Raw genomic sequence first — 532,117 nt, forward strand, 5'->3', positions numbered from 1 at the left:
ACATTTACAAATCTGCATTAAAGCAAAGTACAACTACAGTCAATACAGATTAGATTAGTTTTGCAGCTAGACTTATTAAGCAATAATCCTGTGAAGACCAAAAACGTAATGGAGAAAAGACGAAGAAGAGTCGGCAGATAAAAGATGGATACACACTCACCAGCCTATTTTAGCTACACCTGTTCAAATGCTTGTTAATACAATTATATAATCAGACAATTACGGTGCTTGTTGGGCTGAATATTTAAGAAACTGCTCATCTATCGGGATTTTCCTGCACAACCATCTGCAGAGTTTTCTAATCCCAACAGTGGAATTGTGTTCATTTTAAAGACAGTTTAACCTAAACCTTAAAAACAAAGCCAACAAAATAACTATCCTTATGTTGTCTATATTGTGGGCACATCTTACTTTAAATAAGCTTTTTAGATCTTTATTGATGTAATAATGGTGCTGCTAAACTATGTAAAATAATATATAGAAAAGCAAAAATTTTGGAAATCACATTTAGTTGTATATTTTTAGATCTTGGCAGTAGAAAGAAGAAGTACAAAGAAGTCCAATCACATCTTTAGTCGCCCTTGATCTATGACATCATTAAACACTGATTTCAATGGCTAATTTCAGGTCTTATTGAACACACATTATGGACATTTTGTAGATGAATAGAGTCACAAAAGCACAATAAAGCATGATGTGCTTTAGGGCAGCCCTGCTCTGTGAGCCGCCACCGTATTCGGTTTTGGTGTTCCTGTTTCTCAGTCAGATTCATTTATTTTGTCTGTGAGAATGACAAATATCTACTTTATGAGTGTCCCTGTTTTCTCAGTCAGATGCCACGCATGCTCGTTCATCATTCATCTGAGTTTCTAGTCCCCTTTTTCTGATAACCACATAAAGTACATGCTCCAATTAATGTCACAGTTGCTAATAGATACACTGAGATGATGCTGGCCAAAAAAGCCACATCCCAGGCTTTAGAAGAGTTGTGGGTGACTTCACAGTGGCTGTGTCTCATTTTAGCGTACCGGAGCTCATAAGAGTCGAATGGGTGTTGGAATATTTGAATCTGGATCAAAGTGGTGGATCGAGATTCAAGCTGCAAGCTGGGCTAAAAGAGGAAATCTGTGTTTCTCTGCTGCAATTAGCATCCCAACACCGGTGGGTGGTAGAAACTGTGGGAGTCTGGTTATTTTTATCTACTGTGGTCATTAACTTAAACACACACACACCCACACACATACTGATCACCAGGAGACAGAATGCAGAAATGCTATAGAAGTCACCAATAAAAATCAATCAATAAAAAAAGTTTTGGCGTTTTCCTTACGTGGCCTCCAAGTTTAATAAAGAGAGGTAGAGTGCAGAGTAATGGCTGATTGCACTGGCACAGGAGGAGAGAGAGGACAGAGAGGGTGAGGGGAGTGTGCCTCGGTGACCCCCGCGCAGCCTTCAACATATAGGAAGAAAATTACCATCAACCACCAGACAAATTCTTGTCAGTGGGGTCAGAAATCACGACACATTTTCTAAAGCATACTCAGAATACAAGAATAGTTTTAATGTTTTTCTTAGCACTGCATTTAACTGAAACCACTGCAGTTATACTGTAAGAAAAGAGCGAGAGCAATCATGTGGCTGTTCAGACCTGTGCGCTATTTTTTCTTTTGCTGTGATGACTAAAATTCATTTGTAACTTTTAAAATACTTCTCGAGAAGAAGAACGCCGCTGAGGTCTAATTGTGAGTTTTTCCAGGAGCACTGACTGCTTCTACCCAGATGGGCTGCATGGGTTTGTACTTGGATCACATGATCACGTGAAACCTGAGTCAAAATCCATTCACCTGAGAAAGCTGGAATTTTTCATGAGGATGATGATGAGGATGTTTTGGGTTTTGGGGGAACATTGAGTTAAATAGGTTACTCTAAGGGATTTAGTACTTATTTGTAAATCATCAGAGACTCAAAATCAGGAGGAAAACAATCAAGTGAAATCATTTGTTCTTAATAAGAAGACACCTGGGTGGTTAAATTACCAAACAGGTCTAGTATACTCATTTAAAATGACAAACAAGCCAAACTCAGATATCAAACTTTATGTGTACACGCTCACACAGTTGCTGCAGATTTGTCAGCTGTACATTCATGATGGGAATTTCTTGTGTCACCATATAAGGTGATTGAGATCTGGTAACTGTAGAGGACATTTGAGTACAGTCAACTCTGTCACGACCTGGCTCAAAATCTCTTCTCACTAACCAGAGTGTAAGTGCGAAGAAGTTTTATCTTAAAATAGCATAGCAGGTTAGCTAAAATGGCTGGTGCCACCAAGGCAAAGACTAGTGACCTTCTGGAAAGCCTGTCTCAGGTACGCTTTTATCCACAAATGACTAGGTGTGGCCAATTAGCACCAACTGAACACATTGAGGAGATTAGGGGCTGCAGAGGGGTGTAACAAACTCGTTGTCATGTTCGAGAAAGCAGTTTGAAATTACCCTGCAGGAAGCAGACATCAGAAGATTGGCACACTGTGGTCATGAAGGGATGGAGATCAGCAACAACACTCAGGTGTTCAGGCTCTAGGGTTTTAGACCATGCTCATTTGATAGTATGGGGCTCAAAGCATGCCAAGAAGCTATCCCCCACACACTACAGGCCGTCTAAACTGTTGATGCAAGGCAGGATAGATCCATGCTTTCATGTTCTTTTCTGACTTTCTCTACAGTAGCATAGACCATATCTAGCATAGAAGGTTGAAGGGGGGGGGGGGGGGGGGGGGGGTTCTTTGCTAAGGTGAGTAAGTTTCGAGCAGGGTCCCTTTTTAGTCTCGTGGGATTCATAGATCAGGGTTAAAGAAAAAATTCCTGTGAAAATGTTCAGGTGCAAGGACTGGACTAAAGAATGAGTGATTAAGTAACCAATGCCCAGAGAAAACCTCTGAAAGACCTTCAGAAAAACTGGAGAAATATTACTCAAGAACGCTTTGAAAGCTCACAAGAAAGTGTGGCTCCTTGGAAGCAAAATATAAAGAAATGGGGGGTGGCTTTGATTTTTGCACAGTACTGTATTACTCTACTCTTCTTCTAATGTTAGCATGAGATCCTGAAATGTGGAGCCTGGCTTATGTTTAGCATCTTCTGCATACTTCTTTTTATTAAACTTTTTAAAATTGATTTTCTTTCCCATGTTGTTGCCCATGTTTCATTTTCCTCTTTTCCACAGACTGTTTTTGTTTTGTTTTGTTTTTTTGCACAAAGACAGAAGACTCTGTAACAGCTTGGCAGGGTCAGCATGCTAATAATCCTCAATTCTGGAAAAGGTCTATTGATCACACAGTAGCATATAATCAGTAAGGTATGTTCTTGCTGATCCATTTGCTCTTTTGATTACCTAGCTGGTGAACTTTCTAAACCTCCACACTGTCTGTGCTGTAAGGAGTGAGGATGTGTTTTCTGTCTTTCTCTAAGAAAGAAATCAAGACTAATCAAGCCGATCAACATCTTCCAACCTTCTTCTGTCCAATTTTGGTGAGCATGTGTGAATTGTAGCATCATGTAGTTTTCTTTTCTTAGCTGAAAGGAGATGCACCGAGTGTGGCGTTCTGCTACTCAAGATTTGACATGTTGTGCATTCAGAGATGCTCTTCTGCACATCTTAGTTGCAACAACTGACTATCTTCAGCAGGTTTCTTGACCACGCATGCCTCTACATCAGATATTTGCGTTAACAAGCAGTTGGCAGCTGTATTTAATAAAGTGGCCAATACGGGTGTGCTGAATATACAGCAAATGGAGCATAAAGCAGATTGTGGCTAGAAATACAATCCAGTAAAACAAAAACAAAAAAACATATTTAACCATAAAACTGCAAAAAAACTAAAGTTTATGAACAAATAAAGTTTTTACTGTTATATGTACATATGCATTTTATTTCATTTCATTTTTTTTTAGTATTTGTATTGGAATTTATATATATGGGTTTTTTAGTGTGTATCACAGCTAACGAAAATGTTAACAACAATGTAGGTACAATTATATAGCTGATGGATTTCGGAGCCTTTCAGACGTAGAGATAAAGGAGAAGGAAAATGAGAAAGTGACAGACACACATAATTCTTTAGAGGATGAAGCTGGAGGCTCGGAACAGAGATGAGGGCAGTGCTGCTACTTCAAGGACAGATAAAATGAGAGGGAGGAGCAAATATCTGTGTTTTTTGTTTTGTTTTTTCAGGAAACGCTTCAGGTCACTCCAAAAAGAGCAAATACTAAAAATCAACAGAGAATATAATGACTGGGAAAGGTTAAACAGAAATGCTGTATTTAAGGATAAATGTATCTTCAGCCTATTTCTAGTATTCAAAGCTCGTATTTTTTTTTAAACCCCCACACAGAAAGGCTGAACAGCAGCACAGACCATATCACAGCATAATCTGACAAGCAGATTTTACTCTAAGGCCGTTCTTTTAGAGGTCAGACGCATGAAGGGAATCGATATTTGGCAAGTTACCTTTCGGTCCACCGCTTCAGAGCCCAATCAGCCGAGCAGCTGTCCTGATGCACCTAATGGCTCCAGGACAGTGAGAGGATAGAAGCAAAGGGCCTCTCCTGCAGAAACTCCATATCTGTCTTCTGCTTAGGAAGGGGACATAAACATAAATAAAGATGAGAGGAACAAGAATGCACGTGCATTTCAATGGAAGGAAAGACAAGACAAGGAAGGGAGCAAACAGGATTAGCATCATCTCTTGTGCTATCGCAGTGACTGCAGCGTCCTCCAGTCGTCCCTGACAGAGCCCATCAGTCTGCCTCGGCTCTGATCTCCGCTCCATAACACACTGGCATCTGCAGAGTTATCTAGTGCACACACAGACTCACTGAAAAACAACAAGAGCCCAAAGATCTCGTGCGCTGGAGTTCTTCTGTAGTCTCAAATGAATCTGAAGAGATGCTAAAGTCTTTTTCCCTCAGCTCTGTTGAAATCAGGGGTACATTAATCAATTATATCCACTTGCTGCAAGCAATATTTTCTGTATGTGTATTTAGTGAGTATTGTTTGTGACACAAATCACAGGTCTAATCATGTAGCCTGCCTCTAGAGTCACAGCACGAGCCAGTCTACATCAGTATGTGGTGTTCTGCTGGAGGGAGAGAAAATAATTAGAGGGAAGTTGAGGGAGGGAGAAAAGGAGTAGAAGGAAAAAAGGTGAGAAAGGAAGAGGAAATCTCAAACATTATTAGAAGAAACGGGGGAGGGAGGGGGTTGCAATTCAGCCATGATGCACTGACAGGGTAATCTCCCCTTTGCCACTTGATTCATATTTAGGTTTTAGTGAATATCTCACCAACTTTCGAACTTAGTGTACCCGAGAAAACTCACCCAGGCATGAGGAGAACATCCAAACACCTCACAGAAATTCACAGAAAGTGTGCAGAGTGGTTTCAGACCTAATAAAAAAAATCATCTGGTAATTGGCAGGTCTTAAAGTTAGTTAATACAACTTCAGATGAACAACAACATGATATATTACACAGTGCCATTTTATATGTCACAAATATAAGCCAAAAAGGAAAAATAGTGTGAAAAACTAAGTCCACCCTTACTGTTTACATGGGAATTAAGAGTCCAAGTAGCAGCTAGGAACTGACGATGAGAACAATAAGGTTGAAAACATGAGCTATGACCTGTGAGATGGCAACATGAGCTATAAACCTAAAGAACAAAAACATGAACTATGATCGGGCAGTGGCACTGGAACACAGAGAGATAAATGTCAGTGAGTGGGGCGATTGGTCAAGTAAGTCAGAGTAAGCAAACTTAGAGCGCCTTACAGGTTTTACAGGACCAAAGCAGTCCGGGTGAGTGTCCAGAAGCTGGGAGTCCAGAGGGAGTGTTTTCCGTGAATCCTTTAATTGTGCCAGGGAGGCAGGCAGGTGAAACAGATTTCCAACAGAGCTTGGGCTGTGACTTTGATTACCAAGAAGACCAGCGTCGGAAGTGATGAGTATTGCCAAACGTTTATTTATCAGTTTTTAAATGGTAACAAAGCCATTTCTAGGCTTTGGGACTCCAATGAGAGCCATTATCCACAAACGGAGAAAACTTAGAACAATGCCGAACTTCAGAGGAGTGGCAACCCTATCAAATTACTCCAAGCATGTTTGAGTGACTCATCCAGATCACAAAGGAACCCAGAACAACATCTAAAGACCTACAAGCCTCACTTGCCTCAGTTAAGGTTAGAGTTCATGATTCAACAGTAAGAACCAACCTGAGCAAAAGTGGCATCCACTGGGAGAGTTCCAAGGAGAAAACCACTGCTGACCAAAAATAACACAAAGGCTGATCTCACATTTGCCAAAAAACATCTCAATGAAACCTTGAAACCTTTGGGAAATTATTACGTGATCAAAGATGAACTTTTTGGAAGGTTTGAGCAATGGCGTGTCCAGCGGGGTGGCCTGGGGGGGCACAGGCCACCCCCCCAACCAGACTGGCCACCCCAGGTGCCACCCCAAAGGCAAAATAATAAAATTCAATCAAATATCAAATGTCCGATTATGTTTTCACGGTGACGCTCAGATATCCGAGTGTAAGTGAATGCAGCATCGGCTTCTGCGCTATGTGCATCACGTTAGCAAAGGTAGGAGAGCCAAGCGCGAAAGACGGCACTGCAGGAAACAATTTTTCGGTGAAAGAAAATGAGGACAGAATAAATGTCCCGGTAAGTAATATTAAGTTTGTTGAGTTTAGTAAACTTCGGTGAAATTAGAATACCAAGGAAAAAATAACACTTAAAGAATTATTGCAGCCGTCGAATATTTCAGACAGTATGCTACTGAGGGGAGCTAACATAAGAGTTATGAGTTATAAGATATAATCTAAGTCGTAACATTGCTGTATGGAGCTGCAGATTTGGTTGCAGGTTAACATAGCTGGACTGGCCATCGGGCATACCGGACATATCCCCAGTGACTTATTTTTTTATTTTTTTTTGTAATGGCATGAACAATGACAGGTGGTGGATTGGCCAGATGCAGGTCGATGTGTAGAAATAACTCCGTTGTTTGGTGGTGGCTATGGCGGGGCTTCCACAGAGGCAGCAGGTGGATGAGGGAAGGGGAGGCAGGAGGAGAGCCCCGAGGCAGCCGCCAGTCCGAGTGTCAGGTGAACTGAACTTCAGGTAAGAAGTTATGACCTGCAGTCTATCTGGGTCAGATATAAACCAAGTTTAGGTGGAGTTTATTTTCATGTTGCTGACTTTTTACTGTCAGTTGCAATAACTCATACTGCGTTTTAGCCAGCTGGGTGGGTGCTATGATGTTACTGATAGTGAACTTTATTTTATTCATAAGGTTAGTTAGTAGAGTTGCCAACGGCTCCTTAAAAAAATGGAATGGTCCCTCATTCAGAGAAAATATTACACGTTTCGTATTGAGCTGAGAAGAGACGCAGTTTGTCCCGAACTTTAGCTAGAATGGAAAAAAGACACAAAGCTGGATTTATTCTGTGTGTTTACGCTGCACAGCTGCCTCTTCTTCTCTCATTCTCCCCCCTCCCTCTCCTGTTGCTACTTCAATCATGAAACTGATCAATGATCAGCTGATTGGCTTTTCTCTCTTGTTTATTTATCGCCCACTTTGCACCAGAAAGAGGAAACCAGCGGATGTCGCGCTAAACAACAGCAGCACGTTTAAGCTTGATCAGCTGTTGTTAGAATTTATTTAATATTAATTTCTAGTATCAGCTGATGTTTGCTGGAGCCACAGCTGTAAAACCTGCTGGTCATGATATCGGTTTGGATATGTGGTGAGAGGGAAACATGAAGATGAAACCAGGAGATGTCCTTACTGAACCATCAGAGCTGAACAGGTGATGGAGAAACAGGTTTACCTTTTAGGTCACATGAATGAGTTGAAGGGAAGTTATGAACTGTTTCTGAGAGACAAATAACACCAGGATCCTTTTTTATGTAGCTGACAGCTGGTAACTGTGCAGGGGCGGGTCTAGGAAAGTTTTGCCAGGGGGGCATGTAGGGCATTAACAGGGAAAGGCACAAAGAAATACTTTTCTTTCTTATTCTCATTTAAAATATCTAGCTTTTATTAAATAATTATCTAAATCTTACAACCAAAGTTTTTATCTGACGTAAAATGTATAGAAATCATACATATACCAACAAGACTGTACATCACTGTCACAACAGCGTTTGTTTTCATTCAAAGTCTTTATGGCTTTAATACCTGGTGGGTCGGTCTGTAGTGAAAATGCCCAATTTTTTTGTCCCAGTCCAGCCCTGCAGGTTATACTGGCAGTGTCACCATGCCAGCTGACTGTATTTCATCATCAGCCAGTGTTGTTCTTTATCAATATTACTAAAGTTTACCATAAGGCAGCATAGAAAGTATTTACTTGCTTTCAGGTTTTATTCAAATGTTAGTCTTTTCATTTGTTTCCCCACTTTTTTCCTGTTTCAAAATCAAACACCAGTTTGTGAGAAGATTATCTTCTTTTTTTAATAAGCAGATAAAGTTTTACATTGGCTAATTTGTCAATTGTATGTTAAAAATGTTCGTATTTTAATATTCAAAAATGTTTTTGCCCAAAACATATGTGCACTACATGTCAGTAAAAACACTATGCAAATATTGCTGTCCTTGAATGCTGAGTAAACACTGACAAAGCACTGATTGTATCTCTTGTACTTTATCAACGCAGTATCTAAAAACTTTGCACTGTAGTGGTTAAAATCTCATTCTAATAAGAGTTAAAAGTGCATTTGGTTATTAGGTTTATAGGATTATTGAATTATGGTTAAGGGTTGGTAGAATTTCTTTTTTAAACATTATCTGCCAATTAAATCTGCCACCCTTCTCCAAATCTGTGCCCCTACCTGGCCCCCCCAACAAAAATTTTCTAGACACGCCACTGGGTTTGAGTCCCGTTAGATCTGGCGTGAAACTAACACAGCATTTCATAAAAAGAACTTCGTGCTAACAGTCAAGCATGGTGATGGTTGTGTGATGATCTGGGGATGCTTTGTAATTGATGGAACCACCAGAAAATAAAGAGACTTAAAAGTTCCTCCACAGTGATGTGAAAGACTCATTGCCAGTTATCGCAAATGCTTGGTTGCAGTTTTTGTTGTCAAGGGTGGCACAACCAGCGTTTAGGTTTATTACTTAATTACTTTTTCACACAATTTTTCTCCTTTAGTATTTACAAGGTTATCACAATTAATTTGCTCTGAAACATGTAAGTGTGGCGACCCTGAAAAGGATAAGCGGGAGCGAATGGATGGATGTATGGATGGTTCTTTAGGTAAGTTTTAATTCAGTTTGTTAGATACACTTATTCAACTGCTCACTAACAAAAATATCTAATCAGGAAAGGAACACTTTCAACAGCCAATGTATGCAGAAGAGCATATATGAATGCATGAATGAATGAAGTTGTACCTAATAAAGTGTCTGTCTGGCTTTGGATGGATCTGATGGGAAGAATGAAAGGGAAGCAAAACTGTAAAATATGGGACAAAAACAAAATAATGAGCTGAAATATGCCAAATAAACCTAAGAACGAACGACATCGATATCAGCAACATTTTTCACATTACCCACAGTTATTCGATCGATTGTAAGTAAGTAAAAACTTCAAAAATGGCTTCATAATTAAGATGGAAACAAATCAACACTGTGAGTCTGGAAAACCTGTTAAAAAATGGGTATTTGAATCGACTAACAACAGCTGCATCGAGGCGTTTTGTATTGCAGAGTGAAGAAGCACCAATACATGTTACTCTGAACCTGAACATCTCCTGTGATCAAGGACAAACACAACCCACTGGAGACAAAAGATAAAAGTTAATGACATGCAGTAGTGGCGTGTAAATGCATGGGGAGAAAAGAAGAGGCGTGGATAAATAAATGTTTAGTGCATCATGGGAAATCTTCAGGATGTGTCACCAACATCACATAACCGATGTTTCCTAAACTGAAGTGAAAAGCCGATCAGAATGAATCATTCAAATACACTCACACAAATTAAAAGAGTTCACTCTAACTTTAGCCTTCATTAGCCTCTTTGCCTCAATATAACACAGGTTAAAACACAATCGTTCACATTATAGAACAGGTACTGTTGCTGCGATGCTGGGATGCTTCTCCTGCCCTCCACTCACAGCCTTTCTTGTCTTGTTTGTTTTTCTTGGCTCAGCAGCAGGTCTGCTGTATGACGGATGCTGACGAGCAGCAGGCAGACATCCATCTGGGAGGAAACAGCACTGCATCCTCTGCTGGGCTCTATCGCCCACTTAAAGATCAATCAGTACTGAAGGCAGCTAAGGTTAGCACCAGCAAAGCATCCCCGAGGCTTCAGAGAAGCGTGTCTCTGTGAAAGCGATGTGTATGCTGCACTGTTACTGCTTATAAATAGCCTTTTAGGAAATGCGCACATTAACGTTAACAAAGCCACTAAATTGAATTTCTCACTCACGATATAGTGTGAGACAGGGGGATCGTTTTATAGTGTAAAATTCATGTTTGTGGGAGCCTGGTGTTGTCTTCGAGATAGGTGTCAGAAGTCATTATACTTTACAGTTTTAGATTCATGCTCAACCTTTTTTTTTTTTTCTTTTTTTTTTTTTGTAGCATCAGTAGGTGGGATCCGGGTGCAGTATGAAACCTGAAACCTTGAGGTTTACATTACACCCACAAGACTTTCATATGCAGGAAGCATCCTGTGTAGATTCAGCCGGCACTTAATTAAGTGTGCGCCGATAACATTGGGTTGGATCACCTTTTGATTTTGATTCATATTGACATGATGGCATCACACAGTTGCTGGAGATTTGTCGGCTGCACATTGTTGCAAAGTGTGCAGAGAAAATATCACCCAAACCAACTACGAGCATGTGCTGGATCTGACTGAGAAAACAGGGACACTGCAGACTCATAAAGTAGATAGTTGTCATTCTCACAGACAAAATACATGAATCTGACTGAGAAACAGAGGAACACCAGACGCCATAAGGCAGGGAGCCATGTGCTTTAGGGCTGCCGTAAAGCACATCATTTATTGTACTTTTGTGACTCTAAGGGCTGTAATTTAGAAAATGGCCATAATGTGTATTCAGCAAGACCTAAAATTAGTGACTGAGATGTCACTGTTTACTGATGTCATAGATCAAGGGTGCCTAAAGGTAGCTTTTCCATAAACTATGTGATTGAACTTCTTTGTACAATCAAATGGGTCACCCCCAGAAAGGTTCAGGGAATTTCTCCAATGAGTGGGTGCACTGCGATCATAAAGGGATGGGTATGTTTAGCAGTAATATTCAAGTAGTTGCTTCGTAAAGTTTTTTTTTTTTTGTATTTCCTGCTTTTTTAAAAAGCAAAAATGCACCTTACATAATCAAAAAACTTACAGCAGCCAGACAAACACATGACATTTTCATCATAAGGCAACTCTTCTCCACAGGTGGAGCTGGAACAGTCTCTCTGAGCAGATGGTGACCATATTTCCATCTAAGTGCACTTGGCATCGTGCTGTCACTGTAATCTGTCACACACACCCATGAGCGCACGGACATCCATGAAAGGAGCACGCAAGCACACATTTGCAAATAGGGGATATAAAATAAAGGAGTACGTGCAGCAGCAAAATATCCGCTGAGACTTCTCTCACCGCTTCCTCCACCCACACAACTTATGTCATGATAATGCACTTATCACTGTGTGTGCTGCAGTGAACAGGAATCAGGATTCAAGGATTCGGTGAGGTAAACCTGCTTCACGGACTGAAAAGCTCTTGTTAGCCATGTTTGAAAGCAGACTGGAGCATTTCAAGCTTCCTGATAGATGATTTTCATTTCCAAATACTGAATCAGGAAGTAAAAAGTCTGCCATTACAATAAAAATGCAGTTTCATACGTAATAAAACTACAGCTACAGCACAAAATGTGACACTCGTGTGACCTCGGTTCAGCAGATGGCTGTTAAATGACGCACATTTACACAAAATTACAAAGTGCGTTATAATGTCCAATTAACCACACTGAGCTCTCAACAGGAAGTTTAATATTTTCACAGGAAAAACTAATCAACTAATCATATCAGTCGTATGGGAACAATCCATCACCATGTACTACAGGGCTAAGGGCTTCTTCTGAGCTGTTTAACAATCCTCTGAAACTGAAAACTTTCTTAATTAAACTTCAGCGAGGTCTGGATAGTAAGATGAAATCCAGCCTGGGTCACATACTGCGTGTACTGATGCTCTGTTCACAAATTCTTTATAGATACAGCTAATGATGTGCTTAACCTTTAAAGGCGAAGCAGTGCATATTGTATTTCAGTGGATTAGCTGGTGAGTTATACGAAGCGCTGAGGACTCACCTCCATCTGGGCTGAGAGCGCTGCCGTTGGATCTGTCAGTGCTGATCTCTACTCTAATAACTCACTATTAAGCATCTGCTGCCGATCAGGAGGTCCAGAGCAAATCGAGTCAAGCAGCCTCATCTGTGAGTCCTCTTGGCTTGCTTTACTCTCACCCCCCTCACTTTGGCTCTGTAAATACAGGGTGATCTATCCACGCGTGCAGTGAGGGAAGGCAAAAACAAAGAAAAAAGCACCTACCTGAAGCATAGCCTGACTTTGTTTATTTCAGTTGTATAGATTAGATTAATGAGAATATTTCTTCAGTCATTTTTAAATACACGTTACTTTTTCCATAACAGGTTTCCAACCTTTCTTTCTTTCCATTTTTTATACATAAGGTGATGTGAAAAAAGAACACACCCTTTCTGCTTCCAAGCCAGGTGTTCATCATGATCATCAGATTGATGATCAGCAAAATGGGAGCACCTCTATAAAAGCAGAAGTTTGGGCAGTTTGCTGGTCTTGAGCATTCAGGTGTGTTTTAACACGATGCCAAGGAGGAAATATAAGCTCATCTGGTGAAAAGAAAATGCCACATACCGACTGTTCGGCGTGGTGGAAGATGGGAGACGATTAGGATTTGTTTTGGGCACTTTGCAGTCACTGAGTCTACCAGGAAGTCCTTTGTGCACCAAAGTATTCTAGAGTCTTCAGTTGTCTAAAGCTTACCTAAAATTTGGTAACACAAAAGGTTAATGATCCCAAGCAAAGCAGCAAATCTCCAACAGAAAGGGTGAAAAAGAAAAATAATTAAGGTCTTGCAAAGACCCAGAGAAAGTCCAACTTGACTGAAATGCCGTGCTGTGACATTAAGAGATCTGTGCAAAAATCAATGCCGACAAACTTCAGTGAACGGAGGCAACATTTAATGATGAGTCGGCCAAAATCCTCCACGATGATGTGGGAGACTGATAAAGTCAGGCAGAAAATGATTCAAGCTGTTGCTGCTAAAGGTGGACCTACAAGCTAATAAATCACAGCGTGTGCTTAGTTTATTCACATTTGGAGACTCCACAGTGAAAGCATTCAATTTAACATGACATGATATGAAACGATTCAATAAAACGAAAGAAATTAAGAAAATTGAGTTCAGAAACTGAGCTATAAACTGAATTAGCAAAATCGTTAGCATAATCAGAATGCTAACATCCTAAAATGATCAAAATCATAACTAAACATCGGTATTTAAGCTGATGTTAGCTCAGCTGTGATCGAGAACAACCTCACAGACCTGCTAACGTGACTGCAAACGCTCAAGTTTTATTTATTGTTTATGCATCTGTAATTAACTTAGATTCATTCCAGGTCCCTCCTGAAAGGATCTTGAAGCCAGGTAGGAAACCACTGCAGTAGCAGACAGCACTCATAGATTTCTGCTGTTGGTTCTTGACATAAATTTAATATTTCCAAAAAAAGCATCAGCTGCTGGTTCTTTCAGCCACTGAAAGAGTTAAATGGTTTCCATCATTACGATCACTGTACTAGAGAAGCTTTGCAAGTGAAACAAGTGGGGAAAGGCACGCAGACTTCATTAATAAACTAATCTTATGGCAGATGACGGCAGTTAGTCTATGCTGGTATTTAACTGGATTCCAGTGCTGTGTTTCATCAGTGAACTGTCCCATCAGACAAGTGGAAAAATCCAGGCTAATTAAAATTTTGTTAAATATCTGTTTATTTTCCTTCCTTTGAATTCGGTTTCAATGTCATTATCCAAACTGCGGCCCTTTTCTTACTTTATAGGAGTCAGCACGGCCCTCTGGGGAAAAAACAAACATGCTGCCCACCACTGATTTTCGTGATACTTGAGATCAAATTTCCAGAAAATATTTTTATTTTTTGTTTTTCTACAAACATCCCTAAGTTGTCATCAGAAAGCAGAGCAAAGTGGCCTGATGTGATGCACTGAGCTGAATTGCTGTGACCTTCTGAAATCCTAAATGGAAAGACCACTGGAGCTGAACTGGGCGCTGCAGGTCACAGAGAAGCTAATGGGGAGTGCAGTCCTGGGAGGAGCAGTGCTTTTTCATCTTCAGCTGTGCACCGACAAGGAGAAAGTGAGAAATGAATGAAGGAGACTCTTCCTGCTGAATGAATGAGAAACATGAATAGAAAGGCCTGCTTTAATGGGCCTGGGTTGTGTGCTTATTTGTAGATTTTTGTGAATAGTCCTGAGATTGATTTTGCCAAGTAAGTGCCATTATTAGTGAATGAAAAGGAAATTCTATTTAGGAAAACCAATGAATGTCAATGCTGCTCGTGTTTTCCCATCAGCTCTAATCTTTTGTAGCAGGTGCTGGATATTCATTTAAACAGATATATCTAAATCAAAGGCAGAAATCTATCTGCTACTTATGTATATACACTCAAGGGTCACTTTATTAGCTACTCATTGCTAGTACTGGGTTGCTACTGATTTAATTCTTCATGGCATAGATTCAACAAGCTGCTGGACTGTTCCTCTATGGAGATTTTGCGCCATATTTACATGATAGCATCACACAGTTGATGCAGATTTGTCAGCTGGACATCCATGATGTGACTCTCCCGTTCCATCAAGTCCCAAAGGTGCTCTAATGGATCTGTGTACAGTGAGATTGACATCTTCAACACATCAGTTGTAGAGGATTAGAGCTTGTGACATGGTGTGGTATCCTCTCAGAAGCATCCTTTAGAGCAGGTGTGTCAAACTCCAGACCTCCAGGCCTGATGTCCTGAAACTTTTAAATGTGTCCCCGCTGCAACACACATGAATAAAATTAGTAGGTCATTAGCAAGACACTATAGGACTTGACTGCACCCCAAGGTGGCAACCCCTAATCCTACTCAAGTAAATGTAAATAAATGTAAGCATTTGGAAAAATTGACTTTTATTGCACCATGTTCATGCCCTCATGAGCTGCAGCAACATAAATCAAATGGCTGAATTGCCAGTTGCCTGTTTCAGGACACCGGCCCTTGAGGACTGGAGTTGGATGGGTCATAAAGAGTTGGACCTGGTCAGTAATGATACTTAGGTAGACTGTGGTGCACAAAGTGTGCAGAGAAAATATTCCCACACTAGCAGACCAGGATGGATGCATGCTTTCTGCTGTTTATGCCAACGACTCTGCCAGAAATCCTAGACTTATCAGACCAAACATTTCCATTCTTGCTGAGCCTCTGCCAGTTATATCCCGTTTCCTCTTCTTAGATCACAGCAGTAGCACTTAGTTTGGTCTTCTGCTGCATTAAGGTTCAATGTATTGTAACTATTGCCTTTCATCTCAAACCAGTCTGGCCATTCTCCCAGAACCTCCGGCATTTCAATCCAGAGGACCGTTGCTCACTAGAAATTTTTTCTTTGCCTGAGTAGTCTCTGTAAACCCTGAGGTGGCTGTGTGGGGAAAATATCAGTAGATCAGCAGATCCCGAAACACGTCCAACACGTCTGGCACCAACAGCCATGCCACATTCAGAGTCACTTTATGTCAAGTTGAACTTCAGCAGGTCATCTTGACCAGGTATACATGCCTATGTGTACTCGAGTTGCTGTGATGCGATTGGCCGATTAAAATTTATCCCACTGCTTTGATCTGGGTGCGAGTACTTTGAGGGGGACTAATAAATTAGAAGGAGTAAAAGTGACTAAGCTCAGATAATTATAAAAATAGATTTCCAGGTCACTGAGGGGCGAGCAGAAAAAGTGAGACACGATCTTCACAGGTCCAGAGGAAATGTGCGCCTCTTGTTTATGACACTGCGGTGCTGGAGGTCTGGCTCGGCGTGAGAGCGAGAAACCATTGAGTATTTAACAAAATGCACTCAGAAAGCACTTCACTGATGCATCATGGGTAGCTGCTCTCAAATCACAGCAGGTTTGTGTCTGAGAACAAGCTCTTTTTCGATTTAATGAAGTAGGAAGAGGCGAAGTACATTTGGGCCACATCCTACAAAAACATAATGAGATTAAGCTCTGCTCCGCTTCGCCCGTCATCCTCCTCTCGATTAGATTCACCCATTTTAAATAAGCACAACACAGAGACCGTGTCAGAGTCACACACACCCACTTTTCTCTTTTTATTCAGTGATAAATAATTTCCTATGATCATAGGCTTTACGTGTAGACATCCGATCAAGGCAAGAGACAAATTAGAGGGCACACATGTTGCCACCATTAGAAAATAATAGCTGAAACAAAAAAAAAACCCAACAAAAAAACAAACAAACCAAAAAACAATGAGGTAAGAAGTTCTCTTTTTTATACATTTGTGGTGCTTCTATGTCTGTTACCTATACTGTTGAATGCACAGTGCTTTCTAATACAGAAATCCTGCCTCTTGTGTCTGTACATTATTTTTTAAAAAAAAAAGAAAAAAAAAAAGAAGTAGGTCATGGCACAATACTGAACCAACCAAGACAGGGCACTGCAAAGTGTACAGAATAGCCGTATACATCATCAGACAGAGTAAGAAAAGTTGAGCAGGAAACAGAAAATACAAAACAAAAAGTCTAAGACTTGGCGAGTGAGCGACTGCGATCGGTTCAACACACACACACTTTCCAGGACAAGTCCTAGGGTCAGCAGCTTGCATGCTCCCTACATTTACAGTATGGTATGAATGTGTGAAAGAGCTGCAATGACTGAAGGAGAATGAATCAGCAGCTATTTCGATAATAAATCAGAAATGCTAATCTTCTGCTGGTTCCAGCTTCAGCAGTGACACCTCTTTTCCCACCAGCACAGCACTGATGCTGGGCCAGCTCTGCCGTGGTGTATTTTTGAAGAACTGGCTCACATTTTGACAGGTTTGATGGGGTAATTTCCGTGGGAAGAAGATAAAAATCACATTGGACAAATCGGTGGGCTGCATTTGCCAATCACTGCTGAATTTCTTGCAGTAGCTCCAAACGCGCCCAGTGAGAACAGTAGTTCCAACGATCCTGTGCCGACACCCCAGTGCTGGTGGAAAACGAATCATTTCTGCCTCTTGTGACTTTTTATTTTATTTTATTTGTTTAGTTAAGGAAAGGCTCTGTGAAGGCCAATGGAAGATAGGATGGATACATTGTATCTGTTTGAATTTGGTGCCGTGTTTAATCCAGAAGTGTGTGAGCTACGAGGTTGTGTCGATGGACAGAAGTCAGACTTATCAGTTCAATCTCAACATTCACTGATTTTTTATTTTTATTTTTTAACTTTCGAGAGACTCGCACGTCCCAAGGATGTTATCCATAACAAATCAACCTTGATAAGTCCACTTCTAAATCCTAACTAAGAGCCTTCTAGTAAATTCAAAACTTGCCTGAGGATCATTGTAACTTTACACTGGTGCTACCACTGCCCAGCTGGGCTGAAGACACCATTGTGTTGGTTTTTACTTCCTTTAAAGATATATCAGTATAAAAGTTCAGAAATTCACAGATTATTACCTTTACTCTTATACCAGTGCTGATGAGGAGGATGTGTCTGAGTGGCAACTACTGTAGTCGCACCCTCACTGTTAGTATAAATGGTACAGAGCACTGCAATATTGTCCCATTTACATGGTTCAAACCTAATTGATTATATTTGTTAAAGGAGCACTCTTTTTGTTGTATTTTATGCAGTTTCTATTTGTAGGAAGAGACCAGAAACAACCTCAGACATCACCCTGATGAAGGCAAGACAGCTAAGAACTTGTGGTGAGCAAAGAGTGGTGCAAATTAATCTGGACACTGATAAAGTAATTACTACAATAAAACCATGTTAGCTTGCACACAGTGCAGACTGTGTGCAGGGCTTTCCCCCTCACAGAGGACTTTTTGGGCTCCTTTAAAAGACCTTATGCCAGAATCACCAAATTGTTTTTTTAATTAAAGGTTTAATTTTAATGTGAAGTGTTCAAACCTACAGGAAAATAACTCACTGAAGGTTCACTGCAGGCCAGGAAAAACCCTGCAAGGGTAAATATATTTTTGTATTTGTGTGCGTTTATGTATGTGTGTGTTGCATTCACAGACATCACGAGCAGCAAACCGAGGCACAGCCCCCCTATGCATGGACCTGACCTGCAGTCCGTTCACTTATGCAGAAAGAAAGAAAGAAAGAAAGAACAAACTGCTCCTGGCTCACTTACTTCCTGTCCAACATTAAAGGAGAATACCACTGATTTTTTAGCATTCGCATGTTATTTTCACACCACTTGTAACTTCCAGCTTCCACTCAGGGAAGCTCCCAACCTGCAGAAAAATGCAAAACTGCAGTGATCCCTACAAAATACTTTGAAAAGGCCACTAGGCATGTGGCTGTGCTTAACGCAATTAAGTGTATTACTATAAATACGAGGTGCGTTTATGATGATTCTCTAAATTCACAGTCTTCTAGTTACTGGCTGTGGGAGTGTATCAGCATGATGGCGTTAGCTGATGGCTTAGCAGAGCTGTCTACACTCGCTAATACTTTGCTGCTATTAATAACACTATGCAAGGTCTTACAGTAAGTGGCATTCTCCTTAATGGTGCTTGACCTTGTATTCTGCTGCCCAGGGAGGTCAGCCTCCCCTTTGGGGCTACCTGTTCCTGAGCAGTAGCCGGCTGGAGACAAAAGAGGAAGCACACCTGCATCTTCCTCTCATCCACAGTAGCCCGTGTGTGGCCCCCTGACAGCTGTGACCTCAGCTGCTCACCTCTCCCACACACCTGGGGCTGTGCAAATGTGACAGGAGAGAATAAACCCCACTCTAGAGCCAAGCTTTTGCAATCTCCCACCTCCCCCGAAGGGTTTCCTTCAAGGGTTCAGCTCAGTGAACCTCAGTAACACTCAAACAACTTCAGTGGACAAAGGTGGTGGGGGAGGAAGAAGAAGAAGTAGAAAAAAAGAACACAAATTGTACAACAACAGAAAAAACACAAAACTAAAAATAGCTAAGAGAAGCCAAAAACAGCAACAGGAGCGGTCGTGACGGCGCAGATGATGCTGAGAGCGGCGAGGTGGGGCGGGTGGCTGGAAATCATGTCGAGGAGTGACTTTAGTGGTCCTCAAGAAATGTGCGCCAGCGTTGTGGTCGCGGTTGCCATGACAGCAGCACATTGAGCACCCTTTCCAACAGAACAACAACAGAGAGACACCATTTTTCTTTTTTTTTTTTTCCTTCTTTTTTTTTCTTCTTTTAAATCAACAGTGGCAGGGTGCTGCAGCAGCCTCGGCTGCCCTCGCACTCCCCCAACCTTTTGCGTCCATGTCCCCTTTAAGTGTTTTGTTCATTTATTCATCTTTTTAGTCGCTGGGTACTCCACGGTGCTGCGGTCCCTCGACACATAAGCAGAAACTTCCCCCGTTTCAGGCTTCTGGCCAGAGTTAGTCGTTTTTGATTTTCAGTCATTTTTGCATGTGTGTTTGTTTGTTTTTTAAATCCCATGACATTTTCAGAGCCTCTCGTGTCAGTCCAGAGGCGACAGCGTTGGAATCCTCAGCCCGGGAGGCAAACTTTGCCTGCAAACAGCAGTCCCACTATGGTGAAGAAGATGGAGAGGACGAACAGCACGTATGAGGAGCCGACCACCGTGTTGTTGGGAAGCTTGTACGGCTGGCCTCCCACCTCGTTGATATAGAAGCCTATTGGGAAGATGAGCGCCGCCATGCAGAACAGGATCACTGGAAGCAAGGGAGGGAGAGAGGAAAAATATTAGTTCCTTAAAAGATGACTCGAATTAATCTGTAGCTTTTCCTCAATGCACTGAAATCTTGTGTGTAAAATAAGCTCTGGGGACAGACTGAACTGATAAATGAAACTAAAGGAGTGTCAGCTCTTATTCTAGTCTTTGTTCTCCACAGTGGATTCAGAAAATTAAGCCTAATCTCATCAGCTTGAGCAGAAAGCATAGCCTCAAACTGACTTCAATTTTCGGGAGTTCATTAGTGAGATACAACACCGCCTTTCAAATGGTGTAATTGTCCCTTCAGAAGCAAACAGACCCATGGCATGCAGATAATTCTGCCTTGCATTTTCACAAAGATGAGAGGCAGAGGCACTCAATTATGTAATGTTAATGTGCGTCATAGATTATACATTAGTCTGACAAGCATACACTAGCCTGAGTCCAAGCTCGCCCAAACCAAATTTAGTCTCCTGTAGAAATGAGACATTTCTATTTTTAGTTAAATCTTCCTCCGAAGAGGAATCAAAAAGGGCAGCTGCGCAGACATCGCTGAAAATACCCCGAAAACTTCAACATTCAGTTGATGAACAGCAGCTGACTGCAGAAAATCGGAGAAATGAAACACTCAGAGAGAGACATGTTCATGAAAGCAGCAGCTGGAACTTTCTATAGACAGAAGATTGAAGCAGGCACTGAAAACACTTAAAAGCACATCATATATGACTACAAGGTAAACGCAGCACTACAATCATTAGAGTGAAACTTAACCAAGGAAGTGAAAAAGCCATAACTTATAACTTTTCGGTCACATTTTAATACACTGCTCAAAAAAATTTAAGGAGACACCTGATCCTCAGCAAACCTCAGAGATGTCCGTCTGTCCAGCGAGGAAGCAAAAACCCTGATTCAGTGCTTACTTATATAAAAAGTATAAGTTCAGGTGACAAAAGGATTTTTTTCCTTCATCTTCAATAAACCTGTGAGGTCATGAGATTACCGAAGAGCGTTTGGGGGACTGACAGTACGGAAAGGCTGGAAACCACTAATGTGCTGTGCATTTATACAGAGTAGCCGCACGCACGCACACACACAGTAGAGGTTTGTTGTTCACAGATGTGCAGCTCAGCATCAAAATCTTGATAAAATACTGATTAACTTTGTTTGGACTTTGAGTGATGTTCTTAATAAATGTGCAACATTTTCTAAGGAACCATGTCAACGTCCTCGTCCAAACCTGTGTCTCAAAAATCCCAGAAATCGTCCTCTTTGCCAGTTATGCTTGCACTCTGACATCGTTTATATTTAAATAATATTTCTTACAGCACCTGAAGGCAGCATTTTTCCACAGTTAAATGTTTTAGCAAATCTCTAAAAGAAAGCCAGCCAGCAGTAATGGGCTTGATTTAAGCTTTCAAGTTTGTAAAGTTTGTGTGTGAATTATTTGTTGGTAAATCATTAACTTCTTCCCTTGAGCTCAAAATGAATTGACACCATTTCCCAGACTAGCAGAATGTACCATTAGTTTCAGTAAATGCTCCTCCAAGAACCATAAACAAGCTCTTTATGCCACCTCAGGCTGATTAACACAGTACATTTCTCTACAAGCTTAAAAGGTGCAGATCAGTAATCACATTTTAAGCTTTCTAAACAAGCACATTGCAGCTCCGTTTATACACTGCAAGTCAAGTCAAATCCAGAAAAGGGATTTACCAAATTTACAAATGTTAGAAGCTGTGGTGGAAATGACACGTTTGCAGATGTTGTAGTTTCCTGAGACTGCCACTAGATGTTACATGAGAGGTGTGATTTACTAATTGAACCTTTAGTTAGGCACAAAAAACGTGTTCATCAAAGTAGAAAAGATAGTCCTAAGATTTTAAGTTAGAAAAGCAAAAGCAATGCTGAAGGAAACGCCGTCGAAGACTAACCAGAACAGAACAAATACACAAAGTTTTCCAAGGCTGAGGTATAGGACAGTAAACTCCACTCCATGTGTTCTTTCTTATCAAAGCCCATCAACTACTTTACCCACAATGCAACTCAACCGTAATATAGACCCAAAATAAACCCCCCAAAATGTGCGACAGCAAATACATTAATTGGATTTCATACAAATATTGACACTTTCGTCACTGAATAAAAACCGAGATTAAATTTGTTCTGGGGAGACTAGATCCAATCAGAAGTGTAGAAAGGCAGGACAAGTTTGGAGGTGATCCGATTAGTTCAGCTGACTCTTTTCCTCCCAGTTGAATGAAAATGCGACAAAATGTCAACATTTAGGAGGAAGAGATGAGTAGATGCATTTCACATTTGATGGCAAGGAAAATAAGATGCTTTCTAAACTGTGTGGAGCAACTTTCCCTGGTAAAACACAACAAAGTTTACACTTAGTTGTCAAAAACTAAAAGCATTCAGGAGCTTGTAAAACCACATTTAGCAGCAATAGCTTGAAAAAGAAAAAGAAAAACTTTTCTAAATGACTTTATTGGTATCTCACATCATTGTGGAGAAATTCTGGCCCACTCCTTTTACAACGATGCTTCGGTTCATTGAACTCTACAGGCATTTGTTGATGCACGGCTCTCTTCAGGTCCCTCTGCAGCATAACAATCAGGTTAAAGTCTGGACTTTGACTGAGTCACTGCAACACCTTGTTTCTTTTCTTTTCAGGCAATTCGGTTGTATATTTGCTTTGATATTTGGGATCATTGTGCTGCTGTATGACCTGTGTTGCCCTCTTCTCTTTAGAGAAAAAGGATTTCTTCTGGTAACCCAATTGTGCTGCCATGAATTTTGACATCTAATTGGCCTGTAGAGCGAGATATAGCTCTTGGGTTTTTTTTCCTTTCCCCCCTTTTTTTTGCAGTTTCTCTGAGCAGCTATGAAATGGATGATGATGAAGTAGAGCTGTAGCACTAAGGTTAAAAAATAATAATTACAGAGCCACTTGAAGCACAGTATGACCTTGGGGTGACACTTGCTGGGACAGGGATTTCTGGGAAGATTGTTGACTGTCTTGAATATTTTTCACTTGTGAATCATCTCTCGATGCACAACGATAAACTTCAAATTGCTTCAAAACGGCCTCATAACTCCTCCCAGCATCAGCAGCAATGACGGCTTTCTGTTGGCACCTCAATGCTACAGATCTGCAAACAGCCAAAGCTCTCACTTGCTAATGATCAGTTAATCAACTGCATTTATTTCTTGTTAAATGGCGAGAGTGTAATATTACATATACTGTATTTCATCTAAGACCTGCTAAGGACCAGATAATTTTCCTTTTTATATTATTAAACGGCTACATATCGGAGAACTCTGAATTTAATGTCTCAGTGTGTCTTCCAAGTACATGATGTAGAGGTCAGGCCCCTACAGGAGCTCAGCTACCATGGGACATGTTTTTTTTTTTTTTTTCTGTGTTAACCTGGTTTCCTTCTGCAAATCCAATTCCGCTGATTGGTGAGCTCTGACAATCACCATCAAGCCCTGCGGGATCAATTAGCTCGGCGCGTTGACCGCATGCTGGGAATCGCTGCTTTTGCAACAGGCACCATTCTCAATAAACAGTGTGATGTTCTGCTCAACACACAGTGGTCAAGTCAGCGGCTGCAGAGCAAGCACAGCAGAGATCAGGGATGAAGCCATCGTGTGGTTTTACTCAAATGTCCAGGAAGTAGGTGAAAAATGGAATAACAAAGCTGTTGCCAATAGCAAAGGTTCCCTTTTCTCTTCCTTCCTTTGAAAGTGTTGTAACTGAAGCTCGAGGTCCAGTTGAGACAACTTATGTAACTCACAGTGACGTTAAGCAGCAAAGCAAACTGTGGTTTTTGAATCCAAATCAATGGCTGTGCAGAATTTGTGGAATAGCTTCAAGTAATTAAAAATAACTGATCTATCAAAGAGCTTTTCACCATTTTTGTGCATTTTTTTTTCTTTAGATCAACACTTCTTTCTGCACTGCCTGAAGCAGCAACACCGCAAACGGAAACTGCATTAGATATCCTTTCCTACATCAGTTCAGAGTGACTTCCTTGTTGTTTAGAAAAAGTTGTGTGTCCGTACTCTAGAAGCCCTGTTGACTTATTGAGGTTATGTGACATGTTGTGAAAGCATAAAGAGCCATTTTCAGATTAGACAGACATAGGAGAGAAATGCAATGCTCAAAGCACCCTGAATAGAAATCAATGCCAGACGGCGAAGATGGCAGTTTACCCCGAAGAGCCAATAAGAAATCCGAACTGTGAAATATATGAGCCGGTCCTGCTCTTGCACTGATGTGTGAATACAAGTTCAAAACAGCATTAATTGTGTGGTGACAGGCGTATCAACTCATTACGGTCACAAAGATGCAGATAAGCGGTGGCAGTTTGGCTCACCTGAAAAAGCGGGTGACCATGTGTCACGGAGGTACGATGCAGCGGTTTGGGTTCGATTCTGACCCAGGGATCTGATGTGTGTCTTCCCCAAAGCTCTAGCCGCACTTTCCTATTTAAAAAAAGCTTCACTGTCCAAATAAATAAATAAAAGGGAAAAATGCCCCAAAACATCACGTTTTAAATACAAATTATAATACGTACAGTTTCATCCTTGTGAGCTTTAAAAATTAAAGTTTAGAAGGGTTTAAAATAACTGCCTGGAGGCAACACCAAGATAGCTGCCCAGCAACGCTTGCTTTTAATGACTGGGTTACAAGCAGCGTTGTCACAGAACGAGAATTTCATACTTTATACCAATACCCAGAAAAATATTCAATGTCATTTTCTATATCACGGGGTACAGAAGTATAGAAGATTTAGTTTTAAAGTAACTAATTAAAATGATTTACATAATTTCATTTCAGATGGTGGAGGTAAAGTATATTTTAGAACTTACTAATAAACAAATACGTACCTAACGCATCTAAATCATTAAATTATTGCACAAAACGTATTACGGTAAAGTTGTTCTCCACACTCTGGACTCTCTCCTCAGTTCATCTACGGCTTCGGCGCAGATCTGCACAGTCCTGGCCGCTTCCCCATGTGTCTGTGACACCAACAAGACTACACCACCAGGACTCTTCCATCCATGAGCTGCAGTCCACTAGCCGAATGCTTATAACATTTGGCTAATGTGGCTATCGGGTAACTGCGAATAGTTAAATGGCTAATGTTAACATGAGCTTTACTGGCCTCTTTAAATTCCTCCTGAAGTATTGTTCAGTGTTAATGACATCAACTACTTCAGCTGTTAGCAAAGGAAGGAGCTGTGTGCTTTGCGTCAAGTGGAGGAGGCACGACAGCAAAGATAGTATCGATATTGTTGCAAATGAGTTTCTTAATGTTAATTTTAGTATCTGAGTCTCAATTTTTTTGGGACAAACCGATTAACAAATTTTAATGTTTCGCTATACAGTTTCCCGAAAAAGAAAAATCTGAGACTTAATTCCTGCAATTCACAGATTAAAGGTTTTACTAGGATGTAGAATATGCATAAAATAACAGACTGACTATAAACTGTTAAAATGAAGCAAAGAGTCTGTTTTTAGATTCTCCTGCAATTTAAATTTCAGACAGTTTAAAGTTTTATACGCTTTATTCTCTTAAGGCAAAGATATAGAAATCCAATAAGTGAGTCGTGCCTATCTGTTTGCCACATTACCCCAAAAATATAATAAAACTAGGAATATTTATGGGTTGGCAACCAAGCTGTAACTGCGCCTGCATTTAATCTAAACAAGATTAACCGAGTGTGACATTCACGCAGGTATTTTACTAACTAATAAACCGGTTTTACAGTGTTGTGCTCCTATTAGCCGTTTTTCATCACGAATAAAAATTCCTGCGTCATCTGATGAGGTTTTACTCATAAACCTACCGGTTTGCTTTCCTCCTGTCTGTTAGCGAGCACAAAAGATCCCAGCAGAGTAAACTTGCATCACAATTCGAGTTTAGATTCATGCCCGCTCATTACTCCGGACATGTGTTTATTCGTGAGGCGAGCTAAAAGGCAGCCAAAAATACACGACTCAGCGTTATACCTGAAAACTTGAGCAAAGTGCACTTCAGTCAGACGCTTCTCTTAAGTGTTTCAACCAGTGACATATGGAGCCTTCAGAGAAGCAGTCATTCTTTGCACTCAAACAAGAGAGCTGCAGCAATTATCCGATTAATTCTTTAGTTGATTGACAGAAAATATCTAAAAACAACCATCAGCTACTTAATCATTTAAGGACCTTTTCTAAAATAGTAAATGCACAATACTTGAGCTTTCAAAGCACTTTCTTTCCACAAGGCTCATTCACCCATTTACACATACTCACTCATACATAAACCCCTTTCTATGCCTAAATCCTTTTAACTTCTCTCACTCACACACACACACACACACACACACACACACACACACACACACACACACACACACACGTTAATGGATGCATCCTAGAAGCTTCCACAAGGATACTTCAACACATAAGACTGAATGAGAGAGATCGAACCACCACGCTTCCAATTAGCAGAAACCTGCTCAAATGACAAATATGCAGTTTTTCTTTCTTATGGCAACAGAGATTTAGAAAAATAATTTAATCATTAATACAAATACTTGTAAAGAGTAACAGTTACCACATTACTCATGCTACAAGTAGTTATTCTGCTCCCTTGTTCAACTTGCTTAAGCATACATTTTCTTTTCTATAGGATGCTGATTTAATTTTTTAAAATACTATTCAGAATATTATTTTAACATATTTATATTATTTCTGTGAATTCACCGGTGCAGCGTTTTCCCTACATCTGGGGAGAAGTGTCACGGTTTTCATGCTGTAGACTGAAGTGTTAATAAATCCAGACGATCTAATATACAAGTCTAATCTGCAGCAGTAACCACTAACAGCAACTATGAGAGCTGCACTTGCTTGTTAGTGTATCACTAAAGAGACCGATGCTGCTCATTAACAGATGACTCTTTGCATCAGAAATGTGACAGATTTAAATAACAAGATACTGCAAAGATAAGTTAGAGGTCATTTAGAAGCAGGCAGCACGAGTTGAGCCAACCAAACAGCAGATAACGAAGATTTCATGCACAGCATATACTCTATATTTCCATAAGTATTCACTCACTCATTAAAATCATTGAATTCAGGTGTTCAAATCAGTTCCATGACCACATGTCTATAAAATCAAGAAGCTAAGCACGCAGACTGCTTCAACAAACATTCCTGAGAGAATGAGTGTCTCTTATTTTCCAGCGTGGTACCATGATAGGATGCCGCCTGATGGACGAGTCTCACTGCTCGTGTAAACTTTGGTGGAGGGGGGATTTTGTGTGGTTGTCTTTCCAGGAGTTGGGCTCAGCCCCTTACTTCCAGTGAAAGGAACTCGTAATGTTTCAGCATAACAAGACTTGGTCTCTCAAGTTCATATGTGTGTGAAGACAGATGAGAGAATAATTTTGGCAATATAGTGCATCATCTTTTGGGCTCTAAAAGGATAATTTAGTAGCTCTTTCTGTGAAATGTTTCAGTTGAACTGTTGTATAGGGAGTATAAGCACATGCTAGTTTTTCAGATAGGACTGCCTGAATAAATCAAACCTGAATTTTGATTCCATTAAGCTTGTTTGGTGGTTCTTCCTTCAGCAATCAGATTCTAATAACTTCTTGTGCTCTGCAGTTTTACCCCTGGAAACATGTGTCCACATCAGAAATGCTTCAGTGCTCCACCAGCAGGCATACCACCAGTGTGAGCACTACTGCTTTATGTTGCTGGTAGTCTCTGACTCTCCTGAGTGCTGATGTTTTTGGGGTTTTTTAAAAAATTCAGGTCTTTAAACAGTATCTCTTATTGTGCACCAGCAGTAGTCACAGATTACGTTTTAATCAGTTAGACACAACACAATTCAGCTCTGACATTGCAACTCATAAACCTGAATCACATAAATGTGCAACTACCCAGAGAAGGACCATAAGCAGCAGTTTAACCCCCTTTAAGAAAGAACACAAGATTTCCTCTTTTTTTCCCCCTCAACTCACATATTTGAAACACGACATTGATGCCTTGACTCACTTTTCTCAGGATGGATCACAGATTTTTAATTCAAAATTTGCAGGATCTGGGTGGCTTCTCTTGCAAAACAAACACAATAAAAAAAAAAGGATCAATAGGCTATTTAATAAAGTTGGCATCCATGGAAACCAGTTCAGTGTTAAATCTAGAAGAATGATTCTGTTTAAAGTGGTAAAAAAAAAGAAAAGAAGAAGCTGTAAATAGTATCCAAAGAGAGAGAAAAGGCTGCTTTGTTCATTTTCTAACTTCATTAATTAGCGAATGGTTTGCAGTTACTGTTAACGAATCTTCACAATGACATTTTCTATAACTCTGCATCCACTCCACCCCCACAGATGACCTTCATATTTTGGGGGAAAACGCTGCTGGTGTGCACACAGCGATACACAGAGGCGGGCCTGTGCCAGTTACACAAAGCTGTCCATTCAAGTCCCGATGGCCTGGAGCCAGTAACACTACACACTGCCCACCTCCTCTCAACCTTCATCACCTGTTTTGCCCAAAATGAACCAGCCCTGCCTTCTTGCTACCAGCTTCACTTTATTCCTCTCTTTCGATTTGCATCCTTACATGGGCAACAACCTCTCACTTTATGTCTAAAAACAAGATTACTCGCTCAGCTTGCCCTCTTTACCATCACACCAGTTTTTTTCTCACTTAACCCCCCTCCCCCCCTTCTCTCAGCCACATGAAATATTTTAGACGTCACAGCAAAAATTCAGCAACATCAAGCACTTTTCTCCCCTTTTCATCCACCTTACCCGCTCAAGAGTTACAAGAGAATCCCAGGTAGACCATCAGTCTCTAAAGTGCCAACTAATGGGGGTACTAAAAATAGAAAAAGTGATGCTTTTCTATCACTTTTCCCTCTGTTGCCACAGGCGTAGCTTCATCTCTCAAATAGATCACAAGTCTTTTCCTCCTCCAACCTTTTTTCCCCTCATTTATTTCCTTGCTGGTAAACGTTTTCATGCTTTAAAGCTGAACTAAAAATATACCTCTTGTCTGATATGCCCAGCAGAAGCTGTACATGGGAAGGGAGGAGGGTGGTGTGGAGGGGGGTAACAACTGCTCACAATTGCCATGGCAACGCTCTTACTTTCCTTTGAGTACAGTCGTTAAACAATGACTCGACTGCTTTCATTTTAGCATGTAACACTGTTTTGTGATTAGTGGACAGGCAGTTTGTGTAGCGGGGGAAAAAATTAATTAATTAAAAAAAATTAATAAATAAAAAAAAAAAAATCGGGATTCTGAAAAGCAGTGATTCATCACATGATCAGGGAAAAAAAAGTAAAAATAAAAAATATGAATCCGCAATCGGCCAGGCAGGCAAAAGAAACTTCAATGTTTATGGAGAGAGAAAAAGAAATACACAGGCTTTCAAACAATTTTTGCAGGGCATTGTGACTTCACATACCACTGCTGCATCTGTACGAGTACGTTCAGGTTTGTCTTTGTCTGACCAATCAAATGCCACCCTCCTACACAGCCTTACGAAACCAGCCCAGACACAGTCAGTACGCGAGATGGAAGTTCTTATCGAATGGTGGAAGCGTACCTTTACAAAAATCATGTCGGGGGGGGGGGGGGGGGGGGGCAGAGGAGCTGCGATTTCAAGGCAAAGAGGGAGATTTAAAAAAAAAAAAAAAAAAAAAATTGCCGTGGCACATAGGCCACCCACTCAAGTACCAGACAAACTGCATAACTCAATATCGGCTTCAGGGAGAATGCATAATCGACAAGAATGCAACAAAATAAAAAATAAAATAATTCTCATAAATGTGCAAATGCAACAAAACACACACACACACGCCCACACGCAGGTCCTCGCATCACTCTGAAAAACACAAACTGACTGATATCCTGTGCGTAGCCTCGGATGTTTCTGTTGCCGTGCACATTATCACACATGTAAATGAGGATGTGCAAGACTCGGCTAAAACCAAATTTCTACATCGATTCAACCTAACCTCCTCCCATTTTATTATTCACTGCTCTGCATAGATGCATAAATATACTGACGTGGTGTGGTGAAGGGGAATTTCTAAAGGTCGTCTCATCAGTTTCAGGGAAAATGTTCACTTACTGCCAGTGAAGGCGATCCAGCGGGCATATTTGGTGGCTTCTCTGCGCCAGTGTGATGCCACCAGCAGTCCACAGGTGACTGTGAGGGAGATGATGCCCATGATGATGAAGAACAGTGTGGTGACCCACTCTGGGGGCAGCCTTGGTGGGATACAAGTCCGGTCTCGTCCGTGGATCGTTTGACATTGCCGGACCAGTCCGACCGTGAGGGCTCCTGCAGAAAGACGACGAGGGTCAGTGAAGCAGACATTTTAAGTCGCCCTCCTCACACAAATAAATAAATAAAATGAAACAAAAGTATTTGCCGTTTTCAGATGATCTGCATCAGGACTCTTAACGAATCCAAAAATATATTACAAAGCTATGGGAGGGGGAAAGGTTTCAGCTCCACTGCTAATCACTCGCACAGCAGGGTTGCAGTTAGGAGGGAGACAGAGACACACTGCAGACTTCATTTCCCACTTCCAGCATAAAGAGGATGTAATCTGTAAATAAGCCAACAGGAAATTACAGCTACTGTCATTCACATACAGCAATAAATGATAAATGACGTGGAAACCTGACCTCACAGACCCACTAAGTCCTGATTCAGACTTCTGTGGTGAATCTTCATAGAGGCTATGGTATAAGCTATAGAAGTGGAGGATACATCAAACTGGCATTTAGTTACATTGACAGCACAGGGTTTCAGAGAGGTTTGCAGTTAGTAGAGGTGGGTGGATTGACAAATATCGATAGTGCCAATGCTGGTATCTGTATTGGATCGATACTAGTGCAAGAGGATCTGTTTCAAAATACACAAAAAGCTGAAAAGGTGTTTTGTTGTATTAACTAATTATTGTGGAAAGCAAAAATTATTTTGATTTAGTAATCATTAAAATATGCTCAGAATTTGCAAATTGATGACAATTCATCTCATTAATCAAGACACTTCTCCCCCCTACATATAGGAGTAGGGATGGGTACCGGTTCTGACATAAACGGTAGTAACCAGACCGAAAAGCAGTGCACATTTCGGTGCTTTTTTTTCCTGAGCTGTGATACACTTCTAGCCAATCATTTTACGTTTCCAAGGATAGTAAGCGGGGCCAGGTACGTACGTTCTTTTAGAGCAGAGCTACAGATTAAAAGTGCCCAAGGCAAAGCGGTCAAAAGTCTGGCTGTACTTCACAGCAAAATATGCAAACTCAGCAGCCTGCAACAAGTGCTTTAAGCTGATACTGTGATACTGTCAAAGGAGGTAACACCTCGAATCCGATGAAACACCTGGCGACGCATAGCGTTTTTTTTAAAAGCCGAGAAATGCGCCGTATTTGATAGCTTGCTGCGAGACCTCACACTGAGCACATCTACTGCGGGTGTGGTGCTTGTTATTGGACCCGGAGTGTGCAACATCCCCCAAAAACCCGAAGAGTAGAGTCCTGGCCCCTAGCCCTGCCAGTGTAGCAGAAATGATGACGGATGATGATGCAGCAGCAGCCGTTCTTCTCTGGGTGAGTAGCTTAATGTTATTCGTGTGTAATTTAATTGTAATTGAGTAGGGCTAACCACGTTATTACATTAATGCAGGTAAGGTGAACTAGCAAACATCATCATAGCTACATGCGGCTGTCCTCTTGTTTGATGGCAGATACTCCCTGCACCCTGGCCAAAAAGGCTAAAATGATCAAAGAAAAAGTGGAAAACAGTTAAACATGAGAGGTTTTTGGACAAAGTTTGTGTTTTTTTCCATTGTTTAAGCACCGCTTCCAGCCAAGAGTGATACCATATATGCCCCATAGCTGCAGAAAAGCCTAACATTGTTATCTTTTTACAAAAAAACAGCTGAACATGAGAGGTTTTTGGACTAATTTTGTGTTCTCCATTCTTTAAGCACCGGTTTGAGCACCGTTTGAGCACCGGCACCATTTCAAAAGTACCGATTTGGCACCGGTATCGGATAAAACCTAAACGATACCCATCCCTATATAGGAGTATCAGTATTTGTATCTGTATCGGCAATGTTGGCCGTGCTGGTAATGGATCAACACCAAAATTTGTAGTATTGCACAGCACTGGCAGTTAGGGTGTAAATTTAATGCTGAAGCATAGATCTCCAGTAACTGTGCCTCTAGAAGTCCCAGTAAGAAGAAGGACCGAAACCACAGGTAAAAAAGTTGAGAAAAAAGAAAGTAAAGACAGTAATCAGTAAAGAAGTAACAAATACTGTAAGTGCCTCCATCACTGACTGCAGAGGAAAATGTGACGCAGGTAAACTGAGAACACAGTGAACAAGGAACAGGTGAAGGGACGATGAGAGGAAAAAAAAACATAAATCCTTAAAATGTCACTAATTCACCCACGAAAATGAAACAAGGACTAACTTTCTTCACACTGGTGGGCCCAATTATTTAAGTGGCCAACGTTTTTTTTCTTGCATTTTCACACTCAAGCAGAGAGGGTGAAGACTAAATCAATCCAGCCAATTACTGGATGTATCCCACACAGGTTTGTTGCTAATCGCAGACACGCTGTAAGAAACTGGAATAATATCAGACAAATTTTGAGCCGCTTTAAAACACTCAATATCACACAATCGGCAAACAAGCAAAAGATCCCCAGAAATCCCTTTGGGATTGCATTGGAAGGGCATTCAGTGCAAAAATATGAGGAAAAAAAATATCAAACATACAGAGCTACCCACTGTGTCGAATATGAATAAGTTTATTTAAAGACTAGAAAATATACCTACTCTTTAAATCCACCCTCTCCATCTTTCGTCTTCTACACACAATTAGAGCCCAGAGACTTTAAGTAGTGCACATCTGCTATCAGAAACATGACATCGCCTAATGTTCCACAGTACCTATCCATCTTTGATCAGGCATGGGAGACAAATGGATTAGCTCCTCAGGCTGAGTCATTAGCAAACCTCTGCCAGAGTGTGAAGGCCAGTACTCAGAGCGGGATCATGCTCCAGCAGTACAGCCACTTTGGAGACACCATTCAATTAAAAGCACATCCTCGAGGGGATTTTCTACCTGAGTAAGCAGAACAGCGTCACACTGCTCAGGTCTTTGCTGATCACAGGTTCAGGGCAGACGACAGACTGCAGGGCTAAGTAGTGTCTATCTGGAAAGACTTGTGGGGTGGAGGGGGATTCAGGGTGGGGTTTCATCAGAGGATAGTGCACACTGGCATAACGTGATGAGCTGTCGTGTAATTTCTTCCATGTGTAAATAACTGAACGGGGATGTGTTTAGAAAGCTGACAGCTCATCAGAAATCAGACAAGCAGGGTTTTGCCATCATCCAGCAAAAAAGAAAAAGAAAAAAAGATACCCAAAGAAACCTCCGAGAGAGGTTTTGGCTTTGCACTAAGAAAAAAAATCAGAAGGGTTTCATTTACTCAAGCATAAAATACATATTTATTTATTAAATGGCCAGAAATAACAGGAATTTTACAAAATAAGGCAGCACGGTTCCTGCAACTATGTGGACCAATCATGCTTTCATGTGTACTCACCCCCCCTAAAGACCAATTATGAGCCAGGAAAAAGTACTTCAAAAGGAAGTGAAATAATATTTGTTCTTCCCTGTGAGCACTCTTTGTCCGCCAACACCTTTACAAATAACAGACAACACTGAGACTTCTTTCGATTTAAGTCATCCAAACAGCTTTGGGTGGGTTTTTCTGCGAGTTGGGTTTCTGGAAAAAATGACTGTTTTGGTGAAAATAATGATTTCCCCCCCCGCATAAAACAGCAAACACTGAGATTTAACTTTCTGCAACATGGACAAAATAATTGTGTAGTTTACTTTTTTTTGCTTTTTAACAAATAAACTGATAAAGCACTTTAATCAGTGCCTTAAAGGGATTTATAACAATCATGCACACACTCACACTTCATGTTTTTGCCCAAGGACACTTTCACGTGTCGACTGGAGGTGCCTGAAATCAAACAACTGGCCTTCCGTTTAGTAGATGGCACATTCTACCTCCCAAGCCCTGATCAGTGTTCCTAGCTCATTATGGCTACAGTAAGCCAACAATACAATAATCACAGTTACATCTTTACTAAAATAAATACAAAAGCCTCAGTATGGGTTTGCCAGTTCGGTGGTTGCCTGGCTCAGAGTTCTGCCACAGATTTTTCTTCAGGATTATTTGTGTGCCGTGTCTCTCGTTCATGTCTTTGTAAAACTTCCTCCAAAAAGTAACCGTGAACTTCAGAGCACCACTGTAGGCCAAATCTCTAGAGAGTAAATAAAAACACCATTTGTATATGTAAAACTGCTAAAAGAAAGTTAAGTAATTGTTAGCTGAAGCTCTGGTGGTGAAAAGTATGCTCAGAATAATACTACGATAATTTTCTCTGCTGTTTTAGGACATAATCTGAGAAAAGAAAAATAAAGCAGTGGTAAACACTGACCACAAAATAACCCCATTCAGTGAAAAGGCAAGGCTGTGTGGGCGACATCATAAAAGTTCAACTGTGGCTCGGCAGGTGGGTGGACGCGAGCGTGAGACAAGTATGCAAGCTGGAATTTCAGAAGGTCAAGTGTGGCACTTTGTTCGTCTGGCACCCAAATCTAGACATTTTATAACCTTGGTACATATTAAATATATGATGCTTAAGTGCTTGAATCCAAACAGCCTGTGTGAGGGAAGTGCTCTTGTTGACCCTGGGGGCGTAGTAAGCTCTGCAGGCTGTCCAGAGGAAATCCTGTACCCTTTTTAACAGCAAACGAAAGCATAGCTTTTACGCCAACAACCAAACACAACCCAGCCCACACAAACAATGCCAGTGGCTCAAAAGAAACGCCTCTGGAGTCTTTAAGTGTTGCATTATAAAACTCACAGCTCCAGAGAGAGAGGTATCCACACTGGAACACCACCGATGAAACATATGCCTCATTCCACCAAGTAAAAATGTTGTTTTCTGCCTTCAATTTTACCCCGCAGTCTGCCTTATTGCTTTGGCAATTTAGTTCTCACTGTGCAGAACACTTACGTAATAACAGCGAAAAGAAGAAGAAGAAGAAAAGCAGGAGGTCGGGGTTTATGACAAAACTGGCACCTGAATGGCTCACAGCTTACTCAACAGTCTATTCCTCAAGTCAGTTCACTATTATAGAGTAACCTTGAACAAATTAAAGAACAGAAGGTGAGTGAGGACTGGTGCTGTGAACAGCAGAGCATTAGGCCAACGTTTGATAGCACATCTTAATGGCACCGGTTTACGACCATTTCCCCAGGATCCTCTGGCCTCCTGCTGTTTCACAAGCTCTCTGTGGAATTTCTGCCCTACAGCAGGCAGGCACGCAATGGTACATGGACACAGGTAAACAATTCAACAAACAGGCGCACAAACTGTTCTAGTTTAAACTTTAACGGTTATAAAGCAACAACGTGTTGCGCAGCTTTTTTCTGAAGATACCACATGATGTTCTACCTCAAACTTTGTCCAAACACACCAACAAGAAACCGCTGCAAATTTCAGGTGGATCAACTGACGAGCGGCACCAACACAAATAAGGATCGCTGTGAGTTGTGAACAATGCAAAGCTTTGCTAACAGAGCTTATGGAAAATGGAGCTGGAATTAAGTACACTAGGCCTCCTTTTGAAGTCAAGAGCTGATCTGGGTTCAGCAAAAAACTAACCTGCTGCAGCGTGGGTCTACGTGCCCTATATTGTGATGCTGAGTACATCAACTTCAATCAATCTTGTGGTTGAAAAACTAGTTGATTTAGTCCATGTCAAAAAGTTCTGCAAACAACGGTTCTTGGCTGTTACAGCCAGCATATCTGCAACTTCAACTCGAAGGTTTTGTGGTTTTTTTGTGTGCGTTTGATGTTAAAAGAAATGTGACACAGTAGTTCAGCTTTGGCAGCTGTGGAAACCACTAATCAGACCTAAGGCTCTTTTCATCCAAAGCAATGTTTCCACATGACCTAGACAGCAAGTCAAAAAATAAATAAATGCATTTAAAGAGTCCTTGTTCTCCTCTGTGGAGCAGCACATGAACTGTTCTCCACTTGCTCAAGGTTCTTGTTAGTTCCCAATAATTCTCCTGTACAGAACAAGGACTACTGTCTACAGATGGAGTCCAAGATGGTGGAACAGGAGATTTGAGTGTCTCACATATTCTGAATATATTAGCTATAATGGCCAGGACTGGCTAGCAGAGGCTAAACTTTCAAAATAAGAGCAAAGGGGATCGTCCACTACTAATACTAAAAGATGACATAGTAATAATTACAAAAAAAAAGAAGCAGCTATCTACCTAAGTAAGTAGATAGCTGCAAAGCCAAGATAAGAACAGGTCAGAGTGAGGATTAAACAACTTGAAGGTGCTATAGGAAGGTAAAGTCACATTAAACTTTCTTTAAAACCGGTGCCAAAAAGTCACAGTTCTGCTGGGGGGGTCATAAATAATGCTGAGCAGAGAGATCGCAGTCTAAGAACGAAGCCTGAGCAGCTGTAGTTTTTGTGCCACATAGCGAGTGCATGTGCGTTTCTTTCGGCTGATTAAGCACATCACAGCAAGACAGCCTGGTGGGCTCTCAAGTCAGAGCCCACCGGAACTAGAAGATGATTACACCCAGACAGGAAACAGAGGCTCGAATTCATGAGTCACACTACATACTTCAATTAAAAGTGAATACAAGATGGAGCAAACATTCACAAGCTGTAACGTGAACACATCCTCACCCTGCTAGAAACAGGCATAAATCAAACGCCAACAATTCTCACGTGGCTTTTGCCCTCTTTCATTAGAGGAAAATAATGGGCCAATTCTCCATTTGATGCCCTGCTTACATTCACGCTCCCATCACGCCCTGCTACCCCGCAGTCAGCTCTGTGCTCGCTATGATCAAAACACTCCTCTCACCATGTCTCGGGCCAAATGAGAGGAAATGAGCGCTGTGTCTGCTTATCTTCAGCATGATGATGCTGTCATTAGTAGAGCACAGGGGGAGCTGATGTTTGTAAGCTCTGGAGGGATGAGTCAAACAGGCCTCTGAACTGTGGTGGGCGTCAAATAGGCAAGTCAAGGCAGTCAACAGCTGCTTCTGCTGCTGGAGGCTTTTCCAGTGCCCACTTACATGCAGGGGCAGTGGAGCACAGCTGTGTGCGGCCCAAACGCACATGTAAACCAAGGCAAACCAACGACAAATTGGATACAAACACTGACATGAATGAAAACGTATGACCCAAAGCGTAAACAAAGAGAAAAACACTTCTCAAAATATAAAACGATGCTCGTAGCTGCAAAAAAAACTAAACAAAAAAAAAAAAACAAAAGAGAGAGAGAGAGAAATTAGAGTAAATTACATAAATCCCCAAACTTAAACACCAGCCTGACAAAGCAGTTTTCATGAAGACCTTCCTCACTACCACAGTCAACAATGACTGTATGTTAAATGGACAAACCTTACCATCCAAAGTAAATTTAAAAGAATTTAAATAATTAAAAAAATAAAACATTTACTAAACGCTCAGTAATATAAAAAGGACACCATCAGCCCACCAATAAGTGATTGCTAGTGTGTTTTTATTATTTGGAATCATTTTGACTTTTAACCAGAAGGACCCAAGGCCCCAGAGACCAATCACTGACTCCCTGATAACTACCAGTTGCTAGGAAAACACCTGCTGGTTGTTGTAGTTGTCAGGTCAAACTGGTTGCAAAAAAGTATACAGTGCTGCACCAAAAACCTCTTTGGATTGCTTTGGCCGCTGCCGCCCATAGCTTGCAATTACGGTGACTTGTCCCCAGACACTCTCCAAGCTGTAGCAAAGCTGAAAAGAGCAAAAGTAAAAGTTGCGTCTTACTGCTGCAACCACCACATCTCAAAAGAGGCACCTTTTACTTTTAATTTGGCGTATTTTTCTGCAGGAAATGTACGTCATCACTCAACTGGAAACCCCTTTTTAACCTCCTGCAGTTACCTTCCACATCATTCAGTCGTTGTGGGCTGCGGCAACCCAGTGTGTAGTTAAATGAGTTAGGTGCATGTCAGATTAAGTATAAGGTTATGGCGTAAGAGACGACATAGTTTTTTGGGGGGAGAAAGAAAAGCTGTGTGCACAAAGGGAGCGATGCCAAGGTGACAGTTGGATACTGCAGACTCTGGTTGCCAAGGTAACCCTCTAATGTATTTAGTACAAGGTCATATGTCAATCACCAGTATTCTGCACTGTCACTAGTAGTCACTTTAATTGCTCACTTCATATTGCTAACGTTTTGGGGTTTTTTTGCAGTTGCATGTAGTCTCTTAAATATGTCTAATGGTCCTCCACGCTACTGTGAATCACTTCCTGTATGGACATAGCTTAAAGGCCGTGAACTGATCAGGGCTGTGATGTAATTTATAGGGTGCTGCTGCTTTGCAGCACACCTCAGCTGTCATCATCAAAAAAAGTTTATGTAAAGTTTTGTGAAACAAGTCACTTGAACAAGAACTGAAGCTGCCGCATCCTATATATACACTTTAATTGTTAATGAGTTACCACGTCAATTTCTCCAGGAAGCAGGTCATTAAATTATAAAAGAATAAGTAGCCATGTAGATCCTTGTTTACAAAAAATGCATCGCCTTCAGTTATATGCCTCAAGACTACACATTCGGTGCCTGAAGGTGGTGAACATGGTCACATCTCCCACCTCTGCAGCTGTGTTTGTGTCCTTCCAACATTTCAGGTAAACTGCAGGTCAAATCTGCTGGCACTGCAGCCCTGTAACTGGAGAATGGGACAGACCGGTTTCAGTTGCTCTGTATCAATGACACTGTGTGCCCTTGTGCTTTGAAAAGAGACACCTAAAATAACAGGATTTAATAGTCTCTCATTTCATCTATTTTAGGTATTGTCAGAATTACAGCAGCAGTTCTTCGGCACTTGACTCACTATACTGTAATTTTGCCAAGCATTGCTGTAGCCTTTCAGTGTTATGTAATTGTTTGTGGTTTTACAATCTTTTTTTCGTGATTTTTTTTGCAAGTTGCTGAAATCAGTCCACTTTAAACCATCATTAACTCCTCTAAACATAGTCCATTTAGATTTTCGAGCACAATCAAAACCCACAGAAGCATATTAGAGCTGATGCAGTCGAAAATAAATTTGTCTGTTTATTATTACATAAGTGATACTGACTAGCAGGCACTTAGGGGTAATATAAACATCTCATGCTTAAATTGAAAATTCCTGTAGTGGGTAGGTTATTTACAATAAGTGATGATGATAAAAACGTAAATGCATGTGTCAGGAACTTACTTGAAGAGTCTTGATAAGTCATTACTACCGCCTTCTGAGCACATCAACAGGACTTTTTGTTTATTTCAGCTCATTCAGTAGCTAACTGCATGCAATAAAACACATCCAAAGTAATCTCAGGAAAGAGTTTTGTTGGAACGGTAAGTGTTGGTGCGCTCTACTGACAAGAGCACTTGTACAAAATTGATTTTGTGAAGTGGTTGCCTTTAAGGTTTGAGACTGAAATTAAAGTTAAAAACGATGGTACGTATGTCATCAACGGCTTTGGATCCGGCATCCTGAACCACAGAGGTGTTATGCATTTTTAAGTGCGAGTTGCACACACTCTTTCAGAGGTTACTCAGGCTCAAGAGAAAGACATCCACTGTAGTGACGAGTATCTGCAGGAGGGCAGTCGTTGGCGGAGCTCTTGAGAGTCACAGTTTGTGTCTGACATTGCTGTAACAATGGCTTTGTCTTCAAGCTCGTTGCAGGAAATCAGCCTCTGCTGTTACGGCCTGAGAATATCACACTGAGATGAGGACAAAGTCAAGGATCCACTCTCTCTGTCTGCAGTGCTGAGGGAGAACAGTGGTCACCCTCGTACTGGGCACTTTTACAGGGGGGTTGTCTTTACGTGAACCAAACCCAACTGCAATCACTGCAGGCAATAACAAGAAGAGGCAATCTGTGCCAAATGATTTTCTGAGGACATGTTAAGTCGCTTATTCATCATGCCTTCACACGACAGACGGAGGCAAAACTTCCATATGTCTTGAGAAAGGTCAATGCGACCGTTTCTCAGTGCTCCGAGTACAAATACACTAAAGATGGCGAGCCGAGGTCCTTTAAGGGAAGCACTGAGCTTTCGGATAAGACAACAACAAAGCTGAAGGACACAGCTGCCTGGAATGTGAGGAGTTATCAGGGATTCTCACTCCTTAGATTCAAATAATGCCACAAGGTATTGTACGAGGTAGACCAATTAATGGCAACAGCTCACAATACACTGATAAACTCAGGTCTTTCTTTCTCTCTTTTTGTTTTTTTTAAATACATAAATGAAAGGTTATGGCTGTGTGAAGCTACTAGAAGATCTTACATTTTTGTCTCATTTGCATAGTAGTGCTGTCCAAAAATATTTAGTTTGTCCAGGTTTTTTTTGAAAATAGGAAGGCAATGGTTTAGACTCCTGGGAGGTCCTGTAGTTATATACAGTGGGGCAAAAAAGTATTTAGTCAGCCACCGATTGTGCAAGTTCCCCCACCTAAAATGATGACAGAGGTCAGTAATTTGCACCAGAGGTACACTTCAACTGTGAGAGACAGAATGTGAAAAAAAAAAAAAATCCATGAATCCACATGGTAGGATTTGTAAAGAATTTATTCATAAATCAGGGTGGAAAATAAGTATTTGGTCAATAACAAAAATACAACTCAATACTTTGTAACATAACCTTTGTTGGCAATAACAGAGGTCAAACGTTTACTATAGGTCTTTACCAGGTTTGCACACACAGTAGCTGGTATTTTGGCCCATTCCTCCATGCAGATCTTCTCGAGAGCAGTGATGTTTTGGGGCTGTCGCCGAGCAACACGGACTTTCAACTCCCGCCACAGATTTTCTATGGGGTTGAGGTCTGGAGACTGGCTAGGCCACTCCAGGACTTTCAAATGCTTCTTACGGAGCCACTCCTTTGTTGCCCGGGCGGTGTGTTTTGGATCATTGTCATGTTGGAAGACCCAGCCTCGTTTCATCTTCAAAGTTCTCACTGATGGAAGGAGGTTTTGGCTCAAAATCTCACGATACATGGCCCCATTCATTCTGTCCTTAACACGGATCAGTCGTCCTGTCCCCTTGGCAGAAAAACAGCCCCATAGCATGATGTTTCCACCCCCATGCTTCACAGTAGGTATGGTGTTCTTGGGATGCAACTCAGTATTCTTCTTCCTCCAAACACGACGAGTTGAGTTTATACCAAAAAGTTCTACTTTGGTTTCATCTGACCACATGACATTCTCCCAATCCTCTGCTGTATCATCCATGTGCTCTCTGGCAAACTTCAGACGGGCCTGGACATGCACTGGCTTCAGCAGCGGAACACGTCTGGCACTGCGGGATTTGATTCCCTGCCATTGTAGTGTGTTACTGATGGTGACCTTTGTTACTTTGGTCCCAGCTCTCTGCAGGTCATTCACCAGGTCCCCCCGTGTGGTTCTGGGATCTTTGCTCACCGTTCTCATGATCATTTTGACCCCACGGGATGAGATCTTGCGTGGAGCCCCAGATCGTGGGAGATTATCAGTGGTCTTGTATGTCTTCCATTTTCTGATGATTGCTCCCACAGTTGATTTTTTCACACCAAGCTGCTTGCCTATTGTAGATTCACTCTTCCCAGTCTGGTGCAGGTCTACAATACTTTTCCTGGTGTCCTTCGAAAGCTCTTTGGTCTTGGCCATGGCGGCGTTTGGAGTCTGACTGTTTGAGGTTGTGGACAGGTGTCTTTTATACAGATGATGAGTTCAAAACAGGTGCCATTCATACAGGTAACGAGTGGGGGACAGAAAAGCTTCTTACAGAGGACGTTACAGGTCTGTGAGAGCCAGAGATTTTCCTTGTTTGAGGTGACCAAATACTTATTTTCCACCCGGATTTACGAATAAATTCTTTACAAATCCTACCATGTGGATTCATGGATTTTTTTTTCACATTCTGTCTCTCACAGTTGAAGTGTACCTCTGGTGCAAATTACTGACCTCTGTCATCATTTTAAGTGGGGGAACTTGCACAATCGGTGGCTGACTAAATACTTTTTTGCCCCACTGTATAGGGATCAGTGTGAGGCACTGATGTTAAAGAAAGCTCTGCACTGCTAGCAAGGCATGGACAAGTTTGCTTAAGGCATGACAAGTAGCCCTAAGGCAAATTAACGAACACCAAAAGTCAGATAGAAATAGAAAAACCACAAAAAGTAATGCTGCATATCTCATACACGCTGAAAGACCACAGAGCCTTTCAAACACTCAAGTTATACATAACAATAAAAAATTCTTCATGAGACCATTTTCTGCCTAAAATATTTTTAACTGGTGCCTGGAAGGATGTTAATGATGGATAGTCAAATAGTTCCCAGAGAAAAATCAATGAAAAATGATGATCCCTAGTGTGGGCAAGAATGAAGCCAAACTAGGTAAAACACCACTTTTACAATACAATTTGTTCTGCATTCCTTTTTCCAGTAATTTCACACACTGAAATTTTATATGTGCAATGCAAGCGTGTGTTTATATTGGTTCACTGTAAGGATGGGAAAGAGTAGTTTGAACATTTTTTTTTAATCTTTGAGAGGGGAGGGCCTGCAGAAGAAGTCAGAGAACCACTGGGCTAAAAGGGGTTTGATTTGTGTCTATGATGACAAGCATGTTCAGTTTTCCCACATACACTGAAAGTGCCGGCATGCATGTGTGTTCATTTTTGTAGTTGGTATAGTGAAAGAGTAGGAATAATGCACTTTGATATAGTGATGTGCAGTTAATTATAACACCATTGTGGTAATGAATAACTGTCTCATTCTAAACCATAATATCAGGATTTACATGACTACTGCAATTGGTTCTATTGGTATTATTCTCTGTACCCCAATAGATAACAGCAAATTGTCCCCCCTTCCTGAGCCTGGTTCTGCTGAATGTGTCTCCCTGTTAAAAGGGGGTTCTTCCACCCCACTGTTGCCAAATTACTAGTCATAGAGGATCACCTGATTGTCCCATCTCTAATATCTTACAAGGTTACCTTACCATATAAAGTGCCTTCAATTATATGTATGCATAAAAATAAAACTGAACTACATATTGGTTATAAGCATCCTTAAGGTGTTGAAAAGTATATTAAGAAAGAACCACATTTTGGTTTGTTAGAAACAAATTCTAAACTTAAGGAGTATAACTCCTTAAGTTGTTAAAGCTGCTAAATCCAACCAATCCAATCCAAGTAAAGCTTAATACACACATCTGAAATGAATCTATATAGAACCTACAAAATAGCCTATGCAAGTGGTCTTTACAGATTTGGGAACAGAGACATAAATCCACTGTAAGGCTGTGTATTTAATCAAATTAAATTCTAATGAAAATGACACTGTTTTGCAATCATGTGCTCATTTTGCCTTTAAGTAGAATTTTTAGTTTTGTTGAAATATAATTAAAAGACTAAAGAAATTGCAGGAAGCACAACGGTGTAGTGGTTAGCAAGGTTACATCACAGCCAGAAGTTCCTGGTACTGAATCCAGTCTGGTTGGTGGTTCTCTCCAGCCACTCTGACTTCCTCCCAGTCCAAAGACATGCATGGGTTAGGTTAATTGAGGATTCTGAATTAAATGTGAGCATGAATGCCCTGCAACAGACTGGCGACCTGTCCAGGGTGCATTCCTGCCTGTCATCCTACGGACAGCTGAGACAGAATCCAGCCCACTCACAACCCCGAAGTGGACAAACAGATTAAAGCTACATTTTTCCAACGCCTATATGATGGTAAATAACTGCAATCCCAACACTGAACAAAATACTTCAGATTATGATTACCATACTTTTACCATAATCAAGGAGCCCTAATAAACAGAACTGTTTAGTGTGCTTGTCCCTCCTCCATTGAAACACTCACAAAACTGTGCTACCCTCACAAAGAGAATTCAAATCTGTGGGAAACTACTGAAAAGACATTACATAACGTTGACTAACACTCATTGTAAACCTACGTCAAGCTCCTATTATGCATTTCAAATGCTTCATATATTATTAAAATGACAAGAAAAAAAACAATTTAAAAGATGTGAAAAAGATGAACACGAGTGGTTTATCACCCACATGCCACATAAAACCATCCAAGAGTGGCCACATCTCAGTCATCAAAGAGAAATGTGATACCTGTGAAGGGAAGTGAGAAGAGTGACAGCAACAGGGAACCTGATCACTGTACAACATCCACCCCAATAACAACGCCCACACTCATCACAATCCTCCACTTCAAATATAGCAATGGCTCAACTTTCATCACATGCAGGTACAGAAGTGAAGATCTCAGCGTGCAGTCACCATGCACACTTCTTGTGGCTGCAGTGTGCTAAGTATAGATGAACTGAGACAAAGTGTCCAGAACTAAACTGCACTGGAGACCAATTACGCAGCTCGATCAAACTGAAGTCACTGTAGACAACGTCCTCATTTCATCAGCATCCTATTAAGACTTTTTTTTTTTTGCAGATTAGTTATTCCACCAAGCAAACGCAGTGTGCATGTGTACTGGTGGATGATGAACCCTCCATGACCCAGTTACTAAGCTGTCATCCTGCAGAGGGAACAAAGAGTAGCAGCTGTCTGTCAACGGCCCGAACAGCACGTGCTTCCATCCCAAATCAGCCAGAGCGCCACAAATAAACATGCTGGCTATGGGACTGATCACACGGAGGTCGCTTCAAAAGTCAAGTCAAGTGCATTAACTCAGGATTACTTTTAGTGCTTCATGAATCTTCTTAATGTCTGAAAGTAATATGTAAGCAATAACATGACTGGATTTTTTTTAATCTAAAGATGCTGAGTTTATAGATGCTGAAATCAAAAAAAGGAATCCATGGCTGATTTTACAAGGTGGTCCAAGCAATAATTTGTCTTTTCTTCCTTGATAAATTACTTTTAAAAACACACTCAGCTCACCATTTCATCAGCCAGCTGTTCTACAGCTTTCCTAAAGAAACAGTCTCCAGCTCTAGCTTTTCAAATATCTTGCACTTTCTTTGTGAATTTCATGTAATTGTTTGCAGGTGGGTTTTATGCTTGGAAAACAATGTGACACACTATTGTTAAAAAATGTTTTTCTGTTATTTATTTCTCCTTTTTGTCATAAAAAAGGGAAACATTCACTACAAAAATGACTAAATATAAACCACTGCTATGCAAACATCAGCTGTCTGTCAACAAGGTAGATATTGATGTACACAGGAGCATCCCTCAATCTCATGATGGACATATTTATGACACTATATAGGCTCAATGATTGATTGAAAAGAACAAGTAGTGACAAGTCTATGTCGGAGGTCCAAAGTGCTGATTAATCAATTATGAAACCGATCAGCTTTACAAACAATGCTGCTGCTGCTGTGAAAGACAAAAGATGCTGCTGCAGATGAAACCCTTGCACACACAATGGGATATTTCTTTCTTTAGCTCACCTCATGGCACACACTGCTGCAATGTAAAGACAGAACACGCACACACTCCCACAAAAGTGCTTTAAATGGCCAGCCTTGTTTACCTGCTGATTCACCGGTGTTGATCCAGTCCGGGTTTGCAATGCTGGCTATTGCAAAGATATCTGCTGCCAGAAACAGACACCCCGAAATGATCGTTAGTTTATCCATGTCGCCAGCCGAGAAAGCTGTGAATGACGTGGGAAAATGTCCAAAATGTGACTCCGGGGGTGCTGAGAGACACCGTGGCCGTTATCAGTCCAACCTCGCCCCCTTCAACAGGAGCCTGCTGTTGTGGTTCTGCTGTGCATTTTGCAGCAACATTAGCTCCTTCGCGTCAGCCAAGCGAAAGCCTCCAGCTACAAAAGGCTCAAATACGAGGCACAAAAGCATCACATCTCAAGTGCTTGCTGTAGCTCGCTAATGTAAAACGATAATTTAATCAGCACCGAGCCCCCAAACAGCTTGAGTTGTTTTTTGGATCCGTTTTAACAGCTGCAGCCGCAGCAGCAGCGGCATCGGGGTACAGCTGCGGCTAGCAGGCAGCTAGCTAGCTATTTCCCAGATTCGGGCTCGGTGTGCCGAGCTGCGGCCCAGAGGCTGCTCGACGGCCGAGACCGCAACTGCGCTAGCATTTCAGGAACAATGTCACACAAACGGAGGTGCCGGAGAACAGAAGAAAGCTCCCCTCACTTGGCAATATCCGCGTTTATTTCTGTCTTTAGCTCAGGTTTGTTGTTACCCGTCAGGGAAACGAGAACCCATCACCCTCTGCTGCTGCTGGGACCCCGTTCTCCTTCTCCGCTGGAATAGCATCTGGTGCTTTCGGTCCGTTAGCCTGCCAGCCTCTACCCGACTCCTGTGTTCTCCTGCTCCGGACCACGGTGATGGGAAGCCCGGAGTTTAAAACACTGCGTATTTCAATCCAAAAGCAACGCTGTGAGTCCTAGCCTGGACGTTATTGTTATGCTTTCCACCCGTATGCCCACCGCTAGCTCAACCTCCCCTCCTGCTTAATGACATCAGGCGGACACCCCCACGCAGCGTCACAAACACACATACATACACACACACACACCTCGGTGTCTTCACGTTCGGTGGGGAGGTATCTCGCGATACTGTGTGAAGACTGGGGGTCTTTTGTCCTGAAAATAGTGCTGTGCGATCCTGCAAATGCTGGCATGGAACCGATACCAAGTAAACACAGAGCGAGTACTGCCGATACCGATACTGATACTTTTAGCCTATAATAGGCAGCTTATGATGTATGAGAGGAATCATTTGTTTGCAAACTGTGAACATATTTTAGTAATTACTAAATCACTGATTTTTATTTTCCAGAATAATTAGTTAACACCTTTCAGCTTATCATTTATTTTGAAACTGTTTTTTTTTTTTTGTTTTTTGGAGACCTGGAATATAATTGTGCAGGTCTCCAAAGCGGCTCAACTTCTCTTAATTGCCCCAAAGGCTATAAATAAAATATGCCTGACAGTCAACACAAAAGAACTTTTTTTTTTTCATTTCTAAAAATAACATATTTAACACAAATCGAGTAATCCTATAAAAACACTTTTGTCTAAATAATGACCAATAATAAGAGAAAAAACACGCTCTTTCATAATAAACTGCTCACTGGTTTTCATTTGAGAAATTTCAGTGTTTTAATAGTTATAACTGCACACAACATCTGCTAATTTTTCACATTTTAATTGGCCTAAAAGACCTTGTGAACTTATATCGATCCTGTCACGCTAATATCAATCCAATACCAGCATTGGTATTAATACTATATAACTGCTGTTGACTTAGACTCCCTTTTGTAAATGTTTAATATTTAGATGCAGAAAGGATTCATCTTTTTTTTTCTCCTTTTTGATTTCATAGCCATTTACTGAATGGAAAGTACAAGTTATCTTAGAGTGTGCAGGGACAACATGCCCAGAGGGAAGTTTCTCATTTAAATATCACATATTCCACTAAATAATTACAACTTTCTGCTACTTTTTTGCACAAACTCCACCTCTTGTGTGCAACTATTCATCTTACAGACACAAGTCAGCCTGCACATTAATAGGCACCTTACAGAATACACGGGGGGCATAAAATAATGCATTTGTTAAATTACAGAAAAATGTTGAGCGCATGATGAGAGCTGGCAGATGTTAAACAACCTCAGTCATCTCAGGAAGTAGAGATGGCTTAGGCCTTTACTGTAGAGGGCTTCTATGTTTTAAATGAAACCCAGTTTATTGCCAGTATGGTATTAGCTCTTTTACTGACGATCTACAAGACAACCCTCAAACGTCAACTTATGTTTGTGCGCTTTTGGGTCCCCCCACTGGCTGATGAATGAAACAAAACCTCTTGGTGCTAAAGTGCTCATTACCTAAAATAACAGCTTTTTGCTGCCAGTGTTGGCACATAGTGCTAACGTCATCCAAAACCAAGCACTCTTCAAGATGATGGTGTGGAATCATCAATCTCATGCAGAAGACCGCACTTGTGCACGGCACACATGCCAGAAACTTGTCATTCAAAAATGCAAAATCAAGCAACAACCCAAGTGTTTTACTGTAATTGTTTTAATTTACACTGATGTACAGTTCCACTGATGAATCCACCCTCTCCCCCACAACAGACATTACAATTCTGCATCTCTCTGTTGGTGCTCACACATATTGCAGGACAAACTACAAATGACAGGTGACATCCAATGAACTGCTGCAGGAGGCAACATCCAGGCACAGCATGCCCAAGCAGAAAGAAAAATCAACTGTTCTTATTATTCTTATGTGCATTTTCATACTTCATCCACAAATGGTGTATTAATGAGGTGTCCACTAGCTGACATGGTCTTCTTGCCATCCACAAATTTCTTTGCAGCCTGTAAAGAAAACAGAGCAAATTCACTGACGGGCAATATTTCCAAATATATCCCAGTATTTATAGTCCACCGAAACCCTGCCACAGCTCCGACACTACACAGAACCCCACGCAGCGACTAAACACAAATGCAAGTTTAAACATATGAATAAATAGCCTGCACGCATAATTTAATAACTTTTGTTTTTGTTAGTATAGTCTTCAGGGATATATTTTCAAACTGAGGCTGCCACCAGTGCTCAGAGGAACTACAGTGTTTCTATTTGAAATGAGGTTCAAATGTGAAACTAAAACAATATTTACTCTGTAATGATCTGTATAATCCCAAAAGCCCTTCAGTAAAACGCACTGTCAACATGATCTATTGCATCGCTTCTTAATGAACTGTTGTTTTATTTGGACATGAACAAACTAGTGAGCCTTTACTGGATGATTTATGACTCCAACCCACGCTCTACTACAGATGGGGTACATAAAGGTAAGACTGCTGCCACTGCAACCCAGTAATGTAACAATGACACGACATCAGATATAAAATCCATCAAATGGGTTTAAATTTGACATGCATTGAATCTAAAAACCACATGTATATAAGTGTGGTTGGAAATTTACAGGGACATGGATGTCATGGTCATTTTTAATGACTTTTTAAAACTTTTTCAGGGTTGAATGATTGTACAGTATACTTTAATGACTATTTCAAGTTATTCTGGATTTTCTCTAATCCACACAGGGTCAAAAGTATGCATATAACCTCAAATACTTACTTAAAAATAACTTTTAATAAGTGGTGCTGAAGGTTCTACAATGCCTTTTCATTTGATAACGCCTATTAACTTCTCGTTAGTGAACTAATGAGAGAGACTGACTACAGCTGGTAGTTTCTCTTTGCCAACATAGAAAGGATTTGTTTAACAGCACTCACTGGACTGACCACTACTCAGAATAATGGAAAAGTCTAAGGAACCAAGGAAGAGTGGTCCCCACAGAATCATACCAGAAGCTTGTTAATGATGAAAAGCAACTTGTTGAGGTGCAACTTGCTAATGGACATTTACCAAATATTAATAGGGGTGTATGCAAGTATTTGTATATATAAAGCAGGGCTCTAGACTAACTTTTAGGCATGGGCGTGCCATGGGCCATAATTTTCTAAATTATTAACTAACAATCTTGTGCTTAAAGTGCTTTGTCAATATTGTAGAAAATGTTAAACTTAATCATCATCTCGGCCTCCTCTGACGACCTGTTTGCTGTTGCATGCTGCTGACAGGCAGTGGGGAGAGGGGACACTTGGGCAGTGCATTTATTGCAGCATATAATGTGTTTTCTGGATACACTGTGCTTTTTCAGCATTCAAAGATTGATGGCACCGTGTCAGAGCACTGGCTATGAATTTCAGACGGATCAGGCCTTAACTTAACAAAAAAGTTATCAATCGTTCTTTTCATTTTTTCTTATTACCCACAGCTACATCCACTTCTGTCAGGCCAAGGCTGCTCACTAGGGCTGGGTATCATCACTGATTTCTAAAATCCATTCGATTCCGGTTCTCAAAGTCCTGATTCGATTCAATTTAGCCTCAGACAGTCAGAAATATTATAACTCTGATCATTTATCAGTACTGATACACATGAGACTTCATCAGAATTGTGAACATCACAGCAGATGCCTTTGTGTGAAAGTAACTGAGAGTAAAACACAGAAAAACATGAAGGAGATTTTTCTGGTCTGGCTTTTTATAGCAGATAACCTTAAAAATATTCTGCAATATTCTGCAATTTTGCATAATTTTAAAAAGTTGAAATTTCTTCAGTATTGAACAGCAGAAATTAGGCTTTCTTGTCCGAGGTCATTTAAGTGAAAGAAAAGAAAAAGAAAAGAAAAAGACAGTGGCCGACAGCGCTGTAAACAACGGTGGACTGGTGGTTAATAAGCGAATGAATAATGCAGAAAACAGAGATTTGAGACAGGAAACTGTTCTTGAAGTACACAGAGAGAGAGAGCTGTGCATGAAGTGTGATTTTTATTGTGGTGGAAGCAAAACAGCAAAAGTCAGAGGGAATTCATGACGACATTTATCAAATGTGAAGCGTAGTTTGCTGCTTCTTTTGCAGCTGGCTCGGTGAATTTTGGTTGGAGAGAGGCAAAACCTGCAGCTCAGAATCAGCGCAAAAAGACGTAAACACAAAGCGGACCGACGCATCAGAATCGCTAAGCTCTGACAGCGTGTCCGTCTACGGGCCGTCGGGCGAGAAGGCCGAGAAAGACAAAGCTGATTCTGATGCGTCGAGTCCGTTCTGTGTTTACGTCTTTGTGTGGAGTGCGTGTACCTGCTCTCATTTGCTGTTTGGTGGTTGTTGAAATAGTTGAAATAGTTGTTGAAATAGTTTTATGAGCTTTAATCTGAGAATCTGCCGTTTCTGGCAAAACACAGTTATATTTTAAAGTCAATTCAGGATTTAATGAATCGATATCGCTTTATTCAAGCTACTCACCTCCCTCTATCCACCTGCACTTTCAACTGGACCACGGCCAATCAGAGAGGTCCCGCTCCTGACTATCTCTGATTGGTTTAGTCCACGATAGGGGCATAATGTGTGTCTGTTGTTCACCACACGGAGAGTTGCAGAGATTTTTTTTTTTTGTTGTTGTTACCTGAACAGTTGTTTATTTTTTTAGTCGCACCACTGAAAAATTTGGTCGCACTCTAGAGCCCTGTATAAGTATTTTTAAAGTCTTTAGGATGATATATACAGTGGGGCAAAAAAGTATTTAGTCAGCCACCGATTGTGCAAGTTCCCCCACCTAAAATGATGACAGAGGTCAGTAATTTGCACCAGAGGTACACTTCAACTGTGAGAGACAGAATGTGAAAAAAAAATCCATGAATCCACATGGTAGGATTTGTAAAGAATTTATTCGTAAATCAGGGTGGAAAATAAGTATTTGGTCAATAACAAAAATACAACTCAATACTTTGTAACATAACCTTTGTTGGCAATAACAGAGGTCAAACGTTTACTATAGGTCTTTACCAGGTTTGCACACACAGTAGCTGGTATTTTGGCCCATTCCTCCATGCAGATCTTCTCGAGAGCAGTGATGTTTTGGGGCTGTCGCCGAGCAACACGGACTTTCAACTCCCGCCACAGATTTTCTATGGGGTTGAGGTCTGGAGACTGGCTAGGCCACTCCAGGACTTTCAAATGCTTCTTACGGAGCCACTCCTTTGTTGCCCGGGCGGTGTGTTTTGGATCATTGTCATGTTGGAAGACCCAGCCTCGTTTCATCTTCAAAGTTCTCACTGATGGAAGGAGGTTTTGGCCCAAAATCTCACGATACATGGCCCCATTCATTCTGTCCTTAACGCGGATCAGTCGTCCTGTCCCCTTGGCAGAAAAACAGCCCCATAGCATGATGTTTCCACCCCCATGCTTCACAGTAGGTATGGTGTTCTTGGGATGCAACTCAGTATTCTTCGTCCTCCAAACACGACGAGTTGAGTTTATACCAAAAAGTTCTACTTTGGTTTCATCTGACCACATGACATTCTCCCAATCCTCTGCTGTATCATCCATGTGCTCTCTGGCAAACTTCAGACGGGCCTGGACATGCACTGGCTTCAGCAGCGGAACACGTCTGGCACTGCGGGATTTGATTCCCTGCCGTTGTAGTGTGTTACTGATGGTGACCTTCGTTACTTTGGTCCCAGCTCTCTGCAGGTCATTCACCAGGTCCCCCCGTGTGGTTCTGGGATCTTTGCTCACCGTTCTCATGATCATTTTGACCCCACGGGATGAGATCTTGCGTGGAGCCCCAGATCGTGGGAGATTATCAGTGGTCTTGTATGTCTTCCATTTTCTGATGATTGCTCCCACAGTTGATTTTTTCACACCAAGCTGCTTGCCTATTGTAGATTCACTCTTCCCAGTCTGGTGCAGGTCTACAATACTTTTCCTGGTGTCCTTCGAAAGCTCTTTGGTCTTGGCCATGGCGGCGTTTGGAGTCTGACTGTTTGAGGCTGTGGACAGGTGTCTTTTATACAGATGATGAGTTCAAACAGGTGCCATTCATACAGGTAACGAGTGGGGGACAGAAAAGCTTCTTACAGAAGACGTTACAGGTCTGTGAGAGCCAGAGATTTTCCTTGTTTGAGGTGACCAAATACTTATTTTCCACCCTAATTTACGAATAAATTCTTTACAAATCCTACCATGTGGATTCATGGATTTTTTTTTTCACATTCTGTCTCTCACAGTTGAAGTGTACCTCTGGTGCAAATTACTGACCTCTGTCATCATTTTAAGTGGGGGAACTTGCACAATCGGTGGCTGACTAAATACTTTTTTGCCCCACTGTAGATTCAATGTATGTAAAGATGTATGCTTTACAAACATTCCACCCAGTTCAAAGAAATCATTAAAATCCCCAAATTACATGACATTCATTCCCTTAATGAGTTGATGTAAACTTCTGACCACAACTGTACTCTAGACTGCAATAATCACTTCTAACAGCTAGCTTGTTCTTCTGCAGCTGTTTGTTAAGTCATGCTATTAAAATCTCACTGAAAGCACACACCTTAACCACATCATTCTGGGTGATGGCATCTATAGCCTTGAGGACAGCGTCAGGGGCCTGGTACACTCCAGCGGTGAGAGCCTGAGCACCAATCTCCTCAAGCAGCCCCTCTGAGCTCTCCATCGACATCAAGTACTCCGCTTTCAGCTGGTTCCTGCACAGAGGTGTCAAACACAGACAGGAGTGAGCAACAGACCAGTTAGAACTCCACCTGCGTCATCTTTGTATGAACTTACTTTGCTCTGGTGATGTCAGCCTCAGACACGCCTCCCTCGGCCACACCCCTCACCTGTGCAATGGCGGCTTTGATCACCTGCACAGAGAGAATAATTCTGGCATTTCGGCAAATTTTTTAAATCAAGTTAGACACAGAAAACTTGGCAACTACCTCTCCTGCAGAGGCAGCTTGTGCAATGGTATAGACCCCAAACAGGCCGGAGTCGGAGTACGAGACGTTGAAGGCAGTGGCCTGAAAGACAACCAGAGGTTATCTGATGTAGAGTGAGAAACTGTGCATTTATAACAAGAACAGCCAAGCATCCTAAAAAATAAAACTATTCTAAATACTCCAATTGAGGCAAATCATTCTTTCAGCAGATTTCTGGAGAAGTTTCCCCAAGAGACTTCATCAAAGGAAAAGACCACTGAAGCCTTTTCTTTGTCTGTCAGTTCCAGACTGATGGAAAGCATCGTGCGCCAGTTTTTGGCTTTTTTGACAGATTTCTGCGTTAAATCGGGGGAACACATCTCAGAAAGACTCATTAAAAATGGACTTGAACTGTTACGGCTACAAAAACCAGTGTCGCTGTCCTGTTTCAACTCACATCAAAGGGCTGTGTGGTAGCTTTGGCGATCCCCTGGCTCAGTTTGCTGGTGATGCTGGAGCCCCTCTTTACATGCGGACCAGCTCCCAGGATCCTTTGCAGCACACTGAAAGCATTAGCCTCGGCACTACCTGTCACAGCACCTTCACTGGCAATCAGAGCGTGGACAAGCTCATCCTTGTTCTGCACTCGCAGCTCACCTAACACACAATATTTCCTCATGAGAACAAGGCAGCGGCGGATTGCAGAAATAATTTAAAGTTGCTATTTTAAAACACAAGCTCCTACCTCCACGGTACACAGATTTAGCCACAGGGGCCCCAACCCCACTGCGGGCACTCAAGAGCCCCTCACCCACTTGCCTCAGGACCGAGTGGTTTACACCTGAATGGGTAAATGAGATTAACATCCATAAATGAGTGAAGTGGAACAGAGTTCTGACATGTCAGCAGTGACTCACTATCTCATTGAGATTTAAGACAAGCGTAAGCTCACACGTAAGCAAGACTGCTTAGGCTGGAGATTGCTAACTACCTATTAGGAAAGCCAAATGAAGAAGGGGGGGGCAGCTGTGATGAAGCAATCAAGGCTGGACAACACTCACCTAGTCCTACTAGAGCCATTCTGCCAGTGGTGAAATGGTCCTCAACAAATGACTTAAGCTACAGGGAAGGATAAGGAGGAGGACAGGTGTTTAAGTGCATCACAAAAAGTACTATTTTGCTAATTGAATAGACCCTTTAAGACCCTTAAGAAAAAAAAAAAAAGATGTAACGCATATCCTTACCTGTTGAGAGGAGACATGGCCGACCATATAGTCAGGGCAGTACAGAGAGTTGGACAGGGTGTTTTTGTATGCTGCTTCATGCAACTTCTCAATTACACCTGCAGGAGAAAATTGAACAGGACACAATGAAAACTTTAAATATGGATAATCAAAAACTGCTGCATCTAAAAAACAAACAAACAAAAACAGCAACAATGCACAGGACTTTTTTCAGAAATCAAGTTAATTAAACAACTTTTGCACAAGTATTAACGTATGTCAGAAACCATGCAGAATATAATATATCTACAGTAATATGAGAGGGACTGGAATGCTTACTGCTCAATGAGGCTACAGATCTGACTGAAATGGCACAAAAAAACCAAAAAATGCCTCAATCCCAACAGCTCACGTTAAGCATTTCTGAAGTGGCCACAAAACTCAGAGCAAAAACATTATATAGCCTTGAGGTCTACCGCAGCTTAGCGAGAAGATTTTTGATGTTTTACATAATTATAGCCAAATAAAATCATCAAGGATCTTCTTTAGAAATTAAAAATCACTTTCACATCTGATAAAACTATTTCCTCAGTAAAAATACAGGCAATCAGGAGATGAACTGTTGCTTCTGTTACACACCTATCTGAGGACACTGCTGAGCCAGAGCCTTGTCAACCTTCACTCTGGGCGTCAGTTCGTCCACCTCCCATGGCCGAAACTCCTGAGCTGTAGTCACATTGACCAGAAACTCCATTAATGAATCTCTGGACACAAATAGGACAGCGAAGTGTCAACACAGCCTGACGAGTTTTAATGAAAATAGAGAAGAGAAAAAAATAACTTGACGTTAATATGGGAGCACTTACATGTCATCTCTCAAACAGTCGGCAGTGTAGACCATTGTCTCTCTTGATGATGTCGCGCTGCATGGATAGAGATGACAACACAGCTGATTCAGTGTGATCCGCTGCATAATTTTGAGCAACAAAAGCAGCGACGGTCAGTGTGTGCATGAAGTGTGCTCACTGACCTCAGGCTGCCCCCGATTGCTTCCACACTGCGACAGATCTTGAAGGCAGACGCTCCCTTTGTAGTCTACAAAAATAAAAATAAGATAAGTAAGCAGCGTAGGCTGTCAGGCTAGAGGTGCTGATAAAAACAAGTGCAGTCATGTCCTTCTTATTGTGGTAAGAATAACCTCAGGAATAATTAAGTTAGCTATCACACGCTTACAAGCTCATTCACAGTTTACCAGGTTCGCTGCCAGTCGTAACACATGGGAGACACCCTGGTTCTCCACAGTCTCATAGCGACTCCCAGCTTTCACAAACACACCAACACTTGACACGGGGGAGTAGTTTTCCAGCGAAGCTATCACCAGGCCGTTTGGGAGCTTGGACACCTGAAGGAGGAAAGAAAAAATGTTACACAAAACACACAACTTTCACACAGAAACAAAACTAGTGGTACACTGCAACTTAAGATGACACCAGCAATTAGAAAAATACTGCAAAAGCTCACAAAACACAGCAGAAGTGTTTTTTCGGAAGAAAATATCATGACAACCAGCTGTGAGTTAGATTTCCATTGTGTTTTGTTCGATTCGAGAGCAGCACCTACCTGGGCATCCTGGGGAGGAAGAGGTGCGCCTTTGGACGGTTTCAGACCTGAGAGGGGTTCAGCCAGACTACCGCTCCTCCTGGCAGCTGCGTAGCAACGTTTCTGCAGGAAGGTGACACCGTAATTAAAGACAATGATTCATTAGCAGCTAAAATAAGAACAGGAAGTTATTACTGAATTATAGCCACAATCCCGTATATATCGTGCTGCTTTAAACTGTGTGTAAACACTAAATTGGCAGAATCTTAATCCAACAAAGAGTAACATGACCTCTAATGTTACATAATAGCTACTAACACATACAAGTAACACGCAGATTACACAAATATCACCAGCTAGGGAAGTCACCGCCTTTCTATGTCACATGGAGCTGCTTTAGGAAGGTCTTGAGACAACAACCTAATATAATCTAATACTGCAATCATCTAATATTATTTTTACTTTTAATTGGGTTTGCATAACTGATAATAGTAATTTTTCTTGCAGAAATGCCCAAAAGTATGATCTAGGCCCCCTAAAACCAGGCCGTCTTAATAGGACCACAAAATCAAAACAGCACCTGTGTGTGCAGGCTGAGAGCAGCTTGACCTGACGTGACCTGTGCACATTTATGTCCCGGCAGCAAAGTCTGGGACTAATGTGGGAATGCACTAGCATCATAATTGGATAACACCGAATTTATGACCAAATAGGGGGCCTGGTTCGGTCAAAACGGACGCTGGTGGACTGGAATTCAGGGATGACCTTCAGGTTACACCCAGCTTACCACAGTAATGCAAAAGGCGACATAAAACAGCTAAGTCGAGCCCACACGCTTTTCAAATTGTATTTATATTTTTTACTGCACACTTGATGTTTATTTTATTGTTTTCAGTACGTGTGAATGATGAAATTAGAACGTTGCCCCTAACTCGAGACAGAAACCGTTTTACGGTAGGTAAACTTGGAGAGCTAACCGGCTAGCAGGCTAACTGCTATAGCGAATGGTCGGTTTTTTTAGACCGGGACGAGCAGGGAGCAGATCCGGCGGATGACACCACTCAGACCGCACCAACACAACACAGGACTCACGGAGATAGTGTTCAGAGACTGTATTCCTCTCATGACTCCTCACTCTCTCCTTCAGCCGGTACAGAAAGACAGATATGGCGGCAGACTGACGTCTTACCCACAACTCACTGCGCCGTGTAGTCGCTAAACCTTTCAAAATAAAAGTATCACAGCGTGTTTCAAGTTTCCTTGAGCTAGTGAAAACTGTTCGGCTTGTGGCTCATTAACAACATCAGCAAATAATAATAAACATCATTCCTCCCCTTTCTCCTCCTGCTTGGCAGCTCGTTCTTCAACATCCTTTGTCCAGTATATCCACTCACCCCCCTCTGGACGATTTATTTCCAAAGTGCTCAACCTGAGCTGTCCCTCAGATGTACTGACTTCTAAACCTGTTAATTACAGTCACTCACCTTCTATCTTTTTGTGACATAATAGCAGGTCTCACTACCATCCTGTAAACCTTTCATTTCAGGTTTGCTGCTATCCTTCTGTCCCACTCCATCCTGCCTACATCTCTTTTTTTTTTTTTTTTTTGCATTGTCCAAAAACAAAACTGACCCACCCACATTCACAGTAAAGAAGTAAACATCTTTATTACAAGTCATTTTCACTTTAATTCACCAGTATGCATGACGCACATTACAAAAATATACTCAACATATAACAGGTAGTCAAGACAATCACTAAGAAGTTCAATGTGTAATTACAAAAAACACTCACATGTACACCTTTGCCCCGCCCACACAGGTAACCTTCAAAAACATTCATAACTGACTCTTTGGCCCACAGAGCTTTTTAAGAGGACCATTCTAATCTTATCAACCTCCAATAAATACAGTCACATAATACAAAAATAACCCCATCGGCTGGGAAAACATCCAGATTGTGGCGCTCGGACAATAAAACAACAACTAAAGAATGTTCACATCATACAGAGCGAGTTTAGACTGCGGACATCAGATCATTTATGTTAAATCACTGCACCTCTGCTGCCAAGCCACAAAAGAAAGGACCCCAAAGTGATTAAGACTTATTCCACAGGCTGTCACCAAACAGGTCCCAGAAACAGCTCAAGCAGCTCAGTGCCAGTTCCAGGCATCACTCCCCAGCACGCCAGTCTTCGCAGCTCTGAGTCTTGTAGCGCATAATCTCCAAGGAGAGTGCAATTTAAAAAAATAAAAACAAACAAAACCACAGGAGATTTCCCATTTGTTGTCCTCAATTTTCACTGGGCGTCCCGGGACTGCTGCTCACTTGGATGTCCTTTCTAAGCCGGAGAGAGACGCAGCTGAGCCAGCTGCGGCTGGTAGGCATCTCCCCAACAATCTCCCACGTGTCCGTCTCGTCACAATACCTCTCGATAGTGTCGTGATATCTGCATGCAGAGCGGGATCAGCTTTAGACAACCTCATTCACCTCTCCTGTGTTTAATCCACAGGAATTTAACCCTCATTTTCTTAATATTTCAAATAAATGTGAGCTCTGCAATCGCCTGGAAAACACGAAATTTACAGGCAACGTCTTTTCTAGAAAGCTCCTCACCTGTCCCAGCCCTCTTCTCCTCCCAAGACGTAGATTTTGCCATCCACGACAGCAGCGCCGGGCCGATAGCGTCGTTCCTTCATGGGGGCACACATCGTCCACTGGTTGGTCTTTGGATTGTAACACTCCACTTTATCTGTGTTCTCTGTCGAGGCATGCCATCCGCCTACAAAAAAAGGATTTAACAGACATGACTGCACTTTTAGGAACCAGAACAAAGCACAGTTAATGGGCTGGATGATAAGTTTGTTACCTATGACGTAAATCTTTCCTTTAAGAGTACAAGCAGCTGATCCAGAGCGGGCAATCTGCATGGGGGCGACCTCTGTCCATACTGCCGTTTTAGGGTTGTACACCTGTGCCAGATCTGTGCCGTCACCATCCTCTAGGACCGCACCACCTGCCGTGACACATCCCGAGTGAATAAATACACCACATAGAATCAAAATGAACAACAACAAAAAAAAAAAAAAACCCTGCACGTGTAAAAACCTGCGTTTTCTACCAGTAACATAGAGCAGGCCGTCCAGAGCCACCACTGCTGGACTTGTGACGGCCATCTTCACAGACTCTGTAAACTGCCAGGAGTTGGTGTGGGGGTTGTAGCACTCCACCGAGTCCAGACGTGAGCGTCCCTCCCACCCTCCCACTGCGTACACAAAGCCATCAAGCATCACCAGGCCTGTGGGGAGAAGGCACAGCGGATAAATAAACATTGTTGCAATTAAAAACAGTCCTTCAGTTTACAGTTGGACATCTCATGCCCCGGTCTAATTTTCATGTTTTCTGTCCTATTCATTAACCATTACAACGACAGATGCTCATTAATGTAGGTCAACATTTGAGTTAATAAAGTCAGTATATGTAGAAGACATCACTATTAGCAATATTAAAGTACATTTAATGCTCAGTTTTACACTTATTTTCCACTTATGGAGGCGCATAGATCATAAGGGCACAGCTATGGCCACCTCAATCCTTCTGTTTGGGAGGGGCAGCCAATCAGATAAAAGCTGGGTTAGAGGGAGAGGAAAGGAGGTAAGACAGCTCATTAAGGGTCAGTTTGAGATAAAGATTTTGAACTGTGCATCATGTATGGTAGTGGTGCCAAACATGAGGTCCAAAGGACAGAAGTGGCCCAGCAAAGACTGCACTGGGGGCCACTGGAAGGCTTTGAAAAAAAGAAAAAAAACAAAAAATGTGAATGAGTGTGTCGATTTTGAACTTATAGCTGTGTTGTCATAAGTTTTACAGCTTTTTCTATTGTTTAAGACGTCTACTATTGCCATTCATAATACACAAAGGCACTTATATAAAAGCACTTTCCTCCTCCTCAGCACCAAACAGCAAAAAAAACAATTAAATGGCAGAAAGGGACCCATTTTTCTATTATCTGCTATGGAAATGTCTGGATTCTCTTTTTTAATTTTTTAAAGTAGGATTATAACAATCAAAAGACTCCTTTTGGAGCTACTAGAATCAAACAAAGTTAGGATAGTTTATAGAGTTCTTGAGAAGCAAAATAGGGTAACGTGGCTGAAAGACAGAAGCTGTAATTACCAAGACTCCCTCACCTAACTCTGAGCGAGCTACATTCATGGGTGCCATTTCCATCCAGGAGTCAAAGCAGGGGTCGTAGCGCCACATCTCTCTGCTGGCTGAGCCATCGGGAAACTCTCCACCTGCCAAATACAGGGTCGAATCTACAGGCGGGGACAAGGAAGAAAGGTGATTGGATAAGCAGAAGTATACATTTTCAGCACTTAAGTTTATCTGTGCATTTCAGAGTGTCTTAACCCATCAGGCTGAGTTTTACTGACCCCCTCACCTGAGACCACCAGCCCGTGTTTGCTCACGGCGAAGGGCAGGCATGCCAGGTTCTTCCACTGGCTCGTCACAGGATCCAAGCTCTCGACGCTGCGCAGCACCACCTTGTCGTCCTCCCCGCCAACTGTGACTATCACTTCAGCGGTTCCTGTTTCCGTGGCAACAGGAGTAGAGGAAGAGAGGAGTGAGCCACATATGTTAATGTAAAAGAAAAAAAGCAGCCTGTATGGTACAACATAAGAGTGCGTGGAGCTGCCAGCCATTTAATATTCAACTTCCACTATTCTCTTGATTTGCATCTGGATTAGGCTAAAACTGTTTGGTCCACAGTTTGATAACACAAACCGGGAAAACCAGCAAACATCTAAAAATCTGGAATCCAAAATCTTTCTTCTAATAGAAGAAGATAGACCCAAATAATCGTCTCTCCATTGAATAGCCGAGCATTCTTAAACCCTTGCGGAGTATGAGGACGGGGAGACAGATACACACTAACAAATCACCAGGCTGACAGAAAATAGTGCAAAGCTAAAAATTAGCTCTTTGATTCAGACGTGAGTGTTTTTTTATTTTTACCAGTGGACCTGCGAGGCCTCGCTCTCGGGCAGTAGAGCTCTCCACGCCGGTCCTTAAGCAGCAGATAGTCCTTGGCCTCAGAGATGAGCCTCTGGCAGACCTGGCTCTCCTTCACCACGTCCAGAGACTCAATCACATCATGGAGGTAATAGGGGCTGATGAGAGGCAGGCGGATGTGCTCCAGGACCTTTGAGGAACAAAAATGGAAGGGGATCTGATGGGTGGTACTCATGAGCAGCTGCTGTGGTCATGGATTTTCATTCATGGAGTATGGCGCCCCTGATAACAGGATAGCACCAAACAACAAAAATGTATGAACCCCCCCTTTTACTTTTAAAGATAAGCCTGAAATTACCTGCTAATAACTCTCCTCTCACCTTTTCAAAGCTCTGTTTGCGAGAGGAACATTTATTCAACCACAGCATGGCGGCCTCAAACACGGTCTCCTCTTTGGGCACGTTGAGGAGATCGCTGGCAAGGATTTCCGTCAGCTTGTCCACACACAGAGACAGAAACTCCTCCTGGAGGAAGACAGGAAGCGCCGAGAGTTTGATTATTTATGTGAGGGCACAGCTTTGCATTAACAGTAGGTGATACAAGATTACCTCCTTCACGACTCCCTACTCTGGGTTTCCATCACACCCTCACCTGCTGACAGACCGTGCTGAAGTGCTCAAGGATGTAGTCCATGCTGCGTTTCTCCAGCACCTTACAGGAATGCGCCTCAGCAAAGCAGTGAATACCCACACAGTTCATCTCGTCCATCTGACGCTCCATGAAGCGACAGCAGGCCTCTCGGACTGCCATCACATCCAGCAGGTTGGCTGCTGCCAGCAGCGCCTGGATACAGATCACTTTCTAAGCACGCACGCGCTTCACGAATGACGGCAATGAAGAGGCATGAGAAGATTCACTACCTGCACGTTGGCTTTGGAAATGTAGACCTCTGATGTGTAGGCGTAGCTCACCAGCATGCCAATCATCTGAGGCTCAACACCATTGATGGCAACACGCTCCTGCTTGGACTCTATGAGGTCAGCGGAAAACATCGCCTAAGGATGGAGAAGGAAAACACATGATTCTAAAGGTGGAGTCGTTTTCAGTATGGACATACATGTGAGGAAAAGTGCGTTTACCTGGAAGTAGGAGCTGAAAGATGCCAGCACTATGCGGTGGCAGGGGAACTCCTGTCCTCCGCAGCACAGAGTCACATCGCAGAAGGCGTTGTTGAGCCGCAGGCTGTTGAGGCCCTGCAGGACTGTGTTGGGGTGCCTGGTCTCCACAAACAGGTAGTCCTCGCTGTTCTGGGGAGCAGGGACAACGGCAGGAGTCGGGCTGGCTTCCTCCTGGACCTTAACGGTGGCGTTGATAGAGGAAGGCAGGAGCAAACCGGCGCTGACGGAGATTATTTCAGCCATGTCTGCCATTGCAACCCAAGCCTGGGAGGCAAAATATCACAGTTAGCACTCTTGAACGCAAACTAAGACAATCAGAAAACGGGTTGAGACATAGCTGGCAACGCAAATCAGCCTCGCAAAGCACTCATTTGAAAGTGAAATGCGTGTAAGTCGCAGAAGGCTGCAAAGCAAGGCGGGGAGAGAGGACCCGAGATTGTCTCACTAATGAGGCTTAGCTGTGAGGCAGCGGCCAAAAGAAGCGGCTTTGTGCCGAGCCAGACTACTCAGACAGCTCAAGAACAGATATGCGATCCACACACAGGTGAGATTAATCACTCAGCAGCGGAGGGACCAAAACAACTCACCTGTTACACATAGTCGTGACTGCTGCGGAGGACTACTCGCTCTCCCAGCTTCCGACAGTCCTGAGCAACATTAAACGCCTCTCGCTGCAAGCCACGCCCACACACACCCGGCAAACGTAAGAGTGTTCACCCCCATGTAGTTCCTGCTTTGTTTGTTCATCAAAGAGTGACACACAAATTTTTCCCTACTTTTTTGCAAAATCTGATCGTTTGCCAAAAAATATGATTTCCGGTATTTTCTAAAAAGTGTATGCAAACTGTTGCAAATGACTTATTGGCCTACAATCTGTGAAACATGTCAAAATCATCTCTCGTGAATAATGTCACGTCATTTTCGTGTGTGTGTGTGTGTGTGTGTCCCTTTTTTCACCTCCTCCTAAATATTTCATGTACTTTAATCGGTGCTCTTTGTATATACACTCACTGGTGAGCAGTGACAGACTGCTGCATCTTAGATGCAAGAAGGAGCGTTTCCAGTGGTCCTTCCTCCCTGCAGCTGTCAGACTGTGCAATCAAAACTGCTCTCAACAAACATAGATGTTTACATCAGCGCTGTAACTTGCACCAATCAACCGAACAAATACTACTTTTATAACTCGCACATTACTTTTTCTCAATTTATATATACTAACTTATTGTAAGTTACATGTCTACTTTTTAATGCACAGGTGCAATACACAATCTGTACTTTTCTAATTATTCTAAATATTCTTAACTATTTAAACATCTTGCAGTATCCTGCTCTATTTGCACACTACAACCTGGGTTTGCCACTTATCTGTACTTTAATTTTAATAACTGTACAGTACCCTGATTTGGTAACTATTATCCATGATGTAAATATGTAAAAAAAAAAATGTTTGTGTTTCTGTTCAATGTCCTGTGTCCTGTTCTGTTTGTTTTTTTGTTGTTGTTTTTTTTGTTTTTGTGTATGTGTGTGTTGCTGTTACAACCAAATTTCCCCTTGTGGGACAATTAAAGGACTATTCTATTCTATTCTATTCTATTCAGGTCACTCCATTGTGTTTACTAGTTCACCAGTTTTAGCCTGCCTGCTTGTATTTGCTGTGAGTCATTTAGTGGCTCCTGTGCTTGTTTTCCTCTCTTTTTTGTTGTGTTCGTAGCAGCTGTTGTTCCTGTCAGGGAAATTTTAAAACCCATTGGGAAATATTAAACTGGAGAGACTATCATGTACGTTTTGTTTATTTAACAGGTGTGTTATCTGAGGTCGACATGATTACAATAAAACATTCAGCTGCACAAGCAAATCATCTGTGTGCCATATCACCTCATATGTGGAGAAAGTCAGCCAGCAGGTCAATACCAACACTTTATTATTTATTATTCTTTATTTTTCTTCCCATAATTATTCTTTTCTTCTCTTGTTTTAAAACCAGATGTATAAGATATTGTTGATATTGTTGGTTGATGCTGCCATGCCACTTTTAACTTGATATAACAGGTATACACGGAACATATTGTCATAATATGATCAATAAAGTTCAATCTGTAGAAATGTTGGAATTTTTCACTAGTTTGCTGAATCATGTTTGTTTTATACAGAAATTGAACTGACAAAAGGCTTATTTTAAATTTGGAGGATAAATAACTGTTTTTGTTTCAGATCACAAGGAGCTGTCCTTCATGACGCCTGCATTTTCCAGCGCCTTTCTTCTGCGAGCAACAGCTTCTAAGATCTTCTTCCTGGGTCCGAGCTGGATGCGGATCCCTTTGAGGTCTTCATCAGAGCAAAGCAAGAGTGCCTCCAAGTCAAGGTGCTCTCTGTTGAATGCGGGCGTAAAATCTGGCAAGGAGATAGAGGACAGGAACACATCCAAAGGAGAGGTTTCCTCATCTTCATCGTCATCCAGTCCCAGATCTTCCTGTTCCCACGGCAGTGCATTGTCGCCCGTCATCAAGCCAGAGGTGTCTTCGTCTGCCTCAAACGTCTCGCTTTGAACGAGGTAACCAAGGCTTTCATTGGCACTGCTGGGGATGTCGTCAGAGTCTAGCCCCATCTTCTTCCTGAACATCAGACCTCCAAGGCCGGGCCGATTGAAGATGGATTGTTTCACTTGGCCTCCATCGTCGTCGTCATCTCCGAAGCTGTCCATTTCTTCTAGCATGTTCTCTTCCTGCTCGTTGAAGACGTCCACAAAGTCTGGGTTCTCAGATCCGCTCTCTGGTTTGAGGAAGATAACGTTCCCACTTCCTTCTGACCTCTGCAGCGTGCCTTTGTCCTTCTTCCCAAACTTCTTCAGGAGTGTGCCTTTAATAGAGCCAACTTTATCGTCAGTGATGAGCTTGGAGAAGTGTTCGTTGACGCCCGTGATGGTGCCATCGTTTGACAGTGACGATGCTGTTCCTGCATCTGAAAAGGAGCCGGAGTTGCTCCCACGCTGCATTCTATCCATTTTGCTTTTGTGTTTTTTCTTCACCTTCTCACAGAGTTTCACGCGTTTCTCTGCCTCTTTTTCTGCCTCTTTCTTCAGATTGGCGACCTTTTTCGGATTTTGGTTGGTCTGCTTTGCAGCAGCAGCGTCGAGGAAGCGCACACACTCCATGTGGTCGCGTGAAGCGGCGACATCCATTGGCGTGTGGAATTCATTGTCCAGAGCAAAAAGGTTGGCGCCGAAGTTGACCAGGAAGCTGAGGATGTGCATGTGGCCGTTACCTGCTGCATGGTGCAGGGGTGTGTTTCCCCAGATGTCACTCCTGTTGGGATCTCCTCTGTACAACACGAACACACACAAAAGATTTTTTTATCATTAGTGATGATATTTTCATTATTTGGCTATTCTGTATTCCTGATTTATACCAAACTCCATGCACAGTAGTTTTTCATGAGTTTAGAGAAAATGATTAAATGATAAAAAAATGACATTTAAAAAAATGTCAGTCCAGGATCAGTCCAGGAAATTAAATTAAAACAGAGAATAGATCCACATCCAAATCTAGCATATGACAAATTAAAGATGGGTGAAGTTAACTAGTGAGCTATTAAGACTTAAAGTCCTTTTACTGCTGCCCCCTGTCAAGTTTTGATTGCTGTGTGACTGCTACACCTTGTCATAAATCCCAGTTCATCCTGCGTAATGACCAAAGAGGAAATGGTTTAGATAATCCTGGCCACGTAGCCAAGACACGCTTTATGCCCATTGAAATATAAATAAAATAAAACTAAACTTCTCTGAATCTCAAAAGTCTGTATGGTCTTGATTTTGTATGGTCTTGGTTGTAGTGAAAGAGGGACGGAGGTACATGTGGAGTAGCGGTGGCGGTGGCGGTGGTGGTGGTGGCACGGCCTGGATGAACAGCTCTTTTGTTTTTGTTGGATGGATTGGGCTGGTTAAACTTTTGGCTCAGCTAATGGGAAATAAAGTCTTAGCTCATTAAAATGGAGTGAACAATAGCTGTGGAAAAAATCCAGATGAAGTGCCAAAAACAAATAAAGTACATATGAGAAAGCATAAAACACACTTTATTTCATGCTGGTCAACCTTTGCTCTGTGAGCACTGTTCCTGGTTCCGCTGTAGATCTTAATCTTATTTGGTTTTATAAAATATAATGTATTTAAATGAAAATATTTTATGTCTAACTTTATGTTTTCTTTAGAAATGACAGAAAAATTACACAGCCTGAAGAAAACACTTGACGAGAACTCATATGTTCAGGTCGTTTTTGTCTCAGTGTAAGATGTGAGATGAAGGACAGGCGATAGAAAACTTACTTTCTGCTGCATATGAGCTGAAGAGCACTGATATGTCCATGAAAAGCAGCCAGTATGGTGGGAGTCATGCCATCCTCATCTGGCGTGTTCAGGTCCTTCACCGTGGCCTCCTTCAAGAGTTCCACGTATCCATCAATCGCTGCTTTGTGGTACCTAGACATCTCTGGTAAGAAGGGAAAAGCTTGGAGAAAAATAAAAATCCAAGTTTCTCTGCGCCCCCCCGGCTAACGTCAGATGAGCAGAAGCGACTGCAGACCCAAGCAAACAAAGCGATGACTGGGCGTCAACGCACCAGCAGCTCGGGGCCATAAAACAAAAGCAAAGTTCGCTTCACTGCTGTGAGCTGCCCCATTTCCTCAACACTATAAAAAATCCCTTACTGCGATTTCACCCAGAAAACGTGTTCACACACAGCAGGAGTTTCTGCTGTAATCACTGTTTCTTCACAGGTTTGAAGGCAAAAGCAATCTTTATGAAAGAATAATATATTGTTGTGGATTAGAATGACCAGTAAAATGAAAATGGAACATTATCTGTTATTTCTAGTTTTCAGGTTTTAGCTCGTTAGAACTCTAAATTCTTCATCAACATTTGTAAACTGATGTTTTTATGATGCATTTTTATTCTGTAATTTGTAGAAAAGTATTTAAAAGAGTAAAAAGCGACATCAACTCCCTCTGTTACCTTGAATCAACTTAAAACTTGGAACATTCAACTTTTTAACTTAAAGCGTTTATACCTAAAAACTGTCTTAAGTATAATACATGATTAAAGCTTTTATTAACAAATTATTGCTCTATTCTATTTATATATCTATTTATCCATCTAATCTAATTAGATATTGTTAAAATCTTGACAGACATGCTTGATTGGGTCATTAATTACAGGAAAAGTAAAAATAACACACTATACTTAAAGTATCAACTGTACTAAAAAACAGGAAAAATAAAGTATTTTTTATTATTAATTATTGCAAACAGCTTGTGATTATTTAAATCATGTGTTAATCTATTTTCTTGATAAATTCATTTATTGTTTTGTTTGTAAACAGTTTTAGCAAGATGGATATATTTAATCAAGGTACACGTTCATTTTTTTTAAACATGCAATTCAGTTGTTTTCTTTACTTTTTAAAAAACGGCTGATTAGTCACATGTTCTAATTTTGCTACTTGTTTAGGTTCAAAATAATATTGCAGGATAGTTTTCTTTTTACAAGATATTATATTCATCATGGGAGCTCGTCCTTAGAGCTTAGCGTTAAAAAGAGAAATTTCTCCATGAAATGAATTGGAGAAACTGTTGATGTGAAGTAACATGAAGCAGAAGTGTATGCGTACAAGCCCAGATACAGTCCAGCATGTGTATTTTACATAAGTGTACTAAAAAAGCATTAGTGTAAGTCTCTTAGACCGTGTGTTGTCATATCTAGATGATTATGATATCTAAGTCTGTCCCTTTGGGGGTGTGTCAGAAAAAATCTGGAAAATCACACATGCTGTGGTGAACTGCCGCAAATAAGTGCTGTAAAATCCCATATAGTTTTTCCACCACTTCTCCTTCCAGTCCAGTAGGTGGCTAATAAATTCTATGCTAAAGTTAATGATTTACCAAAACCAGAAGAAGAAGAAAGAACCGGCAGAAGAGTCAACAAAAGAAGAAGAAGAACCTGTCCAATCAGCGGCATCTTGGGAGGAACTATCCCCCGACCAGAAGAGAGTGAACCCAATCTGACAGTTTTTCACTCTCTTCTTTGGTTTCTGTTTCTTGTCGCTTTTCAGCTTCCTATAACATGAAGTTGTGAATAATTGTTGTTTAAAACGTTTCCACTGTTCGGAAAACCCGGACATCTTCCATTGGGTTCACGGCAGTTACTTCCCGGTGTTTAGCTTGTGTGGTTGGACCGGGGAGAACCTGCAGAGATGTCCGACAACGGTGGCTCGGCCGTCGGCCTCCTATCCTATGAGACGCTGGTTCATGCTGTGGCAGGTGCAATGGTGAGTAGCTTTGTTTCTTATTTATTTGTTTTTTATGGGGGTTGGGGTATTATCCTTCTAATAGCAGATAGCATGGTGTTGAAGAAACCACTTTAAGCTGAACAATGGTGTTAGATGTTGTGTTTTCAGGTGTCAGTATGGATGTTAATGTTGCAGTGCATTGTCTTTTTAGGGGAGTGTGACAGCTATGACCGTCTTCTTTCCTCTGGACACGGCCAAAAGCAGACTCCAGGGTGAGCTGGGGGGCTTTATCATCTTGGACAGAGGTCACCTGATAAGCTGCAGAGTTGAAAGAGGTTTAACGCTGGGGTCATTATAGAGCAACCGTAACTGCGTCCCAAAGAGTAGCGCACTGATAAATGTAGTTTTTATTTTACCTCATAAACAATCCATTTCTGTTTGTTGTTTCATGTGTCTTTTTTTTTTTTATTGCAAAGCACGCTCATGTTCAGCTCTATATGAGACATAAAAAGGTGTGTTATGCCTTTCTGCTTCCACTCTTTTATATTCCACAAGCTGAGATAATGCAGTTAAACTGATCTTTGTGTGTCAAGTCATTGTCCAGAGACTCATTGCCTGATTTCTGGCATATTTGTGTTTATTTTTCAGTGGATGAGAAGAGAAAGTCGAACTCAACTCCAGTCATTCTGGCTGAGATAGCAAAGGAAGAAGGCTTGTACGTATAGTGTTGGAATTTAAAATCACTGAGGCTTCTGGTTAGAAATTACACAAGTTAAGCCTTGTTTTACTCTTATTTGACCATATTTATAATTTAACCAAATGTTATGAACCAAAACAAGGTAATCACAGATATAAACAGTTAATGAAAATAATTGGTAGCTGCAGCTGTAATCTAATCCATGGTTTAGGATGATGTTTTGACCACATGACTAAAAACACAGTACTCAAATGCCTCATCACTACCTCTCCCAGTCTGTCACTGTACAGAGGCTGGTTCCCAGTTATCTCCAGCCTTTGCTGCTCCAATTTTGTCTACTTCTACACGTTTAACTCACTGAAGAAGCTGATGGCATCTGGTCCAGGCCAGTCCAGACCTGGGAAAGACTTGCTCATTGGAATTGTGTCAGGTAAGTACTGACCTGATGGAAATTGTCTGAAAGACTTAAATGGATGCAAGGTGTCCAATTAATAGAGAAGCCTGTAGCACAAAAGGCAAACTTTTCAAAAGTGGAGGGAGTGACTGTGTGACAGATGTCTGGATTGAATGGATGAATCCTGGATTTGTGTGTGAAACGTTTGCATGCATGTATCCCATAGACTGTATGCAAAAGATGGTGATATTATCCTCTGGTTTGTGGATTCAAGAAACTTGAATATCTCTTGTTCATGTAGGAGTGGTGAATGTGATCCTGACCACTCCCATGTGGGTGGTCAACACTCGACTGAAGATGCAGGGGGTAAAGTTCAGAAACGAAGACCTCCACCAGACTCACTACAGAGGCATATTTGGTGAGCGCTTCATATCTGTTAAACAGGTCAAAACTTCTGACGTGCTTGTCTTGTGTCTGTGTGATTGTCAAACCTCACTGCTTCTCTTTCAGATGCTTTCTCACAGATCATAGCCAACGAGGGGGTGGGAACTCTGTGGAACGGCACTTTGCCCTCTCTCGTCCTCGTACTCAACCCTGCTGTGCAGTTCATGATTTATGAGGCCATGAAGAGGAAGGCAGGCAGAGGAGGGAGGAAGGTAAGAAGACTTAAAGGGAACCAGTGATGTATGCAATATTGCCTTATTGAAGCTAATCAGTCAGCATCCTGTCGTTCCATAGCTGAAGGGCTGTGATCAGGAGGGACCCTGTTTAGACCAATCTAGCGATCAGTCACCTGACCTGTGAACTTTCGTCTTTTACCACAGATATCCTCAGCAAAGATTTTTCTCATTGGAGCCATTGCCAAGGCCATCGCTACCACTGCCACGTATCCTCTGCAGACAGTTCAGGCCATACTGAGGGTAAATACTCTAATACAGAAAATGTTATTCCTGTATTCTGTTTTTCAAAGATTAGGCTGATGAAGTTCAACATTTTTGCAATGACAGAAAATTCAGTAAACAGACAAAAACAACTACAAATTGTATCTGTGTAATTTTATGTGTGCCAAAAGCAGTCTATTACTCTTACACGGGCAAAATGATGGAACTCCTGGCTGAGTCTGGGACACAACATTGTGTAAATTTGACTTAATTTTGTGTACACTCCTCAGAAACTTTATTAGGGGAAAAAAAATTTCTGATCCGGTCCCAGTAGATAAGAACGCCTGCTACCAAAAACCAAGCTACATTCACTTATATCACATTTCTTTCCCATTCTGATGCTCAGCAGCAACTTCACTATATCACTAAATTAGCTGAGTTGCTGCAATGTGATTGGATGATTAGATATTTCTATTGATCAGCAGATGAACCGGTTTAAACAAAGTGGCCGGTGAGTGTGTATTAATAGAAAAATTTAGAGAAACCAGAGCATCTTTATATGGTTAATACCATCAAACACTCGATGCAAATATGCATGACTGGTAAATGATATTTAATCTTTACTACACATGCATCACTTGTTTTATGCTTTTTCATCAGTTTGGCCAGTATACAAGTGACGCCGAGGGTGGTGGTGTGAACATTTTGTTCCTGCTCATGGACCGGATAAAGTGAGTGCAGCATCTCTAAAATTACACTATCTAGTCACTCGACTCACAACAAGCACATGTGTGAATATGTAGCAGTGGTCACAGTTGTATACCCGTGTTTATCGCAGGAAGCACGGTGCTCTCGGTTTGTACAAAGGCCTGGAGGCCAAGCTGCTACAGACGGTACTGACGGCTGCACTCATGTTTGTTGTGTATGAGAAGATCGCTGCAGTGACCTTCAGACTCATGGGGATGAACAAGAAACTGAAGCACTGAAGACTGCTACCTGAACACAGCAAACCGTCAGTGCACTCATCCTCAGTAGGTTTTAAAGCCTGCTGATGCTATTACTAACATTATGAATTGTTTCTGTCGCATAGGCACGATAATATGAGCCCGCAATGGTGCTTTGGGAGCCCCACATTCCTATTCCATTCCCAAATTATATAACAAAACCAGAGGGGGGTTTAATTATTGCTATTGTTAACCTCTAACTGTGAACATCTGTGCATACACATCCTCTCCACTGGTGCATTTCTCTTGGTTAAGCATGGTCCTGCAGGGACTAAAGTTAACTGAGTTTATGTGACAAAGAAAAACATACAGACATTATTTATTAGTTTGGTTTGCTGTATAATATCTTCTAGTGTGAGGTGAGTTAAACAGGTCCTGTATTGAGTAACTGTTTGAAAAGAACACCTTTCAAAGAGCTGAACTTTCTACTGTTAAAAAATAAAACTCTGTCAGGTGATGATTAAAAAAAAACCAACAAAAAAAACCCCGTTTAGGCAAAAGAACACAAATACACCTGTTTGGCCTCTTTCTGAGAGATGTTGGCTGCACTGAAAGACTGATACAGCTCTCGTGGAAATATACATGCTCTTTAAGAAATTACTGGTTCAAATCAATGGGCCAGACTAGCTGCTTTCCCCTGGTCTGAGTTTTTGTCATGAGTCTGCTGTAGTTTCATATTTCACTATAGGAGATGAATGATATTTGTCTTTACATTTACATTTTCATATGAATTTGAAAAAGTGTATTTCAATTTAAGACTTTTGTCTTAACATTTGAGCTTTATTGCACGTGATGATAAGTTTACTGCTGCCTTAATCTAAACCACTGGGCCATTCTTTACATACACTTAAGCTTTTAACTGTGAATTTATCCAGTTGTGAAATCCTGCAAGATGGAAACCTCATTAAATTAATTTAATATAAATTGAGGGAAAAGCACAGTGTATGTGTCTGCACATGCTGCAGTAGTTGTAGGTAGCAAGTGCCTCTGATTGTAATGCATTATGAAAAAGAAACTGTATGAACTGACATACAGACGAGTGACAAATTAAAGGAAAAAAACAAGCTAAAATCTTAGTTGTGCGTCCACAGCATCAGTGCACCTCAGCATGTATTCTTAAAGTCTTTGGACCTACAAAGATAAACAGTATTCTTCCAAAAGACACACCCTCATTATGTTGCTGGTGGTGGAGTACACCAACTAACACCTACACACAAATTTCTCTCAAATTAGCTTGTTTTGTGGTCTTGTGACTGCAAAAGCTGTAGCTTCTGATTCATGAAACCAGTCAGAGTATAATATTTCCTCACTGCAGGAATTAGAGGTTTGTTTCCCCCATAGACTGAATATAAAACGTGGATGGATCCACTATCAACTACTGATTAGCTTTGTACTCTGCATTTTAAGGTTTTGGCTGCTAAAATGTTGTTGTTATCAAGTTTTGGAGGGTTTATGAGCCAGAAGTGACTATTTATGGATGACTCTGTGGCAAGACTGGAACACAAGCTTCTTTGATAGTTTACTACTGGTGAGATTATTACACGACAAAAGACACCAATGCTACAAAAACTGGTTAAGCTGAGCAGACATCTGTGTCGGCATGTACCTGTAAGTCAGCGTAGCCACACCTTTTACTTTTGAGCTTTTGTAAAGTTTAGATAAGAAAGCAACCATGTGGACTGGGGCTAACAGGTTATAAAGACAAAAAGAAACTGTATCAGGTTGCAAACACATTTATTTTTGTTGTAAAGCTGGGCATTTTAACATCAAAGGTTATAGGGTTTTGACTCTTTTGAAGCCAGTCTCACTCTAAAGAGCTGCAGGTTTTGGCACTTTTTCATTTTGATGCTTGTCGATGGTTTAATTCTTTTTTTTGTCACTCGTTTGTAAGTTATTCAGTGACTGTTGATCTACACAAACACTTGATGCACTGAGTTTTTTCTACTGTTTTCAATATCGCAGTGTTCGACGTGCGCTCTTTTTCTTTCACACAGATGTCTTCCATTATGTCTATCAGTTCCCTGCGAGTAGTGTAAACTTGTCGGGGATCGCAGTGATTCACAGTATTTGTCACAGTACTTTCTCTCTCTCTGATGTGGTAAATGACAGTTAATGCTGCCTTTCAACTTGATGCCGGTTGACAGTTGATCCACTCCTCCTGCTGCTGTTGTTGTTAAACTGGTTTTTCTCTCTTTACGTCTTGGTTATAACCAAGAGAGGCGCTTCCCTTTAACACCGCAGCCTTTAGACCTTTTGTTGTTCTATCAATACTCTAGCCAAGTGACACATTTACCAGATTTCAGCTCCTCTGCCAGTTGTCACTTATATTTGGTAGCAGTTAGGAAAAACAGCTCCAACTGTTTGGTTTTTTTTTTTTTTTTTTTTTGATTAAAGCTTTACAATTTTGCTTTTTATATTTTACAAAATGAACTTTGTTTACATCCAGTTCTTATTTGATATCATCTTGACTCATTTACAACAACAAAAAAAACACAACACAGATTTTCTAATTTTGTTTAAATAAATATAACACTGTTTGTGGGTTGTAAATTATTGTTATAACCAGGGAATAAAAAAAGATTGAGAAACAATATTGATTTCTTTAATTGTGTTTTGTTTAGATCATTACATGCCAGATAAAATGTAGTTCATCACTGCTTTAAAAAAATAAAATAAAAGAATCCCCCCAGAAGACTGAGTAGTGATTGGTGAGCTCATGCAAATGTTTACCACGTTAAATGTCCTCCACTGGAGGTCTACAGGATAATGATGCATTCGTGACCATGCCTCAGGTGGAATTTATACTTCTGCAATTCAGTTTATCAGAGCCATACGTAGGGTTAAATCTTACGTCACAATATCCTATGCTGACATGCACCTCCCTTCCTCAAAACAACTGTGATTGGCCTGTTTCCTCCTCTTCTAATTGACTGGAAGGGAATGAATCAACTCCAGGCTTTCAGACTTCAGTGCAGAAGTATAAATTATGCTTTAGGCTCATATTGGGAGTCTTCACTTCTCGTCATCTCCTCAACATACCAGTGTGGCAGGAAGCAATACTGAGAGTCTCTGTGGGCAGAGTAGGTGACATCTTTGTAGGGATCCCAGGAGAACAGGTACACCACTCTGAAATGACAACAGAAAGAGATTAACATGTATTTACCCCAAACCAGAATATTTTAAAAGTGTTATTATAGCTCACCTAGGACTGTCTTCGGTAACTACACGCTTCACAAAAGACAGGAAATCGCAGCAAAAGTTCATGCATACTGTCGGCTTCCAGCAGTTATACTCGTTCTGTTTAAAAGATGTACAGAAGGCTCATGAAGTGTGCTCATGGTGTGCTGCCAGATGTTTTTAAATCACGAGTTATTTATTGCTTTACCTTGATGAGATGGGAGATCTTAGAAATGTGAAAGGTCTCCACGGAAACAACGACACCTTCCTGATCTCGGAAACCTGCCACCACTCTAGGGACTCCCGGGAGAAAAGACTGGGCCCACCACTTAAGCAGTTTGAACCTGAGGAGCGCCAAAATAAAAGCGTTACCATCCAGCCAACCACACAACGTGAAAATTATGAGGCTTTACTTTATCCTGTACCTGTGGAAGTTGCTGCGCTGTTTGGGGGTGCAGATCTCTGCAGAGGTCTTCAGCTCCACGTAACAGGCAGGAGCAGCCGGAGCTTTGGGATCTTTATCTCGACAGTCCACCTCGCCGGAGAACAGCAGTCTGTGATCCGCGAGCCGAGTTTGCACCACAGTGCAGAAGGCCTCGTTGGTGTTAACCACTCCACCAGGGTCAGGTAGACTGTGGGTATTGTCTACAGGAGAGACAAAGGTGAAACTTTACCACTGAAAGCACTGTGCTAGGTTTAGTTTTCATATCTAATATAATGGACACACGGATATGTACAGAAAAAATAATGATTTGAAGTCAGTGTTGGGCATTATAATAATCACATTACATTTTTATAGAGTGTAGTAATTTTAATTAATCGTGGTAAGATCAACAATCATACTGCATTTACGAGTCTTTGCTGTTACTCGAGTTCTTCAATTACATAAAGACATGAAGATAACTTTTTAAAAGGACAGCTGCTGGAAGCGGCCATCAAAAGATAGGCACTGTGGTCATAAAGGGATGAACATAATCAGCAACAATACTCAGGCTGTGTCATGTAAATGATGCTCAACTGGTACTAAGGGACCCAGCAGCCTGGACTGCTGACACAAAGCAGCATGGATCTGTGTTTTCCTGTTGTTTATCCCCAATTCTGCCATTACCAGTGCAGCACAAACCAAGAATCATCAGCCAGGCAACATTTTTCTAGTCTTCTATTGTCCAGTTTTGTTGAGCTTGGATGAATTATAGCTTCAGTTTCCTTTTCTTAGCTGACAGGAGTTGCACCTGGTGTGGTCTTCTGATTACCTCGATTGTACTAAGTGGTTGTTTGAGTTACTCTTGCCTTCCTATCAGTTCCAAGCAGTCTCTCTTTGATCTTTGGTACCAATGAGGAATTTTCACCCTGAGAACTGCCACTGACTGGATGTTTCCTCTTTTCAAACCAGTCTCTGTAAACCCTAGAGATGGTTATGTGGGAAAATCCCAGTAAATCAGCGTGCCTGGAGAGAACCCACACAGGCAGCAAAGCTCACACGAAAACAGCCGGTGAAATCAAACCTGCACCTTCTTTTTGTGAGGCAAAAGTACTGTTTTTGTTTGGGGTTTTTTATTATACCATTAGCATTTTTCCCCATAGTGGAAATCTCACATGTTGTGCTTCCCAGGCACAAATGGACTGAATATAAAACCAGTTGATTATGAGGTATGCCTGTGAATCATCAGCTGTGGGTAAGGCAGTTTAAATCAGTACCCAAAGTTTCAAAAAAAAAAAAAAAAAAAAAAGGAAAAATAAGGTACTACATAAACCCACCTACCTGCACATGTGTATTGCTCAAACTTGTATCCCCAGTACATCATCTCTTCATGCCTCTCGGTGCGGTTCTCCCGTTCCCTGCGAGCAGCTTCCGTTTCCACCTCACTGATGTAAAATGTGCCCCTGAACCTGGTGACTGCTAACAACCAGCCTTCCCTTGTCTCATAAGGAGTGGTCAGCAGCTTAGTTAGGTGGCCCCGCCATGTCACAAAGTCGACATCTAAAGCGCTGGAAAGAGTAGAGGTTGATCAAAGAATACATGTCCAGTAGGAACTGTTGTTGTGGTTAGAGATCAATAATGTTTATCTCTCTCTCTCTGTGTGGGACCTACTTGATCACCTGAAGAGAAATACAATAAAAACAGGAACCTCACAGCTACACTTACCGAGGTGAGGCTGCTGCCCCTGTTGGGTTAATCTTTGATTTATTGGCTACAATCCACCGGAGAATATGGTCCAGCCTCTCCTTCACACTGTCGTCTCTTTTTATAAAGCGATCCCTGTATCCATCCCTCAGGTTGAAATTTGGATTCCTGTCAGGCTCCACGTAGTACCTCATCTGCCTGCTGTCGTTGAAGAATCTACGCTCAGAGTCGAGGGAAAAACATCCCACTTCCACAGGCTGTTTGTAAACAGGAAAGTCTCTTTCATAAAGCTCTCTTCTCGTGCTTAAAGTCCTGCAGCTCAAAGGGTTTTGACCCAGAGCCGACTCAGACCGATACTGGTGCTGTGTGTTCGTTCTGAAGTGTTTATTCTCACGAGGACTTCTGCCACTGTCGTCTCTTTGTCTTTTGTACGAGGACTGATGGCTGTGACAGCTGATGCTGGATCTGTGGGGGTCCATAGCTGGACAGAAAGAATTTATGAGTTTTTGTTCTTTAAGTGCAATTTTTTCAGGGATAAGTTAGGTTAGGGTTAATGCATATGTGCATATTCTTTAGCTAACTTTTAAAAATATAACAGGCAACTTTGCAAAGAACCGATTATAAGCTGTGTCCTTATAATCGGTTTGCATCAAACATCCAAAGAAGAGCTTTGGATGTCCTTCAAGAAGCCTGGAAAACTATTCCTGAAGACTGCTTAAAGAAATGACAGGAAAGCTTTGCTAACAGAGTTCAGGCTGCGTTGAAGAATAAATGTGGTCAAACCAAATATTGGCTTTCAAGATCGTTAGAACTGTACAAAGTTGTTTTTGCCTTATATACTTTATACTCTTGTATGCTTGAACATGTTTTGATAAATCGCTGCACCGGTTCCACATTTTCCTACCAAAATATAAAGACATGATGGGGTGGCTGAAGACTTTTGCACAGTGCTGCATATTTAAAATTAGAAATGTGTTCTTTCCTCTCTGTAACAAATTGTACACAAACAATGAATTAGTTTAAGTTTAAATGCAGCATATCTGGACCTAGAACCGCCTGATGTGCTTATAACAGTTTATGTGTTGAATGTTGAATGGAAAAGAGGCAGGTAATGTCTGGCGTGTGTCTGCACTGTTTCTCAATTAAATGCATGTTTAAAATTAACAAAGGTTTCCTAATACCGCTGTTACTAACCCCACTACGAAAACTAAAGAGTACTTTCATGAATAAATAAGACGTAAGTAAGTGATAACCTACCTCTTTACAGCACAGCGAGCAGAGGTTGCTAAGCTAACGTTAGAAGTTCCCTGTTTATATTATGTCAGAGGAAATAAAATAACAGACTTGGCACAGGAACAACAAACATACGTTTGTTGCATCTTTACCGACTAAAACCAAGAAGTAGCTGAGTTAGAAAAACGCTGCCTTGTTTTTGTAGCGAGACAGCTAACTAGTCTCACACGCTAACAACAAGCTAACGCCACTTCCGTGTGCAGTTTTCCATCCAATCCGCTGCTCGGTGTTAGCGGCGACACTTCCTCTAAAAACACTGTAAATATCCGTGAAAAGAAGAGTTGTAGCAGTTCCCTGTAGCTGTTGGGCTGGTTTGTGGCTCTGGCAGAGAATAAAGTGATGTAAAAGAAAAAAAAAAAAACATTATTATTGGGTTTATTCATCAGGTAAGGACGAAAATTATTTTCGAGTTCAAATAGCTCGGTCTAATGTTGATAAACGAGCTAGCGTTAGCATGGCTAACGGTGTAGTGTTTTTAACCTAACAAAACTTGTTTTCTGAGCGTACCTTTATGGAAAATATGAGATTATGTCTTATAATTCATTCATCAGAAATTGGCAAAGGAGTGGATCTTGACTGTGGGGCATTATTCTTAATTAGTAGGAAATAATGATATGATTGACCATTTAAAGGTCTTTTAATAGGCTCTGCGTTGTGTAGCGAGAAAAGCAGCATCTTGGAGTGAACAGGTGCAAATTTCTCCTTCAGGTATGAGCAGGAAACGGGCTCTGATTTCAGACGCTTTCAATCTGAAGAAGAGAAGAAATGGCACAGAACAATTTGGAGCTACTGCTGCTGAAGATGGTGGGTGTGACTCCTAAAAAATCTACAATAACGTGATCAAAAAACTCTTCATTTGAAGTTCACACTGTCATTTCTTCACTTTAAAAGGACCAGCTGACATTAAATCCAGTCTGGAGTACCTCATGACCCTATTTCCCAGAAAGCTCTTCAATGATGCACTGCCTCAAATTGTGCTGAAGCACCAGCTCTACAGCTTACACAGTGACAAGACTTTGGTGGACAAGGAGGTGGTAAGGTGGATTTTAAGTGCTAGAAATGTATGTGTAATCATTTCTGCAGATTCAGATGTGAAATACAACTCGTTGCTGTCATCGGTAACAGAATAAGATGCGTGAACGAGGAGATCTGCTGATGTTCCAGCTCGGGTTCGACGCAGAAGCCTTTGGGCTGGTTTTTACTTCTGACTACAAGGCCAAAGTGCTGGCGGGAGAGGAGGGCAAAACCACAAGAGCCACCGTGGAGAGGTTCTTGGAGAAAGTGGTGTCCGCTTGCACAGATCTGAGCTTCACGAAAGACAAAATGCTGAAGGAGTTTCTCTTCACAGACTCTGAGATAACGTATGAAAGACACCCATATATTGCATGCGTTTATTATTTAGCTTTATCATTCCCAAACCTTCTATCTTGGACATAGTTTAACATTTAACTTCCTAGATAAATAAAAAGTAAAGCAACACTGCTGACAATGACTGAAAGAGTTTGACATTTATTTAAAGGGGTAGCAGAGAATAACATTTTCTGTGGCATTAAAGCTGTTTATACCGATTTCCATAACTTTGTGCTTGGCATTATTGAATGAATGTGTAACCTCTGACTTGGCCATTCTGAAAGATAAAGATCAACTCAGAATCTGTTTTCTCCCCACACACAGGCAGCTGGTTAAGTCTGGGGTCCTGACTGTGAGGGATGCAGGCAGCTGGTGGCTTTCCATTCCCAACTCTGGCAAATTCACAAAGTACTTCATAAAAGGTTGGTGTTGAATCTCACTTGATTGAATCGTAACAGCGATTTCCTTTAGTTACGACACCCATTAATGTCTTTGTTCTCATTTTGCCGTTAGGCCGTAAAGCAGTGCTCAGCATGGTTAAGAAGTCCAAATACGGCGAAGTCTTAAAGGCAGAAATCGAGGAGCGGCGGACGAATTCACAAGTGAAATTCCATATGAAATACCACATTTATGACATTGTTGGCGCAGAGCTGGTAGAGAGGTAATACGACTGGATGCTTTTTACCTCCTTTCCTTACCTTTATCTTAGTAGGTCAGTTTAACCACCTGTTAAGGCATTAAATACAGCTGCTCTCAATCGTATTTCAGTAACTGGACTAAATTTAAGAAACTCCCAATCCGACCATCTTTGATTTCTCTGAAAAAAGTCCAGGGAGACTAGACCTGTGTCTTTCAAAACTTTTTTAGGTCAAGTATCTGGTACTATGACTTCAGCAATGTGGAATTTCAAAATAATCTCACATTCAGTTGAGCGATAATTAGCTTAAAAATTTGCTAGTATATCTTATACAGGCCAAATTTAAAGGGCTGTAGAAAAAACAATTCAAAGACAGGAGTTTAAGTTTATAACACTTTCATGTGTTAACCTCTTATAAATGGATCACCTCATATTACATTTAATGTGTAGTTTTATTATCACGAAACTACTCTAATCAGATGAAGTTCTTTGTGATGTACCAACAAATGGCATCATCTGACATTTCCAATTTCACTTTTCTAGAAAGATTTGGTGTTTGGTGGTAACAGATCCAAAATGTATGATGGTGTTCTGCCTTTCCCAAAGGTTTCCTTTTTCCCATTTGGTCTATTTACAGGATTATTAGTCTTTATGGTCACTAATGTGTGCGTGTTACTGTCAAACAGTTTTAACAACTCTTGATCTTTAAAATTACGTCTGTCTTGAAGTGTGGTTCCTTTTCTTTAACGTCCAAAACAATCTGACTTGTTTTCCGCCTAACTCGAGTCATGTTTTCGTCTGATCCCACTGATTTTAATGAATGCTTTCTTTCTTTCCAGCATACCGACAACTTCAGGGACCCTGTTGCGATCTGTGGATTCGTGAGGCTGACGTCAGGCGCTGACGGACGATGAGAAATTTATGAACGGAATGAAAAGTGTTTATAAAAAGACTGAATGGACTAATTTAAGTATTCAAGTGCAGATTCTGTGCCAAATGTGCTACTAATGACCTGTGATGACGAGACGTTGTCAAGTTTTGGTTTATCTTGTAATAAGATTTATTTAAATTTCTTTGCATCACATATGAGATTCCTTGTCTACATGGAGTTTACAACCTAATGGCAATCATTGCCTCTGTGCTGAGTGTTTTCAGGAAACAAAATGCTTTGTTACAAATAAATGAGATTTCCCAACATCCTGTTTGAAACTTGAAGGTCAGTTTTCCAAAACCAAATAATGTCCCGCCTGTCAAAGCTTGAAACTGTGTCACCTTTAAGTAAAACGGATTACATCATTTTTTGTTCGCTGCTTCTCTCATGTTGTCTCTTCTGTTTTTGTGCTCAGTCAGCATCACTTGTGTGCAGCATTCATCCTTTGCCCGTACTTAACTGTATTTCAAACCCTTAGAAGGGTCAAGCTCATTAATTGTTTTGAACAGGCCCCTTTTCCTGAGAGCTTCAGACAGGATTTTTCATGTCCCACTAATAATTCCCAGGAATTGTTTTTCACTCATCTCGTCCAAAACCTCACAGTGTATGTATAGAATACAAGTGCAGGACTGAGCTTGAGATTAGAAGTTCTATTTTTAAGCTAAAAGTTGTTTTTTTCCTTCTAGGTTTTCCCCAACGTGACTGCTCCACTCTGTGTGCGTGTGTGCAGATTTGATCTTTTGACTACATTGATGTCATAGATATTATAGTTACATTGAGTCCACTTTATTTGGAAACTTCCTTGTAACCTTTTGTAAACAGTTTGGAAGTGTTTGTTAAAAGAATAACTGAACAGTGAAAACTGGGGGTTAAATTACACTGTAAAATTGCACAAAATAGTTGTGATCATATTTTGTGGAGCTCTGCTCTACCAGCTGATTGCACCGCTATGTCTGTCAACCCATCCCCACAAGAAAATATCAAACACAAAGGGGACAGTGTCTGACTCCAGTGAGCCACAAATGCACCAAAGAGGCTTTCCCCAACACAGTCCTCATTTATAGTTCTACAAAACTCCCACTGACAGGTGGATTCTCCTGTTTCAGTGCAGCTAGCCAACAATGGATAAAACCAGTTGTTGCTGTCATATGCAGTACAAGGGTAACTCCCTAGATTGCTTTTGTAGTTTTAGTATCCTTCTTTTCTTCAGAGTTATCAGTTCTGTGACTAGTTACACTCAACAAAAATATAAACGCAACACCTTTGTTACTGCTCCCATTCCCCATGGGATGGACGTAGAGACCTAAAATTCATTCCAGATACACAATATAACCATCCCTCCCAAACAGTGGTCACAAATCAGTCCAAATGTGTGGTAGTGGGCACATCTGCTATATTGAGATAATCCATCCCACCTCACAGGTGTGCCACATCAGGATGCTGATCTGACATCATGAGTAGTGCACAGGTGTACCTCAGACTGCCCACAACAAAAGGCCACCCTGGAATGTGCAGTTTTGTCTCACAGCAAAATGCCACAGATGCCACAAGCAATGAGGGAGCGTGCAATTGGCATGCTGACAGCAGGAATGTCAACCAGATCTGTCGCCCGTGCATTGAATGTTCATTTCTCAACCATAAGCCGTCTCCACAGGCGTTTCAGAGAATATGGCAGCACATCCAACCGGCCTCACAACCGCAGACCTCGTGTAATCACACCAGCCCAGGACCTCCACATCCAGCAGGTTCACCTCCAAGATCGTCTGAGACCAGCCACCCAGACAGCTGCTGGAACAATTGGTTTGCACAACCAAACAATTTCTGCACAAACTGTCAGAAACCGTCTCAGGGACGCTCAACTGCATGCCCGTCGTCCTCATCGGGGTCTTGACCTGACTCCAGCTCGTCGCCGTAACAGACTTGTGTGGGCAAATGCTCACATTCGATGGCGTCTGGCACGTTGGAGAGGTGTGCGCTTCACGGATGAATCATGGTTCACATTGTTCAGGGCAGATGGCAGCTGAGAATGTCCCAGTTCTTGCATGGCCAGCATACTCACCGGACATGTCACCCATTGAGCATGTTCGGGATGTGCTTGACCGGCGTATACGACAGCGTGTACCAGTTCCCACGAATATCCAACAACCTCGCACAGCCATTGAAGTGGAGTGGACCAACATTCCACAGGCCACAATTGACAATCTGATAGACTCCATGCGACGATGTGTTGCACTGCATGAGGCAAATGGTGGTCACACCAGATACTGACCGGTTCTGGGTCCCCAGACCCCCAATAGCGCAAAAAACTGCACATTCCAGGGTGGCCTTTTGTTGTGGGCAGTCTGAGGTACACCTGTGCACTACTCATGATGTCAGATCAGCATCCTGATGTGGCACACCTGTGAGGTGGGATGGATTATCTCAATATAGCAGATGTGCCCACTACCACACATTTGGACTGATTTGTGACCACTGTTTGGGAGGGATGGTTATATTGTGTATCTGGAATGAATTTTAGGTCTCTACGTCCATCCCATGGGGAATGGGAGCAGTAACAAAGGTGTTGCGTTTATATTTTTGTTGAGTGTAGATAAAACGATGTCTGTTAGCACCAACCAAGCCTATTCTATACTTGGACAAGTTGGCATAAAACATGCTCTAAAAAACAAAACTTAAATATAATTTTACAGAAAGTGTCAAGACTTTGAGTTTCTTTTAAGAGTGGGGCTCAATACATTTAGTGCTCCACTTTCATTCTCAACTGTAACAGTTACAAATTGGTGACGAGCCCTTACCTTAACCCGAATCTAACTCAAACTTTAACCCTCAAAAAAACATTAGGGTCAGTCAAAAGGTTTACAAAATTTCTTTATATCTCTGATGGTCAAAAACTGATGATCACTGGCCCATCTACAGAGTAGAACTGCTTTAATTCTTCATTGCACAGATTCACCAAGGCACTGCAAACATTCCTCAGAGAATTTCAGCCATATTGATATGATACTTTCACACAGTTGCTGCAGATCCACGATGAGACTCTGTTACAGGAAAAATGATTCTATGTTTCTTTACCTTCTTTTAAATGTACAAAGATGCCCTTTGTCTATGGTTAGATTAGTTTAGAATTATCCTTTTAGACTTTCCCAGCAAAGACATATTGTTTTGGGACATATTGTTTTAGATTGTTTTATCTCTCACAGCTTTCTCCCAGCTCTCTGCTGACGAGACTAGCGCCACATATGGAGTTGTTTATTTTATCTGTTTATTATTTTCTTATCCTGTTCTCACTGTCTCTGTGATTTGTGCCTATAAAAATGCCAAGCCTCTGTTCATGGTCGTGAGTTGTTCTTTGCAGCTCACCCGTGCGCACGTTAAAGCATGAAAAGTAACCTTGTCTCATTGTGTCTTTATTTCTCCTGGGTTTTTTACAGAGTTTTCTCCCAACAGACTCTCATTCTACCACATTCCAAAAGTGCTCTACTCAACTGAGATCTGTGGAGGGCACTGAAGTGCAGTGAACTCACTGACATGTTTGAGAAACTACTTTGAGATGATTTGAGCTTTGTGACGAGGTGTGTTATCCTGCTGGAAGCAGTCGGAAGATGGGTATGCTGTGGTCATAAAGAAGTGGACTTGGTCAGCAACAATACTCAGGTAGACTGTGGTGTTGGTACTCGGGTGTGTGAAGAAAATTGCCCCCACACCACCAGCAGCATCAGGATCCATCCATCCATTTGATATGTACTGCTTATCTGGTTTCAGGTTGCAAGGGAAGAAGTTTAAGCAGAGTAATCTGGTTCAAACAAGTAACGTAAATCAGTTTTCTTGCTTATTCTGATTCTCCGGTTGAGCTTCAGGGAAGTCGTCTTGAGCTTATTTGTCTGTAAGGACTGTCTGGATAGATTTTGTGTTGATGAGCAGTTGAGTGTATATTAATGAAGATATTTCTGAGACAGTGTCATTAATTGATTTTTTCTAAAAGCATAATGCAAAATATATTTTTAAGTGTTATTCTTGTGGTTTAATATGTTGCCCAAAACGTACATCTAATCTTATTTTATTGCTCTAACTAATTACATCAGTGATCGGGAGAAAAATGTACATTTTTATTTACATTAAAATATGTTCGAATAATGGTGAATCTTTATTTTTTCAGTATGGTATAAATGAAAGATTCACAAGAATAAGTGAGTCAGCAACACTTCAGCCATTTTTGCCATTTTGGCTCAAAGGAAAACAAACAGAACCTGTTTTAGGGGAATTTCTTGGCTTTAAAAAACAACAAAAGAGCACAATAGCTTTTCTTCATAAAGCTAAGCGTATACAACATTCATTTCTCTCTGCTTCAGACTTCATTTACTTCATGGGAGTGAATTAACATGAACCATTAAGGCAAATAATTAATTACCAGTAAAGACGTTACTCCAAACTTCACAGGTGGTTAGTTCAAGTTCAAGCTCTTTGTTGACACGCCTGCTTCCATAGAGAGAAAGTGGCGTTTTTAACTTATAAATGCTTGATGTGGTTGAGCAGGAAACAGCAGCCGACTGTCAGCTGTGTTTTAAAGAGACAACAGATCAAAGAATTTCTTTTCGGCTAAAATACAGCATGTGTACAGTCTATTTGAAAACATTTCTACTACCAAAAATCAGTATACACTTTTAGGAAGCAATGTCTCCTAAAATTGACCTTACAACTGTATAACTGATGCACACATTGAAGGACAGAATCTGAAATACACTGTTTCAGTGAAGTCTTAGAGGAGAAGGCACTTCTTTGTCTTCTTGGTGATAGGTGGAGGGGACACGGCAATCCTGATGGCCTCATCAAACAGAGTTTTAACACCACGTTGAGTAAAAGCTGAGCACTCCAGGTACTTGACAGAACCTGAAGACAGGAAACAGAGAGCCAGATTCCAGGTTTATTACTGGAATCTGCCGTCTTCCGTGATGATTTAAAAGAAAAAGTATTAGAGATAACTGAAGCCATTACCAATCTCTTTGGACAGGGCCAGTCCATCAGGGTAGTTAATGGGAGCGATATTAGTCTTCTTCTCCTTCTTGTGCTTCTCTAAAGCGTCTTTGTCATCTCTCAGATCCATTTTGGTCCCCACGAGGATTATGGGAGTGTTCTGACAATGGTGTCTCACCTCATGAATCCACTGCAAAGAGACAATGTTTATGAGTTTAACTTCCCAGCTCGGCCTGCACCACCTTGAACACTTTATTTTATTGAAGCTGCAGCTACTTCCTATTTGCATTGTCATTCTTTTGATTTTTGGTGAATGAATCATGTGGAGCATTCCTAAATGGAGCTTGTATGTTCTCCCTGTGCTTTTGAGGGTTTCCTCCTACAACTCAAAGACATTTATGTTGGATTAAGTGGTGAATCTAATTTGGCTGTAGGTGTGGATGTGAGTTCGACTGGTTATTTGAAGGCTTTAACTCTAAATGTTACAAAATAATGCTTATTACCTGGCTACAAACATACAATGCCATACAGTTGATACATTATTTAAAAAATAAAAAACAAAAGAAGTTTCTTTTAAAGGGGGAAGACGGGAGTAAGACACCTTTGAAATCCAAAGCCAGAGCAATAGGTCAGCATTGGTACACATTAGATTATCTAAAATAACTGTGATAAAGCAATTGCCCCTAAACCTAATAACTGGTAGTGCCATCCTTGGCAGCAAGAACTGCAATCAAGCATTTGTAATAACTGCCAATGAGTACTTCACATCACTGTGGAGGAATTTTGACCCACTCTTCTCTGCCGAATTGTTTTCATTCAGCCCCACTGGAGGGTTTGCAAGCATGAAAGCCCTGTTTAAGGTTACCTAATCATCTCAGTCAGGTTGAAATCCAGACTTTGACTCCAAAATCTTAATTTTGTTTCTTTGAGCCATACAGAGGTGGACATGCTGGTGTTTTTTGGATCATCGCCCTTCTGTATAATCCAAGACCTCTTGAGTCTCAGGGCATGAACTGATGGCCAAAAATTCTTCAGGATTTTCTGGTAGAAAGCAAAATTCATGGTTCCATCAATTGCAACAAGTTGTTCAGGTCCTGAAGCAGCAAAGCAGCCCAGACCCTCATACTAGCACCACCATGTTTGACTGTTGGTATGATGGTGTTCTTATGAAATGCTGTGGGTCTTGGGGATCATCCAGATGCTTTTTGGCAAATGTGAGACGACCATTTGTGTTCTCAGCAGTGATTTCCACCTTGGAGATCCAGTCTGCTACTCCTGGCTGCTTGCAGTGGGCTGCTTAGTTGGCATATGTCACACTTCAGAGTACTCACACTTAGTAAAAAAAACTTTTTTATTAAGAGAAAATATGCCTAACCTAATTTTGATGGCACATTTTAAAAGTAAAAAAATGCTAAATATTTTGTCGCCCTTTTCCACTTTCTTGTCGTTTTCTGGTTTTATGAAAACTCACTACTTAATAGAAATTAACTGAGACATTATTCACTAATAAAATTAATTTGTAGTTGCGGTTTCTACTTTCCATCATGATAGAATCCTTTGGGACATATAGTTACATTTTTCCTTTGAATTTATGGTTAGGTCTTGATCCACAGCAGCTTGTGCTTGCTTTGCAGCACAGGCACAATATAAGTAAATGTCATGATATTGATATGACAGTACTGACACTGTCAGTACTTCATTAGTAAAACCGTAATAGGATGACATTGTGCAGCCACCTTTCCATAATATAGCGACTACTCACCTTATTACGGACATTTTCAAATGACGCAGGAGACACGAGGGAAAAGCAGATGAGAAAAATGTCCTGGTAAGACAAAGAAAGCAAAACAGTCAGAGCCTCAATTCTTTATATTTTGAAAATCAGTGAAAAAGCTGCCAATGTCCAACGGAAAACTTAAAGACCTTCAGAAAGCATGGAGAACTACTGCTGAAGACCACTTTTAAAAAAATCATAGGAACATCTTACTTCACTGGAAGTGAAATATAAAGAACTAAGGAGTGACTCAAATCTTTTGCACAGTAATGTAAGTGAAGTATAGCACAACATTGTGTAATCTTTCTTTTTGTGGTCGTTGTACCGTCTGTGGGTAGGAAAGGGGGCGGAGTCTGTCATAGTCTTCTTGTCCTGCTGTATCCCAAAGGTTCAGGCTCACCGGCTTCCCATCGAACAAAACATTGGCGGAGTAGTTGTCGAACCTGACAGAAGTGATGAAGCACAAATAAACCAAACCCTTCTGGCTTTATATAGACTGTCAAAATATAACTACTGAAAAAAACAACTGAAGTGGAAGTTGATATCTTATCTGCCTTATTGTAGACTTTTATGGCGTCTGCTCTCTTAAATTTCACTCACTGGGAAGCTTGTTTATCAATGACTTCATGCCACAGTTACAGTAACAGCTAAGATCAGAATGAGATAGGCTGAAGGGTTTCCTCATAACATCCTGTAACATGTATTTCTGGTCTAGTTACAGTCCACTGCTGTGATTGTAAGCTCCTCTGCAAGCCAAATTTTCATATGCACTGATTTTAAAGGAGGGTGGAGCCTGATCACTGTTTGCTAATCTTGCTTTAATAAATAAATAAATACTCACTGCACTGCAAAGTGAGATACTCACACTGTGGGGATGTACTCTCCAGGAAAGGCTTTGGTGGTGTAGTTGATGAGCAGACAGGTCTTACCTACTTCTCTGTAGGTGAGAAGAAGCTGGATTAGCATTTACTGAGAGAAGGCAAAAAAACAACAACAATGCTGTGTCTGAACTGATGGACAATCAACTTTGTTACACTGGACTCAGGTTGCCAAAACTATTTAGGCAGGCACACAGCCCCTCCCCTCACTGGCAGCTGAACATATGAACAGTAGCTGACATCCACATTACTGAACAACACTTATCACAACACGACAGTTATCAGAAGTATCTGGTACACATGTGAATGCTAGCTGTTTAACTATCAGTAAATGTTAGCATTAAAGTAGCAGCTATAGCTAATCATAACACAGTAACTTTAATGTGGGAGCAGATGTTATCAGTTGTGTTATACAGTTATTTTAATAAACAGTGTTAATATAACAACATAACACAGTTATAGTAATGTGCAAAAGTCCTGAGTAATCATTTCTTTATAGTTTGAAATGAATATGGGATGTAGCAACAGTTTACTGAAACATGCACAAATGTACAAGCCCAAAAGCCAATATTTGATGACCTGAACCTGTTGCGACTGATTTAAAGTCCAGTTCTTGTGTAAATTACTGACAGCCACCATGCGAAAAAGATTATGTCTGATGCGGCTTTGGCAAACAGTAACTGATCAGCTGAAGGGCCAGACCCATCTCCTTGCTGGATTTGTTTTTTCTGTCTTAAGGCCATGACTTTCAGATATTTTTCATCTGTTGTAGACAGTGTGGTTTTTTGCCTTTATTTGTTCTCCCCTTTTCCAGTTTCCCACCTGTCTCAGGATAAGAAAAATCTTTCTTTTCTGAATTGCCTTGAAAGCCAGATATGAAGAATATAAATAAAAACTTGTCACCAGAAGCATGGCAGCCAAAAAGTAGTGATGTTTTTTTTGTCTTTCTTGCACTACAACAGAAAACTTTAGTAGTAGCATGACAATCCTAAATATCTAGCTAATGTAATGAAAATGGACTGACTCTTCACTGCCTCTGAGCACTCAAAGCCTTGTTCACTCATTCATACAAACACCTTTTTCTGTGCTTTCAGTGTAACATTTACACTCAGGTGGACACATCGGAGAGCAACTTGGATTTTATATCTGGCCTAAGGGCATTTGCACACAAACTGGAGCACCCGGGGTTAACCCAGCAACCTCCCAATCAGTCGGTGACCTGCTCTACCTGCTCTGAGCCACAGCCATCACATTTTACAGGTAAAAACTAGGTGTAAAAAATAAAATAAAGTTATATTGAGTAACTGAACTCACCCGTCTCCGACGACGACACACTTAATGGTCTGCATTGCGCTGCAGCAACTGGAGGAATGCTGTCAGCCCAGGAGCTTATTTCTTATCATGCTTCTTTGCGTTTACCTTGAAAGTCGGATGCTGGGGCTGGGGCTGGGCGTGTCGTCAGTGTTACAGTCAAAGCTAGGAAAACAGGTTTTTTGCTCCATGGTAAGGTGGAGCCCTCCATCCATCCATATATATATATATATATATATATATATATATATATATATATATATATATATATATATATATATATATATATATATATATATATATATATATATATATAACTAATATATAACTCAATATCTTTAATGATTTTGCCCATTGAGATCTGATTTGTTTTTAAAGTGTTCCTTTATTTTTTATTTTTTTAGCAGTTAATACAAATGTGTATGTGTGTAAACCAATACTCATATAATAATAGTTGTTGTTCTGATTTGGTGCCGTATAAATAAAATTGAATTGACTTGAATATAGTTTATGAATTTTACACTTAAAGACAGTACAGCGAGCAGCTAGACACAAATACTGACAGCTTACTTTAATTAATACATTTGACTAGTATAATCAAATGTTTAATCCCAACTCACCAAAAGCCCAGCAACCTAAAACTATAGGTGTCATTTTTTATTTTATTTACACTACTATAAATTATGTTTGTTATCGAGACCTAGATATTTCACTAGAGTCACGAAAAAAAAGGCGTGAAACAAACTAACATTAAGTGAACTCACCCGCCTCAGACAGCAACACTTTTAATGCTCTGCATTGCGCTGCAGGAGCTGCCATCCTCACCTGTCACCCCAATCCTCTCCACTTCCTCCTTCACTACATCCGTGGATCTTCTCTGTAGTCTTTCTCTTTTTTCCTGCCAGACAGCTCCATATTTGACATCCTTTGACTTCTTGGACTTTCCGAGTAGCAAATCTGACTTAAGGGGGAAATTCCTGTTGAAATTCCAACTCGGAGCTCCAGATATCTTCATAACTATAACTTGAGATAATATTATCTAGCATTTAACATGAGCTTACTCATAAATTATGAAGCACAACAGCAGCCACCACATCTGAGATATTTAAAAAAGCCAATATGAGTGGACGGGTCGATAGTGTGACAGGATTGAAACTTAAATGTGTTTTTCTACTCTAAATTCAACATTTTGCTGCTGTTTCATCAAACAGTAACCATGCCAGTGCAGACATACTCATCTCGCCCTCACACACACACACACACACACACACACACACACACACACACACACACACACACACACACGCACACATCACTCCTCATCCTCCTCCCTGCTCTGCTGTTTTGTTGTTGTCACGTGACTAAGCTGCCTCAAGCAGACACAAGCTCGCTGCAGTGCATGAGAAATGGAGATATTCTATGGCTAGTAGTGAAAATGATGTTTCATCAACACAAGCACACTTTCCAGGTAAGCACATTTAAATTCCAGGTCTTCAAGAATGTTTCAATTTTATTTGTCACATACACAGTTATAGAAGTATATCGTACAGTGAAGTGCTCAGACTGACTGTACAAGTAAAGAGGAAGACATAATAAAGATGAATTCAAATAACTTTTTGAATAATAGCTATCTAATATAAATAACTAGAAGGGCAACCACGGTCTAGGGGTGAGTACTGGGTAGCTGAGTAACTTGTGGGGTGGGGCAGCCAACAAGTGTTCCCATCAAGCAACCAAGTATTAGTGACAGTGTATTGGTATAACTGTTACATGGAAACATGGAAACTGTTATGGAAGGACAGAAATACATTGTTTTTGTGCATGTGTACTGGTGTTTTTCTTGTATTTCTTCAGCCACCCTCACCAGTAGCAGTCACGTTCCCCTGTAACAGTTCCAGTGAAGGAAGTCTTAGAGGACAGAGCATTTATTTGCCTTCTTTTTGATGGGTGAAGGGCACAGGACAGCCCGAACGACTTCATCAAACACAGTTTTAACGCCACGTTGCGTCAGGGCTGAGCACTCCAGGTACTGGACAGAACCTAAGGACGGGAAAAAGAAGGCAGCTGGTTTATTACTGGAATCTGCTGTCTTCCATGAATTATAATTAACCATTTAAAAAAGTATCAGAGATAACTGAAGCCATTACCAATCTCTTTGGACAGGGCCACTCCTTGAGAATAAGTAATTGGAGAGATTTTATTCTTCTTCAGCTTCTCCAGGGTGTCCTTGTCATCTCTCAGGTCCAGTTTGGTGCCTACGAGGATTATGGGAGTGTTGGGACAATGGTGTCTCACCTCATGGCACCACTACACAGAGATAACATTTACAATTTAGGGATATAATGTTTTAGATCGTTCAGTGTTATCTTGAACACTTTATTTTATCAGTGCTGCAACTAATTGCCATTTGCATGAGAAGCCTGCTAAAGATGCAAACCAAGAATCCCAGCTGTGCACAAAAACTAGAATAACCAGATTTTCCAATATTTCCAGTCTTTGTTATCCTAACTTCTGTAAAGATCTCTCAAAACTATCTCTGAAAATGTAATTCAGTAAACACTTTTTGATGGAACTGCAAATAAACAATGCACCATTTTGCCCCAAATCCTGATCCAGTAAAACTCTTGGCTATAAGGGGGAAACCTCTGCGCAGCCAAACACACCTAGAGTAGGGGTGTGACTTGTGCCATCAGCCAGTGACATTTGCCCACTTGGTGATATGAGTGACTTTTCTGTCTGCTGTTTGGATTGTGACTAATTGACGGTTTCTTGTAAACCTAGTGGAAGTCCTTTTTTGGGGGGGTAAATATTTATCTATTTGGTTCATTACTACGCTACAATAATTCAAAGAATAGGCAAAGTTTGACATCTTCAAGTTCAAAATTTATAGAAAACAAACAAAACTTGGTCTTGTTTGGTGTTGGTCTCTTACACCCTTTCCAATGGAAAGTGGTTATACCGCACATGGTGTTAAACTTAAGTGGGAAACAAGTGTGACACACTGACAAATGTGTCTAATATCAAGCTAAATAATATGTAGACCAGGTCCTCTGCCAGATCTCCCAACACACCCTCACACATTGGGTAAGAATTTGATGACAAATTCTTAAGCATAAGAATTTGCTTAAGTTTATCTTAAGATAAACATTTGTCAGCTGTCTCCACTTTCCTGTGTTCCTTTCATTTTATGACAAGTTGGAATCTGTACTATAATTACCTACACAACTTCCTGTTAGTTACAACTTTACTTTCCATCATATTAGGATCTTTCAGGAACTGTAGCTGCATTTTCCCAATGAGCTTATTGATTAGTTTTCCATCTACAATTGCTTGTGCCTGTTTGGCAGCACAGGCATGAAATGAATGAACAACATGATGTCGACTACTCACCTTATGACGAACGTTTTCATACGAGGCAGGCATCACGAGTGAAAAGCAGATGAGAAACACATTCTGGTAAGACAGAAATACCGAAGTAATCACTGCCTGTAACAACCACTTCCTGTTAAGAAGGGTTTTTGAGTTTTATGCCAAATCTTTAGCTAATAGCTCTTTGGAAATCACCTTGTTTGTGCAGAAATACTTTTTTAAATGTCTGTTAAATTGTTACGTTTGAGATTTTTAGTCAATTCAACTAAAGAAATGGGAATAAATAATGTTTTTGCAACAGGTTTATAGTAACAAAGTGCTGGAAAACACAATTAAAAATCTGTCGACATAACAGTGGTTCATCCCTCAGCTTAAGTTCGTTTTTATACATGATTTTTAAATGGGTTAATTAAATAAGTAAATAAACACTGTAGAACTATTGCTCAAGAAGACTTAGAAGTGAGATATCAGGAAATGAGGGGAGACTTTTGCACAATAATGTAAGTGAACTATAGCACAACATTGAGTGATTGCTGACAATCAGAACGTAATCATGTTTTTGTTGTGGTTGTTGTACCGTCTCTGGGTAGGAAAGGGGGCGGAGTCTGTCGTAGTCTTCTTGTCCTGCTGTATCCCAAAGGCCCAGGTTCACTGACTTCCCATCCACCATAACATTGGTGGAGTAGTTGTCGAACCTGATAGAAAATGAAGTGCGTAGAAGCTAAACCTTCAGGCTTAATATAAACTGGTAAAACATTACCTCTACTAAAATAAAAAACAGGAGAACAAGGGAAATCGATTGATTTATTGTTTCATTATTCCACTCCTATGATTCTAAAATCCTCTGCAAGGCTAATTTTAATATAAAAAATTCACACGATGTCAAGCGATGCCAAGCATGATTGTGTAAGGATTGTGCAGGAGGATGAAAAACCAATTACTGACTTACACAGAGGGGATTTCCTCTCCGGGAAAGGCATTGGTGGTGTAGCCGATGAGCAGACAGGTCTTACCCACTGCTCTGGAATGAAGAAGAGGCTGGATTAGCATTTATTGAAAGAAGGCAAAAAACTCACCAAAAGTTGTTACTGTTCATCTGGACGTAGCGTTTTCAGCGGGAGAAACGTTTCGTCACTCATCCAAGTGACTTCTTCAGTCTTTTATACGTTTTCCCCAAGCTTATAAACACTCTGTGAATGGCCACTGATCAATGATCATGTAGTTAGTTAGGATTATGTGTTAACTAATTATTTCCACAATAATTAGTTAAATAAAATAAATAAATAAATAAATAAAACAAACCCACAATTCAGTGGGTTCCACACTGAACTTAGAGGAAAGAAAAGTATTGATCCTATTGCGCTAGTATCAGTCCAATACCAATAACAGAGTAGGTATCGATATTATCGATGTATGTCTTTCTAATCTTTCGCTGAGTGAAGTTAGCTCTTTCTTTTCTCCCTGTGAAATACAACAGCTGGACCTTTAACTAGCAACACACTTTGAGTCAAACTGCACATAAAAAGTTTGTGTGTTTGCTGATGTTTGCTGAGCTGATAGAAACGTTGCATTTGAAATGATCTGCTAAATAAGAAAAATATTACTCCCTTTATGCTCTCTCGTCTTCTGTAGGGCTAGTTAGATGCTGAAGTAACTAACGGACATTAAAAAGCAAAAAACTTCGGCTCCCGACTTCACCACTTCACACGGTTTTGCCTTATATTCATCTCATTTTATGCGACATTCCGTGGTGATTAATTGCCTTTAATGTGTCAGCATCGAGTTTGAAATTGCAGCATCGCTAACCACCTGTAAAATATCAATATTAACTACTTATATGAAATGAACTCACCCATCTCCAACGACAACACACTTAATGGGTTGCATTGTGCTGTAGCAGCTGGAGAAATGCTGTTAGCCCGGGAGCCAGCCAACAACAGCTCATTCTCATCATGCTGCCTTGCTTTAACCTTGAAAGTTGGATGCTGGTGCTGCGCTGGGAATGTCGTCCGCGTTCCAGTGCTCGGAAAACAGGTTTTTTTTTTTTGCACCATGGTGGAGGCCTCCGCCTATCAGGAGCTACGACAAAGCAAAGCATGTTTTTCGTTGTTGTTGCTGTTGTAACATATTCCTGGATAGAGCCCGCTCGATCATAAGTACACATCAGGTGGTACTAGAGCCTTCAAGTATTACAGTTTTGTTATATACTGTTTGCACGCACTGTTGTCACCTCGAGTCACAAGTCGGGATTGGTGGGACTTCTCCCACTTTCTTCCTTCGTCTGTTTCCTTTAAAGGTCTCCATCTGTCCCCACACCTTGCATCCTCTCCTGTCACCCCAACCGTCTGCATGTCCTGCTTCGCTACATCTACGGATCTTCTCTGTGGTCTTCCTCTTTTCCTCCTGCCAGACAGCTCCATATTCAGCATCCTTTGACTTCTCGGACTTTCCAAGTGGAAAATCCGAATTTAAAGAGAATTCCAGTTGAAACTCCCTTTTGGAGGAGCTCCAGATAACGTCATAACTTTTAATGCGAGTTGACTCATAAACTTCCTGGATATATTCCCATATTTCACGGGCTGCTCCGGAAGTAGCAGCAGCAACCGCTTCTGAGGTTTAAAAAATTTGCCGCGCTTGTATTGTTTTTGTTTCAACTGTGTAACAGTGTTATTATTCCTCCGATAAGGCAAGTCTCTTAATGAACCTTTCGGGCTTTCGTCCACACTTAAAGTCATATGCTCATACAAGATTTTATTGGCTTTTTTTTTAAGTGAGGTAATTGAAAACGGATGGTGTCAGATTAACAAAGTGAGTGAGTCTAACTTCTGTGTAAACAGGTTATGGCACATGAAAAGTGGAGGCAACAAAACTTCACAGATGGTTACTTCAAGCTCTTTGTTGACAGCAAGGTGACACGACTGCCTTCATAAAGACAAACTGAAGTTTGTTAGGTGCTAAATATGGTGGAGCTGAATGAACAGCAGCAGGCGGTCAGGTGTGTGTTAAACCTTTGAGATGACAGAGCAAAGGTTTTGAAGTTTTTTTTACTTGTAAAAGCTTGAAATACACACACACATATAGTCAAAACTTTCAAAAAAAAATTCAGAAGAATACAAACGATTCTTTGGTCAGTTCCAACTTAAAAAAGTGTGTACCTTTATTAAATAAAATCTCAACAAACTACATTGTATCATATACTTTCTTTTGCATATACAGGGAGTGCAGAATTATTAGGCAAATGAGTATTTTGTCCACATCATCCTCTTCATGCATGTTGTCTTACTCCAAGCTGTATAGGCTCCAAAGCCTACTACCAATTAAGCATATTAGGTGATGTGCATCTCTGTAATGAGAAGGGGTGTGGTCTAATGACATCAACACCCTATATCAGGTGTGCATAATTATTAGGCAACGTCCTTTCCTTTGGCAAAATGGGTCAAAAGAAGGACTTGACAGGCTCAGAAAAGTCAAAAATAGTGAGATATCTTGCAGAGGGATGCAGCAGTCTCAAAATTGCAAAGCTTCTGAAGCGTGATCATCGAACAATCAAGCGTTTCATTCAAAATAGTCAACAGGGTCGCAAGAAGCGTGTGGAAAAACCAAGGCGCAAAATAACTGCCCATGAACTGAGAAAAGTCAAGCGTGCAGCTGCCAAGATGCCACTTGCCACCAGTTTGGCCATATTTCAGAGCTGCAACATCACTGGAGTGCCCAAAAGCACAAGGTGTGCAATACTCAGAGACATGGCCAAGGTAAGAAAGGCTGAAAGACGACCACCACTGAACAAGACACACAAGCTGAAACGTCAAGACTGGGCCAAGAAATATCTCGAGACTGGTTTTTCTAAGGTTTTATGGACTGATGAAATGAGAGTGAGTCTTGATGGGCCAGATGGATGGGCCCGTGGCTGGATTGGTAAAGGGCAGAGAGCTCCAGTCCGACTCAGACGCCAGCAAGGTGGAGGTGGAGTACTGGTTTGGGCTGGTATCATCAAAGATGAGCTTGTGGGGCCTTTTCGGGTTGAGGATGGAGTCAAGCTCAACTCCCAGTCCTACTGCCAGTTTCTGGAAGACACCTTCTTCAAGCAGTGGTACAGGAAGAAGTCTGCATCCTTCAAGAAAAACATGATTTTCATGCAGGACAATGCTCCATCACACGCGTCCAAGTACTCCACAGCGTGGCTGGCAAGAAAGGGTATAAAAGAAGAAAAACTAATGACATGGCCTCCTTGTTCACCTGATCTGAACCCCATTGAGAACCTGTGGTCCATCATCAAATGTGAGATTTACAAGGAGGGACAACAGTACACCTCTCTGAACAGTGTCTGGGAGGCTGTGGTTGCTGCTGCACGCAATGTTGATGGTGAACAGATCAAAACACTGACAGAATCCATGGATGGCAGGCTTTTGAGTGTCCTTGCAAAGAAAGGTGGCTATATTGGTCGCTGATTTGTTTTTGTTTTGTTTTTGAATGTCAGAAACGTATATTTGTGAATGTGGAGATGTTATATTGGTTTCACTGGTAAAAATAAATAATTGAAATGGGTATATATTTGTTTTTTGTTAAGTTGCCTAATAATTATGCACAGTAATAGTCACCTGCACACACAGATATCCCCCTAAAATAGCTAAAACTAAAAACAAACTAAAAACTACTTCCAAAACATTCAGCTTTGATATTAATGAGTTTTTTGGGTTCATTGAGAACATGGTTGTTGTTCAATAATAAAATTATTCCTCAAAAATACAACTTGCCTAATAATTCTGCACTCCCTGTAGACTCTTGGTGTGGATTTGAATGGTTGCCTCCAAGTTAGATAAAGTTCCTTCCATATATTTTCTGTCACTTGTCCAGACCTCCCACCCCAAAGCTACCTCCTCAGGCTTATCTGTGGGGAACACCTAGGCATTTTCAAGCCGGCCAAGAAATGCAATCTCTTCAGTGTGTCCTGGATCTACTCCAAGGAAGTACATCCCTGGAAGACTTTGTCCACGAGGCACCCTGGAGGCATCTTAGTCAGGTTGCCTTAACTACCTCAGTTGACTCCTTTTGATGTAGAGGAGTGGCAGCTTTACTCTGAGTCACTCCCAAACAACTAAACTCTGCACACTATCTCTAAGGGTGAGGCTAGCCTTCAAAGAAAGCTCATTTCTGCTGCTAAAATCTGAAATCTCATTCTTTCAGTCACTACGCAAGCTTGTGACGATAGGTGAAGGCAGGGACACAGAATAGTAAATCAGCAGCTTTGCTTTCATGCTCAGCTCTCTTCACTACAACAGACAGGTACAGTGTCCATATCTGCAGACACTTCACCCATTATGTGACATTTCCAAAATTTCCACTCTTTAACATGTCAGGATCCTTCAGGCAATATTACTGTATTTTTCTATTATTTATCAGGTTTCCATCTACAGAACAGGCATAAAATGAGTAAACATCATGGTACTGACACTGAGAGCTGGACTAGTAAAACCTAAACAAGCTAACCCCATAAAAAAATCTTTCCATAATACAGCCACTGCTCACCTTATGACGGACGTTTTCATACGAGGTACAACACACAAGCGAAAAGCAGATAAGAAAAATGTCCTGGTAAGACAAAGAAACAAAGCAGTCAGAACCTAATCTCTTTGTATTTTGCAAAAAAATTGGTGCAGCAATTTATTTAAATGTGCATGCATACACTTGTGGAGTTTACATACTCTGATTATGAACATGACTGTCATGGTAATTTGGGGCTTTTAGTATTTCTTGGAACTGTTATTTTCCAAAGTGGAATGACTGTACAGCATACGTCTTTGGATACTGGCTGTCTTTTCTTATATTCCCCATCAAGGGGATCCCACACTGCTTTAATAATGTTCTGTCAGGAAAGGTTTCTTGACAATCGCCCTTTAACTGAGGTAATTTCTGATGAGGCATTGGTGAATGGCCGATGGATCATCCCTTGAGTTAGGTGCCTTTTTTATTCCTGAATGATTCACGAGTCAGTGTTAAATGGCTTAAGATATAGCCAAACTACAAAAAAAGAAACATTTCTCTAAAGAAATGAGGCAAGGCTCAAGTACGGTTCGAGCCCCGGCTTGGACAGTCTCGGTCGTTGTGTCCTTGGGCAAGACACTTCACCTGTTGCCTACTGGTGGTGGTCAGAGGGCCCGGTGGCGCCAGTGTCTGGCAGCCTCGCCTCTGTCAGGGTGGCTGTGGCTACAATGTAGCTTGGCATCACCAGTGTGTGAATGTGTGTGTGAATAGGTGGATGACTGGATATGTAAACCGCTTTGGGGTCCTTAGGGACTAGTAAAGCGCTATATAAATACAGGCCAGTTTTACTGTAAGTGAACTTTAACACAGCATTGTGATCTTTTTTTTGTATGTGATCTTTTTTTTGTACCGTCTGTGAGTAAGAAAGTGGGCGAAGTTTGTCATAGTCTGCTTGTCCTGCCGTATCCCAGAGAGCCAGGGTCACTGGGTTCCCATCCACCATAACATTGGAAGAGTAGTGGTCGAACCTGACAGAAGTGATGAAGTGTGAATGAGCTAAACTTAGTTTAATATAAACTGTTAAAACATTACCTCTACTAAAATTTAAAAAACAAAAGAGACACAGAACCTAAATGGAAATCAACCTTTCCTCTTATTTATTTTGCCCTTTAGCGGCTTCTGCTCTCTCTAAAGAAATATTCACTCATTTTTTAAATCTAACTGAACCAAAAGCCTGTGTATCATCCCACAGTTACAGTAATGAGGATGCACTTTCCACAGCTGGAACAGAATCAGATTAGGTGGAGTTTCCTCATAACTTTCTGTAACACATATTTTTCTTGGCTAGTTACACTCTCGACCTGTCCAGGATGTACCCCACCTCTTGACCTATGACAGCTGGGATTGGCTCCAGCCCTGATAAGGATAAACAGAAGTGGATGGATGGATGGATGGATGGATAGTTAGAGTGAACTGCTGTGATTGTTGCCTCTTCCACAAGCCAAGCTCTCACATTATATGATTCTGCAACATGATCCCAGCTTGATCATGAAGTGAAGAGGATGATTGATTACTGACTGCTATTTTTGCATAAATAAATAAATGTTCACTGCACTGCACTTTTGGATACTCACACCGAGGGGATTTCCTCTCCCGGAAAGGCATTGGTGGTGTAGCTGGTGAGCAGACAGGTCTTACCCACTCCTCTGTAAGGGAGAAGAGGCTGGATTAGCATTTATTGGGGAAAGGAAAAAAAAAACCAATCATAGGTATGAACTGAGGAGACTGCACCTTTTGCATGGCTGGGGTCAGGTCAGTACCAGTTGTGTTACTTTTCTAAATCCCTGATCGATCTAATCATTTGGAATGTGCAATGCCTTGAAACAGTATTTGTACACCCTGAACTTTTCCACAATTTGCCATGTTACAATGACAAAATGAAAGGGATTTTATGTGATATACCAGCAAAAAGTAGTGCGAAATTGCTTTCATAGTATTCTACATAATATTGTACATTTAAAAATATCTTAATCTAACATACAATGTGTCATAATAGAATTTTCCATTCTGAAAACACCATCACCAAAACAAAGGAATCCATCAGACATAGTACTACACGTTGCTGTGTTTGTGTCTACAAAGTGTTACTACATGAGACAACCTAGAAAATAATGTAAAAACCACAACAGCATAAAATGCTGTCGATTTAAAAACTAATAAATAAATAAATATTCCTCTATATTCTCAAGAAAACTTCCTGCTTTGATTATTTTTCTGCTGATGCTTCTCCTCCTTTATTAAGTTAAACTGTAGTTTTTCCCCTGAAACAGCGCTGCTTAGTGGCTTCATGAAAGCTGAGGTGGAACGGGATCAGGTGTTCCCAGCACTGTCGTCTATCGCTTTCCCTTTCAGTACTGAGTGAAGCACTTTTGAAAGTGAAAGTCAGTTTGTGGATTTAACGTTTGAGCACACTGTTTGGAGATGCAGTGCTAAAAATCAGAGGCTGGGATGCTGAAAATAAAAATGGTGGATCAGAAATTGTTTAGCATATTTATTATTTTTTTTGTTCCAAAAAATAAAAATAAAATAAAATAAATAAAAGATATAGCATCCAAAATTGTAGCCTCCCCCCTATCAAGTTTGAAATTATGATATCATGAAAACACCAAACCTTTAGCTAATGTTATATTTAAAGGTAAAAATCAGGTTTAAAACATGAACTAATACCGATTAAATAAACGTACGACAACGCATTTAACGGTAGCCCGAGAGCCAGCTAATCCCAGATCGATGCTCATCATGCTGCTTTCCTTTTAACCGGATGGTCGGAGCGATCAGCACTCATCAAGTCGAGGTCAAGCCAGACGCACCTTGAATTTTCCTGCTCCTCTATTCTTAATATTACGGTACTGGTGCCGTCCAGAAATCCAGAAACCCACTGAAAGACGTCTTTATCCTGTAGCTTTGAATCAGTTTTCATTTTATTTGCAAAAATAAACCTTTACCTTGTGATTAATAAGTAATACAAGTTATTATAATAACGTATTAGACATACATGACAAATTATAAAGCTGTTTTAACAGGATATTTAATATTGCGACATTGAAGAAATATTTCAGTAAATTTTCATTCACGTCTCCCAGCTCACAGTTAAGTGTCATATAACTAAAATAAAACAACACAAAAATAAAAGTCCGTAAATACTCCATCTAATCCATTTATATACAGTATTATTGTATTGCTTCCATAATATTGCACATTTAGAAACATTGTAGTGTTGCATATAATTTGTTATAATGTTATATAATTTTCCATAATCAATAATTCTAATTAAACATTTGTAATTTATATTCTAGGGTCTTACACGTTGAGACAACAGTTGGTGTGGATTGGATCTATATATATGGAATTGAATTGAATAGTTCTGGTGATGTATTAGTTTCACTGGACTGCTATTCAGGTTTACCCCAATGACTCTAGAGTACTGTACAGTCATTGGTTTACCATGACTCTACATGTGGCGAGTCTTACCTCATATCTGTACAGTTTTAGAAAAAATTAAAAAATTAAAAAAAGCAAAGTTCACTCATATTACATTATCATATGTATAATACTCTCAAATTTATTACTTTTAGAGATGATTGAACAAATCCACTATTCCAGTTAATGGCACCTCAGAGAACTGTATATGGCTTGATAAAATAAATAACTAAAAACAGGAAAAGTCCACTCAAATTACATAGTAATATGTGTAATACTACCAGTTGTGAACTGTAATTACAGTAGTTTTCTTTATAAAAGAATAATTTCAACAGATACCTACAAGAATAATAATAATAATGATGATGATGATGCACTGGACCAATTCTGCAAAAAATTACCTTTCCACATTCATAATTTTGCATTTTTTTGACGTCCTCACTGGACTTTTTACTTTTCCCCAGAATCTCCATGATTTTTCATTTTAGATTACTTTAAATAAAAACATTTGATTAAATGAAAAGTTATACAGTATGAGAAGATATATCTTAACTATAGTTACCTGTGCTGGTTAGAGTTAGTGTCAGCTTTCATGGGAATAGAGTGAAAGCTTTGTGTCACAATGTAAGGAACTGCAGGAATTATTGTTTTGATTGGGTTTTTATCAATATCATCAAATACAACCCCAATTCCAAAAACTATGAGAAGCTCTGAAACGCAATTAAAAAGAATGCAATTACCCGCAGGCTTTTAAAAACACTTTTTAATTCAAAATAGAGCAGAGAAAGAAAAAGATAAAATAATTTCCAAACGCATCGCTGAAAAAATAGGAGTTAAAAAAAAAAAGCATTAAAATCGCTTTATAATTTATTGCGTATTTATTTATTTATTGCGTATGTATAATTTATTGTATTTATGTAACAGAACCTGTTACTTCCACAAATAAAATGAAAAAACAATTTAAAAGTTGCAGGATAAAGACTTCGTGCTGTTCTTTCTCAGAGTATCTGGATCAATCGGTACTCGTATATACCGAACTTCACGGCAACTTCTTAGACGACAAAAGAACAAAACAAAAACACTTAAAAACACTGGTGTGGATTCTGAAGCCGGGATTGTTGGGAAGCGTCCGACTTTCTTTTTCTTCTTTCCCTTTAGGGGTCGCCGTCGCTCTGCACCTCTTCTGTATCTCCCTCTGTCAACCCAACCCTCCAAACCAGTTCAAATTTTTTGCTTTTCCGACTTTCCGAGTGGGGAGTCCGACTTGAAGGAGAATTCCAGATTAAAATTCCGACTCGCGATTCGGGATAATTTCTTAACTTTAACTGGATCACTTTATTTAGCAGTTTAACCCGATGTTATTCAGAAGATCCCTCCCTACATTCCCACGCCTTCGTGGGTTGTTCTGGAAGCTATGAAGCAAAACAGCTGTCACCACTCCTAAGGGAAAATAAAAAAAATAAAACAAAATAAAAATGAAGTTAGCCTGCACCACCAGCAGATGGTGCATCCGGTGCCCTGGGGCCAGACGCCCAGACAAACTCTGGGCATGTGAAACATCCTAAAAACAAACCATATATGCAGCTGAAACAATGTATTATAATGTAATACATGTTTATCTTGGTTCTTTAAAAGAAATAACACGCTGAATGAGGAAATGACGTAATTTGTGCATTCCTATTCATTTCTTTGGACTTTCGCGTCAGGCAAAATAGGATTTGAAAGATCTCTCGGGCTTTTTCTTGGTAATTTACTCTAAAATTCGAATACGTTTATTGATGCAGTAAAACAATATTGTGGTTTAATCGGTTTGAATCCATGTGAGTTTTTACACACGCAACATAAACTTAATGGGTGGCATTTTTGTCAAATAATCAAAAGATTCAGGCTCATCCAAGCAAAGTAATTACATCAGTTGTTGCTGAATTTAATCGGTATGACTGTGAAGGTTTTATTAATGTTCAAAATAGCTAATTTCTTACTTTATGACCTGATGTTTGCGTCTTGTATTTGTTTACTCTAGTCAGAGCTTCCTTCTCATGCATCCCTTGCCAGTTTGCTTGTTGCCTGGTTTTAACCAAGTAATTTTTGGTCATTATTCTTTTGATACAGGAGGTCTATTAATAGGGTTTTCTGGCTTTGCTCATCTGTACTCTACATTTACAACTTTATATAATTTTTTTTTTTATATCTTTTATCATTTAATAAACACAAATAATTAAAAACTAAACTTTCCCAATGGGAAACTTTTTCAAATGAAAGATCTAAAATACAACACAGTAACTACAACATTAATTAGTTATTTCTTTATTTACTTGCATTCATATTTATTTATTTATTTATATTAAAAGATTTGTTGTTATCTGTTAGAAACAAGATGAATTTTAACTGAGTTTAAAGGAACTAACAGCTTAATACGTACAGCTACCTAAAACTAAAGCAATCTACCGTAATACAATCAAACCTTCACGAATGGTGACTCTGTTTGCGACTATTGTAATTTCTAGACAGGCAGTCAACAAAGTGCCCTGGCCAGGCATTAAAAGTGATTTAATCCATTAAAAGACACCACATCAACATTTTAATTGAGATTTAAAAATCTCAAGTATCCCAGTATCTACTAAAATGTCCTGTAAAAATGGTCTGGTGAAAGGACTGGAATGAAAATAAGCAAATATCCAAAGGCAAATATTTAAAGACCAATAGAAACCCTAAAGAACTTTTTTTTAATATAACATTAAACATGCTGGACTGTTGGGCTGTTTTAACTGAAGTATTTTGCCAGTTGAGTATGGCAATAATCTTCCATTGAGTAAACTGCACTTGGATCCCTTTTGTTTCGGATCAAAGGAAAACGAGCAGAGCAGAGTCTGTTTTACAGGAATTTATTGGCTTTTTCAAAAAGTGACAATAGCTTTTGTCCATAAAACTAAAGAGTCACAACATTGGCTTGAATTAAAGCACAGCTTGGAGTCTGAATACAATACCGATGAGCAACATGTACTTAACCCCTGATCTAGTAGTTCAAATACATTTTGTAAATAGGCAAAAAATATAACTGTAGCAAATTCTAATCTTAGTTTTCAGTATATGATACATGTACATGCTATCAGCATTAATTACAAAAAGCTAGGATTGTGGGGAGATTAAAGTAGCATTAACTGCAGAGGTAATAAACAAAAGATATTCATAGTGTTAGTTTAACAATACAGTGAGTGAGTCTAACTTCTGTGAAGAAAGATACAAAATAGTCAAATCACATGATTATAACAAAAAGATGAGTACACTGTATACTACACCATAACCGACAGTAGCTTTGTTACTGTTATTAGCAGGCATAAATGCTCTTTTAGTGACATTGCTTAGCCAGTAGTGATGCTAAAAATAAAAATAACATATAAATCAAATGTGCTCCACAAAAAGGTTTCGGATAAATGCCCACAGAGCATTAAAGGCTCTCTTGTTCCCCATCACCAAAACACCTGAATATTTCTCTTCCAAATACAAAAATCAAGTTTTCAGCTTCGCACTCCTGGGCAGCCATACAGTCGAGACACTTCTAGGGGGAATATTGCAAAGAGGAAAGAAAAAAAGATACCACAAACACAACGGGTCCAATTGGAGCCAAATGCACAAAATACTGGAGATTTTTCAGGGATTCGTAGCACTGTTGGTGTCAGCAGACCTTTTCCCCCAGACTCAATTTTTTCTCTGTGCTTCAGGCTTCATTCGATCCATAAGAATGAATTAACATGAATCATGTTAGGGCCAAAATTTAATTACTGGCAAAAAGGTTATGGTACATAAAAAAATGGAGGCAATTAAATTTCACAGATTGTTACTTCAAGGTGTTTGTTGATAGCAAGGAGTGACGACTGCCTTCATAAAGAGAAAGTGAAGTTTTTGACTTTTAAATGGTTGATATAAACAGCAGGGAAACAGCAGCAGACTGTCAGCTGTGTTTTAAAGGTTTGAGACGACAGAACAAAGGATTTCTTTTCGGCTAAAATACAGCATGTGTGCAGAGTGTATTTGGCAAAATTTCTTCCACTTCAAACAAACTACCAAGACTGTAAACAAAAAACAAACCAAAAAACTGGACAACCAGTGGAAGAAAAAGTTGAAGACATTCCACGGTCCGTTCTACAAAACATCCAATCCGTTTTAGAAGGCCTCAAGAAATTCAGTCTCGTCTATACAGTATACATTGTTAGGAAATAACTAGGGTCTAAAATAGTCCACACTCTTTTACCCTAAACCTGACCCTATGTTGGAGTTTTCATGGAAACGGTTGGTATAACTGTTGCAGCTACACATATAGAAGGACAGAATCTGAAATACATTGTTTTTGTGTGTCTGTGTGTGTGTGTGTATACTGGTGTGTTTCTCCTGTGTCGTTAGCCACCCTCACCACTAGCGGTCATGCTCCCCTGTAACTGTTCCAGTGAAGGAAGTCTTAGAGGAGAGAGCACTTCTTCCCCTTCTTTTTCATAGGTGGAGGGCACAGGACGGCCCGGATGGCCTCATCGAACACAGTTTTAAGGCCACGCTGAGTCAGGGCTGAACACTCCAGGTACTTTACAGAGCCTGAAGACAGGAAACAGAAAGGCATTGGTTTATTATTTGAATCTGTCTTCCATGACCATTTACAAGAAAAGGATCAGTGACAACTGAAGCCATTACCAATCTCTTTGGCCATGGCCAGTCCTTGGGGATAGGTAATGGGAGAGAGTTTCTTCTCCTTCAGCTTCTCCATGGTATCCTTGTCATCTCTCAGATCCAGTTTGGTGCCCACGAGGATTATTGGAGTGTTGGGACAATGGTGTCTCACCTCAGGATACCACTGCACAGACACAGGAGTTACAAGTTAGTGGTGTAAATATTCAGATCAGTCAGTGTCATCTTTAACACTTTATGTTATCAGAGCTCCGACTTATTACCATTTTTAATCAAGTGAAAGTTTTCTCTGCTCATCCAAACTCATATAGGGCCTTTCTGTGTGGCATCTGCATGGTCTCATCATGCCTACGAGGGTTTCCTCCCACACTTAAAAGGCACATACGTTGGCATAAGTGGTGATTCCCAACTGTCTGTAGATGATGTGAGTTTGAATAGTTAACTTTAAGCCCTGTCACTGCGCCTGTGTCCAGACGTTAAACTCAGCCCACTCTACAGATAATGACAGAATACTCAGAGTGACTTTATGACATCTTGAATAAACAAATACATATTACCACAAAAAAACAAAGGTGCAATTTAAGGGGGAAGGCAGAATTAACACAACTGTCAAGCTGTGTGTCACCAAGAGGAAGTGTGAAACAGCCAAGGCTTGCTTCTTATCAGCACAAATGAGGCTTAATGTTTGCTTTCTAAACCATTTACTTTGCTCCCGTCCACTCTGAAAACTCTGGACAAAGCAGTAGGTTAGCATTGCTAAGCTAAAATGACTTTGGATTAAAGCAAATGTGTTGGTCGCTTAGACCCCTTCCCAATGGAAACCGGCTAGTGTGGACCTGGTGCGAACTTAAGATGGTAAAACGGGTGACAAGTTGATAAATGTGTTTAGAGTAAGGCCTAATCCCATGACAAGCCTAGAGATAAATAGGTTGTAAAATCACCAGCAGTACATTCATTATGTGGACTTATGCTTATTTCCAATTCTTTAATTTAAGTGTATCATTTTCTTTTTTCACCAACTCCTGAAAAACTGTCTCTTCAGCTCATAAATACTCAGATATTTTCATCAGCTTGTTGCAACCAGCGTGTCTGTTGTTTAGTGTGGAGCGGGCAGTGTAAAGTGGGTTTACAGCTACCCACAGCATCCACATTTACCATATACTGCAAGAGAAGTGAAAGTGAACCAAGACAGTAAAGCTGTGGGCAAGAAAAGCAACACAATGTTGCTGTGTGAAGCTGAGGGGAACTGCAGAGTCAGATAGTAATTTCCTGTGGTTTATCATTCCCTTTGCACTAAAGTAATCATATGACTCATGGCATATATAGTGAGGTTTGTCACACTGCTTCAGCTTGTTTGTGTAAAAATATCCACAATGTTGAGCAAATGTATCTGTAGTCCAGCCTCCATGTTATTGGTCCGTTAACTATTTTTAGACCAGCAAGGAGCACAAAGATCGTTGACTTTCATACAGTGGTTTAATGCAAGGAGCAAATTCTCAAAGGTAAAGGTTAACTGATAACATTTACAAATTATTTTAATCAAAATCAACAGATTAACGTCAATCTGCTCCTTTGTCTCACAATAAACACACTGCTGAAAAACAGACCCTAAAGATGGACAAACAGCACAACATATTGACAGTAGGGCTGGGCTATATCATACCGTTCACGGTAATACCAGTGTAATGTTGGGCAACGATAGGAAAATTAAATATCGCGATGAATATGGATAAAACGCGCTTGCGCAGTGCCTTTGTTTACATACGCACATGGCAGCGACGCAGAATGAGAAGAGCGAAAGTGGATCGTTAAATGAAACGGATGAACCAGAGTTGGTTTGTAAAAATGCTGCAACTTCAGTGGTGTGGAACTGGTTTGGTTTTCGTCCGTCAGATACACAACAAAGCTCTATTTTTGGTAGCGCATGCTAGCGGGCCGTCGTTATTTCCGTGTTGTTTGGAAAATACGGCACACTTAAAATCAATCCTTCGATTTTTCTGAAAATCGACAGTGCCCCTTATAATCCCGTGTGCCTTATGTATGAATTCTGGTTGCGTTTACTGACCTCGAAACGATTTTATGTGGTACACGGCGCTCGAAAATCTGTCAAATGTTTCAGTACGACTTTGCTAAGCTACGAACCCGCACCGCTTGATGGATTGTCGGAGCATTACGGCTATCGTAGGCAGGAGCCTCGCGGAGTGATACGAACTGTGCTTCAACATAATATTACCGTATTGTGTGTGTGTGTATAACCTCTTTTTAAGTTTTGTGGATATTATACATGATTATGCTGAGGATGTGTCGGCCAATTTCCACTGGAAATTTTGGTTTAACTGTCAGCAAGGAATTGCATTTGCACGGTTAATTTTTTTTATATAACTTTAATGCACTTAAAAAAGCTGCTTGTTTAAGTGAAAATACATTGACTTTCTTTTTTTTTTTTGCACTAATAAAGTTGAGGAGTTGTAAAGTCTTTTGTCTAGTGTCAATTATACCATCAGTTATATCGTTATCGTAAATTTTCAAATGTATATTGTGATAAATATTTTTGGTCATATCGCCCTGCTCTAATTGACAGCTATGCTTAGTTGACATACATACCATTGCACTGACTTCATCAAAAATTTAAAAAAAAGAAAAGGAAAAAAAAAAGCTTCATATTCACAAAGTTCTTGCACATTACCCTAAATGGTAAGCTCAAGCTCAGATCAAGGTCTTCTCAGAAAATAAACTGATTTAGTTTAATTTGCTCACAAAAGGAAATGATTCTAGTTTATCTGTGTTAACTTTAAGCTGATGTAGACAAACTGTAGCAAACTTTCCTTGTGTGTCTCACATGAATAATAGGGATGTACTTCTGAAACCGAGAACATTGCACCGCGTTCCACCTTCCCGTACTGCGAAACACACACAAAGCGGGTAATGCCAATAACCAATAACCAATAACCAAGGCATGCTAATCTGGTAAAGGCTGAACAATTTAAAGATAACCTAGGTAAAAGGTAAACAGGAAACAGAGCAAAATAACTGTTTTCTCCTCCTCAACTGAATGGGCCAATCTGAACAAAAGTGCACAATCATCACCACATACAGTGATTATTAACATCTAAATATGAAATGAATCATTAAAAAAAAAAAAAAAAATTTTCAATGTTTTTTGTTATTCAGCTCATCCAAAGGAAAAAACATGAGGTAGTGCCCCAGCTGTGATTTTGAAGAACTGCTACACCCTTGTTGGGGGGGGGGGGGGGGGGGGGGGGGGGGGTAGCAACAAGCAACAAGCAACATAGCAACAAGATCCAGCCTCACTGAGCCTTTCCAAAGTGTGGACTTGAAACTATACAGCAGTTTTTAAATTCTGTTGACAGACTGAGTAAAAGCAAACTTATAATGAAATAATGTAAGGCATGTTTTTCCTGAACGCTGTCGGCACATTTGATCCAAGAAGAAATGGTAAAACAGGATTTTATTTTTTTATATATATATGACAACACGTGGCACTAAGAAGCGGGCAAATTTGAGCTGTTTGTGAAATATTTCCATTTGGAGTTGAAAGTTGCTGTGTAGTCTACACCCTTTTCTTGTTTTGTGCATCAGAAACAACTGCTAAATGTCACAGATGCTAGCTAAAAAGCCACCAAAGGCAGATTGCAATGTAAACGCTAACTCCACTAAGGGGTGGACTTATCGAAAGTTTTTCCTCATACAATGGTTAAAATTGCTTTATCGTAACCATCGAGTATAGATTGCCGTGGCAAAATTAAGCTGTCTGCATGTAATTCAGTGTCAGTTTTTATTCTCCCACATGCTGTGAATGCATCATTAATTCCCCCTCTTCCAACAGGAAACATTTCTACCAGGCACACTGCACTTCATATACTACCAGATAGGGAACAATATGGTGACAGCAGAAGTTTCAGACGAGCGAGGGTTTGGATTTCACAAGGAGGATGTCGAACAAAATGCAGTTATTTGCAAAACATGCTGTAAAACTATTGCCATGAAAGGTAACAGGACCAAGAATTTATTCCAAATCATCCACTGCAAAACTAAAAATGTTTTAAATTCGGCATGTCAGCATCTCTTCACACACCAAAGAAAGTGTTAAATAAACCAGCTGTGATACCTGTGACTGTTCTTGGTCAGTCGTTTTCATAGTCACTATTTGTTCTGTAATTTGAGGTGACTACATTTTTTATTTTACAATTTCTATACGTTACGAGCACAAAACAGCACCTATTTAGTTTTAATTGTTTTATTTTTTCTTAACTATTGCTTTTTTGTAGCTATGATCTTTCGTTTGTAAAAGCCGAGTGTTGATGACAAAAAGACTTACTGTCGCAATATTGTCATTTATGAAAAAAGTCTGTGCAACTGATGTTTACAAAAAAAAAAAAAAAACAACCCCAAAACATTAAAATAAAACATTTCAATTCATTCAGATTTTTTTGCATTAAAAGAAAAAAAAATATTGAATTGTTGATTTGAATGAGCATACTTGTGCAATTTTAGGCATTATACGGTTGAAAATAACATCTGTTTCTGAAGGTTATTTAAACATACAGTGGAACCCCGACTTACGAATACCCCGTTTCACGAAATTCAAGTTACGAAGGCACTGAACGGCAATATGTCTGTCCGTGTTACAGCAAAACGCCCGAGTAACGAAATCCGCTGGCTCTGATTGGCTGAGCCTACAATGCCTTCCGAATCATGTGACAACCCCTTGGCTTCTGTACTTGCGCTTCGCTGTTCCACTTGAACGACGTATTGTTGTTCTAGTTAGCAATTAGCCTATAGCCTATCGTTCAGCATCGCCTCACTCAAAACCCGCAATGGGTGCTTCGACTTACCAAAATTTTCGGTTTACGAAAGACCCTCAGGAACGAATTAATTTTGTAAGTCGGGGTTCCACTGTATTGTCACATACATCATGTATTGTGATATAGCCAAAAAAATATTGTGACATTAGATTTTCCTAATATCACTCAGCCCCATCTCCAGCTGAACAACAGGAGGAGTGATACACTCTCCAAGTGTCATGCCTGTGATGTGCCCCTCCGTCTTGTGGTGAACAGGAACTATTTTTGGGGGCGGTACGAATAATTTGTGTGGCATTTTGTGTGTGATATGTTACGCTGTTGTTTGCTAAATTTGTATGTTTGTAGTTTTAGAAATGTGTTGTTTGTGGGTTTCACAACAAAATAACAAAACAAATCAAACTTTTTCCTACTCCACTTTATGTTTGTTGTGTGGTTTTGGGTCCCTGTTAATACAGTGTGTCAAAATGAAATAACTGCTAGACATGGGGGATTGTGTCTTTTTTTCCCCCCAGCAGTTCAAAATGAGTTAAATGAGTTAAAAATAACCAATTATGTCCTTGAAGGGTATAATGCCAAGCAAGGACAAAAGTTTCACAATGAACAAAGTTTTATTAAGCTGAAACTCTTAATTTCATCTCTACTTTCCAGATTTTTTCCTTCATTTTTTCATTTAAATTTACTGATTAATTTTCTATCTACAGTGGCTTGTCCAGCACAGGCAAAAAATAAGCAAACTTAGAGACTACAAGAGCACAAACTGGACGGATGAAACATAAATAAGCTGACACCTTTCCAGCCTTCACTCGTTCTGACATACAGCAATTACTCACCTTGGCACGGACGTTTTCAAACGAGGCAGGACTCACAAGCGAAAAGCAGATAAGAAACACATCCTGGTAAGACACGGAAAACAAAGCAATCAGAGCCTGTAACAATCACTTCCTGTTAAGAATACTGGAAGGGATGGAGGGGAATCCTGTGTTCACAAAGGTGTGCGCGTTTCTTTCTGTTTTTTTTTTTTTTCCTTTTAACTTCCTCATTCATTCTCAGAAATCAGACTCTGGTTTATGCATGGAGGATAATACATGAACTGTAGCACAACACTGTCTGATTATGTTTTTGTTGTGGTTGTTGTACCGTCTGTGGGTAGGAAAGTGGGCGGAGTCTGTCATAGTCTTCTTGTCCTGCTGTATCCCAAAGACCCAGGTTCACCGGCTTCCCATCCACCATAACATTGGCGGAGTAGTTGTCGAACCTGACAGAAGTGATGAAGTGCAAATGAGCCAAGCCCTTCAGGCTTAATATAAATTGTTGAAATATAACTACTAAGAAAAAAAAAAAAAAAAAAAGGACAAGAAATACGCGGTGATCAACCTATCCCCTGATTAATCGTGCCCTTTTGCAATTTCTGCTCTCTCTTAAAAACAACTGCTCATTTTTAAAGTCTGGCTGAACCAAAAGCCTGTTTGTCAACTGCCTGCAGAGCCAGTTCGTGCCACAGTTAAGGTCGATAAAGATCAACACTTTCCACAGCTGGTCTAGGATCAGATTAGGTGCAGGGATTCTTCTTGACTTCCTGTAACATGTATTCCTGGTGTAGTTACAGTTAAATGCTGTGATTGTAACCTCCTCTGCAAGACTATATTTAAAAAAAACAAGATGCCATGCTTGCTCATGCATTGATTGTGTAAGGAGGGTGGAGACCAATTACTGACTGTTATTCTCACATAAATAAATAAATACTCACTGCGCTGCAGTCTCAGATACTCACACTGTGGGGATGTACTCTCCAGGAAAGGCATTGGTGGTGTAGCTGATGAGCAGACAGGTCTTACCCACAGCTCTGTAGGAGAGAAGATGTTGGATTAGCATTTATTGAGAGAAGGCAAAAAAAAAAAAGTGTGACTGGGCTCAGATCTTACAAATACTGACACAAGCAACAATCATTACAATTTCATTTCTACAAATGGTGTTAAGATCAGTAAACGGCACTGCTTACAACAAAAAAAATCCCTGGTGTAATACTCTGGGAAAACGGAATTGTGTTATTTTCTAAGTTCTTCTTTTTGCAAGATAAAGCACATGAGAGCAGTGGTAGAGGCACATTTGCCAAATATGAAACTTTCTTGGTTCCCTTCAGCATGCTACCCTCATGTCTACTGCACAGTTCCCCTTACACTCAAAGCAAAATAAAGAGATTCAACACAGCCACGGGCTCTGAATGGGTCTTGCTGCTGCAGTATCTACCACACCCAGAGCAAGCGGTTATGAGTGCATTTACCTCCCACATATTGTTAGCACATCTTAATGTCACTGTCTTAGCTTGTGTGTTAATCCCCTGCTGCTGAGGAAGCCCTTAAATTTTGGGAAGCTGAAAAAGCGCTGTGTTTGTAGCTTTAACAGTGACTTGCTGGAATACAGCAGCGAGATGATGGACACACAGACACACACAAAAGCTAAATTCCTAAGTAATAATAGCGAAACTTGAATTTAAGCTGTGGATGTACGACCTGCCCTGTGATGTCTGACTCACCTAAGAGTGAAAGATTAGTCAACCACTTGCACACTGGCCAGCCTGTATTACCAATACTTACTCATACCACCAACCCTAATGTATGAAAACTATAGTCTAAATAAATAGATAAAAATATAATAGTCAAATGCGAGTACCCATGTCGGCAAAATTAACAGGTAGTAAAAGATTAGCAGCTAACTTTACCCGCTCGGAAATCTGTTGCAAAGGGTTTTAACGTCAGCTACTCGGATGACAGTCTTTTAGCTACAATTACATTTTTAAAAGGTAAAGAAAAATAAACAGGTGTTTAATATAAACGAATACCCGGCTGGGTTTGGTGAACTTACCCGTCTCCGACCACAACACACTTTATGGCCTGCATTGCTACGCGGCTAGAGGAATGCTAAGTTAGCCCGGGAGCCAGCTAACGTTAGCTAGAGTCTCTTTTCCTTTGTCCGGGATTGCTCGCTGGTGAAAAGTCCCAACGAGCGTCTTTCTCCGCCGACCTGTGCTGCTACAACCGAGCTCCTGGGACGCGAAACAACTTAGGGGGGACTTACACTAACTTTATCGAGCAGTTTACGGCGAGTTTACTCGTGAATTTCCCTTCCTACATTCCCATGCTTTCGTAGGCTGATCTGGAAGCTATGAAGCAAAACAGCGGCCACCACCCCTGAGTTAAAAAAAAAAAAAAAAAAAAAAAAAAAAAAATTAGTCTACAACACCACCAGTAGATGGCACATCCGGTGCACTGGTCCATACGCCCACACAGACTTTCGTCCTAAAAATCAACCGGAAGTAGCCGAATTTCAGAGGATTGAATGACATGTATTATAATATAACAGATTTAAAGTTTATTGTTTAATTTAGTGTGGGAAAACAAATAATACAAAAAAAGTGGAGGGACTATTTATGGAATGACACTAAACGAGGAACTGACGTCAGCTACACGATCCCTGCAATTTCTATGGACTATGGCGTTTGGAATTTTTGCCCTCAATTGTGTCTTTCAGGCTAAGCTTTAAAAGAGGATTTGAAAGGTTTCTCTGCTCCAGCTTCATGTTTTTCTGTGGTACAAAGCATACCAGACATCTGTCCATACCCTAAAGATCATTCTTATGTCGTGATTACCCCAACTTTTTTTTTATCATGACAAAATCGTATTTGGATGTAGTAGACAAGACCCACTGATCTCTCAGTAAACATAAATTGCTTCTTTGTTTTTGCTTTTGTTTGTAATTCACTAAGAGTTTTGTTATTAGAGCAGGAACTTTTACACTCCCCATTCTCACCTCCACATTTTCTTCTCTCTCACTGGCTCCAAAAATACCTCTTGTCTGTCTTCTTCCTTTGTCTTTGGTCAGCAGTAGGATCATTTCCATTTGTACCCTGTTGGTTGATATCTATGGAGGCAGACATTGTTAACCTGGGCCCTGATCAATTTAGTGTGGAACTCTCATTTTTGAGCCACAACAAGAAAGTGCTCTGAGTGCTAGACTAATGAAAAAAAGGCAGTATACAAATGCCAACCCTTGCTTCAGATTGTGGCACATTTGTTTATTTATTTGGCTTGTTTCTTACATGCACTTGTCACTTTTGTTTGCTTGTTTTACTTCAATTTTTACTTAGTAATATATGTGTTATTATTCTTCAGATGAAGGACGTTTCTTTTCGAAGTCAGGTTTCCTTCCTCATCAGCACTATACCTATTGCCTTTGGACAAATACAAATAATTAAAAACTAAATGATTTTGTCCGACCATTTCACTTAATTTCACATAAATAAAACTTAGACCTAAAATATAATTTCCACACTTGCAATCAATTTTAATCTTATATATTTAAACTTTGTGTATATTAATCTATTAATGTAAAACAAACCATTGCAACTACAGCATTTGTGTGTTGTCTTGTATTTTTTTTACCTACTGTCTGGATAAATATGAATATGAAGTTATGACACTTTATGTGTACTTCAGCTGTGATTTGTTTTTTTGTTTTTAAAAAAAATGAAGAACCATATACCTGAGAGTTTAGCCTCGGGGTTCCAGTTGCCCTTTATTGACTCTTACTTCCGTGTGTCACACCGTAATGAGTCCCCGGTAAACAGCTATCGGGGTGGAGCAGATTTTCCAACACAATCGATGTAAAAAAAGGACAAAAATGGGGCTCGGTGTCGACGAGTGATAGAAATATGAAGTGTGACACCTTTGCCATCGCTTCGCCTTACCAGATGACAAACTAACCCTGGAAACCAGCCAACGGACTGGGCTGTATGGCGGGTCTGTCATATTTGGTGCTCCGGTTTTCGGGCTCTGCTGGTCGGACGTACGGAATATTTTCGAAAGGCTTGACGAGGACTTTGTTGATATTTTTTGATCTCGCATGGCGGCTGCGAATCAGATTCCCCTATGTCTACCTCGTCGCCTCTATGATGTTTAATGTGAGATTACAGGTAATCATTCAGCCGCTGTAATCGGTCATCAACCCTCTAAACGGCACAGAGACAGCTGCTGATTGCAAAGGCCCCTCATGTTGGATTCATTACTGCCTTTGCTTTTACCTGAATGAGCGACACGTTGTAAAAGATTTATCCTTAATGGACGGATAAGCGATCAATTTTAACTACATTTAAAGCTTAAGGGTTACAGGTACTTAAAACTAAAGCTGCTTAATACAAGGAAAATTCTCCCTTTATCTTGTCTTTAATGCTCACTTTTCTCAATTAAGGAGGTGCCGATTTATTATTACCAGCATTTTATTGGCTTCCATTTTTAGTGCCTTAAACTTTCAATGAAGATCTATTAGCTTATTAATGGCTTTAATGGATTATGTTGATTATTTTTGGGCAACTCTGCCAAATGTGTTAATATTATGCAAACAAAACAACTGCCTTTTGTTAGCGATACATTGAGAAACTGTAAAAAAAAAATATTTATTTGTTCCTTATTTTATTTATTTTAAATTATTTCCAAGATACACACATCTTGGCTGACCAGTAACTGATATATCTGAAGCAGGCAACAGATATCCTGGTCGGGGACTTGAGGTTTCATCTGTCTCCAGATTAAAAATATTGCTTCTAATTTGCTACCCTTTTTGGGTCCTGTTGCGTGACCCAATTTTGGCCAAGCTACAGCTGTCACATTTGACTCAAGAAGATTTATAGAGAGGAGTTCATAACCGACTCAATAACTTAAAGGCATCCACGTCCTGTGGCTGCAAAACAAGCCCAAATCATCATCCCTCCACCACCTTGCTTGACAGCAGGTGTGAGGTGTTTGTGCTAATATCCTGTGGTTGGTTTTTACTTTGGTTTCGTCTGTCCAAACAACATTGTTTCAGAAGTCTTTGGCAAATCTAAGCTGTGCTTTCATGCAGTGGTCAAACTTGCTGATGATCAGTTAATCAAGGGCAGCTGATCGTCAGCTCCTAGCTGCTACTTACACACTTATATCCTGTGGAAGCGATAAGGGTGACCTAGTTTCTCACTGAAGGGGATAAAGTCCTGTGAAAACTTTATTTTTCATATAACTGCAGTTCAAAAGTAGATATCAAAATAATAAATGAAGATGAAAATACTAAGAAGAGATTGGATAAACACACTTTGCATTGTTTGTCCACCAGAGGGCACTCTGCAACTTCACTGTCAGCAACACGGTGTTTGGAGCAAGAACCTGCTGATATGAGTAGAGTCAGGCAGAGCATAAACAAGTATATAAGTAACTACTCAAGACAAATTTTGGAAATGTTAGGGAAGCCTATTTTAAAAAAAATCACCAAATATCTAAGTTGGTCAAAAATCCTATCCTACTTCTCTTTTTTTTATTTATTTAGCACTACCTAACAGAGTTCTCATATCTTTATAGGTTCACATCGAAATCCACTGAGTCTTCAATGGCTGCATTAACACTTAACAATGGATAGTGTGCACTGCCACGTTCCAGCCATCAGAAAACACCGGCTGACCACACACAGCGATGTGAAGAAAGAAGACACTTCAAGACACTTCAGTCCAACACAATAACGTGGCTGTTCGTTTTTGCCGCCAGTTACACGGCCCGGCGCCTTTGCAGGTGAAGGGAAGCGGTGATGTCTGCAGATATGAGACAGGGTGAGCGGCGATAGATGGAGCAGATGGAGCGAGGAAAGAGCCCAGCAGTCACCGATTCAGGAGAAGCTCGTCAGGTGCATGAAGATATTTCCCCCGCCTTTTCTCTCTGATATCGAGGACTGTAGCATGAATGATTGTTGCTGTGAAAGCTTATAGTTTCTCTTTATGTCTTACATGTACAGCTGACCTAAATTAACAGTATTAGTAATCACCCAAATCCTTTTTTATGTTTCTGTAATGGTTAATCCACCAGTATGTGCACGTTCTATAATTAAAATTATATTTTAATGCTAAAACATAATTATTGTTATCCATGAATTTTCAAATTTATGCCCTTCAGGTTTTCTGTTTCATCAAAGAAAAAACATCAAAGCATTTTTATTTAATAGAAGGTGCCAAATTACAGTTATTTACTTGCATTACTAAACAGAATATTCAGTTTGAGTCGTTAAGTCCAGTGTGCGGTTCAAATCTGGGTGTAAAAACATGAATTCGGTTTGAAGACTCAAAATGGTCAAAGATCGAGAACTCACCGAAAAGGACAGAGTCCGCATTAAAGTACTTCACGATGCCGGATGGTCTTTCAGACAAATAGGACAAGACATAAAATGTTCTCACAGTGTGGTCAAGTACGCTTTGGAGTCAGTTGCAGGGACCGGTACTTACAGAATGCGCCAAGGAAGAGGCAGAAAACAAAAGCTGACTGACGCAGATGTCCGGCACCTCAAGATTTTAAGTACCAGTGACAGAAGGAAGACCACTGCTGATCTTCAAGTAGAGCTAAATGCTTCTAGAGCAGAGTCTGAAAAGGTCTCCAGAATGACCATAAGCAGACGACTGAATGAACAGGGCTTAAAGGGGAGAGTCGCTGCTAAGAAGCAGTTATTGAGGCCCACAAACATCCAGAAACGTCTCAGATTACCCAGGGAGCGCAAACACTGGACTGTAGATGTCTGGAATAAGGTACTTTGGACTGATGAGTCTGAGTTTGAAGTCTTTGGTCAGAATAATCACCGAAAATCTGGAGAAGGTTTTGATGCTTGATGCACTGCACCCACAGTAGAGCACGGTGGAGGTTCCATTATGGTTTGGGGTTCCATTTCTGGAAACGGCGTGGGCAAATTCGTGAAAATTGACAGTATCGTGAACATAAAGATCTACCACAACATCTTGGTGGGTCATGGAATCCCTTCTGGACTGAAACTGATTGGTCGTGAGTTCATATACCAACAACACAGTGACCCCAAACATACTTCATAGCTGTGCAGAGAGTATTTGACCAAGGAGAAGGAATCTGGAGTACTGGAACTGATGGACTGGACAAATCAGAGTCCAGACTTGAATCCTATTGAACAAATTTGGGATTTGGTGGATTTGAAGATAGATTGCACAAAAGTTTCATCCACAGCAAGTCTCTGGGAACAGCTGGAAACTATTTGGAGCTCAGTAACAAAGGAGACTGTGGAAACGTACATAAAAACAATGCCAGTAACAATGCAAGGCCAACGGAGGCCATACAAATTATTACGTTTTTCTGTTTGTTTGGTTATTATTGGTGAATAAGGACTATTTAGTAGTTTCAGTTTGTTATTTGCCTTACAAATAACAATTTTTTTTAGTTTTAAACAATTTCTTAAAAATTTCTAAAAAAAATTGGGTTTTAGGCCATCTAATGAATTTGTCAAGCATCGTACATGTATAGACATTCAGTGTGAGGTATAAAGTAAACATCTCATTTTTATTTGAAGAGGTTCTTTTCCCTGCATGACGCACAATGTTTCGTTTGTCCTCTATGATCTGGACTAATCATTTGTGGCTGGGTTTAACTGGATATACATCAGATATCAGCAGGTTTGTTGTAGGAGAAGTCAGTAAGTGCAGTAATGGTTCTCACTCTCATGCTCAGGTGGTCACCGTTTCTATTGTGTTTCTGCTTACCAGTGGGATCAGCAAATCGATGCTAGTGAAAGGTGTTACATTCAAAATTATTTATTACTGTTTTAAGTTTTTATTTCTGTGAAATGTGTGTGAGTGGGGTTTGAAGTTACAGAGCAAATGCTGAGAATGAATGAACTCTGTGAGAAATAAACGAATTACACCACGACTCTGAGCCATTTCTATGAGTAAAAGGTAACAGTTGTCTCGTTTGGGTTTATTAAACTGTCCTTTAGAAACAGGTCATCTTCTATAGCATGTTCTTGAACCACATAGAAACAGCGACATGTGTGGCAAAACCACTTATTTTCTGTTGCTATGTTTCTGGTTACGTGGACAATTTTAAAACAGAACATGAAAATCTTAAAATACAATGAAGGAAAAAGTGTTTTGATGATCAAAATGAATTTGAAACAATGACAATGAATTGAGTTGAAAATGATGAAGATTGAGTGTCATCGTGGATGTGTAGCCGACAAATCTACAGCAGCCGATGACGCTATCATGTCAACATAGACCAGACAGAACCAGAAAAGTGTAACTGATAAAGTGTCCTTTATTAGTAAACTGATGATCCATCATATATCAAAGGTAAGTAAGAAAGAAAATTGTTTTTTTAATTGTTAGTTTTCAAATGAATAACAGTATCAATAATTAATTCTATAGTACAATTTTTTACACAGTAATAAAGAGAAAATTTGCTGTAAATTCACTGATAGTTTTTGTTTTTAGAATAAATTCCTTTATTTCTTAGAATGTAAGCCCAAGCTTATCTCGTGGAACATTTGATCGTCTGTTCACGGCCACTTTAACTGGATGGTCAAAATGTGAATTTTAAAGGAACTGGACAGTTTTTAAAGTTAGACTTCTTTGCACTGAACATAAAGGTTCAGTTGGAGGTGACTGGTTTATAGTTTATACACCATGTATTTACTGGTTCAGCCCACGTAAGAGGAAATAAAGAAGATATCAAATTAATCTGACACCCCTGCTGTAAAGCATCATAAAAAGCTGTGATCAGACAGCTGTTTGCTTTTCATGTGGGCAAGAAAGTAAAGAAGGTTTAAGGCTTAATAACTGTTCTCTTTATAGCATTTTAATCTCACCGTAAATCCATGCAAGAAGTTGAAAGGTTCCTTGAATTTCATACATGAAGCCACCAGCCTGTTTGGATACTTGACACCTGCTTCCTCTGCTGGGTAAGTGTGATGATTGTGTTGTGTTGTGGTGCCCACTGTCCACAGGGGGGAAGCAGCTTACTGAATTCCTTTCCTATCTGTTGGAAACGGCCACTGAGAGCTGTCAATCTCTTTGAAGCTGACACAGGCTAATAAAACTATAAATATAGCTCACGATTATTTAGTCCCACACTGTGATCTTTTATAAAAATCTGTTATTCAGATTTAGTGCACCTGTGAAGGAAATGTTTAGTTTCCCTTGTACGATGTATCCGTTCCCTCGTTCTCTGATCTAAATCAATTTAAAAAAATCCTGTGTGACTAATGTCTGTTTTTGAAGTGGGAGTGGGTCTTTGCATTGGATCAATCTTAGCCACCAGATCCATTTGACACGTCCCTTCAGTGTGCACTTCCTTCAAGTCAGTTTCCAAACTGCTGACACCCTCCTTCAGAGCAAAATGTTCCCAGTAAACTTATCCTAGCCAGTCGCTCTGCAATGCCAGGCTGCAGTGTAAAACCATAAGGGGTTGCCAAGGCAACTGTATTTCTCCATGTGACAGACAAACCATCCCTCCTGCCCCCCTTTTCTTAAAAAAAAAAAAGAGGATTTATTTTTCAGGGATTTGCCAGAGGAAATATTTTAATAGGGTTATCATAGAGAACTGGCAGAGAGAGGGAGAGATCTATAGATGGTGGATAAGTCGGGTTATCTTTACCCTGATTTTACCATTTGTACCCTTAAAAAAGAGGGGGTAGTGGTGTAAGGATTACAGAGTTTTAGCCCTTGGCATGTGCAGCAGCTCGCATGTGTTGTTTGACTGAATGTTAAAGAGTGATAACACTGCAAATGGCAGAGGTTCAATTACAGCTGCAATGCAGTATTTTAATGCACAGCGCACATCTTTACACTTACTCATTAATTTTAAGAATTTATTGGTGTGGAAACTTGAGATTTCTTGACTTGAATTCAGAACTGAGGTTACTTCAACCTTGGTTTAACTATGATTTTGTAAGATTGGAGTCTCTATGTCCAAGTCAAGATCATTTTTTCCATTGTCCTTTTTGCTCAATTAATCAGCAGAATCTATTATTCTGCACAAACACTATTAAACAAAATATCCCGAACCTCCTAAAATCTTCTTCTCCAAGACTTGCCAGACTGTTGTGTTTGACCTCATAACCCACTTTGAGATGCACATTACTGAGCACTATGTTGTCTTTAATTGTATGTTTGTTTGTTTCAGTCAGAAGGTGTGTTCATTTCATTCTCACTTTTTTCTTTCTTCATGGAGGAAGGCTTTAATTTTAGGAAATATCCATTATCACTTTATCAGTTACACCGTACTAATACTGCATGTTCTGGAAACCTTCCACACAGATTTCGCTCCATCTTGAAATGCTAGCATCACACAGTTGCTGCAGATTTCTGGGCTTCACATCCATGATGTGAGTCTTCTCTTCCACCACATCCCAAAGATCCTCTACTGGATTGAGATCTGGGTACTGTGGAGGTCATCTGAGTACAGTGACCTCATATTATGTTCAAGAAATAAAGTTTGAGATTAGCTGAGCTTGTAGCTGGTATTAACTATCAGAAAATGGGTACACTGTCACCATATAGGGATAGATCCATGGTTTCATGTTCTTTATGCCAAATTCTGACTCTATGTCTAAAAGTTGCAGCATAAATCAAGACTCACCAGACCGGGCAAGTTTATTCCAATCTTCTGTTGTCCAATTCTAATGATCTTGTGTGAACTGTAGCCTAATTATTCTGTTCTTAGCTGACAGGAGTAGCACCTGGTGTGGTCTTCTGCTGCTGTAGCTGAGATGCTCTTCTGCATACCTTGGTTTTGATGTGTGGTTGCCTTCCTTTCAGCTCAAAGCAGTCTAACTGTTATCTTCTGACCTCAGGCATCAACAACACGTTTTCACTGCTGCTCACTGATATTTTCCCTTTTTCAGACCATTCTCTATAAACTCTAAAAAGGTGATGGTTGTGTGGAAAATCCCAGTAGATCAGCAGCCCATCTGGCACCAACAACCACACCACATTCAAAGTCACCTAGATCAACTTTCTTTTCCATTCTGATGCCCAGTTTGAGCTTCAGCAGATCATCTCATTCATGTCTACATGCCTAAATGCATTGAGTTGCTGCAGAGTAGATATTTGTGTCAACAAACAGTTCAACTGTACCTAATAAAGTGGTCGGTGAGAGTATTTTGTAATTGTCTTTCCACAAGCTAAATGAGAAGATTGATACTCCTCTTGTGGGTGGGCGGCAGGTAAGAAGCTACTGTCAGCAACTAAAATAACAGCGTAAAAGAAGTGTTTCACAGTTCTGCTGTCAAGCGTATCTTTATTCCTGGTAGAATTTGTTTCAGTACACAGAAGATAGCTGTTCAAAGTCTTTTGCTTGGTGCTGTTGGTCAGTCAGTTACTTGTAAACAGTCTGTCTGGAAGTCACATACTATAAGTCCTAAAAACCCTCCACAATTTCCTGTGCTCAACAAATCTACTTTGTTTTGTCCTTATGAAAATCCCCTGTATAAAGAACCAATCCCAGTGCAACTACCCACACTACATACAGTGGGACAAAAAAGTATTTAGTCAGCCACCGATTGTGCAAGTTCCCCCACTTAAAATGATGACAGAGGTCAGTAATTTGCACCAGAGGTACACTTCAACTGTGAGAGACAGAATGTGAAAAAAAAAAAAATCCATGAATTCACATGGTAGGATTTGTAAAGAATTTATTCGTAAATCAGGGTGGAAAATAAGTATTTGGTCACCTCAAACAAGGAAAATCTCTGGCTCTCACAGACCTGTAACGTCTTCTGTAAGAAGCTTTTCTGTCCCCCACTCGTTACCTGTATGAATGGCACCTGTTTGAACTCATCATCTGTATAAAAGACACCTGTCCACAGCCTCAAACAGTCAGACTCCAAACTCCGCCATGGCCAAGACCAAAGAGCTTTCGAAGGACACCAGGAAAAGTATTGTAGACCTGCACCAGACTGGGAAGAGTGAATCTACAATAGGCAAGCAGCTTGGTGTGAAAAAATCAACTGTGGGAGCAATCATCAGAAAATGGAAGACATACAAGACCACTGATAATCTCCCTCGATCTGGGGCTCCACGCAAGATCTCATCCCGTGGGGTCAAAATGATCATGAGAACGGTGAGCAAAGATCCCAGAACCACACGGGGGGACCTGGTGAATGACCTGCAGAGAGCTGGGACCAAAGTAACAAAGGTCACCATCAGTAACACACTACAACGGCAGGGAATCAAATCCCGCAGTGCCAGACGTGTTCCGCTGCTGAAGCCAGTGCATGTCCAGGCCCGTCTGAAGTTTGCCAGAGAGCACATGGATGATACAGCAGAGGATTGGGAGAATGTCATGTGGTCAGATGAAACCAAAGTAGAACTTTTTGGTATAAACTCAACTCGTCGTGTTTGGAGGAAGAAGAATACTGAGTTGCATCCCAAGAACACCATACCTACTGTGAAGCATGGGGGTGGAAACATCATGCTATGGGGCTGTTTTTCTGCCAAGGGGACAGGACGACTGATCCGTGTTAAGGACAGAATGAATGGGGCCATGTATCGTGAGATTTTGAGCCAAAACCTCCTTCCATCAGTGAGAACTTTGAAGATGAAACGAGGCTGGGTCTTCCAACATGACAATGATCCAAAACACACCGCCCGGGCAACAAAGGAGTGGCTCCGTAAGAAGCATTTGAAAGTCCTGGAGTGGCCTAGCCAGTCTCCAGACCTCAACCCCATAGAAAATCTGTGGCGGGAGTTGAAAGTCCGTGTTGCTCGGCGACAGCCCCAATACATCACTGCTCTCGAGAAGATCTGCATGGAGGAATGGGCCAAAATACCAGCTACTGTGTGTGCAAACCTGGTAAAGACCTATAGTAAACGTTTGACCTCTGTTATTGCCAACAAAGGTTATGTTACAAAGTATTGAGTTGTATTTTTGTTATTGACCAAATACTTATTTTCCACCCTGATTTACGAATAAATTCTTTACAAATCCTACCATGTGGATTCATGGATTTTTTTTTTTTTCACATTCTGTCTCTCACAGTTGAAGTGTACCTCTGGTGCAAATTACTGACCTCTGTCATCATTTTAAGTGGGGGAACTTGCACAATCGGTGGCTGACTAAATACTTTTTTGCCCCACTGTATTTGAACCTCTAGCTCATAGCTCTGATACACCTCATTTGAAAATCCAAACTGTTTATGTGTCAAACTGTTTATGCCGATTGCCAAACTTTGTGTTTTGCAACCAAACAGGAAATGGGACCCAAACTGTAGCAACTAAATGTTAAGTCTCAGCTGCTGACAGACCTGCACTTTCCAAACCGAGTCTACAGCGTGACTCGGTGTCACAATTCTTACTTTGCTTAACATGTGATGGACTTTCCAATAGCTTGGCTGAGAGCTGTGAATATTTTATATGACACGCATTAATGCACACCTCCATGTGTAGTCAAACAATAATCCACATGATTTTACCTGAGATGCATTAAACACTAAATTGTGATTTATGCTTAGTATTTTGGCACCGGAGAGCATTACTGTGTGAAATATCCTCTTCCTGGTTAATTCTGAGTTTCTTTTACAATTTTAAACGCTGTTGACCAGGGAGGGGAGACATATGCAAAGCGTTAAAAAAGATGAGATCAAGTGCTGAGATGAGCTCCGAGCTGACCTGAAAATTGAATGAAGGGGGGAGGAGAGGTGCAGGAGGAAGCAGCGGATGATGTTGGGTGGTGCATTTGCTGTAGTCACATCGCAGGACTGAAGCAGGTAATGCAAGCAAACCAGTGTTCAAATGCATGCCTATTTTTGGCAGGTGTGATTGTGACATTTTTCTGCATCAGTTTTTTTTTCTTTTGCATTAATTTATTGAAATAGGACAGTTTCATGTTGTGCAGAGCCTCAAAAAGCTGTCAATTTATATAATTTCTTTGTTTTGTTTTTATTGTTAGGGAAAAAACAGGTTCATGCAGGAATGTGACAAAAAAAATGCAGATTTTACCAATGATTTGCATCATTTTGTTTAATAGAAGGACACTGTAATATTTTTGGGGTAAACTGTCAGCTGTATTGGACTCAAAAGCTTATTTTCATAGTGGTATTAAAGGATCACAGTTTAGCTGTGAATCCTTGCTGGGATCGTCATGCTTTTATCTGTGATCCTTTTGTCTTTGATGTTGCACTCTTCAACAGGCTTGTGTGCTGTATCCTGCATCAATAATCTCTTATTTATAATCACTGAAATTGTTTCTTGATTAACAGAAGAGCTGGGCTTTCTTCAGTGTGTTTTGAACGATACACTCATTGCTAAACTCTTAAGTGAAGTAACCTTTGCCACTGGGTATTTAACTGCAACAGGTCTTGCAGGATTTTTGCTTTAGATGTAGGGACTCACTTACAGCTTTATGTTCAAGTTCTCTGAAACACACTGTCGTCTTTGTGAGCCCAAATAAAGACTCTACTCATATGTGTCCTTGGATCCAGAATATCAACTCAACTTTGCCCTTCAATCAGATGGTGGCAGGAAAGAAGTGGCCGAGATGCAGGGCTGGATATTAAACCAAAGAGCATGAAAGGAGGAAATCCTGCTGCCCTCTGCTTCCTGTGACCTCTGTCACACACGCCACATCACACCACGGTCAACCTCGTCACCCTACACAACAGGAAGGACATGCAAACCCCCGTCATATCCCCCAGGTTTAAGTTTGGTCCAGCATTTTGGATATAAACACACAGAGGAAGATGGATCAGGAACTTCCATTCATCAGTAGAATAATAACCTCCCATAAGGACAAAATCCATCAAAATAAGGATACGAATAAATTTGTCACTGTCACTCACTGATACTAGATACCAGAACACATAGTACTCCTCAGTAAGTCTGTTAATACATTTATCTATACAGCAAGCTATGCTATTTGTCAGACAATAGCAGTAACAACAAGAATAATGCCACTAATAATGCAAGTTTTAAACTTCATAAGACTAAATCAGATGAAATTCATATGAGGGAATTTTACCTAAATTAGAAATTAGAGCTCAACATTTTTCTTAGGTAGTAAACATGTTTTTTTCTGCTCTAAATTTGAACTTTTAACTACAGACAGAATAGAAAATGGGTATTACTACCGTGACATCCCATATTGCTCTAAAGTCCAATTACAAAGCCTGGAGATGAGCGTTTCACCACTGTGACACATCATTTCTTCACATATTGAAAGCAGGTGTGATAAGTAATGGATGGACTTCACTGTACAACTGTATGACCAGTCAATCACTAATCACTAGCTAATTAGTGTAGATCCTTTTTATCACTTAGAATGACCAAAAAAAAAAAAATCTAAAATATACATAATGTTTCTAACCGTGTCCATAAACGCATCAGAAAAGTGTTTTATGAAGGTTAGAACAAGGGAACGTTTTCTCATTTAGGACCAGAAATCTTTTTCCAACCACAGGTTGGTTGGACCACAGGCTCCCTGCTGACCAATCAAAAGAATGTAGATCTAAGGCACTGCCATGTTAGGCTCCCCTTTAACACCCCCAAGCTATTGTACTTTCTAAAAGTTTCTAAATGTTTCTCTTGTTTTCTTTATGTGCTTGAAACATGAAAAATGAGTTCAGTGATTTATTGAAACATGTAAGCATATGCGGAAACATGCAGTTCTTCAGGATTCTTTAAGGAGATGTAAATCTCTTCTATATGTTCTGGATTCTCCGTCAAGATGATCCCAAAATGCTCCTGTAATGTTAAGGTTCAAGTACTGGGGAGGCCAATCCATGACTGATAGTTTTCCACTGTGAGTTAAAGGCCGATGGTACTTTTCTGTGTTCATATTTCCAACATTTTTGACAAGGTCCCCAACACCACTGGCTTAAATGCAACATCAAACAAGACCCTCCACTGTGTTTTACAAACGGCAGCGGAGTCTAATCCACCGTCCAGCTGGGGTCTTTTTGTGTGCAGTTTATATCTTCTCCTTGCTTCTGGGTTGGTTCTCCCGGGGTTCCTCCCACTGTCTCAAAACATGCAATGCTAGATGAAGCTAAATTGACCATAGAAATTAGAAAATGGTCATCTGTCTCTCTGTGTCAGCCCTGAGAGAGATGTTAACCTATCCAGGGTGTACCCCACCTCATGTCCTTTTATAGCAGGGACAGGTTCCAGTGCCCCCGTGACCCTGAAATGGATAGGTGGAAGAAAATGGATGGATGGATATTTGATGGCAGGGCTTGTGGTGGTTGCAGAAATATTTGGGTATGGACTAAAGGGTAGCGCAACTCCCATATATCAAAATATTACTCAGATTACTCACAGAAGGGAAGTGAAATCCCTGGAAATGGTGGGTGAAATGATGGATCCAGACATTTCAGGGGGTTGGGTTTGCCGTGTAAAGTGATTCCACTTGATTGCACTGTGAAGGATTGGAGTTTTGGGGAGATGGAGACTGAGCAAGGTTAGGGATGTGAAGGGGGTTGCTTATTTATGTAATTACATACGGCGGGGTCAGGAGTTTTTAAGGGAGGACGTGAATGCCTTCTAGGCATCGCCATGGTGACTGGAGCATATAAAGTGGTCTGACTGCTCAATCAGGTCACGTGAAGTCAGTCAGGAGTACCACAGACGTTTCCCATGATGGTTGGCCTAATCTACCAGACGTGGTCCTCCCTGGGGGCATGCACCCTTTGCAGCACGAGACACAACTCCACACATGCTCACTTCAAGGCATCATGTTTTTTGTTTTCTTTGGGGGGGGGGGGGAGATACTTTATGGCTTTTATTTTATTATTGAATAAAACAAGTAAATACATTCTGAGTCTGGGTGTTCAGTTGGCTCTTTACTGAAGCTATCTGGGACACACCGCGTTTCCTCTAATGACTCATAAACACATTATCCTGACATTTATGTAGACTAGAGCGTACTGAGGGAGTTTGTGTGCCAGAGAGACAGACTCAAGAATCTAAATGCTTTTAATGCAACTACTCTGACTTTCAATGAGGATGCTCTGCTTGACGGGTCCAGTGATGGCATAAATGGACAGTAAAACTATATTTGTCAAACCATATTCCCTAAGCTATCACCAACATTATGTATATGACCCATTTTCCAGTTGTAGCGCAGAGAATATTCAAATCAGAGCCTTTTTGTGCATGTATGTGTGTGTGTGTGTTTGTTTTGTGCATGCTATTTCACATCAGTCTACCACATATGCAAAAACTTCATAGCAATTGGAGCTGAATAACAAAGACTCTTTCTGGTTTGATTATTGGAGGGGCTTCACCCAGATTCCCCCTTACTAAACATTCCCTATTTCCTGTTTGCTATTTCTCAATCACCACCAGACAAAAATGTTCCAAAAAAAAAAAAAAATCCAATCCAAAGAAAGTTTTTCACTTTCTTTTCTACTGCAAAAGCTGAAACTGGCACACATGTCCAGGAGTTAAGCTTTAAAACACATGGTTAGGTCATTAAAACACTTTGTGTCAGAGTGCAGAGAAAACAAACACTGTCTGGATGCATGTGCCCAAAAGTCCTGTCTACCCCACATCTCACTGCACTAAACTGGACTTTGCTGGATTGAAGGCCTTCAGCGGGTTGTGTAATCTGCTGGCCCTGCTGATGAGCAGAAAAGGACTCTTTTTTGAGTTTCTCAATGTCCGCTCAGGACTTTTTAACCATTACTTTGTTGGAAGATGGAAAAGCACCATTAGAGTGAAAAAGAAGAGCAAAGACACAGAGCTGCAGAGTCACAACAATGATGATGTTTTGTATGCATTTGTGGTAATGATTATTAGTCAAACTGAGCCTCATTCCATATGAAACAGGAGGGAATTTGGGCCTTTAACCTCACGGCGACATGAAGCAGCATTAGGAAAATTGACTGTGTTATGGCTGGAAAATGGCACTTTGTTTAGGACAGATCACCGAGACTGAAACATTTGTCTAAAAGAGACACCTATGAATAAACAAATGAATGAATACATTAAAACATCTGTTCGTGCTTGACCACTGGAGCAATGCACACAGGAAGCGGGACCTCCTCCTTCTCTGTGGAGGCAGGAATGCTATAATTGAAACCACGTGTGTCGTAGAAACAGAGTCTGCCAATATATCTCTTTCTGTATTCTTCACCCCCCTGTTTCCTAACCTGATGGCTCTTCTTTCTTATGCTCTCATCCAAAAGTTAAAATGATCTGAACTGCTCAGAGAGAACAAAATGCTGTCTCTAAGTGTTTTGTGAGGCCACAGAGCTCACTGGATAGATAGATGAATCCCAATTTTGGGCACATTGGAAAGGTGGGCATTTCCGGCACACAGCAGCACTCTCCATGAGCTTTTCTATTATTGGTTGACGATTTTCTGTCTGTGTAATGATTGGATCAACACTTTTTACCACCCCTTTTTTGGAATTTTTAAAAAGTAGTTCCTTGGACATGGGCTCCTTTTTTACTCATTTTCATTTCACTGCCATTAGATGATTAAAAAATAGATCATGGAATAGTTTCAATCTTGGTCACAATTTAAAGTAAATGCAATTACATAAAATTAAGAAACTACAATAAAGTATTAAGATTTTTTCCCAATGTGTAAATAGTATTTAAAAATACACTAAATATTTAAATTAAATGTAAATATTTTAAATATTTTGCTTCCAGCGAGACAGATTTTCTTCTGTTCTTGAGCGCTTCCTGAAGATCTTTTAGATGTAATTTTCAGTCCAGGAAGGGAAACAAGGGGAAAAGACTGAGGTATGTCTTATGGATTGATGACTTTTAGGTTCAAATCATTGTCAATGTGTACAGAGGAGGTCAGGGGAGAGGGGGAACCGTGAGTGTAAAACACGGAGACTATCTATTATGGTTTGGGGCAGCATTTCACCTGGAGAGTGTCTAAACAGCCTAAGAGGTTTCAGGCAGTATTGGAAAATAAAGGTGGTCATACCAAACATGAACTTCCAAGCTCATTAGAACTATACAAACTGTTTGTCTGCTTGTATGTGTTTGCCTTGTATACTGTATTTCCATGTATGCTTACATACATGCTACAGCTATTTCCCATTTTCCTCTGTGCAGAATAATATTTACTACAAACCCAGGTTATAATCGTGGAATAAAAGTAACTTAAAACTGTAGTACCAGTAAATTTCCAGCAATAATTTTATGCCTAAAATGAAAACAACAAAAAAGCACCGCGAATTCCCATTTTTTCCAGATGATCCGCATATTTTCCGCATAACTTAATTTAAAAAAAAAAGTGTCTGTATATCTGGTAACCGGTGCGCTCTGTAGTCACGTGAGTACTGCTCGGCGATGAATGCTGACTCGCAGCACAGCCGGGATGCGATTAACACCTTGGATCTTTCCGTCTGCGCTATTATACGAGAACTACTTCCGGTTGTGAGTTCCAAAAATAAAACTCACTCTTCAATTTACCCCGTGTCTCACCTGTGCTCGAGCATGGTTCGTTTATTTTGAAGTCAAAATAACAGTACTTCCGGTGCTTGCATTCGCGAGCCGACCAACTTGACCCAGCCGTGTGAAAGGCTCTCCTGATACTACTGGAGTGAAGGCGTATTTGGAGGGATAGCGATAACACGCTCGGCCGGCGGTGTGGGCTAAAAGACGAGCAGCTGCCGCCGCCGCTGCATCACGGACACACCGCTCAGTGACCGGCGGACTGACGGAGGCCCGGGGGGATTCGGAGAGGCGTGAATGGCAACAACATTTCCTAAAAGAAAACCCTGCCCATGAGACAACCTGTATGCCAAATGCGTCCTAGAAAATAGGACGCGCGTTTGCCGTAAATTAGACGTGGGCTCGCACGGCGGAAGTTTCTGCGATCGATTTTTTGGGGGGAGATCTTCGTTTATTGGCTGCAGTCATGGACGAGGACAACCAAGGTATGATTCATTGAGTCGTTTCATTCCCGTGATTTGTTGCCATTTCCCTAATCAGAAGACATGCGCCTCTGCCTCCTCAGTTTGATGATGATAATAACAACAATAACAATACCAATGCTATAATAATAATACATTTGGACCTATTTGCCCTCAATTTCAGTAATCTAGGACTCTAAACAGAGTTGGTTTGACACCAAAGACATGCCACAAACAGTATTTTGTGACACTAACAAGAAGTTGGCTTCTAAATGTGCAGAAAGCCCCTCACTAATGTTGCTGCTTTCAAGAGCAGTTTAATGTCTACACTGAGGAGGGTGATGATCGACACTCAAACAGATTATAGGGCTCGAAGCGTAGATGAGAGTCAGCGCATCAGTGTCGGTATGAGATGCTGTGAGTATTGTGTTTTTCCTGTGCCTTTGTCAGCTGTGGGCTGGTGCCACTGTGGCCCAACAGGTCCTGTCATGGTCAGCCATGCATGGCCACCGAGTCGTTTATTGACTGAGGCTGTTGCAAGAATTTGTTGGCACGGATGCATCTCTCCAACAGGAGCCTGCTCATCGTTCAGCACACGGGTGGGTTTAGAAACTTTTGAATGGCAGGGCAGACTTTGGCAGGGTTATTTGGGAGTTGGCACAGGGAGTTGAGTAGAAACGCGTTTACAATATTGCAAGCTCTTTTCGTTCTTACTTTATTACTGTGCAATGAAACTATGTAAATAAATACTTGCAAGGTAACTCTAAGTAGCCTGGAGCCATTAACAGAGTCATGTAAAGGCTCCTCCAACCTTCCTGCATATAAGATACACTTAAAGCAACACAAAGCAGCTACACACTGTAGTTTCTATCTTCCTGGTTGTTTAATTTAGGGTTCTGGTAACCTGGGGTTAATCCATGATACCTGTCACCGGCTGACTCAGGCAGAGAAGGCCAATCAGATTCCAGAGGGACCACCCCCTGTTAATCATACACTGTACAAAATAACACTTTAAATTGGCCAAGACCCCTCCAGGTTAAAATGCTCACTCTTGTTGTTTCAGGTCGGTGGTATTCAGTCCCACTGGCTCACCGCTTACGGAACTGCAGGATGTGACTAATGGCTTGCGTACTGCATGCACGAATGCATGCACGCACGCATGCATGGCACCTGGGTATAAAGCAGCCATTGTGCTGGGTTCAGGCAGCCGGGCCTCCAGCGTTGGGAGACGTCAGCATAGCCACACAGACAGACATATGGTGCTGTGACACCAAACAGAGGTAGCTGTCAGCAGCCTCACAAATTTAATGTCTCCTTTTCCCCTTATGGCACTTTTTGCTGTGAAGATGGATAGATGGCTGGACACAGGGAGTAAAAACATCAACAGTTTGCTGCTTATTGTCTGAACAAATGAGTGCCTACACAGCTGTACACACAGGCCCAATGCAAGGCGACAGACTAAAGTAGAGAATGAGCAGCAGCAAGTTAGTCAACGAGGTCCACTGTGCGACTATCGCTCCTCACAATGTGACACACATGCAGAGACTTTGCCAGGCCACAAGTTAAGCAGGAGGGAAGACTGGAAAGTGGCGGGTGTAATGACCGAGAAATGCGCGAGGAGGGAAAGCACGTGTGACCACAAAGAGAGCGAGAAGCAGTCGTAGTAGCGACGATGGTGAGATGTCTGAAAGGGAATGAGAGAGCAAGACAGGAGCAGTGTATGTGTGTTTGTGTGTGAGAAAGAGCGTGTGGACGGGCTGGATGAAGTGCCAGGACAAACTTGGAGAGTGGCCAGAGAAGTGTGGAACGTCACCAGTGAAAGACGACGAGGGAGAGTGGCGGTGGACTGGATATTCTTTCTGAATCAATTCTCCGGCGTGTCAGTGGAGTTTCTCTCAGCAGAAAGTTCTTCTTTTCTGTCATTATTAACTCACTTAACAGCAGGTGGTCTCAGCCTCTCTGTGATTATCTATTAAACCAGGTCGCCCTCTTGATGGGGACTCACTTTTCATTTTTTTCCCCATCTTTTCTTCCCCTTATGTTGACATATTCTCTTTGCTCTGCTAAAACCTCTTAGCACATGCTTTTAGCCATGCTTGCATCCTTTCCAGATATTTTCTTACTTTTTCTGGGAGCCTATGCACCATGATAAGGTTCTGAGTTTTTGTTTTGAGTGAAATGCTCAGCTATTTAATGCATTGTGGTGAGATTGTGTGCACTTTTTTATTTTTTTACTTTTTATTTTTAAAATTAGAGTATGTGGAGATTCGTCATTGCCCGCTTGGACATGCTGTAAAAGGCTTAGCGAGAACGGGTGTATCGTAATCCAGCTGACACACATGACATTCAGCAGTACAATGCCTACTGCCGCAGTACTCCCCTCAATGGACAATGGGCCAACAAGAGGGCCACAAAGCTCTGCTACAGTGAAGCCTGCCTGACCGCACTGACACACTGTAGCTCGCTGTCAAACATTCCCATTTTGCACGACCGACTTTGTCAGGCTGTCAAATGTACACCTGCATCATCTCCGCTTTCCCTGCTTTCGCTCTGCAGGTTTTTGTTAGTCAATGAGCTGTTTTACTGCGCTTTCAATCAAGTGATGCCCATGTGGTTATAATCAGAGCATTAGAGATAGACTTTGGCTTTGCAGCGTACCTCATGATTTTGGCTGCAGATCCTCTCTATTTACACACTGTGAAACCAGCCATTTAAACTTGGCAAGGGAGTACGTGAGTGTGTGTTGCAGCGTGTGGTCTGTGGGGTTGCGGCACGCTGACGCTCAACTGAGGCAACAACAGGTGCACACAGCGAGGTGGGTTTTAAGATCGTAGAGCCATTCATCTGGCTGCTGCAGGACGGCGCCCGCAGCTTCCTGCTGTGTTCAGGATTTGCGATTTGGATGGTGGGAGTAGTTTCGCAGCTGCTGTCTTCTTCCCTGCAGCCCACACACTGAGAAGTGGCCTTCAAAAAAACACAGGAACAAATTACGGCTTAATTGTGCCCACCTGTTATTAAGCTAAATCTTCCCTGTTTGTATTTTAACCCTTTGGAAGGGGCTCGCCTGGTTCACCTGTGTGATGGGTGGCTATAGAGAAATGGCTCTGGGGAAATTGATAGGTCATGGCTTTTGATGTCAAGTCTGAGGAGGCTCCGGCAGGCAGGCTGGCAGTTAGCGTTTGTACGCTGCCTGTGTGACGGTGGAGAACCTGAGGCCCTCAGGGCCCCTGCAGGACGTCAGGGAGCAGCAGTGGGGTGTGATGAAGAGGCTTGGATCTCTGCAATGTTTGATGGAGTTCTGCAGAAGACACGTGGGGCCCTTGCAGATTGGGTTTTTAGTCTGTTTTCCTCCGCGTACCATCAGCTCCGGCTCATTTAAAATATTCTTAATTTAAAACCCAAAGCTGCAAAGCTACATTTGTACTGTGGTTGAGTCCAGCAGTTAATTGAAGAAAAATCAATAATCGATTCATTCTTATTACTGTAAATTTAACACATACTAAGAATTGGCTGTTAACAATTTCTTAAGTATAAAGACTTTATGCCTTTTTTCAGGTTTTATCTTTGTGCACACAAAGAAAGTATATAGAGTGTAGTATTGATGAGTTCTGTCACCAGTAAGGATTTTCAGATACACCACCTCGGGCTGGCTCTGTGGAGTTGACGCCGCTCTCACCAAACCCCTCGTTTGTCATGTGCTTTATGACTCAGTCACACTAGAGTAAAAATAGTGTGACAATCTCCAACTAGAAGAAATTGGTGGTTGCTTGGTGATTGTATCATTAAAAAAAGTTGCTGTTGTTGCCCAGAGGCTGAATACGCAACACCTTTAATCTGTGGGTCACTACTTTTGATCACAAGATTATTGCACAGGTCACGTGATGGGAGGCAACCAATCTCCAGACTGGTTGTAATCACTCTCAGACAGATTGGCAAAGGTTTGCAAGTAACTGCTCTCTAACCTATAAAAGCAGACAGATTGCCAATACATTGCAATTTATCTGAGTCAGTCTGTGACGTGCCTGTTTGCAATAGACTTGACTCAGCTCAATGGTTGTATTCTGGTTATGTTTCTATATATACGCAAGTTTGCCCAAAATCTATATAATTTTGCAGTGGCTGTCTTGTATGTCTGCACGCTCAATTCAGGTAGCTCCTTCTAAACCACACAGAGCTTTTTCTAGTTGTGCGAAATATTTCTGCTTTGTGCTTCATGTGAAAAAGGACAACTTTGGTAAATATCCTGACCTGATTCCCCCTGAAATTGCCAGAAGTGGATGTGCAATAACCTGCTTCATTGTGGTGGATTTCTTTTTTTCCTCCCTTAAATGGAGCAAGCTCGCTCTTGTATATATTACGATTCAATTGGCCGTCTGTCACAAAACCAGTGATGCTTTTAAAAAGTTGGTCTTTCGGAGTGAATAAAGCTGCATTGTCAGGCGGTGAAGGCTCAACTAAGAACTGCCACAGCTAACCTCCAAGATGCTTAAAAATAAGACAAATGAGACTCAATCTCAATCTTCTTTTCTAACTCTTGGCAGTTATGTTTATATCCCAGCTACTTCTTTATATTTGATGTTCTCATGAATTTCTGAAGGCATGAAAGCGCAGTGGCATGTGTACTTTTGTTTTTTGTTTCTTGTGTGTTTTGGTATCATAAGCTCACATTTTCTGATATTGTTTCAGCATTTCTGCTCAGTCTCTTAGACTGTTTTGCTCCCACCAGTGTGACTCACCTCTGTTAAGGATTGTTTCTCTTCCTCTGTTGTGGCTGCCGAGTGCTCTCATTGCTGTCAAACACTATTGGCCGTGCGCAAGCAGTCACACTTGCATTGGCTCAGTAACTTCCTTGAGAAATCAGTGGGGAGATGGACATCTGGGTTCTACACTATGCTGGCCATTACTGTATAGACTGAAGTGTGTATGTTTCATCTTTGAGAGGATGGTGAACACAGAGGTCTCTTGTCAACTTTGGCCTCCCAAAATATCAGATAGCACGTTATGTTTAACCTTGGTGTCCCCTCAGTGGTTTAAGTTGGACTCGGTACACTTTAAGAAAGACTGACATATATGGAAATTGACTTTTTGGATTTAGTCCGTTCCAGTGCCTCAGCTACCGTAACAATAAGCGCTAAGTTTCAAGTGAACGCGAGTCATTTGCGTAAATCCTCTTGGACCGCCGCTCTGCCTTTAAAAACAGGTTTGAGGTTCTTTTATAAGAGGCCGTGACGCTGATGGCAGACTTAATTTTTGTCAGGAGAAGTGGAGGAAAGTATAGCAAAGGGCTTTTTAAAGGAGTATCCAGTTTCCCCTTCATCACCCATGCAGTAGTGTGCAATAAAGCCCTACCGCCAAGCCTAGCCACAGATTGGAATCTGTCTTTGTAGCATTAAAACCATCAAGGGGCTTGTAGTGTGCCCCCCCCCCCCCCCCCCCCAAAAAAAAAACAAAAAACAAAAAAACAAAAAACTCTTTGGAAAGAGAAATCACAGCATGCATGCTAGGGGTCCCAGGACTCGGAAGTCATGTGCTGAAGTGAGTTTTAGCCAAAGGATGTCCTGCTCTACTTGGGCCTTTTGGGAGTCTGGGTTCATGGCTCATTGCTGGGGGGGGGGGGGGGGGTTCAGGTCTGTAGGAAAGGGAAGAGAAAGCTGACCAAAGTGGACAGGAAAAGGGAGGTTTGGAACAATTATGTAAGCACAGAAAGATTGTTTGACCTGCTGAAGATGCAGGAAAAAGGTGTATCCCCCCGTGACTGCAATTCTTCACAGTCTGCAAACACTGTGTACTTTACTCTTCAGTTACAATCTGCAACTATGATTTGTCAGGCAGACGTACTAATTTTGTTTTATTAAAACAGATGCTGCATATTTCTTGGTGAAGGCTTTAACCTGATTACCATCCCCCAACGCTCCCTCTGTCTTTGCACTTAACGACTCTGTTTTACTTCCCTGAACTCACAAGGTCCTCACTAAAGTCCTCTCTGTCCCTTTGTTCCACTGATTCTTACTTTTCTATCCATCTTTTTAACCATCAGGCAGAACTGTATTCTTCATTCTTTTGTACATATATATATATATATATATATATATTTTTTTTTTTTTTTTCTACAAGCATCAAAATATAACAAAATATTGATAATGAAACAAATGTTAAAATGTAGTCCTCATTTACATGCATACACCCCGCAACATATAAGACTGTAGTACTTGTTTGAAATCTTGGTTCATTTTAAGCTTCAGGCTTCAGTCACACTGGATTGGAGACCACTCTGTGACCCCCTGGAAACCCAGCCAGTAGAAAAATCCATTGAGTTGTGACTCAGAGCCAGGTCACTTTCTAAACAATATTAGAACTTGTGAGCTGGACTTTGTCCTTGGGGGAAGTGCTCCTTTATGCTGACAGCAGCCAACATTTATATCGAACTGAAGTCTCGGCTTGGTTTGAAGTAGAAAATGCTATAATGTGATATCATACTACGGTTGGACGTGTTACGGAGAGACTTTAGTTTTATGAAAATTCAAAGCATATTGTCGTTTCTCTTGTCCTAATGCTTCTTCCCAGCATAGCTGCTGAACAGACAAAGGAGAACTATGAAAGTCCAGAACACCTTTCTTTTTAGCTCTGTTGTCCACTCTTGAACACCCAGTGTGTGTGCGTGTGTGTCTGCATGCACGTGTCTGTGTGAGTGTGGAACATCTGGCTAGCCCACAGCCTCTTACAGACCTCTTGTCTTTCCCTAAGGGTTTGTGGCACTGCCAGCCCAGCTTTTAGGAAGGGATTTGTAACAGTCAGTGCCTTTACTCACGAGGTCAACGTGTCAGTAAACTGCTACAGCGAACCCCCGGTCTTTGCTTTTTTTTTTTCTTTTCTTTTTTTTTGCAAAATGTGCATGTTTCCACCTCCTACCCCCACTGCCTTTTTTGCTGTAAGATGCTGCTGCATCATGCAAAATTCATTCTTCTTTCATCGTGAGAGAAAACGAGCTGTGACTGCGCCGCTGGTGCGGTGGAGGAGGCTGAGGTTGTTGCAGTCATGTAGTCTTGGCTCTCACGTCCCCCATCATCAGCCCTGTGCAATTCAGACTAGCAGCAGTGCTCCGTTTGGCTCAGACAGAGGCTAGAAAAAGTGCAGCAGGATGACCGTGTGACACACGGCACACGGACTCTTGAGCAACCTGTCAGTGTGTGTATTGGTGTGTGCATGATGGTGTATTTGTACAGGGAGTCGGTTTGTATATGTTTAGGCAAGGGAGATGGAGACATGCAGCTGTGGCACAGTTTCAAAGAGAGTCTGATAGGGAAGCTGATGCTGCAGTCAGATACTCAAACTAGGTTAGTGGTGCAAGGCTCAGCCCAGCTGTGTATATCTCATATTTCTACAGAAACGTGTTTAAATGACTGTGAATGTATGCATCTGTGTAGACATTCTCACGCAGAAGTTTAGTGAGTCCTGTAAGTCCTCTCCACGCTTAGACAAATGGAGATCAATCAGGCAGAGATAACATGACATTTAGTGAATTATAGGTCATGGGTTCGAGTCACTTGCTGCCACTTTCCTACTTGAGTGCTGGAAAACTTACAAATGCACATATCTATATAAACAGGATTCAAGAAAGATGGCAACCCTGAATGGAAAAAGTGGTGTTTTCCTCCAAGTCTGTCATGTGAATTGTAGTGTGATGTGTCACCAGGATTTTCTGCACTTCATGCCACGGTTTAAGGTTCTTTTCCTTTGCCCTGACCCTTGAATTGTTAAATTGTTTTCCAAGACAGGATGTCTTTTGTTGCTGTAGTGAGGACTGCGAGTCGCCCTGACAGAGCAGGTCAGGCTGACAGGCTGCAGAATAGTCCGCAAGTGCACTGATAAGCAGGAGCATCTATGTGGACAATGGTAGCTCGACTCGTGGCCGCACTTAAATACACATTCACACGACCCCTACGGATAAAAACTCACACTTCTTGTCCTTGTCCACAATCTTGCATCCACAGCATGTAACTCATGGCACATTAATGGCACAGCAACCACTGCTAATGGTTGGGCACGCTTGATCAACCAGCATACTCACTACTAAAATCCACACACACACCGATAGAGAGTGGCCCTCAGGGTTATCTCAGGGGTTGAGTAATTTACAGTCACTCTCAGGCACAGGTTCATTCACTCTACTTGTTGGCCTTTGCCACATTAAATATCTGTCATCATCAAAGGGAAACTATTGTGCTTTTTCTTAGTTTCTGTCAGTGCATGTACAAGTAATCCCTGTGAGACAGAAGCTGAAGTTCAGACTGCTTTAAATGCTCCATTTCAGGCAGTTTATTTATTTTAGCATCTGTATTATGTCAAAAAGAGCAGAAGCTCTTTCACTACAGGCACATGGCTCTGACTGAAGGCACAGAAGCTCCACCCACCTGGTGTTCAAATAATTTATTTGTTTAGGGCAGCCAATCAAAAGAAAGTCAGCTGAAAGTGTGAGGTGCTGATGAACTGAATATGAAATGAATATAAAATAAATAAGGATTGTTTTGAACTTTAAATTGTGCAAAGCCGCTCTAGTAGAGTTCAACGGGGTGTTTTTTGTCTTAATTATATAATGCAGCCAGAGGAGCATGATGCAAATGCTCTGTGATTAATTTCCTCATCATAAATGGACTCAGCTGATACACAAACTGAAGCAATAATGAGTAATTATTGTTATTTTCCTCGTGGTAAAATCACCAGCTCTCCGACGCTGACACTCCCAGGGGATATGTTGCTGTCATAAATGCCTGCAAGCCATCAGGAGGCAATACATGTGTGTAGCTATGTAGTAAAACATGGGATTTTCAGCACTGATCTGTATAAAAGGAAGTGGGAAACCAATCTGCTGGCTTTCAGTTAGATTAGAACAGCTGATATTCAAATGTGTCCTGTCTCCCCAGTTGCTATTTTCATATCTTCCAAATCATTTTCCTCATGCACTTTCCCTGTATGACCCTCATTAGCCACATCTTATATGTGCAGGACACATACAAGGAAGCATGTGTGGCTAATCTTTCATGCACTTACAAAGAAGTTAAACGCAAAAATCAAGTTCCCCGGGCGCACTTCGGTAATGCTGTTTTTTCTGTACATTGATTGCATTACATTAAAGGTAAGTGCATCATCATTTCCACAGGCAAGCTTCATGAGCTCACAATTGGTCTTGTTGATTTGGGCTCCACATGTTACAAATTAATCGACCCTGACAACCAAAAATTGTGTTTATATACAGCACGCAGTTCTAGGCACTTGTCTGGACTCTCATCCATCATGCGCCACCGTTAGAGAGGCGTCCGATTGGGCCCAGTTTGCAGTGGGACAAGCGAGGCCAAACATACCAGCCAGTCCTAAAGAGATATCTTCAGCAAAAAGGCAAAGAGAACATCCTGCAACAGATGATGTGCATCAAACAGAGAACTGATCTCTTCTCGCAGTATTACAAGAAGAGACAGTCGACACCGAGACGCTCTAAATCCACATAAAACTGTGGCGAGCTCTCCAAGATGCTACGCTCAAGCTCATTGCCAAGTGTTATGCTGAGACACCTCGGTGTGTCTAAACATTATCATTATATGAAGTACTTCTTGGTGTCAGATCTTCCATTTTTACCATTTTGTGCACCTTCTGCACAGCACAAAAGCATAACATGCTCTGGAAAATATTATAAAAGCAAACATCATCCAGTTATAACAACAATTATGCTTCCAGCAAAAACACATTACAGCAGTACATAGAAAAGAAACAGGGTTTAATTCATTTTACCGCTAATGCAATGCGGAGGCCACATGAGCCAACACGGTCATCCCGAGTGTTTTAATGCGACTTTCATCTGACTCTGTATGGAAAAACAAGCGTGTGCTACTCTGTGGTAATGATGCAAGAATCAGAAGCGTTTTCTTCTAATCAGCGCTCAGCTAGTGGGATTTAAAATGAGAGGTTAAATAAAGGGCTCTTGTTTGCAGAAGCTCAGATTCTGGAAAACCCCTTTTACCCAGAACCTGGGAAGGAGCGATCGTCTGAACCTGAACCACCCACATATTTTGTGTAATAAAGGAGGAAAAAAGCTCAGGTTTTAACTCTGTTATGAACTTCTTTTCCCCCCTCTCCACCTCTTCACATGCCTCTTGTCCTTCCTGCTCTTTTGCAAGAAGAAAAGTGGAAATAAAGTCCAACTCGTCAGCTGGAGTGTCTCTTTGCTCTACTGACTGCCTCTCCCTCTCTGTATCCCTGTATATCGTGTATACTTTTTTCACGAGTTTTAGGCCTGAACCCAATATAAACAGCCTGTACTGCTGCCTCCTACATTTCTGTCTCTCTGTTGCTGCTCATCTGGTCAAGGCTTGCATATCAGACAGTGTGTGCTGTGTCACATTGCAGTCACTTCCTGGGGTGAGGGGACAGAGGTGCAGCTAAGAGTGTCTAGAGGACTTGCGTGTCGTGACAACCTCAGAGAAGATGGACCTGCATGGTTTACTGTGTTTCTTCTTCTAATCAGGCCTATACCTCTGACTTTTAATGGCTAAAATAGGCTTGCTCAGCCCCGTCTCCTTGGCTAGTTTCATGCCTGTTAAGCTGTCATTATTATTGTAATCTCTTTGATCATTCTTGACATTATGGACCACTGATTTCAGACTGTGGGTAGCAGAAGCAATTAGGATTCAGATTTTTACACCACAGACATCGATCCTGGTGGCTGTCAGTAGCAGATTTGAGTTCCTTTACTGAGGAAGGCCACATGTGGGAGCTTACAAATATCTGACATTAAAGTACAGACAGGAACAGACTAGCAGCGGTGTTGTGACCACAGACCATTGTGGCAGTGGAATTCTGAGCGTTACAGCACTGACAGGTGAAACTAATGCACTGGACTAATGTCAACTTTTTGGTGAGCAATTGAAGTGACTATCCGTGCAAACAAAGGACACCTTTGTCTGATGTGATGGGATGTGAAATGTATTAATGGACTACCCACACGACCTCAGCCTCCATTGTCAACGAGTAATAAACTTTCAGCTTCAAAGCGATGGGTGACGAGCAGTTTGCCTTATATTAGGCAGGAGCTGTAAAGTCAACAGCAACGCATGGCCGAACTGAGGGGTCAAATTCTGATAAACAGATCCTCTTCACGTGGTTGGTGATGCTCAGGGAACATTTATTCACCATTTTGAAACCGCCGCTTTTCTAGTGATTGTGCACGGGGAAGTTGGAGCTTTGGTTGAGTAGATTGATTAGTTTGTACATGTGTAAAAATGCTGTCAACTTCCATTTATTTTTCATTATGCAGTCCTCAGCCACCCCAAGTTTACTCTGTAGTTTGCACAATTCTAATGAGCTTGAAGGTGAGTATCTGGTGTGACCACCTTTATTTTTCAACACAGCCTGAACTCTCTGAGACAGCTTTCTTGCGATTTCTTTAAGTAGTCTTCAGGAATAGTTCTTCAGGCTTCTCGAAGGACACTCAAAGCTCTTCTTTGGATGTATTTGTGCCTTTTGTTCCATTCTCTGTCAAGATGATCCCACACTGCTTCAACAATGGTAATGTCTGAGCTCTGGGGAGGTCAATTCATGACTGATATTGTTCAGTGGTCTGGACTAAAAATGAATGACAAAGTAGCCAATGACAAAGAAAAGCTTTGAAAGAGCTTCACAAAGCCTGGAGAACTATTGCTCAGGACTACTTTAAAAACATCTGGCTCCTTGAAAGCAAATTCTAGAGAGACTAAATGTACATCTATAGAATAAATATACATTTCAACTTATTTTCTTTGATCACTCTTCTTACGTTTGAAGGCAATACCGCTTAATACTGAGCACAGAAACTGAAGATCTAGAAATATATGAAAGAAATAAGAAATATTGTATAGAGATGGCAACAGTGTGCTGTGTCACATGAGAAGTTGGGTTATAGGTTTTCCCAGTACAGCAGTAGCATTCTGACTTAAACAAGCCCTGCCGTGCCTAGCCCACTACATTTGGTAAAATTAGGCTGACAGTTGGTGGTTCAGGGAGGAGTTCTGGGAATACTCTGTCTTGTTAGGAAAGTTTTACACAGTTTGAGACAATTTTCCATCTCTGCCTCTTAGTTCTGGTTAGCTCTGAGCAGCTTAACCAAACATTTCATAAACAAGGGGTGAAAAAAAAAAAAAAAAGTATTTTTTTCATAGCAGAAATGTTTTCTGTCTTTTCTTATTTTTGCAAGCATCTTTCAACCCCTTGGGTGATCCACAAGCCCCAACTTCGGGATCCATTGTTGTAAACAGCAACTTTTTTGAGTTTCTCGTGCTCAGGCTATCCTGTAATTAGCTGTGTAGGCTGGCTGGGAAAGGAGACATTATGTGGAGATTGCTGATGATTAAACGAGGGAGCCGTCATCTCGACACATTTGACTCAACAGAAAAATTCTTCAGGGCTTATTGTAGCCCCCACGCATCCAGGCTTCTTGACTTGGGAGTTGGTGGTGTTTGCGTAACAGTTGATTCCTCCGTCAATTAGGAAAGGTCTTGTCTAGACAGGGTGTGAGATTACAAAGAGCGGAAAAGAAAAAACAAAACTGCAATTGGGTTAATCTCAAACATACCTATGCTATCACTGTCAGCTGGTGATTGGTGAGGCAGCAGGCTGTCAAGATCACTTTCTTCCCTTCAAATTTCTTTGCCCTCTGGTAAAAAGACAAGTAGGATGTAGTCTGTGTGATAAGAAAAGGTCTCCGTCTTTCTGCTGTTGACAGACTTTCCGCAGACTGACGGTGCGATCGTTTATCAGTTGCAATACTTGCAAAACTTTGTAAACTGTTTCAGTCAAAACGTATATCCAGCAGCAATAATTCAGCACTTCGTGAAAGAATTCATTAACAGTCATGATGAAAGGCCATCTATGCGCTCAGTGACTCGAAATTTACAGAAGGTGAAAACAATACCAGCCTCTGTGACGTGGCAGGCAACCAGGGATCGTATCACAGCAGCCGCTCGAGCAATTTGTCTGAGAATAATTGCATATGATGACCCAAAAATAAACCAATGAGAGAATGCCTTTCGAGTCCAAAGGGAAAAGGAAGCTTTAGAGTGAAATTTGGCAAATGCACTTCATGAATACTTGACTGTGACTAGTGGGTTGTGTGAAGAGACTGTCTTGCTTCAAGGGATTGTGTTATATGGTCTTTGAGGCTTTGAAGAATCAAACAGCCATGTTGTGTTTGATGTAACCTTTGATTTTCCTTTGTAATCTAATTTTCATAAAGGGGAATGCTTTGGTTGTCTCTGAGATGAGCACCAACAACAAGTGACTACTGTAGATTTGGAAGTCAGTCATCTCTTTGAGGCGAACGAACAGTGCAAAGAGAGATTTTTCTTTTCCTTGATATTGATGGAGTTTCGTGGTGGTTGCATGTACTAACTAAATACAAAATTAAAACATTAAACAGGTTTTCATACTCAAAGAGAAAGTATTATGTCTAAATGTGTCAGGTCCAAGAACCAAATGCAGTTTCCCACATCAGATGTGTTTTTCAGTGCTCAAACTGGGCAGTTTGAGTATTTTTTAACAGGCAGAAGTTGTTTTTATCTTTCACACAAAGATAAAAATTTGCTGCGTCTTTTATTTTAGCCAGGTTCATATGTTGATCTGGCGGTTCACATTCCTTGTAGGATGAAGTGCGATCACTTTAGTGACCGCTGAACTTTTGAATCTTGTGGATTCATAGGGTCAGTTTTTTAATTTCTTGTAGGTGCAGGCGTGTGAAAAACCTTTAGCAGCAGTGTGGAAAGTGAAAGCATTGGTGATGGCGTGACGAGCCGCTCCGTCGTGCTTGTCTTGCACCTTTTCTTGCAGTTAGTGGAGAGGGGGCGGCTGGTAAGACTTGGCTTGGTGTGAGAGTGCTTTTTAAAAACACTCCCTCAGAGCTCAGTTGCTGGTGCGCTCTCATGTCCGAGACATCCATTCGTTTTGCCTTTTGGTATGTCTTCACCGTTCATTCTATTGCATTCACTCCACTTATCCTGCACTACTGACCTTGATAACTACACGTATTATGGTTTGTTTAGGTTCTTCTTATATTTCTCTTGATTATGGTGTGTTCACCTCCCTTGTTTGTCATAGACATGCATTTTTATTTTGATAGGCAGAAAACTTTCATCTGATCCATCCATCCATCCACTCTCTACCATTTACCCAGGTTTGAGTTGCAGGAGCAGTCAAAGCCGACATGCGCAGACCTCTGTCTCTCTAACAATTCTTCCAGCTCTTATGAGACAAAACTAAACAAGTGTCTTCTCCCAGCACCTTGCCTAGAATGTGCTGGTCAGATGGCTGAATCACCTCAACTGGCTCCTTTTGATCTGCGCTCCTCATCCTATATCTAATGCAGTGCCCAGAGATTCTTCAGAGGAAGCTAACTTCTTCCACTTGTAAATACAGGCTGTTTTGGTCACAACTTAAAGCTCTTGACCGTAGGTGAGGCTAGGAATGTAGGTCACTTTCAGGCTCAGCTCTGTTTTCACCACAACACATCACTATGGAGTCAGTCCGTGAGTCTTTCATTCAACTGTCCCTCATTTGTGAACAAGATCCCAAGATACTTTAACTCCTCCACTTGGGCAACAACTCATCCCTAACCCTGAGTGGGCACTCTACTATTTTCAGGCTGAGGACCATGATCTTGAGTTTGGAGGTGCTCTTTCTTGTTCCTTTTGTTTTATACTCGTGAAACAAACTCTTCCATGCATGTGGGTCAGTTTGAAGTCTTGTTGGCAGAGTTGGGTCCAAATCAGGCAGAGAAATGATTTCAGACCTGGAGCAATGTCTGGCTGTGTGTCTGAGGTAAAAAAAAAAAAAAAAAAAGTATTATTTTACTATTTGTATATTCAGTACTGGTGCATGTTTGAAACTACAAGTGCAATGCAGTGATCTCATTGGTCAGATCTGCTTATTTGCATGCTATAAGATAGAAAAATCGAGCTTGGTGTGAAAAAATAAATGTCACAGATTTTTGAGTGAAATTACACCATGGTTATAAGCAGCTCCATAAAGAATGGGTGAGTCTGAAAAATGTATTTAACGAAATAGTTACAGATTTTACAAGTCCGGTGTGCAAAGGCTCAGTCTCACTTATTCTCACTTAGTTCATTTCCGTCACGTTCATATTAAACTTAAAGTCAGAACCAAGGAAAACTTTTCTCCAGTAGCTGGTTTATTAAGCTTTTACTGCAAACATGAAGTACAAATAATGGAAGCCATTACTGATGAGATCTTTTTTTAAGCGATTCAGATTCAATAAAATGATATTGAACCCCAGCTGCAAAAACGAATGCACTCTGCTGCTGCTGTTAGGGTTTGCTGCCTTATCTCACTCTGCTGCACCATCAGTGCTGCTGATCTAATATGGAGTGCACGGCAGATGTATTTGGAAGCTTTTATTAAGCGAAGATGGGCATTTTGATTTCTCTGTTAGTGCTGATGTGGGAGCTGAGTGTTCTCATGTGGAAAGTGGCTGATGCATCTTAAGAGAAAAGAAGGATGAGTTGAAGATAAAAGACAATGCACAGAATCTGATTTAAAGAATAAGATTAGGCGGTGTATGGAGACCTGGTTGGGCCCGACTGGACAGTTGCAATAAGAGGAATGTGTGCTATTTCCACACCGCTGCTGTCATCTGTCAAGAGGCAGAAACTGTCAAAGAGGCTGTCGGTGCGCGCGCCTGTCTGTATGTGTGTGTGTTTCTCTGTGCCTGTGCATGCTTGAGAGCAGTGAGTAGGAGTAACGCCGAGGGGAAGAACAATTACTACACACCTACCAGCCACAATTGCAGCTTACATGAGTGCGGAACAAGCTGCTAACAGTGTAGATGCTCTTATTGCAGTCAGCCACAGTGCTGCCTGTTACAGGGCAGACCACCATAAGGACACGCTCCTCTTCTGAACGCATGTCAATCATCATGAGAACCGAGGAGAAGAAAAGCGAATGTGGTTTGTGTGTTTTATTGTAAAACTCCGGTGAGAATAGGGATCTTGTTGAGTCACATGTTGGTATCTTGTATTTTAACTATAGCAGTGACATAGAGATTTGCTAAACATGAGAATTTTGAATTTGAATATAAACCATTTGGAGGTCATTTTTTTCCTGTGTGTCACCTAATTTTGAAACATCAACTCTCCCTTACATCATTCTCCACAGTCCAGCATGGGCTGTGCTGTCAACTTGTGTTAGTTCTCCTTAAGTAGCCTGTTGTGGGAATGGGTTCTGGCATCCTCATGTTTATGTGGTTGCTATTGTTACATGGAGCCCAACCTAGTGCACTGAACTGCTGTAGACATCCCCTCCATTGTCTCACTGAAAACTTGGTGAAAATCAGGAAATGTTTCACTGTCTCTGTTTGCTGTTGTTCTCTATCATGGTTCTGTTCAAGAGTGTTACTCTCAACTCTCAAGCTCATGAACCTATAACCAGCGAAAAATCAGGATAACCACAGGACTGACCTACCAGCCACTTTCTTTTTCAATAGAGAAGCTCTGTTACAAATTCTGTGTCAAGATAACTGATGTGAAAATAATTTCAAAGAGAGAACATTGGTATAGATTGTTAATTAATTGGCCCCTGGCCCACTGTCATGTTCACTCAGCGGCCACTTTATTGGATGCATCTTGCTAGTACCAGCTTGGACCCTCTTTTGGTTTCAATAAGCTCCTCATTTCTTCTCCAGTAGCGTCCAGAAGTTTCATACAGTGAACTGAGGCCTTAATTCTTTGTGGCATAGATTCAACAAGGTGCTGGAAACATTCCTCAGAGATTTTGGTATTGACATGATAGGATCACATGATCGATGCAGATTTGTCAGCTGGACATCCATGGAGCTAATCCCCCGCTACACCACATCCCAAAGGTGCTCTGTTGGATTGAGATCTGGTGAATGTGGAGGCCATTTGAGCACAGTGAACTCACACTCATATTCCAGAAACTAGTTATACTTTTAAATATATATTTTTTATATTTTCCAATGAAAGCCACATGATTCAGCTCTAATCTCTTTTGCAGTAGGGTTTCGCGTCAGACAGTAACTGGGGTCCTTCTGTCTGTCGTGTATTATTCAAGGCCCCGGGCAGTTTTCAGCTTCATTAGGTGCATTCGTAAATATATTTTATAGCTCTAATGTGCCCTTTAGCACTGCTGTATACATCCACAAGTATTAATTGTTGTGCTTTTTGAAATTTCTTTTTTTATATAGAATGTGATCACTGAGTTCAATAAAGAATTACATTGAGATTATGTAAGTGTGGATCACGAGTGGACTTGAAAAACAGCCTCAGTTATCTGTGGCATGAATAATTTGCATGTGATCTCTTTTTATGACCACTATGAAAATCTGGAGCAGACAAGACACATTTATATCCGGTCATAAGACTTTGCCACTAATCATAGCTGATTTTCTTTTAACTCACTGACCTAAATACTGCAAGGAAGGAGAGTGATCTGCAAACATGCTTCCTGTTTGGCTTCTTTTTGACCTGGGTTCTTCTTTTCCATTTTATTAAGATATTAAGAAATAAAGCTAAAAGCTAAACAGCTCTAAGGAACACTATCCATGAAGTAAAACTTAATCTTAACAAAGTACACACTGAAATTGGCCATTTTGCCCTGACCCATGCCAGCTGAGCTCATCACAGATGTATTGTTTTGCACATAGGACTTTTTTGACACACTGCAAGGCTGTGGATATCTTTCCATTGTCAATAATTATCTTTTCATGATGATTTGAGCAACCATGTCACAATCATATGATGTGTTATTCTAACAGAGGGATCGTGGTTTTTTCATTGATTGTGTCATTGTTTCTGGTAACTCGGTAAAACCAAGAATTTTCCCTCAATCTTCTGACGGCTGTTTAAGAATAGCATGGGATTAATTTGTCTTACACACTTTGGTCAGTATGGGTCTTATAAAGTGACTGTACCACAAGAGTAGTCGACACTCAACTCATACGGTGTATTTTTATGTTAAAAACACAAAAATAGCAAGTGATTATAGTGCTTATATACTTTAAATTAAATATATCTAATCAGAATCTGATTCTGATTATAAATTTGCCTTTTGTGACATGATTGACTGGGGCTCTTCATGCTCCCTGGGCTCTGTTTTTCAGGCTTTAGAAAATCTAACTCAACATGAGAGACTTTAACCATTCAAAGGTCTTTTCACACCATCTTAGTTGGTAAAAAAATACAACAAAAAGAGCAGGAAGGTCCAAGTAGACAGGACCTTTACCTGTGAAAGTAGGGTCACCCATACGTATATGAATTGCATGACAAAGCGTTAATAAGTCTGTTGGTTAACAGTGAGTAAGTAGTGGTTCCATAGTGTAGTGGAGCAGGGTGTCACAAACTAGTGCGATCCCCCCAGTGCTGGATGAACAGGAGGGAAAAAATCAAACATGGATCCATTCATCGATATTGATGCTCCCTTGGGAAATAAGCAGCTTTACCTGTTAACAGTAAACATATGCATCTTAATATAAAGTGCTAATCATGATAAGTTAAGTATGTCTCTCATACAACCAGTAACAGCACATGGCTTGTGACCTTTTTGCTGACCCATAGAGCCGGTGATGACCCGTCTGGTTACAGGGCTTGAAGACTGGAAAACGATGCGTGTGAGCCCGAGAAGGGGAAGATTCAGACTCGGTGACCTTTCTGTTGGAAATGTTCGGGATCACGTGATGTCTGTGAAAACTTCAGCACAGGGGCAGTTACTCATCCGTACATTCTTGGCTACTAATGCAGGGAAAAAAGGCTAAGCACGCAAGTTTGAACTGTTATGATGATGTATTGATTATAACTGGAGCAACAGCCCCCTAAGTCATAATATAAAATGGCTGAGTGGTGTTGCTTTGGTAATCTGTGTGGCTGAGCCTAGGGTTGAGCGTGGAGCGTTTGTATATAACCTAATTTGATTTTTTGAAAAAATGGAAATACACACTCACAAACTTCTAGATGTATAGTGCATCTGATGCCCAGGGCCGGCTGCACAGTGATATTTGGCCTTATAATCATATCACATTACTCTGAGTTTTCCACATGCTACAAAACACACACAGCAGGGGGATTGTTAACCAAAACAGATTTGATCTTCTCAGACAATTTGTCCCATTCTCCGGTCCAGTCGAGCTCTTTCAGCCAGAGTAGGAGGGATGGAGGAGTGTTTTGCGCATTTCAGACGTAGGTTGTCCGCGGGGTCTCTTTGCTCCACAATTACCACTTTATGAGGATACTTAACTGCAGCCAAGAATCGAGAACAACAGAGGCAGAGAGTGTGAAGATGTCTGGTGGGCTGCTATCTGTTCTCTCTTGTGCCTTTACTTTTCTTTGCCGTTTGCCACTAAACACTCCCGTTTGTGTCTTTGTTTCTCTTAGAAGCAGACTCGTCACAACTTTCTTTGCGCTCCTTTAACCCTCCACAGACCCTTTTCCACGGGTTCAGCATTACACTCAATGAAAAATGTCACACATTTAAGTCAACAAAGCAGTCCTTGTAGTGGCTGTTTTGGGGCTATCACGGGATGGAGTTTGTCATGGATACCAGTTACAATTTTTCTGTGCTCTCCAGGCATGACAAACCTTTAAAGTTGTAGAGTTGTTGTTTTTTTTTAACAGGGTCAACAATGAACTTTTAGTCTGATTTCACAGAAGTGGCTTGACATTTTTAGGCTTGTTTGCTATCTTGCAAAGACTTGGATAAGAGGGCTGATACAACTTTGTCTGTCTAGGCAATATGAAACCACTTCTATCGTAGGCTAGAAACAAAGGAAACAGTCTAATATTTACTAATTAACATGATGTACTGCTTTTTTTGTTTTTATTTTTTGTTTAATCTGTGTGGAAAACCAAAGTGTAAAAGAAGAAGACTTTTTTAAGTGGTTGCACTTATTTTCTGGAGTCTAGTTGCTGTGCCGTGTCTGGAGTTCAGTAGTTGCTGCAGGAGTAAAGTATTAGATTTAGAGATTTGATCACAGAATCTAGTAATGTGATTAAAGGATCCCAAAAATGAGCAAAGTACAGTATACTCATTTTTATTAGATGGCTGAGTATGTATCAGTCTTTCTGCCAAGTAAGAATACATTAAGACTGAATCAAATATATTTAAACATTTCCGATACATCAATTTTCCTAATCGTTCAGTCACTCCAGAGTTAAAAACAGAACTGCAACCTTCTTATGGCTGTGTTAAATTGGTGATTGCTTGGTGGTTGCATTCACTTTTCTCATATTCATCAACTGTAGCTGAGGCAGCTAGTTGATCGCCCACTGGTTGAGCGTGCAACACCCTAAATCTGTAGGTTCCAACATGTTGGCAATCTGTCTGAGTCAGTCCATAACATCTCTTTTTGAACAAGTCTTTCCAATAGAGGACTTTCCTCAACTGGTTGCCAACTGGTTGCATTCTGGTCATATTCCGATCAACTATGTAATTTTGCAGATAAATCTCCATCGTGCAGTAACTGCATTGCTGTTTTTGGAGGAATTTCTAAATTTTAATTTCAGATCCGCGAGGTTCTGGCTGATTTCTGTGGAAAACAGAACAACTGACAAATTATCACAAATAGATTGAGGTAAAGTTGGCAGTTCCATGCATTCAGTCGCAAACTGATAAAAGTCCTGATGCACCAAAGTCACTTTGAAGACGGCATCTGACTGCGATAGTTGGAGAGCTGGTCCTGGTCTTGAATGCATCAATTTCAAAGGTAAATCACGTGCACAGCACATCATCTCAGTTGGTTTGGTCATGCAGTGGTTTAAAACCTCAGTTTCCTCACATGTAACTACAGCAAAAGTCATCTATCTGAAGATACCATAAAGAAAAAAAGACTGAAAATATATAATAATAAAAAGATCCCGTACAACCCACACAGCCCCAATCGTCTTCTCCCTCCGATGTTCCCACTTTGCAAATCTTTTACAAAAAATATCTTGTATTGTCTAAATGTAATAGCAGCTGTGTTAATAGCGACAGTTTCCTTGTCATTTGGAACATTTACAGGCTTAATTGACGCTTTGAGAAGTAAAAGAGTGAGAAGAGAGCACCATTATACCATGTGTCAAAGTTTACATCTTAAAATATGGTTTTTCCTCAGTGCAGTCAAGCTAATAAAAGAGCTTCTTTTGATGTCTTGGCACATTACGAGTGCATCATCATTCAGTCTTGCACTGCTTGGTCGACACAGTTTTTATACTCCATTAACATTTGACCCACTTATGTGTAATAATTGCGTTTATAAATTTCTTATATCTTTTTACTTTTCTTTTTCTTCTTTTTTGAAGCACTGCACCCTGCTTCTTTCTTTTTTCCCCTTCTGCTTTGTCTTGGTAGACAGTGTGAGAAAAATGTCTATCTACACCCATCTGGATCCCTACTCTCTCGACCGACTGCTCATCTGTGATAACATGAGCTCCATGCCCTCCGAACATAATAACCTAATAGTCCATGCTGCTTCTGTCACTTTGTCTTACAGAGCAGGATCGGGGAGAGGGACTGATTCAGACGGTGTGAGAGAGCGATACAGTAGATAGATAAAGACTAGAGGAAATAACTTTCCCTTTTTCCTCTCCGTTATTTACAGTTGTGGAGGGGTGGGTGTGTGTGCCTGGATTGCAAAGCTGCTTAGTGGTATGATTCAGTTTGGGGATTTGAATCTGCTCTCACCCCCACTTCAAGCACTAGAGTGGAGGCGGACAAAGGGTGAGATAGAGGGGGAGTGTGTGCATGTGCGCGAGAGCGAGGAACGGCGTAGGAGACGCTCAATCTGGTACAGCTCCATGTGAAAATGACCTACTTCCTGTCAGCTCGCTCTCAAATGGATTGCTGTTTTCTGATGTGTGGAAGAGTGGGGGAGATTTTTCTCTGTGGGGTCTGAGGGGGGTAAGGGGGTGGAAGAGTTTGGCGTGGAACGGTTAAATGAAGTAAATAAGTAGGTGGCTCTTGGGACCTTAAGGGTAGGATAAAATAAATGTCATGTTAGTGAAATTCTGCATGCATGCATGCATGGCGAGCATAGTGTGTGCTCACCTGTGCATACATTGTCTGTTGGCTCATGCTATAAAACATGTGATGTGCTGCTCTCTCTCTGCTGTGTTAATTACCCCCAAAGACGGCTCGATGAGAGTTGACTATCAAAAAGCCAATATTTGAGGGGGCAGGCCTCGCCAGATGCTCAGTGGTCGTGTGTGTGTCTGTGTGCCATCCCGCATATCCGACACACACACAGAGGGTTGTTTATGGACGTCATCTGCTTTTCAGCAGGAAAGTTTCTGTGGTTTTAATTTGGTTTTAAAGGAAATTCTCATGAGAACCACGAAAGCCTCATATCGTCTAAACCTGCTCTTTGATTTAGATACATCTATACTTTAGTAATTAATGTATAAAATCACAAACTATATAACACACTAACAGGATTCACATGATAATATAGATAAAGAACCTACATTTCATACTTTTTTATATACTTAAGCAGTTTCTAATAATATTTTATTTTAAAACGTAGTGCACAAGTCTCAAGCCACCCCGCATTACTTCGTATTTTGCTTCCAAGGAGCCTGACTTTCTTCTAAATATTAAATAAGTTGTCTTGAGCAACAGTCTTTCTGAAGGTTTTTCAAAACATTTTCTTTGGACATTGGCCACTTGTTCACTCATTTTCAATCCAGTCCTTGTACCTGACAATTTTCAGAGGAATGTTTTTTTGTTTGTCTGTTTTTTGCACTGAATTAAGGCCTGCTGTACCTTAATTCAAGCATGAAAAAGGGGCCTAACTCAAGGGATGAATCAGTGTTGTGTCTACACTTATCACTTAGCAAAGAAACTATTTTAAATTGTACCTTTAGATCTTTAGCTTTTCTTTTTTCTATGAAAAAAATCAAAGGTAACACAGTTTTACAGAACAAATGTAGTTTTTGTTCCAACAAGGTGATTAAAAAGACCAGCTGATAACTTTACATATGTTGGAATGGTGTGCAGTGTGTCCTTAAAAAGTTTGAGGAAACTAGACAAGTGGGAAACAAATGAAGAACTGGCAGAAAAGCTATGTAGAGTAGATGAACAGTACCCAAGATTGATGTCCTTAAGAAACCAGAGCAAATCCACCAAAGACCTGACATAGAACCTGAGAGATGCATCTGGCCCCGTGAGTTCATCCATCTACTGTTCAACGGAGCCTAATCAGCAATGGTCTCAGTGGAAGGGCGGCTGGCAAGAAACCATTCAGAAGGAAAAGAAACAGGGAGGAAAGGCTGAGGTATGCCAAATTACACGAGAACCAGACTAAAAATTACTGGTACATCTGATGGAGTGATGAATCTAAATTTAAAGTTTGTGTTTCAAATGGTCAGCAAAATATTTGGAGGAGCTCAGAAGAGAGATACAAAATAAGTGTCCACAGCCTCCTCAGAGTCCAGACCTCTACATTACCGAAGCAGTGTGGGACCATTTTGAGAGAGAGCAGAGAAAACGTCCAAAGAAGAGCTTTGAAGGTCCTTCAAGAGGCCTGGAGAACTATTCCTGTAGACTACTTAAAGACAGTCCAAGAAAGTTTGCATAAGAGATTTCAGAGCTGTGCGTTGAATCTTCACTCCTCAGTATTGCTATAAAGTAATGACACCACTGATATTTAGATTGGTAGTCTTTAAGAGTCTATAGTATTTCACTATGACATCCTGAGTACAAAAAATGAAAGCTTGATTGCAAGACCAAGTGGTTTTTGTTTTCCCAAAAAGGCTTTTGGAAGCTGAAATGATGGACTGTGGAACGCCTGAAGAAACTGGAAACTTTACCCTGCTCCATTTGTTATGAGAGGTTGGAGAGACAGAAATGAAAGCAAAGCAAGCATGAATGTTGGCAGGGCATTCACTTTATTGAGAGACCTCTGGGACTTTTTGAAATGCGTGGAAATCACCTGTTAAAAACTAATCTGACCATGTGACGTTGTGTGAGCTCCAGCAAAGACTTTTCACCAGTTAATAAATCTGTAAATAGGGATCAGAATTGGACCAAATTTAATCTTCATATTTAGGAAGGGAATTTGTGAATAATCCAAGGTTCAACAGCACACCCACCTGCAGGATAACATAAAATATGCAAGAGTAGAAAAGGCCACAAAAAAAAATATCTGTGGAACTTCCCGGCACACTCCTTCCCAGTCTCTTTGCTGCATTTAATCCCTGCTTTCAAAATGAAGTGGCAATTCAGTCAGTTAGTGTATTAATTTGGGTCATGAGTAATGTCTCTGGGATGGATTCATCGAACAGGTATGCGCTGTCAAAGCTTAATCCCCGTGACTTTGTCTGGCTGGTCGGAAGCTGAATTAAATTAATCCACCGTCATAACCCTGCCCCTCTCTATCACTCACATGCTATTTCATTTTCCCTGCACGCTGTGTTTTCCAGTGCCCGAGGACCTGTCTTTAGAGGAAAGAGATGAGCTGTCAAACATACGGCGTAGGAAAAAAGAGCTTCTGGATGATATTGAAGTGAGTAACAGTGGAATCAATGTTATTTGAGTAATCTGATCAAACACTTCTAAATGAATGATTCGGAGCAAGCCTCAAACTAATAAACACGGTTGTTGATGTGCGTTGCATGTCTGAAAAGTCCTCTGGTGCAGTGCAGAACAATGAACCTTATTTCATTTGTTTTCAGATCTTATATTGTTACATTTACTTATATTAGTTTGCTGTTGCCTTTTGTCATGAAATGACATATGTCTTCGTCATATTAAGCAAGCCTTTCACTATTATATATATTTAACTAATAAAATCATAGACTGTGTTTGCAGATCATTCAAGAGCTGCACTGTGTCGTCTCAGGAGCTATAAACTTGACTTTATGAAACAAGCGACTCTGTCCTTCGATTTCAGCGGCTGAAGTTTGAGATTGCAGAGGTAATGACTGAGATCGAGCAGCTAACCTGTGTGGGGGAGAGGTGAGTTTTGATGGTTTTTCTTTTCTTTTTTTTTTACATGTTGTGTGATTATTTTCATTATGAATTGTGTGCTTATGATAGCATTTTCTTGGCTCTTAGTTTTGTCTGTAAGCTGTCGTTGAATAGGCAATAAAATCTAAAAGTAAATAATAATAATGCTCATTGGTGTTTTTATAGGACCAAGATAACATGAAGTTTTATCTTTTTTTTTTCTTTACATAAATTCATGTAAAAAGTATTAATTTTAAATTATATCAAATGGACTAAAGAAGTAAAAAGCGAACATTTAAATAGCTGGTACCAGCAGTTCCTCAAATGCTAAATTAAGCTTCAGTCACACAGTCATAGAAAGTGGTCGGTGCCCCCGATTGCTAAGGAAATGTGTATATCCTGAATAGTTGTTGAGTGGTTGCTAGCTGATGCTAGGTGAAATCTGTTGCAAAGAGGGTGGTGCTCCACCAAAAACCTCTTTGTGATTGCTTTGTTTATGAGCAGATTGCCGCGTCCCTCTGTAGTTTACATGGAAATCGCCAACTTGTCTGCAAACACTCAGTTTACTCTCCGAGCGATTGTGAAGCTGTGAAACTGGAAAAACTGAAACATTCACCTTCAAAGTTGTGCCTTAGTTAACCAAGTTAACCAATGTATTTCATCAACCAGTAGCAGAATGCACTCTTTTCCCCAGTGACCAGTGGTCCCTAGATGGTCACTAATTGGTCTCTAGGCCTTAATTAGCAGGATAGCTAATAGTGTTGGAGATTTAAATGAAGTCAAGTCAAAAAGTAGTAGTGTTGCATGTTTGGATGGCTTCAATGAACCGCCAAGAGATCAGCTCATTAGTTTTTGTTTGCTTTGGCTCTGCTACTCTTTTAACAGTTACCTTTGCAGTGAGACTCACACCTGTCAGTTTGTGTGTGTGTGTTAACATGTTAATACCCCATTGTTTGAGGAAAAAAGCAGGACAGTCCCTCGACTTAACATTAACCAAACAGTCTGCATTTGATTGGTTGCTGAGGTGGGGCGAGGTCGTGTCAGGCTGTTGTGTGTCTCAGGCGCAGCTGGCAAAGGGGCTCCAGCTATTTTTGGGCATACGTAAGGCTTAGGGAGCGTTCAAAGACACGCAAAGGTGGAGATTTCCCCGAGGAGTGAGAGCAAAAAGGGTTTCCAGCATTAATAGGGACAATGTACGTCCAGTTAGCTAAGATGAATTAAAGAAAAGGGACAAGATACACTCAAGTGAGCAGTAACAGCTGATGCACAATCACATGTTGTGAACGAAATTCAAGTTTTCTCAATTTAATCCAAATGTAAACTCAGCCTTTACTTGACTGAGTGGTTGGTAAACACAGTTGTGACAGGCCCTGAATAAACTCGACACAAAGTGACCTACTAAACACACGCAGCAGCCGGGGAGCAAAATTGGACTCGGCTGTCATGTGAAGGATGTTTTCTGGGTTTTTTATTCTTTTGGTTTTTGTCACAGCAAAACCACACAAAGAAACAAGCAGATCGCCATGGGAAGGAAAAAGTTCAACATGGACCCAAAGAAGGTCAGAGGAGATCCACAGCTCTGGAGTTTAAATTTAAATCATTCATTGAAACTGAGTAAAATACCTATTTGTACTGCGCTTGCTCTCTCTTTAAAAACAGGGAATCCAGTTTCTTTTGGAGAATGATCTTCTCCAGAACACCCCAGAGGACATTGCACAGTTCCTCTACAAAGGAGAAGGGCTCAACAAAACAGTCATCGGGGACTATTTAGGGGAACGGTGAGCTCTCCAGTTTTCTCTCTGTTTTCCTTCCACCTTTCTTTTTCCTCTCCCCACATCCTTGTGAGATGTGCACTGCACGTGCTCAGACATCAGTGATAGAGCCCTGGGAAATTGGTGGTCTGGATTTATGGAGCACAATAGTGCCAGGAGACCGTGCCGCTGAAAGAGGGGGAAAAAAGTGTAGGGGACATGTGGTTCTTATCGAAGGGAAGTCAATGGGGATAGGATGTCAAAACAACAGGGGACATCACGCTGCCTGTCTCAGCCGGCACAGTGGCTCTCTGTCTGAGAGTGGCACTGTGATGTGGCTGCAGGACTTTGCTTTCCACCTTCAGTCACTGAGCATAGGAGTTCATCACTTCTTCTGCTTTTGTTTAAGCTGAACTACTCATCACATGTGTTTTTTTTTCTCCCCACCACCCCAGGGATGACTTCAACATTAAGGTCCTCCAGGCGTTTGTGGAGCTTCACGAGTTTGCAGACCTCAACCTCGTTCAAGCCTTGAGGTACTTAACAACTCATATTAGGAAGAAAGAATTAAAGCAGGCGACGGTGAGTGGGTACTACAGTGCAGATTGTAAAGTTTGTGAAGGGCAGGCTTGTTTTCAAGTATAAAAAACCAGCCAAAACAACATACGGGAGTTTGCAGCACGATAAGATGGTGTTTTACAAGTTTTATTGTTGCTTTGGTACTTTTCTTTTGCAAAGTAAACACCAGACGTGCACCGAGTTTTACAGACCAAACTGAAAGAAATCCGCCTTGGCTTCACTTCACATATTTGGTTTTCCCATTGTAAACTGTTGAAATATGACATTATATCACGGCTGTAAAAAATCTTGGCCTGACTGAAATTGTTCCCACACTTGAGCCAACCGACTGTTTGCAGGGAAGGTGGGGGTGGGGGGAGCGGTGTATCTGTCAGAGACCTTTCCCGGGATGCACCAATTGGCATTATAAAAATAATATTAGAACAATTAGGCTAGCTGATAATTTCTTTTTTAGATGGTTTGGTCATGTTGTCGTTTGTGATGTGATTTGCAAATTTGTAAGTTGGTCAGGTTGTTGTTGAATTCGCAAAACACTTTTCATATGGGATTGGATATTGCTGAGATGTTATTGATGTAGTGCTTTTCTCTAAATTGCCAATAAGAATCAAGTTGGAGGAGAGCATAACGACCAACCATGCAAAGCGGTCCACAAGGAGACCGCTGCTCTGCACATCCAAGCAAAAACTGATCCAGGTTTAAGCTCAGATGAGGCCTCTGCTTTGTCACACTTGTTGCACTAGCACTGTGGCCGTGACGAGATCAAGTGGAGGCACAACGATGCTACTTTTGATCTCTTGTTATGTGCGGGCACTGTCACACGTATATTCATTGTTACCTACTTTGGAATTACATATAATTAACTAATTGGCAAATTCTGGGACAAAACGTATTTTACACGTTATATTTTTATGCTGATTTACATTAACATGTGTTGTCACCATTAAATAAATATTTTTTCATGCGACTGATAACAGAGGAGCCGGTGTGCACACCTCTTATATGTCAACAATGTGTCATGCAAACCTGCGCATCAAGTTAGGTGATCAGTGTATCAGATTCCTGCCTAAAGCTGTGTTCAAAGTGCTAAAAAATAGAGTATTTTCCAATGCACAGCTTTAAAAGTTTGCTCTAACTTCTAGTTGTTTGGTTTGTCGGGTGTCCCATGAAAGACAAGAGTGTTCTTTGTGCTGTTTTTTTTTTTTTTTTTTTTTTTTTTTTTGCAGAAATATCAAAATCTAATCTAACACTAGAAAAACAAAACTGCCTCTTGGCAAAGACGTCTTCATTTATGCCATAAACACACCCTCCTAATATAAAGAAATGTCTGTGCCGTGTAATACTGTTTTGTAATTCACAGGGAAAAACACAGATACTGTTACAAACATTCACATCAATATTTCATGACACATCATTACATTTTTCCTCTCGCTCTCTGCTGTTGCAGGCAGTTTCTGTGGAGCTTCAGACTTCCCGGCGAAGCCCAGAAGATTGATCGTATGATGGAGGCTTTTGCCTCCAGGTACTGCCAATGCAATCCCGGCGTCTTCCAGTCCACAGGTACCACACACACGTACACACATACACACACGTTTGCACCGCAGCAGATATATGAGTCAGACTCAGCCAGACAGTCCAGGACGGATAACGTGCTCTGCCCACCAGACCACCCGGATTCAAATCAATGCCTCTGTCTGTCTGTCGTCTCTCACCGGACAGCTGGACCTGTATAAATCTTTACCTTGTGGCTACATGCGGAGATTTCACGACTGCGTAGGGGTGCAGCTTCAGAATATTTGTTCATTATTTCAGCCTCTCTGTGAACTTGAGTGGACCTGAAGTCCAATTACAGTTTTCCACTGAAGTTGGCAAGTTGCTCATTACCTGTGTGATCAGCATTCGTGTCTCCAGCAGTGATAATGAAATTGATCACCGGTCAATAGCGGTCATTAGCGCCGTCTTGGCTTGTTGCACATAGCCTTCCTGCTCACGTGTTAGTGTTAAGGAGGATGCAGGTGACGGCTCGGGTTGTGAATATTGATGTGGTGCAGTGGTGACACACCCAGACTTGGTTATTGGTCATCCCTCAAGAGTGGTGCACACTGGGTTATAAATTACATGCAGAGGATGTTGTCTGGGGCTCTTAGTGTGTGGATGGATGAAACCGAGTCGTAAGAGCAGGAACACACTGTGTCAGAAGATGGGCTTTTCTGTTGATTAAATTCTCCATTTTATCAGGTTTTCCTTCAATCTGTGGTGTGAAAATGTGCTACAAGATGTTTCTAATTCCCTTTTATGGCAAATAAGTTGAATGGCCTACTATTTTTATCACATCCACACTAATCTATAACCTCCACACACACATGTGGAGTGTGCATGTGCTGTATTTGGTTGTTTCCCTGTGACACTGTGTGTAATTACCTCCACAGACACATGCTACGTTCTATCTTTTGCCATTATCATGCTGAACACCAGCCTGCATAATCCCAACGTCAGAGACAAGCCCCCAGTGGAGCGCTTCATCTCCATGAACAGAGGAATCAATGAAGGGGGAGATCTCCCAGAGGAGCTACTCAGGGTGAGAGCTTTGACTTGATTACTTCGTCAGGTTTGATGAATTTATCCTATGTGGTATGCATTTGAAACACTATGGAGGTAAAAGTGGAGGGATTAAATTAAATGTTTGGGGTTTTCTCAATGTGGCAGACAAAAAGGAAACTTATAGGTTCTCTTATAGGTCTCCTCTGTGAAAAGCAGAGTCATGCCTCCCTAATTGAGACATTGCAGCTCAGGATAATGATGAACTTTAATAAGAAAAAGACGAAAAACAAGTCGATCGACTCGCATGCGAGAGGCTGTCGTGTCTGCCAAAGTGCTCCTTCAGTACAAAAAGGAACCTTGTTAAAAAATCTTCGAGGTCCCAGAGTCACTGATGTATGAATCTTTGTCTGAAAATTGATTTCTCAGTGTCACGTTTAATGCACCGGTAGTTGAAGGCTTGAATGTTTTTGCACGTGAGTTAGAAGTGTGTGTGTGTGTGTGTTTTCATCTAAGCGTAACCGTTTTTCTGCTTTTTCTTTCTCTGTGAAGAATCTATACGACAGCATCAAGAGCGAACCCTTTAAGATCCCCGAGGACGACGGGAACGACCTGACGCACACCTTCTTCAACCCAGACAGAGAAGGCTGGCTGCTTAAATTAGGTTAGTCTGAGTCTCACGCGCTCAGGTTCTGGGGGAATGCAAAACATCCGGCTTGACTTTATTTAGGAACTCCTGCTTTCTTTCTTTTTGGTCTGCAACTATAGAATTAGACTCATGAGAACTTAAACTGCGTGGTAACTGTTGCTCGTGCACTCTCCTTTGATCATAAAACATTAACTGAAAGATAGATAAAACCTTGCAAACACACCCATATGATAAAAATAGAACAGCAAACATTCAACTTTTATATACAAGTCGTGTATCTTACAGTTTATACATGGGAGGGTATTCATGATCCATTTCATTGAAGGTCTGGTCGCGTTTGTGAACGGAGCAAACAGTGCATATAAAATATGCATGCATGTCATTCTGTCTGTAAACATGAAAGCTCGAAAAGCTTTGAATGAATTCAGATAAAAGTGTAGGGGTGTAGAGCAGAGTCATCCACCGAGGTCTTCAAGGTCAACTTAACGATTGACAAAAAGCCTTTTAACCTAGAAACTATGATTCTTACGAGCAGTAACTTTGAGTTCTGTCACTCACAAAGCTTCAGATATAATTATAAATGTAACCAACTGTTTGTGATGTATCAGTGAATTCCTCTCTTTCTAAAAGCCAGGCTGTGGTTATTTAAAAGCCACATGATTTGAAATTATGAACTGTGAGTTATATCTCAAACATAAAAAAAAAAAGGGCAGTAGCTGATTTTATGTGAACCGCATACACAGGAAATTTTAAATGGGCTTCACAAGGTGTTTTACAAGCAAAGTAAAACTAATTTTAATATATTTAAATACTTTATGGTGTGAGGGACTTTCTAATGAAAACCCCGTCATGTTGTTGTTTATTAAAACTACAAAAAAAGATGTATGACAAATTATAGCCCGCTTAAAAGAAAAATAATAAAACCCACAAGTACAGCTATGCAGATGCAGATTCTCAATTAGCTCTGTATAAACATAGTTTAGAAATGATACGTACATTGTTTATTAGCCTGGACGTGGACTCCTCTTATTGTGTGAGGAAGAAAAAAACATCTCAGTCATTTGAAGTGTGTGTGTGTGTACATATGTATGTTTACATATCTTTGTGGGGACTAAAAATTGGAAGTTTACCATACTTGTGGGGACCAACAGCTGTGTGGGGACAAAATGCCGTCACCACAAGTTTGAAGTCATTTTTGAGATTCAAATTGTGGTTTTAGTGTCAGGGTTACAATTAGGTTATGGTTATGGCTAGGCTAAGGGTTAGGGTTAGGCATTCAATTTTAATGGTGATGGTTAGGGTAAGCAGCTAGGGAAAGCATTATGTCAATTAGATATCCCCACAAAGCTATGAAAACAAGACTGTGTGTGTGTGTGTGTGTGTGTGTGTGTGTGTGTGTGTGTGTGTGTGTGTGTGTGTGTCCGTCCAATGAGGTCATGCATTTATAAATCTTGCTTTTACTCTGCTTGAAGTTGGCTCCCCTCTGATCCCATGTGTTTCTGATTTGAACCTCGCTCCATCACTTGCCAGGTACTCCAGCAGTCCTCACATACATAACAGCTTATAATTTACTGTATGGCGGTGATTTATTATTGGACATAATACCTGTTTATTAGCCCACATATTGTTGGTTTAAAGAGCAAAGTCACTGCAGGTGGTTGGTTTTTACTACAGTGTTTACACACATGCACACACACCTGGCTTTGACCTGCACATTCTTTAAACTCTGTGTAACGTCTCTGTAGCCTCATCAAGCTAGTGCGTATGAATGTAAATAGCCCCATTGTGGCTCACAGACCTAACATGATTACATTCTTGCACGGTTCCTCCCTGGAGCAGTTTCCCCCGCAACCAGTTCTCACTGTAATATTTCTAATTTAACTCTCTACAGATAAACCCTGGAGGATACGGAGGAATAAGGCCTTTTTTTAGCAAATGTCTCTCTGCGCTCAGCGGAAATTTGGCCGTGCTAATTCAATAGCCAGGGTCTATTGAAATGTAAGGAAACACAGAGCTTTTTATAGCTGTCTGTGACCCATGTAGGCTTCTGTGAGGGGACCATGAAAACAGGAAGGAAATGCTGCAGTAAAAGTCATGCTTAGGAATTAATAACACACATAGTTTTGGATGTAGTTTGCACAAATGAACACGTGAGGTGGCGAACTTGCTCTGGGGTGTCGTGTACGATACGTGCGTGTATTTGCGTGAGCGTTTTCACCTCCAGGGGTGCTTTACGTGCCAAGTTAGGTTCACATCAAGTTTGCTCTCCTCTCCTGAGAGCCAATGAGGTTTTATCCTGTTGCCTTAAAAAATGAATGGGCAACGGCAGTAATAATTTATCAGTTGCTCGAGTCATCAGTTAACTAAGCCTGAAGTTGGGCGAGATTGTGCTGGTAGCCTGCAATCTCACACAAGGCAGCTTGCCTGCATGTCTCAAAAGTCAAAGCCAACAGTTTTCAGTTGTCAGTGATTTACATTTAAGCTTCCTGTGGCACAGCTGTAGCAGCACAGAGCATTTGAAGAGGCACAGCTGGCTGCATATCTTGCATATGCAGCCAAACAGGGTCTTCTATTTAAAAATGAATATTGGGATAAGGCTGAAACTCTGTATAGTCTGTCGTTACGAGAATCGATTTCTACAAACAGCCCAGGTACAGAAATCTACAACAGCCCTGAGCATACACAAAGTGCACATACAGTGAAATGTCTGTGTTGGGTCTCGCGGGTTCACCAGTTCATGGTAGTCTTAGGTTCTTCAAGGGAACTGGACTTCCTTTTAGGTTCTTGAAGATGTTTCACCTCACATGCAAAAGGCTTCTTCAGTTCTAAAAGATAAAGGGTATCAACTCGTCACTCTGGTCCATCAGCTGATAGGGAGTAACGGATATTTAACCTCTGGCAATGGGACATGGACTGGTAGATGACCTGCTCTACCTCTGTCACCATGTGTCTACCAGTCATGACTCACATGACAGTGTAGTGTCAGGACCACCTCCAGTATTTTCGACTCACCTTTAGCTTTTAGAATGAAGAAGCTTATCTTCATTCTGCTGAAACATCTTCAAGAAACTAAAAAGACGTCCGTTTGTCTGTTAGCTCAGGCTGCAGCGTCACAGAAAACTGAATGGAAATCACAGGAAACCCACTAAGTGAATTTTCAAAGGCATGTGAAATATTGTATGTGTTTAATAATGACATTTTGGAAATGATCAGCCACAGGAAATTGAATTACATTTACTAATGAGTTAATGCTTAAAGTCAATAACTGGTTTGGGCCGCTTTGATTTCTTACATTTACAAGAGTAATCTCTCTCTCTTGCTTGCAGGCAAGTAGTCCAACCATATCTACCTATGTTTGCTTTTGTCATTTTAAAGCGCATAAGGAAACACAGCGGATGCTGGTTGGCTTCATTAATGACCATCACTTCCCTGCTCTTTTTCCTGAGGGCAGACAGCCAGTCTGTCACTGCGGCCTTTGTGTCACTTCCTGTCTCCTCTTTTTTTTTTCCTGTCAGGGGGCAGAGTGAAAACCTGGAAGAGAAGGTGGTTCATCCTGACGGACAACTGCCTCTACTACTTTGAATACACAACTGTGAGTCTCACACCAACATGTTTTTTTTTTTTTTTATTAACTAAAGGCATCTCTGCCGCTGTGTGTGTATGCTTGTGTCATCGCAGAGCCGAGCATTTCATTTTTATCCTCAGAAGTCTGTATGAAATCCACCCTGAGTCTACAGCCTCCTTGTTAATTATAACAAGCAGTTTATTCCATAGCACCAGAAAAACGACGAGGATTAACAATTCAAGTTTGCTACACTGCTGTTACGGTTATGGATTTCAGCAGGGAGCTCTTCATGTAAACTCTACAAACCAAACATAACTGAATATGTTGCACTGTCTTCACACCGTTTATTGGTAGTTTGATATAAAAAGCGGCCTCTGAGTCAACATTTGGTTTGTGACCACCTGTTCTTACGTCTCAGTTTAAGGGTGTTTTCTCTCCCTTTCAGTCCATTTAAAATGAACAAAAAAGAAAACACAGAGACTCTTTGGAAAAGGTGTCGCCTTCCAAATGGACTTCTGAGTGGTTTGTTTATGGAGAGATCCGACCCAACTAAAAGCTACACACTGCAATTTTGAGCTGAACACTTTCCTGTAGCCAGGTATGCTTTGCATTGTGAGAGATGTGCAGAGTACACAGAGTGTAAGTATACTCTTGGCCCAGTCTTATTTGGCCATTAATGGACTGAAGGTTCCTACATTTCAGTCCACCTGGGAGTTCACGTCTCTGTGTCAAAGGACATCAAACCACAGGAAAAGGCCACAAGTTTACAAACTCATGAACTGATTTGGACCACAGGCTGAAAAGTTTTTTGGTTCGGGAAAGAAAATCAAGTCATCTGGTTGTGTCTAAGAATCTATATTTATTATTGATTCTCACTGAGGAAACAGAGACTTTAGGGGCCTCTAAAAACCCTCCTACTATCCAAATCCTTGGAACTATCTTCCATGAAGGGTGATGCTATTTTCTGAGAATTTATTGGTCAGTTGGTGGCAATTTCACACCTGTTGCTAATCTCCGATTCCAAAGAACAAGAACTGAACCACCTTTGCGGTGCTAAAAACCCAGGGTTAACTCTGAAGTTAACCGGAAGAGACCAAATGCTGCTTCATAGTACAGGTCTCAAAGTAATAGGACCTAGTTCAGTTTTTAAGCCGGCGAGGCGTGATTGCAGATTCCGTGCCGGTGCGTCCACCCCCCTGCAGTGGCACCACAGACCACGTCACAATGTGAAAATTGTGATTTTTTTTTTATTTTTTATTTTTTTAATTCAAAATCTGTTTAATTGAACTAAACTTATGGTAAAACAAGAACAGCTATGTAGGTAGTCATAAACAAAGCAAGCAAAAAGGGGAGAAAAGAGAAAATGTTACTACTTCAAAGCTCTTAGATAGCAGTCAAAGAAGGGATTAGTGGTACGCCACCTCGCTGGACCCGCCTACTACACAAGACCAGGAAAAAATACCTCCATCTTTCTTAGGAGCCAGAAGTGACCATATTTGGACAAGAGTGTGGATGACTAATCAGCATATGTACACGATTTTTCAGCCATAGACTGTATGCATGTATGGCACAGATATGCATACAGTTAGCACAGATTAGTTCTGCTAATCAGCGCTAAGTAACATAGAATAAAAGACTTCTTGGACACAATGTTATGTGCATAGCAAGCCACATTTATTTATCAAATAATTTAATTAAAAATAAAAAAGGCACCAGCACCAGAAACACGGTCTAAAGATCCCGCTTAAAAAGAAGCCTATGGAGTCTAGCATATGTCACTAAAAGTGGCCATACCCCCAGCAATGTGTCACACTACAGTTACAATGAAGAGGAAATGCAGTGCTGTACAGAATCAAACCACCAAACTATGAACATGCTTGTTTCTGCTATGAAATGTGTCGTTTAAGCATTTTAAGACCCTGAAGTTGCCCTTCTAGGAACTGAAGTTCTGGCAATTCTGCATTGGGATTCATTTTTTGACTTTGTCCTTGTGCACAACTAATGTAGTTTTAACATGGTTTGTCACCTTTCTGTATTAGTTTCTGCACAAAACGGCAATAAGCTACTAAAGTTACTGGGTCATAGAAAAGAAAGAAAACTCTAGCGTGTAATTATCGCATACTTGTCTTGTGGCCACAGTGGATGAAATGTTGCAGACTGTTTTAATTGTCATATGTGCTCAGGTTGGCATGGGTTACTATTAAATCATTGTCCCTTACTATAAAAATTAGCCAATAGTGCTTGAAGATTTCCACCAGGGCCTTTGTTTCTTTGCTGCCACATCAGCACTGTCCTCTCTTTGCTGTAGTATTATCCTTCAGGACACTATCATTATGTCCCGTCCTCTGGTCAGACTGCAGCATGCACAAGTAGAGGGGAGGGGAGTGGGGGGGCAACAAGCTACAATCACAGTGGATTTTTCTTTTCTGTGTAAGGCTGTTCCAGTGTTTCTTTCTTATAGAAATCTCATTTTATGCCATTTTTTTATGATTTTTTTTTTATTTTTGATCTCCCCTTTCTTCCCCTTGCTCCTTTTCTGGTTTCTGTTCTTTCTTTAATACTTGCTTTTTGACTTTGTTCTAAATTGCTCTTTCTATCTATCTCTGTCTAACTCTGGTTGTTTTTTCCCCTCCTCTCATGTTCCTGCTTTTGATCGCTCTCTCCTTTAGGACAAGGAGCCTCGTGGGATCATCCCACTGGAGAATCTCAGCATCAGGGAGGTGGAGGAGCCCAGGAAACCTGTGAGTGTTGCCTGATTAGAGACCTCAGCCTTTCTCCCCTTGGTTACTGTGTTCACTAAATCTTCTTTTTGTTAAAATATTTCTTCGCCAAAGATAATTATCTGGCACCTGTTTTTGATGACCTTTGACCCCTCTCTGTCCCTCCTTCAGAACTGTTTTGAGCTCTACAACCCAAATCACAAGGGCCAGGTGATCAAAGCCTGTAAGACAGAGGCAGATGGGCGTGTAGTGGAGGGAAACCATGTAGTATACAGGATATCAGCACCCACGCCTGAGGAGAAGGAGGAGTGGATTAAATCCATCAAGTAAGATTCCTCGTAATAGTAATGACGGCACAAAGATCCAGTGTTAAACCAGTAATGGTTGTTGTTACGTCAGAATAAACAAATAAAAATAAAAAAAAATCCGTGAATGTGATTTCCTTGATGTTGGATTCATTTAAGGCAGAAACCAGTTTTAACCTGTTCTTTTTTTAATTTCAATTAAATCTAGACAACTTGAATATATGAGGTGCAGTCTTAAAGTCTTACGAGATCAAAAACCTGACTTGATTTCAGTTTAGGTGATCTCATTCAAGGTCATCTTCTTGAGCACCTTGTTATATCTCTCTCGAAGTCCTGTTCTGACCCTTATACTTCTGTGATTTCACCACGTTCAAACTTGCACAAACATCAAACACCAGCTCCGGCTGTTTGCTGTTTTCTGTTGTCTGCTATTTTTCTGCTATTTTCAAAGGCAGAGGTTTTCATTAGAAAGCTCTTTCTCTCTTGAAAGGACATGACAGCATAGTTTGGGTTTGCAAAGTTTCATCTTAAGAAACAACAAGACTTCTGGTACAATGTTCTTCAGACAGAAGCACATTGCTTCGTGCCATATTTGGCAAAAACCAAACGCAGCATATTAGCACAAACGCCTCATACCAGCTCTGCAGCATGGTGGTAGAGGCGTGATGATTTGGGCTTGTCTTGCAGCCACAGGACCTGGCAACCTCACAGTCATTGAGTCCATCATTACATGCTCTGTATACCGAAGTTTTCTGCAGTCACAAGAGAGAGCATCTGTCTGACAGCTTGGTGCAAATTAGGTCATGTAACCAGGCAATAGTCCAAAGCATAGCAGCATTTTTACCTGTTTTTGTAGAACCAAGGTGCTACAATGTGGCAGGACCTTAAGAGAGCTGTGCATTAAATAAAATGTCCACAAACCTCAATGATCTCAAGAAACGTTGCAGAGAAGAGTGGGCCAGAGTTCCTCCGCAGTGATGTGAGACGATAGAGTCCTACAGAAAACAACTGCTTCAAATGACGACTGCAAAAACTTTCTTTTTCACGTGACTGTATTTTACTACAGTGTTTAAATTAAACAGTGAAACGAATAACAACATGTTTTATTTCCATCAGATCGTATACATTCACGCTGGCAGTGAGTATACCATCGCTTTGGCAGCTGTGATAACCTTGCTTTTAATGACCTAAATGCTGGATGTTTTGTAATCGCCTGCATAAACGGTGGTGCAATGTCAAAGAGAGTTGGCTCAGCAGAACAGAGTGCTTATATACCATAATGTAGTGCAATCATCCACCTCCCCTCTCTATACTATCAGAGTATTCACAGGAGACATGATGGGGGATTAGACATTGCGTATAACGCACCAGGGTTGAGCCAGCAAACCTATCCAACACAGGCAGCTCCAAACTAGGGGTGACGCACTCACATCTACCAAAGCTAACAAGTCACAGCTTGCACTTCACCAGAGGGGTCCGAGAGGACTCGGGGTTCTGTGGAGATAAAAGGCTTTTTATGGAAATTATGATTTGCCTCTTTTTTTTTTAAAGTAGAGATGATTATAGAGGCAAGGCCTTATCTGCTCATCTTGAGTGTCAGGAAGTGAAGTTGGACCAAGTAGGTCAATTAAGGAAGTGAGCTGCTGTTGTATGAATTAGTGTGACACGTTTGAAGTGAAAAGTGTGTTTTAGAAAAAAAAAATTAAATAATTCCAGTCAATGTATCAGTTTTTAAGAAGCATTTCCAGGACTGAAAAATGGTGGAGAAGGTTTTTAGCTGTGGCAGCTGCGCTCTGATTTGATTTCTCCACAGTGGAGTTATTGTTTCACAAAATTGGGTTGTAGAACACAACAATGAGGAGTATGAAAGAGGATAGTCATCTTACACACACTCATTCTTTAGCGTGTGGCGTTATAAAGGGAATCAGAGATATCCGCAGTGGGGGGTTGAGCCTCTTCTTGCTTTGTGCTGGTGCTAACAGGATTTAGCAGCCGTGAAACTGAGCTTTTTGGTAGAGCCCAAATGGCTTCCTGACTCACTTGCTGCCTTTGTAGGCTGCCTTTACTCCCTCCTCCCCCCCCCCCCCCCCCCAAACTAAGCAGAAGAGTCTATAAGCAGGACTGTTGTTTGCCCTCCTTCAGACCTATAAACCTGCAGCAAGAGGAAGAGAGCGTGTGCGACTGCATGGTTCGCTACGTTCTTGGCCAGGTTCTGGAGGAGGGAATCAGTGCAAGGTTCCAGCAAACCAGACTATCCAAAAAAAAAGACAACAAACAAAAAATAGGAGAGCGGGTCCCTCTTCAGAAACCATGGAAACCTAACTAGGTCACTCCACTAACTTTTTTCTTTTTCTTTTTCTGATCTAGTTAAAGCATGCGTTTGTATAAATGTGCCTGCATTTCCATATCAAAGATGTTTGAGACCCTCCTCTCATGTGGCCTTCTTATTTATTTCATCGCTGTCCTCTGATTGGCTTCTCTAGGGCAAGCATTAGCAGAGATCCTTTCTACGACATGCTGGCCACCAGGAAGAGACGCATCGCCAACAAGAAATGAAGAGGGACAATCAGGTGAACCTCCAAACCCCCTCCATCTTTATCTCCTTAAGTTCATGCATTCATAAACCACACACACTGCAAAGCTGGACTGAAGAGCACAGAGCTGACTTCAACCCCGAAGGCAGACTTTGGTTTCTTTCCTGGACTCTCCACAAGTTGTATGCACTTGCTGGGGAGACATCACACACTTGCTGGGGAGAAAGCAGCGCTCCAGCCAGTTTGTTTCTCCTCCATCTCATATACACCCCCCTACCTCCCCAGTCATGCTTATAAGATATTTATAGGTTTCCCTAAAGCCCAACTGCCATGTTTCAGGTGCACATGCATGCATGTGGGTTATTGTAGACCAATATGTTTGTATTTGTGTGTATGCAGCAGTGTGCATGCTATCGGTGCATACCGCATCTACAGTATGGGTGCATAAGTGATGCAAGTGTTCCCTCCATTGTGCTTTATGAAAAAAGTTGTTATTCAGAATCAGTTCAGATGTGTGGTCATTGACACGGTGCGCAAAATGTAAGGGTGACTGCTGGAGAAGGGGGGAGGTGGGATGAGGGGATGGACGGACACGTTTGGGACGTGGTTATGACCGCAGTGCAACCTCACCTGGACCACGTCGTCATCTCACTCTGGTGCTGAATTCTTCTCTCAAGGTGCCACGGCTGAAGAGTAACCTCAGAGGACATCAACAACAACAACAAAAAGATGGCTTAGATTTAGGTTCTTTACAGTCAGCTGGACTGATTTCATTTATCTGTGTGGAGCAGAGAATTTTGTAACGTGCATCCTTTCTTACTTTAGTTGAGTAGCAGTGGTGCTTTTGCTAAAGTTTCAAATTCAACTCTCTTTGTGGACTTAAAGTTGCAATCCTTAAGATTTCAGCACCTCTGGTTTGACGGTATCCTGTCACACATTTTGAACATCTGCTCCCTTACGAGGGGTCGCCAGAGCAGGTAGCTCCCACACGTTTGCACCTCCTCTGCAGATCGACCCAAGCATCTTCAGCTCGAGAAGTGAATGTTTGAACTACAGCACTGTCTGCTGTTTACAGTGTTTTGACTTTGATTACAACTAGACTTTTTCACACCTTTCCTCACCTTTAATCGAATTATTTTTTAAAAATAGCAAATATACTATTTAAATAATTTACATATGTAATATGGGGTAACCCATTTCCATCAGCCTTAATCTTAGTGAGAAATATATTATGTACCTATGACTGCTTCACAATAAAAGCCCTCTTTTTAAATGCTTTTAACATGAAACAGTAGCAGGATAACATTTGTTGGCAGCTGTCAAACCAGGATCTCATTTCATTGACATCTTAAGGATTAGAACTTTCAGAGCGCTTTCATTTGAGAAAGTCTATCTACTGAGTGGGTTTTATTTTTGGCTGTGCAGAAGCCCAGTTAGGTACCAGTCCAATTAAGCTTCTTTTTTTCCTTTCCCTTATCTATGGCCTATGTGAGTGAAGGTCGGTGTGTTGTCGTGATCCTGTTTGCATTTGGTTCGTACTCCTAAAGATCCTTGCTTGCCTTTGTGTTTCTTCTCTTTGAACATTTCTATATCTAATAACCAGCTATCATTTTTGTATTTATTTTCATTTGTGAAATGGTTTAATACTACCTGTAAATGTTCAGCAGTGTATGCCTAAGTTATGTTTGTATATACAATGTATAGCTTTCTGGTCTCTTTGTTGTAGTATGCACAAACTCTGTGTGTAACCATGTTTGAGCCGACTGGCAGTTTGCATCAGCTGAAGTTTGAGGTCTTCTTTGCAAAAGCCTTAAACATAATCATTATAAAATATATGGGGATGATGAATATTGGATAAATAACTGACAACGCCGTTAAAAAGCCATGACTGAGTGAGAAAGGTGGTTGTATTTATGATGATGATGATGATGATGATGATGATGAAGATTATGGTGAATATGATGATGATTATACTAAAGTAATATCAGTGATGGTGATTATATAATTGATGATGATGATGTCAAAAACACCAGTAGTTTTCTATATAATTGTAAAATACAGTGAAAGCCTTGTGGTCAGGGCATGATATTATCTTCTACTGCCCTGTGTGGGCTTATAGTTACATTAACTTTTATATTCTCTGTAAAAGCTATTGGTCACGTTGTACATTACGTGTATCTACATAAAGTATACATAAAGCAGATTTGTGGTGTGTTCATTATTAATGCCGGTCCTGACCTACTTGTTCGCATAAATAATGAGCTGTTATTAATGAAGCACTCAGGCTGCTTAGAGCACGATGAGCTGTTTTTGTTTTTGTGAATGCGGAGGTCATCCTCCATGATGGGGAGCAGTGATGTATACCTGCATCCTGGCAAACACGTGGTAAATTAACAGGAAGTAGGGAAAGGTGAAGGATGACCTATTGGATTTGTGTGTTAACGTGCACAATAAGTGAAGCAATAACACCCTCTACAGGCTGTTCAGAGAAATATGCACAAAAACCTGAATCTTTAATTTTACTATTTTTCTGCTGTTCTCTCAAAGAAAAAAAATCATCAACCAAAATGAAAAGTCATACGCTTCAGTGTTTTCTGTGGTAAAACAGATACTGAAATAAATTTTTATGCTTTATTATGTGCAGAGATTTACGTTTTTAGGTACATTTACCTTTAAATAAAACGACAGCTTTCTTGCAGTAGATTCAGTGTTTATGATTATTACAGTGCTCACTGGGTTTCTCTTATTTTGTACACACCATTTATGTCAATGATGTGAATATAAGCGGCTCATTACATAATAAACCTAAGGAAAACATCCCTATTAAATAATAACAGCTTTAGTAGATTCATAAGACAAATAAATAAAATAAGGGAATATTTAGTCAGCACGGTAAGACAAAGCCAGATAAACTTCTGGGATACAGATGTGTTCAGCTCTAGGGAAAGGTTTCACAGGTGGTGGTCACAGATCATTACTCTCTTCTTATCCCTCCTGACTGATTATTTTCCAATTTTGCTTTTTGCTAGTGTTCTTGTCACAACTGGTAGGATTAGACAAAGTTTGAACATGTTGTCCTGTAGGGACGTCCTGTCCTGGATGAAAGCATTGATGAGCTTTAGCTCTATTTGGTCGCCTTGGATACCCAGATACATATCATCCCAGAGGTTCCTGAGGCATTAGTACCTCCTTTATCCAGGAAATGCCTGCACACTCTTGCCACTGAATTTATGAAACGAGTGGACCATCAGTCCCACTGAAGTATAGCAGGCCCCCATGCCACCCTCATGGAGTCTGATTCTGATAGTTTAGTCAGAAAGATGCCCCTCAGTAGCCCAAGGATAATCTTCTAGCAGAGCAGATGCTGGTCCTGCTGCTGGGTTGATGTATTTCTATGGCCCTGTATAGCTCTCCTTATGTAACAGCACATCTCATCATTTAAGTTGATAGCTTTTATTCCTGCATTTTGGAGCTTTCATAATCAAATTTGACCCACCTGTGCACTTCTAGTGCCTGTAACAATGACAACTTTGTATGCGGGTATGTTTTATGGAGGTAAAATTGTGTGTGCAAATTGTGTTAATGTGCAAAACAAACAGTCCAGTTCAAAAGCAGTCTGTATATACTTAATAAATGATTGTGTACCTAATAAATAGGTCACTAAAATAGTATATTAAAGTATTATGGGCCCAGTGCTCAGCTGATTATCATCCATGGGGGAAAAAAAATTCTACACAAAGTGTGCAGCTTGTGACTCCATTCATTGCAGCGTAATGTTATTATGCTAAAAACGACTTAATGGAAATGAGAGCTAATGCTGAAAATGTCCGTGATACTTAAATCACATAAGCAATACTGTGTGTTTGTGGAGCATTAACTGGTTGGGAATTACAGTCCATTTTATACACAGTTCCCTATTTTCACAGTCTCAAAAGTAATCGGACAGTCAAAAATAGTTAATGCTATATTGTTGTTATTGTGCTTTTGTACTATAAGACAGGTTTGGAAAACTGTGGCTATAACTTGTATTTGAGCAGGTAGCATAATGATGGACACACTTGGTTTAACACAGTTTATTAGAAAAGCAGAGCGAGGCATCACAGTTACAGTACTGTGCAGCAGGCTTGAGCTGCCCCTCATTTCTCTATATTTTGTAAGGAAAATGTGAAATAGGTGCAGTGATTTATTGAAAGATGCACCATCACACGTGTATATACAGTCTATAAGGCAAAGACAGATTGTGTACAATTCTAACAAGCCTAAAAGTTAATACTTGGTACAACGACCTTTATTTTCCAACCAGCCTGAAGTCTGTTACGCAAACTTTCTTGTCATTTCTATAAGTAGTCTTCAGGAATAGTTCTCCAGGCTTCTTGCAGGACATTCAAAGCTCTTCTTTGGATGTTGGATGGTTCTTGTTTTGTCCTCCATCACGATGATCCCACACTGCTTCAATAATGTTACTCTAATTTCGTACCTCAGGGAGAAAACCCTGTTTCCCTTCCTTAAGAATGGCTTCTTGACAGTCATCCATCCACTGGGACCAATTTTGATTTCCTATTTCATAGAACATGCCTTTCAGATACTGTTAATGAAATATGCCCCGTTTCCAGCTAACAGTCATTTTGGGAGTCACTTTGTTGGTGCATAACTGCATTCACTATAGAAATGGATAAAGTGTGTGTTTTTATTACAGGCTGTTAGTAATAAAGTGCCCCTAACTCAAGGTCATCCGTTGAGTTAGGTGCCTTTTTTATGCTGGAATGATTGATGGGTCAGAGTTAAGCGACTTAACAAAATTAAATCATCAGGAAACGATCAGGAAATGAACTGACAATGAGTGAAAAAGCAGCCGACGTCCAAAGAAAATGCTGAAAGACGTTCAGAAAATTAGGAGCAAACTATTTTTAAAGAATTCAGGGATGGCTCAAGACTTTTGCACAGTACTGTAAATGACAAAGACTGACTCAGTTAGTCACTGCGTAAGCTTAGGTAGTCAGTGTTTATATTTGGATTTGAAGTGTGCATAAATAACAAAGGTTACTTCAGGTTTTGTTTTTGCAGATTTGCACACTGATAAAAAAAAATGAGCTGAGGAAAGAAAAGGACAAACACTGCCTCCCAGTGGATAAATATGGAATCACAGGGTAAAATGTAAAAAAGGAAAAAGGAAAAAGAAAACTGTATGGCAGACATTTATTTTACAGATGCAACGCCCTTTTAACAAAGATCTCTAGCAGCTCCACCAGGAACAACATCATGAATTCATGTAATCTGGACATATTATATATATATATATCTAAAAATATAAACAAAAACCAGTGTATATAAAACAAGTATCTATGATTTCATGTTAGATTCTGGGTCAATGTATGGCTAAATAAAGAGTCAAAGGCATTTCAACATAATGTCTTGAATATGTTGCCTTTAGTTTGATGACAATCCGGTTTTCCTGCTGCCTTTGAAGGTGTCAAATGACAACATTACTGAAAATTAGAACCACATCTGAATGAACTGCCCTTCAACTGCACAACAGCGTTTGTCTGTAGGGTTTTGTGAGATGGAGCCTCACGTGTAGTAGTTGGGTAGGCAGTTTTACTGGCTTGTTTTCGATCAGTTTTAAGGGAAAATAAAGGCAGCCAAGTGTTTTTTGCAGCAAACAGTAACCAATAACATGCTCATAGTTTAACACAAATGTGAGGTAAATGAAACTCTGTAGAAATACAAACTGCAAATGACCGGACACATTTTACATTCTACTCTTTTTTACGTTTGGCTCTGAGTGCAGAGGTATTGCTGATTGTGATCATGAGCAACTTCTGAGCGAAATGTGTGCTTTTGAAACTGCACATCCAATGAAACATCAACCACAGATATTATTGTGCCTTCTGATATTATTGTTATTGCACTGATGTGATCTATACTAGCACATATAGAAGGTCCTAAAACATGGCACACTCATTTAAATCACAAAAGGAAGCAAAGAAACAGCTGTGAGGCACTGGAAAGTAAAAAGCACAGGTACAGTAAAAATACAGTTCAAAGTAATCTATACTTGACCTTCTGAACATGAAAATAAAAAAAAATATTTAAATGTTTTTGAGATCTTTGCAGAAGCAGTGGCACAATGACCATTTTCTTCTAAAATCTGCAGATTTTGCAGTCGTGTCTGCTACAACAACAAACTCCCCAAAATCTTTTCTGACCTGATAAAAAAAAAAACGTAAAAACAAACAACAACTTGCTGAAAATAACTGGTTTCCAAATCACTTGACCACGGTCGTAATGGTGCAAACTCACACTTAAATATCAACCTTGTATCTTAAACTCTGGCCTTTTGTCAATGCCTCGGTGACTCTTTAGTAACTGGTAGGTTACTAACCACCCTTCAGCAGGGCGAAGAGGACACCTGATCATAGTCAGGACATTTGAGGAGAGCAGGGTAGCTGGTACTCATCTGAAGGGAAGCTTCACTCGAGATGTCTGAGGGGCTCCGTCCACGTGACCAGGCCTCCGGGTGGAGGAACTGACCAGAGTGGTCGGAGCAGTTGCTGAGGCGAGGACGGTAGAAGCTGGGATGGCGGGGCTGGTAGAGCTCCTCTGCTGCGTAGCGCTTCATGAACAGGTAGACTGACATGACGCCGGCGCTCTGCAGTGAGGAAGAGTCAGTTTATTCATAAATAACAATATGATCATTATGGCTTATAGCTTAAGACATTCAGTAATTAGCAATCTGAAATTATTAGAAGACAGAGAGAAGTATGTCCATTTATACACTCAGTACTTGGTTGGGACCATGAATTACTGCATCAGTGCATCGTGCCATGGAGGTGGAGGTGTCTGGTGGCTATGCTAAGGTGTTATTGGAGCCCAGGTTTCTTTGATAGCAGCTCTCAGCTTGTCTGTATTTTGGGGTCGGGTATTTCTCATCTTCCTCTTGAAAGATGCTCTGTGGGGTTCAGGTCAGGTGAGCTGGCTGGCCAATCAAGCGCAGTAATAATATGGTCAGAAAATCATTTGGTAGTAGTTTTGGCACTGTGAGCAGGTGGAAAGGGAAATTGGCATCTCCTGAAAGCTTGTCAGGAGATGGAAGCATGAAGCGTGGTAAAACCTCCTGGTAGAAGGCCACATTGACTTCGGACTTCGGACCAGCAGATTACACGACACCCCAAATCATCTCAGACTGCAGAAAGTTCACAGTGGACTTCAAACAGCTTGAATTTTGTGTCGAATCAGTTGACTTTGCATTACCACACTTCGATACAGCGCTGTGCAAACAGCCAGCCTTTTCAGCAGTGACCTTGTTGAGGGTGCTGTTCATAAGATGATATTTACACTGTTTGAACAGAAATTCACTCAAACTGGAAATGAAATGTTCTAATGATTTGTGATTCACCTCTGATGAGCTCATGAGCTATAAACACAAAAAAGAAACTAAACAAACAAAAACAAGAGTGAAACCAAACCTCCAACAAGGCAGCTCACTCTCTGGGCAGCTTTTACTTTGAAGGGAATGCCATTGTATTTTGTATATATTCAGTTTGTTTTCTTTGTTCTTTTTAAACATAGTTTAAGAAGCTGTTATTTTCCCTTCTGAAACCTATTTTAATATACTTGACACAATTTTGAGTAGTGCTTTTTTAATACAAACACAAAAAATGAAAAACCCAACAATTATAAAATTGTTCATGTATTCAAATTGCTGACTTGTTGAATGTATTTAAACATTTGTAACACATTAATGTAATGTACATTACACAACATGTACTCAAAAATGCTAACATGTTGTCATCAGTCTGAAAACCTGTTGTCTCCTCAATAAGCTCTATAAAGCATTTTCATTACTTTGACCTTCAGATCAATTGATTGACATTGAAGGAGAGGTCAGAGGTCAAATGTAACGTGATATTTTAAATCTTTAAATGGCACTTTCTATATGTTGACAACATATTCCACACTTAAGTTAAAAGGCTTTTTGTCAATTTTCGACCAATAAATCAGTCAATCTACATCTCTATGAATTCATTTAAAACTTTGGAGCCATTGTGTTTACAGACAGAATGACACGCAAACACAAAAACATAAGTAATGAATACAGGATAACTGAAAGTTACATTTTTTATCAATTCAGTAGTACATTAGAATAACTAGTATATGAATACTGTAAACATCTGTATTCATGCATGTTAATAATAATATCATAATAACTGTTTACCTGAGGTAATCCTGTATTTCCTCAATGTGAACCCTGGAGGGCAGTAAACACTCAATACTATGAGCACAGTCATTTTAAGGAGGAGATTTCAAAATAAAATCCTTCCTATTTACCTTCCTGTTACTACCGCACATGCCAACAAGTGCACAGTGGCAATGAGAGCTCAATGTTTTTATGTTATCTAGATTTATTCATATGAACATATAAACATGTTTCTTCTTGAATGTTTTTTAGCGTGTGAACTGACGGATGCTGCATCCACAGCCGTGCCAAACAGCAGTAAAAGTCATTTCTTTTTTTATGTTCAGCTTCTCACCTCAGTGAGCAGGAAGGAGAGGGCAGCAAAGGCAAAGGACCAGCCGTACTTATAGGAAAAATAGGCCTCACTGCTCTTCGTCCTGTTCAGCATTTCATCATTTATACTGGAAATGTACAGCACCAGGCCCACCACCAAAGCCAGACCTGAGGACAGAGAAACTGGATGTTAAAAAAGTAAAAGGGAGACACGACAGGAGATGATCCAGAGAAAGGAGGAGTTGCCTTACCTGAGAGGATAAAGAAGATTCCAGAGACAAATGCCAGGATGGTGCGGTGAGGGCGGACGTGGCCGATGTTGTTGAGGACAAAACCGATGAACATGAAGAAGAGGCTGACCAGAGGGAACGGAGTGGCTGAACGGATCATCTCTGAAGAGGAGGATAAAGAGCAGATGAAGGAGCCTGCTGTTTAACCACAAAAACACTAAACAAATGATCGAGCCAAAGAAGCTGAGATATGAAAAAAAATACTAAATACTTATAAATAAGAAAAAAAGCAGAATAAAAGTCTTTTAATGTGGAAATTGGAAAAAATTACATTTAGATTATCTTAATATCACAAAGGGAAATTAGGGCCTGTTTTGATCTATTTTAATTATACAGCAGTTTTTTAATTTGTCGTCTTTGATAGAAAATAGTTTTACATTCAAACTAGAGAACCACAGAAGAAAGAGGATGGAGAACAATGAGTCTTGAAATAAAAAAACTAGAATAAAATTCCCCCAAATGGAGCGCTGCACTGGAGCTCATTATATCGACTAAATGGAGTGATTTATCCTTCAGTTAAGTTTTGACATTGAGTTTTACTGAAGGACTGTCTGTGAAGAGGCAATAAGTATTCCAGGGAGGAGCAGGCGGCGACGTGAGGGTTCAGATGAGTCAGACGTATGTGATCTCACTGCATTCAGACTTCTGAACATGAGCTTATTGGAAAACAAGTTCTCAGACTGAAAAATGCCCCCAGCCTTTAATATAAACAAGTGCTAGTTGTGATTACTTTTTTTTGCCTAAAGCTGCAGCTGGAGGCGGTGTGTCCTGCTGGTACTTACTGAGCACGTTCACTGTGGACTCTGACGTCAGCTGGACATTCATTGGCATGATGTACTCGATGGTGAAGCAGCGACCTGACTCGTCACCTGCAAAGGAACGAGACAGAAGTGAGGGTGAGACTCATTCGAATTTACCCTCGCAAACATCGGACAAACAGATGTGCAGAACTCTTTGAGGATTAAAAGTCAGTTATTTAAATGACTAGAATTAAAGTGGAGCTTAAAGAAGGTTTAACAATCAGTGAGAACAGAAGCAAAAGGCTGAAACAGCCAGAGAAGAGGTCGGCATGTGGGCAGAGGCATTTTGAGAGACACATGGCAGCCAAAGAGTCCTAAATAGAAATCTGTGGGAGAATTCCTGCCCCATATAACTGACTTAGTGACAATCATATGACACATACTGACACAGGCTCACAACAGTTTTAGATGTGGTGGCAGGGATCTCTACTCATTATTTTTGCTGAATGATGTTTGCTCAGCTGCTCTTGGATGATCAGAAATTTCATAAATGAGCTGTAAATGAACTTATAATGTTGTGTAGTAGAAGTCTACCTCATAAGGGGAAAAAACCCTTTTAAAACATATTTTGGGGCAAAATTGTCAAACTTGTGAAATATTTTTTGTTTGTTTGTTTGTTTTTGAGCAGATTTGTTTGGTGATTCTGTGCATGCTTTCTTTATGTGAATGTGACCATTTAAATGAAAACAAGCTTTAAAATAATAGCTTGGTCGTGGGACACTTATCCATTGTAACCAAAGGTAGTTTTGAGACAGGAACTAGTTCCTCTAGTCGTTCCTGTGATGACCGAGTGTCTGTATGTGGGAATGTGTTGTTTTGTCTTATTGTGCTACTTATTTTCCACTGTACTCACTTAGACCTTCTCACTGTGGAGTCTTGGGACTCACATAGGGTAATACGGACATTTACAAAATGCTGTGAATACACAAACTACCCAGATGATTCTAGACAAAATATATGGACAAAAGTACTGAGCCATCCCAAATACAGAAGCTGCTCAGCCATGGAAACCCATGCCGTGAAGCTCCCGGTGCACAGCTTTTGTGCTGATGTTAATGCCAGAGGAGACCTGGAATGCTGTAGGTACTGCATCAGCAGAGGTTAGGGTACTTTTACACATTATGTAACCCTGTTCTATAATTTCACATGTCTGTCACGAAGAGTAAAAGCAGTGTTACTAACATAGAGAGGGACCAAAAGAGGACACGAGAAGGTTGGACAGCTACAGCTGATGGTACAAAAGATTATCTGATGTTTTTGAACAACATGGCTATCTTGTTATCTTGTTACAGTGACAGCTGTAACAAGATAACAAGATTCAAACCTTCACTAGCGTCAAGATTGGAGTGACTTTGTCCAAAATTGTCAGTTTTTGCATGTTCTGATTCCCAAAGAGGAGCGACAGTAGCATAACCTGATGAAAATTGATCACAGTGCAGAACACACAGTACACTGCAGCTCTGACCTTGATAGTCACGCATAAGTAGAACATATCCACTACTTCACTGCAGTGATATTGCCTAATGGCCTTTTTTAGCTTGAAAATGCTCTAAAATGCTACACAGTCATGACGTTGTGCAGGACAACGTCACACAGACACGAGGACTCATCCTCTGTCTCCTCATTGCTCTTTTTATCACTTTTACTTGTACTCGACACTTACTCACAAGCTCTCTTTTCCACTCACACACACAGTGATGAAGTAATTGTGAATGTGTGTGAATATGAATGCTGGTGGTTTACATGATGATACATCACTGTGACAGCTTGCTGCTGTCGCCACCTTTACTGTAGAGATGATGAAGATCTTGAATGTGAGAGAGTAAAATCCAGTGGCGTTATCTGTTCTACACTTTTGATTCATCCATGACTAACTGACAAATTTCAGGAGCACAGAGATAGCCGTACCCACATATTTCCTTAATTTTTAAAATCTAGTCACTAACCAGCCAGAAAGCAGACTCTCCAGAGGCCAGAGTGCAACGAGGTCTTGATGTCAGTGCTCTGGTTCAGAGGCATAATGACTCCCTCCTCCAGGTAGAGCCAGTAGTCGGTGCTCACTGCCACTCCCAGCAGCCCCAGGCCACTGATTGCAAAGACACTGCTCAGCAAAGTCAAGGCCTTCCTGCTGCATGCACTCATGGCCACAGCAGGGTGAGCTCCAGCAGCCGGTGTAAAATACAGAATAATCCAAGCAGCAAGCTGGAGGAGAAAAAGGGAGATGGATGTGGCACTTTAAAAGAAGCTGGAAACAGAAACCACCAAAAAAGATGCTTAAAATAAAAATAATAATAAAAAATAAAAAAAACGTTAAGAAAAGAAACACTAAGAAAAAAACAAACTATAACCTCTAAAAGCTACGACCAAACAAAAGTTTAAAAAAAATCCTGTGACATATAAAATGTGAATTTTTATTTATTTTTAACAAAATTCAAAATGTTATTTACACAATTATGACAAAAAAACCCTAAAAAGCCTGAACCACAAAATAATTTCCAGAAAATTCTATTTATTGAACCTTCTGACAAATAAAAACAAGTGGTCATTAACTATAATTATTAATTTGCATATCGTTAGCTTCATAGCATAAGTGCCTAAGTCATTGACTTAGTCAAATGACTTAGGCAATTATGCTATGAAGCTAACGATATATGAGTTTTAATTTGAGTTATATTTTAACTAGCATTTTTTTTCTTTTGTAATCTACTGCTTAAAATATATATATTGTGCAATTTATTTAGGGTTCTGTTTGTGGGTTTTGTTTTTGTTTGTTTGTTTTTTTTATAATGTAGAGGTCTCAAAAACTCTTACAGGGTTAAAGGTTGAGAATACTATTATTAGCATGAACCTAATTAGCTTAGCATGAAGAAACTGGGAAATCAGCTCCTGTGACTGGCTACAAGCAACAAAATCTGCCTTCCACTATTTTGTAATTCATGTATCTGTTTATGAAAATTAGCTTGTTCCAGACTATTTATCTCAACTTCTTGATAAACAGACTGCCGCTCACTGCCTTGTTTGCAGCTAGCTGCATTTAGCTGAAGCTAGTATAAGACTGAAGACTGGGGGAGGACACAGTCTCTCAGTCTGTAACATCAGGACTTTGACGCAGTCTACAATGCCAGCTATGTTTAGCTAACTTTGTGGATTTGTTGAGTTTCCTTTGGTATTATTGTTTTACCGTCTGAGTTTAGCATGTTTTTAACATGGTTTTGTGTTGCTAGCAGCTGTGTTTTAATATTCTTTTCATTGTTCATTGTGCATATTCCTAGTTTTTACTTGTTTTGTTTAACAGCGCTTTGTGATTACTATATGTTTAACACCTGGATGGAAACAAGCTAGTTATTCATCTCCCCCCCCCAATATTTGTGCTAAGCTAAGGTAACTGCACACTTCAGGATGTGCTGGTTGTATTATTTGTTTATCTATGTATTTGTTTATTGTTTTTGCTGTTTATGAGTAAAAATTTCAGGCTAATATCACAAAATCTGGAGTTGAGTTGAGTTAAGTTGAGTTAGATATCATGAAATTTCAAATTACTCAGAAGTAAACTGAAAGTTTGAGAGAGTCAGTATTGTGGGACTCATAGCTTCAAATTTTGAGTTATTTTATTGGCAGAAACAAGCTTCCTTAAATAAAGAGTACGCGGTTCATGATGGAGTTAATGTTTATATTTCATCAGTCTGGCAGCTTTCCCAGTCTCAATTCATTCCATTAAAGAGCAATGTTCAGATTCATAAAACACCACCATAACTTCTAAAATCTTTGCATATTTATGTAAATACAAACTTCAACAAAGAGGTTTCCATTACAGAAACTGTGATGGTGCTTGAGGTGTGTCGCTGTGTGCCCCTTGACACTTTCAGAGAGAAATCAAAATAGAGAAAGAGTGGAAAAACATTGTAGCATTTTTTTTTCTTTTTACATTTGACTCCAAGTTTCATTATCACAGAAAATACTAATTCAGTCACGAGAATTAACTATCCAACCTCCCACAAAAAGGAAAATGAAGTGTGATTCAATAAAACCTGTTTGAGCCTCCAGGCAGAGGTACATTAAATGTGTCGCAGTCTGCTACTATGAATACAAACGGTCACTTTATCTGAAATCCAAGACGAGCTTCTGACATTTTACGGCCATGAATCCAACAGTGCAAGCCAGCACTGGGATCTGGCCGACTGATAACATAATGAGACATCATCTGAAGAGACAAGGTGATGATTTACATCCCATTTGGGAACCCCATGTGAATAATCTCCGGGTGGTGATAAGGGGGAAGGATCAAGTAGAGGACAGATATTAAAGGGGGCTAAATAGTAGCTAATTCACAGCATATTTATGAAACAGTTTTGCATAAATAGGAATATTTTCCCTCTACAAGCACATTAATCAGCATAAAGACTTCTTTTTGTTGCCCCTCAAGCAACTAGAGTTTAAGCTGCTAAAAAAGCCAGTGTCTGCTCTTTAAGAGATCACATTTTATCAGTAGAAACACCCTCCATATCATCTAAATCATCCCCCAACAAGGTCACCTCATTTACTCTGAAACAGCCAATATTCATATATCACAAGTCAGACTGTTATCCAGTACCATCCAGAGCATTTAATCACGTATTTTATTACTTAGTGACAGCAGCGTGCTGACAGATATTAAAGGATCAATACACAAACCGGGAACACTGCAATTACACGGTCAGGATTGAAAACACAGAGACCACCAGTACACCTGCAATCAGCATTATTTTAAGTAGAAATAGAAATCAAGATATTTGTGCAAAATCTGCTTCACTATAGGTCACATTTTTTAAAAACAAACAAACAAACAAAAAGGTGAGTAAACAATAAGTGGACACTGGAATTCTTCAAATATGCAGTTATATCTTTCTGAAATAGTAATAAAGGAAAAGATTAATGTACAAATATAATGTAATAAAAAAACATACTGGGTTTCTACATGACTATTATAATCTGTCATTACTTCACAGGTTAAATTCCTTTAGAGGGATGGAAAAAACACTCCTTTTAGCATTATCGCTCCATAACATGTCAGTGCACAATATTCACACTTCACTTATCAAACATGAAGGAGCTCTTTCATCCACAATCAACACTAAGCGTCCTCAAACGTCTCTTCTTATCCAAGATTGAACTCTGACCATGAAGGTTATAAGCACAGTTTCATTGTTACTCCTATTAAAACCAAACATGTTGTCACAATGAAGTAAACAGCTAAGATATGGGTACATAGTGAGCTAAGGAGTACTGTGTGCATAGACTTGTGTAGGAATATTAGACTCCAACTCAATACTCAAATGAAACAGATCATTGCAGGTAACTGGAATCAAGGATTAAAAATAGTTGACCATTTTAGATTAAAGCTGTTGATTAATTTAAAAAGAGAGAGAGAGACTTTATCACACGCACCTGTTTATGATCCGTCTGGCTCTTCCTGCACTCGGAGCAGAGATTGCGCCCAGAGTTGTGAATTAAAACCTCACTCCTGCAGTTTGCCCGCTGAAGGTCTGACTTACGGAGGAAGATCGGCGTTGCTCCGTCGAGTCGGTCACGAATTCGTTCGGAAAACTGTGTAATCTTTGGGTAGAGAGATAACGCATTGCAGACACAGTCCGTGAGATAAACTGAGACGGACCGCTGGTCCCGCTCTCTGCTGCGTGCTTTCAGAGAGAGAGAGAGGGGGATTGTTGATGTTGTGGAGAGAGAGAGACCTGCTATCAAAGCGAGTCCACTCCACTGCTAATGAGCCAACTGGTCAAAGCTTTGATTAACTCTCTGCGATGAATCAGTGAATTTAAGTCAGTGTGATGTCCTTTACATAAACTCACTCTGTTTCTATCAGGACCAAGGACAGCTCCAATCAGAAAAGGATAGAGTAGTTTATGTTCTGTAATGAAATTCTTTACAGATCCATGTTGTATATTATAAACTAGCATTTTATCCATTTATGGTCACGTCTTAAAGAAAACACACCTCCAATCAGGGATGGAAAAACTACCCTGATTATATTCTCACATTATTCGAACAACTAGTCGTTTGTTCTGCTGTAAAATGGTCTCTGTGATTCATATACACTCTCTGGCCACTTCAATAGCTGCACGGAGGATGTGTACACTGTGGTCATAAACGGACGCATCTGTACTCAGGTAGGCTGCGTGTTTAAAGTTTAAAGTACTCAGTTGGTGCCAAAAATTTGGTGCTAAAAAGTATCCGCCACATTATTTCACAAGCAGGCTGAACTATAGATACATGACATGTAATACATTTCATGTTGTTTACTCTAAATTCTGACCCTATAGCTTCGGACTTTGACAAGCAGAAATCCAGACTCATCAAACCAGGCACCATTTTTCCAGTCTTCTATTGTTCAGTTCTGATGAGGCCATGTGAATTATACACCCCGTTTCCTGTTCTTTGCTGACAGGAGTGGCACTTGTTGCTATCTTCAGCTGCTGTACTCCCTCCGCTTCAAGTTTCGACGCGTTGTGCGTTCAGAGATGCTCTCCTGCATACCTTGGTTCTAACAACTGGTTATCTGAGTTACTGTTAGCTTCTTGTCAGCTCAAATCAGACTGTCAGTTCTCCTCTGACCTCTGGCATCAACAGGGATTTTTTTTTTCAGAGCACTGCAACGTCTATAAGTCTAAACGTGCTGCCCTATGATGGGCTGATTAGATATTTACAGTGTCCAGATGAACCCAATAAAAGCGCCAGTGGCACTAGTTGGTTCAGTTTTTTGTTCTGCCTCTTTGTTAGCAGTCTAGTGACCACAGATTTTATGATATCGTTTTTTATGGATCATCTTCAAACTTCACAACAGTATTCGAGGCCTTGGGGAACATGAGTACCTTGGTTGGCTAAGCATTTGACCCTCGATCATGTTGCAATAAAAACAAAACATAAAAAGGTTTAGTACAGCACTTGTCCTTTGGGGGGAGTTGCGCTCTCTGAGGCTTTCTTGTATACTGTGATAGTGGAACAAAATAAACATATACAGTACATCATGCATAATTCAATCACTGGTAATTTAATCTCCTTTTCCTCAAGCCAAATAAGGGTGGCGGTGACATGATTAAATTGGTAGGAAATAAATAAAAAAACAAAAAGCTGTCTTTTCTTTTATGCATTATTTATTGTGAAATAAAGTCAAATGGGGATTGGTGGAACAAAAAGGTTAAAAGGTAAAGAAAAAGCATAAAGTAACACAAGTAACAGTGTTGAAGTTGTACTTAACCGACCTCTGTAAAGTGTAAAGTGCAAAACTGTAAAGTTTTGCTTGTAAAAGCTTTTAAACCACACGCCCGTGCCATCTGGCTTCTGTCAGGTGCAGTGTGTACAAAACACACAGCGATGTGAAAACAATGCGGCATAATGTCATTCATGCGCTTGCTACTTTAGGCATTTCAGCGTGAGACAAAAATACTATGAGGCAAAAGTGAGAACCAGGAAATTTACTGCAATAACTTGAGCTGTGAGTCACACTGCCCGAGTGTAGGCCTGTGGTATGCCACCGCTATTAACTCTGGCAAAGGAGAACTTAAACCATAAAATCTAAACCTAAGGTAAGAAAACAAATGAATGATATCCAGTAGGTCAAATTACCCTCCTTCAAAGCAAGAGAAAGCCTGCGTGTGCCATTGACATGTGACATGATGTAAACGCAGATTAACACGTGACCACTAAGAGCTACGATACAGAGTTAGAAGAAAAAGTCCACAATGAAAAAGAGCGAAGGAATATTTTCATTTTCATACTTTATTTATGCACAGTATCCGTCATACCACAAATAACAGAGGAACGAGAAGAATCAGGTTAACAAAAAGCAAGGGCAGTGAAAGGAAACATACAAACATCCCTGTGGCTCTAACTGTAGCCTGTAGTGGTTCTGTACCCTGACTAGCCCAACTTATGATGATCTCTGTTAAGGGGTTGTTTTTGTTTTTAAATCCCTCTTTCAGTTCAGATTCTCAATGTGAGACATGTAAACACACAGATTAAACGTAGAGATCTCATTTTGGTCCTGATATATGTGACAGCTGCAGGGCTTAAAAGCTGTGGTAAAAAGTCTTCCTTAATTTGGCAGTTCATTTTGAAGATTCACTGTTTTAATTTGTACATATTGGTAATTAAAACACAAACAAAAAAAAACAAAACAAAAAACCCCAAAGAAATACAGAAATAAACAAACTGCTTGACGCACCTGACTGAAATCAAAAAAAGACTGTTTGGCACCGGTAAACAAAAAGCCATTAGAAGCAATTTACACACATTTGTCTGCTTATATTTCAGCATTTTAGCCAAACAGGTCCGGCTACATGACAGCGAAACTGGGAAGAGACATGAAAGCGCACGATGCTGCTTGGACTGGGATGGTGGGGGTTTGTCTAATTCTGCGCGGTAAGGTGGGAAACTTCATGCTCCACACCAGGCATCTCTGTATTTCATGCAAGGGGTCGTTCTCATGCTTAGATCAGGCCTCGCCTCACGCATGCACACACGATATATATAAAGAATGGACGTATTTCGGCCCCGCAGGAAGGGCTCTGAAATCCTCATTAGCATTAACGTGGTTTAGTTACATAAGGAGTCAGCCCTGAGACGACCAAGGCAAGAGGGCATTCAACGGTTCCACGCACAGTAAGTGCTGCATATTCTCTATATGACACTGAGTAGAAAACAATGGATAAGTAGTGGAAATACATATAACAAGGTTTGCTGATACCAAAGCTACCAAAGATTCAGCCAAATGTTATATATCTCTTCTTAGGGCTAATCTAAACATAGAAATGTCCGAACCGTCTACGGTAATAAAAGCACATTCAGTTCGTAGTATAAAATCTGCAAGTAGCTCGTCGCTTCGAAACATATTTACATAAAAGACCCCCCAGAAACGAATAAATAAAACAAAAACACGGTCGACTCACGACAGAGGGGTTAGACGTCGCTCTGAACGTAAAAGCTGTCTTTTAAACAGAACATTAAAACAGGGACAAACCCCCTTTTTTTGTTTTTCCCAATTAGGACCCTCTCTTTAGAAGAAAACGTACGACAGTTATATATCAACGCTGTTTATATCGTAATACTAAACTTTACAATGATACCAGACGTGTAATGCATCCTAGAGTCTACTGCTCGTACAGAGTCAGAAAATAAGCATGCAACAGAGATTTGCTTTGTGCATATGGAAAATAGCATCGTTATCATTCAAAACACTGCGACTCTTTAGCCACACTTTTCTGACCCTATAGCCACTGTAGGCAACATCTGTTGCATTGAAAAAACCTAGACAGTTTGTAACTGTAGCACAGTTTGATTCAGCTTCTCCATGTCAGGTTAGGTATACTGTAGTTTTACATGAGCTACAAAACAACAGATACAAACAGCCCCTGTTTAAGGGTTTCGGTTATTTTTTTTCACTGGGAAAAAAAGGCCAGAGGAGGAAGAGTGGAGAAAAAAACACTACAAGGACAGCAATAGAAATGTGTTATTCCACTTCTACTTTGGCACACAGTATACTACCTCTTTTTTTGTTTGTTTCTTTTAGTATATAAATATAATTTACACATGTAGCAGTTCAGAAGTAGATAAAGCCGGGACAGAGCAGAAAAAATAGGTTCCGTATTTGTTGTGCATTGCAGCTCTTTGTGTGGTGACATGGGGGAAGCATGAGAGGTGGGATGAGCTGGAAAACTGATTAAATACCTAAAGAGATAGTAACTGATACTGACACATATTTGTTCACAAGGTAAAGGCTGCGGGTCTGGAAAAAGAGGCAGAGAGTTAGAATAAAAGAACATACTGTGAGATGTTTGGGAAAGCGATTCTCTTTAGATTGTACATATATGGTTTTCACACTTTGCTCCTCTCTCCTCGGTCATTTCTCGATGCGGGTGTTGATAGCTAGTAGACGGAGCACTGCGGAGGATGAATCGAGTCTGTTGACAGCGGGGTGTTTGGTTGAGACCGGAAAGAACCTGTATACAGTGACAGTCATTCTTTTTTTGTGTGGTTTTCCTTCTTTAAAATCTCCGTTCTCTCTCTCCTCATACCACGCTGTGCAGGGATGGATGGAGGAACTGAGGGTTGATGTAGGAAAAGCCGGCGAACTCGCCCTGGTCGATGTTGGCAATGACCAGCTGGTCCGGAGGGGTGAGGACGGGTTGGGTACGCGTGAAAAACTTGTCAAAGTTTTCTGCTCCTTTGCCGCACTGAAAGAGATAAATAAAAAAAAGGGATGTCAGATGCAGAAAAGGGTCAGTTATCTTTTTGATCACCGGGCAGTAAAAAGCTGGTTAACAGTAACAGGATTGGAGTGGCATGATGAAAGGCGCTTCCTCGCTTTCGTTAGAAAGCTTCACAACAGTCCCAGGGAAGGGGTGCAGGAAAATGTCAAAGCCTGATGTGTAGCCGGGCAGATGCTGTAATTAGATTAGGAGCTAACCCTAAGCACCCACAGTGGAGGTCATTAGCATCGGTTTGTGGCCCCGCTCGGGGCTTTCATGTGTCTAAACTGCTGAATATATATACGGTTATAGCCGTGTGTTGTGCACAGTCACGACACTTACAGGAAAATGAGATGAATTCACTCTGAATGAATAATCCACAACAAAAACAAACCTGTAGTGCATTTCAGAGCCTGCTGTTCCCAACGCATTTTCCTCAGGAGACATATCAGCATGTGAGGCATTTTCAGCTTCTTCTATAATATTACAGAAGCCAAACCATAAAGGCTCAGATGGAGGCTTTGTTTGGCAGTCCCTTCAGACCAATTAATGACACAGTGTACGAGATCACAACTGTGATACACCGCATAGCCCCCTGAATGGATGGATCTGCTTTTAGCAGTGTTTTCCTCCCCCTTGTGTGAGGAGAGGCAGACACATCCGCTGTGCAACCCGGCATCTATCAGGGCCTTTGTGTGGAAGTGAAGGGGAACTCTGCTCTTGGAGAGCTATTTTTAATCATTGGTGGCAGCGGTTGTGTTGCTTCAAGCGCTGTAGGCAGCGAGGGGATGGAGCACGTGGGGGTCCGCAAACAGAGAATGGAGCGTTTGTGGTGACAGCAGGATGTTTAGGTGTCAGCAGCAGGCAGCGGGGCAGGTGGCTGCAGCTGGGATGCAGCCTTCAGTTCTTCAGAGTGCATATAAACCACAACACCAGCTGGAGGTGAACGAGAATACAAACAAAAGACGAGTGTTTGTTTTTTATGTTTGTGTTCTTTAGAATTGTTTAGGTCCCACTTTGCATGATTTATTTGAATTTATTGTTTTTTTGTGGGGCTTTTTTGCCGAAAGGTGAATAAACCCCCAATAAATAATTTAACGTTGCTGCTTTACGATCATTTGTGATATTATACTAGACCATGTAAACACCAATCAAATCTTTCTGCATCTGGAAATATTCACCTGAAGGAACAGATTTCACGAAATGCAACATAGAAACAAAAAAATACAACAAAAGGTGTTTTTTCCGTTTAGCTCAGCTGGAGCCATGTATTGATAAAAAGAAGCTGAGGCAAAGATGAAATGATAGAACGTGTCACTAAATGCACAAAAAAATATATGTTTTAAAAAAGCACCAAACAAACTAATTCACCTCCAAGTATGTGTTGAATTCATAAAATTCTACTAACACATAAAATCACATAATAAGTAATTATCCGGGAAATTTCCAGAATAAAACAAAAATATATTAACGCATTAGTGCCAAATATTATAGGAAGGATTAAGCAAACTGACAGTGCAGGTTGTATTTCTGGGCTTTTTCACTCATTTTCAGTGATGTCCTTGTACCCGAACATTTTCAGGGGAATATTTTTAATTTTTTAATCCATTTAACTTTGACCTATAAATGATTTAAGTGTTAAAAACGGGCATCTAACTCAATGAACGAAGCAGTGTTTTGTTTACACATTACAGACAATTTGGAAGATAATTCATTTTAAATGTAAATCAGTAGCATCCAGGCTTACTTTTCCAAACTTTTGGTTCAAATCATCGCCAATATGCATGGAGGAGGTCAGGATGGAGTGGCTGCATTTCAGCCAGCGATGTTGGGAATTTTGTCAAAATTGTTCAAATTATTAATTTTTGATGCACTATGCAATGCAAATCTGAGAAGCAGAAGAAGCGTGGGATCATCTTGACAGAGAACAGAACAAAAGGCAGCCAACATTCAAAGAAAAGCTTTGAATGTCTTTCAAGAAGCCTCGAGAACTATTCCTGAAGACTAATGAAAGGAATGACAAGAAAGCTGAGAGTTCAGACTATGTTTAAGAATAAAGGTGGTCAAACCAAATGTTGACTTTCAAGGTCGTTAGAATTACACAAATTCTTTCTTAGCCTTATATACAGGATTTTCATGCATGTTTGTATATTTTATTAGTTGCAACTATTTCCAATTTTCCTAGTAAAATATAAAGAGATGAGGGGTGGCTTAAGACTTTTGCACAGCACAGCTTCAGTGTTGTTCTTTCATGTTGGAAGCACACTCAGCCTCCACTCACCACTTTGGGTTTAAATGGTGGCTGGATCTCTCTGTTGGCCAGGCGCTCCCAGTCGATGCGTCTGAAGAAGGCCTGCTCTCTGATGTCTCTCTCACCCTCCAGGCCACAGCCGAGACGCTTTGAGGGGTGCTTGGTCATCAGCTGGTGACAAACGGAGGAAGAAAAAGAAGAGATGGAGGCAGCTTGAGGGGAAGAAGGTAAAAATAGGACAGCAGGAGGACTGTGAAAGGATCTTAAAAACGTAAATATAGAAATGGCATATTTTGAATCCTTGCTTCCATCGGCAACATTATGCAGAGCCAGACTGACACTCAACCAGCTTATATATAGTTACAAGCAATCACGCCACCTTTTCATCGCTGCTTTTTTTTTTCTGAATCAACAGCCGCTTTTAATTTCAACTGTGAATCATTTGTTGCAAATGAAATGTGAAGAAAACAATAAGAGGGGTCAGGATAGTCTCTCTCGTCAGCGGCTCTGAGACGATGAAAGATATTTATAGTGGCGGGACGCAGCCACAGGATGTAATATCATAATAAATGAAGGCGGGTGTGTTATTAAAAACTCAATCAGACCGCACTTGAATCTTAATAGAATTGTCTCCGGTTTCTAAATTTGCTGTGAAAACTCATTTCCATGTTGGTAAACAATCATAATAATGACGACCTTGATGCCAACTTGACTGTGATGATGTCAAAGTCCCCAGGTGTGAGAAAAAACCCCAGGTGGTCACTAAATAAAGGGTTAGTGTTGAAAGCCATGGAAATCGGTGATTTGGTGCATTTTTCCACATAAATGTTAGTGTGAAAAATTATTTCCTGCTACAGTGAAGCAGCATATTCTTAAAAAGGATCCTTAAAAATGACTGGTAATATTTATAATGTATTTACATCACTGTGGGCCGTGTTGCTAGGCAATCGAGCACAAGCCGGATTGCTTCTAGTCACCGATTTGAGAAAATGCAAAAAAGGTTAAAAGTAGCTTAAAGTTGCTTGTTTGGTGTAACAGTGTGTGTCTGGTTCGAGAAACAAACCCTGACGATGACAAGTTGTACTGCTGTTACCAAAACTGGTCCAAACTGGGAGTCATTTTCCAGGCGTGGAGGGTGTAATGAAAAACATGGGACACATTTGCTGTTGCAGTGTTCTGTCTCTACAGTTTTTTATTGCACTTTTATCAAAGTGCAATAAAAAACTGACTGGAGATCCCATGAGGAAGAGCATCTAAAGCAATGTTTTTTTTAGCTACAACATGCTTGTACCATATTGGATCCCCTTTTGCTTTAATTCTTTGTCGCATAGATTCAAAAAGGTGTTGGAAACACTTTCGTGTTGACATGATGGTATCACCCAGTTGCTGCAGATTTGTCGGCTGTACATGCTTGACGAGAATCTACCGTTTCACCACATCCCAAAGATGCTCTACTGGATTGAGATCTGGTGACGGTGGGGGTCATTTCAGTACATTGCATATATTGTCATGTTCAAGATTATTTGAGCTTTGTGACATGGCACCACCACGCTGGTGGAAGCGGTTTTTCAGGTAGTACTCAGGTGTGGCGTTTAAAAGATGCTCAGCTGAAACTAAGGTGGAAGAGTGTACTAGGAAAAATATCCCCCTCACCGCTATATCACCACCAGCAGGCGGAATCACCAATAAAGCAGGATGAATCAAGGCTTTCTTGTTGTTTATATCAAACTCTGAGCCTAATATCAGAATAGTGCAGCAGAAACTGAGACTCGGACCAAGCAACAGTAACAAGCTGTACCCTTCATATTTTTTGTTGACAGGAGTGGAACACGATGTAGTCGTCTGCTACAAGTTTCAACACGTTGCACATTCAGAGATGTTTTTCTGCAGCTTTTGAAGTAGCTTGAGTCTAACGAATGACTATTTCAGTCATTGCTCACAGGATATTTTCTCTTTTTCTCTGTAAATCTACATTTCTAAATGCTCTGAGTTAATGCCATGTTATTGCTGATTAGGTATTCCTGTTAATGAGCAGTTAATGAAGTGGTTAGTGAGTTAAATCTGCAATAACTGTACAATGCTATCACGTCAATATGGACCAAAATCTGTGAGGAATGTTTCCAGGATCTTGATGAATCTATGACATGAAGAAATAAGGCAGCTCAGAAAAGGAGGTCCAATTTCTGTTTTCTAGTTTGATCACTCATGTCTGACATGCCTCTGATGTTCAGTGTTTGGGTTCTCAGCAGCACGTAACACCAACTTAGAGTGGATAAAAATAATAATACTATACACTAACTACGATAACTATAAGTGTCCAGTAAGTATGTCTACAATGGCAGCAAACAAGTAATTACTGTATAGCAGCTGCTCCAGGGTAGAGCAGTGGACTCTCTGAGAGCAACGTTTGAGCTTAAGGGGTTAAAAGCTTTTGTGTCCAACAGATCAGACAGGATTCTTTGTTTCATGATTTGAGCTTTGATAAATATAACATAATATTTTTTCATTAAATCATACCCGACTCTTGCACACGACAGCTACTGAAACCAGCTTTCTGTTATATCCTATATCATTATACCCTGGAGGTTCAGCTACCAGTAGCAGAGCGGTGTCCTGTGAAGTGAGATTAATGACTTACCGAGCTGTGTCGAGCTTAAAGCCAGAGTTTTCTGTGGCTCTACCTGGCTAAACCTTTTTACTGTGGATCTGGTACTAATTGAATCTCAAGCCTTCTGCTCAAGGAGTTCTCTTAACAAATAAACAGATTTAGCAAAGAAGCAGGAGCCTTTTATCTGAAGTCCTTTGGCCTTTTACACAATACTTACTCCTTTGCAGATGGACACAGCTTCTTTAGACATGGACTTGGGGTAGGACACATTGTGCTCCATGATAGACTGGAAGAGCTCGTCCTCGTCTTCTCCATCAAACGGCGGCTGAAGAGAACAGAAGCAGTGTCGGAGAGTTCAGACAAAAGATGATGATGATGATGATGATGATGATGATGATGATAATGAAGATGACGATTTGCAGCTTGTTATGTGGAAGACACTTAGGCGGCAACTCTGGCAGGTGAAGGTGATTCGCTGTGGTGTTAAGTGTGTTATGAGGCGTTGCTATCTCTGTAAGCTGTTGTTGTACTTACGGTTCCTGTGTGGTTCACTCCAGGTTACTCAAAGCAGCGACACGTCTTATGAGCGGTAAACAAACAGCAAATCCTGGTATAACAGTTTATGTGATTGTTTTCAAGCATGAACCACCTAAACTAAGAAAAATGTCTTCCTCCAGACTGTTGCCTGGAAACTGGAAACCTTTTATTCACACCTTAAGTATCTGAGCCAAGGTAACTTGCGATTTCTTTTTCCAAGGACACACACTGGTTATAATAATAATAAGACGAAATATTGCAGTGCTTTGCTGCAGTCACTTTTAATCTTCAATCAAAACCAAACTATTCACAGAGATATTGTGAGGCTTCTCACTATTCTCTTTCATTTCTGAGCATTGGGAAGATAATTACTTGTCATTCCCCCTGTCTCTCTTTTTCTTCAACAAATTGCTCGTCTTTCATTAATACAGCTGGAGCCACTTCAGCTAGCTGCTGTTTCCGTCATCAGTTAATCTGATTACTATGCTAGCCGATCTTAATTAATTAATTTTCATCTAAAATGTCAGAATATAGAGAAGGAGAAAATGCCCCACAGTTTCCTAGAGATTGAAGGCACATCTCGAAATCTCTTTGTTTAAAGCAGATGGTCAGTGGCGTAGTACAGGAGCTCATCGGGCTCATCATGCCTCAAAACTCACAGGTTACTATAATGTGTGGAGTAAAGAAAGAAAGTGATAAGCTTTGTTGCTTTGTGGGAAGAAAAAACTCTGGAAACTCTGGCAGAACCAGGAGGAGGGTCAGCCATGTGTTCCATCCAAAGTGGGATGGATGCTAGCTTTCCTAACAAGACCAGGTTTTCCAGGGGAACAGCCAATAAGACTTCAAGAAATCAGAGATCCAAATGACTGCAGGAAACGCTTTGAATGCAGGCTGTGCTTGAGTGGCAGCTAATATTAAAATGTGAGCTATATCTGATTAACTTGCAACAGGTTTAAGCACAATTTTAAGAATACATTTGTAAGTACAACTGGTGCATGAAAAACAACGCATTACCTGTCCTGCCAGCATCTCGTACAGAAGAACTCCATAGGCCCACCAGTCCACTGATTTCCCATAAGGCTGGTATGCTATAATCTGAAAGTAATGAGAAAAGAAAATATATTCAAAAAGTGGAATAACTGTGAGGGCATGAAGCAACAACATCCCTGCTGTCAAAATCCTTTTCTAACCTGCCTTTATTCTGTCACTGCTGCTCGACTCTGTGCAGAAAAAGGTGACGACTGCAGTGTTGTACTGTATGCAACCAAAGGCAGACACAGTGAACGTATCAGAGAAAAGTGAACAAGCAAATCAACCGCCATTAAACACATTCAGCTATTCCGAGCTTCCATAACAAAAGCGTTTTCTCCTACCATCCAATTTGCCATCCCACAACTGCCTCCCACACACAGACTACACACGCGAAATGATAATCACGGAGACGCAAAAGCAACGCGCTAAAGCACAGCTGCACACAAACGCAGCAATTTATGCAGCTCCCAAAGTTATAATTTGTAGCTTGGCTTTCTTGGGAGATAAACCCACAGCCATGCGAGGTGCAAATGTTTACATCTTTCTCTGGATTCATTAACTTAAGAAAAAAAAATACAGTTTAGAATTAAAGCCTTGTCAATCTCTGTCAATGTTCCTGCATATTTAATGATTTAGAAAGTTATTAATATGTGGTGTTATTTTAGCAGGTGGAGTAGTAGTCAGGAAGTTTAAAAAAAAGAAAACGACTAAGAGTAAGGGCTTCCCTCACCTCCCACCTGGGAGATGCTCCCCTCTGAATCATTGCAGACAGATTGTATATATACGTATATATGCGTATGCATGCACATAATACTAAACACATAATCACACATTTCATCACCCTGAGTGACTCATCTCCTCCTTTTACTCTTAACTCTATTTCTGTTCCTTTTATTAGTGATCTGAAGTCTTTCTCTTTCCGAGCATCCACCCACAAATAATATTTTCTTTGAGCATCTGATTTCATGAGCCTCAGAGCAGCTCCGGTGCTCCTTGTCGTGATGAGTGTGAGTGGTTAAAAAAAAGAAAGTGATTTAAAAAAAAGCCCATCACAGATCACTTAAACGACTCTCACAGGCTTGAGAGATGTCTTGATATCCAAGAAACTTCAAACCATAACGGTGACATGAAGGCACACACCCACATCTTTCTGTTCATTTATTCACACTTTTTAAAAAGCCTGGGCTGACTTTTTAACACATTATTACTCCAATGGTTTCAATCTTTCTCCATAATTCACTATAAGCTCTGTTGGATTCCACAATTCGGTGTTTTTATGCACTCATGAAAGACTTCCAAGGTCTGTTTTTAGAAAAATGAACATTTGAAGTGTTTATATGCACTAAATTTATAAATTGTAAAGTTTTTATGGATTTTTTTAAACTGTTATATTACTAGTATGGTTAATCTGTGGTGGGCAAAATTAAGTTACATTAAGTTATCAGTGCTAATTTTTTTATTTGTTATCAGAATAGGGAGCTTTTAATTTCATTAATTTGCACATACACAGGTAGAATAATTAAATTCATTCTCCAACCAGCTTGGTCTCACACTGTCCACAGAAACATCGGCTTAAAGCAGCTTGCATGGCTTTATAGGTAATCTGTTTCAAAGCAGGCCTATAGTGCAGTACATGGTAAAAGATATGTTCCCCCTCCACCTAACTACTGTTCTCTTTTTTCAAAGTAGAAATCAAATTTAAAACAGTAAAAATCTCATTTTTCGTTCTACGATTTCAGTCACTGTAATGAAAATGCAAAGTTCAAGTACTGGACAATCAGAAAGACCGACAAAACTCCATTACATTACAGTATTAAACCAATAAGAAAGTCCCCAAAGAACCTGCACAGTAGTAATGTCGTCTTTGTTTTGTTACTCTCATTGTAATCCCTGGGTTTTGTTTTGTTTTGTTGTTGTTTTTTTGTTGCAGACATCTCACCTCCGGTGCGATGTAGTCTGGGGTGCCGCAGAAAGTGCGCGTGGTCATTCCTTCGTACATGTTTTCCTTACACATGCCAAAGTCTGCTATCTTGATGTGGCCCTCGTAGTCCAGCATCACATTGTCGAGCTTCAGATCCCTGCAGCAGAGGCGGCATTTGTGTGAGTGCATTTGTGACTCCTTTAATACTTCTTACATGCGGCTAAGCCAATATTTCTGCACCGTCTCTGAGCAGTTTATCTGCCTGCGGCGTACATCATACACTGAGTAATAAGCAGTAATTTCTAGGTCTGAAATTATTTTCCCATCAGCTTTTTATCTCTATGCTGTCGTTGCTCTTACAATTCAGCCCGCATCTCTGCTTGTGTTTTATGTCTCGATTCTTCATTTTCCTCCCCACCCCCGGCCTTCTGGCGGTTACGTCTGTCACATACTAGACTCTGCATGTCAAGCAGAGCGCTACTCGCATATGAAGAATGAACGTGAGCATTTGGCTGGAGTACTGAAAAGGAGCGGGGTGACCTTGGCCTCCTTCAATCACATTTTTTTTTTTAGAATTGAGTGATCAGTATGGATGTAATACTGTGGCTTAGGGAAAGACTGACGATCAAGGCATAGCTACATGTCCATTTTAATCTCTTTGTTTAGGGGCTCAGGAGATAGAGCGGGTTATCTACTAACAGGATGGTCAATGATTAAATCCTCGGCTCCTTCCTGATTATCACTGGGAAAGACACTGAACCACAGGTTGGGCCCGGTGAGTCAATCGTCTGTACGAATGTGTGTCTGAAGAGGCGATTGAGGCTTGCAGTAAAAAAGTGCTCGAGTGTTAAAATTAAATGCAGTTAGTGATGAAACATCATGACAAGCATCAACACCTGTCACCCACCTGTAGATGATCCCCTTTCGGTGCAAGAAAAACAAACCGACAGCAATCTCTGCGGCATAAAACCTGCAAAATTGAAAAACAGACATAATATACGAGCCATAAAATAGGCTGTATATCTTCCCAAAAGAAAACTGTCTGGGAATATATTAAAGGTTCCCTTTCCCTTTCCCTAAAGAATAATAAATTACAAATCATGGTGACCTGACACTATGAGCAAGCCAGAGTGTGTCACTGAGGGAAAATGCACCAAATAAAAACTTTCAGCTGGGGTTTGTAATGCGTCTTTTCAGCAGACGGTGCTTCGTGTTGTAGATTGTTATTTTTTGTTGCGTTCTTTTTCGCTCTCTTCTGAAAGTAGGCTGTTATATTTCTTGACACCTATTTGACAAGTCTGCTCTGATGGACAGAATGAAAAGAGTTGAAATTACAGAGAAGTGCTTCCTGTGATGGGCGTAGAAAGTATGACTAGCAGCAGTGTGGAGACCACAGATCATGGAGTGTCAATGAAATCCAGCGACAGCAGAGGCAAGCAAAATAACTATTAACCACTTGAAGTGGGGGAGTTAAACTCGTCTCAGCTACGACACGGGTGAAGAATGAAGCATCGCGTTGACTGACGTTTAGTGGAGCTATAAATACCCACGCAACTGAACCAACCGTCAGGTGCAAAGCAGTGTGTAACCAGGTAGACGGGGCTTTAGTCACACTCATATTGTGACAGGAAAGGTGAATGAATGAAAGGTAGTAGTGCTTTTTTCCCCTTGTTGCAGGAATGCACTGATCCAGCGTTTTCAGTTACAATCTGATTCGATATCTGCTGACGCAGAGCCTTCTTCAAGTTTTGGGTGTCAGTACAACAGATCATCTGCCTCCATCTCACCCTAACCCCAGCATCCTCCTCACAGCAACCCTCTGCAAGTCCTCCTTCACTCCATTCATCAGTCTTCTCTGTTGTCTTCCTTATTTCCTCATGCCTGGCAGCTTTATCTTCAACATCCTTCGTCCTGTATATCCACTATCCCTCCTCTGCACATTTGCAAACCTTCTCAGCTTTGCCTCTCTAACCAAATTTCTGTTGCTCTGATCGTTCTGATATACTCATTCCTAATCCTGATCTCCCTTGACGAAAATCTTATTAAGTACCGATCCCAAAATTGAATTAATAAGCCCTAGTCCCCATTGTGAGGAACAGAACGGGAATTATTTTTAAATGTTAAAGGCAGCATTGGGTCCAACTTAAACATGGCCCGAGTTCACAAATTAACTGTTGCAAATAAAAAACAAGTAGGAAGAGAAATTTACTGAACTGCTTTTGTGTTACCAAGACGATGACAGACAAGGCAATCAAAATACATGGAGCCATGCAAATAAAAGCTTATGCAAGAGGATGCACTTTCCCAACGTAGCCACAATAGCTCGTTTTTCAGCCAAAATAAGCTGTTTCTCTTAAGTTCTCTACAAGTGTTACTTGTTTACTTTTCTTACTCAAGAAATAAGCTGCCTGTGTAGGTGATACTGCATGTCCAGGCTTCGTCCTCACTCATCTCCCTCCACGCTACATGACATCATAGAACTGAACTGGATAGATAGGGCCATACATCAGCTTAGAGTCACCAGTACAAATACCAGATTGGTGCATCCTGAATACTCAGACACCACTGGCCCATGAGCTGCACCGAGACTCTCTGTTTTCAGCCTTTTATCTAGCATAATCATATTGTTATATTTAAAATATAACATATCTTAGAATCACCTAAAAATAATGTTATTTCAATATGATTTTCCTCTTAATTTGACACTCATCTTGTCAATATGTACCAGGTTAAAAGGAATACTATAGTTCACACATTACTCTACTATAGTACTGGGCATCATTACTGTAAGTATGTGTACTTTTAAATAACTTGACGTGACTATAAAACATGTAAGCTGCCTGCAGGATATCAACATGCAACATCCTTACACAGCCTGTGGCTCCTTAAACTTGCCCATACGCTGGATATGATACATGAGGTCTCCTCCGTTAATGTACTCCATCACAAAGTACAACCGATCCTACACACACACAAAAAAAGAAGAAAAAAAATTAGTTATTGTCCACGATTACATAAAGATAAACACCTCACACTGTGAATCTGTGCAGATATAATATTCAGTGTCTAAAAGTCTACAGCCATATATCTTAGAGTTACAGTATAATTCAGACTGAATACATTCTTCTATTAAAGCCTGCTGTACAGATTATAGATCTATATTATAGGACACAAAGGTTTGATCATTAAATATAATTTTATTTAAGGACTTCTTGAGTCACCCGGTCTACGCACAGAGTTGACGTCATACAGGAGGACTTTGTATTCAAAGGGTGGTCTCAGTTCAGTTTCAATTTTCTCTGCAGGAGCACTGTTCAAATAAATGTAAGTAGGAAAAGCAAATATAGACGTAATGACAGACACACACAATAGGACACACAGATTGAGCACTAAGTAACGGCTCCCTTTGTAAATTAAACGGATATTTTTGGAAGTGTGATTAAAAACTTTGACGTCAGCAGGGGCTGAAGTTTCTACACACCACTGTCTGGAAGCAGGAGTGGAGCTGCGTGAGGAAGGGCGGTTTGTCTCTCAGGGCCAAGACTCTCTTCTCCACCATTGTACATTCGACGTCATCGTCCTGGATCACGACATCTTTCTTCAGGATCTTTATAGCGTACAGCTCCTCCGTCGACTTCATCTCAGCCAGCATCACCTGCAACGGGGGGAGACGCCAAGAGCCAAAGCCACCATAAGACAAAGATAAAAAACAAAATCAAGCAAATGAAAAAGCACAGGAGCATCTATTTTCTCTCACCTTGCCGAAGCTGCCCTTCCCGAGCAGAGCCAGGAAGTTGAAGTCATTGAGTCGGACCCGGTCCATATTCCCTGACGGGAAGCTGAACCGCCGGTGGTCTGATGGCGTGATCACTTTCTTACCGTGTCCCAGCTTTGCTTTCTGCAGAGACAGACGTGTGTTAGGATACAGACTGCATTCACTCACGTGCCAAATAGAGTCAAATTAGAGTTTGAGCGTGGATAAGGTTTGCACATTTTTGTTCTGTGCTTCAGATTTTGTTTTTGCTTATAAATAACTGTAAGCATGATCCCAGCAAAGTTAAAGAAAAGAACTTAATCACCACCACCTTAATTTGTGACAGTCAAGAGGATGAAGGAAGTATACATGCCACCCGTTGCTGTTGTTTTCCAGTTTATGATAAGATATAAAAATCAGAAAACCATACTGTAACAACTCACAATGTAATACCAACAAAAACATGTCAAAATGTGATAAAAATATCTTTCGGAATGTTTGAAAATGCAACAAATTCTAATAAATTATGGTCAACGTGACAGTTCTTTACACGAAAGCATGCTGTAACATATTTACACCTCATTTAAGGTTACATTTTACAAATGGAGTTTTCGTGATTTGTTACATTTTCAATCTCTCTGGAGATATTTTAAAATGTTTCGCATGCTGACAATCACATTAATGCATGGGAGTTGCTTCTGTAATTGTTAGTTATTACATTGTGATATCGTTACAAAGAACAATGACAGACACATGCATCCATACAAAAAAAAAAGAAAAGAAAAACAGGTTTGCTGCATAATCACAAGAAAATATAAAGTCAAGCTTGTTTAATCCTTCCAGAGCCGACAGTAATCAGCATCTAATTTTTTTCTGGCACGCGTGGCAGTTTCTTTGTTATATTCAAACATCCTCGGTTATTCAGCGAGATCTCACTACTGGTGCATTTTGGGAAACTGTCTGGTGGACAGTCAGCGGGGGTTGCCAGTGTTGTGAGGATCCCTGTTGTTATAATCACTGCTCTGCTGAGCGTCTTTGAACAAAAAAAAGGGGCAATTAGGACCCTGCCAGCTCCCATCACGGGTCCAGCGGTTGTCTGTTTCTGTCAGATGGAGCACACAAAAAACAACAACAAAAAGAAAAACATACAACCAGTGTGAGCCACGAGAGCTGTTTCCAGGACAACCGTTTCTCTACTCTTTACTAAATGTGACGGTATACTTCACTTAATACTTATCACATATTTATTGGACTCGGGTCACGTGGTTTTATGCGTACATCTGGTTAGGTCAGTGAGCAGCTGATTATTCTAAACATTAAGTAGGTATGTCAGTAAACAAGCAGGGCGGGATGAGTGATTTTCATTTTGACCCTGAGTGCCGCCTGATCCAATAATTCACTGCGGTTAATGAATTTCACCTGACAGTCCAAGTGTAATTGAGGTGGAGAGGAGACAACTGTGATGAAAATGAACTGACCAGATATTTGCAGGAGTGCGCAAAAGCGCGGGAGACAGGAAAAATCTAAATAAACAGCAGTCTACAGTCAGCGTGACCACACTCGAGGTTCCCTAGGGTGGTAACTCCACAGCTGAGGTCAGCTCACAGCAGCTCACAGTGCAGGCCAGAGTACAGGCCATATTTAATTTGGAGTTAAAATCTCCCTTTAATTCAATTTTAGGTGTTACAGGCCTAAAAAAAATGTGGAAACAAAAATATGAAATAAAAAATGATGGTTTTATTTTGAAATTGCACACGAAATTGTTTTATGTTGCTAGGTAGATCTGACATGCCCGCATTGCTGCTGCTCTTTTTATTAAATAGTAACACATTTGAATAAGACGGTAAACACTAGGTCGTGCTGTTGATTGCAACTGAAGTTCAGCTTCCACCGCTTGCTCCACTGATACCCTTACCTTGGAAGGACACCTAGTGGTCATTCCTCAAACACAAAACTGCACCTATCTAACATGGACCAGCTGCCGGTATATAGCGTATAAAAGAAACCGGCACGTCTCCAACACAAGCACTCACACAATATCGACACAAAGATGCTGTGGCCACACAAAAGTTAGGCAAACCGTTACAAAGCAGCCACTCACTGGTCTCTTAATAAATCTAGGACTGCCACTGTGTTGAGGGATCTGGCATGTGTGAGTGTTCATCAGTGCCTCATATTTTAACATTTAGACTCTTGACTAAAGAGACACTAATAATAAAACTAATTGGAAAGTCTGCCTTTGGGGTTTGTGCCAGTATCTTTCTCAAAAAGACTTAAGAAAACATCATGGATTGGACTTAAAGGTGTTAATCTTGTCTTACAGAGCCTCTCGGTAAACTTCTCTGTGCTCCATAAGTTTACAACAGAGGGACAGACGACAGACTGCTGTCTGCTGTTTGTGTATTAGAAGATATGAGGGACATAAGCTAAAAGAGTGTACACGCGGCATCTTTATAATCATAATGAAACTGTTAAAGACTAAAAACACAAAAAGAATTTAAGTCATTCGCTTTCTTTGTTCTTTTATTTTTCATGTTGCTTAAATGTTTTTGAACCTCCTGCATGAAAGATGAAGATGTTGCAGTCAGTTTGGAGCACTTTCTGTAGTTCAGAGATTTTTTATTCTTCTGAGTCATTCTATATATAGCTAATGTCATGTTTTAGCAATCTGAGTTACACAGATCAAGCAGATACTTACCAACATAGTGCTCTGTCTACTTTGCCTTGTGTCCTGTGTTAAGTTTTACAGAGAAACAGAAAACAACTGGAAACAGCAGGCTTTGCTGATTAAAACCGCCCAGTAGATCACTGGCACCAATCATTCCAGTATTAGATACTGGCGAGCTGTCTGCACAAAGCCCGTAAGTAATACAGAAGCATCTGCTGCAGCGCTACCAGACTTCAGAGCAGTTTCTTTCCTCAAGCTTCTGATGCTACCGAATCCATCCTCCCGAGGTCAAGATGAAAAATGCCTTCTGTTTTTAAAATTATTCATTCTTTCTTTTATTTATTGATTTATTTGTCTAGTGGCACGAAGGTTCTACATCTACAATTTTGATGTAAAACCCTGGCAGGAATTCATCTATCGTTTTGAATATATTTGTGCACAAAACAAGGATTGTGGATTTTGTCCTTGACACTGGAATAAAAAAGGGGGGATGCATTAATGGGTGGCGTCAGCGGGTGGAGGAATGTTTACTGCAAGCAGAACCCTTCTTTTTTTCCCCACTGCTTGTACCTGACTATTGCTTTAACACAGGCTTGAAAAATTGCGAGCCACTCCTCTGCAGCCATTTGCAAGTGCTGCAAATGTCAGACTTTGCTGATGTGACCTTCAATGCGAACACACCAGGAGTTGTGAAAACCTCAAAATGTGTCATTCATTCATCGTAATGTGTGGTTCGTTTTACTTTATGCTTACATGTGATTATGAGCCTGAGACAAGGAGAGAGTATAAGAGTGCTCGAGAGGAGTTAGAGAAAGAAGACAATTTATTACAAAGGGTCTGTAACAGCAAGCAAATTGGGCTGATTCAACTGTGTGCTGTTGAAAGCCATTGTTAGTAAATCAGATTGATTTGTGGAATCCCAGCAGAGATTCACAAACAATCCTAATTCGGTAAGTAAATTAAGTGCGAGGCAAGCTACAAGTGAGAGAAAAAAAATTAGATGAAGCAGGCAGGGGAGCTACCTTCAGATAGTGGATATTTAACTGGCAGTCCTAGAAGAAAGGAGGAAACTCAAAGGTTAGCCGGTGTGTGCGAGCGTGTGGACAGAGACAAGAGAAGACATTATTCTGATCACTTGTAATCCTAAAATCGTAATTGGCCCGGAAAACAGAGAGATTCCTGCTCTGTCACATCTGTCGCATCCCGCCTTAGTTTCCACGGCAACCGCACAGTCGTGCATAGACGCGAGCCTTGGAGGAAAGTCGAGGTCAGCGTCGTACGGCGTGGAGAGAAAAGAAGCGAAAAAATTAAAAACAAAGCAGAGAGAGTCGGCGCTTTGAGGACTTGCTGTGAGTTTACACAGAGTATTAAAACCTCCGCCTGCCCACGCGCAGGGCTGGACTTTAATAAAACGCCTCTCGCTCTCTGCCGTCTCGGTTTTCCTGTTTTTTTAAAAAAATCTCTTGCAGTTTTGCACCTGTTTTCATTGCACTGTTCAATATAGCAGCCACCTTAATAATATGGACATAAAGAGGTCGTGAGTTTTATTTAAGGCTGCATGCTGTAAGGTGTTAAAATAATGAACAACCTGCAGTCGACAGCGAGGCCACTAGAGAGCCAACTTAAAGCCTGCTTCCACTGACTTGATTAGAAGGACTGTGCTGGGGCTGCTGCATGCTTATTTCACTTGGCTCTAAACATGTCAATGCGAAACATTTTCAAAGCCTTTAGTCGTGTTTTTAAAGGACTATGCATCGTTTCAGTTTTGAATTATAAAAGTGATGTGGAATCAAATATGTTTAAACATCTTAGTGAGCCTGGAAGCGCAACTGAGGGAGAAATCCAGACGAAAAACATGATTTTCAATTTAAAAAATAATCAAATTTTAGACATCAAGGACTCTTTGACACAGTGTATGAGGGCTTCTTGGGAGTTCTCATTTTACTCAAATGTTAACATAATAAAAAAACTAAAATTGTTTTTTTTTTTTCCAAACATCTTGAACGTTAATGTTTTAAATCTCTGCTGCTGCAAACAGCTTATGGTCAAATCCACTGAGGCCTGGGAAATGTAGCCTCAAAGCTTACCTTTCCAATTCAACAACAAAGCTACCCTCGAGTCAGAGTACAAACCCAGCGGTCCACATGGGATTGTGGCACTTCATGTGCACAAACTTACAGTTTAAACCTCTAAGTGAGCTTTTTTCAATACACACAACTGTTGTCATGCATATTTTATAAATTCTCCTACAGATTTTCTTCTAAAGTAAAACTACCTGTGCCTATGCAGCACTTATTGTATTTCTTGCCTTTTATTTGAAGCCGATTTTCATTTACGATTTTCATAGACTTGTTGAATAGCAGCTTCTGCAGCGAGCACCAGCGTGAGAAAGATAAATTATCATCTGCTGCTGTACTTCCCACATAGGGGTCTCTGGGATTTGCATCCTTCGTTGTCCGGTCTGTCTCCCGCTTCTGCGTGGTCTTATTTGTGCTGCTTGCACCTTCTTGTTTCAGCTCGCCAAGCTTTTAATGCACAGTATACACAATTGTAATTTAAAAAACAAGAGCTGATGATCTCCCTCTCAGGCGCACAGGGTGAAAAGCACAAGTAGGAACGGGATGAGGTTACCATGGTGACAGGGACACACATTTTGTTAAAATGAGTGCGTACAAGTACAATAGACACGTATGACAAAGGAAATCTAGTTATGCCTTTATTAGAGTTAGAAATCGCGCAGCTCCTCACCTCAAACTTCTGTCGGAGCTCAAGGTTGACATCATCCACCTCGGGAATGGGAACATTGTAGTACTCTCCCTCTTCCTGGTTCAGCAACTTGTACCTGACAGTAAAGAAAGCAGAGAGATGTTTGTCGAAATGTGCAAAAACTGAGTGCATTTATTATTCAGTTTTCAAAACACATCACAATCTTTATTCGACAGAGTGCCTGTCTTTAGATGAAGCTGTTTGCAGACCTGTTCTGTGAGCAGTAAACACTTAGTCACGTGAAATACACAAGACTTTCACAAGACTTTATGTCGTCCTGTGGAAAACTAAGTACGCCCTTACTGCTTAATTAAGTAGGTAAGCAGCAGCCAGGTGGTGCTAATCAAATGCACTTGATTAACTGATTATCAGTAAGTGTGAGGCGCCTCTATAAAAGCAGAATTTTGGGAAGTTTGCTGGTCCGAAACATGCATGTGAGTGTTAACACAATGCTATAATTGTCACGATCCTGGGTCTTTTGACCCTGCGTTTTGAGTTTTAGTTTATGGTTTACGTTTAAGCCCTTCAGGTTTTCTAGTTCATTTTTTATCATGCCATGCCATGTTATAGTTTGTTATTAGATTCCCCTTGTGTCTTCCACCCTTGTTAAGTCTCCCTTGGCCTTTATGTGTTTCATGTCTGTGTCTTACGTTGTCAAGTTCAGGTTGTCATGTCTGCGACTTATGTTTCCTGTTTTACTTTGAAGAGATCTTGTGTTCCTGTGTTCATCGTGTTTAGTTTTACTCTTTCCCTGCGAGTTCATTATGTTCATGTGGGTTGTGCTGTTTTGATCTTTATAGTTATTATTTCCCTAGGTTTCAGTTATGGTTATCATAGGCTTAGTTCTTGTAATATGACTTTCCATGTGTTCCATGTTGTGTCTACTGTGCCTTTCTGTACCATGTTTCAGGTTCCTATGTTCTGTCTCCCCAGTTGCTGTTAAGTTTACATGTTTAGAGTTCAGTCAGTGTGTTTCCTGTTTTACTTTGAAGGTCCGTGTCTCATGTCAGTGTTTCTAGTTTTGCTTCCCTTGTCTCGTCCAGCCCGATTACTCCCAGCTGTGCTCTCCTTCTGTGTCTCATTCCCTCGTTATCCCTCAGTGTATTTAAGCCCTGTGTTTCTCTTTGTCAGTGTCTTAATCTCCCTCATAGTTGTGTGATTCGCCATGTGGTTTCATGTATGAGTTATTTGTAGTTTTCTCAGTTTAGTTTTGTTCTTTGTTTCCTTTCCAAGCCTGCAATAAAGCAGTATTTTGAGTTAACTTTTGTCTCGGTGAGTTTTGTGTTTGGGTCCTTCTCTTCCCTGCACACAGCCGAAACATGACAATAATCTTCCCAGGAGTGGACAGCCGCTGCAAAAATCCATAAAGCACCATTTTAGACTCCACAAGCCTCAGTTACATCATGTTACATATCATAGTTTAGGTTTGGAGTGAACTCCACTGTATACCAAAGTATTCTAGAGGTAAATGTAAGGTAATCTGCCTGACAGCTAAAGCTTGGCCAATGGGAATTTGAGCCCCAGCACAACAGCAAATCTACAACAGCATGGCTTAAAAAGCAAATAATTAAGTGCTGCAATGACCTAGTCAAAGTCTAGACCTCAACCTGTGTGATGGGACCTTAAGAGTGTGTGCATAAATGTCCCCAAACCTCAATGAATAGAAGCAACGTTAAGAGTGAAGAGTGGGAAGACGAGCGGGCCAAAATTCCTCCTTATTGATGTAAGAGAATGACAAAAGTCACACAGAAAACAGTTACTACAACTTATTACTGCTAAAGGATGTATTTAGTTCTCACAGGACTGCAGAGTCCTCCTCTACTTCCAGTATAGACATCTTCCAGCCACTTGTCTAACGACCTGTAATAACCAGTAAAAAAAAATAGCAGCGCGCACACATGCATATAGTACGCCTAAAAATGTTTTGGTCCGGTGTCTCGGAAACTACTGCAGGCATTTCCCAGAGCTTATAACTGTGCTCACAGCAGCAGTCAATCAGACTTGGTTTAGGCTAAGTCGCTGCAGGTATGCTAACATGGTTTATGGAAGAGTCATTTTAACAGGTCTGTGAGTGTGTGTTTATCAGACTGAGACAAAGCAGCCAGACAAAGATGGAGAGGCGAGGAAATGAGTCTAGTAGGTGAAGTTTGTCAGCGTGAGTGGACCTGGCTGCAGATGGCATTTCCGTCTGTTTTACGCACACCCTGCGGCCGTTTTGTTGTGGTCAGTGTCATGTCGACTTTACAAGTTGGCAACCTGCGATGACAAATAAGCTCTATATTAAATAAAGCAGATGATCTACAATATGACGTTTAAAACTAGCTTCCATTGCTGTCTGAGTTTTTGTAAATATGACTTTCCAGTGTTACTGGCACTGACAGAATTTAAAGCTCGTGGTTGTTTATATAAACACAAAGAGACACACGTACGAACTGTATTTTGACTCTTATAAAACAGCGCGGACAAAAGCCAACTAAAAGTGTTCACATTGACCATCCTCCTATTCAGCTCTCTGAATGCCCACAATCATGCACAAACAATGAATGCATGAATGATGCCTGAAAATGAGGCTACTGGACAGTAGTCCTTCCATTCATGCAGTCCTCCAACAGTATAACAGCATGGTGCACATACATAACTGCAGAACTTCCCACAATTATCACAATTATAAGTGGCATCCTCTAACCTGGGATATCATTGGAAATTTGAAGTGTCATTGATAAATACAATTTATTCATTAATGTTTGTAATTGTAAATTGGGCCCACACATAATTAGGAACACAATGAAGGTATGTAGTGTGTGTGTGTCTGTGTGTGTGTGTGTCACTGGGTTTATTTCCAGACTGTAAATGTATGTGATGTTCACACATGAAACAGTAACTTAACACTAACTCTGTACTCGGTGATACATACGGTACTCAGTACAGCACAGTAATAGAAGATATCATTTATATTACTGATGCTCCATTATGTTTTTTACCACTTATCTTGGCTTTCTACCACAGATTCTGATAACAGCAATTGCTATTATGTGAGGGGGAAAGAGAATAAGCTTAATATGAAGGAAGTTGGACTATTATGACTTCTGCCAAATCCTGGCATCATCCTGGATTTTAAAAGTCGCGTAGCACTCCACAAGTTTCATATAATTAGTTCACTATTAGTTTAAAGAGTGAATTACTGAACTGATTGATGTAAATTCTACTTTTTTTACTGACTGATAGAACAACCATCAAATAAAGCTTCTTTAGCCACATTTCTAATTGTTGAAATGCATGAGTGAGTGTACGAGAGTCAGAAACATAACGGACCATCCAACTGTAGGAGCTTTGATGAGCTCAGACACTCCAAACGACATGGACCCCATGAAGTCATTCCGAGTGGTTCGGTCCCAGTCCCACACCTCGATGGACAGACGACGGTCCTTGTCCGATGCTTTCAGCTTACTGAGCACATATACACAAAGCAGGAGGGAAAGTAACACAGTGATGTCATGCTTAATATTCGCCTGATTTAATGAAAGTATGATAAAAATGTCATTTAAACAAACACACACATACAAACTTTGTCACTTACAAGGTGAAGGACTCATTCCAGCACGGGTTGAGAGAGGAACGGATGGTCCTGGTCTTCTGTTTGGTTTCATTCTTTGGATCCGGGATGAGCTTGAGTTTAACATATGGGTCTGATAAACCATTTGGATCCATTGGAATCAGGTTCCTGGCTTCTCCGACTAGAAGAAATACGACACAAAGAAAATATGGTAAGACTTTATGATACAACCCATGACTTAGGCTGTAATTCCCCTGTAATTAAATTGAATTAAATGCATTTTATTTTGAAATTACAAAGTAATTATATTAAAGAAGCACACTAGAATAAGGAGGTAACAAGTCAGGTTTTTACAGGAAACAAAGAAATAATTATGCTATAAGTAAATCTAAGAAGTGTGTTATTTAGGTGCTGTATGATTTCCTGGTAATTCAGTGGAAAAACTAAAAGTTTTCCTCATCTTAGATCATAAGTACGCTCTACTTTTTGGGGAGTGGGACATACTACGGAGTGGCTTACCCCTGTCTGACTTCTGGGTATTTTACAGGAGAGAAGACACATTATACATATAAGTAGTAAGTAATTATATAAAACAGGACAAATTAATAATACAAAGTCAAACAGAACATTAAATCCACTCCGTAATACAGCACACGCCCAGGAAAGTACAGTGTACATATGACGGGGAATATTGTTTAGAAATATTACCTGTAATTATGCAGTATTTAAAATTATTAAAGTATTACTTTCAATTTTCTTACAGCATAATTATTATTTTGTTTCCTGTAAAAAGCTGACTTGTTACTGCCATACTATGCCTTTATTTTTGTAGGGAGTTAGAGCATAATTTCAAAATAAATCCATTAAAATTTCATTTAATTACAGGGGAATTATGCCATTATTCACAGGCCATATTATAAAGAGTTACCAAAAATATAAGCGTAAGAGTATTTGCCACCCACCTCCCAGCTAAACGCAAAGACTGTGACTTCGCACTGACTCAGGGGTTAAAAGGCGCACAGATGGGAGAACGTAGATGAAGTGTTGATGAGAGGGATGGATAGAAAGAAAGAGGGGTGAGTCACTGCAAGTCACTCTATGGCTGAACAGCCAACAAGAATGATCTGACCTTCACTCAGAAGCAAATTATCTGTTTGTACTCTACTGTATACTGTAAAAAGAAGTGTAATGCTCGCCCAAAAGCCACATTTTCTGTTGCAAAATGAGCAAAAGTGAAAGCAAAAGAGGTGAAAACACGTCTTTTACTGTCTCGTAGGAAACGTGTGAGCGGATATTGTGAAGGACACATGAAAAATGATCACATAAAAACAAGTGATAACAGCAACAGGAGCAGGGGGATGAGGTGGCATGAGCGGGCCACCATCACCATGGCGACAGCATCTAGTGTTAAATGGCCACTCCCTCATATATGATGTAATGTATAACAGGGATCAAACAGAAGCAAGAAAGGAAGGAAGGACAAAGTCTACTTTAAACAACAGGCCACTAAATGTAAATCTGAGATTTTGAAATGACAAAACTCTTAACAGATGGAAAGCAGAAACAGGATCCCACTGATCCTGTAAAATAACGTTTTTCAGCTCCACTCTCCCCACTCTGTATATTTAAATGCAATCAGACACACTGCAGGATAAAGCAGCTCTGGAAAAACAACAAAAGAACAACTTATTCGTTCTAGTTCCACCGGTGGATTTCACATTTGTGGATGTAAAAGCCATACAAACCCAGGCCGTGAAGCGCCCATGAAGCACCGCTTCTGTGCTGATGTTACCGCAAGAGGTTTTGAACCTGGCAGTTACTGAGTCGGCAGAGTGTTGGTGCCTTTTAATGGACTATGTGCCTCAGCACTCAGCAAGCCTGCTGTGTAACTGTGTGTGGCCCGTCACTTTGTGGCTAAGTTCATAAATGCTTCCACTTTGCAATAATACCAGTTAGAACTGATCGTGGAATATCTAGGAGGGAAGAAGAATAGAGATCTCTGATGTTCCGCCTTCAGCCCCTGGCACTCCTTTCTGATCTTGCTGCTCTCTGGGACTGTCACATCCCAGGGACTCCGCCTCTTCAGCCTCCACTATGTCTGCTTGTTGGCCAGCAGCTGCCTCTCTGTCTGGAGGTTGAATTCCCACAGGACCTTAGCCTTAGTGTTGTTCTCAACCACCTCTGGCACTGGACTTGGGGACTTCTAATACATGTGCAGCATAGAGGTTCGTCTACACTATCCCACCCCACCTTGCATCTTAGATCCTGCTACTATGTGCTGGGGCACCTCCAGCCTTTATGGAGCTGGAGCTCGGGGCCTGTTCTTGTGCTGATCAGAGCGTGTGTGTTGTCCTTTAGGCTGACCATTTCTTCATATCAGTCACAGCCTCAACCACTCAGTGGTACATCCCATGGAGGGACTTGGTTATCCATGGCTCACAAGCCAAGAGCTTAGAGTTAACCGTATATATGCTGTATGTATCCATACATATTACATGTATTAATGTACCCTCTTCCAGTTACATCCAAGCTTAAATTGTTCCTTTGATGTTTCATGACTTCCAACCTCTGGCCTCGCCCATTTGGTATGGAACATAACCAGTCAGCCAAAATGAATTCTTCCAAAATAAAGAAGAATAACGTGAGCTAACAAAAACACAATGTATAAAAAAACAAAACAAATCATTAAACACAATGGTAAATATAGTACATTCTATCAATGAGTCAGTCAGTCAGTCTGATCAACTTCCTATTGCTTCATGCACTTCCAGCTTAATGCAGTAGAGGGCAGTATAGGTCTCCTGCTTGGAGTTGCAAACATTGACAAAAGCTCTTCTCTTTTTCATTGTTGTGTTGTTCTAACCTCATAGTTAACTCTTTGTCCAGTGCACATTCTCAGCTACAGTACTCACCTTCCCTGTCTTATCGCCTCTCTCTCTCTTTGCGTCTCTCACGCACCACACAGACACACACACACACACACACACACACACACACACACACACACACACACACACACACACACACAATGAGACAAGTGGCAGAAGGACAATCTCCCACGTTCTCATCTAAATCCTCCCCTCTGCTGGCTGTGGCTGTGCTCACAGGCATCAGTCACTTCCATGGCAACGCTGGCACCAAACAACGCCAAAGAAACTTAGGCAAGCATGTAAACACCCTAACTAGACACAGGCACACAGGCGTGTGTGTGTGCGCGCACGCCATGCGTGGATAAACAGAAACTGCTGTTTAACAGACTCTACATAAGTGTGTGTGTGAGAGAGAGACCTGTGGCGCATGTACTGTGTATGTAATTTACACACACACACACACACACACACACACACACACACAATGAAACCTCATCATCAGCAGTGATCAAGGACTATCTCTGCTGTCGGTTGTTGCTTAGCTACAACAAGAGCTGATTGCCTTCTGTGTCCTCCCCTCTACTCACTCCTTATGAGGTAGCTGCTAATATAATTAGGGTGTGTTTGTGTGTGTTTTGTTTTTATGCAGACATATTTTACATTAAGCATCTGCATCAATAAGTAACTTCAGCATTGGAACCTCTCTGCTATTGTCATGCTTTGTGAAAAAGCCAAACATAAGCCTGATACTGAAATCTTCTACAAAGCAAAAAAACTAACCCTTGGCATTGCCTTTGAAGTTTTGCAGTGTTTCTTCTCGAAAATGACTGCTGTCTATTATCCAGTGCCAATCGTTTCTCTAAAAAGTCTTAAATTAATTTATCTGTTGCACTTAAGGCTGTTGGACAAAATCTCTCCAACAGCAAATGCAAAGACACCAGCAAATTGTTTCAAATTTCCTGCGTATTATTTGACGTATAACAACAATAGCACCACCCTAACATTATCTCCTGTATCTGAATGTCAGCTTGATAAAAATGTGCCACAGCTAAAAATGACATATCATTTGGATCCCGGGGTGCGTGCATGCAGGGCTGCTGTGGGCCAACAGTGTAATCTCTCCCAACAAATTCAAATGTGTTGTTGCATAACAATGCCATGTGCAACCAATGAATGCCTGATAATCTTGGGGGGGGGGAGAGATATGCACGGCCAAATGGGAACTAGATAGATCCCTGCTGTGCAGTGCCTGGGATCTGAAAACAGAGGAACAGAGAAACAAAATGAACTTAAAAGTTCTATTTCTGGCCGTGGTCACTTTTAGGAAGAGCAATTAGGACATTAAGTACAGGCTTTAGGGCCAGTTCCCACTGCACGTCTCACACACACACACACACAATGAGACTAATACCTTTCCATCTCTCATCACAACTCCAAAGTATCAAACCTGTTCACAGTGAATGCATAATGAGAGAAACCGCACTTTGATGACATTACTTTTACAGTTTGAAAAACAAATCGGTATATGTATCATTTGGTTCTAGTATATATATACTAGAACCAAATGATACATATACACTATACTCGAAGCTTCCTTGACGAATATCAGTTTGTTTGTGCCCACACAGTTTGAACTAGTGACGGTTACAGTTAGGGTTAGAAATGGAGTTATGGGTTATGGAGCAAATTGGTGTTTTGTCTCCATGTTTAGTCTCCAAATTAAATACAATGTCCTTACATCAAACACACCAAGGTGATGGGTAGGTTGCTGGAAAACCAGCTACAGTGTTGTTAGTCAGTGCAGGGACACTGACATCACATGCAAGCTATTCTGCATTTTATCTCACAGACCAGTAGAATTCGCCCTCACGTCAAAAGAGGGTGAAACCTTGATTTTGACTTTTGATGTTGGGTTTAACGAGTTTCAAAGTCTCGCTGCTTCTGGTAGTTTCTAATTTGCCTCCGATTTTAGGTAATGAAGGATGCAGTAATGTCCTTATGAAGAACACGTGGAACAACATAAATGATTGAATCATTCTTTAGGATATTCTGTAATGTAGTTTTAATGAAACATTAGGACATTTGAAAATGTTTAAGGGGGTCAATAAGGGAAGTGTCAATAAATCCCACACATAATCAGTGAATGTCCAATCATAGCTTAACAACCAAACTATAAAGTTTGAACACAAATGTTCATGGGTGTATCCATGGTGCTAAACAACAAAATGAATTAGGACACAAATGGAACCTAAAACTCTCAGAAAGCAGCGTCAACCAGACAGTTACTCTGGACATTATTACCTTTGGCTTCCAGTAAAACTGCAAGGAACCTATGAGGAATAAGTAAACCAATTTCTAGGACTGCCTCCTTCATCTGCTCAATATTGTCCAAATTAGGTACACATTGTCCAAGAGTTATGCCAAAAAAATGGCTAGACTACTATAAATCGTTATTAGCCGTTATTATAAGAATACTTATGGAGAGAAAAAGAGATAACATTTCATCCATATTAGATTCTCTTCATTGGCTTTGTGTTAACACAGCAGGCCTTATCCTGTCTTAAAGACCTCATAGTATCATGTTATTCCAATAGAGTATTTCGCTCTCAGAGTTCAGTCTAAAAAGGGATTTCTTCCTCCCCACCATCACCAAGTGCTTGCTCATCGGTGTCTGTCCGATCACTGGGGTTCATTTTTGGATATTATAGGTTTTATTTACACTGCAGTATCAGAACACTACAAAACCTTTTTCCAGAGTCTTCTATATAAATAACTATTCCTTTTTTTTTTCTATAGAATTGTGCAGAGAGACTGATCAGGTGTTTTAAAGACCCAATGAATCCTAAAATGAGCTTAATGAACTAGCCTGCTACAGACATTTAAATGACTAAACCAGCAGATTTGAATAAAAACTCTGATTTTCCCGACAGCTTTCTGAAATCAAGGACTCCTTATTTTCAAGAGTTTCAAGTCGCCTAAATCTGCCATAGAAACTTTATGATAACTGAAGCCTCCATAACTAGACTATGAACATTCTGGTAATGATAAACTGAAGCACCATAATCATATTTAATGCTTCCAAACATGAACATTAGTGAGTTATAAGACAGTTTTTGACTTCACACATGGAGAGCTCTTTTGCATGTGTATAAATTGTGTTTCAACATAATGTCCTGAATTTTAATAAGCTCTCACACACAAACAGATGGCCTACTAGATTTCTCAAAAATGACAGGCATACATTTGCAGTAACACATTAAACTCTTCATATTAAAATAATTGTATTTTACTTGTGTTATCAAATATTACCAAACATTCAATATCTGTACTGTACATCTGTCAGCATCTGTGGAAAAGTATCTGCCCTGATTTCAGAGATTTTTGCGTATATACTTAAATGTTTCAATTAAACTAATTTTATTATTCAACAAAGATAACCTAAGTGATTACAAAGGGCAGTTTTCAAAATTAGGATTTCATTTATCAACAGAAAAAAGCTATCCAAATCTGCCTAGCCCTGTGTGAAAAACTAATTGACCCTTTATTTTTTTTATTTCACTAGCCACACCCAGGCCTGATTACTGCCAGACCTGTTGAACCAAGAAATTGCTGAAATAGTCCTGTATGATAAGGTAGCAACACATCACACCACCATCACAACAAACTCAAGAACTCAAGAAGGTCATTGAAATGTATCAGTCTGGAAAGGGTTACAAATGTGTTCTTTTGGGACACCGATGAACCACAGTGAGACCCATTATCCACAAATGTGGAACAACTTTGGCTAGCCAAGAGTGGCCGGCCTACCGATATTACACCAAGAAAACATCGACGGCGACATCCAGGAAGTCACAAAAGAACCCAAAACAATATCTAAAGAACTACAGGCCTTGCTTGGCTCAGTTAAGGTCAGAGTTCATGAACAAAAAGTGGTGGTGGTAGTGTGATAGCCTGGGGCTGCTTAGCTGATTGGGGACAACTTGCTTTAATTGATGGAACCAAAAATTTTGCTCTCTGACAGAAAATCCATCAGATGATGTCCTGACGTTCTAGCTCACTTGAGTTATGCAGCAGAACAACAGTCTGAAACACACCGGCAAGTCCACCTCTTAATGGCTTAAAAAAATAAATTAAAAAAATAAGTCCCGTTAAAGGGTGACTGATTGAAGTGCAACCGCATGATCTTAAAAAGGTCGTTCGTGCTAGAGAGACCTGTTAAAGTGTGACTGAATTAAAACAGTTCTGCAAAGAAGAGTGGGCCAAAAGTCCTCCACAGTGATGTGGAAAACTCCCAGCCAGTTATCACACACTAGATTGCAATTGTTCCTGCTGAGGGTGGCACAACCAGTCATTAGGTTGAGGGGGCAATTATTTTTTCACATGGGGCCAGGTAGGTTTGGATAGCTTTCCCCTTAACTTCAGGAAGGAGTGCTACTCAATGTGAAGTCTCACTAATTGTAGCCCTTATCTTTGGTTACAGCCGCACTACAGTGTGTTCATTTATTTAAGACACACCCACAGACAATTCAAAGCCCTGATCAGACACACTTAGATATTTAACTGTTATCCTCATATTTGTCAAAAGCTTCTTTGAAAAAAAAAAAAAAGGCCTAATATTAGATATTAAGCCTTAAGTGTACTAAAAGCCTAGTGGCACTATGTGCAGTGTCAGCGCAGGGTAAAATTTATTTGTGTTCAACTACGCTTTAAACCTGAGGCAAAGATGTCAGCAGTAGAAAATCTCACCCTGAGTAAACCGCCGTGCAATCCGCCATCCTCAGATGCTCTGAGTGTGTGTGTGTGTGCATGTTTGCCTTTTCTTAAAACTCCAGAATAAATGTCTGCTCATGCCCATAGGTTATTTATGTGACTTTCATGAGAAGAAACGGCAATTCGGGAGAGGAGTAAGAGAAGGATGAAGGATGCAATCAGAGGAAAGAAGAAAGAAACAAGCAAGGATGGAGAAAATAAGAGAAAAAAGCCATGAAGAACAAAAGCAGAGGAAAGGACAGAGATTATGGAGGGAAATGAGTAGTCATTCAACTGAAAAAAAGAGGTCCTATGATGATGTCCTATTGAGGAAGAAAATGGATGTGGGGAAAACCTAGACGGGTGAGGCGAGCCCAGGTCTCGAAGGAACAGGTAGGCGAAGACAACACGAAAAGTCAATATTGGAGGAAAGATAGAGGAGAGAAAGAAGGAGACAGAGAGGAGCGGGTAACAGAGAGAGAGCCTCGAGAGCTTTGTCTGTTTTCTTGGCTGGAAAGATTTAATCAAGTTCACATCGTGCGGTGAACCACAAAGGCCCGCCACTTGTCTGAGGGGAGCCAGAGGGGAGCCAGAGAACAAGCTGAGCCTTCGCTGTTCAGACCGCTGTCGTTAGGGAGGAGGGGAAAAAACACGCAACCCAAAACAAAGCAGACACTTTCTCTCCCGCCCCTCCTGTGTTGATCTTTATCTACTTGTTACCAAAGAAAACTCTCAATCATGTTTAAAGCTGCGTGTCAGCATCAGTCTCATTTTCAGCTTTATTTCACTTGATGAAAAACTCTTTATCTATATTTATGGATTTAAAAACTTTCATGGTACAGTAGAAGCGCTCTTTGCACCTGATGATAAAGATCTTCTATTTAGCTGAAATCATCAACATTATTATGTTAACAGCTTTCATTTCCAGCTACAGGAAGCTCCTGTGAACTCACTGTATGTGTCTGCTTGACACCAAGCAGGAGACACATGATGTTAATGACTCTCTGTTGAACAAAGTGGAACCTTTTTACAGCTGAATAGACAAATGGAGACCCATGTGTATCAAAAAGAAGAGCAAATATTGGGCTTGTTGTACGTTGGCAGGTGGGCAGAGCCAGTAATAGACCATTAAAATACTAACCATGGCTATTTCAATAACTAGTCACTTTAGTCTGAATAATGTCCCCCTTCAAGGTTTGATAAGTTTTTGCTTGTTTGCAAGAAAACAGTCAATGTTGTCTACAAAATTAAATAACGGGTTCTCAGAGTGGGTGTCATTAGAAGTTGAATGCACTCACCGGTCAGTTCATCAGGCACACGTGTTTAACCACTCGTTAACATTACTATCTAATCAGCCAATCACGTGGCAGCAAGTCAATGCATGTAAGCATGGAGATGTGGTGGTGGGCCATGGTACCTAAAATAGGCACTCAGTACAATGAAGGTATACAGGAGCACCTCTGAATCCCAAGTCAAATCACAGGGTTGCAGCAGCAGAAGTCCACACTATATTCTGGTGTTCCTGGCAGACTTTGGGTCCCTTTGTACCAACTGAGCATTGCTGAAACGGCACAGTTTACCTAAGTATTACATGAGTATTACATGGTATATCCAATAAAATGGCTAGTGAGTGTATAAGTACAGCTTTTTTGCTTATTTTGCTCGACTTGAATGGCCTTTTAAATATAGGTTTGCAATGTCCGTCCATCCAACCATTTTCTTACGCTTATCCAGGCCCAGGTCGCGGGGGCAGCAGCCAAAGCAGAGAAGCTCAGACCTCCCTCTTCCCGGCCACCTCTTCCAGCTTGTCCAGGGGAACATCAAGGCGTTCCCAGGCCAGCCGAGAGACAGTGTCCTAGGTCTGCCCCGGGGACTCCTCCCAGTGGAACACCTCGCCCAGGAGTCATCCTTATCAGATGCCCGGACCACCTCTACTGGCTCCTTTCGATGTGGAGGAGCAGCAGCTCTGCTCTGAGCCCCTCCCAGATGGCTGTACTCCTCACCCTAAGGGAGAGTCCAGCCATCCTTTGGATAAAGCCACCTACCCACAGCTCGTGAGCATAGCTGAGGGTAGGGACGTAGATCAACCGGTAAATTGAGACCTTCGCTTTTACACTCAGCTCTCTCTTCACCACGACAGACCGCATCGTATTGCTGTGCAATCCCACCATCCTCAGATGCATTGTATTGCTGGAAAATAATCCATAGCTTTAATCTACTGTACAGTAACACCAATGCCAATGAGATTAAATGCACTTTCCCAAAAATAAAACCTTTAAAAAACCAATAAAAAACTAAAGCATGTGAGCTGCAGAAGGTATAGGAGGTCCCAACTTTTTCTGCTTGACTTTTCTGTCTGATTGATTTGAGCACAAACCTAACTGACTGACTAATGAAATAATCACATGTTGCAGCTCTGACAAATACAGGCAGAGCAGCTGTATGATGAAAACAAACACAGAAGTCCAGAGTTTATATTTTATCAAAATATCAAATGCCACAAATGCCAGTAGCAGGTGCTGCAGAGCATACTGTGGTACATTCAGTGAGAAGTAGCACAAACACATTTAAAAAACACTGGAAGGCTGGTGGGTGTTGTGGCGTGTGTAAGCATAAAATCAAGGACAGCAAGGCAGAAGAAAAAGAAGGCTTATCAATTCAGCACGGTAGCAGCCACCTATGCCGCAGTCTCTGCAAACGCGTTCACTTTCAGCAGTGTCCGTCTAGCCAAAAAGACTGAGGTAACCATGTCAACGAGATCCCTGTTGTCATCATCACGGCTAATAGCCTACCTTGTTTGCCCATCGTCACCATCCCACAAGTCAAATTCACAGACAGACGAAAAACAAGAACATAAAAGAGGACATGTAGCTGTCAGCGCAGTGCACCAGATCAAAGCAGTAATACACACAAAAGAGCTGGATGTTGTGTGCAGCACACCAAATAATAAACTGCAAAGTAAAACAACAACAACTGAAAAGCACTGCAAGCAGACCGAACAATCAATGTCAGACTGATGCTGAATATTCCTCATTTTCCCCCCATTTTGAACACTATAAACGAACACACACTTTTTTATGAAAGCAATATATTTCCACGTCAATCACATCTGCCACTCTGCTCCCGCTGTGGCTGCAGGTTATTCCTGTCTGAGCCGCACTGAGTTAGAAACTAATTATTGGCCTCAGCAATCATATTCCCTGACCACCCCTGTCTCGCCCGGCTATTGCATGTGTGTGCGTGCGCATGTATGTGTGTGTGTGTGTGTGTGTGTGTGTGTGTGTGTGTGTGTGTGTGTGTGTGTGTGTGTGTGTGTGTGTGTGTGTGTGTGTGTGCTTGAGTGTGACAGTGAGAGAGGTTGTGGAAGTGACCCAGCAGTCATTTCTCTCACTGCCAAAGGGTTTTTAACACCAGAGAGATCTCCACTCCAGGTGCTGCTTATGACTGACAGGATAATTTGGAGGTGTTGAAAACACACGCACACACACACACGCATGCACGCAGGCTATAAAAGCAGCAAAGAGTTGATTTTTATGCTGGCAAAGTAGCACGCTACATTATTTTTAGACATAAGTCACAGTTTTTATTAAGTTACAGGCTGGAAAATTGAAGAGGATTTAGTTCCTCTTGTTTTTATTCATTTCTGTATTTTATGTATATAAGTTTAGATTAGTTATTTATAGTTGGTTTACACAGCTTTGTGTATGTATGTGTACGTATGTGTAATGTGTGTATATAGACACGTGTGTGTGTGTGTGTGTGTGTGTGATTTACATTGCTGTGCTTGAGAGCCACCATCTACCGGAACCAAATTCCCTGTATGTGTCTGCACATATACTTGGCCAATAAACACGATTCTGATTTTAAGTAAATCCTTCTGTCAAATAGTGTGATTTGGAATCAGGTAACACTTTATATTACAGCTGGGGCTGGGTAATAAAACAATAAAGATAATAATCGCAAAATAACTTTTTCTCGATGGAAATAGCAGACAAGATTTGTGTCCCAGTTCAAGGATTGCATCCTTCAAAGGCGGATTACATCAAAGCGTGGCGTAGAAGGCAAGATTCATTGCGCCCCAGTGGCAGTGGATCATTTTCTTTTTCAAAACTTTTCAAAATTTATTAAAAAATAAAAAATAAAAGATGGGAAACAGCCCAAAGAAAGCAGCTGAGAAATAAACTTTTAAAAGTAAGTAATGGGTTTCATACGACTCAGTTATCTAACAGTACAAATAACAAAATGATGAGGAAACTTAAACCTGTGGAGCATGAATCATCAAATTTTTTGAAACTAAATTTTTAATTGTTTAAATTTGATTTTTAATATGTTTTTGCTATATCTGGCTTTTAAAGGTGTTTCAGGGGCTGGAGAGTCACACTGATGATGTAGAAACTTACAGAAACCCATTTATCAAATATAAAATATTCTGCATTACCAATTTACCAATACTGAGTACCAATAACATATCCTAATATGCAGCTTTCACTTTTACCAGGACAAGCCGTTTGTAACATTACGATTTTACCACATTGTAGTTTAAATTTATTGGGATTTTTTAAATTTGTTTCCCCCATTTTCTCCCCCAAAATAGAAAACCTTCAAGGAGGATTTCCAATTTTTTTTCTGGTAAAGGCCTTGGTCTGCGAGTTATCCATCCTGGCTTCTTAAGAGTGAAACATGTAATGCTCCAGAAACATGCTAGAGCAGGGGTGGCCAACCAGTCAGAGACCAAGAGCCACTTTTTTTTTACTGTGTTACCGCAAAGAGCCACATCATACGCATGGGCACACATGAACATCACCCATCCTTTCCTCCCTCTCTCTCTCTCTCTCTCTCTCTCACACACTCTCACACACACACACACACACACACACACACACACACACACACACACACACACACACCTCTGCTCAGCCAGATTTATTGTAAATGTCACACACCAACATGATAATGACAGAAATGGACTCCTACAGTACTAAAACCACAGGCCAGTCATTTTCAACAATGAACATTGTGTGCACTGTCTCACACACACACACGTTTGAAACAGACCGTGCAAATATTGCCAACTGAGGCTTGTCTTGTATATCACAACTCTCATCCAATGCGACACTAAAATACTCACATGCTTGAAGGTCAGAGTGCAACTGTGATTCAATAGCCGTGTTAATGTCCGATATTCTGTGTTCAACAGTGTGGCGGGACAGTTGGACGTCTGATACCATGCGTTTTAATTTGTCGTTTTCAGGAGACAAGATTCCAACAACATCACTGAGGCATTTTTTAACGAACTCCCCTTCATTGTATGGCTTTTTAGCCCGTGCAATGTTCCAAGCCAGCTGATAGGATGCGAGCGTTATGGTCTCTGACCGCTTCGTAAATTTTTGGAAAAACTGTATCTGCTTTTCTGCCTGACTTTTCAAAGTGGCCAACTCGTGCTTGCGAAGTTCAGTCCCTTTTGGAAATTCCTGGTCGATGTTAGCATGGAGTGAGCTGAAGTGGCGCTGAAGATTTGAAGCTTTGAAATGCGCTAATGACGTCTGACATATAAGGCAGAATGGCTTACCATTGCGTTCAACAAAAAAATATAAACTCTCCCACTCTGTTAAAAACGTCCTGTGTTCATCTTCATATTTTCTTTTTGCTGTGCATTTTTTTCCTGCCATTTTAAGGGCGAACTTGCTCCTACTGGGAAACTTTGCGGTATTTTCATCTCACACACATGCGCATTTGATGAAAAATACCGTATTGAACTCAAGCGAAGCGAACGCGCACATTTTAAAACAACAACATAAAAAAAATCAAAACACAAACATAAACTTTGATATGAACGTAAGAGCCGCATGAAACCAGGCAAAGAGCCGCATGCGGCTCGAGAGCCGCGGGTTGGCCACCCCTGTGCTAGAGCATTACCCAAGCCTACTTGTTCCTTCAACTGCTGATGTTGCTGTCAGCTTGGGTTTGCCACATTTATTCAGCTTCTGATGTTTCTCACTGTATCGGGTTGGTTAGCCAGCAGCTTTGTTTTTGTTTTTTACGTTTGGAACTTTTAAGTCCCACAGGATGTTCGCTTTGCTGTCCTTAAATAGTTTGGCGTGTCCCATTGGGACATGGAGACTTCCAACCCAAATTCCACACAGATGTTCTTGTACACTGTCCTAACCTCTTGGTTATGCTTCACTCATATACATCATCTATCTGCTGAGGATACGTCTTGAAGAGTTTGATCTTCCACAACCTCTAGAAACTGCCGGTGACCTTGCCAAACTTGATAACTGGTTTAGGCCTGTGTGACTGAGGTCTAATGGGAAAATTATGGTTCAACAGTGGAAGTGCGCAGGGAGTCATGAGCAGCTTCGGACTGCCCACTGTTGTCAAATGGGGGTAGTGTCAAAAAAATGGTACAAAGCGTCACTAGGTAACTGTTGCTTGTGCTATTGTTGATCCATCAGCTAGCCACAAAGACCTGAAGTGAAAACAAGCAATGAAAAGCAGTCACTGCAGCCACTGTCTGTATTTTTCATGCTGTATTTTTTTTTTTAATCTTTGATGTCTTGTTTTTCTTGTTTTTCCCATTCCCAGTGAGCTCTGTTACTGCTTCCATTCCTGTTCCGACCAACTTGTCCACTAATTAGCATTTGACCAACACACAGAGCATCATTTATGTCAAGCACCTCTCCATAGGCTCCGTGTGGGCAAATACCTCTGTAAACAGACATAACCGTGGTAGCATAAATTAAGCATGAGGTGCTCCAACTAAACTTCCCAACCCTACAGCAATGGTGTATATCTAATTGAACTTCCCCTACATCTAGAAAAATGCTGTAACTTTTTCATGTGGTAGATTAAAGTTAAAAATTGAATATGAATACATCCAACATAACTCTGAGACTGAGTACTTTTGTGCAATCAAGTGATTTACAGACAATAATTTAAACCAACCTGTGACGTGTAGCCTGTCTACGCTGACCTCTATCTTGAGGAACAGGCGACCCCGGCGCTCAGTGTGGTCCGTCCCACACAGGCTCGGCACATTGACCACACACTGTTTGTGCACGTTCATGTCGCAGGCTTGAAAGAGACAGGAAACAGAGACAAACATACAGAGGGTTGACTTCATCTGGAAAGGACTTTGTGTTTGGCTTTTTTTTTTTTTGACTTATGCGTGCAGTCATGCAACAATTCATGCTATTGCTAAATGCTAATTTAACACTTGCTGAATTTGAGGTTGAATACTTATATAACAGAAATGTTTAGGGTAAGAGGAGTTACTGTATTTGCATATACTAAAGAAGATGCTGATGTAAAGAACATCTTCTGCCCCTGAAGAAAATATACAAAAATAATACATTTTCGAGAAGGAGAACCACAACGCAGGAAGATATACAGAATTACTCCAGTTAGCAAAAGATCAAGATTATTTAATAATTGTAAGTTAAACTTTATCCTAAGCTTTGCTGTGCTTACATAGATGCTGGCAAGAAAGTAAGTTGTGTCACTTTCAGACACATACTGACAAAGATAAAGCCCTTAGCTACTCTACTAGTGCAAAGGGGATGCCTGTGAAGCAGTGCAGCTCTTTCAGATAAAACAGTTATACAAGGCTCAAGTTTGGACACCTTTTGTAAGCTCTGTAAGTCAGAATATTTCCACTGAAATATTAATTAGTTTCTCTATGAGTATTGAAGCATGTTGTGTTTAGGCATCACAGTGACAGAGCCCCTCAAAGAGCTGTATGCTGTGCTAACATGACAAAACATTTATTGCAGAGAGTAATCAGAAATGCCTGTTTCAAGTGGTTAAAAGCAGTAATTAAAAGCACCGCTTGCTTTCTCAAATGTGCTGTCTAGTACTTTAACATCAATAAGTAATCACCACATGGATGTGCTATAATCCCTGTGAGCGGATGAGATCACCATTCAGCGGACTAGCAGTGGGTTGGATGTTGTAGGAAATGTGCTGAATCATGTTACAACATGAGCAAAGGCTGCTGGATTCTAATAATTAAAGATGCTCTTTGTCACGAATCAAAAAGGCAGACGAGAAATGTGTTTTTAATTATTAAATTATCGCCCTGGGATGAGCTAGAGTGCCACCTGACTTTCTTACAGCCTTTCTTCCCCTCTATATACTGCACTTTGTCCTCCTCTCTCTAACCCTCCATCCGTCTCTCCTGCTCTCTTCCCTTCCTTCCTCTTCTTGGCAGGCTTGTCAGGCTGACATGCCGAGAGGAGACAAGGAGAGACGAGAGATGGGGAAGCAGCTCGTAATAGCGATGGCCTCCCCACATCAATTTGTTCTGGTGTGCTCCCATTACCATCTGTGATGAGGCCACCACCAGAGACCCACAGATGGATGGACAGAACAAGAGGAAGGGAGAATGAGGCACGGTGATGGATGAAGAGGCTTTGGGGGGAGGAGGGAACAGGAAATGTACAGTGAAGGATATAAAAGTGGGAGAATCTAAAGAGAAATTTGTTGTTGGAGAAGGAAAAAGAGGTGTGGAAGTAAGTGATCAGGGGAAAATACCAGGGACAGTGGAGGGGAAAGGAAGGAAAGAAGTGGAAGGGAAAGGAGACTTTAAATGAGGGAAATATGGTGCCGGATCGGGGTCATACATGCAAAGAAAAGGAAGAAGACTTGAAGGAGGAGCGTGGGTGGAAAGAATGGGAGCACACAGAAGACTCAGCAGGGCAGGATAGTGAATTGTGCCTGGGCTGCAGATGTGTCTGAGTGTAGTACAGTACCAGCCTATTCCCATCTGTTCTCATTAGGTGCGGCTCTAGGACGTAAACCGGCACAGCGTGTTTGACACGGCCGCGCTCTGCACGCTCACATGCACACATGTGAACAAGGTGATACTCACTGTCACATTTCATCCCTTGGTGGATGAGCCCATACAGCAGCGAGCCACAGTGGTCACAGAAGGTTGGACTGCCATATGTGTGAATCTTGAACTTGTGCTTGCTTCTGGGGTCCTGGGCAACAAAGACAGAAAACAGTAAGATGATTACAGCGAGTCACACCTCATTTCTTTTTATTTTGACTTTCTTTTTCAAAGCGGTCTTGAGCAATAGTTTTTGAAAGTTTAAAGTTTTACTTTGGACATTGGCTGCTTTTTCACTTATTTTCAGTTCAGTCCTTGACCACGACCATTTTCAGAGTATTTTTGTATTTGTTAATCCATTTAACACTGACCCATGAATCATTCAAACATAAAAAAGAAACAAGAACAAATCCAGCAACGAGCTGCCACAGGACCTGAGGGGTGAGTCCACAGCCATCTGTAAAACACAGTGTAGGCTTTGTAATGGTTTGATCCCAAACACACTGCCAATGCAGTAAAAAGCATACATGGATAGAAAAACACATCAGTCATATCAGTCGTGGATTGGTCTCTCCAGATGCTGGATCTCAACATTACTGATGCACTGTGGGATCATCTTAACAGAGAAAAGAACAAAAGGCAGCCGACCCCCAAGAAGAGCTTTGAATGGCCTTAAGGAAGCCTGGAAAACTATTCCTGAAGACAACTTAAGGAAATGACAAGAACGCTGACTAGAAAGTCAGGCTGTGTTAAAGAATAAAGGTGGTCGTATCAAATATCGACTTTCAAGCTTGTTAGAATTGTATAAAATCTTCTTTTGCTTTTATGCGTTTCACTGTATGCTTGTTTCAATAAATCTCTGCACATAGTTCCCCATTTTCCTACCCAATTAAAAAGAAATCAGTGGTAGCTCAAGACTTTGCCACAGTACTGTATGTAACTGATGCTAGGATAGATACAATGTTAACCAGCTTCCTCAACAGTATTGAATACATTGTACATGCCAATTTTTAAGCTTGGAGTTTCTGATCAACTATGACAGCGGCGCTCAGCCTCCAGGCCACGTACCGGTCCGTGAGTCGTTTGGTACCGGGCCGCGAAAGTTGAGGCTTGGGTGTGAAATGTACGGTTTTCAGGGTTTTTATCGCTAACTCTGTTTCCCGGGGTCTTTTCCTGTGTTGTAGTTGTGTGTCTTATTTTGAAAGAAATATTTACACGTTACCATAGCGACCAGAGAGCATTAAGGGGCAGAAAGGAGGATGTTACTCTCAATGTTGTTAGCGCATTTCAGGAGGACGCTGCTAATAAAGTTACACAATTACACAGTGAATTCGCATTTATTATTATATTTACAAAATACCACAGATTTTGACTTGGTTGTATCATTTTATTTTGTTGTATTTGTCTGCGACACCTTAAAGGCCGGTCTGTGAAAATATTGTCAGACATTAAACCGGTCCGTGGCACAAAAAAAAGTTGGGACCGCTGAACTATGACACAAGAATCTTAGAAAAACATGGATTGCAGCTTAAGAATTTCTTTGCAACATGTTAAATCAACATTTCTTCCAATGTGTTCACCAGGTTAGCTAATTTCCACAGTCACCACAAAATAAACATAGCTATAATTAAAGGCCTGCAAATGAGGGTGGATAAACCCCCACCAGCATTGCCTCCATCATTCTGAAATGTGTCAGAGTGGCTGGATGTGTAATTATCCAGGCCACTGACCGAGTACGTGGGCCCGCATCATTGAAAAATGCCCTTTTCTCCACAAACACGCTAAATCAGATAAACAAGAAAATGACAGAAGAAGAGCGCGAGAGAGATGACAGCAGAGGGAGGGCGGAGGAAAGCCTGTGTGTGAAAGAGGAGGGAGCCGTTAGGGTGTGATTGGCAGGGGAATGACTCAGTGGCGTGAGGGTTCCAGAAAAGTCTAATTAACATGTTCTTCTTTTAGTAAGCATGCCTATTTTTACCCCTTTCCTCCAGCCTTTCTTCGAGGCTTTTCTTGTGAGGAAAAAAAAAGACGTAAAAAAAGATGGCGTTTTGGTCAGGCCCTTGTGTCCCGACTGTCTTTTCTCTCGGGTATTCTGCAGACCATTTTTACCTACTTATTGTTGGATGAACACTTCTTCCTCTCCATTATTCAATTGTTGGAACAGTGAATTTATCCTAAAAGAGACTTGCTGAGAGAACTGCAGACACCAGGGACCCAAACAGCAACTGAAGAGAGCTCACATCTCTCTGCTCTCTGTTCCCGTGCCTTTCTTTGTCTTTATCCAGCTTTTTCCTCACTCCTTTCCCCAGCAATCTGTGGACAGGGAGCCCAGGAAGTTTCTTGCTTTTTCTGAAGCTTTTATAGGTTTTCTCTCTTTAACGCTATGTCACTGTCTCTTTGCTTTTGCTCCCACTCTTCTCAGGAGCTAAGGCTGTAATAAAATTGTATTTTTTTCTCATGTACTTGCAGCCCGAGTCTTTAACTCAGGATTGCAGGAAGAGGCAGGGCGTGAAAACATAATGTGTTTAGTAACCTTGGATTCCGAACAATGTACTAGTGAAGGCGCACAGATAAGTGCAGATGCACATCATAACCAAAATCTAATACTTGCACAGGCTCAAACTAATTTCTCTCTCCCTCTCTTTCTGGCTCTCTTTTGAACTGCCTGGCGATCTCTAATAAGCAAGATGATGATATAAGACATCATAACACCATCAGTATCTCAAAATCACCACATACTTGCCCCAAAACCTCTCTTAAAGTTAGAATAGAATAAATTAAGCGTACGTAGCATAACCCACCTGGACTTCCTGCTCAAAACCAATACCAATACCAACATTAGCAGTATCCACAGCACCACCAGATCCCAAAATGTTGATTCTGTTCATCTGGAAGTAGTGTTTTCAGTAGGAAAAATGTTGCATCACTCATCCAAGTGACTTCTTCAGTCTCAGCTGACTGCAGGTTTCCCCAATCTGTTTATAAGATTGGGGAAAATGCTGAAAACGCTACGTCGCTACATCGCTACGTCCAGATGAACAGAATCAACTTTTGGGGATTTACTTACCTGGATGATTGAGCATGCATCAAGAAGCACCACCAAATGTTCATTACAGAAGATGGAAGTGCAGATAAAACCTTCTTTTGGCGAAAGTGACTAATTTGTATTATTTTTTTCAACTAGTATAAACCAATGCAAATCAGGCGATTGCACATTACACACTGTTTGAGACGATCATGAATCATAGAACATGGCTAACACCATTAGCAGGATCTCTCTTGTACAGATGTTTCAGATCTCCAAAAAAGAAGGAAAAAGAACAACAAGTTGTTTCTTTCTTTGTTGTGATTAGGTTTCAAAAACACTAATATGCATAATATTTAAATGTACAAACACTTGAAGAGGCAGCACACTTGGCAGCTTTTGATTGTGGCCCACGCTGCCACATTTAAAAAATAAAAAAAATCCACAGTTTGGTTGAGTGAACACACAGTTATGGATGTTTTTCATTTTTTCCACCAGAGTCAGAGGGCCCGTGTTGCTTGATGTGAGTATGAGGCACAAAGCCTTAATATCTCAGGGAAACCTTTGCCGTTAGCACTGCATGGCTTTTTCGACTGGCCCGTTCAGCCTTGGGATCCCTATTCACCAGCTGGACCATTGTTTCCACATCACCTTTGAATCAAGCTGCTTTTTTCCGTCTCTCATGGTCTGTCAACTCAGAGGCTGCTAAACAAATCACATGTAGTGGTAAAAGTCACCAGCAGCACACTGTGGTGGCTCTGATCTCATCTGTGTTAGTCTATAACACTATTTTTAAAGTTAAACTGTTTCTCTGGCTTCAACCGGACCGTTTTTCTTTGTTTGCTCTCCCAAAATCTCTATTAGTGTCATTTTATATCCAGTATAAATTCTGAAAATTAAATATTGCCTAAATATTACCTGATGACACCGGCGCGTTCTAATCTTTTCCATCTGGTGATGCAGATAATGAATTAAAACAATCCTGAGCTGTTTCTTTACACAGAGGTTTTTGGCCCTCTGGGCCTTTTAAAAGTGTCAAGTCATTCATCGCTGGGTGCTGAGAGAAACACTGAAAGATATTCGTACTTGCTTTGTTCGCTTAGAAGCAAACATGCACATCAACATCGACTGGAGCTTTCAATAGCGGCGTTCTACAGGTGACTTGTTTGTCTGCTACTCAGTTTTCATTGTTGTTGAAGCCGCTATGAAAAACATGATTCACAGTTCATCAAGAGACAGTCAAAAATGTAAGGAGGTTAGTCACAGAGCCCAGGCACTGGAAAATAAAATTCACAAAACCACGCTTGCATAATGCACAAAATAAAAACATCTGAAAGTATCAAACCTATTTGACAGGTCATCCTTTTAGCCTCAAACACCCTCTCAGTTATTTGAATACAGGACTGTGCTGAGGAAAGGTGTTATCAGATGAACCGCATTAATACTAACAAACAGAGCTGTGGACTTAAAAATGGGAGGTTTGGCTGTGGTGAGTCAAGATGCTTCTGCTGCTGCTGAGTTTCTCAGAGCGTAACAGGTAACAGTAACAATAACTAACAATAATCTATCTATCTATCTATCTATCTATCCACACACGTAAGGTGGAACAGTGGTTGCCTCACAGCAGGAGGATTTGGGTTGAGAATCCACCGGGTGGCTGAGGCCTCTCTGTGTGAAGTCTACACGTTCTCCCCGTGCTTGTGTGGGTTCTCTCCGGGTACTCCAGCTTTCTCCCACAGTCCAAATGCATGTTAGGCTGATTGGTGATTTCAAACTGCCTTGGGATAGACTGGCAACCTGTCCAGGGTGTACCCCACCCCTTGCGTTTGGACATCTGGACTCGCAACCCCGTGACCTTGAACTGGATAAGTGGTTAAGAGGATGGATGGATGGCAAAAAACACTTTTCCAGTTCGGGATGTTTTGGGTAATCATATCCTATACTTTATTCTGCAGAACTGCTCAGATTCGATTGTTTACAACACTCTCGGCACTGTCTGCAGCACATGTGGCAGCAGAGGATGACAGTAGTGTCTCTTCAGTATAAGCTGCTAACCAATTTATGAAATACAGTGCTGGAAAGTTATTAAACAATGACCTCATCATTTACCCTGTCCAAAATAACTCTAGTTGTATGTATAAACATGCATACATGTGTGACTGTAACTAATTTTGTGGAACATAAAGCAATCCATCCATCTTCTTCTCTTTATGCAATTTGGGGGTCACTGAGGGGCTGTAGCACACCCCAGTGGTCACGGGGTGAGAGGCTGGTTGCCAGACTCACACCCCAGTGGTCATGGGGTGAGAGGCTGGTTGCCAGACTGTTGCAGTGCTAATACAGACAAATGTAGGAAGCGAGGAAGGAACTCGCTTTTCGGGGCTTTGAAGCCGACTGCTGTTTGCTTGCAGACATTCTAGACTATGGTTGCCTGGGTAACCCTCTAATGTATTTACTGCCATTAAACATGTCAATCAACAGTATCCCGCGCTCTGCCTGGAAGTTGAGAAAAGTTAGTCTCACCCATCTTGATCCATGTTGCCAGGTCACTCACTTTCTGCACTTCCACATAGGAAGGCCCCCAGGCAGCTGACAAGTCTAGGATCTTCTTACTATAAAGCAACAGTGCTAAACACAGCAGCACTGTGCTGCCCAATCCTCAGCTGTCAAAAAACATGGCAAGGCTAAAAAAGGGTGGTGCTGCCAGATGGAACAAAAGAAAGTCAGTCCGATGCAGCTCAGTCCCAGATGGCTGCAGCGTGTAGTCAGCCATGAATCTCTGCCAGGAATCGTATGACTTTCATGTTGCCTAATCTGACACAGTGATATCAACAGGCAACCTTTTTTAAGTGTTTATATAATTTAAAGTTAAAAGTACTTCCATGGGAAATTTGTCAGGAGAATTGGGACCAACAGCAAAAGGTTCTTTAAGGTTCACCTGGCCCAGGTTAACAGAGAGACACTTTGTGGAGGTTAAGGAAGTTCACCAGACAGGAGGTGTGACCTCAGCCTACTCCATTATCCTGTCAGGTCTGATCTCAGCGCTCCGCTGCAGTCGCAGGTCTCTTACTGGGAAAAGTAGCACGAACCTCCTCGAAGCAAAACTTCGGAACTGAATGTCAGATCTTCGCTTTAACACGAACAGATTGGAGAACTGAAATGGTTTAATGATTTAAGTCAGCAAAGCTCCATCAGGAATTGTTTTTCTGTTCATCGTTTTACTTTTTATTTATTTATTTTCTTTATTTGTATTTATGCGCTCCACAATCACACACTAGATAACAGCAAAACGGTCCCCAGACATCACTGGGGGGAATTAAATTCCTCAAAAACACCAACAGAGAAAAACAATGAAACTACAATTAAATTAAAAGACCAGAATCATACTGTGTTTATGCAAGAATGTGCATGCTCGTGTGAGTGCCTGTGTGCATGTTGGAAAAAGGCACCTGGGGTAACAAAGTGAACAACTGTACAGTTGCTATGGTGATAACGGGCTGGAGAAAATGCAGTGATAGATTGAAAGCAGGCAGGAAAAAAAACTAAGAGAAAGAGAGAAGGAGGTTTAATAAAATTAAGCATGTGCTGTGCAACTATGAAGAGAGTCTGGTTAGAAGTAAAGGAACAAGAAGAAGAAAAGAAAGAGTGCCAATCTCATAGCCAGATACACGTGATGAAATGCTCCCTTTTCTTCCAAGCTCAAGGTCAGGTGAAAGAAAGGACTGCGCAGGGTTGTTTTTAGCTGAGAGAATCATCAGTTATTCTCTGCCGGTAGAGTGGAACCCAAAACAACCAGTGTTGTCAGGCTCGCCCAAACAAACACTGCCCAGAGCTTCGGCTGAACAGGCGCTAGTCTGACCCGCGATGGTGAAGGGCACACACTGCTTATTGCACTCTGTGACTGCATTAAAATGAGTGTGCCTCAGTGTTTGTGTGCGCATCTGTCTGTTAGAGTGTGTATGATGGTACGAGCACCAGAAAAACAAAAAGGAGAGAAACCAGCGCAAAAGAAGAATTAATAGAAATAGAAATAATAGAAGGAAAAAAAAGATAGAGGTCTACCAATGTGGAGACAAAGAGAGACACATGGACAAAAAAGGAGAACGATGGCAGAGAGAAAGTTGAGCAGCGTTTGTGTGCGAGTGTGTTTGTGGGTGGGCGGGTTTGTTGCATCAAAGTAATACCAAATCTCCAGGCCAAGAGTTGAGACTTTCCACATTCAAGCCACCGTGGGCTTTAGTGAACTGGCTGGCGTACACAATGCCCAGACAACTATTTACACAGAGGGACGATCCACAGTGACAGTCAAAGTGAATCAAAGGCACAAGAAAACATTTTAAGCTGGGATTAAAAGGTATGGAAGCCCAGAGAGGCAAGGGGTGAAAAACTTTTGCAGGAATTATCTTTTATAATGTATTTAGTGTAATTTATTTTGTCTCCGTTATATGTGTTCACTATTTGTTTGTGTTTCTAGTATTTCCTGTGGTTCCCCTGTCTCTGACTGCATGTCTCAGTGTTACTTTAAAGATTAGTTTTCTCTTGTGTCTTGTTTTGATTTCACTTGCTGCTTTTGTTCCTTTGCCTCTGCTGTGATTGTCTGCCAGAGGCGATTTATACTTCTGTGTTAAAGCTACATGCACAAACCCCTCTGAAACCCTGCACTGTAACCTCACGGCCGCCTCCCTGGAAATGTAACCACTCGTCACATCAGTGCAGCCCACCGTTGTGCCTGGCCTGTTTAGGACAGTCAATTTGTCCATTTCCTGCCACTTTTTTCTTTTCTGTGTTAAATCTGCACACTAGGTATGTTGTAATTGTAAACCCCTCTGAAACCTCACATCATAATCCGACTTGGACCTCCAAGGAATTGCAAACATGGCGTCAATATAACGACAAAAAGCGAGGACCCAGTAAGAGCTGAGGAGAGTCCCAGATGAGGGCTCGCCCAGCAGCCGCGGAGCAGAAGTCAGGGGGAGTTGCAGTGACGCGCCCGTGAGCTCCGCCGGCCCCCAGCTGTGCCTGAGTGACCAAGCCCCAGGCCGAGAGGCCGGGGGCACCCCACCTCCAAAGGGGGCCCGAGCGAGCCCCAGGCCCCAGGCCCCGACAAGCGGCCGCCAAGGAGTGAGCCGGTGTGTACCCGGACGCCCACCCCCAGACACAAAGAACCACCAACACACCGACACCTGAGGGAGTCCGCCACCGGCAGGGGAAGTGGTGGTGGGTGGAGATAGGCCTCCAAACCTTGGAGGGCCTGAGGTGTCCCCAGAGAGGTGGCGTCTGATACCCAACCTGACATATAGACACAGACATACAGGCACACACAGACACAAACATCCATTCCCACCCTCATGCTCTCATATGCACTCACTCCACACTCAACCAACGTGGAGACAGACATAAAGAGACGCTGTACACACAATCACACTCCCCAAGCGTACTCTACAAACCGGGTCTAGGTACCCTTGCCCCTGGAAGGGGGAATTGCACCCAGACCCAGGTGGTGTTACCCTTTTCCCTGCGGTGGGGAGAGGCAGACCACCCCGACTCCGCAGCAGCAGGGAGGCCCCACACCCCAGACCGCAGTCGGACGGCCAACTCCTCCTACTAGCCCTCCCGCTCCAGCAGGCCGCAGAGAATGGGGGTGGGAGAAGACTCCAAACCTCCCTCCACCCGCTCATTGTAGTGTTGATGCATATGTGTTCTAAGGTGCAATTAAAACCCAGGAGGGCATGGCGCGGCTGCCCCTCTGTTGGTCTTCCATGGTCTCTTGTGTTCTGGGGGCCTCTGGATGTCTGGAGTTTTGATCTCCTCCATACCCGCTTCACACCCTGGAGGACGGGGCTGTGGCCCCCCCACACTCCCTAGCAGATCATTACATGGAGAAACCTTTGGAATGCAAGCATGCTGATCCACACAGGTATGCACACATGGGTATTCACAGACGCGGACTAAAGCTTTCTTGGCTGCTGCCTCAAAGCACACTGTGCGCTGTCTATCTTGCGTGCTGCACAATATCGTTTATTATTTAGTAAATACTGATATCTATGACTAGCTAGTTTATTGTGATGGTGCTTTGTTTTCTCTATTATTATGTTGCTCTTTGTTGTTTGCTGTCTCCTCTGTTTGTTTTTTTTGTTTGTTTTTTTTTTTTTTTTCTCCATACAGGTGACCCAGGAGTTCTTTTTTTTTTTCTCTCTCTTCCCCCCCCTTCTCACCGTCTCTTCTCCCCTTGGGTTTTCTTTCTTTCTCTCCCCCTCTTTCTCTCATTCATTCCCCCTGTCCTATTTATTTAAAAAAAAAAAAAAAAAAATGACAAAGGATGAACTGAAGCTCTGCCATCACGTAATGTCGCATACTGCTGTTTCTGATGTCAGTTAGAAAAAAAAAAAAAAAAAAAAAAAAAAAGCGAGGACCCAAAGGGGGGGAGAAATAAATCCCAACATTTTACTTGTTTCTATCACGTCTGGCACCACTTACCAAACACCAGGACACAACCACAAGGTAATTAACACATAGTGCACCAGCACAAGCATGAACGTCAGCCATTCATGTGATGAATAGTAATGACAATGATGTGGGAAGCTTGCATAGCTCATGTGGCCGACGTCACGCTGGAAGATTCATCGCAAAAGTCTAAATCAAACATGAGTTTCACTGGAGGTCTCAGGCCCACAGATCAAGAAAACAGCTGGCAACTGGTCGCTAGAAGGGGGGGAAAAAAAGCATGTTTCAGCTGCAGAGAAGGTGCTGCATCAAGAACCCCCTTGGTACCTTTGGTTGCTTGCAGGTTGCTAGCGACTTTCTCAGGGAAAACTCGCCAACTACTCAACGAGTAAATGTAAACAGACACCATTCGCATTCAAAGTAAAAGCTGAGCCTTTTGAAATCTAAGTTACCACTTAACGTGTATACCCCCACTTGCCAAACGGTGGGGATAAACACCCTTCTCTTTAGTGGTTGCCATGGAGTCGCAGACCAGTCTTTAGGCTTGTGTGACTGAATTGCGTTCACCTGTCTCTTGTTCCCACTCCAGGGTTATAATCCTGTCTTTCCTCTCGTCTTTGTCAGAGCATCATTGTTGAGTTTCCCCTCTTCCTGTTCCCCGTGCTCCTACACATACTCTAGAGTCATCAGAACTCTCCAGAATCATACCACATATTAAAACAAATGGAATAAAGATTTGGACTGAGAAATATATGCTTCATCATGGGTTCTTTTAGGATTTCTAGTCATCGTGAGTAAAATAAATTACAGTTCTAGTACTGCCATATCAAATACGATCACCAAACCGTAACTTGTCTACCAGTTCACACTGACTTTATCCCTCTTTCTCATTCACCCATGCATAAAACACGCACACACTTAACTATACAGATACAAACCCTGACAGCCACCCGAGTCCTGGGATGGGGTTTTGCTTCAAGCAATCAATCGTATCACAGGGACTAATCTGTCATCACTGATAAAAACAATAATGAAGCCGTGACTCAGTATGAAAGAAAAAGAAGACAGAGGACAGAGGGCGGCAGAGCTGACACGAGCTATATCAACAGCAGAAAAACTACTTGAGACGAGCAGAATAAGACTTAGAGAGAAGGAGGTCAGGCGATAAAAGGGGGGAAAAAAACCCAAAACTTGTCAAAGGTCATTGAAAACTAGAAAGCGCTGCTGATTTAAAAACAGCATAATGAGTTGCTCTTTATCATGTCGCCGCTTTTATTATCTCCCAGCTAACGTTTCACCCATCAAAGAAGACTCACAGTGACAACTGTGCATGCATTTGCTGTCTCCGGGTTCATCTGTATCTTCAAATCATGCTTGTAAAGGTACCTCTATCCATCACTGATTTAATTAGAGCTATCCCATCTCTCTCTCTCTCCACCTGCAGCTCCTGAGTGTTTACTGGACCATTGTTATCAGACTATCCCTCTGTAAGCCGCATTATGTTAAAGACCGATTTACAGCCAGGCAATCCAAAGTGGAAATTTTTAAACAGATACTGGAGGATATTTGTATTTAAAAAATGTTAGCCCCGAGGTTGCTTCATGGAGACTTTATTTTGCAGTATTTTGCCATTTCCGAGCTCCCTGATGTTATATGAAGTGATGGAGTGTAAGGGTGTTTTCACCCCATGGCCTGCCTGTTCCAGCGGCAGCATAATACACGTCTCGTCAATGCGTCGTTTGTTGTGTGCCTCCTCTGATTACATGCCTTTCTGGTCTTTTTAGAGATTCAAACATCAAAAAGCATTAGTATATCATGGTTCTCGCATACATGAAAGGATGCACTGCTGCATGCGTTCACGCAGGCACACAGACACACACCGGGAGTGTGCGAACAAGCTCATTAGTGAGGAATGGTATAGAGAGCAATGAGAGCAACTTTCCAGTGATTCTTTAATATGAATTGTGCAGTTGGATATCTAGCTGAAGCCATGAGAAGACTTATTAGTCTTGAGCGTCTCATATGGCTTATGGTGCACACCAGTGAAATTACCAGAACAGTCATAGAAACATAATCCGTTAAAAAAAGATGTTTCAAAAGTGAAATTACAAATTCTGAAGAAAACTGTTGGTTTGTATTAGGTTATTTATACATCAGGTTTTCTTCTTTATTACTATTTCGGTATCATTTTCTTGTTGTAGATGATTGATGTGGTGAGAAGAGTTTAAAATAACAGCCTGATTAACAGACCATCAACCTGGCAATTACCAGTCTTCCCCCATACTTCCGGGTCTACTTTTATAGCATTATTATACACCCAGCCTGCAGTTAATTACATGCACCTATCCAAGGTGCATGTAATAATCTGAAAGAGCAGCGCTGCAATAAAATGCTTTTATAAAAAGCTTTATAAAAAGCTATAATGTAGAAGTTAAGCACCTCTAAAACAAATTTAAACTTCAGGTTGCTGTTCCTGATTAAGGAACTCTTAATCTGTTTTCAAAAAAGCAAAATAAAAAGGAGAAGAGAAGAAAAAGCAGATTACAGAGATTATATTGTGTGGAAGTGTCGTCATTTCTGTAGTTATCCACGGTGATCACATAGTTAACCACACCCTGATGACTACAATCCTACAGTGCTTCAGTAATGTTGAGGTCTGGGCTCTGAGGAGGCCAATCCATGACTGATAGTGTTGCAGTGTGCTTTTTTTTATCCAGGTATGCCTTTACTGCATTGGGAGCATGTTTGAGATCACTGACATGCTGAGAATTGAAGCTGTTGCCAATCATATGCATTCCAGGTAGTTTTGCATAGTGCTAATGATAATTTTCTATATTCATAAATTCCATAAATTCTGAGAAGATCCTTAACACCACTGACTGGAGCCCTAAACCATTACAGAGCATCTGCAGTGTTTTACAGTTGTACCTCTCGTCTGACCTCTAAACACAACACTCAAGCACATCTTGGTTGGTTGTAGGACTAGCCTTACTCAGGGCTGATACATATGGAAACACAACCAGGTTCTCAGGTGTCTAGCCGAGAAAGTTGAGCCCAAAAGAAAATCCATCATCGCTCAACCTTTCATAAACCAAGAGGAGCGTCAGTTTTCATCAACATTTGTCCGGGAAGGAGACAAGCTGAGGACAAGCCCCTCAAACCCAGATCTGGGCCCACTGAAGGTTGCCAGGGATTGGCAGATGCAAACAGACTTGGAACAGAGGCTAATTTTTCCCCACAGAGATCGTAACAACAACTTTGCGACCAGACCTCGTCCTTTGGTCTAACTCCCAAAAACTTGCGTACATCACTGAGCTGACGGTACCATGGGAGGAAGCAATTGAGGAAGCGTTTGAGTGTAAGAAGCTGCGGTATGCCAACTTGGCAGCTGAGGCAGAGGACAGAGGCTGGAAGATCAAGGTGGAAGTGGGGTGCAGGGGCTTTGTTGCCAGTACAACAGCAAAACTGCTTAGAGAGATTGGGATCAGAGGACAGGCGCAACGGCAGGCTATAAGAGAACTAGCTAACACTGCTGAGAGGACCAGTCACTGGCTATGGTTAAAAAGGGCTGACAGCACTTGGGCAGCTAAGGCAGTCAGCTAACCGCGAGAGAAAAGAAATATTCCGCTCTTTTCCCCTCTGCTCTTCTTCCCTTTTCTGGGAGGCAGTGGGGAGGTAGAGCGTACAGCCCGATCCAGCGGGGAGGTGTGGGAAGCCAGATCGGGCGCCCCTTTCCGGCTCTCCTCTCTGCTCTCTCCTATCTTGTCCCTCTTGTCTTACTTCTCTCTATCACCTTTTGGGTCTGCCATTACATTTTATATTCTTTTATTCTATTATATTTTATATTCTTCACTGTTTTGTCCAGTTTCCTCAAATTGTCTTAAGGATGCACTGCACACCATGCTGAGACAGGGCTGTGCGATATGACCAAAATCTCATATCCCGATATAAGACATTTATCGTCCTGACAACGATATAAATCACAAAAATGTAACATTTTCTGTAAATTCTGTGACTCTTGGGCAACTCGACTTGCGTGAAGTGTTTTCAGCTGGGCATCCTTTACCTGGAGTCCAGTGTTTTAACCGATGCATGAAACTGTACATTTTTAGACATAAGTTGTAACGGCCACCACTTTCTTTCGAAGTTTGAGTCTAAGGCTTATTTTTTAGCACCTGATGTCTCTGAATTTTGCTTCTCATCTGTAAACTCTCTGCATACTCTTTCACATGATTCAGATTATTTGGAAAAGTCTCAACAGGAGCTTGAGCTTTATTGTGAAAGTGTTACGTGAAAAACAAACAAGCGGACGGCAGAGCCACGCGATGGTTTTACCATCATTGTTGCTAACGACAGCACGTAAAAACAGGCGCTTGTCTGTCCGTACTGTTGTTATATTAAATATAAGAGAAAGAGAGAACTTTAAGAAATTAATATAGCCACTACAGTGACCATCAAAAGCTGAAAATATATTGCTGTAAACAGTTTATTTTACGAAACAAACAATAGCGTAATAGGAAACGATAGACGTTTTTATATCGTCATCTGATATATATATTGTTATATCGAACAGCCCTATGCTGAGATATGTAAAAGTTTTTGCTAATAGTTCTTTATCCTGTTGGTCCAAAAAAAATTATATTTTATACCTGTGTTGTCTTTGTCATTATCTGCACATTCATGCAGCCAATGTCCAAAGAAACCATTTTTTTAAAAGTTCTCCTTGGATACAAAGGACCTTTGCAAAACCTTTGCATAGTACTGTAAATAGGAGGATTAAAGGATCAAAAACAGCTTAGACTGGACTGTCCCACCTCAAGTTGGTAGAACAAGGCAGCCACTCATCTTGGAAACTAAATACAGCCACTGTTCACAAGTGATCCTTGCAAATGTCTGCTCCCTATATATCTTCACTTGTTTTACCAAGGCATAATGCATCACAGATGATGCCTCAGAAATATTCACAGGAAATTTATCACGAACGACAGAGCCATCACACGCTCGTTACACTCATAATCGTAGAACTATTGATCGTGTCCTCAATCCACGCTTCACATTACTGCCTGGTTGGAGATGAACAAACTGCCTCATTGACTCTGTTGTATATAGTATAAGGCTGTATGTGAGGCCAGGGCACTGATGATATTTATGAATATGAGCAAGTTTAAAATGACAACAAAGCACGGCTCAAGTTTGTCAGTTTCAAATAAAAACTTCATTGCAAATGAAAGCATTCTGTTTTTAAACACATATAAGACCAAATTTTACTTAAGAACTAAATGTGTAGACACACACAGATAAAACACACAGAGTAAAATGAGTACAGAGTAAAATCAAACCGAGCAGACACAGGTGTTCGGCCCTTAATCCTTTCCCGTTGCTATCTAATTAGCAGATCTAGTGTTGAGATCCATTCAAACTGCACCTCTGAGCCGCGCACACGCTTTCATCACAACCCAACTTTCATCATCAAACAGAGCGTTTAATTAGATTGACTAGGATATGAGGCCTGCTTTTATATGCGCGTGGGTTGCCCTTTCTGTGGCATGAACTGTAGCTACAGTCCTTTGTTGCTTCAATTCGCACAAAGGCCAAAGCGGGGTCTTTAACCTGTGAGAGTATCATCACTTCCTGTTTGCGCCTCCATATGACTAGGGGTCTCTGCGGCAGCAGTTATCAGGCTCCATTAGGAGACACTGGTGGCGATAGCTCCATCTCGGCTCATTGGTAATTGAGCTAAATGGCTGTGAGAGAGGATGAGTTGTTCAGAGGATAGTTGACTTTGTCGAGAGGTAGTGGAGAATCCCACTTAGTGTAACAGAAATCCACTGTGCCTATATCTGGCCTGCACTTATGCCTACATGCAATATGTAAACACAGACAACTACTGCTTCAGCACATCGAGGACTGTGGTGAGGACAGGTTGACTGATGCAGTCCAGTAGGAGTCTCTGATGATGTTTGCAGACTATATGTTAGATTGCTGTGTTGTGGGTTTTAGAGAAGACAGTATTAACCAAAAGACAGGAGGCCAAACTGGAGGTGGCAGAGTTTAAGATTTTCATTGGGAGTGATCAGGTACATCGGGGGGACAGCTCAGGTTGAGTCAATCTGGAGACAGACTTAGAGATGTAAGGTTGAAATGATTCGGACATGTGCAGAAGAGGGATAGCGGATATATTAGACAAAGGGCGTTGAAGATGGAGCTGCCAGGCAGGAGGAAAAGAGGAAGACCTCAGAGAAGATTCAGGATTGGTGTGACAGAGGAGGATGGAAGATACAGGAAGACATGGAGGCAGATGATCTGTTGTGGTGACCCCTAATAGGAACAGCTAAAAGAAGAAGAACAAAGGCAGAGATATGTCCAATATCTTCTGAGTTCACATTGTTATTCTATTATTGAACATTAGGGAACCAATTCCATCCCTGGAATGAGCCCTCTGAAGTGCACATTATCTCCAACGTCACTTTTTTTTCTCGATAGCTGTTGCAGCATCTCCCTCTGTATAATTTGGGAATCCCATGTCTTCGACCTGAACGTCACCAGTCGCACCACCTGCACAAGGTTACAAAAATTGAGAAGTGTGCGACCAGCCGAAACACCACCAAAGCGTGGCCCCCATCAGTGAATGTGGAGTCACATAAGCAGTGGGTATAGTTGTAAAAAGAAAAAGAAAAAAAGAAAAGCTGAGCACATGAAATAAACTGCTCCCATACCTAAAGAAGCAAACGGTTCTTTCTGTGAAATTTTCATGAACACTTCCAGTTATTTAAAATAACATAAGAGAGGAGTCTCTAAATAAAAGGTGCACCAGCAACAATGCCAAGAATCAGAGTCGCTCTGCCTTTTGTCTTTAAACAGATAGTACCATGTCCAATCAGTAAACACAACAGTGCTGTGCTGGGACAAAAAAGAAAAGACCTTTAGAGTGCAGGTAGAGCTAAAAATAATCCAGTAATAAGCAGACAATTCAAAAATAAAGGAGTTTTGGGAAGAGGTTAGAGCAATCATAAAGGAGATTTTGTCAATTAAACTTGTGATGGATCCCAAACTTTTCCTACTGGGATTATATCCTGTAGGGTGTAACATAGATCATTTTGAAAAAATCTTCATAAACATGGGAATACTACAAGCAAAGAGAGTGATAGCTCTAACGTGGAGGAGTCTTGGCAAACCAAGTATTTCACATTGGTTCAAAGAATTGTCTTTATGTTTACCATTAGAGAAAATTACATATACTCTAAAAGATAAACAAGAAATTTTCCAGAAAATTTGGGGGCGCTACATCCAGTATATTGGGAATAAAGATCTATCTGGTTTACTGTGTGAGACAGGGACAGCCTAGCTATTCCCTGTACAGGACCACAACCATATGCTGCAATCTGAAAATTATTCTTTAAAATCTGTCAGAGGTCTCATGGACTCAAGTGCTTTCATTGAATGTACCTTGTGTTTCGTTTATTGTGTAAATTTGTTTGTGTGTGTACTTTATATATGTATATATGTAAAACTTTAATAAACATAATGTTAAAAAAAAAAAAGCAGACAATTAGTTACTGGCTCAGAATATCTATCAAACTGTCTCTCACTGTTTGCTGCCAGCACTTCCCTCTTAGATCATTTTAATTTAATAATAATTGATTTAATGATGAGTCTTCTTCTTTTTCTTCTTCTTCTGTCTGTTATCTGTTGTTGCTGTTACCCGTTTCTCATTCATCACAGCAGACTCAACTGTGTAATATACTGAGTCAAACAGCGCCCCTCTATAGATGTGTGGTGAAAGATTGTATTACATTCCCAAAAAGATAAGCAGGGAGCTGAGTTTGCTTCGCTTGGAAAATAAAAAAATAAAAACAATCAGACCAATTAAGTCATACCACTGCGTCAGCTGCATTTTTACTGGCTGACTTGCTTCTGCTGAGGGTTCCTGCTCACTCAGCAAGTACGGACTTTATCAACGTTAAAGAATAAAATAAACGTGTCAGAAGAAGACTTGTGGACAGGATGGACTTTTCAGCTTTAGTGTGGATTTGTTCAACACAGTTATCACAAACAAACGCCACCCTCTTCAAATAGGGTGAGGGACAAGCACACCCCTTTTACTCTGTGTCTGGACACAGAAAACATACACAGATGAATATTTTTTATGTAAAATTATTTATGAGTGATTACAAATGTAAAAACAATCTTGTTTTATTATCATAACAAGTGAAAAACCCCAGAGCATCCCTGATGAACAAATTATGACTCTGATAATATAGTTGAACAACGTTTCTCCCACCTCTTTACTTTTTTTAATTTTTATTTAGCGGCATACTAACATATCGACTGATATATTGGCCCTGCAGATGTACAATGTCAGGCTCTGGCTGACTGAATTGCTCATGTATCCATGCTTGCAGTTTTGCATAGAGTCTTGGCTGGATTTAGCTGCATGTGTTAGTCTACTGAAGCAGTACTTTTAATACGGCTGTATACACACAGAAAACTAGCATAGTGGGCGGCAGCTGTAGGTTACCTGAACAGATTGTGACTATTTACAGCCTTGGCAAGTTTATTATTGTTGTTAGCCTGTTCTGTTGGGCACTGAACATTTGTTATAGTTTTAAATGATAAGGAAGCCTGAACAGGATTTTTGTATATCAGGGAAATAAAACAGAGTTACTAAGTCCTTTCTTTTAATACATTATCACAGAGAGGATGTGTTATGCATGCCAGTGAACTTGGATAACAAGGCATGTGCCAGTCTTGAATCTGTATGGTGCCGTTTTGTGTAAAATGCAATCCAATAGATGGGGGTTAGTGTTTCAAAATACCCACACAACCAGACTGGTTTAAATTGGCTTACCAAGTCTCAGAAAAGGCCAGCTGTTACAATAAAGTCATAAAAGTTTAAGAAAAGGGGAAAGTTACAAAACTTTTCAGGTCATCTATCACCTGGCTTCCCACAATGTTTTATAGCAGCCCCCACTTTTACCCTAGTTCCCCTGGTGTGTTTATTAAAGCTTTCACTTGCAGGAGAACAGGACAACTGGCTGTTAACATACCTGCCCGTTAATCACTGCAACATCGCCACTGAATCCAAGCAGGACGGGCCCCAGGTGGCCATCTCACACGGAAACTATATTTAACCATCGCACAATATAAACAACAGAAAAGAAGAAGCTGCACTTTCACAACTAAGGAGAGTGTACACATGTTCATGTGTGAACACACACACACACTCTTTCTAAACACAAAGTACTATTTTCTGTAGGAGGCACAATAAAAATACAGGTATCCAATCCTATTTGTCACTCAAATGAACGACTGAAAATGGCTATAACCGATATTTTTATAATAACTAAGCATAAAATGTAATAGAGAAAACAATGTGACAGTGTGAAAGGGGTCGCTCATAGTGATGAACCTGCAGAAAATGATGAATCTGTATCTCATCTTTGCTTTACAGAGATTTATACACAGATTCATCTCTTTGTTTCTTTGCCCTGATGCAAAGTCACCGTTGTGGTTTACTGGCAGTGTGTTGGTTTCTCATCTCCAGGCAAAGCTCTAAAAACACCGTGCACCACAAACGCTGAGCAGACACAGTCAACATCTAGCTGGGTACTAGTTTCTAATACCTGCCTACATGATGAGCACAAGGGCAGCCCGCATGTAACAGTGAATATATAAGTATAAGAATATAAGACTGCAGATTACAAGTCACTTTAGAATTGACTGACACGAAAGCATATTGAAGCCCAGAGAACTGTACTTTAGTACAATGCACACAAAAAAACAGATATTTTGTTGTGTTTGAACAGTTTTTGAAAATTTAATATTTACCTAAAATGCCTTTGCATTAACGGCACTTGGTCTTCAGCAGAGAACTGGAATGCAGTTTAATAAATTAAAAGAAAAAGTTATTATCTTCCCTGTAATTGAATAAAACCTGGGTCACCACATTGATTATATTTCATGAAAAATGCTTAAGATACACATACAAATCCATTACAGACTGTTGTATATATATGGGATTTAAAGTAAAGAAAAAATCTGCTTTACATTTTCTAAAGCGAAGAGAATTCTGATCTAGTTTGTCGTGTGTTTGACATGTAAATGTGTAAACAGATGCTCTGTTTGTCCTTCCTTATGCTGGCTGTGTGTGTGTACTAAACCCTGTGACATTCAGGCTGTGTGTGTGTGTGTGTGTGTGTGTGTGTGTGTGTGTGTGTGTGTATGTGTGTGTGTGTGTGTGTGTGTGTGTGTGTGTGTTTGCGATCATCTTGCATGCACTAACATGTGTGAGTGAGGATTATGTCAGATGCCCTGTAGCTGGCAGAGAGACCACTTTGGCCCCTGATGTTTCTGTCCAGCGTCCAAAAAGCTGATGATTAGCGCCGCGCCACTTGATTGTCTATGTGCGTACCATTTACTCTCTGCAATTACATAAGCAACACAGCTGTTCTCTGCATCTTTGTCTTTCCTCAGTACAACTGCTGAATGTGCAGCTCTCCTCCCAACCACACTGCTGCCATATCCAGCTTACAAATGACCGGCTAACTGAAAGCTTTCAGGTCATCTAAGAGTTATGCATCATAAGGATGGAGCCAAAAGATCAACAGCTGTCAGTGGGGTTTTAATCCACGAGGTGTTAGAGATATGGGAACATCCTCAGCTGGCTTATGCATACGTGATTAGATGTAGGGGCATATCACTGGTGATATGAAATGAACCCTTGACCTATGCCTTTGCACTCTACTAGAGATAGATCTGCAGTTATAGATGTTATATATGTTCTGATCCTTAGATATGTTTTGTTATTTGAGAATAGCATATTTTATTTATAGCCCACTCTTTTTCAGTGAACCAGAGATAATTGGGCAACTGACTCAAAATGTCACATCAGCCTTAGACTCCCCTCGAACATCCCATTCTAGGTCAGCCTGACCTTTTGCCACTTCTAGAATGACTCTCTTTCTGTCTTTGTTCTTTCCTATAACAATAAATGACCCTGCCTTCCCCTTGTCTGTATATGTTTGGGTTCACCAGTTCTGCACAGCCCAGAAGCGTATTTCATAGGTAGGTAATGGTTGTTTGTTTGTTACATCTTCATCAGTTAAGCAGGCAAAAGGTCTAAAGTTGAATATATGTATGGGTATTTGCATTTTTAAGGCGTCTGCTTACGACGAACCTGGTGTGCGCGTTTCGAAAGGCAGAACTTTTAGTTTTAAGGCAAACATTCTCCATTTCCAGCTTGTGTTGCCTCTTTTACGGTTTCACAGCTGAACGAGTCGCTGCCAAGTGTTTGCAGACAACTCTGTCTTCCATGCAAACTACTGGTAACCGCGGCAACCTGCTAATAGCCAAAGCAATCACAAGGAGGTTTTCAGTGCAACAACATATCACTCTTGGCAACCAATTTCATTCTCGCTAAAGCTAGCAACCACTTTCCAACCTTTGTCTAGCAGCTAGTTGTTACCAGGGGGGCACTGACCAGTCTCTTGCACTGAATTAATGAGGCAAATAATTTCACAACAGTTACCAGTGACTGCCTCCAACAGTTGCTAGATGATTGCAGAGTGGTCTCTAGGCCTAAAGCAAATCCATTACATACAGAACATGCTTGTGAAGCCATTTACAGAAGATAACAGTGGCAGATGATCACAGAATTCTTTCCATTATACAATAAAAAATACTGGGAATTATCAGTGTTACTTCTCAGCCTCCCAGTAGACTCACGTACGGTATCAATTTGAAAATCCTACAGTATGTCACCTTGTTTTTGAGTTATCGCATTCACAAGGTTTTCAGAAAACTTGACCTCTGACCTTGACCCTGAAAACTAAAGGGTAAAAAAGTTCCAAAAACCTTAACAACATCCATTCAGTGTGTGAATGTGTGTGTGAATGGGTGAATGACTGAATGTAGTGTGAAGCGCTTTGGGGTCCTTAGGGACTAGAAAAGCGCTATACAAATGCAGGCCATTTACCATTTACCATCCAACCAAGTGAAAAACACAGGAGGTAAGTACTGTACTAAGTCCACCAAAATGTTACCACAACATAATTTTTCATAGGATCTAAAACCATTAAGACCAGGTTACAGCTAAAGTATACAAACATTTTAGATACTTGATCATAATTTTTGGTCTCAGTGAGGGATATTTCACTCTGCCTAATTTAGCTAATAATTTATGTTTGTTAGATGTTTGTTAAATGTTTAATCTCTGTTTGGTGTAGATTTATTTTTTTACTGTGTAGATTCTATCAGTACAACAATACCTTTCCTTTTAGCAATCATTATCCATCACTACTGATTTCTACAGATCTTTTTTCATACATCTTACAGCAAACTACATCTGTATCTGTTTTCACACATGAACTCCTAACAATTTTGGAAGAGTGAGGCCAGGAAATTGTGTTCATTTTTTCTTTCTCACACATAGCACAGAGCAGATGATAGACCCGGTCTCACTCTCTGGAAGATTGGTTTGGGATGAGGTGATGTAGAGTGTGCGAACGCTGGGTAGCTTTTATCAGAGCTGTTCTCACATCAGCTGTGAGAATAGTGGATGATCACTAAGGAGCTATCAGGTTAAAAAGATAATAAATACATCAGCAGTTTTGAACTCGGGAAAAAGAATGCTGATGTGAAAATGTCACATTGAACTTTAGAAATCTGTGACTCTACAACTGACACACACAGTTAATCAAGAAAATAATTATTGAACTAATCAATATTTTTGAATGCCACTGTCAATTTTTTTCCTTTTAACAATATGGACTTGGAGTCTTGGTTCAGTAGCTAACCCTCCAATCTATTGCATGAGGTGTGATCGCCTTAATATTTCAAAGATAAATAATTATTGGCATTCTTAGATGACACACACATGACACATTATCAACCCACTCATGACACAAATATCCAATTGCGCAGCTCTTGTGTGAGCGCATGAATATTTCAGACATCGATGTTAATACTCTACGGCTGAGCTCATCGATTATTTGTCAAGGTGGGGAAAGCGGCAGCGCCTGCTCAGACTTGATTGTGATTCAGATATTTGGAGACTATTAGAGGCTATTCTTGTCAAGCTGGGTGTCTTAGACAGGGCTGACTAATGATCCAATGGTCTCAGCCACAGCAGGAGGGATCAGTGACAGCTTAATGAGGCCACAGGGCTTCTGTGCTTACAGTGACAGAGGGAAAAGGAGGAATGTGGTGTGATGGGAGGTGTGGAGGGGGCAAAGGAAGGTAAAAGTAGTAGTGAGTAGAGACGAGATGTTTTGTAAAACCAGATAAGAAAAACAAGTTCAAGGCAAAACAGAAAAAAGTCTGGAAGAAGATAAATGAGAAAGTAGTTAGTATGCAATTTGAAAGAATGCACGGTGTAAGGTGTCCCACTGACGTCCTCCCACTCCTGAAAAGCCTGGGATTCACTCTTATGGAGGATCCCCAACAGCTCGGTGCATTTAAAGTGACAACTCAAGCGGGTGGTTTTTGTCTCCTGTGTATCCTCCTCCTCATCTTCCTGTGTTGGTGTTGGATGAGTCACCCACAGTAATAGTTAGGGAGGGTTGTGTTGCTCCTCTCGTCACTGCTCGAGATGGGGCCACCGTGGGGTGTAGGGCCTGCATCAGCATGTTTGCACCGACTGGCAGAGGAAGTTGGCAACCAAGAAAATAACAGGTTAGGTTGAAAGCAAGGGAAAACAACAGTGCGAGCAGGTGAACACCAAGCTGAAATGTTATGAGCAGTCACACATGAAGCGAATAACATGCTGGGTGCAAGAGAAACTGGCCAGTGTGCAACTGTGATGAGAGACAAATAGCAATGGCCACCTAATTTTGTCTCCATGTCAGGTGCTCATGGTTAGCAGACGTAAGCACATACTGAAACAAGTCTGTAGCCTAGGAGGAGGGACCTAACGATGAGGCGCAACGCTGCAGCAGCAGCACTGCTTAAAGTATCAGCTGCTGCTGTCCTGGTGAGATATAAAAGTCGTGCATAGTCCATGCCCAAAAACCCTAAATCAAGGGTGTCACTCTCATTTGACATCATACAGCCGACTTTGATTTTAAGTGGGCCGGACCTGTGAAACTACATGACAAATGTGTAAAATTACAGAAAAATATCTGGTAGTTTGTTGCCCATACTGTCCTGTAATTTTAAAATAAAGTTTTAGTTAATTTAGAAAACAAATCTCTTTTTTTCCCCTTCTGCTGTGGATTCACTGTAAAAAAAAAAGAAGAAGAAGAAAAAAAAAAAGGAACATTTCTGTGATTTCCAAAGCTGACCAGTGGGCCCAAGTGGAGTCTTTGCCAGGCCGATTCTGGCCCCCAGGCCATATGTTTGACAACTCCGTCCTAGATTTGGAAGGACTCCAAAATGTAATCATTTTTTAAGTCGTGCCAAGCCCCACCTTTGGTAGAAGTTTCATGCTAATATGTCCATAACTTTTTGAGTAAACCTGCTAAAAACCATCAAACAGGCAGACAAACTGAACCAATCATGAAATCTCCAGGGCACGGTGGAGTGAAATTAACTTGCACCATTAAAGCAGCATTAGCCACCTTCCTTAAAGTTATTTGTGTTTGCCCATGACCCACACATCTGTAAAGCAGGGGTTAGTTAAATGAAAATATAGTGACCGAAATTAAATTTAAAATGAATCTCAAGAGAAATAAGGTATAAAAAAAATCACCATAAGAGGCTGACCGAAATCACTATCATCATCTACTGCCACAACCGCACCCTGACGAGAACTAATTTTATTCACATCTTTGGCCATTTATTTGGCCATGACACCTTTGTTCTAAAAAGAGATCCAGAAGACAGAGAACTACAAAGAAAGGGAGATGTGACCAGTTTCATCTTCTTGAAGTATTTCCCATCTGCTCACACATCCTTTCCCCAGCAGAAGGCCTAATCTTCAGTAGAGGAAAAGCAAATCTCACTTATTTCTTTTTGTAAAATGGTGCAACTCAGTAGCTATGCAAATGCCAGATGTGTCACTGTGCTCTACCTGAGACTATAAAGTAGGGCGGCAATTGTGTCTGTTCTCTGGGGAGACAGTCTTGAGTCATATAACTCCCCCAAAGCCCAAATATCCCCTGGCGAAATACTGAAGGTACACACACACACACACACACACACACACACACACACACACACACACACACACACACACACACACACACACACACACACTTAAAGAGCTAAAGCACAAAAAGCAGCACATGGACAAACACACATATCTGCACACACATACGCACTCATATAACCTTTAAATGCCTAAATGTTCCTATGAGGTGCAGCCACAGACAACGAAACTTCTTTTTTTTTTTTTTAAATACAGCATTAGGTAATCTTCTTCAAGTGAACCCAGAAGTGAGGTGAGGAGGAGAGGAGGGAAGCTAAGAGAGAAGGAAAGACCTATAAGGTGACATCCCTAGTGGAGCAGCACAAATCATGATGGCTTTGTTTGAGAGACCTCAGCATGACATCTCACCCCTGCTGCTTCAGGAGAAAAATCGATGGCCCTGTTTTAGCTGGAGATTTAGATCTTAGATAGCCACTTTGCTAAGCCTAATACACTTACTGGTCCAAGACTTCTTACCGTTGTGAAAACCGTGATTTTTATCTCTTAGCAGCAAAGGCAAAGTATAAAATATCTTACATTACCAATCTTTCCTACCAAGCTAACAAAGCCTTCAGAAACTGATGCAAAAATACGGTTTAAGTTTCTGAGCTGATAAATAATTATGTGGTAAGATTTTAAAGATAAGAAGAAAAGAGGACCTTAAGTTGGTATAGTTTTTACATAAAAGTGCCAATATAGACTTGTTATGGTCAAAAGTGCCAAGGAAGGGGAGTATGTGGAAGCTGACATAATTTTATTGTACAGCGCGAGGGGGACACATTCTGGTGTATTAGAAGTCACAGGAAACACACAATACACACAGGAACGATGGCATTATCAGCAGTGGAGAGCACATTATTAAGGCGGGGGAAAAAAACAATGTCCTCATTAGATGACAGGAGCATTGGTGCTGGCTTAAGTGAGACATTTCCCAGGAGACAGTGATTCATTCCCCATTTTGGATCTCTGTTTCACTTTGTTTTCGATCGCTCATTAGTTTCACTTCCACACCTTTTTTTTTTTTTACTCTGATTTCCACTTGCTGCTTGGTTAGGTTTAGAAGCCCTGCACACTAAAAACAATCCTCAAGGCTTTTAAGTGCAATGCCAAGGGGTCTTGAGTGATAAGCACCTAGGCAATGGTGAGACCTATCTCTTTGAAACCAGTGGCTCTGTAAAAAACAACAGCATTTTAGCTCTGAAAATAAGAACAAATGGTTAGAAAGACCTGTTAGAGACATCATGCACTGGTTTGGTTAAATAATTAGACATAAGCAGTGGAAATAGTGAATGTAAACAAACTGCTTTGGAGCCCAAAATAGTATTTCTGTTTATAGCTGAACGCATGGAAGTTTTAGTCAAGTATATTTGCTTTAAGATAATTTTAAATGTCTCAGCATGTATTGCGGGCATGCTGTGAAGGGTCCGTCAAGGTGAATGATGCATTAATAAGCGAAGGCCTTATTACAGTAAACAAGTCAACAGGTTGTGAGTCATTTTCATGAAAGCGAAGCTGGTACGTGACACCTCTTAGCCGATTTTAAAGATCATCATCCACGGGGGAAAAGAACATGTATTTTTGGACTAAAATGCAGCAATAAACCTACAACACCCCCCGCCGCCCCCTTCCCCATCTCTCCTGTGGTCCCTCCCTGGTGGTGACATTAAACACTGAGCTGCCTCCGCCTCCATTCTACGGAATAGGTCAGCTCCCTGGCTGCCGTCTGCCTGCAAACACACACCTTTTACCAGCCGGTCTGCAATTACACACACACACACACACACACACACACACACACACACACACACACACACACACACACACACACACACACACACACACACACACACACACACACACACACACACACACACAGGCAGAAGGAGGTATGAGTAGATGCAGAGGCTCATACGCTAATGAATGCAAGTACACACACACCTCATATACTGTGGGTGTATAAATTATTCATAGAACTTTGAATTTATTCATCTAATAAATTCAATTGCCTGACTTCATTATCTTGAAGTGCTAAATAATACTATATTTATGCTTTCACCTTAGTCAAGTTCTTATTAACAATAAAGGGGGCATTTCAGTGTTTGTTGTTGATCTTATTTATCTCAGCAGCTGAATAAACAATATTAAGTCTAATAAGTTTGCATATCCCACTGACATTATTTTAGGATACATTAAGGCAGAATCAAGTTTGAATGACATTTAGTTACTGCATTTTTTAGTTACAGCAACATCAGTGTGTTGTTAATGTGCCATTCGATGTGGGATAAGAGTTGCTTATGTTTTGGGGGAAGTGTCACAAGCTGACATGTACAGTCTGTGCTTGACTGACAAAGGCAGTTTGAAAAGTAAATAAGCAGTAGACTGCGTGTTATTAACAGTGATTTCAAAGCTCCACAACAATATCTGTAGAGCATGCAGGTACATGCACTTTTGCATTCTTGCTAACCATATATTTAGCTTTGTAGCCTGCAAAGTGACATTAGTGCAGGACAGCACATTGGAGTATGTTCCCAAGTTAAATAGGCTCATCAGGGAAGCTAATATGGCTTATTGTTGAGTCTCCTGGGCATCAGTGTTGTTGTTTGATTACGCTGCCTACGCTTTATAGCATTAACATTCATCTGGCTGTTTTCATATACATCAATGGATATTCAATTGTATTTCACTGGGATAATGCAATAAAATCGGAGGATATACAATATTCTCTTTGTTTATTTATGACTCCCTCAAGAGCTAATAATGGTATCGACTTTTGGTAATGGAGCACCAGGATAATGGGATGATCAGATTAAGGAAAAAGACCACTGAACCCTAATAGCCAAGGAGAGACTGCTACGCTAAGGTGTGTTATGCAATGACATGCTAACTAGACAAGTTGTTGTGTAGCTTAAAGAGCTAAAGGAGGCAAGTGTGGTGAAAGCAGCAATGGCTGAAACCATTCAGGAGTGCTAATGGAGTTATATGTTTAGTTTATGATTCAATACTGATGAGCGATTTAGTTTTTTTGTACCTTAGGTATCATAGACAAGTTTATCCTTACATGCTGAATAAGAAGATGGACACTCAAAAGCACAGGAGATGGCAACAAGTTGCTGCCTTAGTGGCTTCACTCAAGATCACTGATAGACAGTAAGAGTCAGGAATGGAAGTGCTTTGTGTTATTATCCTGAAATTAACTATTTGTTTGAGACAGCAGGCCAAACCAATTTAGGGTCACTCTGTAATATCCCAGCTATCACTGGAGAACTCATATGCATTTTTCTGGATTATGGGAGGAAGCAGGAGTACCGGAGAAAACCCACACAGACACGGGGAGAACATGCGAACACCGCACAGGCCGGCCAGTGGAGTCAAACCCAGGACCTTGGTGTGAGGCGACACTGCTGCCTCTGCACATTTCCATTGGCTAAAATGTTTCCTCTGAAGCGCTCTTAATAGATTTTTACTTGCAATTAATTTTGTCATTTGTGAGTCATCACTGCTCGAGGCAAATCGAGCCATTTGGAGGATATAAAAAAACAAATCTGCAGTGCAACATTTATGAGTTATGACCAAGCGTAACCCAGATGCTCTACTAAAATCTTACTGTGGCAGTGAGCTAATAAAACCCCACAGCTTTTGGGTCATCTGACACCCGATAACTAAGAAATAAACAATATGAGCAATACCAGGGTGATGGCAGCTTCATTGAATGAAATTAATGAATTAGAGCAGGTATAATGCAGTCCTGAAAGATGCTGAAAGGCTCCACCGGGGAACTCTGTGAATACTTCTCAGTGGGTTCATGATGAAGAGTAACACCTTTCACTTTACGTGCACCCCATTTTCTCCAGTTATTAATATAAACGCACAGATCAAAGCAAGTTTTTAAGTTCCTCTCATATTTCCTGTCTTGTGCTGGATAGGCAGAAATGTTTGCTGCTGCTGACCAAATGCTTTTCACATGCAGGAGACGCTGAAGGCAGAGCGAGATTAAGACAGCACACACCTGCACCGAGTGTTTGTGTGTGCGTGAGTGTTGACTTTATGACAGCAAAGCAAGTCTTATGTCCCTGGTCAGTGTTTGCGGTCGCATTCATGATGACTGAACGGCAATAAAAGCAAATTGCAGGAGCTGCAGGAAGAAGTGATGAACCTGAAGAAAACGTGATGAATGAGGTCAAAGGAAAGGGAGACGAGAAAGATGCATGAAGGTTGGGATTCAGATCTTTACAGAATTACAGACGTCTGATGGTTAAGTAAGCACGTATGCATTCATCATGAGAAAACTGAACCTGAATCCAGACTCAATGTTCTAGTTTATTAATGTCAGGCAACAAAATGAGTCTTGATATCAGTGTGGAATTTGTTGGATGCCAACAGAGCCATGACAGCGACATCTGAATAAGAAATGAACATATGATAATACTAAATCTCTCCGCAATCCAGGTTGTTGTGCACATTAATCATCAATGGCGAAACTCAATTTGATCTTTATGAAATTACGCTCAGCGGTGAAGTGTTCATGCACTGTCATTAAGTTATTAAATCAGGTTAGGCTCAGTAGTTAGCTTCCTCGTCTCGAAGACTTCCCAACAGGCCACTCCAAGTCTTTCACCTGCTGAGACTGCAGGCTTTATGACTATTCATCTTCTACCCTTCACCTCAGTGGGGAGCAGGATCTGGCACAATCTTTAGTCTGTCTGCACTAAATGAGCTCCCGTTCATTCGGCAATTACATCCACTGATGAGTGCTTGTGTGTTTGGAATAATTAAAGACTGAGTAAGTGTCTTAGAGCAAAAGAAAAAGAACGATTTTGCTGTTATCTGAGGAGACTGCTGGATTGCACACCTCAAAAGTTTTTATCCAGGTTGGTGAACTCGGGCAATGGAGGTTCCCTGATGCAATCAGCATAATGGAAAATAAATAACCCATTTAAAAAGGTCAGAGTTTCTATTAGCCACTTTGAAGTCCTCTACAAAAGTGGCATCTGAAAACCCCCCAAAATGGACCAACCTCTCAAGGAAGAGAAAGTCCAACTTAACAGAGATCAAACCAGGTTAGTGTGAAGAGTACAAAGGGGCACAATGACACAGAGTCTCGACCCAAGAGATGCAAGCATGTCGGGGAGGCTAAACTCCTCGACAGTCTACCTTTCTGAGCGACTCGTCTCTTCAGTAACATTGCAGCCACAAGCACTGGCTCAGACTGACATAACTGGGGCAGGTATCTGTGTGGGTGTGTTACTGTGTGTGTACTTGACTGAGACAAAAAAAACAATCTAAAACTTGCATAAATAATTTAAAAGCAATGCAACCAAGTGGTCATGGCAACTAATAAACAGTACAGACAGTAATGATTTACTGATTTAAAACAGTAACCTTTTACACAGTTTCCTCGCCCGCTCATGACCGCAGCTGAGGGGCCACACATGCATCTGTCTTTTATTGATTGAATGTTATGGTCTATATATAAATAGATACAGTCCACATTATCTAATGAAATGTGGCAGCTTTACCATGTTTGTGGTAATAACTGTGAAAATGGAAAATATATATATCAAAAGGACTGCCTTAAATCTTCATGACATAAATTCAACAAGGTGCTGGAAGCAATCCTCAGAGATTCTGGTCCATATTGATCACACAGTCGCTGCAGATTTGTTAGCTGTACATCCATAAAGAGAATCTTTTGTTCCATGACACCCCAGAGGTGCTTTATTAGATTGACAAATGGTGACTGCAAAGGCCATTTCAGTACACTGAACTCATTGTGATGTTCAAGGAACGTGTCTGAAATGATTTGAGCTTTCTTTATAGTTTTATTTCAAGTTGCTTACTTCAAGGAAGACCCTACGAAAGCCACTACACTGTGATTGTAACAAGTGGTTATTTGAGATATTGTTGCCTTCGTATCTGCTTGAAGCAGTCTGGCCATTCTCCTCTGACCTCTGAGATCAAAATCCCAGCAGATCAGCACTTCCTGAAATACTCAGACCAGCAAGTGTGGCACCAACAACCATGCCATGTTCAAAGTCACCTGAAATCACCTTTGCTTTCTACATTCTGAAGCTACGTTTGAACTTCAGGAGGTAACCTTGATCATGTCCACATACCTTGGACAGCTGCCATGTGAGTGGCTGATTAGATGTTTCTAGCAGAAATATGCCAATTAAAGTCACATATCATCATAAACTGTACTGACATAACATCATACAGTCTTTACAGTAACTGCCAGTATGTTTATGTATGAGGGAATGCTAAGGCCAGTCATGGACCATGTGGGGTCTCCATGAGGCCCATTTGCAGGCACGCTAATTATACTACCGTCTGCCTGTATCTCCATTGTGCCCTGATTACTGCTCCTCCTCTTGCTCATCACAGCCTGGTAAGGATTGTCCTTTTGACACAAACAGCATATTATAAACCACATTCTCCTCCTTTTGTCTCCCCCATTACACCCTTCCTTTCCCCTCCATCTTCCCACAAGCAGAAAGCCCTCCAGCTTACAGGCGCTTGCTCCATTTCGCCTTTCGTTTAGAGAAACAACAACACTGTAGACATTCCCTTTCTAGCCTATGTTTCCCATCGTTGCTCGACTTCCATAGTTCCTTTTTCCCACCCTTCATTTCTTGTGAGCATCTCACATTAGCTACCTCTCTAACTTTTCAGGCTACTTTTAAAAGCCCAAGGCCCCCGGTACGGCAACCCACTAATCTGGATGTGAATATTTCTCTTTTTTCAAAAGCAGCTGCACTCTGGGCAAACACATTTCTCCGCTTTCGATTTCCTCTTATTAAAAGGAGAAAATTAATTCTCATCCATGACCTAGCCACATTAATTAAAATTCCAAGAGGAAGCCGCACATATGGGCCATGCATTGCATGTTAATAAGGAAGATGAATCCTTCCATTTGTGCTGATATAATATCTGTGTTAATCTTCAAGATGATCACGCTTTAATTACCCTCCATAACAAATGCGTTGGTCACACAAAGCTGGAAGAACTGTTCAGGGGAAATGTATCGTCATTAGCTCATTGACTCTTTAATCTAAACAATATTTGAAACCAAGCGTCCTGTAAATAACGTACCAGCTGTGTGGGATGAAACAAGTCTGAGGATTTAATCTCTGTGTCCACTGATATTATGTAGCTTTTAGTTACGCCTATAATTTTTCAGAGTTTTAGAACTTTATTAGCAGTAACACAGCTGTTATTCTGAAACTCTGTAGTAAATCTTTGCCATCTTCATAATTAGTTCGCACTAATTTCCACCTCCCGTGCTTGCTTTCCTCTTCAGGTCTTGGGGGTTTATTTAGGAAGGAGGCTTCTGTCATTTTCCGCCTGTAAGCAGATTTTAATGAGCTAATAACTGTTAATAAGTAGAAGGAAGTGCCACTTATCATACATGCTCCGGAGTATGAACAAGTATACAGCAGAAGTGAAAACACAAACGCAGCGGTGTTGCATAATCACATTATTAAATATGTTGTCTTTCGAAAGAAGACAGTTGGTGTTGCTTTATTCAGCTGTTAGAGCCACATTTGCTGTTTTATCTAGCTAAACATAACAGAAAATAGACAAATTAACTGAGATTTTTTAGTGGCAATAATAGTTCTGGTCCAGCAGCTCTGGAGCCACATCACTTTTTCTTATCTCCACTGGATACCTGTTAGTTTAACAAAAACATGTGACGACGCCTGACTGTTAGTCTCAACCTTATCCTCTGCATGTGTTCCAGATTTCTAGCAAGCATGGCAGGGCTCAGCAAGTAGTGCCAGCTATAAACACCTGAGCTCCGCATTCTATAAATGACTATAAATGTATGGTTGGCTTCTTTCTGCCTCACGCTTAACTACCTGTTTGTCACCATGCCATGTAACAGCTTGGTTTCTCTTTAGTTTCTTTGCACTTGCAACACCAATAAACACTTCTACACCCATGCACATCCTACACCCCAATCTTACTGATTTGCACACCTTAAAAATTGCTTTGTTAAACTGCTGAACAGTGTGTCCACCTTTTTTGTAGGGGTGTTACGAGCCAGGTTGTGCAACCAGATCCCGGATGAGCCCCCAATTTGTCACAACCTTGCTTATTAGCAAATCAAGAAAATCAGGGGTTAAGGGTGTAACTGCAACTGCAAAGACAGCATAAAAAACTGAAGAGAACACAAGTTGATGACGTGTACACATAACTAGCTATGGACTACAACTAACAAAAAATAAACTTTACTTATGAAGAAAAAAATCTCTCTTCCTAAGATTGTTAGGAAGATTTTTTCACTTTTACCATTTGGGCTTGATCTGCTGAATTTTACTTTAAAAATGTTTTTAAAAAGAGTAGTTTAACTATTTTTAAAGATATTACGTTATTACCATATTGTTTTTACTGGTAACAAGTAAAATGGCCTCAGAATTGTTTTGAAATCACAATTGTTTTACTCAGCTGGCAATTAAACAAAAAACAAAACAAAACCAACCCCCCCCCATACTACTATAATTAATAACACAAAAGCATTTCATTATTGTGGGGCAGTCGTGGCTCAGGAGTTGGCGGTTTTGTCTTGTAATCTGAAGGTTGCCGGTCGTTGTGTCCTTGGGCAAGACACTTCACCCATTGCCTATGGTGGTGGCCAGAGGGCCCGGTGGCGCCAGTGTCCGGCAGCCTCGCCTCTGTCAGTGCGCCCCAGGTGCAATGTAGCTTGCCATCACCAGTGTGTGAATGTGTGTGTGCATGGGTGGATGACTGAATGTGTAAAGCGCTTTGGGGTCCATAGGGACTAAGTAAAGCGCTATACAAATACAGGCCATTTACCATTTACTATGTAATATCAAAATAGGGAATATCATAAACAACCAATGGAAGAGTAGTAGTAGTAGAATAATAGTAAAACATTTTAACTATTTCTGTCTAATTTATACAAATTCATTTCCCTCTTTTTTGTGCCATCATACTTTTTGAAAGTTTTTTGCCATTGAAACTAAGATGCAGTGTGTAAGAGGTGCTGACTTATTGGCTTACTAGCTCAGGTCTTCTAAATTTCCCTATACTTACTGCTGTGCAGGGACAACACTGCTATAACAGAAGCAGGCAATCGCAGGAGTCAGCCGGTGGCTGCGCTACAGTACAGACGCCCCACTGAGGGTGTTTGGGTAAGCTGGCCATTTTTTAGTGCACACGAGCTGGATGATAATAAGGGCAAAGAGACCGGAGGCGAGGAGAAGCAGACTGTGTGCTTCACTGTGTGAGTGCTTTCCCTCTCTATCCAGAACAGGCTGGGGAGAGTCACGTAAAAACCGTGCTTGGCACACTCCAACATTTACATACGCTGCATTTAGGCAATGTGTGATGTATTATTTCACACACCATATCAACAGCACAAAAAACAAAAAAACTTCTAAAGCCAAGTGTGTCTATGCACTCACACTCAAGCACAGTGTAAACATGGCAGGGATATCAATAAAATGCATTTACTGCAGATGAGATTTACACATTTCCTGTGCAATTAGGTGAGCAAGGCTGGCTGTTTAAAAGCCATAAATAGCATCTTAGTGACGCTGTTATCATGCCCATCATGCACTTTCTGTATACAGATGAAGGTCTTGGAAGTACCATAACACTCCTATTCTGTATAAAACTGAATCCTGCCTAAGGACAGCATGTGGATAACCTCAGGTGTCCTCACCAAGCTCTAAATAAATGCATTAACTACCATGTGGGCTTATGAAAGCAGGCATGATACTGATAACTCCAGATTGCAATTTGATATCTCTAATTAAATCAGCAGCTAATGTAATTGCTCAAATTTTCCAGCTGTTCAGACATCTGAGATTATTGAGCTTTTTGATTCTGATAGTTAAACTACGTGGTTTCATGCACACCATGTCATTAACATAGCATTCAGGCCTGTGCATAAGTCTTGAGCCATCTCTCTCTCTCTCTCTCTTTTTTTTTCTTTGAAAGAGCCAGATGTTATTATATTTTTTTAAGTGGTCTGCAGAATAGTTCTAAAGCCTTCCTGAAGGTCTTTCTAAGTTTTTGTTGGACTTTGGCTGCTTTTTCACTGATTTTCAGTCCAGTTTTTATGTCTAACCATTGTCATGGCATGTCCTTTTATTCATTAGGTGACTTAACACTGGCCTATGAATAATTCAAGCATAAAAAAGGGACCAAACTCTAGTGCTGTGTCTACACACAGAGAGATTAGCAAGTAACAAATTTTAAATGTCATCTTTAGACACATTTTTAAGCAATATGAAAAATGCCCAAAACAAACAAACAAACAAAAGCCAAGAAATTTTTTGGTTCAACATGGATGGATGAAGTCAGAGAGGTACAACAGTAAGCGTTTACAGCCATCTGTAAAACATGGTGGAGGATTTGGGGGCTGCATTTAAACCAGTGGTGTTGAGGCCTTCTCAAAATTAATGGGCTTATGAATGCAGAAAAGCCCAGTGAGATTTTGACACATCATGCGATACCATCTGGAAAGGAACAGCTTCATTTTTTTAGCACGACATCCCAAACACACTATAAACACAACTGTTCCTAAAGACTACCTGAATTGACATGAAAGCAGCTTTAGCAAGTTCAGGCTGTGATGAAGAACAACGGTGATCATACCCAATATTGACTTTCAAGCTTTTTTGAATTGTACAAACTCTGTTATGCACGATTTAATAGATTGCTGTAAAAGACAAAGTTATAACACTGATGACCACATCGACACACCTGTTGAACATATTTGTTATTCCCATGCTTATTCCCATGAGGGTCTCTACAAATAAAAGGAATATTTTTGACTAAAATCTTCTAAATTTGTATGCATGTGCTAATATGTTCATCAATAATAACATACCTAACATTCTTAATAGCATAAATTTAATTTGTATCGTTTGACACAGAACAATAAAACTGCTGAAAACCCAAAAACAAATCAACAAATCTGGTTTAATCATAATAATAAAACAGAAAGTAGAAAAATGTTTTTCCACATGGTTTCTCTTTGAGAGCAATCTGTGTGGAATTACCAGAGGCTGTCTCAGTGCGGGACATCTGTTCAGCCTAAAGTAAGGTTGCTTACTACTCAACACGCAGATTGTGATTTTTGATTGAGAGCAGCCTCGTGTCCCTCAGTGTCATGGCCTTGCATAATCACGATGTCAGTAATATAAGAGGCGATCTGTTCCGCTGAGTTAATGACACACAGCAGAGATTCATTTTTTGACCTTCCTCTCTTACATACTGCACAGAGTATATGTCAAGTTAATTCATCATCTTTTTCCCGCTCTTGGGCTGAACTCTGCAGCACGTGTTGACGCACCGAGTGAGGCTCGGCTCTCTAAGCTGTAATCTGCTCTCTGTGCATTTCAGCATTAACATGTAGAGGGATTTGATATTGTGTAAGCCACGTTCTGTTGCGAGCGTGTTAGGCTAGCTTACACAGCTGTTGCTGCAGATCAAAGCTGAGTTGATGGGAAGGAAATGGCTCGAAGCTGGGAGACTAATGGGGCGACACACTGCTAAAATGTAGGCTACTGTATTCTACGGCAGACGAGCCTAATGCTATAGCAAAGCACTTTGGCATGTATGTGATGTATAGCAGCTAGAAAGAAATCTGAAAACATCAGGAGTTTGAAAGTGAATTAAAGGACAATTTTAAATTTAAGTAAGTAACAGTAAAAGGGAATAAAGGGAACACAGATATCGAGAGTAACTGGGCTACTACACTAACTGTATGAGGACAGAGACTGCAACTTTTCAGGGTAAAAAAAAAACAAAAAAAAAAAAACAAGCAGTCAGCTGTCACAGCTGCCAACAGCATTGGGAGGAGATGGAAGGAACAGGGGATTTGCCATGTTTCAGCTCACCAACTGTCAATGTGTCAAAGTGATGCAGAAACATGCAGAAACTCGACTCTTTTCATCTACGTCGTGATGCCCTGGCTCTTTTCCTCCATACAGGTAGGCAGTAAGAAGATGACAGTCTACAGGTAGTCTCCTCCAGCCAATTAAAAAAAAAAAAAAAAAAAGCCCGCCACATTGGGGCTTTTTTCCAGCACAAATATATGCAACATTAACAACATAAGCATCTCTGGGGGGATTCAGCATGCAGTGAGTGATTTTGCACTTACAGTCATGTCGTCAACATCAGTGTTGAAGTGTATGTATAGAACCCCCCGTATTTACCCGTTGCACTACCAAAAACTGTTACGCTACTTGGCACATTGCTTTTGCAGAACTCCAAAAACACTGACTTAGATGTGCTGTTTTGTAATCAGTTAACAAGAAAGGGTTAAACCTCACACACACGCACCTGTGTCACAAACACCAGGACAGTTGGTGTTATTTTTGTGACCAAAAGGTCACACCTAATGCGATGAAAACCAAGCCAGAACGAAATGTTGGTCATTTCTTGGTCATGTTTACTGTGCTGTGTTCCCTCTCACCTTGTGTGGTCCGTGTCACCGCTGTACTCTCTCTGAGGTTTCGAGTTTCTTGTGTTATTGTATTTTTGCATGTTCAAGTTTAAGAGTATAGCAATAAAAGTGGCCTTTTTGAGTTTACGTTCTCCCTCTGGAGTCCTGCATACGGTTCCATCCTCCACCTGCCACACAGCCGAAACATGACCAGATGAATAATGGATCGAGGGGAAAACTGAACTCTTAAAAAGAATCAAATGAAACAGATTAGAAACTCACAGTTATGATTCCAGTTTAAATTTCACCTCATCCCTCTTCTTTCTTTTCAACACATTAAATGAACTTAAAGTAATGGATGCTTCACTTGCAGAGTCTCAACAAAAACTGAAAACGATGAACTCCTCAGTTAGTATTTACTACACGCTTCTTGTGCTGAATTGCCTACAGGTGCTTGTGATATTACATCCACCTCTTGTGGCATAATAAGCAGACACTCACACACACCAAGGCAGAGAAAGTCAAGTGTACTTTCAGTGCCACACAGTCATGTGTGCAGGTTGATTAATTAGCTCAAGTCTCCCGCACACACATAAGTATTCTGACTGACACACAGCCCTCTCAATGTCTTGTTTTAGCTCATCCACAAAGCACTTTTCTTTCTTGAGAACTACCGAGCTTGTGGTGATCTCACTAGCAAATTCATACTTACAATTATTTTTCTCTCTCTCAGCTTTCTTCGACACCATCCTCATTTTCACCAGAGCCAGTTGCTAATAGCTCTCCCTTACAGTGTAGATTTCAGCAGAGTCAGAATGTCAACAAGCCCGAGCACTGATGGCTGCTGTCATGGGGAGCAGAGGGTACAAGTTGGCCTTACTGGTTTACATAGATACTTTCTGAGTGTGGGAATTGTAAAAGTCTCATGAATGCATCACAGTGGCAACATACTTTAGGCCAAAAAGCTGTGCACGTACACTATACAGAACTGGTGGAGATGAATGAGATTAATGAATTAATTTGCTTTACCCCACTGTTTAATGTTCTCCCCAGTCAGCCTTCTGTAGTTCTGGTGGCTGGCTAAGATTCATCCAGTGTCACAACCAGTTTACCAGTCCATGCACATTCGCATCACAGCCAGAGTCTGCAAGCTTCAAGCATGGCAGGGTCTTTATTTGCAAATGCTGCCATACACGTGCCTGTTTGCAGTCCTCCCATAAAAACCAACAGCACGTAGCTCAAAGTAAATGACATCGTGCATAGGAGGAATGCTGATTGGTTGAAAAGTGGTCTAGAGAATTAAAAGGATGACAGTGGAGTTAAAAAAATGGGAGAAATGTGAAAAAGAAACTTTTAAAAAATGACCAGCAGCTGCAGAAGCAAGAGACTTGTTGTTTGTGACACTGCCCCCTGGTGACAATAAACCACTACAACATGTAGACAACACACTACGAAGCTGTCTGCAGGTAAAAACCGACGCAAACAGACACAAACGCATTGCATTCCTGCAAATCTGTCTTTAGCATTCGCTTGAGGCAGGAAAGAGAAAGAAATTTAACTCTCACATGACATCAAAGCTAGTAAAAAATAAAACCACATCACAGTAGAGACATTAATGGCTCTTACACATCCTAATGTGATACTGAGTTGGAATATAGCCGCCAACTACACCACCAAAAATTTTCACCATTCACGGTGTTACCAGCTGTAGCACTGCAGTAAGTCCAGTCCGTGATCCGTCAATAAGTCATCGCATTTCATCAAGCTGGACAACATCCAGCTGGTCGGGATAATGATGTCAGATTTTTCCCAGAAGATTAGGAAACGGCATGGGAGAAGAGTGTTTTGGGCAGTTTTGATCCAGCTGTTTGTGCAGACATTACCTCAAGTTTATTTACAGAGCTGGGAGATGGACCTTATTACAGATGAAACAAACAGTCAACTGGAACAAAACCAGCATTTTAGATAACGGAATAAGTGTGGGAGATTTTCAGAAAAAAAAAGGCTTCTAATTGTTAGTCAGCAAAACAAACTTCAAAAATTTAAATATTTTACAGCTTCAATGTTTTTTTTTTTTAAAAAAGAGGTAAAGTTATGTAACCAATCAGTTGTGAAAAATATAATGTTACATGCTGCCACTGAGTCTCTGGGAAGGATAATACAACTCACCAAGAGAAAAAGATGATGGTTGCACTGACGGGGTGATGATAAGATGGATATGTCATATATACTAAGATTAAAAAGGCTTTGATTGTGCACAGTTAAAGTGAAGCACAGCTTGAGAAAAAAAAAAGATGGCAGAGCTGACTCTTAAAATAAATATCAGAAGGCTGGTTGGAGAGAAACAGAATAATCTCCTCAGACACAGCAACCACATCTGTCAATGAAATCAAGTGAAATCACAAAAAAGACTTGATCTGGTCAAAGATCTGGGCCCATTGTGAAAATGTAATCTGGTTGTGAAATCCATATTGTTTCTCCGTGAATGAGTCACCTTCATTCACAGGTTTCAGAGTGATCCTTGACTGATAATACAGAACTATTTACCGCCTACGCCTCAGTGTGCTGAATGAGAAACAGAAAGAGGAAAGAGAGAGAGGGCGCCTTTCACTCACATGCTAATCTGAACATCTCTCTGTCTTCTCCATGTCAATCTGCGAGTGGATCAAAGCATCTGCTGGACAGATGACGCCATTCGCACGCCGAGGCTGGTGCAAGGGTCACTCTCAACCCACAGTGCAAAAGGGACTTAGGGTGTATGTGTGTGTGTGTGTGTGCGTGAGTAAGAGAGAAAGTGACAGTGAGTGTGTGTGTGTGTGTGTGTTTCCAAGCCTGAAGCCAGACTCAGAGAGCCTTGACACCACACATGCTGAATCAGAAGCTGAGGTGCAGAGATGGGGGAGTGTGTGGAGTGATGGTGAGAGGGAGGGATTAACAGGTGCTAGTGAGTCATTGTCACTATTAAACGCAGATACTTCTTAATGCATTAGTGCATGATGGTAAAATCATATATACTCATTAGGGAGAAGGTGTGAGATTTTTTTTTTCCTGCGCTTGCTGAAGCCACCGACCAACTGGCCGCTTGGTCCTTTAGTTTATTACTATTATGCGTGGAAATTGTTCTGATTTAGGAAAGTGTCAAAAACTGATGGAATTAAATAAAATGAAGTGCTCTGCAGGTTTTTAAAGCTCTGTCGGTGAGTAAGTCCTGTATCATCACTGAAATTCAAAGAGGTTCATACCCTATTCACCGTTTGCCAAAGCTAGCCGGTGGATAATGGGCGCTAACAACATGGCAAAACTCACAATGAGCACTTCAAGCTAGCAATGTAGGTGTACATGTTAGCAAGAGCGAGAGAAAGGGAGGGAGAGATAACAGAAGCACAGAAAGATAGAGAGGAATAGTTAGGCATGAAGACAGAGCAGAGTCGAGGAGATACATGGATGAATAACAAGGAAACAGCCCAGGAGTGCTAGAGAAAATGAGCAATGGGCCTCAGAAGGTGGGAGAAATGAGTAATGACTGTTAAAGTAGTTAAATCGAGATGAAGAGAAGCCAACAGAGAGTAACCGCATTAATAAAAAGTTGAACACCAGGCATTAAAGATGTGCTCTTTCTCTCTTGATTGCCTGGGATGTAACCGCTTTCACCAAACTGTACTGGGTTTATGTTTTCTTAAACCACTTTAATGGCGTTTGATGTTATTAGGGTTGCCAACCGTCCCTTAAAATACGGAATCGTCCCGTATTTAGAAACAAAAGTACACGTCCCGTATTGAGCTAATAAGGGACGCACTTTGTCCCGTAATACAGTGAGAATCAAAAGTAGTCTATAAATGTTTATGGAATTAACGCTTTGTTTGAAAACATAATTCCCAGCCCCTCTCCTGCTTTGTGACCAATGAGCTGACAGCACACTTATGACAATTCGAGTATGACAATTCAGATTACCGCTCATCTCATTGGTCGAGGAAAGGTCGCTTACGGAGAAAATACCGGAAGACAACAGATGACCACAACAAGAAGCATGGCCAACAGGGAAACAAACGCCGTCACTGCGGTGCAAGTCTCGGACGACAGTACACCTAAAGCTGGGCAGACACTGTGCGATTTTTTCAGTCGCGTTATTCAGCTCCTGCTCAAACTGCACGATTGAAAATCGGTCCGATCACTCAAAAATCGGCTCAAAATGGGCCTAAAACCGCACAGTGTGAGCCCAGCGTTAGAGCAGCAATGTTTGTTCCCCTCAGAGAAAGGGAAGAATGGGAAAAGGAAAACACCTGGCTGGAAAAAGTTAATATGGGCATGTGCAGTGAATATCAGCGCTATGTGGCCAGAAGTGTGATAATATAATTTATTTTGTGTAATAAACGACTGCAAGGATAGATGATTACAACAAATAGATGACTAATACATAAAAGTAATACACAGATGAATAATGATGATGAGTTAAGATGCGTAATCATGGGAACAAGCGGGTTTACAAACAGGAGCAGCTGATTAGCATTAGAAAAGCTGAAATAATACCTCAACTGAAGCCAATTGTACTAAATGCACTAAATGTGCACTGTTACAAGAATATTTTTCTTTCTATTGTTTTCTATTATTTTAAGTTAAGCAGGACAGAGTTCTTTTAAAGAAAGATTTACTTATATTCTCAAAAGTTAAGCATGACAGGCTTCTGTTTAAGAAAGAGACCTGTTTTATGTGTTAATGTTGTCATTTTGAGCTAAAAATAAATGGCTAAATGATCATTTGTTTCACATGTGTTCATATCACAAAGAATACACATCTACTTAAATCAAATTCAAGTCAAAGGGTTAAAAAAAATAATTTCACACACAAAAAAAGAGCTAGAAAATTCACCACACTGGGAAGGGTGAAGACAACTGGGTCGCCCGGCCCTGGCCACGAGGTGTCCCTTATTTATTTTTCAGGGAGTTGGCAACCCTAGATGTTATTTAATGAAGAAAACACGGAAATTTTCGAGAGGAGGTGCTGATCACAGAGTATTGTCGCAGGAGTTAATCAAGCATTTGAGACAATGCAGTCATTAAAAACAAAGCTTTTGATTACAGTTTGTGAGAGAATATTAGCGTGAGAGTGCTCCTAGTCTTCTAATCGGCTTTGCGAGGGAGCATTCATTAGCAGTTCTTTCAGTCTGGTGAAGCTGAAATGTGAGAACACCAGAGCCCAATTGGAGTATTATGTTTGCCCACTTAAAGAAGATGAAGAGCTGGAGATGAAGAGCTGGTTTGACAGGATGGGGAGTTTACAGTGTTTTTCTTGCAGCGGGCGGTGTGGCCGTGCTTGACCCCCACCTCTTATTTAACCAAGGACAGATCGCATCATGGCCGGCGGAAAGGGGAGGCTGAGGTTCAACTGTTACAGCAGGGTCGCACGTGCGCCCCTGACAAGGATGCTGTACCCCGAGGGACCTTTGTTCCAACACCACCCTGAACCAGACAGCGTCACATGCAGTTTGAGGAATAAAAGAATATAAATACAGGCCATTTACCATAAAAGATGACCAATGAGGGATAATGTTATCACACCTGATGTGTAGATGCAAAAAACAAACAAAAAGTGCCTCACATGTTTTATACTACAAATAGATGAATGACTCAATATAGTCACTATTGTAAAATCAATACAGTGATCTTACAATACAAGAAATCTCTCTGTTCGTCCGTGAACTCCTCCCAAACCGTCAGGAGCTGAGCATCCAAATTTGGCAGGTACATCTCAGGCACCTGAAGGTTCTTATCTACATTGCGACACATCATGTTGCCTAGCAACGGCATAAAATGAGCTGCTTTTAGCATTTACGTACATATAACATCTTGCAAAAACATCGGATGATTTTTGTTTCATACAGTACCATCTAATTTATATCCACAAAAGCTGAATTATGCCTGCCATATTAGGATGTCACAACGTTGCCTGGCAACCACCGAGTAATAGGCCAAAATGACCTGGGTTTGGCCTTTATGCATCTATAATATCTTTATTTCAAGACAAAAAAATCTCATTTATATCCATAAAAGTTCAATTATATGTGTCCCTAGCAACTACCTAGCAACAAGCTAAAATGACCCATTTCCAGCAAACTAGCAACATCCACCACCTCTGTTTTTGATACTTTTCTCAATATCGTCAAGTTTATCAGCCAAAAGCATGCACAGGCACAAACTTGACAATTTTGTCACATTGGCATGTACTAGTACGATATTTTTGACATAATGTCTAAAAGTGAATGCAGTCTTTAAAGATTTTAAAACACATGAGAGAGGTTTTATTATCTTTTTATATCTGACAGCTTCATCATCACATCCAATAAATCTATCAAATCCTACATTAAATACATCCTAACAGCTACGCTACAGACAGGTAAATGTTGATCATTTAAACAACTCTGAGACAGAACCACATTGTATATACTAATTTACCTACATTAGGCCTACAGCATTTTTTCCTTATTGATGTTCGCTTTGGTTGTAAATGGAGTGAGAAACGATTGAATCAGGGTTAGATTTAATATTGCTTTTAATTTGTTCATTTTTTGTAGTTTTTCTGTGGGATTATATAACTAACAAAAATAGTGCGGTAAAGGTTATATCACCCATCGCTATTTCAGCAGATGTTTTGTGAACACATCATTATAGAAGGAAATGTTAATTTATGCTGGGCTAAGTTACTCATCATGTATTTTCATGCTTTACTCTTGTGGACTCTCTTCATTACACTTTCTGTGGAGACTCTAAATATAGTGGATAAATCCTGTAATTAATTCCTACTTCAGTGTTTACACACAGAATCACACTGAGCTGTGACACGTCACAGAACTTACTACATATGCTATATATATTATTTGACTGGGAGTGCAGATAGATGCACTCAGGTGTATGCACAGAAAAACCTGGAGTCATGCAAAGCATTCACTTACATCTGTATCGGGACCCTTGTCGGCTCCGGGACACGAGAAGGTGACAAACTCATGGCACCGTTTGTGGACCACGAAACAGCAAACTGAGAGAAAAGAAGAAAGAGCAGAGAGTTTTACAGGAACAACTTATGGCACAATATTGTGAGCTGTTTTGTCTTACAAGTTTATGAAGGCCATTCAACCATAAAATCTGCTTCTTTAAAAAAAAACATTTGCATTCACAAAAAAGTACCGTCAATCCAAGTTTCAGACAAACAGTTACGAGATAGAAGGAGACACAAAGAGGAATGTACTTGTCCATTGTCACAAACAAATGCAAGCAGACAAACAGACTGAAATGCATGTGTACACCCACACTCACACCCACTCAAAAAATGTTTCTGCAGCTCTCGGCTCTTTACAAGCTGTTGGGGTTGATACCAATTGTATCATTGTCTCCCACTGAAATGGGATCCGCCTATACCAAAGTGTCACTCAGCGTGACACGGCTGACATGACATCTGACGCTGCTATCAAGTCAGCGATAGTGGCATTTACATTTGGACTCTGCCGCTGATCTGGAGGGGGGGGGGGGGAGCAAAAATGTGGACATCTGTGACAGCTGGCGCGCGAGCTGACTCCCTCTCCGTCTCTCACTCTCTGTACCCAACAGTATTTTTCTCTTGCATTGTTTGAAATTCTTCATTCTTTCTTCTTTATCCATTCTCACACAATCTGTCTGCTTCGCTCATTGTCAAGCTGCCTGCTTGCTCATGTGCACTACTGCGCTCTCCCACAATCATATATGTGTGGTTTTGTCTGTAATTCTGCCAGCAAAGCCACACAGTTGCCAGACAATCTGACAAGCATTGGTTAAACAAGAGAAATTAGTTTGCTGCCGTCCAAGAAACAGCAGGGGTTTTGACTGAAAGGCAGTTGTATCATTCTGCTGGGCTAATTAGATACTTTTCAAATAGATAGTTAGATACTCATTTAGAGATCATTAGCATAACTGTGAGCGTCTTCAACATAACGCTTTAGCGTAGCCCTAATCCTAAACTAATAATCAACTGCGATTTCTTTTTGTGTTCTTGCCTGTGGTTAGTGCCGAGCTGGTGGCAATGTACAGTATGAATTCATCTCTTTGAGTAATAAACACAAAATGAAGCAGAGAGGGAGGGGATGGCACACAAAGCTCAGCAAAAATAGTAGCCCACAGTGATTTATCCCTGCTCTGAAGCTGTCATCTGTGCCATTTGTCATTTTCATAATGTACAGTACACAACAGCCAAACCAGGCACTCAGTACAGGTGTAAATGCAAACAGTGGGGATTTATGAAATCAGGTCCATCCATGCTTGCAATATTGCTATATGAATCTTTGGTCTGTCATCGCACACATAAAATGCTATGACTGAGATGGGATTCACTGATGTAGTTAACTGGGTTAAAAACTGTTGTGAAAAAGAATTTCCAAAACTATATTAAGGGTGCACTTGATTATCACACAATAAACACAAAGTCAGTTAAACTTCAGGGATATCATTATGTCCAGTTAGGAAGCAGAAACCTTTGTGAATCAGTTTCACCTTCTTTCGTATAAATTAAAAGTTACATTAGGCAGAGTGGAGAACCTCCAAAAAGTAAAGGTTTAATAGGTGGTTTTCACAGACCATTGCTCTCTTTCTGTTAGTCCTGACTGATTTTTCTGTAGCTTTGCCTTTTGCTAGTAGCCTAGTCACTCCTGCTAGCATTAGACGCTACCATCAGCCCTTTTAGGTTGCAGAGGTAGTTCAGCTTCTTCAGGATACATGCTATCACCACGCTGTCATCTTATTACTATAATGTACTTGGAATTCTGTACACCACTAAATAAAAACACAATAATCACATAAGTATGATATGCTGCTAAATATGTCTATTAATGACAGTATCCAATGCTAGCATGCTAAATACATACTAAATCCTTAGAATTGCCAAAGAAACAACTTTAGGCCAATGGGGAGGCACCAAAAACTGCACTTCCTCAAATGTACACTCAAGACCGACTCCAAAAGCAACTCAATCCCCATAGACTCCTATACTGAAAAGCCAATTTTACAGCAAAAATGAATGCTTATGCAACATACTCATTTCAATAATTCTGAGAGGTAAAGCCATACATTTCAATGGGCATGACAGATGTTTGTGATTGGAGAATTTAGTCACTAGTGATTAGCTTGACATGACCTCACTAAGCCGATTCACTGAACTGGACTTTTAAACTTTATTCATCGTGTTAAGACCTAAGAATCGTAGGTGTTCTATTAAACATTCTAGAGGTCTACATGCAATAGTTTTTAGGAGTTACATTTTTACATTTTGTTTGTATGTTACAAGTACTTACAGTAGTAACAGGTATCTGTGTCTGTGTGATGAACCCATACAGTTTATCAGTGTCCCTCACTTGCCAAGTTACAGTGCTAGTCTTTAGCCATCCTGCATTTGTTTATATCATAAAAAAAACAAGTCAAGGTATGAACCAGTGTTAAGTCTACATACAGCAGATAACGTAGCAAAGAACCAGTTTTAAATTGATGCTTTAGTCAGTGTGTTATTAGCAGCCTGTTGGAAAGCCACATAATTTGTTTTTGGTGATTCCCAAAGAGCTATTAGTCAAAAATTTGGCATATCTCGGCAAGGTGTGCAGTGTGTCCTTAAAAGATTTGAGGTAACTGGAAGACAAAAGAAGAGAAAAGAAGAAGGCTAAAAAAAACACTACAGATGAACGGTGTCTGAAATCATATTCTTAAGAAATAGGGAAAAGAGATGTATCTGGGCCTTCAGTTCAGGGCTCGCAAAATCGCTAGCCCGACGTCCCGGAGCTAGCGATATCTCCGGTCGGGCGACCAAAACCGAGTTGATCCATCTACTGTTCACCAAAGACGTAGCTATTTTGATCGAGTCTTTAAGAATATGTAAAAATGAATTTGCTAGATCTGTATCAATGTGTCAGATATTATTTCACGTCTTATTCTGAATTTTAGATGACTGTTTAGCTGGAGGAGATTCATTTCCAAAAATGGCCTACATGTTTCCTTGATGTGGCAGGGCTCACACAACAGATAGCATGATCATTTAAATGCAAATTTGCCAACCCAACCACCTTAAATCTTTTTTACTTTTAACTTCTAAAAGGTGAGATCAAGGTCCCTTTTTTCTTCAAAGCAACTGAAAAACACCAGTGTTGAATTCACATTAGACTTCTTGAAAGAGCGTTTCAACATTTTATTATTTCATTTTTCTCCTATCGGTGCATGCTGATTATATTAGTAATTTTTTTGGTGCTGACCTCAGGGCATTCATACCCACTTCATATCCACCTCCAACTTGCCCAAAAGTCAAACTTTCAGTCCTCCCATCCCACATCCTGCCCACTCAGCCGTCATTCAAATTAAGAAAACATTTGCTTAGATGCAAAGGAAAAGCACAAAGCACATAAAATCTGCTGCGTGTATTTTCATCTTCTCTAACACAGAGTTTTACTCAGCAGGATTAATTCTGAGTGCAATCATCAGGTTTTTCTTTTTCTCCCTGCAGCCTACTAACAATATGTGAATCACGCGTGTAATGACGTCTGTAGTTCTCTCTCTCTCTGCCCGTCCATCAGCACTCCTCACACCCTCGGCTACACACCCACATGCCCATTACTGCCTCTGTTTAGTGCTGATCCCTGACCGTTTGAATGTCTGCTGGTAAGCTGAGCTGACCGACTTGACACTGATCCCAGTTCAGAGGTGAAGGAGGGCACCTAAGCTGAATATAGTGGAAGGGATAAATCTAGCTTTGGACCTTGTGCGCCTGAGTCCAGGAGAGTGTGCACGTGTCAGGAAAGCTTAACCACACTTACACAAGTCAGAGACTGTGCTTCTCTGCAACTATAATCCTTGGCATTGACTTTCATGTGCATGCACACAGAATGATACACACATAAATCTAAAAGCCGTCTTACAAAAGTAGAAGCCAACACTGCATGCTGCCGCGGCTGAAACACTGAAGCTCTCTGGGAGCTTATGGGAAGTTACATGCACTCAGTAATTTCCATCTATACAGTGCTGTGCAAAAGTCTTGAGTCAACCCTTACTTCATTGAATTTTCTTCCAAGGAGCCAGGCTTTATTATAAATTTTAAGTGGTCCTGAGAAATTGTTCTCCAGCTTTTCAGAAGGTCTTTTAAAGCTTTTCTTTAGACATTAGCTGCTTTTTCCACCCATTTTGCTTCCAGTTCTTGTATCTGACCATTTTATAAAGAACTGTTTTGGTTTGGTTTTTTTGTCAAGCCACATAATACCCAACTAAAACAAGAACTCTAAAGCAAAAAGGAAAAACACCTAACTCAAGTAATAAACCACTATTGCATAAACTTAGCATATCTCATAAATTGTTTTAGTGGATGGTTAGCTGTCAAAAAGCCAGTGTTAAGGAAGGTAAACAGAGGGAAAAAGCTGAAGTGTGCCAAATTACACAAGAACTGGTCTCAAAATCAGTGGCAACAGGTTTTCTGGAGTGATGAAATCCAGAGTGGAGTGAAACAATGAGTTTACACCCACCTGTAAAACATGGTGAAGGTTCTGTCAAAACTGATGGAATTATTAAATATAAGCACATTCTGATCTACCATGTAATACTATCTGAAACGCTTCTGATTGGCTTTATTTCTCAGCAGGAAAATGATCCCGAACACCCTGCCAATGCAGTAAAAGCACACATGGCTAGAAAAAGCACATAATGGATCACTTTTAGTCATGGACAGGCCTCCCCAGAGCCCAGACGTTAACATTATTGAAGCTTTGTTAAAGAGATGACCAAATACTGACTTTCAAGCTCATTAGAATTGTTAAACTGTTTGTTTTGAATTTCTTTGCCTTATATTCTTCCATTTATGTTTATACATCACTGGACCCATTTCACATTTCCCTAAGAAAATATAAAGAAATGATGGGTAGCTCAAAACTTTTGCACAGTATCTTATGAACTGAAGTAACAGAAAATAATTTTCTCTATTTCTCCTGTGTTAAAGGAGTTTTGTTATAAAGTGCTGGAGGAGAACTAAAACGCACTAGAATTAATCTTTCTGGTGACTCAGAGGGATGTGACTGACGAACTCAGTAGTGACAAGAGCAGTTGTCTCCAAATGGTTTCATTCTCGCGGGGAGAGCTATGTAAAGCAGCGGGAGCAGAGGTGACAGTAACATACTGTATCGTCAGGGATATTATGATTAATTACTATGGGCTTTGTTTTACCAGCCTAATTACATAAGCACAGAGATAAGGGGCTTTGGCATTATAAAGCAGCTTACACAACATAAAAGCATTCTCGCAAGCGTGCGTGTGTGCAGAAGGTGGAAAGCACATGTTTATATGCATCATCCCAGTGCCTGTCTCTATAGGTGGCATGGTTTCACACATACCATTACATCCTTACCCCTTCTCCTCTGATCCTTTCAAGTGTGTATTTAGCTCTGGCTAATCTGGGAAAATTGATAATCTACCGAGCCACCGTTAATAGAATTATGATGTGCTCCTGCCCAGAAGAAAAGCTTGCAGTGGAGATATGGGAGAGAAAGCGCGCAGGACACGGGCAGCACAGAACCAACTCAATACCCTCCAGACACATTCAATCAATCCAGGTCCCCCAGAGTGCATCTGAACACAAAGAGAAAAGAAGCTTTGATCTGAGATCCGCAGGAGGAAAAGGAGGAAGTGTGTGACACGATGGATGAACAGGCAGAGAAGGTGGAAACAAATCCACAGGGGTTCCCGTGACTGTAGAGATGGATGCTTCCAGTTAGAAATGCTGCTCAAACAACAGCTCATCGTTTTCGCTATGAAATGTTATCGAGGTGATGCTGGGTGACAGCTTCTTCACCTAGCCCTGTCTGGGAATTGCTCGCAGCCTCTCATAATGCAGTATCTTTTAAATAAACACAAAGACAGGTTTCGTCCCAAGCAGGCACGTGACTGTGTAAAATGCTCCTTTTTGTCCCCTCCACCCTGATCTCGACTGTGCTCGTTCTGCAGCAGATCTTCTGTCATTTGATGCAAGACAAATGTCAGAGAAAAGGAGCGGAGAGGAAAAGAGAGGTTTCTTGTCCTCTCTTAGTTATTTTTAGGGTTGGTTCTGGCCAGGGCTGGAACAGCGTGTACTGAACTGTGACGTGGTGAAAATGTGAGGAAAGACATTTCCCCTGCACTTCTCTTTCACCTGCCTGGTGGACGCTGTAAGTGGCACGCGCTGATACAGACATCCAGCCGCATCAACGTATCTGAGGCCGGCATGTGTGTGAGAAACTGAGAATGATGAATGAAAAGCTATTGCTGCCACAAGCCTGCGCAAGTACTCAATGACAGATATGGAAAAAGCTGAAATATAACCATGTACAAACGAGCCAACACAATGCATCCGGCAGACAGACGAACTTCTAGCCTGTGTCAAGTTCTCGTCAAATTTTGATGCACTTCAAAGGTCAGGGAGAAACTATATCCATGAGTCACTTTACCATCCTGATTACTTGCACTAACCCTTGGCTTTTACACTTCAACATGCATGAGTTCATTTGGATTTAAAGAGGCTTGTTAGAGGTTTTGAACAGTCTGGCTCTACCACTTGACTGAGCAACCTTTTGGAAAATATAGAAATCTCCAATATTCTGCTCAGCATCAGATCGTGCGAAAATATGACCAGATGAAATCACATTTCCGGACAGAATCCATAGATGCATAAACAAAGTTGGACATCTGTTCTAGACCGTTAAAGGGTCCCAATTTTTTGCTTGTTTGCAATTGCTTTAGTCTCTAGGAGATTTGCATGGTTTCTGCAAGACATGTTAACTAACCATCAAATTGTGAAACTTGGAAAAAGTGTTAAAGTTGTGCCTTATTACTACAACCAACACATTTTAAAAGGTGGAACTTTTATACATTCTCAAATTTTCAAGTTTCACAACCACTCAATGGTTATTTTGAAGACCAGTTGGTACTCCGAGCCCAGCCGTAGCAGTCAGAGGTAGCCACAGAGTCGCAGACTGGTCTCTAGGACTATGTGACTGAGGCCTCATACTGTATACAGTTGGGGAAATAATTGATCTCCTGCTGAATTTGTAAGTAAGGAAAACATCACCTAGTACTTTGTGGAAGAAACCTTGATGGCAAGAACAGCGGGAAGATTTTTCTTGTAGTTGGTCACCAGGTTTGAACTCATCTCGTGAAGGATTTTGGTCCCCTACTCTTTCCAGAAACTTTCCAAATCCTTTCAGTTTCTTGATTGCTAAGTTTGCTCAACTCGAAGCTTGAGTGAGCAAACTTAGAAACTCGCCAGGGGATCAAATAGTTGTTTATATAATTATGAGGTGAGCTGATAAAAGTCATTTGAGATTTTAAAAACAGGAAAGTCATCAGTTGCCCATTTGGTAAAAATGTGCCCCAAGTAATAGACTTGATCAGAGTTATAACTGTGAGAACACTGTTGCCGACTAAATTGTGTCAGTATATACATCTCTGTTTTTGACACTGCCACTAAGAAATGAAGTACATGTGCAATATACCGGCAAGCAGCATCTACATGGAGAGGGGGGAAATGAACGGTGCTGAAGCTACAACAAAGGCCTGGAAATTTGATTCCGGGCATACATTCAATTATGCATAGTATGGGCACATAAAAGGCAGAGATGCAACAATAAGGGCGCAAACAGAGAGTTTACATGAGCGTGTAACCTTGAAAGCAACAATAGAGCTATTCACAAAGACCACTGAAGGAAAAAGAAAACAGAAGATGAGAGCGGAATGGAGAAATAATAGAGCTGGAATTAGAAGATAGTGAAAGATAAGATTTGATGAGGACAGAAAACAGCATTATAATCTTTCTCCTGTCATAAATTTGCAAAAAACTTCCCCAGAAGTCTGTTTGTGCCTACCAATTATTACTGTCACCACAACATCCTGCTATTTGAATATGCATGCATGCAAATGCAATTGTTTATAAATGTGCACATAAGACATTTCTGCTTGTTAGTGGGAAGTTGCAGAAAACAGGAAAGAAAAACCTTAGCCGAGGTTCAGCACAGTAGTGGTGCGATAGTATCCTTGAACATGGTTTAAGGACACTGGATTGGTTGGAGAAATTCAGATGGAGTTCAAGGTGATGCTGGCCTTGTCAGATTGCATCTTAGTACTCGGTGGCCTCTCCTAGTTTCCATCCACACTGCACTGCAGGATGACAGTTGATGGCATTTATCATCTTGGCCCCCTGCCTTCTGGGATCTGTCTTTAGGTATGCATGTCTGGATGGGTAATAGAGTAGACACACAGAGCAGTGATGGTGTCCCCAGGTACGAGCTTCTTTTCATGTTTTGCATGTTGTGGTTTGTGTTTCACACATTCCCCTCTTTTAAAATAAACCTACTAAACAGCCAGACCAGACGTGTCGAGGAAATTCCATCTGTTATAATACACTTCCGTGTGTTTCCCCATATATCTCCTTAGTGGTTCACGCCAGGAGCAATATTACAGCTTCTGGGATTGCAGTTGGTTCATTAGTGTACAGTGTAGACTGATCTCAATAAATCTGCACATGAATATGCAGAATCTATAGGCAAGCCATGAGACCTTTGGTACCAGAAGCTTCCTTGTTTGCATTCACAGCCAGCTTGTTATTTGATATGTATTGATTAATAACATTTGAATGAGCTTTAGCTGCATGCAGATAAACATAAAGCACAGGTGGAACTAGATTTGTTGAAATTCAAGCGTGAAACCATTGTTTATTGTCAGATGTTAATTTAGTTTTTCTAGTTTTAAGATTTTTTTTCTCTCATATTAGCATTCAGAAACTCTGACTAGGGTATGGAAGGGTTGTCACCAGAACCAACAACAATATATAAACAATAACCAACAATAGTCAAAATTTGAGACGATAACACAAGGCAAAAAATGGTTTTTAGTGGTGGAAACAAGCTTCCATTCTAATAGATACAGGATACAGGAATTCATTGCCAGAGTGTTTGCTGGCCTCACCAGAAGTTTACACAAGTAGTTTACACAAAGACTCTGTTTGGATCAGCTGGTTTGCTGTGTTTGTGGCATGCAGAGTGCCCTCTGGTGGACAAACTATGCCACTTCAACAAGATGTTTGAAGGGTGTTTCACCTGTTTCTTCTTTATCCATGTATTTTTTTCATTATAATTTATTTGCTGTTATAAATGCCACACATCGGCAAAAAAATCCTAGATTGTATGTCAGTATGCTAATATTGCCATTTAGTTGCTAGCATGGATGCAGACTTCTTATTTTCCAAAATTTTAGCTTTATTTACACCCTCATAATATATTTTGGTAGAATATTCTGCATTGTTAGACAATCACATAAGATTGTGCATTATTAGGAATGATAAATAGACCACACTCAGTCAAATATGCACTCTTTGCAGCAGTAGTAGTGTTTGTATAAAGGATGGCCACAGGGGGAAGGGATCAATTATTTTAAACTAAAGGTGGGAGTGTTTGGCTGCTAGACATCTCTGAGTCACTCAGGGGAAATGGTGATACTGCCTCATGAATTTAATATGACTCTGAAAACAAATGCACTCATGTGCACACATAGACTCACGAGTACACGGGTTAACGCACACATATAGGTACGCAGATGCATTTTTACATTCTTTCGGTTGTACACATTTTGAATGTGCACAGTAATGAAGCATATATCAGGGACGTCTTAACACACTCATCCTTAAACTCGCTTGATCTCAGTCACACAGGACACACACACAGCACGTACGCGCACATCGGGCACCACTTTGTCTCGTTCTCTTGTCTTCTCAATTACTCACAAAGACACACGCTTGGACATATATTTAAACCCAACCCCATTTCAGCGAGCGATGTACTGTCTGCAGGGGTCTGCCTTAGAGCACCCTCTGTCTGCATATGGATCAGATATCACAGCAATAGTAATGTCATGAGCTTGGTTAGCTTTTAGAACTCACAGTAGAATGACTGTTAATAAGAGGTGCGAGTGTCTACAGTTAAGAAAGAAAGAATCTTTCTTTCTGAATATTGCATTCATGCTATGACGCAGTCAGTTGCCAGAGGACTTCTGCGTGCTCAACCTACACACAGAAGACGCAACGAGGCAAAAGCTAAAGGTCATGGCCAAGTCCAAGCCTGGTGCCGGGGGAGACTCTGATACCAAACATCAACATGAGAACATCTTCTGCTCCTATGGCACTGCACGTCCTAGACTAATTTGTTGAAGACAAACGAATCCAAGGCTAAGGTTTTTGCTGAGAACAACCTGAACCACAAATAATGCACTTCTTTCCCCCTTCATTTCAGCTTCAGCTGCTTCTCCTCAGTTCTCACTCAATTTGTTGTTTTTTATCTCTAGTAGAAAAAAGTGAGAAGTGCCCAAATGAAACTTTCCATAGAAAACACCTTGATTAGCTCTGTGCTAGAAATAAACACCACTTAGGATGTAAACACATTTACTCACTGAATATGATTATATAACAGTTGCTACTACTGACCATAGGTTATCTGACGCTACAGGCAGGAAGGCTGCTGCAGGGCTGTAATGCCAGCTGTTACATCTGATAAAACGTGGCAGCTTAGCAGGTTGGTTCGCCTGCTGCACAGATGTGCCAGCACTGATTTCCGTTCATGACCTTCACCTGGCTCAGATTCTCGCATGCTTCACATAAATGTAGTGAGCAGGGTTGCTTTAAAATTTCTTGTACAAGACGAGTGAAATGCATTTATGATGATATTAAGTGTTCCTCAACAGCGCTGAAGTACCAGCATGTAATCTGGCCTTTCTTTGATAAATGTACCTGCTGGGACTGGTTTGAGCTGGGGGGAGGAAGACAGAACAAAAGGCATGTTGTGGGTGAGAGTCAGGTATAAATGTTTCTATCAGGGAATATTGAGAAGTTTAACTCCTTTAAATGTTTTATTTTGATAGGATAATAGACAGGAAAACAGGGAATGATATGTCCAGGGTAGACTCAAAGCCAGGCTCGTGCAACCCCCTGGCAAATGGGTCACCTGCTCTAAACTGAACTATAGCAGCTCCCTTGTAGTTTTATTCTTAACTTCAAAAATCATGATTCCTGGAGGAGCAAAATAGGAATTTATTTACACTCTGCTCTAAATACAGGCCCTGCTCTCCTCAAGATTTGCTCCAAGTAGCTGTTTTTAGAAAGCACATCAAAGATCTCCCCGCTGATCAGAAACCGCGGCATCAGATCAGTGACAACGATGACTGTGTTGCAGGTACAAACACGATGACTGACTTACAAAAAAATAAAAAACACCTTTTGCGGGTAGCGGATTGGAACAAGAAGTCAGCTTTAATAACAAGTATACCTGACGGTGCTTTGGTTAAGAAGTGTGAATCATAGCAAATATGCTGTACACATGAATCATGATTTCTCTGCTGGTGCTGGGAGACTGGAGTCAGGTGAAGAGATGCTGCCTAAATTAGGATCAATCATCCTGGCCTTTTGCAAATATGAAACACTGGGTATTTTTTGTGAATAACAAGTGGGGTTTTTTTTACAGTAAATTAGTTTGTTTATTCTCACAGGTATACATATACACAACTATGAGTTTCAAGTTAATGTGTCACTTTTGACTCTTATGCAACACCAGGGTGATAAAAGGCATTAAGGTGTTAATACACATGATAAAAGCTTAATCAAATGCACTTAATTAAGCGTGGGTGTGTATAATAGTGTTGTGAGTCAGTAGTTAGACGCCTCCTATCTGATCGGCTGATGAGCTGATTCTGGGTCAGCTCAGGTGAGTTTTCTCCACAGCAGGTGACAGGACAGGCTCTCGCTGTGAGGTCTGCCTTCTGCTACAACATATGCAAATGCGCATGCATTTATACATGCAGATATGCATGGAGGGGAATGCCAAAAATACCTATCTATAGTCTCCTGCATGCATTAGATGCTTAGTTTGTACACACACACACACACACACACACACACACACACACACAGGTGTGAGAAGAAAACCCACAGATGGACAGATTTTTTATTTTTTTTTTTATTTTGGGCCACTCCACCTCTCTGGGAACTCCGAGGCCCTCCGAAGGCCTATCTCCCCTCACCACACTCCCTGCCGGTAACTGATGCCCTCAGGGGTCAGTGCGTTGGTGGGTCTTGGTGTCTGGGGCTGGGCGCTCAGGTATGTACCAGCTCACTCCCGGTGACTACTTGGCGGGGCCTAGTGCCTGTTGCTCGGTCAGGCCTCTTCCGGGGCAAAGGGGGCCCTCGGGCCTCCGGCCTCTGGGCCTGCGGCTCGGTTCACTCTGGCACAGCTGGCTGCCGGCAGAGCCGGCGGGCACGTCACTGCAGCCCCCTCTGGCTTCTGCTCCATGGCTACTGGGTGACCCCTCATCTGGGGCTCTCCTCAGCCCTTCAAAGGAGGGTGGCACGGATGCCCCACCGGTGGTCCTCCTTGGGCTCTCGCACTCTGGGGCCTCTGGATGTCTGGAGCCTGGATCTCCTCCATGCCTGCTTCATGCCCTGGGGGACAGGGCTATGGCTCTCTACATCCTCTAGCAGACCATTACATGGGGAAACCTTTTGAATACAAGCGCACTGATCCACACAGGTGTGCACACGGGTGTTCACTGTTCATAGACATAAACTACACCTTTATTGGCTGCTATTTCCAAGCACATTGTGCGCTGTCAGTCCTGCTTGCTACACAACAACATTCAATATTTAGTATTTCCTGCTGTTTACACTTAGCTAGATTAACGTGATGCTGTTGTGTTTAGTATGTTGCTCTGTTTTTTTTGCTTGTTTTCTCTTCTTTTTCTCTCAACAGGTGATCCAGGAGTTTTTTTTCTCTACTTTCTCTTTTTAAGTGCCCTTTCTCACTGTCCCTCTCCCCTTCTGTTTTTCTTTTCCTTCATCTTTCTTTCTCCCTTTCCTCCCGTCTGTAACAACTGAAAATAAAATAAAAGAAATAATATCAACAAAGGTCGATCAAATGGACCAATACGGCAAGGCCGTGATGATCCATTTGGCAAAGTAAATCCATTGGGTATCTTTGTTGGTCTTCAGACAACAATTCTGACGGCTAAAGAACCAAATGGGACAGGCAAAAAAAAAAGAAGAAGAAAAAAAAAAGACAGCCTCTTCAAAGATGCAGACCTAAACAGATTTTAGACAGACACACACACGCACACACTGACACAACCCGACACTCACACTCTGTCCCTCTCTTAAGCTCTTCTGGGTGTTTCTCTAGCACAAAAACTGCAGAGCCCCAGAGAAACACAGTCATGCCGTATTGAGGTCAAGAGGTTTGAGCCAGTAAAACCTGGCCGTTGTAAGAAGAGGAGAAGCAGTCAGTAAACTGTAGTGTTGCTTCAGCCCCTTTATTGCTGATTAATGGCACTCGGCTGAGAAAGGGAGCATGACTCTTCTCATCACTAGGCGTCTCTGCGCCTGGCTAATTGGCCTAGTTAATCCACACGCCCCGCATCCAAGGCTGTGCGGAGCGATTAGTCAGCCTGTCGAGTGCATGGCTCATACCATTTGGAACTGAATAAGGGAGAGAAAAAACGAAAGGCAGCAGCTGTGGCGAAATGGCATTCTGTGCTTTCTGCAAGATGGTTTCAATTAGCACCTGCTACCTCCCACGCCACCCCGTGCTTTCTTATTATTTTTTCTGTTATCTTTAATTTTTTCTCCCCATTCAGTTTCAACAATTACTTTTCCAGCACCGCCACTGTGAAAACAAACCTATATAATCTACTCAAAAAACTCATAGAACATCTTGTACTTCGTATATTTGTGTAGATTTCACCCCGTGTTTTTAATAACGGGTATCTACACTGAACAGCTATGATGATCTAAAACATATTAGGTAAAGTCTATGTAGCATTTCCTAATGACTGGTGAGCCCAGTTGTAAAATGTAAACAATATGCACTCTTGCAAGACATGTCCTTGAACTTTGTTGCAACAAACCTTTAACTTCCCCAGCACGAACACTCCAAAGCAACTGTTCAGGGAAGCTTAGCCCTACTTGAAAAATTATTGCCAGAATTGACAATATAGCGAGGTAACAAGTCTGTCTGTCCGTCTGTCCATCCAATTATCACTTATCCGAGTTGCAGCAGTCTAAGCAGACATGCCCAGACGTCTCTCTCCCCAGCTACCTCCTCCAGTTCACCTATGAGGAAACCAAGGCATTCTAGAGCCAGACGAGAGACCATAATCTATCCACCGTGTCACTGGTTCTGCCCTGAGATCTCCTCCTGCTATACATGCCTGAAGTGTCTCACCTAAGGTGCGTCAAGAGGAGGCACCCTAGTTGGATGCCCGATCAACCACAATTGCCTCCATTTGATTTAGAGGAGCAGCAGCTTTACTCTGAAAAGTATCAACAAAGAAGACAATGGCTCACACTCAGGGTTCAAAATCCAAGAACTTCCTGCTTTCCCCACACATTAACACTGCTAAAAGTTTCTAAATATCTCGAGCTTAAAAGGAAAGGGCTTTAACCAATGCAGTCCTCCATTGCAATTTTATGATTGCTAGATGAGTTTTTTGGTTGGCTCTATAAAAAAAATTAATCCACCCATCAGCATATACATGCAAAAGATTTTGCTTACATGATACACCTAATATAGCTCTCTCCTATATCTTATCTATTAAGATTAAGTAGCCAAACAAAAGTCACCACCTGGATTTAACTAAGCAAACGAGTGCCTCGGAGGATGAAGTGATACATTCATCATATCTAGTGTCTACTTTAAAAGCCAGTGGGGGCAGTGTTGTAATCAGGGGATACTTCAGTTGGTCAGGTGCATGTTCAGTAATGTTATGTGCCCAGGTAAAATTAGTCTGCAAACGACCAGAATATATTAAACGGCCAAGTTTTGCCATCAACATTTTCTATTTCCCTAGTGGCAAAGGCATATTCTGAGACGATCATGCCGGGATCCACTAGGCTCAAACTGTGGAAGAGCAGGTCAAGAAGCATTAGACATCATTTTCATGGATGAACAGACCAAAACATCCAGACTTAAACCCGTTTGAGAATCTTTGGGATGTGCTGGAATCCATCTTTGCCATTATCAACGCAAAAGAAAAAGAAAGAAAGAATGAATGAAACGCCAGATGGAAATGAAAAGTTGTGACACTGCATAGGCATATCAACATAATGCCATGGCCATCATCACATCTAAGGGTGGGCAAAAAATATTACAGTGTGACTTTTTTCCTTTTGTTTATAATAAATAATGGGCAGGACTTCTTATATTATTCCTCGTATACACATAATTATACACGTTCTGTACTGCTCTACATTATGCAATATAATTTTGGAAGTTGTGCACTTATATTCTGAGATGTGAGTAGGTGTTTAGGTAAAAGCTTGTGAATAACATTGAAAGTATTTAGCACTAAAGTTGAGGATCTAAAGCTATTTTAAAGCCACCAGATTGTGCCAGAATGTGGTCCTAGCACAGAGACATGAGCGGTATGTTTTCATCTTTTCAGATCAAAGAAAACTAAAATATTTCTGGGGCAGAATGCAAATTCCAGGTCTAGTTGGAGCTGCGAAAAGTATGTTCTTATTTTTCAGCCTCTTTTGGGACAGGAAAGTTGGAAAAAGATATACAGTGCACGGTTTGATAGACTCGAACCTGGGTCTCCGCATTAGACTTACACTGTATGGATTTTGGGGTTTTTATTTAATGGGACTAGAGCAGTCAGAACTGAACCTGTAGAAACAGAGTAGATTTTAGGATATGTTTGCTCAATTATGGCCTTTCATACCTGTAAATAAAGAAGGTCCTGGTTTGGTACCTTTGCAAAAAAAAAGCACACCCATTCCATATTCTTATTTATTATTTTCAAAATTCAGCTATTTCAGAAGTGTAAATGGTTCATTGGGAACAAATCTTTTTGCTAAAACAAAGCATATATTGAAACCAAAAGTGTAACAATAAAATACTCTGAAGTGGTTTTGAGCCTTGCATCCTTCTCTTCATTTCAACTGCTCTCCACAGTTGGGTAATTCAGCCCATTGAATACGCGGGCCTGTATGTGGTTAACCTCACTTTCAGATACAATTACGCCCACCTCTCTCGCTCGCCTCTCTGTCACCGTGTTTCTTACTGGCCCTCTCTAGCTACAGGTGAAGAGCTGCTCTTACAGATCGAGGCCTAATTTTTCTCTCAACAGCTTCCATTGCCACATCGTTCCAGCGGGATCTGCTCTTTCCATCCAGCCGGCCAGAATCAAAGAGCTGTTGACACAGTCTGAACTGACTTGTCAAGGCCACTGTGTCTGCATGACATTCAGTTTGCATTACAGAGCCTGTGAGTGTGTCGCAGTGCTGATGCACTTTTGTGTTATCTGCTAGATGGAAAGAGACCGGGCATTAGGACACTGTAGCCCTTCAGTATACAGATGTGAGTGTATAGTATGGGAGTAAGTGTCAGTGGTCCTGACGTGTGTGTTTGCCACATGAGATGTGGTTGATATATAGCTTAGTATTACTTCTATGTAGACAGACACTTTGCTATTTTTTTTGTACCTGCAATAGCAACTGCAGAGTGTGAATACTTACACGAAATACATGTCTGCAACTGAGCAAGACCACATGTTCATTTCAGGCAGATATGCAGAAAAATCCACACAAGTACAAAACTCACATATGCATTTTCTGCTCTCGTGTGGTTTTGCTTAGTTGCAGACATATTTTTTGTTTGAATAGTCAAAGATTGCAGTTAGTAAGGTTAGTAGACAAAAGCTCTAACAATCATCATTTCTTCATCTAGCGTTTCCTTAATCACAAGGGGCCACTAGAGCAATTGGAGTCCTGTTTCCTCTTAGTCTGTGTGTTAAGCAAATGTTTTAACCACTACTCTAGAAAGTCACTACAACATAGACTTATTTTAAAATGAATTCATTACATTTAATCATTGTTTGTAGTTATAATCATTAGCTGATAGGTCTATTCAATAGCAGGCTGGTAGTCTAGTCAGTGGTGAGAACAATGAAATTATATCAAATTTACTTAAAGGCTGTTTAAATCTGACTGAGGAGGAAATTTCCTACATTTTCAATGTACACCTGATGCAAATTTATCTTGCAATTAATCATTTGTTTGCATTTTGTTTGTTTTGTTTATCATTATTACTGTTGCTACGATCATTGTTGCTGTTGTATTGCTATTATGGGTATCACTGTTGTTTTTACTGTTGCTGCTACTGCTGTTGTTACTGTCCAGTTAAATCTTATTTATATAGCAACAAATGACGGTGCCTCAGGACCCTACAATAATATAGAGAAGACAGAAAAAACCCAACTATCAGATGAGCTCCTATGAGCAAGCTCTTTGGTGACTGGAAAAGTTGTGTAACGCTGATTGCTTCTATCATGCAAGCCCATAGTCAGCATCTTCTGGTTCAGCATCACTGAACCAGAAGAGAGATTGATTGGTTGGTCTCTTAAACATTCTGCCAATTTAACATTTGTTATTAAACCCCTTTAATTAAAAATAAACATGATATTTGTGACCAGAAAAGGGGTGATACTTTAGGGAATGAGGACAGCTCGGGATCCATGGTGGTAGCAAACAGCAGGCTCAGCACTCTGGAGGCATTTCACCCTGGTGACACCAAATTTTTCTTTATAGTTTTATGATGCAGTTTAGTACAATATAGTATGATGACACAACAGGAAAAAAATATTATTAAGATTATTATCACCATTTGAGACCTCAACAAAATTCTGGATCGCTGCATGTCTAACAAATACTGAACCTATGTGTGGCTTTTTAAAAATCACCATTTTTTTTAATACAAAACACATAAAACAAGATTTATTGGTCATATTTCTGTTTTCATAAAGTCAATATTCCAACAATGGTGCCTTATAAATACAAGAACAGTTGGTAAGAATCAATGCAACCCCCTCAAACCCACACACATCCGTCTTACACTTTAGGGCAGCAAAAATAACACTTCATTGCTTTCATTTATTTAGTTAAGACTCTATGTCTTGCTGATCACTTCATGACTGCATCTCAGTCTAGTCAAATGCTATTCTGGCTTTCTTTCATTACCTTTTTTTATTCAAAGCTAAAAATATATAAAGCCTCTGGATACATAGGTTACTTTTACATATAAACAGAAAGGACTAAGTAACAGAATCCCTTGCAATTTTATCAACTCCAGAGTAGACCCCAAATCAAAGGATCAAAGGGGGAAAAAAATCTTCCATTCGCCGACAGGAATGCCAGTAAAAACATGATTGCAAAGCACTCATTCTCCCCTGTGGTGCATGTTGCTATATTTGCCATGAGTGGACCAGAGAGGCTGGGAAAGACGAGGAGTCAACCTCAATTAGGAGTTGGAGTTGTTGGGATCTTTCTCCTGCCTTTGTCCTCCTCTCATCTCCCACAAGAGACTATGGGGTGAGAGTACTCAAGATGAACTATATCTATGTAAGATTAAATATTTGTGTGAGTGCATGTGTTATTTTTGTTTTTATGTCCAGAAGAGTTGTTTTTCCCAGTACTTCTTACTTTTAAGGTGAACGGTGTAAAAAGAGTCATTGTGGGGATATATCTGTGGTTGTGAAAAGAGTTCCGGTCCTATAGAAAAGTTTATGGGAAAACGCTCCTGGGACTTGGAACAAAACACCAAGTCGATTTTCTAAATTCTCAGGTATAGAAAGGAGAATGCTCCAGAGTTTGTTCAATTGTTAATCACAAGTCAATACCCAATGAGCACGCAGTTTTCACAGTCAGATCCACTGCCTTAGTTCTTTTTCCTGGTTGTCAAAACACTAAGAAACCCTCAAATTCACTGCCTGTACTAAATGAAATTGCAAAAGCTATCATAACAAATTGGAAAATAATGCTCGGTGGAACATTTTGTGGTTACTGATTCAGCAGCAGTCAGTTCGATAAAGTATCTGAAATGCATAGCTTTCATGTACATCATGTATCATAGCAACCAAAGCATTTCAGCAGATAAAACACTAATAATTCAAGCACTCTTGCCTTGGAGTTTTCAGCCAGCCAAGAAAGCTTTGCTGTCCAGTTCAATTTATTAGGGATAACAAATAACAAGTTTCCAAATTAATTCTATTGACACCTTAAATGAACTGAATTTTTGGTTTATGAAGGAAAAATAAACTCGACTCCTCAGATACACTGGTCTCTATTTACCTAACCAACCTTTACATAGTATTCACTAAAGTCTAAGGAGCTTGGAAAGAAAAGCGTCAGGACTTCTTTGAGTTGCTTGAAGACGTTTCACCTCTCACCCGAGAAGCTTCTTCAGTTCTAAGGTCAAATGGTGGAGAGTCCCAGATTTAAACCCAGTGGGAGTTTCCCCCCAAAGAGGGACAAAGGACCCCCTGATGATCCTCTACCTAATCACATGAGCCAAGGTCTGAAAGCGGGTGTGGGTCACAATCAGCCAGGGTTTCGGGTGAGCTCATTGTGAAACCTAACCACACCCTATCATGTGATTTCCTGAGGTCAGATGGCCCAGGGTGTGAGTGGGCGTTAAGGCGTCTGGGGAGGGAACTCAAAACTGGATTATAGATGGCAGACAGCTGGTGTCGTAAACCACCGCCTCTGTTCAAAGATGGTCGCTCACAGTGGACATAAATGGCTTCTTTCACTCCTCTTTCAAACCATCTGTCCTCTCTGTCCAAAATGTGAACGTTGGCATCCTCGAAAGAGTGACCTTTGTCCTTTAGATGCAGATGGACTGCTGAGTCTTGTCCCGTGGAGGTGGCTCTTCTATGTTGTTCCATGCGCTTGTGAAGTGGCTGTTTGGTCTCTCCGATGTAGAGGTCTGGGCATTCCTCGCTGCACTGTACAGCATACACCACATTGTTAAGTTTGTGTTTAGGAGTTTTGTCTTTCGGGTGAACCAGTTTCTGTCTGAGTGTGTTGCTGGGTTTGAAGTACACTGGGATGTCGTGCTTGGAGAAAACTCTCCTGAGATCCCATAGGGGATGACAATGTTGTTGTGTCTGTCTTTCTTATCCTCCCTCGCTGGTGTCTGATCTTCTTTTCTGTGCATCTTTGCTGACTTTATAAACGTATTCACTTAAGAATGCTTAAATGAGGCACAGCTCCACATGGCTTAACATTAGCATGGCTTGGCACATCGCTAGTTTTACAGTTATATATGTACATTACATAGTTTTTCAAATTATATTTTTCAACTATATTTTAAGCAACATAGGCATCTTAGATTAAAAAGTAGCAAAAGACAGCTGCTTGTTTAGGTCACTGAATAATAACAGTCAACCTATATGCTGTGAAGCTAATGCACAGGCCCGGGTTTAAATACGCCCAGAAGCCATTACGTTTCATCTTCTCCTGGTCTTTCTCCTAGTTTTCCTAGCTTTTCTCCATTGTTATATTGCAACAAAGACCGAAAAGCCTAAATAAAAGTGGCTAAAAAGATATCCAGCTCAACTCTGTATTTTAAAAATGTTACAAAATGCTAGAAGCTAACTAGCTTAGCCACAGGAAATAACAGATTCTTCTATTTGGCATAGGAGCAGCATGGAAATAGTACACAAGCTGTTGACATTTACAGTTAGGTCCACAAATATTTGGACAATGGCACAATTTTTGTACATTCCCCTCTGTACAACACCACACTGTATTTTGAATAAGAGAATCAAGATGTGATTTAAGTGCAGGCTTTGAATATTAACTGAAGTGGTTTAAGAAAAGTATTTCAGGTTACATGTCATGCATTGTCCCCCGTTTTAAGAGACTCAAAATTAATTGGATGAACAAACATTTTTTTAAAATACAAGGATTATTTTTAATACTTGAATAAAAATTCTTTGCAGTCAATTACTCCCAGAAGTACAGAACTCATCAACATTACCAAATGCTGTGTTTCCACCCTTGAGATGCTCTCATCAAGAGTGAAAGTCTTGGGTTTCACTCAAGAGTTTCACAAGAGAGAATGCCAAGAGTCCCAAAAGTTATTATCCATATGGATGCAGTTTCGCAGTATTTGGCTGAATCTAATCAGAGAATATAGCCATGTACAGTTCAGAATTCATCTTGTTACTTCTATCAACAGTCGCATCAAACATAAACACTACTGGCAAGCCATACATAACATTGCCTCCACAATGTCTGGCAGATGCTTCAGATTCTCTCTACACACTTTTCTCTTCCCATCATTCTGGTACAGGCTAGTCTTGGTTTAAATCTTTCCAAATATTTATTTTTCAGAACTGTTCAGGCTCCAAAGTGTGCACCTTGCTGTTATTTGTCTTAACCATTGAAAGAATGAAATAAGCAGCTGGCCATGAAATTGCTTGTCCAATTAATTCTGTGAATGGGGCCTGTGTATCATATCTACTATCATATGTACAACATTTACTCATTTGTAATTATTAAACCCTTGCTCTTTCTCCCACAGTGTTTCTGTTCTGCTGGAGTTTTTCCTTTCCACGCCAACAGTAAATCTAACACTAAGGTTATGTGATTCTTGGAGATTCTTTCTAATGTTATAGGGTCTTTACCTTACCATATAAAAGGGCTGTCATCGTGAACTAGCCAAAATCCAACGTGCTGGTGTACAGATGGTTGATAGACATGAATGTACATTGCAAATGCTGATTTTCAAAAACATGAAAGTGGCGAATTTGCACAGTGGACTTGATTCATACTTTACATAGATACTACGAACCAGCTTCAACAAAACAACGTTGGTGAAGTCTGGAGAGGCCTCAGAACCATCTCGGGCCACAAACAGCAGAACTCTCTGCCTGGGAGGGATGTGAGATGGGCAAATGAACTGAATCATTTCTTCAACAGATTTGATTCAACCATGAGACAGTCTGCAACATCGGCTGCAGACTCACCCACCCCCACTGCTGCTGTTCCACCTCAGACACTTCACACCTCCTCTATTCACCCTGCTCACTCCCCCCCACCCCCAACAACAGCATCCAATACACACTCAACACAAGGCTCCAGCCTGTCTCTCTCAACCACCCAGGTTAGGAGGGAACTGAGGAGGATTAATGGCAAGAAGGCAGCGGGTCCAGATGGCATCAGCTCGAGGGTCGTCAGGTCCTGCGCGGACCAACTGTGTGGGGTGATGGAGCACCTCTTCAACCTGAGCCTGAGGTTGGGAAGAGTCCCACAGCTCTGGAAAACCTCCTGTGTTGTACCAGTGCCAAAGACTTCACGCCCCAAGGACCTCAACAGCTACAGGCCGGTGGCTCTGACATCCCACCTGATGAAGACCCTGGAGCGGTTGGTCCTGGCTCAGCTTCGGCGCCTAATAAGCTCATCACTGGACCCACTTCAGTTTGCCTACCAGCCCGGCATTGGAGCGGATGATGCCGTCATTCACCTCCTACATCGTTCCCTCGCTCACCTGGAGACCGCTGGAAGCACTGTGAGAATCATGTTCTTTGATTTCTCCAGTGCCTTCAACACCATTCTTCCCTCGGTTCTAAAGGACAAGCTGGTGAACTCTGGAGTGGACCATCACCTCACTACCTGGATCCTGGACTACCTCACCGACCGACCACAGTATGTGAGGACTCAGGGCTGTGTGTCGGACAGGGTCGTCTGCAGTACGGGGGCCCCACAGGGAACGGTTCTGGCTCCGTTCCTCTTCACCATCTACACTGCAGACTTCTCCCACAATTCCACCCAGTGCTTCCTGCAGAAGTTCTCTGATGACTCTGCAATAGTCGGCCTCATCACTGATGGGGACGACAAGGAGTACAGAGGTCTGACCCAAGACTTTGTGGACTGGTGCCAGCTGAACTACCTCCAGATCAACGCCAGTAAAACCAAGGAACTGGTGGTAGACTTCCGCAGGCACAAGCATTCTCCACTGCAACCACTGAACATCCAAGGTATGGACATTGAGGCTGTGGACAGCTACAGGTACCTTGGTGTTCATCTGAACAATAGACTGGACTGGACTCATAACTCAGACGCCCTCTACAGGAAAGGGCAGAGCAGGCTGTACCTGCTGCGGAGACTCAGGTCGTTTGGAGTGGAGGGCCCACTCCTGAAGACCTTCTATGACTCTGTTGTGGCTTCTGCTATCTTTTATGGCGTGGTCTGCTGGGGCGGCAGCATCTCTGCTGGGGACAGGAAGAGACTGAACAGGGTGATCCGAAGGGCCAGCTCTGTTCTAGGATGCCCTCTGGACCCAGTGGAGGTGGTGAGTGACAGGAGAACGGCGGCTAAGCTGTCATCCCTGATGGACAACATCTCCCACCCCATGCAGCAGACTGTGACAGCACTGAGCAGCTCCTTCAGTGGGAGACTGCGGCACCCACGGTGTGGGACGGAGAGATTTCGCAGGTCTTTCCTCCCCACTGCTGTCAGACTCCACAACAAAGACTTTAACTGATCAAGCACACACATCCATACATATGCAATAATACTAAGTGCAATAATCCTTTCTGTCATCGTTGTATTTTTACTCAGTTGTATATAGTATTTGTATTCTATTCTTATCTTATTGTATATTTATTTTATTTTATTCTACTGTATATAGTATTCTATTCTGTACAGTTGTGTACTGTATTTATTCTTATTGTATTCTAATTTTTTGCCTCATAACTTTTGCACTGTCCACTTCCTGCTGTGACAAAACAAATTTCCCACGTGTGGGACTAATAAAGGTTATCTTATCTTATCTTATCTTTATAACTATATTGTAGGAGAAGAAACAAAAACAAATTGGGCCAGATTTAAGAGTAGTCCGAGCTCTGAGACAGACTGATAATTTATGAATATGCTTACTGGTTCAAATGGACAACACAGCTGAACAGGAATCAACAACACATTTTGTTTGTGTGTGTTTGTTCAAACACAGTAGAGCCTCCGTACCATTTTCAGCCGTGCCTTCTGCCTTTTATAGGCAGGACTAAACTCGTTAATATTTCCATACACACACACACACACACTATCTGCTCACTGTTTACTGTAGCCTCATGTAAAGGTACAATTTGCTCACTTGAATTTGCTTCCAGCAGGAAATCTGTTTCTGGTGGTAAATATGTGGACAGATGGACAGTCAGGTAAAAAGGGGAGAGGTGTGAGGATGACTAAGATTGGCGCTGCAGTCTCTTCCTGGGTGACCCTCAAACTGTGCAAACACGCAAACACATACACACCAACACACTCACGCACACACACATACATGCACACACAGCAGGCGCAGGAAGAAGGAACACACGCTTCAGAAAACTGGCACACAATCTCTAACCCTCTGCCTCTCTCTCCCTGCTGCCCTGTCTTCCTGCATCTTTGTCCTTGCACAGAAATAGCATAAATATTATTCTGAAGCTGGGAAAATCCCATGTGTCCATCTGACTGACACACACACACACACACACACACACACACGTCTTTTAGGTCTATTTCATCAGCATCTTTCTCATCTCTCCTGCTTAGCTTTATGCACAGAAACTTTAAAAGGATCAGATACAGTAAATAACAATAAAAGACAGCTGGTAGAGCATTAATGTAAAAATATGCTGCTAATTTGACTTATCCGTCGATGAAAATGGGCCACACTATTGCACGCATCTCATCTGCAGATTTTTTTCTTATTATTGTGTTTTAATTTTTTCTGTTCTTGGCTGATAAAATTACATAAACATCTTACTCCAGACTGGTGGAAATGACTAAAACTTTCCCGCTGTTCCCAAAGGAAAAGATTCAGGAAAATAATGGGCTGATTAACCAGCACTATGATTAACTGACAGCTGTCACAATAAAAGTCAAATACATCAGTGTTACATCAGTTATGGAGAAAATACAGTAAAAAAAGAGTGTTTGTCTTCTCAGTATTGAAGAATAGCGGTGATGATGTTACATTCAAATCGTATCTTTTCTCGGTGCTCATACCTTCGGTGGCACACAAGCATGCAGGGTGTAAGACTCTGACCCACTGAGCTCCAAAACCTCCTGAGTGCAGTGCACATTGTACTCACCTTATGTGGGTCAAGACTGAAATCTCTGACTTAAAACCATTCCAGAAATAGCCGTGGGAGTAATCACCACAGAATTCATTAAGCACAGCTGGAGTGGTGAGACACGTAAAGATGAACGCTTCTGCTTTGAAATCCCCCGGGGAAAGTCTTTCTGTCCAGGACAGACTGCTGAGCGTTGCACAATCCACACAAATACACAGTGGCCTTATTGATCCATTAGACGGATTGTAACAAGTGACACTAAACATATAACACACTGTCATGGCAATTGATGGTTTAGGGAGATAAGCCCTATACACAGTAATAGGGTTAAATGTCTTCTGTTCTGCACTGATAGTGTCCTGTTATATAAATCGTTGCGGCAGCATCTATTATGAATGAAGGAAGGTTTAACGCGCTGCCATCTTCCACCTTATAAGAACACTGCTGAGATAAAAGAACGGGCTTTTACCGATAGGCGCTCGCCCCGTGTCCATCTGTACATGGGTCAAACAACTAAAAATGAATGCAAAGACAGACTGAGCTGTTACACATGAGCATAACCCAGTCATTGAGAGGGGGGGGGGGGGGGGGAGTTACACACTGGCACAATACTGCGAAAGAAAAAGTCATTTTGTAACAGATGCTCAGCCAGTGTGGTAGAACGTTATCAGCATGTTTGTGGCAACACCGAGCCAGCCGTTTATTGGATCTTGTCAGATGTCTCTTCTGCCTCTCCTCTCCGTGCCATTTCTGGAAGCCACAAAGATTAAAATCACAGTGCTGCTATTGCTCCTGCCACTCTCAGTTGCCGTTTACAGACACACAGAGGTGAGATGGTGAAGCGAAGAAGTGAGAAGTGCTGGTTGTCTTCTGTCCTCCAGCCTGTGACCTGGAAAGTGACCTCAGAAGGATGTGTCCATTCCTAAAATGCATCTCAAGGAGACAGAAAGCTTGCAGGAAGAGCTTCCCTTCATAGATAATCCTAACTATGGCTGCTGGAGCTGTTATGAACACTGCTTCATTTATCTTACAGAGGCTATAATACAATAGCCGTAGAGAACATAACAGACCCAGGTGGTGCACACAAGAAAATTACTTGTTATTGTCAAATGTATGTTGCCTCAGATGTTTGCGATTCCTTCTTGCCTCCTCAACTTGCATCCCAAATGGGAAGGACTAGATTGTAAGAAGATGAGGAAAAGAATAGGGGGATGGAAGTAAAAACAAGGAAGAGGAAAAGAGGGAAACATAATCATGCATATCCTCTGTCTTCGGTGTCTTCATTATTTCTCCCTCCGAGGCCTCTCCCAATGCTCTTTTGCCTTTGTTTGTTAAAACACAGTGTCATCTTATTACACTGCATTGTGTCTCAGCAAAAACACACAAGCAGCTCCCTGACAATTAACTACCCACTCTCAGCTGAGTAATGCTGCCGAGCCTCCAAAGAGACCCCTTTTTAATGTCACCAGATGACACTGTGTTATGCAAGCAAAACACTGTGACTTGATCTGCTCAGACAGTCTGATAACGGGGAAATATTGGAGTTGCGGTGGTCAATACTGCACGGAGTCTGCCAGCGTACTGAAAATGAAAATGACATCCTTCCTTTTGTTGTGCTTCAGGGTGCGGCCAGCGAGCGCTGTTGGTCTGGCATTTCCTCGCCTCATTAAGGTCTTGATTTAGACTGTCTGATGAGCTCGCAACGATCCAGCCGCACAGACTCACGGAGGCACTGTCGAAGCTACTGAGACCCCTTTTTATTAGTTAAATGGAAGCTGAAGAGGTGATTTCAATGTTGACTCATCATTTAAGGATCACTTGGAAGAAGTTTTGTGTTACTGGACTTTAAACGGGGAAGGGCCTGCCTAGGGTAAACTACGTAACAGAGATTTGGCACATCACAGGCAGTGCGAGGGCCAAACACTGTTACCATGGTAACCTTGGCACACCATATCTGGCACGAGTTTACAGTAGCGAGTGAACATGAGGGAAAAGATATGGAAAATGTATCTTGTAAATCAAAACTGTTTTACAAGATATGACACAGGGCAGGTTACCAGATGTCTCTCACACCCGCACTCATTTATTGAATAAACACAAATCTGGCAAAGCAATATTGTACGTGTGTGTGCACATAAGTGCATGTGTGTATAAAAACAAGAAAACATTAAAGAGAGAATCTCAATGATCCCCTATGGGAAAGCATTTGGCAAGAGTAGGGACAAAGAACTCCCTTACTCTACTACTTTTGCATTGTTATACACTAGCTGCCACTTCAACTTGTTCAACTGCTCAATAACATGAATATCCAATCAGCCAATCACATTGCACAAATTCCACACAAGTATAGTTGTTGACAGGCTGGTCTAAGTATTTCATAAACTCAAAAAAAAATGCAACCACATAGGAAGGCAATAACTACTCATTACAACCAAGGTATGCACAAGATCATCTCTGAATGCACAAGAAATTGAACTTTGAAGCAGATGGGCTACAACAGCAGAAGACTACACTAGGTATCACTTCTGTCAGTTAAGAGTGGGATCCATCCTGGGGTTCAAGCTGCTGCTGATGGTGTAACAGTGTAGGGGTTATTTTCTTGGCACACTCTGGGCCTTTTAGTACCAACTAAGCATCATTTAAACACTACAACCTACCCGAGTATTGTTACAGATCATATCCATCCTTTTATGATCACACCGTGCCCATCTTTTAGCAGTCATAAAGCTCAAATCATCTCAAACTGGTTTCTCAAACTGTCCTTTTGGGATGTGTTGGAACAGGAGATTCTCAGTATGTACAGCAGACGAATCTGTAGCATCTGTGTGATGCCATCATGTCAAATCTCTGGAATGTTTTCAGCACCTTGTTGAATCTGTGCCACGAAGAATTAAGGTAAATGGGGTCCAACAGATATTAGCAAGGTATACCTAGTGAGTACCTAATGGCTGATGAACATACTTTAATTTCATTTTGCGTTCAAAGTTTGCATTAATAGAATTTTCATCAAATTCAATCAATGTCTATTTGACTGTGGCTGCTTCAAATCAAAAAAACATCATCACCGCCTTGTAGGAGGAGAATCACAGTCAAGTTGAAACTTAAAACACTTTCCCGTCATTATCTATTCCTTCTCACTCCCAATCCTCTCTCCTCCTCATCCTCTTCTCTCTATGTTGCAGAGTTTTAATGAGAGCTCTTTGTCTAGAACGCACACTTTGGCAATCCTCTTAACAGTGAAACAGAAGAAAGTCTCACAACCCTCTGTATTTAGGGGTGCTAACTGGCGCACAGATTAAAAAAGCCTTCTGGGCATGGCTGTTAAGGCCCTACAATTCAATTTGACAAGCTACCAATTCCCCCCAGAACAGTAACAACCAATATATTTGACAGTGTGAGACTTTAATGACCTTTGAAACCCATAAATAGCACTGCGAAATCTGCTGAAATTGAAAACACTACCTGCTCTAAGATAATATGATTCATACTATTTGACTATGTGACATTTTGCTGTAAGGCAAATTTGCTATAAAATTTGCTATAAATACCACAGATGCCTTTTTTATGAAAAGCTCTGCCATGTCATTGCTTTAATCATTTGTATATACGGTACAAGACTGAGGGGTGGGGGGTTAATCATCGAGCGCAGATGCAATCAGATAACATAAAACGCACATCGACACTGCCCAGAGGAGCCGTTACCATGATAACAAAATGGAAATGGCCCACTTTGTTGCTACAGTGGTTGAGCGAGAAGGTGGGAGAAAGGAAAGGGAGACAGACAGACAGCGGGAAAATGAAGGAGGGCGGTGGCAACAGAGAGACCCGGTATTCAATAGTGGGGGGGAGACTGGGCATTTTTGACTGTGAAGCAGAGACAGAATTACACATAATTATCCAGGCCAGCTAAGCTTCCACTCTTGGTGTAATTAATGCCATTGAGCTGAAAGAGGGTTTTTTAAAATCGCTGATATATTAAAAGAATGTTTCCGTGATTTCTCCACATTCAACTATTCTAATTAGCCCCAAGCAGATACTCTCTTTTCTTCAAGCTTGATAACTGTGAAGCGATGGCTTAAATCAAGTTTGAAGTGAAACTGAAAGGCCTGCTGTGGGATTTTGATGTCAATCAAGGAACTACTTGAGAAATTTCGTTTGCCAAATAGTTTCGTCAGACATTTGAAGTGAAACTTGGATGCTCTCCCTGATTTAGCGTTTCACTTTGTTATTCATCTGGGAGCAAAAAGGGAAAAAAAGTGTTGGCTGTAAAAAAAAAAAAAAAAAAAAAAAAAAAAAATTATTTTCAAATAGCTCAAGGTATAATATACAACAGAATGACTTCTTTCTCTTTTTTATTTTGCATTTCTTTTTTTTCCAACTTAACTTTTTAGAATTCATGAGAGCTCATAATGGAGACTCCTCACCATCTTGTAATTCTAAATACTTAAATAAGGACCCAAACTTTCAGTTTTATTTCATGCAAATGTGACAGAGTAAATACAACACCCACAGGGATGTTTCCAAAAAGAAAATATATATATCAGAGTGAAGCAACAAAGCTTGGGTGTTGTTTGTAGAGCAACCAAAACATGATTTAATGAATTAACATATTTAGGCCATCTTCACACGCCAAGCACAGTGGGGCAGGAGGCCCCTTCAGATCTCAACAGCTTAAGAGGAGCAGCGCTGCGTCTCAGCCTGCTGTTGTGTAAGATGTTTATTGTTTTGGGGCTCCCCATCAGGAGCCGCGCAGGTCTCTCCGTCATGTTCCAACGCCCCCACGCTTCTGCTCCTTGATTGGTTAATGAGGTCCACAGCTCCGTTCAGAGCTGAGGAACTGATTGGCTCTACACCTACACCATCACGGCGGTCTCTTTGGAGGCATATCGGCCCTCGTATTGCTAACTGACACATACGTGTCGCCCACAGGGGTAGCAAATGTACCAACTGAGCAGTGGAGGAACCCACATCCAGTGCGCTCATCTGACAAAGTGAAAACGATATCATCCCTTGATGAGAAGTAAAACAGTCGCCGGGTCAGGACTGAGAGTGGGCAAACTGGATGCAGTTGGTATGCAAATGTATTCCAATCACAACAAAAGCCACACTGGTTGCTATTATGGAGACACCACCATGAAAGTAAAGCGCTACAGACAACATGGAGATTAGACAAAGCAACATGCACGCCTTTCTAAGGAAAGCAGTGGATATAAATGGCAGGAATGTTGCTTTTGGAGATCAATGCATAAAATCAATTCTTTATGCACAGACGGAAAGCTGCTTTCAGCTGCTCCCTTATTCACAAGGGGTCACCTCAGAAGCTAGCTCTGCATTGCATCCTGACGCAACCCCAAAGTGATTTCTGTTTTAAAGTGGAGATCTTTCCTTGTCAGGTGAATGTGTAAATCGCTACACCGGCTTTATGCACAGACAATGACTTCAAAGTTATCTAGCTGTGGGTCAGGCGTAAGTCACTTTTTAAGGCAAACTCACACATTTTTCTCTTGTATGAAGCTCGAATTTTGTCTTTTGCTATCTTTGCTTTCTAGTTAAATGCAGGTTTACCAAACATAAGGTGATATAGTTCCCCTCATAGCCAAACAGTTTACAGGAAGAGTGCCAACAACACTTGGTTCAAATTTTTAGCATCTTTCTATCATTTAGGAAAAAAAGACAAGCACAAAAAGAACAGGATGTGTGGAAAGATTTCAAAGAACACGTGACTCGTCTCTTTTGTTTACTCTAACTTTAACATTAAATACAAAGTTATATTTTTTTTACACATTATTGTTGACTGTTTTTGGTCATCTTTCAAACAAAGAAGGCATGTAGGTGGATGGTTGCAGAGCCTGATTGGTTTACCAGCATGCCAATACAATCAGCTGATATTAGCCATTTGATATTAGCTGTTGGTAGTGGCATTCATAAAGACTAATGAATGAATGAAAAGTGAAAAAAAATAAAGATGATATTGGAGAAATCTCACCCCAACTATGACACGAGTGTTGATCTTGCATTGATTGTCCACCAGGGGGCGCTCTGGTGGACAATCAATGCAAGATCATTGATCAGATTTTTTAAAATACATAACATTACTTAATAGGTACTTGATAAATATGCGTTAAATGAAGCTTATTATATTAATTATGTTAAAATATGTCATTCAAATGAATCTAAAATTTACATAAAACTCATGTAAACATGTTGCCTAAGGGATTGCTAAAGTAGTAGTACTGGTATCTGGGAGGTATCTGACTGATATTTGTCACATTTCTAACAGTATGATTGTGCTAAATGTTAATTTGCCATTTCTTGATCTAACAACAAAGACAAAGTAGCTGTGCACACTTTCCTACAACTCCGTGGATGCAAATTGTCAAAACAATTTAAAATGAAAGGATATATAATTTCCACTCACAACACCTGCTGCAATATCAGCTAGAACAGGTAGTATGTTGTTAATTAATAACAACTTCTGCACTTGAGACAGCGCTACTTGAATGTAACTTGGCCGCAGGCTACAGTCAGTCACCGCGCAGACATATTGTGCACCCCTGTTTTCGCTCTGCTCCCTTTCATCTGCTCTGAGTAGTCACACTGTTTGCTCTATCGTTGCCAAAGCTCAACAGCAAGAAGCCAAAATGTGTAAAGGGCCTCTTTGACTTAACCATCTCTTCACCCTCACACTTCCACCCATACAATTACACATCTTCCTGTGTTTATTTAGTGTTGCACTTATGCCTTCACCTTTGCCTCCTTTTTAGCGTCCTTCCACCCTTTCTACACTGTTACCGCTTCTTTCTCTTTTTCTTCTTCTTCCAACTGCCTGTCCAGACATGGTGCTCTCCTTCCAAACATGGCTCCTCAACTCTCCAGATGGCACAGTCATTTCCACGACTTCAAAGGATGAGGAGTAGGTGGGGGGGGGGGGGGGGGGGGGGGGGGGGAGGCAAGAAGGGATAGCAGAGCCTGCGCCACGGTGGCAAGTGATCCAACAAGCTGATGCACACTCGCTCACACAGAGGACCGCTTTCAATGAGACGATCTCGTGTTGGAAAGTTCAGGGAACAGAAGAAACTGTTTAACACCGAGACATCGGGGCTGTGTCCAAGTCACATTTTGATGCTGATGTCTTCATGTTTAATACATTTTTTTCAATCCAAGCAGACGCACAAACATTCGTCACGTCATTTCCAACGCCCGTCCGCTTGTATGTTATGCACTAATGCAGCAAAACAGCCTCTTATGTATTTCTGCATTATCTATCAACAAGTGCACTCACATTACTGAAAATGTTAAATGGACCAGATCATACTTTAAACAAGACAGCTGGTTTTCACTCTGCAGCTTTATCTGATTAATTCCCTTGATGCATAAATGCAATTTTTACCATCTGGGGTAAAGAACGTGTGTGACCTGTGACTAAAGCATAATCTCAGCTGTGTGTTTGCCGTAGGCACAAACAGTGTTTTCTATATATAAGTAGCAGCAGAGAACATTGTATAAGGGTAAATAAGGAAGAACAGTACAAAGAAACTAATAATAGACACGCTTTATATATTATATATATACTTTAACTCAAAATCTGAGAACACGCATAGGCGCAGCATACTGTCCCAAAAAAGTAATTGAGATTGCATTTGGTTTTATCTTTAGCATTACTTGTGGATACAATATTTACCGGAGTATACTCAGATACATACGCTCACTGGCCACGTTATTAGACACCTAGTGACTGTTCAACTGCTTGTTTAAGCAAATATTTAATCAGCCCGTCACATGCCAGTAACTCAGTGTAAGTCGAGAGGACCTGCTGAAGTTCAAACTGATCATCTGAATGGAAAAGCAAGGTGATTTAAGTGAACACAATTTGAGTGAAAGGTGACTGAGGTGAAACTGGCATGGCCTGAGTATTTCAGAAACTGCTGATGTGCAGGGATTTCCCCATAAAACCATCTCTAGCGTTTTACAGAGAATGATGGAAAAAGAAAGAATATGAATATGAGTGAGTGGAAGTTCTCTGGGTGAAAATTCATTGTTCGTGTCAGAGGTCAGAAGAGAATGGCTAGACTGCTTCAAGCTGATAGGAAGGCAACGGTAACTCAAATAATCACTCGTTACAACCAAAGAATGCAGAAGAGCAACGCACAACACATCACACCTTGAAGCAGATTTGGGCTACAGCAACAGAAGACCACACTGAGCGTCACTCCTGTCAGCTGAGGACAGGAAACTAAGGCTACAAGTCACATGGGCACAAAATTGGACAATATGGAAGGTTAGAAAAACGCTGCCTGGTTTGATGAGTCTTAATTTCTGCTGTAACATTCAGATGGTAGGGTCAGATTTGGTGCAAGTAACATGTAAGCATGGATTCATCCTTACTTCAGATTGGTGGTGGTTTAATAGGGTGGGGGTATTTTCTCGGCATGCTCTGAGCCCCTTAGTGCCAATTGAGTATCGTTTAAACACCACATCCTAATGAGTTTTACTGCAGATCATATCCTTCCTTTTATGACCACAGTGTGCCCATTTTCTGATGGTTGCTTCCAGCAAGCAATATGTCACACAGCAACTCATCAAGTTATCTCAAACTGATTAACTGAACATGACAGTGAGTTCACTGTACACCAATGGCTTCCACAGCCACCAGATCTCAATTCAGTAGAGCACCAACAGCGTGTGATGCTGTCTTATCAATATGGACCAAAATCTCTGAGGAATGTTTCAGGCACCTTAAATCTAAGCCACATGAAAACTACGAAGCTGTCAAGGTCAAACCAACTCACTAATAGCAAGGTGTAACTAATGAAGTGGCCAGTTCATGTATATTACATTCTGCCAAAATCAGTTTTTTTCCCCCCAACACAATAAATTTATGAAAAAAATAGAATGGGAATACGTAAACACAAATGGGCACAACAGGAGAGGGAGAGAAGGTACGGGGTAGTGACGTCTAGGTTGAGTGTATAATGGTGTTGGTGTGCCGAATTTAACTCAGCGCGCCCATCTGACAGGATGTATCACTGCTGATGTTTCTCCATCACAGCATTTTCCACGTACACTAACCACTGCCCTGTACAGCGCATCGTAAAGAGCGCTTTGTAAATAACAAGGTGTTTTAGGTGAGTCACATCCTGAGTGTTCCTATGGTGGCCTTAAATAAAGTAGGTTACAGTGAACGTGCGTGTTCAGGAAAACACAAGTAGATACGAGGTTGCTCAGCAAAAAAGGTATCACTTATAATCTTTTTATGAGTGATTCATTCTGCATTAATGAAATGAAAAAAAAAAAATGCATTGCGCGATAACCTCAAACAACATTACCTTTGTTATGCTTAGCAATAAACAGTCACCACACTGGGAGCTGCAGGGGTTTAGTCCCACACCTACACAGATCACTTCAGTAATAAAAACATTTATTTTGCCATAACCATACTTTGACAGGATTTGCCACTGTGTGGTAAGGATGGGTAATCACAGGAGAATTATTAAGAAAAAAAATGTTATCTGGAAGCTCTAGGCAGCCGTTAATCTGCCTGCGCCTACGAAATCATAAACTATCAGCCACGCTGGGAAAAGGATAAAGATGAAGGATTCCAGGAGTTCTGCTACATCACCTTTCCATTAACTCTCAGAGGCTGAGTGCTATGTCAGTAACACATGTCACCTTTAGCCAGCATAGATACGAGCATCACAATGACTGCCAGTGTTGTAGGAGCACAAGTATGTGACTTTACATGCCTGCCTCAGAGAAACAGCTCCACAGAGATTCCCTTCTGGAGCTCTGTGCATGAGTCTGCACTACCAAAGGGAGAAAAAAAGAACTCGTGCCTCGATTTAAAGCTTAAAGGAATCAATATTTGAACAAAAATGTATCTCAACTGTCCATTTTACTGTTCCACGTAATAACCATCATATTTTTAGTTTTCAAAAAGCAAAGCTTGTCTCGCTTGGACACTTTCAAAAACACAGTCTTTCTGCATCCGAGAACGTGTTTCTGTCAGCCTCCTCCAAGATGCATTCACTCCTCACTGACAATTAGCACTGCAAGCAGACAGCTCAGCCCGTGCACGCCATGTATATATATGAATGTTCATGCACATAACATTCCCATCTACTATAGCCTCTTAAAATGGAATGGGACGTCTGAGTTAGTGATTAGAAAATGTAAAGGTCAGGCGTGGCTGTGCAGATGTAGGACAAGGAGCACGCAGATCTTCTTGCATGACTCTGCAAAATGACTCAGTAAGTTTGGTGCAAAAATATCAACACATGCATGAGATGAAAACTATGTTAAAGTTGGTACACTTAACCATTCATCGCAGCTCATTTTATTATCACGCCAGTTTAACTGAATAGACATGAAATGTTCTATCATTGATCACTGCAGACGTTTTTTCCCCCCCACTCTTTCATCCTTATGTTATTTACATCCAAGAGTACTGGAAGTGATTCTGTGGTGCAGTGATTAAGATCCATGGTTTGAGGCAGGGCAGAGACACAAAACCCAGCCTCAGGGGTCACAAGCTAGTGTGCTCCCAGTGCCGGGCCCAAGTCTGGATAAATGGGAGGGTTTTTGCCAGGAAGGGCATCTGGTGTAAAATCTACACCAAAATAACATCTGCTACAGTAAATCCCTTGGGAAATAAGGTCCTTAAACACCGAGGTACTGATTGAGCCATGACAACACTTTAGTACTATAGTTGGATGACTGCACTAAGCAGAGATTGCCACTCTGCTTAGTGCACAGCAGCCTGGGCACTTCTTACATCAGAGTGTGCTGATGTCTCCACTGGTCGACTCCTGGTATTATTTTCTTTATTGTTAAGCAACCCAATTGGTGACTTAAGTTTTCTTTGACCCCTGTAATAACTATTAAACTTTGCTCCTACTGTAATATCTTTGTCTCCCTCCTTCATCGCCCTGTTGCCATAGTGTTGGATATCTAAGAGAGAAATCTAAAACTGGCAAAGACGGCGGGCCACGGGGGTGTTGATTTCAGGGAATATATTGCAACCTGACTCAAGAGACACAAAGTTCTCGGTCAGTGAAAAAGAAAAAAAGAAAGAAAGACGTTCAGTGTTTTCCAAATAATCAGAATAGTTCTGTCTACACTGGAAACATGTTTACAAGGGTGACGTTTGACACCCACAGAGAGGGTGGTGCTGTTCAGCTGCCACACCTGTTAACAACCTGACCACTAATTGCCACGTGAGCAGCAGCTGAAAGTGGTCTTTGTTAATGAAGAACTGGAGTGCCGGTATAGAAAAGTAGCACAGAGGGATGTATTGTACAGGACAGAGGTTGCACTCAGGTCCTAGATCTAATCTGCTTGCCTTTAAGCCATACTGTCTGAGGAGTACAGGTTACTGCTTCTCAGCTAACAGTCATGGCTCTTGGACTCATTTTCTGGTATGTTTTGTTGATGTTAGCACAATTTATTCCAGTTACCTCTAAATGAGACTTTAATCTGATGGCATCGTCTGGCTATCTTACAGGGTTTCCTGTATTTCTTTACCATTTGATAGTAATGGTGGTTCACCAACTATAAAAGGTAGTTGCTTTTCTCAATTTTGACATTAAGCCTAAACTCTGCAATTTCTATATAAACTTTCTCTCACTTTACAGGCTATGGGCATAGATATGGATATATGTATCCAAATAAAGCAGAGCCACGTGACCTAGTGGATGATGGAGATGATGACATTTTGACCTCGGATCAGGGTAACCAGCAGGCTGCAGACAACCAGCAAGCTGGATTTGTGTACAAAAGCTATAACAAACGTTCGACTAAACAGCAGCAGACTCAACAAAAACAAGCGAACCCACAAATCGCACCAAAGATAGAGGGACTTGTTAATGGTGAGACAAGACAATGGGGGCTAGTAAACCTTAATGAGCCACTCCTATTCCCTTGAAAGTCCAGCTCTGAGGTAGCTAACCCAGCAAAGCCCAAATTAGCTGCTGTAATGCCTCGCTCTGCGTCATTTGTTTATGCAAGCACTATGCCCCTCTCGACAAGCACTGGTCAAACTGCATACTATGAGCCTGCTTCATCCTCAACCTTTCAGGCTGTGGCACCTCGCAGCTATGAGTCCTGGCAGCCTGAACCAGTGAGCAATGGTAATGGGGTGGCTGATTCAGGTTTTGATTACCCAGGCCAGGACGTCGGCACAGTCTCCAGTGGATATAGCTATCGTTCAAGAAAGAAACCCAGTCTTGTGTTTGAGGAAGTATTTCGGTATCCCTCTGAAAACTCCCAGCCTCAAAGTACTGGTCCTGGCACTGATTATGGCCGATTACATGAGCAGGGGGTCTGCAACTGGGCAAACCTTCACATCAGTGAAGCCATCCTCTCCGAGTAACGTACGAGCCCAGCCTTTCTCTCAGTCTTGGAGGGGGGTTCTTGCTTTTTCGAAGTTCTTTGGAGGCAGGAAGCTTAAATTTAATAAGATGCTCCCCCGGCCACAAAATGCAGTGTTCAGCCCCCTGTGGGTCCAGGTTCCCTCAAGGGTCAAGGTTTACCAGAGTGTCATGGCTCCGTCAAGAGGTTATCAACCGATCTTTCATAACCCACATCCTTCAAGATATATTGTCCGGTCCAGAAGCAGCTACCAGAGAGGAAGGTATGTCCAAAGCAAAACCAGATACACTCCGGATTATCCTCCCAATGGCATGGAAGGTGTCGAACGGCCTGCACAGAGCTAATCAGCCGAACTGTTTGGCATGGGAGTACACTCAAAGATATGCTCATGCTTATTTCAAACAAAACTTGGAAAATGCTGACCATTGAAATGGTTGTCCAGGATATTAAAACTAAATGTTTAATGTTTGAAATACTCTAACAGTTCAAAGTTTCTGATCTGCAAATACTAACTTCTGCTTTCTTGCTTGCAGATGTGCTCTTTGACAAAAATAAACCTTTTTATGTTTAAAGTGTTTACTTTCCAGGCTGTTTTTATATTTATTTATATATATATATATATATATATTTCTCTTCATACTACTATACCTCAAACGATCACTATTGCGCAACTGCTAATGCTGAAAGTGGCTGTATTGCGCTTAACTTGTCTCTTCAGGCAAATTGTGACTGTCAGTTAAGGGGTGTGTGCCTATATACTGAGTCTATGGCTCCACCAAAAAATGCATCAGTGCAGACATGCAGGTGGTTTACCTTGGCATTGAAATCCTTGTTTCCCAAAGCCCCTGCAACAAAAAGACGGGGAAAGCTAAGCAAGTTGGAGTCACTTTATTCCATATTGATTAAAACTAGTTAATGACATGCATTCAATTCGATGAAAGCTTGACTACAAAATGCCACAGGTACATTTAAACTTGAACACTGCAAATGGCAGTGACCGAGGATATTACGCTGTGTGTGTGCATGAGTGACACTTACCAAATGAAGTCTGTACAGTGACTGCAGAACGTCGGCTGCTTGAAAAATCTCGCAGTAAACTTGTGATTTTTCACTTCATGCACGTTTTTCTGCCGCAAAGCACCTTTGCGGGCGAATCTGTTCCCAACCCCAGCTGAATCATTATAATGTAAAAGATGGTCAGCCATAATTGGGGAAGGGGGAGGAGGAAAAACCCCAAATTAAAAACAAAAACTACACAATCAAGTTTGTGTTGTCCCGACCGATTTCTTTTGAGTGATTATCCCTGTCTCTTCACAGCTCTGGACAAGTGCTGGAGCTTTGCCTGCTGTAGACGGACCGCACGCCTTCCCTCTGCCTGGACCACAGCTGAGCGCTTCTTTTTCATTCGGAGTGACGTCGGAGAAGCCCGCCTTCACGTACCGTGGGAATATTTCACTCCAAGTTCAGCGCACGATTAATCAGAGGCGATTCTTGCATAATATATGCAAAGAAATTAAAGAAGCAAAAGGTGTATTTTTTATGTGTTGGAAGACAATTTTATTTTCTAGCAAAGTAAAAACATATGCTCACTAATGGTACATCAGAATGGGTCAACTATATTTAATTATCCCTAAAAGAATGCGCAAATTGCACTCTCTATGGATTCGATTTTCTGTAAGCACCCAACTATTTCCTTATTTGCTGTACTTGTTAAAAACGACTCTATACCATCAGCTGGGATTCCGAAAAGTTTCACCAGTGCTAAATAAAAACAAAAGAAAAGAAAAAAAGCTAGGAAATGGCTTTACTATTCTGCTCCTTTTTACACTGGAGTAAGAAAAACATACGAGGATCACTTGAAGGAAACGTCCATCACTTACTGAATGCAAATAAAACTGCGGGCGTTTAGCGCCATCGTGTGGACTTGAGCTAGATCTGATACATCCGTGGCTACAGTGCAGAAAGATTTGACTGCATTTGATACCACTCGGCCTGATATATATATATATATATATATATATATATATATATATATATATATATATATATATATATATATATATATATATATATATATTCATTCATGCCACAGGCAAAAATCTCCTTTAAGAATAGACTTTATAGACGTATCTTAAAACAAGCTGGAAAATAAAGGTGTGAGCAAACCAGAGACCACGAGCTGCATATAAATGATTGAATAAACTTATTAAGCTGTAAAATGCCAGGGACAAATATGTACACATACTTATGTACGTTTACGGACGCAAAGGAGACGTGTTTCTATGGCAACATGGAGACGCTGCATGTCTGCGGAAAACGGATGTTGCGTAGCTGGAGGACGCTAAAGTTTTGAACCGTTTTGAGCGGCGGAATCAGTGCTCAGGGGACGCCGCTTTTTGGTTAAGTTTTTACATGTTCACTAACAGTGTGCCCTGTTTTAGCGCGTTCTCGTTCTGCTCGTGAAAGCCAAACGAAACCGTAAGAGAGGAAAGGACGAGCGTTACGTTTGCTCGCTTTAGCTCGGCTAACGGTATTTGCAACATGTTTGCTAATGCACTGCTCGTCCCAGTCAAGTAGCTAATAATTAGAGTTTCGGTTTTTTAAATATGCTGGTTATTTTAGTTAATGTTAGCATGCTGCCATGTGTCGTAAGGTTTCCGCTTTGGATCACTGTTTAACTAATGTTAATATATGTAGTGTTTGTCAACAAAGCAGCACAGCGTACTCGTTGTTAGTGTCTTTTTTCACTTGCATACTTCTTATAGATCACCATGAGCAAATATGAGCTGTCATCGGAGAGACTGGACACTGAGTTTGACCATTTTCTGCTGGACATGAAGCCATATGTCCTCAAACACCCAAGCAAGACAGGTGAGCCGTTATTGCCTATGCATTACGCTTCAAACCGGGTTTAAATGGTAAATGGATTGGTACTTGAATAGTCATTCTTTTGAATTTAATTCTGCTCAAAGTGCTTACAACTACAAGTCTCAGTCACCCAATAACACACACGGTCATACAGGGCTTTTATCTATGTCTAAATGCTTTAAAGCATCCATACGAGTGTGAATGTGTGTGAATGCTTTAAGCATTTAGACATAGGTAAAAGCTAGGGTTGAGTTTTTCTTCCAAGGAGTCTTCGACCTGTGGAATGACAGAGTTACCATCAGCTCGCCAGACAATCTGCTTATAATATCTGAGCCACAGTCACCCCAAGTACAAACAGCCCTAGACTAACAACCCGTAACCCGCTTTTGTTGTTGTGAATTTGCACCGAATGACAGCTGTGAATGGCTATAGCCTCCACACTACCCTGTATCTGATATGTTAGTCATGTCATTCAGTTTTCAATTCCATTTTATTTATGCATCACTAATTAATATCAGCAGTCACCTCAAGGTGCTTACATGGTAATATAAAAGACTTACAATATAAAAAAAGAAACCCCAACAATCAGCCGTCCCCTGTGAGCAAGCACTTGGTAGTGGGAAGGAAAACCTCCCTTTTAAAAGAACGATGCCTCCAGCTGCAACTAGTTGGGGGTTGAAGGGAAAGACGAGAGACAGGACAAAAGGCAAGCAATGAGAGAGAGCCAAAGTTGAATAATTACTAATGATTAAATATAATAGTGATGTATAAACGCTATTGCAAAAAAAAAAAGTTATTACATCATGGTTAGTGATCCTTTCTCTCCTTGTCTTCTCAGAGCGTCAGCGCTGTGCCCAATGGATAAAGAAGCTGTGCGACCCAGCCACATGTGGTTCAGGTCTGATTGGTCGCAAGAACCGCAACATGTATGCCCGTTTGCTCCTTCAGATGCTCAAAAGAGGGGTCCTGGATGGGCCTTTCACCAGCAAACCAGAGCCAGGAAGCCTTAAAACACTTCCTACATACATGGTAAGAGTTATTGCTTCAACAAGTCGTATATTTTCCTGTGCTGACAACTGGTTTTAACCACTTCAGAAAGTTTGAAAACTGTCACCCATTCATTTCAACGAGTGAGTGTGTCCAAACCTTTGACTGGTACTTTATATGCACTATTGCAGTGGATTGTTTAAACAGAGAGTTTATAACTAGCCAACCGAACCTTCATCTTCTGAACCTTGTACTTAATTTTAATTTCTAGTCCATCTACTTTGATGAGCCACTGAGCAGCCTGAGTGTGGAGCACGGTGTTAGAAGCCTGCCCGACTGGGTGACGGGGGAGCTGAGTGGCTGTTCTGATGACAGTTTAACAATGGATCTGTTTAAGGACAAACCCAGTTCTACACCTGTTAAAGATCATCACAGGTATTGTCAATGAAGATGACCTACAAGGTCTAATTGTGTTGGAGTATATGTATAACAGGGGTAGGCAACCTTTTTGGTGACGAGTGCCATCTAAAATTTCCTCAGAAGTCAATGTGCCATATTAGCAATTAGCAATAAATTTAATAACGCTCTATATTAACAGTTACTGCGCTGAGCGGAGAGCTCCTGAAGCATTTGAAGTGTCGGAATGTGGAAATTTCAACATCGCTTGAAAAAAACTGCCAGCTATCAATGTCCCTCTCACCACTAGGCTAAGTGATTTTTAGCCAATTACAAGTTGAATCTGGTAGTTGGGGTTGTTAGCTAAGATACCATCATTAAGACGCGGCACAACTAATGTGTCTATGCGAGCTAATTTGCGATGTGCACCGCTGGCCCGGCCATTTATTTTTTAATGCACCCTCTCAGATTAATTCACTGCATGTCGTGCCCAGGGCTGGACTGGGACAAAAACATCAGCCCGGGCATTTTGACTAAAGACCGGCCCACCAGGTATTATAGGAAAAGCCATAAAGCCTTTGAATAAAAACAAATGCTGTTGTGACAGTGATTTACACTGTCTTGTTGACATATGTATAATTTCTATACGTTGTACATCAGATAACAAACTTTGGTTGTAAGTTCAGATAATTATTTAATAAAAGCTAGACATTTTAAATGAGAATAAGAAAGAAAAGTATTTCTTTGTGCCCCCCTTTCCCTGTTAATGCGCTACGTGGCCCCCCTGGCAAAACTTTGCTAGACCCGCCCCTGCACAGTTACCAGCTGTCAGCTACATAAAAAAGGATCCTGGTGTTATTTGTCTCTCAGAAACGGTTCATAACTTCCCTTCAACTCATTCATGCCACCTAAAAGGTAAACCTGTTTCTCCATCACCTGTTCAGCCCTGATGATTCAGTAAGGACATCTCCTGGTTTCATCTTCATGTTTCCCTCTGACCACATATCCAAACCGATATCATGACCAGCAGCTTTTACAGCTGTGTTTGCAGCAAACATCAGCCGATACTAGAAATTAGTATTAAATACATTCTAACAACAGCTGATCAAGCTTAAACGTGCTGTTGTTGTTTAGTGCGGCATCTGCTGGTTTCCTCTTTCTGGCGCAAAGTGGGCGATAAACAAAGGAGAAACGGGACTTGCGTCAGAAATACCGATCAGCTGATCATTGATCAGTTTCAAGATTGAATGAGAGAAGAAGAGGCAGCTGACACCGTAAAAAAGCAGAATAAATCCAGCTTTGTGTCTTTTCCATTCTAGCTGAAGTACGGGACAAACTGTGTTCCTTTTCAGCTCAATACAAAACGCGTGATATTTTCTCTGAATACGGGACGATTCCATTTTTACAGCACGGTTGGCAACTCTACTAACTAACCTTATGAATAAAATAAAGTTCACTATCAGTAAAATCATAGCATTCACCCAGCTGTATAGAAACTCCGTGATGCTAGCTAGTACGCCTTACGAGTTATTGTAACTGATTGTAAAAACTCAGCACAACGAAAATAAACTCCACCTAAACTTGGTTTATATCTGACCCAGATAGACTGCAGGTCATAACTTCTTACCTGAAGTTCAGTTCACCTGACACTCGGACCGGTGGCCGCCTCGGGTCTCTCCTCCTCCTCCTGCCTCACCTTTCCCTCATCCACCTGGCCTCTTGTGGCAGCTCCGCCATAGCCACCACCAAACAACTGAGTTATTTTTACACATCTGCCAGCATCTGGCCAATCCACCATCTTTTATTGTTTATACCGTTACAAAAAAAAAAAAAAAAATCATCGGTGGCCAGTCCAGCTATGGTCGTGCCATCAGTTAACCCTTCGCGTGCCAACTGTGGCACGCGTGCCCAGGGTTGCTGACCCCTAATGTATAATGTATAATTGGAGTATATGTATATTTTAAGGATTCCTTAAAACATTTTTTAAAGTTATTTTTTATGCATTTTCATGGTTTACTTTCTTTCAGTCGGGACACCTACACTTTTTTTGTTTGTTTTTTTGTTTTAAGCTGATATTTCCATCTGTTAATTTATTTTTGGTGGCATGGCTGTGGGGCTTTCTGGGCCCAGGAAGGCATCTGTCTCCCTGCATGGAAATCTTGTAGTGAGGAGAGCCGCAGCAAGACTGACAACACAGAACAGAACAGGCATCAATGGGAACAGATACAACACTGCCTGAGAATGAAAGGTGGAGCAGGGATGGTAGCAGGTTGCAAAATGGCTTGCACAGCAATTGTGGGTGTTGCCTGGCTTAAGTACCTTAACATTTTCCCCTTAAACGCCTGCTAGGGGTAACTGTTGTTTCTCTTTTCTGAACTGAGCGGTTTCTGTCATATTTCAGGCTTGCTTCCAAAATAAAAGGCCTGTGTGTGCATCAGGAGTTAGTGATTATGATCTCTGCCTATATTATCATGCATGGGCATCCCATTATAGTTCTTATTGGGTATTGGGTTTTTTTTTTTAAAGACTGATGTTGATCAGTTTTACATGGTCTATTTCTTAAGTGGGTTCTTGGTTCTAGTCTAGTCTTGGCTTCGGTTGTGGTAAATTGTGACCTCCCCTACATCAGCTAGGCTTATTTATTCCTTTTTTTTGTTCAGTGTATAATTTGCAGTACGACACAATGAAGAGCTGTCAGTCTGCTTTGTAGGTTTCTCTAAATACAATACAGATTTTTAAAACCCCTCAGTTTTGATCTGCTTCCTGTCTGGAGTGATACATGATCAGGCTAGTATGAATGGAAATTAATTCAGTGATCTGACTGACCAGCATATAGAAAGTGCATACAAACAGATAGGGCTAGCGTTTGAAGCTGAACGTATTTTCTGATGTATTTCACAGGTTTATCAGTGAATAATTTGCAGCTTCACTGCAGTGTCTCCTAACACAGATAACAGCGTCTAAGTGGTTAAGGATTTTTTTTTCTCTATAGCAGGAAGCTGCTATGTAAATTACCAAGTGTATATTGAGACAATATAAATATTGTCTCACTGAAAGAAAGTTGCTGTGAGACAGATCTTAAGTGTTTTTGACAGTGCTTTTGATGCATTAAAGAACTGTTTGCATTAAGCTGGCAAGCTGCTTCCTCATTTGATAAATGAGCAGAATCTGATTCAGTGGGAAACAAACAAAAAGACAAACTCATTTGCATATAAAATATAATATCTTTTATCTCTTGAAAAGTTCAGTTGCTTATTAAAAAGGCAGCGAGACATCCTGGCAATCATGTCCTTTGTTTTCTATGAAATGAGAGTTCAAACAATAATTGGTATGTATAGTAGGATGATGGCATGTTACTGCATGATTGGTAAGCTCTTCCTCCTGTTTCTCCTTTTGAATTTAATTCTCTATAAAAAAGAAAGTGGGAAAACAAAAACCCAAACATTTTTTTTGTCAGATATATAAGGTGCTAATGTATAAGGTATTTATTGAAGCATTCTGTTTTAAAGTTCTTCTACCAGACTTAAAATACTGAACTTTGCTGTGAAACTGGATACACGCAGCTTTTGTGAATGATTGCCCATCGTATTTGCTCAGCAGCGCTGTCTGAAAAAGCCAAAGACATTGCCAAGTTGTTGCATCAGTCCGCGTGAGCTGTCCGTTCTGACTTTTCAAAGAGAAATACTTCAAAACAGCATGAGAGGATGAACCTCTCGTATTCTCTATCCATCTTTCTGTTCCTCCCCTCTTTACACTTTACCAATTGTTGAACTTGAGGTGTAACCCCCACAGAGCAGATAAAGAGAAGAATAAAGCTTGGTAGCTCATTAGTATGTTCTCCGTTTTCTTTAATTGTTTGGCTTTCATTTCTTTTTGAACATCAGTCAAATGCCTAAAAAAAATATTGACTTTTAAAATTGGCCTGTGTTTTAAAGACGCTTGTGCTGCTCAGGTATACATCTATGTGTATAACACGCCTCGCTAAAACATTAAGCATCCTAGCATGCTTTTAGATATTTCATCTGACTCAAGGCAGTTCAGAAGCTCAACAAAGTGACGTTAGTAATGGCTCATTGATTTTTCACTGCAATTAACAAGGAAAGGCAAATCACCGCCCAGTGGCTTCATAAACTCATTAGCATAATAAAAAGAGAGCACTGTAAGTGCATTAAAGAGAGCTTAATATACACCAGGGCACTGTGTAAGAAGAAGCACAGGCCCGCCGCTGCCATATTTAATTCAAAGTTTTTCTGTCGGCTGTGGAGTCATTATGATTAGGCAGCGTGGTAGTTAGCTCTGTCACCTCACAGCGAGACGGGTGTGAACGTTTTGAACAAAGAGGCCTGGTGGGGCCTTGCTGTGTGGCACAAGCATGTTCTCCTTTTGTCTTTGTGGGTTTCTTCCCACAGTTACAAAAGATCTTGATTTGGTTAACTACCAACTCTCTGCATCAGCCCTGGTGTCTTTTCCAAACTGTCTCTGCTCCTGGGCTTTATTTTATATGACTTGCTCATATTGTTTAAATGAGTCTTATCCATGTATGGCCATAGGCCTGTATCTGTTTGCTTAGTAGGTGCTCGAACTTGAATTACAGATGATGTAAAAGAAAACGTGTGGCTACCTTCAGTTAGTTACAGCTTTAGAGGGTGTGGATAGAGGGGATTTTTGTGGCAAGCAGACTGCTGAGTACCATGGTGTCTGATTAGGATAAGACCATGAAAGACCTTCAGATCACAGACTAATGTCCTGATGGAGAAAATTAGCCAGACCAAGAGTCCTTTTATGTGTCTCTCTCATTTAGATAAGATTAAATAGAAGGAACTCATCTGAGTCCCTCCCTGTGATGTGGCAGCATTTGATCTGTTTCACGCACCATTAGTCAGGTGATAGGCAGGGCTACGTTTAGCTTCTGAAGCTGGCCGGTTCGGGTTTCAATGTCTAAATGTAAAATTGTGCTGGTTTTTTTCGGAGGTTTTGAGATCACACACAAGTGGATGTGGCATGTTGTGTATATGTGTGTGTTTAGCTGATAATATTTTGTAGCATTAGTCAGAAATATTGAATTCCAAGCATGCTTTCCTCTTAAGCTGTGGTATTTCTAATTCCTTATTTAGCCACCAGATAGAGCTACCGCTTCGTATATAGCAGCAGTCCAGGTACAGCAATGCTGTGGGACATAAAAGCAGCCAATCTGCATTGGTCAGCAGATCATATAAAACATAATCTGTGTTTCATATAATGTCTTATGTTTAAAGATGTTTCATTGCTAAATTGAAAGGATGGATAATAAATCCTCTGCATTTTCTGAAGTCAGTTGTTGATGTTGATTGAAAAGCCTCACATCTCGTGCTCACAGGCCCCCACTCTCCTTTTGTCGTCCCCCCCCTCTCCCCCCTCCAGGTGGTGTAGGGTTATGGTGGAGAATAGGTGGGGGCAGAGGGATGTTAGTGTCCCAAGGTCAGACTGCTTTAGTGAGGGTGCCCGAAGCCTGAGACCCGGACCCACTGGCTCTGCACCTGGAGGTCAGACTGGTGTATGGATGTCAGGTTTCTTTAATCAGCCAAGCTGCAGCTTCTGAAGGTCTACATGGTTTTCTCATTTTCTTGTGTGTGCGCGTGTGTGTGTGTGTAGCTCTGGCCTGACTTGCCACTGCTTTGATCTCTGGGCCTCAGACTCCAGACACATCTGATTCAATTATCCTCATCCACCTGTTGACTTAGAGGCCCAAAATTGCAAAGCTTGGCCCCCTTATCCATGTTCTGTGTGTGTGTGTGTGTGTGTGTGTGTGTGTGTGTGTGTGTGTGTGTGTGTGTGTGTGTGTGTGTGGACACATGCTTAGAGATGGAAACTCTTTCTTTTGAAGTGTCTTCACATAATTATTCACAGACTAATGAAACAATATTGGAATTTATTGTGAGTGATGTAAAGCATTCATTTCAGTTCATTCTTGACATCCACTGACTAGTTTCTCAGAAGTGATATTAGACTGCGCCATGTTTTTGTGAAATCAACTCTGCATCTACAGAAGCTGTAACATATGAAATAGACTCGAGCGCTACCGGACTTCTTCCAGCTATTAAACACTCCAAAATGAACTATTTTGTAAATGCTACATATAAAGAAATGGGACAATCATTTCTACATCTAATCAGTATGTTGTAACATCACCAGTGTCAATTACAAGTGTGTTATTAGATCAGAATCCTATTTACGCCACTCTCTTTGGTACAACAACTTAATAACATGATAAATACAGTGCAGTGAAGAAGTATTGAGCAGACAAGGAGGAAGATTTCCTCGTCATTTATTAAAGTGGTCTTGGTCTATAGTTCTCCAGGTCTTTTGAAGATTTTTTCAAAGGATTTTTTTAGGACATTGATTGTCCAGTCAAATGTATCTGACCATTTGCAAAGGAATGTTCTTGTTTGTTATGCCACTTAACACTAACCTATAAATCATTCAAGCATAAAAAGGCAACAAACTAATGGTATGCATGAGTGTTGTCTAAACATGAATGGACTAATTTTAAATTGTATTTTTAGCCTCTTTGTTGCTAATAGCCTTTTGTTCCAGTATCTTTAGTTGAATCTAGAGCTGGGCGATATGAGATTTTTTCATATCACGATATGTTTTTTTCATTTCAGGCGATAACGATATCTATCACGATATAAGCCAAATAACTATATTTGTAAGATTTAAATGTGCCGTTGCTCACAAGTAAAATGTGAAATAATCAGCAGCTTGTTTTTATTTAAATATTTATTTCCCATAATAAGTTCAACAGGGTAGATGTACTTAAGGAACATGAGACTTTTTCAGATAAATAAAGGCAAATATTGCAAACTACACAAAAGGCAGCCGCTAAAGCGTTTAAGTTTCAAAATAGAACAAACGAAACAGACTAAATTGTCAATTCCACTTAGAAACAAAATATTAATTCTAAAAATAAATCTTAGTTTGTTTTACAGAAGAACAGACAAAACTGACTAACTTTTGTCAATATCAAATAAACTGAGAACTAAAAGGAAATTCTCAATCTCTCCTTGTTGTATAGCTTAGCTTTTCAAACAGTTTTAACAGTTACTTTAGTCTGACAAAAGCCGAATGACGAATTAGCGCTTCCAGTCAGACTGAGGCTACGTCCACACGTACACGGGTATTTTTGAAAACGGAGATTTTCCTTTTTCGTTTTAAAAAATAATCCCGTCCACACATAAAGGCAGAAATGAAGGAAAACGCTGCTATGAACATGCCAAAGCAGCAGGTGGCGCTAGATTCCTAACCGTGCAGAAATGTTGGCCAATCAGAAGTCTAGAAGCCTCGGTGGGAAAAAGTAAACAAAGCTGGGGCATAGAAGCAGAACCGAGTCGTATGTGTGGAGGGACAGTAACTGTGTGTGTATGTAAGCATTTAAACACTGCAGAGAGTAGAATTAACAGTAACAGTATTGTAGAAATTCATTTCACCGAAACAATAACGTGGCGCACAGTGTGACGCATGCACCAGTTTATTGTATTTCCAGACTTGCTTTCGGCACAATTTACAGTGCACGCTACTCTGTTTTTTGTCAGACTTGAAATAGCCGAAATACCTTCACACTACGGAGCTTCTATGGCTCTTCCGTTCGACAATCTCTCCGGCATTGGAACCATCATCTGTTTTCTCTTCGGTCACGCTCGGTTGATTTTTCTAGTCGGCACACTCATTTCCTCCATTACGCGCTGGCTCCATTACCCGCTGGCTGCTTCCCAAACAAACACACGTGCGGCTTGGCACTTGTGCTGTAACAAGTCACGCCACGTGACGCTGCGGCTGTGATTGGTTCGGCTCTGCGCTACTTAATTTGGATTGGCTGACCTTTTTTTTTTTTTTTTTTTTAAGAGGACAAGAGCGGCAAGGTCTATCGCGATAGCTTAATTTCTCTATCGAGTAAAAGTTATATCGCGATACATATCGTTATCGTTCTATCGCCCAGCTCTAGTTGAATCTACAAAAATGCCATTGATAGACGAGTTCAGTAGGCATGAAATAGTATTTTTACACCAACAAGGTAATTCCCAAAGAAATATTAGCCAAAAATGTCGCATAAATCAGCGAACTATACCTAGATACTACACAAAGAGTTGATTGACAAGTCCATTATAATAAATGATAGGCAAAGCCACCAAAGATAAATTATAGGATAAGTTCTAATTGTCTAAACTTGTTGCAAAAGTTATGCAAGCAATTCTGTTAGTGATACAGTTGCACTAATTATCAGTTCAATGAGTTTAGGTTCATTTAATGATCTGTTATTGAGACCAAGGTCTCTTTTATGGGATGCATCATAATAAGATGATCACACATTTACCCAGATGACCTTAATTACTCACATTATGACAGGATATGGTAACGTTTTCACAACTTGGCTCGTGACTATAAGGACTCACCGAATGACTGTCAAGACATGCTCCAAGGTGGCAACCCCACTAGGGGTTAGACACCCAAGTTTATCTTTCAGAACTTAAGAAGCCTTTTGGGTTTTGTGAACCTAAAAAGCAGTCCATTTCCCTTCATGTGTCTTAGAGAGATTAGAGATAAAAACTTTATTAATCCCTCAGGTGGGTTCCTCTGGGAAATTCGGTTTCCAAATAGTACAGCACCGACAGAAGTTACAGACTGTGAGCAGAATACAATATATACACATATATAAATACAGAGACATATATAAATAAAGAGTATACAAAATGGATAAATAACATAAATAGGAATAAAAATACAAGGGAATTGCACATTTCAATTATTGAAGTCTATTGCACCGTTGAATATTAGCAAAAAGTATTGCACAGTGAAAAGGCACTACAGCTTAGTTGTCCCCCCCCTCCTTTGTCCCCCTGTTTCCCTTCCCTCTCCCCTCCAGAGAGGAGTTAAACAGTTTGATGGCGTGTGGGACAAAGGAGTTTGTTGGTTCTTGTCTTTGGGAGAAGCAAACTGTCACTGAACAGACTCCTCTGGTTGTTTATGGCCATGTGCAGAGGATGCCCAGCATTGTCCATAATGTCCAGCAATTTTTTTTAGTGTCCTTTTCTCTGCCACTGTCACCAGAGTGTCCAGCTTCATGCCGACCACAGAGCTAGCCTTCCTGATCAGTTTTTCCAGCCTGGATGAGTCCTTCTTTGCTGTGCTGCTCCCCCAGCACACCACAGCATAGAAAAGTACTCCAGCAACCACCGACTGATAAAACATCCTCAGGAGCTTCCTGCAGATGTTAAAAGACCTCAGCCTCCTGAGGAAGTACAGTCGGCTTTGGGCTTTTTTATACAGGTGCTCTGTGTTGCATGACCAGTCCAGTTTGTTGTCCACCCACAGCCCGAGGTACTTGTTGACTAGGGCTGTTCGATATAACGATATATATCGGATGACGTAAAAACGTCTATCGTTTCATTTTATGCTATCATTTATTTCGCAAAATAAACTGTTTACGGCAATATTTTTTCATCCTTTTGATGGTCACTGTAGTGGCTATATTAATTTCTTCTTTCTCTCTTTCTCTTATATTTAATATAACCACACTACTGACGGACAAGCGCCTGTTTTTATGCGTTGTCGTTAGCAACAACAATGGTAACACCATCGCGTGTCCGCTTGTTTATGTTCCCCATAAACCTTTCACAATAAAGCTCAAGATCCTGTTGAGACTTTTCAAAATAAACTGAATCACGTGAAAGAGCAGATTATTTACGGATGAGAAGCAAAAAAGAGCCGCCAGGTGCTAAAAAAATAGACCTTAGACTCAAACGTTAGAACAGGCTTTTCCCCGCAGCACGCTGTGTAATAAATACTCACAAAGAAAACGGCGGCCATTACAACTTATGTCTAAAAATCTATAGTTTCATGCATCGGTTAAAACACTGGACTCCAGGTACACGACGCCCAGCTGGAAACACTTCCTGCAAGTCGAGCTGCCCGAGATTCACATAATTTACAGAAAATGTTACATTTTTGTGATTTATATCGTTATCGGGACGATAGAATTCTTATATCGGGATATGAGATTTTGGTCATATCGCACAGCCCTATTGTTGACCACCTCCACCTCCTCTCCCTCTATCTGAACCGGCAGGTCCAGACTATAACAATACACAACCGAGAGCATTAGTTATTGGCAATACATGCCACTTTGATAGTGAACCAGGCATCTTTGTATTTTTTTAAATTTATTTCGATAGTTGAATACTAATTGTTTACTGACATGACATTTAAATGACATGAGAAATGAGGTTTAGAATACCAGGAATGCTAAAAAAAAAAACAGCAGTGATAGGATGCCCAGAGGCTCCACATTGAGAGTGTGAAACAGTGCCCTCTACAATGAAATGGGATGTCTTTATAAGATGATAGCTGCTTTTCTTTTATTCTTTTATTCTTCACTGTTGTCCTACATCTCCCTGCTTTCTCTAACATCTTCATTTAATTAGCATCAGTGGGCTTTAAGTGCCTTGTGTGCGCCAGTGCTTAATGAGATTGTTAGCTCAGTTATGCAGATGTGTGTGCGTGCGTGTGGGAGAGAGGCAATAGTGAGAATGAGGAGTATGTATGTGTGTGCGTACTTGTTTGCATGTGTGTCAGTGGATATAAGCTTTTTTCCACATCAGGCTGCTTGTTTAAACCATGACGGATGCAATGTGAGGCATCAATTGAGATATGCGATTATAAAGCGATTGTACATGTCATAGACTGGTGCCCGTGGGCTGTGCGTGGAAACAGACTGATGTGTAGCAGAGACATTTATTGTTCAGATGGGATGAAGTGCAGGCCACAAACCATGCAGCCAGTGCCAGATGTTGATCTGTGCAAATGGCAAGGCAGGCTGCCTATGCAAGCACATTCATATGCAAAGAGTGATTTGAGCAGACTCCAGAGATATGCACACACATATTGTAGGTTAACCTTTTACATTTGTGTTTGTCTCTCAATTTTTTCTTCCAGGAGAAGGCCATATGAGGATAGGGCAGCATCACGACCCGTGTCTTCCAGTCCACTGAGACAATCACCCAGACAAGCTACAAGAATGGTTAGTTCATCGCTATTCTTCAGAATTTCTAATCGCACCTCTGGACTTCCCCGGCATGTTTGTGTTACGATTCAGCAATTAGATTTATAGGTCCCTGCGAGGTAGCGTTGATGAGACATGAAATATTAACAGCAACCAGGCTGCTGTTGCCAACACAAACAGCAGACCCAACGTTTTGCTTTCTTCTTTAATGTTGACCAATTTGGGAATTCCTAAACTCATTTCCCCATGAAGTCGGAGGAAAATCCCTGTGCCCGCAAGTTTCTGTTTCGCAAAAATGACGATAATGTCTTCACAGCTGACACACATAATGTGTGCAGCTTAAAACAGCTTTACAACTTCTTCTTTATGATTGTAATATTGTTTTTTTAAAAAGGTGTTCCTTCACCTCTTTATCAGGTTGCAGTTTGTGGTGCTGTCCGCTGTTATTGCATTTGTTATGATCCATGATTGTGAACCATTATTTACATGTTAGAATCCTCCCACTGGGGTATATCCGTGTGCTTTTTTTTTTCTCTCCTCCCTCCAAGGTGTGTGAAAACTAGGGGATGCAAAACACATTGCACTGAGAGACATTGTCAATATTGTGTCCTGTTTATTGATAGTCTTGAGCTACCCTTCATCTCCTTATAAAGTGGGAAATAGGTGCAGTGATTTATTGATGTAGAAAGAATACATGGAATTATATAAGGATATAAACCAAAACACTGCTTGTAAAGGAGGTTTAAAGCCAATACTTGATATGACCACCTTTATTCTTCAACACACCCTGAACTCTCTTAGGAAAGCTTTCTTATAATTTCCTTAAGTAGTGTTCAGGAATAGTTCTCCAGGTTTCTTGAAGGACATTCAAAGCTCCTATTTGGATGTTTGCTCTGTTTTCTGTCAAAATCATCCCACACGGTCTGAGCTCTGGTGGAGGCGAATCCATGACTGATAGTGACCTATATATGCTTTCACACACTGACAGTTGTTTGGAACCATTGTCGTACTGAGAAATTAAGCCAATGTCAGTCAGCCTCACAGCAAGAAGGTCCTGAGTTGGATTCCACCAACTGGCTGGGTCTTTTATGTATGGAGTTTGCATTTTCTGCCTATGTTTACGTGGTTTAGTGAGGTTAGGGTCATTCTAAATTGCCCATAGATGTGAATGTGGGTGGGATGGTTGTTTGTTTCTATTTGTTAGCCCTGTGACAGACAGGTGACCTATCCGGGGTGTACCCTGCCCAGGTAGCTGGGATAGGCTCCAGCCTCCCCGCGACCCTGAAAAGGATGAGCAGAAGACAACGGATGGATGGACTGCACACCATGCTGAGATATGCCACATTTTCAGCTAATAGTGTGGGAATCTGCGGGAATCATCTTGTTTGTGCAAAAATACTATTTTATACTTATGTTATCTTTCTATTTTTCATATATTCTAATAAAGAAATAGGAAAAAAATTGTGGTGTTTACATCAGACTGTCAATAAAGAGGCCAAAGTTACAGTTTAAAAATCGGTTCCTTTCATGTCTTCATGTGCAGACATAACACTGGTTCTTCTATTAAGTTAGCTACTTTTTTGGTTAATGATTCATAGGCCAGTTAAGTGGCTTAACAAATAAAAACACTGCTGTGAAAATGGTCAGGTATAACTGGAATGAAAATTAATGAAAAAGAAGCCAATGTCCAAAGAAGAACTTTGAAAGGCCTTTAAAAAGCCTGGAGAACTATTGCTCAAGACCACTAACAAAAATGACATGAAAGTCTGACCTCTAGGTATCAAAATATTTAAAAAATAAGTGGTGCCTCAAGATGTTTGCACAGTACTGTATTTAAAAGTAATGCTTTGAATTTATGGTGCAATTCTGAGAATGTAGCACGCTGTTTTGAACAGCCGGTGGCCTGCATACCCAGCATTCCTAGATATCGAAATGTTTGTTTGAGGGCGAGGCTCTGGAACCTTAATGCCTTTTTAATCAGAAAGGGCATTTAATCCCAAGCTATTCCATTCTGCGATTTCTTTGCATCGGTGCAGTTCTGCTGAGGTACACCCAAGGTCCACACTCCACGAGATCTTAATCAAATTCAACAACATATCTCCTTTCCCTATCACTCTCTCAACTTTATTAGATATTTCCCCCATTTCAACCTTGCTGCCCAACCTCGACTAGAGTAAACTGATCTTGTATCAACAAAAGCCCCTGCAAGCATTCAACTTATCCTGCATAAAATAAATCCGGCGCCCCGTCGTAAAACAAATGGCTGGAGAAAAACAAGAATGACAGGCAGCCGAGCTGCACATATGCCCCTCTTGCGGAATTTACTGTGTGACGGAAATGATGTGGAACTGCCAAACATCTGGAGCGCTGTATGTGAGAGGGAGGAGAGCGAGGGAGCAAAGGGTGGAGAAATGGAGATAACAAGGGAGTAGAGGGTTGTTAGTTAAACACATGTGGGTGCACTGTGTATCTGTAAGCTTTTAAAGAGCCCTTTTGTTGTTGCTAAGAGAGAAATTACATTGTGTCAGCAGGCAGTGATAACCTCCATCACCGCCTGTTCCTCTGGCCAAACTGCCAATCAGAGCGCTGTCAGAAAACATATCAACCATCTTAACTTCCATTTTATTCCTGCTGTTGATACCCTTCTTTTTTATCCCACCCTTGTCCCCCCCCCCCTCCTCAGGTGGATGGGGAGCCAAACCATATATCTCCCGATGACAGTGACCTGGAGGCTCGTCTCAACAGCTGGAACCTGGGGGTGAGTCCAGGGGCATGCCATGAGCTTCTTTGTTACATGCAGCTGTCAAACGTGCTGTTGCTCGCCACAGTGACAGCAGTGAGTCTGAGCACCTAAGTACATCCGCATCAGTAGTGCAGTGACGCAGAGTTAACAGCACCGTTCGAACAAAGGGTTGAGAGGCCTTTCACCTGTGTTCTCTTGAAAACACTTCCTTTAGGCAGTTTGGCGCTATTGTAGGATGTCAGGGTAGGACGGGGAGCGAGAGAAAGGTTGTGTAAACTGAGAAATTGAAGATGTGTGAATCATTCTTATCTTCTCTATCTGAGTGCATCAGGCCTGGGCTTGATATGCCCCCTGCCCTCATATGTTGCTATCTCCTCACCTGCATGACCCTTCGACTGTCTTTTTTTTCTTCTTCTTCTTCTGTTTTTTTGTTTTGTTTTCTTTAACATGCTTGTTACCTTTGACTTTCTCCTTTCTCCACTAATATTTTGGCAAAATCTCCCCTTTCTGTTTTCCGACTTTTTGCACGTTTCTCCAATCCATTGTCCTCTCCGTCTGTCTGTGACTACCTCCCCTTTATTCTCCCTCTCTCTTTCGGTACAGGGGTAATCTGAGGCATCCATCAGCCGACGTGAAGCCGCGCACCGCGCTGCTCTGCTTTCCTCTGTGTTGAAACGCTGATAAGAGGCATTGCTTGGCAACCCTCCCCCTAGCCTGCATCTTTCAAATCAACAGATGTTCCTTCACACACAAATACACACAGGCCTGCTCAAGTTTATAGAAGTTTTTATAGATGCGCTGCCTCAAAGTGCCCGACGCCTATGAAATTTCTGCACAGCTGAGCATCATTTTATCTGGAACATCTTTAGCATCTCTTTAGATGTTCTGAAGCAGTCCATATCGATTTGTTGTTCATTTCACCCTGATGTAATAAAGTGAGTGCAGTCAGCATTGGTAACGTGGTAACCGGACAGTGTATAACAAATTGCTTCAGACTTGGAAAGCTCGACACAAAACCTGAGTCAGCTGGACCTCCATCTGTTTTTAACTTTCATGTGGTTTGTGTGTTAGAGCAGCTAGTTTTATGTAAAATGGGAGTTTTGCTACCTTAGAGATGGGTGCAATATGCACAGGACTACCTGTAGGCAGAAGTTTTTTAAACTTGTGTCACATGTAATACAGTTGTTCAGTTGTTGCTCCTACCATTGGCTGTCTGTGGTTAAAAGGGCTGTGCCGACGACTTGCTCAACACCAGTCCAAAACTAGGAAGCTATCAATCATGGCCTCTCTTTTGGCTGGAGAGCCATCCCTTGCGATTTGGAGTGTTGTTCCTCTTGTGCGTCCATCCATCCATCCACGTCAGGATTCAATGACACAGGACGCCGTGCCAGCTGCGAGGCTGGACAAACATATGCTTAGAGGAGTGTGTGTGTGTGGGCAGGCATGCAGGGCAAGAGTACGTGCACAGGCATACATGTGTACGGAGTCTAAGTTTAGCATTGCACCATGCCAGCATTACACCACAGCATTTAGTCTGCATGTCTTCCTCGCCCTGTGGGCCGTGCTCAATCAAATGTGATGACTGGCTGTCTGTAGATATAAAAAGAAAATCCCATTCTTGTTTTCAGTCTGGGCACTAGTTTAGAAGACTATCGATTGATTCATCACTTGGCGAATGTGAATTTGTTTTCTGGCCTTCACCAGACTTAAGTAGCAATTCATCACACATCATTGCACCCACCACCGCAGCGCTGGTTTTTTTTTTTTATTTATTTTTTTTATAGCGCTGGTTATGTCGAGCGGTCTAACTCGGATGTTTCCTTTTGTTGAGGACTTGCAGTGAAATGTATGACCTGTTTTTACCTGCGTGTAGACTTAGCAGGGAGCCACAGTTACTCACCCTAAAGCAAAGATTTTGTCTTTATCCTCATACTGTAACTCTAAACGTTTGAGGCCCAAACTCTGAGGTTTTTTCAGGTCCTGTTTTTTCCCATTCATTCTGGATTAGCTTTGCGTGGGCCGTGCCACCTTACGGCATTAAATCCCCCCCCCCCACCCTTTTTTTTTTTACATCGAATGAGTCCCACACTTCCCTCCTCTTCCTTCTCTTCCTCCTTGTTCTCCTCCTTCATTGCTATGTTGAAGAGATTAGCAACAGAACTGTTTACTGGGCGTCATTGCTGTCATCTCTAGAGTCGGCTCTGCTGCTTTGAAAAGCCGTGATCTTGCTGCTAGTTGGCAGCCCCTACAGACAGCCCCAGTGCATCAGAGCGAAACGCTGTATGATAGTGCGAGTTCACAAGAAAGTAATGGGGTCATAAACAAATGTCAAATAGTGCAAGCAAAAACAGCAGGCTGTCAAGCAGCAGATATTTTTGCAGTTTGTGTCACAGTTAGTGAGGTGTATTGATGTAACACCGCAGAGAGACATGGACCGTGACCCGCTTACTTTCAGGTGGTTTAGTGGCTCGCTCTTTTTCAGTCTACTGTGTTTCATATTGTAATCAAAGAATACACTGTGTCAGTGTTTTGGCAGGGATGTGTACACATTTGTCTCAGCGTGACAGTAAATGGACCAGGGATAGCTTAGAGATTAGCGGTCCTGAGTGTTGACAAAAGGGACAGCTGAAAGAGGCCAAGAGCGGAAACAGAGCTCGCCACACACACAAAGCCTTGAAGTGTCCCGACGCATTCTGCCTTTCTAAACAGACACAAGTTGACGGAAGAGGCTTCAGCCATAGCACTGGGCTTTTGATGTGCTCCCCACATTGTTTATGGCAGACTTAGGGTGGAGGTAGTGGTAAGGCTTTGTTAAGAGAGGAAGGAGCCAAAGAGAGGTCTAAAGTTTTTCTGTTTACTCTTTCAGATTGAGAAGCCAAGGTATTTGCGAGAGGAGCCCGTTCCCTTGTCACCAGTAAGTTGTCAGGGGGTCTCTTGTACTTTATTTATTGTTACGTGAAGAAAATTGTCTTTGATTTCCTGAGTCTTCTCATTCCCACATCTCTCTTTACTATATCTCCTTAGATTTTCAAGTCAAGCTTTGGGGGGAAGAGTAACTTGGCCAGTGATCAGGGTGCACAACTGTTACAGAGCAAAGAGGTATGAACCAGAATGAGAGACATTTGCCACTAACTGAGAATATACATACTTTATGCAGTCACTGGCCACTTGGTTTGGTCCATCAGTTCAATCAGTTTAGGGATGGAAACATGGTCAAGATGACCTGCTAATGTTCAAACCGAGCATCAGAATGGGAAAGAAAGGTAATTTCAGTGAATGCGTCATGGTTGTTAGTGGCAGATGGGCTGGTGTGAGTATTTCAGAAACTGCTGATCTACTGGGATTTTTCCCAAACAACGGTCTCTAGGGTTTAAGAGACAGTAAATCAAACTAGAAAGCGAAAATTTCTGAAGAAATTTTAAGTGTGCCTATGCCGCCGCTAATCAGTATAGTATAGTATGAGGTGACTTCGTACAGCCCCAATTTGTAGACGCTGTGCGCAGAGGTTCATAAGCAGACCCGACAATGTTTGCATGAACACACTTTGAAGCATTACGTTATGGACCACTTTTCACTAGGGCTGCCACAAACGATTATTTTGATAGTCGACTAGTCACCGATTATTTTTGGGATTAGTCGACTAATCAGATCATCATCCATTAGACGTAAAACTACAGCTTATTGCACCAGCAGCATCTGCTCTTATATAACTATCATTAGCTTACAGCTTTAAGTGTTTAAGGTCTGTGCTAACTAAAAATAAAGACAAGATGATAGTTTATTAAATTTTAATGAAATTTGCAGATTGTTTCGGTGAAGTTTAATAAACTCCTTGCTATCTAAAATATAACAGGACACTGGAGTATATTCTGGAGCATCTCACACTTCTGATAATCAGCTGTCTGCTTGACGTTTATTCAGCTGTGTAAAAACTATAACTTTAATCTCAGACAAACTGATTTACTCAGGAACAAATAAAATACTAAAAAAAAAAAGCCAAACAATAACATTTTAAGTTATCTAAGTGACTCATATATATTTAACCTGAGTAGCGAAAGACGGCGGTGGGTTTGAAAACGATTTGCGGGGAGTCCGGTGTTCTCACGGCGCTAGTGAGCCTAGCCCCCGGCTCGCTAACGAGCTAGTGGGTAACAGATGTCTCCGAAAACGGAGCGCTTTTGAAAATATGTGGTGTCCTGATAAACTGAGCAGATATTTGAGGTTTACACAGCTACATTCTCGCCTGAAAATATGTTAAACGTTTATTTTGTGACCCAGAAAGAATAATAAGAGTAACATTAAAACTAACTAGCTGCCGCCATTGTTGGAAACTGCGCTGGGCCGCGCTATGAATTCTGGGACACAGCTGCTTCTTCTTCTTCGGGGTTTAACGGTAGCTGACATCCTTGTACATGCAATGCTGCCATCTTCTGTTTCAGTCCGTTATTACACTCTTAAATCCTGCCACTTATTCCTGCGTCTTTTGTGATCGTAAAAAGTTTCAAACGACGCGTCGACTATTAAATCAGTCGTCGACGATTTTGATAGTCGACGTAATCGTGACTAGTCGACAAATCGTGGCAGCCCTACTTTTCACACATAGTTGCTGTACCCACACAGCCGGCTGTAGCTTTTCATCTCATAGCCCGACACATACACAAAAAAAAAAAAAAAAAAAGCAGAGAGAGCACAGACTTTACACCTGAGAGGTGTGATTGCAGATGCCGCTGAGGTGGGTCCACCTCCCCTGCAGCGGCACTGTAGACCACGCCCTGCCACACACATCAAACACGTAAAATAAATATTTATGCACTTTTCATTCACTTTTTGTTTTTTGTTATTTTTACACAGTGTTCTGAATGATTAACAATGGTCTACAGCCAATCTTGTGTATTATTATACAAACTTTGGTTGTAAGATTCAGATAACTATTTAATAAAAACTAAATATTTTATATGAGTGTAAGAAAGAAAAGTATATCTTTGTCTCATACTCTCATCAGACAATACATGAACCTCTCAATAAACAAAATATATGCTCGGCTTAAATGACAAACCGCTATTTTACACAGTGGAACACTTATTTTTAAACAAAACCAATGCAGTTCGCCACTGACAGTGCTTACCTTTGCACATCACAGTAAACACTGAACCAAGATGGCGCCCACGCGAACGAGAAATCTGAACTACGGTGTCCTGCAGAGGACAAATGGTCAAAATTGCTAAAATTTACAACATATATGCAGCTCAACAACGACACCTTGTGACTTATTCCAGTCACTACCTTACATATACATAACGTCTTACCTGACATTCAGTTCACCGGACACTCATACTGAATCACCAGCCCATATAAATGAAAAATAAGTCCAGCAGCCAACCAAGAGTCATCACGAAAGACTAGGGGTGACACGACAGCGTGAGCGGGCCTGGGTGTCAGCCAGCCCAGCCTGGGTGTCAGCCAGCCCGACCTGGGTGGCAGCCAAGCCGCGCTAGCCAGCTAGCCGCCATGCGGCGGTGAAACAAGAGCGTGAGCCGGCCTGGGTATCAGTCAGCCCGGCCTAGGTGTCAGCCAAGCCGCCCTAGCCAGCTAGCTGCCATGCGGCGCTAGCAGTAACATCGTGAGAGATATGGGACTTCTTGATAAAATATGGGACTTCTTGATAAAACGAGCAGATATTTGAAGTTTACACCCCTACATTCTCGCCTGAAAATAGGGGAGGCTGTCATAAAGTTCAAAATCAGTAACTTAGCGCGCACAGCTGTATAGAAACTCCGTCGTGCTAGCTAGCACGCAGTACAGTTATTGTAACTGTCAGCACAACGAAAATAAACTACACCTAAACTCGGTTTATATCTGACCAAAATAGAGTGCAGTTAATAACGTCTTACCTGAAATTCAGTTCACCAGCCGCCTGCTTCTCCTGCATTGGGTTTCCCTTATCCACGATTGAGCTCCGCGTTAGCCACCACCGGTCGATCGGTGTTTCTTTCCCCGCATACGAGGGGAAGAGACATATACCGGTGGCTAACGCGGAGCTAGCTAGCCACCGGTATATGAACAACTCAGTTATTTTTTCCACATCGACCAGCATCATCGGCCCATATAAACGAAAAATAAGTCCAGCTAAGACAAAGACTGTTTGCGGAGCGATCGGGGGTGAAAGCAGTTAGAGACGCCTCACTGAAAGCCAAGCCTGGGTGCTTTTGAGCGAAGCGGCGCTAGCTAGCCAAGCTAGCTAGCCGGCTAGCCGGCCGGCCGAACTAGCTAGCCGGCTAGCAGCAACATCGTGAGAAATCTGTTGCTAATATGGGATGTTTTGACAAAACGAGCAGATATTTGACGTTTACACACCTACATTCTCACCTGAAAACCGGTCGATCGGCGGCCGCCTCACATGTTTCTTTCCCCACATATGAGGGGAAAGAGACACATACTGGTGGCTAGCTAGCTCCGCGTTAGCCACCACCAAACAACTCAGTTTTTCCTCATCGACCAGCATCATCGGCCCATATAAACGAAAAATAAGTCCAGCTAAGACAAAGACTGTTTGCGGAGCTATCGGGGATGAAAGGAGTTAGAGACGCCTCACTGAAAGCCAAGCCTGGGTGCTTTTGAGTGAAGCGGCGCTAGCCGGCTAGCTAGCAAACATCGTGAAAAATCTGTTGCCAATATGGGATGTTTTGACAAAACGAGCAGATATTTGACGTTTACACACCTACATTCTCACCTGAATATATCTTAAAAGTTTACTTTGTGACCTAGAAACACAAATAAGAGGAATATATTAAACCAAGTGGCAGCCGCCATTGTTTGACTGGTAGAGGCGTGCTTTGAATTGTGGGATATGCAGTTTTCCACCAAGCATACACCCTTGCCGTTACCGTAACTATTCAATGCTTCGTGCAACCTTAAGAATTCCAATGGTTCCTGAAAGCACCGACGCTGTGCGCGCCGTTCATATTGTTGTCATTATGGTAATCCAAATACGGGGACATACCACTAGAGTGAGCCAACACACCACAAATTAAGTGAGTGAGCAAACACACCACAAAGTAAGTAAAGTTTCACTTTCGTTCGTTCCCATTCATTTGAATGGGCAAAAACTTGCATTAAAATATTCATATTTAAAAAACTATAGAAGTAATAAACACCAAAAGTCATAGCACACCATTCCTGATCCAGCCGCACAAAATGATATAACATATATGAAGCTTGTGTCAAAACTGTGGGATGAGTTACGCGCGGAAATTTCAGGCTGAAAAAGGAAAATAAGAATAACTAGAAAAATTTGCATTTCCTGCGAAAATGCAGTGTGGATGCTTAAAGCTGAAGCTGCATGCAAAAAGTAGCTGAAAAAGCTGAAAAGTTGCAGAAATTGTAAAAACTTTGCAGAAGCAAAAGAACTTTGCTAAAATGGAATAACTTAGCAGAACTGCAATATCTTAGAGGAAACATAATACTTGGCAGAAATACAATAGCATAGCAGAACTTTGCAGAAATATTGTAACTTACCAGAAACATGATAACTTCTCAGAAATACAAGAACTTAGGAGAAATAGTATAAGATAACAGAAAGAATATATTTAGCCAAAAATACTTAAACATTACAGAAACACTATGATTTAGAAAAATAGTACAACATAGCAGAAATACTGTGATTTACCAGAGACACTGTGATGAACTATGAATATTGTAATTTTAAATTAATACTATGTTTTAGCACAAGTACTATAATTTGACAGAAATACTATCATTTGGCAGAAATACTATGATACAGGAGAAGTACTGAGATGTAGTAAAAGTACTTTGATTTAACAGAAATACAATTATGGAGGAGTAATACTTTAAAATGGGAGAAATATTGATACACACACACACATACACAGAGCCTAAAGGGAAGAGTATTTGTGCCATGGAGTGTTAACAAGAATGTGAGGTCCATATTAGAAAAGCTCGTAAAATCACAAAAGTTTGCAGAATTGTAATAAATGATGAATATGAATTACTGGTCTGTGACAGTGTATTAATTTGTAGGGAAAAAAAATGTTGACCAAGGTGGAATCGAACAAGCGACCTTTGGCTTGCAGACCCGTGTCATTACCAACTGCGCCACTGGGAAAAAGAGCAGCCGCTTGGAAAAACAGGGTGATGAGCAGTCAGAATTAGATCGAGGTGAGAGGCGAAAAACGCAGTTTTTTGGAGTTACAAAACGTTGTGTAACTCAAACACTAGGTGGACTAGAAGCATAATCCTTGTACTGGGTGAATCAGCGGACTTTGGTGTACTTTGACTGCGATTTTCATTGCTCTATGTACATCCGTCGCTGAGATATGACGAGAGAGGAAACGAAAGACCTCAGACATGATTGGCTGGCTGGGAAGCCGTGCAGGCCCTGATATGTGATATGAGTCTGAGTCCTCACAGAGGATTGGCTGCCTGGCAGAAATATATAGAAATAGTATGATTAAGCATAAATACTACATTTAGCAGAAATAGTATGATTAAGCACAAATCCTATAAAAAGCAGAAATAGTATATTAAGCACAAATCCTATAAGAAGCAGAAATAGTATATTAAGCACAAATCCTATTAAAAGCAGAAATAGTATATTAAGCACAAATCTTATAAAATAGCAGACATAGTATGAATTAGCAGAATAGTAATACGTTAAACAGAAAAATTGGAAAAGCAAAATGGACAGCTGAAAAAATGCTGAACATGCTGAGGGTCACTTAAATATACTTGTTAAATGAAAAAAATCAGCAAAAAAATATATATAACAGCCACACAATCAGAAATATGTACACATAAGGAAGCACACATGCACAGAGAGACACACACACAAGATCCAATTCAGTCAACCAGTCTAAATATATTGAATTTTAATCTTAGAATGAGATCATCCCATTAAAAGCCTCTCTCTCTCTCTCTCTCTCTCTCTCTCTCTGTCACACACACACACACACACACACACACACACACACACACACACACACACACACACACACACACACACACACACACAGGGAGAGAGAAGTAAGTTTCTAGGTCAGCCTGGGAGCTGCTGAATTTGAATCCACCAATCAGAGTGGCTGTTTATGTTTTCCCGCCAAAACAGGTGCATCTTTTTACACACGCGGCACAGAGAGGCACAGGATTATTGCAGTCTATTTCTCATAGTGAGGACTCCCCTCAAACAAATGACCATAATTTCCTAACTGTAGGGGCTAGAGCGGTCATTCTTACACCGTTTTGATCAGAAGAGATGGGGGAATCTTCAAGTGTTGACAATTTATCATGAAAATGTGAATTTTTAGAGATATATGACATGGATGACTTGTTGACTTAGAAGCCATGAAGGCCCCAATATGCAAATTTGAATGACTCAGGACCAATATATGATTGGCTGGGAAGCCGTGCAGGCCCTGATTTGAAAATTTGAATGTCTCAGTCCTCACAGAGGATTGGCTGCCTGGGGACCTGGCAGAAATATATAGAAATAGTATGATTAAGCATAAATCCTATAAAAAGCAGAAATAGTATATTAAGCACAAATCCTATAAAAAGCATAACTAGTATATTAAGCAGAAATCTTATGAAATAGCAGAAATAGTATGATTTAGCACAATAGTAATAACTTAAACAGAAAAATTGGAAAAGCAAAATGGACAGCTGAAAAAATGCTGAACATGCTGAAGGTCCCTCAACTATACTTGTTAAATGAAAAAAATCAGCAAAAAAATCTAAAACAGCCACACAATCACAAATATGTACACATAAGGAAACACACATGCACAGAGAGACACACACACAAGATCAAATTCAGTCACCCAGTCTAAATATATTGAATTTGAATCTTACAATGAGATCATCCCATTAAACGGCTTTCTCTCTCTCTCTCTCTCTCTCTCTCTCTCTCTGTCACACACAGACACACACACACACACACACACACACACACACACACACACACACACACACACACACACACACACACACACACACACACACACAGGGAGAGAGAAGTAAGTTTCTAGGTCAGCCTGGGAGCTGCTGAATTTGAATCCACCAATCAGAGAGGCTGTGCACTTTTCCCCACCAAAACGGGTGCTTCTGTTTACACACGCAGCACAGAGAGAGACACTGGATTATTGCAGTCTATTTCTCATAGTGACGACTCCCCTCAAACAAATGACCATAATTTCCTAACCGTAGGGGCTAGAACGGTCATTCTTACACCGTTTTGTTCAGAAGAGATGGGGGAATCTTCAAGTGTTGACAATTTATCATTAAAATATGAATTTTTAGAGATATATGACATGGATGACTTGTTGACTTAGAAGCCACGAATTCCCCAATATGCAAATTTGAATGCCTGAGGCCACATATATGATTGGCTGGCTGGGAAGCTGTGCAGGCCCTGATTTGTGGATTTGAATTCCTCAGCCCTCAGATATGATTGGCTGGCTTAGAAGCCATGAAGGCCCCAATATGCAAATTTGAATGCCTTAGGACACTTATATGATTGGCTGGGAAACCGTGCAGGCCCTGATTTGAAAATTTGAATGTCTCAGTCCTCACAGAGGATTGGCTGCCTGGGGACCTGGCAGAAATATATAGAAATAGTATGATTAAGCATAAATACTACATTTAGTAGAAATACTATGTTTTAGCACAAATACTATAAAAAGCAGAAATACTATAATTTAGCAGAAATACCATATTAAGCACAAATCATATAAAAAGCAGAAATACTATATTAAGCACAAATTCTATAAAAAGCAGAAATACTATATTAAGCACAAATCCTATTAAAAGCAGAAATACTATATTAAGCACAAATCTTATGAAATAGCAGAAACAGTATGATTTAGCACAATAGTAATAAGTTAAACAGAAAAATTGGAAAAGCAAAATGGACAGCTGAAAAAATGCTGAACATGCTGAGGGTCCCTCAAATATACTTGTTAAATGAAAAAATCAGCATAAAAATGCACAGGGAGAGAGAAGTAAGTTTCTAGGTCAGCCTGGGAGCTGCTGAATTTGAATCCACCAATCAGAGAGCCTGTGTACTTTTTCCCGCCAAAACAGGTGCATCTTTTTACACACGCAGCAGAGAGAGGCACAGGATTATTGCAGCCTATTTCTCATAGTGAGGACTCCCCTCAAACAAATGACCATAATTTCCTAACCGTAGGGGCTAGAGCGGTCATTCTTACACCGTTTTGTTCAGAAGAGATGGGGGAATCTTCCAGTGTTAACAATTTATCATTAAAATGTGAATTTTTAGAGATATACGACATGGATGACTTGTTGACTTAGAAGCCACGAATTCCCCAATATGCAAATTTGAATGCCTGAGGCCACATATATGATTGGCTGGCTGGGAAGCCGTGCAGGCCCTGATTTGTGGATTTGAATTCCTCAGCCCTCAGATATGATTGGCTGGCTTAGAAGCCATGAAGGCCCCAATATGCAAATTTGAATGCCTCAGGACACATATATGATTGGCTGGGAAGCCGTGCAGGCCCTGATTTGAAAATTTGAATGTCTAAGTCCTCACAGAGGATTGGCTGCCTGGGGACCTGGCAGAAATATATAGAAATACTATGATTAAGCATAAATACTACATTTAGTAGAAATACTATGTTTTAGCACAAATCCTATAAAAAGCAGAAATACTATAATTTAGCAGAAATACTATATTAAGCACAAATCCTATAAAAAGCAGAAATAGGATGATTAAGCATAAACACTACATTTAGTAGAAATATTATGTTTGAGCAAAAATCCTATAAAAAGCAGAAATACTATATTAGGCACAAATCCCATAAAAAGCAGAAATAGTATGATTAAGCATAAATACTACATTTAGTAGAAATACTATGTTTTAGCACAAATAGTATAAAAAGCAGAAATACTGTAATTTAGCAGAAATACTATATTAGGCACAAATCTTATAAAATAGCAGAAATAGTATGATTTAGCACAATAGTAATCAGTTAAACAGAAAAATTGGAAAAGCAAAATGGACAGCTGAAAAAATGCTGAACATGCTGAGGGTCCCTCAAATATACTTGTTAAATGAAAAAATCAGCAAAAAAATGCACAGGGAGAGAGAAGTAAGTTTCTAGGTCAGCCTGGGAGCTGCTGAATTTGAATCCACCAATCAGAGAGCCTGTGTACTTTTTCCCGCCAAAACATGTGCCTCTTTTTACACACGCAGCACAGAGAGGCACAGGATTATTGCAGCCTATTTCTCATAGTGAGGACTCCCCTCAAACAAATGACCATAATTCCCAAACCGTAGGGGCTAGAGCGGTCATTCTTACACCGTTTTGTTCAGAAGAGATGGGGGAATCTTCCAGTGTTTACAATTTATCATTAAAATATGAATTATTAAAGATATTTGACTTCTAATGCACCATAACTGAGTAGAGCGAAGCAAAAACTGCCTTGACTTGCCCTCAAACAACGCTTTGTAACTCGAAATCTATTTGGAGTATCGATATCATTCTTTCACCGTAAGAGACAGCAGGCTTTGGTGAACAGTCATGGAAATTTTCAGGTCTCTGTGGAAATCCAAAAAAAAATTATGACGAGAGAAAAAAGTGGTTCATTTCCAGAGTTTTAAATCTGAAGAAATCTGAGCGAAGGACGAATTTCCTACCCTCAAACAAGTCCAACTCATTTCAGAACGGTAATAGGTGAGAAAGAAATTCTTGAATTGTGAGCGTCAGGGGTGTCTGAAGATATTCGGAGACAAGCCTCATGTCTTAAAGTCGCTTCGTTAAGGAGATATGACGATTCGAATATGCCTCTCATTACAGAAATCCAGCGATGATTTTGAACAAGCTCTCCATTGACTTTATATGGAGAGTTTTGAGACCTTGTGTTGGTCTGAGGAGATTTGCAAAAATTCTATAAATCCCACAACAATGATAGTGACATTTTCTGAAAGCCAGCAAAAATACCTACATTTTGATGTATAATTTGTGGAAGTTGAGTGAAAATTGAGCAAGTAGCAAACAGTTGTTCGGACATGAAGAGAAGACTGCAAAACCTTCAGTGACACACTGGAAGCCAAGAGCATAGCAACGATAACAACGCATGTATTTTGTGAAAAATCACAATTTTGCAACTCAAAACTTTAAGAGGCATAAAAGTAAAACAGTAAAAGATTTGAAAAAGCTGAATCATACCTGAATAGCCCAATATTTTGTGAACATTTTAAAGTTTGAATGGTTGTTCTAGGTGAAAGTATGAGGAAGTAGTTAAGTTTCAAAAACAAGCAAAATTTAGCAGAATTTTGGAAGTTTCCCATTCATTTCAATGGGACAAATTAAAGGAAAAAAGCTTAATATTTTAAAAAGTATAATAGCAAAAAATAGCAAAAGACATAGCAATCATTAGCAGAAATAGCAGAATAGTTTAAAATTTGAACGGTGAAAATCGGCTGAAAATTGTGGAAGTAGTTAAGTGCCAAAAAAAGCACAAAAAGTGGCAACTAGAATAAAGTAGAATAAAGAATAAAGAGAAACAGGAACTCAATAGTGTGGATGCTTAAAGCATCCACACAACTAGAAAAATTTGCATTTCCTGCGAAAATGCAGTGTGGATGCTTAAAGCCGAAGCTGTATGCAAAAAGTAGCTGAAAAAGCTGAAAAGTTGCAGAAATTGTAAAAACTTTGCAGAAGCAAAGGAACATTGCTAAAATGTAATAATTTAGCAGAACTGCAATATCTTAGAGGAAACATAATACTTGGCAGAAATACAATAGCATAGCAGAACTTAGCAGAAATATTGTAACTTGCCAGAAACATAACTTCTCAAAAATACAAGAATTTAGGAGAAATAGTATAAGATAACAGAAAGAATATATTTAGCCAAAAATACTTAAACATTACAGAAACACTATGATTTAGAAAAATAGTACAACATAGCACAAATACTGTGATTTACCAGAGACACTGTGATGAACTATGAATATTGTAATTTTAAATTAATACTATTTTTTAGCACAAATACTATAATTTGACAGAAATACTATCATTTGGCAGAAATACTATGTTTCAGCACAAATACTCTGGTTTAGCACAAATATTATAACATAGCAGAAATACTATTATATAGCAGAAATGCTATATTTAGAAAGAAAAATATAATATAGTAGAAATAGTATGATTTAGCAGAAATACTGTGTTTAGCACAAGTACCACAAAGTAGCAGAAATACTATCATTTAGCAGAAATACTATGATTGAGCAGAAGTACTAAGATGTAATAAAAGTACTTTGATTTAACAGAAATACAATTATGGAGGAGTAATACTTTAAAATGGGAGAAATATTGATACACACACACACACATACACAGAGCGTAAAGGGAAGAGTATTTGTGCCATGGAGTGTTAACAAGAATGTGAGGTCTATATTAGAAAAGCTGGTAAAATCATAAAGGTTTGCAGAATTGTAATAAATGATGAATATGAATTACTGGTCTGTGACAGTGTATTAATTTGTAGGGAAAAAAAACATGTTGACCAAGGTGGAATCGAACCCACGATCTTTGGCTTGCAGACCCGTGTCATTACCAACTGCGCCACTGGGAAAGAGAGCAGGCGTTTTGAAAAACAGGCTGATGAGGAGTCAGAATTAGATCGCGGTGAGAGGCGAAAAATGCCATTTTTGGAGTTACAAAACAGTGTGTAACTCAAAAACTAGGTGGACTAGAAGCATAATTCTTCTACTGGCTGAATCAGCGGACTTTGGTGTACTTTGACTGCGATTTTCATTGCTCTCTGTACATCTGTCGCTGAGATATGACGAGAGAGGAAACGGGAGACCTCAGATATGATTGGCTGGCTGGGAAGCCGTGCAGGCTGTGATCTGTATACTTGAATGTCTGAGTCCTCACAGAGGATTGGCTGCCTGGGGACCTGGCAGAAATATATAGAAATAGTATGATTAAGCACAAATCCTATAAAAAAGCAGAAATAGTATATTAAGCACAAATCCTATAAAAAGCAGAACTAGTATATTAAGCAGAAATCTTATGAAATAGCAGAAATAGTATGATTTAGCACAATAGTAATAACTTAAACAGAAAAATTGGAAAAGCAAAATGGACAGCTGAAAAAATGCTGAACGTGCTGAAGGTCCCTCAACTATACTTGTTAAATGAAAAAAATCAGCAAAAAAATCTATAACAGCCACACAATCACAAATATCTACACATAAGGAAACACACATGCACAGAGAGACACACACACAAGATCAAATTCAGTCACCCAGTCTAAATATATTGAATTTGAATCTTACAATGAGATCATCCCATTAAAAGGCTTTCTCTCTCTCTCTCTCTCCCTGTCACACACAGACACACACACACACACACACACACACACACACACACACACACACACAGGGAGAGAGAAGTAAGTTTCTAGGTCAGCCTGGGAGCTGCTGAATTTGAATCCACCAATCAGAGAGGCTGTGCACTTTTCCCCACCAAAACGGGTGCTTCTGTTTACACACGCAGCACAGAGAGAGACACTGGATTATTGCAGTCTATTTCTCATAGTGACGACTCCCCTCAAACAAATGACCATAATTTCCTAACCGTAGGGGCTAGAACGGTCATTCTTACACCGTTTTGTTCAGAAGAGATGGGGGAATCTTCAAGTGTTGACAATTTATCATTAAAATATGAATTTTTAGAGATATATGACATGGATGACTTGTTGACTTAGAAGCCACGAATTCCCCAATATGCAAATTTGAATGCCTGAGGCCACATATATGATTGGCTGGCTGGGAAGCCGTGCAGGCCCTGATTTGTGGATTTGAATTCCTCAGCCCTCAGATATGATTGGCTGGCTTAGAAGCCATGAAGGCCCCAATATGCAAATTTGAATGCCTCAGGACACTTATATGATTGGCTGGGAAACCGTGCAGGCCCTGATTTGAAAATTTGAATGTCTCAGTCCTCACAGAGGATTGGCTGCCTGGGGACCTGGCAGAAATATATAGAAATAGTATGATTAAGCATAAATACTACATTTAGTAGAAATACTATGTTTTAGCACAAATACTATAAAAAGCAGAAATACTATAATTTAGCAGAAATACCATATTAAGCACAAATCATATAAAAAGCAGAAATACTATATTAAGCACAAATTCTATAAAAAGCAGAAATACTATATTAAGCACAAATCCTATTAAAAGCAGAAATACTATATTAAGCACAAATCTTATGAAATAGCAGAAACAGTATGATTTAGCACAATAGTAATAAGTTAAACAGAAAAATTGGAAAAGCAAAATGGACAGCTGAAAAAATGCTGAACATGCTGAGGGTCCCTCAAATATACTTGTTAAATGAAAAAATCAGCATAAAAATGCACAGGGAGAGAGAAGTAAGTTTCTAGGTCAGCCTGGGAGCTGCTGAATTTGAATCCACCAATCAGAGAGCCTGTGTACTTTTTCCCGCCAAAACATGTGCCTCTTTTTACACACGCAGCACAGAGAGGCACAGGATTATTGCAGCCTATTTCTCATAGTGAGGACTCCCCTCAAACAAATGACCATAATTTCCAAACCGTAGGGGCTAGAGCGGTCATTCTTACACCGTTTTGTTCAGAAGAGATGGGGGAATCTTCCAGTGTTAACAATTTATCATTAAAATGTGAATTTTTAGAGATATACGACATGGATGACTTGTTGACTTAGAAGCCACGAATTCCCCCAATATGCAAATTTGAATGCCTGAGGCCACATATATGATTGGCTGCCTGGGAAGCCGTGCAGGCCCTGATTTGTGGATTTGAATTCCTCAGCCCTCAGATATGATTGGCTGGCTTAGAAGCCATGAAGGCCCCAATATGCAAATTTGAATGCCTCAGGACACATATATGATTGGCTGGGAAACCGTGCAGGCCCTGATTTGAAAATTTGAATGTCTAAGTCCTCACAGAGGATTGGCTGCCTGGGGACCTGGCAGAAATATATAGAAATACTATGATTAAGCATAAATACTACATTTAGTAGAACTACTATGTTTTAGCACAAATACTATAAAAAGCAGAAATACTATAATTTAGCAGAAATACTATATTAAGCACAAATCCTATAAAAAGCAGAAAATAGGATGATTAAGCATAAACACTACATTTAGTAGAAATACTATGTTTGAGCAAAAATCCTATAAAAAGCAGAAATACTATATTAGGCACAAATCCCATAAAAAGCAGAAATAGTATGATTAAGCATAAATACTACATTTAGTAGAAATACTATGTTTTAGCACAAATAGTATAAAAAGCAGAAATACTGTAATTTAGCAGAAATACTATATTAGGCACAAATCTTATAAAATAGCAGAAATAGTATGATTTAGCACAATAGTAATAAGTTAAACAGAAAAATTGGAAAAGCAAAATGGACAGCTGAAAAAATGATGAACATGCTGAGGGTCCCTCAAATATACTTGTTAAATGAAAAAATCAGCAAAAAAATGCACAGGGAGAGAGAAGTAAGTTTCTAGGTCAGCCTGGGAGCTGCTAAATTTGAATCCACCAATCAGAGAGCCTGTGTACTTTTTCCCGCCAAAACATGTGCATCTTTTTACACACGCAGCACAGAGAGGCACAGGATTATTGCAGCCTATTTCTCATAGTGAGGACTCCCCTCAAACAAATGACCATAATTTCCAAACCGTAGGGGCTAGAGCGGTCATTCTTACACCGTTTTGTTCAGAAGAGATGGGGGAATCTTCCAGTGTTTACAATTTATCATTAAAATATGAATTATTAAAGATATTTGACTTCTAATGCACCATAACTGAGTAGAGCGAAGCAAAAACTGCCTTGACTTGCCCTCAAACAACGCTTTGTGACTTGAAATCTATTTGGAGTATCGATATCATTCTTTCACCGTAAGAGACAGCAGGCTTTGGTGAACAATCATGGAAATTTTCAGGTCTCTGTGGAAATCCAACAAAAAGTTATGACGAGAGAAAAAAGTGCTTCATTTCCACAGTTTGAAATCTGAAGAAATCTGAGCGAAGGACAAATTTCCTACCCTCAAACAAGTCCAACTCATTTCAGAACGGTAATAGGTGAGAAAGAAATTCTTGAATTGTGAGCGTCAGGGGTGTCTGAAGATATTCGGGGACAAGCCTCATGTCTTAACTTTGCTTCGTTAAGGAGATATGACGATTCGAATATGCCTCTCATTACAGAAATCCAGCGGTGATTTTGAACAAGCTCTCCATTCACTTTATATGGAGAGTTTTCTGACATTGTGTTGGTCTGAGGAGATTTGCGAAAATTCTATAAATCCCACAACAATGATAGTGACATTTCCTGAAAGCCAGCAAAAATACCTACGTTTTGATGTATAATTTGTGGAAGTTGAGTGAAAATTGAGCAAGTAGCAAACAGTTGTTCGGACATGAAGAGAAGACTGCAAAAGCTTCAGTGTCACACTGGAAGCCAAGAGCATAGCAACCATAACAACGCATGTATTTTGTGAAAAATCACAATTTTGCAACTCAAAACTTTAAGAGGCATAAAAGTAAAAAGGTAAAAGATTTGAAAAAGCTGATTTATACCTGAATAGCCCAATAATTTGAGAACATTTTAAAGTTTGAATGGTTGTTCTAGGTGAAAATATGAGGAAGTAGTTAAGTTTCAAAAACAAGCAAATTTTAGCAGAATTGCTGAAGTTTCCCATTCATTTCAATGGGACAAATTAAAGGAAAAAAGCTTAATATTTTAAAAAGTATAATAGTGAAAAATACCAAAAGATATAGCGTAAATTAGCAGAAATAGCAGAATAGTTTAAAATTTGAACGGTGAAAATCGGCTGAAAATTGTGGAAGTAGTTAAGTGCCAAAAAGTGTACGGAAGCAACTAGAACTAGAAAAATTAGCATTTCCTGCGAAAATGCAGTGTGGATGCTTTAAAGCTGAAGCTGTATGCAAAAACTAGCTGAAAAGGCTGAAAAGTTGCAGAAATTGTAAAAACTTTGCAGAAGCAAAGGAACTTTGCTAAAATGGAATAACTTAGCAGAACTGCAATATCTTAGAGGAAACATAATACTTGGCAGAAATACAATAGCATACCAGAACTTAGCAGAAATATTGTAACTTACCAGAAACATGATAACTTCTCAAAAATACAAGAATTTAGGAGAAATAATATAAGATAACAGAAAGAATGTATTTAGCCAAAAATACTTAAGCATTACAGAAACACTATGATTTAGAAAAATAGTACAACAGAGCAGAAATACTGTGATTTACCAGAGACACTGTGTTGAACTATGAATATTGTAATTTTAAATCAATACTATGTTTCAGCACAAATACTATAATTTGACAGAAATACTATAATTTGGCAGAAATACCATGTTTCAGCACAAATACTCTGGTTTAGCACAAATATTATAACATAGCAGAAATACAATTATATAGCAGAAATGCTATATTTAGAAAGAAAAATATAATATAGTAGAAATAGTATGATTTAGCAGAAATACTACAATATAGCATAATAACAATGATTTAGAACAAATACTATGATTGAACAGAATAGTAATAACTTAAGTGAAAATACTGGAAAATGTAAGATGACAAGCTGAAAAAAAAACGGAACATGGTTAAGTTCCCTCAAAACTAACTGTTATTCACCTGTGAAAAAAAAATAAAGAAATAAAAATAAATTTAAAAAACAAGAAGGAACAGCCAACAGATACACACAAAATCAAATATGTATACACAAATGCACAGAGAGAGAGACACACACAGAGGGTCTATGCCAGTCAACCAGTCTGAATATATTATATTTTTTCCAACAATGAGATGCTGCCCTAAAGAGGGTCTCTCTCTCTCTCTCTCTCTCTCTCTCTCTCTCTCTTTCTCTCTCTCTCTCTCACACACAAGATCCAATTCAGTCAACCAGTCTAAATATATTGAATTTGAATCTTACAATGAGATCATCCCATAAAAAGGCTTTCTCTCTCTCTCTGTCACACACACACACACACACACACACACACACACACACACACACACACACACACACACACACACACACACACACACAGGGAGAGAGAAGCAAGTTTCATGCTCAGTCAAGCAGCCTGGGAGCTGCTCAATTTGAATCCACCAATCAGAGAGCCTGTGCACTTTTTCCCGCCAAAACAGGTGCACGCAGCACAAAGAGACACAGGATTTTTGCAGTCTATTTCTCGTAATGACGACTCCCCTCAAACAAATGACCATAATTTCCTAACCGTAGGGGCTAGAACGGTCATTCTTACACCGTTTTGTTCAGAAGAGATGGGGGAATCTTAAAGTGTTGACAATTTATCATTAAAATATGAATTATTAAAGATATTTGACTTCTAATGCACCATAACTGAGTAGAGCAAAGCAAAAACTGCCTTGACTTGCCCTCAAACAACGCTTTCTAACTCTAAATCTATTTGGAGTATCGATATCATTCTTTCACCGTAAGAGACAGCAGGCTTTGGTGAACAATCATGGAAATTTTCAGGTCTCTGTGGAAATCCATTAAAAAGATATGACGAGAGAAAAAAGTGGTTCATTTCCAGAGTTTTAAATCTGAAGAAATCTGAGCGAAGGACAAATTTCCTACTCTCAAACAAGTCTAACTCATTTCAGAACGGCAATAGGTGAGAAAAAAATTCTTGAATTGTGAGCGTCAGGAGTGTCTGAAGATATACTGGGACAAGCCTTATGTCTTAACTTTGCTTCGTTAAGGAGATATGACGATTGGAATATGCCTCTCATTACAGAAATCAAGCGGTGATTTTGAACAAGCTCTCCATTGACTTTCTATGGAGAGTTTTGCGACTTTGTGTTGGTCTGAGGAGATTTGCCAAAATTCTATAAATCCCACAACAATGATAGTGACATTTTCGGAAAGCCAGCAAAAATACCTACGTTTTGATGTATAATTTGTGGAAGTTGAGTGAAAATTGAGCAAGTAGCAAGAAGTTGTTCGGACATGAAGAGAAGACTGCAAAACCTTCAGTGGCACACTGGAAGCCAAGTGCATAGCAACCATAACAACGCATGTATTTTGTGAAAAATCACAATTTTGCAACTGAAAACTTTAAGAGGCATAAAAGTAAAACGGTAAAAGATTTGAAAAAGCTGATTTATACCTGAATAGCCCAATAATTTGAGAACATTTTAAAGTTTGAATGCTTGTTCTACGTGAAAATATGAGGAAGTAGTTAAGTTTCGAAAACAAGCAAATTTTAGCAGAATTGCAGAAGTTTCCCATTCATTTCAATGGGACAAATTAAGCTTAATATTTTAAAAAGTATAATAGTGAAAAATACCAAAAGACATAGCACACATTAGCAGAAATAGCAGAATAGTTTAAAATTTGAACGGTGAAAATCGACTGAAAATTGTGGAAGTAGTTAAGTGCCAAAAAGTGTACGGAAGTCCCAAGAGGAACTCAATAGTGTGGATGCTTAAAGCATCCACACAATAATAAAGAATAAAGAGAAACAGGAACTCAATAGTGTGGATGCTTAAAGCATCCACACAATAATAAAGAATAAAGAGAAACAGGAACTCAATAGTGTGGATGCTTAAAGCATCCACACAATAAAGAATAAAGAGAAACAGGAACTCAATAGTGTGGATGCTTAAAGCATCCACACAATAATAAGAAGAATAATAAATCCGAGCAATAGTAATAAGTGTGCCTTTTGGCATAGGCACACTTAATAACCACTCGTTACAACCAGGGAAGGAGACATTCAAAGGGACGGGACAGAATCTGCTGTAAACAGCATGTAAGCATGACTCCATCCTGCCTTGTATCGACAATTCAGGCTGGTGGTGTTGTATTGATAAGGGGGATATTTTCTTGGCACACTTTGAGCTCCTTAGTACCAAGTTAGTATTGTTAAACACTACAGCCTACCTGATTATTATTGCTACCCATGTCCATCCTTTTATGACCACAGTGTGCCCCTCTTCTGTCATATCCTAAAGCTCAAATCATTTCAAATTTGGTTTCTTGAACATAACAGTGAGTTCACTGTACTCAAATGACCTCCACAATAACCAGATCTCTATCCAACACAGCACCTTTGGGATGTGGTGGAACGGGAAATTCACATCATGGATGTGCAGCCAACAAATCTGTCATGACAATAAGGACCAAAATCTCTGAGGAATGTTTCCAGCAGATATTTTAATTCTAAGCCATTAAGCCAAGCTGGTACTTGCAACGTGCACCTAATGAAGTGGCCAGTGAGTGTACATATACATTAAGTAGCCACAACAATGGCGAATGGTGAATGGCCTGTATTTGTATAGCGCTTTTCTAGTCCCTAAGGACCCCAAAGCGCTTTACACGTTCAGTCATCCACCCATTCACACACACATTCACTCACTGGTGATGGCAAGCTACATTGTAGCCACAGCCACCCTGGGGCGCACTGACTTGTAAAACTAATGGCTGACAGCTTTCATATAATGTATGTTATTATTGTTGAACTTTTCAGCAAACTATTTCACCAGCTAGTGAGCGAGTTAACATGAAGCCACCGCTTGACACAGACATTGCTTACAGCATAGAATTTAACACAGTCAGAGACACTCTGCTGGACAAGCTCTCTTGTTGCTTTATGGCATTAAACGCCCCCACAGCCACGTGCGCGCACACACACACACACACACACACACACACACACACACACACACACACACACACACACACACACACACACACACACACACACACACACATACTGTTTGTACTGTTGAAATAGCCAAGGCCTCTTAAAAAGACAAATATAATGCAAGTTCCCAGTGATGACACTTTTTTCCCTTATGTGGATTTAAGCTGAAAATCCTATTCTGAAAACATGCTTTGAAGTCCCGTGTGCTCCTCCCAAACTTCCCCGAACCCCCACACATTCCTCCCACCATCCACCTTTTAATGCACTGTTAAATATAAAACTGAGCATGACTTGTCTGTAATAGCTATGGCTTTTCATACCTGCAGCCAGTCAGTAAGCACTGGCTGGAAAAACATACAGGACATTTTGGACAAGAATGGTCTGGTTTGTTGGTCTCTCATGACAAGGATCTGTTTGTGATCGGTGGATGTAAATCTTCTTTTACCAGTCAGGCAATGTTTCTGTGCACTGACTGAATGAGGCAACTCCATTATGAAAACATTAAAGCCACGTCCTATGCTGTTTGATCCCACCTCAGACTAGCTCACTGGCTCCATACAGCCGTGTGTGGTGGGAATATAAATTTACCTCAGCAGAACATATTTAATGCAGTGAGTTACCGTTTTATTAGATACACCTGTGTGATCTAGTGCAGTGCGACATAATTGTCCGTCAATAAATTGTGTAGTGTAATGTTTATGACATTCAGTGTTTTTGATGTTTGTGAAAGTGGTATTTGAGCATATGCTTAGTGTTTTTGGTGCGCACAGTATATTACGAGTCTGACACTGGTGTGAGCTGTGAGATTTAGTTCATATGTGAACGGCCTTGAATATGAGCATGGATTTTTAGGAAGAAAGCCATGGCAAACGGCGCCGGCCGTTTACCGAGGTCACATGCTAGCAATGTGGGAAATACTAAAAGTCCAGGAAATCCATTGCACTTAGTCTCAACTTGTATTGAGACTATGGTTTTCTAAGAAAAGTGCATCTAGATTGTTAAATATAAGCGTATGTGATTTAGACTTACTACATTACGGATGGACAACAAATGCATTTGGTACCAACAATTTGTAATTTGTTGCACTCATACGTGTCCTTCTCTGGATACTTTGATATTTGTAGAGGAATTTCTGTTTTAGATCTGTGGGGTTCTGGCTGGAATCTGATTGTAAACAAAGTGCAAAGTTTTGTGTATGTAGACAATAAAAGATTTGCAATTTTCACCAATGTAGCACAGTTAACCGCCACATTATCACAGTTACACGTGTCATTTCCAACTTGGCCCCATCGGGTCGCAAACTGATAGCAGACTGAATCTGTCTTATTGCTGTTGTATCGCTGTCTTGATGCACCAAAGTAACTCAGAAGACAGCAGCTGTAACTGTGAGTTGTTAGCGGACCCGGTCCGAGTCCATTTCATCCGTTTCAAAGGCGCACAGTCGCAGTCGTTTATGATCGTGTTGCAGAATCTAGCCACTATTTGGCCTAGTGTGACCGTAGCATAAAGTACCACATAGGTGAATTTCAAAGTCAGTCAGTTACCCGATGATGGGAGTGCTGTTTGTACTATTTATTTAAAAAATGGAACATACCATGAGCAGTTCCTTATTCAGGCACAGTATTAAGCTGCAGCTTGTGTTTTGGACCAGTCTGTGGCCACTGTAGTGAGGTATTTAAAATGCTGAAAAAAACACAGACTTACAGCAAAAGGTAAGAGTCAAACATGAGCTGTTACATTGAATCTACAGACTGCGAGGTTTGTACGGGTAAAGCACCTTCTTCGTAGTCAACCCATGTTGCCCTTTGACTTTGCCGGCATGCAGAAACTTTTCTCGTAATCTCTGCTATTCCGTGGCTGTCTGGGTTAGGTCTGGGAAATCACAGTGACATCACTTCCCCGTAATCCCTAAAGCATAGTTGGAAATTTACCCAGGTTTAAAGTGTTATACACGCCACATGCCATTAAGCTGGTGGCAGCTTAACGAACATCTCAGCTTTCACACCAAGCTCATCCTCCTGCTAATCTACTGACTGCATTACTAAAAATGCAGACTGTTTTTTTTTCCCTTGTGGAACAATGAGTGGCAGCTGAGAAACTTCCCTGCAAGCTGCCATTGCTTTAAGTAACTTAGCTTATACATATGTGCACACTTACAGGGGAAAATGTGGAAAATGTCCTGCTAAAGTCCTGCTAATCCTACAGCGCGCTCTAGCAGTGCTTAGCATTAAGAGGGCTGGGCCTTTATTTGGAAATTCAATTACGGTAAATGTCGACTGATGAGTCAGGTTACGCTATACATAGGCCTAAGTCTTGTAATTATGGAACATACTGACAGACTGACTAAACTACCCAGACTTTCTTCTGCAGTTTGTGCGTTCATGCTGTCTACAAACTACCCCCCCCCCCTTGGTACCTGACCTGAGGGATTGGCAGTGTGTTAGTGTCAAGCAGTACCATTCTAATGGTCACAGTTCCCTGAATGAAGATCAGTACGCTTCGGATTCTGATGCCATAATGATGCAGTCTCTCTATTCTAAGACCCTTAGGATGGAGCTTGAGCTCACAGCCTGTGACTTAGAGGGCCATAGCCTGCCTTATCTGATCGCTTTTCAAAGCTAAAAAAAAAAAAAAAGAGTAACCTATTGAGTCTTAGTATTTTTTAAAGGGACTAGTTCAGTATGGCGCTTCAGGCTGGAAGATATAAAGGATCTGCAGTGTTCCAAGATGATGAAGTTACTGCTCAGCTTTTGAGTTTGCGTATTTGATGTTTTCATGTTAGAAATTTTTAAGTAGTGTGTTTACTTACTCTGTATTCAGAGCTGCGGTTTATTTATTTATTTATTTCCTCACATGTCAGAGTCGAATTTTAGCCAAAGTTTTTATCCAGCCTGTACAATCTGGACAGACTACAGTAAATTAACTTCTTGTCAGACTGTGGAAATGGCATCTAGCTGCTCCTGAGCAGATAGTGCAGCGCTGTATACCGACTATCCTAGAGCATCTGTGTTTACTGAGGATGAAAGACGCACCGGGACATTGTACATCTCAAGTGCGATGAAGGAAATGCACAAATGCAACCTTGCTTTGTGGAGCCTAAACAGTTAGCAGCCGATTTGTGAACACGTCCCCCCCGAGGGAAAAGGCCCTGACCCCGCGATGGTTTCGAGAGCAGAAAAAGCAACCTCCTTCCCTTTCTCGTACCCATCCTCGCTTTCGTTCCTCCGTCTCTCTCTCTCTTTCTCTAGCCTCTCATCCTTTCAAGAGCGAAGTGTCAAAAAACATGGCATCTTACAGCGCTCGCTACAACTCTGAAGAAGAGAAAAGGGAAAAAGCTGTACCACCCAGTTGGGCTGATTGAAGCTGTCTCAAAAGCCTTAGGTGTACGACATCCCCCCTCCTCCTTCCTTCACCGACGCCTTTTATAAACAAGTTTCAGACACCCCTGATCTAGTTTGGCAAACTTTCTCCAAAGAGCATTTGAACAGAGGATGAGAAAGTGACACCCCCACACGTTCTTTTTTTGGGGAGTAGAGGGGACGGGGGGAGGGCAGAATCAGGTCTCTACTAACTCCTTTGCTTTTCAATCACTGCTACCTCTCTCCCCATCTCTCCCTCTGTCTTTTCTTACCCCCTCCTTTTCTTTTGCCTTTTCCTTTCTTCTCTGACACGTCTCCTGTGGTCCCCTCAATGGCACAGTAAATCAAGGAAAAAAGAAGCAGAATACTTAACAGAGCTTTGTCAAGGATACAGTGTCTAAGTGTAGCTGAAATACAATAATGAGGAGAATCGTCTAGAAGGCAATTCAAGTATTTTAGTTGGAATTTTATTTTTAACACGGCTCACATTGTAAAGTGAATTGCCGACATGTATTTATAATTTTTTATATGTTTAGTATGTTGTTGGTGTTTTTATTGTATTGTATGTGTACACTTAAACACCTGTGTAGTTAAATCATGTCTGTACTCAGACATCACAGTTACTTCCCTTTGATTCTCTCTAAGAGAGAAGGTCTAATGTGGTTTGAGTGTGCCAAGTAATGTTGTGGGAATTTTCTGCTTAATAGTTTTTGATGACTAGAACAAACATGATCTAGCCCTGGGACGTTATAACTGCTGACATAGTCATACACACAGCCACACTTTCAAAGGAGGAACACTGTCACCCTGCTTTAGGGTTGATTAAGCCACCAGAACAGACAGTGACTAAACATGAGTAGGGACATCAAAGGAAATGGTCAGTCATCCTTGTGTCAAAGACTTTCTTTGTGCCTCCGTGTGTTGTTGGCACTTAACGGCAATCTAACTAGGAAAATGTGAGAAATACTTTTTCCAAAGGTGGAATAAAAATAGCATTATTATTCCATGACATGTGACAGATTGACATCAGCCTTTGCAAGGTCACCCTGTCTCCAGAAAGAGAGACAAATCTGTATGGTTGTTGCACCAGGAAGGTTGTAAAATCTGCCAAATCAAACATGCAAAGTTACCTGCTGTAGCGACCCCTTGTAAATAAGGGAGTAGCCAAAAGTAGCTAATTATAGAAAATTCTGGTTTGTTTGAGTAATGAATTCATTACTTATCCAGCCAGTTTATGTTTACACATGTTTAATTTTAACGCTCACACAAAGAGGTTTGATATGTTTTATTGGTTTTGTGGGTTTATTCTTATTGGCAGTCTCCAAGCTGGTACTGGTGAAGGCCTGGGAACAGAAATCTTTATTCGCAGAAAACATTACTTTAGCATTAAACTGATGTGTATTCTAATGGGTAGGAGGACCCGTTTACATGGGTCAGGCATAACATTATGACATATGGCAGGTGACTTATTATCTCTTAATCATGGCACATGCTAGTGAGATGTATTAGGGAGGAAGTGAGCATTTTGTCCGCAAAGTTGATGCTGAAATTGGGAAAAATAGGCAAGTGTAAAGATTTGAGCAAGTTGGAAACAGCCAAATTAAATGGCTGAATAAACTGGGTCAGAGCATCTCCAAAACTGCAGCTTATATTTGGTGTTCCTGGTCTGCAGTGGTCAGTATCTATTAAAAGTGGTCCAACAGTGGTGAACCAGCGACGGGGTCATGGGCAGCCAAGGCTCACTGAAGCATGTGATGAACGAGGGCTTTCCTGCGCAGTGCAGTCGAACAGACGAGCTATTATAGCTCAAATTGCTGAAAAGGTTAATGCTGGTTATGATGGAAATGTGTTAGTTTGTTGTGTGTGGGGCTGCATAGCTGCTAACCCCACAGTATCCAAATTGGACAGAGCAACGGAAGAAGGTGGCCTGGTCTGATCAATGACATTTCCTTTTATATCACATGGATGGACCAGGTGTGTCACTTACCTGGGTAATGTTCTGATATCCATGTGAATGGGAGGTGTTGGTGGATGTAAGGTAAATTTTAATAGATTGTTAACACAGGCCCAATCCACATCCTTATAAAGTCTTCAGCAAATGAATTCAAAGCTTTTTGAGCTATACTGTTTACAGACAGAATGACACGCACACGAACGCTACCAAAAACATAACCTCCATCTCTGAGGTAATTATTAGTGAGTGTTTTCATAAAAGCGATGATCACTGTTACTAGTGGCAGCTAAATAGTGGTAGGATACAGTGTGTTTTGGACCACAGATGCACAGGTCAAAAGCTGTAAGTACAAATTCCTTAATACTGTAAGGCTTAGAGTATTATCTGCTCATACTTTCACATCTTATTGGTAAGACTAGGCTATGGATCAAAAAGTGTCCTCTTCTTCTTTTTTTCTGTTTTCTTTTCTTAGCTTTGAAAGTGTGTAAAAAGCACATTTATATCTTTATAAAGCTGAGACAGCTTTATAAATCAATAAATTCTTAGCTTAAGTTTAAGCCACTAAATATTTAGAAACCACGTTTTGTCAAAAAGCTGTCATTTTGTAGCTTTGTCTCTCTCCTTCAGATGTAGTTGTGTGATGATTAATGGCTCTTTGAAGATGAAAAACACAGATTTTTTTTTTCTTTTTCTTCTTTTTTGTTTGAGTCAATTACAGAAAGTGACGAATCATTAGGGTTTTGTTTTACAGTGTGTGAACGTCCTCTAGCTCCAGGAGATTTGTTCCAACATGCTCGTGACAACGTTGAACTTTTGATCCTTTGAAAACAGTGTTTGAATGAAAGCAGCCTTTCCCTGCATGATTAACTTAACTACACACAAACAGGTTTTTACTTTGTTTATTGTAAACAAACGTGTACACAGAGTAGAGCAGGGTGATATGACCTAAAATATTTATCACGATATACATTTGAAAATTGGCGATAACGATATAACTGACGATATAATTGACACTAGACAAAATACTTCACAACTCCACAACTTTATTAGTGCAAAAAACCCCATCAATGTATTTTCACTTAAACAAGCAGCTGTTTTTTATGTGCATTAAAGTTATATAAAAACGTAACAGTGCAAATTCCTTGCTGACAGTTTAACCAAAAGGCATTTCCAGTGGAAATTGGCCGACATATCCTCAGCATAACCATGTATAATATCCACAAAACTTAAAAAGAGGTTATACACACACAATACGGTAATATTATGTTGAAGCACAGTTCGTATCACTCCGCGAGGCACCTGCCTACTATAGCCGTAATGCTCCGACAATCCATCAAGCAGTGCGGGTTCGTAGCTTAGCAAAGTCGTACTAAAACATTTGACAGATTTTCAAGCGCCGTGTACATAAAATCCTTTTGAGGTCAGTAAACACAACCAGAATTCATACATAAGGCACACGGGATTATAAAGGACGCTGTCGATTTTCCGAAAAATCAAAGAATTGATTTTAAGTGTGCCGTATTTTCCAAACAACACGGTAATAACGACGGCCCGCTAGCATGCGCTACCAAAAATAGTGCTTTGTTGTGTATCTGACGGACGAAAGCCAAACCAGTTCCACACCACTGAAGTTGCAGCATTTTTACAAACCAATTCTGGTTCATCCGTTTCATTTAACGATCCACTTTCGTTCTTCTCATTCCGCGTCGCTGCCATGTGCGTATGTAAACATAGGCACTGCGCATGCACGTTTTACCCATATTCTATGGCGATATTTCATTTTCCTATCGTTGCCCAAAATTACACCGGTATTACCGTGAACTGTATGATAGCCCAGCCCTAACACAGAAATAAGCAGCGCAAACAGTTGGGCACATTTGAAGCTCTCTGTGTGTGGAAAAATCTTTTTTTTTTTTTAAAGGTTTAATGTGGTTTTATTTGATCATCAGCTGCACTTGTTTGGGAGATGCTGTAACTGTATCATCCGGATTTATGTTACCTTTGACAGACAGGCTCTGTTATTCCGTGTCGTGTCTGTAAAACAGTTGGGACACAGATTTTAGTGGTTAAAATATCTTGCTCATAATATTTGGTGGTAGGATGACAAAAGTTAAATCACGGTTTTAAACGTGTTTTAAATGTTACATATGGCATTTGGTTCTCTTTGTTCTCAGACCGAGATGAAGATCAAAGTGTTGGAGGCCAAGCATCAGGAGGAAAAACTGAAGATGCAGCAGAGACACGATGCAGAGGTTGAGAAAGTAAGAACAAAAGCTTTTGCATATTTCACAGTCCTTGCTTAGTGTGTACTCAATTAATTATTGTAATCAATTATTGTAACTTTCCAGCTGTTTGGATATTTTTAATTATGGCAGTTATTGACCTGTGTTTAGCTAGCTCTTATAGGGAAGTGACAAACATGCCTTCCCTGGACACTTTATTAGGTACACCTACTGTAGCTAAATGGTAAATAAATGGTAAATGGCCTGCATTTGTATAGCGCTTTTCTAGTCCATAGGACCCCAAAGTGCTTTACACTACATTCAGTCATTCACCCATTCACACACACATTCACACACTGGCAATGGCAAGCTACATTGTAGCCACAGCTGCCCTGGGGCGCACTGACAGAGTATTGTTGCTGGTCTTGGGTTGGACACCCTTGCTTTCATAACTGCCGTAATGCTTTGTGGCTTAGATTCAACAAGGTGCTGGAAACATTCCTGAGAGATTTTGATTCATATTGACACTGACAGACTATTTGAGTACAATTAAGTCTTTGTCCTGTACAGCAAACCAGTTTGAGAACTGAGCTTTGTGACATGGAACATTATCCTGCTGGAAGCAGCATTCAGAAGATTGGTTACGCCATGGTCATAAAGGGATGGACATGGTCAGCAACAATACTCATCTAGGCTGTGGGGTTTAATGGTCAGTTGTCACCACCACCACCAATCTGAATTGTTCATACAATGTCTGATGGATTCATGCTTTCGTGTTCTCCATGTCCAAACTCTGATCCCACCACCTAAATGTTGCAGAAGAAACTGAGATTCCTCAGACCAGGCAACATTTTTTCAATCTTCTGTGGTCCAATTTTGGTGAGCCTGTGTAAACAGTAGCCTCGTGGTGTCATGTAACGGTGTGTGGCAGGCAGGAAAATAGGACCCAAACGCAAACTCACGGGAAAACAGAACTGAACTCAAAATGCAGCTTTATTGCTGACAGGTGACAAACGATAACAGTGATACAAAAGCAATGCAAAACTAAACTGGGAAGAGCTAATGGTAACACATACCAGAAGACACGGGGAGACTCACACACAGCATGAGGGACGATGCGACGCTGACTCAGAGAAACACAGGGCTTAAATACACAGAGGGATAACGAGGGAATGAGACACAGAAGGAGAGCACAGCTGGGAGTAATCAGGCTGGACGAGACAAGCAAAGCAGGACACATTCGCATAAGACATGGACCATCAAAGTAAAACAGGAAGTATCATACAGAGACGCAAACTTGACACAGTGGAGAAAGCAACTAAGAAACACAGAGACATAAACCATAAGGCAGAGGACTCTAAGAACCAAAATACGCGGAGGGAAATACTCAGCTTGGAACACAAGAAACTAGACTAGAGGGAGTAACAAAAGACCAACCATGAGAACACAATGCACAATGCAGAGGGACAGAAAACAAACTCAAACATGCAAAGACACACAATTACACAGAACAGAGGGGACACAGAGAGACATGAAGGGCAAGGGATCAAAACTAGAAGCCATAGAATAAATCACACAAGTACCATATTACAAACATCACAAGGAACTAGAAACGCTGGGTCAGGGGAAACATGGAATAAACACAAAGAGAGACGAGGGCTCAAAAATACACAGAGGGGCACACAGGGGGTAAGAGTCACGAAGGGAAAACACTTAGGGAACAACACAATAGGACAACTCAGGAAACATGGCCTAAATAAGGAACGAAATACAAAAATACAAGAAACTAAGAATACTGGGCCCACATGGCCCAGGACCGTGACACGGTCAAGGTTCAGTGTGTTGTGATTTCAGAGATGCTCTTGTACATACTTTGGTTATAACTAGTGGTTATTTGAGTCTGGCCATCTTTCCTTGACCTTTGACATTAACACGGTATTTCTAACCAAAAAAATGCTGCTCACAGGATATTTTCTTTTTTTTTCTATTCTTTTTTCTTTTTTGACCATTCTCGCAAATCATAGAGATTGTTTAATGGGTCAATCCCAGCAAATCATTGGCTTCTGAAAAACTCAGACCAGCCAATTTGGAACCGATAATCATTTAGTCCTTTAGTGAACATGGCTAAATCTCCTTTTTGATTGTATTTGTTATGGTCACGTCTTTAGATAACTTTTAATCATATAAAGTTGGTGCTAATATAATGCCCTCTACATGAGTGAAAATAGTCTGTGCAGTTCTTTTCTCGACAGGCCCGCTCACTTCGGTGCTCAGGAGAGCTGTTTAACCTACGCCCGTCACTGATCTTGATTCTCATTTGGTGGCTAATGAAAAGTAAAGGAATGAGTCTGTCCTCTTCTTAGCGCTCCATCCTGCATGTAATCACCTCTTCAAAGCTTTTTGTCAGCTGGTTAAAATAGCAATAAAGCTGGTTTATTTCACATTATAGTCGGTGCCCGTCAGTTAGGCTGCAGATCAAGCACCTGGGATCTGTCACATACTCACTATGACTTTCCTTTGCTGCCACACAAGCTTCTAATAAAACAGAAAAAAACACTCTACTTTTCTTCCTACTTTAAAATGCCCACTGCATCTTAGTGTTTGACAAGAGACAGGATGACAGCCAGCTCTTTTTTGCCCCCCCCCCCCCTCTCTCTCTCTCTTTAATTACATACAGATTGCAACTTATGTCCAATTTAATTTCCACTGAATGTTACCCAATATTCCCCATAATAGCTTCAAAGGGGAGTTATTCAGGGGTGGACTTTGATGAGCCGGATGGAAAGTGGACAAGCTAGGTTTAGTTTTAATTAGTCTACTTATAAATAATGTATCGGCTGCTGAAAGGCTACGAGTCGTTGTCCCATTGCTTTAAATCCAAAGCATGGTGAGAGTAGTTCCAAAATATTTGATAAAATCAAGTGCAGAAGAACATCTTATGTTATTAACATGCAAATCTCTGTTTACTGTACAATATGTTATAAATGGCACTGAGATTAAATTACATATGTTACAGATTCTGTTGGTTCTTTCTTCTGCAGTTTAATTTTGTCCTCTTCCAGTGATGGTATTGGTCAAAGTCAGAGCCAGCCAGGCTGGATCCCCTTCCCCCGGCATAGGATGTATTTTCAATCCTAAAATGGACATCCTAAAAGCTGCCATTTCCCACTGTCTGGTGCACTCTCTCTGGAACTGACACTGTGTCATCGGCTTGTTCAGTGGAAATGACAACAACGCCTCTAGGGTAGTAAAATGGAGAAAAAAAAATGGGTATCCCTAAATGCTCTGTGAACTTTGCTCCAGTCACCCTATCCTCCTTTCATCTCTCTCCCATCACACTCTCACTCACAGAGACGATGGTAGACTGGACTAATAAGTGCACTTAAATTGAACAAAATGCTAAAGTCTCATGGGCTTTGGGAATTAATGGAAAAATAACCACTGGTCCATTTCAGCCAGAGCATCATCTGTTGTTGAAATAACGCTATTTATTCCCTTTTGTTAATGGCATTACTCCCAAACCTAAAAATACAGCCAAAAAAATCCATTAAGCTTATAGACAGGTTCAGAATGATATTTCAAGTAGATTTGATAAAATGAGACTTGGATTGTTGAGTTTGGATTCATTTTGTCTATAAAGTAAACCAGTCTGCTTGGCACCATCTGCATAGCAGATAGATTCACCAGTTGCAGAATGCACTTACATATATATGCATATTATGCAACAGAGTAATTGAGAAACTCTCCATGGCCTAATTTAACTAATTACTTACAGATGGCAGCAGGAAGCAGATGCAGTTACCTCATTGCGCCTTAGCACAGGTGTTTCATTCAGCTGCCATTTCTCACACTTTGCACGTAGTCTCCTAAGTAATGGATGTGCTTATTAAAGATGAAATGAATGAAGTCATACAGTGAAATGCCATACAGCGTGTTTCATGTTGCTACAGATAACAGCCTTTAATTTAGGCATGCATGAGATAAACACATGATTCATAGCAGACAAACAATTTCTTTTTCTGTCTTTTTTAAAAACGAAATTAATAATAAATTTACATTAGCATCCATAAACAGAAGACTTAAGCGTCACCACCGTTAAGCTAGTATGGCGTTAAATTCTCTCATTTTTTGTATCTTCATATCAGGGTTGCAGTGTGGCTGAAGCTTATCCCAGCTGTCATTGGGCAAGAGGCAGCGTACTCTCTGGACAGGGTGCCAGTCTCATGTACAGATAATCATTCTTTTTTCATATTCACCCCAACAGACAATTTATAATCACCAATTAACCTTTTATGTAGTCATGGGGAAAAAAAATTTTTTTTATAGGGCTCTATGCAAACATGTGGGAAAATGAGCTTGAAACAATGGTTTTCTGTCTGACTTTATTAGTCTCGCACATTGTTGCGAGTGTATTCTGACACACTCTACTTTACATCGTTACTTCAGTTCATCGAGGTTTGCAGGCCTTCATTTATGCACACCTGTCTTAAGGTCCCACCACAGTCTAATCTTTGATTGGGTCATTGCAACACCTCAAGTCTTTTCTTTTTCAAACATTTTGTTGTAGATTTGCTTCCGTGCTTAGGATCACTGTTGTCTCAGAACCGAGTTTCAGCCAAGCTTTAGCTGTCGGACAGATAGCGTCACATTTGCCTCGAGGATTCTTTGGTTCATGGTGGCTGCACTATGTGCCCTGATCCTATGGCTGAAAAACAAGCCCAATCATCACCCTTCTACCGTGCTTTGCAGTTGGTATGAAGTGTTTGTGCTGATATGCTGGTTGGCCAAACGTAGGTATCGCAGTATTGACCAGTATTGTGTGGTCTGACCTTCCTGGGAAGATTATGGCATTGTTTTAACACACATCTGAATGCTCCAGATCAGCAAACTGCTAAAACTTTGATGAAGGTGATCACACTTGCTAGTGGTCAGTCAATCAAATGTATTTGAGTGGCAGCACCTGGCTGTCTCTGGGAAGATGCCAGAGTACCTGGAGAGGACCTATGCAGGCACAGGAAGAACATGCAAACTCCACAGTCCAGCGGATTCAAACACATGTTTACCTTGAAGAATATATTCATATATAAATATTAGGGGTGCAACGATACTCGTATCGTTATTGAACCATTCGATACAGTGCTTTCGGTTCGGTAGGCATATGTATCGAACAATACAAAATTTGTAATTTATTTTATCAACTTTCCTTCTGACGATGCTGTCTGTGTTGAGCGCTCAGTGAATCTGCGTTGGACTACTCCGCCTAGGCTGCACTGTCGAGCGCAGATCCACTAAGCGCTCAACACAGACAGCATCGTCAGAAGGAAGAGCGCAGGGCAAGCCAGCGAGACAGAAGTTAAGCTCTCCTTGCAACATGGCAAATTGAACCTCCCCCACCCTCATTCAGATCTGGCGTTTGGAATTATTTTGGTTTTCATGTGAGGCATGACCCTGAAGGTAAGCGAGTCATGGACTAAAGTAAAACAGTATGTTGGATGTGCCACGCAATGCTCAATTACATGGGTGGGAACTAGTGTGTTAGCGCAGTTAGCTCGTTAACGTGTTGGTCGTCTAGCCTCAGGCACGGGCGATCAGGGGTAGCTCGTTAACGGAGATTTGCTGTGTTGTGGCGTTAACGTCATTTCAACGAGATTAACGCTGACAGCACTAGTGGGAACACAACGAATATGACTGCACGTTTACGCCGACATCATCTTAGTGCAAAGACAAGTGGAAGCAGACAAAAACAACAAGCATGCTACAAACTTTACCCGAGTCATTTAGACAGCCGTTAGCACATGATTCTCCTTATGGGGACCTGATATGTTTAATATTGTGGCGAGCTTAGACAAGGTGGAGACGGAGGTGTCGTTTGGTCTTGCTTCCCGTGAGCTAGCCAGGGAGCACAGCCGTTTATTGACATCTGCAGAAGAACACTGCTGCTAGCTAACTGCTCAGCGCGGCAACCGCACAGCAACAACAACAACACACAGGGCGCCTTCTGACCCCGGAAAGACACACCGTCGCAGCGAGAGGGCGTCACCCGTCACTATGGCAACATAAACAAAACATAACTGTACAAACAGAACCCCGAACAGCCCTGACCCGCTACATAGTATTTATTTAGTATTTAGTATTTATTTATTTATTGTCATTGTCAAGAACAATGAAATTGCGTTTGGGGCTTCCATACAACCCCAAAAAAAGAAGAAAATAATAAATACCCCTTAAAACCCAAGTGTACATATTTAACCCAGTGTGACTCCAATGCAATAAGACAATCCTTAGCAATAATGTTCGTAGAAATTCAGACAAAGACCTGAGAAACATGACAAAATACAACAATGCAACCCATTCAATATTATTGTACTGTGAGATATGATATCAGATATGATAGTTATCTATTTAAGAAAGAGGGGGGGGGCAGGAGGGGGAAGAGAATAAAGATATGATGCACCAATGCAGACCAGTTCATTGCTATTAAGAAGTTGGATATGGTTATTGTCCGTGAGAGGGGGGCAGAGAGTTCAGGAGCCTCACAGCCTGTGGATACAGGCTGTTGGCCAGTCTGGATGTTCTGGCCTGTATAGACCTGTACCTTCTCCCTGAGGGCAGCAGATGGAAAAGGTGGCGCGCAGGGTGATGTTGGTCCCGCAGGATACTGTGCACCCTCCTCAGACAGCGAGTGGGGAAGATATTACTGATCTCTGGCAGACTTGTTCCAATAATTCTGCCAGCTTCTTTCACCACCCGCTGGAGTGCTTGCTGATCGGCCTTGGTGCAGCTGGGGAACCACACTAGAAATCCATACGTCAGAACGCTGCTGATGGCACAGTTGTAGAAGTTCAACATCAGAGATCTGGGAATGTGTGTACATAGTCCCTACCTAAGGGGTCAGTCGTCCCCGACGACCCCATTACCCCACACAAAGTCCTGCAAATGTCCAGGCGCCTTCTTTTGCTGCACCGGCCTGTCACGACCGGCGGGGGAAAAGTCACTCGGGTCAGAACATGGGGTGCCACCATCATCCCACTTCTGACACCAATGTGGCGAGCTCAGACAAGGAGGAGACGGAGGTGTCGTTTGGTCTTGCTTCCTGTGAGCTAGCCAGGGAGCACAGCCGTTTATTGACATCTGCAGAAGAACACTGCCGCTAGCTAACTGCTCAGCGCGGCAACCGCACAGCAACAACAACAACAACAACACACAGGGCGCCCTCTGACCCCGGAAGGACACACCGTCGCAGCGAGAGGGCGTCACCCGTCACTATGGCAACATGAACAAAACATAACTGTACAAACAGAACCCCGAACAGCCCTGACCCGCTACAATATGCTGCTGAGAATATAGCCCAGAAGAAGCGTATAGTATAGCTTTTATTTTGGAAAGAGCCATTTCTCTGTAATAAACTCTCTTTTCCAAACATGAGTGATTCCTCAATCAGATACAGGGCTCGCAAAATCGCTAGCCCGACATCCCGGGGCTAGCGATTTTTCCAGTCGGGCTACCAAAATCGATCTCTGCCCTGCCCGTTGGGCTATTGTAGGAAGGAAAAATATATGTCAATGCTTTTGCATTCTTTCGGAAATGTAGCTGGGTAATTATGTCATTGGCATCGATGAGCCACTGTCAATATGTGACATATTGAAATCGCGTTTGAATTTGCGCTTGTTTTTTGCTTTCACTTTGCAATCGCGCGAACTGTGTATAGAGAGCGACAGCACTGATTGGTGAGTGATGATAATTTGCGCACCAATTCCTCTGACATCGTCTTATCAATCGTTAGCTTACTATGCAAACATGACAAGTGAAATCTCCCGCAGCAAGCTTAAACATATGAGAGGTTGATCGCACAGAGAATTGCTGACCGTTGTGTGTGTGTGTGTGTGTGTGTGTGTGTGTGTGTGTGTGTGTGTGTGTGTGTGTGTGTGTGTGTGTGTGTGTGTGTGTGTGTGTGTGTGTGTAAAAGCAGCAGGATATACATTTTAGTTCTGCTGAGCCAAATAAGACAGGTCAGGGTGAAGAAGTGACAGCCAAAGAAAAGCTTACCACAAAACGGAAAAGTTATGACAAATCAGACTATAAGGCAAAAAGAAAGTGCAGCTTTATGGTTTCATGGACAAAAGAATTTCTGTGGCTGCAATATGAGAGCTAAATAACCAGGGCTGCACATAAGTGGTCCGCAGGTGCGCATTCGCTGTCAAAATAAAATAAAAAAACGCGCACAAGATAAGAAGTTGCAACGCGTGTTTGCATACATAAGATTTTCTGGAGGAGGACAGACATTTGTTTAGAACTCTTAAAGATGTCGAAGAAGCTCCTTTAAGCAATTACTTTGGTGTTCCTCCACCTCCAAAGAAATGTCAGAAGGAGTCCGAACCACAAAAGAAGCGCGTATTCTCGGAAAAGTGGTTGCAGGAGGTGAGCTGGCTTCAAACAAATGATGAACGCACAGAGATGTGGTGCGGAATGTGCCGTGAAAATCCCACTCTAGCGGACAAAAACAGTGCTTTTTATATGGACGCAAACGCGCGTTGCAACTTCTTGACTTGTGCGCGTCTTTTATTTTGACAGCGAATGCGGACCACTTATGTGCACCCGTGTAAATAACATAATGTTCTGCCGGGTGTGTTGTTGGTTTTCTCTCGATTTCTGAGTCGACAAGCGCCTTTGTTACTGGGACCAGTATACATGAGCTCACAAAGCAAGAAACTCTGCACAAAAAAAACAAAACTTCTTTAATGTTGCTGGTTGTCAAAAACTCCAGGGTCTCTGCGCTGTCTTTCAGTGTGGGCGGTTGCATTTTCCTTTTTTATATCTGGGTCACATAGTGCTTACTTAAATTTAGACTTTGTGAACTTTGCATGCGAAAACTTTAATAGCTTTAGCTTTGCTATGACAGATGCCATTTTCTTGGCAGTAAGAGAAAAACAGCCGAATACACTTTCAGTGTCTCCCTCTCCATCTGTAGATTCTGGACCGAAAAAATGGTGAGATTGAGGAGATGAAGAGCCTTCACCGGACCAAGCAGAAAGAATCAGAGGAGACGATCCGTAAGCTGGAGAAGAAAGGTGAGAGGTCACATGATTGCGGGGTTAACATGAAGGATGTTTGTACTTGTGTCTCTGCCACTCGGAGTAAAAAGCCTAAAAAGATGCAATTCCACAAAGGATTGCACTGGTGTAGAGTGACACTCTCCAGCTGTGCTGCTCAATCTAAAATTCAGTCACCTTATGTGTCTTTTTATACTTGATATCCTTCTTTTTGGTCTTGTTCCTTTCTTTTCTCACGTGTCTGCTTTAAGAGTGTCCGATGATAAAACTGCGTCGCACAGAAGAAATAGTAGCCATTCAAATAGAAACAAAATCTTTACTGTCATTGATTTCCTGACAGCACATCAGTCGAGCACAAGTGTGCGTGCATGTCTGTTCATGTGTCCATCTGTTCATACCCTGAGGCAGGGCCTGACTGCTCTTTTGTGTGTTTTGTGTCTGCGCTTACCCGCAGTTCAAAGCGTGCTGCGAGAATCCCAGGTCATCTGCGAGAGCAAAGAGAAGCAGATTGCAGAGTTGAAGAAGATGTCGGATCAGAGCGCCGACTCTTTAAAAAACGAGTGGGAGAAGAAGGTATGAGGATAAGTTGAAGGGCTTAGAAATTCTACAGGCCAACGCCGTGTAAGCAGCCCTGAGCCAGAGGAAGACTGTTTGTTAGCATGAGACAAGCAGACTTTGCTTTAAGCAGCCAGGCTGTACCTCATTCCTTCATGTGGTGCTTAAGTTAGTGTGGGTTTTTTCACTGCTGAAAAATTAATGCTCTGTGCCCTAGGTAAATTGTCTTTTCACTCCTACAGCTCCAGCTAGCTCAGCTGTGGGGGCTCAATAAGATGCTAATGAAATTTACACTCATCTCTTCAGGGTCGCTCAGCATGTGCTAAATGATGTTATAGAAACATTTTTTTTTCTCTCAGATCACATAAAAAAATGTGAATTATGTTTAACCCTGTTCAAAAAGAGATACTGCACATCTAAAGAAGCAGACGGTACTAACTCCACTTTTTGGAAGTATGCACTCACTGTCACTGTATTAGGTACACCTGTTCAACTTCATGAACATGGTCCATCATAGACATGGTCAAGACGGCCTGCTGAGTTCAAACTGAGCATCAGAATGGGGAGTAAAGGTGATTTAAGTGACTTTAAACAGCATGGTTGTTGGTGGCAGACGGTGCCAGGGCTGATCTGAGTATTTCAGAAACTGTTGATCTACATTTCCCACGCAACGATTTCTAGTGTTTACAGAGAATACATGAGGCCAGAGCTCAAAGGAAAATGGCCATACTTGTATTATTAATATTTCTAGCTGCTGGTAGTTAGAGCTGTTCGATATAATGATATATATCGGATGACGATATAAAAACGTCTATTGTTTCATTTTACGCTATCGTTTGTTTCGTGGTGTCGCAAAATAAACTGTTTACGGCAATATTTTTTCATAGTTTTGATGGTCACTGTAGTGGCTATATTAATTTCTTAAAGTTCTCTCTTTCTCTTATATTTAATATAACCACACTACGGACGGACAAGCGCCTGTTTTTATGCGTTGTCGTTAGCAACAACAACGGTAACACCATCGCGTGTCCGCTTGTTTATGTTCCACATAAACCTTTCACAATAAAGTTCAAGATCCTGTTGAGACTTTTCAAAATGAACTGAATCACATGAAAGAGCAGATTATTTACGGATGAGAAGCAAAAAAGAGCCGCCAGGTGCTAATAAATAAACCTTAGACTCAAACGTTAGAACAGGCTTTTCCCCGCAGCACGCCGTGTAATAAATACTCACAAAGAATACGGCGGCCGTTACAACTTACAGTATGTCTAAAAATGTATAGTTTCATGCATCGGTTAAAACACTCGACTCCAGGTACACGACGCGCAGCTCGAAACACTTCCCGCAAGTCGAGCTGCTCGAGATTCACAGAATTTACAGAAAATGTTACATTTTTGTGATTTATATCGTTATCGGGATGATAGAATTCTTATATCGGGATATGAGATTTTGGTCATATCGCACAGCCCTACCGGTAGTGGTGTAACTGGACAATGACAGTGGGATTCCCATTACAGATAAATCTTCAACAACTGTGTGATGCTATCATGTCAGCATGGACCAAAATCTGAGTAGTGTTTTCAGCACTTCATTGAATCTATGCCATTAAGAATCAAAGCAGTTCTAAAGGCAAAGGTGGGGCCAACTCATTATTAGCAAGGTATACCTAATAAAGTGGCTGTTGAGTGTATGTATGTAACATTACAAGGTGTGACGTAAATGTCATTTTGTAACTGTTACCCAGAAGCCCAAAAGTTTCAGTCACTATATACTTTATAAACAAAGAAAGTATGGCATGAAGGTCTGGTGGAAGTCTGAAGCTAAAAGCCCATTTGACTGTGAGATATGAGATTTCTTCATCAGTCCACAAGTCCTTCAACAAGTCCTTCATCGAGTGTTTTTAATATAATGAATTGGTTAGACAGATTGGTATCTGTCCAGGTTGTACCCTGCCTCTCGCCCATAGACAGCTGGGATACGCTCCAGGCCTGCCGCGACCCTTAAAAGGATAAATGGCAGAGAATGGATGGAATTGATTTAAAAAAAAGAGTATTATGGGGTCTCTGATTGCTGAAAAGTGTTTTTATACTTTTAAAAATTAAAAGAGAAACGATTGATCAGTCATCAATGACTGGAATCGCGGCGAGGAACATCTGTGACTGACATGTAGATGTTTCATGCCCTTGCAGCTGCATGCTGCCGTGACAGAGATGGAGCAGGAGAAGTTTGAATTGCAGAAGAAACACACACAGAATATCCAGGAACTGCTGGAGGACACCAACATCCGACTGGCTAAGATGGAGTCTGACTATAATGCACAGTCACAAGCAACTGTGAGTACAGAAACAGGCATGTGTGAGTCTGGATGTGTGTGTATGTGTCAGCTTTACTGCATTAATACAGCAGCAAAGATTAATCTTACTAATATTGTTAGCTGTTTTTTTTTCTGGCTTTCTGTTAATCTGTGTACTATGTGCACAAACAGTATGTTGATGAAACACGTGGGTGTTACTCACCCATAGTTGCTGTGTTACTCTTATTAAACTGTATGCAATGACACCCAGTTCAATACTACACATGCTTGGATGTCTGATCACAGCAGCTCATCAGTCAAGTGTGCGACACTGCCTCGTATCTTCTTTCTACTTTTATAGTTAAGCAACCATTTCATGTTTTATTCCTGAAATGCATGTGTCACATTTTATAACACTGTTGACATGAGATGCGTAAGATGCTACAGTAGCTCAGATTGATATAGACGACTTCATCATCATTTTATTTATTTATTTAAGTCATCTTTTTACAAGTTAAATGAAAGGAAAAACAACACCATCTGCCTCTGGCTGTAGATTTGAGGTGTTGAGGATCAATTGCTCTGCACACTTTCAGACAAAAAATAATTTTCTGGAGCAGCTTCTTTGAAATGTTGTGTTAGCACTCAGTCTGTTGGTGTTTTTTGTTGCAGCTGCTGTGTGTTGTGTCTGCTGAGACCAATGATGTGATTTTCTGACATTGAATTATTAATCTCCACACCCTGATTTATGTTGGACCTTGTGTTGCTGCACATACCAAAGTAGCAGATGTGCTGGAAGACTCCTACTTAACCAGTGGTCCCGTGGATTTACAGATGCAGTGTTGTGCAAAGGTTTTGAGCCACAAATATGTATTGTAACGTGCAAACATAAATGAATATACGGTATATAGGACAAAAACAGAGCTTGTACAATTCTAACAAGACTGAAAGACAATATTTGGGATGAGCACCTGTGTTCTTCACCACAGCCTGAACTATCTAAAGCAGCTTTCCTGTCATTTCTTTAAGTTGTCTTCAGGAATAGTTCTCCAGGCTTCTTGAAGGACAGTCAAAGCTCTTTTTCGCATGTTGGCTGCCTTTTTTGTTCTCTGTCAAGATGATTGCACACTGCTTCAATAATGTTGAGGTCCAGGCTCTGGAGAAAGCTCAGTGGTTTTCAATTTAGATATCCCTTTACTGCATTGGCAGTGTATTTGGTGTCACTGTCATAACAAAAAAAAGGAAGTTGTTGCCAATCATATAATATTGTATGATGGATCAAAATCTGACTGTACTTTTCTTGATTCATATTTACATCAGATTTGACAAGATCCCCAACACTAGGGCTGAAATACAGAATCTACACCATGTTTTACATATGGCTGTGAAAACCTCTCTCCTGACCTTGTCCATACATACTTATAACTGATTTTTATTTATTTTTTATTTTTATTTTTATGGCTTCATCACTCCACAAGACCTGTTACTACTGATTTTCAGACACTTTTCTGGAATTTGGCAAATCTCAGCCATTTCTGTCTGTCTCCCTTCCTTCAGAATAGCTTTTTGTCAGCCACCCTTTCACAGAGACCACTTCTGATGAAGGTTCAGTTAACAGTAGATGGATAAGATGAAGGGTCAGATACATCTCTCAGGTCCTTTGTCAGGTCTTGGCTGACATGACTTTCAGATACCGTTCACCTGCTTTGGACAGTTTTTAAGGCCTGACACTTCTTTTGTCCACTGCTTGTCCAGTTTCCTCTTTTTTTCCCACTAACTAAAGAAATGGAAACAAATGGTGTGACTGGCAGCAAGTAAATAAAGGACCTAAAGATACTGTTGTTCTTTTGCTAAGTTGTCAGTTATGTGTAGACGCGACACTGGATCATCCATTGAGTTAGGTGCTTTTTTTTTTAATACTTTAATGATTTGTAGGTCAGTGTTAAGTGACTTTAAGAACCAGAAAAAAAAACATTCCTCCAAAAATGGGTCAGGAATGGCGACTGCACTGAAAATAAGCATCAGATGCCAAAGAAATACTTTAAAAGGCCAGTGTGATGGGCTGAGTTGGGTAGGAGGAGTCCTAGGAATTATTAGAAAAATAGGGTTTCCATTTATTTAACCCTAAAAATTATATTTACAAAAGTAATAAATGTTGAGCTCATAAAAGAGGTCAAAGAAACAAAACTTAACTCAGGCAAAGAACTGCAAACTTAACAAACCAAACAACTGCCCAAACAAACATAACTGACCTAAACAGGAAATGACACACAAGGGTATATATGATGGCTGATCACATCACTATGACACACGAGGGGTAACTAAACAAAACACAATCATAAACCACAAAAACCATGCAGTACAGGCTAGTTTGTTAATAAACTAAATACCAAAGAAGAACATCAAAACCACTGAACCCTAAACTCAAATATCTAATCAAATATAAAAACTTTCCAAACCAATCAATAAACTTATTGGAAACTAAAGTGTGTTATTGTGTTCAAATGAAGAAATGAAAATACACAAAAGTTACCGACTTTAGAGTGTGGCCATGGGTTTGGGCATGCAAGCAGGCTTCTTGGAAGCAAAATGCGAAGAAAGGAGGAGTGGCTCAAGACTTGCACAGTAGTGTAAAACTCACATGATGAGCATATAAAACACAACATATTTAGTATTTTATTCTGGGTTAACTTAGTCACATTTTTGTGTCCATCAGTTACACAGTGAGTGTTTGTGTAAATCGACTTTAACTACCTGACTTGTCGTGTTTTCCCTTACTTTTTTTATTATTTATTTTTGTATGCACATGTTTGTTCCATCTGTCTGTGATCACGACTTATACTTAAGATAGTGTGAGCAGCTTTCAGAGATTCATCCTAAAGAGCAGCAGGGGATGCAAGTGTTCAAACGCTTAGTGTAGGCAGATTATTTTCTATGCTCAGCACCACCTTTCACTGGAACAAACAGGATTCTCTGCGACTAGATTTACTTCTGCTAAAAAGTCTTTCCTCAGTTAGTTCTAAATGTATACATCTGTCGCATGGCTAATCAGGGGGGAAAAAAGGGACCCACAACACTCAGTGGCTGAAATGAAAGGAGACATTCTCTAACCTCTGGCCAAGAATGACTCTCATATCTTGTGCCTGTCATCTTTAAAAAGGTCTTTGATCCAAGTATGTATTAAATCTTACCCATTGCCATGATTGTGCTTGAAGATGTGCGTGCACACATGCGTACACACCTCCCAAAGCTGCACTTTCTTTGAAGTCTTATGAAAGGACTTTGGTTTAAGTGGGACTATGCACATTTCATTAGCTGGGACCATCAACACCAGAGGCCAGTTGAATGCACGTGTTTCATAAATACAGTTTCTATCAGTATCAGTGTTCATGTGTTGCCATACACACACGCTGCCTCTGGCCTTAGTCTGTCAACAGGGCCACATTTAAGAGGCTGCAAATACTGAATGGTTCATGGTTGATTTACCCCCCCCCCCCCCCCCCCCATTTAAAAAAAAAAAAAAAAAAAAAAGGCCAGACAAGGTCCAAGAAATTGGGGGGAAAGGCCCCTTGTCACTGTAACAGCTGCTGTCCTCCTGTAGTGTTGGGCTATTCACAAACACACGCTGAGGATATGTGTTGAAGGTAGTCTTTATCTCAGGTGAGTTGGTACAGCACCTTTTTGTCAGCGATTGCTGTCTCTGTGCTTGATCCTTTAGAGCTGGAGTTGCCTCATTTTGCCCCATGTTGACTTTCTTGAGTCTTTCAATATCCAGATGAATCTTCCTTTCAGTCCATACTCCTCATTAAATAGAAGTGAGCTCCAGTAATGCTGAACATGTGCTTTTGTGCAGCAAATCACATTGTAGTTGTTTGTGGTCAGTGCTACTCCTCTACTAAATACACTGCTCGAAGAAATCAGAGTAACACTTTTTGATCTGATGCAGGATCACCATGCACTAGTTGTGCATTTGGCTGTTGTGGGTGTCACTGCTGGTAAATGGACTGATTCTTATATAGCACTTTTCTACTCAACTGTAGTGCTCACAGCACTTTATACAACATGCATCAGTCACACATTTATACAAGCACTTTTTCCTATGCTTTTCCTACCTGTGCTTTCTATCGAACAATCAAAGACAATGGTCCAAATTGAGTCCACGATGCCAGTGAACGCTCTTGGTGAACCCCAAGAGCATATCTCGGATACTTTGGCATGCAGACTGTAGCAGCCAGAGATCGAACCACCAACCTTCCAGTTAGTAGATGACCTGCTCTACCTCCTGAGCACCAGCCACCAATACTAGAGGTAGACAATGCTTGGACCATACGGAGGTTACAGTGGTAGTCCAACATCTTTCAATCTTCTGTACCTAGGCCTGTGCTTGTTACGGCACACATGTGCCATTGCCAGGAAGTTCTATGTCTCCCCGGCATGGAGGCAATTCCAGGAGAAAGACAGTTACTCTAGGGTAGCTGGACAGGGTCATAGAAGTTCCTTAATCTATCAGGAGGACCGGTATCTGCTACCTTTGTACAAAGACGAACAGGGTGAACACTGCCACACCAAACAATCAGAAGCAGGCTTCATGAAATTGGCCTGAGAGCCAGAGATCCTTTTATGGGCCCTAGGCTGACTGCCTGGCACCAGTTAACCTAACATTAATGTGTTTGGAAACCACTGCACCACTGTGCCGAAGAGATGTAGATCCTAAGTTTATATCCAGGACACAATATGAAAAGTTTGCTCACATCACACGCAACACAAGCAATCCAGGACAACCTCAAGTCGATGATTCATTCCCTTCAAATACAGCAGACTGGATGCAGCTTAATAACAAATGAAATAAAGACTGTTCATCTGCCCACCGCTGCCTTGTGGAGTTTCTCTCCAACAGAAGTATCACAAAAAGATACTTCGGATGTTGTTTTTGGCTCTTATCTCTGCGCAGGGCAGAACAGGTAGAAGTGACTGAGTAGGTGTTTGAAAATAAAGACAAGCTGCTATCTGCACCAGCCAAGCTTTTAACAGTAGTCCGTGCACGTCCAAACCAAGTAAAGATAGAGATGCATTTGTAGCAGTGCCACATTGTCTCCACTGCTGATATTCCACTGATTGAATGGGCTTTTCCTATATATAGGATATAATTAGTAACACTGTTTTAGACAAATACAGAATAACTGGTTTCTGAAGATGGCACTAATCCTTTTAAAAAAACATTTGCTGGACACTTATTCCTCAAGCTTACTATTTCCCCCTTACTCTATCCTCTTCCTTTAATAGTGTTTGCTTATTCTATATATGTATTATAGTGATGTTTTTATGAGGACTTTTGTAAGTCTAACCAAATTCTATTATTAGAATTTGAAGCACAATATGCGTGGCCTCAGGAGACGAGCGATGATACAGGCTGCCTTCCAGTTGCTGGCTGTAGTTCAGATACAAATATTGTGAAAGGTCGTCCATCACTTTTTATGACTTTTTTTGTCACAGCTTACATGTTTTGTTTTGTTTTCCCCCCCTCTTCAAAGGCTTAATCATTTCAAAATCTTCGAAGAGGAGCGTAGCTCATAATCTAGTTTAGTCTGCACTTCACACAAAGTCATTCTCCTTCTAAAACACCTAATTAGGGGACATATTTTGGCCCCACTGAGGGTCCAGGTGTGCCGAGTCAGGCTTCAGTATGGAGACGTGTCTTCTCATCTCCTGCCAGAAAGCTAAGTGTCAGCATGCGTCCCAGCACAACACAGACTCCTTGTTCCTTTTCTTAACGGCCTACACTGCTAACACAAAGACAAAGGTCTCTCTCAGCAGCCTTGCCGGGCGCAGCTCGCATACTCTTTTCAAACGCACCATTCCCCGCCTTTCCCGTCACTCCACCTTCAGTCATCGCAATCTTCTGTCATCATCTAGATCAACTAGCACGCTCCGTCTTTAATCAGCGCCCCGTCATCGCCTTTATCGGCCCGCCTACACTGCATTCCACGCTGTCATGTGTACATACACACACACGAAGACACATATGTGCATGTTGATGGACAGTAGGCAGGGAAGGGAAGTTCTTTTTAATCAAAACAGTGTAGGAAGAAGCTGTCTGTTTAGGCTGGACTTTGATCATTGTCTTCTGAAAGTCTGAATCTTGATCAAGTTTTTGACAGTGGAAAAGAGACTGAAATACCTCAACGCTGTCATTGTGTATGCTGGAGTCATTTGATCTGATGCAGGATCACCATGTTCAGATATTTAAATCGATGAAGTTATAGGCTTTTTATGATGCCCTATGTTGATGTACCAGCACTTTACTGCCACCAGCGTTAAATGTCAGTAATTTAAGAGATGTGGCTAGACTTTGAAATTGCCAGTAATATCAGGCAATTTTCACACACTGACCCATCTAACAACTGATTATTGTCTGTTACTGGAATTGTAGAAAGAAAATGCGGCCTGTGCAGTTTGCTATTATGGAAGCATTCATTAACTTTTACATTTTCAGCTGGTATCACTATGAGTTTATTCTTATGTCTCAATTTGGGTAATAAGTTTAAACAGTAGCCAGAATGTAACAGAGGAACAACAGCTGACTAGAAACATGTGCATCTGAGTTGTTTTTTTTTGTTTGTTTTTAACTTGAGTCTTCGTATGCTTACATGACAGTAAAGTTTATCTCGTCTTTTCTCTTACAAAGGGGTCTTCTAAAAGTTTGCCATGTGGAGCAGGGAAGGATTTTCAGCTACAAATTTTATTAGCATGTAATAGTATTACACATTTTTGGAGTAATTATCATTTATTGTCAATGAGTGAAGTGAGAGGATCATTCAGCTGCACTGTTAGCCACATGTTAGCTTCGATACGTTCATATCAGTGACCTGATTTCTGTGGAGCATGCGATCCTCTGACTTATGCTCATTTTCCCGTGCTGACGCCCTTGGCGGTTCAAGCTGTTTGATTTCGTAACAACTTGTGTGTCCAGGAGCAAACGATGAGAGAGCTCGAGCTCCGGGTGAAACAGCAGTCAGCAGAAGGGGAGAAGGGCAACACGCTGCGTCAGAAAGTGACACAGGAGAAGGCTGAGCTGGAGATCCACATTGCATCTATCAGCACTGAACTCCAGGAGGCCAACAGACGGTATGAACCTGTTTGGCGTGTGGTATAGGGGTGGATTGAAAGATAAAGAGGAGAAGAGTAGCTAGTGCTAATATTGAAAGCTTTTCAACACTAACCAGCTTTTCATGACTAGGTTTTACTGCCATGTGCTTTTTAATTTAAATGTCTTCTTCACATCTTAAGAAAGCTTTATGTAATCTATTGCTAGTGTGCAGCGGATGGACAGTAAAAATGGTGTATGAATAGAAACGGATCTGTATGTGTGAAACTCTTTCGTGAAGTCTGAGTCAAGCTGTTAGCTTTTCACAGGATTATGATCCTGCAGAAGGAGAAGGAGGAGCTGAGCGAGCAGCATGAGCAGGCCACGCAGAAGCTCCAAGTCAAGTACGAGACCGACTTGAGCCACTTGCACCATGAGCATGCTCTCTCCGCTGCTAAGGTTCACATTACCACAACACACTCACACGTATCTCCCTCGGCCTGCTAAATTTTGCTGCTGACTGATTAATAACACACAACTTTTAGCAAATCTCTCCACTCTCTTTTGCAGGCCTCTGAGGTGATGGCAGATTTAGAGAAAACTGTGGCTCAGATCAAACAGCAGCTCGAGGACAGTGAACATCGAAGACACCAACAAGTCAGGGTATGATATGATTCGGGTGGCGACGCTCATTTTAAACCTCTGTTTCGTCACTGCAACAATACGAGCTTTAAAAGTGCTTGTCATTAGCAGCTCTCTCTGACCTATTGATTCGACTCTGCTTCCTTTCAGGATCAAGAGATGAAATTTCAGCAGGAAAAAGATGAACTGCTGATCAGCTGTGAGAAAAAGGTAGTGTGTTCCTGTTCCATAAGGAAAAATCCATCTGCCAAGCTCAGTAACCTCCTGTCATTATATCAAAACCACCCCTGAACAAAGTGATTAGTGGAGATCAAAGCTTGGAGCCGCATGTTCCTCATGGTTCTCTGCTCTTGTAAAATCCTAAAAGCCTCAGTTAACAGGTAGATGTTAGGCTGGCGCAAAGGAAGGCAGGATGGTAAGTTGGTAATTTAGAACAAGAATTATTAAGTTGTAAAAATAAGAAACAAGTTAGAAGCAAATTGAAATAAACATTTTTTTTTTGGGGGGGGGGGGGGGGGGTGTCTGTCTGAAGTATGCACTGTCTCTGTACCCAGGCCTGTGCTTGATTACCCCCTCTCCTTTGAGAGACCCCTTTTAAAGCCATAGAGCAGCCATAAAGCATAAAGTACAAAGGCTATTGTTAATGATCTGAGCTGGACCAGACTAGGCCAGGCCAGACTTCATAGGTAAAGATCAGGTTTAAGCTCCACACTGCAGCTGGGTCATCTTCAAAGTGCCACATCTTGGTGGCAGGCTGGCATACACATCTGGCTGCCTGTGAGTGATACACCTGCAAAAACTTAGCAGGCATGTGTGTTCTTTATTTGGGGTCAAGGAGGATTTAAATTAAGCTTCCCTCAGTGGATTGCTTTTGATGTGTGTGTGTGTGTGTGTGTGTGTGTGTGTGTGTGTGTGTGTGTGTGTGTGTGTGTGTGTGTGTATGTGTGTGTGTGTGTGTGTGTGTGTGTGTGTGTGTGTGTATTTCTTTCTTTTTTTGCCCTCGTAATCCACCTGTATTTTTTTTTCCCTACCTTTTCCTCTTCTTTGTTTGCTTCACGAGGTGACGGGGGAATGAAAGACAGACAAGTCCGTTGTTCATTTTCCTTTTTGTTTACTCTGGAAAGATTCCTCGCTCCGCTCCCGAGGAGTGCTAAAGGATACACAAGAAGGAGACTGTGGTATGGTATCTGGACATGAGAAGGTCCCATATGGCTGCCATAGATTCAGATTGAGAGGCCCTCTAAGGCAGGCGGGATGGGCTCAGCTACTTTTGATGGGGTGATAGAAGAGATGAGACCAGATGCACAAGGTCACAGGCAGAAGAGTTTCCTTGAGTGATGTTTGATGGTGTCTGCTTTTGCACTCACTCGCACCTCTCTCTCTGTTCCTCCTATACTCTCATCCTCGCTCCCTCTTCCTCTCTCTCTCCCTCTCTATCTGTCTAAGGTTTTGGCACTTCAAACTGAGGCAGAGAAGGAAAAGGCAGAGGCTAAAAGGAAGATAGCCAAACTGGAAGAAGCACTCAGGTATGATGGGAAAAGGCTAAACAGAGAGTTGTGTTGAATTAAAGACGTTTCATGGGTAATTACATCCTGGGTCTATGCTTTAGACTCCATTGATAATTATTTAGTCTGTTTAAGATACTTCATCAGCATTTCAGCATCAGATGTCTTTCCAAAATCCAACAGAATGAGGAGTAAAAGGACGATCAGGCAGATTTTCAGGCACAAACACAATACCAACCCAGTCATATTCTGACGTTGTCACATTGCCGTTGTGGCAGGTACATGGAGAGTCACGGTGCATTATCACTATCTGTACTGAAACCGGCAGCAAAGTTTCCAACATGTCTAATGTTAGCAAGCATGATTTTTTTTTTTTTTTAAGAGTCATTAATTTCACAGATTTGGGCCTCGATTTTGTGGCTCCAGACTTTATTAAAAGGAGTTGTTTATGTCTACTGACTTTGAGTCTTTGATCATAAAAACAGCGTGTATGAATTCTGTTTTAAGGCGGAGTTTGGCTTTAACAAGTCAACCCTTGCGCGCTCTCTTTGATCTCTTCTCATAACTGAAACTAGTACTGAGTTGAGAGCCTTGAAAGTCTCAGAGCTTCACATGTGACTGGTGTTTGCGATGACTTGATGAAAACTGGCAAATCTAATCCTATTGTATAAACCGAGTAGTCTCTATAGTAATGAAAGCTGATAAACAAAACTGTCGACTTTGACACAATCATACGGCTGATATTTAATGGACGAGAAACAGCCTGGGTATTGGTTAATATTAAAGAGTGTTATGGGGTGATGCACATTGAGTCAAGAAAATTAAAAAACATGAACGCTACACTGATCAATATTTGATATCAACAATTGATAAAATGGCAAAGTAATGACGTGCGGTGAATCCACCAACAGTTCTTGTTTAATTCACTTTTCCTCAGCCTCCACTCAGCTTACTACCATCATTCAGCAATTTGTTTCAATTCAGTCTCATGATTCTCATCAGTCCTGTTTCCAGATGCAGCATACAGCTGTTTTGAATAAACTAAAAAGCCATATATTTCCCACAGGAGTAAGTGAGGGTGGCCTGTAACACAGTATTTAACAATAAATATGCTCTTTTTAAGTCAGTGAGATACCCATCATTGCTCAATTGTGAAATCTGTTAAAGTAACCATATTCTGTCATTTATATACATGATTGCTTCACTCAGACATACTCATACGATTAATGAACATTGTCAGTGTCACTCTAGTGAAGGGTAAATACACTTTTGGATTGTTTAGTTCTCTCCATCTTTGTCGCCAGAAGGAAGACCTATGCGTATGTGCGCCCTCAACCCTTTCTGCCATCCAGACTGGTCCTCAGTCACTAATATCTCTTTAGAAATGTTCAAAAAATTAGTGCAGACACAAAATAGGCATTGGATTAAGTGCTTCCTCTGGATTAAAAGTGGTTAAGAAAGAAAAGTAAAAAGTAAAACTCACTGTGGCTCAAGTTTAAAAAAAAAGAAAAAAGAAGTATGTATGAAGTATGAAAGGCGATCAGTATTAAAAAGATGTCCAAGATGAGCCATATTCTCCAGCATCTGTGGAAAAGTGTCAAACATTTTGACTAAGTGACGACATCCAGCAAGGATGAGGATTCAATGAAGGATAAGATGAGAAGTATTAATAACATTAATAATGCTATGTTGTTGGTATGTTTGGTCTAAGGCACATATACAAAGATTGTGGAGCCCCGTGGTCCACAACAATCAAGTTTTCAGTGAGCTGCACAAAGAAGCTCAAAGACATATGGAGTCTTAAGCATGTGCATTTCATTAATGTGTCTGCAACACATTCAGACAACTGCTGTGACAACTTTTAAGGACACGCAATCGAATGGTGGCGAAGGATGTCTGAAGGGGAGGAATGTCAGTGTTTCTTTGGGCCTGTCTGATTGTTAAATACACAACGCTTTGCAAACACATTGACTATGTTTTCAGCATGATATACTGCTGCAGCTCCTGCTTCGAGGCAGTTGTGTTGAGCGTTGAAAGTGCAGATTTAACTGTTTCCAATAATGATTGCTCACGTACATTGCGTGGTTCAAGAAGTTATTGTAGTGCACAAATGCAGGGCAATGAAACAGCTTTACCTAAATGGAATGTAGCCACACCTAAATAGTGTTGTTAATTAAACTTGTAGCTACAATGTTTCAGAATGCCTACTATAGAGGAAAATATTATTAAAGGAATGGATAAAAAATAACATGTAATCTACTCTAAATGCCACATCCAACACTAACTCCTTTAGCTTCAACACTCTCTTCTATCCAGAGCTGCATATGTTGAAATGCTCGACTTCAGCAGACTGCAGACAATCAGCAAACCAACCAGCGAGCCAGTCAGTACATTCCACTGGGTAATTAATCCCATACAGGGCCATATTACTTGGCCACAAGCAGATTATAGTTTCTGTGGCAAGACTAGATCATGTTCTGCACAATTAAACAGAGCGCCGGCTCGGCCTATTCAGCAACTGTAGCTCCAGTTCCAGCTATACATGGCCCAAGCTCGTCACAGTGCCATCACTCACCCCGAGTGGGTTTTAGCTGTTTGTTGTAGCATAATAGAAACCCAAAGGTCTTCCAGGGTTCTTCTTCTATGGTCAAAGTGGTCTTAGACAAACACTAACAATAACACTGTGGCTGTTTGAGGAAAAGATTGTATGGTTGTTACTCCTCTTCCTTTCTTTCAGTCACCATGATGCAACAAAAAAACACATTTTTGTAGCATTTAGTAAATATCGGTGTAAATATCATAAGGGGACACTGATGGTTGTGTTTTCTTATTGTTTGCTTGTCATTGTCAGCCCAGCTACAGAGAACGTCCTTAAACACAGCAGACGGATCCGTTTGTGCATAAATTATCCTTGTTGTTAGTATCAGTAACGAGCCAGTCATTCCCTCGTTTAAACACTGAAAACGGCAAGTGGCCCGTTGGGCTCTTAGCTAATTAAATACTCAGGCTGCATACACACGCACACACTTTCTCGAACACACTGAGCAGCCTGATGTCTGCTACCTGCCTGCTGCCGTGGCAACACTGACGGCCTTTAAAGGCGATCCAGCAGAACTTCAAAGTCAAAGCAAGACCGCACGCAGGTGGGTGGGTGTGTGTGTGTGTGTGTGTGTGTGTGTGTGTGTGTGTGTGTGTGTGTGTGTGTGTGTGTGTGTGTGTGTGAGAAGATTGGAGGATGAATGATAAAATTAAACAAATAGAACTGCTCAAGAAACCTCCTCCTTCAGATACTCTGCGATACATGCATCTGTATAATGCATGCACAATGATCCATGCAGACTATGTGAACATAGATTTATTATTAACAGTCTTTGCCTATATAAAAAAAAATATTTAAAAAATCCACAAATTTATATTTTTTTCTTAATAAGTTGATGCGACTGCTGGTTGTGCATTTTTAATGGATCTGATTATTCATATGTAGCATAAGTAAGTGATACCCATTCAAAGTCTAAGAAGAATATGATCTTCTTGTCCTGTCATGCAAATAAGCATTGCTGTGTCAGTTTGAGTTCCTGGTCTGTGTTACTATGGCAACAACAACAGAAAGCACTACAAAGCTGCGCTGGGAACAAGTTTCTCTCCTTTTTTTTCATCCCAACGTGCCTCAGATCATTACAGGGCATTAGCATGGAGATGGAGAGATACACCACAGATAGTGGTGGTTGTGGATGGGGTAGTAAAGAGAGGAGGGAGCTCATCTGGGGAACAGCTTGCCTGCTTTGCAACAACGACCTCCAAATCACAATTTGGGGAAAATAGAAAACCACTCAAATTTTTAGAGTAGAGAAAAAGAAAAAGGTTGTAGATTATGGCGTTTCTTTTCTCTCTGAGACGCAGGCATCGTTTTATTTTTTATGCCGCCCTTCCTAGAACTTGTATCCCAGCTGCGTTAAACAAAACCACATCTTTACTAAGGCGTGGTGCAAACTTTGGTTTTGTCTCTCTGATTATTTACACTTTGGAGTGGCTGAAGTAGCACTTGACTGTGAGCGGCTATCCAGTTTCACACGCGGCATCATTAATATGATGTTTCAGTCTTTGATTTATTTAACAATCCATCTCTAGTTTAAAGTTTGTCGCTTCCCTACTAATGTTGATTTTTTTTTCTTCTTTTTCGGGGGGGGAAACGTCGCCTTTTTTCACTGTTTATTCTCTAATCAGCTCTTGGCAACGTGTGTTTCCTTCTGGCTGCGTGTCATTGTTCACCTTGTGCATACCCATATGCATGCATGAGATAGGGTCCCTCATGCATGTCCTTCTACTCTTAAAGATAAAGGATTCATCCAATGCCTTCTTTCATGCTAGTGTGTGTGTGCGCACACTTTTTCTACAACTGGGTGTGTCTTTGAAGTGGTCTTATCTTTCTCAGCATTCCTCTCCCATGACAGGAGGGATGGAGGGAAATAGGGATGGGGTCCTGAGAGGGACCAGAGGTAGCCAAGCAGGGGCCATCCAGCAGCACGGTTAATGTTCAGGTGCAGGAGGAGCAGGTGGAGGTATGGATCCTGAATATTGAGAAGCTTCAGTGGGGCTCAATATTGACTCCCATGATAACTACTTTGAAAGGGGGAGTTGGGAATGGGTTAAGAATCAGTTCAATACCACAGATTTGACAAAATGAATATTCTGTCCTTTAAATAGATTTTGATAGATTTTTTTTAAATGAATACTTATTTGTATGTTTATTATTCAAGCTTGTAATGATCAGATAGCACTGCAAGGATATAACTGAGTCAGTCTAACCAGTATTTCCTCCTATTTCTGAATACTGAATTAGTAAAGTAGATAATGAATAAAAATGAGCAGTAATTCTGGTTATTTGTTATTCAGCTGTTATTTGTCATATTTAATCACCCCATCACTTAATGGTCTTACATTTTAATATCCTGCTTTAATGATTTTTAATTGGTTTTCTCTGCTTTCACGGTCGTCACTCGAAACCAAGCTTGGCATTTCTACGCGAAGCTGGTTTTCTTCCAAATCTGCGCTGAGAGTCTGAATTTAGACCAGCAGGCTCGCTTAGAGCTGATGGTTCAGACTGCACGGATTGTCTTCAGGGCTTTCATTGTTTCACTCAACTTCATCTTCCACTGCATTATGTTTGGGATATGTAAATACAGTAGTCTCACTTTAGGGACTTGTGCCTAGTTGATTTAGCATGTTTCCATTGTAGTCTGCATAATTTGTAAAGCCAAATAGCATTTTAAGCCAACAGCAGAGACAGGAAAACCAACTTAGAACAACATTTTCCTAGATTTATCTCAAACTTTTATTAAAAAATTGCTCCATTTGGTTTTTTATTGCTGTAGTTTGAATCGGATGTATAGAGAGCACAAATAACAGCCTTCCCTCGGCGTGTCTGCGCTACACTAAAGCGACAAGTTGTTTGGAGGGAACAACTTTTTCTTTAACGCCTTGGAACTGAGCGAGCTCCAGAGCTGGTTTGAACAATGACAAACATATATTGTTCTTTGTCTTTTTGCTCCGTCCCACCCACCATGTTTATCCACCTACATACTGCTACTGCCAGTGTGTGTTGCACCAGATTCATTATTCTCTCTCCTTATTGGTGTTTAGGTGTTTTTGAGGTACGACTCACTAACTAGTGTGAGGTAAAGTCGTTTTTCTTCTTCTTCTTCTTCTCCGGGGATTATGCGAGAGCATAAACTTCACAGCAAAGTTTGAAATGTCATCATGTCAGATGTCATATCCTTCTAGTTCTCGAGCAAAGCACTCCAAAGCGATTCCCTTTGCAACTTCTCCGAGATGTGGAAATCAGCTACTTAGTTATTGCATTGTCGCGTATTTCTGTGACTGATCTGGTCTAAGATATATCAGAAAATACTGAAATATATTCAAAATGTAGCATCTCCACTGGCCAATTGATGTGTCTTATTTTTGCTCCACAAATTCATATTCAGCTTGACTGAGAAAAACTGGAAAGCGGTTGCCTTTGAGCAACCGCTTGTTGTTCTTTTGATTATTCAACTTAGTTGTTGCATCTTTGATTCATCGTTTTGCCACAAAATCTTTGGGGTTTGGCAAACTGCTAGAAGGTTGGGGCTTAAATTAAAAAAATAAAGGTCAACAGTCATGTCTTTAAAGATGCTACCGAGGCAGCTGTTCCCTGCAGGCACGCGGACGACTACATGTGTAGATGCCACTGTAGGCGGAGGGCTGTGCTCTTTACGTTTGTGGCTGTTTTTTTGTTTAATTTATTAAAGTGAAATGCTGCTCATAAACAAGGCCAGAACTGTAGGTTGGCTTTAAAGCCATCCAGCTCGACGATGCTCTGTTTTCTATTCCCTCTTTTCTACCCTTTCTGCCTTTAATATTTTCTTGCCCTTGTGCTATCTCTCTTTTGTGTTCACTTATTTGTGGTCTGTCTCTTATTCTGTGTCTGTTTCTGTCTTCTTCTTTTTTTTCCCACTCTCTCTCCCTTTCTCTTTCTCTGGGGATGCAGATGAAAACCAAGCCTGTTTTATTTTTTCTTCAGAGGGCGCTGAATATTTAAGTTTTGCATTTTCTCTCTTTTTATGTGCTCTCGCTTTTTTTCTCCGAGCCCCTTTGATGTGTCTGTGGATTCGTTATCATTCCGTTTGGATGAGCTCACAGACGCAGATGTGGAGGCACTCACATGCACTTGGCTCTCTCTCTCACACACACACACACACACACACAAACACACACTCACACTGACTCTCTGGCTTTTTATGCTAGAGACCAGCGGCATCCACATGCAAGCGTGCATTCTGGTCTGTTTGTCAGTCTTTTCCATGTGCTGCTCCACCCACATCACAGCCCATACAATTCTTAAATGCTCTTGCTTACATGAAAAGAATATTTGCATAAGCAATTAAGAGTTTCGTCTTTGTGCACAGACGTCAGCGGGTGCTTTTGTGTCAACTGCATGCGTGAGCCTATATACAGTAACTTCATTGTGTATCCGCCATGTGCTCGCGCACTCACACAGGCGGCACGTGGCACCGTGTGGTCAGAGGAGTCCGGAATATGCCGGCATCCCCGCACCCCTCCTGTCTGCCAGGCGGCTGGATGGCGGAAGCTCCTTCACCCTCTCTAGTACACAAACACTCTTCTCTCTTTGCCGCCCTCTCTTCCTCCCCTTTAAACAGCTGTTTAAGGATTGAGGGATAAGAGGACTTCCTCTTTAGCGAAGGCACATCTTTAATTTGAGCCTCCTCTCCTTCCACTTTTCTGACCAGAGATCCATTTAAAGCCAACAGGCCGCCCTGGCGCTGGCACCCCTCTCCTTCCCTTTCCCTCTCCATTTCTCTCTGCCAGGCCTCCTTGACTCCTTTTTCGCTGTCCTCTCATCTCACCCTCGTTGCTCTGTTATTGATGGTGACACGCTGTCTACCGCTGTAGTGACCACACACGTTCACACGTGCACACACACACACACACACACACACACACAGTTATGCTCCCGAGATTCCCCGAAGAGGCCAAGCGTTCACCTGCTCTCCTCAGCTTAAGAGCATAATATGTTTCAATCTGTCACATACTTGAAGTTAGCTGCAGTCACTTTTTTTTCTTCCTGTGTATTCTCTGAGGTATAGGCCCAGCAGCCAGCTCCAACTTACTCATAGTGCACTCCTTGAGTAGAGTTGTCAGTCACACAGAGAGTTTGGGATTGTGGCTCATGAACAAAGGTCTCTGTACACGCACGTGAGCACGCACGCACGCGCAGGCTCAGTTGTCTCTCAAGTGAGACACACACCCAATTCTTTTCTCCCTCTCTCTCTCTCTCTACGCTCTCCTCTTGGAAGTTTTAAAAAAAACTTGCTATTTCTGTGACATCCATTTTTCCATCTTCCTCTCTCTTTTCCTCTTTTTTTTCTCTTTTTTCCATCTCAGTCTCCCCACATATCCTTTGTGTCTGTCTGAGTCCGGAAGGCAGTCGTGCAACGAGACTGATTAATAATTACAGAGTACACAAAATTGGGAAAGAGGCAAAAAAAAAAAAAAAACACTTTGTCGTTTGATGTCCAACATGAGAGAAACCAAAATTACAAAGAGACAGAACTCTATAAAGAGGAGAGAAAGCTTGCACATTCCTTTCTCAATCCTCTGCTTTTGTTCTCTGCTGTTTTGTTTTTTTAAATTTTTTTTATTTTATTGCCTCCTCTGTTTTTGCTGGGGGGGTTTTATCGCCTCAGTTTCAGTTCTGTCTTTATAAACACCTAAAGTTGTTTCTTTGATTACAGGAAGAGATTAACCACTTTACAAAGCTGCAAACCACTATATGCCTTTCTTTAGATGTACTTCCAATTTTTCATTTAATTTATTTTTTAAGTTGTGCATGGATGCTCATAATCATGCTGCTTTTGACAGCCTTCCTGCTTTGTGAAGTACAGATAAATGCACGGAGCATAGTGCCTCCCCCTACCACCACCACCCGATGTGTGCCTGTTGTAATTTAGTAATAGTTGTACTTCTAATTGGTTTAAAGTCCCACTGGCCAGAATTTCATTCTCGCTGCTGCTTGTCTGTCCAGAGGGAATAATTATCCATACCCTCTTAGAGTAGCAATTTACAAGGGAGCAGAAAAACACAGCCACACATTCACTTATACTCAAAGCACTGCATAAGGCACACTGTAAAGAGGAAAAAGTGCACAGTCAGTCGTACTGTCCCCCCTGATATTGTGCTCTTTGTGCTTGAATCAGATGAAGCATCTTGAAGGGTTGAAATAGTAGCTGCAGTCCATGTACCCGTTGTTGTAGTTGCACATTTAGTGTTACTTTTTGTGAAAATTAAATCAATTCACGCAATTCTGTTTTTAGCAAAGTCCCATTTATGCACTGTACATGGATAACAGATGCTGTCGTTAAATTATTATGATCTGTTTTTTGGTGTTTTTAAACCTGGGTGCGCAATTCTTAAGTTGTTTATTCAGACTATATTCGTGCACGCCACACATGTGAGGAGCACGTGTGGCGTCATTAAAATACGAACGTTATACGAGTGTAAGGGGATAATATTTTCCAGGTTTGTGGGGGGTTTTTTTGGTTGGATTTTGTCAACATGGTTTCATAAAGAAGTGTCATGCAAGAGATGAGTGAATCTGCCAAATTCCAACACTTCGAAATCTACTGTGGGTATCATGTGACAAACACTTGGAGGTGGCAGAACAGATGTGCGTGCTTTTGCGCATTATTTTTCACAGTCAAGTCTGAGTCGAAGTCATTGGTGACAACAGAGTTTTGTCATCACAATATTGAGTATAGAATCATATAATAATAGCAAACGTGTGTCAACTAGTCTGTTGTATATTTATTTTTAATTCTTTAGTAATTTTTTAGTTTTTAATATTTTTCATATAGCTGTGTATTTTCTTATGTCTGCCTTTATTTCAGTTTTTTTTTTTTAAATCGGTTAATAAACCAAAAAATATGCAAAGAGGTGCAAATTTAGAGCAAGAAGTTTAGCCTGGCTCCAAAAATATTTCGGTTCATTTGCATCTCCAGGTTTGAATGTCAGCAGCAACTTTGTCTGGTGTCAGTTTCGTGATTGACTGACAGCCTGTTCGTGGTGTCACGTGTCTCCTGCCCAGCTCTACCCTCCCGCATAAGCAGGTGTAGTGGATGGATGGACAGAAATTTAAAAGCTGTTTACAAAAATAACACCTTCACACACTTCCCTGGCTTCTAGCGCTGTCATTTTTTTCTACTCTGTATCCCTCCGCCCAGACACACTCCCTTCCCCACCTACCTTCTGTGCGTTAAGCTTGACAGCTACATTGTATATGATGTTGCGGCTGGGCCTGTTGGCTGGGCTCTGACAGTTCTCAGTATGAGGCCATCCCTCTCAGTGTGCCTGTCAGTCCCTCTCCTCTTGGAAGACTGTGACCTGACATTTACCGGCAGTAGCATCGGCACGCCTGCCTGGGAGATACAGCCACGCATTCCGATGAGCGAGGCTATACCGCATGCACAAAGTGACTTATTTTAATTTAAAACAGGGTGAACGATAATGAAGGATCATGGAAAGTCTTCACACATCGTTCAACATGGGAAAGAAACTTGTTGTTTGTTGAATATTTCACTCTTTGATGTCGAGAGAAAGCACCACATTAAAGCTCAGTCTATCGTGTTTGATACATGAGTGTTGCTGAGTTTTTAAAACTTCTATATTATCAGTGAACCTAAATAAACTTCACAATACGTTTATAATCATTAAATTGCAAAAATTGTCAGCTGTAGCAAATTAAAACTCATATATGCAAATTAATATGTCATTATTTAATCGTTTGTTAATTTGTCCTCAGGTTCCATAAATACTCTATTTTCAAACAATTAGAATTTTGCAAAATAATATGGCAATTATTTCACAGTTCAGGTTTTAAAGGGTCAACCAAACCTGATAGAGTGTATGCAAAAAGAACAGTGATGATTTTCTGCTTCTAAGGTCTATCTTCGTTCTCTGTCTTTTACTATGAAACTACTGTTTTGAGAAGTTCTACAAAAATAAAAGTTTACTTTCTTTCTTAACTATTTCTGGATTTCTTGTCTGCAATTGTGTTTCTATGGCTATGTAGTGTGTGTTCATTTGTGTGTGTTTGGTTTGAAGGGAGAAGGAGAGCCAGCTGGACAGAGCCAGGGAGAGCCAAAGACAGCACATCCAGCAGGCAGATATGGCGCTGGAGCAGTTCAAGAAACAGGTGGAGCTCAGCTCTGAGAAGGCCTACGCTGACATGAAACTGCAGGTCCGATAACGCACATCAGCGCGCGCCGTAATCACAATGCATGCGAGCGAACACGGGCTGGCATCCACGCACACCTGTTTTCTGTTACACGAATGCATCCATATTCATGCGAGGACTGCACATTCCTCTTGTGCAATGTTTGTGTTTCCTGTTGTGTGCCAGAACAGATTAGTGTGTACACATGCACACACACTTTAACTGTAACCCTGTGTCAGGTTTGCTGTACCGCAAGCGGAGTGAGCTGCCTGCTTGGCAATAACCAGAACAATGGGCACACACACACATGCTCTTTATATTTTTTCAGCCTAACCACAGAGAACATATTCTGCAAGGCATCATTTTTCCAGCACCTTTGCTCTTACACTGAAAAATCTATATGCAAGAGCCAAGAACATTATCACCCTCAGGCCCTTTTTTGAGCCATCCAGTCATTCCAGATGAATGTAATTATTTGTAATCCCGCTCATTAAGCAGGTGTATTCACTTCACCGCTATCGCACAGTGAACTCTCTTCTTGTCAGTGGGCGTGACGTAGGCTGGTCAGGTTCCAGAGGAGAGCAGGTCGCCGCATTAAGCAAGCAGACTAATTAGTACGTCGGGCCTGCCTCGCGATCAGCGCTGCCTCGCTGCGTGGGCTGCTGCTTATTGGGAGAGACTTCCGATCGATACGCACTCGGCTCGAAAACTTCTGATGCTGTTTTACTAGTCAGTTTAGCTATAGGCGCTTTTGTCAAGCATTTCTGGCTATACTGCGTGTGTGCAGTATTGACCAGGCTGCACCGAGTGTGGTCCTAAATGTTTTAAAGGGCCCAATGCTGGAGAGATTATTAAGTTTTAGTTGCTGGTTATTTTTATTTATGTATTTTAAATGGCTAATCATTATTATGTCTGAGTGGGAGTTTTGGATATTCGTGGGCAAACAAACTAAACGTTATTTCCCAAGCCTGAATTTAAAATACCCTCTTGTATTTCAAAAAGCGAAGAAGAAGAAGAAAGAAAGTGTGCTGCTTGCATCTGATGCATCTGAGCAGAAAAAAGGAAGAAGATCCCATTCAAGTAATAAAGCATATTCAGGTGTTGTCGAAGCTGGGACTTTCTTGAAGTTTTTGCGTTATTGCGAGTAGACTCTTTTGGATCGGTGCCACAACACTGAATATTTTTAAATATTTGCACAGGAAGACAGAACTTTTGTTTGCCTTCTTTCTTTCTTGTTCTTGCTACTTGAATTCAAGGCCACATGTGTGGCGAGCGATGCCTTGGAAAATGTCTATATCGGTGCGCCACTTCATCCTGCTACTCTTTTCTGATGTTCTCATCCTTCCATCCTGTTGCTCATTCTTTCTTTTCCCGTTGAGCCCCCCCTTGGCATCCTGATCTCCAATCTGACTTTATCCTCAGCCCACATCAAAGCCATGGGAGAGGGGAGCAGTCTCTCCTGCATCTCTGTCATCCTCACCCCCCCTCTTTCCTCTTCTTTTCCTCCCCACCCCACTTGTTCATCGCTGCATCACGTTCTCAGGCTAAGGCTTTAATGTTGCAGAAAGAACTTCAAAAGAAGTTTTTACTCTCCTCCCCCCCCCCCCCTTCCTTCCTTCCTTCCTTCCATCACCCATCCATCCTCTCGTCATCTTCTCTCTCTTTCTCTGTCTGCAGATAGAGTTATATCTAATGGATTATCTGTATCACCCCCTTCCTCTCTCTGTCTGTCTCTCGTTTTAAAATCAGCATCTCACTTTTAGAGCTCATTTTAAAGGAAAGAGTCTGCCCTATTTTGATTTAAAAAAAAAAAAAAGAAGAAGAAGAAGCACCACGCAGAATCAAATTGTTGCGCGCATAGTTCAAAGGAGGCTTCGGCATTTTAAATGGATTAATCAAAACACATTTTGCATTTCCTGAGCGTTACACACAGCGTAGCCCAAATACAGAGGCGTTTGAGTAAATTGCATTTCCAATTGTTGCTGATTACCGTCACCTGAACAGGAAAATTAAAAGACAAATATTCCCGGAGCCTCACTTTCCTGCAGATCCCAGGTGTTATTCTGGTAGTTTGGTGTATGAGATTTACTGTACTTGCGATTCTGCAGAGATATTTCTAAATATACATATATGTATATGACCAGCCTTATGCTTGTGTACTAATTAATGAACTTATGTGCTGGATTCTTCTGATGCCTTTAGATGGAGAAGGTAGAGGAGGACCTGAAGCGCTCCAGGTCCCTCAGGGAGAAGCAGGCCAAAGAGTTCTCGCAGCAACTCGACGACCTCAGACAGAAGTTCGAGCAGCAGGTCTGTGAGTTTCTAACTCACTGTGCAATTGTTCTTGACTTCTGTGCTCATCTCCGTCATCGCCATCATCGTGTTATCTTCACTCTATTATCAGCGAGCACTCGGTCTATTGGAGACAGCTAACGGGCGACTGACATCCATTTGGAGCAGTCTTGTTATTCCTCCCCATCTGTTCCGTCTGATTAATTTCTCATGATAAGGGGCATGTTTTAGATTAAGCTTAGATTCCGGCTCAATAAATATCTTAAACGTGGCCAATTGAAAAGTAACGCAATCTGCATAGAAGATGTGTAGCTCGCTTATCACCCCATCTCACTCACTCTTCTTCAATTAAGAGTCGAGAAACCATTTTCACAACCCATTTGAAATCTGGCTCGCTGATAGAGACGCAGCAGATTCAATTAAACCGCAGGAGCCGATATTAGTGTTGGCGGCTGATCTTACTGTAGGAGGCAGAGAGCGTCACTTTTATTTCTGTTACTGTAACAAATGTAAACAGTATTTATATACCAAATAAAAAATAAACTATCTAAATTACTCCATACGAGACTTTATGACCATGTGACACTACGCTTGTTTTGGGCGTGGATATTACTAACGGCTGTGACATCTCTTTTTTCCTCATCTATATCCACAACATGATTGCTTTCCAGGCACCAAATAGCACTCAACCTTTGTGTTAATAAGCATGCTTACACTCATTTCCAGGCCAGATGGAGTTTACGTTGCGTGTAATTTGCTGTAGATCGCTGTAAATGGGGGGGATATGAGGCCAGTCTTATATCTAAGGAATGGAGAAACTGTGCTTCATTATCGATTTGCTCCATGGCTGAACAGTTGGGTTTGTAATTAGAATGGCATTTATAAAATAAAATGTTAAAAAATAGCATATTTTAAAACCACTTAAATATAAAGACTACAGTGTGTTGAAATATTTTTCAAAACATCCCCGGAAACTGAAGAAAGGGCCGGGACATAAAGCGCTTCACTGGCTGCTGCAACGATAAATCGTCATATAAATAGACACTGCTGGTTAAACCATTAAACAGATTGCATTTGCATCTAAAAGACACTGTCATCCCCATGTAACCATCCAGTAAATGCAAAGATTTATCAGTGTTTTGAATGCCAGCTACAGCGTATTGTTCTGAGAAGTCATAACTAACGGGTAAACGATCAAAGGTTTGCAGGAAATATTGAAGTGACGATTATCAGCCACTGCCACGCTGAGTGGGGGTGCAGTTGACAGTTGAAGACAGCCACATAGGGTTAGCGGCACATCAGAAAGGCTTTTGTCTTAAAGATAAAACATACATGAAAACAATGGACCTGTCTCTGTTATGATTTTGATATGAGAGCTGAGATTTGCTACAAAGAGTTTGGAGGGGGGGTGTTTTTACACCTAGGCATGTTATTATTCATGAGCTACTCTGTGACCAGCCGCTTAATGTTAGACATGCATTATATATTGTTTTGAAGCAACTCCACATTCTTGACTTGTTTCCTTTCTCTCGTGTCTGTGTGAGAGTACATTGTGTTTTCACTCTAGAAAAGCTGGTGTCACAAGATTTCTGGGGTCAAGGTAGTTCATTCAGATGTTCACAAAAGAACACTCCCTCCAGTGCAGCTTCGGGGGGGGATCTGTGTGCGAAGGAGTTGTTTTCCACTTGACCCCCAAGGCAATCAGACATCGTGGTTTCTGACAGAGCTCTTCCTCTTACAGTCTGGGAGACGTATCAAGATTAAACGGCTCATCGCGACCTTGAGAGTTTAAATACACAACCGGCCTCTTTCTTCAGATGTTAGGTTGGAACAATAAATACTAAAGCAGGCTGGTTTATTGTACAAGTCGACCGGTGATATTGGTGTCAGTGAATATGTTGAGATCTATGGGAGAATGTGTAGCTGCAAGAATTTGGTAAAAGTATATCATACAGGAGGGAAAAAAACACTTATCAAAGTTTATAATAAAAGTATTGCATTAGCTGTTCAGGAATTTCGGTCTTTTATGTAATAAACAGTTCTCCATTTCACAAACTAGGATAATTTTTAATACAAAAATTGTTTTTAAAACTGAAATGAAATGAAAATCCTTTGCGGTCAGTGATTGCCTAAAGTCTTAAACCCATGAACATCACTAACCTCCCTTGCGATCCCCTGATAGGCCTTTACTGCAGCTGTTATTAGATGCTGCTTGTGTGTGGGTCTCTCTACATTCAGTTTCATTTTCAACAACAGAAAAATAGCTCTTTTGGGTTGAGATCAGGTAAATGACTTGGCCATTGAAGAACAGGACCTCTGTGGTTGCTTTTGCAGTATACTTTGGTTCATCATCCATGTCATCTTGCTACTTCTATCAGCAGACATATGACCAATAAACACTAGTGACGTAGTTACACTGCCATACATGAATATGCATGGTTATACTTGGTCATACATGCCTGCTAGTTCTAGCTCGGCCATACATGCCCATGCTACGACACTTCCTCCACCATCTTTGATAGATGATGTGTATGTTTTAGATCATGAGCTTTTTCTCTTCTTCTACATTTGTTTCTCGTACCTTCATTCTGGTACATGTTGATCTTGCCCAAATTGTATCCATTTTTTTTTTCCCAGAACTATCCGGAGTCTTACATTTTTTTTCTTGCTAACTCTAATCTAGCCGTCTTGTTCTTGAGTGTAATGAGTGGGTTGCACCTTTTTGTAAGTTCTTGGCTGTAGACTTTGGCAATAATACACATAGCTTTTCAAGTCTGTTCCTGATATGGGTTGACATTGTGAAAGGTTTTTCTTCACCAAAGAGAGAATTCTACAATCATCCACTTTAATTGTCTTCTATGGTCTTTTAATTCTTTTGGTGATGCTGAGCTGGGCAGCGCATTCCTTATTTCTACCTGATTGCTGATTTGGCCACTTCTGCAGTTTTTGCGATCTCTCTGGAGCTTTTCTGGGGGCTTTCAGCCTAACCCTAACCATGACCTTTGTCATTCAGAATCAGTGAACAGCTACCGAATCCAAGTTCAATTCCACCTGCTTGATTTGTCGTATAATAACAAAGGAAAACATATAAAAATGGCTGTGAATGCGATAATTTTGTTGAACTCTTTGATTTAAGTGAAAGTCTGCACTTGAGTCACATCTTAAATGGTCAATTTAAAATCCTCTGTGTGCAGAGGCAAAATTACATGTAGATGTACAAGACGATACGTATATTGAACACATATATCAGCAATAAATAGAGTGGCCAGTTGCAGTACAAACCTGTAGTGAGATTGAAGGTGTCTTTTTTTTTCTGTTCCTCAGTCTCTCTCCACCCGCCTTCATGCACCCCATTCTCCCCTGCTGAGACCAGACAGGCCTTCTGTTCTACTCTGCTTTCCTCCCTCCTCTCCCCTCCGCCTTTCCAAACATTTTCAGATTTCCCTCCCCAGGGTTGAAAGAAGCCTATTACCTCACTGTCCTGCTTGAAGGCATGCAGCTCACACACATACACAACCATGTCAGTCCAGGCTGACGGGAGTCGTGCTGTGCAGTAACACCCGACTCACTCTGTATCTACGGCACCCAGCTGTGCCATACCCGTTTCAGTCTTCCCTCATAAGCACCATGCCGGTCCCTTTAAGAACCACAGCATCCAGCATCCTCTAGTCCACAGTGGCGCTACGTGATGTCACAGCCAGGCTCCTTGCTATGTCTGCTCTCTGTCATCTCCTCTCCGTGCTTTTCTAAAAAGATTTTTCCACCATCTTGCCCAATTCTTTATCCTAATTTCTCCCGAGATCCCCTCTTTCCTCCAAACCTCCCCCCATGGGCCGAGAGTCTGAGCAGAAAGGAACAGTAAGTCAGGACGTCCTCCGCCACTTTCTCTTACCTGCTGGGGAGTTCTTGAAGCAGCTGCGCGCTGCTCAATCCCTCAGCTCTAAAATGTACAGCTGTATGATTCTGACTCTTCGTGTGGGACAATGCATTCTAGCTGTGGATCTGATTTGCATGTGTTATTTTGTTAAATGGGAAAGGAGGTGAAGGCGGTGCAAGTTGTCACTAGAATTTTCTGTAGACATCATCATCGGCAGCATGTGAAACATGTTGCGCTTGTTTCGTGTGGTGTTTGCCTGCCTGCTGTCCTGATCTGTTCTGAAAAATGGCATGTGTGTGAGGTTATCCTGAGGGTGTGTGTAATTGTTTACTTCTGCCATGCCATCAACTAAGCCTCAGAGATAAAATCCATTTTTATTCAGTGATCCTTTGATTGCTATTTGCTGAGGTTGAAGTTGAAGTTCTCCCAAAAGTAGAGGAATACATTCTTGGCTGTCTAAATCAAGTTTCTATTGTGGCCTTCGTCTCAGTGCCAGGGATGGAATCCGGCTTCCTGTAGATAGCCCCTCATTCATCACCTGCTCTGAATAGCAGGCAACGTTGGAAGATATAACCATGGATAGAGCAGGCAGCGGGCACAGAGGCCGTTGATCTCCGCTTCTCTGGCAGGCCAGGTAGGGTGCCGTCATGCACAATGTGCGGGGGATTAGCTTCAAAGCAGGGAGGCAAATGGGCCCCAAGCCCCTGCTGTCCTTTCAGGGCTCCGACTGGGCCTGCACGGTGGGATGGTGTGGGGGTCACTTGTCTCCCCGCCATGGGGGAGTGGGAACGGAACGGAGCCTGGGAAAGGCTTGGGGGCTTGGGGCTGGGAGCTTCACTGGCAAGGCTCACCTCTCAGCAGGTGACTCCGCTTACAGCCAAGATGGAATACAGACTTGGTTCAGCTGACAGGATGATTAAGCCCTGAAAAATTGGGGCTTTGCGTCCCATTAGAAGTGTTTTATTTTGCTCTGCTGTATTATGTGTAGGTGATTGCAGCTCTGCTGAGACTAAAGGCTTTGCTGTGGTGTTTTTAACTGCTAACCACGCCTTCTTATTGAATGGTTGGTGCAGGTTCTTACTACACGCTGACTGCATTAGCAGTATAAACCTCAGTTACATTCTGGTGGCATAGATATTTACATTTTGAGAAAATGGAATTGATTTTCATTAATATGCGCATTTTCTGTCAGTTAAATTCATTCATAGATTATAATACAGTACCAAGAATATTTTAGCACCTTCTCCTTTCACCTCTCTTTCCATTTTTTTTTCTAATTTGGGTTTATAGTAATCATCATAGTCATTGCCTAAGCCGATTTTCACATGCTGTCAGGCGCATAGCATGGGGCATTGGGTAGTTGCTGCAGCCAGATGGCTAACCCCTACCAGCTTGCTTGCATAGCCCAAACTCGCAGCTCTTTTATATGCCGATCCCAGAATAAGGCGAGGGGGACAGATTTGAAGAAAGAGGAGTGGGACGTGGAGGGCCAGTCTGTACAATTGGCAGGAGAGGCGGGAGGGCGGGGGGAGCGAGCCAGATGTAAACACATCACATCATGTCGTCCTCTGACGACGTGAGGAAGCGGCAAAACTTTTCTCGCTTTTTTTCCCCCCTCCCCGCACTTTCCTACCAATTTCGCCAAATTTGGCTTGGCACACGCACGGGGGTTCTTGGGTGCAGGAAGAGGGTTTGACGGAATAGGACGAAGAAAGGATGGATGGATCGGTGGATGGACAAGTTGTCATGACGACAGGGTTGCTCTGAGTGTGTGTTGGCTGATGAAGTCTCTCTTTGCCTGCTTGTCCAATCAGATGGCTGAGCAGCGTATGCAGCACGAGCAGGAGAGGACGCGGCTACAGCAGCAGCACAGCGCGGAAAAGGACAGCCTGGTCCAGGAGCACCAGCGGGAGGTGAGCAGCCTGGAGAGGCAGGCCAGGGCCGCCCTACAACAGCACCAGCAGCACACCCAGGAGTGGAGGAAGCGCGATGCCCAGGTAGGGGGTCTCCACTGATCCACGCACTCGCACGCACACACACACGCGCTGACCCGCCGGTCTCCCGTGGACAACCATTTTGTATTTTGCTCATTGACGTTTTCCTGGGGTTTCAAAAGCACAGCAGGTTGAGATACTTTTTTATTTGAAGCAAGACATATTGATGTGCGGCGCGAATAATTTTAGAAACCGTATGTTCAGCGCAAGAACACAGAAGATCGTACATGCTGCCGTTTGAATTAAAATCTGTTTTGAAGCAATGTTGCGCGCGACAAAAAAGTTTTTTAGAAATGGAATGAACAAAACGCAGAATGGCACCGTCCCAACTTCAAACGATTTCCCCGTTGTATTTTAACTCACTTTTTATCGCAGCAGGCTTTGTGTAAAGTGTAAAGACCAAAAATCCAAAAGACCCACAGGTATCTATGTAAAGGGGAAGAAATCAACGCTGTTGAGTGCTTTTATTCCACAACCATGGTTTGAATTTGTGTTTTAGATAATTGTGGACGCCCTGTAAAGCACTTTTTAGTCCCACCAAAGTGAATTTTTCTGCCTGCCATTCTCCTTTCACCACAGGTAGCTATCACCCTCCGGAAAACAGCGATTATTCTCTTATTGCAGCATGGTCAGCCACAATGAGTGTATGACATTTTGGGTCTATATTAACGGATATCCCTGACAACTGAGAGACTATGTGGTCACCATTTAACCAAAGCAGCAGGGTTTCATCTCAGACCCCATCACGCACTGTCTTCGCCTCTCTCCAGCCTGGGCAAGACTGGAGCTCTGTGGGGAGCCATTCGACAAACCAGCCCCCAGCTGGGGTTTGTATTTGACTCTTCAAGCTTCTTGATGAAATGAACATTGGCATGTAGAGAATTTTGTATATTGGCAGTTAGCTGACGATGGGAGCCCAGAGAGACTTTTGTTACGTTTGTGGACCGAATTTCCTCACACCGACTCTGGTCACTCATCGCGAATGGCGAGGAAATCAAACCTAGACAATTTTCTGGTTAGTTTTTGTCCTCACAAGACAACAATAACTTTAAATGCAATAAGAATGAAATAGTTTATACCTAGTAAAAGCTAATATGCAGCAGTGTTATGCTTTAAGGAGTAATATACACCTGAGCCTCCCCAATTAGACAAATTTGATCAGTTTATCCTGTGTCTACGGTTTGAGTTTTAACATTAAAACTAGATGCAGTGCTCCCACTTAGTTTGAAAATGAATCCATATTTAGGATACGCTCGGATTTGTTTACTATAACTTTTATTTTCTCGACCCCGTATATCTTTTAGCCATATCAGTATACTTCTACAGTAGCCAAGTTATTGCAATATAAACCATCTTCAAGGCTGGAAGCTGTGTCAAAAGACTAACCAAAAAAAACCTGAGATGTTTCTTTAGATGCCGTCACCACAGGACACTTCCACTGATAGCATGTCGCCCTGCTCGTGTCAACATGACGTGCAGTTTGACAAATCTCACAATCTCAGCTAATGTCAGTCACACAATCTCAGCAAAAAAGCAAAAAGCAAACTTCCCCAGTCCTCATTTCATATTCTCAGTTCCTGTTTGCTCCTGCAGCATTTTCAGCAGACATCAGTCGCCTGCCTAATGTCAGATGTTAAAGCGTCAGAAATCAGGATTTTTCACTCAGGCCTCGGAAAGATGGATAACTGATGGTTTGTGAGGGGGGGTGAGCTGGTTTGACTTCCTGTGTGAGAGCAGATGCACAGATGTGCTGTTTGCTGTTAAAAAAGAGCCACAAGCTGGCAGACTGTCAGCCCATATGTATTAAAAATATGCCTATTATATACATACTTATTATTAAACACAACTGCAGTGCTGTAGCTGTGTTTTTCCACTTAGAGCTCTGCCACACTGATATCACGTGGCTGTTTACATGCGTCTCTTTTAAAAAAAACAATGTGTGAAAGTTGTGATATAAGAATTTAATTTTAAAAAACTTTTTATTTTTGTTGCATGCAGACAGTATGGAGCAATTCCTTGCAGGACGTGTTACACCTCATTCTTTTTTTGTGTTGCCGAGCTCCCCCTCAGACAACAGTGGACCATAATATCATCAAGCGACAGTCACAACATCATCATATCATAACAGATAGCTCAAAGGCTTGCTGTGGCAATAGGTCTCAAGCCCCTGTTTTTTTCTGCCTAGCTCTTCTCACTTTCTCTTAGTCTTCCTTGAATCAGTGGAAGGACAGTTGCAGCTAAAAAAAGTTGGCAAGGACAGAGAACAGCTAATGTCTGTCACACACACTCTCAGGGTGAGTAATGCCCACTCATCCCCTTGATGTGGTGGGACACTAATAAATAGCATTCCTGTCTCTTGGCTTGTGTTTGAGAAGCAGAGCCAGTGAGTCGACTCACACAGGGACACACTGTCCTCATCCCACCAGAGTTTATCATCCAGGAAACTCTGGATTCTTCCACTATGTAGTCGCAAGTCAGCGGCGTTATCGGGGCTACGTTTGCGTAAAGGACGATCATATGCAAGGAGTTATCATTGTTTACACGTTTACATATCAGTCTTTTATAATCACGGGATTTCTAAAGAGAAAATATTGTAAAAGAGAGGGGAAAAAGTAACATGGTTCAATGTTCTCATTACAGAATGAACTAGAGATTTTGAGCTGGTTGAACCATTAAATTGATGAAATGTCTTGCTGGTGAAACATGTTTGCCCATAGCGTGTTTTGTTAGCTGATTAATGCCCCCCAAAGGACGAAGCAGCACAAATAATGATGGCATGGACTTTCTCGCTTCCATTCTGGAGACTCTAGCAGTGTGTGTGTGTTTATATACTTACTAAAACTTACTATTTTGTACCTCTAAACAGTAAAATATCCATAATAAAAGAAAACAAACAAGTATTGGATTTTACCGCAGAACATTTCAGTATGTTGTTGTGTGTGCTATTGTGTGCTATCACATTTGCGATAATTTATTTTTTTATTCATTTCTGTTTATTTTGATTCTTTTTTTTTTTTTCCTGCGAAGCTTTTCAATTGTTAAACATTAGTAAGAGTTTGACTTCAAAAACTAGGGCCAGCATTATAAATTAATTGGAAGTTTGTGTTTGTATGTGTGTTTCTTTTTTTTCTTCTCTGCAAACATCAGGATTGTTTGTTCTATGCAAAACCCCATCGTTCATATTTTTTCCACCTGCCCCTCAAAACTCATTTTATGGGTATTATTTTCCCGAATAATTGTGTTTTTTTTATAAAGGAACGTACCACCATCTGGACTTCAAACAGCATGGGGGAGAGAGCGCGAGTCTTGCGGGGTCTTTCTTCTGGGCCGTAATGGACTAAATAATGATGCTGTCAATTTTTCAAAGCGCTTCATGATTAAAATGAGTCAAATGAACAGGGTGATGACAGGCTGAGTCAAAGGTAAAAAAATCAAGAGAACAAGAAAGTGCAGTTAGAAGTGTGTGTGTGTGTGTGTGTGTGTGTGTGTGTGTGTGTGTGTGTGTGTGTGTGTGGAAGGGGGGTGGGGGGCTCATTTGTTGTTTCAATCATTCCATGTTGTCATTTAGGAAATGATTGGTCCCCGGGTGTTGTCAGGTAAATCTTTGTTACACGCTGATTTCAGTGGCACGTGAATATCCTCCTGAGTTGAGGTGTCATTGTGTTTGTGTTTTTCTCAACAGATTTCATCACGTTTTCTCACGGGGGAGTATTTATGTTAGAACTCAGCTGATTTTTGTTTTTCACTGGGGAGCTATTGATCATGCCTCAAGTCATCAGCGAATGCTGATGTTCTGTGATGTGTGGAGTGTTACAACATGCTCCCCTTTCAAACCCCAAAGCCATTTATTATGTGCATACATCACATGTTGGATTCCAGCCACACACGTTATCTGCCTGACAACAGCGAATCATTCATTACACAATTCAGCTACACATTTTAATTGCCTATAAGAGTCAAATGTCACACGTCAGTGCATGCGTGTGTCCTACTTGACTTTATACTTTGCAGAGTTATTCTGTTGTTTATAATATTTGTAGGTTAGTTTTTTGGGGGGATTTGCATACAACACTTTTTAGAGTTACGCAAGTCGAAAGATTATGAGCGCTCACTGATGAAACAAACAGCTTCAGTTATCCTGTTCAACTACAAAATTCTGAGATACTAAATTAGATGTTAAGTGAACAGTCGGCGCTTCTAACCCAAACCGCCTTGAAGGACGCCATATATTTATGTTCATACCCCGACATGATGCCAGAGTCCAGAATTCTGAGCGATGAACCAAAAGCGTTGTTATAGTCGTGATATATTGTCGAGATCGCTGCATGCATCTTTGGCAAAACTTGTTACCGTCACGCTGAAAGTGAAATTTTCAAAACTTCGTCGAGCTCTGTTTCAGTAAAAATCTCTCGCACTCTGTTTGTGTTTATATGTAAATAATATGCATTATACATCACATTATGCAACCCTGTCACCTTTATTACCAAAGAATTGCCTTTGAAATTCTGTCAGAAAGCTGTGGATACAGAAATTCATCATAAAAAAGAAACTGTTAACTTAATATTGCATGAATAGAATAAGATAGGATATTGCCAGCTGTATGCGCAGAGATAAATAGTTTTGCCTGCAGTCAGAATGTTAAACTATAGACCTCACTTGTAGGATGCGAGTCGAGATGCGGTGCCTCTAAACGGGGTAGTGCTCACATTGTTGACGAGGGCATTAATTAGAAATGCCTCCAGCGTGGTTCTTGTGCTATTCTCGACCTTGCAAGTGGATACTTTCTGAATTCTCAGAGTTCGGAAATCATGAAAACAACTTCCTGCGTTGTTATCACAGCTCACGAGTTCAGTCTGCAGGAACATAAAGGTGAATCTGCTAAGAATAATTATAGCTCTGTTACATTTAGGTGTAACTGTAATACATAAAGCTAGTATGTACCAGTATGTACCGGCTGTTATTAGTTACAGCTGTATCTGAAAAGGGTTTTGTCATGGTCCCTTGATAATGGGCAAACAGATTTCTCTCCTCCATCATTTTCTTAGCTCTAATGCTAATTGTGCTACAACAGTATACAGTAACTATAGAGTAGAACTGGTCTAGACCGACTATGTGATTCTGTGATAGCACCATCTGTATCTTTCTGCATTATGTTCTTTAATTTCATATTTTGGTCCATCTAACACACTCTGGCACTGTACCTTTGAGTCCCTATCGTCCTGTGATACCGGCCGACTTAAATGAGGGTCGGGCTCTGGTTACAGTTACAGTCTCATTTCATATTTAACATCTGACATTAAAGTCTCTAAAAGAGCCTAATTGGCATACCAGCGGAGTAATTATGCTAATCTGTTGAGACTCAATTAATGTTAGATATACTGAACTGATTGCACGTTTTTCCTCATTATTTTGTTTTCTGTTTTGTGAAATCGTGATAAAGCATATTCACAGATACCCATCGTTTATTATGGTAAATGGCCTGTTTATTATGCATTTCTTCATTTCATTTTGTTTTCTTCACAGAAGAATCACTGCTCATCCTAGCTGTGCGGGGTTGTCACTGTGCAGTTTAGTGGAGAGTAGGAGAAAAAGCAGTTAGTTGTGGTCTCGTAGAGGATTTTAGAGAATCTTAATACAATCTTTATAAGTGTTGATAAAGTCTTAAGACTGATCCTCACTTGACTGTGATATTTTCCCTTGATTGAACTCTTATTCAGTCCTTAACCACTCTCCCTGAGGTTGTTTTGCCAGTGTTTTGTCATCCTAGCTGACACGGTTTGACCCAGTATTTCATCTGACACTCTTCTATTGTTACCAAGAGCTGCTCCTTCACAGAGCTCCCCATCAGCCTGCTAACACGTGCCCTCTTGAAGCGACTGTGTTCGCTCCCCCCAATGAAAACATGCACTTTTGGCCTCTTAAGTTCCTGAAGTGTCATTGCCAATGTCTCTGTTCTGGTAGATTATGTTCTAACTTATTAAAAGATTTTTTTTTGGAGGACACATTCCCAACATTTGTTAAAGAGAGAATTATACATTAAAGACTCTTGAGGGCTCAGATCTCATAGCTGCTTGCACTTGAAGAAGGCACTAGAGGAGCAGTGAGACTGGTAATATTGAGAGACAGAAGAGTGGGACGCAGAGGAGTGCATGCGTTTGTTTGTTTTACCTCACATTCTCTCTCTCTGAATGCGCTGCATGGCAACCTATGTGTGTGACAGTGTGCCATGTGTGGCTGCTTCTCTGTGTAGGCATGTGTGTGTCTGTATGTGTGCAAATGGATCTGTGTGTGTGTGTGTGCTCGTGCCAATGTAGAAGCGAGTGAAACACAGCCACAACATCTGCCTGTTTTTGTGACACTGCTTTGAAGTCTCCCCAGTGCCCGCTAAAAAAGACTTCAGACGCTTTCTGTCTGATTGCCTTAACGTGGCGTTGTCCTGGGATGCCCAGGCTTTTGAGGAGCGGGAGGGGGCAGGAGCCTGAGCGCACAGTGCAAACCACAGTAAGAGGAGTACCGGTAAAAAGAAAAAAGCCAAGGAGAGTAATGAGGATGTGCAATAGCTGGGGAATACATGCAATACAGGTAGGGAAGTGTGAAACACTGCAATTCATCTTAGATCCACCTACACTTAACTACAATGCGCTTTACTCATTGCTTGTAATTTGTGTAAAATGATTACAATATGCCTGCGAGGTGTTTTATTTTTTTCTGTCCATTGCTGTTTACAGTATTGAATGTATGTGAATACAGCTAACTCAAGTACCTGTAAGGATATAAGGCGCATTTCAATGTAAAGTCCCCCACCCGTATTTCTTGCAGATAGTCTCCATCATCCCAAATATGTGATGTAGGTTTGACAAAACAGTAGACTTATCTTCTCCTTTTGACATCTCCCAAACTCTTGAGATGCAGCTTCACAGCATGTCAGACCAGTCTATTTCTGGTGTTTCATGGGCCGTGGAGGGTTGTACTTATTAGCATTCTTACTATGTAATGTTGACTCTCACTGGCAGTGCTATTAAAACGTTCTTCGGAGCAAAGTCAAGGCTGAGAGAGGTCGAGAGAGGGGTAAGGGCTTCATCGCATGGCGGATGGCTCCGTGCGCCTGGTTCTGCTGAAGGTTTCTTCTTATTAAAAGGGAGTTTTTCCTTCCCCCTTTTGCCAAATCCTTGCTCACAGGATTCCATCGGATTGTTGGGGTTGGAGTTTTCTCTCCATTAATGCAAAGTCAATATAAAGTGCCTTGATGCAGCTGTTGTTGTGAAATAAAATTGAATTGAATTTGACACTGAAGGAGAAAAACACTGACTGGAACAGAATGGAGCACAAAGGGGAACTCACTAAAAACTGCCTCACCAAGACGCACACGCTCTGTTGGAAGATATAAATGACATCAAGCAAAAGTATCAACAGTACAGCCGGTGTTACAAAAGAAACAAACAATAAAACTCAAACACAATTCATTCCCAAAACCAAAAGCAGTCATGAACCCACAAAAATTCTAAACCCTGGGTCTAAGATCCAGGACCATGACAACACAGATGGTAAAAAACCCTCAATATGCAATTCTCAGTAAACAGAAATACAAGAAACCTGTACTTAAAATGTGGACTTTTTATTTTTTTGTGATGTACTTAGTGTTACAATGGTGGGACACTCATATTGAACATGGCCAAAGCTTCAAATAATGACCTCAGCAAATCTGAAAGTAATCACCTTTGCAAAATGCAGTGTGAGCCTGAGCAGAAGGCCTTCTACACATAGAGGGGAAAAATTACTGGACATTAATTTTAATTTACTTAATTCAGCAGGTTTCTTTTTATCTCTGTCCAGACAATTGCAGATTTGGAGGCCCAGTTGTCAGAGCTACGTGAGGACCTCAAGAAGGCCCATGCCCAGCATAAGCAGCAGCTGGCCGAGATGGCGTTGCTCCAGGAGGAGGAAAAGCAAAGAGCAACCCTGGACAAGCAGGCATCCCTGGACCGGCTCGAGAGAAACCACCAGCAGGAGAAGGATGCTGCACATGAGAAGGTGAGAAAGTATAAGATATGGGTTTTTAACTCTGTTTTGACTGGGTGAATGAATACTGGAATGCCTGGAGTAGTAAAGGTTAAGGAGGTGTGGGGAATCTGCATGTTTTCCAAAAGTCAAAGAAGAAAACAACCTGGGAAAACATTAAAAGCAGCAACAGAACATCTCGAATAATTTAAACAGTGAATTTGAGAAAAAGAGGATGAACTGAAGAGGTTGTATACCTGTATAAAAGAGAGGGGGTTTCATAGAAGCCTTGTGCTTAAAAACAGTACCTGAAGTCAAGAAAGATGGGATGCAGAAGCTTTGTTTTGGAGGCTGAGTGTTAAAAACAGTGATTCTCATTTTCACATCAGCTGTTAGATCTACTGAACCTGATTTGTTGCTCTAGCAAAGTTTCTGGTGTAACAACGAAGTCTTTAAAATCTTTGGTAGGCACCTCATCTCCTGCTATTAGGAGATTTTATCCAACAACCCTGGGTATTTAGTCTGAACATTGCACGAAGTTGCCCTTTCATAATGGGGGACATTCACTCCAAGCACGTTCTCATTGCTGCAGAGCAGTTTGGTTGAGGTGAGAGTACTGCATGGGCAAAACGCGCAGGAGGCGGGACACGCGGCGTCCACTTGCTTTCTGTGAATTCTCGATCTGTTGTCACAGGCTCACTCGGACATCAGACTTCGAACTAGAAAGCTGGCATGTTAAAAACTGCTCAGTGTCCAGTCCTGACTGCTTACATTTGGTCAGGTAATGTAAAGAACGTTTGTGGCTGCAGCGAGTCTGGGAAACTGTTTTAAATGTCGGAGCATTTGGCTAAGAATACAAATGGGCCAATGTTATCTGACCCTAAGGACAGATTTCCCTGAACTGCTCAATCAAATCAACCGAATATGCCTAAACAAAAAGTTGGGCAATAAGTGCTGTCAAAATCAAAACTATTTGTACTTTTGGGTCTTTGGGGTAACCCACTTATCATCATGGAATATACTGTTTTGAAATGTGCAAGGTCAGTTGTAGAGAGAAAACCGCAGCATTTCAATAGAGCCATTGTGCAGCATTGCTTTTTACTATTCCTAACGCACCAGGAAGTACTTCAATGAAATCTTCCATCGACTATCCATCTTCTTTTCTTGCTTTTGTGCTTTTTTACTTTCTCTCTGTCATATTCGTTCGTTCGCCGCCTTAGAAGCTGGACCCACGGTTGCGAAATCGCTCATAATCTTGTGCTTGCCTAGCAGGAAGCTGACCTAAGGTGGTGTTGATCATAAACTAATCCTTACTGCAGGGCCCATCAAAGAGAGCATTTTTCATTAAACACCATCCCACACCAGCTGTGCAGCATTAGGCCCGGAATGCAGGGACCTCCGAAGCACCCAGGCAGCCATTTTGGCTCCATATGGCAAACAGAATCAGTAATTCTGAAGCGAGAAAGACCCGAGAAAGAGAGTGTGCTTACGACAGCGTAATCTTTATTTGAAGAACTCACGCTATTTACTATCAGTCCCTTTTGGATATGCGAAGGCTGTTTTTCAGCTAAAAGTTGTTTTATCTTTTAGGCCCCGCTTTAATTCCTCTGTGTGTCTTTGGTCTTTTATGTACGCAAGAAAAAAAATGACCCACAGTTGCTGGGCAGTCTGGAGTGGATTCAAAGCTGCGTTGAACTCAGACAGATAACACTATCAGCAATGCGCTAGTTTCACTTTCATGAAGAGATTAATGATTTCTCCATCCTTTTTGTCAGCTCAACGTTGATTCTTCAAAAAAAGATTCACCAAGGTTGAACATCTTACTTTCCTTTTTTTTTTGTACTTTCTTATCTGTCTCCAAGTTTGACTTTGCAGTGGGCAGGGAAAACTTTTACTATTTCTTACACCCTGTTTCTTTTTTTCCCACATGCAATTGAAGTCAGCCAGACCTCAGATCCATATTGACTCGTTCGCCCTGTTTTGTAAGCTGAAAATTTCTCATTCTTTTGATGCAGACAGAAATGCTGTCCTCTGCAGTCCACCATGCTCTTGGAAGCAGAGGCTGAGCAGGCCAGCTTTCCCTCTTTTTTATATATATATATTTATATATTTTTTTAACCCATCTCCCAGATTCTGAAAAAAGAAAAAAAAGAGGCAAGAGAAATCCATTAAATCCATGAATGGATTCTCATCAAAGACACGTGCGTTTAAGGGAGAGACAGAAAGGGAGAGCGATGGATACAGGGGGGGATGTGGGGGAGCGGTGTTTTGGTGGAGGTTCTGGGAGTAGACGGGCAAAGCTTCTGGAATGAAATGATGAGAAGCAGGAAATCAGAGGAGATAAGATCAGACGTTGAGATAGTTCAATGCATTTGATCACCAAAAAGGAAAGGAGAGAAGGAAAAGTGATGGAAGCAGGCTCAGGAAAAGGTGTGTGGAGGTGTGTTAGACTGGATGCTATTGAAGCTTATCTTTGCTAGTGTGTGTGTGTGTGTACACACATACATGCACATGTGTGAACACACACAGCCCCAGACCTCTCAATCTCTATTCTGCACTGAGGGGTCTGTGAAGCCGCTTCTGTGCCTGATAAAGACGCCTCATCTCTGGGCTACAGTGAGCATGAATCCTGCCTCTTACGCACACCACCTCCTTATTTGACTTTTTTATTCTACCCTACACCTCCACCCTCCATTTCTCTGTCTCTCCCTCTCTCTCTCAGTCTTCACCGATATCTTTAACCCTTCCTTCAAGCTCTAGCAAGACTTATAATGTTTGTGCTTTCTGTAAATAGTTAGTTTTAACCAGAAGCCTTCGCTAAGCAGCTTGGAGGCACAGTTTCTTACCACATGCATATGAACAGGTTCTTGTCAAACACCAGCTATATTTGCACTCAGTGCTTAGTAGAAGTTGAACTCACCCCACACCCCACAATAAGATATTATCAGAATACTACACTGCATTACAATGTAGTCGTGATCACGGTAATATGCCTAATTAATCCCCCCACCTGGTGCTTAATAGGGATATGAAGTTTGACATTTGTCTAGTGGAGAAAAGGTCTTTATGTTGGACGTCTTCACCCCACACAACTGTATATATCCATGTATAGCCACACCTTGCTTGCTAATACAGCCAAGAGTTCTGAGACAATGAAAGACAAAAGATCAGGAGGCTTCAGGTTTGATAGGAATTTAATGAAATTTGGAAATTAAAATTTATATTCACCTTTAGTCTGGAGAGTAAAGCACCTTGAACTGCAAGAAGAGGTTAGATGTGTGAATTTTGTCTAATATGGTTGTGTGGACCTGACTATATCTGCATGAATGTGTACCGGTAGAAAAGAGAGGGCGCATAAATACAGAGACATGTTGAGTTTCCTTGTTGCATCTGTATGACATACACCAGCTTCTTTCTCATATTATTTTAATTGTTGGTATAACCAACACGTGTACATTAAAAATGAAGGAGAAAAAAAGCTTTCCATGGGTAAGTAGTAGAAAAGGACTGTGTGTGCATGCACAGGGTAGTGTCCATGTGCATGCACACTTGCACCCCACATCAAAGGAACGGGGAATTTCATCAAAAACTAACCGAGTGTGACAAAATTACCTGAAGGCAAAGTCAGCCAATGAGAAAGCAGCTTTTTGGCATGCAGTAGCCAACCACTGCTTCCTGTCACTGCACTAGTTTCCCCCTGGCTGTGCCCCATGTGATGTCCATGACATGAAAGGCACTACAGAGCTCAGTCATCCTCTGACACAGGCGCACACAGGCTGAGCATCAGACAGCTACACCATGGAGGCCTGTGCCTTCCAATTGGTCTCTTTAGTTTCACAGGTGTTTTTGTTTGCTTCAAGGACGTTTTTCACTTTAACCTGAGAGGTTTTCCTCTGAAAGCTACCTAGCTTCAGAAGGTGAATGAGACTGTATCCCCTAACTGGAACTGGGGCTTTGTTTTGTGTTTTCGCTCACTGGCGCGATGCTGCAAATGTATAAGCCTTTTATAGTGATGAAAATAAGAAAGTGCACCCTATTTCAATTCCAAGGTTTTACATACCAGGACTTCTCTTTTTTTTAATAATCTGGTCCTTAGCAGATCCCAAACTAATTTAAATACCTCAGGTGAACAGCAACACATATTTTATTGCAATGTTTTTTTTATTCAACAAAAGCTAAGTGAAAATGCAGAAGCAGAAAAAACTAATCAGATCCTTTTAGTCAGCAGCTTGTAGAACCACAGTTAGCAGCAATAACTGAAGTGATCATTTTCTGTATGACTTTATTAATCTCAATTTTTTTGGAGGAATTTTCATTCACTCTTCTTTATTGTCTTGCTTTCAGTTCATTGAGGTATGTGGGCATTCAGTTATGCACAGCTCTCCTAAATGCCACAGCATTTCAATCATGCTGAGGCTGCATGATCCACTCTGGGCCAAACTGATGGCCGCACGTCTTTTTCTAGAATACTTTGGCATACAGATCAATTCATGGTCCCGTGCCTGCAAAATAAGCCCAAGTCATCACCCCTCCAGTGCTGTGCTCGACAATAGGTACGAGCTGTTTGTTCTCATATGCTGTGTTTTGATATCCCCAGACATAGTGCTGTCCATCATGGTCAAACATCTCTACTTTATTCTCATTTGTCCAAAGGACATTGTTCCAGAAATCTGGTTGTTTGTTCAGATCTGGTTTTACAAACCTGTGCTGTGTTGAGATGTTCTTTTTTGAGAGAAGAGGCTTCTCTTTGTAACCCCCCTATCCAACACCCTGAACAGGTCACTAGTGTGTTGTAGACGGAGACAGAAAGCCATTTGCACTTACATTTGCAGCTATGGGCAATGTAGAGTCACCAGTTAACCTAACCCAACTAACTCCATGTCTTTGGACTGTGGGAGGAATCTAGAGTACCTGGAGGGAACCCATGCAGACATGAGGAAAACATACAAACTCCACACAGAAAGGACTCAGCCAGATGGTGGATTCAAACCAGGACCTTTTTGTTGTGGTGTTAACCACTGCACCACCATGCTACCCTAGTTCAATTCATCCCTTTTCTATTCCCCAGGTTTCTCAATGGTGCAGTATAATCTGTACACCACTGTTTCAGGCTGAATGATAATAACCCCTCTGCTGTTAAATTGCTAAAACTGTATGGATTTTCAGGTCAGGGCAAAATTTGATTGCAGAGGATTTAAAAGATATTTCATGCTCATTTTTTTAACATTAAACAATAAGCGTGGAACATCTTTTAACCTGCTAAGAGATGATCTGGTATTTTAGAACTTAAACTTAAAGAACCAGCTAAAGATTATACTGCCAGGTAACACTGGCAGCCGCCAGTATTTATCTATTTATTTATTTTGCATTGTTAACTGCAAACAGCTAGGAATTGAGAATATCTTTCATACAAAGCAGGGATATATAATCCGACTTCTTCAACCTTCAGTCTGATACAGATACCTTTCTGCTGATACCAAGCTCGCATCTGATATTCAGTGTATAATAAGTATAATAAGGTGTATTCTCCCGTCTGAGAAGGTGACTGGGAATCATTGTTTTACACGTAAGGCAACATCAGGCTCAGCCTTGAACATTGATCTCCTAATTTCGTAACATAAATTGTCCAAAAACATCAAAGAATATTAATTTACTGAACTTTTTTTGTGAACTAAAGTGAATACAATAATAAATGTAAAAGTGTAATGGCGCTATTTATCAGGTGCTGTGAATTTATTTGCATTAGAGTCGTTTCCTTTCAAAGCAGTAGTGACTGTGTTTTTTACCCCTCGGACATAAAAGGCTGATGGGGTATTATTGTCACTCTGCTGGGCAAACAGGCAGGCCAATGACATGGACACCCAAATTTGAGAATGAGATAACTTGAGGAGTTTGAAATTAATAACATTAGTGCATCTACTAAAAATATTGGACTAGTTTTCAGGTTTTCTGAAAATCTTGTGAATGCGATAACTTAACAGCAAGGCGATGTAGGATTTTAAAATTGATACCAAAGGTGTGTCTGCTGTGAGGCTGATTTTTAGCACTGGCCGCTGCCGGTATTTTTCAGTCATGACAACTGATTTGACCACGATTTGCTGTTAGGTGTTACAGTTTTGCACACATATAATGAAAAGCTGGTGGTATAGCAGAGCTACTTGTTGACCTCTATGTTAGCTCACCTGCTAGCTCCTGCTATTATTTGGTGATATAAAGATAGAATAACACAGAACTGAACTAAATAGTTCGACACATTATTGATATCTGATCCCTGATTTTCCAAATCTTTCCCTTTAGAAATCATTTTAGCTGGAATGATTTTCATATACTTTCAAGTCTTAAGAGAGCGTATACAGATCTACACTCACATTTCATTTTAATTTGTAGAAAATTGCTGCAATCCCTTTAAAATGAGGTTTTTCTTTTGTTTTCAGTATTACATCTGGAGAACAGGGTTTCTGCAGGCCTTGGGTGCTTCAGCTTGGCTACAAACTTTGAAAACCTTTTTAAAAATTTGTTTGCACCAAGGAATTCATGTGTATATAAGTTTTGTTTGTTGTGCTGTGCACTACGCTGACTGTGCAGACTTTTATGTGGCCGTGCGCGCATCTGCTTTCACACAACTTTCCATGTGTGGACGCATGCACCCCTGACCGAATGTGGTTTGACTGTTTGGATCCTGATGTGCCTTCACTGTGTTGCATTCCCATCCATATTTAGAGCCGTGCACTTGTGATCAGACCACCCAAGATGCTTTTAGTACAAAACAAGCACACGGCTGATTTTCCTAATTTTCAGAGAATTTACAACTCCAATTGGCAGACTTTTTTTTTGGCTTTCTTTATTTAAAATGTTTGTGTAAATCTTTACGTGCCCGTTTTCTGCGTGCCTGTAGGAAATTAGCAGCTTACTGCATAAAACGTGAGAAAAGAAATCTGCTCAAACAGAATAGCAGTTGAGGTAAAAGATTTATAATTTTTGCAAGCGTGAAGCATATCTTAACGTGACAGTGAGCCACAGAAATATTCCACCGGTGGTGTTTTAGAGGACTGCATTTGTTATCATCATTATTATGAGTGTTTATCAGCCATAAACTGGTCCATAAATGTCTCATTTCTTTGGAGAACACAGTCTTTTGGTGCTAAAACTATAGACAAGTCTCAGCTTCCACGTCGCGACTCAGAAAGATGTGATAGCTGTTTAATTTTTTGTTTGTTTGGTTGGTTTTGAATACATTCGTTCATATTTTATCCACGTGAAGCCATTCATTCTTTCTAGCTCTGATCCTGACCTCCAGAGAGCTTACTGTTCTCTCTCTCAGCCGGAAGATGGTGGTACAAGGTTGTTGTCATTGTATTTGTCATAGCTACGTCTCGTTCTTCTCTCTTGCCTCCTGTCGTTGCTGACTTATTAGGTTGGTCCTCTGCCATTTGGAGATATACCAAATCATATTATTCAGTCGGTCATGGATTAGGCGAGGAGGAGAAAACCAGTGGCTGGGGGATGATCAAACAGGGCCCACATTCACCTCACACTGACAGACTAACCGGGAGACAAAGAGATTGGAGGGGCAAGGCAAGGGGTCTGATTTTATGGGGAGGGGTGGAGGGTAAAGTTTAAGATGTTTTGTGCAGATTATTGGCTAAATTTGGATTTGCCTTCCATTGGTATATGTTGGCATCACAGCTCCGTGCGCGCATGCCCGGATCTCTGCGAGCTCCTCGTTTCCTCAGTGCACCATCGGGCCCGGCGGCGGAGAGGGAGGGAGAGAGCGAGCGAGTGAGTCACCCAGCAGATGAAAGAGTCAAAGTAAAAGCTCTGCCATCCCAAAAAAAAAACATCACACAGCTCCCTCGCTCACTTTTTGAAGTCATCCAAGAGGAGGGAGGGAAGCGACACACTTTTTTCCAATCGCATTAAAACATGGCGTCAGGCAGCTCCCATCTTGTTGCACGCTATAGATTACACTTTGGTTTGAAGTGGAGTTTTAAGTGGGACACCACTATGTTGTTGTTTTTTAGTTGTGTGTGTGTGTAGCGAAGGGGAAAATCTCTCAGTTCAACTGAAAATCATGCTGCACCTTAACATCAGTAACATCAATCCAAAATACACTGAAGACATAAATAGAGATGTACCTACACAGAGAAGTCTAAACCGAATTTCATTGCGACTCTGCGAGATTTCAGTGAATAACTGAGACGATTCTGCGTGTTCTTGTGTTAAGTCACAGCTTGACTGTCAACTCAAGTTAAGACCAATGCCTGTGAACAGTTAACGCACAAATCTGGGCACAGAAAGCATGACTGAGACACTTTCAGCATCTGATTCAGCATTCGAAGCGTTTAAATCCTCAAACTTCTTTTTTTTTAATCCCAGCCTTAAGATGTAGGTTAGGTTTTAATCCCTTTCACACTGATGGCAAAAGGATATAATTGGTTTTCTGTTATAAAGATCCAGCTGGTGGAGTGTGTAATCACTGAACATTTGGGATGTTGCGTGTGTCTGCGTATTTGATGTATGTTTATCTGCCTGTGCGTGCCCGTGATGCATTATTTCTGTGCTGTGTATGAAGCGGCACTGACAGTTAGCAGCAGGGATGAAGAGAATCACTACTGACAGGCAGTGATGGCAAACTGTGAAATGGAAATAAAGCCTCTTGTCATTACAGCAGCAACTCTCTCTCGCACACGCAGATACACAGGCGAGCGCAGCAAGACAGCAATGATTACAGACAAACGAGCAAATAACATCTCCCAGCTCTCCCTCACTAGCAGATTGAACTCAAATTGTTATGAGAGTCATGCGCGGTGAACAGAGAATCGTTTTGAATGCTTACAAATACTGCTGCCACTAAAACTGAAGGCTTTGTGGAGCAATGGAGAAAAGCTTCTCTTTGAAATCGCTTTCTTTCCTTCAACAAACGAACCCCCACAAATCTGCTCCCCAGCGTGTCGTACACAACTTGTTGTATGCAGGGTTGAACCACCAACAGCCATTAAGAGAACATGTTGTAACTCACTGTAACGTCCCGGCTTTTTACCTAACCACTTTTCGGATTGGAGTCCGCACTGTGTCCTTTCGATGTGTCTTGTGATATCATCCTTGCGTAAGCAAGTATTGACTTTAGTTTTGTGCCTTTTGTCAGAGTTCAGCTTTAGGACGATGCTGAAAACCATAATTGCTCTTTAGCAATGTGAGATGATTGGAAACACATCGCAGAAAAATGCCATATGGAAGCAATATCCTGTCCAAGATGGAAGAGATTTTGGAAATAAAACCTTGTTTTCGGAGAAGTTGGGATTGCTGTTTTAAATGTAAATAAAAACAAATGCAATGATTTGCAAGATATTTAAACCCCATTTTTAATTAAGTGGTGAAACTAAGGAATGTTCTAGTTCTTTGAAATATATGCTCAGTTAGAACTTGTTGACAGCAATTCTTTGCAAAAACAAAGTTGGAAAAGTCACATCGTGCTTAAAAACAAAGTGGGAAATGTCTCGCAGTGGATCAAGTTAGTCAGTAACATGACTGAGTGCTAAAAGAACATCCCAGAGTGGCTGAGTCTTTTAGAAGTAAAGATAGGGAGTGGTTTACCCCTCTCTGTGAAAGACTGTTTGGGCAACATATTGCAAAGAATTTGGGAATTTCATCATCTATGGTGCATTGTGTAATTAAAAGATTGAGGGAATCTGGAGAAATCTCTGTACACAAGGGACAAGGCTGAAAACCAATATTGGCTGTCTGTGACCATCTGGTCCTCAGGCGGTACTGCAAAACAAAAAAGAAATAAATCATTGCATGGACTCAGGAACTCATATAAAAATAACTGAACATAGTTTGTCTTTGCTGCCATAAGTACAATGTGGCACGAATGCAAAAGAAAACAAACATGCATAGTAGCAAAGCAGAAAACTTTCCTGAGGTCTGAAGAATCAAAAATTGGAAAACTTTCTTTCTAGTGAGATGGAGCTCCTTGCTTGTTGTCAGTGCTAAGAGTTTAGACGTTGGCAATGCATAATGATTAGCATTAGATGGATATTTGGGAAAGGCATCAGGGTTATAATATGTAGTGTGCACAGAGGTGCAGTGGTTAGGGCTGTTGCCTCACAGCAAGAAGGTCGCAGAGAGCGAGATTGCTTGTCTTCCTTGTACCTGTTTAGAGTCTCTCCAGGTACCCCAGTTTCCTCCCACAGTCCAATTACACGCAGGTTAGGTTGATTCTAAATTACTTGACTGTGAATGAGCATGATTGTCTGGCTGTGTTGGCCCCACGATAGACTGTGACCTATCCAATTTGTACCCCGCCTCTTACCCCTGACAACTAGGATAGGCTCCAGTTCATGGAATATATTCCAACAATATGCTTTTTCCTTTTTTGGGGGGAGAAGCTACGCAGTCATCCACAGTAGCTTTTTTTCAGTGTGGACATTGTTTATTTCAGTAAAACAATACCAAACTGCATTCTGCACAAAAACAAAGCTTCAAAGAAAAAAAAGGAAAGTACAGGTGTTAAATTGGCTTCGGTACAGTCTAGGTAAAAGGTACTTGTGGGAATGGGATACCATTTTGCTTTTGATTTCCTTAGTTCAAGCACTTTGAGATTTTTGTTATAAGGAGAGGTGATGAAACACATCCCAACTTCTTTTTGAAATGCTTTGCATGTATGAAATTCGTTATTCGTTAATTTAGTAAAGTTTGAACATTTGATGTGTTTTCTACTGCTGAAAACTGTGACACAAACATTACCATGCAGTGACTACATTGATTACACTAAGAAATGTTTACCTTAGCTGCTTCCTCCTTTAGCAAGAATACAGCCGTCTGTTGTGAACAAAGGGATTGCACACCTTGAGCAAATCTCATTTCCAGCAACAGATCAAACTCTGGATGTGTGTTTGGCCTTCATGCATCCTGTTTGTCTGCTGTGTCTGTTTGAATAAGTGTGACTTGTGTGCGTATCGTTAAGTGTGTGAGAGAAAGTCCCCCCCCCCCTCGCTTTCTTTGTGCCACTCATGTCCCCATCCTTTTTAAGTGTGCCCATGTATCCATGTGTGCCCGTGTCTATGTGTGTGTTTGGCCTGCTTCCCATTGCAGATTATTAATTAAGTCCTGGTAAGCGGTGCATGCCTTACCTTCAGATCTACTTCCACTTTCTTTAGCACACACTGGTATCTGCGCACGCACACACACACACAAAGACGAACACACTTCAAAGCAGCTGCACTCCACACCGCTAGGATTAAGAGGCGATTGAAGAGCCTGATACAGCCTCAAAGTGCCTTCAGCGCAAAAATGCCTTTGGCAGGGCGCAGGTACTCTCTTTGAAAGTTCTTACACACTCACACAGACACACACATATGGATGGGCTTTTAATTTAGCACTGTTTTCCCTTTGTATTTGTCACAGTCCAAATGGGGTATTTTTCACTGCGTGTACTATCCATATTTTCTTCTACTTCTGTCCATTTTTATGTGTGTTTAGATGGTAGAGGTTTATAATGTTTGAAGTTTTTTTTAAATACTTTTTTATAATACTTCCTGCTGAAATCCCCCGAGTGACTTCAGGTAAAAGGAATAAGTTAGTAGCAAGCTCTTTGTGATTTTATAAAAAATCTGAGCCTGTTTGTGTGTCAGTATGACCACATGCTAAAGGTACAGTCAGTAATTTGAGGTCATTTAATGGAAAATAAGGATATATAGTGTGTAATTAGATCTTCCAACAAATTGATTCATTCTCAAACTTATAATTAATGTATTAAAAATAAATGGGAGTTGGTTGGCATTGGTTTGTGAAGGCTGCCATGTTCCCTTACTATATTTGAATACAGTGACCAGGTAGGACAGCTCCCTTCCAACTGATCGCATTTTATGTAGAGACACCTGCATTTTCAGGCTGAAGTTATAAAGGATCATATCTATGTTTTATCATCGGGGGAGGGGTCATCTTCACCAAAACCACGAAGGAAAGAGACAGCACCACTGGCATCTGTGTAAAATGTCATACTCTTCCTTTGCATCTCAAGCCTTATCTCATAATATAAAGTCAGGGCAAAAATGTCCATAAACATGCTTATTTATTCCCAGTGTTGTCACAACTCCTTGTTGTCAGCAAATTAGACATGTGACACTCCGTCTCCGCTTGACAAGAAATAGCTAAACCACAACAGCTGGTTACAAGCTAACATCATACCAGCTAATGTTAGACTTGAGTGTCCTAAAAATCTCACTTGTCTTTCTTATCCATCTATTTATTCTTTTCCACTTGTCCTTATCAGGGTCGCCGGGGGGCTGGAGCCTATCCTAGTTGTCATAGGGTGAAAGGTGGGATATATCCTGGACAGGTAGCCAGTCTGTCACAGGTCTAACAATGACAGACAGACAACCATTCACACTCACATTCACACCTATTGACAATTTAAAATCACCTGTTACCTTCACCCCACTCTCCCATATCTTTGACCTGTTGGATGAAACCCAAGTACCTGGAGAGAACCTACACAAACAGGGAAAACCTGCTGAGGACCTTCTTGCTGAGGCAATAGTGCTAACCAGTTTCAGTTTTTTCCTTCTGATAAACAGTTTAATTAGATTCATATGAGAGTTTATTCGCCAAGTGTCTGAGTCCACTTCAAAGAAAGTTTCACTAAAGGCAGTTAGCAGCAGCTAACAGAGGCTAATAGCAGCGCTTACCAGTAGTTCAGGATATCTTCAACAACTCACCTCAGTGTGACTGTCGTGGGTCAGAAGTGAGTTTCACGGACTCATCAAATTATATTACAGTCCTTTGACAAAGATTCCCGGCTTCCTCCTGAGTAAATAAAGGTGGACACTACTCATCCAGCATTGACAGCTGAGGTAAACAGTGGACTGAATCTGGATCGCCTCCAAGCAGTAATAGAAACATTCCAGCCAGCTGGGGCCATTATGGGGTGCAGTTTAAATTTAATGTTTTTGATCTCTTGGCTGTTGAAAACATGTTCGAGGGGCAAGAAAACACAACTCAGTTTACTGCACTTTGCAGTCTACTGACGTCAACTTGAATCTTGGTCTAGCTGTGAAAATTTTACACACTGTAAATTTAAACCCATGTACATGTGAACCTACAGTCTCACATTGTGCAGTATAAACATCACCTAAATTAACTGTAGAGACGATTATGTGTAAATGGAGAAATAGATACATTTAAGACTCTTCTTTCATCTTTTTTTTAAATTTTTCTAAATATAGAACACGAACAATACACAAATATTTGTTATTATAACAGAGTCACTCACAATATGGAGCAGAGCTGAGACAGAAAATGTAAAAAAAGAACTCCATTTGTTTCCCTTTCGCACAGACAGTTCATTCTCTCGTCTTTCCTACGCCCTCCTTTGTCCTCCGCGCTCTCATCAGCTGCTTTAGGGCCCCTGGGGACAAGCGGGCCGCCACTCAAAGAGTCCTGGCGCAGGAAGACAGGGCTTGTATCCTTGGTGATGGCTCTGTGTTTCCGTGGTGACAGGTGTGTCCGTTCAGAGCGGACGGCCGTGTTTGTCAGGAAGTGTTTGGAAGGGGTGCGGAGTCCAAACGCAGCTCAGGTGTTGATGGCTGTGAGTGGGAGTGTTCAGCGGAGCAGTGTTTGTTCATGAGTTGTCTGTCTGTCAGTGGCTGTCAGGAGAGTCAAGTAAGTGTTTGTGTGCGCAAAAGAGAGAGAATCATGTTTACTACAGTTTAGAATAACTTTCTGAATACATCTCTGCATGGCTGATGGTTTACAGTTGTGTGTTTTTCAGGAATTTAGAAGAAGAAATATATTAAACTGTGGCCCCTTTTTTAGTGGCATAGCAACTGAAGCGTCTAAATAATATATAGCATATAAATGCTGATTTCTGTAGTTTTACAGCAGAATGTGAGACTTAAGTTTAATCCTCGTCCACTGAAAAGCTTTGCCTGGCCTTCACATAATGACCTCTTTCCCCCATTAATTCAACCCTTAGTGTTTCCTTAGTACTTGTATGGACCACATCCACGTCCATACAGGCCGCTACTGATGTCCCTGTAGAATTCCAGCACTTCACACCTAATTATCTCACTCCACAGTTCAGCCTCTTATTCAAACTCTGGCAGCACAACACAGCTAGCTGAAAGGAGAAAGATCTCGCATTAGAAACACACAGCCTTTGCTTCCAGCTGGCTAGCTTCCCATAGAGAAACAACGGAAAACAAAAGAGACGAGCAACGCTCACTAAACTTCCAGCAACAATCGCCATTCACTTCTATTCTGTCTCCGCCCTGTTTAGTTTCCCAGCTTCTCTCAAATGTCTCCCTCGCTTTTTTTTTCTTACCCTATAGCTAATTGGCAGCAACATTTTAATTCCCCCACCCCTCACCGTAGCCCCTCGTCTTGTTAAGTGATGAATTGTTGGCAGGGGATCAAAGGGGAGTGGTGCCCACTGTGCACTGTGCCCATCGCTACCTGCTGGCACACATGAGCGCTGGGAGTGGCGCGGAGCCAAGGGGCCGCAGGCGTGCTCAACAGGGACACACTGCCAAGAGGCAGAGGTCAGCACAAAAGTGTGTGTGTGTGTGAGAGGATGGTTAGGTTGGGAGGGTAATGTGTCTCTGTGCACTTCCTAACGGAAGATTGAATTTCACTACCCTGTCTCTCTTTGTGTCCCTCAACCTGCCCGTCTGCATATCTCTTTCTCACACTCTCCTCTCCCTTCTTCTCCTTGCAGACCAACAGCAGGCTGAAGCAGATTGAGAGGGAGTACAGTCAGAAGCTTGCCAAATCTGCCCAGGTAATCAGTTTTCACTTCTGCCCTTTCATTTCATATTCTTGTTTTTCTACTCGACTATGTGATGGAACAGACAAAATGTACTGATGGGGGAAAGGTGGTGACACACACACACACACACACACACACTGCAAGCTGCCATGGCCTTTTCTCTTAAGCACATGTGCACGGGCGCAAATGTACGAGAGAGTGCACGCAGAACATTCGTGTCAGTGCCAGAGCACGAAAGTTCATATTAGAGTGAAATTTGTAAAGCTTTGCTATCTGACTTTTATCAGCCCCTCTTTCATCCCTGTGTCCAAAGTCAGAGCATTTTTATCAGGCTTCAAATTTACACACAATTCTTCTCCTTATCTTTGCTAGCCTTAGATTAGAATTAATATTTGCTCTCTGAAAGCTGCACCAATCAAACACCGACACATGAGTTGAAAGGGCTGGAATGAGTGCAACCACTACACTTACATTCATGTGGTGATCAGACACGAATCCAGGAAACTTTTGCCAAACATTAATATATCAATTGTGTCTTTTAAGTTTGTTCAGCTGCCCCCCAGTGGCCACAATTCCCCGGGTATAAAATATCTTGGCACTCTCTTAAGAGATTTTTCCTCCCACAGGACAATCACCAGGATTTAGAAAAGGGGGAGAAAAAAGAAAAAGAGTTGCAAAAACACAAGCAGTCCAGCTCTTTGTGTGATGCTGCCGCGGCCCCCAAGTGTACTACGGCTCTCTCATGGGAGCTACACAGCCCGAGCAAACTGTTAAGCCGGCGAAACATCTTGAAAACATATCGGTGAAAGTCCTTTTCATATACCATACCTGTCTGTCCATCACCTGGCTACACTTCAAATCCAGGAAATGTGTTTAACATTACTTCTTGTGTCCTTAGGCCACATGAAATCGAGTTAATTCTTCTGTCCAAACAGATATAACTTCCTCGGACACACGTTGCCATTCAGCACGACGTCTCAGAAAGTTCTGGCAGCTTTCACCTCACCAGTTCAAAGATCCAAAAACACCCTAAGTAGTGTTTACATTACAAAAAGAAAAGTGGTTTCTTCTTGATTATGTAGCAGGCTAAAATATTACAATCATTTGGCCGTAATTGCACCTCGTTACCCAAAGAGGAGATTCAAAAAGGCTGGGGGGGAGGGTGACGAGGGGGAGGAGAAGGTTGTTGTTTTTCTTTCTTTCTTTCTTCTCCTCTTTAAATCTCCCCCATTTCGGGTTGGTTGGCAGAGGCTCCGAGTTGAAAGCGGGGTTGACAAGCAGATGTTGTGAGGAAAAACGGTAGCTTATTAGGTTACACAATGCTCAACTTCAAAAGGAGTTGGGTGCTGTGCGAAAGTTTAGCCTCTGCCCGCTTTGGAGGGTGCAGGGCCGCCGCAGACGAGCAACAAGTGATTAATCCTCTGGTTTGGGGACACAGAGCTGGCATAAGTTTAACAAACAACACTCGCTGACATTAGAAGATGGTCCCAGAGCGCAGAACTCAACACCGCTGTTGATGCGAGCGGTTACATAAAGGTTATGCTAAAGGAGTGGGTTCTGTGCAAACATGTTAATATGCGTGAGTATTTCTGAGCATTTGTTGTGGGCTTGGGCGACTTTGTTTTAAAAGGTAAAGGTGGAACCAAGAAGGCTTTTTTTTCCCCTCCCACCCCTTGGAGCAACTCAGTCAAATGTAAACAAGAGGTCTTTGAACCTCAAAGGCTAACCCCAGTTGTTAACCCCTCAGTGTCTGACAGGGAGCATCGCTCTAGAGCTCAGCTGCATAGCTAATAGCCCAATTAAAAACATACCATGCCATGCATTATCCTAGGGGGCCTGATATGTATGTTTCTTTGCATTCACACACACAAACATACGCACAGAAGTGCAGATCCTATTCTTCTGTATATTATCTCCCTGCTTTTGTCTCTGTGCTCTGGTTCTTTCAATCAGGCACGCACACACACACATACATACACAGCTCTCCTAATTAGTGTCTCCTACCCAGTCCTGTGTGTTAAGCGCCTAGCTGCGAGTGGTCCTCCTGGGTGACCTGTGAACTAAACAGGGCCCACTTAATGGTCAGGTTACAGTGGGTGGTAGTCTTGGTGCTGATAGATCATTACTTTATCCCTGACCGCAAGTAGGTGGGAGGTGGAGGGAATGTTCTCTGGGCGGCACGGTTCAGGACAGGTTGAAATTAATATGTAAAATTATTTCATTTATTATACACAATGTTGGGGGTTTGTTTGTTTCTTTCTTTCTTTCTTTCTTTCTTTCTTTCTTTCTTTCTTTTACTGTGCTTTTCTGTGACCTTTTAGGAATTTACTGACCAGCTGCAGGGTTTATTCCTTTGGAGACATTTTCACATCAAAACAAAATCGAAATGTGTCAGCACTGTTTAAACTTTGGGTTCTTTTCTGTATTGATTGTTAGTAGAGCTTTTGCTCTCTTTCACAACTCTCAGCATATTCATTTCCAGTAATGCAGGAGACAACTGGTTTCTAGGAAAAAGAAAAAAAGCTCTGAAGTTTCTTTGTGAACTTGCTGGCCAATTAATATCTAGCTGGTAAATACGGTCATGCGAAAAGAAAAGCTTTTCACACAACTCTCTGCAGCCCCTTTTTCATTCCAGTTTGAAAAGTCAGAACATTTTATCAGGCTTCAAATTTGCACACAATTATTCTCCTTATCTTTTCTAGCCTTGGATAATAATTAATATTTGCTCTCGAAGCTGCACCAGTCAAATGTCAGCCGGTAAGTTGAAAGACTTACATTCATCAGGTTTGTTCAGCTGCCTCACCACCTTTACCAGCAATAACTTTAACAGCACGGCTTTTTCGGCCTCTCAGATCTTTGTGGAAGAATTTTTACCCACTCCTCTTGACCGTGTTGCTTCATTTCATTGAGGTTTGTAGGCATTCATTTATGCACAGCTCTCTTAAGGTCCCGTCACATTTCAAGTATATGAATCAGGTAGAAGTTCGGACTCTCACATTTGACTCAAGTGTATTCAAGGTGCCCAGGTCCTGTGACTGCCAAACAAGCCCAAATCATCACCCCTTCACATGTGTTTGACAGTTAGTATGAGGTGTTTATGCTGATATGTCTTTTGGCCAAAAGTAGCACTATACATTATCTCCACTTTGGTGGACATTTTTACATAAGTTTAGTTGTTTGTTCATCTTTTCAAGCCTAAGCTGGAGGGTTGGGAGGTTGCGCAGACTGAAGACACAAATTCATGCAAATATTATGTGCATTGAAAATATTTTTTGCACTCACCTATTCTTAATGCAGCTGTTCACACACACAGATCTCGTGATTTCACTTGATTAAATTGCAGAATTTATTTCGTTGGACCAAGCTTGATTTTTCTGAATAAACAGTTCTGACCAATCAGACCAATGCGTTTGGCAACAAGTGCACTCGTAGCTCAAAACACAGTACTGAATATACAAATAGAAAAATAATAGTATTTAACCTCAGACAGACAGCTAGACACTGCTCCGGCCCAGAATCTCTGTGTCTTCCTTTTCTTGTTTAGAAACATCCGGACCAGCTCATCATCTTTTCATGCTGACTTTATTTTTTCACACTGCGTTCCCCCCCCCCCCCAAAAAAAAAATGCTTTTGGTTTGTTTATACATTGGAAAAATTCTAAATTTCGTGATTTTTTTTTTTCTTTTCCAAAAACATACTTGGTGCCTAAAAGCTGTAACTTAACAACAAGTATGTCATATTTGGTATAGTTTTTTGGGAGGTTCTGAGACTTTTACATCATCAGTGTGATGAATAAATAACACCATGCATTTTTAAGCAACTTTTTAAGAAAATGTCGCAAAATTAAAAGTCAGATATGAAATTTAAGAATTTTGTGGCAATTGTTTCATATTTCAGGCTTTATGGGGCTAACACAGCTACACTTTGTTGGAGAACGCCTGCAGTTATGGCAGAAATGTTACCAAACAAAGAGGCAATAAGTGAAATGTTCTATCGTTTACACTGTTTTTTTGCTGGCGGGGTCAAATCACTGGAATCATTATCAAAGGAAACGGGCAACTCAAATTAAGCATCAGCCACCAAGTTTTCGCACTTACAAGTGTTTGTGTTCTTTTCATGTATCATTACAGAGCAGCCTTTCTCCTCTGGTAGCCTGTTTACCCACCTGTTTGTAAACAGGTGGGTAAACAGACTCGTTTCTGTCCTCCTTTCTTTTTTTCCATACTTCAGGTTCATGAGGAGGCAAGCCTTCCTTTAGCCCTAAACAGAGATGCTAGCAGGCTGGGAAAATAGGCAAGTCTCACCAGACCAATTATAGGCTGCCTATCAGAGAGTGAAAAAGGTGCTAGTGTGTGTGCGTGCGTGCGTGTGTGTGTGTGTGTGTGTGTGTGTGTGTGTGTGTGTGTGTGTGTGTGTGTGTGTATATAAATATATATATACAGGAGTAACAAGACAGACAGCTGAGTTTACTAGTTTGGAGTGCCGCCACTGCCCCGGGGCTGAAGACCAGCAAATGCAGGGAATCCATATTGCAAAATAATTATTATGACCAGAAATGATGTTCACATAATGATGTGTCATTTGTTGCTTTCATGTGGCTGTCCCACTGACTAAATAAGCCTAATCTCCCTAGCACCCCTCCACCCCCCTTCGCCCTTGCCGTCTCTTTCTGTCTGTGGTCGACCCGCGCCGCTTTAGCTCCCATACTCCCACACAATGTGCAGATTCCAGCGGGGCTAGTCCTCCAGGGTTTGAACATGGTAAACAATTATCTGTCTAGCCCAAAGCAGCAGCAATACCCTCCTTCCTCCTCCTCACCTCTTTCTCTTTCTCCCTTCCCTCTCTCTTTCTCTCTCTTTTTTTCTTACTCTCTCATCTTTCCTCTGCCTTTCTCTGACAGTGGCTTAAATAGAATGTTAATTTTGACTGGAGGTTTTCAAAGCCAAGACACTTCCTTTTCATCTTGGTGTGCACCGCAAGTTCACCAACACAAAGTCACTCCGCTCTTCAAAAAGGAAGTTGTTTTTTCCTTCCTGTCTATTTCTTTTTAACTCCCTCTTCTTTCTCACTCTTGCGCTTTCTCTCTCTCTTCTTTGTGTCTTCTGTCTCGTCTCAAAAAACAAAAAAGAAGACACGAGACTCTGGGAAAAGCGGTCTTTCAAGGTGATTGTTACTGCCTTCCCAAGCCATGGCAAATGCAAAATGCATTTTCCATCTGATACTAGTCTTTTTTTGCAAGCCCAGTGAAATGAAACGAATCAGAACAGCATTTTGTTAAGCGAACGTATTTTGCATTTTGCTTCTGGCAACAGGCTTTTCTCTCTTTGATCGCTTTACTATGCCGCTTGTTTCAAACATAAGCATAGAAATACATAGAACTTCCAAGTTAACTTTGCACTAGGAAAAAAAATGGTTCCCAAGTGCAAGCAAGCCAAGTTATGATCTTATTTAGTCACTGCCACTTCTCTTAAGTTTCTGTCAGTCCTGCACACACTTGAGGATCAGTCAAAAACCTGACTTTTCTTGCCCACAGCTAATTGCGGAGCTACAGACGTCTGTATGTGATTCAAAGGAGGAGGCGATACGTCTGCAGACAGCAATGGAGAAGCAGCTAAAAGAGGCCAGTGCTCGCTGGGAAGAGGAAAGAAAGACAGTAACCCACCGTGCCGATCAGACCCACAAGGTCAGTGTTGGAAACCACACACTTTAATAATTACATCACTCAGCACTGAGCAACAGGTATTTCTTCACATTCTATGATCCAAGTATGCAAGGTGGCACATGCCCCTTCTCTACAGGTCTCATTATAAGCAGCTTTAATCATTTGTGTCCATTTATTAGGTGTGTGGTCCAGCAGTACTCTGTATTATTAAAGCTTTCAGTGGTATACTGCAGTGTTCCGACTCTGTCTTGTGACAGTTGTTAGGGTTGGAAGTTTAAATTTGAACACACCAGATATGATGAGTCCCCGTATTGTTGTATAGAGACGAAAGAGCTTGAGAAACACTGCTTTCATGTTACTTAATCGAATGAGCGTTATAATTTTAAAAAATGAGAGAGTAGGAAGTGGTTTGCATGAGAATTACCACCTCAATAATCAATGCCAAGGTTCTCAAATAGAAACGAGTGGATTGCCCACTTTGAGTTGGGAATGAGTTGAGTTCAAGTGTCTTATAGACTTGCTTAAGATTAGACAGTGGAACAGGAAATTGACAAGCAGATTGGTGCAACATCTGCAGTGATACAGACACTTTTACTGTCTGTGGAAAAGAGAAAGCTGAGGTAAAGCCAATCGATTTAAAATTCCTCCCCTCACCTGTGGCTAAGGGTATGAAGCTCTGGCAAAGGACTGAAAGAATACGGTTTTAGATACAGACAGCAGAAATCATCCTTCTCTAAAGGGTGTCTAGGCCAAGACTTAGAGATATGGTAAGGATCTCAGTCACCCAGAGGTGCTCAGGGTAGTGCCAATTTTTGTCTGCACTGATAGGAGCCAGTTGTGGTGGTTTGGACATGTGACTCAGATGCCTCCTGAACGTGGTGCTTTGGACATGCTCAACTGGGAGGAGATCCCAGTCCTGACCCAGGGCACACTGGAGAGATTCTGTCTCTTAGCCAGGTTGGGAACAGTAATAATAATAATGGATTGCATTTATATAGCGCTTTTCGGGGCCCTCAAAGCGCTGTACAATTCCACTATTCATTCACTCTCACATTCACACACTGGTGGAGGCAAGCTACAGTTGTAGCCACAGCTGCCCTGGGGCAGACTGACAGAAGCGAGGCAAGTAAGCAGTAGAAAAAATGGAAGGAATTTTATAAAATACATATTTCCTAAAATTTCTAAACTATAATTAGTTCACTAACAGACCTGGATTTATAGTCAATATTATTGTTTTCAGTTACATTTTTAGCTGCTATAACACATATTACACTTTTGTCACAAGTCCTAGAGACAGGTTGTCAGCCTCTGGTTGCTAAGGAAAAATGTGTGTTCCTCAGTTAGTTGGTGGGTAGTTTCTGGAAGTTTGGGCCTCACTGTTCACAGTTTCACTACAGCTTCGACAAGCAGTTTGCAAGTGTTTGCAAACAAGTTGGTGTCTTCAACACAATCAATAGGCAACCAGGCAAGGACGTTCTTGTATATTTCTTTGAGACCTGTTTCACTTAGTAACAGCAAGCGACCGCTCACCAACCAATCTGGGAATGTTTTCTCAGGACGGATGCTTGGCAGGAGAAGCGTTTTGAGTAACCAAACCCTCACAAAAACCTGAACTTACTTGTTATGTCAGTAAATGTAAATACACTATTAACTATGATGGAGGTTACCACTAACAAAAAATACAGGAGCTTCTGTCCAAAGTGCCAGCCACTTTAATAGTTCATTCTGATTCAGTAAAAGGACTAGATGTTACAATCCCTGATAATGCATTATTAAGAGAGGATGATAAAGTCCCAGCAGTCACACAGTTCCTCTTCTCAGTGGTCTTTGCAGTGTTTGGTATATCTAAAGTATCTTTACACCAGCAGAACTGGGGGTATGTCAGTAAACGTCGTGCTCTAAAAAAGCCTCGTCTGGATTTCACTTTTATAGAGTAGACACGGGACGCTTTTCTTTAGTTAAAGCGCACTGCCTGTTTGTATGCATGTGCTCTGTCATTTTTATGGCTCGCTGCAAACTCCATAGTGACTTTAAGTGGCTCGTGTGCTCTGTGTCTGGCTGAATCTTATAAATCTCTCTGTTTCACCCAACGTCTTAAGTCATAGCCCCTCTTTATCATTCCTGACAATCCCTTTTACTGTTAAACTTTACACTTTGGCACATTTCTTTTAACATTTTACTCTTTTTTTTTCTCTTTTGCTTCTGTAAAAAATGTAATGTTTTATATTAATAAAAAAAAAGAGAGATGTGTTAATCCTTTTCCCTGATCCATGTGGATTTCTTTTAAGGAATCGGCATCTTGTATTCCTCTTCTTCCCAGAAGCTGAATGGAGTGCAGTTGAAGTAGCAGTTGACTGGGTGTGGCTCACTTTAAAAAGACTTGTTGTGTCTGGGATCAGGACATATTTCCAAACACAACCTTGTCTGTTTGTGGCTGGAGCTGTCTCATATAGTAAAGAGGCAGGTCCGTGAGCCTCTCTTCAGAGCTCTTCTCCTTCCAGGCCCTGGAATCCCAGGCCCTCCTCGCTCAGACGTGCACAAAAGCAACCTGTTTTCTATGAAATTACTAGTCCGGCCCCCACACTCAATTATTGTGTTGTCATTTTTATCCATATGTGATTAACGGTAAAGGCTCGTTGTAGTCCTTTGAGTCCAGATACATCAGCAAAGCCCTGTTTAGTTTCTGTCTGGACTGATATATCTTTACTTCCCTTACACTCATTCTTATGATACAATGATACAATAAAACTTCAGGAAGTTTTTTTTTTTTAATGCAACAGCATTAAGAAGTACAGTAGAAACTGACCTAACAACTCAACATTCACTGACACTCGACGATTTATTCAAATGAATTTGATACCGTCTTGAGTCTTGCTTACTGAAATGTTTCCACTGATCCTTAAAAAGAACTTTTAAAAGTACCTTTTTTTAAATAAAACTATTTAAATTTTACAAACAGGTGACACCTGAATGAGCGACTTCTTACTGCTGGATTATTTATTAAATTACTAGTGCTGTCAGCATTAATCTTGTCAAAATGACGTTAACACCATAACCGCATTAATGTGGCAAATCTCCGTTAGCGAGGGACTGGACGGCGCTAACGCTTTAACAAGCTTACCGCGCTAACGCATTGACGCCATGCAGCCCCGTTTGGACGAATTCCAATTATACTTTACAAAATATCAGGGCTTTATGTATTAAAATGTCTAATTGGTAACATCAGTTATTGAAATATAATTGCAGGTGTTATTCATAACTTTATACAATCTCAGCCGTGTACTAGATTAGTTAGGACTTAATGATAAAACAGCAAAGAGACCTGTGGAAGTGCCTAATATCAGCAGTAATGATAATAATATTAAAATGTCATCCAGTGTATTAAGTGCTGACTCCAAAGAACATCACTGGCATCGCCATACAACTCCAAATTAGCAAGCGTTACACGAGTTTACGTCCCTGGAATTTGTAGCTGCAACATTTGAATGAAAAAGAAACTTTCAAATCACATTCAGGGAAAGTTCATCATTCACTGTGCTGGGTGACAGTGTCTGTGAATCATGCTTTCGACCCTACAACAAGTTCAGCACCACTACCAATGTTTCATGTCATCATGGGGCAAGTGTAAGGACATATGGCGAGAACTGGCAGGAAAAGAGACGTGCAGGAAAATGTTTTAGCTGTTGAGGCCTGTGTGAAATTGGTAAAGTGCTGACATTCAAAAAGTGACTTTCAGCTCCTCTCCTGCCACAAGGGGTCACCACAACAGGTAGCTCCACATGCTTGCTTTGGTAGACTATTGCGCCAGATGCGCTTCTTTGCAACCCCAAAGGGGATTGATAAAGAGCTGGCATTAGCAAAACAAAAAATATGACGTCAGTAGAGGTCTGCTGCTAGCATATTATCAGCTACCGTAAAGTTAACTCTGTTCATTAAAGCCTTATAGTATACTCTTGCACACAGGCACAGGGACACCCGAGTAGTACTTCCCGTTATGCTTCCTCTGAAGGGCACATGGACAGTTACTGCATTGTAACTGAGTCTCTGTGGGCGAGTCCTCTCCATCACAAAGAGTTTTTATCAACATGGACTCTTCTGCTCATCGTCTAATGATGAAATTTCAATCATTCAGACCCTAGCAGACTTGCGGATGCAGACGCATATCAAAACCTTAAGTATTCAGTGAGTCTCAGTAAGACAGCACCACTCCTATAAGTCAAACAGACTAAGATCTGGCTTGCATCATAAAGACATTCACTTCTGGCAGAGATAAATCAGGAAGCATTGCAAAAATTGATGGCTGGTTGGTCTGCTGTGGAAATCATTTCAGTCTTAAAAGGTGTTTGATTTAAAAAAAAAATATTTGCGACATTGGATACATTTCCACATTGTTCGCTCAGTGTCTAAATTAAACATCAGAACTGTAGAAGAATTCTTATGTGATTCAATTACTGGCCAAACGCTCACATACATGGTGACATGTTGATTAAGGAATTGGTTACTGTCTGTGTCGCACTGTAGCATGCAACACTTGTAGATCACATCGTGCTTTTGTTGTAATCTAAGTGCAACATGACACAGTAACACGCACATGCCGACTTCCCCGTTGTGTGCGGTTTTACAAGACACGGGCCTTAGCATCTCTGTTTGGAGGAGACGGCAGCTTTCTGTTTCCATTATCTGTGTGCTCATTATTATGATCCCCGTGTATTAACCACCTGCTAACGAGGCTCTAATTAATGGTTGAATTGCTTATTAAAGGCCAGACGTGAGGGGGAGAAGTGAACGGGGGAGAGGAAAGTAAGATTAGACAAACATCAAATAAACTGAGAGAAAGTAAAGACGTAAAACAAAGATTTGTTGTGATCTTGAAAGAGAAGGTTGAGATCCCATACAGTGAAGGAGAAGAAAGGGAAACGACGGAGGACGTGTGAGGATTGAGACGAAAGGAGGAAAGAGCAGGGGAGAAAAAAAAGAAAGAGATGGTGGAGAGCTGTCAGTGGGCCATCGGAGGGAGTGTGTCGCCTGCTGACATTGTTTCCACGCTGCTCACTTCAAAGGGCTCGGATTATGAAGAGAGCGAGGGGCTTCAGACAATGGGAGGGGAAGAAAATAACATCAAAGTTAGCCGTGCATTTGAATTGGGATAATCCCAAAACAGTTGTTCTGAATGCATGCTGCACCAGATCAGATGTCCCTTTTTCTTTTTTCTTTTCCTCGCCAGCCCCATTCTGCCGTTTCTAGCCTGAATTTAGCTCCCTCTGTGGCTCTACTGTACTTGGACTTCTTAAATGTGGGTGTTAACTGCAGAGACCTTTGTATCTCATAAACCCTTTTTTTAGAACAGCGGCAGTACAGTTAAGTATGCTCATTATCTTCCTTTTTTCGTACACATGACGTTTAGGTGGAGTAGTGTATCCGTGCGGTGTGTGCGTGGGAGCGTGCTATGTGTGTGCGTACGTACATAGGGCGAGCTTTAGTGTCTGTCTGCTTGCCATGTTGTTGCAGACGGGGCGCTTAGCTTTGCTTTCCCAGGCACATTTTTGCTTGAGTCGCAAATAGGTTAAATGTTGAAGTGTGTGTTGCAAACAGTTGCAGACGGTGCCCTGGTCCAGGATAATGAGCAGACTCAGCCTCTAAATCTGCTGAACTGAACCTACTTTTAGCTTGTTGTTTTATTTAATATTTTCTTTTTTGGCTCAAACTCAATTTTTGCAAAATATGCAAATCAAATGAGCAGAATAAACAGAAGCGCATTCATTAGAAAGCTCGAGTGTCATAAATGGTACCTTCACCTTTCTCCCTAATGTCATTTTTTATGAGTAATATCCCATATACAGTGTAGTCATATTAAAATGTGGTAAATAACTCTAGACTGAAATTTAAGGAGGGAGTTTGGCACCGTGAAGCCCCATGTGGAAGCCTTCTGCTCGGTATATTGGCCTTTGAACACCGTACACCCATACAGTGGCATCCTACTAATCGCGATGTCGGGCCACCATAAAACATGCCAGATTTTATAGGTCTTTTTTTAACGCTAATCTGCAAAATTAATTATTAAGACTTATATGGAGACTATTTATTTATATATCAATTAATTCATGAGACTTCTTTTGCAACCATTGGAGTCGCCCGCTTATGGCCAAAAGGAGAAATACAGATTTATGTTGTTGACTTCACTTTTCAGGCCAGAAGCCATCTATTATATACAGTCTATGGTGGTGACTCACCATTCCTAATCCAGTTAATTTTAGAGTGCCAATTATCTCATAACAGTTGGCAAGTCTCTTTGAGTGCACTGGAACCTGGCTGGTGTCAAAGGACTGTGCAAGGTGAAAGCTATACAATGCTCTCTGTTTGTTTTCATGCGTCCTGTCTATTTATAGCATTGATATAGTTGATATTGGCCACTGGTCCACCGTGACACATAGCTAGTGGTTTGTTTAGAGGATTATTCACTTCCTGATGTCAACCGCTTCTCTTCTTGTGGTTTTGTTATTAAGTGTCTGCATATTTGTGTGGATTTTTCTGTTTCTGATGCATAGGGTTAGAGGTAAATGTGTTTAATAGTGAGGTTATCTGGATTAGGGGCAGGGATAGCTCAGTAGGTAAAGTGGTCGCCCCATGATCGGAAGGTCGGCGGTTCGAATCCACTTAACGGCTACCCTGAGGTACCCCTGAGCAAGGTACCGTCCCTACACACTGCTCCCTGGGCGCCTGCTTAGTGGGCTGCCCACTGCTTCACTGAGTGAATGGGTCAAATGCAGAGAAAAACAAGTAATTTCCCCATGGGGATCAATAAAGTATCCATTATTATTATTATTATTTGACCACATGATGTGTGTCTATGTGGCCGTGTTTGCAGGTAGTGTCTTTTCTTTTCTTTTCTTTTTGGTCTGTGTGTTCATGTGTGTGTCAGACCGTATTTATGAGTGTGCATGTACACTTGCCTGAAATGTGCAGCTGCCAAATCTGAAAGAACTGAAGCCCACATTAGCTTGCCAAGAAAAAAGGTACAAAGACACACACATTCACACACATACACACGGCTTGTCTCTACCCTCTCTCAGAGCCTATCTTCCCAACTCTGTATCTTTCGAACTCTTTCTGTCTCAAACTCTGACTACACACACACACATACACAAGCACACATGCTCACCTCGCCCTGCCAAAAGGGAGAGGTGGCTGGTGAATAAACAATGGCACTCCGCCCATAGTGTCACCCGCCTGGGCTTTGATCAGCACCGCTGTTCCTGCTCCCCACAGCAGTGCTTCCTGTCTTTCTGCCTGCCGAATGTTGCCACGCACGTCCCCCGAAACGCACGCACGCACGCACGCACGCACACACACACACACACACACACACACACACACACACACCTCTGTAACTTAGTGTTCGTGGACCTACATACACTCTCTTTCTCCCATTTTCTTCTCACTAAGTCTTTATCTGTGTCTTTCCCTCCCTCAAACTCTCCCACAAACACAGCTTTGAGTTAGTGCCCTTGTCTCTACAGTACATCTTCCAATAGTATTGCATTCTCTAACATACACCCACATATATTCAGTGTTTTCAGACACACACACACACACACACACTGAAGACAGGGATACACACCTTTGATCCAGGCTCCTCCAGCAGTAGCTTCTAGTGCGAGTCAAAGAGAAGGTCCTGTTGTAGTGTCCTCTGGGTGAAGTGACAGGTGACACATTACATAATGCAACAGTGACCATTGTCTCACAGTGTTTGAGGATGAGAGTGAATATGTGAGGTGCACTGTTCTTTGTGCATTAGACAGTGTGTTTCTTGGTTAAATTTGCAGTAGATGTAGTCCATGTGATCTAGACGCTGTTTTTTTTTGTGCATGCATAATAATGAGGGATCCTGTGCATGCACACACGCACACACAGCCATACAAACATGCACACATTAAGGAGGCTAGTTGTAGCAACTGCAGTTTGTCTGTAGTTCTGTAGTTATATATGCATTAGTTTCTGAGGGGGTTGAAAGGATGACTTTGCCTGTGGGAAGGAATGGCAGCAGTGGATCAAGAACAGGTGCGCTGGATACTCTCTGTAGCAGAGGCAAAGAGCTGCTTCAGTAGTTGTGTGTGTGTACGCGAGTGTCCATTTGTCTCCCGTGTTTCTGTGTCCGTCCACGTCCTTCAACACATCCGAGTTCTTTGTGTCAACCTTGAACTGCACATTTGTTTGTTAACCATCTGAACCATCATTTTCCTCTCTTTCTTCTTCTTCTCTTTCCTCTGTGTGCGTATGTGTGTGGGCATGAATACAGTTTTCATTTGTGTTGTGTGTTTGGTATCTGAAATGGTTGATGTTACTTGCTGAAAATAAAATAAACTGCTCTTTACTTTTAGCTAGGTTTAGGTTTATTGGTCCAGTTAGCCAAAATATATGTAACTGTTTATGCTAACAACAGATTAAGTTAACTCAGAAAATGTTATGTGATTTGTGGAATTATCTGAACTTGTGGTTTAAAGATGTGAGACTCATACCCCTCTTTGGTATGACACAGCAATGAGGGAGGGTCTGTAGTTATCCATTATCAGCCCTCAACTTGGTCCATGACGTTCCTCTCAGCCACCGTTGGACCCTGGTCAGATACTGGCTAGCTTTGGTAGGGATGTTTACATGTCTTTTGACCAACTGGCAATACAGAGACGAGAGAATGGTGAGCACAGAGCGCCACTTCCTGTTCTCTTGCTTCAAAGTCGGTGTTTTTGTTTTTACGTGGGTTTTTTGGTTAGATGCTTGAAATAAGATCTGTGGTTAACGTGTTTTAGACATTTTCCAGTTTCGTTCTACAACATAAAAAAACCTCAGTCAATAATCCGCCTGTAAATGTTGAAGAAGCACCAGCAAGTAGCTAAATGAGACTAGAGAAGAGACTGAAAGGCTGTAGTGATGATGACACTGTGACACTGAGAGAGCTAAAAGAGGCATTCAGTAACCTTTCTGTTTCGGTGGCTTTTTGTTTTGAGTCACTTTTATTTAAATCTGTGGTTTCCTCCAACGACTTTCTCACTTCCTGGGTGTGTTTGTTAGCATCACTAATAAAAGTATATTTCTTAATATAGGAGCAAACACACTGGGGCACTTCTTGTACTCGTGCCCCACCGATGGCTGTTGTTCTCTTAAATCTTAACTCCGTGCTGTCAAGTAAGCCCACATTCCAACTTCCAGCTAATTCCGGTTTGTCCTTTATGTCAGCATCAGCATTAGCCAGAAAGTTATAGTCTTGGATCTGTATACACACTGTATTTATAGCACGTGTGAAAGCGAAGGTTGCTCTCCCTCTTTTTTTCTTTCCCACTCTTTTCTGTATGCATTTGTGTGCGTGCGTGCTTGCTCCACACGTGTGCATTGTGTCGGCTGATTGATGAGTTTTCCGGCCATGGGGCCGATTCCCAGCAGCGTTTGATCCACATATCAGAGGAGGTGGAAGTAGAAGAAAGATAACATTCCAGGATGCTATAAAAGAACGTGGGAAGTAGAGTAGCTCATAGAGAGCATATTTGCAGACAACAAATGGAAATTACTCACCAAACCACAAACCTTATGCAATGTACAAAGAAACCAAGAGCTCTTTTGCGCTTTGGCTTGGGCTCCTCAGTTTGAAGGATACCATAGAACTTGGCTGAGGTCACAGATTGCATAATATCACTTAATAAGAGCTACAAGAGTTAGCGATATAGTTCAGAAAACCACTAAAATTGTCAGTACGTTCAATGCAAGATATTTTTTGGCATTCACAGAATGGTGATTTACTATTTTAATAGCCACATCATTATTTATTGTTGTAACCACTTATTTTTATTTTAATATAAATTACAGTGCTGTACAGTGGTTAGCCATCAGCAGGACACCAGATTGATTCTGTGCAGTGAAACGATATTAAATAGATGTGTATCGCATAATCTTGATTTTTTAAAATCCTGGTAAGAATCTGAGGATTTACTCCTAAATCAAAAGAGCACCTATGTTTCATAAGATGTTGTCAAGAGTTTTTAGAATGCACTTCATATGCGTCCTTTTCGATAAGCAGAACAAATGCACGAATGCCCACACACAAACGCACACACACAGCAGGCATATGGTGTATGTTTTATAGTCGTTTCCTATTCTCTTTCTAGCGCAGCTCACAGCAGCTGAAAGAGACGGGAAGACCGAGAACAGCGCATTCCCCCCAGTGGGCACAGCTCGGTTGCAACATGTCTTCATTAGCGTGGCAATTGTCTTACTATTTTCATCAGTACCAGAAAAGACGGGCAAGATAACCGTTTGATTTACTGCTCAGGAGTTTCTCCACAACTGCTGCCATCACGCTATCTTCCCACTTTACTTCTAAATCAACTCTGGGAAGAAGAACTGAAAAGCATTAAAGCACTGAAAGCAAATCAATTCACACCAACATCGGTGTTATCTTTCAGTGGGGCTGTCCTGGTCGACTTGCTAAACCACTTTTCTTTTTCTTTTTTTCATTCCTACACACAGACAAGACAGACCAACAGCAAAGCAAAAGTTTCTCTTCTCTTAACACCTCAGGAGGGAGACCTCTCTCCTCCTCCTACAGCTTCTCTCTTACACTCACTTTTTTACCTTTCCCACAATCCTTTGATAAAAGTGCAGATAAAAGAAAGTCTGTGCTCATCTCTCTGGCCATCCATCTCTCCTTGAGGTTAGCACCTCCTTTATTATTTACTATTAGATCAGTAGCCATGCACACACACACCGCCTTGTTCTACTAAAGCTGGTGTGTGTGTGTGTGTGTGTGTGTGTGTGTGTGTGTGTGTGTGTGTGTGTGTGTGTGTGTGTGTGTGTGTGGGCGCAATCCACAAACTGTCTCTGCTTATGTATGTCTGTGTGCTTTGTGCGCCTTGTGTATGTATCTGCTCCTACCCTTGTCTGTGTGTGTGTGTGTGTGTGTGTGTGTGTGTGTGTGTGTGTGTGTGTGTGTGTGTGTGTGTGTCCTTGGCTGGAGGCGGTGCAGTGTGAGGTTTTTGCTGCTGTCTGAAGTCGTCCAGCCTCAGTGTCATTAGAGGATCTCTTTAATCCAGACTTTGGGAGAAACTTCTGACAGCACGCTGCAAATAGAAGGCCCCGCCGCACATGAAGAGCAGCTCAGCTCCTAACAAAACACCAAGTTTAAAGAGGCCCCTGGCCTTTTTTCCTCCTCCCACTATTCCCTCCCTTCTTTCTTCTTTGCTTTTCTTTTTTTTTCTCCTTGCCCTCTGTTGCTTTTACTTCACCCTGGGGAAACATGCTCGCCTTATCTGCGCAGGAGGACCACCCAGGAAAGATGACTAAGGCATCGTTGTGCCTGTGTGACGCCGCGTGTATGTTTGTGTGCGTACGACGCAGTAACTGCGCACTCATTTGACTGCAGAGTGTAGCGCTCACATTTTTAGAACTTTTGCTGTTAATATTAATGCATGCCTATACCTGTATGGATCGCTCTGAGCGGTGTGTTTGTTGGTGCTTGTGTGCGCGTGTGCCTCGCTAATCCTTTGAGCCAAAGTTTGGAATGAAAGGCAGAGGCACTTTGCTGATGGAGAGGTGAGAGAGACCTCTAAGCCCCCAACCGATGTACCGTGCGCCAGAAGTAGAACCGCTGCCCCTATCTCTTCACTCCGGCCACGTGTTTTTTTTTCTTCTCCTTCACGTCCCTCCTCCTCTTCGGTATCTTGCTGTTTCTCATTTTTCACCTTTCTGAACTTTCTCTCCTCTTGCACTCTTCTGGATGCGGTCACATTTCTCTTGCTGTCTTCTCAAGCTTTTCCTTTGCAATTTGCTTTTCTCACTTTCTTTTTTACACCTTTCACTTTCAGGCTTCCTTCGTTCATACCCAACATCTCTTCCTAAGGAAATCAGACCCCCCTCCTCCTCCCTTACACCCCCACCCCCTCTTCCTGCCCTGTTTTCAATGATCCCAGTCAGTCTGCATGACTGATACAGACCATATCACCCTCAGCATCTGGAGACATTTTTGCTGAATATTATACACATGGTCATTCATGTACTAAAGAAAAGAACTGTGTGCGTATGTTGACTACTTGTGTGTATCTGCAGTACATGTTATATGTACAGTACAGAGTTACAACAGTGGAAGTTAGACTGAGAAAATGAAGAATCAATAATGAAGCACCAGTTGGAGGTTTTGTGTCTGAACAAGTGCCCTCATTGATTAAAGTCAAGGTCAGACAGACCATGCACATCAGCTTCAGCACAGTATCTGTTGCTAATTCGCTTAATATGACCATTGTGTCTGACGGCAATAATGACTGAGTATCTGCAGCTCTTTCTGACTCACAAAGCTGTACTGTTCATCAGCAGAAACATCCCATATGATTCTATTAATGAAGGAACCAGGGTTGAACTTTTGCACTTAGATTTGCTTTGAGTACATCAAACGTAGAACCCACAAGAAAGAGAAAAACACGTCACCAGTGGGGTCAGCCTCACTTCCCAGAAGATGAGGTCGAGAAATTTTGTGTCACATTGCGGGGAATCACTAGTGGGACAGGAAGAGATGGGTGGGGTGTGATCTGTTAAGGACGCTTATCTATATTGTCTGCAACGGTGCTGTTTTAAGAATAGTTGTAGGTGACATTAGGGTCACAGTGGGTAGGTTTTACAAGATGATAGCAGACGTTTGCAGCTTAATCATAGACTGTATATAAGAGATGGATGCAGCCAACTTGATGTTTGCCACTAGTTTTTGGTCTCTGTTGTTTGAAGCCTTCGTGTTTGCATTTTGACGACAGCTATGCTACTTTCTTTGCAGCCAGAAGTGATTATATTTTAAAAGAAACGGTGCTGCTGTTACCGAGCCTGGTTAGTAAGACACAGTTAGGTCCATATATATTTGGTAAGAGACAACTTTTTACCTCAATAAATTTTTAATTAAACAACTCTGATGCAGTGCAGACTTTCAGCTTTAATTCAGTGGGCTGAACAAAAAGATTGCATAAAAATCTGAGGGACTAAAGCGTTTTTTTAACATCGCTTCATTTCAGGGGCTCAAAAGTAATTGGACAGATTAAATACAGGAAAATAAAATGTTCATTTCTAATACTTGGTTACTACTCTATCCAAAGAACGTTTTTCCAGAACTGTGCTGGCTTTTTTAGATGTTGGGGTTTTGTTTTTTTTAGCCAAGTTCAATCTAGCCTTTCTATTCTTGGCACTTATGAGTGGCTTGCACCCTGCAGTGAACCCTCTGTATTTACCTTCATGCAGTCTTCTCTTTATAGTAGACTTGGATATTGATACGCCTACCTCCTGAGTTGTGTTGTTCACTTGGTGGGCTGTTGTGAAGGGGTTTCTCATGACCATAAAAATTATTCTCAATATCACTTCTTGGGATTGTTTATTAGCATCACTAATAAAAGTGTATTTCTTAATATTGGGGCAAACAGACTGGGGCATCCACCACTGTTGTCTTCTGTGGACCTCCAGGTGTTTTTGCGATGCTGAGTTCACCAATGCTTTCTTTCTTCCTCAGGATGTACCAAACTGTAGATCTTTCCACTTCTGATATTGTAGTAATTTCTCAGACGGGTTTTATCTGTTTTCACAGCTTTAGGATGGCTTGTTTCACCTGCATGGAGAGCTCCGTTGACCACATGTTGTCTGTTCACATCAAAATCTTCCAAATGCAAGCACCACACCTGAAATCAACTCCAGGCCCTTTAGCTGCTTAATTAATAATGACATAACAAAGGAATTGGCCACACCTGCCCATGAAAATAGCCTTTGAGTCAAATGTCCAATTACCTTTCCCTTTAAAAAGAGAGTGACACATGTTAAAGAGCTGGAACTCCTAAACCATTCATCCAATTTGAAAGATGGGAGTCTACTTATTATATAACTATATTCGGAATATGTTTCAGTAAATGGGTATAAAAAAACAAAACTTGTGTCAGTGTCCAGATATGTACTTCAGACAGAAGTACCTTGTGAACACTTTGTGTTACTGTGGGACACCGGATATGCCTGTAAATCTCGTCGTCTCTCTTTTCTAAAACTGTTAGAAGTTTGTCTCCAGCACAAACAGAAACGAAGGTACAGTCACTAAAAGAGCACTTGTTAAATGGGCCCCCTGTTGGGATGATGGTTAAAAAAAGAAATAACGGGGTGGGGGGTGGTAGAGTTACTACGAGTTTACAACATTATAAAATGAAGGTATGTAGGATATAAACCTTGTTTTTAAAAAGAAACACATTTTATTTGTCATATCACGGAAGAGAAGTGCTTTACCCACAATCCAAAGTTGAAATGGTCACTGTTACCATGGGAAAGTATTTTTTAAGATTTTTTTTTTCTACACTCTCCCAAATGTTTAATTCGTCTCAAGAGACCATCACCACAATAAGCTGTGCATCTCTCTCTGCCCCTCTCCTCCAAACCCACTCCCACCCAAAAATAAATACTAGTCCTTGCATGCCTTCTCTACACTACCACTACAGCTACTTAAAGCTCTTGTAATTCATGTCAACTCCACTGAAAATGCTTTTCTTAGTGTCACTGAGACTTTGATTCGTCAGTAAACAAAATGAAATGATGAAATCAAAGGCAAAGGCTTTCACAGAATGGAGATGTAGGCTACAGTGGGGTTGTGACTAGTTAAGAAATACCCTGATTAATAGGATAAGCACGCTGGAAATGGGCCGCCTTTCATGTTGAAGAGCTGAAACTGACCTCGACGTGCTCTAGAGTCATGTTGGCCGATTAATGTGTGCTGAGAGGGGAAAAAAATCCAACTACCAGAAGCCTAAATGAAGCCTAAATCACCTGCGTCAGTGCAGTTGAGGTTAGTTCACACTGTGTTTTAAATTAGTGAAAGAAAATGGTCATATATGAGATAAAATTGCCAAGAGGATCAGACACTGTGAAATCGGAGTGTATTCAGTATAAAAATCTAACTAACAAATCCAAGTCTGTGTTTCTTTTTTTTTTTTACTTCGTGGTGTAGTTTCCAGAGAAGCTCTACCTAAAAGTTCACCCCGGCCCTAAAGCCTTGCAGTCTGCGCGTGATTTATGTCAGTGGACTGAATCGTAGATCAGGCGGTCATGCCTATCACCTGGACTACGTTTCCCTCGGCTCGGAGAATCAACAAGTCAACACCTGGCCTGCTCACTCAACTCCAGTGGGGGGAGACACTGTGGATATTGATGTTAGCCAGTGCTACACTCACACTTCTTGGAGGTGTGTGTGCATGCAAGTGTAAATGCACGCCCGTGCTTTCATCTTAAGATATTTGTGTGTGTGTGTGTGTGTGTGTGTGTGTGTGTGTGTGTGTGTGTGTGTGTGTGTGTGTGTGTGTGTGTGCACACGCACACTTGCACGTGTGTACATATCAGTCCCTGCTTTCCATGCAGGCTAATCAAAGATGAAGTGTCCACATGTGCACTCGGAACATCTGGTTCTGGGTCGTACGCAGGAACTGTGCTTTGCTATCACTTACGGGCAGAAAGGGGAGAAAACTGCTTTGTGCGTTTCTTTTTCTTTCTTTTTTTTTATTCTTCTTTCTTGCCTGAGTCTTAGAAAGCAAAATAGATTGAATTCTTTATTGGTACCTTGTGGGGAAATTTGATCGGCACAGGTACTGGAATACATGCGAGAGGGCTCGTTATCCACTAAATGATACAGTATATGTTTCTTAGTACTGCCAAGGAAAGGAATAAGAACTGCAGCTTTATAAAAGACTAGAAAGTTTGTTTGTTTCCATACTGGGGAAGTCTTTCTTTATGCCCTTGTCTAAAAATAAGTTTAGGGTTAATGAGGGCAGCTTCATAGTAATTACTGAGATTGCTTTGTTAATAGCCTTTTACCTCCCAAAAAGTAATCACAAGCTGTATCTCTCTTCATTGTCCTTCTGTCTATGTTTGTGTACTCTATATTCCTATTAGTTTTCTCCATCTACTTGTTTTTTTTAGCTCTGGTCTTGAGTCTGGTGTAGCCTCTTATTGAGATAAAGCGTGCATCTGTTTGCAATCTCAAATGTAACTGCAGATTAATGTCTATCAATTTGTGCCACGTAACACTTAACGCCACACCGAATTCGAAATGTTTTTCTCTTTGCGTCAGTCAGCTGACTGACTGTCTCTCCCTTCCCTCAGGCTCTGCAGGAAAAGGTGGAAAGTCTACAGAGACAGCTGCACTTGGCAGAGAAGAATCTGCTAAGCAAAGAGCTGGAGACTGAAGAGAAGGTGACAAGTTTCTCTTTTTCTCTCCATATCTCACCATCTCTTTCAAATGCTTCTGAGAAATGTACGAATGAGGCAAGACCGCCTTACCCAAACTGATTCTCTCGCCAACAGTATTGCTACATCCCTCTCGCTGCCCAGCATTACCTTTTTTAACCCTTTTTCATCAGAATTCCTTTTGGTTCGTGCAAGCACACAAAGCCTCATCTTTGGCCCCTCGTCGTCTTATGTCACCAGTCCCTCCCTCCCAATTTACCAACCTTACTTGATCCTCCAGGGGGCCACAAAAGGCAAACAAAATAGATTTCCCCCCTTCCTTTCCTGCCCTCCCCTCATCACTCTGCCATCTCTCGTTCTCCTGTTCACAACCAGAGATATGCCCCCTCGCACATTTCCCAAATTCCTTGAGATCTGGCTTCAAGAGCCAGCGCCTAGGGCCAGGAATGCCACCGCTGCCTGCGTTCAAAAGGGAAGCCTCTGTGTGCACACATGCCGACAAACACACACCCACAGCTCTCTAGAGCGCCCTGTAATCAGGCTCTGTTTTGACCTTGACACACAGAGAAGAAAGCACTAATGACTACACTCACACAGGAGGTTGTTCTTTTGTACTGTGGTATGTACACCAAAGGCATTCGCTCTCCTGCGTCCCCCTCTGATCCACCCACTGACCCTTGTACACACTTCACACACCCATTGCGCACCTCAGTGTCCAGCCTTCGCAAATTTTCAGGAAGAGTCCAGAGGTTTTTAGGAGCCATTGATCACTGTGCCAGTCCCAGAAGCAGGGTCATATGGTTTCCTATGACTTAGGAGCTGCTGAATCAGGAATCTACCTGCTCCCATGTCAGGTGAGGGGTTGGGTTGAAATTTCTGAGTGTTTTCAGCATTAATAAGTATCTCTGTATATCATAAAGTATACTTAAAGTGAGTGTATGATTCCTCATTTGTTTTAGGGGTCCTCAGTGCACACCCTCACTGTGTGAAGTGTGCATCTTGTAGCTCTGAGGCTGCCCTCTCTTTGCACCAACTTTCTTCTGACTGGCTGAGGCTGCTGTGCTTGAGATGACCATATTAAGTACATCCACTGTTGCTGACATCACACAGATGCAGACTTGAAAAAAGCTGTCTGAAACCAAGTGTTTATAAAACAGTCTGAATTTAGTCCATTGTAACAGTTGTATGACAGAAATTAATGGAACACAAACTAGTTCCCCTTAAAGGGTACAGCTGTTGTATTGCAACTTCCACAGTGTTCTCCTCTTTTGCAAAGCTTCATCACAGTTTTATTAGTCTTGCTAAATTTTTGATTGCGGTGCCACTAAGATACATGAATTATGATGCTGATTCCAAAAATGTTGCCTTCTGAAGCAAAAACAGCAACACTGCGATTGAAGCAAAGAACGGGTAAACACGACTAAAAATCTGTTTAGCATTTGGTTCCAATTTTAGGTGCTTGACAGTTCTTTTTTTCACAGCCACTAACACATTTCGCTAATCCAGCACAGATTGTTTTGCTGTAGCAAAGTTGGCAGCGCAGAGATCAACAGGAAGTGAGCCATCGTAGAAATAAAGGAATGTGTGCATGTGCCAGAAGAGCTAAGAACATTGCAGGGCAGCTGAGATCGGATCTGGAATGATGGGGTTTGAAGGTTTTTAATAAGGTACAGCAGCTAATGTTTCAGCACAGAGTATGACTTCATCAGAGGGAGAAGAGGAGGCTTTTGGCAATGTGGATGTTCAGAGTGCCTGCACCCAGCTAATAAGTGTCTCTCATAGCATGAACAGGTTTTACGTGTGTCTAGCCAATACCTTATTCCGAAAGAATGTATTATTATACATCCTGGGTTTGTGAGACATGTCTATCCACTGCTCTTTTTATGCTTGAATAATCACTCATGAAAGTTGTACGTTTCTTTTATCTTATCCACCAAAGTTTTGCTGCTTTTAGCGAAACCTGAGGGTAATTTTTTCCTCACTTTTCTGATATTGTACCCGTTCATACCTCAGCAATGTCCTGCTTCTGAATTGTTACACGTCACAACTGCTGATGTGAAGCAGACTTTGGTGTTGTTTCGGCTTGTTGTGACCCCTCTATCACAACAAGGCACAAGAGTGTGTTTCCGGTTCAGTCTCTGCAGACAGTGGCGTGATGTACCTCAATAGTTAGAATAACTTTCAAGACCGTAGTGTTTTTTTGTTTGATTGTTTTTTTTAAGGCATAGGCAGCCTGTATTCCAAGGCTGAAGAGGAAAGATGCCCACAAGCAGAGGAAAAAGTGCACCTGGAAGACAGTGACCTGGGAAAACTGCCACATTAGCTCCTCTCGCAACTCGTTGATCAAATGCCAATTTTTGCTGATTTATTTCCCCAAAGAACTTCTGTTGACACCCTCTACAAACAAAAATCAGAGTTTTACAGAAAACAAAGTGCTGTGCTGAAGGAAAGACGTACAGATGGTTATCTGAAAATCAGTTGCTGTACACCATTCTTTACTTGACATATTTTACCTTAACCAACAAAAGCAGGTGCAGGTTTTGCACCTGCACATGTTACTGTATATGAATGTTGGTCCTAAGTGAGGCTAAGCAGGCTGAGAACCCTGAAAATAAGCTGACTGTGGTTCGTTGTCATTTGTTTACTGCAGCTCTAATTACATAGATGCTCAGCTAATGTAATGAAACTGACATTATATCTTGTAATAACATTAGCTAGCTACTTGTCAACCATCCTAGCATTTCAGTCTGCGCGCTGTTTTAATAAAAGGATTTATTTTTAAGTATAAAAGGTCATTATTTCATGATTGCTCACCTTACTCAATTCAGTTGAATTCTGCTGATACTGGTACCAACTACTAAATTTCTAGTGTCTTGACCTCCCTATTTAGCACTCGAGCTAACTCATCTGGAGGTCTAATGGCCCAGGAGTCATTCCTCCTGCGCCATCTTTGAAGTCCACTGCCTGGTGCGCATGCATTGTTGGTGCATTGTAATGTAAATTCTCCGTGGACTTGCAGGCATGCAGACATTGACCCAGACCCTCAAAATGACAAAATGTACACTACCAAGCAAACTTATGGATAAATATGGTAAATGTGGGGCGATTGTGGCTCAAGAGTTGGGAGTTCGCCTTGTAATTGGAAGGTTGCCGGTTCGAGCCCCGGCTTGGACAGTCTTGGTCGTTGTGTCCTTGGGCAAGACACTTCACCCGTTGCCTACTGGTGGTGGTCAGAGGGCCCGGTGGCGCCAGTGTCCGGCAGCCTCGCCTCTGTCAGTGCGCCCCAGGGTGGCTGTGGCTACATGTAGCTTGCCATCACCAGTGTGTGAATGTGTGCGTGAATGGGTGGATGACTGGATATGTAAAGCGCTTTGGGGTCCTTAGGGACTAGTAAAGCGCTATATAAATACAGGCCATTTACCATAAATATGACCAAGAATGTAGGTTACAGTTAGTTATGTGGAAGTATAAGTGGTTATGAGGCCATGTTGGCATTTGTAAGTCATGTGAACAATGTCTTTTTTTCCATTGTCAGCGTCCGGCAACTTTATAGTATCTTGTCGAAAATGTTTGTAGGTGCGTATTAGCATCGTTTCTTAGCGCAGCTTGTCACAATTATACCTTCGTGGAAGCGACTGGCTACATGATATATTGACTCCTGCCTCATATAATGCTCTTGGTCAAGAAAACGACATAGTTGCATGCAAACTATCAGGATTAATGTACATTATACATGTGTTAGAGATGCTGTGGACAGAGTCTGCGCATTGTTTTTTATTTGCCATTAAACCTAAAGGTATCCAGTCTCCACACACCAATAATATTGCCCTGGTTTATCTGCCAAGATGTGTCTTTGTAATCCGATCCCTCTCATGCTAAAACAGCTTTTCTGCCCAGACTTCACACAGATGTTGCTTGCCTTACACTAGCAGGGCCCTCGCAGGCTCCCCCACTCTAAAATGGCAGATCATCAGCTCGCTGTGTGGTTCAATTCTCCTTGAAGACAGGAGCAGAATATTGAAGGCTACAGCTCTTCGTATAAATACATAATGATACAGTGGGCATGGCGAACTGTACAAGTTTTAGAGATGTATCCTTGTGCAACACGGGAGCTCGGTGTAATAAAAAATAAATCATGTCTCTAGTTGTTTTCAGTATTGATGCAGACATAAAAATGCAGAGGAGCTGAACTTAAGTTCTGTAGGCTGAGCCTTTTTCCTGTGTGCTGTTTTTGTTGAGGCACATTACATCAGCAGCCACCAATCCATCCCATAGTTCTAACAACCTCACTAAGATCTGTAGCCAGTTCTAATCTCCTTCTGCCTTTCCTTTTTTTTTTCCTTCTATTTTTTCTCCCTCATTTCTGTGAAGCGGTTTCCTTTTTTCCCTCTCGCAGCAAAGCGTTTCTGAATTCAAATCGCTCCTTGGTGAACTCACTGAGTGCCAACTCAGTGGATGTGGAGGCGCAAACTTTGTGAGTGGCGTCATTTTTGATGTACACCCTTGTTCCTGACAAGGTTTTTGTCACTCGGGAACAAGGGTGTATATCAAAAATGTCTTTCCAGCAGCTACCCCCACTCCTCTTCCCTCTTCCACCTCCAACCCCCCAACCTGTCCCACGCAAGCCTGTGCACACACACATACACCCCAACTTCATTAGCATACATCAAGCCTCCCCAACAATGTGACAAACTTCATTTGAACGTTGAAAGTGTTGAGGGCTTGTTCCTTTCTGCTGGCAGCTGTCAAAAACCATGCCATGTGACGGTACCAAACGCAAGGGAAAGTCAAAACCACAATCTAAAGACTATATATAGATGAAATGTTGTCATTTTAAGATGACTGGGAGGGGAAAATGACTGCCGCTCCTCACAGTCTTCAAAACTAGAGAATCACGCTTCATCAAGAACAAACAAAATCATCTCTCAAAGAGCTTCTGAGATGAAACCAGATTTCTCTTTAGAAAGTCAGCGTCCCCTTTCATTGCTCAGGGAAAATAGTGGCGCACTTTTTTTCTCTCTGTGATTCCCTTCCTCTCTTTTCTTTCCTATTCACTTGCATCTACAGTCCGTCAGTGACCAAAGAACCTCATGGAAGGTTTGATCAGCAGTATTGTTCAAAGGCATCAAACATCTGTCCTAATAAGTGAGGAGCCTTTTTTCTCAGATGCCGTCACGTCTCCTTCCACCTGTCAGAAAAATAAACATGCCTTTGCTGCAAAAATCATGTTGAAAGAAAAGTAAAATGTGTTTGCGTGAAGAAAAGGAGAGATGCAAGCAGAGGGACCTCGGATAGGGCAGGAAAATGCAAAGTCGAAGAAACGGCGTCTCTTAGGAAACGAGTCAGACATCTGCGGAGAGTTAGATGCTTCTGTCTTGAATTTTAACTCCATTGTGAGACATGGTGGAGTCAGAAATTTGAATTGATATTATACCTATTCTTGTCTGCTTTATGCTGTAACTGCTGTCTGTTAGATGTGTTGTTATGAACAAAAAAAAAAAAAAAAAAGAGTCCTGCTTCCACCCACACATGTTGCATAGTAAACTGTGGCTAAGCTTTAGATCAGGGAAGGCAAATGTTGTGGTCTGCTACACTGTAGAAAGAGCAGAAATACACCCTCAGGTTAAAGGAGCCCTATATATATGCTTTTCCCTATGTACTCCTATGTACTCTCTTACAGTGGTGGATGCTTAAATTAAACATGGCCAAAGTTTGAAATAATGAGGTATGCACAAGCGAGCCAAAAGCTCAGGCTTCAGGCTGCTCTAAATTGTACACAAGTTTCTACTCTTGGATCTCTGTAATGTTAGTATAGACATCAGGCGCACAGCAGCCCTGCCTCTCCCACCACCACCACTGCCATCACCTGCTATTCAAACGTTCTCTTTACGAGGGGCAGCCAATCAGAAATTTGATTTAAAGCTATGCAATTAACTTGCAATCTTATTGCCTATGAAATGGCAGCTTTGAAGATGGAGACCAGGTCTGCAATTATTCTCAGTCAGCTGCTGTCTTCAGAGCGACTTTAGTGCATCAAGACGGCAATAAAATCGAGTCCGTTAGATGGAGTCGCTCTGCTACCAGTTTGCAATCAAATGAGATCAAGTTGGCAATTACTTGTAATCTGTTTGTATAAGACAAACTTGTCATCTACAGGAATTTAGCGTCCATCCAGAATCTCTTGGATCTGAAACATAAATTCAACAATTCCTCCACAGATAGTGACATAGTTACGATTTAACTGCAGCACAACATAAGCACTTGGCAAACTTTGATTTTTATATAAGATCCAATACAACCAGCTGCCAGCCAGCTATGGTGAGTCTGTTATTGCAAAGAAAAGCGTCATAGACAATGGGCACTCATCGGTGCAGCATGTTAGCAATCTGCTTGTGTTTATAAATTAGATGGCAGTTATTTGCAAAGCCTTCACCAACCTGTCTAAGAGCGATTGTAGTGAGTCTGAGTCACATCACTATTGTTTGGAGGTCGGTTACCTCCTACCAGGCAACCTGTCCAATCGCTTTGCAATGAAAAAGTTGGTTGTGCAACACCCTCAACCTCTGGGGGACCAGTTAGTCGCCGCAACTACTTGCAGCCAAAAAAAAGATCAATGCAATCAGCAGGAAAACACCACTTTTCCTAATCACATGCAGGCTGCTTTTCTATTTTTAATCTTGTGTGTGACTGAGCTATAAAACATCTTGTTTCAGAGGATGAACTGAAGGGCTGCACAAAGGGCTCGGTGAAAGATAAACATATTATTTTGAACTGTGACTCATCCAAAGCTGCTCTAGGACAATCCAAGAATGACAAATATGCAGCTGGAAATTTGTATAACAGGTATAATTCATCTGGATTTGAGGTGTATTTTTGTGTTTGTGTGTTCATGGAATATGTATGTGCTGTGCTGTTCCCATCATATTATTTTATGATGGGAACAGCAACAGAAAATTCAAATAATATTTTCTCTTGCAGCCACTCTTTCAGCGCCATAACCATGAAGTCGTTGGTGCGAATGTAAGCTGTATGACCTTACCGTGTCATATAATACATGAACTTTTCTAGTTTGTCGCCCTTACGACCGTATGTACATCATCCAGCCGCCGTGAATGCGTTATTGCTGCCTTGCCGAATGTATGGGACAGAAAACGAAGACAGCATTGCCGCAACGGAGCTTGTAATTTAGGCAAAGCGGATTTCTCGTTGCTGCGGTGACGGCACCATACATGAATCAAGAATGCAACACTGAGGACCTTGGCTTTTGAAGAATCTAAGACTTATATTCAGAGTGGTTGGTAAGGGATGTGTTTATTCAACCATTGTTTATTGCTTCGGTCTGAGGTAGTGAAGTGTGTTTTGTCTTGGCTTGCCGTTTTGTTATGACTACAGGAGCTGCTATAGATAGAGACAGACATTTTGAAAATCTGCACTCCTCTTCGCTTGAGCCCTTTTTTTTAAAAAAAAAATCCTGAACATTCAAATTAAAGCTTCCAAGTTTTGTTTTGTTGGGTTTTTTAGCCCTTGTTTTTTAAAGGCCTCTCTTTCAAATTATCCTTGACTTCATTTTCACACAGCGCGGACAAAAAAAAAAAAGACATAATTTTGTAAACTGATGGATTCTCAGCCTGACGTTATTGGTCCAACACTTTCAAATGAATAGGGCAGACGGAGCCTGAAAAATTGGCAAAGTTGTGGCAGACTAATCTACAGCACACTGTGCCGAGACAAAGTGAGCTGCTTCATGTTGGGATCATTTATACTGAGGGTTGCTTTGAAGTGCTTCCCAATCCCTTTCATTGTGCCCAGGAAGATTAATTAGCCAAAGCCAGAACAATCAGTTAAATCCACAACAGGAAGATTATTTTAGGGAAACCAATCTTTTTTTTTTTCCCCCTCCCCATCCACCCACCGCCCCCACCACCTCATTCACGCTCTCTTCACTTGAAAGACTGATGAGAGGTGGGGATTGTGGGCATATTCTTAACGCTAGTGGACTTTGGCTCTGTAAAACACATTATGGTCATTTAAAATGCTCAGACTCTCTCCCCTGGTTACACCTTGAAATATGTTGGGGAGGAAGGGGGACAACTGTTGCTTTTCACGGGTCGAATTAATCCCCCGAGCTCTGTTAAACTATTCATCAAGCTCTGAATTAATTGATTCGGCGACTCTTCAAAAAATGCTGTAAATGTTTTTACAATACTGTTAAAGCGTGTATCTGCGTTTGTGTGTGTGCGTGCGTGCATGCGTGTGTGTCCATACATGTGTGTTTCTGGGTAAAAAGTGGGGGTTGCGCTAACCAAACCCTTTTCAACTTCTATAATCAAACTCTGGTTTAGTGGAGTGTAATTTAGCCCCAGACAGACTTCCTCCAGTCCTCCCCAGTGGAGATAGCTAGCTAGCTATTGAGCCGCTGCTGCTGCGTTTGATGTGTCCTGCCCTCCACCATGGCCCTGTCCTTTTCCAAACCCAGCTGTCTTGAGCCCATAAGTGCTTTGTGTCAGATCTCGCTGTAGTCACTATCATCCAGTAGGGGGTGTTGCGCAGAGCGAGTAATGTCAGTCTGCGGACCCCCTGTGGAGATGTGAAGGAGCTGTGAAGAGCGAGGGAATACTCTGAGCCATGAATAAAGAGGGGATACCCACAGTGTGTGTGTGTGTGCGCCTCATCTAAGGGAGTTGTTGGTTTGGCCTGAAAATGCATACATGTGAGTGTGTCTGTGGAAAGAAAGAAATACTTATTCAGCAACAATACCACAATTGTTATCCAGTTGAGACACACCGTTTAAGAGCGTCTCTGGGGCATCAGAGACAACAAGAGAGTGCATGATTACTATATATTACTTAATAAGTATTATTTGATTAATGTGGTGCCTTACTTTCTTGCTGACTATGCATCTTTCCTACCTCTGTCTTCTCAGGTAACCATGGTGCATAAGGAGTATGAGGAGAAGATCAAAGGTCTGATGCCGGTGGAGCTCAGGCAGGAGCTGGAGGACACAATCAGCTCACTGAAAGCTCAGGTGAGGTTTGATCTGATAGAGGCAAAGCCAGAGCAAGAAAGATGTGTTCAGTCTGTTGAACATCTCATTGAGAATCCATTCATTTTCTTCCATTAACAGCATTATAACTTATAAAGTCTTGAGCTGGGAAGTAGGTACAGCGATTTGTTAAGACATCTGCAAAAAATTTAATGGATATACAGTCTTTAGCTCTTTACCTCAGCTTTCAGTATGTGTCCATGTCTGTTTACTCTGGAGGAGGTTGTAAAACTTGGTGAAATGAGTTTGATAGTGTCCGATGAGTCAGTGAAGCTCACTTCAGCTTGATGACACTCATACTGAGCGATACTGAGGTCAGTAGTTAAGGATAGCTGCTGTTAGCTGGCATTAGTGAAAAACTTTGAAGTGGCTCTGACACTGTGGCAGGAAAAAAAAACGTCGTACAATGAGGGGATGTAATGAGAAATGGGTACCATCCTTCATATATAACTCTATAGTTTTATATCTGAAGTGGTAGACACAAATTAAAATTTTCACTTGGCTGGTCTTTAGCCACATACATGAAACACCATTAGGCAAAGCGGCGATGTTCGTGTCGGCCACTGTATTCAAGCTGGCGGGGCGCCATGGTGGCTCCCGTGAGCCAACAGCTGCTCCTTTGCATTTTTATGGATTATTTTTAAGTTTATGAGAGTGCATCAGTTTGTTGGAAGATGTAATTACTAGGGGTGCAACGATACACAAAATTCACGGTTCGGTTCGGTTCGATACCTTGGTGTCACGGTTCGATATTTTTTCGATACAAATAAAATGTTCATGCCTTTTTAATTTGTCATTTATTAAAATTATAAATATATATTTTAACTCAAAAGTACAGTTTTTAAATTTAACCCTAACCCTTGTGCGTGTTTTTTATTTTGACAGCGAATGCGCACCTGCGGACCACTTATGTGCAGCCCTGGTTATTTAGCTCGTCATATCGCAGCCACAGAAATTATTTTGTCCATGAAACCATACAGCTGCACTTTCTTTTTGCCTTATAGTCTGATTTGTCATAACTTCTCCGTTTTGTGGTAAGCTTTTCTTTGGCTGTCACTTCTTCACCCTGACCTGTCTTATTTGGCTCAGCAGAACTAAAATATATATCTGTCTGTGAAGGTTCTCAGTCATCCAGGTCATCGTAGTCAAATATAAATCCTGCTGCTTTTACACACGCACTCACATAAGCTCAGTGATTCTCTGCGCGATCAACCTCTCACATGTTTAAGCTGCGGGAGATTTCACTTGTCATGTTTGCATAGTAAGCTAACGATTAATAAGACGATGTCAGAGGAATTGGTGCACAAATTATCATCACTCACAGATCAGTGCTGTCGCTCTCTATACACAGTTCGCACGATTGCAAAGTGAAAGCAAAAAAACAAGCGCAAATTCAAACGCGATTTCAATATGTCACATATTGACAGTGGCTCACCGATGCCAATGACATAATTACCCAGCTACATTTCTGAAAGAATGCAAAAGCATTGACATATATTTTTCCTTCTTACAATAGCCCGACGGGCAGGGAAGAGATAGATTTTGGTAACCCGACTGAAAAAATCGCTAGCCCCAGGACGTCGGGCTAGCGATATTGCAAGCCCTGTATCTGATTGAGGAATCATGCATCTTTGGAAAAGAGAGTTTATTACAGAGAAATGTCTCTTTCCAAAATAAAAGCTATACTATCCGCTTCTTCTGGGCTATATTCTCAGCAGCATAAGGAGAATCATGTGCTAACAGCTGTCTAAATGACTCGGCTAAAGTTAGTAGCATGCTTGTTGTTTTTGTCTTTGCACTAGGATGATGTCGGCGTAAATGTGCAGTCATATTCGTTGTGTTCCCACTAGTGCTTTCAGGTTAATCTCGTTGAAATGACCTTAACACCACAACATGGCAAATCTCCGTTAACGAGCTACCGCCGATCGCCCCGTGTGTGGGGCTAGACGGCCAACACGTTAACGAGCTAACTGCGCTAACACACTAGTTCCCACCCATGTAATTGAGCATTGCATGGCACATCCAACATACTGTTTTACTTTAGTCCATGACTCGCTTACCTTCAGGGTCATACGTCACATGAAAACCAAAATAATTCCAAACGCCAGATCTGAATGAGGGTGGGGGAGGTCCATGTGTCTTGCTAGCTTGCCCTGCGCTCTTCCTTCTGACTATGCTGTCTGTGTTGAGCGCTCAGTGGATCTGCGCTCGACAGTGCAGCCTAGGCGGAGTAGTCGAACGCAGATTCACTGAGCGCTCAACACAGACAGCATCGTCAGAAGGAAAGTTGATAAAATAAATTACAAATTTTGTATTGTTCGATACATATGCGTACCGAACCGAAAGCACTGTATCGAACGGTTCAATATCGATACGAATATCGTTGCACCCCTAGTAATTACATACTAATCTATATATGTTTACGAGTACAATATTCTTTATTTCTATTAAAGAAACTGAAAACATGACTGTATCTGTTAGTAGTTTTTAGGAATAGATCTCCAGGCTTATTCAAGGGTATTCAAAGCTCTTCTTTGGATGTTGGCTGTCTTTCATATTCTTTGTCAAGATGATCCCCCACTGCTTCAATAATGTCGAGGTTTGGGCTCTGAGGATGGCAATCCATGACTGAGAGCGATGTTTCATTGTGTGTTTTTGGATTGGCATTGTATTTGAGATTATTGTAATCCTGAAAAATGATTTTTTTCTGCCACTCAGACACTTTCCAGATGGTACTGCTGGGTGGATTTAGTTTGCTGGGTGTAGATATACAGACAATGGATGTAAGCTGCAAACATGCCAGATTTGATCATATCTGCTGATTTACATCCTTAACCCCCAGGCAGGTCCCATGAAACTATACAGTATGGAAGTGATCGTATGCAGATCCACAACAAACCACACATAACAAAGACACATACAAACAATATACCATCCTCAGGTAGAAGTGATCACAGATCAGGTTGGACATAAGCCATTGCCTGAGATCTGGAGAGCATTCTCTTTATTTTAACTACTAAACTATTGCAGTGTTTACTTCCTTTTGTTGTTATTGCAGGATTTTGTGTGTTTTCACTTTCTTCTGTTATAAATCAATCAAAACTGAGGTAAAGCCCTCTGTATGAAACTAGATGTAGACTTATTTGTTTGAGTGAGACCTCTCTTCCGTGCAGTTTCGGCGTAGCACTCGATCATGGCCTCGGCATTCACTTCGGACCCTGCTGATCCTCTCTGCAAATGTTAATCTCTCATTGTCTTCCCCTCAGATCAAACAGTCAGCCTTTGCATAACCGCACTCGTACGTTTCTCCTCCGAGCCGTGTCCTTTGTCTCAGCATTTACATTGTAAATAATTTTGTTGGAATAATAATAATAACAGCGTGCAGTGCAGGTCTCTATAAAACGCTCTCATCATTAACCCCTGCCTTGTTCAAATAGCGCTTCCAAGATCCCGTTTCATTGGACAGACCGCAGCTCTGCGATCAGAAATGTTTATAAAATGCGATTCATGACCAGAGCGGCCTCTCCTCTCATTGACAGTGTCTTGGGTTTTGCACATTAAAGTGCATTATTTTATTACATAGTTTGAGAAAGAAAAAAAAAAGGTGCAGAGAGTTTCCGTGTCTCTGGAGGCATCCAACCACATTTGGGTATGGTTTTGCATATACTTTCCCAGTGCGAAGTGCCAAATGAAATGCTAGAACTTGAACTGAGGTCTCCCCCACAGAAAGGAATGTACCCTCGGCTCCAGTACGGTAGTCCCAGAACAATGCGGATTCTTTTGGAGCTGTGATTATTCTGCCAGGCTCTAGATGCCGTGTAAATGTAGATGGAGTTTATTTTCACTTCAGCGAAGCACACTTCATAAATAAACCGGCACTTTGTAGCCAAACAAAAGAACGGTGCTGCCTCCTAACCTCGGCTAACCTGGGCCTGTAATCTTCCCAGCGTGCCTTAACCCCGCTGCCCTAATCTCCTGACCCCCGGCCCCCGCTGTCGTGACCCCAGGAGTCAACAACCGAGGTTTTCTTCTAAAAAAGCACAACCGACCTAAATCAATCAAACCCTTCTCCACTTCCAATTCCTGTGTCCTGATGAACCAGTTCTTGCTTCCTTCATACTGAATATATTTGAACTCTTTACCCCTTGAAAGCCAACTAGGAGTAGCTTTTGATGCTCTTTTCTAACCTGAGTGGTTTCGGTCATGTTTCAGGCCTGATTATGGATATGATTGGATTTGCAATTAGAAGTTAGTGAAGGTGGTCTCTGCCTTTGCAGTTACGCTTGTAAAAACATAGAAAACTCTTCTAATGGTCACCAAACCACGTCTTTGTTTCGTTTTCGAAACTCGTCATAATGGTGGAAAGAGTTGAAGATTACCCCGTGCCGTTCTCTGTTTCAGGTTAACTTCCTTCAGATGAGAGCCTCTTTGCTACAGGAAGACCTGGATGCCTGTCGCAGCAGCAGGTGAGCATGTCGATCTGAAGTAGGCCAGAGCAGTAAAACTTTATGAGAAATGAGTAAAATGACAGAAAAGGTTCTGGTAATTCGTTCCCAAACTATTCTGTAATCATAATATATGAAGTTTTTGTGTTTACTGTGGACCGTTAAAAAAAAAAGACTACAAGTTAGTGGAAAACCAGGATTTTTTTTGTCATTTCATTGTTTCTCTTTACTTACAATTACCTTGGTGTAATATGAATGACCATAAATCAACAGAAAATGGTGTAAAATGTATGAAAATACAGTTAAAAGGTCCAAATCCGTGCATTGAGTCACATATTTTGAAGCTGTCCAGTGGGCCAGATTAGAGTCTTTTGCGGACCGATTCTAGCCCCATGGCCTTACGTTTGACATCCCCGGTTTTGAACCTACAGAAATGCATGTGTGTAGTACACATCATAATCAGTCTGCTGCCTTGCTTTAAAGGTGCAGATACGAGCTTTGTCTTTGACTAAGACAGCTTCCAGTCTGAAGGGCTTTAATTGCTTTCCCTGCATCCATCACACTGTAAGAGCCATTTATGTTTTTGCAACTATATACATGTGCAGCGATGACAGCGCAGCCGCAGCTCACGTCTGTGTGCGCAATGCTCCCAGGACTGTCACTCATGGCAGATCACAGGAAAACTGTTATTTCCCTGCACTCTGCCCTCATTCCTAAAAGTGACTGTGAGTCAGTAAGGAGTGAGTAAATCAGAGCCGGTTTGCATTTGTGTTGAAATTACGACGAGTGTCTCTCTGCACAGGTAACAGCACGGTAACGTCAGGCTGATCTTCCGCCCGGACATGAAGGACGGCGTCGCCGATCAGGTGTGAGCACTGTTGGCTGTTACGAGTATTTCACACACCTGCCACGTCATCTTTTACTTTGAAAGACTGTTTTTTTTTTCTCCATTGGTTTAACATCTGAAATATTTATTCATTGTCAGATTTTAGTTTTGTCTTGTTCAAAAAAAAAAATTCTCGTGTTTTTAGCTTTTTGTATTGTTGTTTTTCATATCATTATTAACTTGATGTTATTGATGTTTTTTTTTAAATATATCAACTGCTTTTAATAAAACACTTTGCTTCAGTTTTCTATTGTCCTCCTATTATTTTTTCCTTATTCCGAGCATGTTTTTCATCTTCTTCAAATACCTCATAATTAATCCCTTATTTAGGGGGAGCTGTGCCATTGCCTTTGTTTTTCAATGACCACAAAATGCATGTTAACCAAGATTAGCTGTGTAAGTACAGTCCCAGACCTTGAAATCCCATCTCCCCATCACTGTTTAGCATTGCCTTTCTGCTTAAGACCCCATTTGAACTGTAAAGAGTAGTTGGGGGGGTTTGTGGTTGTTTCAGATAAAGACCGCCGCAAGTCGACTGTTTGAATCTCAGGCCAAAGGCTACAGTCCTCGGCCCCAGTGTTTCTGCCTCAGCGCACCACTTTGTGTTTTTACCAGCGACTCAAACCCAAGCCGATGATGGAGTCCGCAAAATGGTCACCCCGTCTCCAAAGTCTCCAGCTCAGAGGCTTTTTGATGATAATAACATTTGGTGGCTCCATAATGAGCCATTGTCTGTTGGGTGCTCTGTATGGTAGGTGAGGAATGCATGGGCTCGAATTGATTTTTGGACAGTTTAGAGGTGTTATTAAATCCCTTAAATCAGATTGGATTTCAAAGAGAGGCGTCTGCACGTATTTGCACTGGAACGGCTTTTCTTCTGACGCCCGCAGTTCGCGTGTTGCCGTTGTCCGTGACCTTTTTCCCGCTGTCTCCAAATGAAACACGATTCCCTTTGCTCTGTATTTATTTGATGTGCTGATTCTGCTGCCCAGGCAGAGACAGAGGAGAAGAAGAATAGGAAAAAAAAGAGACAGAAAGGAGAGAGGAGTGTCAAACCAGCAGGAATTTAGTCTTTCAGCACAAAGCCTTTGTAGAGCGTGTTGTTTCTGGACGAAGTGCACAGAGGAAACATAGCTATTACAACACAGCATCTTCAGCGCATGCCTGTACATCTAAGGAAGTATGCGAAAGGGTGGTTTGCATGGTGTTTGTAATTACATTGCCTCTCCTCTCATTGACAGTGTCTGGGGTTTTGCACGTTAAAGTGCATTATTATTATTGCATAGTTTTAAAAAAAGAAAAAGTGCCGAGGGTTTTCGTGTCTCTGGGAGCACCCAACCCAAATGAAAGTACTTTGTACATCATTTCCAACCACTTACAGAGACAAGTTTTAATAGCAGGGACTGTATGTGAACATGGCTGCTGCTCAGTATTCAAGTTAGGTTGGGACGTGGTACTGAGCTCCTGAGTCTTTAAATTTCAGGTAGATCAGCTGGTGTCTTTGATCAAATTTAAAAAGAAAACTTTCATCGATCCATTTATTTGTATAGCACAATTCAACAACAAGGTGATTCAAAGTGCTTTACAGAGACATTAGAAACAAGAACAAATAAAAAGCATGATTAGGGGGCAAAGACCTCATAATCGTGTCCTTGTTGCACCATTTTCTACAGGAATTGTATTTCTTTCCCACGTCTCTTTACTCTTAATGCTCAAATATAAACTCATCTGCCGCTTTATTAAGGACATCTTACCTTCAGAAGTGCTTTAAATCTTCATAACTGGAGGTTCTGGAAACATGACATGACAGAATCTCTCACTTGCTGCAGCTGACTCTATTGGATTGAGATTTCCAGCCTTTAAAGGCCATTTGACTAACATGAACTCAATGTCATGTTCAAGAAACCAGATGATTTGAGCTTTGTGACATGGTGCGTTATCGTGCTGGACGCAGAAATCAGAAGATCGGCACACTGTGGTCATAAAGAGATGGACATGATCGCCAAGAGTGCTCAGGCAGGCTTAAACGATTCTTATTTGGTACTAAGAAAAAAATCCCCCACTACATTCCACCACAACCAGCAGTGTGAACCATTGATATAAGCCAGGATGGATCCAAGCTTTATGTTGTTTACTCCAACTCCACTGCTCTAAACCTACTAACCCTACCATTGGCGTTTTGCAGCAGAAATCACGACTCATCAGAGGCAACATTTTTCCAATCTTATCCAGGTGAACTGTAGCCTGGGTTTCATTATATTATGGCAGGAGTGGCACCTGGTGTGGTCTTTTGCAGTCCATCTGCCTCAAGGTTCGACATGTTGTGCGCTCAAAGATGCTCTTCTGCATACCTCAGTTTCAACATCAACAGGGCATTTTCTCCCTGAAAACTGCTGTTCGCTGTGTGTAAAAATCCCATCAAATACTCATACCAACCATGCCACAATCCAGCTGACTTAAATCACCTTTTGTCCCCTTTCTGATGCTGATTTTGAACTTCAGCAGGTGTCCTCAGCATGTCTAACACGCCTAAATGTGTTGAGAAGCTGATTGGCTCATTAGATATTTGCGTTAATGAGCAGTTAAACAGGTGTACTTACTGAAGTGACAGTGAGCCTGTATAAATTCAGCTTGATTTATAGTTGCGCCTTATGAGGTTGCACGCTAGCTACAGAGCCTTGGTACATAAATACAGAAACTAAGCAGCGTGTCACGACTAAGGCAGCTTTAGAGAAAACCTTACATAAACAACGTAATTATGACAAATGTAAGGATTAACACGAGGCACCATGCAACGTGAAGGAAAGAATGTAAACTTGGGTTGTGTGAGGCATGGGGGGATTAAATTCAACATGGTTGTAGTGTTGCTCTCATCCATTGAAGTGTAACAGTGAACTAAAAATCTGAATCAGCAAGAGTCCCATTAACCCCAAAATTGACGTCATCACTGTAACTGACGCAACCGAGCCGACACACGTGGTATTTATTAGCTGCTGTTTCCTGAACCTGCGCCTGCTGATGGGTATTTGCTTCAAACGGTAACAATATCTGCGTCCTCTTTTTACCTTTACACCAAAAAGAGATGTTTTACGCCCGGATATTGTCTCCTGGGTGATTTTTTTTACTGTAAACACGAGAACTGACAGAAGTAGGTGCAAAATTTTTTTTTAAAAAGTTGGAGATCAAGCCACATCTGGTTTAACCTCTGCATAAAGATCATCTATAAAAAATGTCAAACACCCACTCCCGAGTCTGTCATTAGAAAGAGGGCTGCAGACGCGGTTAGACAATAAGACGGGCACTTTGTTTGAAGCATACGGAGCTATTAAGGTTGGCTGTAGATCTAAAGGTTAGTGTGTTCTTGGGCTTATTTAGCAGAAGCCCGTTTTCCTCATTTACACCCAAATAGGTTCCAGCCATAACCTTTCCTTTAATCTGTGTTATTACTCGGACATAGTTTCACTCTAATTGATTGTCCACCAACCAAATTACCTCCATAATTGTGCTTGTGTAAATACAAGCCATGAATGTCATTTCCACAGAGCAGACATGGCCCCATTAAGGATCAAAGCCCTCGCTTCCTCTCGGCTATCTCCACATCAGACAAGCGGACTGTTATGTGACAACAGTGAAGGGCAGTTAGGCAGCTCCAGAGGTTTGCACTCATCCACCGTGTTCTTCCTTGCTGCTGCTGCTGCTGCCTCCGCCGCTGCTCACGGCTGATGTGTGACGCTCGTTCAGCTGAGATTCCGGCTGATTTTTAACGGGGCTCGCTTCAGCTGGAGGTTTTGGTGTTTAGCTGTCCTAATGAGGGTTTTCTCGAGCGCGTGGGAATTTTAAATGCCGCCGCAGCCGAGATCAAAAGTGCTGCATGTCACTGAATCTGAAATGATGCCGTTTCTCTGTGCAGATGAACCTTAAACTGTTCTTTTCTGTATGTGTTTTACGCCTTTAGGATATCAGAGAGGTTATTTGAGGACATTCAGTAGCTGGCAAACCAAACAGGCTGCCGTGTGCGTGTATATACCTTAGTCTCAGCCCTTGTGACAAGCCGCCGGGAATGACTGTACATCAGTGTTTGATTGACAAAGTTGCTGCTTGTGTGTGTGTGTGTGTGATCATACGTGCAGCTGGGTCTTTTTATAGAGCTTCATTGTGAGTCAGACCCTAGGAGGCCGGCGTTTGGCTGCTGTACACTGCTTGCATAAATAAACCTGTTTATCGCCAGCACTTCTGTCTCTCTCTCTCACACACACACACAACGCCTTCAACACGTTTCACTTACGCTGTTTATTCTGTCTTCGATCTTGTTTTTTACCTTTGTTGATTCTGTATTTATGGCAGTGATCCCGCCCCCCCACCCCCCCCTTCCCCAACCTACTCCACCTCCCCTCCTTTTTTCCTGGGCCCTTGTCACTCAAACGCAACAGGAGCTATGAAAAGGATATGCCGCTGTGTGATCTCAGGAAGAAGTGGGTTACAGGCTGGAGTGAAGAAGGCACAGCAGGTTGTGTTTGTGTGATTGTGACACGGATCTGCCGTGTGGGTTGAGCAGAGGGACAGACGTCCATGCATTCAAGACAGTGTGGGAGGTTTTGTCTGTACCACTTGCCCTATGTCTCTGTCTGGGTATGCGGTATATCTCGCTCCTTCTTTTTATCTTGCTCAGCCTCTCTACCTAAAGTGATAATGGGTCAGTAGACAATTGCAAAACTGGCACTAATGACCTGAAAATGAATCTGTTTTTGTTTTTTAGCCATTCAAACCTTTGCAGGCTTTTGGATAATTTACCTTGGATTTTCTCTGTGCTGTCACGGTACTCCCACTGTCCTGGGGGAATGACTGGCATGGCAGGGCTGTTAGATCATCTAGTTGGTCTATAAAAGCTCTTCCATCACATTATATTGAATCTACACCTTCCTCATCCTCACAAGTACTTTGTGTACTCTGACGCTGCTGACACCATCGCACCATTCATGTTTAAATAAGGTGCACATGGCGCATTAATGCTAAGCAATAAAGCTTATAAAGAAGCACATGCACCCGCCCACATTTAGTCTTTTTCCATCTGTTTTACTTTTTCAGTTAATGCAAATATCTAATCAGTCCATCACATGGCAGCTATTCAGTGCATGTAGGCATGTAAACATGGTGGAGATGACCTGTTGAAGTTCAAACCGAGCATCAGAATGGGGAAGAAAGGTGATTTAAGAGACTTTGAATGTTGAATGGTGGTCTGACTATTTCAAAAACTCACGATGTACTGGGATTTTCCCACACAACCATCTCTAGGGTTTACAGATACCAAAAATAAAGAAGATCTCCAGTAAGCAGCAGTCCTCTGAGTGACAATGCCTTGTTGATGCCAGAGGAGAATGGCCAAGCTGATAGAAAGGCAACAGTAACACAAATAACCAGTCATTACAATTGAGGAATGCAGAAAAGCATCTCTGGATGGACAACATGGCAGACCTTGGAGCAAATGGGCTACAGCAGCAGAAGAGCTGCCTCTCCTATTAGCTAAGAATAAGAAACTAAGGCTACAGTTTAGGATCCATGCTTCCTTGTATCGACTGTCCAGGCTGCTGCTGGTGGTTTAATGGTGTGGGGGAGATTTCTTTGGCACACTCTGGGCCCCTTAGTGCCAACTGAGTATTGTTTAAACACCAAACCTACATGAGTATTGCTGCTGTCCATGTCCATCTCTTTATGTCCTCAGTGAGTCCACATCCCAAACCAATAGAGCATCTTTGGGATGTGGTGGAACAGAAGATTCCCGTTGTGTGCAGCCGACAAATCTGCAGCAACTGCGTGATGCTGTCATGTCAATATGGAGCAAAATCTCAGAGGAATGTGTCCACCGACTTGTTGAATCATGATGAATTAACGCAGTTATGAAGGCAAAAGAGCCGTACGTTGGTATCCAGACAGCCATCTTTTTGAATTATGTCATAATGTTATTGTCAACTTATGAAACTAAAAGGAGACCCAGAACTGTTGATATAAAATTTTATGTCAATTGGTTTTCAAAGCAGAAATTGGGCTTCTTTTAGTTTTGTCATTAAAAAGTGGTTTCAGAAGAGTTTTATTATTAAATAGTTTTGATGTGCTTGTTAGTAGCTGCAGTCCTAAAAGGGGATGTCTAAGTATCTCAGCCTTGATCTGATTGCCATGTGTATTTGCCTGCACAGACAATGTGATAGCTTGGTATTTCTTCTCTGGATTTGGACTAACATCTGACAGATGAACAACATCAGACTTTTCCAGGAGTTAAAAACAGACACTCGTTGAGCGTTTTAGCCCTCATCATAGCATGCCCCCGTTGCCATGGCACACACTCTGTTGATATGTCACACCCTTTTAATGGAGGAACAGGAAGTGGGGATAAAGATAAAATCTGGCATCTGATGAATGGACGAGCAAGTTAATCACCTTCACAGGTCAGAGGAGGGGGGAACCCTACATCTCCAAGTCAGGAAAGAGGAAGACGGGGTTAAAGTGATAAATTAGGGATGAGTGGGGGGGTTAGGTTAAGACTGATTCAGAGACGGATCACTGTCCTGTCAAGCATGGTAGAACTGGGGCGTCCAGCTTGTGAAGTGTCTGCATGGTGCTTCAGTGCAAGCAGCAGAGGAAATGAAAGTCATTACTGTCACTGTGGAGTGAGCTTCATGGCCCAAACGGGATTAGACGGTGCATCCGACATTGTTTCTATACATTGTTAGACTTAAAAGTCAAGCGCAAAATGGGATTAAAACGAGGGGAAAAAACCAATAAATAACCTCCAACACGCTCCCCCCCTTTGCCTCTTTTATTTCTTCTCTGTCTTCCCTACCTTCCAGTTCCCTGCCTATTTCATAGTCTTTTCTCTTTCACCTGTCTCACTTCCCCTTTTCTGCTCTCTGGGATACGTTTATCTTTCCCTACTTCTGTTCTTTTCACACACTCCTCCCCATCATCATAATTCACACGTAGGCGCAGACTCCCACTTGCACTTTACATTCTCTGTTTTGCAAATAAAAAAAATAAAAAAAATACATCCTTCTGGGGCCAATTGGTGCTTGAAATCCAACTTTACTCCCCTCAAACTGAACCCTTTCAAAAACAAACCCCCTCCACAACTCGCACTCTTTTTCCCCTCCCTTCCTCCTCTTCCTCTTTCAAAACAGCCCCATAACAAACTGGTGAATTGTTGCCCTTCCTTAACTTTTAAGGGTATTATGCACCATGTCCAACTTCAAAGCCTGTCTTAACTCCACACTTTAATTGTATCTTCCCCAGCTCACTGCATGCTATTTGATTCTGCTGACAACAGCACTTCTCCCACCGTTCTTCTCCATCGTTCTCCACCTTTACTCATCTTGGTCCTTCCTTAAGTTGTGTGTGGACACCTTGCACCACCATCAACACTGCTGCACCTCTCTCATCAGCTTCTTGCTTCCTTTAGAGACCATTGCCCCCCCAGTTGTCACCTGCTTTGAAGAGGTGGCCTCCATTTCCTCTCTCGGCAGTCGCTTGTTGCCTGGAGTGTGTACACACCAAACAAACTTGAAACAGTAACCCCCTGTCCTACATTGGTTAGCCTCTTTATCTGTTCTCTCTCTCCCTCTCTGTCTGTGAGAGCTGACTTACACCTCATGGCCCTGGTTGATAATTGCCGTAAGCTTCCCTCTTGGTTTCATTTTCCATTGTCCTCCCCCAAATTCTTGGCTCTGGCTTGAGATAAAGGGATGAGTACTTCAAAGGGGTCTGCAAAGAGTTTAACCCCGAGCCGAAAAGGAACAGCACACAATACTGTAATTGAGAGCAGTTAGTAATCACAGAGCTTCTGCGCAGAGAGGACAGCACCGGTGGACTCGCACACACGCACACACTCTTAGTGTTTATAGCTACAGCTGAAGTGGCCATCAGCAGTTGGGGCAGCCCAAGGCTACTCATAACCCATCCATAAAAAAAAAAGAAAAACTTTCCTGTCCTCTAAAGTTAAATTCAGTTTTATTTATATGGCACCAAATCACAACAATAGTCGGCTCAAGGCGCTTTATATTGTAAGGCAAATACAGTAACACAGAGAAAACCCCAACAATCAGACGACCTCCTATGAGCAACCGCTTGGCGACAGTGGGAAGGAAAAACTCCCTTTTAACAGGAAGAGGAGAGGGAGAGGTAACCCATCTGCTGTGACCGGATGGGGGTAAGGGGGGGGGGGGGGGGGGGGGGGGGAACGATAAGATAAAAGATTCTGTGAAAGAGCCAGAGATTAATAATTAATATTAAATGCAGAGAGGTGTATAAACACATAGTGAGTGAAGAAGAAACTCTCAGCAGGCGACGCTTATTCAGCATAATTAAGGGAGGATTCAGGGTCACCTGATCCAGTCCTAATTATATGCTTTATCAAAAAGCTCATTTTTTAAGCCTAATCTTAAAAGTAGACAGAGTGTCTCCCAATCCAAACTGGGAGCTGATTCCACAGAACAGCAGCCTGAAAGCTGAAGGTGCTGCCTCCCATTCTACTTTTAAATATCCCAGAAAGTAATATCCCAGCACTCTGAGAATAAAGTGCTCTACTGGTGTGATATGGTACTATGAAGTCTTCAAGATAAGATGAGGCCTGATTATTCAGGACTTTGTGTGTGAGGAGAAAGATAAAGTAAATTTAAAGTTGATTCTGGATTTAACAGGGAGCCAATGAAGAGAAGCCGATATGGGAGAAAAATGCTCTCAGTCTTTCATTTGTCAGAATGTTTCCCATCAAATATGACTTAAGGTGAAGTATTGAGATCCATGTTGCGCATGGAGAGAAAAAAGCAGTCAACATTAAAGAAGTAATGGGCTTACACCTGATTTATGTGACTCCCCCTCCCTCCCAATCCAACCGTCTCTATTTATAGAGCTCTTTGTAGCAGGTCTGAATTTGACCTGTCCCTGTAATAATATCTGCCCATAAAGAGAGACAGTTACATCCCATAACCTCTCCCCTTGAAGCCTCTCTTTTCAAAGATCTTTTTATAGGAGACAGAAACCCCTGGGCAGCCCCGGTCTCTGGCTGGTCACAGACCTGAGGTCAGCTCCTGAGGGGCAGCAGGGAAAATCCGACCAGTTGAACCACGGAGGGGGTTGAAGAGGCAGGACACGAGGGTCCAACTGGCCCCTGGTACCGGCAGGGGGTCCCTACCATCACCCTGGTGATGTCTTCCACCCTGATGTGTTTACTGTCAGAGGTCAGCCCTGGCTGTCCAAAGTTAACAAAGACTCACTCTGTCAGAGGTGCTGTTGGTATATTACCCAGATGACCTGTATAACCTGCACAGAGACCTCTGCTATGTAGATTTTTGTGAGATAAGAAATTGTGCTTGTGCTAACATTTCTCTCGCTCCAAGTCTGACTCATTATTATTATTATTATTAATGTCTTTCATGGGACAGGGTTTTCTCCTTCATCAAACACACAGATTTTGGTGGCAGTTTATTCTTTTGACCCAATTCCAGTGTTTATTCATTGCTTTTCAAGTGTTACAGCTTCCTCATAAAGCTGGTTGAGTTTACATGACAAATTTTCCATATGTCCTCCCTGAGAAACTGTAGGAGTATCTGCTGGGCTACACGGCTGTTCAACTTTTTGCCGGGATAGCGTGTTTGAAATAGACACAATGGGAATGTGCAGGATGTGACAGAATTTGAAGGCGGTAAAGTGACCTTTGAATGATGAGTAATCCCTTAGTCATCATGGCCTCTTCCAATTTTCTCTTTTATTAACCTTGATGGGAAAAGAGGCATCAAGGGAGAAAGTCTCAAAGCACCTTTAGCAAACAGGCTGATCAAAGTGGTTTCCATCTTTGTACTGTACTTTTTTTTCCTTCTTTTTTGGATCCCTGTCCGCTGAGACAACAAGGACACACACAGACACCTACTGTCTCTCTTTCAAGAACATAGGCAGGCATCTTGCACAAAGGGTCCCCTGTGGTGGCTCATTTGAACACTAAAGACCCCTCCAAAACACCACTGAGTCTGTCCAATAAACACTATCAACACTACTGTAGCCACCACGGTACAAATAAAGGAAGTGCAGCTTCTAAAATGTCCATCTTGATGGACATTTTGGCTGCCTGAGCTGCTTTCCAACCCCCTTTTCGTGTTATCTCAACAGTGCAGTTAAGGAGTAGAGAGCTGCATAGTCAGAAGTGCAAAGAGGACTTATTCTTGTGCTGCTTAAATGATGTGATAACATCTGTCAGTGAACTTATCCACAGTGAGCAGATGTTTTAATCTGCTGTGTATGCACGTGCCCTTCTAAGCCACTGGTAGGAGCTGTGGAGTGATAACAGCACTGTGATTTCCTTTCCTATGGCAACACACTGTATCTTTATAAGCACTAGAGATGGTAAAGTGACTGTCCTTGAGTCAAAACACACGTTTCCATTGTTGGGAATTCCCTTCAGTATCTTTGAATCCTGCAGCGGTTCAATGAAACTTTCATTACTCTGCAGGATGTTTGCCCCCCAGCCACCCCCCTAAAAAAACAAAAAAAAATCATATTTGTCCATATTACACGTGCTATTTTGAAACGCGCCGTTGCATTTATTGTGCAACCCCATGAAAGAAAAGAAAAGGAAAAAATGCCCGCGTCTTTAAAGTTTATGTAGCAACAGAGGGATTGTAGCGATAATGCCATTGGGGCGGCAGATCAGTTACTTCTGACGCTCCAAAGCCTCGGGGAGTTGGCTCAAGATTGCCTGTCTTTGATAAGGTCCTCACACTGTAGCTACAACTTCGTGGTCTAAGGAAAGCTTGCCAAAAGATGGGGAGGGAAAGGTCAGAAAATAAACCGAGCAGCCTTTAAACAATATTTCGTCACCAGTAACTGCACAAAACTGTGGGGTCTCCACCACTTGTTTCGCTTTTTTCTTTTCTTTTCTTTTTTTTTTGAAGGCACGAGGTTGCAATTGTTTTTTATGCAGCTGCCGGGACCCGGCAGTCGGTTCCTCACTTTGAAGTGCGCTGCTCCAGCCTCTCGGTTCAGTTGGTGTTGGAGTCGCCTACAGGAGAGATCTACCGTGCGGCATGGCAGCCTGAAACCATAGGGAGGAGAAAAGGAGGAGGCAGAAAAGCGATATATATTTTTTTCTTCCTCTCTCGAGTGCATTTTTTTTCTCTGTAAACCGACTCGAACCTGAACGGACTGTATGTGGACGCGCTGAGGAGACCAGCATTGTGGATTATAAGCGAATTTTTGTATGTGTGTGTATGTGTTTGTGGAGGGAGAAGGGAAGAAAAGAAGAAACCCGGAGTTTTAATTCGAGCTGAAGAACTCGTGGATCGATGGTAAGTTGCAAGAGTGTGTGCCTCCTCAAAGTGGCCCCCATTGGAGTTCTCTTTGATGTGCTGTTGACTCGCCTTTGAAGTAATGTTCTGAGGGTTGGGGAGGGGGGATGATTGGTCGCTTTTCTTACTTTTAAAGCCCAAGGAGGAACTGAGTCATCTCTGTGCCGTGTTCACGGAAATTTCCTTTGCGATAATATTTCGTACTTATATTTGTACATATTGAAGTAAGTGGTCGTTTCTATGTGTGTGTGTGCGTGTGTGCGTGTGACTTTCTTCCCCTCACAAGATCAGACAGATCAGAGACTTCGGTGCACTTGGAGTGTGGACGTTTATTTATTTATTTTTTAAACCAGGGCTTGTTTCGTCTTTAAACGCAGCGTTAAAGAAATATGTGACAAGTGTGTGGGGGTGTAATGTGCGTTATCATTCTCTTTCTTTCATTTTTCGGTATCCTGTGGGAAGCTTTTGACTTGTAGCTGTGCCACGAGCTCTTTTTTTCTAATCTCTTGACATGTTTAACAGTCGAGCGGTGGATCGGTGATACTAAGTGACATGTTCAAGGTTGCACAGCAGCCGCTAATACACTGTAACTACCGCTGATGCTTCGGGGACACGTTGTAGCGATCTTCTGTGCAACAAACTGGGGGATGTTTTAAACAGTTGTGGAGGCTAAAGCTCCACAAGCAGCAGCCTTGCTGCCCGTATTAACTATTTCGGTCACGTTTTTCCATCACTTGGAGTTTGTCCCACATCGGTGTCCTACAGGTACTTGAAGCAGTGGCTCGATTTGGTGTATTTTTTTTTAAGATGAGACGTAGAGAAGTGAGAGAGTGGCAGGGATGGTAGGGGTAAAACGATCAGGAAGCGGCGTCCGTGCGTAATGCTTTGGCATTTTATTGGGAGGGAGAGGAGTTGGGGAGGGTACATGTCTTATTAATTGGCGCTCAGGTCTTAACCCACTTTGACGTGCATGTAATTACTACTTCTCGTGATGTTATCGAAAAGGATGGCGGCGATCCAGTACAGACATCGCTTAGGTGGGTGCCCCCCTTCCCCTCTTGTTAAATGTTTTAATTTAACCAACTTCTGTAGAAATCATATCCCTTAGTTGAGATATGAAGAAGTGCTGTTTATGTAATTCTGCTGCCGCTGGATTTTTTTTTCTCTCCCCCCCAAATCTGAACTAGTCTGTCTGTTTCTGTAAAAGTCAGCGAGGGTCTGCGTTTCTGCCCCCCTTTGAAGTTGGGGCGGATCTGGTTTTGATTAGATCAATACTTTGTGTTTCAGAGAGAAGCCGGGCAGCCAGAGAGAAGCCCCCCCGCTGACATAAGAGAGTGAGGAGATTACAGTAGAAGCTCAGAGGAGGCGGAACAGCACACACGCGGGCTCTCTCCTTTCTGCCGTCAGAGCCATGAGCCGGGCGCTTATGGACCATATCGCCAGTAGTTTTCGCGAAGATGCGCCTCGACCCCCTGTGCCCGGGGAGGAGGGCGACGCGCCCTGCTACCCCGGCAAACTCCCAGTAATGAAACCCCTGGAGTCCCCCAAATCCGTTCTGCTCGGCTCTCCGGGTTCCTCTGCGAGGAGGAACGAGGATGGTCTCGGGGAGCCAGAGGGGAGTGCCTCCCCGGATTCCCCGCTTTCCCGGTGGACAAAGTCTCTGCACTCTCTCCTCGGGGACCAGGACGGCGCTCTTCTTTTTAGGACATTCCTGGAGCGAGAAAAATGTGTGGACACTTTAGACTTTTGGTTCGCCTGCAATGGATTCAGGCAGATGGACCTCAAGGATACCAAAACGCAGAGAGTCGCCAAAGCAATTTACAAGCGCTACATCGAAAACAACAGCATTGTCGCCAAACAGTTGAAGCCCGCGACGAAAACCTACATACGGGATAATATTAAGAAGCAGCACATAGACTCTGCCATGTTCGACCAGGCGCAGACCGAGATCCAGACCGACATGGAGGAGAACGCGTACCAGATGTTTCTGACCTCTGACATTTACCTCGAGTTCGTGAGAACTGGGGGAGAGAACCCGAGTCACGTCAACTCGAACGGGCTGGCGGACCTGAAAGTTGTATGTGGATACCTGCCCACGCTCAACGAGGAGGAGGAGTGGAGTTGTGATTTGAAAGCTAAAGCACTTATTGGACTTTCGGCTAAAGCGCAGAGGGCCCCCATTTCCCTGAGGGCAGTGGAGGTGATGGACGGGGGATTCAGGTATGGCGCTTTTACTCTGTTTTCTGGTGCAAAGTGTAAACCTGTTGTTGCACACCAGAGGCAACCGTGCAAGCATTTCTCTCCTGTACAAGTGCTTTTTCTCAACACCACATTAGTTTGCAGAAAACTGGTCAGCCTACCCCCTCCCTGTCTTTCACTCTGGCCCCCTCTCTCACCGTCTCCAGCAGCAGCAGCCCTCTGCTGGCGCTCGCCTGGATTTCCGGGGCTTTGAAATAGTTCCGCAGAGTGAGGGATCGTCTTCCACAGGAAAAGTTCACAGAGCACGCTGGCTCTGGCCCCAGCCAGCAAATAATAGATGATGACATTGCTGTGCTATGCCTTCTCTTGTACCACGCTGTCCTCAAGCTTTTGGCAGAGAGATAAATGTATAGCAGAGCTATAGATGGCACTTTGAAGTGGCTGTTTTGTAGTCTCACTCGGGTGCTTGCTAGGCCCTTTTCTCGTTTTTTTCCACGTTGCATTTAAAGGAGGGTGTTTTAGATTAAGACTGCAGCCCAAATAAATTGAAGTGATTCATGAGTTAAAAGGACAGCAAAGACAGCAGTGTCAACTCTGGGGCATCCTCTGATGTTCCTGTTGCTAACTTACGGTGACAGGCTGAGCTAAGCTGACAGCTACCTGCTCAGGACAGCAGGGATTGGCAGCTCTCCCTTTTCTCTGCCCTCCCATTGTTGTCACCCTTTCAGATTCAAAACATGTGCTCTTAATTTCTCCCCCTCCCCTTTTTTTCTCCTTTCCTCTCCCCTTACCTCTTCTCATCTGACTCAGATTCTCTTAAAAAAAAAAACATAACAAACGGCACCAGCTACAGTGCAGAATCAACACCCACCACCACCACCACCACCTCCCCGCCAAAAAACCTTCTTCACTCTCTTCTTCCCTCTTTTCTTGTTTGCGTCAATTCTCCTCTGATTCCCTCCTTCGCTGCGTTCCCCCCACCCCAACCCACCCGCCTTCTCTACTTTTATCTTTTTCCTTTGAAAACTCAGGGATAGGGACTACGAGGCATGCTTTTGGAGCGAGAGTGAAGATGGGGAGGAGGAGGTGGGAAGGGGGAAAGGGAGCGAAAGGAAGGAAGGACAGAGGGAAAGGAGGTGGTGGGGTAGGGGTGGGATGCATAAAAGAAAGGGAGGGAGGAGAAAGCATAAATGAGGGGGTGAAAGAGGCAGGGAGGGAAGAATGCAAGGCCAGCTGTGTTAAATACCTGACTCTTTGCGAGCCCCTCTGAAGGTCAGCCCGGAGCTGGGGGCCTACAGCTTTAGTCATGCTGCGTTTCTGCTTCCTCGTGAAGAACCCACCTCTCCCCTTTGTTTCCTTCTCTGACACACTCTCATGCATCCCACTCCATACTTTTTTCCTTTTTTGGGTCATTCCCCCTCCTTTCCTCTCCTCCTGTACCGTGGCAAGAATGCATACACAGCGGGAGATGTATGCCGGGGAAATGGAAAGAGAAGTTATGGGATATTTAAGAAGCAATAAGGAGAAAACTGAAGTTTTCCCAGGCCTCAGACTGCTCTGTCACATCCATTCGTTGTTGTTGGGAGCAGATGAGTGAGGCTATAGTTATAGTTCTCTGAAACATTAGAAGATGCAGCTTGTTTTGATGTCACCTTCTCAAAATGACAGAAACACAGTGAATTGTACCCACCTGTTGGATATTGATTCATATTAATCTGATTTTTGTTGGAAACTTCTCAGGTCATACAAGAGAGGAGACTCACTCAACCCCTGCCATTCAGGCTCTTTCGCTCCTGTCAGCAGCACGAATGACAGCGAGGTTTCCAGTGACGCCTTGACTGATGACGCCATGTCCGTGACTGACAGCAGTGTGTAAGTGAATCTTATCCAAACATGCGTTATGTGTGTGTGTGCAAAAATGAGAGCAAATCCCAAAGAGCTTTCTGTTTGAAGCTGTAGCCATACTGGAAGAATAGCTTGCCATTGATGGATTGTGGCACCTTAAAAAACAACCAAAGATGCACTCCAGTATCCAGGACGTGGTCTAGATTAATGCTAAGCTCCACCATAACACACTTTTGACTTTGCCACTGGAGTGTATATGCAGGAAGACTTTGAGTCGATTAGAAGGAATGAGTATAGTAACTTTACATTTTATGCATCTGTGGGCATGAGCAGTGTTTTGATGTCAGCTGATTTGCTTGTTACACTTTCTGATTAGCCTCTTGCTGAGTCTTGCCCTGCTGGGGCTCTCTTTTCCTGCTATTAGGGAGTATTTCTTCTCCACTGTCACCAAGATGCTTGTTGCAGTGAAGAAAATCAAGAAAACCTCATTTTTAAAAGTTGACATTTGTCTAAATTAGCTCTGATTGATCACTTATCGAGGAACTTACAAATCAGTCGCTCATGCTGTACATGTGGTTTGCGCTTATCTGTGTACGTGCCTTGGCGCTCGTTCTTCTAAAGGATTGCTTGGCGTAATCACATGTCTCTCAAGTGACAAGGTGCTATGAAGTCATTGCGTGGTGCACAGCTCAAGGCCAGATGTGCTTTAGTCAGCTGGCTTTTGGACGCAAAGCAAAAAGAAAAGTTGGTGCAACAAGTTGCTCTTTACCTCGAGTAAAGAGGAGGTAGGTGGGGTTGTCGAGGCATGGATGGATGCAGTAACTATGACCAAGCTAATGAAACTCAAAGACTGACACATGGTTGTTCAGCTGAATTAATGGGGCTGGGTTACACATAAGTATGGCAGCTGTAAAGGCTTTTTTTTTTTTACAATGGGATGTCCTCTGTTCTGGCATATCACTACACAGCCTTGCTTCAAAGAGACCGAGGCCTATATTGCCCTGTTCCGCTGTACTTTGCCCAGAGCCAGTGACAAAGCCCTGGCCACAGGGGCGCAGCTTCTCCACCTCATTTTCTGCCCGTTCTAGCCTTGATCTGAATATCTGCCTCGCCGCTTTAGGTCAGTTAAAAAAAGACCCATAAACATTTGAATTTCATTTACAGATAAAGAGGAGAAAAAAAGAGAGAAAAGGGAAAACGCAACGGGGGAGGAGGCGGTTGGGTGGGAAGAGAAAGAGAGTAGCGGAGGGGGGATTTTTGCTTATATCTTATTTATGGATTTGCTTGGACGCTGGGGAATGCAGCTGCGCAGACTTCAAACATTACCTTATCTTACAAACCAGCCTTTTGATGTGCGGAGATCAGAGGCTGGCTGCAGCAGCGCTTGCCAAATGAAGATTGGGGAGGGGAGGGAGGGGTGGTTGCTTATGCGCATGACTGTGGCATTTCAAAGCAAAAGTGGAAAAGTGCTTTTCAGTTAGGCTAGGTCACCAGGAAACTGCTGTTTAGCATGGAAGGAAAGAGATTGTTTTACACTGTCAAGTGCTTCAGTTTGAAGCTCTGCTGTTTGTTGTTTGATTCCCTCTTTTTTGTTTTTTGTTTGAGTCAGTCAGCCCTTCATCCCCTCAGACTTAACCAGGTTACCTGCACCCTTGGGTCCTATCCTGCAGTAACTCTTTGAAAAAGCATAATGAGTAGCTAATGCTAACTGTGTCCTCAGCTTACCATAAAAGTCAGGAGGGAGATGCTAATGCTGACGCTACTTAAAGTGGAGCACAGTAACTGCAGTGTGCATTTGTGTGTATGCTGGTGAAAGGAAATGACCAGCAGGGTGCCCAGTGTTGTGCTGGAGCCAGCCCTGAAAATGAGTGTCGTTTCTAGGGCAAATAAAACCTTACTCATTGCAGCGTAACCCGAGCCGCTCGGAGGCGGAAATGCTGTCATAATTTACCTCTGAGTAGCCTTTTTGTTCTCAGATTAAGCCTGAAACATGAAAAGCTAAATGAATTGGAGAATTAATAAATTAGATTTGTTCTTGCCTGAACTGTGTTTGATCTGCCCATTTGGCTAACAAGCTTCTTCCTGAATGTCTGTTTGGTCTTTAATGATGTATCCGATTGGGTAATTGACCTTTGTGGTCTGTCTGCGTACCCCCCTCTCCCCCTCCCCAGAGATGGCATCCCTCCATATAAACTGGGCTCCAAGAAGCAGCTACAGAGGGAGATGCAGCGAAACATGAGGATGAACAGCCAAGTCTCGCTCCCTGCTTTTCCTGTAAGTACACAAACGCACACAGACACACTCACGTGCATACGTACATGCATAACTTCACATACACATGCTCAGAAGTCTCCATACCACCCTGTGTTCGGGTCTCTCTGGGTTCTATGAATAGTATTGCACAAACTGTATTTGGCATCTTCAATTCAACAACGCCAGCAAAGATCTAAAGAGTAACGTCAAAGACCCAGCCTCCCACTCTCTCTCTCGCACACACACATACACACACATTCACATAAGCTCGCATGCAAACACAACCCCGCTCCCTACCTTTGGTGTCACCTGCACCCCCATTAGGGTTCCTTGAAGTCTGCGGGAGACGGGGGGGGTCTCTAAGCTGTTTATCGCCGCAGCGCTCGGAACACACCAGGGTTTTTCTTCCCCACCGATGGTGTAAATATGGAGAACAGAGAGAGATGAGGAAGATCTCTGCCGCTTTATCCCGAGGGCTCTGAAATCAGCCCGGTTCCTCAACAAAAACACAAAGATACTCAGACACATTCACACGCACGCACATTCACGCACACGCGGCGCTTTGATCCACGGATGAATGGAACAAACGCACAGGGAAGTGACAACTTCCAGCAGAGCTGGCCCCCTTTTTTTCTCCCCCTTTTTTTCACAGCCCCGCCACCCTTCCAACCCCCAGCACACACACACATACAGAAACACAAATGCTCAGCCAGCCCCCTCCCCTAAAAGTGAAGGATCTAAGGGGAAGAGTTTGAGCATGTCATGTGAGCTCTCAACAGGTCAGAGGGGAGTTTGTAGCTTAAGGCTTAAGAGAAGCTAACTTCATGTTGAGAGGAAAAAAAAGTCCGAATCGAAGGCGGGGGGGGGGGGCCACAACTTGCAGTAGTAGCTGTAACAGAAGCAGCTTGTTAAAACAAACTTAAAGTAACTCCCTTTTTTTCCACATTATGAGGTATGCAGTAACTGTTGCTGTTGGATCTCGCCGCTTTCACTCACTCTCCCCCTTTTGCTTTATTTTCTTCTTTGTTGGCTTTTATTCTTGTTTTTGTTTCCCGTCTGATTTTTGGCGATGGCTGCCATTCCCATGGTGCACCAGCTCCAGGCACCATCAGACAGCTCCTCTTTTTCTCACTTTTTTCTCCCCTTTATCCCGACTACAAAGGCTTATGAGAAATTGGGGGGGGGGAGAGAATCAAGAAAACCCAAGTGCAAAAATAATTTAAGATGCGTGCGTATGCACCCAATCTCATGCTGTCACTTTACTGTACGTTAAAGATGCCCAGCGTGTGGGGGTGGGGCTAAATTACCTCAACCTTTCTGATCTCCCATCCTGTTTTTCTGGCACCTTTATCTCTTTCCTTCAGTCCTTCCCTCTCTTCGTTTTTCTCCCACACACATCTCAACTTCTCCCAGTTTCTTTTTCTTTTTTTTAATCCCTCATCCTTTTCCTCCCTGGAGTTCTCTTCCACCCCCTGTCGATATGTGGCTTTTATTTCTAGATGTAAAGCCACTGCTTCCCATCAATCTATCCCTCCATCCCCCCCTCAGCCGCTCTATTCTCCCCCCACTGTGTGTTTGATATTTGACGAGGAAGGCTTTGAAGTGAGCTGACTTTAAAGAGGCCTGCTGATGATGACAGAAGGAACCAGCCGAGGCCCTGGCCCAGCATGACCATGCACCAGGCCTGCCAACCCCTGAAAACAGCCCTGTAGCCATAGGTGCCAGTGCGAGTGCCCTGATCAGAACTGCCTTTAGTGGGAAATGCATGCTATAGATGATGTGAAGTGCTATAGTAATGGAGGGATGGCATGAGTCTTGCAGTTTCTTATATATCTTCTTTTTTTTATATATCTCCTCTACAGCGTACTCGCCATCCACCAAAAGAGATGATACCAATGGAGCCAGCACAGTTTGCAGCCCAGCTCATCGCCCGCCTGGAGAACCTGAAGAGGCAGCAGGAAACCATGAACACGTTGGAGGAGAGGCTGCAGCAGATTCAGGAGGTTTGTGTGACTCTGGTTCTTACTGAAGAAATGAAAGATGAAGATGTTTTGTTCTGGCCTTGACTTAGTTTGCCTTGTTTTTATCAGGAGGAGGAAAGAGAAGATGCCGAGATCATGGGAAGTGCTCCCGCGCTCTCACCCCACTCCTTACCCCTCCTCTCTGGCTCCTCTGACGAGGACCCCCAGGCCATCCTGGACGAACACCTTTCCCGCGTCCTGAAGACCCCCGGGTGCCAGTCCCCGGCCGTGATCCGGCATTCCCCTCGATCCAGCTCGCCAGAACACCGGCCTTTCACGCGTGCTGGCTTCAGTGTCAAGGGCCTGGTGAGAACTGGGCCCTCCAGTTCGTCTGCATCCAGTCCCGACCAAGGGGCGATTACCCTGTCCCTGGGTCCCAACAGAACCCTCGTAAGCAGGCAGAGCACGAAACACATCCACCATCACTACATCCACCATCACGCTGGTCCGAAGTCTAAAGAGCAGATCGAAAGGGAGGCAGCCCTCAGGGTGCACAGCGTGTGCTCCGGCAGCAGCGAGTGCCAGCCCTGTCAGCCGTACCAGCGCAGCCGCAGCCTAGGCAGAGAGATGTGTGGGGCCATCACCACAGACAACAGCATGGGGTCAGTCCCAAGCACTTGTTTCATATTTGTCTCCCATTTGTTTTTTCTTTTCTGTCAGTGTTTAAAATAAGCAGTGCAATTACTCTTCCAGGCGTTCAAGCTCTCTATCGAGGCGGGTGTGTCGCTCAGGGGCTGAGGATGGAGTAGCGGAGAGGTGCATGGAGGACTGTGGACCCTTACAGCTGCCCACTGACACAGCAGATCCCACCCAGAATGTGCTGCAGTGGATCCTGGAAAGTAAACGACAGGGCAGACACAAGTCTCACAGGTGAGTGGAGGATAATACTAGGAGTATCTGTGTGAGTGTTGGGGACACCTTTTCATGTTGTTAAAGTCAAATTTCCTCGTCTCCCTCTCAGTACCCAGAGCACCAAGAAATCCTTTGGAGGCTCATCTACTCAGACACACACGTGGGGCGGGGGTGGAAGCTGCGGCCACCTACGTGGTCACCAGCCGGCCCAGCCATTCATCCAAGACCCAGCTATGCCTCCGCTCCCTCCTCCCAACACTTTGGCACAGCTGGAGGAGGCCTGCCGCAGACTGGAGGAGGTATCCACCAAGCCCACCAAGCAAAGGTACACACAGACTTCAAAGAGCAGATTATTATTAAGTAACGCTCTTGGTTATAACTTCAAACTATTCCAGATGTGCTTTTTAAACTCAAGTCTTATTTCATTTCTCTTCCCAGGCATTCAGCGTCCAGCCTTCAGCGAGAGAAGACCCACCTCATGCCTGTTCAGGACGGGGCGTCTGTCCCCCTGCCGCTCGTCAGTCCCAGCCCCGCTGGCGTCCCTGCGACCAGTCTCCAATCAGAAGAGTACGATGCCTCTACAGTCCTGCCCTCCCTCTCCTCTCCTCCTTTCTGCTCTTCTTCCTCCTCCTCCTCTCAGCTCTAGCCTCCAACTTCCAAGTGTACTTTGACCCTTTTTAACTCTTCCCACTTGTCACCCGCACCATTTGCTTGCACACAGATAGATGAGAAGCAGCTATGCTACACACACATTACACCCCACAGACACTCACTTATTTAAAGCTTTGTACACCTAGCACTGCCTCTTACGTCTGCATGAATCGCGTGCATTTGTGCTGTGCATGGAGAGCGTGTGTCTGTGCGTGTGTGCAGTCACTGCACCACCTGACCGAGACATCCCTTTTCATATATCTGTATCATTTTTATTGGCTGTCCTTCAGTGAGCTGGCACTAGGTTGGGGCGAGCAGAGCTTAGCAAAGGGAGGGTTCCTCTGAAGCGGGCCTACAAAGCCTTGGACGTAGCTGAAGGGGAATTGATAACCGTGCAAACACAAGCGCAAACTTATAGACGGCACTGGGTCACTCCGTCCCTCAGGATGCTCTTAGTTACTGTATTTCTGGTCTGTTGTGGGAAAAATTTAGTAGATTGCTTGTTGGAGAACTTCTTATTTCTCTTTTGTCGAGATGTTGTCTGGTATAGCGAAAGCGCTCGCTGCTTCTGACACCCTTCCTCTCTGTCTTTTGTTTCCCGGCAGGTGTAAGAAGGGTTCAGGAAGCCACGCGGTGAGCAGCGGGGAGACAGTGGTGACGTACTTCTTCTGCGGTGAGGAGATTCCTTATCGGAGGACCATGAAGAGCCACAGTCTGACATTGGGTCACTTCAAAGAGCAGCTCCGCAAGAAGGGCAACTACAGGTGTGTGCAGGCACATTGAAATATACAGATCAGTTTTAAAGTTTTACAGTAGTGATGCAGCTTTAGTGACATAAATACAGTTAACTTTTTATGAACTGGGATTAGTTCATTGGCCTTGATTTAAAACAGTCTTTGTGCTGACTTGTAGACAAAGTTTACAGTGGGATCATTTGATTTCTAAGGTGTGGGAGTATCTTCATGTCCAACATTCCTGAGGGCATTTTAGACACAGTGACCAATCAGAATGATGGAGACATAAACCCTACTACCTTCTGTAGTGGTAAAATTCTGCCTTTGAATGGCGGTCAGCACCTGCAAGCATAAAAACCTGAAATACTGTCTCCGTGACTACGTCAAGGACCGATATCAGCATTTGTTTCCATCGGTGTCTGCACTCAGGCAGGCCTCTGGACAAGTGTGCGTTTGGTGTGAGGGGTGCAGTGAAAAGGAAGGGACAAGAGGAGGGAGGGAGGGTGGTGCAGGGGTTAGTGGGAGAGTTTGAACTGGAGCGATTTTTGGGTCCCATCTGGTATTGATTTCCATGCTAAGGCACACTTAATACACATGGCTTTGAAGCCCCAGCCCCTTTCATTTCAACCAACAAAGACTCACACAAATGGCCAGCGTGCAAATTCTTCACTGATGCTATCAGGGCCTCTTTTTTTCCTGCTCTGGGGTCTTGTGTGCGTGCGTGCGTGTACCCGAGCGCGCATTAATGTGCTTTGCGTTGAACGCGCACAGTGTTTACACATGTTGTAATCATTTTATGGATATTTTTGAAAGGCATACAGTTAAATGCCAGATCCGCTTGTTTGCTCTGCTACGGGGCCTTCACCGAGGCCGCTCGGCTTCGACGTGTGTTTGTGGAGAGAGATTTAATTTGATTGTTTCTTTCCAGTGGGCATTAAAGGGGGGAAAAGATCAAACATTTATTGTTTAAACTGCCACGGTCTCCAAGATAAGCACGGCCCAAGTATTGTGTTAATAATTACAGGTGATGGGGGGAGAGAAGAAAAAGCAAAAGAACTTAGCAAAACCTCTTCCTGTCCAGATGTCCACAACATTTTCAGATCAACAAACGTGACAAGCACTTAGCGCTGAGTTCTCCACATCTGTCTGTTTGCCCCCATCCTTCCTTACACCCCTTACTTACTCTTCTTTTCTCTCTGGCTCACAGTCTCAGTTCTTCTGTCATACCATCCACATTTTTTGGAAAGAGAGCTGCACGGCGCTTTAATAGCAGCCAGAGAATGTGTGGAGTTGGGTCATTTCAACATGGCAGCGGTTCAACAAAGAACAGTACTGCTCGGTCCTGCCAGACGATATTGGTGCCAGATGTCAGTGCAAACGGAGGGAGAAGGGGAGGGGAGGCAGATCCAGCCACATAAAACATGTTCCAGTGGAAATTCAGGCTCTCTGTGTCTCTGTCTGTCTCTCTTAGCAAGAAAAAAAAAGAGGGCGATCATAGCTCTTTGAAGATTTTGGTTTTTTTTTTTAAAAGTAGGAGGGCTCGACTTTTCTTTCTTCCTCTCCAAGGAGGGAACAGTTATCAGGCGTGTCCTTCGCTCTTTGATTTCATCTGATCGGCGCGCTTTTTCCTAAAAGGAGGTCGCTTTATTTCACACCCTGTGTCGTTGCCCTTTATTAGTGATTACCCTCGTGTTAATTAGCACACGTGCACGCTTGTGCACCTCTGCAATGCTGTAGTTCTGGTTTTATAAGTGTTGCATGTCTTAAAAACAAAGAACAACCACAAAAAATGCTCGCAAACATGCCCGCATTCCAGTCACCACACACTGAGCAGATCGAGGAATTTTTCCATTACATAGTTAATGAGTGAATTTCGAGTCCCGGTTAACCAACCCACCCCTGCTGATTTCTCTTCCTCTAAAATAAGGACTGGGAGGGGGGGGGGGGTTACATCATTATGGCCCAGTGAAGTCATGGCTGACGAGAAGCCCCTCCTGAGTTTGCTTCTTCTGCACACATACACAAAAGTCAGCTGCCCTTCCTATAGGTCTCAGTAAGCGCTCACACTGTCAACACGGGCGAGGAAGGACACACGGCATACTGCTTGCTCGTTCTCCTCCTCCTCCTCCCCCTCTACTTTGTCTCTTTTCTTTGTCCCTGTAATAATGAACCGGGGATGAGGAGTGAGTGAAAGCCCTGTGCACGAGCGGGTGTGTAGGAGTCAGGGGTAATGACAGGCAGACTTGCAGGCACCCAAAATTTCAGCCTTTGTCAAAGGACCCCTTCATTTGCACATGGGTCTAATTGGCCCCTGTTAGCCAGGGCAAAACTCACAGCAACACAACGGGGGGGAGAGAGAGAAGGAACGGGAGAAAAAGTAAAAGAGAACAAGTGGAGGGAGGGATGTGGAGAGAGGAAGCCTGCTGTTTAAAACCAAGTCTTGTCAGCAGCAGGTTCCACCCTGCCCTGGTATCAGCAGACTTGGCTGATTGTGTACTCAGTGGCTCGGCTGCAGATAGCGGAAATGAAACTTTATGTTTCAAAGGGGAGCGTTAGACTTATCAGGCTTTCTTTTTCTTTCTTATTTTTCTTTGGACTTTTTGTTTATGAGCTTTAAAGTATCTTGAATCAAAGGGAGAAGTATTTTGTGTTAACGCTTTCATCTCTCGGTCACAGGTACTACTTCAAGAAGGCCAGCGACGAGTTCGAGTGCGGCGCCGTGTTCGAGGAGGTGTCCGACGACTGCTCCCTGCTCCCCACCTACGAGGGGAAGATCTTGGGAAAGGTGGAGAGGATGGAGTGAGCGCTGCCGGAGTTGATCAATAACTCTGCGGATGCCCTCCTTCATGTGCTCTCACACATGTGTGTGTGTGTGTTTTTTAAGCTAAGACTTGAAGGACTGGAGATGTTGTTGAAGGAACGCTGGTTTTTGGGCATGCGGACTGGAAGCGGGACAAGATATCCACATTACCGGACTATCAAGTGAAAAGCTCATCTAGAAGTGAAGAAAACGTGGACTTTATGCTGCTGGGCTCAAAACTTCCCAGAAGAGGAATATCTAGAGACTCTAGGTGAATGACCACTTGTCAAAGAAGCAGGGCGCTGTGGGTTTAATTTGAAACTGAGAGCCTACTTGAACCCTCCCCGTGCCAGTGTCTGCCTATAGTTGCTCACTAGCGCATTACTAATATGTATACGCAGATATACATGTACATTGCATTGTATTGTGATGCTCGTATTGCTGTGTAAAGATTTCTATAGCTATTTATTGGAAATACCCCTTTCCCAAATCCTATCCTTCTTCTACTTCCATGGACAAGCTGCTTGGAGTTGGACAAACTTCTCGAATTATCCACATCTGTGAACGCCCCACCCTACTCCACCCAACCCTCTCCTTCTGAGCATCAGTTCTCAAGCAAAGGTTTTTATTCCTTTTCAGCCCCTCATATTGAACTGTAAACATCAACAATACCTCTTCAAGAACTCCACTCTCACTCCGGGACATCTCCGCTCTCCTGGCCGGAGAGCTAACTGCTGAAGCTTTGAGAATGGCTCTCTTATCACTTAAAAGTTCGATAATATATTTACTACTGCAGTGCTATTTGTGGATGTGTCCCCGTCTGCTCTTAGGGGTGGGGGGGTCTTCAGTGTGCTATGGAATTTAAAAGAAAAAAAGAAAAAAATGCTATTAATGTTTAATTCCATACTCTGGGACTGTGCCCAGCTAGCCTTGATCTGTCACGTCTTAGTGCCTTTGTTTCAGCGGCGCAGGCATCGCACAAATAGCCTATATATTTACGAGGAGGAAACTGCCCTGAACAGGTCTTTGAGTCCCCAAAATGTGTTTACACCATATTCATATTTACCAAGAAAAAGTTCTATAATGTGTTCCCCTATGTGCTTACCTGTTAGTGAGTGAGTGTGTGTGTGTGCGTGACTGAGAGTATTTTAAGCCTGCACTATGAGCTGCAGATGCTAATGATGGTGGTGATATATATATATATATATATATATATATATATATATATATATATATATATATATATATATATATATATATACACTATGTTCATAGTGTCTTTATTTGAGTACAGTAGCTGTGCCTACATGGATTCTTGCCATGTTTTTCACCCAGTTTTCAGGGTCCTGTTACTCCCTTGGTTTTTACAAGGGGCCTTATGTTGAAAAGATATTTTTATGCCTTTTAGTATCATCATGTTTATGTTTTATGGTATTTTTCATGGCTTCCTTGGTTCTTCTTGTAAACTGTAAATTATGCGTTCTATAGAGCTCAGTTGAAAAGATGCCTCGGTACTTTAATTATTGTAATTATGAAGAGATGTAGCCTTTAATAAAATGTTCTATTTTTCAAATTAGCAAATTGCTTCCTCTTGTTTCTGTGTGTGTGTGAGTGTGTGATGGAAAGAGAGTTTTGATTGGACTTTGCTAGCTCTAATTGGGATATTAGGATGGTGGCGCGTCTGTGTGTGCTTGTGTTTAGAAGCAGCTTCACCACACACACACACACCCCTGCTGCGCAGAGTAAAACTCATTGGATCCAGTGAGAAATTTGCATCCATTATCAGCTCTTAATGTACTCCCTGTTGGAAATGAAAACATGCAGCATTAATTTGGCCACTAGAGCCTCCGTGTGTTTTAGGGGAAGAAGCAGACAGAGACCGGGAGAGCTAAGTGTGTGTTAATGAGACATTTGGCAAATATATGTTATAAGTACATTTTAGCCAGTTATTTACATGGTAAAATGTTTGGCCTCCTGTGGCACTTTATGAACTGCGTGTGAGGGTATAACGTGCACTTTTGCTCAGTCCCAATTAGGGCAGAGGGATGAGAACTCTCAAACATAATGCTGTTTGACATTAACAGAGAATCCCAAGATCGTCTGATGGGCTACATCAACTTTGTGTCTCTGAACTGAACGGTAAAAAATTATCTTATTTGCTGGAAAAAGGTATGTTTGGTTAAGTGAGTCCAGGAGACGGGACACGTGATGTCCGCTCGCTCGCTGTGGATTCAGCGGCACGATCAGATATTATATGGACTTTGCACTGCAGCGGTGGGGCATTAAAGACTGCAAAGAGTGGGATATGACTGTGCCGTGCACGTGTCAAACCTTTTTTTCCCTGATAGATTCTCATAGCCTGGTTTTACGCCTCCGTGATTTCCCGTCTAACTCCAGACTACTGTGCATATGCAGTGTTTTTAGGAAGTTTTTCAGCACCATCATTTTCTAAACAATTAGCAACTATGGGTGAACACAGTTGATGCAACAGTGAGTAGGAGTGGTGAAGCTAATTCAGCATATGTGTGTGGGTTTTGTTTTTTTTACATTAAAAATGAGGTAAACACAGGTGTTGCTAATGACATTAATGAAGGTTTTGTTTAATATAGCCTTAATCTAAGTGATTAGTACCACCTGTGTTTACTGTTTCACGTGAAAGAGGTCTGTCGGAGGCTCTGGCTACATGCAGTCATGGTAAAAAAAAAAGAAAGAAAGTATTCTTATTTCAGTTTGAAGGTTTTAGGTATGAGGACATACAAATTCTCAGGAAGTTTTAAAATGAGGTAAATACAGCTTCAAATGACATTACTTGCTACACCGTGTCATTATTTGTTTAACAATAACTAAGCTAAATGGCAATTCAGTAGCTTGTACAACCACCATTAGCGACTATAACTTGGAGTAGTCTCTCACATTGTTGTGGAGGGATTTTTGACCACTCTTCTTTACAGTGTTGCTTCAGTTCATCGAGGTTTGAAGACATTCGTTTACACGCAGCTCTCTGAAGGTCCCACCAAAGCATTGCAGTCAGGCTTGAGGTGTGTGCTTTGACGGGTTCATTTCAACACCTTAATTCTTTTCTTTTTCAGACATTCTGTTGTAGGATTGCTGCTGTGCTTGGGATCATTGTTGCATCACCAAATTTCTGCCAATCTGTAGCTGTCTGATGGCCTCACATTTGACTAGTTTGCCGCACAGAGAAGTTCGTGGTCAACTCAACAACAGCAAGGTCCCTAACCTGAATCATCACCCCTCCAACACTGTGCTAGACCGTTGGTAAGAGGTGTTTTTGCTGATATGCGGTGTTTGGTTTGTGTCCTGAGGACAGAGGTCCAAGAAGTCTTGTGGATAGTTCAGATGCAACTTGTTGTTTTTAAAGAGTCTAGGCGTCTTCCTTGTTGTACTTGTTCATCCATCCAGTCTCTTCCAGTTATCCTTTTCAGGGTTGCAGGGGGCTGGAGACTATGCCAGCTATCACAGGGCGAGACATAAGGCCTGGACAGGTCGTCAGTCTCTCGCAGGGTTAACACAGAATGACAGGCAACCATTCGCACACATTCACACCTATGGGCAGTTTAGAATCACCAGTTAATCCAACCCCACTTGCGTGTCTTTGGACTGTAGTACCTGGGGAGAACATGTGAACGCCACACAGAAAGATCCCAGCCTGATGGTAGATTCAAACTCAGGACTCAAACACAACTCTTCATGCTGTGAGGCACGCTGCCCCATAGTTGTTTAGCCTTTTTCTAATTGTTCTGTCTTTAACTTTAATGTTTAACATGCTAACTGAGGCCTGTGGAGTCTGAGATGGAGCCCTTTCTCTGAGCATTTCACGATTTGACTTTACTTGGAAGTCCATCCCTGGGAAGACTGGCAACTGTAAATGATCTTCTGCTTAGACCGATGGGCAGCAATTGCCTCTCTAAGAGCAATGCCGTTGACAGTTAAGTGTGCAATGATCAATTATTATGATCAATTAATCAATAAAGTGCATTTGATTTCCTTCTACCATGACTGTGCGCAATACTTGTTAGAAACTCCTTTTCAGATTTTTCATTGCACTTATGGGACGTCTTAAATTAACACTGTCCATCTTTTGCAAAACTGTTCCTCAGTGCGCATCAGGTGAAACCTCCGGCTGCGTATGGTGATGTAATTAACTCATTCTAGCATGCAGGCAGCATTTAAATAGCTAACATCTTATGCTATAGCCTCACCTGCACACCGATGCCCCCCCGATGCTATTTTACCCATCACGTCCTTCTGTCACACTCGCGTCCTTCAAGTTTCATTGCTTAAGAGTGTTGCTTATGCTGCCTTTCATATTGAAAGGGCATCATGATATTGTTAAAATACCATTTTCAGCCCTTTCATCAGCAAAGGTCAGTGCATACACTTGAAGGCCATCTTTTAGAATCTTTAGAACTAAGAGGCCCTCACAGAGCGGCGCTCCACTGTCAGAAGGCCTTGTGAACCCACCTTTGTATGGGGAGTTATTTTAGATGGGGTCATCTTTTTGAAGGATTCATGGGGTTGGGAAGACTCTAGACTGCTATTCATGAATGTAGGAAGGCTTTTTAAACATGAGTGAGTGATGCATTTTGGGGTTGTTTTTTTTCACCGTTAGCTTTTATATCTCTTTTAGCTTATCATCAATTAGTGCCATAGAGATCCTGAAACCAAGCAGTGATCCTTTGTGCTGGTTCAGAGTTATTGGCATTAAAGATTGTGCGTTCATGTGTTGTGGCTAAAATGGGTTTCTAATGGGAGAATGCACATAAACACTACTTCAAGTCTGAACAACAGCTTAGAGAGTTTAGAAAGCCTTGCTTGGTCTGTTGATATCCATGATGGAGAAAAGTGTACTTTTTCTCTTTCTAATCTAATTTCTAATGTTTTAAAAGGACAAGAAAAACACTGCAGCTGAAAGACCAGGAAAGGAAGGATTCAGGAAATGTGACCATCTGAGGAGGACAGGAATGCACAATGAGGGATGGGCACAACGCATGGGCACGTAGTGTATCACAGGGGATGCCACATCTGTGATGCCTCACAAAATCCCGGCTGAAAGACTAGCATATTGCGCCCCTTTCTTCCAAGGCTATTGCTCATTTACAGTCTCATCTTTGGTAGGTTACCCCCTGATACATCCTTCCTAATGACAGGTTGACTGGTTGGTGCCCAGCGTTTAGTCTGCTTTACAGGGAAAAATTTATGGCTGTAAAACCACATTTGACGCAGTGATCATCCTGCGAGCCATGCTGTGTCATGTGATAGTTGACAGGAAAATGCATGCATGTGTGAGAAAGGTGCTAGATCTAATTTCCCAAATAAATTTGCATGTAATCCAATCACAGTGAACCCGGCAGGATCGAGACCATTGGCCCGTTTCTCACGAAAACATTCAAAGTGTGTTTGCCGATTAAAAAAAGAAGGCAAACAAAAGTTCATGGAATTGAGAACAAAAGCAAGAACTTTTACACTTTAATCTGTTTTCTGTCCAGTTCTACATTTATCCACTGATATCTTTCTGTTGGATCTTATGCAGTGAGTACTGGCACATACTTGGGTGCACAATTCAAAGTAAGCAGCTGTGAACTTTAATCAACTGGCACGACTTTGAGTTAATCTGCCACCTCAGCCTCCCCCTCACATCTCTGCCTGCTATTGTTTCACCAGTTCATATCCAAATTCTGCTACCTGTCCCGCCCACACGATGTGAGATCAAAGGCTTCTGACTTGGAACAATGGCAAACAGGAACCTAAACAGGATGTGGAACCAAAATCTCACAGAGGCACGCTGAATGGCAAATGCGAGCCGTTGGCGTTTGTGTGCGGCCGTTACAAAGCCCATTTTCAAAAATGGATTGTTAGTGAAGAAAAGGTGTGACCTTGATCCCATCCCCCCTTTGGAGTAAAGCCATTTCAAAGCAGTGGTAATGCACTTGCCACATCCCCTTCCTGAGCCTTAAATGTTTGGGATTTTACGGCGAAATGGCACGGCAGGGTACATTAAAGCACACGATAAGTTGATCCAGAGTTAGAAACACAAACCTAAAGAACAGCTGAGTTGCTCGCTTTCTGTCACCGCAAACCTCTTTTTAAAAAAAAAAAAAAAATGACAAAAAACCCTTCAGTCGTTTCACCATAGACTTGTAAAAGAGAACGAGACCCCCAATTTTCCGTCCAGGTTTAACAAACCCCATCATTTAACCTGCATCAGCAACTACAGTCGCAACCATCAACCCAGACAACCAGTGACTGTGGTCAATCAGCGGCCCACGTCTGGATCCTGAGTAGACGCCACTGTGGAAACTGATCCCTTCACCGTTTAACCAATCAAGTGACCTTACACCACTTTATACTAACGATGTCATGTTTAGACAACGGCTGCTTGGCCACGGTGAGCTGGACGGCACCCATAAGAGAGGAATTAACAGAGTTATCACTGTAAGGCATAAACTGGATCTGCATTGTCATTGCGGGCTTATAAACGTTCTGTCGGAAGGCTTGAGAGGAGTAGCTGCTCTTTTATCCAACGGTACAGACGTTGTATTTTCCTCACCAATCAAACAGCAAGAAACTGAAGAGATTATGTATCTCACTGTGCTTTGGGGAATAAAGAAGACAGGGGCATGACACTGAAAGCCAGAAACCCAATCTGCTGCCGCTGCGGTGAAGCAGCGCCCGGATGCTATGCTGCCAAAGGGCACTGAGGACATGAGGCGTGATAGCCGGCCGGGCCGCGTTGGGGAATTTTGCGTGCATCCTCCCCACAACTGAAGGGAAGGCATCTTTTGTAAAGAGAGGGAGTGCCTTTGTCCTCCTTTGGTGTTTACGTTTGTCTTAAATTTCATCTAGTGCACAGTGCGGCCCCACCAAGCCACAGGATAGGCATTGTTCTGGGCCCCGTGCAGGAATGGTAGCCTGCAGTCACCTTCTTTCTGACTGTCGCCATTGTCCCACCACCAACCCCCCCAAACCTCTTTGTTTTTGCTCCCTGCCTCAGACAGCTCAGATTGTTGCCTGATGTTGCTTCCTCTCTTCCCATTGTTTCCATGTCTCCTCTAATGTATGACTTTTCTTCTCCTTCTAGGTCGATGTGTGTGTCGGTTGGTTGGGTGGTTGGAGGGGATGAGAGTGTGGGGTGTGGAGGGGGCTGCAGTACACAGAGTGCATGTGAAGTTTTATGGTTAACCACATGTGTTTTTGAATCTTTGAGCTTCCACATTTTTTTTTTTTTTTTTTTTCCCAGGGTAAGGAGTCGGGGGAAGTATATAGCACGAGGATGGGGTGGAGAAATTATTAAAGAACCAGAAATCAGACATGTGGTTCTTGTTTGGGGTGCTACATGCAGAGATGGTGGGTCTGGCTTCTCTTTGCTCCAACCTGCATGTGTAATCTAAACAGCCCACTGATTATTAAACAATATGGATGCCTCTCATGCCCCCTCGATGTGAACCAGAACCAGCTAAACACAGCAGGATCACAACAAATTAGCAGCACGCTCTCCTTTTTTTAAAATCTGAGAGTCACAAGACCAGCTTTTTCCCTCAGCGAACAAGCAAAATTCAAGAACACACCACTTTTCACAAGGCAGCTCTTACAGATCCATATTTGTTTCTTTGTAATATTTGATCCTTTTTGTTGGTTGTAGCTACGTGGGAGCATATTAGCATTATGCAACAAGAGTCTGGCCTCGATACACAATGTAGTAAAGTTGGACCACGTGAACATCAAACATCACAGCACGCCTTCAGTCTGTTGGATACAAGCATCACCCACACAACTCCACTCAGTAATGAGCTGTTTTACATGCGCACACCCTGAGAACACCAAAAGGCCACCAGATCATACCACCGGACCTTTGGGAAAATTAACCAAAATTCATTTTGTCATACAGGAGTTACAGGATAATTTTCAATAAGCACCAGGTTACTGCAAGTTAATCAAAGAAGTAAACATGAATTTTGTCAACAGCAATAATATTTTATAGATAAATTGTAAATTAAAAACTCATTTTGCTTTGGTTCAAATAAAACTGCTTTGTTTTTTTCCAAAAACCTAAACCTCTGATTTTTTATTACAACATGAGGACATTATCCATCCATTCGCTTTCTCTTATCCTTTTTCAGGGTCACGGGGGGGGCGCTGGAGCCTATCTCAGCTGTCACAGGGTGAGAGGCGGGGTACACCTTGGACAGGTCGCCAGCCTGTCGAAGGGCCAACACACAGAGACAGACAACCATTCGCACTCTCATTCACTCCCGCATTCACACCTATGGGCAATTTGGATTAATCAGTTAACCTATCCCCACAAGCTGATGATGACATTAGCATTGCTGTTATAGAAAACTAGTGTAGTATATTCATCTATATACAATCTTGTGTCATTGTGAAGTTATATATTTTATTTGCAAAAATAATGTTTTAAGAGCTCAAACAAACAAAGTACTTATGCCCCCCAATGACAAATATGTTGCTTGGAGATGATCCAGTGGAAACGAAAGCATTTTCCTAATTCATGTGAGCCTGACCTTTGACCTATGACCCTGAAAGCGTTACACAATAAAATGGTGTATTTTTATTTTATCTTTATCCATGTGATTGGAGCAGCATTGGCGGAAATCTTTGGCTTCTATGAGCTGTCAAACCTAAGATTTTAAGATATATTCATGTAGTGTGTAACTTTGCAAAATCTTATGGTTTCATTTTGACGTCAAAAGGCATTGAAACAATTTAAAAAGTGTTGTACAACTCTGTCCATGCCCTGCCATGTGATATATTACTTAATATGGTTTCTTACATTTTTTTTCTAGGTCAACTTTGAACTTGGGAGCTAACATCAAAGGTCACGGTCATACGCTCATCCAAAAGTATTCATGTCTCAAACAGCCTGGCATGTTGTTGTGAAGTTTGTAGGTGATCCATTAAAGTATTGTGGGTAATTTCAAGTTTTTACTCATTTTCACATTTGGTGTGACCTTTCCCCAAAATTCAATCAGCTCGAGCTGTTACTGACATCCACCATCACACAAAATTAATCTTGAATTACACTGCTAACAATCAGACGAATAAACAAACAGAGCTGATGTTATACTCGCTCCCTCTTAGGGGAGAAAACTCTCTCAACCGCTTCTGACAGCGCCTCTAAAAACAAAATTTAATGTGACGTCTTCTGTTTGTATCTTACATTTGTAAGCGGGGTAACATGGGGGCCCTAAAATGTGAATACGCTAACCTTATTTGTTTTAAACATTTCAATTGATGTAATAACATTGTAATAATACCCTGATTTTGTAGTTACACTGATAAAATTGAATGTAAGTTCGTCTTTTTATAATTACTTGTTAAATTTGAATAATATAATGGTACCAGGCAACCTTAATGAATACTGCTGCTCAGGCATACAGTACATATGCTGGTCTGCACAAACAGTACATACATCTGTGCAACATGATGCGGTGTCACTTAAATTTTACATTTTAGTATATTGACTACAAACTAGTTAGATCATAATTTTTGTTTAATATCTGTTTAATTTTTAATAATTACCTGAGGCAGATGCTTTATATGTTTGACTACAAAACCAAATTAATCCTAACTCATTGCCAATTTGATAGATTTTAAGCTCTTAAAGTCCTCAGGAGATGAAGATTGCTCCATAAGGTAAGCTTTAAAAAAAAAAGAACAATGAAAAAAGTCATTACATGCTAACCGTACACAATCATAATTTCTGGTTATTTGCTTTTCATCTTGTCGCCATCCTGCGACCCCCTTGAATTATGTCATCTCACCAGCTGGAAAAAAAAAGAAAGAAAGAAAGAAAGGGAGGAAGGTGAGAGCGCCAAGGAGCGCGGTGAACTGTGAGCCGGAGTCCTCCCTCCTGATGGTCTGCCTGGGAAAAGAATGGATCTGGCTTCACATCACACGCAGCTGCACCAGCACAGGCTACGTGTGAGCATGCACGTGAGTGGATTCACATGCACGGCAGTATGTATTCTTGTGCATGACTGGGAGAGCTCGCAAAGAGAGGGGGGATTGCTTCAAAGTAGCTGGAGAGTCTGAGGAAAAAAAGGATAACAAGGAAGGTGTGAGAAGGCAGAACAAAATCAAGGAGAGTGTTTGAGTTCAAAAATAACACCTCATAAATGTGATAAAAGAAGCCATGAGGCTCGCAAAAATGGACGATGGCTCCACGGGTAGAAGGGGAGAAATGAAAGGGGTAATTGATTAACATTAGATGAATGGTTAAAAAGAAGTATTGGAACGTTTTTAAGGGCAAAGACAGGTGGGGTGGGGGGCATAAAAATTTGAAATGAGAGCGGGGAGAAGTCTGTGATGACAGCAAAAAATGCCAAATGTGGAAAAAGAGCTGCAGTGCTTGTGCGTCCCTGGCTGGGTGTGGGTCAGAGCTGGAGTAAACAAACCCACAGCTTTGCAGAATGTTTGATCTGTTCGACTATGAAACACTGAATGGAGTAAACAGAAAAATTAGCCTTGGTCAGCTACAGGGGGGAGCTGTAGAGGTTGTGCGTGCATGTGTGTGTGTTTGGTAGGGGGGTAAGTACATACACACCAAAACAAGTGAGCTGTTCCAACCCAAAAGCAAACGAATGGGGATTCTCACCATCGTCTGTTACGACCACTTTTCAGCACCTCAAACTTGGCCTGTCATCACTTATTTTGAGTTCCAATGAAACGTGGAGCTTTCCAGCAAAGTGAGCTTCTGAGTTAAACAAGGATGTTATTCTACCAAATGAATGGCCTGAGTAATGTAAATCCAACATAAATGTTAATGGGAGCTGTCCTCACCAGAAAAACTCAAGCAAAAGTTGTTAGCTGTCATTTGTTCAGACATTTCACAGTGATCTTTAAATAGCAGCAGCATAGCAGGAAGATGGTTTTATGTTTTATGTTTATTTAGGGGGTTCAGCATACCAGGAGGGACCCCCTTTTGCCTTAAGAACCGCCTTAAATCTTGATGACATACACTGAGCAAGGCTCCTCTGAGGTTTTAAACCATATTGACATGATAGCATCACACAGTTGCTGCAGATTTGTCGGCTTCTGATGCAAATTCCCCATTCCACCTGACTACAGGTGATCTATTGGATTGAGATCTAAGGACTGCAAAGGCCTTAGGTACAGTGCACCAAGATGAAACGTTATTAGTGTATCAAACCACCATGTATCAAATGGCAGTGAATACCTGCATCTAGGCATTGAGACATGATCAAGATGAACCTCTCAAGTTTAAATAGAGCATCAAAATGGGGATAAAAGGTGATTAAAGTGACTTTGAACATGGCATGGTTACTGGTACCAGACAGGCTGTTCTGAGTCTTTCAGAAATCTGCTAGGATTTTTCACACACAGGTTTACCACTTTTTTGGTCTCACTAAGACCAAAAAAGTGGACCACATCAGTCCAGCTCTGAGGTCTTTACACTGGCTGCCTGTCCGTCAGAGGATAGACTTTAAAGTTCTGATGCTGGTCTATAAAGCTCTGAATGGTTTAGGACCAAAATACATCAGTGACCTCCTGATCCAGTATGAACCTTCCAGATCCCTCAGGTCACCTGGATCCTGTTTTTTTTTTTTTTTATCAATTCCCAGAGTCAGAACCAGACATGGAGAAGCTGCATTCAGCTTTTATGCTCCATATATCTAGAACAAACTCCCAGAAAGCCTCAGATGAGCTGAAACACATAGTTTATTTAAATCCAGGTTGAAGACTCACCTGTTCTCAGATGCATTTGAATAAAGCACCAAATCCGCACTTTTTTACTTTTAAGCTTACATTTCAAAACTTACATTTTAACTACTGATTATATCTACTGTTGATTTCTTTTTTTTTCCATTTTAAATCATGCTTTTTATTTGTTTTTGTTTTTTAATGTCTCTGCAAAGCACTTTGAATCACCTTGCTGTTGAATTGTGCTATATAAATAAACTTGCCTTACAGAGAATAATCTGAAAAAGAGAAAATATCCAGTGAGTGGCAGTGGTCTAGGAGAAAATGCTTGTTGATGTCAGAGGTCAGAGGAAAATGGCCCCACTGCTGATGGCAAGAAGTCAAACAGCAACTGAAATAAACACTTGTTCCAACCAAAGGTTTGCAGAAGAGCATTTCTGAATTCACAATGGGTTACAGCAGCAGAAGACCACACCGGGTGCGTGTCCTGTGAGCTAAGAACATGAAACTGAAGCTGCATTTTAAATGGACTCAACAAAATTGCACACAAGAAGATTGGAACAATGTTCCCTGGTCTGATGAGTCTCAATGTCTGTTGGATTTATTTGGTAGGTAGGGTCAGAGTTCGGCATAAACAACATGATGCATGGATCCATCCTGCCTTGTATCGACAGTTCATCCTCCTGGTGGTGTAATGTTGTGGGTGAGGATTTCTTGCCTCACTTTCAGCCCCGTAGCACCAACAAAGCATTGTTTAAACACCACAGCCTACCTGAGTATTGTTGCTGACCACGTCTATCCCTTGATGGGTACCCTTACAGTGTACTTATCTTATGATAGCTGCTTCCAGCAGGATAATATGCCATGCTAGAATGCTGAAATCATCTTAAACTGGTTTCTTGAATGTGGCATTTCACTGTGACTAAGAGATGAAATGACCTCCACAATCACCAGATCTCAGTCCAATAAAGTACTTTTGGGATGTGGTGGAACGGGAGATTGACATGATGGATGCGGAGCCAGCAAATCTGCAGAAACTGTGTGATGCTGGCATGTCAGTGTGCCACAAAGAATTCAGGCAGTTCTTCTTTTTTTTAAAAAGTATTTTTAATCTTTATTATGACAGGAATCCTGGGAGGGAGAACAGAGGGAAGACACATCAAATGCCCTAGGGCAACTCAAACCTGAGGTCTGTGACATAGGCTGACAAGCTTAACCCAGTGAGTTAAACCAGTTTTCCAAATTAAGGCAATCATGAAAGCAAAAGAATCCTCAACCTAGCACTAGCAAGGCGCAAATAAAGTGACTGGAGAGTCTATATTCCTGTTTGATTTATTCATCTTAAAACGATAAAATGAAGTCTTATTCAGGATGGAAAAAGACACTGTGATGCCATCTGCCCTCCCAGCGCTGACAGTGCTGAAGCCTTAAGGACATATATCCCTTCTCCACCTCAGAAGTTCTCGGGTGTGTTTGATGCCGATGCCAAATTTTGAACCAGTTCTGCGTGTTTCGACAGCTAAAGCTTTTAGCCAGAAACGATAGTTTGAGCGTGGCTCCAACAACTTTGTGGTCTAGTACTAACTGACAATTTAGACAACCACTGTTGTATTTAGCAGTAATTTTGTATACAGTAACATTTTGACCCGTTTCTCCAGACTGGCAAGCAAATTCTTAAAAGTTTAATTAATCTGAACCACCACTGGTGCCAGAGCTAGACCCATGTTCATGTTACTGTAGAGGGCAGCAGTCCCCAACCTTTTTTGCGCCACGGACTGGTTTATGTCAACAATATTTTCACGGACTGGCCTTTAAGGTGTTGCGGATAAATACAACAAAATAAAACCAGTACCAAAAAAAAGAAGAAGATTTATTTATAACACATGGGAAAAGACACAGGGAAACCGAGTTAACGATAAAAATGATTTAAAAAAATAACGCTAAAGACCGATAAAAACCCTGAAAACCATGAATTTCACACCCGAGCCTCAACTCTGGCGGCCCAGTACCAAACAACTATGCCGCCCGGGAGTTGTGGACCGCTTCTTTAGGGTTAGCTTAACTTGGATTGAGCTAGCTAGTTAATTCAGTTGTATTGAATCTCTCATGAATCATTGCAGCCACCAAATTCACTGATTGAACTCTATGCAAACAAATTCACAAATTGTGCCATTTAATTGATGTTGCTCTTGGAATGATGGTTAGACTGGGACCATAGTCCCAACGGGGGCGCCAGGCCGGCAGAAGATGCAAATAAGTTTTGCTGGCACGGAAACAAAGAGTCATACGCTCAAGATAAAAGCTGATGTGCAAAGCCTGTCAAAGATACAACACTCAGTTTATCAGCCTGCTGACATTGAACATCAGAGACATGGCGTTACTTTGGTGGACCTCGGCTACCTTTGAACACCCGTTACTTGGCTGAAAAAGAAGCACGTCGGGCAGAAGAATCTTCGATGCGCCTTTGCCTGTTTTTCCAGCCTTGAAGAAGTTAAAATTAGTCTTTTAAAAGGCAGAATTCAAAGCTGTGAGCATGAAAAGGAGGGCAGAATGAAATGTCGGCACTGCAGTGTTAAAAGGGAGATGGGAGATGAGAGATCCTAGTGTCTGACTTTGGTGTGACTTCAAAAGACTGTGTTTAAAGCGGCAGGCCTTAATGCTGGCCTGATAGCAGAACTGTCATGTCTGTGTGACCTCCCACAGCTGGCCAGCCAGGGACACAGGACTCCTGCCATGTGTGTGTGTGTGTGTGTGTGTGTGTGTGTGTGTGTGTGTGTGTGTGTGTGTGTATGCGCTTGATGATGTCTCGATGTGTGTGTGTGTAGAAACTTGTTTGCTTTTTTTTGTATATTTGTGTGTCAGCACTCTTGTGGCTCTTGCTGTGTGTCTTGATGTGATTGTCTGCGTGCCCTTTAATGTTTGTGTTTTGATGTCAGTATATGTGTTTGCCTAAGCTGTGAATTGGTGTGTGTGTATGTGTGTGTATGTGTGTGCACGCGCACACAGAGGTTGAAGATCTAAGCCGGGCTCTGCCCTCTCTCTCTATGCACAGGGGCCTTTTTTCCTTCTTGTTAAGATTCAAACGCTGATAGGCTTTGAACTGCAGCTGTAGGCTCTGCATTCATTTCACCACTTTAGCTCAACTAGCTAAAGTTGCCATTGCACTGCCTGCAACGCTATATTGCTACAGACCATCACACCAGCCGCATTAACTGCACAGCAGTGGGCGAAGGCGTGCAGCTCTGTTTATAAAAGCAAGGATTTGCCTTTGATGTGGCAAAACAGACAACTGGTTCGAACATGATGTCACTTAGCTCAACTTTTTGCTTGTGGAGAAATACAGTAGATCCAGTGTTTTAAACTGAAGAAAGGTATATTCATTTGAACTGTTGCGTGTCTCTCTTGGCCTTCGCTGCTTTTACAGTCACCTTTCCCGACCGTGACATGGCTGCCTTGAAGTTTTGCACAGATTAATGTTCCCTTGTGGTTAAATGAAAACAGATTTGGTATAACGTCTCTAATAACACTAGCAAAAGGCCAGCCTACAGGAGTTGTTTGGCAGGTCTGTGGCGCTTTTTCAGATTCTTCATTCTGCATTTAGTCGTGAGCTGAATAAATTTCCAGCACGGATACATGATGTCGATGTTCATGCAAAGTTGTTCATATTGGCCCAGCAATTAAGAAGGATATAAGGTGTATATAAACTTTTAGAGTGACCAACCGCCCTCTTTTCACGTTCTGTCCGGGGCGTCCGGGGGGATTTTTAGGATTGATAAAAATGTCCAGGTTTTTCGATAGTCCGAGAGAGGACCCATGTGTGTGATCTCATCCCCAAACTTGCTTTGTGAGCGCTTGTTCTGCGCTCACTGACGGGAAGGACAGCGCACAGCAGCGCGCCTAATGATGTTTAAAAGATCCCAAAGCGCAAGTCCTTCTTTCAGACAAACTGCAAAAGAAATTTCCCTCCTACCGGCCATAGCTGGACATGGCCATCGGGCATACCGGGCATTTGCCAATAACCCGACGGACCAGTTGCAGGAACCCAAAACATGGTAGGTGTGTTTTATCATGATTCATATAATACTGATGATGGATTTTTAGGCTAATAGTTAAGCTAACACACTTACCTCTCATCTTTTCTTTCCTCACAAAACCAATAGATCCTCCACTTCTTTTAAGTGTCTCCCAGCGCAATTCTTAGCATATTGTGTTTCCTGCAACTGGTCCGTCGGGTTATTGTTTCCCCAGAAACACTTCTCCTGTGCTTTTGAAACTCTGTTTTTTCTTATTTCTGTTTTGTTTTTTCCTATTTCCGTTGTGTTTTGTGTGCTTTTGCAGCGTTTTTCTTATTGCTGGCGCTTTCTTAAGTTGCAGTCCGTTTGACCTCTCAGGGCCACCGTAACGATCTCCCTGGATGCCCTGCATTGCTCACTAAGCCATTTTATCAGTCAGATAACTCCAATAAAAAGCTCAAAAAAGGAGTTCAGGGACCCTAATTAGTGGAGGTGATTCCTAGCACACAGCTACTGGCTACAGGTGCCTTCACTGGGACCTCTGTTAATCAAAGTGGCCATGGCCCTATAATAGCCAGGTGACTCTATAGGGTGGTACTCGCCCTCAACTTCAATTTATAAGTAGCAGAACTTCAGTTTTTGGGAGACTTGAAGCAAAGACAGATGAAAAGGTGACTTGAGTTGAGTGCAATGCCCACTATCACTAATGCAACCAGCTGTCATCTACAAAGCAATGGGTGAAGAGTGAGTTGCTTTATAGATGGGGCTTTCTCTTCTGTAAAAAGTTCTCTAAGAAGCGTCTTTAATTTCTAAGACTGAACTCAAACATTGCTGATAATCGCCGTCATCTTGACAGATTAATGAGTCTGAGTTTCTTTTATAGCGCTTATCATCTCGCAGACGCTTGTCAGTTTATTTTCCTCTTGCTTTCTGTCCCTCGTGTTCCTTTTGCTGCTTCTCCGCTTATCTGTTGGAGCTGCCAGGCAAGAAAAGGCGAGCAGTCTCCTGCTCTTTTAAGTCCAACAGGCGGGATACTGCTGAGGACTGCCTCTCTTCTCCTGCACTTGTTTGTTCTCATTTCATCTCTCTCTACGTTCTCTCGGGAGAGAGCGCGCAGTCCGGCGTAGATGTTGCCAAAAGACCACCACATACACACAGATTTACCGCACCTGTGTATTACACACACACACACTCTCTGAGGGGAGCCCACCAGGGAACCTTTCTCTGCATACGCATCCTGCCACGTCCATATCCTCGTTTCTTGTTTTGAACTAAGCTGGTGAAGGGTTCTGTATGCGCCTATCAGTTGATCAAATAAAAAGTTTCCAGTGGTCACCTCCGGGCGTCTGACTGTGTGTCCGCTTTGCTGACAGCGGGAGAGCAAAGGAAACATCGGGAGACGCTCCTGTCACACCCTGATCTCTGCTTTGATGAGTCACATCAAACTGTGTCCACATCTAAACGTCATCCTCAAAGGAAAAACTGGGGGAGGTGTGTGTAGCTTATTTGTGTGGAAGACACACTAAAGGGGGGAAAAAAAGAAGAAGAAGAAGAAGAAGAAGAAGGGGAGTAAAGACACGGATAAACAGTGGACTGAGCTGTTGATAAGGTTTACTTACTTAAAAGTGCCAGATCCAGACACTGCAGTTTACTTTAAAGCTTTGTTCGTACAGGGTTGTGTGTTTGGTCAAGAAGCAAGTTGCCAGGGAGAGATAATGGACTTCTAAAGGGATATTAAGTCTTGGAAGTCTCTCTCTGGGCCATTCAAGGGCAGAGATTTAACTACTATCCACTCAGTTGTGAATTTGCATCTCACACACTGGCTCAACTGTTTCTACAGATCAGGTTTTATTCCAAACCGTCACATGCTCGCGAGGAATCTGTGATGATAAACCCCCGTAGAGAGCAAAGTCAGGTATTCAGATGATGTTACCGGACTGGATATGAATTCAATCTACTGTTCCTCTCATCCATATTCTACTTCCTGTTTCCCTTTAGCTGTTGCTGTTATTGTCAGTGTTGTTTTCCGTCTGTACTTTCTTTTCCTTCAGTTTTCCTGCATTGTTATGTCCTCTGGCTCTTCTTGGCATTGTGTTGAAACAACAGCTGCCAATAAAGCGACTTTTTCCTGTGATGAAGATTTAATGTGCTTGTCAGATGGCACAAATGGCATATGTTTGCCCCTGCTGCTGCTGCTCTCCAAATACTCAGCCCAGGATGAGGATGGAGGCATGCATTTATTAATCATCTCCTGGAGGTTCTGGTGCGGAAGTCGTGAGCAAATTTACAAATACGGTTTGGCACCAAGGTGGGTAGTCTCAGTGTGGGAAGTATAGTTTTCTTTGAAATATGTCGCTAACTTATTTGGATATGATCCTTTTTTCATGTCAGTCAGATTCTGTGCTGTGAGCTCAGGGTATGAACTAGTGTCTGAACATTCACCTTCAGGACTTTCTGGTAGAGAGCAGAATTCATGGTTCCTTCAATTACTGCAAGTTGTCCCGGTCCGAAGCAGCAAACAGCTCCAGACCATCATACTACCACCACCATGCTTGACTGTTGATATGTTATTTTTATGAAATGCTGTTAGTTTGACACCAGATGTAACAGGACTCAAACCTTTCATGAAGTTCAGATTTTTGTTTCATCAAAAAGATGAGATGAGATGAGCTTTTGAGCTCTTTTTGGTCAGCAGTGATTTACACCTTGATACCCTCCTGTGGTTGACATTGATGCCCAAGCTCTTTCTTATTGTTAAATCATGAACTCTGGTCTTATCTCAGTTCTGCAGTTCTTTAGATGATATTCTGGGCTGGTTTTTGACCTCTTGGTTGATTTTAGTAGGCCAGCCACTCCTGGAAGGCTCAGCCCTGTTCCAAGTTTTCATAATTTGTGGTTAATGGTTCTCACTGTGGCTCACTGGAGTCCCAAAGCCGCAGAAAAAGCTTTTTTGCTAACTGATAGGTGTCAGTGACTTTGTTGCTCACTTGTTTCTTTAGGTCGTGACATGATGTGTTGCCTTTTGAGATCTTTTGGCTCGCTTCACTTTATCAGACAGGTTCTATTTAAGTGATTTATTGGCTGAACGGGTCTGACAGTAATCAGACCTGGGTGTGGTGTGGTTAATCTCAGGACATTTAAGATTTAACAAAGGAGGCAGTTACTTTTCCACATAGGGCCAGGCAGGTTTAGATAACTTTTCCTCCTTAATAAATGAAATCATCATTTAAGAACTTAATTTTGTATTTACTCGGGTTGTGTATATGAGTCCTTTTAACCCTGCATGAATTTAAGAAAAATTCCAAAATAAGTTCAGACATGTGCACACAGTTGTTATTGTTTTTTTTAAGTCTTTAAAGATGTTTGCTCTACAATTATTCCACTCTGGAAAAAGAACAGAAAGAAAAACCAATTAGATTAATTACCATGACATTCATGCCCATGATGGGTGTATGTAATCTTCTGACCACAGCTGTAAGTGTGCGTAGAACAGGCAGTCTCACCCTCAATCTCAGTCTACAGGACTTTCTAAAGACAACTTGGGGTCTTAATTAGCAGAAAACTGAGCGGCTCCGTGAACAAAATGAGCCTCATCCTCTCTTTACATCTACTAGAAGACAACATAATAACATGCTCTTCCATTCACTCAACAAAGTGAGGAAGGGCAGAGCCTTGTTACAGAGATGCATGAAAGGCAAACAGGATTGTGATATACAGTGAGCATAGACATTTGCGTCCCTGTGTCTGGCTGTATTGATGTATGTAGCGTGTTGCGTTTGTTTCCATTAGTGCCACCCTCCCACCTCCGCGCTCCACGTTGTTCCGATGAAAGTGATCCAACATCCTGTGCCAGCACGGGGCCCGGCTGGCTGATTAAAAATGCTAATGTCTCCCGTTGGGTCTTTGATGCAGGACCCAGGACCACAAAGCCAGCCAAGGTTACCAAGGGTCTGTGTAATCCTTTATTCGGGCCCGACGCAGGAGGACACCCAGCTGAGAGTCCTGACAGTCACAATCAATCATGCCAGGGACGCCTCACACAGGTCTGCTAACCCCCTGCTACATGTTCTGCTTTAATTAGCAAACGCTGGAGAATCACAAGAGCCGGCGCACATGCAAACGCGCTCACAAACTTAGAAATACACATATTACCGTCATCTTCTGCTAAAGAGATGAGCATCAATCTGCACGTCCTAAGCTGTCTAATGTGTGTGACTTAATTACTGCTGCTTACCGTGGGTGATGAGAATCAGATGTGTATGTGCATGCGTGAGAGAGAAGAAGTCTTTGCCACAGTCTTGTGAGCTTCTGATCACTTTTCTCCCCTGACAGCAAAGCAGTGATGCTTTAAAGAGAGAGAAAGTGAGTGAGGGATGAGGACGTGTGTGTGCGTGGAAGGGGTGGTAAAGAGGCAGAGGATTGAGATGGGGGTTATTTTGAAGTTTGCTTGACATCGTGTTAACAAAGCTTGCCTAATCCCTACGGATGGAAGGCTGGGCAAGAGCTGTGCTGATGCAGTCGTGTGTGTTTGTGTGTTTGGGACACATGCTAAGGTCCTGTCTGCCTCGTAGCAGCAACACATCAACACAAATCTGCAGCTCCTCACCAACGTTCACATCCATAAATGTTTAGTATTCAGCATGGCAGCTCTGATGAAAGCATTGTATTTCTGATGAACGCTTTATGAATTTTTACCTAACTGACCCCGATGTCATATTTTTGCTAGTGTTGCTGGAAATCTGGGCACAAACTGAGAAGTTTCTGCACTCATGTCATATTTACCGAACTTATCACTTAGGTCCGATGTTAGCCTTGATTCTAAAATGCTGTCCTGTACCAAAACACACACACAAACCTGGTTATGATGAAAAGATTGTGGTTAAAAATTACAAAAAAATGCATCTGAGATTTCTCATCCATCTTTTTTGATTTCCACACCCTTACTTGATGATCTGTTACGTAAATCTGGGGTTTGGGATCCACATGAAGAGGATAAAAATGTTGGTTGCGTGATGACTGACATTGTTTCTCTGAAGTACTTTCAGACCTCAAAGAAATAGCCAGTGGAAAAAATATTGATCCTGAAGAAGATTAAAAGTCTTCTTCAGGTTTCTCATGTGATATCACGTGCATGTTGCATGAGAGTTGTTAGCCATATTGGATTTGATGTGTGGAAAACGTGTATTCCCCTGCTGATCGGCAGTGTTTCCTGGAAGTTTTTGCAGTTTGAAATGGGTTACAAAGGTCCTCCACCAAAAACCTACTTGTGATTGCTTTGGTTGCATGTTTGTCTGCAAATACTCGCCAACTAGTGTTGGTACAGCTTGATGAAACTGGAAATAGAGAAGGTTTGCCTTCAAAAAGGGCGCTACTTTTACTTTGAAGGTTTATCAAACTTTTAACAGTTTCACGACAGCTCGGAGAGTCGCTGGCCAGTGCTTGTAGAAAATGTTGTTACTTCCATTCAAATTATGACGACAACGATGTGCTGGCAACCGAACCAATCACAAGGAGGTTTTTGTTTACTGGCTGGGGAAAACACATTACCTATCAGCTAGTGATATTTCCCCAGCCACTGCAATCAACCTGCCAACTTAATGTCTAATGTGCGTGACTTTTCAACCACTCACAACTGGTTGGGGCATACTCAGTTTTACCTCACGACCAGTGGTTGTCTTGGACCTTAATCACGCGATCCTACTCTGTCACCATGATTGTCACATGTCCAAAATGGCGGACAATTTAACATCACATGGTTGCAAAACCTGTATGTGGGTCCAAGTCAGGTAGTTTCTTTCATAACAGGATGAAAGTAAGTCTTTGTGTGGACATTTGCTCTTTAAAACTGGGATCATACTTGGAAGCACTCACTAACAGCTGCGGACACCATAAACAAATTTTAAGGACTCATTCATTGTAGTGGCAGTATCTCGAAGAAGAGGGCTCCTTGCTGTCTTCACTGCCTTAAGGCAAGGGAAACCTATACAGTTTGTGTCACGGACGAGAATGCGGTGGACTCAAGAGCAGACTCAATTTGCTTAGAACTGTGTATAATTTATTGAAAAGAACAAAACGTGAACGGAACTGGGTTTAACAAAAACCATACGCAGAAAACTAAAGGAAATCCGTGGGCGGAGAAACTGGCGTAGAGCACGGGGAGACTTCTAACGGGAACTTCTGTAAACACAGGGGAGAAATGTTACTGAATGGGAAACAAACGAGTAAGGGACAAAGGTACGGAGTGCCAGTGAATAGTCTTGGGCTTACTTGGCGACCCTAGTCATTTAACGGGGAAAAGGCTGCCAGGGGTGTATTCCAAAGAGGGTCAAGAGTGGAGAGTCCGGTCCAGATTTCGAAGAGATGGAGAATACAGACTGAAGGGCAGGCTGAGGAGAAGTGGAGTATATAATCCTCGGGTTCCGAGCAGATGGGAGGACAGGATGGAGACCAAAAACAGCACTACTGGTGAGTGCGATGGGTGGAGAATCACAGATGGTAGCAGGACGAACTGGCGAGGAGTGGCAGGCCGTGCTGGCTTAAAAACCCTCTAGGTGGAGCCCCGGAGATTGACAACAGGTGATGAGCTGGCCAACTCCACTCCCAGGGACAAATGACAGGAACCTGGACCACGCCCAACCAGACACTCCCACAGCATATGACAGTACCTCCCCCTCAAGGGCCGCCACCCGGCGACCCCCCAGACCGGGCCCTGCGAGGGGAGGAACGAAACGCAGCGATCAGAGACGGGTCCAGAACGAGCGACCGGGGAACCCAAGAACGCTCCTCAGGCCCATACCCCTCCCAGTCCACCAGGTACTGGACACCACGACCACGGCGGCGCACGTCAACGATCCGCCGGACCGAATAGGCCGGATGACCGTCCACGAGCCGGGCGGGAGGCGGGGGAACAGGCGGTGGACACAGAGGACTGCTACGGACCGGCTTGACCTGAGAGACGTGAAACGTCGGATGGACACGCCAGGAAGCCGGGAGCCTGAGACGGACCGCCGAGGGGCCGACGACAGCAGTGATCTCATAGGGGCCAACATAGCGGGGAGCCAACTTTCGAGAAAGCGACCGCAAGGGAATGTCCTTAGCACAAAGCCACACCCGTTGTCCAGGCCGATACGCCGGAGCGACAGAGCGGCGACGATCCGCATAATCCCGTTGCCGGTCGACAGTTGCAAGGAGAGCCCGCCGGACCCTCCGCCACACCCGCCGGCAGCGTTGAAGGTGATGCTGGACCGAAGGAACAGCCAAATCCGCCCCATCCTCTGGGAACAACGGTGGCTGATATCCCAGCGAGGCCTCAAACAAACCCGTCGCCGAAGACGTGAGAGAATTATGGGCATACTCCACCCAAGGCAACTGAGACGACCAGGCCGCCGGGTTCAGTGACGAGACGCAGCGAAGAGCGGATTCCAACTCCTGGTTCAAACGCTCAGTCTGGCCATTGGTCTGCGGATGGAAACCAGAACTCAAGTTGACCTTGGCACCCAGGGCCGTACAGAAGGCCTTCCACACTCGGGAGACAAACTGAGGCCCCCTGTCAGACACAATCTCCGAGGGTATGCCATGAAGACGGAACACATGGTCTGTAAGGAGCTGGGTGGTCTCTGCAGCCGTCGGCAGCTTGTCCAGGGCCACGAAGTGAGCCGCCTTGGAAAACCGATCAACTATGGACAGAACCACCGTCTTCCCCGAAGAGGCTGGGAGGCCGGTAACAAAATCCAAGGCGATATGAGACCAAGGCCTATGCGGGGTACTCAGCGGTCGGAGTAAGCCAGACGGGGGCCGATTAGAGGTCTTGTTACGGGCACAAACGGAACAGGCAGCTACATAAGCCTTCACATCCTTGTCCATAGAACGCCACCAGAAATACCTCTTCAACAAAGCCGTGGTCCTACTCACTCCCGGATGGCAAGTAAACCGGGCTGTATGGATCCAATGGATAACAGCCGACCGGGCGGCAGAGGGCACAAAACGCCGACCGGGCGGGCCGGTTCCCGGATCAACGTCGTCCTGTAGTCCTTGGCGTATAGCCTCCTCCACATCCCAGGTGAGGGAGCCAATCCTGCAGGTGGAAGGGAGAATGAGCTCCGGGTCCCGGGAGTCCGAGTCCGAGGAGTACTGGCGAGACAGAGCATCGGGTTTAAGATTCCTGGAACCAGGGCGATAGGAAATATCAAAGTTAAATCGAGCAAAGAAAAGGGACCACCGAGCCTGGCGGGAGTTCAGTCTTTTAGCCGTTCTGAGATAAGTCAGATTCTTGTGATCTGTCCAGATGATAAATGGATGTTCCGACCCCTCCAGCCAGTGGCGCCACTCCTCCAAAGCCAACTTAATGGCCAGGAGCTCCCTATCCCCAACGTCATAGTTCTGTTCGGCAGGAGAAAGGCGTCGAGAAAAATAGGCGCAGGGCTGGAGCTTGCCACGAGGACCAGAACGCTGAGACAGCACAGCCCCCACCCCCACACTTGAAGCATCAACCTCCACCACAAACTGCCTACTCGTGTCAGGATGGACTAAAACAGGAGCCGAAGTGAAAAGTCGCTTGAGTGTGGCAAAGGCCGAGTGAGCCTCGGGGGACCAAACGAAGGGGACCCGGGAGGAAGTAAGGCGAGTGAGAGGCGCAGCCACCCGACTGTAGTCCCTGACAAAACGCCTGTAGAAATTTGCGAAGCCAAGGAACTGCTGCAGCTGTCTACGCGAACCAGGAACGGGCCACTCCACCACTGCCTTAACTTTTACAGGGTCCGTCTTCACCTGCCCTTCCGCCAGTAAGTAGCCCAGAAACGAGATAGACGAGACATGAAAGTCACACTTCTCGGCCTTCACATAAAGGCGGTTCTCCAACAGTCGCTGCAGCACACTCCGGACATGCACCCGATGTTCCTCAAGGGACTGAGAAAAAATCAGAATGTCGTCCAGATAAACAAACACAAAAACATTCAAAAAATCCCGGAGCACGTCATTCACCAGTGCCTGGAAGACTGCAGGGGCATTGGTGAGGCCAAACGGCATCACCAGGTATTCAAAATGCCCCAGAGGAGTGTTAAAAGCAGTCTTCCACTCGTCACCCTCCCTTATGCGGACAAGGTGGTATGCATTCCTCAAGTCCAACTTAGAGAAGACAGTGGCCCCGTGGAGGGGTTCGAAAGCTGAACTGATCAAAGGCAGGGGATACCTGTTCCTAATCGTGATCGCATTAAGGCCCCTATAATCAATGCACAGCCGGAGCGACGCGTCCTTTTTAGAAACAAAAAAGAAACCAGCAGCCACCGGTGAAGAAGAAGGACGAATGAGACCGGCCGCCAGCGAATCCCGGACGTACGTCTCCATAGTCCCCCTCTCCGAACGGGACAGGTTATAGAGACGGCTGGAGGGCAGAGGGGCACCGGGGAGGAGATCAATAGCACAATCATAGGGCCGATGAGGAGGCAGCGACAGAGCCCTGTCTTTACTGAACACTTCTTGTAGATCATGATATTCAGGAGGGACAGAGGAAAGGTCAGGGGGGGAGACAACCACTGGAGGAGAAACAAAAGCCCCCGAGGGCAGAGCTGACTTTAAACAGTTGGCGAGACAAAACAAACTCCAACTCGCTACTTTCTTCCCTGCCCAGTCAATGTGCGGATTGTGCTTCTGCAACCACGGAAAACCAAGGATCACTGGCACGTCAAGGGAAGAGGTGGCAAAGAGAGTTATGTCTTCCTGATGATTACCTGACGTGACTAACTTGACAGGCGCGGTCCGGTGAGTGATCATCGCGAACACCTCATTATTCAGAGCGGCGGCCGGGATCGGAGGCTCGAGTGGAATGAGGGGCAAATCGAACGATTTAGCCACCGCAGCATCTATCAAATTCTGCTCCGACCCGGAGTCAACGAGAGCACGGAGAGAATGAGCCTTAGTACCGGACATCAACGAAACCGAAAGCAAAAAACGGGGTTTATCACTCTTAAAAACACTGCCCACCCGTAACCCCGGACTTACCGGCGGGCCACGCCTTTTGGCCGGACTGGGCAAACAGCGATGCGATGGCCGCTTCCCCCGCAGTAGAAGCACTCTCCGGCTCGGAAACGCCGCTCCCGCTCCTCAGGAGTGAGCCGAGCACGGCCAATCTGCATAGGCTCAGGGGAAGGAGATCGAGAACGGACGGATGATGTCACCGGAAGCGACGGGGGTAACGCCGAAACGGCCGCGGGTCGAAACAGAGACGGAGAGGGTTTGGACCGCCTCTCAGCGTCTCTCTCCCTCAGTCGACTATCGATCCTGAGAGCAAGAGAGGCAAGCGCTTCAAACGTGGCCGGCTCGTCGTGCACAGCCAGCTGATCCTTCAGTTGTTCGGAAAGGGACGCTAGGAAAATACCCCGCAGCGCAGCATCCGGCCAACCCGCTTCAACAGCAGCGGTGCGGAACTCGATCGCATATTCCGCAACGCTGCGTTTTCCCTGGCGGAGTCCCAACAGCCTCTTAGCTGCAGTACCCTCAGAGATCGGGTGAGCGAACGTAGCCTTGAATTCCTTGAGGAAGTCCTCATAGGAACACGAGGCAATAGGATGAGAAAACAAAAACGCCTCAGCCCACGCAAGCGCCTTACCCCTAAGCAACCCAACAAAATGGGAAATCTTGGCAGCCTCATTAGGAAACGCGTGCGGCGTGCGATTGACGAACAACGACCACTGAAACAGGAACCCCCCACACAGCCCCAGCTCTCCATGAAAAGGCTCCGGTGGAGGAGAAGAGATGCCCCGATAAGCCAATTCAGGACGCGCAACGGCGGGTGCAGGCAACGGTCCCGGCTGACTAGGAAAAACGGGTGGATTAGGCTCCCTGATTTCTGACAACCGGGTAAGTAACTCCTCCTGTTTTTCACTGATAGCATTACACTGGTCCATTAAGGACGTCAAAGTCTGTTCATGCCGTCCTAACACCGCGCCCTGTTTGTTAATGGCGGCGCGAATTGGGTCCGCTGAGTCCATTAGTGGCCAGTTCGTTCTGTCACGGACGAGAATGCGGTGGACTCAAGAGCAGACTCAATTTGCTTAGAACTGTGTATAATTTATTGAAAAGAACAAAACGTGAACGGAACTGGGTTTAACAAAAACCATACGCAGAAAACTAAAGGAAATCCGTGGGCGGAGAAACCGGCGTAGAGCACGGGGAGACTTCTAACGGGAACTTCTGTAAACACAGGGGAGAAATGTTACTGAATGGGAAACAAACGAGTAAGGGACAAAGGTACGGAGTGCCAGTGAATAGTCTTGGGCTTACTTGGCGACCCTAGTCATTTAACGGGGAAAAGGCTGCCAGGGGTGTATTCCAAAGAGGGTCAAGAGTGGAGAGTCCGGTCCAGATTTCGAAGAGATGGAGAATACAGACTGAAGGGCAGGCTGAGGAGAAGTGGAGTATATAATCCTCGGGTTCCGAGCAGATGGGAGGACAGGATGGAGACCAAAAACAGCACTACTGGTGAGTGCGATGGGTGGAGAATCACAGATGGTAGCAGGACGAACTGGCGAGGAGTGGCAGGCCGTGCTGGCTTAAAAACCCTCTAGGTGGAGCCCCGGAGATTGACAACAGGTGATGAGCTGGCCAACTCCACTCCCAGGGACAAATGACAGGAACCTGGACCACGCCCAACCAGACACTCCCACAGCATATGACAGTTTGTTTTTATTGTCTTTGTTGAGCACTTTGGGTTTGCGTTTGATGAATTGTGCTATATAAATAAAATTGCAATTACCTGGATGTATAACTAGACTAATTTATTGCAACCATGTGCACTTGTCCACATGAATACTCCTGGCTTCACATATAATCTCGAAGCAGACTGGAATAACAAGTAGTATGACACGAACTATTCATCAGTGGTGAAATCTTGGCCTTTATTTGCAATGAATGAATATGGATAAATATGGATCTTTGGTATATAGGGTTTCGTTCCATTTGCAAAAACAAATACATGGTAGTAAAGATGGTAAAGTTGCACACCAAAGTTGTTTTGCTGTGTAGTCAGACATTTCTCTCCGAGTGTTGTTGCACTGCGGGACTCTGGGCTCTTTGTTGTCTTCCCTCAGTGTTTTTAAAATCTAGAGGTGTAAATAGTGTAAACAGAAATCCTTATATTTTACGGATCTGCTCACACCATCTACATGTAACCTGCACGGTTAGCACAGCACACGTTTTGAATAGCATTTGCAGTTTCATGTTGTGTATTTACATACTTTGAGAGGCTGATATTAGAATTCGGTGCAGGTGGGCTGATGTAGAGCTTCCCTCAGGAGCAGAGTTACTTTGCTCTTTGTAACAAACTTCTGAATCCGCTGCACACATAGTAGGCTCAACTCCAAACAAAACCTGAGCATACCTTCTTTTCCCGCTGTCACGCTCTGCTTTTATTTTGTATATTCTTAGCTTTCCCAGCCCCGAACGCTTGGCACAAAGCTGCAGTGTGGCCTCATCATCATCCACTGTACTCAAAAATAGAGTGCTGCTTTCACTTCAGAGCTGGGCCAACTCCTGTTTGCTCTGAGTCCTGACAGCGGAGCAGCCTGGTTGGAAGGTGGCTCAGAGAGAAGACAGAGCAGACCAAATGTCTGCATGGGACTTTTTTTTTCCAGGTGCCTGCTGGAATGAATTTGATTAGTAACTGGGAGGGAGCACCGAGGCAATCAGTTTGGCATGAAACAATCTGGTTCATCTCTTCTTCTTCCTCCTCCTCCTCCTCTTGCTTCACCTTTTTGGTGCCACACGTCAAGGGGAGGCAGGAATGCAGAGAAGGGGAAGCAGCAACAGTGAATGTCCTTTTCCCTGGAGCTATCTGGCAGGGTTAGATTACAAACTGAACACACACGAATGTATGCACACACGCACTCAACTCTTTGTGGTGAATCTACCTCTTGTCTCACCTTTGCCCATTCTTGGTGGTTGAAATGTGAGACTACGCTGGCTCCAGGGCTTGGCTCAGGTTGGGGCTTGGCACGATTTCCACTTTTTAAGAAGAAAATCGACAAATCCTTAAGCCTTTTAGGAAGCCCTCTGCTTTTAGCTTTCTAAATTGTCAATCGAGGTCAAATTGATGTTTGTGAATCACAATCATCTGATCCGAGTACATAGTGGATGCAGAAAAAAAAAGAAAAGAAAAAACAGTAGGATTGATGGATTGAGAAGCCAGCCGGCTTGTTGATGAGTCGGCTAATCAGTCAGGCAGCTAGAACATTTATTCAGGCTGTCAGTTAAAAAGCCATTCAGCCAAGCCAGTAAATCACACACTGACTAGAAAACACAGAATTGAAAAGACAAGCAAAACTGGAGAGCGTTCGGTGGCGGCTCCTACTTTGAGATTCCAAAGGAAGCAGCACTGTCATCCAACACTTTAATTACCCGTGTGCTGTATGCCTGCATATCATGTCTGTGTATTTGAGTGTCTCTGTGTGTGTGTGTGTGCAGCAGTGTCAGACCTGTCTGACCAGATAGGATAACTGTCACCTCTCATATTCTCAAATTAGTCCCCCTCCCACTGCCACCGCCACCTCCTATTATGGGGCAGCCCATACAAGGTTTCAGCCACGCACTTTTCAACACGTTTCGGTGTTGCTTACACTGAGATCCTTGGCCCTCATTTTTCTCAGCAGAAATGTAAACATATCATCCTCTTTCTTCTTTTATCTTTTTTTCTGCAACTTGTTTTTCACCCTTTGAACCTGACAGTACATGCTGAGAGCCTGGAAGTGTGTGCTGTATGTCTGTCTGTATATATAATGCAGGAATTCACGTTTTAAAAGGAGTTAAATATTTTTCCATTGGATTTTAAATTCTTGTCTCGTGATTTGGCAGAAATCTCAATCGCATACTATAAAGGAAACTCTCACAGCCCAAAAAATAAAAAAGGGTCATACCAATATTATGTTTCTGAAGGTAATGCATTAACAACAGTGTTTGAGAAAAGATTAAACTCCAAAGAGGAACAGGTTAGAATTAGTGAAATTACTCACTATTTATTCATTAATTGCAGGACTCAGAGACAAAGGGATAAACTAGAAGAAGTAGCTTTATTGCTATTACTTAAAAACACAAAAAATACAAGAACCCAGGTGAGGCTAAAAACTAGAACTCACTAACAACATGAGAAAACACACTATGAGTGGACAACACAACAGAGAACAGATGGAGACGCAGACAATATAGATACAGGTCGCAATTGTGGTAGAGTGGACACACCTGTGGAACACAGCTGAACAGAATCTAAACACAAAACACAGCTAACAAACTAAACATGACATACATGAGACAAGGGACTGTCAAAATAAAACAGGAAGTGACACACACACACACAATACACACTAACACTAAGATACATTAACTTCAGAGACTGGGAATAAACAAACATGGAGTAGTAACAGACTGGGGAGACAAAAGGGTGAAACACAGAGAGAGCATGGGAACATGAAGAGAGAAAACACAGGGACAGGACTACAAATGTATTAGCTAGACAAGACAGGGGAACACAGACAGCCACGGAGACAGCCACAGAGTGATCAGACAGACTCGGGTATATGACTGGGGTGACTGAAAACATAACAAAACAAGGACAGACTGGACACGAAGGGAACAAACATGAAAAAAATCAAGAACTATAAATAACAAACTCAGAGGCACTGGAAAGTAAAACACAGTCATAAACTAGAATATAGTTATCCTATACTTTAAAAGACGTAAGCAACAAGAAAACAAAACTCAAAAACTGTGTCGAAGACCCAGGACCATGACAGAGAGACAGAGAGAGTGCATTTTGAGTGTCGTCCAAATAGATAGTAGGAATCTATGCAGTTAGGTCCATAACATGTTGGACAAACACACACAGTGGATTTTAAATCAAGCAATCAAAATGTAATTAAAGTGCAGACCTTCAGCTTTAATTGCAGAAATTTTGCACAAACTGTCGCGGAAAAATGGCTATTTTTATACACTGCCTCCCATTTTCAGACTCTCAAAAGTTTATGTTTTTTTTAACTGAGAAGTTTGCTCATTTTCTGTCCTGAGAAACTCTTGGGTTGCTTTTGCAGGACGCTTTGCTTTTGGGGCATTACCTGTTGGCACTGTGAGGTGATGCACTGTTTCATCTGTTTAGCAGTATTTTACTGAATCTGAGCAGCTCATCCTGCTGCTTCTATCTGCTGTCACATCATTAATAAACACTAGTGAGACTAGTGGGATTACTTTTTCATGCAGGGTTAGATAGCTTGTTCCCTCAATAAATGAAATCAGGATTGAAAAAATACAGTTTGTATTTACTCGGGTTATCTTGTCTAAAATTAAAATTTGTTTGATAACCTGAAACTTTTAAGTGTGATTGATAATTTGCAAGAAACTGAGAAACCAGAATAACTAAGAAAATAAAAAAATAAATTCAATGTCTGAAGATATGTTTTGATTTCCATCTTTTGCTCTGTTTCCAGATGAAACATTTGCACTCGTCTTGCTCGTCTCTGGTAGGAAGCCTTTAAAAAACCCCTCATCATTTCCTTTTTATGCCCTATTCTCTATTCTTTCAGATAGGTTTCTTACAATAGACCTGCAGAGAGAATTTGTTGACATTATTTAAGTTTTTGTAGTTTTGTGTAGTAAGTACCGTAACTACTTGGAAAGTTGGTGGTTCGGTCCCTGGCTCCCCCAGCTTGCATGTTATCTTCTTATGTTATAAATCTAAAGAGGCAAGGTTAAGGCACCAGTACTTAAAATTACCTACAGTATATTTATCTTTCCTGTAAAATGTAAAGGCAAATGTTACCCACTTATTATGTCCACTAGTAAAGATTTGTAGATAAATATACTTACATAATTACATAATTTATGGTAAAACAGACTGAAATTCCACTTACTGCTTGGTTAATCACACCCTTAATCACAGGCTGTATTATAAAGTTCTACCAAAAGAAGCTAATTATTACAGGTGTTAAACAAACCTTCGAGTTTTCCTGATGTATGTTTTGGGGCTTATTTCTCAGTTTAACTTGGCTTGAAGTAGTTTAACAGTTGCTTTGCTTACAACCTTTGCCTCCATCTAAATCCTCACCTTTATTGTGTTTTGTTGTCACAGCGTCCCCCACGTCTTATCTCTTCTCCCCATCTCCAGCTGTTCCCTGAATACTTCTTTCCCATCAAGCCAAAGCTGCCCTCCTGACCCGTCACCTGCACATGCTGACTCAAGGTGTTCGCTTACCCTCCCTTCCCCTCCGCCAAGTACCACTGATATGCACAAACGTGCACCTGCAGCCAACAATAGAGGCTTTATGCAGGGTGGGCACACTGCTGATCCAGCCGGCCGTCTATCAAAGGCTAGGATCTGGACATGGGTGGATATCATATTGAGGCCACGGTGCTTCTGAGGCTTACTTAAAAAGTGCACCAGTCTGAGAGGCGCATGAGTTTTTACTCGTGTCTGTTTAACAGTCCTCATCAGCCTAAACAAGGGCATTATCCAGAGTGTCACAGCTTTGTCACGTTAAGAGTAGAAAAGCCGCTCTCCACCACACAGGGGGATAAAAAGCTCAACTGAGCAGTCTATGATATGACTGTCTGTCATTACATTTTGCAGGCTAAAGCCAGATTTGACCGCGTCTAAATCCTGTGTTTCTCCTCGCCGTTGATGCATGGCCTCAGACATAACACAACATCCCCATGGCAATGACATCACTGTCTAAATAACATGCTTGTTAGGAATCTCCCTTGATGTCTGCCTCTGCGCAGAGGGATAAAAGTGGGCGAATGAAAGAGAGGGCAAAAGCCATCAGACGCATCTTCAAGAGCAGCTTTGGGCTTCAAAGGCAAACCTCAGGCGCTGTGACAGAGAACAACGGCTGATGACGTCACGGAGGGCGCAGGACGTTTAACCGAACCTCCTTGCAGCCTCTGAGCCTTTTCTTGAGCACGAGCAGAAGAAGACAAAGATGCATGAGAGAGCTGAGGAAGAGAGGGAGAAGCAAGAGAGAGGGAGGGAAAGAGAAAGATCCAGAGAGAGCAAGGGGTTCACGGGGGTCGGTTTGTGCACACATCGGGCCGGCAGGCGAGATCACATCCACAGGGAGCGTTCCTGTGTTTGGGATAGGAGGGAAAGATAAATAAGTCGGTATGGCTGCACAAAGAGCGGCAAAGGAGGAAACGGGAATGTTGAGATTCCAAAAGGAAAATTCGTGCCTCCCGCTCTCCCTCTCACACATAAACACACACAAGCAGGTTCAGATGGAATGAAATGGTAAACAGACGTGTGTGTGTGTGTTTTGTAACCATGGAACACGAGTTTTAGAAGTTTGTTATGGATTTGTTTTCAAACTGACGGCCTTTCACAACAACTCCCTTCCACTGCTGCGTGCTAGCGGATGGCGTATGTTTTACATCATGGCTCTCGTCCTGATGCCTCGGAGTAAATAATATGCAAACAGCAAACTAGCTGGCTGCACACTGCATATCACTAGGTGCTCCTATTTTCATAGGACCGAACTTGAACTAACTGCTTTTCGAAATCTTAAAGAAAGTAGAGCATACACGTTTAACTGTTGTGCTATTTGGGTGTATTTTATGTGTTTTTATCTGCCTCACGCCCTCCTTTTTGTGACCTGTGGTACATTTTCCTCTGGCTGTCCACTGACTCGGCTTCTCAGTCCCAACTGAGGTTAAGGAAAGAAGGTTGCAGTTATTGGTCTCTATTAGAAAACTCATCCTAAGTCCACCAGCATTGCTGTGCAAGGTGTCCAACTCCAGATGTGAGTGAGTGCTTTGGTCAAGGGTTAAGGAATTGTGAAGGGAGGGCTCTGGAGACACCAGAGCCCTCCCTTAACATGGGTTAGGATGGCGCTCGAGCCATTACTCTGCCAGTCGGCTCTTTCTGGATGATTTCCGGTGTGTTGATGAGGTAAACTGCTAGACACAGTGGGACTATTTTATCACAGATGTGTCAGAGCTTGACATTGGTGCTCTTGTTTTTTCACTTACACCACTCTGTCGTTAGTCGTTATTAATCTCTGTCTCTCTTCCAAAGTTCTATAATTATTCTTTTTATTTCATTAATTAGCCCTGCGACAGACTGGCGACCTGTCCAGGGTGTACCCCGCCTTTCGCCCTATGACAGCTGGGATAGGCTCCAGCGCCCCCCGCGACCCTGAAAAGGATAAGCGGAAGAGAATGGATGGATTTCATTAATTAATTAATAATAATAATAATAATTTTATTTATTTTTTTAAACAGATTGCTTCCTGTTAAAAGGGAGTTTTTCCTTCCCACTGTCGCCAAGTCTTTGCTCATAGAAGGTTATTTGATTGCTGGAGTTTTCTCTGGATTATTTTACCTTGTAGCATAAAACACCTTGAAGGGATTGCTGTTGTGATTTGGCGCTATATAAATAAAATTGTTTTGAAATTTTTGACACACCAGCTTAGTGAGCAGAGTAGTACCTGTCAACAATATCCCGCATCCACACACATCTAAACCACACGTTTTCTTCCACACTTACAGCTAAGTGCATCCAGAAGCGTTTTTCCTTGAGCTTGGAGTGAGGGAGTAATGAGAGGACACTGGCACTGCACAATAGCCATAAAAATCCAAAGTATCCCAAACAAACTTCATCGTTCCCCTGCCGGCCTCCCCTCCCCTCCCCTCTGATCTCTCTCCTCTTTCATCCTCCTCTGGTAAGACACCCACCCCCCCCCCCCCCCCCCCCCCTCCGTTGTCCCCATTCTCGCTCCTTTTCATCTCCAGGCAACAAGGCAACGGCAAGGTTTGAGCTGAGAGGGAGGGAGGGAGAGAGAGGGAGAGCAGCAGACGGGGAGATAGCGAGCTGCTCTTGAAACTTTTGAGACAGCAATGTAAGGAATGCAGGTGCCTGCTGTGAAGACAACAAAGTGAGGGGGACCTCCATAGGAGCGCAGCGTGGCCGAGCAGCACGTCGGTGCGAGAGGAGCCAGCCCACATTTCAGCTCGGCTGAGCCGCCTCTCATGTAAAGCACTTGTTCCAAAGTTCACTTTCAAAGATATGCTTGTTGCCGCGCGAGGCTACGTGACGCCAAGTCTAAGAAGTCTAAGAACTTTGCGTTTATCATTGTTATCTGGCTTTCACAAAAACTCACCTGAAATATTTGTTTACCATGAAAATTCGTAGCGGTAGATAAACACATTTCATGCAAACACAAACTTGAACTGAGCATGACCTTCTCTGATATTTGGGGCACATTCTGTTCATCAGTGCTGTTCTGTGTGGTAATAAGAACAGAGAATAAAGACACTTTAACTCTCTTTTTATTGTCTGTTTTTCCCGTCATAGCCTACCCCCCCCCCCCCCCCCCCCCCCCTCGAAACATCTGCATTTCTGTTAGTCTCTCACCTTCTCGCCCTCTTTCCTGGGCTGTGTTTTATTCAGCAAAAAACAGAGTAGCCACAACACAAGGATACCAGAAGGGATTGAAAAGGAGCACACGAGGGAAGAGAAGAGAAAAGAAGAAAAGTTAAAAACAGGAGAGAGCTACAGAGAGCGCGTGTGATGTGGCTGAGTAAAAGGACACAGATGACAGAGAATATTTTAGACACAGATATAAAAGAACATTATTTAGTGGTGCTGTGTGTGTGTGTGTGTTGTTTGTGCCAGTGCTTGAAAGTGAGGTAGCGTGAGAGCGGCAGATTGACTTCTATGTAGGTTTTATGTGTGTCATATATGTATAAAATCTTGACTAGACACATGTATGTTCATAAAAAAACAATTTCTGCCGGTGTGCTTGGTAGTTTGTGTGTGTGTGTGTGTGTGTGTGTGTGTGTGTGTGTGTGTGTGTGTGTGTGTGTGTGTGTGTGTGAGCAGCTGCTCATCTGCCTGGTGGAGTGGAGTTCGGGGGCCCCGCGGCCCTCACAGCCAGTGACTGATGTGATTTAGTGACGCAGGTCAAAGGTCAAGAGCCCCTAGTCTCCATCTGCGTCTGAAGAAAAGGCCATCAGGAAGGGATTAGGTTGGAGTCAATGGTCCTAGTGACATGTGTTCTCCTAGAAACACACGCGCACACACATACACTTACACACACATCATGCTCTTGTGGATTAACCATCCATATCCATTAAGTATCGGTATTTACACTGGTGTAAAGCCTTTATTATCTCTTCCCCCCATCCTCTTGGTCCAAGTTAAATTGACTAGCTGGGAAATTTGTTTAAAACTGATCATTGGTTATTATAACTATTATTACTTTGCTGAATATAAGAGTCACTAGAAATGAAGGTTTCCCTTTTCAGTTATAAATATTATGCTACAATAGTAGATGTTCATATTTAACATAGTTAAGGTTTGAAGTTATAAATGTGTGTGCACATTGTGCCTATGAGTCAAAATGATCAGGATTCAGTTAGCTGGAAATGCTCTGTTTCATTTTGTTTTCTTCTTTTGGATCTGCATGATGTCAGATGTGAGCAGGTTGTAACACCAATTACTTGGTGTGTACACAGTAAGCCCTGCCTGTACCTGTACACAAACCTTGTGTTTATGAGAGGCAGCCAATCAGAAGAAAGTTGGCTCAAAGACAGGATTGACAATGGATGATGTGTAGGGCTGCATTGAGGCTTGGTGTAAGATAAATAGGGGTTATTTTGAACTATAAATCATGCAAAGCTACTCTGGCGTAACATAGCATGGTTATTAGTAGTATATGACTGGCCTGTTAGTTCTGGTACACCAGAATCTGTATTGCCCACTTTGTCCTTGAAAGCCCAGAAAATTCAAGCTGCTTGTTTAGTAGCTGCATTTCTGTAGACGGCAGGAGAAACCCAGGGAAAGTGCGATTTATGATGAGACGTTTGACAGACAGGCAGGCCTGCGATGGCTGAAGACAAGTGTGTTTGATGAAACATGGCAGGAGCCAAATCCCAGTCAGCCCTCTTATTGAACCTACTGAAGGAGGACTGTGTTGTGGAAAACTTACCCAAAGTGGCTCAGAAAGAAGTGCACGCTCTTCTGCAGGTGAAGGGGGAAATGGCGAGCTGAGGGAATAATGTTTATGTATTACATTTCAAACACTTCCGTCTCGTGAGGAAACCCAGATGTAAAGGTATGTTCCTCTGCCTCGAGGATCTGACGGATTCCTTCTTCTTTTTTCTCTCTTATTTCCCGATATTTTCTTTCTCCCCGTGCCACGACAGAGCGACAGAGTTTGGCTCTCCATCATCACAACACACAGAGGATTTTTTTTGGAGCTAAATATGCATACAGGTTGGATGTTTTGCTTCTTTTTAAAATTTACCATGTGGGCAAAGTGTGTTTTTCCCGCAGTCTCACACACCTTTAAGTTTGTAAAGTGGAATTTGAAAAAATTAAAAAGCCTACCATTAAAAGGACTTATATCAGTTAAAGACTCTCCCTATAGACAAACCAATTTCTAGACCATTTATATTTCTTTCAGGAAAGTAGCCTGTCCTATGATGGCGACAGAACTTTTAATCTTCAAACAAACCATATCCAGCTCTAGTGGGTCCCCCCCCCTCACTGCTCTTATCTTCTTACAAGCGTCGTTGCTGGAGTGAATTTCTATATATTCTTACTTTCTTTGTCAGCACATATAAACAAACCCAAGGCCTTCACAAATACGTACCGCCCTGCTTTCAGAAGTGTGATAAAGTCTTTCTTTTTCTTTTTCCCCCCCACGCTACTCAGAGAGGAGAAAGCGGGTTGTTAGCTCTTTGAGCCGGCTATCAGAAAATCCGGGGGAAATTACGCTGAGCGCAGCAGTCGTACAGCAAAGGGTGATTACAAATTCAAATGGATGCTTTTTGCATCAATGGAAGGCTTTGAAGACCTCTTAATGAGCAGATAGCCGGAGTTAAACATTTGTGGAACTGCCATCTTCGAAAGAGAAGCAGAGAGGGGGAAGAGAGGGAGAGGGGAGGAGAGGCGAGAGGAGAGAAAGAGGGGTTTTGATCCTGGCAGATATCTGCAGGGCAGCGCTGAGCAACTGTCTATAACGGACCAGCGGTTGTCTTCTGAGAGGGAGAGAGAGCTGGTCGAGGCTCTGTTTGGATCCAGGGGTTGATGGGGCTCTTCAGAACAAACTTGCACCAGGACAGCATCCCTGCTGCTCCGCGCTGATCAATGTCTGTCAGATTTGAAAGACTGGCACATGTGATGAAAGCTGGATTGAGATACAAAGGGGGGTGGTGGGTGGAGGGGTGGGATAGGAGAACAAGAGGGCTGCGTAGAGCTGCACGCACCACTAAATCAAATATTGAAAAGGCAATAAGAGGAAGAGACAAGGCAAGAACAGGAGAGAAGGAAGCTAAGTTGAAAAGAAAGAGCGGATGCTAAATAAAGTAAAAAGGGGCTTTTGCTCAAAGAAGAAGGGGATGCAGAATAAAGGGAGGAAAGCAATGGAAAAAGAGAGTAAAGCAGGGAAAGAGAAGGTTGAAAGAGAGCAAAGCAAAAGATAAACAAACACAGGGAGGCAGAGGGAGACGAAAGAGTTGTTCCTCCATCTCAGCAAAGCAGCGGGAGTCTAGTGGAGCTTTGAACTTGGCCCCCATTAGAGGCCTGATGACGGTTTGAAGTGAACGGTTGAAACGAGCCGGAGCATTTTAGATGTTAATTTGTTTTTGTTTTTGTTGTGTGTGTGTGTGTGTGTGTGTGTGTGTGTGTGTGTGTGTGTGTGTGTGTGTGTGTGTGTGTGTGTGTGTGTGTGTGTGTGGGTGGGTGTATTTTCTCATCCTTTTCAGGGCTTCCGAATCGTTCATAGTCACACCCAATTTAACACAGCAGGATAAAATGCTTCCTTTAGCTTTGTTCTTTTCTTCTGTTTTCCTTTCGTCTCGTTTTCTCTTACCTCCTTGTTTTGTTTCCGGAAGGGAGACAAAGATTGTTACAGCACAACTTTAAGTTGAATTCAGCTTTTCTTTATTCAAAGGAGAAAACAAAAACGAATCTGTGGAGATGTTATCTTCATGTGAAACTGTCTTGATTTGAGATTTTGTTTTTGATCTTCCCGTCTTGTTTTCTCCGTTATCACTCGGAAGTGCATTGACAGGGAGATATGAATCTTTCAAGTGTGCAAATAGTTGGAATATTTTGGGATTATGACTCGTTATTCTTGTATTCTTTTGTTAAAGTGTAGCCATTAGAGATTTTTCTCATTTTCTTTCAGATATAAACTGCTGTAACAGTGGATTCGCGTATTACACGTGCTCTGTGTAATTAGTCAGTTTTTGTGTTTGTATGATATCGTACAGCTTTCGTATTCCTCATAAGGTCTGAAGCCCCAGTCAGCTGCTGTTTAAACCCTCTGTTTGTGAGGAACAGCCAATCAAAAGAAAGCTGGATTGAAGAAAGAGTCCAAGAATACAAGTACAGAGTTAGAAATGAGTAGAATCAGTCCGCTGTCATCTTCTATTTCCAGTTGTTTCTTGCACTGAGAGTTGAAGATGATCATGAAGTTATTGCTTAGTTGTTTGTTGTTTTTTTTGCATGTTTGAGGTCAGTAGCCCCTTCAGGACTTCAGCACAGTGAATTCACATTAAAACAGCTGTAATCACCATCCATCCATCAAGCTACAATCCAGAACACCTCAACCAGGGGTGCCCAGACATGTTCCCATAGCGAGCTTCAGTAGCTGGTGATCGGACTGGCAGGGCCCCTGTCCTTGACCACTGCTTAACATACATTTTACCCAATGACTTTGGTGCCTGCTGCAGGTGTTGGGACTCCTTTTTGGGCTGTGCCTGGCTGGGGCCATGGGCTAAGACCCAACCTCCCTCAAGCTCTCTCCCCATGTCTGGCTAAACCTATCCTGGGCAGGCTAAACTGGTGATTTCGTCTCATAGGAGTGCTCTTATTTTCATCTTGCTCATCATCACCTAGGACCAGTTTGCCTTGGGACATCCTATCAAGGGCAAAGCCCCAGACAGCATAGCTCCTGGGATCAATGTGACATACAAACCCCTCAACCATGATAGGGTGGCGATTCACAACAAGCTCCAGTCACAAGACATTAAATTCAAGTGTGTGCTGGGAGAAGTTGTCAAACAACCCAGGGAAGGTCAGCTGACTTTTTTATAGCCACTCTGACCTGTGACCACTGGTTGTATCTCACATTTGGTCAGCGGCAGCGTGATCAGATTAGAGAGCCAGTCTGGCACCATCACCACCACCAGGTTAACTCCCAGTCTTTGTCCCCAAGCCTCCTCAGTCTGGGTGACAAGTTTCTGTTGGGACTGGTGGAGGGGTCTCGTGGAGGGGGTTGTGTGTCTGGATTGGTCTAGTGTGTAAACACTGAGCGTCTGTGATCTGGTGACACATGAAAGGGATCTGCCTGTGGGGTTGCCGGCCCATCGTCTATATGTTGGCATCCCCCACCTACTCCTCCCCATACACGCACACACACACCCACACCCACACATTGACATCAGATTTATGTATTTATGCATTGCTGTGGCACAGCTCAAAGGGCTATAGCTGGAGGGAGGGGTGAAGGAGAGTGGAAGGGGAGCACGGCTGCTTGGTCTGCAGACAGAGACTGATGGGGTGCTGGAGGTTGGAGGGCAGCTCGTGGGTGACATGAGAGATTGAAACGCAGGAGGGTAAGGGGTGTGTGAGACATCTGGAGAGCGATGATGCTGATTTATAACTTACTGCTTTGGTCCTTCTACAAACTTGTGTGAGTGCATGATTTTCAAATAAAGCTGTTTTTTTTTTGCTCTTATGTTGAAATTATAAGTATGTTGAAGGTCCAACCTACGCATTATATCATCATAAAACCTTAGAATATCAAAATTAGACAATTTCACTGTTAATTTTAAGTAATCAGTCATGTTCCTGTGATTCAATACAGCAAGTGCAGTAGCAAAATCTCAACACTAGTGGGTATTCATGTCCGTTTATCACTGGATGCCTTCTGCTTAGAGCCATTTCTTGAAGATAGCAGCCTCGGCTGACAAGAGGTCATCAGGCCGTACCCACCGTTCATTGAATATTTTGACCCTTAACCACAAGACTCTCTGTTTAGCAGCGTCAGCCAAGTCCCACATCCAGACCTCCAGCTCAATTTGTCCCGTTTGTGTCAGAGCCAACATGAGGGTCTGTTACTGCTTTTCAGTCCCGCCTTAGCTGACCACACACACACACACCTCCCTCAGGTGACTCTCCACCGCCTGGGTGGCGAGGCATTAATGTTCCACTTACACTCTAAACAACCACGTTTTGTGAAATGTGTTCAAAGTCCTGCACCAGCTGTTGTTACCGCTCGGGTCTCTTCACAGCCCTGTCAGAATAATCTTTCCTTTGCTGACCAGATGACTTCATTTGACCCAAAGGTTGTGGAAAGTGCAGCTTCAGCTCTGCTTTCATCTCTCAGGTGCTGACTGAGTAAAGAATGTCTGGTTTTACTGTGATTTTCTCCCAATCTTGATGAAGCTGATTTGGGTTTACTGCCACTGGGTTTTCTTCCAGAATGCTGGCAAACAGACGTAATGCTCTTTTAGGATGACACCTGTATCTCTCCTGGGTTAGTGCTACTTTTCACACAGTCAATATGCCGTCATGTGCTTTGGGTTCTTATTAATTCCACTAAAAATATGTTTTATTCTCACTGGTAAAGCCTTTCCAATGCTGCTAGAAGTGCGGTGTTCATAGGCCACATTGGTTGTCTACAACGACCTTGATTTTTTTTCTTTGCAGACAAGAGTTTGAACTGATCACACCCTGATAGATCTAGTTGTGATCCCTCTTTCATGAATTTCTTGCGAGGCTCTCGAGATCATGGACAGCGTGCATTTGACAGCTTTGAACTCAACGGGGTGGATGGGACTCCGTAGCTGTGTAGCTCCTTAAATGATGTGAGCCTTCAAGGTATTTCTAAAATGCCAAATGGAGATTTTTTTTTTAATCTTAATATTTCCCCCTCTGCCAGAACGCATGAAAAGCCTCCTATTTTTACTGAATTCTAATAATGATAATAATAATAATATGAAAAGTACCTTCTAGTGTACCTATTTACAAGTAAATACAAATAAACAGTGACTGACCATACCAACCCTAAGGTCTGCTTTTGCAGATATCATGAAAAGGAAACACCTAATGAGTTCACACTAGGATGTGGTTTCTTGCTTTTGAAGAGCTGATGTGCCATACATGATTCCATTTGAATTGGAATAAAAACTTTGCTCCGATTAAAGTTTCAAATAAGTAAGTAAGTAAGTAAAATTTATTTATATAGCACATTTCACAGATAAAAATCACAAAGTGCTTCACAATAAGATCAGACATACAAGTTAAAATTAATTAAAAGCCCCTTTGTATAAAAATGTCTTCAGCTGATTTTTAAAGGAGTCAGTAGAGTCTAGACAGCGTAAAGACAACGGCAGAGAGTTCCACAGCCTCGGTGCCAGTGCCTGAAAAGCCCAATTGCCACGTGTTTTAAACCTAGTACGTGGGACCACCAGTAGCCTCTGACCTGAAGACCTAAGTGCTCGGGATGAAGCATGAGGTTTCAACAGGTCAGAGATATACTCGGGAGCTTCACCGTGCAGAGCTCTAAAAGTTATTTTAAAATGAACCCTAACATTTACTTTCAACCAATGAAGAGAAGCCAAAACTGGAGTAATGTGTGACCTCTTGTTTGTACCAGTTAAAAATCTTGCCGCTGCATTCTGTACAGACTGAAGGCGATCCAGAGCTGATTTGTGGAGACAAGTAAAAAGACCGTTACAATAATCCAAACGAGAAGAGATAAAAGCATGAACAATCATCTCAAGTTCTGCCTTTGACACCAGTAGTCTGAGTTTAGAAATGTTTCTTAAATGATAAATAGTTTCTGAGACTCGACTGAAATGAAGGGTCTAAAAAACTGATATGCTGCTTAATTTCTGAGAGCATGTGATCAGGTGCAATAATCAAGGTTTCTGTTTTATCTGCATTTAACTGGAGGAAATTGTCATTTAACCATTGTTTGATTTCTGACAGACAATTATTTAAACAAGACAATTTATAAAACTCAGAAGCTTTGAAAGAACAGTACAACTGAATGTCATCAGCATAGAGATGAAAAGAAATATTATTGTAACGTCTGATAATTTGGCCTAGAGGGAGTATATACAGCAAAAAGAGAATAGGACCTAAAACAGATCCTTGAGGTACCCCAGAAGGCAGAACTGATGTTTCAGACAACACATGATTCATACAGACAGTAAAGGATCTCTCAGATAGATATAACATAAATCATTTTAAAACAACACCAGTAATCCCAAACAAGTCCTTCAGCCTATTTATCAGGATGCTGTGATCAACAGTATCAAAAGCAGAGCTGAGATCCAACATAACCAGAACGGTGTACTCTCCAGAGTCTGCTGCCATCAGAATGTCACTAGACACTTTAAGCAAAGCGGTTTCAGTGGAGTGGTTTTTATTTGAATAATTTAAAAAGATTACATAAAGATGATTTTTTTAAATGAATTCCTGTTAAATTCAGCTGAAATAATTCAACCTAATCGGCTCGTGTTCTCAAAGCCGTGGCCATTGTGGTTCAAACCAAATCAAAGCTTCTAACGGTCATATTATATTATGTTTGCTCAAAAATCACAGATCAAATTTTGTCGCAAAAATGAACACAGGAATCGTTTCAGCTCCCCGAACAGTCTTTTACTCTTTTCTTTCTTTGCAAACACCAAAGTCTTCAAGATTACAGAGAGAGAGAAGGACAGAAAAGGAAAGAAATAAAGGGGGATGTCTGGGTAACTTCAATAGCCTCTCTGTGTCCATCTAATATGGAAGGCTAGCATGCTGGGAGTTGGCCCTTTCCATTCAGACAGACCCCAAACTCATAAAGACCTCTTCTATGGCCCCCAACCTGAAACCCACCCACCAAAGCCCTCATTGGTATAGGCCTCTTCCATGGGAACTTGCAATCTGCAACGTAATCCCACTTTGGCCCCTGGAGAAGCCTTTCCAAACAAACCATGTGAGCCCTAATACCCAGGGCTTCACAAGTGGCTCCTGGCTAGGCCTGAGCTCCACCATCAACAACAACTTGGCCCTCCTTCTTCTTTTTCTCTCATTCTCTTGCTTTCCCTCTTTCCACAGATAGACGACAAAAGAAAGGGATCTCCTTCTAATTGCTTCGGAGATTGAAAAGCTGAGAGGGGTGGTGGGCGGCTACAGAGGGAAGTGAGACGTAGGCTCTAGAGGCAGCGGGGGACTGTCAGTCTGGCTTTGGCCTTCCCTGGGTGTGCGGTAGCTGGGATAAAGGAGCTGGCAGGACAGCCTCTGCTGCAGAGCTGAGCCGAGTGGATCAGAGTGGAGGCGGGCGACTCCCAGGGCCTGGCTTTACAACTCCGGCCAAACAGAGGACTATGAGAACGTTGAAGAGCTTCAGCGGCTCTGCTGGAGGCCTTCTTCACACATGGGAAAGAACGTCTGGTCCTCACAACTGTGATTCAGAAACCATAGGGCCGTGGAGAGCAGTGTGTCCAAGCCAAGAGGGAGTGTCCGACACTGAGAGGGCAAAAACACGGTGTATTGGTAGTCATCCAAACATTGTGCTCTGTACGAACAGTCGAGCCACTGTTGATCAGTGAGGTCGATGATGAAGTGTGTGAACACACAGCTGGGGTGGTCCGTGACCTTTGGATCTGTTGCCATGACATGCAGAGTTGCTAATAACACTCACACTCACTCACAGACACATACCTTGACCTCTGGAGCATGCATTGCCACAAATCCAAGCCTGTTTCGCTTGCTCTGCATCACCCAGCAGCAGCAGCTCTTTGAAGCCTGGCAGAGGAGTTTTGCTCAGCTGTCTGTTTGCGTGAAAGAAAGAAGCTTCTTTGGTGATGATGAAAATGAAGATAGCATTGCCTATTTCTTGCAATTCAGTAATAGGAGAATTGCAAATGCAAAGCAAAAATCAAATTTTAAGTTTTAGTGCAGCTAGATTAAGCTTCACGTAAAGTTTAAGTTCAAAGGTTGAATATGAAAGGGTCTGCTCTTCTGCATGTTTAGTGACATGGGATCCAAAAGGATTTTGGCCTTACTAGCTCCTGAAATTTCCTTTAGTCTCCCCTCCCTGACCTCCTTTCATCCCTCCGCCTTTCTTCTTTTTAATACAAATCAGCCACTCAATGCCATGCACATGTTTTAGTGTTATTTGAACTCTGGCAGCGAACTTCAAACAGCTTTTAAAGTGAACAGTTTTTTCCTCTCGCGCTCTCTATCTCTTTCTCTCTCTCTTTTTTTATTTGAAAGAACACAGCCTGCTTCCAAGTACACCTGATCAGAAGGTCGAGAGATGGGGATTATGATATGCAAATGAGGCTTTGTTATCAGCGCTGACATTCGTTATAAAGCTGAACAGCAGAGAGGTAACATGAAAAGGTGGCAACTCACTACCCCCCCTAACCCCTTTTTAGCATAACCTCTCCTCTCAAACACATTGGCCTACCTAAGCCCTCATTTTCCCCCCCTTTCAGTTTAAAAGGTTACACCAACAAAGAAAAGCCTGTGTGGTAAAAAGAAAGTTCCCCTATTCTACGTACTTCTATATAGTCAAGAGTATTGATTGGTCAGTCGGTCCTAAGGTGTGTGCACCATCTCTTACTACTTTTAATGCAAGACCTGATATCTAGAACCATCCGTGTGCCGATGAGGGTGTCGTCTCTTGTGCTGTTTAGGCAGCGCGCAGGACTTTGCAATTACCAAACACTGTAGAAAGGCTTTCATGTCTCTCCCCTGCTGTGACAGGATAAGTGTGAGGACACACACAAGTACACACTCTCACACGTACACCGAGAGATTTAGTCTTCCTCTTTTCAAATGCACACAGAAAGATGCATATGGTTGCCCCCCCTGTTCAATCTGCATACGGTTCAGTTCAAAGGAGTCCAGGCGAGGTGGCGGTCTGTGCTACTTTTCCAGCTATTAGCCTGGCCCACCATCTGCAGTGATCTAGCGAGGAGTGGGTTTTATGAAGTTCATAAAGGGATGGTTATTAGAGCGTCAGAGTAGAGATTGGCTGTCTGGCCTTTGAGTTTAACAGCAGGGGTCCCGGGTGCTTTGATGTGAATCATACTGTTAAATAACTTTGGAGAGGTAGAGGGAGCCACTGAAACCTTACAAAAAGGCCAAGCCCTTGTTATATAAGTGATAATTGACCCATTTTTGTTCCTCTTCCTCTTTTTTTTTACTTCTTTGAGTGTGATGACAACCTCAATGAGATGCAAATGATGAGCCATTTGGTGTCCATCGGTTTCCAGAGTTAAAAACCATAGTGACCTTTGAAGTTCAACATAATATGGTGTCCAAGTACAGTGCAAGTTTTCACAGTGCTTTACTTATTCCACATTTTGTCATGTTACAGCCTTATTCCCAAATGGATTAAATGTATTCAAAATTCTACACATCATACCCGACAAAGTGACAAATGTTAGCTTGAAATTCTTGCAAGTTTTGTAAAAAAAAAAATTATATTTATATATAACATGAATATTGACAGCCTTTAATCAGTACTTTGCTGAAGCACCTTTGGCAGATATTACAGCCTCAGCTCTTTTTGAGTGTGATGCTCCCAGTTTGGTCCATGTATTTTTGGGCAGTTTCTCAATTTATTCTTTGGGGAACTTCTCAAGCTCCATCAGGTTGGATGGGGTTCAGTCAGTTTCAAGTACTGGCTCTGGCTGGGCCACTCAAAGACATTCACGGAGCCACTCCTTTGTTATCTTGACTGTGTGCTTAGGATTGTTGTCCTGTTGGAAGATGAACCTTCACCCCAGTTCGAGGTCCAGAGCACTCTGGAGCAGGTTATTATTAATAATGCATTGTTATATACATTGCTGCATTCATCTTTCCCTCGACTCTGACTGGTCTCCCAGTTCCTGCTGCTGAAAAACATTCACACAGCACGATGCTGCCACCACCATGCTTCACATGGGATGTAATTGGCCAGGTGATGACCGGTGCCTGGTTTCCTCCAGACATGACGCTTGGCATTCCAGCCGAAGAGTTCAATATTTGCTTCATCAGTCTAGAAAATGTTGTTTCTTGTGATCTGAGAGTCATTCAGGTGGCAAACTCCAGGCTAGTTGTCATCTGCCTCTTAATGAGGAGTGACTTGCCCTTCTGGAAAGTTCTCCTCTCTCCACAGAGCAAGGCTGAAGCTCTGTCAGAATGACCATCAGGTTCTTGGTCACCTCCCCAGTTAAGGCCTTTCTACCTCGATTAGTCAGATTGGGCAGGTAGTCAGCTCTGGGAAGAGTCCTGGTAGCTCCAAATTTACGGCCACTGTTCTCATTTGGACCTTCAATGTTGGAGAAATTTTTCAGTACCTTTCCTCAGATCCGTGCCTTGACAATTCCTTGGACTTCATGACTTGGTTGGTGCTCTGACATGCGCTGTCAGCTATGGGACCTTACATTTTGTTTTTCATTTTTAACAAATTTGCAAGAATTTCAAGCACTTTGCCATTATGGAGTATTGTGTGAATTTAACCCCATTTTGGAAAAAGGCTATAATGACAAAATGTGGTGCGGGTGAAACGGTTTGATGCTGCCCAGTTTGATGTTTGGTGTTTAATTCCCTCCATTCGTGCTGTTGTGGGTGGACTCAAACAGAGGTGTTGTTTTGAACCATGACATCCTCCCTGTGGGAGGTGAAGAAAGGAATGTCGTCCTGGATTTCAGCCTTTTCACAATTTTCCATCACAGTTTTGGGGTTAAAATGATGGTTCAGACATGAAATATTAGATAAGATTCTTGAGCATCAGATGGGAATTAAGGCCTTTGTAACTTTCCATCATAATCATCAAACTGTATCTAACTACAAACTGAGAAAAACTATGACACAAACTTCTATACCCTTTGTCTTTAATAAACACTAGATAATAGAAGCTATTATACCAAATCCAGACCTGCTGCTACTTTCTTCTGGAAGATCCTCTTTTGTTAAACATTCCAAATAGGCTGCGACTAAGGGTCTAATTCCCCTGTAATTAAATGCAATTTCATCATATTTTGTTTGAAATTACAATATAATTACCTACAAATAGGGTCAACAAGTTAATTTTTTTACACTAAAGGAGACACCAAGTTTTTAAAGTTATTTAAATTAGGGGCCTATCCCAGCTACGAGAGGCAGGGTACACCCTGGACAGGTCACCATCATGTTGCAGGACTAACACAAAGAGCCAGACAACAAATCACAATTATTTACTCACTACTTAAATTTACTTACAGCATAATTATTTCTCTGTTTCCTGTTGAAACTGGACTTGATACCCCCTTTTTGTAGTGCACCTACCTTTTAGTAGGTAAATGTATGTAACTATAATTACATTGTGGTTTCAAATAAATCAAATTAAAATTGCCCTTTATAACAGGTAATTACACCCTTAGTCACAGGCCGAATTGGAGGTCAAAAATAAGCCCAAAGTTCCACACAGAGCTTAAAGAGCTGACAAATATTGTTTACCCAGTAAGACTTAGATATATACTTATCAACAAGTAAAATGACTGCGAACCTTCACAGACAACAAGTAAAATGTTTTTAAGAAGATTTGACAACTTTGTCGAGACAGATGGGAGGCAGTCTGCAAGACATCCACCTCATGCACCATGTGTCAGCTGCTGCTTTGTAACCTTGGTCCTTATGCACTCTTGCATGTGTCTTTTCAATTTAAAATATAGCAAAATATATACACATATAAAACACGGGTTACTCTTTGTTAGAACCTTTGTTTCTTCTCTTTTATATGCATTCAGCTTTAATATGTTACCTTGATGGATAGATAGACTGAAGTCTTTGTTAACAGCAGGGACACTGGAGCGAATCAGAAGACCATCCTGCTTACAGTCTAACCCATCAGAGGAGGATTAACACCATGAGCATTCAGATAGATATTAGTATCTCATCAGAAACATAAATGGCTCAGTTTGACATCGCTCTCACTCTAGCCTGAAGGTGAACAGGCTAATCCCCAAGTGCATCATTTAAACCTTATATTGGTAAATGGTAAATGGCCTGCATTTGTATAGCGCTTTTCTAGTCCATAGGACCCCAAAGCGCTTTACATATATTCAGTTCAAGGTAGGACAACCACAATATATCAAATGATGGAGCAGATTCACATATTTTTAGAAAAAAATACACGCTTAGTTTTTATTTTCATGCCGAAAGCATCTTTCAACAAAAAAGATAGGACAGTGGCATGTTTACCACCGTGTTGCATCATCTCTTCTTAAAAACAGAGAAAAATAAATAATAATAGTAATAAGAAAAACTCTGTAAGTGTTTGGGAAATG

General features: G+C 41.7%; 16 protein-coding genes and 1 long non-coding RNA gene across 23 annotated transcripts; 6 read left to right on the plus strand and 11 right to left on the minus strand.

The window, feature by feature from the left end:
- Positions 1-16,463: 16,463 nt before the first annotated feature.
- mosmoa (modulator of smoothened a) lies at positions 16,464-46,720 on the minus strand. The gene is made up of 3 exons (XM_080904772.1): positions 45,744-46,720; positions 30,200-30,412; positions 16,464-20,049 (listed from the first exon to the last, which is right to left on the minus strand). Exons 1-3 carry the CDS (start codon positions 45,847-45,849, stop codon positions 19,865-19,867), a joined length of 504 nt encoding a protein of 167 aa, XP_080760898.1. The 5' UTR covers positions 45,850-46,720; the 3' UTR covers positions 16,464-19,864.
- Positions 46,721-48,247: 1,527 nt separating this feature from the next.
- On the minus strand, positions 48,248-57,567 carry uqcrc2a (ubiquinol-cytochrome c reductase core protein 2a). The gene is made up of 14 exons (XM_080904964.1): positions 57,430-57,567; positions 56,359-56,460; positions 55,991-56,140; positions 55,769-55,833; positions 55,605-55,661; positions 55,378-55,502; positions 54,760-54,857; positions 54,577-54,634; positions 54,261-54,356; positions 53,973-54,172; positions 53,537-53,617; positions 53,385-53,461; positions 53,149-53,302; positions 48,248-48,565 (listed from the first exon to the last, which is right to left on the minus strand). The coding sequence occupies exons 1-14, from the start codon at positions 57,460-57,462 to the stop codon at positions 48,482-48,484; spliced, it is 1,380 nt and encodes a 459-aa protein (XP_080761090.1). The 5' UTR covers positions 57,463-57,567; the 3' UTR covers positions 48,248-48,481.
- Positions 57,568-57,993: 426 nt separating this feature from the next.
- LOC308411269 (kelch-like protein 24) lies at positions 57,994-63,234 on the minus strand. 2 transcript variants are annotated; one of them, XM_080905141.1, is made up of 12 exons: positions 63,119-63,234; positions 62,493-62,795; positions 62,274-62,408; positions 62,005-62,196; positions 61,734-61,877; positions 61,357-61,543; positions 60,782-60,928; positions 60,528-60,656; positions 59,459-59,635; positions 59,207-59,353; positions 58,954-59,119; positions 57,994-58,786 (listed from the first exon to the last, which is right to left on the minus strand). In XM_080905141.1, exons 2-12 carry the CDS (start codon positions 62,781-62,783, stop codon positions 58,630-58,632), a joined length of 1,872 nt encoding a protein of 623 aa, XP_080761267.1. In that variant the 5' UTR covers positions 62,784-62,795; positions 63,119-63,234; the 3' UTR covers positions 57,994-58,629. The 2 variants fall into 2 exon arrangements, with proteins under 2 accessions (XP_080761267.1, XP_080761266.1); XM_080905140.1 differs by having other exon boundaries at positions 58,954-59,353.
- A 973-nt stretch (positions 63,235-64,207) lies between these two features.
- Positions 64,208-67,126, minus strand: anks4b (ankyrin repeat and sterile alpha motif domain containing 4B). Its single transcript, XM_080905142.1, has 2 exons — positions 66,850-67,126; positions 64,208-65,848 (listed from the first exon to the last, which is right to left on the minus strand). The coding sequence occupies exons 1-2, from the start codon at positions 67,008-67,010 to the stop codon at positions 64,744-64,746; spliced, it is 1,266 nt and encodes a 421-aa protein (XP_080761268.1). The 5' UTR covers positions 67,011-67,126; the 3' UTR covers positions 64,208-64,743.
- A 1,385-nt stretch (positions 67,127-68,511) lies between these two features.
- On the plus strand, positions 68,512-73,499 carry slc25a17l (solute carrier family 25 member 17-like). The gene is made up of 9 exons (XM_080904402.1): positions 68,512-68,845; positions 69,018-69,078; positions 69,455-69,521; positions 69,779-69,933; positions 70,199-70,315; positions 70,408-70,553; positions 70,722-70,817; positions 71,439-71,509; positions 71,617-73,499. Exons 1-9 carry the CDS (start codon positions 68,771-68,773, stop codon positions 71,762-71,764), a joined length of 936 nt encoding a protein of 311 aa, XP_080760528.1. The 5' UTR covers positions 68,512-68,770; the 3' UTR covers positions 71,765-73,499.
- An 871-nt stretch (positions 73,500-74,370) lies between these two features.
- On the minus strand, positions 74,371-78,581 carry dxo (decapping exoribonuclease). Its single transcript, XM_080904401.1, has 7 exons — positions 78,342-78,581; positions 77,106-77,565; positions 76,722-76,948; positions 75,385-75,604; positions 75,168-75,303; positions 74,985-75,079; positions 74,371-74,908 (listed from the first exon to the last, which is right to left on the minus strand). Exons 2-7 carry the CDS (start codon positions 77,561-77,563, stop codon positions 74,767-74,769), a joined length of 1,278 nt encoding a protein of 425 aa, XP_080760527.1. The 5' UTR covers positions 77,564-77,565; positions 78,342-78,581; the 3' UTR covers positions 74,371-74,766.
- A 24-nt stretch (positions 78,582-78,605) lies between these two features.
- LOC308410789 (inactive serine/threonine-protein kinase 19-like) lies at positions 78,606-81,662 on the plus strand. Its single transcript, XM_080904403.1, has 7 exons — positions 78,606-78,763; positions 79,086-79,181; positions 79,269-79,411; positions 79,503-79,738; positions 80,052-80,149; positions 80,241-80,388; positions 81,204-81,662. Exons 2-7 carry the CDS (start codon positions 79,088-79,090, stop codon positions 81,247-81,249), a joined length of 765 nt encoding a protein of 254 aa, XP_080760529.1. The 5' UTR covers positions 78,606-78,763; positions 79,086-79,087; the 3' UTR covers positions 81,250-81,662.
- Positions 81,663-85,492: 3,830 nt separating this feature from the next.
- Positions 85,493-90,302, minus strand: LOC308411916 (ras-related C3 botulinum toxin substrate 1-like). The gene is made up of 6 exons (XM_080905971.1): positions 90,233-90,302; positions 88,906-88,977; positions 88,366-88,483; positions 88,029-88,091; positions 86,288-86,456; positions 85,493-86,182 (listed from the first exon to the last, which is right to left on the minus strand). Exons 1-6 carry the CDS (start codon positions 90,265-90,267, stop codon positions 86,052-86,054), a joined length of 588 nt encoding a protein of 195 aa, XP_080762097.1. The 5' UTR covers positions 90,268-90,302; the 3' UTR covers positions 85,493-86,051.
- Positions 90,303-91,727: 1,425 nt separating this feature from the next.
- Positions 91,728-95,616, minus strand: LOC308411919 (ras-related C3 botulinum toxin substrate 1-like). Its single transcript, XM_080905974.1, has 6 exons — positions 95,451-95,616; positions 94,548-94,619; positions 94,176-94,293; positions 93,620-93,682; positions 92,377-92,536; positions 91,728-92,269 (listed from the first exon to the last, which is right to left on the minus strand). Exons 1-6 carry the CDS (start codon positions 95,483-95,485, stop codon positions 92,139-92,141), a joined length of 579 nt encoding a protein of 192 aa, XP_080762100.1. The 5' UTR covers positions 95,486-95,616; the 3' UTR covers positions 91,728-92,138.
- A 9,812-nt stretch (positions 95,617-105,428) lies between these two features.
- On the minus strand, positions 105,429-115,268 carry LOC308411917 (ras-related C3 botulinum toxin substrate 1-like). Its single transcript, XM_080905972.1, has 6 exons — positions 114,925-115,268; positions 113,834-113,905; positions 113,200-113,317; positions 112,893-112,955; positions 107,243-107,402; positions 105,429-107,146 (listed from the first exon to the last, which is right to left on the minus strand). The coding sequence occupies exons 1-6, from the start codon at positions 114,957-114,959 to the stop codon at positions 107,016-107,018; spliced, it is 579 nt and encodes a 192-aa protein (XP_080762098.1). The 5' UTR covers positions 114,960-115,268; the 3' UTR covers positions 105,429-107,015.
- A 1,406-nt stretch (positions 115,269-116,674) lies between these two features.
- Positions 116,675-120,788, plus strand: smim10l3 (small integral membrane protein 10 like 3). The gene is made up of 2 exons (XM_080906145.1): positions 116,675-117,031; positions 118,446-120,788. Exons 1-2 carry the CDS (start codon positions 116,852-116,854, stop codon positions 118,464-118,466), a joined length of 201 nt encoding a protein of 66 aa, XP_080762271.1. The 5' UTR covers positions 116,675-116,851; the 3' UTR covers positions 118,467-120,788.
- An 11,611-nt stretch (positions 120,789-132,399) lies between these two features.
- cyth3b (cytohesin 3b) lies at positions 132,400-174,545 on the plus strand. The gene is made up of 13 exons (XM_080906350.1): positions 132,400-132,762; positions 157,179-157,261; positions 157,649-157,713; positions 159,197-159,263; positions 159,364-159,482; positions 159,911-159,991; positions 161,479-161,591; positions 162,461-162,609; positions 163,122-163,233; positions 166,734-166,810; positions 169,453-169,524; positions 169,675-169,829; positions 172,292-174,545. Exons 1-13 carry the CDS (start codon positions 132,744-132,746, stop codon positions 172,362-172,364), a joined length of 1,185 nt encoding a protein of 394 aa, XP_080762476.1. The 5' UTR covers positions 132,400-132,743; the 3' UTR covers positions 172,365-174,545.
- Positions 174,546-177,578: 3,033 nt separating this feature from the next.
- Positions 177,579-187,548, minus strand: cacng5b (calcium channel, voltage-dependent, gamma subunit 5b). The gene is made up of 6 exons (XM_080905643.1): positions 187,366-187,548; positions 183,888-184,143; positions 181,924-182,010; positions 181,103-181,243; positions 180,874-181,019; positions 177,579-178,991 (listed from the first exon to the last, which is right to left on the minus strand). Exons 2-6 carry the CDS (start codon positions 184,081-184,083, stop codon positions 178,731-178,733), a joined length of 831 nt encoding a protein of 276 aa, XP_080761769.1. The 5' UTR covers positions 184,084-184,143; positions 187,366-187,548; the 3' UTR covers positions 177,579-178,730.
- A 2,162-nt stretch (positions 187,549-189,710) lies between these two features.
- On the minus strand, positions 189,711-312,397 carry prkcab (protein kinase C, alpha, b). Of its 3 annotated transcripts, XM_080905366.1 has the most exons (18): positions 312,077-312,397; positions 311,852-311,883; positions 273,676-273,758; positions 229,758-229,869; positions 227,834-227,962; positions 213,294-213,450; positions 213,029-213,163; positions 209,699-209,792; positions 207,973-208,002; positions 204,286-204,426; positions 204,010-204,183; positions 203,399-203,490; positions 201,436-201,498; positions 200,547-200,685; positions 198,590-198,670; positions 197,256-197,363; positions 194,461-194,601; positions 189,711-192,164 (listed from the first exon to the last, which is right to left on the minus strand). In XM_080905366.1, exons 1-18 carry the CDS (start codon positions 312,241-312,243, stop codon positions 192,000-192,002), a joined length of 2,043 nt encoding a protein of 680 aa, XP_080761492.1. In that variant the 5' UTR covers positions 312,244-312,397; the 3' UTR covers positions 189,711-191,999. The 3 variants fall into 3 exon arrangements, with proteins under 3 accessions (XP_080761492.1, XP_080761493.1, XP_080761494.1); XM_080905367.1 differs by lacking the exon at positions 207,973-208,002; XM_080905368.1 differs by lacking the exons at positions 311,852-311,883; positions 312,077-312,397 and adding an exon at positions 273,908-273,965.
- Positions 312,398-313,359: 962 nt separating this feature from the next.
- On the plus strand, positions 313,360-458,665 carry cep112 (centrosomal protein 112). 4 transcript variants are annotated; one of them, XM_080905363.1, is made up of 27 exons: positions 313,360-313,437; positions 313,804-313,909; positions 314,745-314,935; positions 315,165-315,328; positions 326,258-326,342; positions 329,008-329,082; positions 331,934-331,981; positions 332,092-332,166; positions 359,293-359,379; positions 368,309-368,408; positions 368,845-368,963; positions 371,135-371,278; positions 378,209-378,363; positions 378,652-378,781; positions 378,893-378,985; positions 379,115-379,174; positions 380,411-380,490; positions 391,126-391,261; positions 393,440-393,547; positions 399,221-399,403; positions 407,234-407,431; positions 422,115-422,177; positions 427,699-427,848; positions 443,971-444,060; positions 452,978-453,079; positions 457,499-457,563; positions 458,345-458,665. In XM_080905363.1, the coding sequence occupies exons 2-27, from the start codon at positions 313,810-313,812 to the stop codon at positions 458,346-458,348; spliced, it is 2,805 nt and encodes a 934-aa protein (XP_080761489.1). In that variant the 5' UTR covers positions 313,360-313,437; positions 313,804-313,809; the 3' UTR covers positions 458,349-458,665. The 4 variants fall into 4 exon arrangements, with proteins under 4 accessions (XP_080761489.1, XP_080761491.1, XP_080761488.1 ...); XM_080905362.1 differs by having other exon boundaries at positions 313,376-313,568; XM_080905364.1 differs by lacking the exon at positions 393,440-393,547 and having other exon boundaries at positions 313,376-313,568.
- On the minus strand, positions 416,907-420,779 carry LOC308411466. Its single transcript, XR_013974379.1, has 3 exons — positions 420,672-420,779; positions 420,118-420,205; positions 416,907-417,166 (listed from the first exon to the last, which is right to left on the minus strand). It is a non-coding gene; the product is annotated as an uncharacterized lncRNA (long non-coding RNA).
- Positions 458,666-469,184: 10,519 nt separating the features above from the next.
- axin2 (axin 2 (conductin, axil)) lies at positions 469,185-483,349 on the plus strand. The gene is made up of 11 exons (XM_080906146.1): positions 469,185-469,752; positions 471,040-471,972; positions 473,692-473,823; positions 475,968-476,070; positions 477,912-478,052; positions 478,140-478,672; positions 478,764-478,940; positions 479,032-479,247; positions 479,361-479,489; positions 480,179-480,337; positions 482,984-483,349. The coding sequence occupies exons 2-11, from the start codon at positions 471,164-471,166 to the stop codon at positions 483,108-483,110; spliced, it is 2,526 nt and encodes an 841-aa protein (XP_080762272.1). The 5' UTR covers positions 469,185-469,752; positions 471,040-471,163; the 3' UTR covers positions 483,111-483,349.
- The last annotated feature ends 48,768 nt before the right edge of the window (positions 483,350-532,117 follow it).

This window comes from Rhamphochromis sp. 'chilingali' (genome assembly GCF_963969265.1).
Source record: "Rhamphochromis sp. 'chilingali' genome assembly, chromosome: 15".
In the NCBI taxonomy this organism is placed as follows: Eukaryota; Metazoa; Chordata; class Actinopteri; order Cichliformes; family Cichlidae; genus Rhamphochromis; species Rhamphochromis sp. 'chilingali'.

Coding starts and splice junctions, on each gene's coding strand:
- dxo (XM_080904401.1), bottom strand. CDS start 77,563: ATGGACCCCCACAGATCCAGCATCAGCTGTCACAGCCATCAGTCCTCG. Junction 75,605..76,721: donor TGAGCAATACACATGTGCAG/GTAGGTGGGTTT, acceptor TCTCTCCTGTAG/ACAATACCCACAGTCTACCT. Junction 75,304..75,384: donor CAGCGCAGCAACTTCCACAG/GTACAGGATAAA, acceptor GGCGCTCCTCAG/GTTCAAACTGCTTAAGTGGT.
- cyth3b (XM_080906350.1), top strand. Junction 159,264..159,363: donor TCAACATGGACCCAAAGAAG/GTCAGAGGAGAT, acceptor CTTTAAAAACAG/GGAATCCAGTTTCTTTTGGA. Junction 163,234..166,733: donor AGGCTGGCTGCTTAAATTAG/GTTAGTCTGAGT, acceptor TTTTCCTGTCAG/GGGGCAGAGTGAAAACCTGG.
- smim10l3 (XM_080906145.1), top strand. CDS start 116,852: ATGGCGGGTCTGTCATATTTGGTGCTCCGGTTTTCGGGCTCTGCTGGT. Junction 117,032..118,445: donor TGTTTAATGTGAGATTACAG/GTAATCATTCAG, acceptor ATATCTTTATAG/GTTCACATCGAAATCCACTG.
- anks4b (XM_080905142.1), bottom strand. CDS start 67,010: ATGTCTAGGTACCACAAAGCAGCGATTGATGGATACGTGGAACTCTTG. Junction 65,849..66,849: donor CAGCTCATATGCAGCAGAAA/GTAAGTTTTCTA, acceptor CGTGTTGTACAG/AGGAGATCCCAACAGGAGTG.
- slc25a17l (XM_080904402.1), top strand. CDS start 68,771: ATGTCCGACAACGGTGGCTCGGCCGTCGGCCTCCTATCCTATGAGACG. Junction 69,079..69,454: donor GGCCAAAAGCAGACTCCAGG/GTGAGCTGGGGG, acceptor TTTATTTTTCAG/TGGATGAGAAGAGAAAGTCG. Junction 70,818..71,438: donor CAGTTCAGGCCATACTGAGG/GTAAATACTCTA, acceptor CTTTTTCATCAG/TTTGGCCAGTATACAAGTGA.
- prkcab (XM_080905366.1), bottom strand. CDS start 312,243: ATGGCTGACCATCTTTTACATTATAATGATTCAGCTGGGGTTGGGAAC. Junction 227,963..229,757: donor CCAAGGGATGAAATGTGACA/GTGAGTATCACC, acceptor GTCTCTTTCAAG/CCTGCGACATGAACGTGCAC. Junction 203,491..204,009: donor ACTCCTGCTTCCAGACAGTG/GTGTGTAGAAAC, acceptor GTGTGTGTGTAG/GATCGGTTGTACTTTGTGAT.
- LOC308411269 (XM_080905140.1), bottom strand. CDS start 62,783: ATGGCAGACATGGCTGAAATAATCTCCGTCAGCGCCGGTTTGCTCCTG. Junction 60,657..60,781: donor ACACGGGCTGGTGGTCTCAG/GTGAGGGGGTCA, acceptor CCCCGCCTGTAG/ATTCGACCCTGTATTTGGCA. Junction 59,636..60,527: donor TGTAGCTCGCTCAGAGTTAG/GTGAGGGAGTCT, acceptor TTCTCCCCACAG/GCCTGGTGATGCTTGATGGC.
- mosmoa (XM_080904772.1), bottom strand. CDS start 45,849: ATGGATAAACTAACGATCATTTCGGGGTGTCTGTTTCTGGCAGCAGAT. Junction 30,413..45,743: donor CAACACCGGTGAATCAGCAG/GTAAACAAGGCT, acceptor GTCTTTCTGCAG/GAGCCCTCACGGTCGGACTG. Junction 20,050..30,199: donor CTGGATCGCCTTCACTGGCA/GTAAGTGAACAT, acceptor CCTTGCTTCCAG/TGATCCTGTTCTGCATGGCG.
- LOC308411919 (XM_080905974.1), bottom strand. CDS start 95,485: ATGCAACCCATTAAGTGTGTTGTCGTTGGAGATGG. Junction 94,294..94,547: donor GGAGAGGAAATCCCCTCTGT/GTAAGTCAGTAA, acceptor ATTTTCTATCAG/GTTCGACAACTACTCCACCA. Junction 92,270..92,376: donor GGCCCTGTCCAAAGAGATTG/GTAATGGCTTCA, acceptor TCCCGTCCTTAG/GTTCTGTCCAGTACCTGGAG.
- LOC308411916 (XM_080905971.1), bottom strand. CDS start 90,267: ATGCAGACCATTAAGTGTGTCGTCGTCGGAGACGG. Junction 88,484..88,905: donor GGAGAGTACATCCCCACAGT/GTGAGTATCTCA, acceptor CACTTCTGTCAG/GTTCGACAACTACTCCGCCA. Junction 86,183..86,287: donor GGCCCTGTCCAAAGAGATTG/GTAATGGCTTCA, acceptor TCCTGTCTTCAG/GTTCTGTCAAGTACCTGGAG.
- uqcrc2a (XM_080904964.1), bottom strand. CDS start 57,462: ATGAGAGGAATACAGTCTCTGAACACTATCTCC. Junction 54,635..54,759: donor GCCATGTCTCCTCTCAACAG/GTAAGGATATGC, acceptor CCTTCCCTGTAG/CTTAAGTCATTTGTTGAGGA. Junction 53,618..53,972: donor CTACCACACAGCCCTTTGAT/GTGAGTTGAAAC, acceptor GTTGTCTTTCAG/GCCACTGCCTTCAACGTCTC.
- LOC308410789 (XM_080904403.1), top strand. CDS start 79,088: ATGAGCAGGAAACGGGCTCTGATTTCAGACGCTTTCAATCTGAAGAAG. Junction 79,412..79,502: donor CTTTGGTGGACAAGGAGGTG/GTAAGGTGGATT, acceptor CATCGGTAACAG/AATAAGATGCGTGAACGAGG. Junction 79,739..80,051: donor TTCACAGACTCTGAGATAAC/GTATGAAAGACA, acceptor CCCCACACACAG/GCAGCTGGTTAAGTCTGGGG.
- cacng5b (XM_080905643.1), bottom strand. CDS start 184,083: ATGAGTGCATGCAGCAGGAAGGCCTTGACTTTGCTGAGCAGTGTCTTT. Junction 182,011..183,887: donor GAGAGTCTGCTTTCTGGCTG/GTTAGTGACTAG, acceptor GTTCCTTTGCAG/GTGACGAGTCAGGTCGCTGC. Junction 178,992..180,873: donor TCTCCTTCCTGCTCACTGAG/GTGAGAAGCTGA, acceptor TCCTCACTGCAG/AGCGCCGGCGTCATGTCAGT.
- axin2 (XM_080906146.1), top strand. CDS start 471,164: ATGAGCCGGGCGCTTATGGACCATATCGCCAGTAGTTTTCGCGAAGAT. Junction 473,824..475,967: donor TCCGTGACTGACAGCAGTGT/GTAAGTGAATCT, acceptor CCCCCTCCCCAG/AGATGGCATCCCTCCATATA. Junction 478,053..478,139: donor GGCTGCAGCAGATTCAGGAG/GTTTGTGTGACT, acceptor TGTTTTTATCAG/GAGGAGGAAAGAGAAGATGC.
- LOC308411917 (XM_080905972.1), bottom strand. CDS start 114,959: ATGCAGGCCATAAAGTGTGTTGTGGTCGGAGACGG. Junction 113,318..113,833: donor GGAGAGTACATCCCCACAGT/GTGAGTATCTGA, acceptor CACTTCTGTCAG/GTTCGACAACTACTCCGCCA. Junction 107,403..112,892: donor TTGAAAACGTCCGTGCCAAG/GTGAGTAATTGC, acceptor GTGTCTGTGCAG/TGGTATCCTGAGGTGAGACA.
- cep112 (XM_080905363.1), top strand. CDS start 313,810: ATGAGCAAATATGAGCTGTCATCGGAGAGACTGGACACTGAGTTTGAC. Junction 326,343..329,007: donor CCAGACAAGCTACAAGAATG/GTTAGTTCATCG, acceptor CCCCCTCCTCAG/GTGGATGGGGAGCCAAACCA. Junction 380,491..391,125: donor AAACTGGAAGAAGCACTCAG/GTATGATGGGAA, acceptor TTTGGTTTGAAG/GGAGAAGGAGAGCCAGCTGG.